This window comes from Ovis canadensis, chromosome 2 (genome assembly GCF_042477335.2).
Source record: "Ovis canadensis isolate MfBH-ARS-UI-01 breed Bighorn chromosome 2, ARS-UI_OviCan_v2, whole genome shotgun sequence".
Classification (NCBI taxonomy): Eukaryota; Metazoa; Chordata; class Mammalia; order Artiodactyla; family Bovidae; genus Ovis; species Ovis canadensis.
The window spans coordinates 59,660,134-60,236,849 of NC_091246.1; the positions used below are offsets into that span (position 1 = coordinate 59,660,134).

Here is a 576,716-nt window from a genome sequence, read left to right on the forward strand (position 1 = left end):
CTGCTCCTTGCACTCAGGAAGACTCCTTAGTACCCCCTCCAGAGGCCAGACACACAGTCTTGAGGCATGAGCCTGCTGTGGCGCCCAGTTGCCACAGCAAAGCAATAAAGCTATTTCTTTCTGCTTCACCCAAACCTCTATTTCTGCGATTTAATCCCTCATTGATGTACAATAAGCTGAATTTCAGTAACAATGTTGCAAATGAAGCAGTAAATTAAAAATTATTCCCATCTCTTCCCTAGATCTTAAAGGAAAACAAGAGATGTGAATAAAAAACACAAAAGTATAAAAATAATTGACTTGTGATATACTAGTTTTATAGTCCTCTCTAGTTATCAGTAGTCAATAGTTTTTGGTTTATGATTGTTTTTATACTACCTTATAAGTGAAAATCTTCAAAGAAATAATTGATGTTAGAGCCGGGAGATTTCTGTGAGTTTATTCTGGTTCATCCCCTTTCATTTTTACAGCTGAGGAAATTAGGGCCTAGATTACTCTATGCAAGCTGCCCCAAATAATTTTATGTCAGAGAATTAAAATCAACCAAAAAGCTATGACTCAGAGCAGGTTAACTCATTGGTGTACGTTCGAGTCCCTTAAAGATGCATATGTGTGTTCCCATAATAAAATTTGTGTTATACTTTTACATCCAACATATTTTGTAGCTTTCCCACTAAATCATTTTTATTCACATATTTGTTACATATTCACATATGTAATGACTAGTGTGGATCACAAGAAAATGTGGAAAATTCATAAAGAGATGAGAATACCAGACCACCTTACCTGCCTCCTGAGAAACCTGTATGCAGGTCAAGGAGCAACAGTTAGAACCGGACATGGAACAATAGACTGGTTCCAAGTTGGGAAAGGAGTACATCAAGGCTGTATACTGTCTGTCACCCTGCTGATTTAACTTATATGCAGAGTGAAATGCCAGGCTGGATGAAGCTCAAGCTGGAATCAAGATTGCTGGGAGAAATATCAATAACCTTAGATATGCAGATGACAAACCCTTATGGCAGGAAGCAAAGAGGAACTCAGGAGCCTCCTGATAAAAGTGAAAGAGGAGAGTGGAAAAGCTGGCTTAAAACTCAACATTCAGAAAACTAAGATCATGGCGTCTGTTCCCATCACTTCATAGCAAATAGACAGGGAAACAATGGAAACAGTGAAACTTTATTTTCTTGAACTTCAAAATCATTGCAGATGGTGGTGACTGCAGCCATGAAATTAAAAGATGCTTGCTCCTTGGAAGAAAAGCTATGACCAACCTAGACAGCATATTAAAAAGCAGAGACATTACTTTGCTGACGAAAGTCCATCTAGTCAGAGCTATGGTTTTTCTAGTAGTCATGTATGGATGTGAAAGTTGGACTATAAAGAAAGCTGAGCACCGAAGAATTGATGCTTTTAACTGTGGTGTTGGAGAAGATTCTTCAGAGTCCCTTGGACTTCAGGGAGATCCAACCAGTCCGTCCTAAAGGAAATCAGTCCTGAATATTCACTCGAAGGACTGATGCTGAAATTCCAATATTTTGGCCACCTGATGCGAAGGACTGACTCCTTGGAAAAGACCCTGATCCTGGGAAAGATTGAAGGCAGGAGGAGAAGGGGACAACAGAGGATGGGATGGTTGGATGGTATCATCAACTCGGTGGGTATAAGTATGAGCAAGCACTGGGAGTTAGTGATGGACAGGGAAGCCTGGCATGCTGCAGTTCATGTGGTCAAAGAGAGTCGGACACGACTGAGTGACTGAACTGAACTGAACTGATATATCTCATTGTATGAATGTACTATAATTTATTGACCTATTCTCACCCTTGTTGGGCATTTAGATTGTTTTTGCGTTATTGTCGTTATTAGAAATAAAACCTTTGGCTTGTCTTATTATTTCTTAAGGGGGGAATTACTAGTTTGGTTAAAGGTGATAGACAAGTTAAGCCTTCTGATAAACACTGCCAAGTTGGTTAGCTCAGGAAAGTTTTGCAGATTTGCCATAAGCAATAAGCTTCATGTCTTAAAATCTTAGCAACTTTAGATCTAACAGATCAGTTATTCCCGTTAACTTGGGAGTTCAAAATTTCCCTAATTTTCATCATTGAAAAAACACTAATAATTATGATGCCATTATTCATTTGAGAAGCTAAGGGGTCTTATCCTTAAATTGTAAATGCATCTGTAAGAGCTAAGAGAGAAATGTATGAATAAATGGATAATGATCAAGTAAGAAATGTCCAGCAGCTTTCCTGTAGGGGGTCACTATTACTGTCAATTCATGCCTGCAAGGTAACTAAAATAGTTATGCATTTAAGAATGTGTGCACATTTGCCCGCAGGTCACAACTACAAAGTCTGTGCAGGAAAGGAAAGATTCCCCACCACACAAAGATCCTGCCTGCAGCAACTAAGACCCAATGTAGCCTAATAAATAAATATTAAAAAAAATAATAATGTAGGCACATCCATTTTAAATGCCTGATTCCTCTACATTCCCTAAACTGTAAATAATAAGACCTTTGCAGCCAGATAGTATCCTAATGTCAAGTTCTTTATATAATGACATATACCACTCTCTCCACCCAATATGTTCCTCAGTTTGAACTGACAGAGTTTCCTTTGGGGCTCAGCTGGTAAAGAATCCGCTTGCAATGCAGGAGACCTGGGTTTGATCCCTGGCTTGGGAAGATCCCCTGAAGAAGGGAAGAGCTACTCACTCCAGTATTCTGCCCTGCAGAATTCTGGGGTCGCGAAGAGTCGGACACAACTGAGCGACTTTCACTTTATGCTACTCCTAGGAAAGGTGCTCAGGCTTGCTCTTAATAGAGGAAGCATTAACTAATTGCCTAACTCCAAAAAGTGTTTACATGGCACATGCTGACTTGAAGAGAAGGGGAAAAAAAAGTCATTGCTATGGACAATAGGCTCCCCTCCTCCCACCTTCCCTTTTCTGCTTTCCCGGTCAACCTCTTTGCCTTCTGCCTCAAAATGTACACAAAAGACAAAAATCAGTTATTGTAATACGCATTCTATCGTTCCACTTGGGTACAAAGAGATGCCTTTTAATGTTTAAGGTTTTGAGAATCCCAGGGACGGGGGAGCCTGGTGGGCTGCCGTCTATGGGGTCGCACAGAGTCGGACACGACCAAAGTGACTTAGCTTAGCTAGTGCAGCTCAAATGTGATCCCGACGTTCCAGGAGTCAGGCGGCCGTCAGGCTTCAGGGCTGGGGCAGGGAACTTGCTGCAAACGGGTTCTTCTCCAAAGAAGGAGTCTTTCCCATCATAAAATGCAAAGCAGCCAGCCGTTTTCCATTCCCCCATCCCCGGCGGCATTAGGAAGGGGCCAGGAGGTTATTTACCCCCGCTTTCGCACTTCTCCTATTGAACAGAACCCGCGGGCAACGGCTTCTCTGAGAGCAGCGCAAGCCGGCTCAGGCTCAGCCAAGGCTCACACAGGGTTCTGGCCGAGCCCGCGCTGGGCTGGGGCGTCCGGGAAGCCTAGAGATCCCGTCTAGGAAACCGCGGGGTGCGTGGTGCTGAGGCTGGTTGTGAAAGTCTCAGTTTCAACTGGGCGGAACTCAACCTCGCCCCTGGCGCGCTCGGCTCCTTTTGCAGCTGGGAGGAGTTGAGGCTGGAAGTTGGCAATCCTCACTCACCTGTCGGAACCTGGATCCGGACAGGTGAGCGGAGCCTGGAGATCAGGGCACGCTGGTTACCGCAGCCTCGGCCTTCCCCGCGCCGGGACACCACGCCCAAAGGGTGTGGGGGCTGCTCCCCGAGACTCGAGACGCCCGGGCTCCGCTCCCCAGCTCCCTACTCCCCCCTCTTGCCCCCGGGCGCCATCGACTTGGCGAGCAGCGAAGGCCCGCTCCAGCCGGCGCCAGAGCTGCGGGTTCGAGAGGCTCCGCCTCCTTCGGCCACTACGAGCCACAAGCGCCTCCGGGAAATTTTCCAGTCTGTCTTCGGCTGCGGTCACTGCTGAGGTTTTCAGAACTTTGCAGGAGAGGGCCAGCTGGGACCTCTGCCTCCAACCCACGCCTTGCCTGCCGCCTGCCTGGGACATCCCCGAGTCCAGGAGATCCCGCTCCCCGACGCCCCAACTTTTCGTGAGCGGTCTGCGCTCCCAGACTGTCGAGCTCCTGTGCCAAGGGGCGTGCTGGTTTTCGGGGGCCGGCAACACTCTCTCCCTCGGCTCGCCTTCCACCTACCCCGGCGTGGGGCTGGGTGAGTCGGGATCTGCGGTGCACTTGAGCGTTCCCAGAGCTCCGGATCCGCTCCTGCCCCAGAGACTCCCTTCCAGGGGGGATTGGACGCAGGCGGTCCCGGCCTCTTACTCCGAAACTCGAGTCGACCCTGGGCTTTTCCCTCCGAACTCCGGTGCCGTCGCGGATCGGCCGGCGGAGCGTCGGGGCGCTCGAGACTTCGTGGCCTGTCGGGGGCTGCGCGTACGATGGCCGGCTGCTGCTGCCTGTCAGCGGAGGAGAAGGAGTCGCAGCGCATCAGCGCCGAGATCGAGCGGCAGCTTCGCCGGGACAAAAAGGACGCGCGCCGCGAGCTCAAGTTGCTGCTGCTGGGTGAGTGAGCGTCTCCCACACCTGAGCTCCGGGCATTTCGCTCCCGGCCGCTTCCCTCGCCCGGATCCCTGGCTGGAGGACCTGGAGCCGCGCGGTATGCTGCTGCGCGGCTTCCTCCTCCTCCCAGGCGCTCGCGGATGACAGCAAGTTGGGCCCTCAGGCGGCAGTCCTTTGCACCTCCAGCTGGGCGACACTGGAAGGCACCCCCTTCCTGACCTCAAACAGAGCTGAGAGGTAACATTTGACCTCTGCTTTCTCCGTTGTTTGCTTCTCTCCCTAAAGCCTCATCCACCTCACCCCTCCGTCCCCAGCGCGCACCGCCTCTGCAGGACGTATCTTGGATGTTGGGTGTTGGTGGAGGGGAGCTGTTTAATCTACATTTTGGGTTCATCCTGGCCCCTGCACTCTCGAGTCTAAGTAGGTTGACTGAGCGCTAACGAAGTGTGGAACTGCGCATTGCCGCCCAGTGATGCGGACAAGTGATATCCTCATTTTAGACAATTAAAAATAGGACGCAAAATTGACGAACTTGCCCTGGCTGAGAAAAGGCAAAGCAGATACCGGGTCTCTCGTGGGGTTGCAGCCCAAGCCTTAACCTCTCTCCCCGCTGTGACGGCCTCTGCCTGCCTCCCTGAGCTCCCTTTGGGCAGGCCTGTTTGCCTAAAGGCCCAAACGTCCCTTGCTCAGCTCAGCTCACTGTGTGTTCGTTCCTAGGGTTGGGACTGCGGTTGCCCAGCTGCTCTGGCTAGTTCTTCTTTGGGCGTCTGCACAGATCTAGGTAGGACGCTCACTTTCAAAAAACGGAAAGAGAATGTTAAAAGTTTGCCCAGTGTATGCCTTAGGGCAGGATTCCTTCTCTTGTGACTTTCTAGAACCCTGTTTGCTGTTAAGGAATATTTACCTTTTCCTTCTTTTCATATCAGAGTAGCAGCTGTCAGATTTTTCTAGATAACTGCAAATATTTCAACTTTTTTCTTTCATCTGTTCTGGACAGGAATCCTTGCTTATATCAGAATTTTTAATCTTTTCAAGGAAAGGAAAGTGCATCTAGTTAGAAAAAAAGAGAGAAAGTTTTTCTTCAGTATTGTCTTCAGACCTGGACAAGGGAACCCCTGTGTAATTATTCTTTGGGTTTCGGGGGTGGGGGTGGGGTGTCTGGTCTTCCTCAGGCTGTGCCCCTCCTCACTGGAGGAGTCTGTCTGCAGGTGGATGGGGGTGCCCACCCAGAGTCCACACTGCCCATCGCACCCCAGACCCTCACTGAATTCCCTGCCCAAAGGCCCAAGCCTGCTCTGTGCACGTTGGGGTGGGGCAGGCCCCACCACTGAAGAGTGCCTAACCAGGCAGCTGTGCTGAAAGTGTGGGCTCAGGTCTGCAGGTGGGCCTACGAGGCCACTCTGGGAGGAGATGGAGCCTAGGTGGGGAAGGGAAAGGATTCTGTTCACTGGCCTGGGCTGCCCTTTCATGCCTGACCCAGAACTCTGAGGGGTCTGAGAATTCTAATCGTACTTGGCCTTCCAGGTTGTTATAAAGCTACGTTGGCCAAGGAAGGAGGATTGTGTGACCGTCTGTTGGTGGATAGCACTGAAAAGTAATTATGTGGGCCCCCAGTGTCCTCCTGTCCGAGGCTCCACGAAGATTAGGGGCGGGCCTGGCTTTAGCGGCATTGTTGTTATTGTTTAGTCCCAGTCTTTCCTACCTCTTGGACTGTAGGCCACCAGACTCTGTCCATGGAATTTCCCAGGTAAGAATACTGGAATGGGTTGCCATTTCCTTCTCCAGGGTATCTTTCCAACCAAGGGATTGAACTTGTGTCTCCTGCATTGCAGGCAGATTCTTTACCACTGAGCCACCTGGGAAGCCCTTTAACTGCATACTTTTTCTTTTTAAGGACAGACTGAGTCCTCTTTCCTTGTGAAACACTTTATGATCTGTGTCAGTGTGTAAAATTCAGTGCCTGAAATATACCAGGAGCTTGACAAATGAAAATTAAGCAGGAAGCTGACCATATTACATGTATTGGTGATAAGACTGTTTAGGGGTAAAATGCTTGCATTCACTTACAATCAAACTAGGGTAGGGATGTTTGTAGGTATATTTTCCCGGGAAGTCATACTTAATCCAGGTGACTAGAATCTGTTTTTGTACCCACCAGGCCCTTGCCCTAACCCTCTTATTGCCCCAACCCTCTTATTGCCCCTTTCAGCACTGTCTGACCTCCCAGCAACCCCTTGTTAATCATCCTCAGCTGTGACTAACACACCATCTCAGTGCTAATTATCCAGAACTTGTTACAAAGTTGCTATACCACATGGAACTATCCAAAACCTTAAGGATGGACTTTGAAACCTCTGGTTTAGTTTGCTCTGTAAGGGAGCAGGGCATACTTGCATTTCTTAAGACAGAAGAGAAGGAGGCCATGATGCCCAAAACACAGAAATCGAAGAATCCTTTTTTGTCTAAAGTCATGCAGTTTGAATGAAAATAAAAATCACCTGAGCTGCTATAATGGGTGTATTAGATGAGCCGCTGCCTGAGTACCTCAGGTGAAAACTGTTTTGCAAATAGAAGTTGAGGATCCCATGTGGAGGGTGGAATGAGCCAAAAGGCCGCCAGCTCTTTGACAAGGAAGCATGCTGTTGCAACAAAGTGATTTAAGGACATTTCCAAAGTACATTCAGTGGGGCCATATCCTGTTTGTGCTTAATAAAAGCATGGTCAGTGTCCACAGGGAAAGATAAAACTTGCTGTCCATTTGGGGCTGCTATTTGCAAGGTGTCAGCGTGGTACTTTCTTGTGGAAGGAGATAGGGGAGAAATAAAGGAGATGGCTAAAGTTAGTAGAAAGAAATTCCTCATCAGTTCCTCAGATAAACGTGGTACAAAAGAGTTCTGATAAGAACCTTGAACATCACTCAGTGTAGGAAGAAAGTGTCTGGACAATAGCAATGAAATGGGGAGAAGTGTTATTTTCATTAATTTTGGGTATCAAATGAGGCTTGGAAAAGTGCTGCTTGTTAATCAGTTTGAATGTCTCTAGCAACTCTGATGTCTTGATTTTGGATGCAGACCTCATGTTGGAATTGGAATGTATACTGGGGAATTGGTATTTAACTTATACTGGTATAGGGATTAAACATGTAGGTTCTTAGCTCTTACTGCCTGAGTTCAAACTCTGGTTCTACCCTTTCTTAACTGCAGACTGACTTGGCTCTGTTAGCTAGTAAGTGTCAACTAGCATCACTCCATTTTGTAACATTTTTAGCCACCCGTGAGGTGTTATTTTCATTTTAGTTGACCAGTTGTAGGTTGCTAGCAGTTTGTCTAAGTTGTCCTGGTTGTACTTTAACAAAAATGTTTTGCTTGGAGTTCCCCTTATTATTTTCTGAGCCTTAAGCTGACTTTTAAATCTCTTACTATTCTTGCACTAATGAGTTGAAAAATCTGAGTCCCCTAAAGTTTTGTTGCATTGGTTATAACAAAATTCCATTTCAGAGCTATTTGTCATGTTCCTGGGCTGCAAGTCTATTTAGGTTTAATGGCTGGAAAATTATTTTCCAGCTCCAGCTTCTCTCCAGTGACCAGTTGGCACCAGACATTCTGCTCTAAGAGCCTTCCTCTGCCCCTTTTTTGGTTTATTTATTATCTGTATAAACTCACATATAGCTAGGATTGTGTGTGTGTGTGTTTGTGTGTGAGAGAGTTATACCAGTGGTTTTTATTTCATTACTGAATCATTTTGGTACTCAAATTGTACCCAATTTGCACACTAGTTCCCTTATCACACCTCCATCAGTTTTTGGAGCATTTCCTTACTTTCTGGCATAACTACATGCTCCAGGTTCATCTTGTACCCCTCTTCTAAGTCCGGAAATCAGTCATTTCACTGCTGGGCCTTGATCATTTTCAGTGGAAAACTATACATTTTTTTTTTCTGAAGATAATTAAACACTTGAAACAAAGATATCAACTCCCCTAATTCAAATCAGTTGCCAGTATGGAAGTATCTGAAAAACCACATTTTTAAAACTCTGAGTTAGAAGATGAAAGTTTTAAGGTTGTAATGCTATGAGTAGATATGAAAGGGAAAAATCTAACAGTAAAGTTAGATGAAAAACAATGTAAAAAAGTCTTAGTCCTCAAAGGGTGTTTTTTTTCATTTTTAAAAATCTTCTAGTCTGTATTGCCTTTTGTTTTCTCTTTTTCTATGATACCTGAATCACAAGAGAAAAGTTTCCTTGTAAGAGCTCCCTTGTGTGGGGTGGCAGGGAGGGAGGTGGCTGGACTGAGACAACAGAGAGGAGTGTACAGCAAGTCAGTGTAGCAAAGCTATTGTGTTACTTAAGACAGATTGAAATTCACACAAAAAGAGGACTTTATTGGAAGGATTCTTACCAGGGCATCTAATAAAATGAAAAGAATCAAATAGAAAAAACCAGAAAAGCAGATGCCACGGCATTCCCAGGGCCCAATCACTAACGTAACTTGGCTCAGTTCCCTTCCAAGCTCTAGAACCCTCTGGGCCTTTCTTGTCCCTGTCGTTGAGCCTGCGGCCCCATGTGAGTGAGGGTGTGAACCTGAATCAATCAGTTTAGTCTGGGAGATCCATAGCACAGACACAGCTTCATCTGAACGCACATGGCCTGAAGCTGGGTGTCCTATAAGGCCAGCAGCTGCCGCTGCTGCAGACAGTTTAAGGAATTAGAAGCGCACCAGCCAAAATCCCAGTGTGCTAGAGGAGGGCTAGTGCTCTGAAGGACTCTGTGTGGAACCCCAACTTTCATTACCATAGTTGGTTCTCTGCTAATGGGTAAATTAATGACATCATGTTGGCTAGGGTTCCTGGTTGCAGAAGAATAATTTCGCTTAAGAATAATTTATTGGAGGGGAAACAGGAAGCTCGTAAAATTGATGGGAATTGAAAAGCAGGCTAAGTGAAAGGGCAGGATCCAAGGGAGTCTTGACACTGGAATCAGACCAGGCTGCCAAAAGCACAGCCGGAAACTTACCACCCAGAGAGCTGAGAGTCACTGACGCTGCCCTGGGTGCCCTGGATGCTGGCTCTTACAGCAGAATGGGCCTCCACGTGAGTGCAGCAAATCATCTGTGATCATCTCTTGCAACTTTCTGTCACTTTGCAAAACCTCAGGCCATCTGATTTTGCCCACGGATTCGATCCCTGGTTCAGGAAGATCCCCTGGAGGAGAGCATGGCAACCATCTCCAGTATTTTTTCCTGAAGAATCCCATGGACAGAGGAGCCAGGTGGGCTACAATCCATGGGGTCACACAGGGAGAAGCGACTTAGCATGCACACATATGCACAGGGAGCTTGGGTAGAGGTAGGATGGGGTAGTGGTGAGAACATGCTCTCTGGAGCCAGCCTTTGTGAGTTTAAAATCTAGGTAATCTAGGGATTAAGACCATGCTTCTAATGCAGGGGTTGCAGGTTCAATCCTTTGTCAGGGAACGAAGCTCCTACATGCTGTGCAGTGAAGTAAAAAAGTACAAAATAATAATAATAAAAATAAACAATGAAATCTAATCAGTAAATAGTCCCCATTGTCCTGCCAACCCACTTTAAGGGCTCAGTTACAACTGTGTAACTGGGCTCGGTTACAAGGTCACTGATAGAAGCAGAGTGTTTTTTCCAGAAGGGCATGCAGATAGGACAGTCTGACATGAAATCCCCACTGGTGTCCCTTCTCAGAGAACATGGGCCTGCCATGTGGTCATAACGTAGCATCGTGAAGTAAGCAGCATGTTAGGGCTCTGGAAACCTGAGGGGTTGTTGTTTTGTTGTTGTTTTGATGGAGGTAGCCTCTGAGTAGTAAACATATGACCATGAGCAAGACATTCCCTTTTGAATCCCAGGATCCTCACCTGTAAAATGAAAGTTTGGGATCAGGTGACCTCTATCATTGTTGTTCAGTTGCTCAGTCGTGTCTGACTCTTGTGACCCCATGGACTGCAACACACCAGGCTTCCATGTCCTTCCCCATCTCTTGGAGTTTGCTCAAACGCATATCCATTGAGTCGGTGATGCCATCCAACCATCTCATCCTCTGTCATCCCCTTCTCCTCCTGCCTTCAATCTTTCCCAGCTCATTAGAAATTTCTAATGAGTTGGCTGTTCGCATCAGGTCGCCAAAGTACTTTAGCTTCAGCATCAGTCCTTCCAATGAATATTCATGGTAGATTTCCTTTAGAATTGACTGGTTTGATCTCCTTGCTGTCCAAGGGACTCTCTGAGGTCTTTCCAATTCTGGCATCAGATGGTTTATACCAGTGGTTTTCAAAGTGTGCTCCCAGGACCAGCAGTATCAGCACCTCTGGGAACTTGTTGGAAATGTAAACTCTCAGTCCTCAGCGTGGCCTTCTGAAACAAATTCTAGAGTAGGGCCAGCAAGCTGTATGTTAATAGGATCTCCTGGTGATCCTGATGCACATAGGTTGGAGAACGTGTCTTATAACCTTGGCCTGGACCTCAGGATGGACCAGCCTCTGATTGCCACTCTGGGCTCTAAAGCAGATACCTTCTCTTTCAGTGGACATCTGGGAGGCCTCTGGGATCAACCTGCCTAGAGGATGCTCTATTTTTTGATGTTAAACTTGATGAAGGGTCTTCAGAATGTGAACTGGGTAACCTGTAGGAATTGTTTAGTCTTTGTCCCCAGGTGTCAGGTTGCTGGGCAAAGAGGAGAAGCAGGCACGCATGTACCTACATCTTACCTCGGCAAGAGTCCTTACAAAAGCAACAGTGTGTGGATTTGCATGAGCCCTTGAACTTTGATGTAGAACTCCTAAAGTTGTGCTCATATAAATTGTAGTGGTTTTATGGCCCATTATCATTAAGTAATTATCTTTCTATTATGGACTAAGTGGTGCAGGGAAAGCCTATTTTAGTACAAGCCACCAAATATCAGTATGCTCTTTGAAAATTCAACCTCTATGGAACATTGGGGGCTTCCCTGGTGGTTCAGATGGTAAAGTGCCTGGAATACAGGAGACCTGGGTTTGATCCCTTGGCTGGGAAGATCCTATGGAGAAGGGAATGGCAACCCACTCCAGTACCCTTGCCTGGAAAATCCCATGGACAGAGGAGCCTGGTAGGCTACAGTCCACAGGGTCACAAAGAGCTGGACACTGATATGGATAGAGGAAAATGGAACATTAGGTGTATCTTCTTGGTTGTCAAGTTGTTTCCCCCCGCCCCAAGTAACTGATATATTCTGGTATTTTGTACTTGGTCGTAAATGAGAGAAAAAGAGAACATTTATCTTCTATTATTTTGTCTGAAAGGTATCTCTTGTATGGTCAGTTAGTTGTCCAAGACCCAAAGAGGAACTATGCCACTGCTTTCTCGAACCTGCCATGAATGACACCTTCATTTTGACATTTTGTGTAACTCATCTCCAGAATGTTTGTCTGTTGCCTAGCTACTATGTAAGTGGAAAATACAAGCTAATTGTATTCCTAAACAAAATCAGATAAATGAAGGTGATAAATCACTTATAGAATCATCATCTAATGTTGCTCGTAGTCTAAATCCTGGTTGTCTAAGTCAGTGCCACTCAAAAAGCAGTCATGGGTCCTGGGCCACTGTGCATGTAAGACAAATACAGAAATCAAGAATAAGCATCTAGAAACTTTTATACCAATTTAACAGTGATGTAGCATCAGGGTTTTTTTTTTATTGTATTTCATTGATGTAATAGTCTGCAACTGAATGGGAAAAATTTAAAAACTGGTCCCTTACCACAGAGTTTGAGAAACAAGAGTGCAGACTTTTAAGGATGGGATAGAAAAAGACCAGAGGAGTGACTAGGCTCAGCAGATTTCACAGGGTTTGGTGATCAATAGCTATTTGACTGGAGAAGGCAATGGCACCCCACTTCAGTACTCTTGCTTGAAAAATTCCATGAACGGAGGAGCCTGGTAGGCTGCAGTCCATGGGGTTGCAAAGAGTCGGACATGACTAAGCGACTTCTTTCACTTTTCACTTTCCTGTATTGGAGAAGAAAATGGCAACCCACTCCAGTGTTCTTGCCTGGAGAATCCCAGGGATGGCGGAGCTTGGTGGGCTGCCATCTCTGGGGTCGCACAGGGTCGGACACGACTGAAGCGACTTAGCAGCAGCTATTTGACAGTAAGCCACAGTGAGGAAGCCAGTCTCTTAGTTGCCAGCCAGTTCTAGTCACTCATGAGTCTTCATGTTGAACTTCATTTCTAAGGTAACATCTGTTCTAAGACGTGCCATTGATTTGAAAGCAGATTTTTATTTACTGCATTGTACACATCAATACAAAGGTCTCTTGACCTTAAAAATGTTAATTTGTGTGGCAGTAAATCTCAGAATCAAGAATATAAGGATGTTTCATTTCTTTTCCCCTCTAACAGTACAAATTTAAAATAAAGCAAAACTGTTCCAATTATTGACAAATAATTCAATTTCATAAAACTAGTTTAAGTGCTGAAATTAGATTGGAAAATATGCTTCTGTTTTATTTCCATCAGCCCACTGAATTCAAGTAATCTTATTCTGTGAAACGCTGAAAAGGGTTGCTTCCTGGGTTGGTGGGACGGTTATGAATATAAAGAGCAAGAAACAAGTAAGAGCAACCACATGTGAGAGCACTAATGTATGCTGCTGTTTGCTCCAGTGTGGATGGAACACATCTAGGTGGTTGGTGGAGTCCAGGAAGAGCTTTACATGAGACCTTGAAATCCATGATGGCTTTGTTCACCACTGAACCCACAAAGCTGAGCACAGAGCCTAGCTAAAACAGAGGTTGAATAAATACGTCTCTCTCTCTGTCTCTCTCTGTCTCTGTCTCTCTCTGTCTCTCTCTCTCTCTCTCTCTGTAGTGGTTTCCATGAAATACCAGATGAGTAGTGTGAATTCCTTACAGGAGCTGGAGGTCTCTGTTGTTCAGGGTGTCACAGAAACATTCATGGAAGGAAGACTGGCCTGGTTTGGGCCTTGAAGGGTGAAAGTAACTCAGTCGTGTCTAACTCTTTGCAACCCCTTGGACTCTACAGTCCCTGTAATTCTCCAGGCTGGAATACTGGAAGGGGTAGCTGTTCCCTTCTCCAGGGGCTCTTCCCAACCCAGGAATCAAACTGGAGTATTTAAAGGATTTATCAAATGAAATGTTATTTAAACATTTAAACAATTTACCAAGTGAGAATGTTAAAAATATTCTAGTATATTCATCTAAAAAGCAACTTAAAAGGTGATATTAGACATATTTCCCAACTCCTTTCTTAACATATCCAAAATAGAACACAATGAACCAAATTGAAGGGTCTTCTCTTTTTCTCTCCCTGATTGATGCATTTCTACCAACAGATGGTACCCCTGACAACCCGGTGCTCAAACCAGAATCCAGGGAGTCTTTGTTGGTCTTTCTTTTTTTTGCCTTTTGTGATTGGAGTATAATTGCTTTACAGTGTTGTTAGTTTCTGCTGTACAATGGAGTGAATTACCTGTATGTATACATACATCCCCTCCCTCTTGAACCTCCCTTCCAACCCCACCCTACCCGTCTAAGTCATCACAGAGCACCAAGCTGAGCTTTCTGTGCTATACAGCAGGTTCTCAGTAACTGTCTGTCTTATACATGGTAGTGTATATATGTCAATTCTACTCTCACAATTTGTCCCTCCTAACCATGTCTATAAGTCAGTTCTGTGTCTCCTGATCTTCTACTACACGTAACACTAGAAATAAAATAATGATAATTACTTTAGGCACTTGAACAGTCTCATTGATTTCTTGCTGTGCTTGTAGGTACAGTTAACTATTGTCCACCCCATTATACAGATGAGGAGACTGAGGCTCCAAAACCAGGTTCACCAGCTAGCTTAGAGCCAGGGTTTGAAGCCAGATAGTCTGACTCCAGAGTTCTGGTTCTTAGTCACAGTCCTGTTTCTGTTTCCTAGAGCCAACATCTCACCAAAATCTACTTCAGGAGGCCACAGCTCTCTGTGTACACTTTTTGCCGTCCTATTTGCCCCAGCTCTTGTCTGGATTACTTCATCCTCTACTGCTTTTTGGCCCTGAGTTCACTCTCCACGTTGCAACCAGAGTGACTTTTTAAACGTGAATTGGAAGAATTGATGCTTTTGAATTGTGGTGTTGGAGAAGACTCTTGAGAGTCCCTTGGACTGCAAGGAGATCCAACCAGTCTATCCTAAAGGAAATCAGTCCTGGGTGTTCATTGGAAGGACTGATGTTGAAGCTGAAACTCCAATACTTTGGCCACCTGATGAGAAGAGCTGACTCATTTGAAAAGACTCTGATGCTGGGAGGGATTGGGGGCAGGAGGAGAAAGGGATGACAGAGGATGAGGTAGATGGATGGCATCACTGACTCAATGGACGTGAGTCTGGGTGAACTCCAGGAGTTGGTGATGGACAGGGAGGCCTGGTGTGCTGCAGTCCATGGGGTTGCAGAGTCGGACACAACTGAGTAACTGGACTGAACTGAACTTTCCTGCTCAAAACCTTTCTGTGTCTTCCCTTTGCCTTCGGATGCAAATATAAAATCTGCGCATGGCCCGTGTGGCCCTCTATCCAGCCCCTGCCACCTCTCTGCCATTATTCCCTTCAGTCACTCGCTTCTGTCCATAGAGCCTCCTTTCAGGACCTTTCATGGGCCACATGCTTCCTTTTTATATGTCTGCACACAGCAATTGTCTGCTTCCAACGTGTGTCCTTACCAGCCTTCTAGCAACTCATTTCAGGATACATCTTAAACATCCCTTCCTCCTGGAAGCCTTCGCTGACTCCCTGATGCAAAATAAGTCCCCCCAGAATATTCTCCCATAGCCCATTGTACATTTTTTTCTTAATTTATTTTTTTAATTGAAGGTAACTGCTCCACAATAGTGTTGGTCTCTGCCATACGTCAACAGGAATCAGCCATAGGTATAGTCTACATTTCTTTTTAAAAATAGTTGTCATTGTGTCTTAAAACTCTATTTCTGATGTTTTATTTACTCTCTGTCTCCCCCTCTAGAGTCTATATTTGTTGAGCATAGATACTATTAGAACTAGTGAATCCTGAAGATCTTGTATAGTGCTTGGATGTTCCAGAAACATTTGCTGAATGAACAAATGTACTGCCATTTAGCATCAATATTATTGCTTAAAAGAAAGAATATTTCACCTTCAAATAGTGGGAAGGGCTTATTCTTAATAGAGGATACTTTAAATTGGATAAATATACATTTATAACAAATTCATATTTGTTCATATTAATCTTTCCCTTTTGGGCTAATGAAAACTTTATTACATACTGACATTGGAATGTGGGCTGATGTTCTGGAATCAGTGATGTATTGCATGTGTCTTATTTGTTTTCTAAGTTTTCACATTTTCTTATGCACAAAAGTGAATATTCTTGAGTGTTTAAAAAAATTGTTTTTAGCTTAGAAAGTGGCATATTTGTAGCAAAGACTGCTATCAGTCTCTTAAATATTTTTCTTTCTTTTGTAATAAGGTAGTCTCTTGACACATGACATGGAGGTAAAGAATATATTTCTCAGTTTACCTGCTGCTAGGTGTGGTCATTTGACTAAGTTTATAGCCCATGGGATGGAAACTGTAGTCATATAGGTGATTTCTGAGTTGTTACCTTATAAAGAAAGGAGGCTTTCTTCCCTTCTAGAGAAGGAGGCTGATTTGGTGGTAGCAGTTAGAGCAACCATCTTTTCCCATGAGATAGAAGTTGGATGTTGAGGATGAAAAGGCAACAAGGTAGAAGAGGCCTGTGTTCCTGATGCTGTGAAGGTGCCATACTAGCTCTGAGCTAGGAATGATGGCACCCATTTTCAGCTAAACTGGTATCCTAGCTAATAAAATATTATACAATATGTCTCAGCTTTTAAATTCCTAATATCTGGGAGTTCTTTCCCAATCACATGCAATTCTGAGGTAAAAAAAATCCAGAATGTAATATGTTTGGGGCAACCGTACTCCTGTGTGTGTGCTGTTGTGTCTGACTCTTTGAGACCCCATGGACTATAGCCTGACAGGCTCTTCTGTCCATGGGATTTTTCTGGCAAGAATACTGGAGCGGGTTACCATTTCTTCCCCAGGGGATCTTTCCAGCCCAGGGATCAAACCTGAGTTTTTGATGTCTTCTGTGTTGCAGGTAGATTCTTTACCACTGTACTACCTGGGAAACCCTATGTTTGTGGAGGAGGTATCTAATATCCAATATGATGGGATCTTGGCTGTCTGGAGGTCAATACCATATCTGGGTCTCTCATTCTCCCAACATTCTAGTGATTATATGACATTCTTTTATCTTGCAGTTGACTTTCCAGGTATTTTAAAGGGTCTTTTTTTTGCAAGCAAATAAACATTTGAAGCTACTTGTTTTACTTGATATTGAATTTGTTGAAATTGAGAAATGTAAAACCATAGTTGTCCTAAACCTTTAACATTCATTTCAATTTTTTAAAAATTTCAATTTTTAAATATGTATGCCGACTTTGACTTAGTTCTTTGATTAGTTTTTAATTTACTACTAAGTTAACTCTACTTATTAATTCAGTGAAATTTCCCTTAGACAATTAAAAACCTGTTTACACATTTAAAAAGGCTGAATATCCTCAAATAGATCAACCCCCTGACAAAGCTGGCAAGAAAAAACTAAGCATTTAAGTGTCTCCAGTGATCTCATAAACGTAAAGTTATATATTACATTAATTTGTTCTTTTAAACAGTTAAAACTGTCTCTAAAGGTAATAAAAAATCCTGTTCCTAAGTGTAATCAAATCAAATAATCATTTATACTATTAACTCCTATAAATTAATCATAGTTCTAATACTCAGATTATTTTACATCAGATTAAATACTTTAAACAATAACAGCATCAAAAAAACCTCAGTGCTGCTCATAATTACTATACCTATTCTTAAATTTAACTTGAGTATTATTACTATATATTTGATTCATTTCTTATTCCTTCACCTTTTGTGGGTTCCAAAGTTCGATGCAATCAAGAGGAGAAGATTTACAATCTCAGTATGAATGTTAGTTTAATTTTTCAAGCCCATAAATTTTGTTGAAAGCCTCACTTATTTCTTCCAATTTTTATCATTAGGAAAAAAAACTCCATTTAATCAGCTCATTTTAATTGCATTTTGTATCCACTCCCACCTGCAGGGACGACTAGTGTCTTCACTACCTAATTTGTGTGAAGAGATTGTACAGTTTATAAACTCTTCTAGCTGTCTTGTGACCATCATTTCTGATTCTTTTACTGTCACTGAACCTTAAAGAAGAAAAACTTAGGTCTCAGATTCAAGAGATGAGCTCTGAGGTTGTTCCTTTTAAATTTTATTTTTAATTGAGGAGTAAGTGCTTTACAATATTGTGTTGTTTTCTGCCATATATCAACATAAATTAGCCATAGGTATACATATGTCTCCTCCCTCTTAAACCTGCCTTCCACCTCCCACCACATCCTGCCCCTTTAGGCTTTTACAAAGCTGTGATTCGAGTTCCCTGAGTCATACCGTAAATTCCTGTTGGGTATCTATTTAACATACTGTAGTGTGTATGTTTCCATGTTACTTTCTCCATTTGCCCCAGTCTCTCCTTCCTACCCAACCCCCATGTCTGTAAGTCTGTTCTTTATGTCTGTGTCCCATTGCTGCCCTGCAAATAGGTTCATCAGTACCATCTATCTAGATTCTGTATTTATGTGTTAGTATACAGTATTATTTTTCTCTCTCTGACTTTATAACAGGCTCTAGATTCATTCATATGAGATTGTTTCTAAAAGCTTGTCTGGTGTGGCAGAAACCAATACAATATTGTAAAGCAATTATCCTCCAATTAAAAATAAAATACATTTTTCAAAAAAGCTTGTCTACATTCTGCTTTTGTTATTCTGTGTTTGAACATATCAGTCTAATATTTATACGTTTCTTCCCTTTCAGTAGAAACATTGTTATTTAAGAATGAAAGAATGAGATGAAATGGAGTGAATTAAATATAAAGACCTTGTCACAAACCATAAGCCTGTCCAAACTCCACCAGCTGTAAGCCTTTAAAGCAAGTGTTTGAGTTTAAATGCTGCTTCTGTATTCTAAAATGTGTAGAAGTTACCTAATCACCCCTTTCATGTCTTCTCTCTGCCTTTGTATTTGTTACTGTGGAACTGCAGACTGTCTACAGGTAGCTTATGCATGAGGAAACTACTGGAACTTTCCCTGACCATTTTCAAATTACTGTTCATTTACTCTTGCCTGGAAAATCTCATGGACGGAGGAGCCTGGTGGGCTGCAGTCCATGGGATCGGGAAGAGTCGGACATGACTGAGCGACTTCACTTTCACTTTTCACTTTCATGCATTGGAGAAGGAAATGGCAACCCACTCCAGTGTTCTTGCCTGGAGAATCCCAGGGACGGGGGGAGTCTGGTGGGCTGCCGTCTATGGGGTTGCACAGAGTCGGACATGACTGAAGCGACTTAGCAGCAGCATCAGGGTAATGAGAAAGTCTTTCTGCCTTGCCTAATAAGTTAATTTGTGTCTCTATTCAAGAATACACAGGTGGAAGAAAAGAGGTGGCGGCTTAGGTTTATTTGACATAAATTCATTAGGATAAGACTGGGCACTAAAGAAAGTGTCTATCAATTAGTCATAGCCTGGATGAACCCAATTTATGTGTACACGTATACACACACTACCACAACTACCACCAGATAATTTGCACTTACAAGGCATTTTGAATTTGCCCTTAGAAGAATTAAATCAGTTCTGTCTGCAATGTAGCTGTATCTTGATACAAACCAGGAAGTGGCCAGAAAACTTATTATCCAACAAAAGTATATTTATTTGTTTAAAGTGTTTATTTTGAGCATCTAAAATTTCTGTTTAAAGTCATCTTCTCTTTAAGGAGAATCATGTTGACCAAAACAAAGTTGTTTTTTTAATTTAGTTTTTATGATTCAAAAAACTCAAAGAATACCTTAATTTATATTATGCCATCTGATAAAGCAGTAATCAGTAATATTATTTCTGATTTGTATGTTTTCCAGAATTCTAAACATTCCCCACTTCATTTGATACACTGCCTGTTTAATAAATTACTTTTCCCTTTAATACTTTTAAACTTTACCTTAAAAAGCTGGATGTTGTCTATATGCTTGTGATGAATTGCCAGAAATCTTTGATGTAGGTCCAAGAATGGTTTCTATTTTGCAGTGTGACCTTGGGCAAGTCAGAAAGGCATAGAAGCTCCTTGGTGGTAAAAGAAAGAGGCTGGGTTCATCAGTCTCTAAAAATTCTTCCAGCTCTGAGTTTCCGTGGTAACTCTTCAGCCGCAGTGGAAGCGTTACCTTGATCACTCGGGGCAGAAACTGACCCTGAGTGTGTGTGTGTATTTAGTGCCTGCTCCCAGCATAACTGAGGAAATAGTACCTGGTTGCTGTTTTTCTGGGTAACAAGTGGCAGAAATAGAATTCTTCATATTCCTTTGTTCTCTAACTGTGTTTGAATTTTCAAGTAACATGAGACTTTACATGTGCGATAATCTCAGGATATCAGAACAGGTTTTTCAGGGACAGAAATGTTTCGAATTGGTAATCTAAGTGGAACTTCTGTTTGTAGAAATAGCTATTGACATAAAAATGATTCCTGGGGGCAGGGAAGGTACAATGGGTGAAAGGAGTCCAAAGGTATAAAGTTCTAGACATAAAATAAATAAGTCATGGGTGTGTAGTGTACAAAAATAAATAAATGGTAAGTAAATAAAATGACTTCTGGGACTTCCCTGGTGGTCCGTAGGTTAAGGTCCGATGCAGGTTCAGTCCCTGGTTGGGGAACTAAGATCTCACATGCCTCATGGCAACTAAGCTCGTGCTGAAACTGGAGAGCCCATGCTGCAACTACTGAGCTACAACAAGGACCCAACATAGCCAAAATTAAAAATAAATAAGTGAAATGACTCCTGAACTATCATGATTTGTCATTAGTCAAAAACTTTCTAGCCTTTAATTTACTATAAAGTATGTGAACATAAAAAGCAGAGACATTACTTTGCCAACAAAGGTCCGTCTAGTCAAAGCTGTGGTTTTTCCAGTAGTCATGTATGGATGTGAGAGTTGGACTATAAAGAAAGCTGAGTGCCAAAGAATTGATGCTTTTGAACTGTGGTGTTGAAGAACACTCTTGAGAGTCCCTTGGACTGCAGGGAGATCCAACCAATCCATCCTAAAGGAAATCAATCCTAAATATTCACTGGAAGTACTGATTTTGAAGCTGAAACTCCAATACTTTGGCCAAGATCCTGATGCTGGGAAAGATTGAGGGCAGGAGGAGAAGGGGATGACAGAGGATGAGATGGTTGGATGGCATCACTGACTCAATGGACATGAGTTTGAGTAAACTCCGGGAGTTGGTGATGGACAGGGAGCCCTGTCATGCTGCGGTCCATGGGGTCACAAAGAGTTGGACACGACTGAGCAACTGAACTGACTGATAAGAGCATTTAGGGCTTCCCAGGTGGCACTAGTGGTAAAGAACCCACCGGCTAATTCAGGAGACATAAGAGGTGTGGGTTTGATCCCTGGGTTGGGAAGATCCCGTGGAGGAGGAAACGGCAACCCACTCCAGTATTCTTGCCTGGAGAATCCCATGTGTAGAGGAGTCTGGTGGGTGAGAATCCAAGGGGCTGAAAAGAGTCAGACATGACTGAAGTGACTTAGCATGCACGCATATGAACATTTAATAATAATAATGGGAGTAAACTCATATAACACTGCTTATATGTCAGAAATGATTCTAAGGGTTTTATATCTGTGAGTTCGTTTGATCCTTACAAGTTATGGAAGTAAGCAATATACTTTTTTTCTATTTTACAGATGAGGAAACTGAGGGTAAAGAAATGATTAAATGAGTTTCCCAAAGTCACTTATTACTAGATGTAAAACTGGGATTTGATTGAGCAGGTAGTTCGATTCCGGGATTCCTTATTTTTCTTACGGGCTCTTCTCTCCTGCCCCTGGTAAAGAATCACTGTAGGGCATTGTGACTAGGCAGTGGAAGGTAGATGGAGTGCAGGCAGAGGTCTGGCACATGCTTCTGGGTCTTCCGTCACAGTGCAGTGGCAACTTTGGGCAGGTCATCTAATATCATCAGTGGTCTTTAATGGAATAGAATGTGAATTGTATATGTGAGCCACACACCTAATTTACAGTTTTTAAGTAGTCACATTAAAAAAAAAAGTAAGAAACAAGTGAAATTAATTTTAATAATATATTTTGTTAAATCCAATATGCCAAAATATAATCATTTAACATGTAATCAATAAAATGCATCAATAAGGTATATTCTTCATATTAAATCTTTGAAACCTGGTGTATATTTTACGCTTACAGCACATCTCAATTCAGAGTATCCATATTTTAAGTGTTCAGTACCCCTGTGTGGCTGGTGGCTGCCATGCTGGACAGCATAGCTCTGAACCCTTGGAAGGTCCTGTAAAGTGAGACCATGGTGATGGATACTCACTAAAACCACTGCTCTGAGATTGTAGGAATCTATGATGAGAAACACCTGTACTGCTTAAGTGACTTACTGTGAGATGACTTTCTTCCCTGCTTAAGTAGCATGGAGAATACCTTCTAAGATAAGGAATTTTTTTCACTGTTGAATTCTGAAGACTCACAAAGGCAATGTAATGTCAAGATAACGTGTACGTACCAAAGAAGGATTTCCAGAAAGTAATTGTGCTTTAGCAGGTAAAATAATAATAATAAAACTCAATTGTTTCCCCACAAAATGTTGGAAGTTTGCTGTTGACCAGCTCTTGTTCCAGGTCTGTGGGATTGAGAAGAGAACCTGACTCAAAGCCCCTGCCCTCTTGGTGCTTACACTTTAGTGTGACAATAGATGTGTACGATGATTTGAGATTAGGCAAGAACCATGAAGAAGCAGACTAGGGGGTTAGAGAATGGAGTCCTGGGGGGATCAGTGAGTCTAGTGTTGATATGAAGACCTCTGTGAGGAGTGACTTTTGAGGGGAGATTGGTTGAGAGATGGGACAATCTGCCCGAAGACCTAGAGAACAGAAACCAAGGAGCGACAGGGTATTCTAGGCTGGGGAGAGCCTACGGTGGAAATGGGCTCAGTTAGTTTGACGAAGAGCTGAAGGTGTTGAACTGAGCAACAGAGAAGATGATAGGAACCATGATTGGGAAGGAAGAGTTTCAGTTTAAATGCTCTGGGAGGCCAAGGGAGAGCAGTGATTAGCAGAGAGACGTGATCTGATTGTTTTTTTATAAATGAAAAATCAGATAATAGGACAGATAATAGACTGTATTTGGTAAGAGTGTAAGCAGGAAGACCAGTCAGGGTGGTATGGAATTGTTGAGGTGATCTGCATGGTGGCTTGACTGACACTGGAATGATGGAGGTTCCTGGGTCTTTTGGCTTGAGCCACCATGCCAGTGGCCATGCCATTTACTGCAATGACTGAGGGTAAGGCGAAGACAGATTGGGCAGCAGGGAGAAGGGGGCAGGGAATCAGTAGTTTTGGTTTTAGACATTTTCAGATTGATGTCTAAATGAATGTAGAAGTTAAGATTAAAATTGAAGCTAGAGAGGTTTATCCGGTTCACCTTAGATGTTTGCAGAGAGCACGTTTCTATGACGCAGAGAGCTGGCAGTGTACTGTTTCATCTGGGAACTGGGTAATTTTGTTCCCCTAGGATATGGATGAAGCCTTTATGATGCATAGCTCTGGATAATGCACATGTGACAAAGCTGAGGATCATGACCTAGCTGGAGGAGTAGTTCCCTTTATTGGCACAGGGTTTTGGCTCTGCTTGGGAAAGAGCTGTAACCAGCGCTAGTAATCAGATGGTAAGTAGGCACACTGGTACAAGGTGTGTGATATTGAAATATTCCTATACCAACTGGTAAATAACCATTAGCCTGAGTGCCCCTCCTCTTGATGTTGTCAGCCTAGCCATCAGGGCCTCACCTCTGGAATACTCCACAATAATCTTCCTCTACTTGGCAACTAGTAAGTAATGCCTCACACAGTGATTAGCTTCCTGGGCCCCATTCCAGCCACTAGAATGGAGCAGCATCTGTTCTGATTCGTCAGCCCCCATGCCACACCATTAGCATTGTGAAATATTTTGAGTGTAACTAGTTCTACCCCTGGGTAGGCCATGAAGTTAGGAAGAGTCTCCTTCATGGATCAATCACTTGCAAAAAATCCAGAATGGTGATGTCCTTGTTCTCTTGCATGAATTATGTTTCCATTCTACATTAGCGTTCTGTGAATATGGCACAGCACGTTTTATGGTAGCTAGTGTCTGGGTTGGCAAGGACTTGACGCACATCCTAGGACAAATACTACAGGTGGCACTCCCCATCTCACAGGGTGAGCAAGCACTGTGAGATTCCAGACAGACCCTTTATTCCTTTACTTCACATTCATACCATAAATCAAACTTAATCTTGGCTCCAAGACTAAGACAGGAAATCTCTGAGTTACCGCAATGAATCCAGTCCCATCAGTCCACGGCTAATAGTTGGGGGAAAAGTGGAAACAGTGACAGATTTTGTTTTCTTGGGTTCCGAAATCACTGCAGACGGTGACTGCAGCCACGAAATTAAAAGACACTTGCTCCTTGGAAGGAAAGCTATGACAAACCTAGACAGCATATTAAAAGGTAGTCACTTTGCTGACAAAGGTCCATTTAGTCAAAGCTGTGGTTTTCCCAGTAGTCATGTTTGGATGTGAGAGTTGGATCATAAAGAAGACTGAGCGCCAAAGAATTAATGCTTTCAAACTGTGGTGCTGAGAAGACTCTTGAGAGTCCCTTGGAGAGCTAGGAGATCAAACCAGTCGATCCTAAAGGAAATCAACCCTGAACATTAATTGGAAGGATTGATGCTAAAGCTGAAACTCCAATACTTTGGCCACCTGATGCAAAGAGACAATTCATTGGAAAAGACCCTGATGCTGGGAAAGATAGAAGGCAGGAGGAGAAAGTGGTGACAGAGGATGAGATAGTTGGATGGAATCATTGACACAGTGGACATGAGTTTGAGCAAACTCCAGGAGATGGTGAAGGATAGGAAAGCCTGGTGTGATGCAGTCCATGGGGTCGCAAAGAGTCGGACACAACTTAGCGACTGAACAACAACAAATAATACAATGAAAAAAGAAAAGATCATGCTATCTCCTTTGACTCCACCTAATCTTTTATACTTTGAGCTCTCTCTGTTAAAAATGAAAACAAGAGCTAAAGAGCTAGTTATTCTGTTGTATTTCTAGGGCTTGCATGCAAAATAAAGCCTTAGACTTGATAAAATTCTTTACTTGTAATTTAACTATATATATGCAGATATAAGGGTATATGTGCATATATAATATGCAGTAATATAACTTCACATCGTTTCTAACCACCATTGTTGAGTTTGGGGATGTTTTGAGTACAGACTGTGTACGATGATAACTGGTTGGTGAAGGGAGTTGGGTACAGGGAGAGTGTGGACACAGCTCCTCCTTGATCATCCTGCTCGACTGGAGGCTCGCGTCTCCTTAGAGAGGGGACACAGATGTGGAGTGATAGAGCTGGATGAAGCACGTCCTGAGGGCTTGGTGATGAAAGAGCTGAAAGTGCTGTTTGCTGAGGCCCGGGCTTGGGAACGTTTGCCTGGAGGTAGGAGAACTGATCAGGACCTTGCCATGCTGGTGGTCCTTAACTAAGGAGACAAAGAGAGAAGGCAATTACCACATTCTAGATCATAAATAGTCCTTAAGATTGGTTTCCCTTTAATGGCTTAAAAACCATTCTCTCTAGACATATCAATTAACTTGGGATAATTTCTGAGTAGTGCTGGGAGAATTTGTTCTCTAAATTTGATGGCTAGTTTGGATCCTCATGGACTCGAGTGGTCATCATGCTTCTTGCTGGGTCAAGGTTTGATGATGATGCTTCTGTCACATTTGTTTCTGCCACAGATCCATTTGCCTTTATTCTACAGGCATTAGGGACTTTTCTCTGTGCTAAAAGCCATGGGTACAGAGAAGAGTAAGATTGACAAATATAAGTGGATTTTCAGTTAAATTAGACTTTTAACCCCCCTGGTCTTCCCCAGTTTATAACCATTTAGGAGGCAAGCTGGCTTCCACTGCTTTAAATGCTTTTGGCATTTACAGTAAATTATAATTATGGGAGTATTTGCAATCTACCACTGCCAGCTCTTTCTTTGAGGACAAGACTCTTTTTCACTAGGTCAGCCAGTAGCTTTCCCTGGCATGTCGAGAGAATGCTGAAGAAGTGAGGCAGGCCAGGTTGATGGATAACATAACCCGAGTGTGGAAGATAATAGAGAGACGCCATGGACTGTATGGCAGGGGACTTTTGAGACAGGGAGGTTTCAGATGAGAATTTCAGAGAATATTTTCTGTGTGGAAGATATTCAGAGGAACAGTGATGAGAGAACATTCTGAGGATACATTTTGAAAAATAACAGTATACCTCCTCTTTGGCATTTTATAAAGATTGAGAAAGAACTGGAAAATAAAATGGGTGTTTGTTGCCTCACGCTGTTTATTTGAATGTGACACAATGTCAAAACCAAGCTGCACAGGGCCCCAGGATTTACTGAGGAAATACAGTGCAAAGACAAATATGTGGACCTCTGACCCAGATGTGCCAAGAACTGAAGGAAGCAGAGTTGTTTGGCTGACCCCTGCTGACAGAGACAATGAGATGGATAGAACATATGTCCAGTTTTGGTCATTGGAATGTGAGTGGATGTGATGTACACCATTTCCATGCATGTGTTCTTTGGAAGGACTGATGCTAAAGCTGAAACTCCAGTACTTTGGCCACCTCATGCAAAGAGTTGACTCACTGGAAAAGACTCTGATGCTGGGAAGGATTGGCGGCAGGAGGAGAAGGGGACGACAGAGGATGAGATTGCTGGATGGCATCACCGACTCCATGGACGTGAGTTTGAGTGAACTCTGGGAGATGGTGACGGACAAGGAGGCCTGGCATGCTGCGATTCATGGGATCCCAAAGAGTCAGAAACAACTGAGCAACTGAACTGAGGAGATAATTTCTTTAAGTCATTAAAGGGAAATCCATCTTAAGGGAGATTTATTTACAGTCTTCTCTCTTTTTCCACTTAGGCGAGTATCACCTATTTGGCACCTTTAAATCTGGCCCATAATAAACCTCCCATTTCACAATCCTCTTTATTTCCTATAGTCATCTCTGAAGCCATTAGTTGGAAAGCATATGGTTATAAGACCTGAGTTACCACTTAGAAGAAAGCTGCCTAACCATAAATGCATGCATTAGACTTTATATATACGAGTAAAAAGTTATTGAGATTATGGGATTTCTTTTTGTTACTACAGCAGAGTCTAGCCTACTCTGACGAATACACTCTTGTTTCCAAGCAAGAAGTCCAGTAGTAACCCTTTTGCTCCTCTTACTGATTAACCACACTGCTAGCTGCTGTTTCTTTCCTCACAGCTGTGAGAGAAACAGCTGCTCATCCTAGTGAATATATTCTCATATTCAATATGTTTTACAACAGGATTATAATAATGATGTTGCTTTGGCAACAAGAAAGGAGATAAAGTATGGGGGACAGTTTACTGGAAAATCATCTGCACCTACCAAATTCTGATAGAATTTTCCTGAAGCCAGTTCTGGTTCTACAGGTTTCGCTAATGAATGAGTGAGTCTTTGTCTTGTTTTTCCCTGTGACTTCATATTTGTTTGCATTTTAGATCTTGATACTTGCTTTTTAGTTTTATTATTACATTTTGCCTGCTGTCAGCCTCAAAAAGCATGAGAGTTCTCAGGAAGGTGTTTGCCAGATACAGAGAGCGTTTGGAGCTACCTACCCTTCCAGGTTAGTAGGAATGATGTTTGAAACAGGATCTTGAGGGAAAACCTTTCCCATGGTTGTCTCACTTTGACTACGTGCCAGCCTTTAGCTTTTTGAATGAGCATGATCTTATTTTTTCTTTCTGGTCAGAGGCAAATTGATAGGCTGTGGAAGCATTTAGTTTTTTATGTCTGTATTTCAAGTGTCACTTACTGTCTAATCAATGCTTTAGTGACTCAAAGAGTAAAGAATCTGCCCCCAATACAGGAAACTCAGGTTTGATCCCTGGATCAGGAATATCCCCTGGAGAAGGAAATGGCACCCCGCTCCAGTATTCTTGCCTGGATCCATAATTAGTAACTTAATATTTTAGGACTCTATTTACTTTCTTATTTGTACTATATATATTTTATATGTACGTATAGCATAGCAGAAAACTAAGATCATGGCATCTGGTCCTATCACTTCATGGCAGGTAGATGGGGAAACAGTGGCTGACTTTATTTTTTGGGGTTCCAAAATCACTGCAGATGGTGATTGCAGCCATGACATTAAAAGATGCTTACTCCTTGGAAGGAAAGTTACAACCAACCTAGACAGCACATTGAAAAGCAGAGACATTACTTTGTCCACAAAGGTCCATCTAGTCAAGGCTATGGTTTTCCCAGTAGTCATGTATGGATGTGAGAGTTGGACTATAAAGAAAGCTGAACGCCGAAGAATGGATGCTTTTGAACTGTGATGTTGGAGAAGACTCTTGAGAGTCCCTTGGACTGCAAGGAGATCCAGCCAGTCCATCCTAAAGGAGATCAGTCCTGGATTTTCATTGGAAGGACTGATGTTGAAGCTGAAACTCCAATACTTTGGCCACCTGATGCGAAGAGCTGACTCATTTGAAAAGACCCTGATGCTGGGAAAGATTGAAGGCAGGAGGAGAAGGACACAGAGGATGAGATGGTAGGATGGCATCACTGACTCAATGGACATCAGTTTGGGTGGACTCCGGGAGTTGCTAATGAACAGGGAGGCCTGGCATGCTATGGTTCATGGGGACGCAAAGAGTCAGACACGACTGAGCGACTGAACTGAGCTGAATAGCATAGCTTCTGCTTTATTAAGTCTATTAAATAAAAACTCTTGTTGATATTATTATCAGCAAGAATATTATATGTTGTTTCCTCTCTAGTTTTCTTTTTCTTTGCTTTTTTTAATAGATATGAGGTGGCACCTCACTGTGGTTGGCTTGTTTATTTACTTGGCTAATTTGGGTCTTAGTTGAGGCACGTGAGGCGTTTGTAGCATCACGTGGCTCTTTCGTTGCAGCTCGTGGGCTCTCTAGTTGTGGTGTATGTGCTCAGCTATTCCTTGGCATATGGAATCTTGGTTCCCAAACCAGGGATCGAACCTGAGTCCCCTGCATTGCAAGGCAGAGTCTTAACCACTCACCACCAGGGACATCCCTCTAGTTTTTCTTATGTTGATGTTTTCTAAGTTGTAGCATTGATCATAGATCTTTGTACTTTGCATTTTGAGGGCAGCTGAAGTTTAGAAACTTCCAGATTATGAGAGTATTCCAAGTAGATCTGTGTCCATAATGGCAGCTCAGTGTAGAAATCTAAAGGATAAATGCTGTTTGGATTACCCAAAATAGTTTTTTCCATTTTTAACTTCAGCAGCAGGCTGTGGTGGGTACAAGTTACTCAGATCCATCAGTACCAGAAAAATTACTTATAATTTTCATTGCCTTGGCTTTGCTTCCTTCTTGGTTTTCTCTGAATATCACATGTGTAAGAAAAGGACTGTTAAAATAGTATAACAGAATTATGTATAAGTAGCGTATTTGATTGTCTGCACTTAAACTTATGCAAGAGGGTAGTACAAAGGATGACCATTGAAATTGAGGGAAATTCATTGTCTGAAATCTGTTTTCCACCTCTGTGGTCACTGTGGGAGGTAATTCCCCAGGGATGTCTCCTGTGTCTGCATGTCTTGAAAGAAAGGCACCACTGTCCTTTCCTTGGACTTTCTTTTCAAGGGTGTTGGTATAACAGTCTTGGAGGACGGTGTCATTCTCCCGAGTTAAGGGCATGCCTGTTGACTGCTTACTCTGAACAACTCAGGTTTCCTAAACTCAGAGTTCCTCTCCTGCAGTAAAACCACAGAGCTTTCTGATATCCATCTGGAGCCATCCTTGAGATTGGGCAGGAGAACTGACACAAATATGCTGGTGCTGAGTTTCCCTGGTGGTTTGGACAGTAAAGAATCTGCCTGTAATGCAAGAGACCTGGGTTTGATGCCTGGGTTGGGAAGATCCCCTGGAAAGGGAATGGCTACCCTCTCCAGTATTCTTGACTGGAGCATCCCATGGGCAGGGGAGCCTGGTGGGCTACAGTCCACATGGTCACAAAGAGTCAGACAACACTGAATGACTAAGCATGTCTTGCTTCTTTCAATGCTCTTTGTGATAAAGGCCTTTGTCTCTGAATCTGGAGTTCTGTGCCTCCTGCCAGCATCTGTGAAAACTGCGGAAGGCTAACTTGTTAGCCTGTAAGTAGGGTAAAATCTCAGACTCTTCTTGTTCTTGACAGTCACCACTGTAGTCCCAGTCTTCTAGGGGCCTTAAATCCACTTTGGAATAAGACAGAGTAAGACAGATGTAACTGGATCTAATCCCTGAGTCATGCCGTTCATTCTGAGTGTGTCTGTAATTCACTTCTTATTCTTCTACTACTCTTTTTTCCTCCTAGTTGTGCATTATAATTTGACACAGGCAAAATCATCCTTAAAGGATGAAGAAGGAGAAAAAGCTTAAGGAGTGAAACCAGAATCCTTTTTCACACAAGTGAGAAGGGGAAGATGGGTAGCATCAGATGTGAATCCCCTCTGTCCCTTTCAAGCAAGAGTCTAATCATAACATCTCACAAATATTTTTAATAGATGATTATTGTTTTTCTTTGCTCTGGTCTATAATATTATAACAGAATTATGTATAAGTAGTTTATTTGATTGCCTGCACTTAAACTTATGCAAGTATTGGCACTAATGAATAAATCACTTTTTAAAATTTAAGTTTGTGAATGTAGAGAAGCATGTTATAGACTTAATGGTTGTGTGTTTCCCCACCCTGTTCATATGTTGAACCCACAATCCCCAATGAGATGGCATTTGGAGATGGGCCTTGGGGAGGTTAAATAGGGATGAGGTCATGAGAATGGGCCCCTAGTCCAATGAGATCTTTTGGTCTTTTTCTCTCCCCCTTGGGAGCACACCATGAGAAGACAGCCATCTACAAAGTAGAAAGAGGGCTCTTGCTAGCAGTATCGACCAGCACCTTGATCTTGGACTTGCTAGCCTTCAGAACCATGAGAAGTAAATTTAACCCAGTTGTTTAAGCCACCAAGCCTGTAGTATTTTGTTATGGCAGCTCTGAGAACTGCTGCCAGTATAGATCAGGAAGCAGGCAGTGAAGAGACATTACACGGTCAGAAAAGCTTATGAGGGTCTATGGAGTTGATCTTCCTGGGAAACCTTATTCTGGTTTTCACAGCCGTTCTTTATACTATGTTCAAGTGTGCAAGGCTCAGATGATGTTAGTCTGCATAAGATATGTCTGAACAAGTTTGGCCTACTGTGCCCACCTCAAGAACCTTCACTAAGACATTTCAATTCCCATGCCTCAGATAGTGGCTCTGTCAAGTCGCTTTCCTGGCTCATTGGTTTATAGTGGTTTCTGTTTTCAGGCTTTATCAGCAATCACTTATTATTCTGATTTCTTACTATGCCTTCGCAGCATATCACTTGATATCTCTGTCTTTATGAGCCAGTGATTAATTTGAAATTCTCTTATTATACTGCTTTGGTAGCCTGTCCTTTCTTTTATTATCATAGACGGTTGCAGCTTGAAAGAATTTCAAATCATCCCATGCAAATCCATTATTTTCTAGATAAGGAAAGTAAATTGTTTAAGCTGGAGCTGCTATAGCAAAACACCATAGGCTGGGTGGCTTAAATAACAGCATTTATTTCTTTACTTCTGGAGGCTGGGAAGTCCAAAATCATTGTTGAATTCTGGTTAGAATCCTGTTCCTGGATGGTAGAAGGCTGCCTTCTTGCTATATCCTCATATAGCAGAGAGAGGATGTTCTGGTATCTCTTCTAAGAAGGGCACTAATTCCATCGTGAAGGCTCCCCTGAAGGCTCAAGTGGTAAAGAATCCCCCCAAGAGATGTGGGTTTGATCCCTGGGTCAGGGATATCCCCCAGAGAAGGAAATGGCAACCCACTCCAATACTCTTGCCTGGCAAAACCCATGGACAGAGGAGCCTGGGGGCCATGGTCCATAAGGTCACAGAGAGTCATGCATGACAGCGCGCACGAGCATGCAGTCTCATCATGGGGGCTTTACACTCATGGTCTCATCTAAACCTAAGTACTTACCAAATATTTCCACCTCCCATAACTGTCACATTGGGGATTAGAGATTCAACATATGACACATAGGGAGACACAGACGTTCAATCTAAAACAGAATGCTTAGGGAAGTCGAAGATTTTGAACCATACAGCATTTTTCCTTTTGTAGCATCTACTCAGAAAATGACTCCCCCATGAACTCTAATTAAGCCCTTTATAGCCCATCTAATGGCGGCATTCATGCAGAAATTCTCTTTTGAGCTTTGCTAAGACACAGTGGGTATGCTAATATGTAGGAGACATGGTATCTGAAGACAGAGATCTCAGCTTTGATATTCATTGTACTTGTCTTAATGATAATGGCCATCCACCTCCTGAAAAGAGGGGAGCTATGCATATTAATGAAGAGGGAATTCAAGAGGTTGAGATTCTGATTTTGTATCATCACAGGATAATATTCATTAGCTAGTTGTTCCAAAAATAACAACCAACATAATGGGTTCATAGGGAGAAATGTTGCTTGACTCCAAAGAAATTTATACACGCTTGGACTAGAAAGATTTAGTAAGAATGAGGATTTTTTTTTTTTTAACCCTGATAACAGGAAATTACTTTCTCATAATAAATATTTTGGTTTGAGATAGCCTTTTTTTTTCCTTTTTAGGAAACATTAGCTTTTAATGGCTGGTAATTTATCCAGATCAATTATAATGCCTTCTCCTGGGTCAAGGCCTTAAAAAAACGGAAAGATTTTCCTCCTTTCTGGAGTATAATGAAGCATCTACAATGTTTCCATTTCATCTCACAGGCTGCCCACCTAAGAATCTAGTTCATCTTGCTCTGGCAAACATTTCCTGAATCATTTCATTGTTAGAATGGCTCCTGCAACCCCGCCCCTCACCCCCTACCCCAACCCCATTAACAGGAAAGGGGGATATCTCTCAACAGAGTGTATTAAACTTATCAAGACGTGCTCTTTGCTAATTGACAGTCTTCTGTCTAGTTTTGTTTTGGAATGGAAAAATAATGCTGCTTATAATAGGATTTTAAGACTTGGAAGGAATTTAGAAGTCTTAATAGTTCAACTTTGATTTCAAGCTGAGGTTACTGGGACCAAGAGGAGAATTTTGCTAATTAGTAAAGAATCAGAACTAGAACCAAGGATCCTTGGCTCCTGTCTCAGTGTGGTTTCTGACCCAAGATGCTGGCCTCCTTTCTCATTGGCTAGGTCTTTGTCAGCTATATTTTATCCTCATCTGTGAGAAGTGACAAACAAAAGAGCAACTCTCCGTGGCAAACTTCATGAAAGGATTCTTTTTTGAGCCTTCTGTGCGACGCAAGAATGTATGAGAATTGTCACCAGAAAACAGGAATCTTGGCCTCTTGAAAAATTTCCCCATATATTGAGCATTTATTTCTTTGTGCCAAACATAGGTCCCAGGGTCAAAATGGCATTCACTTAACTGCCAGTGACTATCATGGGCACTAAGCATTCTTGCTTGGTTCTTCTTAGGAAAAAAAAAATCAGAAGAAAAGAAAATTATGATAGTGACTCTTGTCAGTGGGGAAATGATAGAGACTTTATATGCCTTCAAATGCAGAGATCTGGTGCATGAAAGGAGAGAGAAACATGAGGGAGTCTTAAGGTGCTTTCTCGGTTCATCTTGCCCTCTGAGTTAGCCCAGGTGAGAGTTCTCTGAGGTTTCTTCTCTCTTCTCCCATCACCTTTTCACCTTACCCCTGTATATTTGCTTCATGTCACTCTACTTGCTTGGTAAGAACTGCAGGACTTCCAGGTGGTTAATGATGAGTGAGAACCAGATGGGCTTTGTCTTGTCATATTTTCAGACAGTATCTGGAAATGCAGACTTGTCGGGATGATCAGTTTGTTCCGTTGCCCACGTGACCAGATTCACCTTAGTGGCAGTCTGTAAGGAATAGCATTCACCCTGACTTCTACCTGTCTCTGGCTTTGGACCTCCACTTAGGGCTTTACCAAAGTGAGAGCAGCTCAACCTCTGCCATTTTTATAGGATTTCAGGGACATCTGTTTCCCCCAGATATTTGCTTTCTTTTAAATATAGACCACAGGACTGTCTTTCTTTGAGACCTTGTCATATTGCAGTTTTGGACATAAGGAGAACAGAGCATCTCAAATTTTTCACCCAAGTGTCCTTAGCCACAGAGGAGAGTGAAGGAAGAACTCTGTGCACTTGGGCCTAAGCTCCGGATATCTCAGAAGGAAATACTTCTGAAGTTTTATATTTACAAAAGTGAATAGAGATTTTACATTAAGCTCTCAAGTATTCATTCCCATATTGAAAAATAACATTTCAGAGACTTCCCTGGCAGTCCAGTGGTTAGGACTTGCCACTTTCACTACCATGGCCTGGGTTCCATCCCTGGTCAGGTAACTAAAAAACCAAAAAAAAATTTTTTTTTAGATTAATTGCATTGAGTGTTAATGACTTTCTAGACATTTCATCTGTGATTTTGTGAACCCAGTACACTGCTGACTGCCCTTGGGTTTCTCGTCCCCAATTTAAGAAGCACAGACCCAGGCTGGTACTCAAGTTCTTCTGTTTTGCCAGGACATTGGGAACCTGAGGTTATTCCTGGTAACACAGGTGGGTGTGGTTTAAGGGGGTGCATCAGTGGCTCATCAGACCAAACCATGTCACACCCACACACTCTCCATTTTCTATACTCCCAAGCTGTCACAGCCATTTGTCCAGGAGGAGGGGCATTGTTTCTGTAACAGTAAGAAGTGATGCCTAATTTTAATATAAACGTCACCATTCATGGAAGAATATAAGTGGGCCCACAAAGCAGATCAGTGTGAGCCTGCCAGCTGTGAGAAGAGCTTCATGAGGCAGTCTTTGACAGCTACAGATTTGTCAGGAGCCTAGCGTGACCGGATGTTTGTTTAACGAAGGTAATATAATCCAGGTCAGGTAACTAACAAATATAATATAATCCAGGACAAGCAAATATAATCCAGGACATGTAGGGCGTTTATGAGTTGGGTGGCAGGTGAAGTGATGTTCAAGACTTGTTACATAATTTGAAGGTGCAAAGTGAAAATGTCGAGTCACTTGGGCAAAAACGACGAAGAATGTCAAGATGGCAACAGCAGAGCTTTAAACTAAGCCCAGGGCTCCTCCGAGTGGGAAGCACTGGGCAAATCACACAGCTCACATGTCATGTAGCTGGCCCTGATAAAGTTTCTTCAGTTGGGAAAGTTCTGAATGTGGCTAGAAAGTAAAGGAAGAGATCATAAATATGAAAGTTACAAGAGAAAAAGGGGATGAAAATGACACAGGAGCAGTTTTCTTGCAGGTGGAATGCAAAAAGGTGGTGGTCCTGACTCAGAGGAGAATGATGCAGGCTGAGAATGGAAACGGAGATCCAGCATCAGGGATATAACCAGATCTCTCCCAGGGATCAGTGGTAAGCTGATGGGTAACATCCTAGTGGACAGAGTAGCACCTCCACAAAGCACAGAATTGGCTGGTTAATCAATTATAAGATTCCTTTTCATACCTTTCACTGAAACTCAGTGGCAGTTGTGTTTGCTTTGAGATCAGAGAACCGTGAGTGAGCTTTAACTGTTTGTTCTGTCCACCTTGGGAAAAAACTTGGTCTATAGTATGGAGAGTTTGAGGGAATTGTCCTGGATGGTGATTTCCGTGTCTTAAACAATAGAAACTTAAGCGTCAGTGAACTCTAAAGGCTGTGAGCATAATTCAGGCCCTAGGACAGAGAATAAGTAAGTGCAGTGCTCATTTAATCAGGCAATACCATTAAAGGCCAAACTTCCACATAAATATGAGCAGGCAGGAAAATATATTTGTGAGGACAATGAGGAGCAGTGGTGGCTAAGGCAAACCAGAGTGTGGGGCCCATTGAAAGATGCTCAGGGTCAAATACTTCTAAAACCCAGTGGGGACTGAGCAGAATCCTCCCAGAGGTTAGGTTTAATTGCTTGGCCATCAGTTTACAAGCCCTGATGAATGAGTTGTTGAGAAAAAGAAGACGCTATAGTGGTTCAGAAAAGCACTGAATTAGTATCTTTTAAGCAGGAGGTAGGCATAGGGCTTCTATTGGGTGTATATAGAGCTGCTTTTCAGCATTGACGTTGTTCAGTGTCCCTAAGAAGGCTCTAGGCTACCTTCACGGTCTGCTAAGGTTTAATTACTAGTCAGGAAGTTCTTTTATTGCTCTAGACAAACTCACTTCATTTTCATCCTGTCTTCCTCTTTGTGTAGAGCTACCTTCTTCTAAGGTTGACATATCTTTCTACATAGAAAGACATATTTTTCTACTTTTGTTACAAGAGTATGTGTTGTTTTCCCCATTTGAAAATATTGGAAATCCTAATTTGTAAAATATAGTGTGTGGGGCCAGAGAGTTTCATTTCATCAAAATAAATGATGGTTCTGTCTGTCAACAGAGATGTTAGTGATTGATTAATCTTGAGTAAAAATGATTCTTCCTTTGATTTCTCTCTTTGCCAAAGATCCTTAGATTTTTGCATCATTCATTCTCTGCTCTTCACACTGTGGTTCCTCATCTTGCTCTCTGGACTCCTTTTGCCTCTCAAGAGGAATTGCCTGAATATGGTTTACCAGCTGTCAGTGTTAGGAGAAGGCAATGGCACCCCGCTCCAGTATTCTTGCCTGGAAAATCCCATGGACGGAGGAGCCTGGAAGGCTGCAATCCATGGGGTTGCTAAGAGTCAGACATGACTGAGTGACTTCACTTTCACTTTTCACTTTCATGCATTGGAGAAGGAAATGGCAACCCACTCCAGTGTTCTTGCCTGGAGAATCCCAGGAATGGGGAAGCTTGGTGGGCTGCCATCTCTGGGGTCGCACAGAGTCAGACACAACTGAAGCAACTTAGCAGCAGCAGCAGCAGCAGTGTTAGGTGACAAGCATTACAGTTTTTACATGGCAGACTGGGAAGGAGATACTAGAGGCCATGAGTTTCCAGTTGTGTCCAGGAGAACGCTTATACATTCCTATGTACTCCAGGCATTAGTAAAAGGAGGAATCAATTGCTCTCAAACTTTCCTAAAATTCAGTTCAGTTTTGTTGCTTAGTCGTTTCTGACTCGTTGCAGCCCAATGGACTGCGGCACGCCAGGCTTCCCTGTCCATCAGCAACCCCTGGAGCTTGCTCAAACTCCTCTGCATTGAGTCAGTGATGCCATCCAACCATCTTATCCTCTGTTGTCCCCTTCTCCTCTGGCCTTCAATCTTTCCCAGCATCAGGGTCTTTTCCAATGAGTCAGTTTTTTTCATCAGGTGGCCAAAGTATTGGAGCTTCAGCTTCAGCATCTGTCCTTCCAATGAATATTCAGGACTGATCTCTTTTAGGATGGACTGGTTGGATCTCCTTGCAGTCCAAGGGACTCTCAAGAGTCTTACACAGCTCAAAAGCATCAGTTCTTCAGTGCTCAGCTTTCTTTATAGTACAACTCTCACATCCATACATGACTACTGGAAAAACCATAGCTTTGACTAGACGGACCTTTGCTGGCAAAATAATGTCTCTCCTTTTTAATATGCGGTCTAGGTTGGTCATAACTTTTCTTCTAAGGAGCAAGCATCTTTTAATTTCATGGCTGCAGTCACCATCTGCAGTGATTTTGGAGCCCCCAAAAATAAACTCTGTCACTGTTTGCGCTCTTTCCCCATCTATTTCCCATGAAGTGGTGGGACCAGATGCCATGATCTTAGTTTTCTCAATGTTGAGTTTTAAGCCAGCTTTTTCACTCTCCTCTTTCACTTTCATCAAGAGGCTCTTGAGTTCCTCTTCAGTTTTCACCACAAGGGTGGTGTTATCCGCATATCTCAGGTTATTGATATTTCTCCCAACAATCATGATTCCTACAAATAAAAAGGTTTAAATAGTCAATTTTATTGACAAAAGCTCTTGGTAAGAATGCTTGAGCTCTTGATGTCAGGGCAGAGACTTGACCATTGTTAATTTTTACTGGTTTAAATTGTGAAGATGAAAGGGGACATGCTCTCGCTCTCCTCTCTTCTTTCTTTCCATTAGGGAGACACAGAGTTTCAACCTCATGGTCAAATTTGGGCCTCCAGTACTTTTTTTAAACTAAAGAATTGAAAAACCCTCCATACAAGGACATTCAGACCATTTATAGCTGGATCTTAAGTAAAACAGAGAAGTGTTGTCACCTCTCTTTTAAAGTTGAGATACTTCATGATGTAAATGCATGCTATACTCATCACTCTTTGTTTTGCTAGTTTAAAATTTTTCATTTGCTTTATTTCTGTCAGTAGCCCCCATGTCCCGGGAAAGGGACACCCATAACCTTAAACCCTCATGTTACTCAATATGACAGAAGATGATGGTGAGAAAGGAGTCTCACAGGAAAAATGCCTCAGATTGAAGGAGCCCCAGTAGCCGCCAGCAGCCAGTAGTCCACACACCAACACATCCCTACTTGACTGTTACAGGAAATAGATCACAATAGACCAGGGCAGCTCCCTGGGGGTTGGCGGAGCCTGTGTTCTCAGGGCTGGGCTTATCTCAGTGATAAAACTGTTGGTATTTGTCCCCACTCTCCTCTGTTTTCTGCATAGCGATCTAATTGTGTTAACTGGCAGAGCTGCAGTTGACTCCTTAGTGCCTTTGTGGGCATTAGGAAGGGTTACCTCTCAGAGCAAATCCAAAGTCCAGGTTCAGCCTGCTTATCACCCTTTGTGTGGAGCGTGAGCTGCCCACAGTCCCTTACAAGGATGCTCAGTATCATAGCATCCTTGGGGCATCTAGCCTCTTCCCCACTTAAGATTTCTCTGTTGTGTGACTTTCTCTTCCAGGGCCTTCATTTTCCTGAGTGACCTAATTACACAATGAATAAATTCACATTAAGATGTTAACAGCAGTGGTGGTTCCAGGTGTGCAGTTATATTGCCAAGGCTGTTTTTCGTTGTCCCGAATACTGTTTCCTGGCTTGACATCTGCTAAAATTCCTATTCATTTTGCAAGACTTAACTCTAATATTAATTACTCTGTAAAAATCCTGAGACTCTCAGCTGAGTTAGGTATTTCCTTTTCTGAATGCTTGTAGTACTTGCTGTGCTCATCTGTTTTCATATTTCTTATATTGCTTAAGAAGTATTTTTCCTGTCAGTCTCTCCTAATGGGAGAATTCCGCTGAGATCAGAGGCAGTGTTTCTCATTTTTATATCTCTGGCTCATGGTTTATTATTTAGAGGTAAATAGGTGCTCAACAAATAAATACGAACCAGGGTGTTGAATGAACTGATCAATCAGACTTAGTGCCCACCACGGTGCTTTTGGCTTCTATAGGGGCCTTCTGGAGACTACTTGTTAAAGCAGTCTGCTTGATCAAAGCATGGACAGCCCGAGGCCAGAACCCTCTTGGCTGTTTGCCTGGATCACAGTTGGTGTTTTGCATTCCATTTGCAGTTGGATCAGGAATTAGTAAGAACTCTATAAAGAGGGATTTTATCCCTGTTCCTTGCTTTTTAGATTCCTTGAGAAGCAATGGGAACCTCCAAATATATGTCAGGAGATTTTTTGGTTTTCTGGATTTGAGGCACATTTACCACTTACATTTGCTTAGTGTCTTTTTGAGCAGGAAGCACGTCTGTCAGGTAACATACATTGTTATTGGGGAGCTAAATCGACGAAGTGATGAACAGTTCACTCTTCAGAAATCACTTCAGTCTTTGGTGACCGAAAAAGTCTTCGTGGAAGTAGATTTTTGAACCAGATCTTGAATGATAAGTATGGTTTCTGTTTGTTCATTCAACTGAGAAATACTAATCTGATGTGGTCCATTCTGTCCTCAGGTGTGAAGATACAAAAATGACTCAGTCAGGAGTATACTTGTATTGCTGCTGCTGCTAAGCTGCTTCAGTCGTGTCCGACTCTGTGCGACCCCATAGATGGCTGCCCACCAGCCTTCCCCGTCCCTGGGATTCTCCAGGCAAAAACCCTGGAGTGGGTTGCCATTTCCTTCTCCAAGGCATGAAAGTGAAAAGTGAAAGTGAACTCGCCCAGTCGTGTCTGACTCTTTGCTACCCGATGGACTGCAGCCTACCAGGCTTCTCTGTCCATGGGATTTTCCAGGCAAGAGTACTGGAGTGGGGCGTCATCACCTTCTCCGATACTTGTGTTAGGCCCAAACTTTTGAAGTGGTTCAGCCCCTATAAGTTAAATAGTTCTTTGCCCAACCTTATGAAATATTGCCAAATTAACAAAAGATAGTTGACTAAATGGGCTCAGTAATGTATCAGCCAGGTTTCAGTACAAACAAAAGGAAAGAGCTTCCACATGTTCAAAGTTGTTTTTTTTTTTTAACTTAAAAATAGCATTGAAACATGTATATTACCATATGTGAAATAGATCGCCAGTTCAGGCTCAATGCATGAGACAGGGCACTCAGGGCTGGTGCGCTGGGATGGCCCTGTGGGATGGGATGGGGAGTGGTGGGAGGGGGGCTCAAGTTGGGGGACAAATACACCCATGGCTGATTCATGTCAATGTATGGCAAAAACCACCACAATATTGTAAAGTAATTAGCCTCCAATTAAAATGAATTGACTAATTTAAAAAGAAATTTGTTGGAGGATATTTGTTCATCAAATATCTCATCTTTCTGTATATGTGGAAAAGACTCTACCAAGAAGGGCACTGAGGCAAGAACACCATGCAAGACCAACATTTTAAAAACTTGCTGAAAAAGATGTCACAAAAACGATCTTAAATTGAGTCAGAGGCTGTTCATTCATGACTGGATATGATGTTGTGGGTTTTGTTTTCAAAGTCAGTTTTGCCTTTGAAGTTATACTGTGCCCACTTCAGTGCCACTTAGAGGTGGTTCTGCTAAATGTGTCCATCAGTTCTCCAGAGAAGGTTGGGCTGTTGGTAGAAATGCAACATCTTAGAAGGCACCTAAATGTGGGCAAACTGTTGGCTTTGATGGTGCCGTTCTCGTGGGTCGAATTAGGCTGTCAGGAATGCTGTTTGAAGTGCTGCCAGTAGCTATTAAATCAGCGTTCAGCAAATTCAACCAGGATTGAAATTCAAGACGTGCCTCACTATAATAAAATGGCCGGACTTCCTTTTTCTCCCGTTTGGAGTATTTTGGAATCATCTTAATCTCGTTCCTGTTTCTTCCCCTGATGCTACCACCTGAAATGTGTCCTAAGGAGCCTTGGATCTCCTGTAGTCACAGTGTGTCACGTGGCAGCATCACAACCAGTCATTGTAGGATGCTGGGGGTGTGGCAGGGGGAGGAGGCATAGAAAAGAGCAAGAACGTTGGTTGAAAGGGAGCCTTTTTGATATCTCAGTCAGGGCTTTATTACTAATCCTCAGTAAAATCAGTCAACAAATATCAGTTCTGCAGTACCATGTGATTTGCACCAAGTCCCTTTCTTTATTTCCAGAGAAATAAAGAAATTTATAGTCATCCTTCCAAGGTTGTGATCATCAACTTGCTGAACCATAGCTTAATTTCTTAAGAAAATGATATCTTTGTATTGATCCCACCATTTACATTTATTCTTGGTGCAGTGAATAACATGTTTGGTAACACTGTAGAGGATGAGCTAAGGCATACTGGCTTTCAGAGAGAAGCATGTCATCGCACAGAGGGACATGAAATGGCTTTGAATTTTTCTGTTCAGAAGCATCTGTGTTGCTGGACTTTTTCATGCAGTTCATAGAGTGATGTGCTCATGGCCCCTGGCCCACAGCGGAGATTACAGCTCCCTCCTTGAAGGCTGTCTGAGCCCCCATCTGCTGTTTCCATTCTGTTTGTCCTGGGAAACAAAGCCCTGTGCTTGAGCCATCTTCCAAAGGACTCATATCCTGTCTTTGTTAAAAAAAAAAAAAAATTCACTCAGGCCATGAAGAGGTGCTTGTCTTTTGAAAACACCCCTAAAAGCCTTGAGTGCGTCTTTCCTATCTGTCTCTTGTCAGAATGGTTGCAATTTGAATTTCACCACAGTAAAATTCATTTCCTGTCCATGGTGCTGTCCAGATTGACTTTATCACACTCACATGCTTGTCAAGTGATAGTGTGGGTTAGTTGAGAGCAGCCGGAAATGGAAAGGAAATGAGAGGCATGGTGTTTTCCAATCTCACAATCAGCATTTGCTTTGGGAACAGCAGTTGGGAAGGGAGTCTCATAGGATGGCTCCATAAGAGCAGGGGCCTTGATGACCAATCACACTGCTGCTTCTTCCTAACTGTGAAGTCTCAGGCTCAGAGAAGTGAAATAGCCCCTGGTTTCATCTTCTGCAAGGAGTGTGTATGTATGTGTGTGTTGCACTCAGCACAGTGCACGTAGAATGCCCTTGATAAATGGTAGTTATGTTAACATGAGCTAAGAGCTAAGGAGAGTTGCTGAAGGCATTTGCCACTCTGAGCTCATGAGCAGTGATGACCCGTTTTGGGTAGGGAAGGCACAATCCCATCTGTAATTCATTCATTTCACTCCTTAAATCCTCGGTGAGCTAAGCCAAAGCATAAATCTAGAGGTTAATTTAACAAATGTTCATCAGGCTTCAGCTGTGTACATGCCAAGTGTGGGGAATACAGATATAGAAGATGTGGCAACAGTAGCCACCAGTCTAATGGGGGCATGACCCATGGCAAGCAGCTACATCACAGGGCATTCTGGTGCCAAGTGAGGGAGGTAAAGCATTGTGGTTTGGAAGTAGTCAGAGATTTCTTGCAAAAGGTGACATTTGAGCTGGGCATTGAAGAGTGGGAGACATCCTGGGTGCAGATATTTCAGACAGAGGCTTTGTTTATCCCCCATGCTGCTGCTGCTGCTGCTAAGTCGCTTTAGTCGTGTCCGACTCTGTGCGACCCCATAGACAGCAGCCCAGCAGGCTCCGCCGTCCCTGGGATTCTCCAGGCGAGAACACTGGAGTGGGTTGCCATTTCCTTCTCCAATGCGTGAAAGTGAAAAGTGAAAGTGAAGCCGCTCAGTTGTGCCTGACTCTTAGCGACCCCATGGACTGCAGCCCACCAGGCTCCTTCGTCCATGGGATTTTCCAGGCAAGAGTACTGGAGTGTGTTGCCATTGCCTTCTCCAAGACTTACACATAAATTGCTGGTCACTTATTGCTGTTCTCAAGGGCCAGCAGTACTCTTTCTTTTTTATTTTTTAAAATATAAAACATTAGTATCTTCTTGCTTTAAAAAAGCCAGAGCTTTTTGCAGTGGGCATGGACTTTGCAGGCTGCTGTTCTCCCCCACATGTAGGGAAGATAACTGTAGTTGAATGAACTTGGCCAGGCCAAGGTCAAGCCCAGTGTCCTCCATTCTAAGAAAGGACTGTTAGTTATGAATTCAGTTGTAACTCAGTAGAGGGTTTCTCATGGTAGCTGATAAGTCCTTCAGTTGCTTTCACTTATTGCAGAAACCAGCCAAGGTCTTGTGGTTTTAAAGTGAGTGAAGGACCCTTTTCAAGGTGGAAAGGCTAGGGAAGAAGTTGTTTTACCAAGGTCGACTGTAGCTTTAGAGCTTGATGTCATCTCAGCTCGAGTTCTTCAGAATCCAGGGGTTCTATCGGTAGACACTTGAAACTTTGGGTGTAGAATATGATTTGATTTGTTTTTAGTTGTTAACCTGATTTAGTGCCAGTTGGAGACCGGAGCCATAGGATGGTCTGTCGAAACATACCTTTTCCTTCTGCTACTCTGAGCCAAGGTAGAAAGGGCTGGAAACAGTGGTGATCTTCTTAAACTCGGACCCTGCCTTTTTCTGCAGGGCAGACAGGGTATCCTCCTGGAACTAGAAGGACTGAGTATCTGGAAGGACTTAGCCTAAATTCAAGGAATAGGCCTACCCAGTCTCTAAACTCAGAGTTCTTAAATTCAGACCCATTTGAGGATCCAACATGATGCTACTGAATTATTTCCTTATCCCTATAACTGTTTATAATTTAGTCTGTACAGTGATGAAATCTCACCCCCAACCACTCCCCCCCCCGCCCTTATAAGAAGACTCTAGCAAATGAGGCCTTGCTTATGAATGGACTTTTCAGATTCTGATGTTTTAGGTAAAAAGCAAGCAGTTCTAGGATGTACTTTCTAAATGGCGAACAACTGTAGAATAAAAGCGTAATCAGACCATCTCATTTGCTCACTAGGAGGGAAGGGTTTTTAAAAAAGACTTTTAAGCAAGCTTTAAAAAACTACGTACACATTTGACCTGACTTTGTTTTTTCTTTTGTCTTTTCTCTGCATTGCCAGTGTATAGTTGAAGAGCACAGCTAAAAAGGAGAATCTGTAGAAAAGAGTGATTGTAATTCTTTGCAGGATGTGTTGTGACAATCCTGATGAGAGCTTAGATGGTGAAGACTAACATGTTGCCTTCAGCTCAAACACACACACACACACAAGAATATTAGGGGATGGATTCAAGCACTCACTGCTCTACCCCTGCAGGTCTTCAAATCATTTCAACCTTCAGCAGTTAGGAGCTGCTAAGGGAAGGCATTTGGCTCATGCCAAGTGCAGTTTCAGCTTCTACCTCTATAACTGGAGTCAATAGTCCTGCCTTGACCTCATGGATTTGTGTGATTCTACACAAATAATATCTCTGAGAATACACAGAATAAAATAAAGTGCTAGCCAGATACAGAATTAAAACACATCTACTATTGAAGAGTCTAAGGACTATCTTCCTGCAAATGAATCTAGGACAAAATTTGAAACTGGGCATCAAGCTTATAAGTGTGACTCTCTGTCCTTTCTCAGTGGACCCACCCTCCCCCACCACTTCTTGCCGTCTTCCCTACTCCAGCTCCCTGATAATTGTTCCTAGAAGGAATAATTGATGACTGAAACTTAGCCCATCCCAGGGAGAAAAGTGTGCTTGACTTGTTTGATGTGGACTTTCCCATGATTAAATACTTGATTTAAAAATTTTTATTCTTGATTTACATAGTTGTATTAATTTCTGCAGTATAGTAAAGTGATTCAGTTATACATATATTCTTTTCCATTATAGTTTTTCATAGGATATTGAATATATTCCCTATATTCAATAGGGATATATATTGTATATATATAATTTACTATACTGTATAGGGTATAGGGTATACCCAGTAGGACCTTGTTGTTTGATTTTTGTTAAATTAAAATTATTAATCATATATCTGCTTATAATATCTAATGCTAAGCCAGGCACAGTCCAGGCATGAGTTGTCTCACAGGGCTTGTACTTCAGGAAGGGCAATGAAGTAAACATATAAAGTGTTATACTACAATATTCTCTAGTGTTACTGTTATGGCAGGGACATGCCTTAACAGACACAGCTTATGGGAGTTGAAGAAAATAAAATTATTTATGATACAATAGAATCAAGGAAGAATTTATGAAGGGCTTAGGATAGGTAAAACTTAGATCAGGAATTGCACACTCAAATGCCTTTGGAATTCCAAGCTGATACGCTAATGAGTAAATCAGACTGCTGTAATACCGTAGGGAGTAGGGTTATAACACTATAGGGAGTGGTAGTGACTGGGCTAAATTAGAAAAAGTTTGTGTCTCTCCTGAAATGTTGGCCGCTACTCAAGCCAGCTCAGTGCTTTCCACCTGATAACGTAGGCCCCAAGTAGTCAGATCTTACATTTTATGAGAATGTAGAAATCTACTCAGGTAAAATCTTCTAATTTTTGACAACTGATAAAAACAAGCTAAGATTCCATGCAAGTAAATTTGTGCATGCACGCAGACAGACACATTTAAATTTGGGGAGATGGATTGAAGCACCCAGGCAGAGAGAGTGAAGTGTTGTACATGAACAAGAAACCCAGGTGGTTCACATGAAACTTGAATATTTGAGTGCAAAGAGTACTTTGTGGCAAATCTACTTGATAAGTATGTCAGAGACCTTTCATGTCACATAGGAAATTTGAACCTATTGTCTCAGAATGGGGAGCCAGTGAAGTTTCTTGAGCAAGGGAAAGGAATGACCAGATACTAGAATAATCTGCTCCACTACAGAGATGCATTAGATCACAGAGAGCTAGGCACTGTCCTACTGTATTACATACCACTGGCCACATATTTTCTACAAATTATGCCATCTCACCCTAAGAAGCTAAGGTGGAGGTAGATACTGTTAGTTATATCCACTTAACTCATGAGCAAATGGAGGCTTCTAGGAGTCCCCCAAGGTCATATAGCTAGGGAAGAGGAGGGGATCAGGATTTGAATCCAAGGATGTTTGATTGTTAAGCCTAGATAATGAGCCTCTCTGGTGTACCCAGATTTAGAGAGAAGGAAGGAGAGGTCTAATATTTCCTTTAGTCTGGTAACTTTGTCTTCCTGTCGCTTTACCAGATAATCAAAGATCTGAGCAGAAGGATGGAGCAGCCAGTAATCAGTTCACCCAGAAAGGCTGAAAGTGTTAGGAAGCAATTTCGCATAGGAGGGAGAACCCTGGCTACAGGAAGAGCATAGTCAGTACAGTTCTCCTTAGAAACAGTAGGTGATCATTGTCCTGAAAGAGCATTATATCTCTGCAGCATCTGCCTTCCTGGAGGGCGAGGTCCGTCTTCGAGGGCATGTTGACATTGTCATTCATCGTCCGTCACTATATATGAGATGACTGAGTTTACTGATTCCTGCGAGGCTGTGACCCACATTTCCTGTTTCATGAGAAATGTGGAATCTCTCACCCCAGAGCTGGGTTTGGCATGTGGTCTACGCTCCTAACCTGTGACAGCAGTGATTTCAAAAATCACTCCAAAGAATCTGTCCACATTGCGGAAGACCCAGGTTCCATCCCTGGGTTGGGAAGAACCCCTGGAGAAGGGAATGGCAACCCACTCCAGTATTCTTGCCTGGAGAATCCCATGGACAGAGGAGCCTGGTGGGCTGCAGTTCACAGGAGCTACAAAGAGTCAGACAGGACTGAAGCAACTAACACTTTCACTTTTACCGCGCTCCTGACCTGTCACAATAGTGATTTCAAAAAACCACTACGTTCAAAAATACGCTTAAGGTGTACAATGTATCATTCCTACTTTTTGGATACTTGGCTTTGTAGTTTTCTAATCAGGAAAGTGAGTAAGATAAAGTTTACGATCCACTAAGTTCTGTAATTTCTTAGTTCTTTGAAAATGAACTGATTTGGAGAATGTTTATATTGGTAAGTGAACTTCCTCATAAGTTTATGCATAATTTCAATTTTTAAAATGTGAGTGACCCAGGAGTTCCGTTTGCTTGTCCCCATAAGTTCTTTTAAAAGGTGACGTCTCTCACCCTATGCTATGCTACATCTGCCCCTCATTCTGACAGAAAGCCAATGCATGCATTTGTATAACTCTCCGGAGACCTGTGGGATAGCTGAAAAGAATACATGAAATCAAGCTGTCACAAAACACGTGGGACATCTGGTCAACACGCCATTTCTCCAGCAGGGAAGCAGAGAGGAGGGACAGTTTGAGGCTCACAGAAAACATGAAATTGCTCTCACCATCTGTGTCTTTAGATCACTTGGATCTTTGTTGAAGGTTTTTCCTCAACAGTGTGCACATAGCATTTCCTTCAGTGCAAAGCCTAAACTCAAGACACATTCTTTTACAGGGGGAAATCACTTAGTAATCAGTTGCAAGGGAAAATAATGGGGAGTTTGAGTTTGAACTTGACATCGTACTACTTTTCTTATTCTTAAGCATTGGTTTTCTCATCATTTTGGAGCAGAATGGCATGATAATACTCTTACTCAGTGTTTTATTGACCATAAAAGACATAAGTTGCAAACCATTATCATTTCAGGATATTAAGTTCTTGGTATTGAAGGTAGTAACTCTGATGGTCACAGTAGAAATCCTAAAGATTCTGCCTTTGTGGGCAACTCCAACTATCATTGTTGTTTTGGGTAAGCTGGTTCACCCAGTGTGTACTGCCTAAAGGCTATAACTCAAGCAGAGAGGGAAAAGGCAACAGCCAGCCACCTTCAGCGCTTTCTCCACCCTGGTCAAACGAACACCCCCCTCCCCTTTCAACAAACACATACCGATGAAGGTAGAGCTGACTCATGCTATAGCTTTTGAGAATGATATACAAAGAATGTCTGAACCCCAAGATGATAGATATACTGAACAAAGAGTGTTCTTTTCTCTTCCAGGAACCCTGGCTTGCTAATAAAGACCCAGCTCACTTGGCTTTGCGTGCATAAAATTTCTAGGTCAAAGTTGAATGAATTGACAGTACTAAGAGTTTGTTTAAGGCAGAGGCTGTCAAATAGCTTTGCTTTCAAAAGACTCAGGGAAATAAAGTGGCCTGGCCTGTCAGAAAGTTAGACTGTCCCCACAGTGGATTATTTGCTCACCAAGCCCGCAGGGCGTGCAGGAAATGTACCTGTGAAAACTAACACCAGGTTTCAGCAAACTCACCCTAAAAGTTACTGAACATAGATTCCCAGGGCATCCAAAGGTTCTGTGATTCCAAACTTGATACTTTCAAATATATTGCAGAGTCTGTATGAAAGTAGGGGGGAAAAGATGAAGATGCCTTTGAAGGCTGCCTCCAATAGCTCTTCTTTGGCTCTGCTGCCATTTTACTTTTCTTAGCATGCAAACCCCCGCTGTATTCCTGGGCACTTTGAGGCAGTGGCTGAGGGGAGACTGAAGCCAGTTTGAAGAGCTGACCATGACTGACAGTTCGGAGCAGCACGGTAAGCACTCACTACACACATATGGAATGGAGGAAGCTGTTCATTCTGTCTGGGGACAGCAGGGGACTTCCTGGTGCTGAGGAGATCTCTGATACAGATTCAGGCTTGACAGTAGGAGGGTGTCACCCCACAAGGAAGGGTTGTGGCTAACTTTCACTCTGGAGGTGCGAAACAGTGCTCTAAATTGGATTTTTATATTTTAATACATTTTCCCGACTCTGTGCAGTCTTACTCTTGCTGCTATGGCCTCTGATTCAATGCTTTAGTTAAACTTTCTGTATTGTGTTCTCATCCTTTTATTTATTCAGCCACCAGACATTCATTAAGTATCTGTTTGTCTGACCTCTTTCTCTCCAGGGAAAAAACTGTACCAAATATGCAGTTCTTACATATTTCCTTAGTTATTCTCCCCACATGGCCAAGACATCCAACTCCTGCTGGCTACTGATACTTTTATGTTCCCTATTAATTCAAAATGCAAAGCTGAAAAATAGAGAGCATTTTACTGCTTGAGGTTTGTGGTTACAAGTAACAGACCTCCACTAACTTAAGTAAGAAAAGGAATTCATTGAAGGGGCAGTGGGGTGCGATAGATAGAATAATGGCCTCCCAAAGTTGTTCATATCCTACTTCAGAATAATGGCCTCCCAAAGTTGTTCATATCCTACTTCTTAAAGCCTGTTAGTGTATTACTAGTATGGCAGAAGGGACTTTGCAGGTGGATTAACGATCTTGAAATGAAGAGAGTAGCCTGGATTATCCAGATGGGTCCAGTGTAATCGTGGGGTCCTTACAGAGGGAGGCAGCAAGGTCAGAGTCAGAGAAGATGTGATGACAGAAGCAGGGGTCAGAGGGATGTCATTGCCAGAAACAGGCCGCAGGTCAAGAGTGCAGTAACTCTGCTGCTGCTGCTAAGTCGCTTCAGTCGTGTCCGACTCTGTGCGACCCCATAGCCGGCAGCCCACCAGGCTCCCCCGTCCCTGGGATTCTCCAGGCAAGAATACTGGAGTGGGTTGCAATAACTCCAGAAGCTGGCAAAAGCAGGTATGAGTTGTTCTCTAGAGCCTCCAGAGGAAAGGCAGACTTGGCAGCCTTTTGATTATAGGACTTCTGACCTCTAGAATTGTGAGAGTATGCATTTGTGAGTGCATGTGTGTTTATTGGGGTGAAGTTTACATACATAAAATTAACCACTTAAAAATGATCAGGGACATGTAGTACATTTTCCAAGTTGTACAACCCCTAATTTGTCTAGTTCCAAAAACTTCCCATTACCTCTAAAGGAAACCTCGTACCTATTCAGGAGATGCTTCTCATACTTCTGTTCCCCCTTTTCCCCTGGTAACCACCAATCTGGGTTCTGCTGTATGGATTAATCTGTTCTGGGTATTCCACATAAATGGAATATTATATAATATGTGACCTTTTGTATCTTGTCTCTTTCACTTACCGGAATGGTTTTGAGGTTCATCCATGTTATAGCCCATCTCACCTTCATCTTTTGTGCCTAAATAATATTCCATTGAGTGAACGTACCATGGCTTGTTTATCCATTCGTCTATTGATGACTATTGGGCTGTCTTGACCTTTTGTACATGTCCTGACTAGTGCATGCATGTACACATCTATACTTGAGTATCTGTTTTCAAGTCTTTTGGATGTAAACCTAGGATTGAAATTGCTGGATTGTGGGGTAACTCTATGTTTCACTTTTAACAGCCAAACTGTTTAGCAACTGAATCACTCTACAGTCCCATCAGCAATCTCCAAGGGTTCCAATTTCTCTACATCCTTCTCAATACTTACTGTTTCATTTGTCCTCTTAAAAAATTTAGCTATCTTAATGGGAATGAATGGTATCTTACTGTGGTTTTTGAATTGCATTTCCAGTGACTAATGCTATTGAGCATGTTGACCATTTGTGGTCATGTGCTTGTTGACCATTTGTATATCTTATTCGGAGAAATGTCTTGAACTCCTTTGCCCATTTTTTGTTTGTTTTTACTCTCAACATTTTATTTTTAAACTTTAAACTTTTTATTTTGTATTGGAGTACAGCCAATTAACAATGTTGTGGTGGTTTCAGGTCAACAGAGAAGGAACTCAGCCGTATATATACATGTTTCCATTTTCCCCCAACTCTCCCCTCCCATCCACTTTTGCCCAATTTTCAATTGGATTTTTAGTTTCCGCAAGTTGTGGGAAAGATGCTCTGGGATTCTGGGTCATAGGAATTAATGGACAGTCCATTTGAGACATTTCTTTTACTATGTATGTATTCACATTTCCTTCAGTTCTTATGTCCCTGATTTAAGAGGGAAGAGTGGCTGGTATAGCCTGAGGAATGCTCAGTGCCTAAGTCAGAAGAAAGCAGACTTCCTTGATGTCTAGTACCACTAAGACTGCTTGTAAACAAAACAGAAGTGCTATTACCAGAAGAAAGGCAGATGGGTACTAGAAAGGCAAAAGCAGAAGGGACCCACATGGGCATACAAGTAGGTAATAGTTCAGGAAAAGAAGCAAACAAAACATAATGTGATAGAGACTTAAAAACTCTGATAGCTCAAGAGATAAACCTGTAATTATAAGATAAGGAAGACATAGCAGAAGACAAGCGCCATTAAAAAAAAAAAGGCTTAGTGGATAGGCATCACAGGCTTCATCATTATTGCCATAGCATCGGGAGGAAAAGGTGATGATTCTGTTTCTTCTGCACTGGTCATACCCCACTTCAGATGAGGAACTCCATTTTGTGCTCACCACCTTGAGGGTCATACAGGCAAAATAGAACGTGTTCACAGGTGAGAGGCAGAAGGCTGGATTCATGCCTTTAGAGTAATGGTCAGAGGGACTGGCATGTTTACCTGAATAAGTAAAGATTCTAGACAAGAAGATGTAAATTGGGATAAATGAATTCAAAATGAGGAGGATCAAGACCAAGATCTAAGTAGTTGAAGGAAATAGGAATCTATTTCTCACTTACATCACAATTCTGTTAGGGTTGTGATGGAAGAGCTGAGTTTTGTTTCTTGGATCAGATGTCTCCAAATTCCTTCAGACCTTTGCCTCCACGTGGAGTTAGGGAAGGGGAGAAAAGAACATCTGTACGTGTATCTATGTTTTTGGACCAAGGCTGGCAGTTGTGGGCTAAAACTCATTCACGTGGATACACCCGCTTCAAGGAATGCTGGGAAATGTAGTCTTATTCAGAAAGAAATGGTGACACAGACATTAGTGGGCATGATCACTTTCTCAGGGCTGCACAGAGTGGGCCCACAACTCTGGGAAAGCAAGGTATATTAGTCATTGACCCTCTAGTAGGAAAAAGTAGGAAGCAAGTAAGAATGCCTGCCTTTGCTCTTTTGTTCTCATTAGCCTGCCTCTTCATCATCTTCTCTTGTCATTTCTTTCTCTTTTCCTTCACCTTCACTGGTTTTAATTTTGTGTTGACTCTGACTTTATGACTTATGAAACTTGCTCTTTTTTCCTGCCTCTCTGTGATTTTTATTAATTATGAATAATTTTAATAATGAATTATGACTATGTATAACATACATAGTGGGTAGAGCAAATTAATATTTCATGGTCCAAATGTGCCTTGAAATCTTGGCAAGTTCAGGTGTGTGTGTGTGTCTGTGCCCATGTGTGTGTGCATGCACACCTGTGTAAATGTTGTATAGTATCCAATAAAATTTGAGATATATTTTTTCCTTGAAATATCATAAAATCTGACCACTCCAGGTCTGCATGCCCATAAGAATAGCAAGAATAGGAGGTATGCGTTCTCCATGCTGCAAATCTCTCTTAATGCCTTTTGCTTCTTAATGCTAAGACCTAAGGTCAGTTTCCACTTAACACATTTGTACTGTGTGTGTGTGCTTTTTTAAAAACACTCTTCTCTTATGATCTTGTGATCCCTTCCTGACTGTTGTGGGCACTTGAGTTTGGAATCAGTGCCTTTTCCTATAGCCACTTCATCTGAAACATCAGTTAGAGTGGGTGGGGGGGACTGCAGCACTAGAGACAAGATACGATGACGGTGGGGTTGGCCAAAGGATGCCAGGATGTTTATTCCATGTGCAGGGGAGCCCAGCCGATAGTATATAGAGCAGTGGTCTCCAAACCTTGATTGTGTACCTCATCAGAAAAATAATATTTGCATATGTACCTTCAAAGTAGGAGTTATTACTTAAAAATTATATGTATATACTCCTGTTATTTCCAGATGCAGTATACTCTCAAAGTCATAATTAAAGAAGACTATAAGTCCATATTCCAAATAATTTTCATTATAATTTTCAATTTCTGGGCCAACTTTTTGGTTGGCAGATGTACATTCTTAATGGCATCTCTAATTAGCAGTTTCTTGGCATTATTTAAGCCTCGTACATTTTGTGATGGTTAGTTCAATTGAACTAGATAATGCATTCCATAAATTTTGTGACATACACATCTCAGCATATGGCAGCAAGCTGAATGGGAATGAAAAAGTCAGTTCACCTCTGTCAACCTTTCCTGATTTGCACAATTTTATTTCTACTCTTTTCTTAGGAATTCTTTCATTCATCTTGATGGGAAGCCATCTGAGAGATGTAGGTACTTGTATGTGTTTAGATTTTGAAATTTTAGATAAAATTAACATAAATAGAGTTTTTAGAAACATTAATTAATGGGACAAACAAGGATCTGTGTATGTGGTGGGCGGGGGTATCTTAGAGGGCAGGAGACATGTAGAGCATAATAGGATCTCATTGTAGCCTTATAAACATTAGACACAGTAGTTAGTGTATTCAGCCTCTGCCCATACCCACACTCAGATGTGGGTCAGTTGACTATACTTCCCCAGACAGTCTGTAGATTCAGTGCAATCCCCATCAAATTATCAATGGTATTTTTTTTTACAAAACTAGAGCAAATTATTTTAAAATTGTGTGGAAACACAGATGTCCCCAAATAGCTGAAAAAATTTTGAGAAAGAAGAATGGAGCTGGAGTTATCCTACTCTCTGACTTCAGACAGTACTACAAAGCTGCAGCCATAGTGTGGCACTGGTACAAAACAGAGACAAAGATCAACGGAATGGGATAGAAAGACCAGAAATAAACCCATACACCTATAGTCAATTAACCTATGACAAAGGAGGCAAGTATTTACAATGGAGAAAAGACAGTCTCTTCAATAAGTGATGCTGGGAAAACTGGACAACTGCTTGTGAAAGAAAGAAATTAGAACATTTTTAAATATCATGTACAAAAATAAACTCAAAACTGTAAATGTTAAACTGGGTACTATAAAATATTTAGAAGAAAGCATAAGCAGAACATTTTTTTTTTAAACACTCTGACATAAATCACAGCAATATCTTTTTGAATCCATCTCCTAGTGTAAGGGGAATAAAAACAGAAATAAACAAATGGGACCTAATCAAACTTAAGTTTTTGCATAGCAAAAGAAGCCATAAACAACCTACAGAATAGGAGAAAATTTTTGTTAATGGTGTTACTGAGAAGGGATTAATCTCCCAAAATATAAACAACTAATGCAGCTCAATATTAAAATTTAAAAAAACCCAAATCACAGAATAGGCAAAAGACCTAAATAACCATTTCTGCAAAGAATATGTACAGATAGTCAAAAGGTGCATGGAAAGATGCTTAACATTACTAGAAATGAAATCAAGACTATAGTGAGATATCACCATCCACTGGTTAGAATGACCATTATCAAAAGGTGTACGGACAGTAAATGCTGGAAAGGATGTGGAGAAATGGAAACCATCTTACACTGTTGATAGGAATGTAAATTGGTATAGCCACAATGGAGAACAGTATGGAGGTTCCTTAGAAAACTAAAAATAGAGCTACCATATGATCTGACAGTCTCTCTGCTGGACATGTATCTGGAGAAAACCATACTTCAGAAAGATACGTGTGAGAACAAGATGGAGGAGGAATAGATGGATGTGTAGTACTTCTCTCTCCATGGATACATCAGGAATACACCTTCAGACACAGAAGTGCATGCTGAGATCCGACAGGAGTACCTGACCAGAGGGAAACAATATATAGAAACACGCAGAACTCAGTAGGACGAAGGAACTAGGGGGAAAAACAGGAGTGTTAGTGGGACTGGACCTGTCCCCGGAGGGTGGGGGAACTGAAGCAGGGGTCCGATCCCCATACTGGGGCAACTGTCTGAGTCAGAGGAGAAACGTTTAAGGCTGAGAGTGAAACAGCTGATCTGTGGCAGCCTAAATGGGATGAGGTCCCCTGGAAGGCACAGCGGCTGGATGCTGAAGTTAGGGATTGTGGAGCAGTCCCAGGGCAAGGGCTGCTGTTGACTGCAGAGGGACAGATCTAGAAGATGTGAGGGAGGAGACTGGTGGGAAATGCCTGTAGAGGAAAGCCAGGCAGCCATGGAAGCAAGGCCATACTGCTGAGTCACGCGTAGGGGGTGGAGCCATCACCATAACCTCTGTCTCCCCACACACCAGCATCAGCAGCTGAACAACAGAGAGGCTGGCCCATCAAATGCCCCACGCACTGAACTACAGAGCGAGACCCCACCCAGAGTACTTCTCTAAGTGACTGATGCAGGAAACTACAGAGTAGGACCCCACCCAGAATGCCCCTTTAAATGCCTGATTTGCCACTCTACACAGTAGGACCCCAGGCAAGGGAGCCCTCTAAGTGCCTGAATGGGCCGAGCTACAAAGACTGGCCAAAGAGGCCTTCTGATTGCCAGCGAGAAGAGGCTCGAAAAAAGACTCCGATAGGGCCATCCAGACTCCGAAAAAAGACTCCGATAGGAACAAGTGTCCATGCTCCTGCACACTTGGCGCCACCAGAGTCCCTGCAAGCCAAGCAGCTGCACCACCTTCATGCTCAGCTCTCACTGGGGCAGAGCTGCCACAGGCAAAAAAAAGCCTTGCGTCTATGCACGCAGGGTTGCTTCGGTCGTGTCCAACTCTTTGTGACCCTATAGACTGTGCCTTGCCAGGCTTCTCTGTCAGGGGGTTCTCCAGGCAAGAATACTGGAGCGTAGTGGCCAATACTGGTTGCCATACCCTGCTAGAGCACTAAATTTCCTGCTGCCCTAGCCACAACTCCCCTGAGTACCTGGTGCTGCCGGAATCCCTGTGACCCAAGCAGCTCACCACCTCCACACCTGGCCCTCACAGGGGCAAACCCAAGTCCTCCAGGGCAGCCCCAGGAGCAAACCCCAGTGGATGACGCACATGTAGAGGTGGAAATAAAACCACAGTTGAAACCCAGGGGCAGTGTGGCTAAGGAAGAAGACCCAAAACCTTCCCAGCAGCTGTACAAGCTGCAGATTAAATCCACACGATTAATTAGGCATAGACTCTGTGTCTATGGAATATATAAAAGGTCAGTGAGAGCTCCCACAAAAGGAAATATACTAGTTCTGATAGCTGTGTACATTGGAGGCAAGAACACACAGGAGTAGGACCAGAGTAGAATCTGAGCTGCTCCCACAGCAGGTCCAGAGATCAGCATAGTGTTGGAGGGCATCCTAGGGAGATGAGGTGGACTGTGACTTGTAGCAAGGGAAAGGCCTCTGACAGGAGTGAGTCAAGAAAAATATTTGTTATTCTTATGTTTTGACTTCTTCTATAGATTCTTTTGGATTGTTTTGTTTTCCCCCTCTGTTGTAGTTGTTGATTTTATTGTCACTATGAAATCTAATTAAGCTTTGAGATTTTTTTTTTTCCTCAGTCACATTTTTTATTGTTGTTATAAACCTATGCCTCTATGTTGGGCTTTTGCAGTTCTGTGGAGTTTCCCTTTTTTAAAATTTTCTTTTCTCTCTTTTAACTTTTATTTTTTTAAACCTATTATTACTTTTCTACATTTATTCCTTTGTTTGCTTTTGCTACTGTTCTTTTTCCCTTGCAGTTAATCTTTAATGTATATAAATCTTTTTTATCTACCTCTATTTAACTTTGCATATGTATTTTTTCTTTTTTTTCCTTCCTTTCCTTTCCTCTCAACATTTTATTAGTTTCATTTTCATTGCTTTATTCCCCAATTGGCACCTTGCTTTGGTTTTGTTTTCCAGCTTGTGCCTTAGTTAGTTTTCTTCTGGTAGATATACTTTTGGTTTCCTTTGTTCACCAGGTCAGTCTCTTGTACTTTATTTTTGTTGAACTGGTTTGATTTTGCTTATGTGTGTATATGTATATATTTAGTCACACTTTTTATTGTTGTTGTAAACCTCTGCCTCTACATTGGGCTTTTGGAGGTCTGTGAAGTTTTCCTTTTTTTTTCCCTTTTTTCTTTCTTCTTCCATTTTTTTTCTCATTTTTATAATTTTAATTTTTTAAAACCTATTATATGTTTTCTACATTTATTCCTTTGTTTGCCTTTCCTACTGTTCTTTTCCCCCTTGCAGTTAAATCTTTAATGTTTGTGAATCATCTTCATCTATCTCTCTTTAACTTTGCATTTCTATTTCTTTCTTCACTTTCCTCTCAGCATATTTGTTAGTTTTGTTTTCATTGCTTTATTCCCCATTTGGCACCTTGCTCTAGTTTTGTTTTATCTGGTAAATATAATTTTTGATTTCCTTTGATCGCCAGGTCAATGTACTATATTTTTGTTGCACTGTTTTGACTTTACTCATGGGTGTATATGTAAATGTGTATATTCCATCATTTTAATTATTATTTGCCTGATTTTTTAACTGCCATTTGTCTGGGATTCATCTTTGGCTTCTCATTTTTGGATATGTGTTTTAATCTCAGTTAATGCCATAACAGACCACTTGTGGAATCTTCATTCCTAACCAGAGATCAAGCCCTGAGCCTTTGGTGTGTGAGCGCTGACTCCAAGACCCCAGACTACCAGGGAACTAACCCTAGGGAGTATCAAAGAGTGAGAACTCACAGAAAGGAAATCACTTGACTACAAGACCCAGCATCGCCCAGTAGCACCCTGTTCAGTATGCCTCATCTGAACAACAAACAAAACAAAAATACAAACATAATCATCAGCAGACAGGATTACCACATCACTCAGCCTTGCCCATCAGAGGGAAAACAAATAAAAACTCAGCACAAGTCTCACCCTATATGACCCTTACACAAACCACTGGACAAACCTTAGGAAGGCAGAAACCAAAAGGAAGAAAGAATTCAACTGTGAACCCTGGGAAAAGGAGACCTCAAACACAATAAGTTTAAAAATAAAAAAGAAAAGGCAGAGAAGTACTACACAAAAGAAGGATCAAACTAGAAACACAGAAGTCCAAATAAATGAAGAGGAAATAGGCAAACTACCTGAAAAAGAATTCAGGATAATGATAGTAAAGATGATCAAAAACCTTGAAAACAAAATGGAGAAAATGCAAGAATCAATTAATAAAGACCTAGAAGAATTAAGAATAAACATGTAGAGACAACACAATTACTGAAATTAAAAGTACACTAGAAGGAATTAATAGCAGAATATCTGAAGCAGAAGAACGAATCAGTGAGCTGGAAGATAAAATGGTGGAAATATCTTCTGAAGGGCAGAATAAAGTAAAAAGAATGAAAAGAACTGAGGATAGTCTCAGAGACCTCTGGGACCATGTCAGACACACCAACATTCAAATTATAAGGGTCCCAGAAGAAGAGAAAGAGTATGAGAAAATTTTGAAGAGATTATAGTTGAAAATTCCCCCAACATGGAAAAGGAAATAGTCAATCAAGTCCAAGAGGTGCAAAGAGTCCCATACAGGATAAACCCAAGGAGAAACACTCCCAGACACATACTAATCAAACTAACAAAGACTAAACACAAAGAAATAATATTAAAAGCAGCAAGGGAGAAGCAACAAGTAACATACAAGGGAAACCCCATACACTTAACAGTTGATCTTCCAGCAGAAACTCTCCAGGCCAGAAGGGAATGGCAGGCTATATTTAAAGTACTGAAAGGGAAAAATCTACAACCAGGATTGCTGTAACTGGCAAGGATCTCATTCACAATTGATGGAGAAATAAAAAGCTTTTCAGAAAAACAAAAGTTAAGAGAATTCAATACACCAAACCAGCTTTACAACAAATATTAAAGGGACTTAAATAGTCAAGAAATAGAAGAGAAGAAAAAAGATCTACAAAATTAACCCCAAGCAATTAAGAAGATGGCAATAGGAACATATATATCAATAATTAGTCTAAATGTAAATGGATTAAATGCTCCAATGAAAAGACACAGACTGGCAGAATGGATACAAAAACAAGACCGTATATATTCTGTCGACAAGAAACCCACTTAAAGACACATTTAGACTGCAAGTGAGAGGATGGAGAAATATATTCCATGCAAATGGGAAGCAAAAGAAAGCTGGAGTAGCAATCCTCATATCAGACAAAATAGACCTTAAAGAAGATTACAAGACTTAAGGAAGGACACTACATAATGATCAAGGGATCAATCCAAGAGGAAGACATAACAGTTGTAAATATCTATTCACCCAACATGGAGAAGGCAATGGCACCCCACTCCAGTACTCTTGCCTGGAAAATCCCATGGACAGAGGAGCCTGGTGGGCTGCAGTCCATGGGGTCACTAAGAGTCAGACACGACTGAGTGACTTCACTTTCACTTTTCACTTTCATGCCTTGGAGAAGGAAATGGCAACCCACTCCAGTGTTCTTGCCTGGAGAATCCCAGGGACGGGGGAGCCTGGTGGGCTCTCGTCTATGGGGTCACACAGAGATGGACATGACTGAAGCGACTTGGCAGCAATAGCATTTACCCAACATAGGAGCACCTCAATACATAAGACAAATACAGACATAAAAGGAGAAATTGACAGTAATAGAATAATAGCTGGAGACTTGAACACCCAACTCACACCAATGGACAGATCATCAAAACAGAAAATGAATAAGGAAATACAAGTCTTAAATGATACATTAGATGAGATGGATCTCATTGATATCTTCAGGATATTCCATCCAAATGCAGAAGAATACACCTTCATCTCAAGTGTACATGGAACATTCTCCAGGATAGACCACATCTTGGGTCACAAATCAAACCTCAGTAAATTTAAGAAAATTGAAATCATATCAAGCATCTTTTCTGACCACAATGCTATGAGACTAGATATCAATTATAAGAAAAAACTGTAAGAAACACAAACACGTGGAGATGAAACAAAACGTTTCTAAATAACCAACAGGTTACTGAAGAAATTAAAAGGGAAATTAAAAAATTTCTAGAAACAAATGACAATGAAAACAGGATAACTCAACACCTATGGGATGCAACAAAAGCAGTTCTAAGAGGGAAGTTTATAGCAACACAATCCTACCTCAAGAAACAAGAAAAACATTGAAGAGACAACCTAACTTTACACCTGCAACAACTGGAAAATGAAGAACAAGAAAATTAGTAGAAGGAAAGAAATCACAAAGATCCAAGCAGAACTAAATGAAAAAGAAATGAAAGAAACAATAGTAAAGATTAATAAAACTAAAAGCTGGTTCTTTGAGAAGATAAACAAAATTGACAAACCCTTAGCCAGACTCATCAAGAAAAAAGAGAAGAATCAAATCAACAAAATTAGAAATAAAAAAGGAGAGGTTATAAGAGACAATGCAGAAATACAAAGGATTACAAGAGAGTATTATGAACAACTATATGGCAATAAAATGGATAACCTGGAAGAAATGGACAGATTCTTAGAAAAGTTCAGTCTTCCAAGACTGAACCAGGAAAAAAATAGAAATTATGAACAACCCAATTACAAGCACTGAAATTGAAGCTGTGATCAAAAATCTCCAAAAAAGAAAAGGCCAGGACTAGATGGCTTCACAGGAGAATCCTATCAAACACTGAGTGAAGAGCTAATGCCTATCCTTCTAAAATTCTCAAAAAATTGCAGAGGAAGGAACACTTCCAAACTCATTCTACGATGCCACCATTACCCTGATAACAAAACCAGGCAAAGACAACACAAAAAAGAAAACTACAGGCCAATATCACTGATGAACATAGATGCAAAAATCCTCAACAAAATTTTAGCTAACAGAATTTAGCAACACATCAAAAAGCTCATGCACCATGATCAAGTTGGGTGTATTCCAGGAATGCAAGGATTCTCCCATATACGCAAATCAATCAATATGATACACCATATTAACAAACTGAATGATAAAAGCCGTATGATAATCTCAATAAATGCAGGAAAAACGTTTGACAAAATTCAGCACTCATTTATAATGAAAACTCTTCAAAAATGAGCATAAAAGGAACCTACCTCAACATAGTAAAGGCCATATATGATAAGCCTACAGCAAACATTATTCTCAATGATGAAAAACTGGAAGCATCGCCCCTAAGATCAGGAACAAGACAAGGGTGTCCACTTTCACCACTATTATTCAACATAGTCCTGGAAGTCCTAGCTATAACAATCAGGGAAGAAAAATAAAAGGTATCCAGATCAGAAAGGAAGTAAAGCTCTCACCATTTGCAGATGACATGATACTGTGCATCAGTTCAGTTCAGTTCAGTTGCTCAGTAGTGTCCGACTCTTTGCGACCCCATGAATCGCGGCATGCCAGGCCTCCCTGTCCATCACAAACTCCCGGAGTTTACTCAAACTCATGTCCATCGAGTCAGTGATGCCACTGAGCCATCTCATCCTTTGTCATCCCCTTCTCCTCCTGCCCCCAATCCCTCCCAGTATCAAAGTATTTTCCAATGATTCAACTCTTCGCATGAGGTGGCCAAAGTATTGGAGTTTCAGCTTTAGCATCATTCCTTCCAAAGAACACCCAGGGCTGATCTCCTTCAGAATGGACTGGTTGTATCTCCTTGCAGTCCAAGGGACTCTCAAAAGTCTTCTCCAACACCACAGTTCAAAAGCATCAATTCTTCAGCACTCAGCCTTCTTCACAGTCCAACTCTCACATCCATACATGACCACAGGAAAAACCATAGCCTTGACTAGACGGACCTTTGTTGACAAAGTAATGTCTCTGCTTTTGAATATGCTATCTAGGTTGGTCATAACTTTTCTTCCAAGGAGTAAGCGTCTTTTAATTTTTCATGGCTGCAGTCACCATCAGCAGTGATATTGGAGCCCCCAAAAATAAAGTCTGACACTGTTTCCACTGTTTCCCCATCTATTTCCCATAAAGTGATGGGACCAGATGCTATGATCTTCGTTTTTTGAATGTTGAGCTTTAAGCTAACTTTTTCACTCTCTACCTTCACTTTCATCAAGAGGCTTTTTAGTTCCTCTTCACTGTCTGCCATAAGCAAACCCAAAAAGATAGTATCAAAAATCACTAGAGCTAATCAGTGAATTTAGCAAAATTGCCGAATACAAAATCAATACACAGAAATCACTTGCATTTCTATATACTAATGATGAAAAATCAGAAAGAAATTAAGGAATCAATTCCATTCACCATTGCAACACAAAGAATTAAATATCTAGGAATAAACTTACCTAAGGAAACAAAAGAACTGTACACAGAAATTTGTAAGATGCTAACGAAAGAAATCAAAGATGACATCAACAGATGGAGAGATATTCCATGTTCCTGGGTAGGAAGAATCAATATTGTGAAAATGACTATACTGCTAAATGCAATCCACAGATTCAATGCGATCCCTATCAAATTACCAATAGCATTTTTTTTCACAGAATTAGAACAAAAAAATTTCACAATTCATATGGAAACACAAAAGACCCTGATTAGCCAAAGAAGTCTTGAGAAAGAAGAATGGAGCTGGAGGAATCAACCATTCTGACTTTAGATTATACTACAAAGCTACAGTCATCAAGACAGTATGGTACTGGCACAAAAACAGAAACGTAGACCACTGGAACAAGATAGAAAGCCCAGAAATAAACCCATGCACCTATGGGCACATTATTTTTGACAAAGGAGGCAAGAATATACAATGGGGCAAAGACAGCCTCTTCAATCATTGGTTCTGGGAAAACTGGACAGCTACATGTAAGATAATGAAATTAGAACACTTCCTACACCATATATAAAAATAAACTCAAAATCAATTAAAGACCTAAATGTAAGGCTATAAAACTATATAGCTATAATACTCAAGAGGAAAACATTGGCAGAGCACTAGATGACATAAATCAAAGCAAGATCCTCTATGATCCACCTCCTAGAATATTGGAAATAAAAACAAAAGTAAACAAGTGGGACCTGATTAAACTTAAAAGCTTTTGCACAGCAAAGGAAACTATAAACAAGGTGAAAAGACAACCCTCAGAATGGGAGAAAATAATAGCAAATGAAGTGAAGTGAAGTGAAGTCGCTCAGTCGTGTCCGACCCTTTGCGACCCCATGGACTCTAGCCTACCAGGCTCCTCTGTCCATGAGATTTTCCAGGCAATAGTCCTGGAGTGGATTGCCATTTCCTTCTCCAGGGGATCTTCCCAACCCAGGGATCGAACCCGGGTCTCCCGCATTGTAGACAGACGCTTTACCGTCTGAGCCACCAGGGAAGTCCAAATGAAACAACTGACAAAGGATTAATTTCCAAAATATACAAACAGTTCATACAACTCAATTCCAGAAAAACAAACAACCCAATCAAAAAGTGGGAAAAAGACCTAAAGAGACATTTCTCCAAAGAAGACATACGGATGGCTAATGAACACATGAGAAGATGCTCAACATCACTCATTATTAGAGAAATGCAAATCGAAATCACAATGAGGTATCACCTCACACCGTTCAGACTGGTCATTGTCCAAAAGTCCAGAAACAGTTATTTCTGGAGAGGGTGTGAAGAAAAAGGAATGCTCTTGCACTGTTGGTGGGAATGTAAATGGATGCAGCCACTATGGAAGATGGTATGGAGATTCCTTAAAAAACTAGGAATAAAACTACCATATGACCCAACAATCCCACTCCTAGGCATATACCCTGAGGAAACCAAAATTGAAAAAGACACATGTATCCCATTATTCCTTGCAGCAATATTTGCAATATCTAGAACATGGAAGCAACCTAGATACCCATTGACATATGAATGGATGAAGAATTTGTGGTACATATACACAATGGAATATTACTCAGCCATAAAAAGGACCACATTTGAGTCAGTTCTGATGAGGTGGATGATCCTAGAGCCTATTATACAGAGTGAAGTGAGAAAAAAAAAGATAAATATCATATTCTAACACGTATGTATGGAATCCAGAAAATGGTACTGAAGAATTTATTTACAGAGCAACAGTGGAGATGCAGACATAGAGAATAGACTTATGGACATGGGGAGAGGGGAGGAGAGGGTGAGATGTATGGAAGAGTAACATGGAACATGCATTACCGTATGCAAAATAGATAGCCGACAGGAATTTACTCTATGTCTCAGGAAACTCAAAGAGGGCCTCTGTGTCAATCTAGATTGGTGGGATGGGGCAGTAGATGGGAGGGAGATTCAAATGGGAGGGGATATATGTGTCCCTATGATTGATTCATGTTGAGGTTTGACAGAAAACAACAAAATTCTATAAGGCAATTATCTTTCAATAAAGAAATAATAAGAAAGATACATGCACCCCAATGTTCATTGTAGCACTATTTACAATAGCCAAGACGTGGAAACAACCTAAATGTCCATCGACAGATGAAGGGATAAAGATATGGTATATATAAAAAAGAATGAAGTAATGCCATTTGCAGCAACATGGATGGACCTATAAATTGTTATATTAAGTCATAAAGACAAATCCCATATGCTATCACTTATATGTGGAATCTAAAAAATGATACAAATGAACTTATTTGCAAAAACAGACTCACAGTTATAGAAAAAAAACTTATGTTTACCAAAGGGGAAAGGTAGGGGCAGGAAAGGATAAATTAGCAATCTGAGAGTACCATATACCCATGCCTATGTATAATATAGATAAACAACAAGAACCTACTGTACAGTGCAGGGGCCTATACTCAATATTTTGTAATAACCTATATGGAGAAGGAATCTGGAAAGAATGGATATATGTATGACTGAATCACTGTGCGGTACACTTGAAATTCATAAAACATTGTAAATCAACTATTTTCCAGTTAAATTTTTTTAAACTGAAAAAGTGGGTCAGTTGGAGCCACGTAGAATGAATATGAAAAGATTTTTAAAAATCTTCACCTCCTCAGCCAAAATGAAGATAAAACAAAAATAATTAAAATCCCAAACAGAAGTTTACTGGAATTTCATGAACTTACAAAGAAAGCATTTGTTTTGGAATCTGGAGTCAGAGGAGTCCAAATCCCTCAAATGGGCTGTTGTTTTTGTTGTTGCCAAAGCTTCCACATTTCCCAGCTGCCTGTGATTTATCTGCCTTCTTCACTGAAGGGCTAATGACCTCAGGATTACATTTAATGCTTTCTTGTCTCCCTTGATTGTTTTCTTTCTTCCCATCCCTCCAAACTTGAACTCTTTAAGGCCTTGCCTCCTTTTCCTGAGCAGATTTAAAAAAAACAAAACAAAACAAAGGCTTTGCCGTCTCTTACATTGTTTGGGAATTAGGTCTGTTGGAGATGCAGTAAAGCTCTTGCTTATCCCAGGACACCTAGGCCTCGTGGGGAAGTCTCTGTGCATCTATGTGCAGTGTGACCAGAACACATTTCAGATGCCAGCACTGCAGAAATCAGTGGAGAGCCTTTGACATAATTGAGTGGAGGTGTGAAAACCCAGCCCTACCAGCCAGACCAGGTTTCTATCCATACAATCCGTGGTTTTGAGCACCTTCTGGAAATTCTCAATATCCTGAGAATGCAGTCATAATCAAGACCAGGCCTCTGACGTTATGGAGGTCAACTTCTTATGGCAAATAAGATAGGCAGACGATACTTAAGCCACCACATATACCTTATTTTGTTGTTCTTGTTTAGTTGCTAAGTCATGTCCCAACTCTTGTGACCTCATGGACTGTAGCCTGCCAAGCTTCTCTGTCCATGGGATTTCCCAGGCAAAAATACTGGAGTGGGTTGCCATTTTCTTCTCCAGGGGATCTTCCTGACCCAGGGATTGAACCCAGGTCTCCTGTGTTGGCAGGTCTGAGCCACCAGGGAAGCCCATAGATACCTTATACAACCACTGAAATATATAGGAGGTGTCACATGATAAGAGGGAAGTGAAGGATTAGATTTTATGGCAGCTGAATTGATGAGGCGAAGAGGATTGTGTTTGAGAAGTTGAATATTTGTCAGGTGGACAAGGGAAAAGGAAAAGACATTTGGATAGATATAACAGCTTACGCAGAGTGGATGTGCAAACTAGCAGCAAGTGTTGGCTGACTACAAGGCCAAGGGGCTGGGTAGGATTGCAGGAGAATCAGGTGGACAGCAACTGAGGACCCTGGATTTTATCCTGATGGACAGTGTTTCCTAAACCAGAGTCTATATGCCTGGAATGCAAAGTGGTGGAGGAGAGAGAAATACATGAGCTGAGGGAGAAAGATTAGTACAGTTGTAGAACGCAGTGATGAAGGCGAGAATATTAGTGGGTGAGTGACTGACCACAGTGCAGCACAGAGGGCCTGCTGAGATTATAAACTGTAATTTGAATAGTAGCACACATCTCAGATATACTGTAGCTGCTTTGGGGCTTTCATGTGCAAAGTAGGATTAATTCATGGTTGGGGGACTTCCTTGGCAGCCCAGTGGTCAGGACTCCAGTGCTTCCACTGCAGGGGCACGGTTTAGATCACTATGAAGGACGATCTCACATGCTGCATGACCCTCCGACCCCCCCCAAAAAAACAACAGGTTGGAGGAACACTGAAAGGTGAACGTAAAATTCCTGTGAAAAGGAGTTAAAATGGTAGGACACGTGATCCAGACTGTGTAGGAAAGACAATGAAGCCAGGAGGGAAAATAATTTGAGGAACACTGAGGGTTTCAAGGAACCCATGGTATGGATGAGCTGCAAGGAGCCAAGCTGATCTGAAGCTGTGGTCAGATCAGAGAGCAGGGTGAAGAATTTCTGATTTCACAAGTGTAAGGTTCCAGTTGGGGTCCCAGATTTTTCCTGCACCTCTAAGCTTGGCCTGTCCCCCCTGCTGAATTTATTTAAGAGACCCATCAACAGATGAAATTGGGTGCTGGGAGAATATAACAAGTGTCCACAGGAATGTGGAGTCAAGGTTTCTTTCAGGGGTTCAGGAACCCTGGGGCCTTAGGATTAGGTCAAACTGTGGGAAGAGAGCCTCCTGTTACTTGAGATTCGACTTCAGTGACCTGCCTTATTCATCAGGCATTTGTATCCTAAAAGGGAGAATCTCATTGGGTTGATTTTGTCATCCAAACCAAAGTCTTTTGCACCAGTTCTCCTCTGAAAACGAGTTTTGACCTCGTTTATGTTTTGCCAGTGTGTCATTGACTATGACTAGGATCTAGGTCCAGGTCAATTCCTTGTGGCAGAAAACTCTTTACAGCAGGTCGTATGCTCGGGCCCATCATGCATGTTATTCACAACCACCTCATGAAGTAGGTACTATTATTAACTTTATTATTTTTTCTCTTTGAGATACAGATTTTATTTCCTTTGAAAATATATCCAGAAATGGAATTGCTGTATCATATGATAGTTCTGAACCCCCTCCAGTACTCTTGCCTGAAGAATCCCATGGACAGAGGAGCCTAGTGGGCTACAGTCCATAGCATCACAAAGAGTCGAACATGACTGAAGTGACTTAGCACACGCACATGCATAGTAGGTCTATTTTCAGCTTTTTGAGGAACTTCCAGTCTATTTTCCATAAAACTTGTACCAGTTTACATTCCACCAACAGTGCGCAAGGGCTCTCTAGTACCTTCATTTCACACAGGAGGAAACTGAGGTACAGAGGGTTAAATAGCTTGCCTGTGTGCACTTAGCCTGGACGTGGCAGTGCCGGCTTATCTGGCCATGGAGTCCGTGTGCTCATCTTCTCTACGTGGCTGGGTCTGCAAAGAAATGATTCTAAGCTTGTTTCTTCAAAGGTTCGTGGTTTCCTCCTACAGCCTGTCACAGCCTGGCACGTAACCAAGGTTTCTTGTGATCCCTGTAATATGGGTCCTTCTCCTCCCCCTTCACTCCAGCCAAGCCTATGGAAACTGCAGGTGGATCTGCAGTACTTGCCCGGGGGTGATGCAACTTTCATTCAAACTGGGACAGTCTGTGGACAGACTGTTAATGTGGACACTGTTAATAGCTTTGCTAGCCCCACAGGCACAAATGCGGACTGTTTGGGGCAAAGCACCTCATATGGTCACTCTAGTGATACATTATAAATTACATGAGAATTGGAAGTTGCTGTAAGTGGACCCATGATATTTCTGATCTGCCAGAGGGAGACAGAAACTTCCCAAATTCTAAAAGATCTGGTTCATAATAGGTGCTTAATAGATGGGGTTTCATTATATGCCAAAGAGACGTGTGGAGAAGGACAGAAGTATTGGGTTGGCCAAAAAGTTCAGTCAGGCTGTTACTTTTTGGCCAACCAGTACATAGCCAGATGTAAGGAAGGGGCAGAGCTAGGAAGTGCCAAGTAGCTACTCCTAGCAGTAACTTCTCTCTAAGCTTTTTGCAGTTGAATAAACTAATGCTTGCTGTTAAACTGAAGAAATTACTTCAAAGGAAACTTATTAAACCTTGTTTTTGCCTCTGTCTCTGAGACTATCATTAAAATATCTGTACCTGGGGAAGAACCTGGGGTCCACTCAGCATGTCCTACTGTAGAAAGGCTAAAGGAGGAGTAATAGGTCTTTGAAAAGCCCAAGACTAGGGACTGCAGGCATCATTGAGATTGCCTTTGAATTTGCAGAGCAAACTGCTTTACAAAACTGGGAAATTTGATTATTGGGAAATTGAAAGAACATGGCCCAAGGGGTTCCCAGATGGCGCAGTGGTAAAGAACCCATCTGCCGATGCAGGAGACACAAGAGACACAGGTTTGATCTCTGGATTGAGAGGATCCCCTGGAGGAGGAAATGGCAACTCCAGTATTCTTGGCTGGAAAATTCTATGGACAGAGGAGTCTGTCGGGCTATAGTCCATGGAATCGCATAGAATCAGACACCTTTGAGCATGCATACATACATGCCCCAAGGTCACTGAGCAGACAGAAAACAAGCAGCTTGTCTCTGACTCTAAGCCTTTTTTCTTCTCTTATTGGAGGAGGGCAGGGCTTGGGACACCCCTTTTCCTAGTTGCAGTATGTGAGAGAGGGCAAATTGTTCGTGTAGGCACAAGGTATTCTCACCTGAAGACAGCAGCTTCACCTGCTCTGCTCCTTTGCACTCAGCTATACCCGGCCTTAGAGGAAAGACCCCTCATTTTTGCAGGGTGCCAGAGGGCCAGCCACATAGTTTGGTATTCCAACTTTACAGGAGCAGCAGAGGATGAGACTAATGACAAGGTTTTAGTGATCCTGGTTAGAGGCAGCCTGTCCCGTCTCCCTGCCTCCCAGGGCTGGATGCCCCAGGAACAGGACAGAAGAGTGACCTGGCAGTTATCCTGGGCATCGTGACCAGTGTCACCTTATAGTCTGAGATAAAGGCCACAGTGTTCTCTAGGCCCAAGAGGCTTTTCTTGAGATGAGAATTAATTTGGAAAGATTTATTATTATGAAAGCAATGAATTTCAAGTTTTACTAGAGTCTTTTAGGTGAGTCCATAGTCTCTGCCCCTCTCGACCAACTGCTTCATTGCCTTTTCTGGTAATGAATCCTCTTTGTGTTTAAAACCTATTTCTTTTTTTTTTTAAAAAATCTTGCTATTTTGTATTGGGGTATAGCCAATTAACAGTGTTGTGATAGTTTCAGGTGAACAGTGACGAGACTGAGCCATACGCTCCCATCCAGGCTGCCACATGACATTGAGCAGAGTTCCATGTGTTATATACAGAAGGAAACTTACTTCTTTATAAGGTCAAAATATGTGCAGAAATACGGCACTTAAGTATTTCCACTAAACTACGATGTGGGAAACATTAAATGAGGGCAGGGTTTTAAGTGAGATAAGTGCTGGAAAAACAGTCATTACTGTTCAGACTGAGAATCCAGATGTAATGGCATAAAAATATTTTTTTCACTCTCATTCAACTTAAGAAATTTTGTCTTTTAAGGTAGCTAATCTATAAGATTGTAGCAACTTGTGACCAAACTTGTTCTTTTCATGTTATAGATTACTATTTTTTCACCGTTACACTTATTCCAACAGCTGAGTCATATTGGAAACACAATGTAGGACAAGTTCTAAACAAGTTTTTCAAATGGTATAAAACTGTCATTGGCCCTAGACATAATACAGTTTACTGGAATTATGTGAGAGGCCAGAGTCACTGAGTCACTGATGCAGAACAGTCCCAAAGGTCCTCATATAAGAGGGAGGCAAGACGTCATCTTGTTGCCATCATCATTCCCCGTTTCACTCCATCACCCTTATCCTGTTTGTGAGTTCTGATGATGAGTGTCTTCACATTAAAGTGATGGGAATGCTTAAAATGGTGAGAGAGAAGTATTTATGATTTCTTTGTTTACTTCCATAAAAAGTATGACTCCTTGGAGAAAAGAGTTTTGAGATCATTTTATGGGAAACACAAATTTACTACAGAGCTGTGTAAGCAGCTGAGCCAGACACTGGGGTACTGGGATCTATTGGAACATGAGGAAGTTATGAGTTTACCATTAAAATCAGCCCCCTGGAGCTCTGATTTCTGGTGTGACCAGAAATCTCAAAGAACCTCCTTCAAAATCTTTTTCTGTCTTCCTGCTTCTGGATTCTACAGAGCCCTCTTTGAAAGTGGTCAGTAAATAGGTTCCCAGAGTGTTTAATCTGTAGATAGGAAATATCAGTAGTTTAAAGAGACTATGCTCAAATGACTAATTGTGTTGATGGTAACTAACTCTCTCCTGAGAGCCCTTTTGGCAAAGAGAAGTCTTATCTGACTTATGACAGCCTTGGAGTGGGGAGGGGCACTATTGGAATACAGTTGGACTTGACTCTTTTTTAAAACACCTTGATTTGAATCCACTAAAGCCTTGTGGCTACCAGACCCATTCATTAGATGTCTGAATAGATGAAGGATAAGCTGTGTTCAAGGTCTGAGAACTGTACTCTGTTTTATTGCTATGCTAACCAAATGGGCAAAGCTCTGAACATTCACTTAGGGAGAATGGGATGTATCTGAAATTCTTTCTTTGAAGTGTAGAGTGTTTCAGATGAAGAGTATTTGCTCCATACTTTTTTCCCCTGAAGAGGTAAATTCAGGTGTTCAAGTTATGAGTTCTTGAGTGATTTAAACTTAAGATAAGGGATATTTTCCCCTCATTAACTCTTCAAACAGCCCATGGATCATATTAGCAAGTGCCTTGGTGTCTAGCTTAAAGCTCTTAGTTTCCAATTGTTTAGAGGGCTGGGAATGTAGTTGCTCCAAAGGAAACTCCTGTGTGATTTATTAGGTTTCATGCATGCACATACTACTGCCTTATGGGAAACGTTAGCATTTAGCGAAGAAGAGGAATATGTTTCTGAGCTGTTTGCTGATAAAGAGGCATTCAGATGTTTGGCATTTTCAGGTTAGCATATCAGGCTCATATTTTCATAATGTCATTCACTCTGGAAAACATTGTCTCTGATTGAGAGAACAGTTATAAATTAGGAAAGGTTTAAAGTTTTCATCTAATCCTTTTGTTACTGAGTTGTTATTGGATAGAATCATGGAACATATGGCGTCTCCATAGAAGTTTGAAGGGATAAGTGTAGGTTTTTAGATCATGGAGATTATAAGAAATTGCTGACTGGGCAGTTCAGTTGTGGTCATTATATAAGGAATGTGGATGAAATGTTGGGAAACATTAACCTCTAGGCTATGTCTAATTATTGCAGTTATAACACCACATTAACTCCTTTTAAAAATAAAGCTCACAAATGCATCAGCTAGAAATCTTCAGTGGTAGTATCATTAGATAGTGTTAATCAGTTCAGTTCAGTCACTCAGTCATGTCTGACTCTTTGAGACCCCATGAATCGCAGCACGCCAGGCCTCCCTATCCATCACCAACTCCTGGAGTTCACTCAGACTCACGTCCATTGAGTCAGTGATGTCATCCAGCCATCTCATCCTCTGTCATCCCCTTCTCCTCCTGCCCCCAATCCCTCCCAGCATCAGAGTCTTTTCCAATGAGTCAACTCTTCGCATGAGGTGGCGAAGTACTGGAGCTTCAGCTTTAGCATCATTCCTTCCAAAGAAACCCCAGGGTTGATCTCCTTCAGAATGGACTGGTTGGATCTCCTTGCAGTCCAAGGGACTCCCAAGAGTCTTCTCCAACACCACAGTTCAAAAGCATCAATTCTTCAGTGCTCAGCCTTCTTCACAGTCCAACTCTCACATCCATACATGACCACTGGAAAAACCATAGCCTTGACTAGACGGACCTCGGTTGGCAAAGTAATGTCTCTGCTTTTCAATATGCTGGCTAGGTTGGCCATAACTTTTCTTCCAAGGAATAAGCATCTTTTAATTTCATGGCTACAATCACCATCTGCAGTGATTTTGGAGCCCCCAAAAATAAAAGTCTGACACTGTTTCCACTGTTTCCCCATCTATTTCCCAAGAAGTGATGGGACCAGATGCCATGATCTTAGTTTTCTGAATGTTGAGCTTTAAGCCAACTTTTTCACTCTCCTCTTTCACTTTCATCAAGAGGCTTTTTAGTTCCTCTTCACTTTCTGCCATAAAGGTGGTGTCATCTGCATATCTGAGGTTATTGATATTTCTCCCAGCAATCTTGATTCCAGCTTGTGCTTCTTCCAGCCCAGCATTTCTCATGATGTGTTCTGCATAGTGTTAATAGTATAAGGTAAATGTTATCCTGTGAAAAAAGACTGTTTTCAAATTATTTCACTTTGATCTTTTTAAGCAGAAAAATAAAAATGATAAATATTTATGCATTTGAATTTTAGATGGAAAGTAAAGTAACTTATATTTTTTAAAATTTGGTAATTTGAACATTAAAAATTATTCAGGACACTATTGTAGCTAACAAATAAAATATGTCAGTTTTCCAAGAGCACCAGTCATAATTATTTTGATCTTTATCTGATCGCTGAGAAAATAGCAAAGCATCCTCTTTCTTTCAAGATCTCTCCTTTAACAAGTCATAATATAGAACTGAAAATACACAGCAGTAGTTTTGTGCTTACAAGAACTTTTATGTTTAATTTAAAAATATGAAAGGAGGTTCATGAGGGAGGGGACATATGTATACCTATGGCTGATGTATGGCAGAAACCAATACAATATTGTAAAATGATTATCCTTCAATTAAAAATAAATTAATTTAAAAATATGCAATAATAGATTTTATTTCAACATGTTTAAAATAAATGCTTGTCATTACCAATTAAAAATTCCTTGCAGTGTTGTTTCAGCACCATGGATAGCACCACCTGGTGCTGTCCCCCACCCTCCAATTTTAGTCAGTTCACCTCTGACAAGGATCTTTAGGTATGACTGTGTTGCCATAAGGGCTTCCCCTGTGGCTCAGTGATAAAGAGTCTGTCTGCCAAAGCAGGAGACGCAGGAGACATGGGTTTGATCCCTGGTTCAGGAAGATCCCCAGGAGAAGGAAGTGGCAACCCACTCTAGTATTCTTACCCAGAGAACTCCATGGACAGAGGAGGCTGGCAGGCTATGGTCTCTGGGATTGCAAAACATCAGATACAACTAAGTAACTAAACAACAACAGTGTTGCCAAAAACAGTACTTATACTATTAGTGTTACATTAAAATTACCTGAAGAATATCCCAGTTTCCAGCCCTTACCACTCTGACCAGTTAAACCAGATTATCTAGGGTGGGTTCTGAGCTTTTATTTAACTTCTTAAAACTTTCTAGCATCAAAACCAATAGCAAGTGATAATTTCTATGAGATGGGGTGGCTTTCTTCTAAAATAGAGATTTTTAAACTTAATGGCCTCTTAGAATTGCTCAGGTAACTAAAAAATTATTACCTGGGCTTGTCTCTAAATATTGTAATTCAAGTAGCCTGAGTTGGGGCACAGACATCATTAATTTTTTTTAAAAAAATCATCTAGGTGATCCTAATTAGAAAGGGTTGATCAACAGTACTCTTTTTAAAATTTATTTTTAATTGAAGGATAGTTGCTTTACAGTATTGTATTTGTTTCTACCAAATAATAGCACTCTTAAGTAAGACCTGGATTCAGTTTCTTTCCATATGGAAAGTTTAGGCAAATTTGATATTTCAGTAGGAGCCCTACATTCTAGAAGGAGGCAATGTCTAGTTTTCATGATATTGAACTTCAAGTTGAGAAACTTGGATTTTAACCAGATTTGAAATCAAATGGGACTCCAGCAGCTACGTTCTGTACCTTCCCTGGACCAAAGCGCCAAGCCTAAAGGTTGAGTAACAGCATGAAGTGTGAAATCCTTATGTTCCCATCTATTCAAATTAAAAGAAAAAAAAAACAGTGTATACAATATATGGATTCCAGATTGTGTAAATGTTGTTTCTTTCATTTTTCTTAGCAGGACTGCTCCTGTGTACTTGAACTGTCTGTGTGCATGCTTTGTCCATGGGATTATCCAAGCAAGAATACTGGAGTGGGTTGTCATTTCCACCTCTGGGGATCTTCCTAACAGGGATTGAACCCATGTCTCCTGCATTGCAGATGGCTTCTTTACTGCTTGAGCAGGGCCTCTTCATTTCACTTGAAATTACCAAACAGGTTCTTTAGTTCAGAAATATGGCATGTAAAGTCGTGATTTCTCTCAATCTTGCTTTGCCTTTATCCTTACACTGTAAATACCCATAAAGTCAAGCATATTCTTGTTGCTGAGACTAGTTTTTACACCAAACCCTTGTTTATATTCAGTGCCACCTTGTCCCCTGTTCCCTGCGGGTCCACTCTTTTGCTAGGCAGATTGTGTGTTGCGTTCCCTTCCTCCCTGAGCTGAAACTAGTAGAATGTCAACACCCAAATGTTCCCCCCACCTCTGATCTGGTGACCATAGAGAAGCAGGCAAAGGTTTAAATAAACAAATGGTGGCGCCTGGAGGATGCAAGGAGTCCAGTTCTTTTTGGCCACTGACTGACTTTGAACTTCGATGGTTCTCCACCTGACACCAAGCATATGAGTCTCATAGAGGTTTTGATGAACGATCTTTCTCATTCTACTGCTTATCCCTTTACCTTCTTTCCTCCCCACTTCACTCCCTCACAGAGCCTACAGGTGCCCTGGGAAGTGGAGCCAGCTTACTTACGTTCAACGCCTTGAATGTAAGTCGATTACATCCCAGTGGACGCTGAAACCTAGATCTTCACCATCAGTGTTCCCCTTTCTACATCTCCAACATTCTTTATACAGAAAGGTTTAACCTAGATTATTGTCTCAAAGTTTTCAAGGTTTGAGGAAAGTAATTTTCAAGCAGGGTATTAAAGTAACCTATAAACTAATTTTAGCTGAAATAACTCACGAAGTATTCATTTAACACTAACAGTGTGTTAATAACAGGCTTATTATTCATGGCTTCTACCTGCAGTTCCTAATCACTTAACAGACCTGTGCTTGTCTCCCTGAAATATTATCTCCACAAAACTACCAATGGAACATTCAGTAAATTATTGCTATAGCTCATTAAATTATGACCCCAAAACATTCAGAAGCATTCTGTGTTCACCCTTCTATTTCGATCTGGCTTGACCTCATTTTTAAAATGTGCGGAGTCCCCAGGAGACACACAGGCAGCAGGTTTTTACAAGATTTGTGAGGCATAGAATGCCTTTTAGGCTAATTGACCGCTTTAAAATATTTAATGTCTTTGATAGACTTCATTACCTTGGCTAATTCAAACCAATTTGATTTTTTTTATTTGTAGCTAGTTAATTTCAGTTTTTAATTACAGAGTGTGACTCTAACATAAATATTTTTAAAAACCTTGGGTCCCAGGTCACAGATCAGTTTATTGCATATTGAAGCAAAGCTGCCTCTTGTAAGGTATCTTTTGGAATGTACTTGAAATGACTATCTCATTACATAGTCTGTAGAATTAAGAAGAATATATGTTTGTTTTCATTTTATGAAAGAAAGAAGAGGAAGAAAGAGAAATGTCTGAAAGTTAAGACTGATCCAAGATAGGAGGAAGATGAAAGATTTGTCTGAATTTTTTTAAATATATTTCCCAGTCTAAGTACTTTTACGGACACATTTTATAATCCCTTCTCTCTCCAAGTTAAATCTCTTTCTTCTGCTTTATGTGTGTGTGTGGTGTGTGTGAAACATTTGTTGTCACTATCACTGTTCTTTTTTCAATCACTTGCTGGCCAAAAAATCACTCACTGCCATTGAAAGCCAACTGTAGTTTTCCAAATGGCCTGATTTTGCTGCTTAAGCTGAGGAGTTTTCACAAACTTTCCAGTTCATATTGCTTAGGGTTTTCACCAAGTCCTCTGATCTCAGCCGCCTCTTTGAATTGCTCTTCAGTGTTCTGCTAGATACCAACATTCCACAGTGTAAATACACTCCAAGTGAAGACAGATTCGTCAATAATATGACACCCTAGCATCAAAGTCAAGGATTTCTGACTTTCTTCAGTCCATCTGTGACCTTCTTCCAGCTCCTGAAAAAAAAGGACCAATGACTATTTTCTTGGTTTGTCTATAAACAGAGGCCTCAAACTCATTGAATTCAAATTCTCTGAACACAGGTTTAGTTTCAGGTTGAGTAAACTGCATTCTGCTCTTTTCATATTCTCATCCTCCAGAAACTAGCATGTTGTAGGAATACCAGAATGACTGAATGAATGATGGGATTGAAAAGTGAAAGGGTTGAAGGAACTCAGTTGCTGTATTTTAATATTTCTATGTCTTTTCCCACTTGTGAGTTGACATAATGCTTACCATTTACCCAAATGACTACAGTGTCGGGGTTACATATAAATGGCAAAATGAGTATTTTTTTCTCATTTGACTATTAACTGCTTATAACATATAAACAGCACAGACTGGCCTTTGCCCTGTGCTGTATTTTGGGGCCTGTGTGTGCCTAGTCTCCCAGTCTTTCCCTCTAGTTTTGTTTTGCTTTTCTGCATATCCAGTCTGAATTCTTAGCAAGACTTCACTTCTTCAACATTCTGTGGGTACTTTTTTGCACCTAGTTTGGGAAACCCCGCGTCACCTCGGTGTTTGGGCCACTCCTGAGATGGTGTTTATGGGAGAGTCCAGTGGCAGCCATGCCCTCCCTGCCACTCACCACTATTTCTGGTCTCAATCCAGCAGCATCAAACCTTCTTGCACGCCCTTAGCCACTGTGCTCACCACTCCAGAATAACTCCGTGGCCTAAATGAGCATCGCTTGGAGCCTCAGGTGGACATGAGCACCTTTTGCCTTTTCCAAGACTCCATCTGCGCTCTTCATCCTCCTCTCACCCTGCTCCTTCAGTGATGCTTCTTCTTGCCTTATCTTCAGACTCACTCCCCTGTCTGACTGATTTTCTCTAAATGGTTCTTGTTGCTGAAAAGTTCCTTTGATCTGTTTATGTCGTCAAGTGACCAACAGCCTGTTCTCCAGTTCACTTCTAAGCATTCAGAGAACTTCCTGTTTGCTAAACGCCGCTTTTTTCTGTTCAGCCACCAGGCTGATCCTGCTCTCTTTGAGGCCTGTATGACAAAGACAAGTACATGTGTGCTCAGGAGTGTCTGACTCTCTGCGACCCCATGGACTGTTACCCCCAGGCTCCTCTGTCCATGGCATTTTCCAGGCAAGAATACTGGAGTGGGTTGCCATTTCCTACTCCAGGGAATCTTCCCAACCCAGGGATCGAACCCAAATCTCCTGCGTCTCTTGCATTGGCAGGCCGATTCTTTACCACTGCTCCACCTGGGCCAAATCCCCATGTCCTCTTGCTCTGTTTTCACTCCTGCTCAGCATTTGACATCACTGGCTTCTGTTCTTCTTGACACTCTTGACTTAAGCGATCTCCCAATTTTCCTGTACTCTTTCTTTACAAGATCCTACATTGGCCCCGTATCTTTTTTAAAAAAATTATTTATTTATTTATTTGGCTGCGCTGGGTCTTAGTCATGGCATGCAAATTCCTAGTTGCAGCATGTGGGATCTAGTTCCCTGACTAGGAATTGAACCTGGGCCCCCTGCCTTGGGGGCACATATTACATGATCCTACTCTGAAGTGTTCAGGATAGGCAAATCTCTAAAAATAGGAAGTGGGTTGGTGGTTGCCTGAACTGGCATGATGTGGGCCTGGGGAATCTCTGCTAATGGGTACAAGATTTCCTTTGGGGATAGTGGAAATGTTCTAAGATGATATTATGTGCAATCAAGTAGTGATTGCACAACTTGACACATACACAAAACCACTGAATTGCACACAGTGGATGGATAAACTTTATAGTATGTAGAATATGTCTCAAAAACTGAAAACTGAGGGGGACATTATTGTAGAATTAAGAGCATGCATATCTACTTGTCTACATTAATGGCGTAACTTCTGTTGAGTTATCTATCCCTCACCATTCTCTATGCTCCCTGGGAGCAGGGACCATGTCCATCTTATTCATAGCCATTTCACAGGACCTGACATAGTAGCTGCTCAGGAAACCTGTTGGGTGGGACAATTCTGGCACCTCCAGCCCAGGAGAGGAGCAGCTAAAACCCAGCCACATCTGGCAATGTATACCTCTATTTACCAGTTGTGCCATCTTAGACACCAAAGTACCAGTGACCTCAATGCCACTGTGCCAACCTCTTAGTCCCTCATGTTAGTTACTACCTCACTGCCAGGATCAAGATAAGAGCACCCCTGAGATGTTGTTAATATTATAGCACAAGTACATTCAAGCCACCTTCTATGGGGAAGAAACATTTCTTCTATCCCACTTTAAAAAAAAAAAAACACACACACACAGGCAAAAGAGATATTAGAGCCTGGATATTCAGCCTAAAATGCATCTAGAGGGCTTCCCTGGTGGTCCAGTGGTTAAGACTACAAGCTCACACTGCTGAGGGCAGAAGTGTGAGCCCTGGTAGGGGAATTAAGATTCCATATGCTTGAGGTGTGGCAAAAAAACCCAAAGCAAATAAAAAAAGAATGCATCTGGAGCAGTAGCTCTTTCCGAAATCAGAGCGTGCATATGAGACTTAGGTTTCTCATCAAGACTTGGCTGAATAGGAGGCCCTTGCTGCCTGGGCATTGATGAACTTGTTTGATGTGAAGTTCAACCTGAAACTATCAAGTAGGAGAGGGTTCTGCTGATCTCAGAAGTGATGGGACATTCTGTTTACAAATAGAATCCCGGAGAAGGCAATGGCACCCCACTCCGGTACTCTTGCCTGGAAAATCCCATGGACGGAGGAGCCTGGTAGGCTGCAGTCCATGGGGTCGCAAAGAGTTGGACACGACTGAGCGACTTCACTTTCATGCATTGGAGAAGGAAATGGCAACCCACTCCAGTGTTCTTGCCTGGAGAACCCCAGGGACAGGGAATCCTGGTGGGCTGCTGTCTCGGGTCACACAGAGTCGTACACGACTGAAGCGACTTAGCAGCAGCAGCAGCAGCAGCAGGTTTTCTGAAGAGTCATTCTGATTTCTAAATTGTATCTTTGCTGTCTCCACTGGGCCAGCCAAAGAAGGTCTGCTGGGCACAGCTTCTGTTTGCTCTGAGCAGGCTGCAAAGAGTGAGCAGCAGGAGAACAAGGGAGGGCCCCCTGACTTACCGTGCCTACTCACCTCCTGTACCCTGGTGCTGCCTGAGGCTCTACTTAACTCCTACCAGCCTATCCAGTACTCCCAGTTTGGCCAGGTGCTCATTTGTGTTTCTGAATCAGTATTTTACTCTAATCTGTGTGCTTTTTTAATCCAGATAATTATTTTTCTCCATCTTGAATTTATTTATTTTTTTTTTTGAAATTGACATATAGAGGATTTACTGTATCTGTTTCAGATACACAGCACAGTGATTCAGTTATACATATGTATGTGTTTCTACATATATATTCTTTTTCAGATTCTTTTCTCTGATAGGTTATTACAAAAACTTGAGTATAGTCCCCTGTGCTATACAGTAGATCTTTGTTGGGTATCTATTTTATATGTGATAGTATGTATTCCATCTTGCATTCTTTAATCACATGTTTGAGTTAGGTTAGCTATGCTGAGACCTGGGCTAGAAGCTGTGAAGGGAATGATAAACAATAAAGATGAGTCTCTTTCCTCTAGGAGTTTCCAGTCCAGCCTTTATTCTTTCTCCTCTTCCTCCCCTTCATTTTTTCTTTTATTATCTGTTACCTCTCAGGCCCCAAAGAGGAAAGTCAGTAAATATCAATTTATACCAAGACACGGTAAAGGCCATGAGAACTCTTGCTGGCCCCAGTTTGAATACTTTACCCAGAAACTACCCCCTCCTCCCCAAAACATACCTTTTAAAACCTGTGGAGGGAAATGGTGGCAAGTCAGAACAAACTGTAATTGTTTCTAGTACTCGTCTCATTTTGTATGCTCTCATACTGAGAATGAATTCATGATTCAAATTCACTCCAGGAAGAAAGCTAAAATTAGTTCTTTATGAGGAGTTCATAACAGAGGAAGCTTAGAAGAGTCACAGTTCTCCTAAAAAACTTTATGGCTGTAGAGTACATTTGTCATGGAGAGAACTTGGAACATGAACCGTATTTGCTACAGTGTGCATTTTTGTAAATATGGAAATTGAAAATAGGAGAAGGCTAATAATCCTGCTTTCTGAAAAAGATTAGTAAAATGTAAGTATGGGGACAATGCATTTCCTCTGGATTTGCAGAACAGATTGAGATCTGTAACATATTTCTACATGCTGCTTCGTCAAAATCATCTGTAACTAATAAATATACGGTACATTTGAGAACAAATGCCTGGTCATGGTGCATGACTTGTATTATCAGTTACCACACATGGAGGTCATCTTATGGGTGACATTTGCTGCAGAAAGAAATGGCAACCCTCTGCAGTATTCTTGCCTGGAGAATTCTGTGGTCAGAGGAGCCTGGCGGGCTACAGTCCATGGGGTTGCCAAGAGTCAGACATGACTGAGCAACTAACACTGCTTGGAAAACAGTGCTCTGGGGTTCTGGGTATGGGTGCAAGATAAATACAAATAATTCTTAATACACTGGCAAAGTATTTTAGACTTGCAGTTGACTCTCCCAAGATTCAAATTTTAGCCATAGTTGAAAGCAGAGAGATACACTAGTTAGTTGTTTGATTTAGTTACAAATTAACTGTGCCAGGACCCCACATGAATTGTGTTCTGAGAGCAAAGAACACAGTTTTTAAAAGGATGGGAATAGGATAAACCTCCAAATGTTACTTAAAACTCTGGGACTTAGAATTGTATTGTCATTCCTTTTGATGATAGTAAGAATTCAGAATATTGAATGGACACTTTGAAACCTCATGAGCTTTTCTTGGCTAGGTTTATTTGTCCGTTAATGATTGATTTGAGTATTTTCATGTACTTCTGTTGAGATATGCTGACTGGCATCACCACTCTGGAGGGCAGTTTTGTCCTGTTCATAAATGTTTTAAAAGCACAGGCAATTTTTTGGCTTCAAGTCTACCTTTGAGAAACACTCCTACATGTGGACAATGATTTGTGCATCACTTGGTGTTTCAACCTTAGCGCTATTGATATTTTGGGCCAGATGATTCTTTATTGTGGGGGCTGTGTGCATCGTAGGATGTTTAGTAGCATCCCTCTACCCATTAGATCCCAGTGGTACGCCAGCTGTGACAACCAAAACTGTGTCTAGACATTGCCAAATGTCACCTGGGGGGCAAAATTGCTCCCTGTTGAGAACCATGGATGGGACACTTCCTTTGTAATTTCAAATTCACTGCAAATATCCTAAATACCCATCTTTTAAAACAGAGCCATTCAATAGAGATATGACAGGAACCATATAAGTAGTGTTATGTTTTTTAATCACTGCATTGATAGAAATAAAAGGCAACAGGCTAAATTGATTTTAATGTCATATTTTATTTGATCCAATACATCCAACATGTTATCCTTTCAATATGCAATTAAGATAAAAAATTATTAATGAGATATGTATTTTTTTCTTAGTATTAATAGTAAGTGTTCAAAATCTGGCATGTATTTCATGACACATCTCAGCTCTTGCCAGCTTAACTCAAGTATTTGATAGCCACTTGTAGCTAGTGGCTACCACATTGGATGGCACAGATATAGAAGAATGGCTTCTAAAAGTAACTGTGGAATATTCCTACTGTGTACCAGTTACAAATAATGAGACAGAGAAGTACTCAATGGAAAGAGCTCAAAGGCATGTTGTTAAGTGAAAACAGAGCAATGGAATAATATGTGTGCTATGACATATGTTAAAAACTTTTTTTGAAAAATGAAATGTACATGTATTTTCATATATGTGTATATTCACCAATATATCTGTGAAAATACATATATATGCAAATAAATAGAAAATTTTCTAGAAGTGCACCCATCATTGAGAGAGGACTGGAGGTGAGGGGAGAAGTGGAGGTGGCCAAGGCAGAATTTAAATGTCACATGTTAACTTTTTAAAAAAGGAGAAATGTATTTATGTATGTGTGCGTGGTCGTGTCCGACTCTTTGTGACCCTATGGACAGTAGCCCACCAGGCTCCTCTGTCCATGGGATTGTCTAGGCAAGAATACTGAAGTAGCTTGTCATGCCCTCCTCCAAGGGTCTTCCCTACACAGGAGTCGAACCTGAGTCTCTGGCATCTCCTGTATTGGCAAGCTGGTTCTTTTTCACTAGCGCCACCTGGGAAGCCCGTATTTATGTATAGCTTGTGTAATAGAACGTGCTTTAAAAAGTGAAATCAGTAGATTCTGATAGCCTCTGGATATTGCTAGTCTTCAACCTGGGCTGTACCTTAGACTCACAGGGGCGGGGCTTTCCAAAAATATCCTGCCTGGACCCCATTTTGGACCAATTAAATCAAAATCCCTCAAGGTACTTTCTGTCTTAAACACTTCAGATGATTCTAAAGTGTGGTCAGGATTGAGAACCACTTCAGAAGAAGAAGAGGTGGAAGGTGTGTTCTTTAAATGATTATCTGTGGACATTTCTTAAGAAAAGAATTTGATAAGGATCTGATGGAAGTTACCTTGAGACATATTCTCTGATGAGGGTTTTTTGTTGTTGAATAAGGGCAGATTCATATTTTATTTTTTATTTTTTTAATATTTATTTACTTGACTGTGCCAGGTCTTAGTCATAGCATATGGGATCTAGTTTCCTGACCAGGGATTGAACCCAGGCCCCTCTGCATTGGGAGCTCTGAGTCTTAGCCACTGGACCACCAGGGAAGTCCTTAGATTCATATTTTGAAGATAAACACATCATATTGTTTTGTGAAAATTGAAGTTTTTGACAAGATTCTTCCTAATCCATGGTCATCAACTTCAAGTAAAGTCTGCCTAAGAGTCTGTAAAAGTAATGCTAGTCTTTCTTTAAAGCAAGTCTATATGAGCTCTATCAAACTAACATACATAGAGACATGACTCAAAGTTGCACTCCATCGAAAATTGTCCAGTAGGTAGTTCACAAAAGAAAGGATCATGTAGACTTAAAAAATTATTTACTTAGATTCTTGAGCTCATTGTCACCATTTGAAAACATGAGATTAACCATCCTTGGCATTTAGAAAGCACCACTTCAGTTAGACTGATAGGAAAAATCTCATTAACATTTTGTTCCCTATTGCTTGTGCTGCTTGAATGCGTGACAATTACAATGTCAGTGCCATCCAAGGTGAAGCCAGTGTAATTTCATTTGACAAGATAAGCCCTTCTGAGAATCAGGCATATTTTACACTTGATCCAGGGTCAAATTGGTTTGGGATGCAGTTCTCATATATTTATCCATCTTTAGCTTCCTCTGCACTTCTAGAAATGAAACAAATCAGTGTTTGGTAAGACTTACAGCCGATGTCTGTCTGTTCCAGGGCTTTGAAAATACCCAGAAATCGCTTGATTTACTGAATGCTCCATTCATTTGTCCTGTGGTTTAAAGGAGTACATTCTTGTCACCATGGAAACAGACTCACATCCTAAGGAAACTGATTCAGTACCTCCCTCCTAATGATAGTATTGAATACAGCATGAGCTTTGAGGAGAACAAGGGTCTACATCAAGTTGAGATGATGACACTCCCTTGATCCACAAATCTCTCCCTTCCTTGGGTTTAGCCCCTAGGTTTACATTTGCAGAACAGTGGTACATGGTAAGAATCGACACTTTAATCCATTGCCACTGAGCTATTGCATCTGTGTGAACAATCCAAATGCCCAGTTGGTGGACTGAATTTGCTGAGCATTTGAGAACAGGTACCTGTGTCTGCTCCCAGAAACCTAGAAATCTGGTATAGGGCTCTAACTCTGGGGTTGGAATCCACTAGTTAAAACCTTTAGGAGGCTCTGTGATCTGAAAATGGTTGATTCAGGGAAAAGACTACTTAAAGTGAGCCTAGTTAGAATGAGTCCCAATATTTCATATTAAATACTGGGAGTAAGGTGGCTTAACTGGAATTTCATTTAAAAAAATAAAACAAAAATTATAAAGTTATTTGATATTATAGTTTTAAAAATTAGGTTTTAATATCAAGAATGGTTGTAAATATACTTTGAATCAAGTATGAAACAAGTATGGCATTAAAAAAATTTGTATGTACATCACACTGTGATAAGCATGTGTAGATTTTGATACCACCTCCTAACTCGCCACCTACTCAACAGACACAAGTATGTTATTTTTTGTAAAATTTCCAGCAGAATGTGGTAGCTAGTAGGTGTGTTCTGGCATGTGGTACTTTTGCCACGTGCTAGTGTTTATATATATAAACACTGCAAATATATGTCAACTACCAATTGGCACCTACCAAGAGCATTGTCAAAGACTGAACAACAAAGGCATTTGCCATGTGCCTCTAAGGAGACTGAATCCCATGTGGCTATAGCTGTTGACCTTCAACAACCCCTGAGGGAGTTCAGGGTGGACTGACAAACTCTGTTCCAGGAAATCTGGTGGGACAGGTCTTTAGATATTTGGATGTTTTTAGGAACAGAAAGTGAAAGTGAAGTCGCTCAGTCATGTCCGACTCTTTGTGACCCTGCGGACTGTAGCCCACCAGGCTCTTCCATCCATGGGATTCTCCAGGCAAGAGTACTGGAGTGGGGTGCCATTTCTTTCTCTAGGGGATCTTCCCGACCCAGGGATCAAACCCAGGTCTCCCGCATTGCAGGCAGACGCTTTAACCTCTGAGCCACCAGGGAAGCCCACAGATGACCATTATATCTACTACTGTGGGCAAGAATCCCTTAGAAGAAATGGAGTAGCCACTACAGTAAACAAGAGTCCAAAATGCAGTACTTGAATGATCTCTGTTTGTTTCCAGGGCAAACCATTCAATATCATGGTAATCCAAGTCTATGCCCCAACCAGTAATGCTGAAGAAGCTGAAGTTGAACAGTTCTATGAAGACTTACAAGATCATCTAGAACTAACTCTCAAAAAAGATGTCCTTTTCATTATAGGAGACTGGAATGCTAAAGTAGGAAGTCAAGAGATACCTGGAGTATCAGGCAAATTTGGCCTTGGAGTACAAAACGAAGGAGCGCAAAGGCTTAACAGAGTTTTGCCAAGAGAACGCACTGGTCACAGCAAACACCCTCTTCCAACACAAGAGAAGACTCTACACATGGACATCACCAGACAGTCAACACCAAAATCAGATTGATTATATTCCTTGCAGCTAAAGATGGAGAAGCTCTATACAGTCAGCAAAAACAAGACCAGGAGCTGACTGTGGTGCAGATCATGAACTCCTTATTGCAAAATTCAGACTGAAATTGAATAAAGTAGGGAAAACTACTAGATCATTAAGGTATGACCTAAATCAAATCCCTAAGTCAAATTTGTCACAGTGAAAGTGACAAATAGATTCAAGGGATTAGACCTGATAGACATAGTGCCTGAAGAACTATAGACGGAGGTTTATGACATTGTACAAGAGGCAATGATCACGATCATCCCCAAGAAAAAGAAATGCAAAAAGGCAAAATGGTTATCTGACAAGGCCTTACAAATAGCTGAGAAAAGAAGAGAAGCTAAAGGCAAAGGAGAAAAGGAAAGATATACCCATTTGAATGCAGAGTTCCAAAGAATAGCAAGGAGAGATAAAGCCTTCCTCAGCAATCAATGCAAAGAAACAGGAAAACAACAGAATGGGAAAGACTAGAGATCTCCTCAAGAAAATTAGAGATACCAAGGGAACATTTCATGCAAAGATGGGCACAGTAAAGGACAGAAATGCTATGGACCTAACAGAAGCAGAAGATATTAAGAGGCAACAAGAATATACAGAAGAACTATACAAAAAAGATCTTCATGATCCAGATAACCATGATGGAGTGATCAGTCACCTAGAGCCAGACATCCTGGAATATGAAGTCAAGTGGGCCTTAGAAAGCATCACTACGAACAAAGCTAGTGGAGGTGATGGAATTCCAGTTGAGCTGTTTCAAATCCTAAAAGATGATGCTGTGAAAGTGCTGCACTCAATATGCCAGCAAATTTGGAAAACTCAGCTGTGGCCACAGGACTGGAAAAGATCAGTTTTCATTCCAATCCCAAAGAAATGCAATCCCAAAGAATGTTCAAACTACCACACAATTGCAGTCATCTCACACGCTAGTAAAGTAATGCTCAAAATTCTCCAAGCCAGGCTTCAACAGTACATGAACTGTGAACTTCCAGATGTTCAAGCTGGATTTAGAAAAAGCAGAAGAACCAGAGATCAAATTGCCAACAGCTGTTGGATCATCAAAAAAGCAGGAGAGTTCCAGAAAAACATCTACTTCTGCTTTATTGACTATGCCAAAGCCTTTGACTGTGTGGATCACAGCAAACTGGAAAATTCTGAAAGAGATGGGAATACCAGACCATCTGACCCGCCTCCTGAGAAATCTATCAAGAAGCAACAGTTAGAACTGGACATGGAACAACAGACTGGTTCCAAATAGGGAAAGGGGTACGTCAAGGCTGTATATTGTCACCCTGCTTATTTAACTTATATGCAGAGTACATCATGAGAAATGCCAGACTGGATGAAGCACAAGCTGGAATCAAGTTTGCTGGGAGAAATATCAATAACCTCAGATGTGCAGGTGACACCACCCTTATGGCAGAAAGCGAGGAAGAACTAAAGAGCCTCTTGATGAAAGTGAAAGAGGAGAGTGAAAAAGCTGGCTTAAAGCTCAACATTCAGAAAACTAAGATCATGGCATCTGGTCCCATCACTTCATGGCAATTAGATGGGGAAACAATGGCTGACTTTATTTTTCTAGGCTCCAAAATCACTGCAGATGGTGACTGCAGTCATGAAATTACAAGACGCTTACTCCTTGGAAGGAAAGTTATGACCAACCTAGACAGCATATTAAAAAGCAGAAACATTACTTTGCCAACAAAGTTCCATCTAGTCAAGGCTATGGTTTTTCCAGTGGCCATGTATGGATGTGAGAGTTGTACTATAAAGAAAGCTGAGCACAGAACTGATGTGTTTGAAGTGTGGTGTTGGAGAAGACTCTTGAGAGTCCCTTGGACTGCAAGGAGATACAACCAGTCCATCCTATAGGAAACCAGTCCTGAATATTCATTGGAAGGACTGATGCTGAAGCCGAAGCTCCAATACCTTGGCTACCTTATGTGAACAACTGACTCACTTAAAAAGACCCAGATGCTGGGAACGATTGAAGGTGGGAAGAGAAGAGGACGACAGAGGATGCAATGGTTGAATGGCATCATTGACTCGATGGACATGAGTTTGAGTAAGCTCTGGGAGTTGCTGATGGACAGGGAAGCCTGGCATGCTGCTGTTCATAGGGTCACAAAGAGCAGGACGTGACTGTGCGACTGAACTGAACAGAGGAACAGATTTTATGATCTCAATCCTTGCATCTCCTCATATCTAGAGAAGCACTAAGTCCCTTCATGGTGACATTAGATCCTCATGACTAACATAAAAGCCTTTTTTAACATCAGTGCTTCATGGTAGTGCACTCTACTTTCACCAAAACCTTATATATTGAATTCATAGTGTTGGCCTATAATTTTACTTTTTTTTTTTTTTTTTACAACTGCTTAAGTTTTCTAACAAAGTCTCATAGGCAGCCATTCCAGATACAGACTCATGGGACATTAGAGGGAATCATTTCTAAATATATGTATATAGAGAGAATTCAGGTGGCTGAAAATTTGACTGTGGATTAAAAATTTCCTAGTTCATCAGGCTTCGAAATCCTCCTAAGAAAGTCAGTAATACACTGTGGAGCTTTATTCTAAAGTGAAAGATGAAGCAATGCTGAAGGGGAGAGATTTCCTAAGAAAGAAAAGCTGTTTGTAAGGCCCTAGAAACTAGGCAACAGGAAAATAAGATATAGATTTGATGTTTGTTAGTATAATAATAAGCTAGCTAGCTGAGGGAGAGTGGAATCACATCTTAGCTAAGTGAAGTAGACCAGCCACAGAAAGGGGAAATAGGTAGAAACTAGGCAACAGGAAAATAAGATATAGACTTGATGTTTGTTAGTATAATAATAAGCTAGCTAGCTGAGGGAGAGTGGAATCACATCTTAGCTTCCTGGGTTTTGTGCTAAGCATTGACTTAAGGGATAGAAAATATTATTAAACGCTTTTTAAAAACTGAGGTACAGTTGATTTACAATATTATATTAGTTTCAGGTGTATAGCATAATGATTCACTTTTATAAAGATATGGAATGCTTCATTAATTTCATGTTATCCTGCTAATCTTCTCTGTATGTACCAATTTTAGTATTCATATGTGTGCTGCCAAAGTGAGCACCACAATTTTTTACTGTGATAAAATATATATACATCTTGCATATATCTTAGCCATTTTAAGATGTACAACTCAGTTATTAAGTACATTTACAAAATGGGTGACCATCACCACTATCCATTTACAGAACTTTTCTATCATCCCGAAGAGAAAATCTGTACCCATTAAACAATAACCCTCCATTCCTCTTGCCCCAGCCCCTGGAAACCTTTATTCTATGGATACATTCTGTTTCTGTGAATTTGCTATTCTAGCAAGGTACTCCATGTTAAGTGGGATCACATATTTTCCCTTTTTGTGGCTGGTCTACTTCACTTGGCATAAAGTTTTTAAAGTTCGTCTGTGTTGCAGCATGTATTGGAGTAGCTTCCTTTTTAAAGCTAAATAATATTCCACTGTATGTATATACCATATTTTGCTTATCCTTTTTTCTGTTGATGGATAAACAAATGTTAAGCTGTGAAATATTGGCATAAGTTGCTTGCCTTGTAATAGTGGTTTTTCTAATTCACCCTCACCCTTCTTCATCTTTAAAAGATTTCTTATCCTCTGTTTGACCTCTGCAGAGGGATTTCTACATCCCAGTAAACAAGTTTGCTCAACTGGTCTGGGAAGGCATTATGACCCCACAGATTGGGACGTCTGAGACCAGGTGTGATCAGCTTAACCAAGCCCTATCCTTGTTTTCTGGCCCTGCATGGAGGTGCCTTTGGAGGCCTACAGGGAATGATGCCATATATTTTAAAGAGTGCAAGGTGACACTTGTTGTTTAAATCTCCATGTAAAAAATCTGGAAAAGAACTCTGATCTAGTTTGTGTTTGTGGAAGCTCTGGGAGGGAAGACTAAACATTTGAGAATTATTATTCTGGCTGAGGGAGCTCTCTGGAGTAATATGAATTGAGACGCAGAGGAATTTGTGGAGAAGAGCCAAGAATCCCAAGAGATGATGTTTCCTCTGGTAAATGTGAAAGGGTTAAGAGCAGACGGCTTTAAATCAGGCTCAAAGAGAAGAGAAGGAACAAAGGCAGGCAGCACTGGAGGAGACCCAGGTACTCAGCCCCATCTGCGCAGGGGAGGGTTTCCATTTTCACTAATGGTACTTCCTAGGGGAGATACAGCATGCGCTTAGATGCTGGGAAGTTGCTGCTTTAGAATGCAGAGGAAAACAAAGGTAGTGAGTGTCTGAATTCTGTTTCTTACGGGCTTCTTCTGCCTTGCAATAGAAGGCAGGCCTCAGACTCCAGCCCCACACCAGCCTTTTATGGGAGGAGGGCAAGCAGTGAATCTGGCTATAACATCTCCCCATCTGTGCTGAGTGGACAGCCTCTGCTGGTTTCTACCACTCCCTATACACACTTTCTAGACATGATTTTGATGTCATTAGGTTTAGACATACTGTCTGGGGACCCCCAAAATCCCCTTTCCCGGAAGACCTGCTTAGCTGTGTCACATAAAATGTCTGAGCAGCTGGGCACAGAGTTGAAGTCTGTGACTCAAAATTGGAAATGCTTTAAAATAATGATGTTTGAAAATATACCTACGTTTCCTTATCTTTATTTTGCAACAGTTATAAAATAATAAAGCCGTGGTATAATAAAGACCCCCTCTCTTCCATCTAAATTCAATAATTGTAAACATTTTATGATATCTTTCTACCCATCTATATTCATATCTGTCTTTGCTGTTTTGCTGAGCCATTTGAAAGTTAATTGCAGACATCATAGCATGGCAACTCTAATGCCTTTTAGTTAACATTTTTATATAGAAACAAAACACCATTATCACACCTGAGTATTAATCACACTTCCTATTACGGACTATCCAATTTAGATTGATATTCTTAATTTTCTTAATAAAAAAATTAGCTTTGTAACAGAAACCTCAGACACTGGAATACTGAGACAGATTTCAGAGGTTGGAGAATTATAAAGGGAGGAATGAAATGGTGCCATGTGGAAAATATGAGACTTGGAGAGGGAGTCCTGGGTTGCGGTTCTAAATTGTTATATAGCCCCAGGGAAGTCATTTAGCCTTTTGAGTTCATTGGCAAGTTGAGAGGGGGTTGGTAAAATAATCCCTAAAGTCCCTTCTGATTCTCTCCTCAAAAATGTGATTATAAACTGCTAATGTAAAGATATTATGCAAACGATGTCCTGGTTTTTTTAGAAAGTGTTTTTTTCCTCTCAGTCTTGTCTAGTGTTGAAAATGAAAGGTAACTTACCCTTTTCTCTCATGGAATAATGATCTATTAGCCACTGAACCCCTTGTTCTGCTGGAGGAAGAACAGTTTTAAACTTAGCTGACTTATTTGTACCATTTATCCAGGCCTGTTCTTGTTTTTCTATCATATTTTTGTTACTCGTTGAAAAGACAGTTTTATCCTCTGCCAAAAAGGCTTCCTATTGTGGGCCATTCATATTCCCTGCTAGCTGATATTTTGTTCTTAATGAAACATTGTTTGAATAATTATGGAGTGAGAGTGCTCAGCAAAATGTCTGGACTTGGCCCTGGTACATGAAACACTGGGAAGGCCACGATGGTCTTCTCTAACTTGACTGTGATTTTACTGATACACATCGTGTTCTGGTTATTTTCCAAGTGGGCCAGAATGACTATACTCTCGGGTATAAGCAGTCTGGGAGTTGTGGCTGACTGTGGTAACTCACATAGTCCCACTGAGTCAGTTGCTTCTTTTTCTATGTATCCATCATCCTTTTTTCTCTCGGCGTTCTCCATCCTTTCTTATTCACTTCGTTTGCTCGTGTACTCAGTATTTGCTGTTATCATATGCCTCCTTGGCCTCAGGCACAGGGCAGTTTATTTCTACATTGACTGTAGACCTGAAGTGAAATCGCTCAATTGTGTCTGACTCTGCGACCCCATGGACAGTAGCCTGCACCAGGCTCCTCTGTCCATGGGATTTTCTAGGCAAGAGTACTGGAGTGGGTTGCCATTTCCTTCTCCAGAGAATCTTCCTGACCTAGGGATCGAACCCAGGTCTCCCACATTGATAGACGCTTTACCGTCTGAGCCACCAGGGGACCTGTCCACGATGCGCTACATTGACTGTAACGCATGTCAGAATGAAGGGCTGTGAAAGGGTCATGACCTTGAAAACCCTACTTGAGTCCCATAATGAGAAAGGAAAGGGACCCATGGAATATGTGTGTGTAGTGTACTAGTTACATGACAATTTCTAAGCAAGCTTCTGATTTGAGAAACCTGGGACTGGTTAGGAGAGAAAAGTGGGGGAGCTTAGAGCATACGGTGGTGACCAGCCTCAGCTGTGAGGAGGAGGAAGGCTGGTTCTCTCAGATTGCCTAACGCAAATGGAGATGCGTTGTGATGCTTTGGTCGTGACCTGGAACAGTCCAGTTTTATGATGAGTCTAGTTTTTTCCTTTCTAAAACCTTGGTCCATTAGGTTAATAATAATAAAGATAAAACCTTCCCCAGATGTGGTGCTTGGAATTGGATTGCTTTTTATCAATGTCATCTGTAAGCTCTGTCGTGGCCTCGCCTGTTCCCTCATGATTCTGCCCCCTTCCCCACCGTAGCATCCATCTGGATGGATCCACCATGGTTCTTCGAATCCATTCTCCATATATTCCATAGCTATGCAACTGTGAAGTACATTTTGTGTTTACCTAAAAATGAATGTTGAAATAAATGGTATGTAAGACTTGTCTGGCAACCTGCTTTATTGATGTGTTTATCTTTTACTAGACACTGCTTTATTAAATCCGTCTATGTGGTTGTGCTCTAGATTCCATTAGAGTGGAATGAGAAGCACTCATTTTCATTGCTATGAAACATTTCATCCAACAGAAACACATTTCTTTGGACACGTGGACAGTTTTCAGTTCTTCACGTTAATAAACAATCCTGTCGTGGTGCATGTGGTCTTGTGCATATGAAACTTTGCTACTTTTTCCCCCCAGCCCTTGTTTTGAAAATTTTCAAACCTATAGGAAAGCTGAAAGAGCACTCAGTAATCAATCACCAGCCTTTTTAAAAACTGAAATATCCAAGTATTTAATTTTGTTAACATGTTTTCAGCCTTCTTCCCTTCACCCCTATAGCAGTCCATTTGGGCTGCTAAAACAGCATACCACAGACCGGGTGGCTTATGAACAACAAAAATTTACTTCTCAAAGTTCTGGAGGCTGGGAGGTCCAAGATCAAGGTGCCAGCAGATTCTGTATCTGGTGAAGACCTGCTTCCTGGTTCGTGTGTGTGTGTGTGTGTGTTAGTTGCTTAGTTGTGTCCAACTCTTTGCAACCCCATAGACTAGCCCACCAGGCCTCTCTGTCCATGGGATTCTCCAGGCAAGAACACTGGAGTGGGTTGCCATTCCGTTCTCCAAAAGGAACTATAGAAAGAAAGAAAGAAAGTGAAGTCGCTCAGTTGTGTCCAACTCTTTGTGACCCCATGGTGCAGCCCACCATGCTCCTCATAGGTTACCATTTTTTTCACCATATGCTCACTTGGCCGAAGGGCAAAGTGTTGATCTATGCAGTCTCTTTTATAAGGGCACCAATCCCATGTGATATTGGTGGGAACTCTCATGACCTAAGCACTTCCTAAAAGCCTCACCTCATAATACCATCACCCTGGATTAAGGTTTTAATATCACCTGGATTAAGTTTTAACATAAGAATTCTGGGGGGACACAAACATTCTGTCTATAGCGTTCTTGCTGTCTTTCCCTCTAGATAGATACAAACATATACACACACACACACACACACACAGTTTTTTTTTTAACGGATTCTTTTGGTTTTAGACCTCACTCCTAAATATTCCTGTCACTGATCTCCTAGTAACAAGGTCATTCTCTTATACAACCATAGTACAGTGATCATGCCTAAGAAAATTAAACCATTGCATAGTATCATAGGGTACCAACTGAGAAGATACATGTTTCTATTTTAAAAAATACTGCCAAAATCTCTCCAAAGCATCTGTACCGATTTATTGTTCCCAGCAGCAATGCATGAAAACTTCCCCACAGGTTCACCGACACTTTGTCATCTCACTTTAAGTTTTGCTAGTTAGATGGATAGAAAAGTATCAACTTTTACATTTGCATTTCAGAAAAGAAAAATCAGCCATAAAACATGTAAATCAAGTATAAGATTTTATTTTTAATTGTCAAAATAGAAATTAGATCCCAGTTTGGCTTCTAGCACAGGGTAATAAGCTCCATGTCTGTGAGCAATTTAGATCAGGATTCTTATATTTTTTCTGAAAATTTAGGGAAAAAATATATAATGTAGCTCAGTTCTTCATTTTATAAACATAGACCTTTCAGCCAAAAATCTTGTCAGAGAATATTTTGACACAATTATCTTGGGGATCTGAAGTTTTTTCAGTGATGTATTAATAGTATCACTGAAAAATTCATATAAATCGTTAACTTTAATATTAGAATAGCCTAAAGGATATGAAGCCCTCATATTGAGAATAGTTAGGAAGCAGAACAGATTGTGTTCTTGCTCTCTGTGACAGTAAAACAGATGCTAAAACTTAAAAAAATTTTTTTTTTTTTTTTTTTTAGCAAAAACTTTAAGGTTTGAACTTTGATAACAATAAACATGGACGCTCATGACCAGATGAGGATGAGATGGCTGGATGGCATCACCGACTCGATGGACATGAGTTTGAGTAAACTCTGGGAGTTGGTGATGGACAGGGAGGCCCGGCGTGCTGCGATTCATGGGGTCGCAAAGAGTCGAACACGACTGAGAGACTGAACTGAACTGAGTGCCTAGCACACAGTGTCTCCATAAACAGTGCTAGCCTCCGCTTCTCCCAGCCTCTTGCATAGTCTTAGGGGTTCAAAGGAAGGAGTTTGCCATATCCAAGAGCTAGCTGAGTTGGGGCAGGGGAAATAAGAAGAAGACTGATAATTGGGATTTTACCATTTCGTCAACAATAACTATTTATGATGCTCCTCTGAGTGATGTCTGAGAATTGTTACCTTCCACTAAGCTAGTTTGGGATCTTGGTAGGCATTTTTCTTGGGACATGTTTTTCCAGAAGGTGACATCATCAGTAGGTAAATGGGAGTTGGTCCTTACCTGGATTTTTGTAATGATACAGCAACCTTTAGAAACCCCTGATAGAGTTATTACCTTTGCTCTTCCCCTGTTAGCCTGCATTACAGTGGTTCGTCTTCATTGTTTGGCAGTGTTCTCATTGCCTGATGCTAGATGGAAACTAAATCAGACTCTCATTGTTATAGGCATGATGGTGCTTAACCAGACTAATTTAATTTGGTTACAAGCACCTGAAATGTCTGCGGTATTAAAATCTAAGGTAAAATAATCATGATTTTAAAATTAGCTCTTGTTTCTCTAATGTATCAAGGCTAAATAGAGCTACAGCGGTAGACCATCTGGGGAGAGACGACTCCTGTCCACCTACTGGGTGAACTGGATTTTTGGTAGCATTTGTTTCTTTTATTGGATCAGAGAGTCATCATTCTTTGTGAGGTCATCTTGGAATTCTTAAAGGAGCAGAAAGTAATTATTATAATTAGTGTCGTTGTTGTTTAGTTGCTAAGTTGTATCTGACTCTTTGCGACCCCATGGACTGCAGTATGCCAGGTTCCTCTGTCCTCTGCTGTTTCCCAGAGTTTGCTGAAATTCACGTCCTTTGAGTCAGTGATGCTATCTAACTATCTCATCCTCTGACGGCCCCTTCATCTTTTGCTTGCAATCTTTCCCAGCATCAGGGTCTTTTCCATTGAGTCTGCTTTTCACATCAGATGGCCAAAGTACTGGAGCTTCAGCTTCAGCAAGTCTTTCCAATGAATACTCAGGGTTGATATCCTTTAGGATTGACTGGTTTGATCTCCTTGCAGTCCAAGGGACTCTCAGGAGTCTTCTCCAACACCACAATCTGAAGGCATCAATTCTTTGGCACTCAGCCTTCTTTATGGTCCAATTCTTACATCTGTACATAGTAGGTCATAACAAAAAAGATAACCTAATTTTCCAGTTACTGTAACTTTTATCATACCTCAGAGTACAAGACTGTTAGATTTCAACTCTAGTTAGGAAGATTCATCAACAAATTCTGCTGTATGCCAAAACCCAACATTTGATGATTCTAAAATTGCTCAGAGCATCTTTTCTCACATTATTTTCATTTCTGAATCTTTTTTTCAGATTTGCTCATTTCTCAATCTCTCAAAAGCCTCCACAATTCCTTCACTTTTCACCACTAACCACCCCCCCCCCCATAAAAATAAACCAAAGAAAGCAAACAGATAAATAATCTCCTAGAATTTGGATATTATAGATTCTTTCTATTTTATATAAGAGCTTTTTGGGAATAGTTGACTGCCTGAATATCTTTGTATTAAGGCTATGTTGTAAATATCATCATTCTAAAATCACTGTACATATTTTGTATCAAATATGCCAAGAAAATGAAAATAATTGTCTTTTAACAAAAATAAAGAACATGCCACCAAACCCTTTTTCTTATTATTTTTTTGTTCCCTAAAGATGCTTCTCATATCTGGTATGAGAATAATCCTTTAATGCCTTTTTAAAAAACTATATTTCCTCCTGAGGGGCTGGAATTGACCAGACTTTAGGAGCAGGGGAGGGTCCCATGAAGGAGGGCTGCAGCTGCAGTTTGGGGACAGCACTTCAGAATCTGATAGTCTAGTGATTTGGGGTCACTTGGAAAGGTGAATGGGTAAGCCACGTGTATATGACTACGAGGAGATCCGAATTGATCTGATCTTTTGACTAATCCTAAGCCTGGAAAATCCCATGGCTGGAAGAGCCTGGTAGGCTGCAGTCCATGGGGTTGCTAAGGGTCGGACACGACTGAGTGACTTCACTCTCACTTTCATGCATTGGAGAAGGAAATGGCAACCTACTCTAGTGTTCTTGCCTGGAGAATCCCAGGGACGGGAGAGCCTGGTGGGCTGCCATCTATGGGGTTGTACAGAGTTGGACACGGCTAAAGTGACTTAGCAGCAGCAGCAAGCCTGACACAGATGTACTTCATGAGGGAAGAGGGCAGGCTGGGGTGGGAAAAAGGTGAACTTATGCCAGCTGATGGTTAACTGGATGTCCCAACCAGGATAAAGAAATTTAAAGACCCTACGTATCTGCAGGACAGAAATTGGATTGTAAAAACTTAGTGGATGAATAGAAATTGTATCCTCCAGAAACCCAAGAAGATTCAGAATTTGAAAAAGAATGGGGAAGGAGAGGAAGAAATGAACAGTTAGAAGGATGTACATCAAACTGTGCAAAACCATGAGACAAGGATTCTCTATTTGGTTGGTTGCTGAGTTGCAGGCACAAAATTTCTGCAAAAAGTATAATGAAAATTCTTAGCTAATCTGCCAGAGGTTGAAATTTTTGCTGTTCATTCTCTCATGGCAAAACATTCATCCATATGTGTTCAAAAGGGGGCAGGAGCAAGGGAGACAAAGCAGAATATTTGGAAATATACACTGTTTTCATCAAGAAAATCAGAATCGAATTTTTATTTTCATAGAGGATTCAGAGCAGGAATTAGACCCACAATATTCTAAACAGAGAAAATTTCACATCTGATCTTGAGATCTAATGTAACTAAATTTTCAGCGTATAAGCATGAGTGTGAAAGTGACCCTTTCGATATGCACACTGTAGTTTATAACTCATCTTGTTTCTCCTGTGGACAGCCTGACCCTGGCAAAAGTCCTGCCAAGGCCACCTCATTTCCATATCCCATTAGATTGTTTGGATTTCAAAGTGTAGATAATGGTTACATTATAGGAGAAGATACAAAGTGTGATGTGATGGCTACTTTGAAGATACTTTAAATGCACTTTTAGTTAGTTTTGTCAAATTGACCTCATGCTGCACTGCCTAACTTGAATGCATTTTATAATACCCATGTTTGGATGATGATTATTTCAGGATAGATATTGATTTAAATGTGATCACATGACATCATTCCTAATTGTCCTGGGAAATATGGCTGGTCCAGAAACACTGGTTGACTCAGAAAAATCTTAGCATACTGAGCAAATAACAACCACTCTTATATGCTTTTGAAGTTTTCTTCAGTTTTTAAAAGCTCTAGGTGAAAACAAATACTCTTTTTTTTAGTCTGCCATCCTTTCAGCAAATAACAGGAAGTCAGTTGTTTCTGTGCTGGGTAGATACATCCAGGCTGGGAGAGTATATCCTGGTAAAATGGAGAAATAAGACTATTTTGCCATTGATATTTAATCTTTCAATGCTATGTGTGTGTCGAGCCAGGGAGCCACTTAACGTTTTTAGGGCCCCGTTGTTGTTTAGTTGCTCAGTTGTATCTGACTCTTTGCAACCCCATGGATGGTAGCCTGGCAGGCCCCTCCGTCCATGGGATTCTCCAGGCAAGAATCCTGGAGTGGATTGCCTTTCCCTTTCTCCAGGGGATCTTCCTGACCCAGGGATAGAGCCTGAGTATTGGCAGGCAGATTCTTTACCACTGAGCCACTGGGAGGCCCTTTAGGGCCTGGGCAGGAGTACAAATGGAAGACCCTGGCTGGTGACCCTTGTCACCACCACTTCCCAAGCACAGTGCAAAGGTCTCTGCATGCACTCAGGCCATCACATCCAGGCTTTGTCCACACCCCCTCTCAGACACCTGTCTCTTGGCAGGCCCAGGAATGTGCAAACCTATGTCATATTCACCCTCAAGAGGATGGATTGGAAAGGGCCTATGTTATGAAATTCCAGGATATTAAGTGCCTTGAGCATGACCTTAAAGCTGGGAAGAGGACACTGACTAAAAGTGGATATGTGTCCTTGACCCTGGGGCCTCATGGCGCTGTTGGATGAGGAGAGATGGAAGAGAGCCAGAACATGGCTTTCTTTGTCCCACTCTAAAGGTGGCAGTGTGTCGAGCTCTGGAACATGGGAAGAATTGCAGGAGGCTGTTTTGCTGGCCCTTTCCTTTCTAGCCAGCGTGCATCTGAATGTCTGTTCTGTGCAGATTGTGAGGCTGGGTATTGTGGGAGGATACAAAATACAAAGCTATTTTTAATTGAGTTGTGGGGGAGATAAAAACCAAACTGAGAATAATTACAAAACAGCTGGTTAATGTGGGAGAAGGGTTAGCCCCTAATTGTTGAGGAAGGGAATTTGGGGTGAAATGGAGTAAAGTGATGCGACTGATTTTGTTACCAACCTGCTTTCTTGAACTCTTTAATCAATAGAAATTGATAGGAGGAATTCAGGCAGAATTCAGGCAAGGCTTTATCGGGAGGGGGAGCAAAAACAAACAACAGATTTCCTTGCGGCTGGAGGGTATGTAAGCTGATGCTTTAAATGGGGTGAGGGTGGGGGTGGCTCTGTAGATCAGGTGGAGGGGTGACTTTGGTGGTCTGCTCACCCCTCTGGTGGTGTTGTGGGCAGAGTTCATGTGCAGTACCCTGCTTTTGCTCCCAGCACCTCAGAAATGGCAGTTGGGTTTTGGCTTTTTTGTATCTTATTGTTTATAATTCGCCCCAACTGCCCTTGCATGATTATTATAATTCCTTATAGCTTCTTGGTATTCTGTTACTGAAGGAGACTTTATCTTGGAGACTTTGTCTGGTTCAGGGTTCCAGGTTCCAGGTTCCAGGTTCTGGCCTGTCTGTTTCAGGAACATAGAGTTTAGGGATCATGGAGATCAGAGCTGGCAACTTGTGTTTCCAAAGCTCCCATAGGTGTCATAAATGTGGGACTGGACCAGACACTAGGCAGTGAGGACTAGGAAGAAACCATGGGTGTTTCTGCATTTATCTAGTGAGTGTCTGCCCCAGCAAAAGATGTTGAGATTAAACAACAACAAAAAAAAGCTGAACAATGTGCTGACCAAACAAAATAGGTATGAGATCCCTAAGCTTCTGGGGTTGTTGCTGGTGATGTTAAAGTGATGTTGCCACACTGAGGCAAAAGCTTACTTGCTCACCCACATTTAGGCCAAATAAAGTAACTTGAGTTATGGAAGGTGCTTCACATAGAAAATAAGTGTGAGGGGAAAAGCTGTAAAGTGAAAATTCTTTCGGTTCAGTTCAGTTGCTCAGTCGTGTCTGACTCTGCGACCCCATGAATTGCAGCACTCCAGGCCTCCCTGTCCATCACCAACTCCCGGAGTCTACCCAAACCCATGTCCATTGAGTCGGTGATGCCATCCAGCCATCTCATCCTCTGTCGTCGCCTTCTCCTCCTGCCCTCAATCTTTCCCAGCATCAGATCTTTTCCAATGAGTCAGCTCTTCGCATCAGGTGGCCAAAGTATAGGAGTTTCAGCTCCAACATCAGTCCTTCCAGTGAACACCCAGAACTGATCTCCTTTAGGATGGACTGGTTGGATCTCCTTGCAGTCCAAGGGACTCTTAAGAGTCTTCTCCAACACTACACTTCAAAAGCATCAATTCTTTGGCGCTCAGCTTTCATCACAGTCCAACTCTCACATCCATACATGACCACTGGAAAAACCATAGCCTTGACTAGACGGACCTTTGTTGACAAAGTAAAGTCTCTGCTTTTGAATATGCTATCTAGGTTGGTCATAACTTTCCTTCCAAGGAGTAAGCATCTTTTAATTTCATGGCTGCAATCACCATCTGCAGTGATTTTGGAGCCCCCCAAAATAAAGTCTGACACTGTTTCTGCTGCTTCCCCATCTATTTCCCATGAAGTGATGGGACCAGATGCCATGATCTTTGTTTTCTGAATGCTGAGCTTTAAGCCAACTTTTTTACTCCTCTTTCACTTTCATCAAGAGGCTCTTTAGTTCTTCTTCACTTTCTGCCATAAGGGTGGTGTCATCTGCATATCTGAGGTGACTGATATTTCTCCTGGCAATCTTGATTCCAGCTTGTGCTTCATCCAGCCTAGCATTTCTCATGATGTACTCTGCATAGAAGTTAAATAAGCAGGGTGGCAATATACAGCCTTGACGTACTCCTTTTCCTATTTGGAACCAGTCTGTTGTTCCATGTCCAGTTCTAACTGTTGTTTCCTGACCTGCATACACATTTCTCAAGAGGCAGGTCAGGTGGTCTGGTATTCCCATCTCATTCTTTAGTGTCCTGCAAACAGTTCAAATGATGGTTAAGACAAGTAGAATGAAGAGCCCTTTCCTTTTGCATACTGGAAGTATTAAAATTTTGCTCTGTTTGGAAAACATAGAGGAATCCCCAATTGTCTTTTCATTTCTGTAAAATCCTATGAATAATTATTATATCAAGTTTTTATGAGTGTGAGCCTGTGATCACCTTTCCCAAACAGGCACTGCACAGGGTTAATTGGAGTGGCCCTAATTCGTGATGAATTTGGAACCTATGAATGTGAGCCTATTTGGAAGTAGGGTCTTTGCAGATGTCATGAAGTCAAGATGTGGTCGTCCTGGATTAGGGTGGGCCCCAAATCCATTCTGACTGGTGTGCTTATAAGGAGAGTTAAATTTGGACACATATACACACAGATGATGGCCACGTGAAGACAAAGGCAGACTGGAGTTATGCTGCTCCAGACCAAGTAGCATCCAGGATTGTCAGCCGCCACCAGAAGCTAGGAGAGAAGCTAGGAACAGATTCTCTTTCAGAGCCTCTCGGAGAGAATAAATGTCTCTTGTTTTAAGTTTCTGGCACTTTGTTATAGCAGCCTAGAAAATGAATACAGGCACCACTTCTAACTTCCTTATTGTTATTAGAAATGCTACCGAGTTCCTGGTCTCAATGTTGATAATTCCTCCTTCTAACCTTGTCTTACAAATGCATTCAGTCTTCCAAATTATTACATTTCCTTCTTCCTCTTCTTCCACAGTTATCATACTTATTACTTATCATCACAATTAATATTTGAATTCTGCTTTCTGGAATTAAAGCAGGTTTAATTTTGACCACAAGTGATGCTGGGGATGGTATTGTTACTTAGCACAGGTTCTTGTGCCCAGCGCACACTGAGGCCAAACAAACCAAAACGTCACAGTTCAGAGTAGAGAAGGGTTTATTGCAGGGCCATATAAGGAGACAGGTGGCTCATGCCCCAAAAGCCTTGAACTCCTCAAATTGTTTTTAAAGACAAGGTGCGGGAGGGATGTGGTTTGTTGTTGCAAACTTCTTAGTCTTGGAATCCTTTGTTTTTGCATCTGTCCGGGAGAGTCAGGTCACCATGCTCCTGCAAACCTCCAACAAGACGAATGCTATTTTCCGGTCAGCAGGTTTTATGTATTTGTTTTTGGCTGTGCTTGGTCTCTGCTGTTGCACATGGCTTTCTCTAGTTGCAGTGAGTTGAGGCTACGCTCTCGTTTTGGTGCTCACTGCAGTGGCTTGTTTTCTTGCAGAGCTCTAGGGTTTGTGGGCTTCAGTAGTTATGTCCCACAGGCTTAGTTGCCCAAGGCAGGTGGGATCTTCCCAGACCAGGGATCAAACCTGTGTCCCCTGCAGTGACAGGCAGATTCTTAGCTGCTGGACCATCTTTATCTCTATGTGTGTGCTTATGTGGGTGCTCAGTTATGTCTGACTCTTTGTGATCCCATGGACTGTCACCTCTGTTCTGCCAGGCTCCTCTGTCCATGGAATTTTCCAGGCAAGAATATTGGAGTGGGCTGCCATTTCCTTCTCCAGGGGATCTTTCCAACCCAGGGATCGAAAACATGTCTCTTGTGTCTCCTGCACTGGCATGTGAGTTCTTTACCAGCTGAACCACCATGGAAGCCCCATCTCTGTATGAATGAACTCTTAAAGGTCAGAGCCCTGAGACTAGGCTGTCTTGTATATTTCAGGCTACAGGCAACACTGTTTCACAAAAGGTGCAGAGCCAGCATGATGAAGCACAGGAAAAGCAATAGATCTAATGTGGTGTCAGATTTGTTCTTCCCTATTACAGTATTATTATGCCCACTTAATTGATGAGGAAACTGAGGTTCAGAGAGTTTAAGTAATTCATCCAAAGTCAAACAGCTTTCTAGCATATGAAAAATTTGGGAATTCAGCAAGAATGGGCCCTCTACTCCAAGAAAAAATCCTGAATCCCAAATGGAGTGCTTATCTTTAATTATTTTTCCATGCTGCCTTCTGCATCATTCCAAAGAAAAGACAAAAAAGAAGGGAAAGAAAAGACAGTAAGAATTTATCTGTTCAGTTCAGTTCAGTCGCTCAGTCGTGTCCGACTCTTTGCGACTCCATGAATCGCAGCACGCCAGGCCTCCCTGTCCATCACCATCTCCTGGAGTTCACTCAGACTCATGTCCATCGAGTCTGTGATGCCATCCAGCCATCTCATCCTGGGTCGTCCCCTTCTCCTGCTCCCAATCTCTCCCAGCATCAGCGTCTTTTCTAATGAGTCAACTCTTCGCATGAGGTGTCCAAAGTACTGGAGTTTCAGCTTTAGCATCATTCCTTCCAGAGAAATCCCAGAATTGATCTCCTTCAGAATGGACTGGTTGGATCTCCTTGCCGTCCAAGGGACCCTCAAGAGTCTTCTAAAACACCACAGTTCAAACGCATCAATTCTTCGGCGCTCAGCTTTCTTCACAGTCCAACTCTCACATCCATACATGACCACAGGAAAAACCATAGCCTTGACTAGGCGGACCTTAGTCGGCAAAGTAATGTCTCTGCTTTTGAATATACTATCTAGGTTGATGATAACTTTCCTTCCAAGGAGTAAGCGTCTTTTAATTTCATGGCTGCAATCACCATCTGCAGTGATTTTGGAGCCCCAAAAAATAAAGTCTGACACTGTTTCTGCTGTTTCCCCATCTATTTCCCATGAAGTGATGGGACCAGATGCCATGATCTTCGTTTTCTGAATGTTGAGCTTTAAGCCAACTTTTTCATTCTCCTCTTTCACTTTCATCAAGAGGCTCTTTAGTTCTTCTTTACTTTCTGCCGTAAGGGTGGTGTCATCTGCATGTCTCAGGTTATTGATATTTCTCCCGGCAATCTTGATTCCAGCTTGTGTTTCTTCCAGCCTAGCGTTTCTCATGATGTACTCTGCATAGAAGTTAAATAAGCAGGGTGACAATATACAGCCTTGATGTACTCCTTTTCCTATTTGGAACCAGTCTGTTGTTCCATGTCCAGTTCGAACTGTTGCTTCCTGGCCTGCATACAGATTTCTCAAGAGGCAGGTCAGGTGGTCTGGTATTCCCATCTCTTTCAGAATTTTCCACAGTTGATTGTGATCCACACAGTCAAAGGCTTTGGCATAGTCAATAAAGCAGAAATAGATGTTTTTCTGGAACTCTCTTGCTTTTTCCATGATCCAGCGGATGTTGGCAATTTGATCTCTGGTTCCTCTGCCTTTTCTAAAACCAGCTTGAACATCAGGGAGTTCACGGTTCACGTATTGCTGAAGTCTGGCTTGGAGAATTTTGAGCATTACTTTACTAGCGTGTGAGATGAGTGCAATTGTGCGGTAGTTTGAGCATTCTTTGGCATTGCCTTTCTTTGGGATTGGAATGAAAACTGACCTTTTCCAGTCCTGTGGCCACTGCTGAGTTTTCCAAACTTGCTGGCCTATTGAGTGCAGCACTTTCACAGCATCATCTTTCAGGATTTGAAACAGCTCAACTGGAATTCCATCACCTCCACTAGCTTTGTTCATTGGGTTAAAATGAAAATAATCAAGTCATTCTCCTTTGCTTCCCCATACCTTGGAGGATTAACCCTTAATTATCCCAGCAAAGGCATATCAGTGTTGATGGAAGAAAAAAAAGAGAGCTTATTTGCCTTTTTTTTTTTTCTTGTAACAACAAAATTTCTTTTGTATGTTTAATTACAGCCTTAGATGAGACATCAAATTGGCTTTTGGTGGGAAGGATTTTTCCCCTCATAAGTAGGTCACTAGAGATATAATTAACACAAATAATAGCTATCATATACAGATTTCTTTTAGTTGAAGTGACCTCTTTTGCATATACTTTCCCACTGTCTATAACAAAGCAGCTACTTGGATTATGTTGTTCAGCTGATTTTATAGCAAAGTGAAAAAGTGCATCTTTCCCATAGAAGAAACGTGCTACTAACTCCCACAATTGTCTTACCAAAAAACTGTTCTGCTTTGTTAAGGTGGAAGTTTATGAAAAGAAAAAAAAAACTGATGAATTATTGATTTTCTTCTCTTAGGCTATATGTTTAAGCAGGAAATTAGTGCTTTAGTGCCAGAAGAGGCTATAAAGTCTCTCCCAACCCCAATATGCAAAGTTATACTGAGAGTGACTGTATACTTCATTATCCAAACCAGGGCACTTTTGAGAATGAGAAAGGATATTATTAATAAGTACCTCAGGACAACTGGTATAAACTAGATCTGGTCTTAAACAATCAGAGGATGTGGTCATCCTCAAGCTATTATATATAGAGAATGGATAGACAATAAGGCCCTACTGCAGAGCACAGGGAACTATGTTTGATATTCTGATGGCAAAGAATGTTAAAAAAGAGAGTATACATATATATATATATGTATTTGTATAGCTGAATCACTTTGCTGTACAGAAGAAATTAATACGTTATAAACCAACTATATTTCATGAAAAAAAAAAAACATGGTCATCTTGGTTGTTTTAACCCACACTAGAGAAAGGAGTTCAGCCTGTTTTTGCAAATAGATCTGAAATAGATCTCGATGAGTCAGGCTAGAGATTATTATCATTCAGGAATCATTAGTTTGTCCCTTGGAAATTATATATGCATATATATATGTTACTTTTTTGGATACTAGTAAGACATTGAAAAATTCTTGACCAGATATTTTGGTTTCAGTCATCCTGGAGCTCATGGTTCTGGGTGGACTGAGGCTCAAATGGCTCTTTGGTGGGAGGGAAGGAAATGAAGGGGTTGGTCTTCTCCACTGGATTGAAACTCACACCCTAGAATCGGTGCCCAGCCCAAGCACTCAGTATATGCTGAATAAATAATGACTGGAATGACTCTAAGCACTTTCTGAATTGGACTGTGATCTTACTTGAGTCACAGCTGTACACCAGAAAAGAAACTTCTTCAGAGGGTGAAGCCATAATGAAGACCACGTGATGAAAACTCAAGTTTCTGAGTTGGCACAAACTGGTTTGTTGTTTTGGAAATTGAGAGGAGAATTAAAGCAGGGGTAATAGTTCATTTACATTTGAGGAAGGCCCTTAGGAAAGAGTCTAGGGTTTTGTGGCGATTAGATGAGGAATCTAAGTGGTATTAGGGAGTTCTTCAAATATTCACACATTTAGTGAGCACTACTCTAGAGCTTCCCTGGTGGCTCAGATAGTAGTGTCTGCCTGCAATGTGGGAACCTGGGTTCGATGCCTGGATCAGGAAGATCCCCTGGAGAAGGACATGGCAACCCACTCTAGTATTCTTGCCTGGGAAATCCCACGGACAGAGGAGCCTGGTAGGTTATAGTCCTTGGGGTCGCAAAGAGTCGGATACTACTGAGCGACTCCACGTGGTTCCATGGTTCATGGTTCTTACTCCAGGGCAGGGATTGTCCAAACTGCTGGGTAGAGAAGAGAGTTAGTTCCTAATCTAAAGAAAACTGCAGACTAATAGGAGCACGAATACATGTCATAACAAGACAATAATAATGATATGTAAAGATCTGATAGGAACAGGAAGAAAATGAGGCTTCTACTCAGGAATGCAGGGGGATTCACGGTAAAAGAGATGGTGGTATAGTGTGATGAGCTGGATGAGTTGGCCCAGGAGCCAGCAGGCCTCCTGGGTTAAAGAAAGGAAGGGGAAAAAGAACATGGGCCAAGTTTTATGTGATTGATACAACATTGCAAATATCTTCCCACTGCTTAACCCATGTGTTCTTGAACTGGATCTTTCAAAGGTCAGTTCACGTATTTTGATCACAGTGGTGTTGAAAGACACCATGTACCTGTTTGTGTATCTATAGTAGTCTCTCTCTGAAAATACTGTAAAAATTTAACCCCTTTCCCATCTTAGCTAAAGAATCACACGCTGTGGCCATAACTTTATCCATAGAGGATGTATTTTAAGACCCCCAGTAGAGACCTGAACCCACACAATATTAACAGTACTGAATTCTACAAATACTGTATTTTTTCCTACATATATGTATCTATGATTAAGTTTATAAATTAGGCCAAATAAGAGATTAACAATGTAACTAATAATAAAATAAAACAATATAATGATATACTATAATGCAAGTTATGCAAATATGGTCTCTCTCTGAAAATATTGTATAAATTAATGCCTTTTCTATATTTGCTAAGGTCTTACACATTGTGGCCATAACTTCTGCAGTTTGAAGTATAGCAGCAAAACTAGCATGGATTTCTTTATTTTTCTTCACAACTTCACGGATAGAAGATTAATTCTTCACATAGATCTTAGCCACCTCAGCATACAATTTTTTTTCCTTTCCTGATTAAGTCGAGAATTTTTACCTTTTTCTTTTAAAGAAAGTACATTATGGCTTCTCTTTGGCATATTTAAGTTGCCAGCATTGTTACTGTTGCGTGTTGGGTCTATTATTAAGTAAAATGAGGGTGACTTGATCATGAGCACTGTGATAACTGGACAGTCAATCTGATGAACACATAGCTACTGAGTGACTAATGGATGGGATATGATGGATAAAGTAACGATTCACATCCCACGCAGGACAGAGCAAGACAATGCAAGGTTTCATCACTGCTCAGAAGGGTGTGCATTTTAAAACTGAAGAATTATTTATTTCTGGAATTTTCTATTTAGTATTTTCAGACCATGGCTGACCACAGGTAGCTGAAACTGCACAAATTCACACCATGAATAAGTGGGGGGTGGACTACTGTACTTAAATATGAATAAAACTCATTTCATGTTCTGCCAGGATGGTGAGCAGGACTTCAAGAGAATGATTGTTTAACCATCCAAAGTGGATGATAGTACATTTTACTTTGAAAGACCTGCAGTTTGGGGATTCTCTATGCTTTTATTCTTAACCCGAACCTGCATTTAATTACGCTAGTATCTACTTTTGTTTCAGTATAGTTTAATTTATTTTCATCTAAATTTATCTTTGGGGTGGAGGAGGATGGGTAGATGAGTGGGCCAGGTACTCTAGTTACTGATATTTCAGCAAAATGCTTTGGTGTTTGGAAATGAACACCTTGTCTCCTTGCCTGCTCTTATTGAGGCCTGAGGATTTTTAAGTCTAGCCTTTCTTCTTGTCAGCTCTCTTTTTAGAGCTTCTTTCTTTCCCTTTAAGTAATTTTTGTCTTTGCTATATTCTTTCTCCAGTTATTTTTCAACATGAGCAAACATCAAGCTTTTCTTAATAGATAATCCATAACTTATGTAGAAACAGGTTTCTGACTTTAGATTCATCTCTGTGTTGACTAGTCTGGGTTTATATGACTTCTCATATCCTTTCAGAGATTGAGAATCTGAAGTCTTATCAGTGCCCTGGTGGTGTTATTTCTTGGTAAACATTTCTGTAAGAATAGAGGAAATGGCAATTTTCAGGAAAAGCCATGAACTGGAAGATTCTAAAATCATTTATGAAAATGCTTACAGTTTGTCTTTTTAAAAAGAAACGATTTTGAGTCAGAATCATACACTAGAAAGTGATCTAACTGTCCTTATAAGTGAAATGAGTTGTACTTCTAATAGGATTGCTAATATTTTAGCTATAAGCTGCAAAGATTATTTGAACAGTTTATTCATTTTTAGGGAAAAGTAATTGATGTCCTGGGCATTTTCCAAAATAGAGTTTTGCCGTTAACAAGCATTTGATTCTCAGGATTCTGTATATTTTATTACTTTTCCAAAATCTTATACAGATGAGCTATTGATACAGAATGAGCAAAATTGTATAACTCTGTAGAAGTGTCAGAATGTTTCACTAGTGACGAAGATCTCTGAATCATGTTGATTACACATAGGAGATGCATGTCAATTAATGACAGCTGTTTCCTGACATAAAGCAGTTAATGCTAAACTGATATTTCTATTGATTTTTTTACGAGTACCACATTTATAGCAAATTGTAGAAATTTGGCTGTATAGGTAGATAACTCAAGTTAATTTACAGCAAAAAGTAGCCTTATCTTCTTGCATTTGAACTTTTAAATGCACTTGTGGCAAATATGAGAAGTATATTATTTTTGATACTTCAAATTGGCAAAACAAAAATTCTTTGTGATCGAAAATTGTTAGCATGATCTTTTGGCTTTGCTTCAAATAAGAACTACTCAGAAATCAAGTTTGGACTTGAAAATACCATCTTGATCAAAATGAGGCCCCAAAAGAGAAAGTGGCAGGAAATACTTAGCATTGCTGTTTTTCTTGGTTAGGCAATAAAAATGATTTTGTAGATTAATGAGACAAAAGAACTATAAAATATGAGACAGCATCTTGAATTCTGCTCCACTGTTTTAATTTGTTTTTAAAGGAATCTCAAACTGTGTATTGAGCCTCATCACTTAAGTTCTTTCAGCTTTTCTGATTCAAAAGCCTTGTGCTTACCTTGTATGTTGAGAGAGCAGCCATGAGCTCTGTCTTCAGTTGTTTCCACTTCTGTGTTGCCTAGGACACTTCCACTCCTTCTTTCATGGTGAAAATAGCCCCGTTTCTCTTTACAGGAGCAGAGCTGGGGAAGGTGACATGATTGTTGTGGTAATAAGGGGTTGGGGAGAAAACAGGCAGGACTGATTTAAATAAGTGAATCTTTATGGCACCTTAAAAATGTTTCCTCTCTGGAAACTGAAAAACAGAGCTCCTGCGGAGATATCTTATTCATGTAGAAATGAGATTGGAACTTGATATGGAAACCCATCAGCAAAACTGAATATGATGTAAAATCTCAAGTATCCCAGCCCCAGGCAGATTACATTAATAGAAGTTCCCCTTAGAGACCTGGAGAAGGGCTTCCCAATCACTCCATGAACTGGGAACATCAGAACCCCTGGAGCTCTGTTTAAAATGCATATTGCCAGGCTCCTGAAAGGGCCAGTCAGAGCTGAACTGAGGAGGAGCCCAAGAATTTGCATTTTTATTGCATATCTCTCCTTCTATTGGATTGCACTTGGTTAAATGTCTTAGGTTGTTTGAACTGCTATAAAATACTACAGACTGGGTAGTTATTGTACATAGAATGTATTTCTCACAGTGTGAAGCTAGAAGTTGGAGATGAGGGTGCCATCAAGGCTGGGTTGTAGATGTCTCCTGGTGGCCTCACGTGGTGGAAGGAGCAAAGGAGTTCTCTGGGCTCTTTTATAATATAAGGGCACTAATGTTGCTCATGAGGGCTCCATTCATGACTTAATCACCTTCAAAGGCCCTCCTAATACCATCTCTTTGGGCATAAGGTTTTCAACATACGAATTTTGGGGGGAGGTGGGGCACAAACATTTTGGCCATAGCAGTAGGAGAATCATTTGGAATTTTCCCCAGCATTAGCCAGACTCGCTCATAAATCAGTATCTTTAGAATAGCAAGTGCCAGGACTATAGCACTCACAGGGGCAGAAATGCCCAGCACATGGCATAGCTGCTGCCCAAGGTCAGTGTAATAGGGTCCAAGCAGAGTGCCCGCAATTCCAGGTGTTCTCCTCTGGACCACCCTCCTTGCTGCTGAGAACCACTCCTGCTTAAAGATTCCAAAAGGAATTTTCTTAAACCATTTGCCCCATTACCAGGAAACCCAGTACACAACCTAAGTTGCCCTGTGTGGCTGGCCCCGGGTGCCGAGAGTCCTCATCAGAAAGGGCAAATGGCAGCTCGCCTGCCCCCATGTGAGGATGCTTTGTTACTCAACAGACTTGTCCAATTAGTCCTGAGTTTTCTCTTGGCCACACAAACCCTCTTCCTATTGCTTTCCCAAACCGTGATCATCCTGGTTGTCTTAGTCAATAAATACCCACACACGAGCATTTATTAGGCTCCCACTGTGTGCTCTATTTTAGGATCCAAAACACCAGAGAACAAGAGAAGTAAGTCTCTGTCCCCATAGAGCCAACTGCCAGTCACATCCGAATGGGTTTTGCACGCTCTTTTGCTTGCTGGTCTCATAGATCATTTACACCAATGTCTGGAATTGTGCCCCCATTTCTCTTCTGTTTATGTATCCGTACATCATCTTCTGTAAAACTGAGCTAAAACAGAACGACTTCTCCCAGATGGTTTCAGAAGACATCACAGACTATGGGAGATGGCTGTGTCTATCTGGGAAGCTTTATCAGCACCTCGATTTGACTCTCCAGGAGGTGGTCTTGACTAAAGATTGTAGTTAAACTTGAGAACAATTGGCTGTCTGTTTAGATGTCCTTGGTCTATCACCTGGAAAAGGATTTATTTTGCTTTGGCCGCTGTTCTCTCCTGGCTCCTAAAAAGAAACTTTTTTTTTTTCTCCATGATCCTTTCTGAGTGTTATGCTGAAACTTGAACCTCATATTGCTTTCTCAAATCTCAGAAAGAATTTAAAATTTTAGCACTAAGACATTTTTCTGGCTCCTTTTTAGTTACATGAGTTTCAACCCTCAGTTTTTTTGTATGTGGATGAGGTTCCTGGGTAGAATATCAGAAGCCCCTTGAGAGAAAGAGGGGGAAAGCTCCTTTCAAGATTAAGAGTAAAGGGGTACATTTCACATAAAGAGGACAATAATTCATGGGTATCATTTTCCAAAATGAAGTACCCAGATCACTGGGGATAGACCAGATGTTTGTAGCTAGAATCTCACTAAAGTCTTATTATAGTGTATTTAATTTGATTACTCATGGAAAATGATACTGATTTTCACTCAATCATGTTTCCTTACATAACAAATTTATTTAAATAAAAAAATTTTTAATATTATATAATCATACAGATGGTACATGGATATGATGAAAATAACAAGGTAGGTACATAAACAGTGGAGTTTGGGGAAACACTGGGTAAATGAATGCCAGGAACAAGTATCCTGGAGGAAAGCTCTGAGTCCTGCAGAAGGCAAGCCCCTCAACCAAGGATGCAGGAAGCCTGCGGAGGTGAGCTTTCGCTTAAATAGACTAGTTATCCACATGTGCCAACCATGCTGGAGTATTTGTGTGGATTAACGACTTACTGAGCATCTACTCTGAAAAAGGAAATAACTCACATTTAAGGCTAGGGCATGGCTTCCCTGGTGGCTCAGTGGTAGAGAATCCGTCTGCCAATGCAGGAAACATGGGTTTAGTCCCTGCTTCGGGAGGATCCCACCTGCCGCAGAGCAGCTAAGCCTGTGCACCACAACTATTGAGCCAGTGCTCTGGAGCCTGGGAACCCCAACTACTGAAGACCTTATGCACGGCATGTGGGATCTTCCCAGATGCAAGAAGGGAAGCCACTGCAGTGAGAAGCCTACACACGGCAACTATTGCGTAGTCCCATTCACTGCAGTTAGACAAAAGCCCACACAGCAACAAAGCCTCAGCACAGCCAAAAATAAATATATAAAGTTCTCGTTACAAAAGGGACTGGGGGTGGCGGAGGATCTCGGCAGAGCATTACAGTGAGAGACTCAGAAGAGTATGAGAAACCTTAAGTGAGAAGCAGGCTGGTCTCCTGCCCTGAGGTTACCAGACACAAAAGCAGGGAACCCACACAAGCCCTCTGAGGAATCTCTGTTACCAGCCAGACCACCTTACCCAAAAGTTACCTGCTGATTTGATTGCAGATCACATTTGCAATAAAGGATGACAATAAGTAAGAACCTCAAGCTAGCAGGCTCTCAATGATAATAAAAGTTTTGAAGTACTTATAACCCATAGCTGGTTTTTTCCTCCCAAGTATGAAAACAGTGAAAGAAAAGCTTAAGTGGAAGAGAAGAGACATTTCCCTTATTGGTATTTGGAACAGAATCTAGAGATAGAATTGTAATTTTATTCCTTTCCCTGCTCTGTGTTTTATCAGCATTGGGTCCTGGAATGAAAGTCCTTCTGGACTGCTCTCCTCCCCCTTACCCCCTTGTCACATCTGGTTATATCTCGTGGTCACCTGATACCACTGTTTGCCTTCCAACCAGAGGCTTCAGCTTCCCTGTGAATCAAAATGTTGCTCCCTGCTTGAGGTCTCTGGTTCTCCTGCTATCTGCAGAGGCTGTGGTGAAGTGCCCACCAGCATGTCGATTTCATGGAGGAGTCAGCGAGAACATTCTTACAAAGAAATGAGAAACAAAGCAGAGTGGACCTGTGCTACTGGCCCCAGGCACACATTCCAATACGCAATTAGGTGTGACGTCAAAGCTAAGTCACCTGTTCTGCTGCTAAGTCGCTTCAGTCGTGTCTGACTCCGTGCGACCCCATAGACGGCAGCCCACCAGGCTCCCTTCTCCCTGGGATTCTCCAGGCAAGAACACTGGAGTGGGTTGCCATTTCCTTCTCCAGTGCATGAAAGTGAAAAGTGAAAGTGAAGTCACTCAGTTGTGCCCAACTCTTAGCGACCTCATGGACTGCAGCCCACCAGGCTCCTCCGTCCATGGGATTTTCCAGGCAAGAGTACTGGAGTGGGGCGCCATTGCCTTGTCCACCTATTATTTTAATCACCAATAATTTTCATTCTAAAAATCACATCCTTTAGATTTTTCTTTGGTGCAAAATAAAAGAACAGTGTGCTCAATGCTGAGTTCCTGTTTGGAAGTGATGATATAAAACCAAGACCTGTATATATGCTGCCTGCAAGAGACTCACTTCAGATTAGAGCCACATACAAACTGGGAGTGAGGGGATAGAAAGGCATTCCAAGCAAATGGAAATCAAAAGAAAGTCAGTGTGACCATATTTATATCAGACAAAATAGACTTTAAAATAAAGACTGTTACATAATGATCAAGTTGCAGTTCAGTTCAGTCGCTCAGTCACGTCTGACTCTTTGCGACCCCATGAATCGCAGCACGCCAGGCCTCCATGTCCATCACCAGCCTCCGGAGTTCACCCAAACTCGTGTCCATCGAGTCGGTGATGCCATCCAGCCATCTCATCCTCTCTCGTCCCCTTCTCCTCCTGCTCCCAATCAGAGTCTTTTCCAGTGAGTCAACTCTTCGCATCAGGTGGCCAAAGTATTGGAGTTTCAGCTTTAGCATCAGTCCTTCCAAAGAAATCCCAGGGCTGATCTCCTTCAGAATGGACTGATTGGACCTCCTTGCAGTCCAAGGGACTCTTAAGAGTCTTCTCCAAGGGATCAATACAAAAAGAAGATACAACAGTTGTAAATGTATAATACCCAACATAGGAGCACCTCAATATGTGAGGCAAATATTAACAGACATAAAAGGAGAAATTGACAATAACAGTAGTAGGGGACTTTTAACACTCCACTTACATCAGTGGACAGGTCATCCAGACAGAAACTCAGTTCAGGTCCTTAGCTTGAGTTAACTGGTGCCTGTGGTCCTCGTCATGGCTGTCATTGCAGAGAATGACTTGCCTCTCCCACCTCAGCCCCTAGCTGCTGTTGGGGCCATCTCATTTCGAGCAGAACTCTGAAGGATTAAAGATAAAGTCCCAAGTGTTGGAATATCTGAACCAGGTGAAGACAGTACTCAAGCTGATAGGAGGGTGTAACTTGGCCATTTATTTTGGGAAACACTCAGGGTAAAACTAGCACGTGGTGCTATCATGGGAAGCCCATGCATCAACAGGGACCTAGAAGTAGGCCCAAGACTCAACAATCACTTCCAAGCGGAGTCACCTTGGACAGACTTTTACCTCGGACAGAGATTAAATAAACTAATCTTTTTGATCAGTTTCCCTTCTGGAAAAAGAAGATACTAACTGGGTTATGGAACAACAGACTTCTTTTCCAAATAGGAAAAGGAGTACGTCAAGGCTGTATATTGTCACCCTGCTTATTTAACTTCTATGCAGAGTACATCATGAGAAACCCTGGGCCGGAGGAAGCACAAGCTGGAATCAAAATTGCCGGGAGAAATATCAATAACCTCAGATATGCAGATGACACCACCCTTATGGCAGAAAGTGAAGAACTAAAGGGCCTCTTGATGAAAGTGAAAGAGGAGAGTGAAAAAGTTGGCTTAAAGCTCAACATTCAGAAAACTAAGATCATGGCATCTGGTCCCATCACTTCATGGCAAATAGATGGGGAAACAGTGGCTGACTTTATTTTTCTGGGCTCCAAAATCACTGCAGATGCTGACTGCAGCCATGATTTAAAAGACGCTTACTCCTTGGAAGGAAGGTTATAACCAACATAGACAGCATATTAAAAAGCAGAGACATTACTTTGCCAACAAAGTTCCATCTAGTCAAGGCTATGGTTTTTCCCGTGGTCATGTATGGATGTGAGAGTTGGACTGTGAAGAGAGCTGAGTGCTGAAGAATTGATGCTTTTGAACTGTGGTGTTGGAGAAGACTCTTGAGAGTTCCTTGGACTGCAAGGATATCCAACCAGTCCATCCTAAAGGAGATCAGTCCTGAGTGTTCATTGAAAGGACTGATGTTGAAGCTGAAACGCCAATACTTTGGCCACCTGATGTGAAGAGCTGACTCATTGGAAAAGACCCTGATGCTGGGAGGGATTGAGGGCAGGAGGAGAAGGGGATGACAGAGGATGAGATGGTTGGATGGCATCACCGACTCAATGGACATGGGTCTGGGTGGACTCCAGGAATTGGTGATGGACAGGGAGGCCTGGCGTGCTGTGGTTCATGGTGTCGCAAAGAGTTGGATATGACTGAGCAATTGAACTGAACTGAATTGGGTTGTGTTGAGGCTTAAAAGAGAGTAAGAGGATCCCTTCGTCTATACCCCCAACCCCACAACTCCTCACCCAACCCCCTACCCAGCCCATGGAATCTCTTTGCTCTGTGACCTCAGTCCCAGGTGATATGTCTTTCAATGTCTCCTCTTTGCCTTTAACCTATCCCTTTTTGCCCCTTGTTTACTTTTTAATTGTTCAAATAACCACAATGTAGAATTGAAGACTATTTTAAAATATTGGTATTGATCAAATAAATTTATATCATCTTTTGATTAATCTTTAAAATCATTTTTAACCTCTTCTTTTCAAAATGTTCTGTGTCCAAAAGCAAGATCAATGACTTTTTACAAAATGTTTCTGCTTTGGGGGCTGGTGACAGGTTTGGCTTTAACCTCTCATAAGTGAATGGCCTTAATAACTTAAGTTTCTCTACCTTGGTGTAGAACTTTGGGGTGAGTCGAGTGATTTTTCTGACTTAAGAGTGCCCAAATCACAGCTTGCTATGTGAGAGTTACATAACTTCTCTGTTCATGTCAGCTTTGTGGTGTGTAGAACATGGAAGTATTAATCTTTGCTTGGGTAAAGTAGCGCTGGACCTGAGGTCAACCTTGCCAGGTGGAGTAGAAGCAAGCACGGCAGCGTCATAGATGGGGGAGATGCAGGGACCCCAAGATTCTGCAAAAGTGGAATCCTAATCTGATCTAGGACTTTCGACCAAGCTCTGACAGTGCAGGGTCTTCCCTCAGGTCCTCAGTTATCATATGGAGCCTTGACAACCAAAAGTCATCATGAAACTGGTCTCGTCACAATTGTACTTAGTTCGTATCTCAACTTCCTGCAGTTGTCCATAATATAAGAACTGTGGAGGACTTCTCATGTTTGTTCTATCCATTTAACCATATTTTAAGAGCTGACTATATAGCGGGGACAATGATTGTTGTACCCAAATGAATGACTCCCAAGCCCTGCCCTTCCTGGACTAAGGGTGTAATAAGAGACCTATCTGCAAACAAGCAGTCAGGGGATGTGCCCCGCTGGGGTGTCCACAGGCACTTTGAGAGTTTATATAGGGCAGGACTAACTCTTGAGGGGATGAAGTAGAAGACAGTTCCTTCAGAGGGGAGGGAAGATCCCCTGAAGAAGGGAAGAGCTACTCACTCCAGTATTCTGGCCTGGAGAATTCCACGGACTGTATAGTCCATGGGGTTGCAAAGAGTCAAACCCAACTGAGCGACTTTCACTTTCCCAGGCTGAGGCATTGACAGTCTGGTTTCTAGCTACAGCTCTGAATTTGCATCAGCTTTGCCCTGTTGGGTGACTCGCAGCCAGTTCCTCATCTCTGATGTCAGAAGACAGTACCCACCTTTGCCACCTCTGGAAGTGGAAGTGAAGCAACAAGCATTTTGCTTCACAGTTTGTTAAGACTGCTCTAGAGGACACACACCTGTCAGGAGGCTCTTCCTTGGGCGCCAGCAGCAGCATGTGCCTGAGGACAGTGGCTCTGCCTGGGCTTAAGGTTCAGTGTGTGGCTGTGAACTTTACATTTGTCCTCATTAGACCAGCATGACTAAGTCTATGACCCTGACATTCTTTTCTGACAGTAAGCTTTGTCCTTAGAGTCTGATTGGGTAAATCCCCTCTCTCTCTTGCTGATCCTGTGCACTTGCAGGGGTTACTAAACAGAATGAGCCCCAGGTTTCTCATCTGTATAGTAGAGATGATGATAATAATTCATACATTGCAGGATGGTTGGTTGTGAAGATCAAAGGACAGAGTGTGTGCAAAGAACCGGGCACATCGTGACTCTAATATTCACCGTTGTGGGGACTAGGGGAGTAACCAGAGAGGGTCACAGAGGATCAGGATAAGGCTCCTGCTTGGCCGCTTTCATAGTTGTTCTTGCCATGGTTGATGTCACTGCTACCCACATAGCACCCTGGGTGGTTGAGAAAGGATGAGCCATCTATTTTCCTATTTGTAGATAGTGCAGGTGGCCAAGACCGTGTGAATTCCTTATCACTATCATGTATTCAAAAATACTAGAATATAATTCCAGCTTTCAAAAGGAAGGAAATGCTATCTCAAATATGAACTTTGAGAGTGTTGTGTTATACGTGTGTGCGTGTTCAGTCATGTCCAACTCTTTGCGACCCCATGGACTGTAGACTGCCTGGCTCCTCTGTCCATGGGATTTTCCAGGTGAGAATATTGTAGTGGGTTGCCATTTCCTCCTCCAGGGGAGCTTCCTGACCCAGGGGTCCAACTTGCATCTCCTGCTTTGGAGGCAGATTTTTTACTGCTGAGCCGTCAGGGAAGTCCCGTTGAGGGTATTCTAAGTGAAATAAGCCAGTCACCAAAAGACAAATGCTGTGTGATCCATTCCACTTATATGAGGTACCCAGAGTAGTTAAACTCCTAGACACAGAAAGTAATGAGGTGGCTGCCACGGGCTGGGGGAAGGAGGGAGGGGGGAGGGGACTTGTTTAATGGGTATGAGTTTCAGTTCTGCAGGATGAAATGAGTTCTGGAGATTGGTTGCATAATAGTGTGAATATGCTTAACACTTCCAAACTGCATACCTACAAATAGTGAAGATAGTAAATTTTGTTATGTGTATTTTACAATAATCTTATAAAAGCTTATTGAGCATGTGCCAAGTGTACAGCATTATTCCTGGCCCAAGGGGAAAGTGAAACTTGCTCAGTAGTGTCCTGGCCCAAGGGGAAACAATGTGATAAAAACAAACATGGCCCCTATCTCCCCATATGAAACTTACAGGCTAGCAGGGGAGACATGTCAAAGGAAGAATGACATTAATGGGCAGAAGTGCAGCTGGAACAGGTGCTCCAGGGAGAAGTTCATGGTCCTTTGAGAGCCTAGAGTGCAGGGACTTGACCGCAACAGGGAAGTCAGACCAAGAGCAAAGATGAGCAAGATGAAGGAAGACCATCCTCCGTTCAGTTCAGTCCAGTCCAGTCGCTCAGTCGTGTCCGACTCTTTGCGACCCCATGAATCACAGCACGCCAGGCCTCCCTGTCCATCACCAACTCCCGGAGTTCATTCAAATTCAAGTCCATCGAGTCGGTGATGCCATCCAGCCATCTCATCCTCTGTCGTCCCCTTCTCCTCCTGCCCCCAATCCCTCCCAGCATCAAAGTCTTTTCCAATGAGTCAGCTCTTCACATCAGGTGGCCAAAGTACTGGAGTTTCAGCTTCACCATCAGTCCTTCCAATGAACACCCAGGACTGATCTCCTTTAGAATGGACTGGTTGGATCTCCTTGCAGTCCAAGGGACTCTGAAGAGTCCTCTCCAACACCACAGTTCAAAAGCATCAATTCTTCAGCGTTCAGCTTTCTTCACAGTCCAACTCTCACATCCACACATGACCACTGGAAAAACCATAGCCTTGACTAGACAGAAGGAATCTGCAAAGCATGAACCAAAGCTACCTCAAGGAGGCCAGTGTGGCTGGTGCACAGAGGGTGGAGAAAATGTGTTGGGAACAGAGGCTGGTGAACACGGAGGGGCCAGACCCCACAGCCTCACTGGCCACAGTAAGGAGTTTGGTCTTTCTTCCTGAGCCACAGGAACCCCACTGAGGGTCTTGAGCTGAGGATGGAGAGACAGAAAAGCAGGTTTGTGCTTTGAAAATATCAGTCCGAAAGAAAAAAGATTTTTTTCCCTTACAAGGAAAAAAGATCTTATCAAATACTCAGTTGTCTCAGTCATCCACATGGAAATATTGAACGAATCCCCTAGATATTTCTCCAGGGCCTGATACTTAGAAGACCCTGACAAGAATACAGATGAAGACCCACATCCCAAAAGTCTAAATAGTTATAGGCTGTAATCAAGCTAAGAAATCATTATTAATATATTGAATCCTCTTACTATGACAGACATATTTTTATAACTCAAATGTCAAAAAAAATACAAACAACTATGGTTTTTAATATGACTAACAGTCAACAAAGTATCAAAGATAATTGAATTTAACTAACTACACTGTCTGGATATTCTGTTGGGTCAATGAAATGTGAATGAGTAATAAAATATTTTATAGTCAGTCATTTTCTATTTTATAATTTTTGGCTTTTATAGTAAAATCATTAATTATATTTAATTAAGATTTTCATATAACTCATCATATAACTCATGTTATTTTACTAGAAATGCTGAATTAAATAACTTTTTGTAACAGGCATATTGAATATATTTTGTATATATTACAATTCATCTATTTGAAATATCCAACTTTTCTTGAGTCATTTTAGTTCTCAGATCATTTTTCATTAATTCCAGTTTGAAGAAACTTTGTCCTAGTGAGGTCATATCAACCTGAATTGTTAAAAAATACCTTCTTTAAAGCAATACTTGAATTTGAAAATGAACCATAAATACATTATGTTCCAAAAATGGTGATAAGGTCTCAGAGATAAATTATCACAAAAACTATTAGAAAGTATTTTAGTTCCATCACTCAAGTCTATCACTTACATTGCAACTTTTTCTGTCTGTCCAAGCAATATCTCAGTCTAATATTAATGTAAAGCCCCAGCATCATGTTTCATATAGGTTGTCTGGGCATCTATACATATTTAATGGTGATAGGAATGGTTTGATGTTGTAAAATGCTCCTTGGTTGCCATGTACAAGTGTCATGAGTTTGGAGGGCCTCCTGAACAGCAAATTGGAATATGAGGAGGGGGAGGAATATAGACATTTGGTACAACTGGGGAAGGTGCTTTATTGTACAAGGATCCATTGTACTCATGTGTGTGAAAGAAAGGAATTGGCAAGTCAGCCTTTTCTCCTGTCCAGGTATTTCTGCTCCTCAGACCCTCCCTGCCCTCTGAAGCAGCACTGCAGCCCTGCCATGGCTGGGATTAGCAGTAGGAAAACTCTTAAATGTTTAGGGCTTTCAGGCACAGTGGCCAGTTGTTTCAAGGTCTTAGGGCAAGGGTTGTGGGGGAGCAATTCCCTGGGACCTAAACAGTGTTAGTCACAAGAGCTGATGCTTAAGGTTACTCCAAGTGACATGGACACTCATGTGTCCTTACTAAACTGTGTGTGTGTGATATTTGTGGCCCTCTAAAGCACAGGCCCTGGGGTTTAGGATGGCCCTACCATGCAGCATTAACTGCGTAAGTATTCAGCAGTCCCTTTCCAGGTCCCCATGTCCGTTTACTAATCCTGATATTGACCAACACTGCCACACAGTCCTCTTTTCTTTACTCCATTCCTTGTAAAGACTGCTGACTGCATTTTTTCACTTGATTTGTCTTATTAGGAACTGGTGAAAGTGGCAAAAGCACCTTTATCAAGCAGATGAGAATCATCCATGGGTCTGGCTACAGCGACGAAGACAGAAAGGGGTTCACGAAGCTGGTTTACCAAAACATATTCACTGCCGTGCAAGCCCTGATCAGGGCCATGGACACCCTGAAGATACAGTACATGTGTGAGCAGAATAAGGTAACGAGCTTGAGAGGGTGGAAGCCGTTTGTGAATGCCATGCTCTCCTCCTCTGGTTAGTCCCTGTCTCTGAACTGAAAGATTTACCAAGTGCTTGCATCAGAGGCCAGAAGAAGCTCTTGAGCTCAGACTCTGGGGTAGAGCGCCTCCAGAGGAGTGTGATGAATTTAGGCGCAGTGTTGTGGTCCTATTTCTGCAGAAGCGCTGGCACAGTGGTGGTGTGGCGCTGCCTGGTGTGCAGTCATTTCAGTGCCTTTTTCCTGGGGTGCTGAGAAAAGGAAGACATATATTTACATTTCCTCTTTCAGCTGGTTACTTTCTTTCTTTGAGCAATGGTGGTCTTGGGTTTACAATGGACAACTTTTTAAGAATTCCTAGTCTTAGGAGATATTTTCATAAATGTCCTGCAGACTACTCAGAGAAGTCAGTGGGTTTTGTTTGTTTCTTTTGGAAGCTAGCCCTTCTTAGGAGCTAACTGATAATTTAGGAAGAGTAATGCTTGTGTCTCGACTAGCAAGGGACTCTCCCAAAGTAATGGTATCTAGTTGCCATTTGCTTTCCTCTCTCTGTGGGTTATTTAAAATCCGTATCTGTTTGAGACTATAGGAGAATAATGAGACAGGAAGGTGGGAGAAGGCGACAGTATTTTCTAGGGTGTATAGGAATGTAAATCCATGGGAAAATACTATGAGCTCATTAAGAATCTAGACGACAGAATTTCTTTAAAATAACTCATACCAAGTTATAACGTGACATGATGATAAAGAGAAAAATTCCAAGATGAGTCCCTTGTGAATTGATTAGAAGAATTTAGCTGCTCAAAAGCTGGAATAGTGGCTTAAATATGGACCTCAGGAACTGCTTTATCATGAGCTTGTGGCATTTGTTTTTATGTGTATTATACAGAGTTTCAAAGCAGTATGTCTAATTTTTTAATCACTCAGTGACTGCATTACACAGGAAAACTCAACATGCACCAAATTTTAGACATACCTTTATAGTGTGACTACAGCTTTGTGTCTTTACTCCCATTTCCTTGCAGTCTTGAGGAAAGGAAGGAATGTATAATATCTCACCCACAGCTTCAGCCTTCAACAGCGTTATGTTGAAAAGTGTGTGCGTATGCATATATGACAGGCGGGGGTGGTGGTAATGGTGGAAATTAACCTTTAGAATATCTGGTGCCAAGTAATATGAGAGGTGTGTCATGAACCACTGGGAAATTCTACAAGTAACTACGATTCCTTTACAAGTTGGCTTTGAGTATGTGCATTATATCTTTTTGGGTTTTTTTAGTAAGCATATTTTAATTTTTTGAATTTTCATTATATCTATTTGAATGTGTACAATTAAAAAAAAATCACCCTGTACAAGCTATTTTAAAAATTAGGTCATCTGTGGAAATTTAAGATTATTTCCGAGAAAAGATAGGTCAGGAACATCCTTGTGATGTTAGTTAATCTACTTTCCTCTTTGGTAAAAAGGCATTTTGTTTCCCAGTCATAGTGGGGTGACTGGGAAAAGCTTGGAATTTAGGAATGGGTTTGTAAACAGGCCTGTTGGGAAGAGAAGACTCAAGTGTGAGTCAGTTCTGCTTACATTGGCAACATGTGTTTGTAAAAACCCAATCAGATTTAGGAATCAAGGTCTCTGGATTTTTGTTTTGTTTTCCCTCAAGGTCTTCTAGAGGTACTCTGAGTTTTTGTCTCAAACAGAAAGGTTTTACAGGGCTTGACATTCCACCAGTTTCTTCTGTTCTCTTGATCTGAATTCTTTTCCATAAGGCCATGTCCCCTTGCCCGCTCATCTGCATTAGTTTCCTCCAGCTGCCATCACAAAGCACCTCAAACTGGGTGGCTTGAGACAGATTTCTTCCTTCCGAGTTCTGGAGGCTCGAAGTCTGAAAGCAAGGACCTGGTTCCGGCTGGAGTCTCTGTTCCGTGCGTCTTGCCTGGCTTGTGGGGTTGCTGGCAGTCCGCAGTGTCCTGTGGCTTGTGGATGCCTCCATTCGGTCCCTGACTCTGTCTTCACGTAGAGTTCTCCCCCTGCATCTCTGTGCTCACAGGGCATTCCCCACTGTGTGTTCATTTCTCCCTCTTCCCATAAGGATAGCGGTCATTGGATTAGAGCCCATCCTAATTCAGTGTGACCTCATCATAGCTTGATCTATCTACATAGACTCTATTTCTCAATAAAGTTACTTTCTGAGATTTGGGGTTTGCATGGATTTCAAGGCAACACTATTCAACCCAGTATGGTCCGACCTCTGCCTGCTCCCATGAATGTCATGTCCGTTAGCAAAATACTTTCACTCCATTCTAATATCCCCTAAAGATTTAACCCTAAAAAGAGAATCAACTCTAAGCCTCAAATCTGATCTAATATCAATTCAGAAGGCCTCCAGTCTCATCATTTAAATCCTCTATATCAGGTATGGTGAGACTCTGGAAGTGGTCCATCCTAGAGCAGAATTCTCCTTCAAACACACCTGTGAAACTAGGAAGTGAATTAATCGTACCTTTGTCCCCTCCTCATTTGCTGTCTCTGGCTCCATTCTCAATGCCTTCTTTCTACTTTAAGTACCTGCATTCGTGCTTCATCAACTTCCTCTTATCTCTCAAACATATGCCAGGGGTGAACCACATATTGAAATGGCTTAAAGAGATGCTTCCCTGGTGGCTCAGATGGTAAAGAATCCACCTGCAGTGCAGGAGACCTGTGTTTGATTCCTGGGTGGGGAAGATTCGCTGGAGAAGGGGATGGCTATCCACTCCAAACTTTTGCCTGGGGAATCACATGGACAGAGGAGCCTGGCAGGCTACACAGTCCGTGAGGTCGCAAAGAGTTAGACATGACTAAGCAACCAACAAGGAGAGGCAAATGTTGAGAAGAAGAAAATCACTGGATCGGTCCTACAGATCTGGGCTCTGTTCATAGCTCCCTTGTAGGTCTCAGATGGGAGTCTATAAACTTTTTCTATAAAGGGCCAGAGAGGAAATATTTTCAGCTTTGAAGGCTACACAGTCTCTGCTACAACTGTTCAACTCTGTGGTTGTACAAAATCAGGCATGAGTGATGCATAAAAATGAGTGAGGCTTGCTTATAAACTCTGTTTACAAAATGTGAAAACTATTCTTAACTCATGGGCCAAACAAAAACAGGCCAGGAGTGGATGGAGTCCACGGACTGGAGTTGCTGACTCAGTCCTAGGGGAACCTGTGGAACCTCTTCCACGTGGAAATTTTGATCAATGTCTTCTCTATTATTTTCTGAATGATTTCCTCTGTGGGCTAGTCCTGATCACAAATGTGAAACTATAACCAGTTACCCTTCTTAGGTCATAAAATGATCAAATGATTAATGCTCCAGGGGTTTAAGTAATTACTTGAAAGTGAACGAAAGTGAAAGTGAATTCACTCAGTGTGTCCCACTCTTTGCAACCCCATGGACTGTAGCCCACCAGGCTCCTCCCTCCACGGGATTCTCCAGGCAAGAGTACTGGAGTGGGTTGCCATTTCCTTCTCCAGGGGATCTTCCTGACCCGGGGATCAAACCCAGGTCTCCTGCATTCCAGGCAGACGCTTTAACCTCTGAGCCACCAGGGAAGCCCAATTACTTAAGAAACATGATCTATTTTCTTTACAAAGTATTGCTTCATTTAAAACAATTGACTAGTTGAGATGACGATGAACAGAACTAATTAGCTTTTCTTTTCAGTCCTCTTCTTGTTGCTGAATATTTATTTCTATTTGATTTTTTCACAGCTAGAAACACTTTCTTAAAAATATGTAGAGGAGGATTAAGAGCACTTTTAGAGGGTTTTATTTTAAATGTTAGCAGGATTATGTCTCAGCTAGTTTGTTGAAAATCTTTTGCTTGTTACTTGACAGGCTGCTTTTGAGAGGAAATTTATCAGAAATTCAGTGTCTCATTTGGTTTTTAACCAATATGTTTACTCAATTCAGATTTAGCCTTGAAGATTGTTTTCTTATACATTGCCTGCCTTTTTTTTTCTAAAGAAATGATTCATATGTATTTGCTCACTCTGTTGATAAGCCTTAATTTTTATGAATGTCTCTCAAGAGTGTCATGAGCACATATTAGAATTTATGACTTCTTGAATAAATATTACAGAGGTGTTTACTCAGTGTCAGGACTCCTAACATTGAATTAGCTTATATCTTACGTTACCTGGTGATGATTTCATAGAAAAGCTTCTTTTTTTTTTTAACTCTTTGTAGTGTCTCCAATTTGAGAAATTCTTACTTTAGGCCTGTAATATGGTGAAGGAAATCTTATCTCCTTTCAAGGTTCTGCAGAATCTGCTTGGATGATTTAGATAAGAATTTCCCAAGGGCAAAGGACAGCCCTGCCTGACTTTTCAAAAATGCTTGGTTTTAAGAACAAGGGCTACAGATTCTTTTGGTAGCTGACCCCAGCTTCTTCCCTGCCCTCCCACTTATAGGAGCTCTTCACCACACTAGGGTCACATCATATGCACATGTAACTTGTTGTTATTCAGTCGGTAAGTTATGTCTGACTCTTTGCAACCCCATGGGCAGCACACCAGCCTTCCCTGTCCTTCACCATCTCCTGGAGTTTGCTCAAACTCATGTCCATTGACTCAGTGATATCATTCAACCATCTCATCCTCTGTTGCCCCCTTCTTCTGCCTTCAATCTTTCCCGGCATCAGGATATTTACACACATTTAACTGCAAGGGCTCATCATAAAAACAAAAACAGCATCTTTAAAAAGGAGAGTTAATAACTGAACAGTAAGAGGAGTATTTTGCCTGCCATTTGCCTCAAGTACTTAATTTGGAATTCAGTGTTTCTAGAAGCGTGAACTCTGAAATTCCCTTCAAAAAGCATCTTTGTCTTCTAGCAGAAGTTTGTGCTGGATTCCAAGTCACACTTGAGGCCGGGGACTTGGGCCCTCCAGCCAGTCATAGCTCTTGAAAGGCTGAATTTGGGGGGTTTAATTGACTCACAAGGTCTCTGCTAATTTTCTTTCGAGTTTTTCAGGTTCTACATTTAGGTAAGCAGACCTCTTTGTTGTCAGTTTCCTGCAGGGTCTTGAGTTTCAGGCCTTTGGAACAGGATGCCCCCTCTCCTGACTGCTTGATATATCACGAACAAGCAAAACAATGGCCCTCAGCCCTGGCTGCACATTGGCATCTCCTTGGGAGGCTTTTCTGTTGCTGCCCAAGGTACCACCCACCAGAGAGCTGGAGCTAAGTATTCTTGGCATACAGCCAGACCTTTTGGATTGATATTTAGAAATCTCCCAGGTGATTCTTGTTAGGCAGTCAGGTTTGAGAACCACTGATACTCTATATGTATCTTACCACTGTCCAGAGGCATTCATTTTGGATTCTACTTTATCAGTCTTTCTGGAGAGGAAAGGGAGACTTCTGGTATTCTTTTCCATGGGCTGACCTAATTAATCTCCATCCAAAGGTAAACTGTGTAGCCAGCATTGAGGATGTTTTAGTTCAGCAGTACGAGGGGGCTTCGGTGAGATGAGGTGATGGTAAACTTGACAGCATCTGCAGGTGACGTTTTTGAATTCAGGGCAGACTCTGTATTTGTTTCCTTTGAGTCTTAGATGAGCCTAGCACAGCATCGTGCTGAGAGCTTCCAGGGCTGGGGTGGGAGTCAGGGGAGAAGGAGGAGCTGCATCTTGTTCTCTGGAAGTCACCTTACGGGGCCTTCTCACCCTCCTTTTCCTATTGTTGCTACATGGAAGTTATTTCTTTTTATTCAGAAAAGACTCAGAGATGCAGGTTGTGTTGATAATATATGCAATGTACAGATATATTTTATAATAAAAATGCCTTACAATTCTGTTTTGTAAATAGAGACATTTTATTAGGAAGTTAATATATATTATATATAATATATAGGTTATATATAAGTATATACAATATATATACATGTTATATAATATGTTGTATATTTTCACTCCTTATTAATAGATATTTTTATTTACTGAGATGGCAGTTCACTAGGTATATAAAACTTAAACACCAAATATCCAACTTCACGTTTAAGCAATAAAGTCTGATATTTATGGGGTAGGATTGCAGGAGATGTTTTCTAATACCAAAAGGAGCTCCGATCATGTCTCATATCTGTCTATGTCTAACTCTTCCAGCTTAACTTTTCTCAGAAACCAAGGCTGAATTTCCAGAAAGGTCTATTAAAGACGTGAGGAAATCGAGCACAGTTAGGTAAAAATGGTCAATTTACATGGTTCTTTATAGAAAAGTTTCTCAGAGCTTGATGTATGTTAAGACCCCTTATTTTCTAATTTTTATAATGTCTGTTTAAATATACTTTTCAGTCCCACTTCCTTATCCAGTTTGAAAAGTCAGAGTCTGCCTGAGTCTCTTGGGAATAGGGAGGCCAATATTCAGACTTTGGCTGCAGCCCGGGGTCACTCTTCGCTGGCACGTGTTAAACCCAGGCTCTTTCTTCTCGTGTCTTATTGGATATTAAAAATGGCGTGGTGCATTTTTCTCCTTACTAAAAACTTGGAATTCTAGCCAGTGTCACAACAATCCTGTGCTGGAGTTTTTCCATTTATCCCAATAGTTCTCTGATTAATCAATGTTGACATTAGTGTGAAAATTGCTTAATCAACTTGAAATATAATAAGTTGGCAAATGAGAAAGAAAAGGATAAAAATGAGAAAAAAACTGATTTTCTGCTTAATCGTTATCACAAGAAAATCTGACCACCCACTGCCCATTGGGAGATAAAGAAGATTTGAGGTCAGCAATGAGTAATGAGATAGTTTGGACCATTGAAATGTTAAGTTCTTCCCTAACCTCAAGGCTAGGTATGAGCCTACCGCATGCAAAGAAATGCTTTTAAAAATCTAGTGAAAAGGGAAAATCTCACAAAGTTACAGTCCAGGAACTAGTGTGACCATCAGGCTATTTGAACACCTATCCATCCGTCTAATATATGTGAAACATTTTCTTTGCATCTTTTAAATTGCACCCAACTTTGTTGCTATCTTAATATATAAAGGGGAATATGTGAGACTCACAATTCAAAACTCCTTGACGAAAGTTAGAATCATCATTGGTGATGCTAGTAAAATTCTTTTTTTTTTTTTTAATCTTACTGCAGTATAGTTGATTTACTGTGTTGTGTTTTGCTGCTATAAAGCAAAGTAACTCAGTTACACAAAACGTACTTTTTCATATTCTTTTCTATTATGATTTATCACAGGATATTGAATATAGTTCCCTGTGCTATACAGTAGAACCTCGCTGTTGGTTCACGAAAATTATTATATCCAAGTTCAGTTCAGTTCAGTCACTCAGTCGTGTCTGACTCTTTGCGACCCCATGAATTGCAGCATTCCAGGCCTCCCTGTCCATCACCAACTCCTGGAGTTCACTCAGATTCATGGTCATCGAGTCGGTGATGCCATCCAGCCATCTCATCCTCTGTCGTCCCCTTCTCCTCCTGCCCCCAATCCCCCCCAGCATCAAAGTCTTTTCCAATGAGTCAACTCTTCGCATGAGGTGGCCAAAGTACTGGAATTTCAGCTTTAGCATCAGTCATTCCAATGAACACCCAGGACTGATCTCCTTCAGAATTGACTGGTTGGATCTCCTTGTAGTCCAAGGGACTCTCAAGAGTCTTCTCCAACACCACAGTTCAAAAGCATCAATTCTTCGGTGCTCAGCTTTCTTCACAGTCCAACTCTCACATCCATACATGACCACTGGAAAAACCATAGCCTTGACTGGACGGACCTTTGTAGGCAAAGTAATGTCTCTGCTTTTGAATATGCTATCTAGGTTGGTCAAAACTTTCCTTCCGAGGAGTAAGCATCTTTTAATTTCATGACTGCAGTCACCATCTGCAGTGATTTTGGAGCCCCCCAAAATAAAGTCTGACACTGTTTCCACAGTTCCCCCATCTATTTCCCATGAAGTGATGGGACCAGATGCCATGATCTTCATTTTCTGAATGTTGAGCTTTAAGCCAACTTTTTCACTCTCCTCTTTCACTTTCATCAAGAGGCTTTTTAGTTCCTCTTCACTTTCTGCCATAAGGGTGGTGTCATCTGCATATCTGAAGTTATTTTCTCCTAGCAGGTTTGATTCCAGCTTGTGCTTCTTCCAGCCCAGCGTTTCTCATGATGTACTCTTCATATATGCCTATGCCCCAACTAGTAATGCTGAAGAGCTGAAGTTGAAAGATTCTGTGAAGACCTACAAGACCTTTTAGAACTAACACCCAAAAAAGATGTCTCTTTCATTATAGGGGACTGGAATGTAAAAGTAGGAAGTCAAGAAACACCTGGGGTAACAGCAAATTTGGCTTTGGAATACTGAATGAAGCAGGGCAAAGGCTAATAGAGTTTTGCCAAGAGAATGTGCTGGTCATAGCAAACACCTTCTTCCAACAACACAAGAAAAGACTCTACACATGGACATCACCAGATGGTCAACACCGAAATCAGATTGATTATATTCTTTGCAGCCAAAGATAGAGAAGCTCTATACAGTCAGCAAAAACAAGACCAGGAGCTGACTGTGGCTCAGATCATGAACTCCTTATTGCCAAATTCAGACTTAAATTGAAGAAAGTAGGGAACCATTCAGGTATGACCTAAATCAAATCCCTTATGATTATACAGTGGAAGTGAGAAATAGATTTAAGGGACTATATCTGATAGATAGAGTGCCTGATGAACTATGGACGGAGGTTTGTGACATTGTAGAGGAGTCAGGGATCAAGACCATCCCCATAGAAAAGAAATTATATCCAAAGTCCTTCACAATTTGCTTTCTCTTCACGGCAGAGCCACACTCATTTTCTGATGGTAGAGAGGTAACAGATGTGTCAAACTGGTCTCTTCTCAGCCCTGCCTTTTCTCATCTCCCAGTTTCCTCACTGTGAATGGATGCCATAAACATGTGCCAAGAGGTAAATTAACCCTCAGGTTTGTTTTGGAGTCTTGCCGAGAGAATCATCTGCTCACCTGGTTTTATTGAATTTAGAGGTAGATTTTTATTAACTGGTTAATAAACTCTGCAGTATTATCCTAGGCAAACCATTCTAGAAAGCATCCTTTATAAAAAGCTTTTCCCAATGCAGGGGGCCCAGGTTTGGTCCTTGGTTGGGAAACTGAATCCCACGTTCTTCAAGTAAAGATCCTGCATGCCACAACTAAGACTTCTGTATAACCAAATAAAAATTTTTTTAAAAGCTTTAAAAAAAAATTAAGACAGGGACTCAAATGGGATATAGTAACTAATCAACAGAACAAATTGTTAAAGGTTTGTGTATATGTATTTGTGTGCATGAGTGTGTGTGTAGGCATGAGTGAGTGGGCATATTTACCAATAAACCTACCTTCAGGTTAAAAGCATATTCATTAGAAGCCAAAACAGTTGGCTTTTTTTTTTTCCCCCACTGACATATCCTTTTGGAAACTCAGATGTTTCCAGGGAGCTTTGAGACATTGCATCTTATGTACGTCACCTTGATTTCCTTTTTCTTTAAATTTTTATTTTATATTGGATTATAGTTGATTTACAGTGTTGTGTTCCAGGTGTACAGCAAGGTGATTCAGTTATACATATACATATATCCATTCTTTTTCCGATTCTTTTCCCGTATAGATTATTATAGAGTATTGAGTAGTGTTCCCTGTGCTATATACTAGTTCCTTGTTGACTGTCTATTTTGTATGTAGCAGTGTGTATATGTTAATCCCAAACCCTTAATTTATCCCTCCCTAAAAAGCCTCTTGATGAAAGTGAGAGTGGAGAGTGAAAAAGTTGGCTTAAAGCTCAACATTCAGAAAACGAAGATCATGATATCTGGTCCCATCACTTCATGGCAAATAGATGGGGAAACAGTGGAAATAGTGTTAGACTTTATTTTTGGGGGCTCCAAAATCACTGCAGATGGTGACTGCAGTCATGAAATTAAAAGACGCTTGCTCCTCGGAAGAAAAGTTATGACCAACCTAGATAGTATATTCAAAAGCAGAGATATTACTTTGCCAACTAAGGTCCGTCTAGTCAAGGCTATGGTTTTTCCTGTGGTCATTCATGTATGGCTGTGAGAGTTGGACTGTGAAGAAAGCTGAGCGCCGAATTATTGATGCTTTTGAACTGTGGTGTTGGAGAAGACTCTTGAGAGTCCCTTGGACTTCAAGGAGATCCAACCAGTCCATCTTAAAGGAGATCAGCCCTGGGATTTCTTTGGAAAGAATGATGCTAAAGCTGAAACTCCAATACTTTGGCCACCTCGTGTGAAGAGTTGACTCATTGGAAAAAACTCTGATGCTGGGAGGGATTGGGGACAGGAGGAGAAGGGGACGACAGAGGATGAGATGGCTGGATGGCTTCACTGACTCGATGGACGTGAGTCTGAGTGAACTCCGGGAGTTGGTGATGGACAGGGAGGCCTGGCGTGCTGCGATTCATGGGGTCACAGAGTCGGACACGACTGAGCGACTGAACTGAACTGCACCCCTTGGTAATTGTAAGTTTGTTTTCTTAGTCTGAGTCTGTTTCTATTTTGTAAATACGTTCATTTGTGTTGTTTTTGTTTTAGTTTTAGATTCCACATATAAGTGATACTGTGTGACACTTGTCTTTCTCTGACCATCTTCATTCTGACAGTCTCTAGGTCCAGCCATGTTGCTGCAAATGGCATTATTTTGTTCTTTTTTATAGGTGAGTAATATTCCACTGTATATATATGCACCACCTCTTTATCCACTGCTCCACTGATGAATACTTAGGTTGCTTCCGTGCCCTGGCTGTTGTAAATTGTGCTGCGGCGGCCATTCTGGCACATGTGACTTTGCACAGTATGGTTTTCTCTGGGTATGTGCCTAGGAGTCAGATTGCTGGGTCATATGGCAGTTCTGTTCTTAGTTCTTTAAGGAGCCTCCATACTAATCTCCATAATGGTTGTACCAAATTATATTCCCACCAACAGGGTAGGTGGGTTCCCTTTTCTCCTACCCTCTCTAGCATTTACTATTTGTAGACTTTCTGATGATGGCCATTCTAACTTGTGTGAAATGATACCTCATTATAGTTTTGATTTGCATTTCTCTAAGAATTAGTGATGTTGAGCATTTTTTCATGTGCTTTTTGACCATCTGTATATCTTCTTTGGAGAAATGTCTAGTAAGGTCTTCTGCCCAATTTTTATTTGCGGTTTTTTGTTGGTTTTTTTTTTTTTTTTTTGCTTTTGATTAACATGAACTATTTGTATATTTTGGAGATTAATCCCTTGTTGCAAATATTTTCTCCCATTCTGTGCATAGTCTTTTCATTTTGTCTATGGTTTCCTTTACTGTACAAAGCTTTTAATTTTAACTAAGTCCCATTTGTTTATTTTTGTTTTTATTTTCATTATTCCAGGAGATGGATCCAAAAAGATATTCCTAGTGATTTATGTCAAAGTGTTCTGCTTGAGAGTTTTATAGTATCTAGCCTTACATTTTGGAGAAGGAAATGGCAACCCACTCCAGTGTTCTTGCCTGGAGAATCCCAGGGACAGCGGAGCCTGGTGGGCTGCCGTCTATGGGATTGCACAGAGTCGGATACGACTGAAGCTACTTAGCAGTAGCAGCAGCAACAGCCTTACATTTAGATCTTTAATAAATTTTTAATTTATCTTTGTATATGGTGTTAAAGCATGTTGTAATTTCATTTTTTACATGTAGCTGTTGAATTTTCTCAACACCACTTATTAAAGAGACTATCTTTTCTCCATTGTATGTTCTTGCCTCCTTTGTTGTAGATTAATTGACCATAGGGGTGTGGGTTTATTTCTGGACTTTCTATTGACCTTGATTTCTGACACCTAAAACTTTGTCAGGTTTAATTAAGTATGATCTAAAGTAATGTAAAATAGGTTTCACATCATTACCACTGCTTTGTATCTTCCCTAAAATTTTAAACATTCTGGCATTTTATGTATCTGTAATTAGCTGTAAAGATATAGGCACATTTGTTTCAGTTGGCCATTTATGGATTTGGTTAGAAAATTATTTGCTTTTGTGTGTGCGTGTATAAAGAACAGAAAGCTGGTTAGTTTTTCTAGATTCTCTTTATTAAAAAACACACCTAATCTAGTCTTTTAGTCATTTAAATAGTTACAGTGGAGCTAGTTGCAAAGAGGTTGAAATCAATAGGAGTAACTTGGTATTTTAGGTGCCTCAAAACTCTGCCTTCCACTTATTCTAAGAGCTCAAGTGGTTGAATGATGCCATCTGTGGGAGACCATCATGATTAACCAGTGGTCACCAGTTCTCCCCTAGACCCCAAACTCTGCAGCTCCTGTTGTATCTCTGCTTTGTGCTGACATGGAATATCTTTCCTAGTGAGCTGTGTGGAGGCTTCACTTTGGGGGCTAATCATCATTTATCATTATTATCATGCACGATCACTATAATTTGGATCAGTCCATTTGTAGAGCCCTGCAGTGTTAGGAATTTCCCCAAGCAAGAAAGTCTTTCTTTGCAAGTTCAAGTTAGTTCTTGGTGTGCTAGAATGAGACCATGGCTGACATAAAGTTGAATTTGCCTCTCTCTCATTTACCTCCTCAACAACCTTGGACAGATCACCAATGCTCTCAGTCTTTGTATTTCCTTCCTTAACTGAATGCTATGTTGGCCCTGTGATAATCCAAAATTTAAACGTGTAAGTAACCTACCTTCAGAAGCAAAAAATTGCATTTTGCTGTGTCCTAAAAACTACTTTTCTCACCAAGATTTTTTTTAAATTTTATCTTACTAATTTCCTAATTAATAAGACATTACACCAGGTATTAATATGTTATATATAATGTGTCAGCATAAGTTATTTTATTTCATATAACCTAGGAGTTCTTTTCAGATACAGTGTCTGTATGTCCTGCACCTACTCTCACATTTCACTATGAGAACAAGCATCTGTGGACAAGAATGTCCCTTACAGAAATCTTGGGTCACAGTGATAGAAAGACGAGGCAGGATTCATGCAGTGTCTTTCAAGCTGCTTGATTTCCTTAAAAATTTTTAAATGACAGGTTTAAAGGATTGGAGAAGAATCTTGCTTAGCATATTGTCTACTGAAAAAAATAACCACGACATGAGAGTTATGAGTTAAATTTTATTTGGGGCAAAATGAAGGCTATAGTCCGGGAGACAGCATTTCAGATAGCTCTGAGGAACTGCTCCAAAGAGGCAGGGTGGCAGGTCAGCATATATGTGATTTTGGTAAAGGGGAAGTGCATGCAATCAGGCACATACCTCTTTTCAGAAGGTTGCTGCTAGTCATGAGGAGCAGATGTCACCATGAAGGGTGTTAGTGCTTTTCTAGATATGAGGAGATGCAAGAATTGGGCTTAAAATTTTCTTCTGGAAGACCTGTTCTGACAGTTTTTTCCAGAGCACAGAGTGCCTCATTCCTGATCTCTTCCCTGAACTCGGTTCAGGGGATGTTGAAGATCAGCTGCATGAGCTCATGATTTAATTCTTGTGGAGGGAGACGATAAGTGCCAATTTGTAGTTGGCAAAATGATGTGATTTCTGGTGATTTCTTCACTCCCTCCCTCAAAGAGAAGTGTCCAGGTTGGACCAGAAAGTTGGTGGCTCTGGCTGTTCACATCTGATTCTAACCCAGGTGGTGTACTTTGTTTCAAGGGAAACCAGGAACTTGTCCTTTTGATTACACTCTCCACTGTCTTATCCACTAGGGACAAGTCATCACCACTGTAGTTAGAGCTGTTCATTTTTATTTTTCCCATTTGGCCAGAGATGACCTTTCTCACTATCAGTAAAGGTGATCAACCACCCCTAATCCCATTGCAAAATCCATTCGATTTGGGTATGAAAGTCTGCTTATGCTAATTTTGCATCCCTGCTTCCAGATGGGTAGTATTTCTGCCACTAGAGGTTAACGTGAATGGCTGATGATGCCTAATACTCATTGCCACCTAGGAAACTTAGAGATGAAGACCCAACCCATATCAATAGTAGGCACTTGCTGTGTCTTTGTTTTATAAATCAAGTGAATGTACAAGCTAAAAGTGCTTTCTTGATGAAAAGCTGGGCCTAGGAGGTGATAAAACGGATAGCTAGCCTAGAATCCTAGGGCTTCCGGAGTCTAACATTGACTGGCTTTCCTTGAAGCAGGGAGCCCTGAGTGAAGATCTCCTGCTGCTGCTGCTGCTAAGTCGCTTCAGTCGTGTCCAACTCTGTGCGACCCCACAGACGGCAGCCCACCAGGCTCCTCTGTCCCTGGGATTCTCCAGGCAAGAACACCAGAGTGGGTTGCCATTTCCTTCTCCAGTACATGAAAGTGAAAAGTCAAAGTGAAGTCGCTCAGTCGTGTCCAACTCTTAGCGACCCCCATAGACTGCAGCCCACCAGGCTCCTCCGTCCATGGGATTTTCCAGGCAAGAGTACTGGAGTGGGGTGCCATTGCCTTCTCTGAAGATCCCCTAGCGGCCCCCATCTCCTCAGTGACTGTCCGCAGCGCTTAGTGGCCCCCATCTCCTCAGTGACTGTCCACAGCGCTTGCAGGAACACCTGCCCCACGCCTCCGTCAGTGGTTCTCTTTCCAGTGGTCGAGAGCATTACAGCGCTTTCTCTCCTGGCCTCCGTATCATGTCTGTTTCCTTCCGCTTTCAGACAAAGGTGGTGCCCCCCAAAAATACGCCTTTTAAATTCTAGGTGGACAGTATTAGAAATCTCCAGTTGTTACACCATAGTTTTGGCATTAAAAACAAAACACAATCATCCAAATAGGCTTTTTTTTTTTTTTTTACAAGCATCCTAGCTTTGACATCAGCATCTCGACTGCTACCCTCTCTCTCCTTCAGCTCTGGACACAGTAATCTCCTGTCTCTTGAACCCAGGAGTCCTGATGCCCCTTCAAGCCCAGGACTTTGCACATGCTCTTCCCTCCTCTCTTTGCCTAGCCAAGTCTTTCTTGGTCTCCACTAGACACGAAGGCCAAGAACACGTGTGCATCCACATACCTTGTATCTCCAGCACTGACATACATGCAGGCCAGTTTGCTAAAAAACTATTCACTGAAGAACCAATTTCTGGGCAACCAAACCTGATTTTTAGGATCCCACACATAAGTTTTGTTTTTTGTTGTTGTTGTTGTTGTTTTTTTAACAAGCATCCTGGCTTTGGCATCAGCATCTCAACTGCTACCCTCTCTTTCCTCCAGCTCTGAACAAAGTGACTTCCTATCTTTTGGCCCAGGTGATCTTAGGGCGACATTCTGGCCTCTCCTGAGCTTGTCTCTGACAAGCCTTCCAGCCTCATCTGCTCTCCTTGGTGGATTATGTCTTCCAGCACATCCCATACCTCTCTGTTTGCTCATCTTCTCCATCCATTGGAGCATCCTGACACCCCGTTCCCTCTGCACTCATACATAGCTAACTTCATTTATTTGTCTTGAGTAAGGTATCTGCTATAATAGCAAACTTTCTTTGATACCTTCCTCTCCCATCTTCCCTGGGATGAGGCATTCTTTCCAATACACTCATAGCAGGTTGTATTAACAAAGTACATTGTAATTATTTATGCATCTCTCCCACTTCAGTCTAGGAGATCTTTGAGAGTGGAAATCATATTCTGTTTATCTCTACATCTCTCTGGGCTCAATAATTATTAGCAAAGTGACGGTAAGACCTTGTGTGAAGTCATGATCCCCACGTTTCCTGAGAGCTGTGTCCATGGGGTGAAATCCACAATCTCAGAGGATGACTGAGCTGTTCTTTACATGATGGTTTTTGCGTTCCCTTTGGAATTGTGATAATGGGCAAAAAGGAACAGAATCTATAAAAGCGTATTTTTCTTTTTCTAAGAAATATTGAGCAATTGGAAATATTGCTTCTGAGTTTCATGATAGTTCAAAAAAGGCTTGCAGAGTCATGGGGCTCCAAATCCCTTGCAGTAAGCTTGGGATAGGGCATATTCAGCCCTTGGGATGTGTTTAATGAACTACAAAAGTACTCCGACTGTGAGAGTTGGGTCAGTGGTGATGATTCTTCAAGCTGAATCACCAGGCAATGGTTTTGGAATCCCACGGGGCTAAAAAGAAAAAAATGGTGCCATAGGAAGAATGGCTTTTTGATGAGCTTGAGAGAGACAATAAATAACCCTCTTCAACAACCAAATTCTAAAGTAATCGAGAAGTAAGACAAAGAATTGAGGTGATCAGTTCATTATTGCTAAAGTTAAGGGTAGAGAAGGTGGCTCATAACTAAAGCATCTGACCTTTCTAATACCGAATCCAGAATGTGATAGACTGACCCATAGGGTCATCGTTAGCTCTGGGAGACCCAGGCTTTACCCGCAGGGGCAGGACTCCAACAGCACAGAAGAGAGGAAGGGGCAGAGGGAAGGACCGCCCCTCGCTGACATGCACCCCTAGGGAGAGTGGTTGTCACCTGTGTCATAGCGTGTGTCCGAGGCCCTCTCTTCCCGTACTTAGCCTCCGTCAGGGAGAGAACTGTATATTCTTCTGGGCATTAAAATGAGTGTGAGCCTGTGCTGTGCTTTATTGAAGATGTTCCACGGTGGCTCTGTGGTAAAGAATCTGTCTGCAATGCGGGAGTCATAGGTTCATCCCTGGGTTGGGAAGATCCTGGAGGAGGGCATGGCAACCCACTCCAGTATTCTTGCCTAGAGAATCCCATGGATAGAAGAGCCTGGCAGTTCATGGGGTCACAAAGAGTCGGACATGACTGAGCGACTAAGCACGCATCATTTTATGTTAAGCAATTCTTCAGTGTGGGTGGTAGCAGTTGCCCCCACTTTAGAGATATACACACTGAGGTTTATGGAGGTTGAATGACATCCCCAAGATCACTGAACTTCATCCCCCAGAACTGAAGCTGAACCCAAGCAACTTCCCAGGCAGAGCTGTTAACCCCTGTGCTTTGAACTTCTCTGTGGTCATATAAGGCCATGTGCAGTGGAGGTCCTGGGTCGTCACTTACAGTTAATTATGAAAGCGGTAAACGATGTGAAAGAAGGATTCTCTGTCTTGAAATCTCTGTTCCTGGCTGCTCTCATTAATTCCTTTTCCCCTGGCTGGAATCCAACCAGCTCACACAACTGTCAGTGCTATCTCAATCAGTATTTACACAAAAGGGTCATGCAATTAAAAAAAAAAAAAAAGCCAGAAATACCAGAATGTTAGTACATCTGTTGAATGAAGTTTAAGGATTGGTGAGCTATCTGTTAAGTGGATTTGAGATGGTTGCCTGGAGAATACATTTTTTTCTTTCCCTAGATGAGAGAGGTAAACAAGCCAGAAATGATTTCAAATTTGTTTTGCAAATTGGAATAATCAAAACATAACAGTGACCTTCGAACCAATGCCAGAGAGTTAGGAAAGATCAAATAAAATCTGAAGAATATATTCTGATAGTGGCATAAGTGGGGTTCCTTTTGGCTTTGACATTCTGCCTGGATTGCATCTCAAGTGCAGTTATGTGTTTTAACCCATTTCACCCCGATCTATTCAGACCTTGAGACCTGCTCATGAGTACAGTTTAATTCAACTGGAAAAATCACAGGAGGAGTAAGAAGAGGGCTGTGAACATGATCTCTTTCTGCATGTTAAGCTGCTTCAGTCATGTCTGACTCTGCATTCCTGCGGCCTGTAGCCCACGAGGCTCCTCTGTCCATGGACTTCTCCAGGCAAGAATATTGAAGTGGGTTGCCATGCCCTCCTCCAGGGGTTTTTCTTGACTGAGGGATCAAACCCACATCTCCTGCAGCTTCTGCATTGCAGGCAGATTCTTTACCACTGAGCCACCAGGGAAACCCATGATCTCGCTCATCTCCCCCAAAAGCACACATACTTGATGCACCTCCAAGCTGTCTGTCTCAGTGAAGAGCAGTCCCTGCCTCCCAGTGCCTTAGTGAGCTGGCACAGGGCACCTGCACAGAGAACATGGATCTTCTGCTTTTTGTCCCACTTTAGGGACCCTTTGACATTGTTGGGCTCTACGAGTAAGGGAGCAAAGCAGGAATTGAAATTGTGTCCAGCTAATTAGCTGGATAATTTGGACAAGTTAGTGGTCCACTCTAAGCTTCCTTCCTTGTTTTAAAAGGAGGGACTGGACTGATGGATCTTTACATTTTTGAACTGTAGAGGCATGAAGGATCCATCTTAGAACTAGAGAATAGCACAGTGAGGACATTCTAGGATTTCATAAGGTTGTGGTCAGCTTGGGAAAATTCTTTCAACCTCTATTCTTTTCTGCCTTAAAAAATAAACTTTTTAATTTTCTTTCTGAGACAAGAAAATGTCTGGTGCCCTGCAGTCTTAGAGCTTGAGTTTCAACTCCCATAATATGGAGATAATTTGGTGCCTTCCTGATTTTGGCTGGTTTTGAGACCTTCTTCCTTGGCCCCCAAAGGCTGGGCTGCTTCATCACTTATCACATAATATTTGAATCCAAGGGCTGGACTCCATCATCACTTACCGCATAATCTTTGAATCTTAGAGCATCTCCAGACAAGATGTCTGCTCATTCTCTCCCTTTTCTCTCTGTGGACACTTTTCAACTTTTGTACTTCTGTCTGCTCTGGGAGCTACCTCCTAATTATATCCTAGGAGCCTGATATAGAAAAGGCCAAAGGAAACATTGCTTCTCTGTCTCCCTGGCTGTCCCAGGGGCATCTTGGAGGCTGCTCCTTAGTGAGCTGCCCAGAGGCCACTGACTGGGAATCAAACTCAAATGTGTGACAAGGACCCATCTGAGAGCAGTGTGCTTTGGCATAAGGACTGAAGGATATTCTCACTGTGCTCAGGCTTATCTGTTTAAATGTGATTAAATATTCTTGACTAATATTGAAATAAAGTACTTATTTCATCAGTTCTGGTGAAGCAAAAGCCCTAAAGTGTCAACCCAATGAGAATATATTCAAAGGGAGATTCATCCTGAATCCCACTCAGGAAGTAGGATTTTCAGAGCTTGAAAGAACCCTCAAGTATCCTCTAGGTCAACTCAAGATCTTTTCTATTTGGTTTAGGTATAATTGAAGTCTAAAGAGATTAAACGCTGTGCCTAAGGCAAGTGAGGACTGGGAAGAATCCCATAGGGTTCTGTTTCATGTCAATCTAGTAGGGATCTAAACTAGAGGCTTTGTGTGAGGTTCTGAGGTTTGAAAAACCACCGTGTCAGTTGTGAAGATCATAAATTGAAGAGGCATCTATAAAGTACTGTCTCTTTATTTTTCAATTCATGCTTTATATAGATTGGGGCATTATTTTATTTTTGTGCTTTTCAAGTAACAGTTCCTCTCAATTTTTTTAAAGAAAAATTTCACAGCTGAAAAACAATGTTGAAAGAATAGCACAATGAACACTTATGTACGCACTGTTAGTTGTTGGTATCTTGTGATTCTCTCCCTTCCTTCTTGTCCCTCTCTGTACTTCTTGCTCATGTGTGTACACACACACACACACACACACACACACACACTTTATGTAAGTAAAAGTCAGCTGTAGGCATTGTGATGTCACCCTTAAGTACACCAACCAGTGTCTGCTCAGAGCCAGAGCATTCTCCCACAGAACCACAATTGCTTTAGCATACCCAGGGAAGTTCACTTTGTAGCTTTAATATTATATAGTAAAAAAGTACATATCCAGATGTCTCCATATGCCCCCAGTATGCCCTTTATAGCCTCTATTTTTAATCTAGGAAAGAATCAGGAATTGCATTTAGCAGTCATCCTTATTCTCGTTTAAATTACGCTATCCTCTATCTTCTAATTTATGTCTCAAGTGATATTGCTTGTTTAAAAAGTTTCGGCCAATTACCTTATAGAATGTCCTGCAATCAGGATTTATATTTTTGTTTTCTCATTAGATTTAAATATTTTGGCAAGAAAAAAAATATAGAGGAAACCCCATACACCACAGGATGCAGTCACTTTGAAAGAGAGTCAGGCAGCTCCTCAAAAAGTTAAAAGAGAGTTCCATATGACCCAGCAATTCCTCTCTTAGGTATATACCCAACAGAATTGAAAACATAGCTTCACACAAAAACCTGTAAATATATGTTCATAGCAGCACTATTCATAATAGGGGAGACAACACAAATGGATAATAAAATGTGGCATATCCATACAATGGAATATTGTTTGGTAATAAAAAGGAACGAGGTACTGATGCATGCTACAACAAGCCTGAAAAACATTATGCTATATGAAAGAAGCCAGTCACAAAATGTCATATTTTATAGAATTCAATTCATATGAAATTTCCAGAATAGGCAAATCCAGAGAGAGAGAGATTTGTGGTTATCCAGGGCTGGAGGAATTGGGGGAAATAGAAAGTGACTGCTAAGGGGTATGTGGTTTCTTTTGGAGGTGGTTAAAATATTTTAAAAATTGTAGTGATGGATGCACAATTCTGCAAATGTAACTGAACATTACTATTGAATTGTGCACTTTAAGTTGTATATGATATGTGTATGGTATGTGAATTGTATCTAAACAAAATTGTTACTAGAAAAGAAAGAATACTATGTGGTGATGTGTCCTTGCCATTGGGTACTTTCAGTTCAGTTCAGTCGCTCAGTCGTGTCTGACTCTTTGCAACCCCATGAATCGCAGCATGCCAGGCCTCCCTGTCCATGACCATCTCCTGGAGTTCACTCAGACTCATGTCCATCGAGTCCGTGATGCCATCCAGACATCTCACCCTTGGTCGTCCCCTTCTCCTCCTGCCCCCAATCCCTCCCAGCATCAGAGTCTTTTCCAATGAGTCAACTCTTCACATGAGGTGGCCAAAGTACTGGAATTTCAGCTTTAGAATCAGTCATTCCAAAGAACACCCGGGGCTGATCTCCTTTCGAATGGACTGGTTGGATCTCCTTGCAGTCCAAGGGACTCTCAAGAGTCTTCTCCAACACCACAGTTCAAAAGCATCAATTCTTTGGCGCTCAGCTTTCGTCACAGTCCAACTCTCAAATCCATACATGACCACTGGAAAAACCATAGCCTTGACTAGACGGACCTTAGTTGGCAAAGTAATGTCTCTGCTTTTGAATATGCTATCTAGGTTGGTCATAACTTTCCTTCCGAGGAGTAAGCATCTTTTAATTTCATGGCTGCAGTCACCATCTGCAGTGATTTTGAAGCCCCGAAAAATAAAGTCTGGGCACTTTAAGAGCTACTTAATCCCAATTTGTCCTGCTATTGTTGATGCTAAGCTTTGATCACTTGGATAGCATGGTTCCTGTCAGATCTCACCATTGTGAAGGTGTCTCTCACCTTGAGATTAATAAGTAATTTGAAGAGTGACACTTAACCACTGTGTGGACATCCTGTTCTCCAGTTATTAGTATCCACTGGTGATCTTTGCAAGTAAGATCAATTTCACAAATGAATACAAAATGATGATTTTTAATGGTCATATTTCTTCCATTTATTAACTAATAGCTTTCAGTAGAGAAAGCATGCATCTCCCTCTTTACAGTTTAGTTCAGTCACTCAGTTACATCCAACTCTTTGTGACCCCCATGGACTGCAGCATGCCAGACTTCCCTGTCCATCACCAGCTTCTGGAGCTTGCTTATGTCCACTGAGTCAGTGATGCCATCCATTATTAAACAGAATTATCACATGACCCAGCAATTCCATATCTGAGTGTATCCCCAGAAGAACTGGAAGCAGAGGCAGACACTTGTGTGTTCATGCCAGGATCATTCACTGCAGCCAAGAGGTGGGAACAACACACATGTCCATCTACAGATGAGTGGAGTAAAAACAGGTGACATATATGTTCAATGGATATCATGCCACCTTAAAAAAAATGGAGTTCTGATACATGCTACAGCATAGGTGAATGTGGAACATGTTATGCTGAGTAAAATAAACTGACACAAATACTGTTTGATTCCCCTTATATGAGGTACATGGGGTGATCACATGCATAGACACAGAATAGAATGGTATTTGCCAGGGCTGGGGGGAGGCAAGAATGAGGAGTTATTGTTTAATAGATACAGAGTTTTGGTTTTCAAAGATGAGAAAATTCTGGTGATGGATGATGGCTACACAACAAGGTCAATGTATTTGATTCTGCAGAACTGTACAGTTAAAAAGTTAAGATGGTAAATTTAATGTTTGTGAAAGTGAAGTTGCTCAGTTGTGTCCGATTCTTTGTGACCCCATGGACTGTAGCCTACCAGGCTCCTCTGTCCTTGGGATTTTCCAGGCAATAATACTGAAGTGGATTGCCGTTTCCTTCCCCAAATTTAATGTTTAATGCTTATGTATATTTTATCACAAAACCCCCTCATTAGATTCTTGTTTACTCTTTTTTGTTTCGATATATTATCATTATTACTCTTTCTGATACTGGAAATTGGCCACCAGGAAGCCCTTCAAGCTCCTCCTGTTCCCTCTTGGACATAGCCATCTCTCCCTGATTCCAATTACAGGGGGACTGTAGTCAGAAGCCAAGATTGGGACGCTTAGTGAGCTCATCATTTAGTCATCATTCGCTGCTCACACTTTGAGTAGATAGAGCTAGGAAAGCAAACACACACTCACGTATATGCACACATACCTAGTACTTATACACACACATGCAAATATATTTAGACATATTCTTCATTAGTCTCCAATTTAAATCTGATACCACATTTCCCCCACCTCACCTCACCTCAGTTCATATTTATCCCCCTTCTTCCACAGTAACAACTCTGATTCCCAAGAATACCTACATATTTACTAATTGGCTCTATCCTTCAGTGAGCAAGAATTTCAGATTTATCATACTAACAAACACCACAAATCATTTTAAACACTAAAGTATAAAATTCACATGTTCAGATTACTAGCAGTGCTAAACATATTTTCTGGACCTGTTTTCCTTTCTTCCTTACTGAGCAGGGAGGGTGAGATTAAGGTCATGGTGGTGTTTGTGTTATTCAGTTGCTAAATTGTGTCCAACTCTTTGTGACCCCATGGACTGCTCCTCTGTCCTCCACTATCTCCCAGAGTTCATTCAAATTCGTGTCCATTAAATTGGTGATGCTATGGTGGTGTTGATAGAGATTAAAAAGAGAAAGGAAAGGGAGAGTGGGAGGGATGAGGAGAGAGAAAGAGAATGAGAGAGTGTTTCAACATTTAAAGTTTTCACATGAAAAACCCCACTAAATAGAAGTGAGGTATAGTAGAAGTAAGAATTGGGAGGAGAGGAGCCAATTAATTTTTTTTTTTTAATTTTTTTAAAAGAATCTGGTTTGCTGACTTTTGGAGTAAATGCTTTGTATGTTTACTTAGACAAGAAATAGTACAGAAGGTTAGACTCAGTGAACATAGAGAGAAAGACAGATGTTTTTTATGAATTCCGATAAGATTTTCATCCTGTGTGGGGAGTTCAGTTGCTGCGTTTGGCTTTGATGGTGACATTTTCTCAGACGTGGCATTTGATCCGGCAGACATGCTCTACATGGTTGTTCTTGAAACGAGGAATTGATTTATTTTTCAAAGGTTCTCCTGCCTTTGGAAGAGAACCAAATCTCTCTTTCAAGTTGGGGAAAGAACTTCCTTTGGAGACCTAACCTCTTTCTCACCCCAGCAAACCATTTGGCCTTTTGTGTACAAGCTGGGTAAGCATACTTAAACATGAGATTCTTTTTCTTCCTTACTGAATGCTCAAACAAGCTGATTTTCCTGCTATTGGAGTATTCTGATTTCTAAGAGAGATGGTGGAATGGTAGTGGAGACACTCTGAAACAGGCATCCTGAGACCTGTCTTGGTCACAGGTAATGAGTCTTCTCAGGAGCCTTTTCCTTTGTAAGTATTCCTGGCACTTGGCCTTCGCAAGAGAGCTCTGTGTGGTCCTGACAAGGTTGCCTTGCAGGCTGAAGGCCTACGGGAAGCAGGTTCCCTGTGAAAGCAGGCTTCATGAAACAACACTCCGGTTTGTATAGTCTCAAGTGTGTGATCAAATATTTAAGGCCTTTAAAAAATGACAGTGTTTAGAAGGGCCCTTGCAAAGAATTTTTGATGGAAGACAGTGAAAAGATTTGTTTCCATTACTCATAGCTTCAGTCCGCTGTGATGGGAGTTGTTTAAATTTTCAGTTCTTAGATGGAAACTTAACAAAAGTAGGTGATGAAAGTTGTTGGAATGGGTAATTTGGGGCCAGGATGAGTAGAGGGGTGACAGCGTTCTCCCTGGAGGCAACTTTGTGTGCAAGCCATCCATTGCTTCTTGCCTGGAATCCGTGTGTTCTGGCCTGTGTCAGGATGTCAATGTTTTTGTGTGCTCAGTCAAGTTAGATATTTGTTATATTCCACAAAACATTTTTAGAAATCTGTGCAAGCGCATATTAATAGTTCATGTCCGAAGGAGTGGGGAAATGGGAGGGATATTAACATTATGTATTCCCTGAAGTCAATTTTCACTTAGCAATTTCTTCTGTATTTCTATGGGAAGTTCAGTTGAAGCTTTTGAAATCGTTGCACAGAAATGGTTTACTCAGCATGAAAGCGTCTACTGGGAGCCTCCTATCCAGGTTCCTTACCTTTTACAACTTTATCTCTCCCTAAAACTCCTTGAGGGTCAACCCATGAGGACTGGTATTCATCACACCCCACCGGAAACAGTTGGTTAACTCATGAAGACTGGCATTCAAAATAGGCCATGTTCATACATTAAATGCACTACCATGCGTAAAATAAATGGCTCTTGGGAACCTGCCGTACAGCACAGGAAGCTCAGCTCAGTGGTCTGTGATGACCTAGAGAGATGGGATAGGGGTGGTGAGAGGGATGTGCAAGCGGGAGGGGATATATGTATACATATAGCTGATTCACTTCATTTACAGCAGAAACTAACATAATATTGTAAAGCAATTGTAATCCAATTTTTTTTAAAAAGAAAGGAGTCTTCTGCTTCCAGAAAACTGGAGTAGACATACTTTTCCCTATTCGTCCTGTTAAGTACAAATGAAAGGCTTGAATGTTATATATAAAACAAGCATAAGAAGACTCTGAAAGGTAGAGAGAAGAAGGAAGACTGGCAGAGACCTCAGGACCCCAGGAGGAATACAGTGCAGAGTTCCCTGAGTTTCTCTATTACATCATATAGTCCAGACTTGGGTCTGGAGATGCCAGTAACTTTGCAACACAACAGGCACAGATGAAAAGTCACCCTGCAAGGCTACTCTTTCTAGCTTAGAGACCAGAAAAGGCAGCCTAGCAAGACAGAAAACTTCTAAGCAATAACCACTCTACTCCAGCCAAATACCACAAAAAACTGGTTCATCCCACTCATGCCAACAAAATGTCAGAAGGGAACCAAGACATCTACCATCACCAGGCTCTAACAACATGCCTCAACCCCTCTGCTGGAACAGTGTTAGACAGAGCTAGAACTTACTTCCCCTAGGGAGGTAACGAGGGGCCCCGCCTCTCCCACTGGGTTGATGTCATATCAGGCCAAGTGAAGGTTCAAGACTTTTATCATGGCCCACCAGTGTTTTCAGGGTAGCTAAGATTTATTTTAACCAGATGTGGCAAGACATGAAGATTCAGAAATGACTCATGAAGGGAGAAGTTGATCATGACAGTTCTCTCAAAACAGGAGGCACAGCACACCACTCAGGGCCACATAGGGAATCACTGGGGTGTGTCAGATGCAGAAGGAGCAGGAGGAAATTTGGCAAGACTCTTTATTGTGGTTTCCATGCCAAAGAATGGATGAGGCAGGGTACATAGACCTAAGATTGATGAGTTTGAATAATTGCAGCAAGCTGTGTACTGTTGGGCTTCCCTGGTGGTTCAAACAGTAAAGAATCTGCCTGCAATGTAGGAGACCCAAGTTAGACCCCTGGATCAAGAAAATCCCCTGGAGAAGGGAATGGCAACCCACTCCAGTATTCTTACCTGGAAAATTCCACGGCCAGAGGAGCCTGATGCACTATAGTCCATGAGATTGCAAAGTCAGACACGACTGAGTGATTAACACTTTCACTGGACTTAAGGGGTTGTCCTGAGTTACCTAATACCTGGTTCTGGGGTATTTAGGTCAGAGGAACAGGGTCCCAACATACAAGAGCCCAATATAGGAGGTGGTTGTAGGTTTGGACTCTGAATCGGTTGGTTTTTATTTGAAAGGTGCTCTCACAGGGAAGTCATTTATTTTTTCTAGGGATTGCCTAGCTGTGGAAGGGCCATTCCTCCTGGGTCAGCAAGGCTCCTGATGTCAAAGCTTCATAAAATGAAAGGCATGGTTAATAGAAAGAATAACAAGTTCACCCCTCCCAGTGGTGGTGTTGGTGGTGCAATGAGGCTCTCCTACCTCTCCCAGCAGAGAAGTATCCATAGAGGTCAGGAAGGAGCCAGGATTCCCATCCTTACCATGCATATCAAGCAGCCCTGGCCTCCTCCACTACTGGAGCAGGGTAAAACAGAATTCAGAGTCTCAAAATATAATATCCAAAATGTTCAGATTAGTTGAAAATCATTCATCATGCCAAGTATTTGGAAGATCTCAAATTGAACGAAGAAGATAATATATGTCAACACCAAAGTGGCTGAGATGTTAGTATTATAATGATAAGATTTAAAGCAGCCAAGGTCAAAATACATGAGCAATTACAAACATGCTAGAGAGAAAGATTCAACAACAAAAATAAAGATATAAAGAAGAAGCAAATGGAAATTAAAGCTACAGAATACAATAACCAAAACAAAATACTCAGTGATGAGCTTAATAGCAACATGGATGAGATGGAGGAAGAAGCCATGAACTGGAAAATAGTCTAATGGAAATTACATATAATCTGAATAACAGAGAGAAAGTAGACTTTAACATCATGTTAAAAGAATGAAAACATAACCTAAAAACAGGGAGAAAATATTTTCAAACCCTATATCCAATAAAAGACTGGAACTAGAATATATATAAAAAACCTCTCAAAACTCAACACTAAAAAAAAGGCAATCCAATTATAAAATAGACAAAAGACATATGGAGACATTTCACTGAAGAAGATATATAGATGACAAATAAACCCACGAAGTGATGTTCAACATCATTAGCCATCAGGGAAAAGCAAATTAAAATCACAATGAGCTGTCTCATCAGAATAGTTAAAATAAAAAGTAGTGAAAACACCAAATGCTGGGGGAAAGGTGGAGAAACTAGGTCACTCATACACTGCTGGTGGGAAGGTAAAATGGTACAGCCACCCCAAAGAAGAGTTTGGCAGTTATCTTAAACAAATTAGTATGACCATATGACCTGGTAATTGCACTCCTGGACATTTATCCCAGAGAAATCAAAACTGTGTTCACATAGAAGCCTGTACACGAATGTTCATAGTCACTGTATTTGTAGTAGCTCCAAACTGGAAACAACCCAGATGCCTTTCTCAAAGGTGGATGGTTAAACTGTGGTGCCTCTATACCATGGAATGCTACTCTGCGATAAATAAGAAGGAACTGTTGCTATGCTGGGTGAGTAAAGTCAATCCTAAAAGGTTACATGCTATATGATTCTGCTTGTGTAATATTCTTAAAATAATATACTTACAGAAAAAGAAAAAAGATTAGTAGTCATCAGAATGGAATGGAGCCAGGATGAAAGCTGTGGCTATGAAAGAACAACATATAGGATCTTTATGATAATTGGAGATGTTCTGTATCTTGACTGTATTAGTGTTGAGACCTCTCTGTATTATTTATAACCACATATGAATCTACAATTATATCAACATAAAAAGTTTGAATATATAAATAGTAATATACTCTTCCTCTCAGTGTAGGTTCACTTCCCAAAATTCATCCTATAGGAATAATCAGAGATTGGCACAAAGAGCCTAGATCCTAAATATTTAATAAGAGAAAGACTAAATTATGACACATCCATGGGTTAAATACTATGTAGTTGGCAAGAATCATATTCCAGAATGTTCATTTTATTTTCCTTATTCTTATTTTTTTAATGCAGATAAATGTTATGTAGCTCTTTTTGTACACATGTCTTGCTTTCTGTCTCTGTCACTCAGTTGTATACAATGCTTTTGCAATGCCATGGACTATAGCCCACCAGGCTCCTCTGTCCTTGGGGTTTCCCAGGCAAGAATACTGGTATGGGTTGCCATTTCCTCCTCCAAGTGATGTTTCTGACCCAGGGATCGAACCTGTGTTTCCCGCATCTCCTGTATTTGCAGGCAAATTCTTTATTGCTGAGCCATCAGGGAAGCCTGTTTCTTGCTTTATGGTAAAAACATTCTAAAAATTTCAGTCTACTTAATAAAATAAGATTTACACAGTCTAAATGGAAAAAAACACAATATTCAGTTCTCTGCAACGCAGTCATGAATTTGTTTGAAAAGTTATGTATAAATTATAAAATACTAAAGGAGATTTACCAAGATGTTGACAGTGGACACCTCTTGTGGTAGTGATGTTTTTATATTTCTTTAATTCTTCTTCTGGAATTAATAATTCAAGAATTTACAGTGAACTTTTTATAATTATGATAAATGGAATGAGCTTTTGAAATCAAGGAGCAATACAAATATTATTTAACAGAGCAGTGGTCTGATGACAGTGCTTGAAGGTGTGAAGGCCAAAGACTTGGAGGTAAGCACATGGTTAAGTTACATACCCTTTCCTTAATACCATCTTATATTTCTCTTATGTTTGTGGAATTCCCCACATAGTACCATTTTGCTTATTACTCTTTCCAATCTAGAATATTCATGGCAAATAGATGGGGAAACAGTGGCTGACTTTATTTTTCTGGGCTCCAAAATCACTGCAGTTGGTGATTGAAAACATGAAATTAAAAGATGCTTACTCCTTGGAAGGAAAGTCATGACCAACCTAGACAGCATATTCAAAAGCAGAGACATTACTTTGCCAACAAAGGTCCATCTAGTCAAGGCTATGGTTTTTCCAGTGGCCATGTATGGATGTGAGAGTTGGACTGTAAAGAAAGCTGAGAAAACAGAAAGAGAAATTAAGGAAACAATTCCATTCACCATTGCAATGAAAAAAATAAAATACTTAGGAATATATCTACCTAAAGAAACAAAAGACCTATATATAGAAAACTATAAAACACTGATGAAAGAAATCAAAGAGGACACAAAAATAGATGGAGAAATATACCGTGTGCATGGATTGGAAGAATCAATATAGTGAAAATGAGTATGCTACCCAAAGCAATCTAGAGATTCAATGCAATCCCTATCAAGCTACCAAGGGTATTTTTCACAGAACTAGAACAAATAATTTCACAGTTTGTATGGAAATACAAAAAACCTTGAATAGCCAAAGCAATCTTGAGAAAGAAGAATGGAACTGGAGGAATCAACCTGCCTGACTTCAGGCTCTACTACAAAGCCACAGTCATCAAGACAGTATGGTACTGGCACAAAGACAGAAATATAGATCAATGGAACAAAATAGAAAGCCCAGAGATAAATCCACACACCTGTGGACACCTTATCTTTGACAAAGGAGGCAAGACTATACAATGGATTAAAGACAAGCTCTTTAACAAGTGGTGCTGGGAAAACTTGTCAACCACTTATAAAAGAATGAAACTAGAACACTTTCTAACACCATTCACAAAAATAAACTCAAAATGGATTAAAGATCTAAATGTAACACCAGAAACTATAAAACTCCTAGAGGAGAACATAGGCAAAACACTCTCCGACATAAATCACAGCAGGATCCTCTATGATCCGCCTCCCAGAATACTGGAAATAAAAGCAAAAATAAACAAATGAGATCTAATTAAAATTAAAAGCTTCTGCACAACAAAGGAAACTATAAGCAAGGTGAAAAGACAGCCTTCTGAATGGGAGAAAATAATAGCAAATGAAGCAACTGACAAACAACTAATCTCAAAAATATACAAGCAACTTATGCAGCTCAAGTCCAGAAAAATAAATGACCAAATCAAAAAATGGGCCAAAGAACTAAATAGACATTTCTCCAAAGAAGACATACAGATGGCTAACAAACACATGAAAAGATGCTCAACATCACTCATTATCAGAGAAATGCAAATCAAGACCACAATGAGGTACCATTTCACGCCAATCAGAATGGCTGCAATCTAAAAGTCCACAAGCAATAAATGCTGGAGAGGGTGTGGAGAAAAGGGAACCCTCTTACACTGTCGGTGGGAATGCAAACTAGTACAGCCACTATGGCAAGCATAATGGAATGTGGAGATTCCTTAAAAAATTGCAAATAGAACTGCCTTATGACCCAGCAATCCTACTGCTGGGCATATACACCGAGGAAACCAGAATTGAAAGAGACATGTACCCCAATGTTCATCACAGCACTGTTTATAATAGCCAGGACCTGGAAGCAATCTAGATATCCATCAGCAGATGAATGGATAAGAAAGCTGTGGTACATATACACAATGGATTATTACTCAGCCATTAAAAAGAATACATTTGAATCAGTTCTAATGAGGTGGATGAAACTAGAGCCTTTATACAGAGTGAAGTAAGCCAGAAAGAAAAACATCAATTCAGTATACCAATGCATATATATGGGATTTAGAAAGATGGTAACAATAACCCTGTATGTGAGCAAAAGAGATACAGATGTATAGAACAGTCTTTTCGACTTTGTGGGAGAGGGTGAGGGTGGGATGATTTGGGAGAATGGCATTGAAACATGTATATTATCATATGTGAAACGAATCACCAGTCCAGGTTCGATGCATGATACAGGGTGCTCGGAGCTGGTGCACTGGGATGACCCAGCAGGATGGGATGGGGAAGGAGGTGGGAGGGGTTCAGGATGGGGAACACATGTACACCTGTGGCGGATTCATGTCAATGTATGGCAGAACCAATACAATATTGTAAAGAAATTAACCTCCAATTAAATGAATTTTTTAAAAAATAAAAAAGATGGAAAAAAAAAAAAGCTGAGCACCAAAGAATTGATGCTTTTGAACTGTGCTGTTGGAAAAGACTCTTGAGAGTTCCTTGGACTGCAAGGAGATCCAACCAGTCCATCCTAAAGGAGATCAGTCCTGGATGTTCATTGGAAAAAATGATGTTGAAGCTGAACTCCAATACTTTGGCCACCTGATGCGAAGAGCTGACTCATTTGAAAAGACCCTGAGGCTGGGAAAGATTGAGGGCAGGAGGAGAAGGGGACGACAGAGGATACGATGGTTAGATGGCATCATTGACTCAATGGACATGGGTTTGGGTGGTCTCTGGGGGTTGGTGATGGACAGGGAGGCCTGGTGTGCTGTGGTTCATGGGGTCGCAAAGAGTTGGACATGACTGAGCAACTGAACTGAACTGAATCTAGAATATGCTTGACATTTGCCCTCTCACTTCAGGCCAAGGTGCCAGAAAATCCTGCTCATGAAATTCCTCCCAGGTGTAAACATTTCTCTGCCAGTTTCTGGGTTCTTGTATGTCTTATCCAGTGTTCTGGACACTTTTATTTCGGCAAGTTTGATAGAATGGGGATGAGGGTGGAGGCGAAGGAGTGAAAGGACAGATCCACTCATGGCCTATGGTCTGTCCTTCAACATGTGATCCTAGGAGGTATACCATGCAAAGCCAGGAGGACCAGACAAGCCCGTCAGTGTCTCCGGCACTGGTCACTACGCTGGGGCAAAGCCGAGCTCATGCCACCTCAGTCTGGGGGGATCCCAGGGCTTTGAGACCAAAGTCAAGACTCACTGACTCTATGGCATTCCCTCAGAGCCACGAACTAGTAATCTCAGCTGTTGTATTATAGACGTAGAAAACAAACTTATGTTTATAAAAGGGAAAGGGGAGAGGGATAAATTAGGAGTATAAAATTAACAGATATATACTACTGTATATAAAACAGATAACCAACAAGGATTTATTGTATAGTACCAGGAACTATATTCAATATCTTATAATAATCTATCATGAAAAAGAATCTAAAAAAATATGCATATATATACACACACATATATACACACACATATATACACACACACATATATATATATATCTGAATGGGCTTCCCAGGTGATGCTAGTGGTAAAGAACCCACCTGCCAGTGCAGGAGACATAAGAGATGCAGGTTCGATTCCTGGGTTGGGAAGATCTCCTGGAGAAGGGCATGGCAACCCACTCCAGTATTCTTGCCTGGAGAATCCCATGGTCAGAGGACCCTGGCGGGCTACAGTAGTAGTCCATGGGATCTCAAAGAGTCCGATGTGACTGAAGCAACTTTGCATGCACACATATTCTGAATCATTTTGTTGTATACCTGAAACTAACACAATATTGCTAATCAATTATAGTTCAGTTTTAAAAAATACAGAGACACTATTTCATACCCACAGAAAAATCCCCAAAATGAAAAAGCACAATACATAGTTGTGAAATATACAGCAGGGCTTCTACTGTACAAGGTGCCAAGTGTTAGTCACTCAGTCATGTCCGACTCTTTGTACAAGGTGCCAAGAAAGCACACCAAAGGTACACAGACTCAGCCCCAGGAGGCTTGCAGCTCGGGCACGTGGTATATTTGTTTTAAAGGTAAATAAATGGGCTCAGAGAGGCTAAGTGTCCTGCTCATGGTCACATTGCTAGGAGCTGGAGGAACTCCAGTTTGAAATCAGGATTTCTGACTATTGGTCTAGTGTGGTCTTTGTCTCCTTAGAGGTGTGATTTCTGAGTGTCTACATCAGGCCCCAGTTAGCTTCTGGACGAGCAAGAAGCCAAAGGGCACATCAGACATCAGATCCAGGTCTTTTTTCCCCTCAACCTCTTAGGTTTTAAGCCTCACATGATGTTCTGGAAAGAGTTGGAGTTTGAGACAAAGCCAGAGTGCTTGAGCCTTCAAGCCAGCCTCATTCAGTGGAATCCTGGGTAGAGATCTCTTCTAACATTCATGGGAAAGAATAAAGAGTCCATGAAAGGCATCTGTCTTGGAGGGGAAATAAGAAGCAGAGGATACAAAATTCAAATTAGAGAAATGAGTGTTGTATCTCTGGAGAGAAAGAGAAGAATACAAAGTAGAGGGCTACCTAGGAAACTTCTATGTGATATTAAGACCTAAAGCAAATACCAAACAATGTTATGATTTGACAAAGCAGGAAAGCAGATACAATATCATTTGTTATATTACTCTTTGTACCTTTCTGTTTGCTTGAAATATTCCATTAAAAACACAAAGCATACCATGATTGGAGCATAAAATGGAGATAAATCCCAACCCACAGTAAGCACTCTACTGATTTTCAATAACCTTGACCTTTCCTGAACAGATTGATTGTTTCTCTAAGGTCTGGTTCAAATGTCACTTCCTCCATGAAAACAGCTCTGATTCCACTCCGTGGCTGAAAGAATGTGCCCAGGAACCTGCCATACAAATTAGTGCCTTTTTTGGGGGCAGATCCAGGTCACACCTCTGCTACTGAGCTGTCTGCTCTGTACTCCCGCAGCATTGCTTAGAGGGTTCTCCGTCAGTTTGCTAAATGGGAAAGCAAGTCTCTGATGCCAGAGGTGGATGCCAGTTGTTCGGCAGTTTTATTTCCTTGAATGGATCACTGCAGCTGAATGTTTGTCACTATTAAGAGTGAAATCATGGAAGGAAAATGGACGCAGGCCCACCCTCCCAGCACCAGCAGTGAGATCACAGGAACTCATGTGGTTTTTCGTGGTGTTGATCCCTCTCCCAGGGGAGACCCCTTACCCTTGTCTCAGCCACTCCTCTTCCAGGGCTGCTTGGGAATGTATCAGCAGTTTGTAGATCTTAAATAATGGTGGATCTGAGCTCTAAATAAGCAGGGCATTTTAGGACGAAGCTCTTCTTGAAGGGACATAGTAAAAAGTAGTTAAAGAACCTGTGAGGACTTGACTGTTATACCTATGGCTTTAGATAAATCAATCAAGGGGAAAGTAACCCAGCCATTGTTCATACTTTGACCACGCAGGCAGATGACATAAGTTTCCTAAAAGTCAACTGTTTCAAAAAGAGTATTTTTCCACTATCATGATGTGAAATGTCATTGTTTGCCAAAGGAAGGAAAAACAGCAAATTCCTTCCTTATTTATTCATCTTCAGAGGGTACAATCAAAGATTCCAGCAGCAGTGTAGATATGCCACAACCCCGCCCCCAGCACTCGCCAATGCAGAAGGTGTTACGGACATCACTCCTGATTGCCTTGGGTCCAGTCGTGTAGAGCAAGTCCAAGGTCGCCTTGCTATCATAAACTTTCTCCATCCCTTCCATGAAACATTATTCTCCCTGGGGAGACAGCTAATTAAAAAATATGATTTATTGTTGTTTAGTGGAACAAGCAGCCTTTCTTTTGTATTCAGCTATCTCAGAACAACTTGTTTTTAAAGAAATAAAGCATTAAATATAGTTGAAATACCTTGTGTATACTTTCTCCTTCCCATTTGCTTCTTTTTCCCAAACTGTGACCTGTAGTGGATTTCTCATAGTTTCTAAAGATATGGAGCATCCTGGTTTCTTATTTACTATGAAATATTCTAAGTAGGTAGCAAATTGTAGAGAATAAAGTAGATACCTTTGTGCCCACTTTGTCAAAACCTGTTGGCCATATTTGCTATATCGTCAAGGAAAGTAATATTAGCTGCTATAACAAAAGAGTCTCAAATCTTAGTGACTGGACCCAACAGAAGTTTATGTCTTATTTATACAATATTCATGTACTCTGTCAGGCAACTTTCCAGCAAGAGGTGACTCAGGATCCAGACTACATTCTTATTGTGCTTCTGCCATCTTGAACATGCTATCTCCAATCACTGTGGCACAGAGGCTAACTAATTAAGAAGTTTCCTCCTGATGACTCTGTACTCTGGCAGGTGACAAGAATTTGTTCTTGAGTAATTAGTTGCTCCTGCCATATTTCAGTGTTTTTTATTTTTCTTTTTTTGGCGGGGGGAAGGAGTTTTGTGTGTTTTTTTAACTTCTCTAAGGCAACCTATTCACTGTGTAGCAACCCAAGGACCTTAGAAAGTTCTTTGATCTCAATTGAGTCTCTGTTGAGTCTGAGCCCCATTTCTTTGTGTGTGAACTTCTCTGTTCTGTGGGTGTTCTGTGTGCGTTCTTCTGATTTTGTTCATGTGAAAGGCAAGGATGAACCGGCTCCCATGCTGAGCTCTGTGGCCACCAGAGGTGAAGAGTGTGTTTCCTACTCTCCAAGAGACCCTCTCCTTTTACTAGAGATGGCAATGCTGGTTTTCTGTATACTTGTTTTCTTCTGTGATTTGAAAGTACCGAAACAGATATTTTGGTTGGTATAATTTAGCCATTTCAGTATGTTAGAAAATCTAAAATCGAGATCATTTCACCAGTAAGTTGGATGCTACATGTAGGATCAGATTATTTCATTTCTAAAGCATTTTGACCACATCTCTCCCCTGCTTAAACCCTTCCAAGCTATACTACTGTTTGAATTCCTATTTCCCAAATTATTTCTAGGGTGTGAAGCATCTCTTTTCTTTGTCATGTGCGTTTCTACCAAACCAGTGTAATTCTCAAAGACTCAAGCTGGAGGGCTCCACTTGGGCCTACTCCTGCAAGGATTTAAGAGGCAGAAGGATCATGCCCACCTAGAGCCGGTACCCTGCTTTAGATCATCTCTGGGTACCCAGTTCCCTAGAGTCTCCTGTCCAGCATCCTGAGTGGCTTCCAGGGCCCTGTGCGGCTCTCTTCTCCAGGTGCCTCTAGGGGACAAGGGAAGCCATGTGATCCTAGGCTACGGGAGCTGTGTAGGGACCTGAGAGAGCATGTCACGTCCCCTTTAACTGTGTACCCCAAATTCTCTTACCTCAGCCTGATCCTGCCCTGGGGAGGGTGCTAGGGAAAAAATGAGGAAGAGTGCTGGGAGTCAGAGAAAGAGGTGGACAGAGAGGAAAATAAGTTCCCATATTCAATTCTCAGCCCTGTCATTAGACTCAGACTATTCACTACCCCCAAGGCCAGGATCCTCCACGCTGTCCCCTCTGTTACTGAAGATTCAGAGCTACTGCTAGGATCTGAGATTCAGCCCCAGAATATGTTTGAGATTATGCAAATAAATACTTAAGTATGGCTATTTTCATTTGCTTTAATGTTGCAAGAACTGTCATCAACGTAATAAGCCTTTTCAAATTCTGAGTCTAGTGGCCAAAATTTTCTTAATAAGAGCATTATGTTTCTGCTTATCTTTATAAAAACCAACCTGACTATAAGTACGGGTGATTATCAGGTGACCAAATTCCCTTGTAAAGCTACACTGAAGAGGAGGGTTTATAGCAATACTTCATCATCCAGGTCAAACCCTTTTCTCATTTTGTTTTTTCATGATTATAATATGACTTCCCATCACTACGGTGATGGCAAGCAAAGCAGGTAAATTGTCTCACTCTTGCTTCTGGGCTGTCATCAACACAGACAACTCTCAGGCAAGTGGCACTCCTACCTTTTTGAAGAACTGAAACACTTCTCAAACGTGGGTGTGCTTCAGAATCACCTGGAGCACTTATTATATAGATGGCTGGATCCTACCTTCAGAGGTTTTGATTCCAGAGATTGGGGTGGGGCAGAAGAATTCGGTTTTCTGACAAGTTCTCAGTTGAAGCAGATGCTGCTAGTACAAAGCACACCTTGAGAACTACAGGTGTGCCTCAGAGACACTGCCGGTTTGGTTCTAGACCACTGCAATACAGCGGATATCACAATAAAGTGAGCCATACAAATTTTGAGGTTTCCCAGTGCATATAAAAGTTATTTTTGCACTGTACTCTTAAGTGTGCAATAGTATTATGTCTAAAAGACATACCTTAATATAAAAATACTTTCTTTATGAATGCATAAAGAGGATGTGGTGTCACAATATTGTAATTAGCCTCCAATTAGAATAAATTAATTAATTAAAAAATAATCTCAAAAGAAAGCTAATCTCAAAATCTCAGAAAATGCTAACCATCATCTGATCCTTTAGTCATCTTTTTTGCTGGTGGAGGGTGTTGCCTGATGTTGATAGCTGCTGACTCATCAGGGTGGTGTTTGCTGAAGGTTGGGGTGGCTGTGACAATTTTTTTAAAAATTTATTTGGCTGCGCTGAGTCTTAGTTGCAGTACACAACTTATGTTTTCTTCAAGTCCTTCTTTCATTCACAACTTGGCTAAGTGTTTGGTGCAAGAAGTCTAGCTCTTGGCCTGTCTCAGCTTTTGACCTGCCCTCCTCACTGAGCTTCATCATTTCTAGCCTTTAATTTGAAGTAAGAGACGTGTAACTCTTTCACTTGCACACTTGAAGGCCATTGTAGGGTTATTAATTGGCCTAATTGTAATATTGTTGTGTCTCAGGGAATAGAAGGGCCTAAGGAGAGGAAAAGAGATGTGGAATGGCTGGTCAGTGGAGCAGTGAGAACACACACAGCCCCTGTCAATTAAGTTTACTGTTTAATATGGATGCAGTTTGTGGCACCCCAGAACAGTTACCATAGTAACATCAGGTTGGATCACTGATCACATATCAATGTAACAAATATAGTGATAATGAAAAGTTTGAAATATTGCAAGAATTATAAAAATGTGACAGAGACACAAAGTAAGCAAATAGTCAGAAAATGGCACCAATGGACTTGATTGTTACAGAATTGCCATAAACCATCAATTTATTTAAAAGGCATTATTTGTGAGGCACAATAAGGCAGAACATAATAAAAGGAGGTATGCCTAGAGTGGAGTAGAGGAATTGTTGACCCTTGCTGTAATTAACTACCTGAAAGTAAATTGGTCCATTTTATTTTTTAAACAGTTTCTTTTATTGAGATATAGTTGCTGTATGATATTATAGTAGTAGTCTTGCCTGGAGAATTCCATGGGCAAAGGAGCCTGGCAGGCTATAGTCCATGGGGTTTTGCAAAGAATTGGACATAACTGAGCAACTAACACACACACACACATTATAGAAGTTACGGTGTACAATATAGTGGTTCACAGTTTTTAAAGGTTATATTCCATTTATAGTTATTATAACACACTGGCCATATTCCCTGTGTTATGCAGTTCATCTTTGTAGCTTATTTTATGCCTGGTAGTTTCCACCTCTTAACTCCCTCTCCCTATATGTCCCTTTCCCTCCCCACTGGTAACCACTAGTTTGTTCTCTGTATCTGTAAGTCTGCTTCTTTTTGTTATAGTCACTAGTGTGTTGTCAGATTCCACGTATAAGTGATACCATGCAGTATTTGTCTCTCTTTGTCTGACTTACTTCACTTAGTATGATAATCTCTAGGTCCATCCATGTTCTGCAAATGGCATTATTTCATTCTCTTTTATGGCTGAGTCGTATTCCAGTGGATATATAGGCACTATATCCTCTTTCTTTTGAGATTATTTTTTAATTAATTAATTTATTTTAATTGGAGGCTAATTACAATATTGTGACACCACATCCTCTTTATGCATTCACCTGTTGATGGAAGTCAGGTTGCTTCCATATCTTGGTTTTTATAAATAGTGCTGCTATGAGCATTGGGGTGCCAATGCCTTGAATTTAGATCTGAACACCTAAAGGAGGAGGACCATACATAAGTAACTAAGGTACCTTCACCATTAAGCAGTCTTAGTTATTGCTTCAAATATCTTTCCTATGGTCCTGAATTCCAGATGTCTGTATTTTCTCTCTTCTAGCTCTTCTTTCTAAATTACTGTTTAAAAATTTTACACCTTTATTGAGATATATTGTACATACTAAACAAATCACCATCTAAATTATACATTTTAGTGTATGATTAAATGTTTTTTAGAAATTTTTTGCCTCCCATAAAAGAAACCGTATGCCCATCAAACTTCCCTTGTGGCTCAGCTGGTAAAGAATCCACCTGCAATAAGGGAGACCTGGGTTCGATCCCTGGGTTGGGAAGATCCCCTGGAGAAGGGAAAGGCTCCCACTCCAATATTCTGGCCTGGAGAATTCCCTGGACTGTATTGTCCATGGGGTCGCAAAGAGTCAGACACGACTGAGTGACTTTCACTTCACTCCCCACTCTGCCCCTTGCCATTCCCCTCGATACTGCCCAGTCCTGAACAACAACTAACCCACTTTTTCTCTTCATAGATTTGCCTATTGGGACACTTCACATAGACAGAATCATACAGTATGTGACCTTTGGTGACTAGCTTCGTTCACTTCGCACAGTGCTTTCAAGATTCATTCATGTTTCTGTTGTATGGATATACAACATTTAGTTTATGAAATTTTCAACTGAAGGGTATTTGAGTTGTTTCTGCTTTTTGGCTATTATGGAAAATGCTGTCATGAACATTCATCAGCAGGTTTTTTTGTGGACATATATCTTATATGGTGTGTATACCTGGAGCCCCCTGAACATAGCTTTGGGGTTTTTTACACAATACTGTGTGTACATACATGTCTGTCTCCCTCCAAAGGGTGGGAACTCTCTGCAGAGCAAAGACTTTCTTTTTATCTTTATAACATCAACATCTAGTCATCTGGTTGGTATTCAATAAATGTTTAAATACATGAAAACAAAATACAGGAATGCCTTATAATTCTAAAAAGGAAATTGATGAGTGAAACAACTAATCAAGCCAGGATTGCCTCTGAGCAATATTGCCTCTTGCCCGTAAGCCTCCTGAGAAAGAAAAATTGTCCAAAACAGGTCTGCAATAGAACTTTCTGCATGATGTAATTCTCAGCCTCCTTCTGGGAAGTAATTTGCGTTCCTGAGTAAATGCTTGAACAATTCTCTGATACTCTTAAATGATTAAGAATTGGGAAGTTAGTGTTTATCCACCCAACTGACTGGCTAATAATCTTTGATCATACTATTTTTTTTTCTTCCTGTCAATCTTTTCGGAGTGTTTGAAATAAAACTGTAACACATGCTTGTAAATAATTTGGGAAGTTCTTTCTAAAAACACAGTTTGTCTTGAGACTGTCTTTGAGACCTCTTACTTTCATAACAACTTACATGTGAATGCAGTATCTTACTTATTCTCTCTCTTCACTCCATCTTTCCTTCCCAGGCATCCCAGGCCTAGAAAAAGGGTAAGTCTAGGATGGTGGATGGTGGTAACATGTGAAGGAAGTGGACAGGTGGCTAGTATGAGGGTGGGAGTCTCATGCAATTAGACGCAGCAAGAGAGGAAAGGGGAGCTAATAAGTCCTCAAAGGAGTGCCAATAGATGACCAGGGCACAGACCTTGTGGACTTGCTAAGAAGCTTGGATTCCATACACGTACCAATGGATTAAATTAACACTAACCAGGATCTTCTGAAATTCAGAAAAAAATATACTGCATGTGATTGAAGTTTTAAAAAGAAGAGTATTCCTATCAATCAGGATAGGCTAGGATGTGGTGAGCAGAGAACAGTTCCCAAATCTCAGTGGCTTAGAATATCCACATTTTATTTTTGCTTATATCACATGTCCAAGCAGTGGAGTGAAGGCTCTGCTTCACAGGATCCTCACTCAGGACCCACAATAACAGAGGCTTCCCCATCTTATGATGCCATTGCTCCAAGGTGTGTTACAACAGAAGAGAGAGAAAATAGAGAAACATAGCAGCAATTAAGCAATTAATTCCAAGCAAGTAATTCTTTTTGGAAGTGACAAAAGTCTCACGTGTCTTTGGCCAAAGATTGCAAGGTCATACCCAACTTCAAGGAGGGCAGAAATAGATAATCATTCCATGTTCCTGGAAAGAGAAAAGCACTTGAAATATTTCTGAAGGCTGGGACTGTCTACCCCACATAGCTAACATGGAACAAAGACAGAATAGTCACTTTAGACCATGGAGGATGTGCTAGAGGGTGGTGAAAAAGAGAACTCAATAAACGTCTGTATGTCTGAGTACAAGAGAGGTTTTCAGACCTTCAGGATGGTGGTGTGAGGAGCTTGGTAGACCCTTTCTCCAACAAAACCATTGAATTCGTGAAGATTGTAACAACTGTTTAAAGTCTGTGGAAATTGTCTGGAAAGCATCCAGCAAATACAGAAACATTTTTTTTCAAGAAAATATCTCAGTAACTATTGAGAGTTGGTAGCATTGGAACCATGGCCTGTTCTCACACCTCTTCTCCTTGCTCCATGTGATAAAAGCTCTGTCCCAAGAGAGTGTGGCTGAGAAGATGCAAGACGCAGCTCCTGGTCTCCCCGCTGCCCACCCTGCATCCCCATCTCCTAGCCCAGGTTGGTGGTTTTGCTCTGGGAGGGTCAGCCTGACTGTATCCTCTCCAGTCCTGTGTGTGGAGGTGCTCTCTCTGGCAAGTATGAATGAGAGGTCTGGGCTCCCTTTCCCCACTCAGCTCTCACTCATGTGGCGGGGGCTCTGTCCCAGGAATAAAAGCCTGAAGACCCTGGGGCCTCAACCATCCCCTCCCAGGCCTGCTTGTACGGTGGACTTTCCATGACAGATGGGCTAATAAAAGAAGACCAAAGATTATCAGTTCCCAAGTAGAGCAGAGGTTTTGCTCCAGGAGAAGTGAATCATTGTCCCTCCCCCTAACTCTGGTACAAGGTTCTATCCCAAAGGAGAGGCAGGATGTGAAAATGACATTTCCTCCAAAGAGGATGGTCGTTACTTGGAATAGAGCACAGAGAAATTCATGCTGAAGGTCATTGCCAGAAACAGTGGAAGTCTTGGTGGTGAGCAGTTACAGAGATGCTGATAGCTCAGTGATATTAGAGCGGTAAGCAAAGTGGCAGGTTGAAAAGAGACAGCCAGCTAGGAAAAACCCTCCTGAGATTATACCCCAAGGGGTCTAGAGGGCTTCTGTGATAGCTCAGTTGGTAAAGAATCCACCTGCAATTAGGAGACCATAGCTCAATGCCTAGGTCAGGAAGATCCACTGGAGAAGGGATAGGCTACCCACTCAGTATTCTTGGGCTTCCCTGGTGGCTCAGCTGGTAGAGAATCTGCCTGCAATGTGGGAGACCTGGGTTTGATCCCTGGGTTGGGAAGATTCCCTGGAGCAGGGAAAGGCTACCCACGCCAGTATTCTGGCCTGGAGAAGTCCATGGACTGTATAGTCCTTGGGGTCACAAAGAGTTGGCCACAACTGAGCAACTTTCACTTCACTTTCAAGGGGTCTGGAAGGCTATCGTGCATGCATGGTACTCAAAGGAAAAAAAACTGTCAACCTGAAAGCTGCCATCCAGAAATGATGGTAATCCTCCCCATTGTTGGTGGGAATTTAAAAACTGGAGCAGCTGCTTTGGAAACAGTTTGACAATTCCTCAAAAAGTTAAACTCCTAGGTCTTTACACAAGAGTAATGAAGGCACAGGCCACACAAAACATTGTACATGAATGCTAATAGCAACATGATTCATAACCAGCCAGAAAGGGTGCAAAATCCACATGTCCATCAAATGTTAAGAGGATCTATGTGATATAGTCATACAGTGGAGTAGTGTGAGGCAGTAAACAGAGATGACATCCTGAAGCATGCTACAATGTGAGTCAACCTTGAAAACACTCTGCTAAGTGAAAGAAGTCAGTCACAAAGACCACATACTGTATGATTCCACTTCTATAAAATTTCCAGGACAGACAAATCCATAGAGACAGAGAGTATATTGTTGGTTGCCTAGCTTGGGAAGTTCCAGAGGGAATGGGGAATGAGCGTGTATTAGTTTCCTGTGGCTAGTGTAACAAAAAAATATCGACAAACTGGGTGGTTTAAAGCAAGAGAAATTTATTCTCTCACAGTTCTGGAGGCTAGAAGTCCAAAGTCAAGGTGTTGGTAGGCCATGTTTTCTCCACAGACTCTAGAAGAAGATCCTTCTTTGATTTTCTGCCTCTGGTGGTCCCAGGCACTCTTTCACTGTGGCCGCGAAGCTCCAGTTTCTGTCCCCATCGTCCGTCTGTGTCTGGCTTCCCATGCATTCTCCTCTCTGTGTATATTAGTCTCCAAATTCCCCTCTTCTTATAAGGATACTAATCATATTTATTAGGGCCCACCCTAATGGTCTCAACTTGGTTACATATATAGACATAACCAAATAAGGTCACATTCACATGTTACTAGGGGTTAATATTTCAGTGTATCCTTTGGGGAATGTAGGGTTTCTTTTTAAAGGTGATAAAAATGTTCTAAAATTGGTTATGACAGTGGTTGCACAGCTCCTTGACTATTCAAAAAAATCCTGAATTGCAGACTTTCAGTGGATGAATTGTATGGCATGTGAATTATATCTGGTTAAAATTTTAAAAAAAAAGAGATGGACTTGCCCGGCTGTCCAGTGGTTAAGACTGTATACTTCCAATGCAGGGGGGCACAGGTTCAATCCCTAGTCAGGGAACTAAGATCCCACATGGTGCAATGCAGCGGGGGAAAAAAGAGAGAGAGACATTCCCAGATTTCAAAAGGAAACACAAAACAGAGAATTCATGAATAGCAGGCCTTCCTTAAAAGAAATACTAAAGGAGGTTCTTTCAGCTGGAAGGGTAAGGGCACCAGTAATTCAAATCCACAGGGAAAAGAAGAGTTTCAGTAAAGGTAATTGTGTAGGTAATGAGAAAAGACAATATAATTACACATTTCTTTTTCTTTCTTCTTGTTGCTGATATAAAAAGCAATTGTATAAAAGAGAGGAACCTGTGTGTGCACCTTCACTCGTATGAAGCCAGAACGACTCCAGCGTTTCTCCTGAATTTTAGCTGTTTTCTTAGACTGGTTCTGTCAGGCTTCCAAGATGCTCCCAGCTCCTGAGATGTCCTGGCGTTGCTCAGGGCTCATGGGATCTCGGCCAGTTGAATCGGGTATTATTCTACCAGCACCCCTCCTGAAATGGAAACCAAATAATCGTTTCTGAGACATTTCTAGTTGCTTTTGATATCGATGGGACTTCCCTGATGGCCTGGGGTCGCAAAGAGTCAGACGCAACTGAGCACAGCACACCCACGTCCATCCTTGATATTAGTGAAAAAACTGGAAATTTTCTCTGCTGAAGGGAAAAAATAAAGCTTATCTAACAGCTAATCACACTTTCTAAATAACAGAAATATTTGACTGGAGTTAAAAACGAAAGGTTAAGGATAAAGGTCCGTTTTCGGAGATTTAATCCCTTGGCCATGGTCCTGCCCTCTGTTGCATGGAGAGATTTTCTAAAGCAAAGGTCAGCATCTGTCTGGGAAGTGACCAGTCTGCATATAATGCAGCCTCTTCTTTTCTTTTTTAAATGGCATCAATGGATTCCACACTGTTTTCATTAGCCTGGCTCTTGGGTATCTGGAGAGGAGAGTTATTGGCATTGTCCAAATTGGTGGCAGTTGTTCTGGATATTCTGTTGGGGTGTCTGATTATGATGAAGATCCAGGATATTTTTTCATCCAGAGAACAAATGAGGCTATGCATTTGGCCTGGGAGGTTTTTGATTCCCATGTTCTACTGCCATTTGTTCTAAAATATAAAGAATGCCAATACAGCTCTATCCTGAAGTGGTTTGTATTAGCAGCAGAGGATCAAGGACTTGGCTTTCCAAACCCTGTTCTCTTGCCTGTGCTTCCCTCTCCAAGCTGTTTAATGCACCTGAGTTGTTGCCACCAGAGGGCCATGGGGTGGAGGCGAGGCTGAAGTCACAATGACCTTACCCAATGAGGGAACTCCATTCAGTTCAGTTCAGTCGCTCAGTCGTATCAGACTCATTGCAACCCCATGGACTGCAGCACGCCAGGCTTCCCTGTCCATCACCAACTCCCGGAGCTTACTCAAACTCATTTCCAGTGAGTCGGTGATGCCATCCAACCACCTCATCCTCTGTCATCCCCTCCATTGGTCCTCCCCAATAAGAGGAGCCTGAGAGACCATCAGAGTCTAGTGGGGAGGCCCAAGGACAGCAGGGCTGGAGGAAGAATTTAGTGTCTGGGGATCTGTGGATCCTGGTGGAAGTTTGAAGCTACTCATGGTCTCTGAGCCCTAAAAGGCTAAGAGGGGCTGCAGAAAGGGTGAACTGAGTCTTTCCTGACTGAACTTAGGGACCTCTAGAGAGATTCCATTTCATTATTCCAAGAGAGAGCTGATGACAGGAACCATACTACCGGGGAACGCTGCCATCACCTCAGTTTAGTCACTAGACTTGGGCACAGGGGGCTTGCAGAGAAGAACTATTGAGCTGGCTGAGCCCCGGGCCAGGGAAAGAGCCAGCAGTCAGGAATCAAGGACTTGGCAGGATTGCTCCTTCTGGCCTCTCTGAGGGAGAACCCGTCCCCATGTCTCCTCCCAGCTTCCTGCTGGTCCTTGGCTGGCAGATTATCAGGCAATCCTGCCCCTTTTCCCCTGCATCTTGGTGTGTCCTTCTCTCTTATAAGGTCCTCTAACTGGAGTTAGAGCATCCACTAATCCAGTGTGATCTTATCTTGATTCTTAATTACATCTACAGAGGCACTACTTCCAAATAAAGTCAAATCTGAGGTAGACATAAATTTGGTGGGGATACTATTCAACTCACTAGGGTGGGGAAGAGCTTTCTGATGGGTTTGTAGGGAGGGAAACCAAAGCAGAGAAGAAAATGAGCTTGGCACATCTCTGGCACAGAGATGCGGGTGCTGCAGAGGACTCCCCGTGTGGCTCCAGGAGCCTCCCAGGATCACAGGTGTCCCACGGGCAGGTCACCTCAGCTCTGGCCACTGTGTGGAAGGGGAACGGGGCAGAGCATGGAAAGGCCTGGCAGAGGGCATTGTGAGGTGCCAAGAGGATAAAGAGGCACTTTGTGGGCCCCATGGGTTGTGAGAAAGCTTTGTACCTGTAAGTCGGGAGAGTTTGGGGTTGAATAAGGATACATTTTTGTGCTTGGTGACTGAGAAGCTGATTTGACATTTGGAAAAAAAGCAAATGGAAATTGCTGAGGGATCAGGCACTGCTAGTATTTCATTAAGAGCAGGAAAAATCACCTGCAAGGTGGATTGACAGGGGTGGGGAGTGCTCAGGAAAGGGTTTGCGGATGGAACCTTGGAGATAGAGGCTGAGGGAAGGGAGATTTCCTCAGGCCAGAGATGGTGCACAGGGAGGGAGCACCTGGGGACACATCCAGGGGGCAGAAAAGGCCGGGGTTTGTGCGCGGGTGCAGGAAAGAGCATGTGGAGGCAAATAGGAGGTGGTGAGGCAAGATGTCACTTTGGCTGAATTCTGCAGGCAGAATTCAGGCCATCCTGAAGTAAGAGCTCTTGGTCCCTACTTTTTCTTTTCTGAAATTGCGGTGAAATACACACAGCGTGAAACGTACCACTGTAGCCATCTCCAAGTACACAGCTCAGGGCGTTAAGCCCATTGTTGGGCACGTTCCTTCCTGTCACTTGTGAGGGGTGGAGGCCAAGGTGGGGACACAAGTTCCGACTGTTGGCGGCAGAAGGGTCCTGTGAGGAGCCTGCCCAGGGTCTTGGGGAGGGGGTGAAAAGGTTGATCCTCTCCAGCTTGTTCTACAGATAAGTGGACTTTCCGGAACACGGGAAAGCAGGGCAGAGACACCATTCAGAAGCAAATGGGTACTGAGTTCTACTTTTTCCCCTAGAGGAGGTAGCCTTGCTAATGCCACATTTGCTTCCAAAACCAGAGAGAAGCCCTGAAATTGATAAACAGTTTACATACAGAAGTACCCGAATTTCTTTAATGTCTTTACTACAGTAAATTGAAAGGGTGCTTGAGCACAAGTTCTTCCCAAATACAGGAGCATGCTTAGATGAAAAGAGGATTTGTTGTGTGTCTGAAAATCAAACTTCACTAGCTGTCCCCTGTTTTCATTTGATAATCACATTCTGATGAAACTTTGATATCTGGGCTACTTAAATCCGGACGTAGGACAACCATCTGCGGTTGTGGTGGGTTCTCTTTCTACCAGCCCACGACCCAGCAGGAACACTGTAGACACGTGGTCAGCCCACCTCTAGCCCCCAACTCTGCAGTGTCACGAATGCCACCGAGGCAAAGCACTCACGGCTTCCAAATACCCCTCAGGCCACATGGAGTTCCTGGGAGACCCCTCTTCTCCCTTCAGAGCTGTCCACGTGGATCTGATTCCACCTACAGAAAGTGGGTAGTAGTTGACAGAGGACAGTATGGGCCAGCCTGGTGCCCCCACAGGCAGTCACCCTATCCCCACAGCCCTATCTAGGCAGAGCTCAGGACATACTGTCGGAGAACTGCAGGGCCAGGGTGCTAGAAGAGGCTCCTCAGAGCCGAGGATAAGGGATTCCTCAGGAAATCTGGGGTGCCCTGCTCTTCTTAATGCTGCTCCCAGGCAGAAATGCTTGTGGGTTTTCACTGCAAGAGGGAAACAACAACCTAATATGCATCCAGGATTAAAACCACCATTTCAAAAGCGCATCATTAAAATAAGCTGTGACCCAAATATTTGTTGTGGTGTGTTTAAGAGTTTTTTGAGCTAGTGAAAAGAACGGAAAAAGTCAAACACCGAAAACGGAAAAAAAGGGAAGAAAGAAAGGGAAAAACACCCCAGAGCAAGGAATGTTTTTGGATGACTCGCTGGGAGTTGTGTGGCAGGTTTTTTTTTTTTTTTTTCCTCCAGAAATGTAAGTTCAGTGTGGAGGGAGGACTGTTCAGAACTAGATGCAGGGCATTGGAGCATGGTTTTGACAATTTACAGGGTGGACTGTCTATAGCCCAGATAGATGTGCGTTTGAAATGAAAGGTGCACGAGTGGGAAATATGGTGTTAAATTCAGCGCAGGGAGTAGGACGACCTCACACAGCTCCTCGGATGCCATGGGAACTGGCTGTGGTCTTGGGCGCTTTTTCATGCACTGGTAGGGCCTTGCCTGTCAGCTGCCCGGAGCTGGCTATTAGCATCGAGGAAGTCACATGGACAGCTCGCCTCAGTCCCATTGCCACTCGTTTCCTTACAGCTAATGAAGACAACTTAACCTCTCGTCAATTTTTGTACACTTCAAAGGGCATACCAATAAAATTTGAATTTATAGAGCCCTGTCCTCCAAGTGGTTAATATTCTACTGACCTGGAAAGTAGCAACAAGGATGTGCCTTCTACTAAATTCTTAACTCTCAAACCCTCTCACTCTTATTCACTAAACTTTCCTATCAAAGAGTGAGAATGTCTGGGCCTATTCCATGTATGGAAAAGGCAATGGCACCCCACTCCAGTACTCTTGCCTGGAAAATCCCATGGACGGAGGAGCCTGGTGGGCTGCAGTCTGTGGGGTCACTAAGAGTCGATATGACTGAGCAACTTCACTTTCCCTTTTCACTTTCATGCATTGGAGAAGGAAATGGCAACCCACTCCAGTGTTCTTGCCTGGAGAATCCCAGGGACGCGGAAGCCTCCTGGGCTGCCGTCTCTGGGGTCGCACAGAGTCGGACACGACTGAGGCGACTTAGCGGCAGCATTCCATATATAGTAACTTTGAGATAGACTCCAAGGTAAAAATCTGACCGCGTGATATACCAAAACTTGATGATTATAAAGCAAGCACCGAGTCTACCGTCAGCAGATGCAATCAGAGAAGCCGTCACTAGGTGGCGCCTTGGGTCACAGTGGTGTGAACCATGTTGCCAGATTCCCTAATCATTGCTGTCTGGGTTTTGATAAGCATGGAGACTAATCAGTGAAGCTTATTTTCTTTAAACATCACATTGATACTGACTTTTATATAAACCACTAACGACAATCTGTCTGATTGTATTTCATTTTATTTGTCTTGTATAAATGATATTCTTTAGAGGAAAGGTTATGTGGACTGGCACCAGTGGTGGTCTTCAGAATGCACATTTCTAATTCTGGTTTCCCATATTCTGTGTTAAGAAGAACACATGTATTCTCAGTTGCATGGTAAATACCCGAAAGTCTTCTGTGTGGAAACAGTCACGTCGCGCTGGAGGCTTGGTGTTATATAGTCTTTTACAGTTGTTTGCAGCTCACTGTGGAAGAAGCTTACTTATTTCCAAGATCCTCTTTCATCTCTGAAGGCCCCTTTCTTCCTTTTTTTGAGAAGGGCTTGCCTATTGAATGCTGTATATTCTGAAACACTTCATTTTACCTTGGAGAAGAGCCGTTGGCAGGCAGGGGGTGAGGGAAATAATTCTGGCTCTCCTAGTACCTAGGGTAATCCTGTCTAGTCTGGAGGGTTTCAGGCAACCACTACCCCGACTCCTTCCTCCCTTTAAAATGTAAATGTTGTACATCAGCTGAGCATGGTGGTTGACTGTATAGACTTTGGGGCCAGGCACCCTGCACGCAGGCACTGTGGACTTGAATGGCTAGTCTACCATCTCTTCTCTCTAAGCTTTGGTTCACTTACTTATTAAATCAGGATATTCAAAGTGTCAAATTTCATAAGTTTATTGTAATGATCAAATGAGATAATGCTTATATAAGGGGGTCACAATAAAGGCTCAGTTTATACTAGTATTAATGTTATTTGTATTTATGTATAAGTTCATTTGTATGTATGCCCTATTTCCTATGTAACACAGGGGAAACTGCTGATAAGAATATATGTCTTAAAAAACACTCGATGCCAGAAAAAGTTTGAGATACAAGAGTGAGACTGGGGGAATATTAGAACACAGGTGTTTCAGGACATGAGTCCTTATCAACTTCTACTGAGTTACTTAGTCTTTGCCACATATTTATCTCTGAGGTTCCCATTAGCTGAGGTGAAAAAAGAATCAGGTTCACATATATGATTCCCATGGACCACAAGGCAAAACCTACCATTCCCTCAAGGAATCTTGATTGTTCTTGGCTCTTTTTAAAATTATTATTATTGATACAGTTGATTTACAGTGTTGTTAGTTTCTGATAGAGAGCAAAGTGAGATACATACACATACCTGTTCTTTTTCAAGTTCTTTTCCCTGATTGGTTATTATAAGATATCTAAATATAGTTCCTTATGCTATACAGTAGGACTTGTTGTTTATCTATGTTCTTGGTTTTTAATTCCAAAAATATGTCTTAATTCCTATATAAGATATCATAGGTACTCCTTTATTATAAGCTGAGGGAAAAGTAAACAGCAGTTGTGCTCCCCAGAACTGTGAATAAGCCCATGTGTTAGGCAGAATTCTCAGATGGGCCCCAAGATTCACACCCCTGGTGTACGCACCTTCATAATCCCCTCCCCTTGAGTGTGGGCAGGACCACGATAGATGTCACCCCCATGATTAGAGTACGCCATGTGGCAGGTAGAAGGCATCCTCAATGAACTGACTGTTTAAGGGATTTTGTTTCTTCGTTTGCGGCTGTGCTGGGTCATTGTTGCTGCGAGGGCCTTTCCCCAGTTGCAGCAAGCAGTGGCTCCCCTCTAGTTGTGGTGCTTAGGCTGCTCATTGTGGTGACTCCTTATTGCAGAGCGTAGGCTCTAGGTGTGTGGGCCTCAGCAGTTGCAGCCCACTGGCTCAGTAGTTGCAGCTTACAGGCTCTAGAGCACAGGATCAGTGGTTGCAGCACACAAGCTTTGTTGCTCTCCAGCGTAAGGGATCTTCCCAACTCAGGGATCAAACCCATGTCTCCTGCACTGGCAGGCAGATTTTTTACCACTGTGCCACCAGGGAGACCCCCTGATGAGTTTAAGTTAATCTAAGGGAAGATTGCCCTGGGTGGCCTGCCCAGATCAGCCTATTGGAAGTCCTAGAGGCAGGGATATTGTCCTGCTGGCCTTGAAGTGGCTGCCATGCTGTGAGAGGGCCGTGTGGCTGGGACCTGAGACAGCCCCCAAGGAGCTGAGAGTGACTTTCAGGGTGCAGCCATCAAGAAAATTAGGACCTCACTTCTATCATCACAAGGAACTGAATTCTGCCAACAACTTAAATGAACTTGGATGGGCATCCTGAGCTCCAGATGACCACGCAGCCCAGCAAACATGTTATTTCAGTCTTATGAGACCCTAAGCAGAAAACTCAGTCACCCTATGCCTGGGTTCTGACCCACAGAAACTGCGAGATAATAACAAGAGATTGTTTTTATTTTATTTTTTTAATTTTAATTTTTACTTTATTTTACTTCACAATACTGTATTGGTTTTGCCGTACATTGACATGAATCCACCACAGGTGTACATGCGTTCCCAAACACGAACCCCCTTCCCATCTCCCACCCCATATCATCTCTCTGGATCATCCCCGTGCACCAGCCCCAAGCATCCTGTATCCTGCATTGAGCATAGACAGGCGATTCGTTTCTTACATGATAGTATACATGTTTCAATGCCATTCTCCCAAATCATCCCACCCTCTCCCTCAGAGTCCAAAAGTTCGCTCTACACATCTGTGTCTCTTTTGCTGTCTTGCATATAGGGTCATCACTACCATCCTTCTAAATTCCATATATATGTGTTAGTATACTGTATTGGTGTTTTTCTTTCTGGCTTACTTCACTCTGTATAATTGGCTCCAGTTTCATCCATCTCATTAGAACTGATTCAAATGTATTCTTTTTAACGGCTGAGTAATACTCCATTGTGTATATGTACCACAGCTTTCTTATCCATTCTTCTGCTGATGCACATCGAGGTTGTTTCCATGTCCTGGCTATTATAAACAGTGCTGCGATGAACATTGGGGTACATGTGTCTCTTTCCATTCTGGTTTCCTTGGTGTGTATGCCCAGCAGTGGAATTGCTGGGTCATAAGGCAGTTCTGTTTGCAATTTTTTAAGGAATCTCCACACTGTTCTCCATAGTGGCTGTACTAGTTTGCATTCCCACCAACAATGTAACAGGGTTCCCTTTTCTCCATACCCTCTCCAGCATTTATTGCTTGTAGACTTTTGGATCGCAGCCATTCTGACTGGTGTGAAGTGGTACCTCATTGTGGTCTTGATTTGCATTTCTCTAATAATGAGTGATATTGAGCATCTTTTCATGTGTTTGTTAGCCATCCATATGTCTTCTTTGGAGAAATGTCTATTTAGTTCTTTGGCCCATTTTTTGATTGGGTCGTTAATTTTTCTGGAATTGAGGTGCATAAGTTGCTTGTATATTTTTGAGATTAGTTGTTTGTCAGTTGCTTCATTTGCTGTTATTTTCTCCCATTCAGAAGGCTGTCTTTTCACCTTGCTTATATTTTCCTTTGTTGTGCAGAAGCTTTTAATTTTAATTAGATCCCATTTGTTTATTTTTTCTTTTATTTCCAGAATTCTGGGAGGTGGATCATAGAGGATCCTGCTGTGATTTATATCGGAGAGTGTTTTGCCTATGTTCTCCTCTAGGAGTTTTATAGTTTCTGGTCTTACATTTAGATCTTTAATCCATTTTGAGTTTATTTTTGTGTGTGGTGTTAGAAAGTGTTCTAGTTTCATTCTTTTACAAGTGGTTAACCAGTTTTCCCAGCACCACTTGTTAAAGAGATTGTCTTTACTCCATTGTATATTCTTGCCTCCTTTGTCAAAAATAAGGTGTCCATATGTGTGTGGATTTATCTCTGGGCTTTCTATTTTGTTCCATTGATCTATATGTCTGTCTTTGTGCCAGTACCATACTGTCTTGATGACTGTGGCTTTGTAGTAGAGCCTGAAGTCAGGCAAGTTGATTCCTCCAGTTCCATTCTTCTTTCTCAAGATTGCTTTGGCTATTCGAGGTTTTTTGTATTTCCATAAAAATCTTGAAATTATTTGTTCTAGTTCTGTGAAAAATACCGCTGGTAGCTTGATAGGGATTGCATTGAATCTGTAGATTGCTTTGGATAGTATACTCATTTTCACTATATTGATTCTTCCGATCCATGAACATGGCATGTTTCTCCATCTATTAGTGTCCTCTTTGATTTCTTTCATCAGTGTTTTATAGTTTTCTATTTATAGGTCTTTAGTTTCTTTAGGTAGATATATTCCTAAGTATTTTATTCTTTTCATTGCAATGGTGAATGGAATTGTTTCCTTAATTTCTTTTTCTATTTTCTCATTATTAGTGTATAGGAATGCAAGGGATTTCTGTGTGTTGATTTTATATCCTGCAACTTTAGTATATTCATTGATCAGCTCTAGTAATTTTCTGGTGGAGTCGTTAGGGTTTTCTATGTAGAGGATCATGTCATCTGCAAACAGTGAGAGTTTTACTTCTTCTTTTCCAATTTGGATTCCTTTTATTTCTTTTTCTGCTCTGATTGGTGTGGCCAAAACTTCCAGAACTATTTTGAATAGTAGCGGTGAAAGTGGGCTCCCTTGTCTTGTTCCTGACTTTAGGGGAAATGCTTTCAATTTTTCACCATTGAGGATAATGTTTGCGTGGGTTTGTCATGTATAGCTTTTTATTATGTTGAAGTATGTTCCTTCTGTTCCTGCTTTCTGGAGAGTTTTTATCATAAATCGATGTTGAATTTTGTCAAAGGCCTTCTCTGCATCTGTTGAGATAATCATAAGGCTTTTATTTTTCAATTTGTTAATGTGGTGAATTACATTGTTTGATTTGCGGATATTGAAGAATCCTTGCATCCCTGGGATAAAGCCCACTTGGTCATGGTGTATGATCTTTTTAATGTGTTGTTGGATTCTGATTGCTTTTGTTGAGGATTTTTGCATCTATGTTCATCAGTGATATCGGCCTGTAGTTTTCTTTTTTTGTGGCATCTTTGTCAGGTTTTGGTATTAGGGTGATGGTGGCCTCATAGAATGAGTTTGGAAGTTTACCCTCTTCCGCAGTTTTCTGGAAGAGTTTGAGTAGGATAGGTGTTAGCTCTTCTCTGAATTTTTGGTAGAATTCAGCTGTGAAGCCGTCTGGACCTGGGCTTTTGTTTGCTGGAAGATTTCTGATTACAGTTTCAATGTCTGTGCTTGTGATGGGTCTGTTAAGATTTTCTATTTCTTCCTGGTTCAGTTTTGGAAAGTTGTACTTTTCTAAGAATTTGTCCATTTCTTCCATGTTGTCCATTTTATTGGCATACAACTGCTGATAGTAGTCTCTTATGATCCTTTGTATTTCTGTGTTGTCTGTTGTGATCTCTCCATTTTCATTTCTAATTTTATTGATTTGATTTTTCTCCCTTTGTTTCTTGATGAGCCTGGCTAATGGTTTGTCAATTTTATTTATCCTTTCAAAGAACCAGCTTTTGGCTTTGTTGATTTTTGCTATGGTCTCTTTTGTTTCTTTTGCATTTATTTTTACCCTAATTTTTAAGATTTCTTTCCTTCTACTAGCTCTGGGGTTCTCCATTTCTTCCTTTTCTAGTTGCTTTAGGTGTAGAGTTAGGTTATGTATTTGACTTTTTTCTTGTTTCTTGAGGTATGCCTGTATTGCTATGAACTTTCCTCTTAGCACTGCTTTTATAGTGTCCCACAGGTTTTGGGTTGTTGTGTTTTCATTTTCATTTGCTTCTATGCATATTTTGATTTCTTTTTTGATTTCTTCTGTGATTTGTTGGTTATTCAGAAGCGTGTTGTTCAGCCTCCATATGTTGGAATTTTTAATAGTTTTTCTCCTGTAATTGAGATCTAATCTTAATGCCTTATGGTCAGAAAAGATGCTTGGAATGATTTGTATTTTTTTGAATTTATCAAGGTTAGATTTATGGCCCAGGATGTGATCTATCCTGGAGAAGGTTCCATGAGTACTTGAAAAAAAGGTGAAATTCATTGTTTTGGGGTGAAATGTCCTGTAGATATCAATTAGGTCTAACTGGTCTATTGTATCATTTAAAGTTTGCATTTCTTTGTTAATTTTCTGTTTAGTTGATCTGTCCATAGGTGTGAGTGGGGTATTAAAGTCTCCCACTATTATTGTGTTATTATTAATTTCCCCTTTCTTACTTGTTAGCATTTGTCTTACATATTGCGGTGCTCCTATGTTGGGTGCATATATATTTATAATTGTTATATCTTCTTCTTGGATTGATCCTTTGATCATTATGTAGTGGCCTTCTTTGTCTCTTTTCACAGACTTTGTTTTAAAGTCTATTTTATCGGATATGAGTATTGCCACTCCTGCTTTCCTTTGGTCTCTACTTGCATGATATATCTTTTTCCAACCCTTCACTTTCAGTCTGTATGTGTCCCTTGTTTTGAGGTGGGTCTCTTGTAGGCAGCATATATAGGGGTCTTGTTTTTGTATCCATTCAGCCAGTCTTTGTCTTTTGGTTGGGGCATTCAACCCATTTACATTTAAGGTAATTATTGATAAGTATGATCCCGTTGCCATTTACTTTATTGTTTTGGGTTCGGGTTTATAAACCCTTTTTGTATTTCCTGTCTAGAGAATATCCTTTAGCATTTGTTGGAGAGCTGGTTTGGTGGTACTGAATTCTCTCAGCTTTTGCTTGTCTGTAAAGCTTTTGATTTCTCCTTAATATTTGAATGAGATCCTTGCTGGGTACAGTAATCTGGGCTGTAGGTTATTGTCTTTCATCACTTTAAGTATGTCTTGCCATTCCCTCCTGGCCTGAAGAGTTTCTATTGAAAGATCAGCTGTTATCCTTATGGGAATCCCCTTGTGTGTTATTTGTCGTTTTTCCCTTGCTGCTTTTAATATTTGTTCTTTGTCTTTGATCTTTGTTAATTTGATTAATATGTGTCTTGGGGTGTTTCGCCTTGGGTTTATCCTGTTTGGAACTCTCTGTGTTTCTTGAACTTGGGTGATTATTTCCTTCCCTATTTTAGGGAAGTTTTCAACTATTATCTCCTCAAGGATTTTCTCATGGTCTTTCTTTTTGTCTTCTTCTTCTGGGACTCCTATAATTCAAATGTTGGAGCATTTCATATTGTCCTGGAGGTCTCTGAGATTGTCCTCATTTCTTTTAATTCGTTTTTCTTTTTTCCTCTCTGATTCATTTATTTCTACCATTCTATCTTCTATTTCACTAATCCTATCTTCTGCCTTCGTTATTCTACTATTTATTGCCTCCAGAGTGTTTCTGATCTCATTTATTGCATTATTCATTATATACTGACTCTTTTTTATTTCTTCTAGGTCCTTGTTAAACCTTTCTTGCATCTTCTCAATCCTTGTCTCCAGGCTATTTATCTGTGATTCCATTTTTATTTCAAGATTTTGGATCATTTTCACTATCAATATTCAGAATTCTTTCTCAGGTAGATTCCCTATCTCTTCCTCTTTGGTTTGGTTTGGTGGGCATTTCTCCTGTTCCTTTACCTGCTGTGTATTCCTCTGTCTCTTCATCTTGGTTATATTGCTGCGTTTGGGGTGGCCTTTCTATATTCTGGGAATTTGTGGAGTTCTCTTTATTATGGAGCTTCCTCACTGTGGGTGGGGTTGTATCAGTGGCTTGTCGAGGTTTCTTGGTTAGGGAGGCTTGTGTTGGAGTTCTGGTGGGTGGAGCTGGATTTCTTCTCTCTGGAGTGCAATGGAGTAAGAGATTGTTTTTAGCTGCTAAGTGTGTGGCAGTTTTTCATGCAGCAGTGGGAAACTAATTCAGATAATATGGCTGAAGTCTACATAGCCTTTGGATAGATTCAGAAATAAAGCCTAGAACATCTAGGGTTATTTCCAAGCTGAATTTAATATAATATTAATAGAGGGAGATGTTACAAGATGTGCCATGAAAAAAAGTCTTCTTCTGAAGACTCTAGCTGTTCACATCAGAGAGAAGGCCTTTGTTCTTCTGGTGGGACAGGGTCAGGTTCTTAGGTTGTGAGCAATAGGACCGAGCTGGCCTGTGTGTGCCTACGAGAGTTATGGAAAGCTATAGTGGAGGTCATGGAATCAAGGAGAAGGCTGAAAAAACAGTCACAGAATGGGCAGAAACCCAGAACTCCTGGGCTCTCACTACCAAGAAAATCCTTGATGAGGCTCTTGCTCCCCAAATGAAAGAATGTAATCTGTTCCTTTCCTCTGTGTCCGCTGCTATCATATAACTTCTGCTCCAGGTGACGGTCTGTGCCAAGTGGGAATGGCCTGAGCCACCAGAGAGCAGGACCCCTGAATCAGACCTGCCGGGACCCACAGGATAGCTCTCCCCGACCCAGGACCACTGTTGCCAGAGGGAGACTGGACGGTGGGCCATCCGAAAGCAAAGGGGATCCACAAAGTAGGCTTGAACTTGTAGATGTGGGGTAGAATCTGAGCTCTTCTCCCTTTCAGCTGAATATTAGAGGAAAGGGGAAGTCACTCATAAGAAACAGTAAGGAATTCGGAGCCTGTAAACTGCAGAGCTGCAGAAGAGTGGGCTGAGTAGGTGGAGAAGGAATTGAGGGGTGGAGCCTCTGAGGTGGTAGGGAGCTGCACGGGGCAACCCTGTCTTGTGCAAACCAAGGTGGTGAACAGTTGGATGCTCTGGGTGAGGGATGGAGAAGCTGAGCTTTGTGCCTGAGCAATGGAGTATAGATGTTGAACCATGAGGACATAACCCTTGGAGATTAGTAGAAATTGTGGAAGAGCTTCTGACTTTCACAGGCAATGGAATCTGCCGGGGGCTGAGCCAGTAAGACCCTATGAGAAAATGACTGCTGCTTTAGCTATGTTAGTTTGGCATGTTATCTATCCTAAATCTCTTTGGAAATTCGCAATAGGCAGGCCCATTGAAGAGTCTGTGCTTTGTTTAGGCATCTTTACTTAATATTATTCAGTTTGTTGTGGTTCTGTTTGTTGCTGGAGGCTTTTCACTGCTGACCTTCAGTAAATTGTCACTAAATGCTGCATTTGTGAACGGGAGTCATGCTGTGGTTTCAGGGATTTTCCCCCTAGCATGCATATATCCATTCTCATGTCAAATGTTCTCGTGAAACATTCCAGTGATCAAATGTTTAAGAATTGAGTGTGCACAGTTATATAATTTCAGGCACTGTTGTATCCTATTAACACACATTGTCCCTTGATTTAATATATTCTGTCAATATTGACTAAAGGTAATGATTTTCACACATTCATTTATTCATTCCAGCAATATAGGTGTGCTAGCCATTGCTTTGAGCACTTGCGGTACATCGATGAGAAAAAGAGACCAAGATCCCTGCCCCCTTGGGATTCATGTGATACCTACACGTGTGCACATTGCATGCGTGCGCGCGCGCACACACACACACACACACACACACACACTCTAACTTCTCAGAAGTCCTGCAGTTTTAAAAAAAAAGGTGGGTGACTGTTTCAGACCTTGTCCTAAACTTAATTGGACAAACTTTTTCGTGTGTACTCATAACATTTTGTAGAGTCATGGTCTGTATAATATAGCCCTCTGAGAAATCCTTTACAAAGGTATAGCTAGACGGTGTGTACTTCAGAAAAAAATATCCATAAATATAATTTGTTTCAACACTTAATAAGAGACAGCAGAGAGATTACTGATAAATCCTCCACCAGGTTCTGGAGTGCAGATCTTCTTTGCTGCTGCTTAAAGTCACATCTCTATGCTTTCATGTCCAGTGAGTAGGTGACTTTAGCCAATACTAAAGCCCCATCTGGAAGCTTCCCTGGTGGCTCAGATGGTAAAGAATTTGCCTGTAGTGTGGGAGACCCAGATTTGATCCCTGGGTCAGGAAGATCCCCTGGAGAAGGAATTGACAACCCACTCCAGTAATCTTGCTTGGAGAATCCCAGGCACAGAGAAGCCCAGTGGGTTACAGTCCATATGGGGTCACAAAGAGTCAGACACACTGAGCGACTAGGTGATGAGGTCCTATCTGAGACTGCTGCTTGACTAGATGTCAGTCCCTCACCCACTGGCAGGACAGGGATATTTTCAAGGAATTCTGGATCAAATGGGGTTGTGGTCAGATGTGCTGGTTTTCGTCTCTTCCTGGACTGTGACTCAGGTCAGGGTCTGTAGATTTATATCCACCTTCTGAGGGACCCAGCGTGACATCTAGCATATAGTAAGCACACAATCCACTCAGTTGACCTTAAGGGACCACATCCAGTCCTTTACACAAATATCTACCACCTCGATGTGCTCAGCTGATTTCTCAGTTGGTAGTTTTGGGCAACAAATATGGAACTTGGTTAAGCGTCTGTATTACTGTGTGATGCTTGAGGATAAGGTACTTTGCATTGACCCCAACAGTTTCCCCAGTTAATGCAAAGAATCTCATGTCATTGCTTGGAAGGGTAGCTGAGTGGCTTTGGACAATGTTGGCACAATTAACCTGAGATGGAATAACCTGAGGTCTGGAGCTCCCAGGATTACTGATGAATGTGTCATCAGGGAGGGAAAATAGTCTGGGTTGATACCATCTTTTGGAGGTGCCTGCTTGTGATCTTGTGTTTGGGGGTGGGGGTCTGAATCACTCTGAGGGACACAGAAGGGATTTCTAGAATTATGCCTGGGCCTAAGATGGCTTGGAAAGAGTGACGCCCAGATGCAGCTTTGGCTCCACGTCAGGGGTAGAATTTCATTCCTGAATGTTTGTTCTTCAGCCCAGTCTTGGACGTACCTGCCTGGCTGGTGTTACTGAACTAACTGTTGAATCTAGCATTTCCTTCCCTTTGCCTTTGAATAGAAAACCTGTTTTACATGAGTAGGGGAGAGAATCTTTTTTGGAGCTGCCTTAAAGAGATCTCCCCCTCCTCCGATGGCATCTCTTGAATGTCAGCAGTACCCCAGGAAGAACATGGGGACTTGTACCTACTCCAGGGCCAGCCTACTTGTCTTGGATTTCAGGGTCTCTGGAAACGTCTGGTCTGGGACACAACGTAGACTTAAAAAAAACAACAAAGAATGTAATATGGCACCTTGGGAAACAGGGGCAGAATAAAATCTATTTTATTGTCTGCTTAAGGAAGTAAAGAAGGAGGAACATTCTCTAAATGTTGTGAAAAGGAGTCTGTATCAGAAACAACTCCAGCTTTTTCCACTGGGTGGTGTTTTTGTTTAATTTTATTGTATGTTTTCAGTCTCAGGGCAAGAAGGTTCACAATCCAAATTAGTTCTGGACGTTGCCCTTGGAAAATTTTGAAGTCTTGGAGAAATTTACTTAGGTGGAATTATCTTGCTTTTTACACTAATTTAAATATATATGTGTATATATATATATATATATATATATTTTTTTTTTTAGAGGATCCTTCTATGTCCAATTTGCCTATTACCATCATTTCCATAAAGACGAGAAACTCTAGGATAAAGACAACGTTTTTTTCATAGTTGTAGATTCATCCCAAGCATTGGGTCTGGCAAAGAGTGGGTGATTCATAGTGATGTGCCACTGATTGAATGAAGGAGGGAGTGGAGGCTGAAGCAGAGTCCTCCTTAGATGCACTTAGGAATTATCCATCTCTACCAGGACCAGCAAACATTATCTGTAATGGGTCAGCGAGCATTTGGTTTTGTGGACCATAAAGACTCTGTTGCAACATTGTGACACTGCCTTTGTAGCTGTGCCATCAGCCCAACGGTGTGACAGGGTGTGGCTATGTCCTAATAGAACTTCATTTACAAGAAGAGGCAGAGAGCTGGGCCCGGCCCATATGGTGTTGACCTTGGTTCATACAAAAGCACACACGGGCACCTTGCAGACCTTAACGATCTTTGTGACGAAGAGGGAGTCTGTGAGTGGCAGAGACAATGCGATGTGTTGACCAAATCTCATGTCACCTTCCACCTGAGCACAGGAGGACCACATCCCCTAGGCTCCTTTGCAGTTAGATGGTGTCGTGTGACGAGTTCTAGCCCATGAACTGTATGTCTGCCGTGTTCAGACCTGCCCCATAAAACGTCTTGCCTACTGCTCCAAGTTCTCTTCCTCCACCCGCCTGCTGGGTGCAGAGGATCTAGTGTGGGCCTGGGAGTTGAAGCCACTTGATGGAGGAAGCCTGGGTCCCTGGAGAACTGCATGAAACAGTCCTCCCCACTACCACCCTTGCTGTATACTGGACTGGGAAGGAGTGTAAAATAAACCGGTGTGTGTTGTCAATCCACAGACTGAAACTGAGACCATCAACTTGCTCTCTCTGATATTACAATATTTGGGCTCAGATAAAGGAAAGACACTGAAAAATAACTGCTCAGAACCATTCTCTGCAGGCTTGACAACCTCCTGCCTAGGGAACCTGCAGTGTTTGATGGGAGAGAAGTGGGGTGAGAAGGTTTTGGAAAGTGTGTGTATAGAAAGTAGTCATGCTGTTTGGTTCTGAGAATCTGGGGCCTTGAAGAGCGATCCACTGGGAGGTAGGCTGGGAGGATGGCAGAAATGAAGTCAGAGGTGAGTGATTTTTAAAAAATCGTGCATGATGCACACTAACCCTTGTATCCTGGCTGTGGTCCATGCCTCCAGCTCATTGGTTTGTCTCTGTGCTGGTTCACATGGGTTTCTTGGAGCTAGCTCTGGACTTCTCCATTCTCACATTACTCCTCTCTCTCTATGGATGCATAAACTTTGATAGCCTGTAGAGTAGATCAACATCAAATCTTTAGTGGCCTAGCAAAATCAGTGTTTATTTCTAGGCCACATCCATCTCAATTCCATGGGAGCTGCTGGGAAATGGGCTGTGCTGTGCACAGCCTGTGAGGGATCCAGGTCCCTTGAGCCCGGAGGCTTCCTTCCTCCCTGCCCTCATCGTTCTGTCCTTTCAGCTAAGAAATGGGAAAAGACAGAGTGAAGGATTGCGTGGGAGGCTTGGAAAGTCAGCCCTGTTGGGGGTGCGCATCACGCCAACCCAAATCCCATCACTCAGAACACAAGTTATGTGACTACAAGGGAGACCAAGAAATAGAGCCCAACCTATGTGTTCAGTAGAAAAATAAAACTGGATTCGTGGACCCATAGCAGTCTGCTAGTGGGAAAACACTTTGAACTCCAAATAACCAACTACGATATTTGGATCCAGCATATTCTGAAATTGAGAACTTTCCAGTGCTTTTTGTGTCTGTAAGCCTTTATTATGCCTTATTTTCTGGAAGGACCACAAATATAATACAGTATCAAAGAGAGACTTAAGATTTCTTACTGCTGATTGTGATGCTATAGGAAACCAGCAAGGTGAGCAAGGCATTTGTTGTTTTCTCTTCGAGGTGGGTGGTGGAGGGTTGGGAGCTATCTTTTGTTGTAGGAGCCCCCAACCCACCCCACAGCACTGCTTCAATGGCCTCTCTTCTTTTTCTGCTCCTCTGTCTTTCTCTGTAAGTCCTGGTCTTTCCACCATCTGGGCCCTGGCTGCAGTCATTCAGTTTTATGTGGGGAGGACCTGGGTGTGTCCTGCATAGAAGCTCCAGTCCCCCCAGCAGAGAAACACAAAAGACACATGTTCCTCTTGCTTCTTTGACCTGTTTCTCATAACCCAATTTTGGCATGCTTAAAAAACTAAAAACTCTCAACTACAGGAGGGAGAGAGAGGAAGGTGATGATAAGGATAGAACATCCTATCTTGCTACGTAACATGACTATATTATGTGATCACTGGGCACGTGCAGTTAAACTGGCCTGAAACAAATGATTTTCTGAGAGGCAGTTTCCATTGGTCCAATATATATACTTTGGAGGGGTTACCGGATGCTGTTGGTAAATTACACCTTGAATGTATTCAGCTACCCTGGGACCTGAGGGAGTTTGGGTACTTTCCAGAGCATCTCAGGGGAAGGACTGTAATGGGAAAGGTGATAAAGAACTGGTCTGCTTCCGGCACATTCACGGTGCCGCCTCTAACCAGCAGTCAGGAATCCACATTCACGAATATGGGAAGGGCAGACACAGCCTTTCTCCTTAATAAGCATCTGGCCACTTCTGGTGGGAAATCTTAGCCCATCCTCTCACTCATCCCCAGTTGAAATGTCTTCTTTGATCTCTTAGCATCTGTGTGTGGATCTGATGAATAGTTATTCCAGAAGGCACTGGTGTAACTCTGGGATCCTTGAGGGCAGGGCCATGGTCTTCACGTTCCCAGAAACCAGCCCGGGTCTAGCGTGGAGCAGGCGTGTGCTGCTGGGCACTGAATGATGGTAGTCTGGCTGCCAGCCTCTTACTGAGTTTGAGACGTTTAGGTCACTGCAGCTGAGGCCTGAGTTGTTACCATCACCCAGACCTAAGACTATAGGGAATTTTTGCCCCTAAATAGAATTGAATAGGCCAGAATAGAGGATTCCTGGCTTGGTCAGGAAGTCAGAGGGCAATGAGGAATAATGGATTCGTTGTAGGGATTGCACTGTATGTGGCTGTTAGAGCTGTGATTGTGTTCGAAGGCTGTTGCCTCTGCATAGCTGGTGTCTGGTCAGCAGGGCTGGTCATCAGGGAGAAAAACTGGATGTGGAAGAGGCAGAGCAAAGATGAACGGGAACCAACAAAGGCAGTTTATCCCCATGGGGGGATAAACTGGAACCTGCACCTCTCTCTCACATCTGTGTTGACGGTGCAGGGGATTTGCAGCAGAAACTGGCATCCTTTGCTGTGAACCTGCATGTCCGTCTGCCCCACGATGTGGACAAGCTGAAGGAAAAGGTCCAAGTAGGGTGCTGAGGGCCCAGCTGCTGCCTTTCTCCAAAAGTGAAGTTGACCAGAAGACTAGCCACAATGTGTGTACGTGTGTGTGTGTGCGTGTGTGTAGGGGGTGTGTGCCCCTTAAAGTGGAGCTCTGACCTTCAGAACATGAGCACCGGCTTCTCCCGCCTCTCCTTCTAATTTCTCTTACAGCCCATCCAAACCCAGAATCATACAGGGAAGGCCTGCTGGGAAGTGTCACGACAGCTTCTGCAGGTCGACATGGTATAGGGCCAGAGCTTCGATGTCTTAGCTGCATTATTTAGCACTCATTGTAGCTTTGGATGTTTGTGCCAGAGTAATTTATGGCAGGACTCTGAAAAGAAATCTTTTAAGTTAAACCCACTGAAGTTTAGACTGACTCGAAGAGATAAAGTAACTTGCTTGGCCTTTCATGCCAACAGTTTGTGGCTAGTGAATTCTGTTATTTATTTTTGTTGGAGAGAAGATAAGGAGAAAGAGGGCAAAGGCTGGAGCAGAAATAAAGGTTTCTTTTAATCTTGAATTGGGTTAAAAAAACTTAACTTCCCATTCTGAGTGTGGTGGAAGACTGCCTTTCTACAGGAGAATCTAGGCAGCTTTAGCCCTGTGGTTACCTATTCAGATGCCTGCACCTTGAGTGGGGGTGGACAGCAATGGCTAATGCAGAAGTGCATTCCTGTTGAAGCTGAGTTGCTAAAGAAATTGGAATTGATAAAAAGAATTTAGAAAACCAATTTTTTAAATGTGTAATCTCAAATAAATGGCCATTTTGGTAAATATTCTAGGTGTGCTTGTGAAAAGTCTATCTTCTATAGTTATTTTAAATATAGAGCTCTACATACGTCCATGGAGCTTCCCAGGTGGCTCAATGGTAAAGAACCCATCTGCCAATGCTGGAGATGCAGGAAATGCAGGTTTGATCCCTGGGTGGCGAAGATCCCCTGGAGGAGGGCATAGCAAATCACTCCGGTATTCTTGCCTGGAGAATTACATGGACAGAGGAGCCTGGCAGGCTACAGTCCATGGGGCCGCAGAGAGTCGGACACAACTTAGTGACTAAGCAACATGTGTCCATAAAGTCAAATTGCTGATCATGACATTTGAACTGTATGTATCTTTACTGAATTTTTGTTTATTCTATCAGTTACTGAGAGATGTGTGTTTCAATTTCCTGTAAGATGAAACTTGTCTGTTTCACCATTTAGGTCTAAGAGATTTTGTTCCAGTATATTTTAAGCCTGTATCATTAGTGGCATAGAACTTTAGTACTGTTATATCTTTCTGAATCTTTTCGTCATTTGAAATCTCTCTATCTCCAGTTATACTTTAAAAGTCTCCCCCCACCCTCAGCTTTATTGAGGTATAATTGACAAGTAGACCTTAAAGTCCATTTTTATGACAATAGATTCCGCCTTCCTGTGGGCTGGAGGAAGGTATCTTGGCATCTTTTTCTTGTCACCTCTTTTTCAAGTTGTCTTATCTTCTTATGCTTGATTATTTTTGTGAGTGTGCTGGACACTCATGAAAAAATAATTTGAGGGTGAGGAAGATGTTCTCTTCAAAAAGAAATCTCCTTTTCTTCTGTCAGGTGTCTGGAGACGCTCAAGTTTCTGAGATCATGGTGATTCCAAGCTGAGTTGAAACTCCCTAAGAGCTACCCCTTGGATCCCAACCCAGAGCCAGAGGGCTTCTAAGGGCCTTTTGCTCTCGCTAAACCCTTCGATCCCAGCCACCCTAGTCCTGTGATGTTGAAAAGGGAGCTGCTCAATCCCACAAATGCTCCTTCAAGAGCAAGCTGAGCCTCAGGGAGGAAGGTTTCCTAAATGCTGTTTCAACCCCTTGGATGCCATTCTTCTTCCCTACATTCTGGCCCAGCAGTTACTTATTCATTAGTTCCCTGGTATTTTCAAGCATACTTGAAAATATTTTGTCCACCATTTCTAGCTGTCCTTAGTGGAAGAGTTGATCCATATTTCCCAGTCTTCGTTTATCAGAGCAGAAGTTGTTTTTTATAGAAAAAAAAAAATTCCTTTCTCTAGCATAATTCACCAGCATTTTCTTTAGTATGCAATTTTTGAAATGCTTTCAAAGCTGATCATTATGGAACACTGGAATTTTTATTTCATAATTTTTGTTTAATAGAACATGTAGTATAGTTCTGGATCTTGATGTAAGATGTTAAAACAAGGAGGGGTGATTTTGTCAGTCAGAAATACTATGTTACAGAGAACTTTCATTTTTAATTGTACACTTTATTGCAATCTCATTTGTTTTTAGGAAGCTTTTGAGGTTCATAGGCACTACAAATGGCAGTAGGCTCTTGAAATACCGTGCACTTAGGCTTTTCTCATCTAGGCTTGTGTTAATGAATACAGATTTCAGTGAAAGCACTTAAGTATCTGATGAAAGAACAGGAACTCTGGTGTCCTGACGAAGGAGGGGACAATCTTCCCTAGTGAGTGAGCAGGCTTGGGGGCCTGCAGTGCTGGGTGATTAATGGTGCAGGGGCTGCCCCTGCGAGGACCTAGGAAGAATGGGGCTGCCCGCTGGGCCCTGGATTCCAGCCGGAGTGGCTTGCTGGCCTCGACAGGGACTGTCACCTGGGCAGCCAGCCATCCTCGTGTGAAGTTAGCAAGGCACCACTTCATAAGCAGCTCCTTCCACTGTCACCCTGGGAATTTCTGAGTGAAACGCACATGTAGGACATCTGTTTTCAGTGTTCTTCTTTCTTCAGAGCAGTGAAAATGGTGGTTTTGTTTGAGAAAGGAAAAGAGGAAAAGCCAGATATGAACTCAGTGTTTGAGAAACTGGTCATGTTTCTGTATCTGCTGAATTTGCTCCAATAATATTTACTCTTTTGTGATTTTTCTTTTCAAAGAAATGTATGAATTAGGCAATTTCAAATCAATGTGTTCCCCTAGCCTAGGGCTTTTGCATGAACTACAGACCCACTTTATTTATTGGCTTCCTAGTTTCTTTACTTAGATACCAGCTACCTCAGACTCAGCCTGTCTCCCACCCAAATCCTAACATTTCCCTAAATCTGACCCTCTGAGAACATTTCTTCCCTCTTTCCAGAAAGTCCAACTACACGACACAAAACCTTCCCCATTAAATAAGGGCCCCCTGATCTAGATGGTGTGCACTGCAGAGGTGGTTTGAACAGGAACGTAAAAATGCTCACACTCTGTGTATAACACTATTTAGCCAGGTCAGAGGGAAATCTGCCCAAAACTTCACTTAATTTTTTTAAATTAATTGGAGGCAAATTACTTTACAATATTGTAGTGGTTTTTGCCATACATTGACATGAGTCAGCCATGGGTGTACATGTGTCCCTCATCCTGAACCCGCCTCCCTCCCCATCCCATCCCTCAGGGTCATCCCAGTGCACCAGCTCTGAGCGCCTGTATTGAACCTGGACTGGCGATCTGTTTCACATATGATATTATACTTGTTTCAATGCTATTCTCTCAAATCATCCCAGCCTCACCTTCTCCCAGAGTCCAAAAGTCTCTTCTTTACATCTGTGTCTCTTTTGCTCTCTTGCATATAGAGTCATTGTTACCATCTTTCTAAATTCCATATATATGCATTAATATACTGTATTGGTGTTTTTCTTTCTGACTTACTTCACTCTGTATAATAGGCTCCAGTTTCATCCACCTCGTTAGAAATTATTCAAATGCATTCTTTTTAATGGCTGAGTAATACTTCATTGTATTTATGTACCACAGCTTTCTTATCCATTCGTCTGTGGATGGACATCTAGGTTGCTTCCATGTCCTGGCATTGTAAACAGTGCTGCGATGAACACTGGGGTACACGTCTCTTTCAATTCTGGTTTCCTCGGTGTGTATGCCCAGCAGTGGGATTGCTGGGTTGTGTGGCAGTTCTATTTCCAGTTTTTTTTAAGGAATCTCCACACTGTTCTCCATAGTGGCTGTACTAGTTTGCATTCCCACCAACAGTGTAAGAGGGTTCCTTTTTCTCCGCACCCTCTCCAGCATTTATTGTTTGGAGATTTTTTGATAGCAGCCATTCTGACTGACGTGAGACAGTACCTCATTGTGGTTTTGATTTGCATTTCTCTGATAATGAGTGATGTTGAGCATTTTTTCATGTGTTTGTTAGCCATCTGTATGTCTTCTTTGGAGAAATGTCTGTTTAGTTCTGTGGCCCATTTTTTTATTGGGTTGTTTATTTTTCTGGAATTGAGCTGCAGGAGTTGCTTGTATATTTTTGAGCTTAATTCTTTGTCAGTTGCTTCATTTTCTATTATTTTCTCCCGTTCTGAAGGCTGTCTTTTCACCTTGCTTATAGTTTCCTTTATTGTGCAAAAGCTTTTAAGTTTAATTAGGTTCGATTTGTTTTTCTTTTATTTCCAGTATTCTGGGAGGTGGGTCATAGAGAATCCTGCTATGATTTATGTCAGAGTGTTTTGCCTGTTTTCCTCTAGTTTTATAGTTGCTGGTCTTACATTTAAATTTTAATTCATTTTGAGTTTATTTTTGTGTATGGTGTTAGAAAGTGTTCTAGTTTCATTCTTTTACAAGTGGTTAACCAGTTTTCCCAGCACCACTTGCTAAAGAGATTGTCTTTTCTCCATTGTATATTCTTGCCTCCTTTGTCAAAGATAAGGTGTCCACAGGCATGTGGATTTATCTCTGGGCTTTCTATTTTGTTCCATTGATCTATGTTTCTGTCTTTGTGGCAACAGAACTTCACTTTTTTAAAAACACACATTGTTAATGTGCAAAAGTCATTCATCTGATATCTTAATAGAATATATTTAAAAACCCGGGCACCCTTTTTCTCATTTCTCTCTGCCCTTTACAATATTTGCCCGTGGAACATTCTCTGGGGCTCAGCTGTGCCACTCCACCAGCCATCTTCATGATGACTTGTGACTAAAGAACACATCCTTGTCAGAGCATTCTTTCTTGGCTGCACCATGCAGCTTGCAGGATCTTAGTGCCCCTACCCTGCCCCCCAACCAGGGATTGAACCTGGGCTCTGGCAGTGGAAGTGCAGAATCCTAACCACTAGACCACTAGGGAACTCTCCCCTTGTCAGGTCGTTCTTGATCAGAGTGACACAAAAAGCTCCTTTGACTACAGTCTTTCCAGGTAAATGGAGACTAAAGAGACAGCTGACTAAATGCGATACATGAGTCTAGATCAGGCCAATGAAGGGCATTTATGGGACAACTGCCAAACTTCAGATGAGGTCTGAGGATTAGACTACTATATTGTATCACTGTTAATTTCCTGCTGTTGATCATTATATATGATTATACAATGTGATTATGTATGTTTGGTTTTAGGAAACTGCACTGAGGCTGCAGTTTTCTTTCAGATATTTCCAGGAAAAAGCATATGTGTGAGTTACATGTGCATGTGTGGGTATAAGTGTGAACACATGTGGAAGGAGTGAGGATGGATGATAAGGTTAAGTGGGAGAGCATGGATGTTTAGGCAATCTTGAAAGGCAGAGAAGAGTTTGTTCTACCATGTTTCCCACCTTTTTCCAAGTCTTAAATAGGAAGTTAAAAAAAAAATGATCCAGACAGAGCTAACCAGGAGGAGACAAAGATGGACAGGAAAACCTCTGAACATGGAGTCCTGGGTGGCTAAGTCTAGTTAGTTCTAAAGTCCCAATTGTTGGGTTTCTATGGAGCCTCTATTCTCTTAAGCAAGATGTCCCCCAAATCTCATCCCTTGGCTGAACAAACAATATGCCTTTCTCACCAGGCTGAATTCTCTTGGTTACCTGAAATCCCAGGTCAATGTCTTTTCCCTAAATTCCTCCCGCCCCAGAGCTTATGTAGAAGGCTGCATTCCTCTGTGCTAATTTACTGGGAGCCACTTTTTATCTACTGGAAGACCCAAACACTGGCGCGGGCAAATGGGGTATCCTGGGAAGCTCCACCATCCGCATTCTCCAGTGGAGACCACCTGCTCCTGTGTGGGAGGTGGGCGAGTGGCAAGTGGAGGGAAGAAGTGGGTGAAGCCCTTCTGCTCCATACAGGCACGGTCCATGGTTTCCATTCATTGCTCTCTCTGGTTGAGAATACGGCATGTGACACAAAATGTGCCAGCAGGCAGAACTAGAACTCCTGGATTAGGGGCTGTCACTGTGTTCTGTTTGGGCAGACAAGAAATATTTATTAGGCATGCATTGCAATAATAAGGCTAGTTCTGCTTACATTTGGGTGATACTTTATAAATCAGGTTCCCATGAAAATCACTGGCTCCTCTTACAAATGATGATGCTGAGGCAGGGAACTTATTGGGTTCCTTAAATCCCACTGAACTACTTAGAGGTCAGGGTCTTGATTTTTCAGCCCAGGTTCTTTCTGCTCACCCATCCTGCATAGACCTTGTTTGAGACTCTACAAAGGGGATCCTCTACCTGCCTGAGGATACCACAGTCTGGGAGAAGATTATATTCACTCTTGATGGACAGAGGGCAAAGCCATGTTGATTTAATCATGGTTCTGGGTTTTACAAGTCAAGTGAATCTATAAGTTCTTCGTTTCCTCTAGCCTTCTGTTGGGCTTCCTGATAAAAAAATGCAAGAAAAGAGTGACTTTTCTAGAGGTGCAGTATATACTTAAAGAGACCACAGCTGCCAAAGGATGTTTTGCTGACTCTCAGCTGCCAGTGAATTGCCCTGAAATTCAGTGAAGAGGGCAGGCTCCTGTCTCCCACAGCAGAACTCTTGTTTGCTGCAACTTGCAGCCAAGGATGGGATGCTGAGTCTCTTAGGCCAAAGCAGGGATGTGCTGTGGATGCAAGTCAATCTTACTACTTTAATTTGCTAAGGTTTGGGAAAATTTCTGGCCTCTTGCTTGCCTTCTGTTGATCAGATGAGATGATACATGCAAAGCCCTGGGTACCCAGTGAGTGTAATAAGTGATAACTGCTGTAGTAATTACAGCAATAATGATATCAACACTTACTGTAATAATAAAGTAATAGTATTAGAGCAGTCAGTGGCATGGGGTCAGGGGTACAGTAGGTGTGGTCCACCCAGGAGGAAAGAGTTTTATTAGTGATGCATGATAATAAAAAGCATGAGAACTCTGTACTTGCCTCAGTTTTGCTGTGAACTTAAAACTACTCTAAAAAATAAGGTCAATTAAAACATCTTTAAAAAATAAAGGAAAGAGAAAGCAGACTCATGATTAATGGCTGGGGTGTGATTTTTCAGTTCTCTGAAGATGACGATGCACTCCCTTCTTTCCTGCACTGGAGTGGACCCGCTTACCCTACCCTTGGTATGCCACTAACAATACTGTTGTTTTTTAAATTGTTCTATGGGCTGTGCAAATATTCAAACGAGTTGCATGCTAATGAAGAAGTAATGTTGGTTGGTACAATGATAATCAATCATTCCAGTGTTTCTCCATGCACAGTTGGGTATTAAACGCTGGTGACACTGACCCCCAGGTACTGCTGGGACCAAAGGCCACAGGTCTGGGGCTCTTCGTGGCTCTCTCCACTGAGCTAAGCAGCTGCATCATCTCCACCCAGTGGGGCTGCAACTGAGTGACTTTGCTGTGAGGAGCTCTTCTGGAGGGTACCCACCACACCCCGGCACCTAGGGGAGATCTTCCCTGATCCACAGACAGGTGCAAGTCTTGACCTTACATCGCCGACATGATGGTTTCCTTTCCTTGGCCTAATGAAAGGTTCTTTTCCCTCTGAGCAGGAAAATGCCCAGCTAATCAGAGAAGTGGAAGTAGACAAGGTGACCACGCTCTCCAGGGACCAGGTGGAGGCCATCAAGCAGCTGTGGCAGGATCCTGGAATCCAGGAGTGCTACGATCGCAGGCGGGAGTACCAACTGTCAGACTCTGCCAAATAGTGAGTACAGAGCCCCGGGTTGCGGCCACACTTCACAGGAGCGTCTTACCAGGGAGAAATGAGCTACCTGCTAAAATGCAGGCACTCAGCCGCAGCACGGCCTCCCTCCGCTCCTCTGCATTTTGATGCCTCGCTTCCCATCTCCTAAATTCAGTCCCCCTAAGGAGCCCCCTAGATAGCCCTGCTTGCCCATACCTACCTTTCCTCATCTAGTTTTAAGCCTCTGTCCTTTTCACTGAGAGGCTAAGTCAATTGTGGGCTTTCCTTGGTGGGACTGATCTCATTTGGGGTGCTGAAGTTATATGATTTAAACCAGGACTACAACTGCTTCTGGTTTCTCCTTTCCCCTCTCCATATCCCTCTGCCTCCTGGTTTCCTGACTGGCAACAGCAGGTCCAAGTGCCCTAAAATCAAGAGTTTAGACCCAGCAGTGCAGTACACCCATCCGTGGCTGACCTGGTGCTGCCCTCAAGTGGACAAAATGAGTCATGGACGGCAGCTCAGTTTGGGAGCTCTTTGTTCATTAACTCCTTGTGAACGAGTAATCAGTAATCTGTTAGGGTAAAAAGAAGTAGATAGTTCTGCATGCAGATGATCCCACAGAGATCACAGAATCTGATTTTAAGAATTCCCCAAGACAATGCCTCTGCCCAGATCACTGGGCAAATAGTTGGATCATGGTCCTTTGAAGGGGTGAGGATTCCTGCTTCTACAGCTCAGCTCCTTCCGTCTTGCTCTGGGTCACTTCCACCCTCTGAGGGCCTTGGAATTCTTTCCCCAGACCCATCCCCTTCCCTTTATGTGCTGCCATCACCTTCCAAAGTGGTGTGGGTAATTCACCCATCCTGACAAGCCAGAGGGCAGGAAAGGAAACCAGAATCTTACCTCCTTAATTTCACTGGCCTTCCTCTGGTGTTTGTTCCAGGCTGAGTGCTGAATGACATGAATCCAGGTTAGTACAACACAGCAGCAAAGCAGGAAAAGGAACTAAAAGTAACCCCAGTAAGTCGTTAGATCAGCACATAAGACAGCAGGGCAGAAAGGAGGGCAGCCAGCCTTTGACAGCTGGGAGCCAGGGCACCCCTGAGTCCTCCCTGGTCTAGCCTGTGTCACTGGCTTCCAGGAAGGCCCTGGGGAATGGCTAGGGCTCTTGATATGGGAAAGACCCACTAGGCCTGCTGTAGAATTCAGTCGGGCCTGACAGCTGGGGCAAGTGTATGGAGAAGAGTGTGGAGAGTGACTGGAGTGGTGGACAGGGCTGTACAGAGAAAAGGGAACTCTCAAACCTGGCACAGGTGAGACCCCAGACGCTTCCGTGGTCCAGGTCAGTGGTGATCACCTGCTCTGCTGCCACTGTCTGCTTCTTTGGAGAGGTATTTGATGTGTGTCTGCTCTGTGCCGGGCATGGAGGAGAGGGCTATAGGTACAACTGGTGCTTTCTGCCCTGAAGGAGCACAGGCTCTGGTGGGATGACACGGAGATTCGCTCAGTCATGCCCAACTCTTTGCGACCTCACAGACTGTGGCCCAGCAGGCTCCTCTGTCATGGATTTTCCAGGCAAGAATACTGGAGTAGGTTGCCATTTCCTTCTCTAGGGGATCTTCCCGACCCAGGGATTGAACCTGGGTCTCCCACATTGCAGGCAGATTATTTACTATCTGAGCCACCAAGGAAGCCTGACAGGCATAAATTAGAGCACCAGAAGTCCATGGCGATAAGCCCTGGGGCTGTGGTCACAGAAGGCTGCCCTGGTGGTTCCAGCCCCGGCACACCTAGGTGAGCGCTCCCTGTGTGGTGGGTGCTGGAAAAGGTGGGGCCACCTCCATGTGCAGGGGGCTCCAAGTCATCAGCACTGCCACTGGCCAGGGCCTCAGTTATTTACTCAAAAGTGCCTTTTTCAAAGGCCTTAACATTAAAAAAGAAGTGTCTTATTGTTTTACCATAGAAAAAGAGACTTGTCTTAAGCCTGGGCTGTAATATATGGCCCAAAATAATCTAAGACAAGTTTGGGGTTATTTTAGGAGATGTTCAGTTTCCCAGTGTAACAAGGAACTTTTTGAGAGGACTTCCCACTGGCCTGATTTATGCTTTTATATTTTCCTTAACTCTGATTTATCGAGCAAAGTAAAGTGTCCAAGCACAGCATCTACCTTCTACAATGTTCTTGGAGGAGGGCCTGTGAGAAAACAGATGAAATGTCAGAGAGCCAGGTGCCGTCTCTTGCCCCCGTGGCCTGGCTGGCTCCCTCCCCAGCAGATTGATGCAGCTGAGAACCAGGAAAGACAAGAGCTGCAAACTTGAGTCTCAGCAGGCTCACCAAAGCCTCTGATACAAGCTCTCCACACAGATTTAGGAGGGCTGGAGGGTTGCTTCTCAGGAAAGTCACTGATGAATCCATGAATGAGTGGGGGTGGCTGGGAGTTGGGGTGACTTTCTGGGTGGGGTATTTCCCCCTTGTCAGCATTTTGCTCTCTAACATCAGTTACCTGACGGACATTGACCGGATCGCCATGCCATCATTCGTGCCAACACAGCAGGATGTGCTTCGTGTCCGAGTGCCCACCACTGGCATCATTGAGTATCCGTTTGACCTGGAAAACATCATCTTTCGGTAAGTCTGTCTCCTTGACATGGTCCATTAAGGATCTGTCTCTCCAGGCTTGGAAGTCCCCAAATGGATTCTTCAATGTATTATTGCTAAAAGGGCTTATATCTCTTAGGGCAACAATGGCCTTTGCCACCACAGGGTATAAGAATTGTGGTTAGTCTCAAGTTGTACAATGGATACAAACACACCTTTCTATTCCCTTTAGAGAAGAAGAGATTCCCTACTGATGTCTGGAATGCCTCTCGTGTGTAACACACACACACACATAGATGTTTATTTCTGTAACCCACAGATTGGCAATACTGGGGTCTTTTCCGTGAAGTTGAATATTTCTCTTCCCTTCTATTCTCAGCTCCAAGATTTATCATTGCAAATTTCAGAGCACTTTTATATCCGTTTGTTCCCTTGTCCCTCCTAACACTTGTTACACATGGTTGTCTGGAGACAGCACGAGTATAGTCCTGCCCTGTCCACCCTGAATCTTGTGCTGCTGGAGTGCTGTCAAGCTGGAGGAGCCCTCTGGTCTAGCCCCCTGATACTTGGCATCTCTGTGAGCACATGCCCATTACTTTATCTAAACCTTTTCAGAATCAATTTCTGCTTAACCCTTCCAAAACCTCCCTTTAGACAGGCCCAGCACAGCACCCTTGAAGTGTATCCTTTGCTACCTGAGAGAGGTCCCCGGACTCACTTCTGTAAACTGCCTGAGGCCTGGAACATTCGAGCTTGTGACTGATCCTTGGGCTATGACACCCTGAACTTGTCCCAAAGACACAGGTTAAGGCTTTGGGTCTCCACATCAGACAGAGGGCACCTGCAGGTCTTTCTAGGGAAGGGGTAGCATTCAGCTAATGCACAAAGAATCTCTGGATTAACTGGAGGGGCCAGGAAACAAGAGGTGGCGAGTAGTCCAAAAGCCTGCCTGCCTTTCTGCCTGGTATCCTGGCACTCTGGGATGGTTTGGGCACCACCCACGTGATGCCTGAACTTCTGCCTGGACTACTGCAGCAGCTCCCTAACCAGTATCCTCAAGCAGGCTCCATCTGAGTGACCTCTGCGTGCATCTTCAGTAACTTCACTTACATTCTGTTGCCTCCTTTGCTAGGAAACATCCAGCGGTTCCTCATTGCCTAAAGCAGCAGTGCTCAAGCATTTTAATCTGAGGATCCCTTTTTATTCCTAACGATTATTGAGGACCCTAAAGAGTGCTGATTTCCATGTGTTTCCCCCCCAGAGAGTCCTATGTTTATTCTATTGAACAGGATGGTGGATGTTGGTGGCCAACGATCGGAAAGACGGAAATGGATTCACTGCTTTGAGAGTGTCACCTCCATTATTTTTTTGGTTGCTCTGAGTGAATATGACCAGGTGCTGGCTGAGTGTGACAATGAGGTATGCTGGGTGGGGAGTCTGGTTAGCTGTGGAAAACAGAAACCTAGTTCTGCAGTTTGCAAGAAGCCAGCCCACTCTGGCATTAGGCCCTATCCCTTAGGTTAAGTCGCCTCACTCCTGAAGTGTAGCCTGTGGGCTGGCAGTCCTAGCATCACCTGGGTGCTTGTTAGGAATACACGCCTTCCGAATCACTCCAGGCCAAATAAAGCAGGATCCTCAAGAAGATCCTGGTAATCTGAGAATCACTGACCTAGAATCCTGACTCTCACACTTGGATGGACACTGAAATTCCCAGGGGACCTTAAAGAACAACTATGTGTGGCCTGACCTTGGCCATCTAGTCTTCATGAAGGGTGGAGCCACTCAAAAACAGGGGTCTCGGCCTTGGCTGCATAGTGGAAGGGTTTTTTCTTCTTTAAAAACATCTTTAGGACCCTATTGTTGAGATTCTTATTTCCTGGTTTAGAGTTGGGGGCTATCTTCACTAAGCCCCCCAGGGATGCGCATATACAGCCAAAGTTGAACAACATTATTTCTAATAGACTTACCTGAGGACAGGCTTCCCAGCCTCCATGGTGCTCTCAAATTAGGTCCTGAGCTAAGCTGGCTGGGGGAGTGGTACCAGATGCTTGGTGCTGTCTGGGGGCAGCATCTGACCTTCACTTCCTCGGGACTTGCTCAGGGCAGCTGCCACTGATCCCCCCAGTCAGGCATCCGGTGCCCTCTGCAGAGCTGCCATGGCACTGGCTCGTTAAATTCCATTAACTGGATCTGCCAGGAAAGTGAAGAGAACCATCCTGGCCCCTTCTTTGTGAGGTTAGGGCTATTTTCTGTGTGATTATCACCGTCTTTTCCCCTACCTTTTGCACCAGACCTCTTGACCTTTTAGAAATACCTCTTGCCTGTAGGGAATGAAAGAAAATCAATAAAGAATTCTGTCCAGGATTAGGCAATAATTATGAACAAATTCTATCTTGTATTTCTTGAAAGCAGACTTTTCTCTGAGGAGCACAGTTACATTAGCTAATTAGTGTGGATTAGCCCATTTACTAGTGTCATTGTGCAAAGAAGAATAGAAATCTTGGCTGCCACCCAGCTCTCCCAGTGGAGAGTTTTTATTTATTTATTTATTTTAAAGCAAAGGCATTGAGTTATCAATATGAAAAATTAGCTCCAAACTTGTCTTAGGAATTACTTAGAACGTTTCTCAGGGAAGATTAGTCAGGTGAGCCAGGGATGAGTACTTTAGCCTGATGTGCTTAGAAATTACTTTCTCCTCTCTGAAAAATCCTAGGTATCTGGGGGAAAATGAAGTGGTTGCTACTCCAGACTTTTATGTCCTGGCTGGAGATATGTCTTGAATCCACTCACTATGGTATATAGGATTGTTGTAGTTCCTTGGAGCTCATTATTGATAAGATCATAATTAATGCTAAAGAAGCTTTAACAACAAGTGAAACCTTACCTTCCTGGTGACAGATTCCAGAACTGATCCCCAAAAATGTACTAAGTGGGAGAATGGGCCCAGGCATTGGGAGTCATAGGAACAGAAATTTAGGGAGTGTCCCTCTGTAGCAGGAGGGCTGTGTTTCTTAGTCTAAAGGAAGGAAGGAAGGAAAGGGTTTCTTTCTTCTTAGAAATACTTGGGAGAGGGCAGAATGCTAGATTATTGTCACCAGAGATTTATACATGCCCTATCTACTTTCATTTAACATTTTCTTGCCAGTGTCTAATGTTCAGAAATTACTACTGTCTACATAGCTTCCACTGGATTGTGCTATTGTACAGTCCTGGGAAAGCATTTACATCCTTGTGAACAGTATGCTCCCCATAAAATGGGGACCTGTTCCGTTGGAGAGCGTTGGCTGTGTTACCCGCCTGTCAAACATGTTGCAGGGCAGGTGCTCAGCAGTTAATTCTCTCCACCAGCGTCCCTGAGGGCGGTGGCTCTGCCAGAAGAGCCTTCCTTCCTCATTGTCATTGGACTCCTGATGCCCAGTCTGGAAGCCAACACCCAGTGAAAGGGCATCTCAGGTCTGTAGTTCTGAAGGATCCCCCCACTTGGTAATCCCAGTAGTTATACACAGAAAACTTGTGTCAACTCTGGGTTGCAACCTTCCTTTTCCAAGTTACACAAGAGCCCTTCTTATATCCTTATGCGTTTGTGGGCCAGAGAAGAATTTGCGTGAGAGGAATTCCGGAAGAGGGTGATTAATGGGAGGGTGAGGATGAGGGAAGTAGAAGCAGGGACCACCTGCCACACCCTCCCCAGCCTGAGCAAGGCCAGCGACCTGGAGAGGACAGCTGGGTAAGAGGACAGATGGATGGAAGCAGTGATTCGGCATGCTGTTCCCAAAGCATTGTTTTTCTTCCTAGTTTATCCTAAATCTCTTGTTTTTCATTTAGAACCGCATGGAAGAGAGTAAAGCCTTATTTAAAACTATCATCACCTACCCCTGGTTTCTCAACTCATCAGTGATTCTGTTCTTAAACAAGAAGGATCTTTTGGAAGAGAAAATCATGTACTCTCATCTAATTAGCTATTTTCCAGAATACACTGGTAAGTAAGTGTTTATCCTGTGGCCCTGACCTCCCTGGCACCAGTTCACAGTTCTCAGCATAGCTTATCTGGGCCTCCTTGATCTGCCTCTAATGGACTTTCTTACCATCCTTCACTCCTGAATGGAAGCGCCAGTCAAATCAGCGTGTTTTCCCCTCAGCACCTCTGCACACGCCTCTCCTACTGCCTGGGATGTACTGCCAACTCCCTTGCTAATTCTGCTTTGTTCTCTGAGACCCAAATCAGGCACCTCCTCCTTTGGGAAGGCCTTCTGATCCTCACCCCACCTCCTTCCACAGCAGGTGCACCTCCTCAGGCTCCCCTGGGGGCCTGGGCTTGCCTTGCTCTCTCCACCTTCAGCTGTCTTGTCCCAGCAGACCCTGAGGGCAGAGACTGCCTGACTCATCTCTGCGCTTCTAGTGCCGAAATGTGGCAGCCCCTTCACCAGACAGGGTGGACACGGAAGTTATCTTTATGACTTCTCCAAGGTAGAGAGAGGGTTTGGACCCTGTCACTAATTAACTCTGGTGCAGAAACATTACTAAGTGTGATACTGATATTTAGACAAGTGGTGCTCTCCTTTTTGCTTTTATTAACCACATTGATAATGTAGCATACAGCTCTCAAGCTTCACAATCAGACTTGGGAGCTTAGCTGTGTTAGGCCCCATATTCTCTCTTTTCCCTCCTCTACTTCAGTTAAGAACTGCCTCTTCAGGGACTTCCCTGGTGCTCCATTGGCTAAGACTCTGTGCTCACAGTGGAGAGGGAACTAGATCCCGCATGCTGTAACTAAGATCTGGTGCAGCCAAAGAAATCAGTATATTTATAAAGAGTAATTACCTCTTCAAAAATGGTCCAAATCAGAAAGTTAAATTAGGTCACTATTTTTCAACAGATCTCCTTCAAGTATGATTTTTAGATACCAATAGACACTTAAAATACCCTTCTGCAAGTTCATAATAAAATAATGCCCCAAGTAAAAAAGTCTCTAGAAATAAGATGGCTCAAAGAAGGATTCCCAATAAAAACAAGAGTACACTGAATATGACTTTTGAGAGGGCCTGGTGGTGAGCTGGTATCTTTCTTTTTGATTCTGACTGCCTTCATGACAGGACCAAAGCAAGACGTCAAAGCTGCCAGAGATTTCATCCTGAAGCTTTATCAAGATCAGAATCCTGACAAAGAGAAAGTCATCTATTCCCACTTCACATGTGCTACAGACACAGAGAATATCCGCTTTGTGTTTGCTGCTGTGAAAGACACAATTCTACAACTAAACCTGAGGGAATTCAACCTGGTTTAAAAGCTGCTGTGCACCCCTCACCTGGGCCAGAAAACCAGATTTGTTTTATTTGCAAGTGCTCTAACATCACCCAGCTCAGCCCACTTGGTGGCGCCAAGTCCATCATGCAGCCACAGGGACAACGATGGGTGATGGAGCTTGTAAGATGTTTGAATTCAGCAAAACTTTTTCAAAGTCTTGCTTTTACATTTCTTTTCTTAACTTTAAGCTGTAAGATTTTTGTATAATTTTTGAATTTGGTATTCTACAAAAGTCTAAAAAGCCACTGTGATTTATGGTCTTTTTTTTTTTAATTGAAGTGTGTGTGCTAATAGCCATTAGAAAAATCACATAACAGAGGAGCCTGTCAATTTATGGATCCTGCTTTGAGACTTCTAGTATTAGATGGGTAACCTTTTTTTAAAATTAGATATTGTCATTGTTTTCCTCTCTTCATGCTGAAGTATTCAACATGCAACCAAAGATTTTTTTTTGAAGTTTGTTCTTCTTCATGTTAACTTCCTAAGTCAAATTAATGATTGTATCAGTACCTCTAATTTAGTTTTGCCACAATTTGATTACTATGGGCTCTAGATAGTATTAAGTTGTATTGGTGAAAAATATGTGGTGAAAACTTACACATATATATATATTCCAATGTAGATGACCAGGCCTTATAAACTTATGAAACGGCTAGAAGCCCAAATTGTTTAACGAATGTACTGTAACCTCTGCCAGAGTTCTGATGGCTACCACAGATTTGCTGTTTGAACCACGTATGTTGTGCCTTTCTGAGGAGGCTAAGAATATACCACTATGCCATTAGCACTGGATGATGTTTCTTTGAGCTCATGGTTGGTTGATAGTTCTGCTCCTAAAAAGAAAAATGCTGTGACTTTAATAACTCAGAAACTTCCTAAATGTCCCTATAGGGAAGGAAAAATAATTTTCCTTCCACCTTTCTAGGTTCTTGGCTGAGACCACACCCCTCTAATAATAATATAAGTCTAACACCATGTATCCTCCTGTATACATGGGAGATATCCTGGAAAACTGAGTTTAACTCTCCTAAAATGACTCAAGCCATCACCTTAAATACTTTCTTCAGCTGAAGATGCAAGAAAGATAGAAGAGAAGGGAAGGTCACTTATGGGAGATTAACAGGTAAAGCACAATAAAAAAGGGTAAAGTCGTTTAGCTGAATTAAGAGGGACACCTTCTACATTGATAGTTTGTCATTTAGAATCACCCTGTTAGGAACAGAGAAGGAGACATTTAAAATGGAGAGTTTCTTAAAATAAATGTGTATTTCCCTTACAAAAGGGTAACTTATACTAGATTTTCAGAGCTTTTCCTGTGTCTCGTTTCTTAAAAACAATCACCAAAAGCACATGAAAAGATGCTCAACATCATTAATTAGTAGAGAAATGAAAATCAGAACTACAATGAGGTACTTCTTCACACCTGTCAGAAGGGCCATCATCGAAAAATCTACAAACAATAAATGCTGGAGAGGGTGTGGAGAAAAGGGAACTCTCAAACACTGTTGGTGGGAATGTAAATTAGTGCAGCTACTATGGAGAACAGAACAGAGGTTCCTCAGAAAATTAAAAATAGAACTACCATTAAGATCCAGCAATCGTACTCCTGAGCATATATCCAGGGAAAACCAAAATTTGAAGATAATATGCACCCCAATGTTCACAGCAACACCATTCACAATAGCCAAGACACAGAAACAGCCCAAATGTCCATCAACAGATGAATGGATGAAGAAGATGTGATACCTACACACCATGGAGTATCACTTGGCCACAGAAATGAACAAGCTAGCGCCACCTGCAGCAACACAGATCGACCTAGAGATTATCACACTGAGTGAAGTCAGAGAAGGACAAATATATGTTATCACTTATATGTGGAATCTAAATAAATGGTAAAAATGAACTTATTTACAAACCAGAAATAGAGTCATAGATTTCTAGATGTTGGAGCTGAAGTATCGTCCAAGTTTAAGTGCCTCTGATGTCATCAGATGTTCAGGTAAACTTCCTGAGTGGCCCACAGAGCACCAGGCACAAAGGTGATCTAAACATGAGCCCTTTGGGCTGTTTCTCTCAAGTTTATAGCAATCCACTTAACATTCAGTTTGCAGGACTTTGGGAAATACTTTTGTATTTGTAGAAAACAAACTTATGGTTATCAACGAGCAGGGGATGAATTGAGAGATTGGGATTGACACATATACACTATATATAAAATAGATAGCTAATAACCTACCATATAGCACAGGGAACTCTACTCAATACTCTGTAATGACCTATATGGGAAAAGAACCTAAAATAAATAAATAAATAAATTTTAAAAATCAGCTCTAAGTAATTCTTATACTAAAGTGTATATTTGGGTCACATATTCTGTTCCCCTTCAGTCCTGTCTTTAAAAGTTCAGTGAAGTTTTATAGTCCAGCAGCTAAGTTGATAAGACTATTAAATTTCATTGAACCAACCTCTTAGTCTTGAGAGTAGGTCAGTTCAGTTGAACAGCTGTCTCATTTCAGGAGCTAGTGTTGAGGTGGGATCCCGAAGTTAGCCTTACATGGTGTGAGCAATTAGGTACTTACTAACAAGCATGTCTATGGAAACAAAAACAAAAGTTAGTGGTTGGGGAAAATTATAAACTCAGCCTGAGTCCTGAAGGCTGCCAATCAGATCTCTAGATGTTGGAGCTGAAGCATCTTCCAAGTTTGAATGCCTCTGATGTCATCACATATTCAGATAAACTTCCTGAGTGGCCCACTGAGCACCAGGCACAAAGATGATCTAAACATGAGCCCTTTGGGCTGTTTCTCTGAAGTTTATATCAATCCACTTAACATTCAGTTTGTAGGACTTGGGAAATACTTTTGTAAAAGCAAAACAATAACTTTCATAAATGACAACTTAAAAATAGTCATGATTAAAAAACTGATGAGCCTTTGTCAGTTGTCAAAGAAATATGGTTAATTTCTATGACATTTTAAGAAAACTACAAATGATGGTATTATTAATATATAAGGGCATATCAGATTTCTTACCAGGCTTCCCAGGTGGTGCTAATGATAAAGAATCTGCCTGCCAGTGAAGGAGATATGAGACTTAGGTTTGATCCTTGGGTTGCAAAGATCCTCTGGAGGAGGAAATGGCACCCCACTCTAGTATCTTCCAGGGGGAATCCCATGGACAGAGGAGCCTGGCAGGCTACAGTCCATTGGGTTGCAAAGTCTTGGATACAACTGAGCATCTAAGCACATTAGATTTCTAGGAATGTGATAACAATTTGACTTTGATTCCAAGTCAGAAGAGTGGAAGAAAATTGGAAACAGTTTGAAGAGATGTAGCCAGATTATTTGAGGAAAGCAGAATAATTCAGGATCCCATCTAATTTATAGGTAAAAAAGGAAACAGACAGACAATTAATAGGACTAGAACCTAATACCCATAAGAGTATGTTATTTACTGAAGTATCATTTTTCTGTCTACAATCACTCCCTTTTTGCCAAGGAGATTTCCATTCCAACTAAGAAGGAAATAAAGACTCCTGTGTCCTGGAGCTTTAGGGTTTGGTACAATTTGTCTTTGTAAAGTCTGTATAAAGCATTCAATACAGAGGCCTCTGAATGCACTCCTTGAGTGTACAATCCAACTTTGAACAACTTTTGCTTCTGTCAACCCCTTAAGACTGACCTCCAGCTGATCCATTTCTTGATCATCTGCATGATAGCCTGGGAGAAATTCTGGTCGTCTCCTTGGGGTACAGTTGGGAGGTCCATCTACTAGGGGGCTGTCTGGCTTGTCTGATAACTGCGGTATAATTATAAATGAGAAGAATACCTTTAAATATCCAATCAAGGTCCTATGGGACCTCCTTGGTGGTCTAGCAGTTAAGGCTCTGCTCCCAATGTAGAGTGGGTTTGACCCCTGGTCAGGGAACTAGACCCCACACACCACCACAAAGATCCCACATGCAGCAACTAACACCTGGCACAGCCAAATAAGAAAATAAAAATATTCTTTTTTATTTTTAATTTTTAAAAAGGTCCTTGTGAGTGAGGTTGTGAATGGCCATTGATCCTAACTCTTTCAAAATCTGGTAGGAACTTCTGAAAGTGTAGGCAAAAGGGGCTTTTTAACTTGATCTTGTTAAAGAGTTAAAGGTCAGTGTTCAGGGGTTGATAGAAGCAAAAGTTGTTCAAAGTTGGATTGTACACTCAAGGAGCACATTCAGAGGCCTCTGTATTGAATGCTTTATACAGACTTTACAAAGACAAATTGCACTAAACCCCAGACTGGTGGCTCAGCTGGTATAGAATCTGTCTGCAGTGTGAGAAACCTGGGTTTGATCCTGGGTTGGGAAGATCCCCTGGAGGAGGGCATGGCAGCCCACTCTGGTGTTCTTGCCCGGAGAATCCCTATGGACAGAGGTGACTGGCAGGCTACAGTCCATGGGGTCGCAAAGAATTGGACACATCTAAGCATCTAAGCACAAAGGCTAGACACGATATTCCTTTGTGTTCTCTTTTCAACTTGATCTTCCCATAGGTACCAGTAAGACAATTCTTTAGAATAAGAGCTCTCTAAAATTTTTTTCAAGTACAAAAGTTTTTCTAATTCAAAAGATCCATCATCTGGCCATTGATGAGTAGGATCTTCAGTGGTATTATATCAATCTCAATAGCAAATCAATAAACCTTTTCATGGCTTAACTGTGGGTGCAAGAGATGTGCCCTAAGGGGATGCAAAAGATCATAAGATCTAGAAAGTTCACTCCCAGAGTTAGCCCTAAGAAATTAAAGACCCTCTTTGTCACAGGGCAGAATGATGTACTGAAAACAATCTCTTGGGTTTTTCTGTGAGAACATGAAATACCTCTAGTCACAAATCTGCTCATCTGTAATACCAGGCAGACACTAGTAGAATGGGACTTTTCCACCACTAACAAGACAACAAAGGTTGACATGCAAACAAAGGTTGGCCCCATATGGACTGGGGCCCCTTCAGACAAATTCTCCTGAGAGCTACACAGTGGGAATGCTACCTGTCACTGTGTGTTTCAAATCTCCATCCTACTGTGTGGCTGCCACGTACAAGTCGATACTAGCATCTTCCAGCTGGTGATGACTAGAGATAGTTTTAGACAGTCGAAAAGCCAAGCTCTCAAGACAAAAGAACAAGATGGAAGAAAACCTCATCTTGACTGCAGTTCTCCTTATGAAAAATGACACAAAAGACAGACAATGTAAGTCAGTGACCATCTCTGGAAGGGAAAGGGATCAACAGAAAATGAGAGTACTTATAACAAAATCTCTGCCAGAGTCTTTATACTCAAGGAACTAATGCACACGAATATTTTCTTCTGTAAATCTAAATTTGGAAAGGAAAGAATAAGGTGCAAGTTCCTCTTCCTCTCTCAATTGAGCCTTATAGACAGAGATCTGAGAGAGCTTACTTCCTAAGAATTCTTACTCTGCTGGCTTCTGCCGGTTCTCCAGGTTCCCGTCTTCAGGCTCCAAAGGAAGTACAGTTTCAGCAGGTCCCATCATGGGTCACCAAACTGTTAAGTGAGGAAGAAAGATTACCCCCCTACCATTCTAGGTTCTTAGTTGAGACCCCATCCCTATAATAAAAAAGACAGATTAACAGGAGAAAAATAGAAAACAACATATATACCTCCTATTTACACGTGAGACACCCTGGAAAACTGAGTAACTCCCTCAGTGGCCCAGGCCATCACCTTAAATACCTTTTTCAGCTAAAGACACCAGAAGAATGTTGGGAGAAGGCTAGTTATGAGAAGTTACCAGGAAAAACATAGTAAATGGGGTAAGGTGGTTCTGCAGATTTGAGCTGGGTATCTTTTCCATTGATAATAGTTTCTTGTGATTTAGAGTCATCTTTCTCTTTCTGGTACAGATTAGGAAACACACCCTTACAAATAAAAGTTTATCTCATAAATGTAAATGTCTCCTGCAAATGAGTAATTTCTACTAGATTTTTAGAGCTTTTCTTGAAAATAACCTGCTCAAAATAATCCCTTTGCTAAAGAGGCATATTTGGGGATGGCATATTCTGCTCCCCTTCATCCTCCTTTTTGAGGCATTAAGCTTTAAAAGCTAACCTTCATTCAAGAAATGAAGGCAAACACAACAGTTTTTGTGGAGCCTGACAATGATATAAAAATGTAATCTGGAATAGTAACATTCCAGGAATAGCCAAGGCCATTTTGCATCAGAGAACAAAGAATGGGAGACACAGGAGCAGTGCCAGCGCTGCCCATGCCATCCTGCCAGTGTGCATGCTGCCACCATCACTAAGAAACCCAGGAGCGGGTGCCAGTCACTGCCCTGCTGTCCCAGGGGTGCATGGGCCACTGGGAGACACATAAGCAGGGGCCGACTGCTGCCCCCGCCCTACTGGGAGCGTGCCTAGGCCACTGCACCTGCACACCCCAAATCACCAAACCCCATATCCACTGGGAAGGTGACCCACAAACTGGAAAATATTTATACAGCAGAGCTTCTCCCACAGGAGTGAGAGCTCTGAGCCCCACATCAGCTTCTCCAATCTGAGGGTCTGACAGGAGTAGGAGCCCCCAGAGCACTGAGTTTTGTTTTATAGGTCAGTAGGACCGCTTACGGTGCAGGAACTCCACAGGACTGGGGGCAACAGAAACTCTACTCTCAGAGGGTGCACAGAAGATTTCACCTGCACTGGGACCCAGCACAAAGCAGTGACTCCACAGAAGCCTGGGCTAGATTTACCTGTGGGCACTAGAGGGTCTCCTGGGGTTGTGGGGGTCAACTGTGGCTCACTATGGGGGCAAGGACACTGGGAGTGAAGGCCCAGGGAATAATGATCAACGTGAGCTCTCCCAGAGGTACTCATTTTGGCACCAAGACCTGGCCCCACCCAATAGCCTGTAGGCTCCAGGGCTAGGATGCCTCAAGCCAAACCACCAGCAGTGGCAGAGAACACAGCTCCAATCATCAGCAGACAGGCTGTTAAAGTTGTACTGAGCTCACTACTACTACTACTACTAAGTCGCTTCAGTCGTGTCCGACTGTGCGACCCCATAGATGGCAGCCCACCAGGCTCCGCCATCCCTGGGATTCTCCAGGCAAGAATACTGGAGTGTGTTGCCATTTCCTTCTCCAATGCACGAAAGTGAAAAGTTAAAGTCTCACAGCCACCTCTAAACACACCCCTTGACATGGTTCTGCCCACTAAAGGGACAAGACCTAGCTCTACCCACCAGGGGGCAGGCACCAGTCCTTCCCACCAGGAAGCCTGCACTAGCCCCTGGACCAACCTCACCCACCAGGGGGCAGAGGACATCTGAAGCAAGAGGAACTATGATCCTGCTGCCTGAGGAGAGGAAACCACAAACAGAAAGTCACACACAATGAAATGGCAGAGAAGAATGTTCAAGATGAAGGAACAAGGTAAAGAACCAGAAGAACAAACAAGAGGAGACAGGCAGTCTAAATGAATAACAACTCAGTAATGATAGTGCAGATGACACAAGATCACAGAAAAAGAGCGGAGGCACAGACCAAGACGACATGAGAAATGTTTAACAAAGAGCTAGGAGACTTTCATGCATTGGAGGAGGAAATGGCAACCCACTCCAGTATTCTTGTCTGAAGAATCCCAGGGACAGGGGAGCCTGGTGGGCTGCCATCTATGGGGGTCTCAGAGAGTCAGACACGACTGAAGCGACTTAGCAGCAGCAGCAGCAGGAGACTTAGAGAACAAATAAACAGAGATGAACAATAACTGAAATACGAAAATATACTAGCAGGAATCAACAGCAGAATAACTTAAGCAGAAGAAAGAATAAGTCAGTTGGCACATAAAATGGTGGCAATAGCTGAGGAGCAGAATAAAGAAAACAGGATGAGAAGAAATGAGGACAGGCTCAGAGACCTCTGGGATAAAATTCTTCTTCTCCAGAAGAAGAAGAGAAAGGAAAAGTGTCTATGACATAAATCACAGCAAGATACTTTTTGATCCACTTCCTAGAGTAATGAAAATAAAAACAAAAATAAACAAATGGGACCTAATTAAACTGAAAAGCTTTTTGCATAGCAAAGGAAATCATTAACAAAATGAAAAGACAATCCACAGAATGGCAGAAAATATTTGTAAATGAAGTGACCAACAAGGGATTAATCTCTAAAATATACAAGCAGCTCATGCAGTTAACAACAAAAAAATGAACCACCCAATCAAAAAATGGGCAGAAGACCTAAGTAGATATTTCTCAAAGGAAGACATACAGATGGCCAGAAAGCACCATGAAAAGATGCTCAACATCACTAATTACTAGAGAAATGCAAATCAAAGCTACAATGAGGTACTACCTCATACCAGTCAGCATGGCCATCATCAAAAATGTATATGATAAATGCCGGAGAGGGTGTGGAGAAAAGGGAAGTCTCCTACACTTTTGGCGGGAATGTGAATTGGTACAATCATTATGGAGAATGTTATGGAGTTTCCTTAAAAAACTAAAAATAGGACTACCGTATGACCCAGCAATCATACTCCTAGGCATATACCCATAGAAAACCATACTTTGAAAAGATACATGCATCCCAGTGTTCACTGCAGCACTATTTACAGTAGCCAGGACATAGAAGCAAACTAAATGTCCATCAAAAGATGAGTGAAGAAAGATGCAGTACATATAAACAATGGAACTACCATAGGATCCACCAATGTAATTCCTGGGCATATATCCAGGGAAAGCCATAATTGAAAAGATACATGCACCCCAATGTTCCTAGCAGCATAGTTTACAATAGCCAAGACATCTAAGCAACCTAAATGTCCATCACAAGGGAACGGGTAAAGAAGACATGGTACTTATATACAATGGAATATTACTAAGCCAAAAAAAGAATGAAACAATGCAATTTGCAGGAACATAGATGGACCTAAAGATTATAATACTAAGTTAAGTCAGACAGAGAAAGACAAATATCCTAAGGTATCACTTACATGTGGAATCTTACAAAAAAAAAAAAAAAAAAGATAGACATGAACTTCTTTACAAAACAGAAAGAGACTCCCAGTCTTCAAAAACAAACTTCTGGCTACCAAAGGGTAACTGTGAAAGGTAGTGATAAATTAGGAGTTTAGGAATAACATATACACTATTATATATAAAACAGATAATCAACAAAGACCAACTATATAGCACAGGGAATGCTACTCGATATTCTATAATAACCTATACTGGACAAGAATCAAAAATAGAATGGACATCTATATAACTGAATTCTTTAGCCATATACCTGAAACTAACATAGCACTGTAAATCAACTATACTCCAATATAAAATAAAAATTAAAAAACATTGCATTACTATGTTGCATACATGAAACATACAAATCAAGTATATTTTAATACAAAGTAAAAATTAATCAATAACAAAATACCTAAAGAAAAAACATACCCCAAAGGATGGAGAAGTCACTGTCAAGGATATCTAGAAATGAAACAAACAAAAAGCAAAACAACCTGAGGTGGGGGTTGAGCACCATGCTCTAAAGGTCAGGAACCTCTTCTGATCATCCAATTAACATGTGAAAAGCGCTCAAGAGAATCAGTTACCAGGGCAATTAAACAATGAGGAATTTTGTTTTTAAACACATTCTAGCACTCGGTTATTATTTTTATCTTTGGCTGACAAAGCACATAAGAAAATGGCTTTGAGTCACTTAAGTATCAGTAACAAGTCATAAAAAGGCTGAACACTTCATATTAGAAGCGAATTACTTATTTCTGTCAATATTAATTCTGCAAGTAGGAAATTCTCTCTCTCAGCCCTCCTTTCAAAATATAATCCTTACTTACCTTGGATGGAAATGAGCTGTCTGAAGTTTTCTGAGGCTGGGCGGCACAGTCTTGGTGCTTACGAATCAGGAAGGTATTACCACTCAAGCTCTTGGTCAGCAGTGTTCATGCTAAGGCTGGAAAGCTGTCAGTTTTGACTGCAAAACCAGGACCTTGGGCAATCTGTTAGTTATCCAGATTTATTAGGACGCAAAGAGGGCAGAGTTTAGATAGGTGAGAGAGGACTTAATGGTAATGTTTTTACTTCTATCCAGTAACTAAAACACAGAGGCAGGCTGAAGATCAGAAATTTTTATTTTACTCAATTTATTTGAAAGAGGTACACAGAGTTAAACCGGGTAGTCATGTGACCAAGCAATTCAATTCTACCAATAGCAAGAAATCATTACTTAGAAAAAGTCACTGGTGAGCATGGCAAACCAATTTTCAGGAGGAAAAAGACTAAGTTCAATTTCAAGAACTTCACTGTAATTTTTGTGTTTATAAATTAATTATCTCATCAGAACACACAAAATCAAGGCAAGGACTGTATAACAGGCAACTGGGTCAGACATAAGTACAAGGAAATATTGCACTGAATCAGAAATAGACATTTAAAATACTATCATCATCAAGAAGCATATTTTCACTAAAGAATAAGCATTCCAAAGAAGCAAAGGCTATTTGGTCAATACAAACATTAGTAAGGAAATATTTTTAAAGTGCACATTCCCTGAAAAATTCAATTTTATATGTAAAATACATATTCACATACAGAGAACCATTTTAAAAGTCTTAACAATCTGACCTTGCAACAAGTCCCAGATACAATTTCTAACAGTCTGTGAATGCAGGTATAAAACTGACAATGAGAACATTTCAATGTAGTCTACATTTTTACTTGAATGTTCTTCAGCTTTTGAGTTGGAAACTTTTGGGTAGCCAATGGAATGCTAGTGGTATGACTGCATAGGAAGAAATGTTGGATTTTTCCAACATGATCTCTTTTAAGTACACTTCTGGACTTTTTATTATAACACTCTCACAGGGTTTCCTGTTACAAGGACCTCAAGAGAAGGAACCCATTATTAAAGGTATCAAAGCAACAGTAAATGAATGTGAATGGTGCTCAGTGACAGGGATTTTCAGGTTGACAAACATACAGCAGTTGCTAAACTATAATACAAATGACTTTGTATAAAGTGATAAAAACTTTAAAAATATATGAGTATCAACTTATAAAATCTGAAGTTTCACATCTTACATGGCTCACTGTGTAAACAAAATTATAATTTTTTTGGAAAATGCAATAATGCTTTTAAAAAAGAACCAATCTGTAATTCTAAAGTGAAACATTTTTTTTTAATTACATGGGACAATTTATTTTTACAAAACAGGAAATAAAGTAAAAAACAGTTTCAATTAAAGAAACGTGATGGTTTGCAAAAGAGTAGGATCCAGTGTCTTCTCAGTCCTTGCGCTGGCCTTTGATAGCCCTGGAACAAATACTACTTTACACCAATTGGGGTAGAGAGAAACAAAACAGGAGAAAAGGTCTGCACTGATAGCTGTTTGGGGCAATGATCAAAGATAAAGATTATAAGAATCCTAAAAAGTTTAACCAATGAGTGCTAGCTTGATTAGGTACAGCACTATTAGTAAGGTATAATTTCAAAAGCATATTTCAAAGGATTGGGCAGGAGGGCGGATGGTTCTCATTTAGGGTATGCAAAAGAGCAATCAGTGATACTGGGTAGCACCAAAGAAAACCAGATTCAACAAATTTTGCATTGAATCTTGCAAAAAGAATCAAGTTATCTGTATTTTCTACTTGAATCCTACATAAATTAGGAAATTTGATTATTTTCAGCTAAAAAGTGTTGGCATTTTCTGGCACTCTACAGAGAATAAGTATTTCGGCCCTAAAAGATTGTGACCTATGAATCAGCTCCCCATTTGCCTTTGTCCGTTTGGTGACTCAGATGGCAGGTAGATGGAGCAAAGTCAATATCCTTAAAAGGAGAACGTCTGTGCCCAATCCTAGTAAAATGCTTAGTGGGAGAAAGGAGGAAATACACTAAATTAAAGGATATTCTGTGATCTTTTTTGGGAGCTGTTTGTGGATCTAAATTTTCTATGCTTTTTCTAGACCACTGATACTTGGTGGGACATATTACACAGGTATCTGATATATACCAGAAAAGGAAAGCATTTCCAAAATAAGAGCTATCCTATCTTCTCCCTCAATAGAAAAAGACAGTGCTCACAACCTAAAGACTCCCTGAGTTGTGGGTCTGTTGCGCCTTACCCAAGGTAAAGTAAGGCTTGGCATGATCCGGACTGTTTCAACAATCATTGAATGCTACATGCCTCCTACAGCAGTGGCTTTCAGGTTCCTCCTCCCCCAGACTGCAATTCACAGTAAGAAATTACATTTTGTGACCCAGTACACAGTATATAGATTATTTAATTATTTAACTAAAACAATATTTAACCTTGTTACCTGCAAAGCTCTTTTCTTTTCTATTCCATTAAGAAAATATGCTGGTCTTGAACTGATTGCATGGCTCACTAATGGGTTAAGACCTACAGTTTGAAAAACACCATCCTTGAGGATTTTAGCTGACCTTGAGAGAAGGTAAAAGCAATGGAATCCAAACAGCTTTCTCTGACCTATGGTGGCTGGGGCATGAATACGTCCATTTCCAAACAGCTACTTCTACCTTCAGTGTATTCGGCAAACACTTTCAGTTCCCACAGGCAAACTAACCCAGTACCTTGTGGCTATCTTTTTAATACTGGGGCCTGAAAAGTACCAACAAAAACTGGTCATTGATGAGTGAATAAATAAGGTTCATAAAATTCAGCACTAAGTAGCATCTTTAACTTTTTACCAGACAGTAACAGGATACTACTTCACAGGATATTTCTAAGAGATGAGTTAGGTATGTGTATACTCACTGGGACGGTATTATTACTACTACTGTTGGAAGAAATGATGGAGATAATTATGATAGAATTGACAAATAAGTTTCAGAAAATCTTCTTTGGAGGCCACAGGATAGTTTGGGGACTGATTAGGATTATGGCAGAGAGAGGGACAGGGAAGGACTGCCACAGCTAATCGTGATTATTTAGGGACCAGGAAATGATGCAGTTGCACTGAAGTGAGCCTGGGAAAAATTCCAAGGTCTTGCTAACTCCAGGGAAGGAGCAGCCAGCATACACACTGTAGTTGGGGAGCCACTGCCGAAGCGCACACGCTCTTTGGTTCACAGGGTATTTTGTAAATGTGAAGCAATTACAGGCTTCTTTCTGTATCCGAAATCAAAGTTGCTCTGTAGTGATTATAGTTTTCTGGAGGCGAGTTGGCTAGGAACAGACACTCTGCCTTCAGCTTCATACATAATCACAGATCAGGATACATGAAGGGTATAGGGCAACAGCTAACACATAATAGAAAGAGATGAAGGACAGAATACTCAGGACCCCTTTCCACAGCAACTACCAAACAATGAAGACAAGTTTAAAGTTCTCAAGCTGAGAACCACTAAACATAGTTAAATATAATTTAAGGTAGGTTACTTTTTAAATACCAAGATTATGAACTCTGTAATATTCAAGAAAAAGACTACAGAAATCAAACATGTAACTGTAAATTGTAAAATGTTATGATAAAAAGACTGACTCATTAGTGATTTACTTATGTTCTTTGATTTAGATGAAAAAAAGCTTCTTAGACAACTGATAAAACTAGTGCTTTTGAAACTGTGGGTCTTTCTATTCCAGAGACAGGGACAGATTGGAGATGTTGATGGACAGATGACTGATGGGGGAGGAAGAATAAGAAAAGATATTTCTAGGTTCTCATTGGCATGGGAACAGGAAAAACGGGCACACTGGCTTTGCATGTGTACTAGTGACAAGACCCACTCTGGCTGGCCTCCAGAGGATACCAGAAGGATTTCTCTCCTTACACTATTAAGACTTTTCCCCTTTACCAATGGGATATCCAAAGAGTGACGGGTCTCTATTCTTTCTGAGAATAAAACCATGAAACTGGAGTAGGTAATGAGGCACTTGGCTAATGACACTGACTAGAACTCCAGTAAAGCAACACTTCAGATGAGGACAAAGATTTCTGACTACCTCTATTCTTAGGTTTAATTCTAATGTATGCAAAATTGGCGGAGCTCAGCAAAAGACAAAAAGTATATGTTAATTTGAACAAAGGCCATCAAGGGAACATGCACTATCATGAGATTCGAAACTTGTCATCTTGTGATTAAATTTATGTTCAGCAAAGAAAAAAAATCCTGAAGGAACTATTATTAATAAACAATGTGTTTTTATAATCAGAGGAAAATCCATAGTATTTAGTAGCAAGATTTGGTCAGGAAGAAATACAATTACAGTCTGGCATGCTGTTTATTTTAGCTTTTACAATAAATCAAGGGTTCAAGGAATATGAGAATTACACAACCATTAAGTTCTTATACAGTCTCCAATTCTAAAAACAGTTTATAGTAATTTGGTGGCATGTACAACATGCATCAAATACTCTCTTATTCAATAAATAAGATACTGCATTGTTCTCTTCATGGTTTACAATCATGTATTTATCCTCTTTCACTTGAAAACTCTCATTAATATAAAGGTACAAGGATCTTGGGTAAAAACCAAGGGAAAAAACCCCCATGACATTTTTACTAATTTGCTGCCCATGGTTTTTGTTTGGATGAGCTATACACTTAGAAAGAGTGATGATTCTCATTTGAATAAGACAAAGCAAATCAGAAATTCTCAATTTATTGCCAACAGAATAAGTTATTAGGTTAGATTTTAGGGTATATATATTTATCCTACATTTGTACAGAGAGGGGCTATCTATTCTGAAGCATAACTTGTATTAAGACAGTAAAATTTTATTTCATACTACCAGTGAATAGGAAGCTGGTATTGTTAAGGCCTCAGGAATTTTCCTTTAAGGTCAGCAATCTATTAAAAATATAACCTTGGGAAACCAAGTAGATCTCAAGATGCTGGCTTGAGGAAGTATTTCTAAGGCTTTAAAGTTTTGAGAGGGACTTTCTCTGTTCAGGTATGACACTCATTTCTTCAAGCCTTTCTTAAGATGAGGCTTGAAGGGGTATTTGTCAATTTGTATCATATAAAATAAAAAAGATTATTTTTCATAGTCATGCTATGTACTTCAAATAGTAATTTAAATCTACCCTTTATTTAAAAAAATAAGGAAAATCATACTAAAATATTTATCTGTAAAATGAACTTCATGTTTCTAAAGAAACTACCACCAAAGTTATCTTGATAGTACTAAGGCAATGTCTGATTTCATCATCTACTTATCATTCATTCAGGGAGTTTGATGTAAACATGATAGAACTTTAAAATGTGAACTAGGAATATTCAATTTAGCTCCATTAAATTCAGGCTAAATATGTGCAATTTCTCCATCATTACAGAGAATCACCTGGAGCAAATACTTAAGATTCATAAAAGAAATACTTCTTTTATAAAGTAATCAGAATTTAACCGGATACATGATTCAAATTAGAAAACTAAATGGATCCTCAAAGAGTTGAAATAGTTGACTCATGTAGCTGTTTTACTTGATTCTGAATTTTTTAAAAAAGTACTTGAAATTACTTCTGTACTACACTTCCCAAACAGGTTTCAGAAGGTACAAGGTAGAAACTGTAATGATTTATTGCTGTACATCTTCAGGCAGTGGTCTCTGTCAGAGGTTCGGGGAAGGTTCTCTTGCTTCTTCTAGCTTTCTCAGGATCCACTGTTGTGGGGAAATGAAGCAACATTTACTTAACTTCAGTGAACTTGCAATGACAAAATGTAATGAGTGAAAATCTAGAAGTTATCTTCAGTTTAATCAGGTGTATACTGATACAGCCAAGAACTAAATTCACTATGTAGGAGAGATCATTCATTCACTTAAATAGTCCAGGTGACTCAGGAACAATGGTACTGGGTTTGATTTAACAAATGGTATTAGTAATAATACCATTCTAAGGTCTCTGGACTTAGATGTTCATCTTCAGAATAAGAAAAGTAAAATGAACCCTCCCAAGAGAGAAGGGTAATTTGACAGCTGGACTGAATAACTCTGGCATAGGGTAAAAATCATCCATGCAGAATTCCTGCCAACCTATGCCAATTCTGTATCACAAACCTTCATCATTCTGTATATTGGGTTCTGACAGAGTAGGAATAATACATGTAATTCTACACTAAGTAGTAGCATAGCAACATTCTTGAGTATATTAACAGGTGCTTTCATGACATATTTTCTATTTTCAAAGGATCTGAAATTTCAAAATGCAAATGAAATGAAATGGGAAACTTTCTGCCGATAAAGTTTATTATCATTTGGCCTATATGGCAAATAAAAACCATGGAGTCAGTGATAACTAGGGTTTTCCCATTATGAAAATCTCAAGCAGATATATTTGTGCTTTTTTATTTAAGAAGAACCTAGTGGGAACAGCTCTAAGATAAGTAGAGAAAGAGAACTAGGCTCAGCAGCTTTTTCTGGATGTTTCTGGCTGAGCAGGGAGATTAAAAAGAACTTTCTGAGATAAAATAATATGGTGACAGAGATTAAACAGAAAACTTATTACAGAGAAACTGAAGGTAATGTTGCCTTCAGCAACATGAAGATGGCCTGCAAGTCATATTATCATCATGCTTTACACTGTCTCCCTGTTCCAGGCAACATGCATACTGAGGCTCCAGTCATTTTATCATTCTTTCTAACGTGTCCCCTTTCCAGTTTTCTATGTTAGTATGTCAGTGTTACCTTATATCACAATGTCTGCACAGAAAATGGCACAGCACTTGCTAAATGATACAAGGCACACATGTATGGGTGAAAGAGGTTCCTGCTTTGACCTCCAGGTGTGAGAAGTGAACTGGTAAATAGTCATAACCAGCCAGGACCAACACAGAGGCCTGGGGCCCAGCGATTCAGCAAAGAAGCCATGTGTTCTTATTTGTAAGTTTCACAATACAGTGAGTACAATTCAGTGTCAGGAATAGCATCTAAGTTGTGACCAATGAGGTAGATAATCAATTCGTCTTCCTTTTCTTGACAGTGCACATACTTTTAATTGCCATAATCCCTAAAGCATGTAGAGTGCTTTTCAATTCACCTAATTCACATTTTGGGAAAACTGAGGTTAACTGTCTTCCCCAAGGTCCTAAAGTCAAGAAGGAACAGAACCAGTATTTAAAAATCAGATTTTCTGACTACAGGCATGGCTCTTCTTCCTTGTGCAAGGCTATAGTAATTAAATTTTAAAAAATCATTACAGCTACACAGTAGAGAAATAAACAGTGTGGCACTATACTTTCACTGCTGGACTGGTAGATGAGCATTAGAGTGAATTAATTTCTTTTGTTTGTTGGCTTCTATTTTTTGGCAAATATTACAGTTAGGATTTAAAATAAGAGAGCAATTTGATTTCAAAAACAAGTAGGTTTGTGAAGTCAATCTAATGAAAAAAATAATTTGGGGGAAATATCACATAGTTACATATATTAAAATCATCAAAACACAACATAAAATTAAAAAATAACACAACTTATCTGCCTTAAAGACTAATATCAGTACAACTTACATGGCTTTGAAATGAGAAGCTGCTATGTGTTTAAGTAAAAGATTGACTATATTTACCCTTGCATCCTCTGGGGTTCTGAAGTTAACTATTTTTCCAAACTCTTTGGCATGGAATACAGACTTCACCCGTTCCTATAAACAGAGTAAGTACTTCATTAAAATGGAAATCTAGTTGCAGAAATACAAATAAAGAAATGCCATTTAAAAAAAAAAAGCCAAGAATGAGAAATCAAGAAGAATTAAATACAAACAAAAAAATTCTAACCCATCAATTATCACAAAATCTAAGACAAAAAATTTTAGGTGAGATTTCAATTGCTTTATAAAGCCATAAAAGGTTGGCACAGAGGATAGGAAGGAGATACATCTAGAAGCAGTGCCAGTGTTTTCCCTCTCTCAGATAGTTCTTGATTTCTGGCCATGGACTCCTGATAATCAGCTGAAAAATAATGTACATGTACACGTGTGTGAATACATATACATGTGGTGTATAATTATGTGCATGTGTGTTTGTGTTTCTGTAACTTTTGACATTTTAAACCAATGCAATTCCTTTTATTTAAAGAATGCAATAAAAATGTAGCTTCAGAATCAAAGAAATCACAGTCAGTGTTATGTGACTGTCCTCCAATTTTTTTTTTTTTTTGACTCTTTCAGTATTCTGTTCAGTACTTGTCAGAGAAGAATTGTCGGATGGTGGTGGGTGTTAAGTTTTAGAGGGACAAATAGAAAGAATGGGATTATTAAGAAGAGAGAGGGGTGGTGACTACTTCTATTAACCATGGGTAAGGACATAGAAGCAGTATATTACTAGTCTAACAATTTCTATTAAGTAATTAGACTAAACAGGCATATAGACTTCAGAAGAAATCAGATTCTTCTATTAAAAAAAAAGGATGATTGCTGATATTAGTGGAAGAGGAAGAAATCATGGAGATAAGAAGTTTATTCTTGTAGATAAAACAAAAAAAGCCGAAAAAATGCAATATGGGCTAAAGCAGAGCCTAATAGCCACTCAGGTGAGTCGCTCAATCGTGTCTGACTCTTTGCAACCCCATGGACTTCAGCATGCCAGGCCTCCCTGTCCATCACCAACTCTGGAGTTTACTCAAACTCATGTCCATTGAGTTGGTGATGCCTCCCAACCATCTCATCCTGCCGCATCTCCTCCTCCTTCTGCCTTCAGTCAGTTCTTCGCATCAGGTGGCCAAAGTATTGGAGTTTCAGCTTCAACATCAGTCCTTCCAATGAATATTCAGGACTGATTTCCTTTAGGATGGACTGGATGGATCTCCTTGCAGTCCAAGGGACTCTCAAGAGTCTTCTCCAACACCACAGTTCAAAAGCATCAATTCTTCGGCACTCAGCTTTCTTTATAGTCTAACTCTCATATCCATACATGACTAGTGGAAAAACCATAGCTTTGACCAAATGGATCTTTGTTGACAAAGTAATGTCTCTGCTTTTTAATAAACTGTCTACGTTGGTCACAACTTTTCTTCCAACGAGCAAGCATCTTTTAATTTCATGGCTACGATCACCATCTGCAGTGATTTTGGGGCCCCAAAAGTAAATTCTGTCACTGTTTCCACTGTTTCCCCATCTATTTGCCATGAAGTGATGGGACCAGATGCCATGATCTTAGTTTTCTGAATGTTGAGTTTTAACCAACTTTTTCAATTTTATCAAGTCTCTTTAGCTCTTCTTCGCTTTCTGCCATAAGGGTGGTCATCTGCATACCTAAGGTTATTGATATTTCTCCCAGCAATCTTGATTCCAGCTTGTGCTTCATCCAGTCCAGCATTTCTCATGATATATTCTGCATATAAGTTAAATAAGCAGGGTGACAATATATAGCCTCGATTACTCCTTTCTCGATTTGGAACCAGTCTGTTGTTCCATGTCCAGTCCTACCTGTTGCATCTTGACCTGCATATAGATTTCTCAGGAAGCAGGTCAGGTTGTCTGGTATCCCCATCTCTCAGAATTTTCCACAGTTTGTTGTGATCCACACAGTCAAAGGCTTTGGCATAGTCAATAAAGCAGAAATACATGTTTTTCTGGAACTCTCTTGCTCTTTTGATAATCCAATGGATGTTGGAAATTTGATCTCTGGTTGCTCTGCCTTTTCTAAAACCAGCTAGAACATCTGGAAGTTCATGGTTCACGTACTGTTGAAGCCTGGCTTGGAGAATTTTGAGCATTACTTTACTAGCGTGTGAGATGAGTGCAGTTGTGCAGTAGTTTGAACATTCTTTGGCATTGCCTTTCTTTGGGATTGGAATGAAAACTGACCTTTTCCAATCCTGTGGCCACAGCTGAGTTTTCCAAGTTTGCTGGCATATTGAGTGCAGCACTTTCACAACATCATCATTTAGGATTTGAAATAGCTCAACTGGAATTCCATCACCTCCACTAGCTTTGTTCATAGTGATGCTTTCTAAGGCCCACTTGACTTCACATTCCAGGATGAGTGATCACACCATCATGATTATCTGAGTCATGAAGATCTTTTTTGTACAGTTCTTCTGTGTATTTTTCCACCTCTTCTTAATATCTTCTGCTTCTGTCAGGTCCATATATCATTTCTGTCCTTTATTGAGCCCATCTTTGCATGAAATGTTCCAATGGTATCTCTAATTTTCTTATCTCTAGTCTTTCCCATTCTACTGTTTTCCTCTATTTCTTTGCACTGATCACTGAGGAAGGCTTTCTTATCTCTTCTTGCTATTCTTTGGAACTCTGCATTCAAATGGGTATATCTTTCCTTTTTTCCTTTGTCTTTAGCGTCTCTTCTTTTCGTAGCTGTATGTAAGGCCTCCTCAGACAACCATTTTGCCTTTCTTTTTCTTGGGGATGGTCTTGATCACTGTCTCCTATCACAAACCTCTGTCCATAGTTCTTCAGGCACTCTGTCCATCAGGTCTAATCCCTTTAATCTATCTGTCACTTCCACTGTATAGTCACAAGGGATTTGATTTAGGTCATACCTGAATGGTCTAGTGATTTTCCCAGTTTCGTCAATTTAAGTCTGAATTTGGCAGTAAGGAGTTCATGATCTGAGCTTCAGTCAGCTCCTGGTCTTGTTTTTGCTGACTATATAGGGCTTCTCCATCTTTGGCTGCAAAGAATATAATCAATCTGATTTCAGTATTGACCATCTGGTGATGTCCATGTGTAGAGTGTTCTCCTGTGTTGTTGGAAGAGGGTGTTTGCTATTACCAGTGAGTTCTCTTGGCAGAACTCTATTAGCCTTAGCCCTGCTTCATTCTGTACTCCAAGGCCAAATTTGCCTGTTACTCCAGGTGTTTCTTGACTTCCTACTTTTTCATTCCAGTCCCTTAAAATGAAAAGGGCCTCTTTTTCGAGTGCTAGTTCTAAAAGGTCTTATAGGTCTTCATAAAACCATTCAACTTCAGCTTCTTCAGCATTACTGGCTGGGGCATAGACTTGGATTACGGTGATAATAAATGGTTTGCCTTGGAAAAGAACAGAGATCATTCTGTTGTTTTTGAGATTGCATCCAAGTACTGCATTTCGGACTCTTTTGTTGATCATGATGGCTACTCCATTTCTTCTGAGGGATTCCTTCCCACAGTAGTAGGTATAATGGCCATCTGAGTTAAATTCACCCATTCCAGTCCATTTCAGTTTGCTGATTCCTAAAATGTTGATGTTCACCCTTGCCATCTCATGTTTGACCCTTTCCAATTTGCCTTGATTCATGGACCTAACATTCCAGGTTCCTATGCAATATTGCTCTTTATAGCATCAGACTTTACTTCCATCACCAGTCACATCCATAACTGGGTGTTGTTTTTGCGTTAGCTCCATCTCTTCATTCTTTCTGGAATTAGTTCTCCACTGATCTCCAGTAGCATACTGGGCACCTACTGACATGGGGCTACTCATTATTTCCTAAGTGGCCACAGGGTCTTTCGTTTTCTGAGTGAATCAGACAAATTCTCACTGGGTAAAATGGACTAAGATGCTAAGAAACTAACATCCAGTCTACTTAAGAGCTGCCCCATGTCTTTGAAATGAATGGTAAGACTGAACTAATGGTCTTCACTAGTTAAGCATAGGACCTAGGCACAGTTCTGTTCTGTAGGCTAGCCTAGAAGAAATCTGTTGTTTCTGACTGTGTTCAATGCCCCTTCTTCCAGTAACAATTTCTTGAATCACCTCTGGGTAACTACTTCTCACCATGTCTTACTGCTAGAACTTCATATAGAGCTGACCTTTCCTTCTTGGTAGCACCATACTGATCCCATGACCCTCCCCTGGCCAACTGGCTAATGTGATTGGTTTAGGAATAAGCAGGTGATCAAAGGTGGCCCAGGACCACTGAGAAGCTTTCATTGTGCTGAGCTAGTAGGATATGAGCCTGGAACTTCTTCTGGTCACAGTGTCACCAAAGGATAGACTGCTTGAGAATGAAGCCCACACTGAAGAAAGTAGAACCTAGAGATGGGGGTGGGAATGATGGACGGAATGATGGACAGAATGAAGGAGGAGAGGAAGGGGAGAGGATAAATACTAATGATGTCATTAGAGCATAATTAAGGCACAAGATATAGACTTTGACTTCTCAGTTATATGAACTAATTAAAACCCTCAAAACCAAACCAAACAAAAATAACAATGAACAAAACTAACTTGGCCTGAATCACGTATTTCTGGATTAATATAGCCACTCCCAAAGTGGCCCTCCACATAAAGAAAGAAAGAAAGAAAGAAAAGTCGCTCAGTCGTGTCCAACTCTTTGCAACCCCATGGACTGTACCTACCAGGCTTCTCCGTCCATGGGATTCTCCAGGCAAGAATACTGGAGTGGGTTACCATTTCCTTCTCCACATAGGTATCTAGTAAATACCTTGGGGTCAAATATATCATCTTATATTTCTTTGTATCACCTATAGTACTGAGAGTAGTCAATACAACTTACAATGGATATTGAGACTCTTGATGATTTACCAAATGACTAGCAATTTTCTGTATTTTATATCAACATCCAAGTACCAGGTACTGCACTAGCTGCTACAAATCAGAGAAATGGTCTCTGCATTCAAGAAGACTACAATTGAATTAGGAAGGTAACATCTATAAAAAGACAAAAGAACTATTGACACAGGCTGTTACAGTGAAAACTTCTTAAGTGTCCCTTAGTGAGGATTTCAGGGAAAAACATTCTGTAGGCAACTGCCAGGGATTCTGAGGTATACAAATACCTCACTTTAGTGCCTTAGATAGCAACGAGGAAGGTACAGTTCTGTTACTGAGTATGAAATGAGGGCCCACAAATGTTGTCAATGTGAGAGAACAAAAGTGCATTTCTTCTTGGCCTGTTTCTTTAAGCCTGAGTAAGACAGCAGGTGCAACGAATAACCATACGAAGATAAAGCCACATCTATAAAAGAGGTAGAAACATTACAGAGGTCAAGACTATTTTAATGTGTTGTTTTCAGCACCAAGTGTTAAAAAAAATTCTATTCAACATACCTTTGCTTCGATGCGCAGTCTTCTCTCATGAACAATGAATGGCTCTTTGGTAAACTCATCAAAACTATACTGCCACTCACAAGTAAGCTGTCCAAATGTTCCTTTTGTTACAAACAATACACCACTCAAAAAGAGAAAAAAGAATCCACTTTAAAAACTGAAGGATTTACATCCAATAATATAATAAAGCAGTATACACCTTTTTTGAAAGGGCATGTAGAACATTCACTAAGAGACACCACATTCGAGGTCATAAAAGACTATAATGAATTTAAGGGAACTGAAATAAAACATTTTCTCAGTATGTTTAATGAAATTAAACCAGAAAACAAGCAACAGAAATAAGGATACTTCCAAATGTTTACTTAACAGAATTCTTCTAAAAAAAAAAAAAAGATACATGGGTCAAAGAATCTCAAAGGAAATTAGAAAATAACTGAACTAAATGAGAATGAAAACATGAAATCTATAGCAATGTTTAGTAGGGAATGTACAGCATGACATACTTATATTAGAAAAAATAAAGTACTTATAAAGGGAAATATATTAGAAATTTATTAAGAAATAGGAAAAAGTTAACAGAAACAGTTACCAAGCAATATTTTGTAGAACTTCCATGGAATTAGTGCTTTAGGAAAAAGTGGTTTTGTTACTAATGCTCCATAAAATATATTAACCAAACTTTACCAGAAAGAGATTTTTAAAAGTAATTCTTGTTCTCCCCCAATTATTTTGAGGAAAGAAATCAAGAGATGCAAATAATTCTGTTTATAATAATTTTATTGAATTCTTCCTTCAAAGGCCTTTCTTCCCCAAGTCGTCTTTCTGGCTGAAACATCAATTGTAGGTACAATCAGAGGTTTCTCTAGGTGGCATATACTTTAAGTTAAGGGACTGAATTAAAGAAACAGGTGATACATGGCTAGAATGGAAAAAAAAAAAAGACAGCTAATCAAGATTTCTTTCTTTCATCTCCATCTTCTGTCTCTGATCCCTTTTTCACCAATCAGAATATAGACACTGTTGGAATAGACCCACTGGTCTTCCAGAATATCTACAACCATGTGAAAAACCAAAGCTAAGCTAATTTTATTACAGATACTTAGTATTTCCTCTCCTGATTCAAAGATCCTTTATCTTCAAGTGCAAAACTTGGAAAGAAAGTACACCCTAAATATAAATATCATTTTTCAATAAACTAACTCATTACGCTTACTGTCAAGGTTTATATGACCACATTTAAAGAGGTCCACTATGTTGAGAAGAAAGTTATTTCTAAAATGTTGCAAGATGTGGAAATAATAAACTTAGCAAATGACTCTTGTTTAACTCTGATGAGTCACCCTTCCCTTAGTCAATGGGGAGAAGGGTTAATAAAACATGACTGAATGCTGCTATGAACAAAAATGACTGAAGCACTGGTCTTTAAATACAAAAGTTCAGAAACAACTTAGGTGTACATTATAGTACATATTTCTAAATGAATACTAGGCAGTCATTTACAAATTAAGAAAGATCCCCATATGCTGACATGGAATACTCTTTAAGACATAGGCCTTAAGTAAAGAATTAAGGTACAGAATGGTGGTATAATAGATTCCCATTTATATTAAGATATGTATGTGTATGCCTATACAAAAAACTAAGATAAGGGCATACGGTCCCATCACTTCATGGCAAATAAAAGGGGAAATAGTGGAAGCAGTGGCAGATGTTATTTTGGGGGGCTCCAGAATCACTCAGATGGTGACTGCAGAAATTAAAAGATGCTTGCTCCTTGGAATGAAAAGTATGACTAACCTAGACAGCATATTAAAAAGCAGAGACATCACTGTGCCAACAAAAGTCAATATAGTCAAAGCTATGGTCATGGACAGATTTGAGAGCTGGACCATAAAAAAGGCTGAGTGCCAAAAACTTGATGCTTTCAGACTGTGGTGCTGGAGAAGACTTTTGAGAGTCCCTTGGACAGCAAGGAGATCAAACCAGTCAATCCTAACGGAAATCAACCCTAAACATTCACTAGAAGGATTGATGCTGAAACTAAAGCTCCAAACTTTTGGCTGATGCAAAGAGCTGACTCACTGGAAAAGATTCTGATGCTGGCAAAGATTGAAGGCAGAAGGAAAAGGAGGTGGCAGGGGATGAGATGGTTAGATAGCATCATCAACTCAATGGACATGAATTTGGGCAAACTCCAGGAGATAGTGAAGGACAGAGGAGCCTGGTGTGCTGTAGTCCATGGGGTCACAAAGAATCAAACATTGCTTAGCAACTGAACAACAGCCACAACATGCCTATATAGGCAGACATATGCTTTTAGAGGCAGATTTTTGCTTGCCCAGGCACAGAATATTTCAAGGACACAAACAAAAGCAAGTTGCCTCTAGGAAAAGAGGGACTAGTACCTGAGATGGAAAGAATATTGGCTCTCACATTTATACCTTCTAAATACTGTGAGTTTACTACTTTATGTTATTCTTTAAACAAGAAAATTAAGATAGTGTTATAAATTTGGGGCTCAGAAATTATTAGGATTAGAAACATTAAAAATGATTGCTAAGTCCAATAACCAACTTGAACCAACAAGATGCTTATATAAATTCACCCTTTTGGCAGTGAACAAACCCGTATCAATCAGTAGGCCACTCCTTTCTATTTAGTTGTATTTCTCCTCCTCAGTTACATTTTCACTCCCTACCATCCAGAAATCCATCTTAAAACTGCACTTGCTTATTCTTTCCCCAGGTTTCATAATATCAACAATAACTCCTGTGAACACTTGTTGTTCCAAGGCTATGCCACTGTATATTTTTATTTTTCCCTCTACTGTCTACAGGTCAATGTGAAGATCTGGCTGTAAAACTAATCTGTCTCCAATGGTACACCCATCTATGTGAGTGAGTCTCTCTATATATTCTAATGATCAGATACAACCAGAAGATTACTGACTTCTGGGGTAACCTGAAATTGTACACTTTTTCAGAGAGGTGAAAGGAATGGTATTACCCACCCTTTAGAGCATAGTTTTATGGGAAATTTCTATATCCACTTAATTGGTTGAAACAAATAAAAGTACTTAAAGTCATGCTTGTGCATGGTTATGCATTTATTTGTATGCATGTACAGTTTTAGGCACGAGGCTTGCAGAGCAAGAGAATCACAGTTACTATGAAGTGAGGTGTTAGTTGCATCTCTTTGTGACTCTATGGACTGTAGCTCACCAGGCTCTTCTGTCCATGAGATTCTCCAGGCAAGAGTAATGGAGTGGGTTGCCATTCCCTTCTCCAGGTGATTTTCCTGATCCAGGGATTGAAACCAGGTCTCCTGCATTACAGGCAGATTTTTTAACTGAGCCACCAGGGAAGCCCCATAGTTACTATGAATCAGTGTTAAATATGTGGAATAAGATGTGAATAACAACTGCTTCACTTCATGAGTGATTGTCAGTTAACCTGTTATCAAATTATTCTAGAGAAAGGAGGTTACCTTTTGGTAATCATTAACATGTCTGTCTTATTGATCATGACATGGGTAAAATATTTGTATTTTGCAAATCTTCCGTTTTCGATGACCTAAAAAAGAAAGGTGAGAGAATGAGAAAGTTGATATCCCATTCTAATACAAATAATGCTTTACTGATCCTCTAAAAACGCTTCTCAAGGGGGCAAACTCATTAACACACTTACACAGTAAACATATTGTCAGAAAGTTGAATATTCACAAAATCATTGCTGCTCCTTCTTAAAAAGCACCTTTTGTACTACTTTATTCAAGATTACTCAACTGCAGCTATACTGGCGTTTAATGCTAGTTTTAGAAGATATTGTTATTTTACAAAGTTTAAGTGAAAAGACCCTGATGCTGGGAGGGATTAGGGGCAGGAAGAGAAGGGAACGACAGAGGATGAGACGGTTGGATGGCATCACTGACTCAATGGACATGAGTCTGGGTAAACTCCGGGAGTTGGCGATGGACAGGGAGGCCTGGCATGCTGCGGTTCATGGGGTCGCAAAGAGTTGGACATGACTGAGCGACTGACTGAACTGAAGTGAAACCTACTGAAGTTAGTATTAAACAATCACATTAACTCTGTCTTGGAAAACAGATTAGTATTTGATCATATCTGTACAAAAACACATGTAAACACTAATACATATTTAAACATATGCATCATATAAACTACTATTAGCTCCCACTTTGCCTCTTTCCTATAATTGTCATATCTGCCTTACAAACATGCTTTTCTTTGCCAATCTCACAATTCATTCAAATTTAGGAAGGAAATTATTTCTGGAAAGACAGGAAACCCCAGAACCAGTCCACGGACTAGACTTTATCTTTTAAGACTGCTGAAACATTATCTGTACATGACGTGATCAACAATTCTTTGTCTCACAAAATCTAAAGTTAACTACATAAACAAAATAGACTTAATATTCTCAATATAATGTGCTCTGAAAATGGAATTACTCTGGCTATTTAAAATGTATATCAGGCTAGACTATTATTTATTAAAGGCAAGCAATGTAACTGTGACTAAGATTCCTTGAGAATTTAGATAAAAATGTTAGATCTCTTGAAGAAATTCCAAAAGAGGATATAGATTCTAGAAAACTGTATTCCATGAGGCTATATAAAAAAACTAAAATTATGCAATTTAGAAGAAAGCTAACAAGTGACTTCATAGTAAGGTTGCTTTAGAAAGCAGATACAATAGACATTTTTATTAAAGAAGTTAAAAAAAAAAAGCAGGATAAAACATACAAATTAATTAACTGCATGGAAGCATTTTCTAACTTCAAAGATCATAATATTGAGGAAAAGAGTAACTTTACTATTTACTGTAGTGAGTAGGGCCGTTTAAACTTCAATTCCTTGAGTTGAAATGAAAAAGGGACATAACCACAGATTCAGAAAAATTAATAACAAATTATGCAAATAAATTTGCACAACTAGTGGTAAAGTGGGTCATATTTTAAGAAATTATAAATTATTTTAAAAAGAAGTATCAAATATTAGAGAGGAAGAGTAGAAATTACTTGCAGATAAAAAGTATCTGGAAAATCTGACTACAAAATCCAGTTAATTTTACTTTAAAACACAGTAATCAATTTGAAAAATGGAAGGAAAACAAACCCGTTTACAAAGGTAATAAAAAGATAAAATGTTTATACATTAAATTTAATAAATAATATGCAGAATTTATATGATAAAAGCTGTAACACTCTATTAAGGAGAATAATAGAAAATTTGAAAATGAAAATCCATGTCTTATTCTTGGATATAAAAATTCATTGTAATAAAGATTTTGCTCTTCTATCCTATTTTTATACATGAACTCTTAATGTGATTCCAAGATGGCATTTGTTAATTTGTTTTGAGATGGGGAAAAAGTGATTTGACAAAATTATAATAAGATTTATATGAAAATAAGTGATAATACAAAATATGAAAGGAGAATAAGAACTACCCTAGCTGACATTAATATAATTTATAAAGTTGCAGGCATGAAAGTCTGGTGCTAGTGGAAGTTATATACAGACATAGCAATAGAAAGCATACAGATTCCAGAAACTGACCAAAATGCAACAGGATTTTACAAAACCCTATATATCCAAACATAGGTATTTATTAAATCAAGACATTTCAAATTATTGGGCAAAAACATGCATTTCCAAATAAATGATGCTTCAAGCAACTTGCTGGCTAACGCTAGATCTCTGTTTCTCTCTTTCCACCAAATTAATTCCACATGTATCACTAATTTAACTACACAAAATGAAATTACAAAAGTACTAGAATAAAATAACACTTTTATGATTTTACAGTAAAGGTCTAAATGTAAAACACAAAGTCCATAAGAACGGTTAAGTATGTGGAAATTAAACACCAATGAATAGCAAAACAGTAAGCAAATAGAAATAAAATAAAAATCAAAGGATAAATTAGGAAAATATCTGTTAATACAGTGATAAAAAACTAATATCATAACATACAGAATTCTAGCAATATGAATAAACCAATGGAAGAAAAAGGAGTCAGTCTATAGGAAAATGTGTAAGGATACAAGCAGGTCATTCAACGAAACACAAAATCTGACAATAAACACGAGGAAATGTTTAACCTAACTCAAAATCAAGAAAATTCAAGTCAAATAAATGTTATCCTTTGAGTTAGAAATTCCACTGCTATGATTTATCTTATGCAAAGCCATGCCAAGAAATATATATAGGAATCTTCATGGTAACATTGTGTTAAATGCAAAAAACCTAAATGTTCAAAAACAGGAGACTGTTTAAATAAATTACAGTATAGGCATACAACAGGACACTATACAATCATGAAAAAGAAACAACCTGCTTACAAGGGTAATAAAAGGTAGATGAGTGTGTACTGATACTGAAAATTGGGCAAGATATACTATCTGAAAAGAAATTAAGTTACTGAGAATGTATGAGGGGAGTAGAAACACATACATTTGCATAAAAACAAATAATTTCTGTAAGGGTTGGTGGTAACACACCAAATCTGTTCACAGCATTTTTCTCTGGGCTTAGGAAGGACAATGATGGGGATGGAGGCACAAGGGAAGCTTTTATTTATAATTTTACATCCTTCGTTTCAGTTTTATGGTATTGGAAGAAAAAAAGCTTGCAAGTATTTATTTTCTTTTGTTCTATATGGCTAAGTTTTAAAATACAGAATACAAATGTTTATTTCCTCAAAAATAGCACTACTAATAGAAGCCAAGAGTCTATAAACCCCATTAATAGATTACAATCTTCAAATAAAATCTAATGGTTCAATTCTAAGCAACTTTTATTTCAATATTAGGCTTGGGTATTTCAACTTAATTTCTTTTCATCACCTTTCACTTTTCAGTTCCAATCTGATCTGTACATTTAAATAATTAAACCACTTTCAACAGTCACAATAAAATCTGATAAAAAGAAAGCTAATAAAAAGTAATTCATGCAATGCTTTTTGGAGTTCATCAAAAATCTCAAATGCAAAACTTGAAACATGAGTGGTCAAACAAACTGCTTTGAAACGTGTAGGATTTGAATGTATTTGAATAAACGTCAAAGATAACTCAACATGCAGCAAAATTTTACTGGCCAGTCTCCATTAAAACATGTAACTATGGAAGAACAACACGATTAATAAGCAGAAGTGACAATTTTGGACTAAATCCCATAGATGGATAGGAGAGAATGTGATAGCTAATCATCTTTCATCATGCTGTAAAGAATCTACAAATGTCATGCCTTTGGTCACAACTTCCTGATAAAATTATTTGACTCTATAAACTCACGACATATGAACCTTTATACTTTTCTAAACATCATTTGTATTATTTTGAAAATCTGGAATTTCAGACCTGAAGGAATATTATTGTTCATCCAAACTAATGTCTTCCTTGTATACATGAAGAAACCAAGGGTCATTTAAGTGTCCTTCTTATCTAATCCTCATGACAACCCTGTGTTATTAGGTTAAGATTACAGTTAACTGACTTGCTTGGGGTCACTTGGTCAGTACTTCAGACATGTAAGTTATGAAAGTGAGCTCAGAAAAAGTGGTTTCTTTATTTCTAATTTCAACGCTTTTCACTACACCATGTCACATGTTTCCGTGACCTCAAAAATGTCTTCAATATCTCTAGATGCTGGCTGTTGCCATGTAAGGCTGCTAAAGCAGCTCAGACTGGCTTAATTTTTTTTAGGTTAACAGGGTTCCAACAGTATAATATTAATACTCTATCTTATTCTACTCTAAATAGATGTTAGGTATTAATGCTTTTCCTAAAATAATTTGTGATATCCTTTAAAATAAATGAAGAATTAGCAATACCAGGACTAGGAATCACATGTAGTATTTGCATGAAGACCAAAGTTTGGCAGAAATATCAATGAGTTCGTCTGAGGTTTCAAGTACAACTGCCAGTACTTTAGACATGTTTGTTTCATCTATATGCTATCATGTTAAAAGAAAAGCATTTTTTGCCTTACTCATCAATAGAATATATGAATTATCCATCATCATTTAAATATTTTCTTAACGAAATAAACAGAAACACTAAGGAAACTGCATTTGTTGTATATAATTGTCAGAACCTACAGGTAACTATTAAAATGTATGGTTAGTGGTAAGGGTTCCTTTTACAACAGAAAAGATGTGTATGTAAACCTTAGTTTGCTAGATATAAAAAAAAAAACCAAACCAAATTGATTAAACATTAGAAACACACAAAAAGTAGGAACTGGATAGACAGTTGTATCAGTTACTCTCCACTAATATCCGTATTTCCTGCCAGATAAGTTCCAGTACTTTAGAAAAGGAACATACCTAACAACTACAGTAATAAAGAAAACACAGCTAGTACTTTCAAACCATCCAAATGCTATGAAGTAGCAGAGTTCTGTAACAAAAACATTTCTGAAAGAAAAAACCAAAATATGAAAAGGCAGATGATACGAACAACTCATTAACATGGAAGGCTTTAAATCCCAAATACAAGGTGATAATATTCAGTATAAATATATTTAAGAAAATTAGGTAAAGACAGGAATACAGTTAAGCAAAAAACAAAACCAAAATCTGATTACTATCTGACTTTTTAAGAAGAGGAGTTTCATAGAGGTATATATCAAGATACATATATTACATATATTAAGGTAACTCATATATTATACATATATATATATATAGCACATATATTATATAATATATACATATATTAAGATAGCTCAGTTGGTAAAGAATCCACCTGCAATGCAGGAGACCCCGGTTGGATTCCTGAGTCGAGAAGATCCGCTGGAGAAGGGATAGGTTACCCATTCCAGTATTCTTGAGATTCCCTTGTGGCTCAGCTGGTAAAGAATTCACCTGCAATGTGGGAGACCTGGGTTCTATCCCTGGGTTGGGAAGATCCTCTGGAGGAGGGAAAGGTGACCCACTCCAGTATTCTGGCCTAGAGAATTCCATGGACTTTATAGTCCATGGGGTCGTAAAGAGTCAGACATGACTGAGCGACTTTCACTTCACATGAGTGGTAAACAGAAAATGAAGTTTATCTAGATGAAAAAAAAAATGCTATTGAGCAAGAAAATCTACTGGATAACCAATAAATGGCTTTACAGATTGGCTAATTTGGTTAGGAGATAATGGGAGGGGGAAGTGAAAGGTTTACGAACAGATTGTACTAAAAAAATTAAGTTTACTTTAAAAATGACAAAATTCAGGGAAGTAAACAAAATTAAAATGCTAAATGCTGCCATTTCTCAATTATTTAAGAAGTAAATAAGTAGATGAACAAGTCTTCTACTTGTTCAAGATGACTTGTTCATCTACTTATTCATCATCTACTGAGAAAGTAAGTATAACTTCCTTAGAGTAATATGATAAAACTTAGGGATAAAAAAGAATTTATCAATTCACTTCAAGTGTAAGAGACATGAGGGCTACAGCCAGGAAGAACAAGGTATTCAACTAAGTTTCATGGGCAAATATAGCAGACATTCATTACCTGAAAGCTCAGTGATTTCATATATACATACATGCATACATGTATATATATAGAATAGATACAAACACAATGAAGAGATATTTAGCTTATTGTGTGAAGCAATTTTTTTTAACTAAATCTCATTGACTGTATCATCAAATCTGAAGAGGATTAGGCTTTAATTCACCACCACCCCTCCATATCTTTGTCTCCTCCCATGCAAACAAGGTATTTTGACTGTCAGCCAAAGTATAAACCATGCTAACATCTTACACAGCTGACCATAACACTTGACATAAAATCAAACAGAAGAAAGTATTATCTTAAGAAATGTGAACTGTTACCTACTGGTTCAACTAGAACAGTCTGGAGAAAGGACAGAAATAGCTCATGATTATGTGCACTGACAACAGAAGACTGTTAATCAACAGACCTAATGCAATCTAGAAGTAGAGCAGCAGATAGTTACAGAGGTTTTTCTAATGCATTTCCAGCAGAACCTCTACTGAACAACATCTATTAACTCATGACACTATATAAACATTTACTGACCCATGACACTATATAAACTTGAAAACAGTAACATTTCTTTCAAAGTATTAAAATAATCAGATCAGTCCAAATTACTAAGGTTTTATTGTTTCTATACAATTAATGTGTGGAAATTGTCACAACATTCTAACTATTCTATTAACCTTTAAAGAAAAAAAGGGCAAAATATGATGATAATTTTGGCCAAGAGGAGACAAATGAGGAATAATGATGACCAAGAACTAGCATAAAATTATTATTCATCTGGAATAATGAAAATATAACAATGAGTTCCTGTTAGACACTGTACTAATAATCATATACACAACCTAACTTTTAATCCTAGCAACACCATCAAGGTATTATGTATCCAGGTACTGTTAGTACAATGATCTCCATTTTATAGTCTAGAATATAAGATCAGACCAGAATAAAAGATTATAAAGCTAGTAAAAACAAAAGGCTGTTATTGAACTCAGGTTTACATGGTTCCAGCATCCAGGCACTGAGTCATATTGTATTACTGCACCTCCGAGTGTTTTTACTGTGAAAATGTGTTCACATAGAAGAACTACATGTATTCCAGTAGATGCAGTGGGATCCTATTTTAACAGCTCATTGAAATATGGACTCAGATAGTCCACAAGCTGTGTCATGCCTCTTGCAATGCTTCAGTTTCAAATAATACCCAGGGATAATTATCTATTTGGAAGATAATAAGACTAAGAAACAACTAACTCAGATTCAAAGTGCACAGAATGTCTGAATACATATTTTCTACATTGCTTCCTGTAGGATTTTTTCCAGTGGTAAATTTTCACTGGTTTACAGTTCATCAGAATCATCCTCAGATGTAACTAGGATATAAATTTCATTTGAATTTACAACTAAAGACTCAACTGACAAAAAACCATGTGCGGTACTTCCTTTCATGAATGACTTTAAAATTTGTCTTTAGATGAATGAAATCAGCCTCCAATCTAATTTTCTATGAAGATCAATTATTTCATTTGGCAGGAGAACAACTTTTCTTTCATAGGATATTTGGCTAATAAAAAAGACTTTTCATAATTTATGCTAAAGTCTTTTAACAATGTTACTGTTAAGAGCACACACTAAAAACAAATATGGATGAACTTTTACTAAGCTCAATTTATGATGAGAATTATATGCTGTCGAAAATAACCAGGGGACATTGTAAGGTAGAACTCTTATAATCAGTAGAGAAATCGTGGGCTGAGTCTCAGCTTACAATTTAGCACCTTTAGCTAAATAAAGAGTAACCACCTTTTCAATTCACTCCAGTACTCTTGCCTGGAAAATCCCATGGATGGAGGAGCCTGGTAGGCTGCTGTCCATGGGGTCGCTAAGAGTCAGACATGACTGAGCGACTTCACTTTCACTTTTCACTTTCATGCATTGGAGAAGGAAATGGCAACCCACTCCAGTGTTCTTGCCTGGAGAATCCCAGGGATGGGGTAGCCTGATGGGCTGCAGTCTATGGGGTCACACAGAATCGGACACGACTGAAGCGACTTAGCAGCAGCAGCAGCAACTTTTTCAACTAGGACTTATTGTAGAAATTTAACTTTATTTGCATATCCTTGGTAAGCAAAAATAAGACTCAAGTTGAACCTATTTAAGCATAACACTTCTATTTCTTTTAAAGTTAAATGCACTACATTTCCTATTTTAATAATATTTATCCTTCCTTAATATATTTATAAATTTATAGGATGAGTGATTTAGCACATGTCACTTCAGCAAGCTGAGCTGTTTTCCTAATTTGTGAAGACTGAATGATCATGTATGTTAAATAGCTTTGCAAACTGTCAAGCCCACACAAATACAAATTGCTATTGATGAGTAATTTTTTTTTTTAATTTACGGGATGAAATGATGACAAACTTTTGAAAATGATTTAGTAATCAAATTAGCTTCATTTGAATCATTGGATTCAAAAATAATTTAAAAATTCATTGTACACTGGAATGAGGAAACTGGAACCTCCCCTCAGTGAAACCATCACCTCCAGAAAAAGACGTAATTTCAAAGTCCTATTCACACAATATTTTTATGTAATTCTGGAATGTTCTAAGTGGGGTGAGTTACTCCACTAGCCCAAAATAAGTTAGTGGGGTTCACTACTAAATGTTCAAAAGAATAAGCTTTCAACAATAATGTGTCAAAAGACTCTCCAAGAGAGTTCTGATCAACAAACAAATGAAGTATGAGGACTGTATCCAAATAGACAGGTCGTCGTCTTTTCAGGGGATCTGCCTTAACTGAGACGCTAATTTTAATTTGCCTTGAGAACAGAATTTGGCTCTCTTCTGTTTTCTCATCCCATTCAGAAGTAAGATTCTGAAGAGGAGGAGTTAAAACTGGAGTAAGATCCAATGGTCCTTTATCTCCTAGTTCTTGTCCACTTACTCAAAATTTCAGATGAAGTCAGGAAGAGTGTTCAGCACTACTCTGGTGATCTGACTGCCTACGATAAGCCCTTTTTTCCAGATCAGTTGTAATTCTCCTCCCGAAGTAAAGGGAAAGACCACATCAGCTGAAGGCAGTTATCTTCCAACTGCTATTAAGGCAGTGTTTGTAGCTACTTATAAACATCTGTAATCTCTGAAAGAAAAGAAATACACAACAAACAAAAACAGCCTCTCTTCTACAACAACTTATATAACGGCAACCATGATATCTTTGTAAGAGATAAAATAGATTCAAAGACAACATAGAAAATATTTTTAAATGTCTGAAATGGTTGAAAATTAGTAACTCCATGGGACAACACAGCTGTCAATATTCATACACAATGAAAATCATAGGGATCATACATACATGTAAACACATAACTGAATTTTCAGAGAAGAAGATTTATTTAAGGGATAAACTTTTTTAAAAGGCAGAGTCAAAAGGTAAAAATATTTTCAATAAAAAAAAGCTTCAAAAAAACAACAACAAATATAAAATAATCTATGAGATTATTAATAAACAAAAAAAATCTTCTACATATAAAAATATAGAAAAGTTCTGCTGGCTATAATGTATTGTAGAAACAAAGACCAGGTTTCCTACATTGGGGATGAAATGAATCACTTTTTTCATCTTTAGAAATTAAAAATAATTCTTAAAAAAGTGATTCAATTTGTAAAAATTTACAATAAAACAAAAATATATAACAGAAATTTATATATTTGAATCATAATTAATAAATAAAATTTAAAAGTGAAATAAACTATAATATACAGTGGGGAGATAGGGTAATTTTTTCTTTTCTATTCTTATTTTTCTTTACTGAGCATATATTACTTTAACAATGAAGAAAATAATCTAAATTTTAAAAATTTCATATCTTCTATAAAATACTGAAATTGTAGATTGAGAACCAACGTAAATCAAGTGATTCACAAAAGGGAATTACCTTTTTCGAAGGAGTGTCTCTATAAATTCTTTTAATTCAAAGAAACTCCAAGTTCTACTGAATACATTAGAAAAATCTTTGTAGACATAATATATGTAACAAGTTATTCATAAATGATAACTTACAGTAGAAAACCACAGCATTCCCAATTAAGAATTATATATACTATCCTAATTATCTGCTGATAAAAACACAATGACTATATTATAAATGCTCAAATAAATAAGGATCTCTAAGATTCAGAGAAATAGCATAATGCATATTTAGTAGATATCTGTTACCATTTCACTGTATAGAGTATGTATATGCAATGAAGAGGGCTACATTAAAAACCAGTTTTACAAAATTATTAAACATTTAAAGCTGATACTTGGATGTACTCTATTCCTATATATTGGTTGATATGAAATAAAGTGTTAAATTTATCATACTGATTGAGAGATAAGTATAGACATAAAAATGGTTTATCACATTAAGACAGACCAAGTCATAAATGCCTACATATGACCATTATAAATTATTCTAATTAGCTCCCCCATCATGGTCTCTGTTACTAAAATAATGTATTTCATTCTTCTTTGATTCAGGACTTTCTGTAATGTTTCCTATAGAATGCTTCGTACTCACTGCACTTCATAAATCTGAATATTCATCCACTGAAAGATTAAATTAATGACCTATACATTTTAATTGATCTCCATTTATTTCCAAGGTGTAGGGATAGAATAATAAATAAAACTAACATTCTTTTTACATATCCATCATAATTATTATTTGACCTAAATGAACAATCTGTGTATCTTGTTTAGACCCTACAGGATCTTTAATATTTTGGACTTTTATAATAAACTATTAATATGCAAGGAAACAAAAAGCTGAGGCTTGAAGGTACAGCAGAAAAGTAATCAAAAACAGTTGGGATGGTTGTTTCTGGTCCTCCTCCATCACTACAGGACAGTATAACAAAATTTTACCATAGGATTTAAATCAGACAAACTACTACAGCAGCTATTACAGCAGTCATCACTTGATAGTGTACATGACTTTGGGACACAGAATACAGCAGCTCATATTTCATGTTGAACTTTGATGTCCTAGTCACAGATCTAACATGGCTCCATCTGTAAATTTTCATAATGTGACCTTAAAGTCAACACTCAACACTGCACAATGATATATGTGTTTTGAACAATTTCAGAAGGTAAAATTTATAAAATTCTGATCATTTAAAAAATAGGAGCAAACTGAAAATTTCAACTTCCTTTTTAATAAGGAATATTCCAAGTCAGTAATATTATTCTGGACTTCATTTGTTATATCTATACCAATGTGAACACTAAATAATTTCATTTACAGGTTTTTATAAGCAGATTATTTATCCATGGTAATAGGTATTCACGAATTCAGGATTTTTATAAATTTTTCTTCCTGTCAGTTTTTACTATGCTATTCAAATGTAAAGTAGACACAAAAGAAATAGAGAATAAATTATTATTCCCTTCAGGAAGAAGACAGAAGAACCCTCCATCTCCTTTTATATACATAAGCAATGACTGCACAGAAATTTAGAATATAAATAAAGTTAAAGGATATGGAAAGGTATGGTATTACATAGTCAATCTTTCAAACTCACTTTCTCACTAGACTTTATTAGATGGAAACTCTCAGTTTTAAAGTTCTAATTAATTATAAAGCCACTAATCAATAAAATAATTGTTCATTTTATTTAAAATCCCAAAATTGAACTCATTTTCTATATATTTAATGAGGAATAAGAAGATATTTTTGTCAAAGTCCTATATCTCTATCAAGAAACCATATAGCAATCCTCAGTCTTGAGTTTTTCTCAAATTAAAGTAACAATAAATATATTTTTAGAACTGGAAAAATAATTAATACCGGTCAGCAGAGAAGTTTGAAAAGAGTATTTCACTGGGGCAAGAAAACAGAAAGAACAAGGGCAATTATACTGTTTAAAGAATATATGTCACTTCCAAGGGCTAAATCCTTAAGGATGAATCCCTAAGGCCACATGAACAAAGTGTTCAAGTTAATTTAAAATATTATTTTAAATCTCTTTACTATTCTGGAAATCTTAAGTAAATGTAATTCTACCTCCAGTTTTCATTAATATGGTAAGGCACTGCTGAAATATCCAGAACTGTTTCCAGATAAATTCTTATGGACCTTTATGAAATCTGTACCACAGAATTAAGTGTCACAGACCAATCAAAGGAAACTCAGTTGTAAATGTCTTGAAAATAAGCAGTTTAGCATTTTCCCCTTTAGAAAGGCCTCATGCTTAGCAAAGCTGCGATCTAAGAAGTCAATGAAGAAATTACCAGACCCTTCCTTCCTCAGGCACATACTATACATAACAACAGACTCTGTTTCACTTTCCAGGAAAAGCAGGAGGCTTTGATTTTGACCAAGGGTAAGAAAGCAGTGGATGCTGACAAATACAAATTGTCTCTGATTCCAGTAGTGACTACTTTAATGGTTTCAGTGTTTTAATTTATTTACTTATTCTAAAAGATAAGAATATAATATTTTGAGGAAAACAGTAAGTAAATTCTTTGACAGTCACGTATTTCTCAGTCCTAGCATACATAACCTTGATTTCTTGAATCAATGCTAGGCGGGTAGAATTTCAAAAGCTAAATGTTTAGCTTCTTTTTTTGGTAACCTCAGTATCAAAAATCTGAAACAGTCATTTTCTAAGAAATAGGGAATAATAATTTATAGAGATAAAATCTTGATAAACCAAAGAATCAGAAGAGACTCAATCAATTATTGGCTGAATAAACCAAAAGGTGAACAATTATGGCAATTATCTACTACAATCTGATATAAGTTTATTATAAGCAAAATGCTTAACATAAGGTAAATGTTCCTCTGTTGATCCAAATGCAGAGTAGTCATAAGGGATTTTACATCATACTATTAATAGTCATTAACTGATGTACATTAAGTACTCAGTTATTTAATGAGTATTAAAAACTAGGAAGCATTATAATAATTGCTACTTTCTAGACAGATCTACAATGAGAGTACATTAAAAAGATGTGCCTTTTAAGTACATCTGATATAACAGAAAGATAGAACAAAAATTTTCATCTAGGTTGATATTAAAAAGAAAGCCTTCGGCACACAAAACATAAAATAGCTTTCCTTATAGATCTTTCAGAAACATAGATTATGACATTTTTCCAATATTACCCAAAAGAAATACATGTATCTATGCTTACTATAAAAATTCTTCTAATGTCCTGAATTCATAACATTTTACAATAAGGATATAGCACATGGATATGTAAGTTAAAATGACTGTAAAACCAACTTTTTTCACTGTTTCACAAAAACTATACATAATAAAATGAAATTATAAGGAGAACCAAAAGACATATTTTTCACTCTCAGACTATAAATTATTTCACTGTACAACCTTTAAAACAAATCATGAATGTTTCTTATAATAGTAGTTAAACCTATTAGATTTTGGAATAGAACAACAAATTTGTATCGCTTCAAGTTACAGAAGTTTATTACTATTAAAAGAAATTTGACAAAATACTTCTGAAATGCTGAATAAGTATAAATTATTGACTGGCTACTATTTTTCTTTTTTTCAAAACTCAATGACATTATAATACAGCCCATAAAATCTACAGAGAACATTAAAAACAGCATTTTGCTAACAAATAAGCAGATAATTTAAACTGAAACTAATGAACATTTTTTAAAATTGTCTAATTTTAAATCTTAAAGACAAACTGTTATTGCAAAGCTATAAAATACATACAAGCAAATGCTGTAATATATGGCATGCCCTACTTTGGCTGTAAAATACATTTTTTTGTGCTTAATGCAGTTAATTTTTGTTTTTGAAAACAGAAGAGCATTTTAAAAGGAAAAAGTACTTTTATCTCTCTAAAAATGGACATATAGGCATTATGGTAGTAATCATATAAAACATGTTAAAGAAACACCCCAAATAAAATTACAAAGAACATATAGATTTTAACATTTCAGAATCTAATCATCGTCATCATCATCATCACTACTTCTACTGTGAGTCACAATCCACTCCCTGTAGACCTGAATTTTCTGTAAGCATGGTAAAGAAAAAAAGAAGCACAAAGGTTAGTTAAGTATGGCAAACTGCTTGGAAAACATGTACAATTATGAAATGTTCAAGAAGTCAATAATATCCATAATTACTGCCCCACTTAGAGCTGAAGTCTAAGTGGGGTAGTAATTATGGATATTATATTTCATAATCTAATAGACTTAACTAAACTAAATGTGGTTGGCACATTTAATGTATAAAATAACTTGGTGATATTAGTAAATTATTCCATGACTGTGTTAGAATTATTTTCTTTCTCTAGTAGGCAACTTTAACAGACTACTAGGAAGTACTATAATAATGTGTCACCTTCTAGACAGATAGGTATACAATCAGAGTGTATCTCATATTTAGTTACCAAACATAGGCACATATAATTTAGTAAACACAGAGCACCCTTTTTAGAAAGTTAGAAAATAAAAGGACAAACATCTGAAAGTACTAAATATTTTCTAAGGGCATTATTGTTAAATCACTTAGGTTAAACTGAGGTAGATGAGATTTGAAATACTGACTATGTGTCACCTACTTCTTTACAACAGTACTGGTATTTATGTATACTAGTATTTGCTAATAGTAAAGTTTTAATTCAAAAAATTACTGTTACCACTAAAGCAACAACCCACTTCTTACACCTGTGAGGGAATAATGCCAAACACAAACATTCACACAAGACATCTGGTGAGTTCCTATAGGTATTCAGACTAATACAGTGCTTACTACACTTGCTGAAAAATAAGTAGTGGCTGACAAGGATCGTGAATTTTTAGTCATTTAAACAGCTCTTTCAGCAATTAATACGAAGACTGCCCCTCTGAAAATAATAGGCATGTTTAAAAATACAGTCAATAGTCATGGCCTTAAATCCCAAAGTTTAAAGCTTTCAAAAACAATCAATGGAAAAAAGTGTAGGACAAATTCACTTGTTACTGAAATCAAGAAATCAAACATGAGAAACTTTTGGTATCTCATGGCTTCCTTTTCATCTGTTCTCTAATAATGAGGATGTATGTCTAAACTCTCTTCACCACTCTAAATTCTCTTCACTGAATATTAACTATTCAGTATAATAAAATGAATTAATAATATGTTAATTATGTTCTAATAAGGGAAGGCAGGTACTGAGTAGGTATGTATATTTCAATTGTATAACAATGGGGGATTTCTACAACATTTCCAAGGAATGATATACTATCCTTAAGAGTCTGTCAACATGCTATTTAGAACACGATCTCTCAGTAGATTGGCAGTTTTATCCCAACATGCAATTATTTTGATGCTTTAAAAACATTTTAACACAATGTAAACACAATGTAAAACCACATAACTAAATGTCATATATTAACACAATGCTTAGAGTTTATGAAAGTATGTTTAATGCAAAATTATATACTGGGCATGTAGTGGGTAAAATATTAAAATTTGAAATCTTTACCCTGATCACTTTAAACGTAACAATATTTAAAATATCAAGGCTATAGAGTAAAGACCGTATCTCCTCACAATTTATTATTACTATGAATATTTTCAAGTCTGTACAATAGAATGACTCCTTGTTTTAAAATAAATCATTTAATTTAGCATTTCTAAACCACAGAAACGACTTTAAATTGGTATATCATCTTGTGAATATCTACAGCATAATCCAGATTTTAAAAAGTCCAATTTACAAAGTAAAAGCTATATAAACAGATAAAATACTTCACCTTCAAACTTACTATTGCTCCAAAAGCTAACTTTCTTTACTAAAAGATGCTGGTTTTCATGTGAACTGCTTATTAATTTCACAGGGTTTTAAATAGACCATACAAACACAGAGCAGGAGGAAGAGTCATGGCCATTTAAGCAACTTCAAAAGAAAAGGAGAACCCAAGAATTCACAATAGCAGTAGTCATGATTTTTTTCATTATATTGTCTAACTGGACAGAAGGATTATATCTGGAATATTAGTGGTTTGAAGGAAGTACCCTAAACAGAAACTGTCTAACTGGGTAAATAAGCACCATCAATTAAGAAGGAATGTAAAGCACAATGGCTTTCAACAAATCTAGCAAATCCAGTACAGAACTAAGAATATTCTATAAAAAGATCAGATCTGCTAAAAATTCTATACAAAATGTTACCAATATAAAAGCTTTTCTTTGCATTCAAAATACTGAAACAGTTGTATGTAGTTTGTAAATTTTAAGACTAAAATCTATTGTTGGCTTTCACTTGCAAAGTCATGCATTAACTGTTTTCATATCAAACTTTTTGATGCCTGTAAAAAAGAAAAAAAAGATCTCATAGCACATTTAAAACCTAAGTAAATGTAAGCTTTAAATGAAATTAAGCAGAACTATAAAAGCCCAAATATCCAAATACATATTTAAAGCAATATATAGCTACCTAAAAAAAAAACAACTGATGACTAAATTAATTTTAATTAATAAGTTATTTCTTCACCCACCTGTAACATTTGATTTCCAGTACCATCCCTCAACCTGTAAGGTCTGATAACTCCATCTTCATTAAAGAACCTAGGGGGTCGCAGACTCTCCACTTCATCAGAAGTCTCTGTCGCTCTAGAGGGAAAATGTATAACTTGACTTTAAAAATTACTCAAAAACTCCTAGTATACTTTAAAATGCAACTATTAATACTAAAAAAGATCTTTTGGACTAAATGAGACCATTATCTCACTTCTCCATTTTAAAATCTGTCTTCTGACACAAATAGGGTAAGTTTTCTAGAAAAATGTAGAACTGCAAAGAAGTTTTTGTATAGATTCTCTTGGATTTTCTTTGTAGACGAGAATCAGAGAATCAGCATATGAGTACTGCTTTTTCTCTTCTGATTTAAGACTTTTAATTTCTTTTGCTTTTCCTATTTCTTACTATATTGCATTATTAGCTCCTCCAACACAATGCTAAAGATGGCACTCAGGCACCCCTCTCTTGTTCCTAACCTTTAAAAAGAAAGCTTCAAAGAGTTCTTCATGAAGTATAGATATCAGCAACTTTTTTTTTTAAGGCACTTCTTGTGAAGCCAAGTAAGTTAATTTCTACTTTTAGTTTCCTAACAGTTATTTTTTGGTCATTGTTACTGAAATCTTGAATGAGCAATGCATTTAAATAGGGAATTTCCCCCCGGTCATTGCTGTAATTCTATGGTTTATCTCCTTCAATCTATTCATGTTTTAAGTCACATTACATGATTTTCCAATGTTCAAATACCTTCACATTCCTTTCTGAGGCTTGATATGTACTGTTTGAAATGCATATACACATTGCTGAATTTGGTAATATGTTAACATTTTTGACTGTATGGACATACATGAGATTGACTCACTTATTTGATCATTCACTCATTCAACAAATATTCACCCATTCAATAAATATTAAGAGCATATAATATATCCAGTGGTCATGTATGGATGTGAGAGTTGGACTATGAAGAAAGCTGAGTGCCGAAGAATTGATGCCTTTGAACTGTGGTGTTGGAGAAGACTCTTGAGAGTCCCTTGGACTGCAAGGAGATCCATCCAGTCCATCCTAAAGGAGATCAGTCCTGGGTGTTCATTGGAAGGACTGATGCTGAAGCTGAAACTTCAATACCTAGGCCACCTCATGCGAAGAGTTGACTCATTGGAAGAAACCCTGATGCTGGGAGGGATTGGGGGCAGGAAGAGAAGGGGACGACAGAGGATGAGATGGCTGGATGGCATCACCAACTTGATGGACATGAGTTTGAGTGAACCCTGGGAGTTGGCGATGGACAGGGAGGCCTGGTGTGCTGTGATTCATGGGGTTGCAAAGAGTCGGACACAGCTGAGCGACTGAACTGAATGTATCCATAGTATAAACATATACATATGGATCAATTCTCCAGGTAAAAGCAAAAATTGGCAGAATGGATAAAAAATGTGATCCAATTATATGCTGCCCATAAGAGGCTCATTTTAGAGTCAAAGACACAGATAAATTGAAAGTAAAAGGATGGGAAAACATATACAATGTAAATACCAAAAGAGAGCTGAGATGGCTCTACTAAATCAGAAACAATTAGACTTAAAAAATTCCTGTTAGACACAAAGAAGGACATTTTATTTAGAATTAATTTCTATTAGAATATAGTTCATTTACACAGTTGTGTTAGTTTCAGGTGTACAGCAAAATGAATCAGTTACACATACACATATATCCATTCTTCTTTAGATTCTTTCCCCATATAGGCCATTACAGAGTACTGAGTGGAGTTCCCTGTACTATATAGTAGGTCCTTACTATTATCTATTTTACATATAGAAGTGTGTATATGTCAAAGCCAATCTCCCAATTTATCCCTCCCTTCCCTACCCCTTGGCTTCCTTGGTATCTCAGATGGTAAAGAAACCGCCTGCAAAGCAGGAGACCCCGGTTCAATTTATGGGTTGGGAAGATCCTCTGGAAAAGGGATAGGCTACCCATTCCAGTATTTATGGGCTTCCCTGGTGGCTCAGCTGGTGAAGAATCTGCCTGCAATGCAGGAGACCTGGGTTCAGTCACTGGGTTGGGAAGATCCCCTGGAGAAGGGAACGGCTACCCACTCCAGTATTCTGGCCTGGAGAATTCCATGGACTGTATATAGTGCATGGGGTCGCCAAGAGTTGGACACCACTGAGCGACTTTCATTTTCACATTCCCTAACCCCTGGTAACCAGTTTGTTTTCTACATTTGTAACTATTTATGCTTTGTAGATAAGTTCATTTGTACCATTTTTGTAGATTCCACACGTACGCAATATCATATATTTGTCTTTGACTTACTTCACTCATTCTGACAATCTCTAGCTTCATCCATATCACTGCAAATGGCATTATTTTTTTCTTTTCTATGGCTAATAATATTCCATGTATATCTGTACCACATCTTCTTTACTCATTCATCTGTTGATGGACATTTAGGTTGCTTCCATATCCTGGCTACTATAAACAGTGCTTCAGTGAACACCTGGGGGGCATGTATCTTTTGGAATTATGGTTTTCTCCAGATAGAAATGCCCTTGAGTGGGACAGCTGTATCATATGCTAGCTCTATTTTTAGTTTTTTAAGGAACTCCCATATTGTTCTCCATAGTGGTTGTACTAATTACACTGTCACCAACTTGTAGGAAGGTTCGCTTTTCTCCACACCCTCTCCAGCATTTATTGTCTGTAGATTTTATTGATGATGGCCATTCTGACTGGTTGTAGTTCTGATCTGCATTTCTCTGGCATTAATAATCAGTGACACTGGGCATCTTTCCATGTGCTTTTTTAGCCATCACTATCTCTTCTTTTGAGTAATGTCTGTTTAGGACTTTCACACATTTTTTGATTGGGTTGTTTGTTTCTTTGCTATTGATCTGCATGAGTTGTCTGTATATTTTGGAGAATAATCCACTGTCAGTTTTCATTCCAAAGAAGCTCAGTTCAGTCAGTTCAGTCGTGTGCAACTCTTTGCGACCCCATGAATGGTAGCATGCCAGGCCTCCCTGTCCATCACCAACTCCCGGAGTTTACTCAAACTCATGTTCATCGAGTTGGTGATGCCATCCAGCCATCTCATCCTCTGTCGCCCCCTTCTCCTCCTGCTTCCAACCCCTCCCAGCATCAGGGTCTTTTCCATCCCAAAGAAAGTCAATGCCAAAGAATGTTCAAACTTCTGCACAACTGAATTCATTTCACAAGTTAGCAAAGCAATGCTCAAAATTCTCCAAGCTAGGCTTCAAATAAGCAGGATGACAATATATAGCCTTGACATACTCCTTTCCCAATTTGGAACCAGTCTGTTGTTCCATATCCAGTTCTAAGTGTTGCTTCTTGACCCGCAACAGATTTCTCAGGAGACAGGTCAGGTGGTCTGGAAAAGCTTTTAAGTTTAATTAGGTCCCATTTGTTTACTTTTGTTTTTATTTTTATTTTCATTACTCTAGGAGGTGGATCAAAAAAGATCTTGCTGTGATTTATGTCAGAGTATTCTGCCTGTGTTTTTCTTTAAAAGTTTTATAGTATCTGGTCTCCAGTTTAGTTCAGTTCAGTCGCTCAGTCATGTCTGACTCTGCGACCCCATGGACTGCAGCACGCCAGGCCTTTCTGTCCATCACCAACTCCCGGAGTTTACTCAAACTCGTGTCCATTGAATTGGGGATGTCATCCAACCATCTCATCCTGTTGTGTCTCCTCCTTCCGCCTTCAGATCTTTCCCAGCATCAGGGTCTTTTCAAATGAGTCAGCTCTTTACATCAGGTAACTGAAGTATTGGAGTTTCAGCTTCAACATCAGTCCTTCCAGGACTGATCTCCTTTAGGATGAACTGGATGGATCTCCTTTCAGTCCAAGGGACAATCAAGAGTCTTCTCCGACACCACAGTTCAAAAGCATCAATTCTTCAGTGCTCAGCTTGCTTTAGAGTTCAACTCTCACATCCATACATGACTACTAGAAAAACAATAGCCTTGACTAGATGGACCTTTGTTGGCAAAGTAATATCTCTGCTTTTCAATATGCTGTATAGGTTGGTCATAACTTTCCTTCCAAGGAGTAAGCATCTTTTAATTTCATGGCTGCAGTCACCATCTGCAGTGATTTTGGAGCCCCCCAAAATAAAGTCTGCCACTGTTTCCATATCTATTTCGCATGAAGTGATGGGACCAGATGCCACGGTCTTAGTTTTCTGAATGCTGAGCTTTAAGCCAACTTTTCCACTCTCCTTTTCCACTTTCATCACGAGGCTCTTTAGTTCTTTCTCACTTTCTGCCATAGGGTGGTGTCATCTACATATCTGAGGTTATTGAGATTTCTCACGGCAATCTTAATTCTAGCTTGTGTTTCATTCAGCCCAGTGTTTCTCATGATGTTGAATTAAATAAGTTAAATTTAAAAGTTTATAAACTGCATATAAGTTAAATAAGCAGGGTGACAATATACAGCCTTGACATACTCCTTTTCCTATAGTACAGTATCTGGTCTTACATTTAGGTATTTAACACATTCTGAGTTTATTTTTATGTATGATGTTAGGACAGAGAAGGCAATGGCACCCCACTCCAGTACTCTTGCCTGGAAAATCCCATGGATGGAGGAGCCTGGAAGGCTGCAGTCCATGGGGTCGCTGAGGGTCAGATACAACTGAGCGACTTCACTTTCACTTTTCACTTTCATGTATTGGAGAAAGAAATGGCAACCCACTCCAGTGTTCTTGCCTGGAGAATCCCAGGGACGGGGGAGCCTGGTGGGCTGCCATCTATGGGGTTGCACAGAGTCGGACACGACTGACACGACTTAGCAGGAGCAGCATGATGTTAGGAAGTGTCCTAATTGTATTCATTTACATGCAGCTGTTCAGTTTTTCTGGAACCACTCATGGAGGAGACTTTTTTCCATTGTATATTCTTGCTTAGTTTATCAGAGATAGGGTGACCATAGGTGCATGGGTTTATCTAGGGACTTTTTACCCTGTTCTGTTGATTTGTATCTCTGTTTTTGTTCCAGTACTATTCTGTTATGATTACTGTAGCTTTGTAGTATAGTCTGAAGGCAGGGATCCCAATTCCTCCAGTTGTTTTTCTTGTTCAGGACTGCTTGGGCTATCAGAAGAACTGTACAAAAAAGATCTTCACGATCCAGATAATCACGATGGTGTGATCACTCATCTAGAGCCAGACATCCTGGAATGTGAAGTCAGGTGGGCCTTAGAAAGCATCACTACGAACAAAGCTAGTGGAGGTGATGGAATTCCAGTAGAGCTATTTTAAATCCTGAAAGATGATGCTGCAAAAGTGTTGCACTCAATATGCCAGCAAATTTGGAAAATTCAGCAGTGGCCACAGGACTGGAAAAGGTCAGTTTTAATTCCAATCCCAAAGAAAGGCAATGCCAAAGAATGCTCAAACTACTGCAAAATTGCACTCATCTCACATGCTAGTAAAGTAATGCTCAAAATTCTCCAAGCCAGGCTTCAGTAATATGTGAACCGTGAACTTCCTGATGTTCAAGCTGGTTTTAGAAAAGGTAGAGGAACCAGAGATCAAATTGCCAACATCCACTGGATCATGGAAAAAGCAAGAGAGTTCCAGAAAAACATCTATTTCTGCTTTATTGACTATGCCGAAGCCTTTGACTGTGTGGATCACAAGAAACTGTGGAAAATTCTGAAAGAGATGGGAATACCAGACCACCTGACCTGCCTCTTGAGAAATCTGTATGCAGGTCAGGAAGCAACAGTTCGAACTGGACATGGAACAACAGACTGGTTCCAAATCAGAAAAGGAGTACGTCAAGGCTGTATATTGTCACCCTGCTTATTTAACTTACATGCAGAGTACATCATGAGAAACGCTGGACTGGAAGAAACACAAGCTGGAATCAAGATTGCCGGGAGAAATATCAATAACCTCGGATATGTAGATGACACCACCCTTATGGCAGAAAGTGAAGAGGAACTAAAGAGCCTCTTGATGAAAGTGAAAGAGGAGAGTGAAAAAGTTGGCTTAAAGCTCAACATTCAGAAAATGAAGATCATGGCACCCAGTCCCAACACTTCATGGGAAATAGATGGGGACACAGTGGAAACAGTGTCAGCCTTTTATTTTTTTGGGCTCCAAAATCACTGCAGATGGTGACTGCAGCCATGAAATTAAAAGACGCTTACTCCTTGGAAGAAAAGTTATGAGCAACCTAGATAGTATATTCAAAAGCAGAGACATTACTTTGTCGACTAAGGTCTGTCTAGTCAAGGCTACGGTTTTTCCTGTGGTCATGTATGGATGTGAGAGTTGGACTGTGAAGAAGGCTGAGCGCTGAAGAATTGATGCTTTTGAACTGTGGTGTTGGAGAAGACTCTTGAGAGTCCCTTGGACTACAAGGAGATCCAACCAGTCCACCTTAAAGGAGATCAGCCCTGGGATTTCTTTGGAAGGAATGATGCTAAAGCTGTAACTCCAGTACTTTGGCCACTTCATGCGAAGAGTTGACTCATTGGAGAAGACTTTGATGCTGGGAGGGACTGAGGGCAGGAGAAGAAGGGGACAACAGAGGATGAGATGGCTGGATGGCATCACTGACTCGATGGACGTGAGTCTGAGTGAACTCCGGGAGTTGGTGATGGACAGGGAGGCCTGGCGTGCTGTGACTCATGGGGTTGCAAAGAGTCGGACACAACTGAGCGACTGAACTGAACTGTGCTTCCATACAAATTGTAAATTTTTTCTAGTCTAATTCTGTGAAAAATGCATTAATTTCATAGGGATTTCACTGAATCTGAAGATTGCCTTGAGCAGTATAGTTATTTTGACAATATTTATTTTCCAATCCAAGAACTTGGTATATCTTTCCATCTCTTTATGTGGTCTTTGATTTCTTTCATCAGTGTCTTATAGTTTTCAAAGTACAGGTCTTTTGTTTCCTTAGGTAGATTTATTCCTAGATATTTTATTGTTTTCGATATAATGGTAAATGGGAGTTTTCCTTGATTTCTTTTTCTGATTTTTTGTTGTTAGTGTATATGAATGCAAGAGATGTCTGTGTATTAATTTTATAGCCTGCAATATTACCAAATTCACTGATGAGCTCCAGAAGTTTTCTGATAGCATTTTTAGGATTTTCCATGTATAGTACCATGTCATCTGCAAACAGTGACAGTCTTACTTCTTTTCCAATTTGGATTCCTTTTATTTCTTTTTCTTCTCCGATTGCCATGTATAATTCCTTATTTTTACTGACTTTTGAGTTTATCTGATGACTATGATTCAATAATTATAGTTGTGAAACCAACATTACAGGCAGAAGCAACTGAGGCTGTTTTCTAATCTTAACTTTAAACTAAAACAGTCAACACTGCATCATGGGAATAGTATGAAATAGCGACTTAAAAGGAGCAGCTCATTTAATGACAATGATTATTCCTATAGAACAGGAAGTGAAAGATAATACAAAAGAAAAAGATCAGGGAGATATTCACCCACCAACTTTGTAAGTTTGGTTTCTAAGTTAAATTCATTAGCATGAATTTAATCAGTTGTTTTATATGTTACAAACTTCTAGAATAGAGGCAGCAATAATGTAACTACTAAATTTTAGTCTTATAATAAATATAATTTGGAGGAAAAAAGAACATGTTTTAAAATTATTTGTACAAGTGACGAGAAACTGAAAAGATGTAATAGTTCACAGCAAATGAAATCATAAAGAAAGGTATGAATGCAAGCTGAGTTTGAACGAGGAATATAAAAAGTCATTCTTTACTTCTCAAAAAAGGAATTAGAGTATTACATTTGCTAATTTTATAACTAATGTACAGAATTACATTATTGTAAAGTATTTCAATCAAAGTAAGTAAAAAGCTGAATTTGCCAAACGTTTCCTCCCAAGGCTTCTGGGAATGAATGATGAATAAAGCAGAACTGAAGATGAAATGATGCAATGCCAAAAAGTATCAAAAGCAATTAGGAAGATCATATGTAACTTGCTGTTATTATTGGGTTCATAACTAAGTGCCCTGGGTCAAACAGATTTACTTCATTTCTCTTGGGTGAAGCATTTTACATCAGGAGAATTTACCTTTTTATTCCCTGAAATGTACTGCTAGCCATGTCTATGATGCCTCCAGTTGGCCTTGTCACTGCTCCAACTAAACCTTTCCCAACACCTTTAAAGAAACCAGTTGCTCCTTCTTTCTGAGCTCCTGGAAAGAAAAAATACAGAGTTTTTGACAACTGGATTAAGAATAAAAAAGGAATCAATTCATGAAATATATACATCACCCGAAAGAATTATTATACTCACCTTTGATTGGTTTTGTAACAATTCCTGTTATGCCACTTACAAAACCCTAGAGGAAAAGCACAAATGAAAATTTACAATAATCTGATGTGATACTTTGAAGAACCAAGTCTGGCTTACAAAAGAAATACAGAATGCTGCTTTCTAGATACCACAAGAATTAATGTATTTCCTACATATTTTATTTAAACAGAGTATTTTAAAGGCTATTGACATTTTTTTTTATATATGACAACCCCACTGCTCCTCTAACATCCAAATAATATTTGAGTGAATGCAAGTTTTCTATTTCCTTTCTCATAGAATGTGGCTTTAAAAGATATTCCTCAAATGTTCACAACTATGGGAAATTTCTTACAGAAACTAAGCCTTTTCCTCCACGAGTGATGCCTTCTCTAAGACCAGCTGGTTGCTTGTTCATGGCTTCTCTTCTCTTCTGTTGGTAGTCTTCATCCATAGTCATAGCTGCCACCCCTTTAGCCATAGCACTGGTGATTTTGGAGGCAGCACCAGCTAGTCCACCTGGCAAAATTATAACACCTTTAGTAAAAACCAAACATATCCTTACTTTCTAGCATAATGATCCTTGGTGGGCATTCTTTCTTACCAACAGCTCCACCAACTAGTGCTTTTAGTCCTAGTGCCATTCCTTCCACAAACTCTTCAGGACCCTGGATGGCTCCCTAGGGTCAAAATATAATAACAATAAATAAAGTTACTGTTATTTTTAAAGGTAAAAATTTTTAAAAATATACAGTGAAGGTAGTTGTGACAGAAAGAATAAAAATGTCCTAGAGAAACTGACATCAGAGGAAAGCTTCACATTAACAGAACGCTCAGATATTTCATGACTTTCGAAGTACAAAGGATAAAGTGCTGGAAGTTGATCCAAACTTAGAAAGGAATATGATTATTCACCAAAGTATACAAAAGATGCTTACATGGATTATAAGCTATATATGAGAAGGCAATCACAAACGACTCTTGAAAAATTTTCAGAGAAAGAAATAAAAACACTTTAATTCTTAGTATTTCTAATGTTTTAGATTACAGTGTACAAAATATATATCAAATGTATTTTATTTTTCATTTTCCTCTATGTTTAAAAGTCAAAGTGGGAGAGTTTTTAATGTTTTGACAGGAATTTTTAAGGGACATAGACCAATCATAATTTCTGCCACTGAATATCAAGATTGCTTCACACACTGTCAGCTTACATGGTTATTCTTACTGTCACACACCACTGTGCAAAGCAAGACCGCATGTCCATGGGAATCTTGATTCTACTATAGTGTAAACTTTATCCACTTTTAATATTCCAACAGATCACTTAAAATTTGGTATTTCTTAGTAAAGTCTTAGGTTTTGAAGGAAAAGGTAAACATTTCTTCCAAGATTTTGCAAAACCTCTTACCACTGTTTCAAAATTATGTCCTTTTGTTGTTTTCAACAATCTATTTACACCTACAATTCAAGTTAACAATTGGAATGCACCAAAGTATAGTTCATTTACAATGTGTTGGTTACCAGTATACACTAAAGTGATTCAGTTATATACACTTGTGTGTGTGTGTATATACTTCTTCATACTCTTCCCATTATGGTTTTTTACAGGATATTGAATAAACTTCCCTGTGATATATACAGTAGGACCTTGCTGATCATCTGTTTTATATAGCAACTTGTATCTGCTAAAGGAATGAATTATTTATTCAAAAGGATTAGTGTGATATATTGTACAAGATTAACTATGTTACCTGGTAAGGTTCATAAAAAAATGCTTCTACACCTTCAGAAAATTCTCTTATCAAGCCAAAGGGATTTCCCAAAACGTCAAGTCCAAGAATGAGTACATACATCTGTTTAATGGCCTAAAAATGAAATATAAACATCAGTCAAATCAGATAATCGAGTTAATATTTTTCTCCTTACATTTAGTACACATATCTAGTTTTTTTTTCAGGCTAACATTCTCACCAGCAATTTCAAACTATCCCATATCACCTATTCATCACTAGTCTTAGTTTAAAAAAGCAATTTGGTATTAGAATATCAGAAATAATATGACTCTATTTACACAGAGTTTTAGAATATTCAAAATACTTTCACTTTTCCAACTATGTGTGACAGTTGTTATTACTGCCACCATTTTATAGACTATAGAAGCACACAGGTCAAATGATGCTGAGTCATATAAACATTAAAACTGAGATCCAAACCCAGATTTCTTTCTTTTTTAAAAAAACTTATTTATTTTAATTGGAGGCTAACTACTTTACAGTACTGTAGCAGTTTTTGCCACACACTGACATGAATCAGCCACAGGTGTACATCTGTCCCCCCGTCCCAAACCCTCCTCCCTCTTCATCCCATCCCCCTGGGCTGTCCCAGTGCACTGGCTTTGAATGCCATTTCATGCATCAAACTTGGACTGGTCATCTATTTCACATATGGTAATACACATGTTTCAATGCTATTCTCTCAAATCATCCCACCTTCGCCTTCTCCCACAGAGTCCAAAAGTCTGTTCTTTACATCTGTGTCTCTTTTGCTGTCTTGCATAAGGGTCATGCTTACCATCTTTCTAAATTCTATATATATGCATTAATATACTATATTGGTGTTTTTCTTTCTGACTTACTTCACTCTGTATAATAGGTGCCAGTTTCATCCACCTCATTAGAACTGACTCAAATGTGTTCCTTTTTATAGCTGAGTAATATTCCATTGTGTATATGTACCACAACTTTCTTATCCATTCATCTGCCAATGGACATCTAAGTTGCTTCCATATCCTAGCTATTGTAAACAGTGCTGCAACGAACACTGGGGTTCAGTTCTGGTTCTCTTGGTGTATATGCCTAGCAGTGGGATTGCTGAGACATATGGCAGTTATATTTCCAGTTTTTTAAGGCATCTCCACACTGTTCTCCATAATGTAAACCCAGATTTCTTAAGTCATGCTCAGTGATCTGTCCACCATACAACAGTTATCCTAGTGCTCTGTCAGTTATACCATAAAATATAGAGATGGAGAAAAATCCAATAAATATCTAGCTTGACTAAACAGCTTAATTACATTAAAAATATCCTGTGTTCAGCTACTTACTGATAAAGAGTTCCCCTTGACCTATTTTTTTAAGTCAGTGAAGTGAGTTACTCAGTTAATTATTATTTAAAGATTTATATCTAGTTCACACTGATCCAGGAAGATTTCTGTCAAAGACTAAAAGTAAAGGTAAAATCTGAAATGGTAGTTGGGCTTAATTTCTTGCCACAATCCTGAGGAGAAAAACCAAGTTCTAAAATTTTGAAAATGGCTATTCATTTACTTGCCAAATCTAAATTATATATTACATATGTAGTTTCACTATTTTATATCAGTCTGTCCCTCTGTAAAATAATCTCAGACAAACCTGCTTTGAATAGTGTCTTATTACTTCAGACTGTAGTTCAGCTGTTGTATGGAACTGATAATTGAGTTCAAAAAATGCTAGCCTAAAAAGAAAACACAACAAAAAACACATAAAAATGCATATGGGTCTCACTCATGAACATATACTTCATTTCTCAATTCTGTCCTACTGTGGCCTACACAGAAAAAGCTTGATTCACTGAGATAAACAGAAGTTGCTCAAGAATGGCCAAGATTCAATTGCTGCAGGTTTTCCCTGATTAGCTGACAGCTGAAGAATCACCCTAAGTTTGTGTGTGTGTGCTCCGTCATGTCCGACTCCTTGCAACTCCATGGACTATGGCCCACCAGACTCCTCTGTCCATGGGATTGTTCTGGCAAGAATACTAGCAGGTTGCCATTTCCTCCTCCAGAGGATCTTCCCAACCCAGAGATCAAGCCCACACCTCCTCCCTAGGCAGAGGGATTCTTTATCACTGAGCCACAAGGGAGCCCTCACCATCATTTTATTTATAACCTGTTCACAGCATACACCTGGATCCACTAGTTGGGAAGTTTTATGCTAAGGCTACAGTCCATGGGGTCACAAAGAGTCGGACATAACTGAGTGACTAAACTTCCTTTCCTTCATGCTAAGGATAGGACAGCAGCAAGATTAGAAATCTCATCCAGTTTTTCATGTCTGCAAACCTATGTTTTTTTGACTATTTCCTAACTTTTATCTAGATTTACAGTTACCTCTTTGGACTCACTGATTCTCACTACTATTCTTAACAACAGTTCTAGGTGCTATCTGCAAAGGTCATTCTCATCTATAGACTCCAATCAGACTCTGAGTCTCTGATCAGATACTCCAAGAGCTTACAGTATGACTCATTAAAGTATAAATTCTTGACTGTACCATTTAAACAGATTCCTTCATTTCTGCTATCATAGTATTTGTTTTCTCCTAGTTATATATGCTTTAAAGAGTCTTGATACCATAGGACTTAAAGTAACATCTTTAAAAGCACTACACATCACATCTTTGAGTATATACATCTCCTTAGGGATCCTTGCTTAAGTAAAAAAGGTATTATATAACACACAAACTTGCATGGCCTCTTTCTTTTTTCTTTTTTTGACCCTGCCATGTGGCGTATGGAATCTCTGGACCAGGATTCAAACCCTCTCCCTCTACAGTAGGAGCTTGGAGTTTTAACCACTGGACCACCAGGGAAGTCTCTGTCCCTCTGAATTGAGGAAATTATTTAATAGTTACTCTGCTATTTAATAGTTACAGCAATATATTAAATTATATTTAGCCTATGATCTGCAATGTAATTTACATACTTTTTTACTTACAAATTCTTAAAGTAAATATAAACATGGACTTTTTGTCAATATATAGATTTGAATTATAAACATACTTAAAAACTACATCTTGTACATCTGTGAGAGTGGCACCAATACTCTTCAGCAAAAGATTTAAAGAATGAACTGCCATCAGTCCTTCATGCTGTTCTGAATCTTTCGCTTCTTCACCGCCTGAACTCAGTGAAACACTTAAATGCAACTAAAGAGATAAAGAGATAAATATTTAAAGCACTTTCTTCATAATAACTCTTAAAATGCAATCTCATTCTAAATTTACTATACCATACATAAGATTTCAAATAACCTAGATATTAATTTTATTATAATTAATAAGTGGAATGTTAAAGGATTTTAAAATCTAAACAGCGCCTTTAAAAATTTTAAATCCAACAATGTAATGTATATTATTTAGCTCAATCCAATTCTCTGGTAAACCTAGGAAAATATTAATCTTTATAAATTTTTAATAACAGTAACAATCTAGAAGTTGAAGTTGTTGAAAATAACTCAAATATCTCCAAAATTTCTCCAAGTTGAATGTTTCAACTATTAGAATTAAGTTATCATGGTGAAAGAAAGTGAAGTAGCTCAGTCGTGCCTAACTCTTTGCAACCCAATGGGCTGTAGCCTACCAGGCTCTTCTGTACATGGAAGTTTCCAGGCAAGAGTACTGGAATGGGTTGCAATTTCCTTCTGCAGGGGATCTTCCAAAACCATGGGTCAAACCTGGGTCTCCCACATTGCAGACACTTTACCATCTGAGCCACCAGGGAAGCATGGTGAAGCCAGTTAAAGACATTTTTATATTATATGCATATATACGTGTGTGTGTGTGTATACATATATATAGTATATGCAGCGTAAGTCACTCAGTTGTGTCTGACAATATGATCCCATGGACTGTAGCCCACCAGGCTCCTCTTTCCATGGGATTTCTCCGGGCAAGAATACTGGAGTGGATTACCATTCCCTTCTCCGGAGGATCTTCTGGCCCAGGGATCAAACCTCAGTTTCCTGCATTGCAGGCAGATTCTTTAGTCTTTCAGCTACAGAGAAGATCACCACGGTGTATGCAGTTATACAGCAATCTTCTTCAGATATTATGCAACTCATAGAAATTTTATGTTAAGAACTTACTTTTAGTTCCATTCAATCTTAATTTTTAAATCAAGGTTATTTTATAACATTATTTGAAACTTTAATATCATATATAAAAGTTCAAAAATTATCAGTCAACACTTTGATAGTAAATGAACATAATGTTAGGTCAAATGTAAACATATAAACAAATACTATAGATGGCTTCCACATGATAAAAGAGTATAAAAATAAATAAAAATTAAGTGTCATTCCTTTCTAACATATTTGAATGGTGAAGTTGCAGAATTTATATACTATCAAAGAACAGAATTGAAATGCTATATTCCCCAAAACTGATCAATCAATTTGCTATTAACTAGATTACCAAGAATAGTAAAAATGACTTTTATTTTCCCCTTACCTTGATAGGAGATATATGAAAGTATTCAAAGAGACTGACTTGTGATGAATCTACTAGTGAGACTATTTTATATTCTTCTTGGAAAGATTCTATGTCTTTATGAAAAAGCTCAACCTATAAAGGAATATAAAATATTAAAAACTTAAGGAATATATCTGTATAAGTATTAAGCCAATACATTTACAATAGAAAAAACAAAAATGAGATTATGATAGCAATTTTGTTCACAATACTATAAAAAGAATAAAATATTCAAATTTAGCAAAAAGAAGTATAAAATATATACTCAAATGATAAAAACTCTCTTGAAAGAAAATGAAGATCTACATAAATGGAAAACATCCCATGTTCAAGGGTTGGAAGACTTAATACTGTTAAGATGGTACCTCTTCCAAGTTGATCTGTACATATAGTGTAATCACTATCAGAACCCTACTTGACTTCTCTGAAGAAGGCAAGCTGATTCTAAAATTCATATGGAACTGCAAAGGTATCCAAAATAGCCAAAACAATCTTGAAAAAGAATTAAATACCAATATCCATACTTCTCAATTTCAAAATTTACTGGTTAGACTCTTAATTATACCATATATAAAAATTAACTCAATATGAATGAAGCACCTAATTTTAAGAACTTAAAAGTTTAAAATGCTTAGAACACAGGACTAAATCTTTTAACCCTGGATTTGGTAAAGGAGTCTTAGAAATGACACCAAATACATGAGCAAGAAAAGAAAAAATATTTTGGACTTCAGTAACATCAAAAGCTTCTGTGCTTCAAAAGACAAATAGAAAGTAAAACACAACATAAAGAATTAGAGAAAATATTTGCAAATCATATATCAGACATGGATGGGGCTTGCATTCAAAATACATGAAGAACTTTTACAATTCAATTAAAAAACAAACCCATTAAATAACAGGCAAAAAATCTGAACAGACATTTCTCCATTGCAGATATGCAAGTACTCAATTAGGAAATTACCAAATCAAAAGTATTCAACATCATTACTAATTAGATAAATGCAAATCAAAACCATAGAGATATATACTACTTCACACCTACTAGGATAGCTTGAATTAAAAGGACAGACAATTACAAGTAAGTATTAGTGAGATCTGTTGAAATCAGAATCTTCATATATTCTGCTGAAGAGTATGAAATAATGCAGTAACTATGGACAATTGTCTAGAAGTCTTGAAATTATTAAACAGAGCTACCAACTTCCTAGCAATTTCACTCCTAGGTAAATACCCAAGAGAACTGAAAACATGCTGCTGCTGCTAAGTCGCTTCAGTTGTGTCCAACTCTGTGCGACCCCATAGACGGCAGCCCACCAGGCTCCCCCGTCCCTGGGATTCTCCAGGCAAGAACACTGGAGTGGGTTGCCATTTCCTTCTCCAATGCATGAAAGTGAAAAAGGAAAGTGAAGCCGCTTAGTCATGTCCAACTCTTAGCCATCCCATGGACTGCAGCCTACCAAGCTCCTCCCATGGGATTTTCCACGCAAGCGTACTGGAGTGGGTTGCCATTGCCTTCTCCCACTGAAAACATCTGTCCACATAAAAACTTGTACAAAAATACTCACAGCAGCATTATTCATAATAGCCAAACTGTACAAACAACTCTAATGTCTACTAACTGATGAATGGATAAACAAAACGTGGTATATCTATATAGCAGAATATTACTTGACCATAAAAAGGAATCTGATACATGCTACAACATGGATGAACCTCGAAAGCATTATGCTAAATCAAAGGAAACACATCAAAAAACATTATATAGTATATGATTCCATTTATACTAAATATCTATAATAAGAAAATCCATAGACAGAAAGTACATTAGTGTTTGCATAACGCTAAGGCAGTTTTCTTTTGAGGGTGAAGAAAATGTTCTAGAATCAGTGGTGATGGTTGCATAATTCTGAATATACTAAAAACTACTAAACTATACAATTTAATTGGGTAAAATGTATAGTATGTGAACTATAGCTCGATGAACTGTTATTAAAAGGAAAAAAGGTATAATTTCCTTGTCTTTATCTGTGTACAACTGACCCTTGAACAACAGAGATTTGAAGTACAAGGATCTACTTATACATGTTCCCTTCCCCTCACCCTCTACTAAATACTACAGTACTATACAATCCTCAGTTGTGTGACTCCTTGGATCCAGACCCTTGGATACAGAGGAACTATGTATGCACAGGGCCAAATATACATTATACACAGATTTTCAACTGAGAACAGGGTTGGTGCCCATCACCCCCACATTGTTCAAAGGTAAACTGTAGTTTGTTTTATCTTAAAAATTCTTTCTAAAAGAACAGCTGAAAAATAAAACATCTCTTATCCACCTAACAATTGTAATTTTATCATCTTTCTATCAGTTACAAAGAACATATTATATTTATTTTCCTTATCCCTTTTCTCATCAAATATCCTGGTCATATCCAAACTTCTAAATTATCAATCAACGCAAAAGTAACACAGGAAAATAAAATAGGAAGAAATAAGTGATGTAAACATGACTGATTATCCTCTTCCTCTTTTACTGGCTTAAAACTTTTCCTCTTATTTGCTACCTCATCTTCAAAAGGTTAGCTGACTTGCTTCCAACGTCTATAATTTGAGTATATGATTTCCACCAACGTAGAACCATGGTAGCAGAATAAATTTTTTTTAATTTTTAAAAACACGTTAATATATTTAAGAATGTATAATGTTATCATTGTTTTCTAAAGTCCCCCTCTTTCCCTAATTCTTCCAATCAATACTACTATTTTAAGTCTCACCTCTGTTTTTTCAGTGACTTCAGCTGGTGTCATAAGTTCTGATACAGCATAGACAAATCCAAGATCTAATCTGAGATCCATTTCTTGGATTAACACTTTGAAATACCTATAATAGCAAGGTAAAACAAGGTAAAACATTTAAAAATTATTGATTAACTGAATTAACAAAATTATAAAAGAAAAAATATAAGACATATTAAAACATTGAGACTTAGGACTTTCTAGGTGAATGGATTAAAAACATAATGGCAACACTGTTCATAATAGAAACAAATTCAAAATGTGAAAATGCCTACAAAGAGAAAATATATAAGTAAACTGGCACAAAGTAACAGAAGGAGATATGACATACAAGTGATAATAAATAAACTCTAGCTATATACAACAAAATAAATTAATTTTAGTAAAAATTTGAATTAAAAAAGCAAGTCCAAGGCATATATTTACAGTTTGAAAAAATTTAATTAGCACAACACTTGGCAAAGTAAGAAGCATAATGTTTAGCTACACATAAATAAGAAACCAGTATTTTTAAAAGGGAATAAAAACAGTATTTATCTTGGTGATAGGGTGGAGGAAACAAGAAATATGGGAGTGATACATAGATGGATGTTACCGTCAATGTTCTGTTTTTTGAAATGGGTGGTGACTGAATTTGAATATACTATTTTCTTTCTTGTTTATAAAACAGTATGCAGTAATAATAGACAACAGAGAAAATAAAAAAGTAATAAAAACATATAATTTAGAAATGACTTATTAATATCTATGTATAATTCATTTGAAGCCTTCTGACTTCTCAAGATTATGAAATAATTGATTTTTTCTATGACCTTTCTAATTTAACATTTTACACTTAAATCTTTGACTCATCTAAAATTTATTTAGGAGTACAATTAACTCACATATTTAAACAAAACCCTGTGCTTTAAATGCACACAAAATAAACATATTAAGACACTTACTTAATACGTGATATCTGCGAATGTCCTGCAGATCTCATGACAATACTGACATCAGTAAAGGGTTTTGGTGCTGTAAATGTTAACAAATATGATTAATCTAATGATGGTTTAAACAAAAGATAAGCATTTTCTTGTAACTTAATACACATCACAATGGACACTTAAATTATGTATTAAATCATGAGTATGAATTAAAATTACTAATATTTGTAAGATCTACCACAGTCTTAATTTCAGACTGCAGGATTGTTTTTTTTTTAACTATCTGTATTCACTTTTAGGTTAACTGAACCTTTAAATCAGTGATTTTAAACCAGAGGTATACATTAGAATCATCAGGACAACTTTGTGGAAACAGACTTCACGGTCTTATCCCTTTATTCAAAGGTTCTAGTGGCTTTTGAATCAGGAATTTACAAATCTGTAATCTTTTAAAGAAATTAATATCTCTAAAAATTATATATACATTTCTAATCAATCTTTCCTTTAGTATTCACTCAGTTTTATTGAAGTTAGTTGAGTACTTTCTGGTCTTTTTTCAAGCCATGGAATTTTCCAATGATCCTATAGAAACTGAAGTTGAGAATGGTTTAACTTCATACTTTTATAGTAAAATAAATCAAACAGCTAATACAACCATTTTTATGGCAATTTAAAAATAAAAACAAACCTGAATCCAAGGTGACGGACTTGGGCGGTTTAATGGGATAAAACACAAATGGAAATATAGCACCATGTATTTGGTTTTGGATCTAAGAAATAAACAGGTCAGTATATTAATATGTTAATTACAGAATATGACTAGAACAACAAAATTTAAGAAGGAGAGGGCATCAAACACTCTAGTCCAACAAACTACAGACAAAACAGACCATGGGAATACATTTATTGTATTTTCTTATTTCTTTAGAATATGATTTGAATATGTTTTCAAACTTACCTGTATTCTATAAATTTGAATTCTAAACGACGACTGATGTGCAGATGTGCTATATTCTACTTTTAATGCTGGAAGATAATTTCTTCTTATAGCTATTACATGTGGCTGCAGAATTTTCATGTTAGTAGCACCAGGTGTGAAGCGAACCTGAAAAATATGCCCACCGCCCCCAACAAAAAAAAAACACAGAATTTCTCTTTATTAACTGACTAAAGTTAGAAATCTGTACCAAAAAACTTTGATGATAATATTAATTTAAATAGTAGGCTAAATATTTGATAAGGTTTTGATTGAGATCTTTATATTCCATATACATACAACTCACAAATATTCATATAATATTCACAAAATATTCATATACTCCTGGTAACTTGATTTTATCACCTTTTATATAACTATAATTTTTTTACTTTATTTCTCTAACTTTTACTTCACTAAAATTCATCAAAAAATAAAGCAATATAAGAAAAATAACTTCAAAAATAAAGCAAAATAACTTAGATCATCAGCACTTAACGAAGTCTGAATCTTAAGACAGAGAACTATTCCTTTAAAAGTCTATATAAAGTATGTATAATAAGATTCATTGTTTTGTAAGCAAACTTGTCTTTCCTTAAAAATGAACTCGTGGTTCATCTAATCATAACAGATAGTAATTAAAACTTCATATCAGTACTTAAAAATATTACCAGAATGTTAGTGTCCAACTCAATAACCTTATCTTCTGACGGTGAAGATTCAGCATATTCCTTAAATTCCTTCTCTAACTTCTCAGTGTGCTTTACACTCATTGGCTTCCATCTTGCCTTCTTCTTGGGCTTTGTCTCCCAAACCACATCAGAACTTATATATGAAAGCAAAAATCATGGTACTAATTTATAAACAGTTTCATCTTAACTGGTTTATTACATGAATTACAAAACCGTCAGTGAATTTTTGCAATATCTCTAGTTGTAAGCAAACACATTGTAAGTTTAAAAACATGAATTCATTCAACCAATACTTATTAAACTCTTATTCAGGCACTACTGTAGGTGGCAGCAATATTCTTACGGAAAGTTTCTGCCATTTTGGAACCTTCTTTTACCTGAGGAGAGACAGACTGACACTAAACAGTAAATTAGTATATTTTAATAAATTAGGAGGTAAAAATGGCTTTTGAAAGAAGCAGCAGCAGATAGGTTAAGGAGGATCTGGAGTACTGGGATATGCAAAGTGGAGGGGGTTGCAGTATCAAAATAGAATGGTCAGTGGAGGTGTCATTAAGAAGGTGAGATTTCAACAGTCTTAAAGAACATGGGGTAGCTATCCAGTGGACATTTCCGGTAGAGAGACAAGCTAGAGCAAAGACCCCAAGGCAGAGCATGCCATAGCACAGGAAGAGCAAGGGGGCCTGGCATGCCTGGAATACATTAAGAGTAGAAGACGAAGTAAGATCGATAATGAGAGGCAAAACAATGTAAAGCCTTGAGGATGTGGTAAAGACTGAGTTTTATTCTGAGATGAGAACCCACTGAATGATTGTGAGAAGATAATCAGCAATATGATCTGACTTAAGGTTTAAGAATAAACTGTGTGATGGGATGGGAAGCAAAGAAAAAAAAATAAAGGATGAAGACTAGGACAGGAAAACTTGTTAGAAACGTAATGCAGTAAGCCAGGAGAAAAATGGTGATGGTTCTGCCTAGGGTGGTAAGACTGAACCATTACAAAGTGGTCAGATTCTATGTGTGTTTTGAAGCAAGATCCAAAACAATATTTTCAGATGGATTAGAGGGGGTAAGGTTAAATAAATTAGGGGTAAGATAAAGAAATCAAAGATGATTCCAAAGATTTTGACATGAGCAACTAGAAGAATGTAGTTGTTATTAACTCCAGTGGGAAAGCAGGTTTTGATAGAAAGAGGAGGGAGTTTGGTTTTACATACTATAAAGCTTAAGAAGTCTCTTAGATACCTAAGCAGAGATATTATGTAAGCAACTGGACAGACAAGTCTGTCCAGAACTCAGAACAAAAATCTAGCTGAAGATACACTTCAAGAAGTTTTCTGCACATATACGGTATTTGAAATCATAAAACTGAAACAGAGAAGAGAAGCGGACTCAGGTCGGAGAGCCTCAAGATACCCAATATTAAGCAGTTGAGAAAATGACAAGGCACCAAGAAGTAAGACTAAGAATGCTGGAACAGAAAGAAAAACCAAGGCAGTGAGTTATCCTGAAAGTAAAGTCAAAGAAACTGGGTCAAGGAGGGATTTGTGTAGAATGCTAGAATGTTACAAACTTAAGCAACATGAAGACTGGTAATTGTACAATGCACCTGGCAAAACATAGGTCTCTGGTGAGCTTATCAAGACCGGCTTTATGGTACACTGAAAGCAAAAGCCTGTTCAGAACAGTTAAAGAAAAAATGGGTAAAAAAAAGAACTGGAGAGAGTGAAAATATTGTTTGAAATAGATAACACTTCTAATGAGTTCAGCTATAAAGTAAAGCAAAGAAATGTGCAGTAGGTAGCAGAGAAAGTAGGTTCAAGATAATTTTTTTTAGTTGAAAGATATTAAACTTATTGGGACAATTCAATAGGGAGCCAAAAATTATTGAAGTAGGACAGAGAAAGAAAAGGATTGCTAGGTCAGTGTCTCAAGAGGCAAGAGTGAATGAGATATAGTGCAAAAGAAGAAAAATATGTTTAAATAGGAGCACATACAATATATCTATGATAAGTGGGAAGTGTGTTGCTGAAATATATAGGTAAAAAATACTGGTGCATAGGAAGCTGAGATGTTGGGAGTGGGTCTTTGGAAGTTCCTTTTTGACTGTGTCAGTTTACTTGGTGAAATAAGACTCATGGCACTGAACTGAGAGACAATGGGATTTAAAAAGAGCCAAAATGTGAAATGGACTTCCCTTGTGGCTCAGCTGGTAAAGAATCCCCCTGCAATGCGGGAGACCTGGGTTAGAGCCCTAGGTTGGGAAGATCCCCTGAAGAAGGGAAAGGCTACCAACTCCATTATTCTGGCCTGGAGAATTCCATAAACTGTATAGTCCATGGGATCGCAAACAGTCTGGCTCAGTGATAAACAATCTGCTTGCCAATGCTGGAGACTTTAAGATGTGGGTTCAATCCTTGGGTTGGGAAGATCCTTGGGGAAGAAATGGCAACCTGTTGCAGTATTCTTGCCTGGAAAATTCCATGGATAGAGGAACCTGGCAAGCTACAGTCCATGGGGTCTCAAAGAGTCTGACAGGACACATGCATGCCAAGTGTGAAATAGTAATCTAGGAGAGAGTGAATGGAACAAATCTTATTTACTAAAAAAACCACTGAAAGACTTAAACACAGAATTTAAAAATCTACCCACATTCTAGGGACTTCCCCGGTGGTCCAGTAGTTAAGACTCCATGCTTTCACTGCAGGGGATGTAGGTTTGATCTTTGGTCAGGTAATTAAGATCCTGCATGCCATGCCACATAGCAAAAACAAACACACACAAAGGTGGGAGAAGAGGCTCCTGAACAGCTTCCAGTTTCCACACCTCAAAAACAAAACCTATCCACATTCTAAAATCACTTTACCCATTCTGTTTAAGTATGTAAATTATTTAATTTTACTCATTCTAAAATTTCTTGTTCTCTTTCTTCTAAAATTTATGTTTTCTTAATAAACAGAAAGATAGAAATCATATATCAATTCCCTTTGCATTCACAACATTTAGTATAGGAGATAGCACATTAGGTTTCACAGGCTTAAAATCTGTTGTCTATTTGAACTTTCTATTTCAGCAATAAAATATTTTTTTGAGAACAATAAAAATTTCTAAGAAAACAGTTTTAACATGCTTATTTATTGATTTGGCTGCACTGCTTGGCACACAGGTTCTTAGTTCTCTGACCAGGGATCGAATCTGTGCCCCTCCAATGGAAGCGCTGAATACTAACCACTAGACCGCCCAGGAATTTCCTTTACTATGCCTTTTTAAATGGCATAGTTACCATTCAAGAAGTCAGGGACATTTCTAGACAAATTTACATATAAAAACAAATTCAAATCTGTATCATAAACCTTTATGTATCTGAGCGTTTAATTCAAGGGATTAAAACATGATCCTTATTATACAAACTGGAATCTAGCAGCAGTCTCAAATTAGGCAGTACTGTGAGAGTTGGACTGTGAAGAAAGCTGAGCGCTGAAGAATTGATGCTTTTAAACTGTGGTGTTGGAGAAGACTCTTGAGAGTCCCTTGGACTGCAAGGAGATCCAACCAGTCCATTCTAGAGGAGATCAGTTCTGGGTGTTCTTTGGAAGGAATGATGCTAAAGCTGAAACTCCAGTACTTTGGCCACTTCATGTGAAGAGTTGACTCATTGGAAAAGACTGTGATTCTGGGAGGGATTGGGGGCAGGAGGAGAAGGGGACGACCGAGGATGAGATGGCTGGATGGCATCACCGACTCGATGGATGTGAGTTTGAGTGAACTCTGGGAGATGGTGATGGACAGGGAGGCCTGGTGTGCTGCGATTCACAGGGTCGCAAAGAGTCGGACACGACTGAGCGACTGAACTGAACTGACTGAACTGATAAAAATACTAATTTCAAGTAGTTACATACAGAAACATTAAGTGCATAAAGGAAAGAAAAGAGTTTTACTGGTGATGACTTATGTGGGAAATGGTAAATACAATATTACCTTATTAGATCTTAAAGTGCCAAAATCAAAGTAGAAAGTGATTAGAAAGTAAGATATATAGTGTGGGGGATACAGTTAATAATAACGAATAATTTTTGTATGGTCATAGGTGGTAATTAGACTTACTGTGATCACTGTAATAAACACAAATACTGAGTCTCTATGTTATGTAACAGGAACTAACACAGCATAGCAGATCAAACACACTTTAAAATTAACAAACTCATAGAAAAAGGTGGTAATGAACAATTAAACATTTCCTTGTGACATGTTAAAGAAAGAAAATATACTTTTAATAAGTTGAATAATTCTAATTTTCAGAGAGTTGGGAAAATAACATGATGAGAGATTTATACATCTGATTTTTGGTATATCTTTACCTTGAAAGGCAAAAAAAAGTATCAAAGCACTTTTAAATTAGCATTACCTTAGATTAGTATCACTGAATAGTCAAAACAAAATTTAAACTAATTCATTTTAGACTTTACAATCACCATTCTTAATGATTAAGAACTTACACTTAAATGTATCCAAATTCTAATACAGCTAACCTTGTAATGCCAATATAGGCTACTTCTTGCTTTGTATAATTGTTGACAAGAGAAATCCCAACATCTTGTAAAGCCAGCACAATTTCTTGCTCTGCTAACTCTGCTTTCTCACTTTCATATGTCACTTTAAATACTCTTGGATCTTCAGTGAATAAAATTATGCGTTGTAAGCCTTCAAAAAATGAAACTAAATAAATGGTCTTTTTTCCCAAATTTATAGGTGTCATCATATCCTGAAATAAAATCATCAAAAAAATAAGAAAATTAGGGTTTGGTCCCAACCAGCATGAAATCTACATTCCACGTTTGAAAAATGAGAGTAGTAATGGTACCTCCTTTATAGGAATAAAATAAATTAACAATTGTGTAACATTTGGAAATTTACATAATTCACATTAGTTAATGAAAGTTTCTGCCACAATCATTATGAAGTCAGGAAGACAGGTAAACTTTTAATATCATAGTAAAATCTAATTAGTCTTCCTTTGTAGGCTAATTAGTAACACAGAATTTATCTTCTCTGCCTTATTACAACACTAATCAATGTGTTATGCATTAAAAGTTGTTTAGTCAGAAACTTCTATTCCTTTTCAGAGGTGAACTAAATAAAAGAATATTTGACACCCCAGTTGCATGCTCTACAAAGCACAAATACTACAGGGTTAATACTACAGAAAGACTTTATGTATAAGCATTGTGCTGATATCAGGGTCTTGAATTTAAAATAATTAACTTCTAATAGTTAACTAGGAATTAATGGCTGACAGTTAAGTGAACATTCTGATTAAACAAGGTATTATAATATACAGTACACATTCATGTTATAATCCACTAAAATTAAAAGTAAGTTACTATAGTTGTGTTACTTATAACATTCTCTAAAATACAATACATAATACTAAAACTACATTAAGATGTAAATAAGCTAATTTCTAAGTAATTCTAAAATATTTCTAATATGTTATAATGGATTACAGGTTTATCTTTGCAAACTTCAACTATCATTGTGATATAAGTATGCAAAAGTACTTATTGAAGCTGAGGCTCCAGTAATTTGGCCACCTGATGCAAAGAGCTGACTCATTTGAAAAGACCCTGATCCTGGGGAAGATTGAAGGCAGGAGAAGAGAACAGAGGATGAGATGGCTGGATGGCATCTCCAACTCGATGGACGTGAGTTTGAGTAAACTCCAGGAGTTGGTGATGCACAGGGAGGCCTGGCATGCTGTAATCCATGGGGTCACAAAGAGTCGGACACGACTGATTGACTGAACTGCACTTAACTGATACAAAGGTACTAATCGACAGGTTAAATAGCTTATTATTTTTATTTTTATATTAAAATGAATTCTTTTTTTTAAATAAATCTAATAATCATGAATTTAAAAAATAAAGTTAGGCCAATCATGGGCAACTCTCTCAAATACATTTGAACAACACTGGACTTCAAAAGAGCAACACTGGGAAGACAATGGAAAAGCACAATCGATATTCTAAGAGAAAACAACTTGAAACTCAGAACTCCTTACTCAGCAAAAGTATTCCTCAGGGAAGAAAAGTACAAGAAATAAGATGCTTGAGACAAACGATAACTACTAAATATCACCATCAACAGAAATTCACTTGAGCAAATTCTACGGGAGGAATTAAATACCAGCAAGAGTAAAGTGATCCAAGATGAATGTATGAAGTAAGAAAGGAATGTTATGCAAATAAAATGTGAGAGAAAACATTTTACAAAATTCAGTATTCAGGAATAATAATAAATTTTGGCAAAGACTACATGAGAAGTTCTTTAACCTCTTATCAAACTTCCCAAACACACTCCAAACTTCAGCAAAGATCATACTTAAAGGTAAATGTTGATGTCATATAACTTGAGACCAGAAATAAGGCAAAAATATATGTAAACATCAGTTTTATTAAACAGGACATAGAGATGCAAGCCAGTCCGGTAAGGCAAAAAGAAATTAAAGATGAAAGGACTGAAAAGGAGAAAACAAAACTCTCATTATTTTTAAGTGTCATGATTGCACATGTGGAAAAATAAAAAACAAATAAGATTAATAAGAGAATTCAGTGAATTTTCTGGATTAAAAAAAAATCAATACACAAAATGCCATTACACTCCCATATGCTAACAAGCTTAATTTTAAAAAGATATCATGGGTGTCTGTTCTGACAACTGATGACTAGGTGGTCTGAGACAAATCCTCTTGCTAACAGCAAAAAGTTGGACAACATCTAAAAAGGAAAAATATGTGTCTGAAAAGACAGAAAAGCTTCCAAGATAGCATGAATTAATGGTGCCAAGATCTGAGAGAGACAGAAAGCCAATAAAAGTGAACTTTGTGGGACTTCCCTGGTGGTCCAATGGCTAAGACTCTGTTCGCAATGCAGGGGGCTCAGGTTGGATCCAGGGTCTGGGAACTAGATCCCACATGCCGGAACTAAGAGTTCACAGGCCGTAACTAAAGATCCCTCATGCCACAACTAAAACTCAGTGTCGTCAAATAAATAAAACCAAGAAACAAAACAAAAAAAAGTAACACAACAGACAAAGTGGTCTTTGTATTCAGAGTTCACAACTGTCAGTTCAAAAAGTAGAAGCAAATACTGAGAAGTTAGGGAACACCATACGGAGTCTCAAATTATCTTTAAAATTTTTCATATACTATGTTCAGCACAGAGTCAAAAATAAACATGCAAACAGAATGGATTTTAGTGAAAACCAAGAAAAGAGAAAATTTTAAAATATCCAGAAGAAATCTAGGTATTGGAACTATCAGAGTCTTTAGAGTAGTTATGATCAGAACATTCAAGAAATTATGTAACAAGATAGAGAATTTTGGAAGAAAAACTTTTATAATAGAAACCTTAGAACTGATATTTCAATAACTAAAATTAAGAACTCAACAGATGATTTTAAAAGGAGATTAGACACAGTGTTAGGACCAAACTGAAGCCAGGACAGGCTCTAAGGGGCAGGCTAGGCCTGAGGTTTAGTCTCTAGGAAAGCTGAGGCACTGGGAACTCCCACAGGCAGTGTAGCTTGACCAATCAGAAAAAAATCCCTATAGCCCCCCGCCCACGCCAGACCGGAGCCAATCCGGATAGGGATGCGAGGTTTAAAAGTCCCGCGGGCGTGTGAGAGCGCATACGGTTTAACCAATCAGCTATGCTGTTACAGGAACAAAGAACCGTCTGTATAAAAGTAGATGTGATTCAGAGCTCGGGGCTCTCGTCAAGACTCCACTGTGCTGGATGAGACTTGAGCCCTAGCTTGAGCTAGCAATAAACCCCTTTATGCTTTTGCGTTGTTGTGGATGTCTTATTCTCTCAGTTTTGGGGACTCAGACACTGGACATAACAACAGTAAGAGAAGTACAGTGAAAAACAAGTCAGAAGGAAATATTCATACTGAAGGAAGGAGAGAAAAGGATTAAACAGCACATGAAAGTCATGAGAGACAGCACAGAACATGTCTCTTAGAACAACACATAGAAGTCGTAAGAGACATGATGAGAAGTCTAACATTCATGCAACGGTGAATTCCGAAGAGGAAGAGGAAAGAGGAGCCGAAACTGAAATGTGATATCTGGCAGAAATACTTCACTAAAAACAGAGCAAAATAAAGACATTTTCAGACAAATGAAACTAATCTGCTATAGATTCTGATAAGTGGAATACTGCCTGCCATATCAGTAAACAAAGGAGGTCACAGTCAACAACAATTACAGTCGAAGTCTAGGATGAGCTGGTGAGCCCGGAGGGAACTCAGAATATAAAAACACAGGATACTAGTCCCAGATAGCTGAGGTGAATATCAAAAGAATGAGTTCAGTGAGCCCAGACTCTTGTACCTTCCCATACACAGAAAAGTGCTAAATGCCTTATCTTGACTTATCTGCTTTTCTTAAATTAACAATAATCTTTTGATGTTCAGACTACCTGTCCTTTGTTGCAATACTCTTATATATCTTGGCTCCCTCAACACTGCCTTGCCTCTTCAGAGTAATTCTCTCAGGGCTGAAGTCCTAAAAATTCCTGCCAAATAAAACATAACTCTCAACACTTTTAGGTTTTGAATAATGTTTTGGTCAACAACTCTTGCCTGGAAAATCCCATGGACAGAGGAGCCTGGCAGGATACAGTCCATGGCGTCTCAGAAGAGTCAGACACAACTTAGCGACTAAACAACAACAATAATCCTCTCAGTTAGGCAGTTGCAAATTGTGGCCTATAACAGTTTTATAAGTCTCAATATTTAAGCCTAAAAAAATACTGTGGTGGGCACTGCAACATTATATACTAATAAGAATCAGCTTAAAAAAAGACAATTCTAAATTTATATCTACCTAATCACATAGTTGCAAGGAGATCCAACCAGTCCATCCTAAAGGAAATCAGTCCTAAATGTTCATTGGAAGGACTGATGTTGAAGCTGAAACTCCAGTCCTTTGGCCACCTGATGCAAAGAGCTGACTCATTTGAAAAGACCCTGATGCTTGGAAAGATTGAAGGCAGGAGGAGAAGGGGACGACAGATGATGAGATGGTTGGATGGCATCACCGACTCAATGGAAATGAGTTTGAGTAAACTCTGTAAGTTGGTGATGCACAGGGAGGCCTGGTGTGCTGCAATCCATGGGGTCGCAAAGAGTTGGACACGACTGAGTGACTGAACTGAACTGAATCACAGTTTCAAAATGTAAGAGCCCAAATTAAAAAAACCAAAAAGGTATGCATTAGATCTATGATTTCAGACACCATTCTCACGCAACAGAACAAGCACAAACAAAAAACAAGATAGAAGATCTAAACAGCTCAACAAAACTTGAACAAATTGACATATATGTATGTCAATATGTATGTCATATATGTATGCCAACTGCAGAATATGTATTTTTTTCAAATACACATATTTACAAAAATTGATTACAAGCCCACAAAGTCGATTTCAATAAATTTCAATGAACTGATTCAGAGTATGTTCTCTGGTCACAGTGGAATTAAGTTAGAAATAAATAAACAGAAAATACTTTCGATAAGTTATTACCTAAGTAACCATGAAGCCAAAACATAAAAATAAATCACAATGAAATTCAGAAAATATTTTGAACTAAAAAATAATTAATATACAGCCAAATTTGTGAGACAGAATTACTACTGTTTTTGGAAGAAGTTTGTGACTTTAAGTGACTTCAAATAAAAAGTGAAGAAAATCTAAAAAGCAATGATCTAGGTATCTGCTGTGAACTCATTTGTGCTGCTCCCCTCTCCCCATTCATATGTTACAGTCTCAGCCACCAATATGACTATATGGTGGAGGTAATGACATCATGGTTAAATGACATCATGAGGGAGGAGAAGGGTATAAATGGGGCTCTGATCCACCAGTATTCCTTTCCTTATAAGAAACACCAGAGAGCTCATCCCCTCTCTCTTTACCCTGTGAAGACATAGCAAGAAGGCTGTCATCTGCAAGCCAGGAAGCATCCTCATGAAGTTCACCAGAATTTGACTATGCTGGCATTCTGATCTCAGGCTTCCCGCCTCCAGTATCACTAGAAATGAATCTCCACTGTTTAAGGCATCCAGGCTAAGGTATTTTGTTATAGCATCCTGAGCAGATTAATACAATTATCTATCTCAAGAGTTTAAAAGAAAATTACCAAATTAAAACAGAAGAAAGGTGAAAGAATATAATATAGATTAGGCAAAAATAGGTGAAAATGAAAACAAATGTATAAAAGAGATCACCAAAGGGCAAATTGATGGTTTTCTGACAGACAAAACTAAACTGAAACTAATTAAACTATTAAAATCTCAGCAAAACTTAGGGCAAAAAGGAATGAAGGCACAAATATTCTACACTAGGAATGGAATAAAAAGAAGAATCATCACTATAAATCTTAAAAAGATAAAAATATGGATATGATAAAAACATTTATATCAATATATTAGAAAACTGAGATGAGATAAATGCATTCTTAGAAAAACTCTTATCAAAACCACACAAATAAAAGTAGAAAACTGAACTGCCCTATGAACAAAAAGTAGCATTCATAATTTTAAGACTTTCTTACAAAGACTATTACAGGTAAGATGACTAGGTTTCACTTGTGAACTCTATAGCAAACATTCCAAACATTCTACAAAGCATACCAGTCTAACATGAACTCTTTCAGAAAACAGAAAAATTGTAGATAATTCCCAACATGTATTAGAAGTCAGAATGACCTTAATATTAAAATCTGGTAAGATTATTACAAGACAAGACAGTGACAGGCCAACTTCTTTCATGAATACAAGCAAAAGTCTTGAACAAAACATTAGCAAGTCAATTCCAAAAGTACAAGGCTGGCCTAATATTTGAAATAACAATCAAGTAAGACAAAGCCCCAAAAGCATATAATCATCTCAAAAGATAAAAAACAAAAGACATAAAAATTAATAAATGTTCAGTACTCATTCATTTACTCATTTGATAAGAAAAAATAACTAGTGGCAAGAAAAAAGACACTGGAATAGGGAACAAATATAGATAAATTTTGAAAGACAATAAAAGTTTAATAAAACAATTTCTGAAAGTCATTTAATATGTTACTGGAGAATGTTTATACCTAACTTTATTATAAAAAACAACAGTCTGCCATTCAGAGATAAATCCATATGTTAACAGATTCCTAAATGTCCTTCACAGAAGCAACACTGACTTAGATGACCTTTAATGCAATAATATATTTGTATCTGTTTATAAATTGAATGCTGAAAGTTATCTAAGTTTACCCTTTATAATATAATAGAAGCAAATAAGAAAGTAGAAAAAATAAGACTGCTTCCAGTTTTAAACATTTTTGGTTAAGTTAAAGCTTGAATATTGCTATAAAAATCTTCAGCAGAGTTTAAGAAGTGTAAACACAAAAAGGCCTCAAAACTAGTAAGGCTGAAAAAAAATAATAAAATCCTGCTAAGAACACCATAATAACCCAGTACATACATCCTTTTGTGTTACTTCACCGTGGCTTTTTCCACATTCCCACTTCAGCTTTCTAGAGCCCACGGGATCCGCCCATGTATAAAATACTGCTTTTCCAGGAGGGAGGGAATCTTCTATTTCACTGAGGGAACTGACATAAATAGGAAAAAAATACAGTAAATTAAGTGCAAGTATACAAATATATTAAGAATCTAAAATAATACTTCATTAATTCTGAGTTCATTAATTAAGATTTATGATAGTTCTGAGTAAAGTAGACTGAAATTGTTCCTTATACAATAAAAAAGTGGTTTTCTGAGAAAATAATGAGAATATTTCAAGGGATATGTTTGCCCTAGTTAGGAGGTAAGTCTCTCAGGTTGGGTTTCCCTGGTGGCTCAGAGGTAAGGAATCCACCTGCCAATGCAGGAGACATGGGTCCCTGTCTGGGAAGATCCCAGATGCCACAGAGCAGCTAACTCCATGAGCTATGACTACTGAGCCTGTGCTCTGGAGCTGGGGAACCACAACTACTGAGTCCTCGCACCACAAGAACTGTGAAGCCTAGAGCCTATGCTCCACAAGAAGGGAAGCCACCACAATGAGAAGCCCAAACACTTCAAGGAAGAGTAGCTCAAGCTTGCTGCAACTGGTGAAAGACTGCACAAAGCAACGAAGGCCTTGCACTGTCAACAATTAATTTAAAAAATATCTCCAGGTTTCTGACTACTCTGTCAACTTTAAATACTAATTAATTATGAAAGAAAATTATTTCAATTACTTTACCTTATCTGTACCAAATCTAAGAGAATTTAACTGGTAATACTTTCCTAAGAATTGCTTTTACTGTGTCAAAATTCAGTTCAATTATTTTTAAAAACCATAAGACACAGGATATAAATCTAAGAAACTCAATCAACTCACAAAACAATTCACCAAAAGAAAATGGAGAAGTTACAAACCAAAAAAATAATACAATATAACTTTTCTGAGCTGAAAAAGCTGACTCTGCAGATTAGACTTCATTGGGTATCAGCCTAAATGAATGGAAACAATATCATCCAACACAGAATGTAGGACTTTGGAAAATCTCAAATTTTAAGAAAATAGAGGGAAATCGGCCTATCCCTAAATCTGATCTAGGGAAATCACAGTTACCCTGAGAAATAAAAATAAGACTTTTTCACTCTGTTCTGTAATATTGAATGCCAGAAAACAATGCAGCAATGCCTACACAAATTTGAGGCAAGAGTTATGACTTAAAATTGTATGGCAAATTGTTAATTTCCAAAAGTAAGACATTTTGAAATAAGCAATAGCATAACATATTACCACACACCCTTACTTTTTTCAACCAAGCTAGAGAGGAGTCAAAATAAAATTTTAAGAACTGTGGTACAAAAACATTAAACTAAACCAGTCAAATAAATTAACTCGTTAATATTGTGAAAGTTGCTCAGTCGTATCCAATTCTTTGCGACCCCATGGACTATAGAGTCCATGGAGAATACTGGAGTAGGTAGCCTTTCCCGTCTCCAGGGGATAGTCCCAATCCAGGGATCAAACACAGGTCTTCTGCACTGCAGGCAGAATCTTAACCAGCTGAGCCACCAGGGAAATCCAAGAATACTGGAGTGGGTAGCCTATCCCTTCTCCAGCATAGCTTCCTGACCCAGGAATAGAACTAGGGTCTCCTAATTGCAGATGGATTCTTTACCAGCTGAGCTACCAGGGAAATCCAATTATAAATCAATCCAAATATCTTCAATAACATAGTTTTGAAAAATTAACCATATATTACTCTGGCTCAAAAATCCCAAATTATATTCATAAGAAACTGAATTTGGAAAGAAAAATTGAAGGAAATGAAAAAGTACTCTATATTTTTCATAGAAAATTAGTGGATACTGTTTCACTCTCAAAATTTTACATGCATCAAAATCTTCAAGAACACAAAAAGTAACCATATGCAAGAGAAATAAAATTATATTTTCCAAATCATCATTAGACGAAAATAATCTATATGACAAAAAAGTATGGCAAGGAATCATAATTAGTCTTTAAAAGGGTTACAAACAGGATAAAAATTTTTACTAAAAGAGATTTTTAACATATAAAATAGAAACAAATTCTCAACAATAGAGGAACATTTAATTATAGTGCACCTAAATGATGGAATATCATGCATTCATTTAAAATTGTGTTTCTGAAGCAAATTTACATGCTTGCAATAGCTGTTAAAAACAAGAGATTCAGAAATATAAACAGAGAGCAACAGTAAAAAAAGAACTGAATCAAAATGTCAACATTTTTGGTATCAAAGATTATGCTTTTCACAGTTTTTCTACAGAATATAAAAAAAATAAACGGACATCTAGTGATACTATTTTTATATGTAGGACAGAGTATTAAAAAGCAGATATCATTTTGCTGACAAAGGTTCATATAGTGAAAGATATGGTTTTTCTGGTAGTCAGGTATGGATGTGAGAGCTGGACCATAAAGAAGGCTGAGCCCTGAAGAACTGATGCTTTTGAACTGCAGTGTCAGAGAAGACTCTTGAGAGTCCCTTGGACAGCAACGAGAGCAAACCAGTCAATCCTAAAAGAAATCAACCCTGAATATTCATTGGAAGGACTGATGCTGAAACTGAAGCTCCAATACTTTGGCCACCTGCTGCGAAGAGTTGACTCATAGGAAAAGACCCTAATGCTGGGAAAGACTGAGGGAAGGAGGAAAAGGGAGTGACAGAAGATGGGATGGCTGGATGGCATCATCGACTCAATGGACGTAAGTTTGAGTAAACTCTGGGATATAGTGAAGGACAGGGAAGCCTGGCATGCTACAGTCAGTCCATGGGGTCCCAAAGAGTCGGACATGACTGAGAGATTCAACAACAACAGTAACAAAAATCACACTAACAACAACAAAAAAGCCAAGGGAAGGGAAGGCAGAGGAAACAAAAGTTCTATATTCCTTCCTTTCCTATGAAAGAATAGCAAATGTAACAGTGTTGTTCAGATAAATTAGGTTGAATATATTTACAAATGCTTTAAGTCTATTTCATTCACTGCAGAACATTCTTTATGAAAAAATTAACCTCAAATTGACCTCAGGGAATTCAAAGAAAATAAAAAGCAACCAGAATCCTCAGAATATTAACTATGTACAAGTAGTAACTTCACAAGAAAATGACAATACAATGTGACAAACGCTTTAATATATGTGTGCAAAGATGCAATGGAAAACTGGATATACAGACTAAGGAGGTGATGGAAAGGACTGCGTGGAAATGAAGCTTTTCTAGCAGAAAGGAGCAACTGGAATGGTAATAACACATGGAAGAGCCCAGAGCATTCAGGAAACAAACACTTCAGTTGGACTTAAGGTCAGGGTAAGAGACAACAGAAAGAGAAACGTTTAGAAGAGTAGTATACAAACATTTTAAAAGAATGGAAAGTCACTACAGAACTTTAAACAAGACAGAGACATGATTACATGAGTGTTTTCGTTTATTTTTTAAAATTTCATTCTTTTGGTATTTATTTTGTGTGTGTGCGCGCATGTGCACGCGTTCATTCACGCAGTCATGTCTGACTCTTTGCAACCCTATGGACTGCAGCCCCCCAGTCTGTCCATGGAATTTTCTAAGCAAGAATACTGGAGTGGGTTGGAATTTCCTACTCCAGGGGATATTCTGGACCCAGGGATTGAATCACATCTCTTGCACTGGCAGGCAGATTCTTAACCACTGAGTCACCTGGGATGCCCCTATTTAGTATTTTTAGAAACCTACCTCTGGAGGATTTAGTAGAGATAAGACTAGAGTATCAGACTTAAAATCTACTCAAGAAATAAATGTTGGAGAGAGTAGCTATCGGAAAAGACAAAAGAGAGTAGACAAGAAGAGAAATTTTTTTTTTTTTAAATAAGAGTTTAACTGGATGGCATGGTGAAGCAGGAGAAATCTAGAATCACAAGGGTGAATGACAGTGTCATTTACTGGGATAAGGATATGGAGGACAAAGAGATTTTGCAGTTCAAAAGATGAAGTCAGCTTTGAATCACGTTAGCTTCTTATGTAATACAGTATTTAGGAAAAGGTGGTAGCATGAAACTCAATAGAAGGCTACACTGGAGTAAAGATTTGGGGATCTGGATTCAATCCTCTTTTAAACCAAAATTCTATGCTCTCGATTTAAGAAGTTCTTCAAATAACTGGGCTTCCCTTGTGGCTCAGCTGGTAAAGAATCCACCTGCAATGCAGAAGATCTGGGTTCAATCCCTCAGTTGGGAAGATCCCCTGAAGAAGGGAACAGCTACCCACTCCAGTATTCTGGCCTGAAGAATTCCATGGACTGTATAGTCAATGGGGTTGCAAAGAGTCAGACACAACTGAGCAACTTTAACCTCACTTCACTTCTTTAAATAATTATAAATCTAAATCCCATGTTCATTCTTGCACATTGTTAATTTTATAAACTCCCTTTATGACTAATTTTGCAGTTTCAGAATTTCTACACAGGATCACATTTTAGTTTCTCTTACATCCCTTACTTTTATAATTGCAACAATGCAGGAGGTAAAAATTTTAAACATTTCATATCTGAAATGGACTATAAATAAGAGTGCAAAGTCAAGCCCAAAGAAAGGACTAATAAAGTCTCTTGTTCAACATTAGCCAGGCTCAACCAGATGTCAGAGAATTAAGCTATGATGCCCTATATTATCGGAGAAGGCCAAGGCAACCCACTCCAGTACTCTTGCTTGGAAAATCCCATGGACGGAGGAGCCTCGTAGGCTGCAGTCCATGAGGTCGCTAAGAGTCGGACACGACTGAGTGACTTCACTTTCACTTTTCACTTTCATGCATCGGAGAAGGAAATGGCAACCCACTCCAGTGTTCTTGCCTGGAGAATCCCAGGGATGGGGGAGCCTGGTGGGCTGCCATCTATGGAGTCGCACAGAGTCAGACATGACTGAAGCAACAGCAGCAGCAGCCCTATATTATCCACAGTATATAAAGAATCAACTTGGCTCCTATGTATCTTAGAATGTTACCAGTTATGTAATATGTTTGAGAGAATTGAGAAAATAAGTCATTCAAATCATTTTCTGGAGGTCTTAATTTTGTGAAAATTCGAGAAAGGGTAGCTGAAGTAAATGAACTGAAGGGCAAATAAGTGAAAGCCATTTCTACTTGCTTTTGACAGTTTTGATCAAACAATTTACTATTTTTTTAATATGGATAATCATAGAAAACAAGCTCTCCTCTCTCTCAACATATTCCACAAATGAGAGAACTGATGGGCAAGGAGGAGTTCCAGGTATATGCTAGATCAACCTGGGGTTCTCACTCAATCAACGCCTATTTTATTTTAGTCAGTGATTAGAATTGTACAGTTAGCAGGGGGAAAAAAAGCAGAAATGCACTGATAAACATGGGCCCACTGGTAAGTGACATGAAAACAAACTAAAAAAATAGACAAAATAAATTCAAGACAACCTGGGACCCATAGAGGAAAAGGTTATGTAAACTGTAGTGGTACTAGGAGGATATGATATCACATTATATTGAAACAAATGATGTTATGAGTAACCCTGAAATAAATATATAAACATGGTCTTTAGCAAAGCTTAAAAACGTAGTGGTACTTTCCCATATGCCTCAGCAAGAAAAATGTTATCTACTGTTTGAAAAAAGAATCTGAAAAATCAATATTTACACTATGTTCATTAAAAATAAAAAAATTTCAAAACTAGACAAAATGCTTATGATAGACTCTGACAATTTCCTCACCAAATTCTGCACTGATCAAGCTTTTGCCATAGTTGCTTCAGTTCTTTTTTTTTTTTGAAGTATTTAAAAGTAAATTATATCACTAATCATCAAGGAAATGCAAATCAAAACCACAATGAGATATCATCCCACACTATTAGAATCGTTATCATCAAAAAGATAAGAAAAAAAATAAATGTTGGTGAGGATTTGGGGAAAAAGGTATTGTGTATTGTCAATGGTAATGTAAACTGGTGCAGCCACTACGGAAAACAGTATGGAGGCTTGTCAAAAAACTAAAAGCAGAACATGTGATCTAGCAACCGGATATCTATTCAAAGGAAATGAAAACACTAATTCAAAACAAATATGCGTACTTACTGCAGTATTACATATAATCACCAAGACAAGGAAACAACCTAAGTGTCCACTGATGAATGAATGAAAAAAAAGGGCATGTATATAAATATGTATACACACATACACACATATTTCATTCTATACACATAGAATTAAACAGTATTCAGCCATAGAAAAGAAGGAAATCTTGCCATCTGAAACAACATGGATGGACTTTAATGGCATTATGCTAAGTGAAATAAGCCAGTGAGAGAAAGACAAACACCATATTACCTCAGTTAAATGTGAAATCTAAAAAAGCAAGAAAAAAAGAAAACCACCAAAAGAATCAAACACATAGAGAACAGATTGGTAGAAGCTACAGGCAGGGGCAGGGACAGATGAAATGAGTAAAGGGGGTCAAAAGGTACTAACTTACATTTCTAAAATTAGTCATGGGGATGTGAGGTACAACATGATGACTATAGTTACTACTACTCTATTTTATATGCAAAAGTTGCTAAGAGAGTAAATCCTGAAAGTTCTCATCACAAAAAAAAAAACCTCTCGATATACAGTGACGAATGTTAACTAGACTTATAGTTGTGATGATTTTACAATATATATACAAACATTTAATCATTAGGTTGGACAACTGAAATTCATGTTTTATGTCAATTACATTAAAACTTTTCAAAAAGTAAATTACAGATATCAGGTCAGTTTTAAACCTATATATTTCAGTACACATTTTTTTTTAACGAGAACATTGTTTTACATGGCCATAATGCCATTATTGGCTTTCATACTCTTATGAAATTATCAAAAAGTCTTATCACTTAGACTGCTAAAATTGGAGGATACTGTATCTGTAATAATCCTCTTACCTTTGCTTATACTGAACAATGTCATTCTTGGTGTGATTTATTAACAGAAACGTAGCGGCTCCATCACGATAATCTGAAAATGTAATAACTGTAGAATGCTCAGCCAAATTAACTTCTGCTATAATACCGCCAAGCTAGAAAAAAGGAAAAGAAAATATTCTCTAATGTGATCATTTCCAAAGAACATTAACCAGTAACATTTAATAATAAAACTATTCTTAATAATAAAACTGTTCTTAAAACTATAGCTAATACATTTGTTTTTATGATTTAGAAAAAACCATGACTCTCAGTTATCATAGATAGATGGGTCAAATTCAAGATGTGGTTTACTCCAGGCACTATAACTTCCTACACAACAATTAAATTGTTTATGTCTCTTGTGTCCTTTTAGATCTTTTTTCCTTTGCAAAGAGAAGTGTTTGTTCATTTTTGGTAAAACAAACAAAAATCACTATTAAAAAGAGTAAGTATATATTAGCTTCTCTAATCACATACACACAAAAATCACTTACCTCATTGTCTAGACGCAGTAAAATACAACTTTCTTCCTTATTAAAATGTATCTTTTGGGGAGGGCTTTCACTTTTTTCAACTTGAATAAGAAGTTTATTAGAAGCATCCTCAGGCCAAAAGGGGACACACTAAAACACATATTACACATACTTATTTTTTTTTAAATGATTTCACCATGAAGACCCTTTATCATTTTAATAAACCCATCAGAGTAGACTTAAAATAGTTTTAAATAAACCTCTGTCAACACTACTTTGGTTACTGTATTGCTTAGCTATAAACTGTTGATTTTGAGATGGGGCACCACTTGTGGGCACTTTGAACACAAACAGTAATGGGTAGTAAGTTGAAGAGCTGAAATAATTAGAGTGCTGTGAAGAGATGTTAATGTGGTCCAGAGCTAGAGTCGGACTGAAAAGTAAGTAAACTGAGCCAAAGTGATCAGTTTAAAATAGGGGAATGTCATGTTTGGGAACGCATGTAAGAATTAAAGATTTTAAAATTAAAAAAATTTTAAAAAAAGTCAGAAAAAAAAAATAAATGAACATAAAAATTCAACCATAAAAAAATAAATAAATAAAATAAAATAAAATAGGGGAATGTTCTATTATGAAAAAATCACAATTGGGCTGTGGGTACCAGTAATTTAAGCAATAGTCAAAGTATACACAAATGTTGAGTCAGGACAAATACTAAATCCAGAGTCTTGGAAGTCAAATAAGGATAAAACAAAAACAAAAATCAAGAGAAGTATCTAAAGTCTTAAAGTTCAGAGTAAAAAACGGGCTCAAAATCTTAAGAAATAACCTGGATATCAGTGATCTGGAAGCCAAACTAACAGAATAGGAGGAGTTAATGCACCTACAAAGATGACAACAGGAGCTGGAAACAAAAGAGCTAAAAGAACAGGAAATGGAGAACCAGCCTTGTCTGTAAACTATTATGTAAACCAAGTCTTAGAGTGATAGGCTCTGACCAGGCTGATAACCACATAATTCAATGAGATGTATGAGATCCTCATCATATGACCTGAGGGCAATGTAGCAGAACCTTGATGTTACTGCCAAGTGCCTTAGCTTGTTAAAGTCAGTTTTATTCAGTCATAAAAAGTAATTAATGGAACTAAGGTTGTAAGAGGCTGAGAAAGTTCCCATTCAGGGCTTCTTGCAACACTAACCTGGGAAAGTCATCTGGGAAACTTACTGGGAAACTCAAAACAGTAACAATACTAAGCCAAGCATATTTCCCAGGAGGAACTAACAAGACTAAAAATTATGTGCTCTTTGAACACCCCCAAGCCTTGCTACTTCCTGGTAGACTTGGCTTTAAAATGTATGTTTTATGTTTAGTAATATATGCTATACCTTTTGAAAGAGTTTCCTGCTCGACCTCCTGAGACTAGAGAAAGTACCAAAGTACTTGTCTTTTGCAGTGGGAAAAAAAATTTTATATATATATATATGTTTATCAACATAGCTAATAACCATAAATTGCATGTTAAAGTTGACTACTGTAAGCCAAAATTAAAATGCGAAGAATTTAAACTAGAATAGAAATTTATCTTAAGAAAAGCTGAAATTGACAAAAGAGAAAGTAAAAAATAATAACCTGTTATGTGTTTATAATTGCAATTACCGTAAACAGAAACTATTAGAAGATAGATGCTATAGATTAGGTTTTTAAAAACAGAAGAGCTAATAATCTTATCTGCAACTGACATATAAATCAAGACATAAAACTACTGTAAATGAAAGTATGGAAAAAGATATACCTAAAAAATACATACAGTAAAACAAAGCTGGAATTATAATCTTAGCATCTAGATATACGGAGAGTTCTATGTGGTACTAGTGGTAAAGAACTTGCCTGCCAAGGCAGTAGATGTAAGAGACACAGGTGGGATCCCTGGGTCAGGAAGATCCCCCGGAGGAGGGCATGGCAACCCACTCCAGTATTCTTGCCTGGAGAATCCCATATACAGAGGAGCCTGGCAGGCTACAGTCCATAGGTTTGCAAAGAGTTGGACATGACTGAATCAAACACCTTAGCATGCACACATGCACTATATCCAACAAACTAAGAATCCACAGACTCAAATGAGGACACATGAAACATTTGCCAAAAGTATTTATATATTCATTCAACAAATATTTGCTGAGAGCCTACTGTGTTTAATCACTGTTCAAACCCTCCAACAGCCCTCTCCATTTCACTCAGAGCAAAAGTTAAAATCCTTGTAATGGGTCTCAAAGTTCTACAGAATTACTTTTTATCATTGGTTAAGTCTTGTTCTCTTCTACTTTTCCCTCTCCAATAATACTGGCCTCTTTTGCTATCCCCATGCCAAATATTCTCTTACTTTAGATTATTGACCCTGGGTAATCTTTTGTCTTTACTGCTCTTTCCCCAGATATCCACATTGCTGAGGGGTCCAGCAATTTATTTTCTTTATTTTCTTGGGCTCCAAAATCACTGCAGATGGTGACTGCAGCCATGAAATTAAAAAACACTTGCTCCTTGGAAGAAAAGCTAAGACAAACCTAGACAGCATATTAAAAGGCAGAGACATTACTTTGCCGACAAAGGTCCACATAGTCAAGTCTATGGTTTTTCCAGTAGTCATGTATGGATGTGAGAGTTGGACTATAAAGAAAGCCGAGCACCAAAGAATTGATGCTTTTGAACTGTGGTGCTGGAGAAGACCCTTGACAGTCCCTTGGACTGCCAAGGGGATCAAACTAGTCCATCCTAAAGGAAATCAGTCGTGAATATTCATTGGAAGGACTGATGCTGAAGCTGAAGCTCGAATACTTTGGCCACCTGATGTGAAAAACTGACTCATTAGAAAAGACCCTGATGCTGGAAAAGACTGAAGGCAGGAGGACAGGGGGACAACAGAGGATGAGATGGTTGAATGGCATCACTGACTTGATGGACATGAGTTTGAGCAAGCTCCAGGAGTTGGTGATGGACAGGGAAGCCTGGCGTGCTGTAGTCCATGGGGTCGCAGAACTGGACATGACTAACTGACTGAAATTAACTGAGGGGTCCAGCTCCTGGCTAAAAATCTATGTGCAACTTTTCAGGTCATACCAGTGGCAATTATAAAGGCTTTATCTTTGTTTGACAGGTTTCACAGGGCAAAGCAGCCCTCCCCACACCAGATTAGGTGCATGGCCAGAATGCAGTGCACTTCATTCTCAAGAATTCAACCCCATTTCTAGTGATGCCCTTACAAGTACCTGCATTCCTACTATGGGCACCTGTATTCACAGGCCTCTTTATCAGGGCTTTTGGCAGAGGCCTTCCTCAGGAACTTCTGCAAGATCTCTATTAAGGAAAGAGGGGGATACAATAATATTGTTTTCTCCATTCTGACTTGGTACTCAGTACTATTCAACTCTTAGCCCCATTCCTTTGCTTTCTCACATCCCCTAGATCCATAAAACAGTACCAGCTTTTTGTTCAGGGCTCCCCTGACAATGACACTACCCTCATTGATCCACCTCAACCCTAACCAACTGTTGTTTGTTTCACAGGAAAAAGAGAAAAAAAGGAGTTGGTGTGTTCTGCACTTTAGCCTCTTACTTATACTACTGCAGTAAGTCATTAAAGTCCTGACTGTCACTTTTACTTTGACTTGTTGTCTTAATCAGCTTAAAGCTCAACATTCCGAAAACTAAGATCATGGCATCTGGTCCCATCACACTTTGTGGCAAATAGATGGGGAAACAGTGGAAACGGTGGCTGACTTTATTTTTCTCGGCCCCCAAATCACTGCAGATGGTGATTGCAGCCATGAAATTAAAAGACGCTTACTCTTTGGAAGGAAAGTTATGACCGACCTAGACAGCATATTAAAAAGCAGAGACATTACTTTGTCAACAAAAGTCCATCTAGTTAAGGCTAGTTAAGGCTAGTTAAGGTTTTTCCAGTGGTCATGTATGGATGTGAGCGTTGGACTATAAAGAAAGCAGAGCGCTGATGAATTGATGCTTTTGAACTGTGGTGTTGGAGAAGACTCTTGAGAGTCTCTTGGACTGCAAGGAGATCCAACCAGTCCATCCTAAAGGAGATCAGTCCTGGGTGTTCATTGGAAGGACTGATGCTGAGGCTGAAACTCCAATACTTTGGCTACCTGATGCGAAGACCTGACTCATTTGAAAAGACCCTGATTCTGGGAAAGACTGAGGGTAGGAGGAGAAGGGGATGACAGAGGATGAGATGGCTGGGTAGCATCATTGATTTGATGGACATGGGTTTGGGTAGACTCCGGCAGTTGTTGATGGACAGGGGGGACTGGCGTGCTCCGGTTCATGGGGTCGCAAAGAGTCGGGACACAACTGAGTGACTGAACTGAACTGAACTGAATCAGTTGTTTCTGTACCTGGCAGCTGAGCTTCCAGCTCGCCTGCACTCTTGACAAGTGTCCTCTAACACCTTCTTCAGTATGTGTGTGCTCAGTCATGGCTGACTCTTTGGGATCCCATGGACTACAGCCTGCCAGACTCCTCTGTCCATGGAATTTTCCTCTCAAGAATACTGGAGTGGGTTGCCACTTCCTACTCCAAGGGATCTTTCCAACCCAGGGATCGAATCTGCATCCCTTAAGTCTCCTGCATTGGCAGACAGATTCTTTACCACTGCACCACCTGGGAAGCCCTGCACATTTTTTCCACATTTGTTCAAATGTGACCTCAACAAGTCTCATCCTTGACTACATTATGTAAAATTACAGCCCACTCCTTGCATATTAGAACTCAAAATACCTCTTAGCCTGTCTTATTTCCTTTTTCTCTATTAGACTTGTCAGCTTTAAATATACGATGTATTTTACTAATTGACTATGGCATTATCAATTTAATGGTTCCCCCAAGCTCCCATTGAAATGCAAACTATACAGGACAGGGACTTGTGGTTTTGTTAAAATATGGCACGTAAAGAGTACACAATAAATATTTGTTGAAAAAAATGAATGAACAGGTAAACATGAAAAAAGATACAACTTCTAAAAATGAGAAATATAATTATTCAAATAAAAAGCTCAGTTGAAGGTTCAAATAGCATACATACACACACACTGTATGATATATATACACTAAAAGTGTAAATTATGGAAACTATATAGGCAGAATTTATCCAAAATAAAGAGTTATACAGACACAAAATGTTAAAAAAAAAATAGTAAGATATATGGAAGAGAGAATATAAAGGTCTAGAATAAATTTGATTAAAGATCCAGAAGAAAGAAACAGGAGTATTTAAGAATGGCAGTATTTAAAAATATAATCACTGCAAATTTTACATAAGGTATGAAATAATCTATAGATCTAGGAATAAAGTATCTCAAGCAGGATATATAAAAAGAACCCACATGCAGACAAATAGCTGTAAGACTGCAGAACAAAGACAAAGAGAACTCCACGAAGGCAGGAGAGGAAAAGATAACTTGCAAAGAAATGACAGAATCACAGCAGAATTTTCAACAAAAATGGAACCCAGAATATAGTAAAATGCTATAACATGTTGCAAAAAACAGGAATTATCAAGAAAAATTATCATAAAGGAAAGATGATGGATAAACAAAAACTGATGGTATTTACTGCCAACCAGCTCAAAAGGAAATGCTAAATTAAAGGATGTAACTCAAGAATAATAAATGATTATAGAGGATAGCTTCAAAACAAAAAGGCATAATGAATAAAAATAGCAAATACTTCTCTTATAATCATAACATACTTAGAACAAAATTTCTTCAGAAGTAAAATATTCTATTAACTTCAGGCACACACCTAACAACTACAGATAGAGCAGAATCAAAACTTTATTCCTAAGACACTACTGTCTTTTTAAAGTAATTAGCTTAATCTACTCTATAAAGGCATTTCTAAAATCTTCCTGAAGAGAATAAATTTACCAATTTACCTTCATCAATTTGCTGCAATGATCCCATCTTCTACTGCTATATTTAACCCCATCTAGTTAGTGTCAACCTCTTTTACAAAGCAATGCATTCCTAGATGACAATACTCAAGCTTAAATAATTAAAATAAATCATTTATTTGGTTTATTCTGGTACAAATAAATACTCGAAATGTTCATGGAACTGAAACAAAATTGGGAGGTGGGGGTGGACAGATAAAACACTACACAGTGATTTCAAGTATCCAACTTCAAGAAGAAATAAAAGTCGAAAGAGTTAAAAATGAATTTTTGAAATTCATTTACCCACCTGCTCCATATCAACAGAGAGCCATTTATCATTTCCCTCTTCAGCCACTGATATACGATATTTGCTTTTGTTTTTAATCAAAAAGAAGGGGGTAAATGTGACAATTCTGGTAATGTTAAAACTGCTAAGGTCTATAGTGACACCAACCTATGGGGATAAAAAAGGAACATTTCAAAAACTATTTCATTATCATAACATTCTTATAAAAATCAATTACTTAACAGAGCTTAAATAAAAGTCTCCAGATGAGCATAGAATGAACTCACTTGATATTCCATTTTTGGGCCTTTACATTTAACAGCTCCATGACTACCAACAGTATCAATTGAAAATTGATCTGACAATTCACTATCAGTTACCATAAGCTGAACCTAGAAAAAAATATTTCAAATATGTTAGTATTTAGGTACCTTTAAAAATTCCTACATAAGTTGATATATTTTTTTGCTTTTTAGCCTAAACTAATGTTATATTCTGGAGAAGAGAATGGCAATCCACTCCAGTATTCTTGCCTGGAGAACCCCATGGAGAGAGGACCCTGGTGGGCCACAGTCCATGAGGTCGCAAAGAGTAGGAAACGACTGAGCGACTATCAACACTACTACTACTGTTATATTATTAATGCACTAAAACTTTTCCAATACTAAATTCCAATCTTTCTAACCTCAAATATTTCACAAATATTATTTCTACCTGTTTCATAATATTTTATTTTTCAAAACAAACCAAAAAGGAGTGAAAAGTAGCTAAAGAAGAATGAAAGTTTAAAAAAAAACTTCACATACCTTATTGTTATTGAAAAAGTGCTTTGGCTGAAATGAAAAGAGAACTGGCTTTTTATAATTAGGTGGATGCTTTCGATGAATTCCATCTGCTTTATACTGTAACATTCGACCAGTTTTATTAACCATCCAATAAGGACTATGAAATGCCATAACAGTCTGCCCAGTATTATAAGTCACATGGACAGCAATATCTAAATCAGTCTTTTCTATTTCTGTAACACAAGTAAAACTGATGAAACTAATATCTTGTTGATTAGGTTTTATATGATATTCACTTTTCCAATCATGATTAAGATAGTCAAGTAATTTTAAATGTAGCCTGGCTTTATCCAACTGTACAGTACAAAGCTGTGCTGAACGGCCTTCATGGAGAGTAAAAACTCTATGTTCAATCCCCTATAATAAAAAAAAAATAGTCAATTTTTAATGCTTGGGAATAATATGCTAAAATATTCTACTTAAATGATTTTGAATGCTATACAAAATGCTTTTGAAATACCTCTGTCAGAAAAAGTCAAAAGGCTTATGTTCAAGTTCTAATTCTGTCAACTGTGTAAACTTCTATAAAAGGCCTAAATGATCTACTTCAAAGGACTATTGTGAAAATAAAATTAAATAATATAATGAGAAATTCTGCTGGCAATAATGAAGACTATAAAGCACTGTAATTAGTAAAAATAAATCTTATCTATTAATACTAGTGATTTTAGTTGTGAAAAGTACAAATAATGAAAACTGTATGTAATCCAAAATAAGCAATCCCTACCAACTCCCATTCTTGATTTTTAACAAACTCTCATAACCCATTTCCAGTAAGTTTTTATACTGCATCTGACATAACTCTCAAAACTGTTCATTTCTGTCCATCCACACCTGCATTACCTTAGCTCATGTCACTGTAACTCCTCCTTTTAAAAGTCTCCTAACTGCTCTTAACTCCTCTAAGCCCTTCTCCATACCACAAGTAAACTATCTTTCTAAAAATTGGTCATCTCTTTCGAAAACTAGCAAACAGAATGTTATCCCTAAAGGCATCAAGTTAAAAGTTCTACTAAAATGTAACAGACAGCCCATCTGGGAATTTCACCTGTTTTCCTAGCATCTCTAATCTGGTTCCCTCCTGTTGTTATAACATAGGAACCTCTTCATCTTAAGACTTTAAATTACTTAAGGCAAAAACAATGTTAAGTTTATCAATACCTGACATGTTCCACAAAACAGAATAGTGGTGCTGATGGTGCTAGAGAGGTTAACCAGTAGAAACCATATGCCTGTCAGGCACTGTGCGCAGTCTTTTACTACATTATTTGATTTTCCCCATATCCCAGTCATGAAAGTTTTATTACCATCACTCTTTTATAAGATAGGACTAATGATTTAGAAAGATAATATACCTCACCTAAAGACCCAGGGCTAGTAAGAGATAGAGCTAAGATTCAGTCTCAAATCTATCTGATAGTAAAGAGGTAATTCTTAACTACTATCTTAATTGCCAACTATATGGAAAATAGACATTCTTAAACCACAGATGTGTTAACTCCCTCACTCCGAAAAAAGTTTGACAGAAAAATATAAACACATAGTAAATTCCAATCATTAATAACAGATTCCAACAAAACAAATAATAGATTACAATGAAGAATTACTTTCTTACATATGACAAGCAATGGTAATTGGAATATTTACTTAAAATCCTAAGATGGCGAGATTCCTATGATAGCAACAGGAAGGAATCAGATGTAATCTCTTAAAACAAAGAGTATTTAAAAGAAAAAGGATTTTTATAAGCATAAAATTCTTTTAGAAACCTAAAGGTATGAGAATAATATAATGTAGCAGGTTTTAAGTCTAGTACTATTATTTTCATACTAATTCTCATACTTATTTGAAAAGTTAGTATCCATCTTTCAAAAACATATAAAATATACATGTATGGAAAAGATTGAAAAATATATTTTAGAACTGAAATGATATCTTCATCAGAAGATACCTTCAGATAATGTGATTACAGACAATCTATCTCTATTTTCTAAAATTTTCTACAGGAGTATCTAGTACTTTCACACATGATTTTTAAATGGCATATCATAGTTGTACATATAAATTATATCCAACTTAGTAACCATATTTCCAAGGTAAATCAATGGAAAAAATTTTTAATCTTCTTTTATATAACATCATTGAAACATTTTCATTTGAAGAAAATCTATACTGTCTGTTCACCAGTTCTAAAATTTTTATTAGAATTTTAAAACACTACTTTATTACTCATAATTTTAAATAACTAAAGCTACAAAATCAAAGACAAGAAGGCATTAAAAATACCAGGATACCTCTATGTAATAAGCAATTTTGTAAGGAAGAAGATTTCGGAGTAGAATAGGTGGCCACAAATGTATTATGTATGGTAAGTCCCAATGGTCTTCTGAATACACTGACATATATGTCAAATTATCTTTTTCTGGGACTATATTAATGATAAATGGCTTCCTGGAAGGGTTTATAGGTCTACATTTCTTCTTGAAAGAAGTACCATCTTGTTTTATCATTTCTTCAAAGTCAATTCCTTCACACATCTGATAGTCTGCATCTTCTGGCTTCAGAGAAAGTAGTGATCTACATAAAAGATTAAACAATATGCTTTAAAAGAAAACATAAATTATTTGATTGCAGCTTTAGAACAGTGATGTTATCTTTCTCCATACTACTGTTATAAATTTTTATATTTTCACATTCTTAGAGATAGGTAAGACAGATATACAGATGCATACTTGCATTTTAACTTTCTGTAAAGTAATGAAGTTATTTGGCTTTCAAAAGGAAAGTATTTTTCTTATAAACCTGCTGTCTTAAAAGTATGTTTACAAGCTCATAACTGGTTTCTTGCAGAAAATACATTATCATACAGGTCATATATGTAACACACACACCTACAGATGGGACTTACACACTTAAAGAAGTTGGCTTTCCTGGATATGTGGTCCCAAGTATGTACCATGACTGAGTTCATGAACCAAAAATATATTTCTATCGAAAAATTAATCACCAGCTTTTCAAGGTTAATCAAATGAAGGCTTTCAATAGATACTTAACTTTATTGAGCAGGAGTAAGAAATAGCAACCCACTCCAGTATACTTGCCTGGAGAATCCCATGGACTAAGGAGCCTGGTGGGCTACAGACCATGGGGTTGCAGAGAGTTGGGACACGACTAAGCAACTAACTCTTTAACTTTACTGAAATGTTGGACAGCATTACAGAAGTTATTGCAGTGACTGCAAGAAGACAGTGATAAAAAGTATTGGATGTCACATATGATCAGTGGCTTCCCTGGTGGCTCAGAGAGTAAAGTATCTGCCTGCAATGTGGGAGACCTTGGTTCAATCCCTGGGTCAGAAAGATCCCCTGGAGAAGGAAGTAGCAACCCACTCCAGTACTCTTGCCTGGAAAATACCATGGACGGAGAAGCCTGGTAGGCTACAGTCAATGGGGTCGCAAAGAGTCAGACACGACTGAGCGACTGCACTTCACTTACAATTAAATCTTATACTTAAATATCACATTCTTTGTTTACATTGCAACTGTACTTGGGTTTAATAATTTTTTAAGTCTAAAGTGTGCCCAAGTGTAAACACTTAAATGTTTTTATACTTGTAAAACTATAATTAGTGTGACTGTGACACTATCCCTTACTGTGTGACAACTGTCAATATTATCTCTAGCTATCATTATTTGCTTAAGCTCCATCCCCCAAATTTTACATATCTAATACATACTCTGTAATGATGTCTGATGGTGCCTTAAATTTGCTAGAGTGAACTATGAACCCTCCACATCTACCTCTCTGTGTGTCTTTTTTTTTTTTTTCCAAGAACTTTCAGCTATTGGCACTCTGGACTGTAAAATAACATTAAACTCTTTTACCACCACCCCCTCCTTAGACCCACAGAGTTACCTGTCAAATCAGTTACAGATTTAGCCTTTTTTACTTCTACATTCTCTGTATTTCATTCTTTTTTTTCACTCTTACTTCTAACACTTAAAAATAAAAGCTTAATTGTCTCTACATTAAACTAATGCCAATACACTCAAGTTTATCAAGACATTTATTGGACCCATTATTTACCAATGAGAAGGCAAAACTGAAAATGCGCAAGTTAGTCAGTCTTTCCTCTTAAAGAGATATCAGTCACATGGGAAATGTAATATTGAAAAGGTAACTACTGGTTATAAGATAACTATAGGTACCAAAAAACAAAAACAACTGTACACTGCAGGCTGAGCATATGAAACTCTATTTAACTCTTTCTAGACTGGCCGCAGAGTATTTTGCAGAGGTGACAATTTTCCTCAAAAACTTTCTTTCTGAAGGACAGAGCTGAATTACAGAACATGCAAAGTTAAAGGAAAAGTTTAAGAAATAAAGAGAAAACATGAGAGACAGATAATCAGCAAGAGGTTTTTGAGTGAGAAGAACTGAATACTGAGGGACAACTGAATGTGGGTATTTGACTGCATGAGGGTCATATATAGCGTTCAAGAATGAACTGTCTAGTTCTATTTACATTACAATACTATCAATGAGCAATTAATAGATAGATAGGCAGATAAAAGCTTCCCAGATGGCTCAGTGATAAAAGAATCACCTGCCAATCAGGAGATGTGGGTTTGATCCCCGGATCAGGAAAATCCCCTGGAGAAGGAAATGGCAACCCATTCCAGTATTCTTGTCTAGAAAACTCCATGGACAGGGAAGCCTAGAGGGCTACAGTCTATGGGGCTGCAAAGAGTTGGACATGGTTTAGCAACTGAGCATGAGCATGTAGATAAAAAGACAAAATATTTCACACTGTCTAAAGAAATTTCTAAAAAATTAATTATAAAACACTTGAAAAGCAAAAATCACTTTATAATAGTGTAATAAAATCTAGAAGGCACCAATCAGGTTCAGTTAGAAATTTATTAAAAATCTACATGACTATGACTCTGATAGCTATATTGCAAGCATGTAATTTGTATTTACTAGGAAAAGTAAAGATAATTTACATGTTATGCATATTAAGTTAAATATTATTACTTTAAAAATTTTAAGAGTGCCAAAACTTAAATAAATTAAGAGATATTAATAAGATAAATTTCATCACAGTTTGATAACTTAAAGATAGATATCACTGCCAAATCATAAACTGTCTATAAGAGACCACAGGGCAAACAAAAAGATAAAGAAAACAAAATCACCGGTAAGATGCTAATGGTATGTTAAATTCACTTCCAGGTGAAGCCGTTCCCAATAATGTGTCTCCTCCATAAACAGAAAGTGGTATTGAAAAATGATTTCTAATCTGGGAAAGAAAAAATAACATTTAGTATCAGTAATCTAAGACTCTAAAGACATAAGTATTCCATCTAAATACCCCAAAAAAGGAATTATCAGGCAATATTTATTTTCCTCATATAAATTAGAAAAACAATTCAAACATGCAAATATCCATGCTAATAAAAAGGAAAGTTTCTACAGTTTTAAAAAAAGGAATTTCAAAATCAAAACTTTTAAAAATCCTAGAAAAAAATAAGATAACATCTTCTTGACAGTGATACGGGAATAACTTTTTCCTTTAGACAAACACAGTAGAAAAAATTAATAAGAAAAATATGACATCAAAGTTTTAGATGCCTATATGAGAAAAGTGCAAAAAAGCCACTGTCTGGCAAATGTCTACTTTTTTACATCACTGTTGTACACTACTCATTGAATGAAAAAGTATGTAAAGAGTAACTCATCCAATGAGTTGCATACAATAGTGATGTAAATGATTAACATTATTTTGATTAATACACATTATCAGATAAAATTCTACTTGTATTTGTCTTTGGGACAGATAAAGACACATTGGTTAGTAACACTATTTTCTTATATATTTCTATATCTTACTAAAATCTATTTTAAAAATCATATCAAAATATAAATATGCTGAAGGCAAATTAAGAACTGATAAATACATAAACAATTAACTATATTATATTTTATTTCTAGATAAGCTGTTTACTGATTTGAAAAAAGAAATATATTTTCATTTCTATGAAAGTACATATAAGAAATTAAACATTAATATTTTACTGTTTAATAAAATTAAAAAGTAATCAACAATAATAAGAGCAGCCTAACAGTCATCTTTTAATACAGTTCATTGTAAGTGAAATGCTTCCCTGACGGCTCAGATGGTAAAGAGTCTGTCTGCAACGCAGGAAACACCGATTCAATCCCTGGGACAGGAAGATTACCTGGAGGAGGAAATGGCAACCCACTCCAGTATTCTTGCCTGGGATATCCCATGAACAGAGGAGCCTCGTGGGCTACAGTCCATGAGGTTGCAGAGTCAGACAGGAGTGAGCAACTTAACATCAAACTGGCGATGTTCCCAGAGATATGAAACGTGATGTATGAATAAATTTCATGCCTGACATCTTCAAACTGTACATATATAACAAAATTAAAATGCTTATATAGTGGGGCTTCTCTGGTGGTTCAGACAGTAAAGAATCTGCTTGCAATGCAGGAAACCCAGGTTCGATCCCCAGGTCAGGAAGATCCCCTCAAGGAGGAAATGGCAACTCACTCCAGTATCTTTGCCTGGAGAATCCGATGGACACAGCAGCCCACTGGGTTACAGTCCATGGGGTCACAAAGAGTCAGACATGACTGAGCGACATACTAACATTATGTATTATTGTAAGTCAAATATAAGAGAAAGAATCTCTGTTTTCAACTCTGATGGAACAATACAAGCCAGATATAACCTCCCAATATACTAGTAAACAAACAAAACACAGGAGGTTAAAAAATACACAGGAAGTAATCGTTTTTAAACAGTGGACAAAAGAGCACAGGAAAGAAAGACCCAGGGTTGGGAAAGGGAAAAAGGAAGAAAAAGAAGGAAAGGAAGAGAAAAATCCTAAAATAAGCCCTAAGACTATCTCCCCATTCTGTCACCCCATCTTACTGTCTTTATTAGGTGGTAAGAATTCTAGATTACTGTGCAGAGAAGAAATCAAACAGAGCCCAGTCTGAGTTGAAGAGAGAGATATAAGAATGCGGGAAAGCCAATAAGGCTTAATCTAATAGCACATTATATGAGAGAGGAGACAGCTGCATGGAGAGTTGAGAGCTATAGAGAAGGGACTCCTGAGACTTTAAGAGTTCAGCAGTGTCTGGCATATGCCCATGAGTATGCTAAGCAAGGCTCAGTAAAGATCCATTTGAAAGGGGGAGGCAGAACAATCTCTGCTGTACATGCATAACTCCTTTTCTCACCAACCAAAGTGGTAAAATCTTGTTTAGTACAAAGGGTATTGGTTCTACCCTTCAGAATGGCAAAATTAGCCCTAAACTACAGACTGCTTGAGCCTCACCTAAAACGTTTTTAAACAAGCATTAGGAGGATCACTTTCTAACTCATATAACTGTATTAAAGAATTAAGCTCAAGAATACATAAAGGAATACAAAGACATTTAAAGAACCTGACAAAGTAAAATTCACAATTTTAGGCATCCAGTAAAAAAATTATTAGACACACAAAAATTTAAAAATAACCCATAAAAATAGAAATTAATAAAATGAAACAAATCAGAAATGATATTCATGATAAAATTACTAGACTAGAATATTAAAACACTTATGTAACTATACTTGATATATTCAAAAGTTAGGGGAAAGATGGAAGATATATAAAAAGACATGGAAATTGTAAATAAAAATGCAAATTAAACTTCTAGACATAAAAATATGACAAATTCAGACTTAAATTGAAGAAAGTAGGGAAAACCACTAGATCATTCAGGTATGACCTAAATCAAATCCCTTATGATTATACAGTGGAAGTGAGAAACAGATTTAAGGACCTAGATCTGATAGATAGAGTACCTGATGAACTATGGAATGAGCTTCCTGACGCTGTACAGGAGACAGGGATCAAGACCATCCCCATGGAAAAGAAATGCAAAAAAGCAAAATGGCTGCCTGGGGAGGCCTTACAAATTTCTGTGAAAAGAAGAGAGGCGAAAAGCAAAGGAGAAAAGGAAAGATATAAGCATCTGAATGTAGAGTTCCAAAGAATAGCAAGAAGAAATAAGGAAGCCTTCTTCAGCAATCAATGCAAAGAAATAGAGGAAAACAACAGAATGGGAAAGACTAGAGATCTCTTCAAGAAAATTAGAGATACCAAGGGAACATTTCATGCAAAGATGGGCTCGATACAGGACAGAAATGGTATGGACCTAACAGAAGCAGAAGATATTAAGAGGTGGCAAGAATACACGGAAGAACTGTACAAAAAAGATCTTCACGACCCAGATAATCATGACGATGTGATCACTAATCTAGAGCCAGACATCTTGGAATGTGAAGTCAAGGGCCTTAGAAAGCATCACTATGAAGAAAGCTAGTGGATGTGATGGAATTCCAATTGAGCTGTTTCAAATCCTGGAAGATGATGCTGTGAAAGTGCTGCACTCAATATGCCAGCAAATCTGGAAAACTCAGCAGTGGCCACAGGACTGGGAAAGGTCAGTTTTCATTCCAATTCTGAAGAAAGGCAATCCCAAAGAATGCTCAAACTATCGCACAATTGCACTCATCTCACACACTAGTAAATTAATGCTCAAAATTCTCCAAGCCAGGCTTCAGCAGTATGTAAACCATGAACTCCCTGATGCTCAAGCTGGTTTTAGAAAAGGCAGAGGAACCAGAGATCAAATAGCCAGATCCGCTGGATGGTTGAAAAAGCAAGAGAGTTCCAGACAAACATCTATTTCTGCTTTATTGACTATGCCAAAGCCTTTGACTGTGTGGATCATAATAAACTGTGGAAAATCTCTGATGCTGGGAGGGATTGGAGTTAGGAGGAGAAGGGGACGACCCAGGATGAGATGGCTGGATGGCATCACGGACTTGATGGACATGAGTCTGAGTTAACTCCGGGAGATGGTGATGGACAGGGAGGCCTGGCGTGCTGCGACTCATGCGGTCGCAAAGAGTCGGACACGACTGAGCTACTAAACTGAACTGACTAAAGAAAAATGAGACACTGAAAAGAAATGTAAACTTAAAGACTTAACAATAGAAACTTAACATCGGAACAGAAACATGGGGGTGGGGGAAAGCTGAACGATAAAGTAAACAGAGCATTAGAGAGCATAAGTTTAAACACTCTAATATCAGTATAAACCTACTGTGAACCATGAAGAAGAGAAGAGAAAGACAGAAATAAAGTTTTTGAATACAATGGCAAATTTTTTTTCTAAAGTTGATGAAAACTATAAATGCATAAATTCAAGTACAAAAAAAATGAAACAAACTCGACTAAGATTCATCACAACCAAATTGCTTCAAACCAGTAATGGGGGAAAAAATCTTACAATTATATAAAAATAAAATTACACATTTCATACAAGAACAGAGAGCACACTCTGGTCAGAAACAACGTAATACAGTTGACAGTGGAATGACATTCTATGGAAAAAATGACTGTCAATCTAAATTACTACAACCAGTGAAAATAACGTAAAACATAAAAGTCTTCGAAGTCAAAGCAAAAATACTTCATTGACAAATTTCATGGAACAACACATAATCACTAGAAGAGCTCACTCAAAAAGTGACAGATAATATGAATAGCCCTTAAAGTGAAATTGCGGTTTAAAAACTTAACATAAGAAAAACACTACCAGAAAACTCTAAACCAATACACCTCAAGAATATAAAAATTCTAAACATGAATTTAGCAAATCAATCAAACAGTACTTCATGAAGGTTAATACTTCATGAGCAAATGAGATTTATCCTGGGAATGCAGGGTTGATTTAACATTAATGGTCAATCATTATCTAATATAGTATTTAAAAAATAATCAATGGTATTTAATCATATTAACAATTTTTTTAAAAAAGATCCTTTTAGTAATAACATGGAAATTTACAATACCATATGTAAAATAGATAGCCAGTGGGAATTTGCTGTAAGACTCAGGGAACTCAAACAGGGGCTCTGCGACACTCTAGAAAGGTGGGGTGAGATGGGAGATGGGAAGGAGGTTTGGGAGGGAGGGGACATGGGTGTACCTATGGTTGATTCTTGTTGATGTATGACAGAAAATCACAAAATTCTGTAAAGCAATTATCCTTCAATTAAAAAAAAAACTAATGTACCAAAAATTTTTTTTAAAAACTCCTCTCAGTAAAGATACAAAATCATTTGACAAAATCCAACATTCATTTTTGATAAAAACTCTAAGTAAACTAGGATCATGAACAAAAAAGCTACAGCTCAAAACACATTCAATGGTGAAAGACCAAATACTTTTCCACTAAGACTGGGAATAAGACAAAAATATCCACTTTCATAATTTCTATTCAAATTGTATTGGAGATTGTACCTAGTACAATAAACTAAACAAAATAAAATAAGACAATAAACACCAAGATTGGAAAGGAAGATGGAAAAATGTTTTTATCTGCAGGCATCGCAACTATCTATACATCTAGAAAAAAGCTACTAGAAAAAAATTATCCAGTAAGGCTGCATTATACTAGTTAATACAAAAACCAAATGTACTTATACTAGCAAGAAAAAAAGTCAAAAATTAATATTAAAAATGCTAATTCCATAAAAGTTTCTAAATAAAAACTGAAAACTCAAGTCTAAAATTTAAATGGGAATGGAAAGGACTTAGGCTAGTCAAAACAACTTTGAAAAAGAACAAAGTGGGATAACTTGTACTACCTGATTTCAAGACTGAGGATAAAGTAGTGATCAAGACAGAATGGTACTGACATAAATAGACCAGTGAAGCAGATTAGAGGCCTTACACAGAAAGATAATGGTCAGTTTATTTTTGACAAAAGTATGAAGGTAATTTAATGGAAAAACGATAATCTTGGTCAGAACGAATAGCCAAGTGAAAAAAATCAACCTCAACACTTACATCATATCATATACAAAAATTCATTAAAAACAGCATGTGGTATATATATAGAACAGATTACAACTCAACAACACGTGACTATGTGCAACATGAAAACTGATACGTACAAAACTTTCCTTAGTGACAGAGGTCAGACTCCATTCTGTACTTCATTCATTTATATAAAATTTATAACTAATGTACCACAAGTACATGTTAAGCAGATGCATGGGAATGGGGGAAAACAGGATGAGGAAACATTTGGGGTGACAATTATGTTTATTACTTGGATTGTGATGACAGTTTCATAAGTGTATTTTTTGTCAAAATTCATCAGCTTTAAATATATGCAGTTTATTGTATATCCATTTTACCTCAATAAAGGTATACAAAATTTCTGTAATTAAAACAAAATAATACATACCACAAAGACCTAAAACAAAATATTGATACATTTGTTTTCACAAAATTAAAAAAACTTACAAAATAGTCCTATAAAAATTATGAGATGTATATTCAACAAAATTCTTCAAATATAACAAACATTCATATTAGAGTAGTATAATTACTGATAATGATTATTCTTTTTGCTATTAGCTGTATTTCTATTACAATTTGCATACTTTTGGTGGTAGTTTAATTTAGTTTTTTTTTTTAAATTGCACTTAAATATGCAAAATATGACCTCAGAAAAAAGTGAATCATTCCGTACCTGCACTGGAGAGCGAATTGTTACCTTCTTACTTCCTTCCACTGCATCAATTTGACAAACAATTGATCTTTCAACTCCAGACTCTCTGTGTCTTACAGTGTACAGTCGTCGTCCCACTTTTGTTAAAGGGATTTTATCAGCAGTAGAGTGGTTAGCAGGTGCTAAATTAAGTATACATATTTAAAATTAATCATAAATCATCATATATTAATTTTAGGTAGACATTTTAAGCCAGAAACATCAGATAATTTCTTAAATTTTTAAACATTATCACTGAAAACTATACAAAGGGATGTTTTAAGAATCCACAATACATTTCTACAGCATTCACTGAAACCCTTCAAAGTATTTTAACAAAAAAAGTTTTTAACTGAAAAAAACTCATCCAAAAGTTAAACCTAAGACAACAACATAATCTTTTAAAAATAACTGACTGATGAGAAAAACTGCTAGAAAATACAAGAATACTGATCTTTGGTTTGTTATCACAATAAAACAGGCAGTCACTGGCAATTACCAAGTAGCTGCGGTTTTCAGTTTTTAATTTTTCCAACAGGCTGTGACACTTTGTCATATCTAAGATTTGATTACAATTTTATATAGCCTTACCTAATATATACATATATTGTATTGGGAGTAAATTATCTATTTATAGATTCCTCTCCCCTAGAAAAGAAAGTGGCAACTCACTCCAGTATTCTTGCCTGGAGAATCCCATGGACAGAGGAGACTGGTGGGCTACAGTCAGTCCATGAGATTGCAAAGACTGAGCAACTATCCTGTCTGCCTCCCCTACTATCCCATAAAAATGTTAGTTTAAAAGCAAACAGAGGTACAATTGATGAGAACAATTCACAGACAATGTTGGGAAAACATGTGAAACCTAGCCACTGTTAAGAATCAGTTACTGACTAGGAAAAAGCACTAGCTATCAATTTTAGCACCCCTCCTCCATGCCTAAGTAACTTTTCTAATGTCCCTCTTTCCATAACTACTTGTCAAAATGTCATAAAGTGTTGTGAGTGAGGATTTGGGACTAATTAATATTTAACTTCACAATGAGTTTTGTTGTTCAGTCATTTAGTCATGTCCAACTCTTTGTGACTCCATGTACCGCATCATGCCGGGCTTCTCTGTCCTTTACTATCTCCCGGAGCTTGCTTAAATTCATGTCCATTGAGTCGATAATGCCATACAATCAATCTCATCCTCTCTCGCTCCCTTCTCCTCCCAAGAGAAGAATGAGTACATACTACAATGTACATACATTGAAGAATACAATGATTACATACTACGATAATTTTACAATGTATTTACTTTTACTTTTTACCTCTCTTCTGAGAAACATAAAGAACACAGGAAAAAAAAAACTACTTCAATAGGCAGAAGATAAAAACCATTCACAAACCCCAAAATCATTATCTTGTGCCACTGGCTGAATTCAAACCTTATTCTGAATTCATTCAGTTGCAAAACTGTGGGAATTTTACTGAGTTATACTAAAAGTGGTTAAAAAACCACTGATAGTTATTGTCTATAAATACTGACTGAAGAAGAGATCTAATAATTTTCTTCTCCAAAGTAGTAAATTATTATGCTCTAAATAAAGTAGTGAATAAAGCCAGAATTTGAAATATAGCAATACAGTGACAACAGCAACCAATGCCCTGCAAAGGAAATAATAAAATTTGCAACATATTAGGAAGGAAATAAAAAACCTGTGAGATACCAGCAGTAAGTAAAGTGGGATATAAAATATAATTTAAAAGAAAATAAAGCCCCAGGATGGTAATTTATCACTTACTAAGAAGAATGAAGAAGTGTTTGCTGCTTAGGCTGGTCATTGCATTGAAATGATCATTGTCTTTAGTTCGCATATAATCCATACTTAAACTCTCCTCATTTTTCAATACATATGATTTTGCCATAGGTACGTTGAGTACACTAAAAGATTCACTTGGTGAAACAGAAATACTAAGTCCAAGAGAATTTAAAATCATAAAAGGTGCCAGATCCCTTATGAAGGTAGCTGAAGATCCAGTGGCAGCTTCTGTAAATGCCTAGCAAGGAAGAGTCATCATAAATACAAAAAAATGTAGAAAACTAAATGACAAGCAGAATACTAACAGATATATGACAATTAACAAAAACTTCTTTTTTTAACCAAAGGGTTAACTCAGACTAGTACCCCAAAATTAAAGTTTCAAATAACTTTTCTTACCTCAGCTAAATTATTTAACATTATAAGGCCACATTTAGATAATGTAATGTTTAGCTGGTCTTTTGAATAGAAAGTGATGACAGTTTTATATTCTGGTACTCTGTAATTTTCTTCTTCAGTGCCTGACTCAACAATGGCCTTTTTGGCTTTCTTTTTCATCTAAAATAACAAATAAATTATAGAAATATGAGAAACATTTGTTTCTAGGAGCATGGCATAACTCATTTTACAAAGGAAAAACAAACATCAGACAAATTTCAACCACTACATTAGAGAAAGCAATACATTTTATCAGTTCCACTGCCTTACTGGAATTATTGGGAGTTCACCCAACTAATGCCACCTGGACAGAGGCGATACTGGAAGAAAAGTTCTCCGCCTTAGTTACACTAAAATGGCAGACATAATTTAGAAGGGGAAAATAAAACCCTAATAAGTAAACGCATATAGCATCTGAACAAAAATCAGAAGCACATACATCATAGCATGTGGAAATTCAGGGCAAGAAAAGTTAGCCTACTAGTGTTATAAATGCTATATATAAAGAACAGAGATCTAGGGACTTAAAAAGTCCAACAATAGTTGCAGAACAGTGCCACTAGGACCTAGGCTCCTGTGAATCAAACTACCTACCTCTTTTTAAGATTTGCAAGTCTACTACCTGTAAGTATCCTGACCTAATCACCACCAAGGAAATTCCTTTATCCAAATCCTTTATCTAAAATGAGCAAAATCAAATGTACTGGTCTAATACAAAAAGCTGGAAATACCAAGATAGTCACCCTCATTGTTCCTTAAACTGGCTTTAAGCCACTGAAAATTTGTCCATTATTTGACAGAATCATTATTAGGGAGGAGATATGCTAATAATCCTACAATCTCTTGCTTCAGAAGCACAATTTCATCCATCTAAAGGTTCTGATTTATATAATTACATAAATTCACACTATATTTGAAGTAAATAATAATGTATTTTCTTTTATATACACACTCTTCAGATACCAAGGAAAACTTGGGATAGATAACCTAAAAGAAAATGCTAGAAGTATTTTAAGATGATAGTTTATAAGTGGGGACTTTGCAGCCAGTATTGCATTCCACCTCTTCAAATTTAAAGGTATTACTTTATGGAAGTCCTTTAACTTCAACAGTTTTAGTTCTATCATATATCAAAATGAAGGTTAAAACTGTATCTTCTTCAGAAGTTTGTTTTAAGGTTTAAAGCAAAAGTAGATTATTTAAGACAGTGTCTAGTACATAATATTGTGTCTAGTACACAATATTTATATTAGAAGCCCATGAGGTGACAGTCTTGGGTTTGAAAATTACATTCAGAGGTCAAACAAGGAAGCATGTGGAAAGGTTCATAATGAAATATCTGAACTCTGCTGTGATTAAAATTCAAGTGTGTGTGATGTGGACATCCTCAATATTTGAAAAAAATTCCCAGATATCAAAAATACCTTGATTCCAAGATTCCATGGTCTAAAATCCTCAGTCTGATCAATTTCTAAGGGTTCAAGCAAAGGCTCCCACACACCAAACATTTCATTGTAATAATGTACCTAGAGAGAGAATTTAATTTTTTAAATAAAACATTCTGGTATTTTCTAAAATCATCTTCCGTGTTGTTCCTCACACCATTCCTTTTGGCTGTGCTATTTCTTCTGTATGAAAACCATCGACATGCCATTAGTTTCCTATACATTCTTTCTCAATGATTTCCTCATCTGACTAACTTTATGGTCTACTCGTCACAATTTATTCCAGAAAAAACTCTCTTTTAAGTATCTTTCCTTGATTTTTAGGCTGGGTTTAACAGTGACAACTGTGTTCATCATTCAAACATTACTGGAATTTTAAAAACATGTTCTGTCTACCTCCACTAATTTTTAGAAAGCCTTTGAAGTGAAGGCAAGTAACATGTGATTCAATAAGCATGTACGTATTTGAAGTCTCTGAACTTCCTGGACATCTTAGATCAAATTCTCTACAAAGTATAGATAATTCTAGCTAAAACTTGGAAACTTGAAACGTAAGTCTGTCAGTCCTACCTCTATTAGCATATAACTCTCTCATCACAAATATTGTAGCAGCTTATAAATTTTCATACTTATTGACTGAAGTAGAATATGAGATTAGTTTCTACTAAACATAAACTAAATACTTTAAAGCAAAGTATCCCTGGGAAGATTCTATGTAGAAAAGTTCTGATGCATAATATATGTTGGCTCAAAGTAAGTATCTTCCATATAACTACAGGACTCTCACAGAAATGTGAAAGACCTTGGTGGAGTCTCACCAGAGTATGAAGATCTGCATTATATAAATATATAAAGCATATTCTTCTAATTTTTTTAAGTCACTATTTCCAAAGAGAAAAGAAATACTCTATTATTACTTTAAGGAAAAAAGGATACTTAATTTTTAAAATTAACAATTTTACTTCTACTCAACAATCTATGGTATGGACCTAAAAGAAGCAATAGGTATTAAGAAGAGGTGGCAAGAATACACAGAAGAACTGTACAAAAAAGATCTTCACGACCCATGTAATCACGATGGTGTGATCACTCAGCTACAGCAAGACATCTTGTAATGAAAATCAAGTGGGCCTTAGGAAGCATCACTACAAACAAAGCTAGTGGAGGTGATGGAATTCCAGTTGAGCTGTTTCAAATCTTAAAAGATGACGTTGTGAAAGTGCTGCACTCAATATGCCAGCAGCTTGGGAAAACTCAGCAGGGGCCACAGGACTGGAAAAGGTCAGTTTTCATTCCAATCCCAAAGAAAGGCAATGCAAAAGAATGCTCAAACTACCACACAATTATACTCATCTCACACGCTGGTAAAATAATGCTCAAAATTCTCCAAGCCAGGCTTCAGCAATATGTGAACCGTGAACTTCCAGATGTTCAAGCTGGTTTTAGAAAAGGCAGAGCAACCAGACATCAAATTGCCAACATCCGCTGGATAATCGAAAAAGCAAGAGAGTTCCAGAAAAACATCTACTTCTGCTTTATTGACTATGCCAAAGCCTTTGACTGTGTGGATCACAATAAACTGTGGGAAATTCTGAAAGAGATGGGAATACCAGACCACCTAACCTGCCTCTTGAGAAACCTGTATGCAGGTCAGGAAACAACAGTTAGAACGGGACATGGAACAACAAACTGGTTTCAAATAGGAAAAGGAGTACATCAAGGCTGTATACTGTCACCCTGCTTATTTAGCTTATATGCAGAGTACATCATGAAAATGCCAGGCTGGATGAAACACAAGCTGGAATCAAGATTGCTGGGAGAAATATCAATAACCTCAGATATGCAGATGACACCACCCTTACGGCAGAAAGTGAAGAACAACTAAAGAGCCTCTTGAAGAAAGTGAAAGAGGAGAGTGGAAAAGTTGGCTTAAAGCTCAACATTCAAAAAACTAAGATCATGGCATCCAGTCCCATCACTTCATGGCAAATAGATGGGGAAACAGTGGCTGACTTTATTTTTCTGGGCTCCAAAATCACTGTGGACGGTGATTGCAGCCATGAAATTAAAAGACACTTGCTCCTTGGAAGGAAAGTTATGACCAACCTAGACAGCATATTAAAAAGCAGAGACATTATTTTGGTAACAAAGGTCCATCTAGTCAAGGCTGTGGTTTTTCCAGTAGTCATGTATGGATGTGAGAGTTGGACTGTGAAGAAGGCTGAGCACCAAAGAATTGATGCTTTTGAACTGTGGTGTTGGAGAAGACTCTTGAGAGTCCCTTGGACTGCAAGGAGATCCAACCAGTCCATCCTAAAAGAGATCAGTCTTGAGTGTTCATTGCAAAGACTGATGGTGAAGGTGAAACTACAATACTTTGGTCATTTGATGTGAAGAGACTCATTTGAAAAGACCCTGATGCTGGGAAAGATTGAGGGTAGGAGGAGAAGGGGATGACAGAGGATGAGATCGTTGTACGGCATCAATGACTCAATGGACATGAGTTTGAGTAGACTCTGGGAGTTGGTAATGGACAGAGAGGCCTGGTGTGCTGTGGTCCATGGGGTCATGAAGAGTCAGACATGACTGAGTGACTGAACTGAATAAAAGTCTATTAATTTAATCACCTTAAGATGAATGAAATCAGTTGAAATATAAACATAATATGGATGTCTACTCTAAAAGTAAGGTACACATAAAAACAACTATATCAAGGGCATAAATAGGTACACTTTTTCCCAAAAGTTTGGGAATCAACATTGTATTTGTGATAAACTTAATTTAAATGTTTAAATGAGATTTCCAAAATAGTTCATATGTAGCAGTATTTCTTACATAATCTGGAAAAATACTATATATGCTTACTTCTAGCTCAAGTTGACAGTGGAGATTTATTAAGGAGCTCCAGTTTTTGCCTTCCCCTGAGAAACGTGATTTTGCCAATAGCATCGGTACTGTTCTATGACCAATTCCAGCCTCAAGAACTAGAAAAATAGAATCAATGTTCATTTTTATTATCTCTCCTTTGGGTACCAATTCAGGCATGGGAGCTCTTTTTACAGCTTCATTTGATTCTTCAAGAAACCACATATTTAAATCTTTTGTATCCTTCTTTTCCCATAAATGTGCTGTAGAAGAAGCAGTTTCTTTTGGGATGGTTTCCTTGGCAGTATAAAGTGCTGAAGTTATGGTAATCACAGTATTTATGATAACTGGTGAAACCTAAGGAGAAAATTTCAAAGTAAAAAAAAAAAAAAAAAAACACAAAAATCACTTTCCAAACTACATACTTCAAAGAACATGAAATATATTTGCTGAAGGATCAAGAGGAATTAATACTGAAGTAATATTACTACCAAGAAACAGATACAATTTGCTGCCTACAAAATCTTTTTTTATTATCATAGCTAATTTCAATAGTAAAATATTTACATATTGATATTAAACTGACCAATTTCAACTATACATACTATAAGGAAGCTACCTACAGAAGCAGTCAACTACCAATAATAAAATACATGAAAACATTCATCATAAAACGTAAATTGTCATTTTTAAATTATGTGTCAAAATATTTTTAAACAGCTTCCTTTTGCTTATTTAATGATTAAAATTGTTGCTATAAGTGCTTCTTTCTAAGTTTTATTGTTTTTTTCAAAAGGGCACTAAAGATCTGAATGACTACATTATAACTTACCTTCAGTGTCAGGGATTTTACTGATAATTCAAGTACTTGTGGATCTGTACTTATCTGAGTAGCTTGACAGAACAAGTCACAGGGTTGCAAAACCTAGAAGAGAAAAATCAATACTATTAAATTAACACATTCTTAAAATATTTTTACTTAAAGACTTATCCAACAGGAGATAACTATGCTAAATAAACAAGTTAGTAAAATTAATCTACTTCAATAACAAGTCAATCAATAAAACATTCCTTTCTTATCCTCTCGTTCATTATTTATAATAAACAGAAAGTACTTATATTAGCAACACTACTGATAAAGAAAAAGAATTTCTTAAATATACAAAAAATTCACAAAACTTGTATTCTGTATTTTATTTTATAGCAGTCCCTTGGTATCCCTTCGGGACTGGTTCCAGGACACAAACACCTGTCCCCTACCTGCTTCCTCCCACCCATGGCAGATACTAAAATCCAAGAATGCTCAACTCCTTTGTATATTGATAAAATGGCACAGTATTCAACAACAATGAAACAAACAGTACAATTTTAAAAAATGGCAAGAGAAGTTGAATAGATTTTTTTTTTCCCAAAGAAGACAGAAGGCCAACAAGCACATGAAAAGATGTTCAAGATCACTATTTATCAGGGAAATGCAAATCAAAACCAAAATAAAATATCACCTCATATCTGTTGTAACGGCTATTATGAAAAAGGCAAGAAATAAGAGTTGGAAAGAATGTGAAGGAAAGGGAATCCTCATTCACTAGATGTGGGATTTGTGTAGTTACTGTGGAAAAACAGTATGGAGTGTCCTCAAAAAAATAAGACTAGCTATCATATGATTCACCTATTTCACTTCTGGGTATTTATCCAAATAATACAAAAGCACTAATTCAAAAAGATTAATGTCACCCCCTATGTTCACTGCAGCATTATCTACAATAGTCAAGGTATGAAAAAAACCTAGAGTGCATATCAACAGATGAAAGATAATGAAAATGTGGAGTGTTCCTATATGTTTGTATGAGAAGGGAATACTACTCAGGCATAAAAAGGTGAAACCTTGCTATCTGCAACAATATGGATGGACCTTGAGGGTATGATGGACCTAAGAGAAATGAGTCAGATGGAGAAAGACAAATATTGCATGATTTCATCTACGTAAGTAATATAAAAAAGAAAGAAACAGGAAACGAACAAATCAAACAACAACATAGATACAGATAACAGATTGGAGGTTACACAGGGGAAGGCATGAGGAACAAAATGCAGTCAAGGATGTCAACTGTATGGTTATGGGTAAAAACTAAATTTTTGGTGGTGAACATACTGTTGCATATGCAGAAGTAGAAAAATAATACTGTACCCATGAAACTTATATAATGTTGTAAGTCAACATTATCTCAAGAAAAAAAAAGACCAAGTACAGTCAGCCCTCTGTATCCACAGGTTCTATATTTGAAGATTCAACCACAGATTGAGTTACTAAAATAGAAGTTTTATCGTGGTACTTTTTTCCATTATAAAAGTAAATGAAATACGTTAACCTATATAGGCCGAGACCTACCCCACGTCCGAGGTCAGGGGCAGTAGCCTAGGGTGCCAGGCTGCGACAGCGCAGGAACGGCCAAGAGGAGCTACCTCATGTCAGAGGTCAGGGGCCACGGCCGGGAGGAGATACCCCGCGTCCGATGCCAGGGGCAGCGGCCGAAAGGAGCCACCTCATGTCTGAGGCCAGGGGCGGGGGCCAGAAGGAGCAACCCCACGCCCGAGGCCAGGGCAGCAACCGGGAGGAGCAACCCCACGCCCAAGAAGTGGTGGCTGCCAAGGCTCAAGAGGGCCTAGAGGAGCCATCCCACATTGAAGGTCAGGAAGGGTGGTGGGAGGAGATACCCCTCATCCAAGGTAAGAAGCAGCGGCTGTGCTTTGCTGGAGCAGCCGTGAAGAGATACCCCACGCCCAAGGTAAGAGAAACCCAAGTAAGATGGTAGGTGTTGCAAGAGGGCATCAGAGGGCTGACACACTGAAACCATACTCACAGAAATCTAGTCAATCTAATCACACTAGGACCACAGCCTTGTCTAACTCAATGAAACCAAGCCATGCCTGCAGGGCAACTTAAGATGGGCAGGTCATGGTGGAGAGGTCGGACAGAGCGTGGTCCACTGGAGAAGGGAATGGCAAGCCACTTCAGTATTCTTGCCTTGAGAACCCCATGAACAGTATGAAAAGGCAAAATGATAGGATACTGAAAGAGGTACTCCCCAGGTCAGTAGGTGCCCAATATGCTACTGGAGATCAGAGGAGAAATAACTCCAGAAAGAATGAAGGGATGGAGCCAAAGCAAAAACAATACCCAGCCGTAGATGTGACTGGTGATAGAAGCAAGGTCCGATGCTGTAAAGAGCAATATTGCATAGGAACCTGGAATGTCAGGTCCATGAATCAAGGAAAATTGGAAGCAGTCAAACAGGAGATGGCAAGAGTGAACGTCGACATTCTAGGAATCAGCGAACTAAAATGGACTGGAAGGGGTGAATTTAACTCAGATGACCATTATATCTACTACTACAGGCAGGAATCCCTTAGAAGAAATGGAGTAGCCATCATGGTCAAAAAAGAGTCCAAAACTTAGTACTTGGATGCAATCTCAAAAACGATAGAATGATCTCTGTACATTTCCAAGGCAAACCATTCAATATCACAGTAATCCAAGTCTATGCCCGAACCAGCAACGCTGAAGAAGCTGAACGGTTTTATGAAGACCTACAAGACCTTTTAGAACTAACACCAAAAAAAGATGTCCTTTTCATTATAGGGGAGAGGAATGCAAAAGTAGGAAGTTAAGAAATACCTGGAGTAACAGGCAAATCTGGCCTTGGAATGCAGAATGAAGCAGGGCAAAGACTAATAGTTTTGCCAAGATAATGCACTGGTCATAGCAAACACCCTCTTCCGACAACACAAGAGAAGACTCTACACATGGACATCACCAAATGGTCAACACCAAAATCAGACTGATTATATTCTTTGCAGCCAAAGATGGAGAAGCTCTATACAGTCAACAAAAACAAGACCAGGAGCTGACTAGCTCAGACCATGAACTCCTTATTACCAAATTCAGACTTAAATTGAAGGAAGTGGGGAAAACCACAAGACCATTCAGGTATGACCTAAATCAAATCCCTTATGATTAACAGTGGAAGTGAGAAATAGATTTAAGGGCCTAGATCTGATAGATAGAGTGCCTGATGAACTATGGAATGAGGTTCGTGACACTGTACAGGAGACAGGGATCAAGACCATCCCCATGGAAAAGAAATGCAAAAAAGCAAAATGGCTGTCTGGGGAGGCCTTACAAATAGCTGTGAAAAGAAGAGAGGCGAACAGCAAAGGAGAAAAGGAAAGATATAAGCATCTGAATGCAGAGTTCCAGAGAATAGCAAGAAGAGATAAGAAAGCCTTCTTCAGCGATCAATGCAAAGATATAGAGGAAAACAACAGAATGGGAAAGACTAGAGATCTCTTCAAGAAAATTAGAGATACCAAGGGAACATTTCATGCAAAGATGGGCTCGATACAGGACAGAAATGGTATGGACCTAACAGAAGCAGAAGATAGTAAGAAGAGATTGCAAGAATACACAGAAGAACTGTACAAAAGAGATCTTCATGACCCGGATAATCACAATAGTGTGATCACTCATCTAGAGCCAGACATCCTGGAATGTGAAGTCAAGCAGGCGTTAGAAAGCATCACTACAAACAAAGCTAGTGGAGGTGATGGAATTCCAGTTGAGCTGTTTCAAATCCTGGAAGATGATGCTGTGAAAGTGCTGCACTCAATGTGCCAGCAAATTTGGAAAACTCAGCAGTGGCCACAGGACTGGAAAAGGTCAGTTTTCATTCCAATTCTGAAGAAAGGCAATGCCAAAGAATGCTCAAACTACCACACAATTGCACTCATCTCACACGCTAGTAAATTAATGCTCAAAATTCTCCAAGCCAGGCTTCAACAGTATGTGAACCGTGAACTTCCAGATGTTCAAGCTGGTTTTAGAAAAGGCAGAGGAACCAGAGATCAAATTGCCAACATCCGCTGGATGGTTGAAAAAGCAAGAGAGTTCCAGAAAAACATCTATTTCTCCTTTATTGACTATGCCAAAGCCTTTGACTGTGTGGATCACAAGAAACTGCGGAAAATTCTGAAAGAGATGGGAATACCAGACCATCTGACCTGCCTCTTGAGAAACCTGTATGCAGGTCAGGAAACAAGTTAGAACCAGACATGGAACAACAGACTGGTTTCAAATAGGAAAAGGAGTACATCAAGGCTGTATATTGTCACCCTGCTTATTTAACTTATATGCAGAGTACATTATGAGAAACGTGGGCCTGGAGGAAGGACAAGCTGGAATCAAGATTGCTGGGAGAAATATCAATAACCTCAGATATGCAGATAATACCACCCTTATGGCAGGAAGTGAAGAAAAACCAAAGAGCCTCTTGATGAAAGTGAAAGAGGAGAGTGAAAAAGTTGGCTTAAAGCTCAACATTCAGAAAACTAAGATCGTGGCATCTGTTCCCATCACTTCATGGCAAATAGATGGGGAAACAGTAGAAACAGTGGGTGACTTAATTTTTCTGGGCTCCAAAATCACTGGGGATGGTGATTGCAGCCATGAAATTAGAAGATGCTTGCTCCTTGGAAGGAAAGTTATGACCAACCTAGACAGCATATTAAAAAGCAGAGACATTATTTTGGTAACAAAGGTCCATCTAGTCAAGGCTGTGGTTTTTCCAGTGGTCATGTATGGATGTGAGAGTTGGACTATAAATTAAAGCTGAGGGCCGAAGAAATGATGCTTTTGAACTGCGTGTTAGAGAAGACTCTTGAGAGTCCCTTGGACTGCAAGGAGATCCAACCAGTTCATCCTAAAGCAGATCAGTCCTGGGTGTTCATTGGAGGGACTGATGTTGAAGCTGAAACTCCAATACTTTGGCTACCTGATGTGGAGAGCTGACTCATTGGAAAAGACCCTGATGCTAGGAAAGATTGAGGGCAGGAGGAGAATGGGATGACAGAGGATGAGATGGTTGGATGGCATCATCAGCTCAATGGACATAGGTTTGGGTAGACTCCAGGAGTTGGTGATGGACAGTGAGGACTGGCCTGCTGCGGTTCATGGGGTCTCAGAGAGTTAGACATGACTGAGAGACTGAACTGAACATACAACTCAACATCATTTTTGTTTTTTTACCAAATGCTCCAATTAAAGATGAGCAGCAGAACTGAACAGACATTTTTCCAAAGAGGACATGCAGATGACCAACAGGCATATGAAATGATGTTCAACACTGCTAATCAGTAGAGAGATGCAAATCAAAACCACAATTAGCTATCACCTCACACCTGTCACAATGACTATCATCAAAAAAACAAATGCAGGCAATCATGTAGAGAAAAGGGAATCCACTGTCAAAGTAGTCTTTACTGTCAGGATGAAGATAGGATATACAAATGACTGATTAGTAAATAAAACAAGAGTTTTGCAGCAAAAATAAAAAAAAATACCCTCCATGAATAAATAATAGTTTTGGTTGTTAAAGCTACTTACATATGGAATCACCAAATGGTTAACAAACTAAGGATGGCCAAGGAGACCAATACCTGGTATATAGGAGTTTTTTAGTATTAAAACTGCTAAAATCACCTCCAAGTAGTAAGCTTAACAGAAAGCAAGCTGTGACAACAATGTTTATCCTGAAAAAGACAATAGTCACTTTACATATGTCTATAGTGGATAATGTTTAAAAAGAGAGAGAGACAGAGCCACGTGAGAAAATGTGAACAATGCTCTTTTAAGACAGGAAAAATCAAAGACTCCAACATGGGCTATCCAAGGAACTTACTCCATTGTTGGAGCTTCACGTTTTCACAATTCAATTCAGCAGGACATTTCAATTCTCATGAAGCAATGACTACGAAGTGTTTCCTATTCTTTCTTTTTCTTTTTTTTTTTTTATTCTTTCTTTTTCTGAATGGGTTTTTAAGCTTTGAGTTTGCAGTCCTTGTACCACTGTTAAACTAGTGATTGTGTATAGCGGTGAGGCGTGCATCTGTCAAAAATTGGTAACTTATTTGTCTATTAGTTAATATATTGCCTGGGCTTCCCTGGTGGCTCAGAGGATAAAGCATCTGCCTGTGATGCGAAAGACCCAGGTTTGATCCCTGGGTCAGGAAGATCCCCTGGAGAAGGAAATGGCAACCCACTCCAGTATTCTTGCCTGGAGAATCCCATGGACGGAGGAGCCTGGTGGGCTATAGTCCATGGGGTCGCAAAGAGTCGGACACGACTGTGTGACTACACTTACTTAATATATTGCCAAACCGAAAGAAGTCATATGCAGACACAATAAAGAAAGCTATCATCTAGGAGGAGGAACAAAAGGGTGGAGAGGTAGGTGGACATGGAGTATATCTCTTTCCATGGTCAGGAATACACCTTCAGACACAGTAGTACATGCAGAACACCAGGTAAGAGGGGACAGGAGTACCTGACCAGTGAAAAAGAACATAGGACCACCCAAAACTCAGTAGGACAAAGAAACTAGGGGGAAAAACAGGAGTGTTCATAGGACTGGACCTCCCCTTGGCAGGTGGGCAAACTGAAGCAGGGGTCCAATCCCCACATCGGGGCAATTGTCTGAGTCAGAGGAGAAACATTTAAGGCTGAGAGTGAAACAGCTGATCTGTGGCAGCCTAAATGGAATGAGAATCAGACAGTCCTTGCCACAGCCATACATACTCTGGACAGGGACACAGGTCCCATGGAAGGTGCAGCAGCTGGGAGCTGGAGTCTAGATACTATGGAGCAATCCGTGTGAGGGCTGCTGTTGACTGTGGAGAGACGGATTTAGGAGATGTGAGGGAGGAGACTGTGAAGGAAAATGCCTGTAGAGGAAAGCCAGGAAGCCATGGAAGCAAGGTGATACTACTGAGTCACTCATAGAGGGTGGAACCATCACTATAGCCTCTCTCTCCCCACATGCAAGCATTGGCACCTGAACGATAAAAAGTCTGGCCCATCCAACACCTGATGCACTGCACTACAGGGTAGGACCCCACCCAGGGTGCCCCTTTAAGTGCCTGAAATGCCGGTCTATGGACAGGACCCCAGCCAAGGGGGCCCCTCTATGTGCCTGACGCGCTGAACAACAGAGAAGGATCCCAGGCAAAGGAGCCCTCTAAGTGCCTGAATGGATGGAGCTATGGGAAAAACTGGCCAAAGAGGCCTTCTAATTGCCAGCTACAAGAGGCTTGAAAAAAGACTCTGATAGGGCCATAACTTCTTTGGTGGAGGCAGTCCATGTCCCTGCACACTTGGTGCTGCCCAGGATCCCCACAAGCCAAGAAGCTGCACCACCTTCTCACTCAACTCTCACTGGGGCAGAGTTGCCACAGGCAAAAAAAGTCTTGCATCTACACACAGAGGGTTGCTTCAGTAGTATCCAGCTCATTGTGAACCTGCAGACTGTGGCCTGACAGGCTTCTGTCAGGGGGGTTCTCCAGGCAAGAATACTGGAGCGTATTGGCCAATACTGGTTGCCATACCCTTCTAGAGCACTGTAGTTCCTGCTGCTCTAGCTGCCAACTCCCCTGAGTACCTGGTGCTGCCAGAACTCTTGCAAACTAAACAGCTGCACCACTCCCCACATCTGGCCCTCACAGAGGCAAATCCAAGTCCTCCAGGGCAGCCCCAGGAGCAAACCCCAGTGGACAACCCACATGCAGAGATGGAAATAAAACCACAATTGAAACCCAGGGGCAGTGTGGCTAAGGAAGAAGACTGCAAAACCTTCCCACTAGTTATACAAACTGCAGATTAAATCCACACGATCAACGAGGCAGACTCTCTGTCTATGGAATACATAAAAGGACATTCAGAGCTCCCACAAAAGGAAACACACCGGTTCTGATAGCTGTGGACATTGGAGAGAAGAACACACAGGAGTAGGACCAGATTAGAATCTGAGTTGCCCCCATAGCAGTTCCGGAGATCAGCAGTTTTGGAGGGCATAAAAGGGAGATGAGGTGGACTGCGAACTACAGCAAGGAAAGGACTCTGACAGCAGTGGCTCAAGAAAAACATTATTCTTATGGTTTGACTTGTCCTGTAGATTCCCTTGGATTCTTTTCTCTTTTTTTTTGCCCCTCTGTTGTAGTTGTCAATTTTTTGGCACTATGAAATCTAATTAAGTTTTTGAATTTTTTTTTTTCTCCTCAGACACATTTTTTATTGTTGTTATAAACCTCTGCCTCTACATTGAGCTTTTGCAGTTCTGGGGAGTTTTCCTTTTTATTTTCTTTTTTAATTTTATTTTTTAAAACCTATTATTATTTTTTATACATTTATTCCTTTGTTTGCTTTTCATACTGTTCCTTTCCCCTTCCAGATAATCTTTAATGTATATGTCTTCTCCATCTACCTGTATTTAACTTTGCATATTTATTCTTTCTTTTCTTTCCTGTCAAACATTTGTTAGCTTTACTTTCATAGCTTTATTCCCCAACTTGCGTCTTCCTTTAGTTTCATTTTCCAGTTTCTGCTTTAGTTAGTTTTGTTCTTAACTGGTAGATATAACTCTTGATTTCCTTTGTTCACGGGGTCAATCTATTGTACTTTATTTTTGTTGGACTGTTTTGATTTTGCTTATGGGTGTAATGCGTATGTGTATATTCAGTCACACTTCTTATTGTTGTTATAAACCTCTGACTCTGTGTTGGGATTTTGCAGTTCTGTTTTCCTTTTTTCTTTCTCCTTCCTTTATGTCTTTTTTTTTCTTTGCTCTTTTTTATAATTTTAATTTTTTAAACCTATTATTTTTTTCTCTACATTTATTTATTTGTTTGCCTTTCCTACTGTTCTTTTCCCCTTGCAGTTAATCTTTAATGTATTTAAATCTTCTTCCTCTACCTGTATTTAACTTTGCATATCTATTCTTTCTTTCCTTTCCTCTCAATATATGTGTTAGTTTTCTTTTCTTTGCTTTATTGCATACTTGGCACCTTGCTTAGTTTTGTTTTCTAGTTTATGCTTTAGTTAGTTTTGTTCTTAACAGGTAAAGGTAATTTTTTATTTCCTTTGTTCACCAGGTCAATCACTGTACTGTATTTTTGTTGAACTGTTTTGACTTTGCTTATGGGTGTATATGTATATTGCATCATTTTAATTATTATTTGCCTGATTTTATAACTGCCATTTGTCTGGCGTTCATCTTTGGTTTCTCATTTTGGGGTATTTGTTTTTAATCTTACTTAATGCCATACAAACCACTTGTGGAATCTTCCTTCCTGACCAGGGATCAAGCCCTGAGCCTCTGGAGTGGAAACACTGACTCCAAGACCCTAGACCACCAGAGAACTAACCCTATGGAGTACCAAATAATGAGAACTCACACAAAGGAAACCACTTAAGTACAACACCTGGCATCACCCAACCGTCAGTAACACCCTGTGCAGGATGCCTCATCTAAACAACAAACAAAAAAAATACAAACCCAATCACCAGCAGACAGGATTACCACCTCACTCACCCTTGCCCATCAGAGGAAAAGCAAACAAAGGAAGGAACAAAAACTCATCACAAATCTCAGCCTATAGGAAGCTTACACAAACCACTGCACCAAACATAGGAGGGCAGAAACCAAAAGGAAGAAAGAATTCAACCTTTTACCCAGGGAAAAGACCACAAACACAGTAAGTTAAAAAAAAAAAAATTAAGATTGGCTGAATGGATACAAAAACAAGATACATATATATGCTGTCTATAAGAAACCCACTTCAGACCTAAAGACACATATAGACGGAAAGTGAGAGGATGGAAAAATATACTCCTTGCACATGGAAAGCAGAAGAAAGCTGAAGTAGCAGTCCTCATATCAGACAAAACAGACCTTAAAATAAAGATTACAAGAGATAAGGAAGGACACTACATTGATTGATCAAGGGGTTGATCCAAGAGGAAGACATAACAACTGTAAATATCTATGCACCCAACATAGGAGCACCTCAGTACATAAGAGAAACACTAACAGACATAAAAGGAGAAATTGACAGTAACACAGTAATAATAGGAGACTTTAACACCCCACTCTCACCAATGGACAGATCATCAAAACTGAAAATTAAAAAGAAACACAAGTCTTAAATGATACATTAGATGAGATGGATCTCACTGATATCTTCAGGACATTCCATCCAAATGCAGAAGAATACACCTTCTCAAGTGCACATGGAACATTCTCCAGGACAGACCACATCTTGGGTCACAAATCAAATCTCAGTTAATTTAAGAAAACTGAAACCGTGTCAAGCATCTTCTCTGACAGCAACGCTATGAGACTAGATATCAATTACAAGAAAAAACTGTAAGAAAAACAAACACATGGAGATTAAACAACACATTTCTAAATAACCAATAGGTTACTGAAGAAATCAAAAGGGAAATCAAAAAACTTCTAGAAATAAATGACAATGTAAACATGACAACTCTAAAACCTAATGGGATGCAGCAAAAGCAGTCCTAAGAGGGACGCTTATAGCAATACAATCCTACCTCAAGAAACAAGAAATATATCAAATAGACAACCTAACTTTACACCTAAAACAAATGGAAAAAGAAGAACAAAAAAAAACCCAAAATTAGTAGAAGGAAAGAAATAATAAAGGTCCAAGAAATAAATGAAAAAGAAATGAAAGACATAACAGAAAAGATTAATAAAATGAAAAGCTGGTTCTTTGAGAAGATAAACCATTAGCCAGACTCAATAAGAAAAAAGAGAGAGAAGAATCAAATGAACAAAAGTAGAAAAACAAAGAAAAGGTTACAACAGACAAATGCTCTTGCACTGTTGGTGGGAATGTAAATGGATACAGCCACTATGGAAGACAGTATGGAGATTCCTTAAAAAACTAGGAAAAAAATCACCATATGACCCAGCAATTCCACTCCTACGCACATACCCTGAGGAAACCAAAACTGAAAAAGACACATGCGTTCCACTGTTCATTGCAGCACTATTTACAATAGCTAGAACATGGAAGCAACCTAGATGTCCATTGACAGATAAAAGGATAAAAAAGTTGTGGTACATTTTCATAAGCGTTTTATTTTATAAGAGTACCAGGAGTCAGACAGTTAACTTGAAAAGATATCTTTGAAGAAACAAATTTTAATCAGTTATGAAGAGGAAGAAGGCCAAGAGGATACTAGAAAATAAAATACAAACGGGAAGCATGTCAGAGCACATGACTGACGGTTCAAATAAGCCATAGGGAGAAAAGCAAGTAGCACATCTCAGAAAACTAAGTCTAGATAGGAGAAAAAATGAAAATAAACTGAAACAACACAACAAACAATTGGTACAAAGTCTTAACCGCCTAAAAGCAGTGTGGAATTGACATGGAAAGAAAGTCAGAGTAAAGTCTTCACTGAGAAGTATTTAGATAAAATCAACTTCTCAGTGTGACTGTTCCCATAAATACACACAACAATGAGGAACAGATGGAAAAAATGAAAAGAGAGTTTAAAAGCTGGTGCAATAATAATCTAAATTAGGCTCTCCAAGACGAAAGAAAAGTATTTTATAGAATAAGGTTGGAGAGTATGTAGCTACTTTCCTAAAGTGATACACACTAAATATAAAACAGTTTACAATTACGCTGACAAATAAATAGAAAACTCACAGTAGTGATTTTTCCTTTTCTCTTGACTGGAAGAAATGGGCATGCTCTCACTTGGAGATCTTTAATGGCAGCAGTCATTGTATCATTTTCAAAGTCACCTAGCCAATATATTTCACACTGTGTTGTAATGACTAAGGCAGGAGCATCATTTCTTGTCATATCAGCGACAAACACAATTTCAGGATTTTTAATAGTGATATTCATTTCCCACTTTTCTGATTGCTGTTTAGGTACTAAAATAAAAACACAGACAATGTCTTAAAATAGCTGTAAATCTTTTTTATATTATGAAAAATTATTTATAGGAAAATGATATCTCCATTTGAAGTAAAAAGCAAAATAAAAATACTTAGATCCCAAAAGAATTTACTGCAATTCTCCTACTGTAAGATTTAAAGAACTCATAGCCATTAGAATATTTTAAAATGTGAGGGGGAATCTCTACTATTTAATGGCAGAGCTAAAAATAAACCTAGTTTCTAACTCTTAGCTTGACACTCTTTCTACTACACTACAAGGAATGAAATATATAAAAGATAACAGAAAATTATAAATGTAGCAAGAATAAAAGAACTTTAGGGACTTCTCTGTGGGGTCCAGTAGGTAAGACTCTACACTTTCCCTGCAGGGAGCCTGAGTTCAATCCCTGCTTGAGTGGCCTGGCCAGAAAGCAAAAATAAGCATATAAATAAAAGACAAGTTTAAGTTAAAATACTATCTTTAATTATGAAAAGGAGTCATTGTATCATTATTGTCTCCTTCCAAGAAAATCTTTCAAATTATTGTCTTCAAAGAAGTATAATTACTTATTTTAACATTGGTCTCATAATTGTTGAACCCAGTATCTATCTACTTGTACCTTGAAAAATACAGAAACTATCTTATCAGAAAACACATTTAAATTTTCCTCTTACCTCTGAAAAATAAAGATTTCTAACTTACTGATCCACTTAACCTCATCATCTAGAAGGATAATCAAGCTAAGTGTTATTATAGCACTTCAGTAACAGATATGGAATATTTTAGCCAGTAACTAACCTTCTTCTTTAGCAGACCATGTTTGAACATTGGTTTCTACAGCAGTGCCTGTAGTGTAGGCCTCAAGAAAGACATTTGCAACTGTCAGCAGAAATTCCACACTTGCACAAATATACATTTCTTGAAGGACTATATCAGCCACCCAACCATCTCGGATTGTCCTATACCTTACATCCATCATGTCCTTTTTGTCAAACCCAACTGTCAGTCCTATCATTCTGAAAAACACAATCACAATTCCTGTGAGTGTCCTGCACATAATCAAATATACCAATAAAACTCAAAGGTCTCTCATTGCTTTCACCGACAGCAAGCCAATGTTTTGAAGTCATTTCCCTTAGTAAGATAAGAGAAATAATAAATTTACAGACTTCAGGAGCACAACTGTTTCATAATATAGGAAGTATATCCTTAAGAAATTATCAGAATTTTGAAATCTCAGCATATTTTTTCCACAAATTTTCATATATTACCCATTACGATTGTATGGATTAATGATTCAGGTAATAGAGATTAATTTAAAACCAATTTAATTACACTGATTATTTCTATTTAACTCTTGTTTTCTATTCAACCATTCAGCAAAAATAGCACATAAACAGGGCATTTAAAATGTTGACTGAGAACTATGGAATCAATTGCATTAAAGCTTTGAAGATTTCAGGATACATGCAGAAAATGCAATTTTGAGAGCAAGTTCTGTAAAATATACCAACCATTGCTCAATAAAAATTTAAAACACTATTACCTAGGAGTTGCCTTCTTGATATGGGGCCTTTTATCATCTAAAATACAGTTTTTTAATGAGAAGGAAGAAAATGTTGAGTCATCTGTACACACTTTTAAAGTGCTTATAATATTCTCCAACTTAAATTCAGCAAGTATCAGAGAAGGATCACGAATATCTGTAAAGGAAGTCTGAGAAAAAAGAAATCAATACAAATTTTACACAAAAATTTAAAATATATTTTAAGATATGAAATACCACATTCTCTATTTCCAAGAGCTCATAATGAAAGGCATATATTAACTTTAAAATATCATTTTTCATATCAAAGGCTATATGTAAGAAAACTCATTTTAAAAGGCAAATAGTTAAATATTAACGTGAAAAGTGCAACAATTTTTCTCAAAGGAACAGATACAACAAAACACAGGAAACAGCAAAAATATAGTTTTTCTTCTTCAGCTTACCTGTTTAGGACCTGGACTGTACAGTACCATGGTGAGATAATCAGTTCTGAAACTCATATTTAGTGTTGTCTTAACTTGAGAAGCATGTGCATGTACTTCTACCACAGCAGCTGTCACTACAGTTGTTCCTTGGAAAAATTAGTTAGTGGATAAAAGAAAAAGATCAGGAATGGTAGAACTCATTACAATAGAATTAAAGTAAATTTAACGTAATTATTAAATAAATGGGTATAACATAATATTTTTCAAAAAATTCAAAAAGATTAAAAAATTCAGATGTTGAACTCACTTAACTCCAGGGTTAGCATTCTTTACATAATAATCTGGGAGTATAAAATAAACTCCTGGTTTACTTTTAATAAACTCTTGGTTTAATTTTTGTGAAATGAGAATAAAAGAACTAACCCCTGGGTCTGTTTTGGCAATTCAGGAAAATAGCATGTGTAAAATGCAGACCAGAGTAACTGGCATACGTGTTTTGTATTTAAATTTTACTTCAAAAAAACTAAAACCAAACAAGATGCTTTAGATGACATTTTTTAAATGTTCCACTAACCAAAAGGATCCAAAATTCAATCTTTCCTACATTTCATATTTTGGAGCAAGGTATTATATACACATGGTACATATTAAATGGATTCTGAGACCTAGTAATCCTTCTCTTGGCTGTATTGCTCTGTCAGTGATTACTAGTTGAACAGGAATGTGATCGTGGACATTCTTGCTCTGTTCCTATTTTAGATGGAAAACTTTCCACTTCACCATTAAATATGCCTTTTAGATATTTCTAGTTTTTATCACAAATAGGTGACTTATCAAATGCTTTTCCTGCATCTATTCAGGAGATATAATTTTTTCTCCTTTTTCTCTTAATTTGGTATTACCTTAATTGATTTTTGAGGGTTAAATGAACTCTGCATTTCAGTATAAGTCTAAGTCAAATGACAAATCCTCTATGCTTATTGCTGGATTTAGTATGCTATGCTGTTAAGAATTTTTATTCCTGTGTTCATTAGGGATATTAGGTGCAATATTCTTTCCTCAAAGTTGTTTTTTATTTTTTATTTGGATTTTTGGTATCAGGCTAATGCTTGCTTTATAAAATGACTAAGGAAGTATTCCCTCCTCCTCTATTTTCCAAAAGGTTTAACACTGGTATCTTACTTTAATGTTTAACAAAATTCACCACTGAAGTTCAACTCTTTTAATAGATGCAGAACTACTCATCTTATTTCTATTTCATCCTATGTCAGTTTTGGTGACTTTTTCCAAAAATTTTTACATCTCATGTAAGTTGTAGAGTTTATTATCACAAAATTATTTATATATAATTTCTACACAGTAGAAAGTAAAAATGCCTTTCTCAGCATGACTGACTACATAGAAAACCCTAAGAAGTCTCCAACAAATTACTAGAATTAAGAAATCAATTTAGCATTTTTAACAAGATATAGGGTTACTATGCAAATATCAATTGTATCAGTAATAACTGAGAAATATACTTTTAAAAATATTTGCGGTAGCATAAAAAAACATACTTAGGAAGAAGTTCAACACAATTACGCAAGACTGCTACACTGAAAAATCTCAGTATTGAGGCTGAAAAATCTCAGTATTTTAAACGAAGAGACTAATGTGTGCTCAATCACTCAGTAATATCCAACTCTTTTTGACTCTCTGGATTGTAGCCTGCCGGGCTTTTCTCTGTCCATGGAATTTCCCAGGCAAGAATAACTGGAGTGGGTTGCCATTTCCTTCTCTGGGGGATCTTCCAGACACAGGGATCAAATCCACATCTCCTGCATTGCAGGTGGATTCTTTACCTGCTAGGCATCATTTACTTCCTCTGTTGCTGCAACACAACACATGCATCTCTCAAGGAAAAAAAAAACAAAAACAAAAACAGTATCTTTTCACACATTCTAAAAATGGCTCAAAATCATGCAAAACTTAGTTTACTTCACTTCTGCAACAGAATGTACTATATATATTTCTCCCTTCTTTGGAACAGAAAACATGTCTTCCTCTCCCATATTACTTAATGTGGCAGAGTTAATACCTCATTCTACATGTTACATAGAATTTATGTCATTTTTCTTAAGACATTTGTCCTTTTTTTCTTAAAGCATTCTAAATTGCTTTTTAAATGAAAACCAAGCACTTTCTAGCCCAGTAACAGATAATTTGGGGATTCCTTTTTAATGTTCTCTGTATTTGAATCCCATGTTTTCCCCTTTCCTGGATTCCCCTTATTTGCTTTGCTAGAATATATTTTCAAACTACCAGCATACCTCAGACACTGCAAGTTTGGTGCCAGACTACTACAATAAAATGAATACCACAACAAAGCAAGTCACACAAACTGGTTTTCCAGTGCATATAAAATGTTATGTTTATACTATATTATAGTCTACAATAATGCAATAGCATTATGTTTTTAAAATATATATACCTTAATTAAAAACTAATTTTGTTAGAAAAGTGGCACCCAGATAGACTTTCTTGACTCAGGGTTGCCACAAACCTTTAATTTGTAAAAAATGCAATGTCTGAGAAACACAATAAAAATGAAGTGCAATAAAATGAGCTGTACCTGAATGGGTATAAAGAAAGTAAACTTAGAGTCACTGGAAATCTAAAAATTGTTTTCACATTTGGATGACTGTTTGACCACATATGGAATCCTAACTTCAAAATTATCTTCCTTAAAAATATATTTTCCAATATTACCCCACTGTCTTTTATCCTCCATCAATCCCATCCCATCCAGTTTCATTCATGATGAATCTGATTCCACTCACTTTTTTTTCCTAAGCCCTAACAGGCAGCCTAGTATTCTTCAATATTACTTCTGTTGTTCTGACATTTCACGAAAATGTGTTTGCATGGAGAGTATTCAATCAGCTGGAAGCTGGGTAGATTCTTTATATCCAAGAATTTGTTTCAATATTTACTTAGTTTTATAGAGTTCTCTTTTAAGAACTCTTTCGTATCTTAGGAAGACAGAAGGTAGTGATGGTAGCATGCAGTTCTTATACTCTTAGATTTCTGTTTTTATGAATTAGTTAGTTTTCTGTTCACACTCTCTTTTTCTTTCTTCCAATTATTTTTGTCTCATTAGAGAAACACTACTCTGTTTATCTTGTCTGCTTTTATGCTTGGGTTCTTATGATTTTCTTTATATCTGACCATTAATATTTAACTATAAAGTACTGGGTTGGTTATTCCAGCTAGTAAGAATGATGATTCCTATAATGTTATAAATAAATGTAAGGTTGTTTCTGGGACTTCCCTGGTGGCTCAGATGGTAAAGCGTCTGTCTACAATGTGGGAGACCTGGGTTCGAGCCCTGGTTTGGGAAGATCCCCTGGAGAAGGAAATGGCAATCCACTCCAGTACTGCTGCCTGGAAAATCCCATGGACAGAGGAGCCTGGCAGGCTGCAGTCTATGAGGTCGCAAAGAGTCGGACACGACTGAGCGACTTCACTTCACTTCACTTCAAGGTTGTTTCTTTGCTGGGATTCTGACTGGAAAAGCTGTGCAATATGTCAGGCCTTGGGAAGTGGGGATCTTGTAAACTAGTAGATTTCAGTTTGAGGTAGGGAGACTTGGGGTTCCCCCAAAATACCAGAATGAGGAGAATTTACTCTAGTGAAGTAAAATCATCTAGTAGTTCTAATTAACCCAATTTCTTTATGTGCTGGTATTGAACTTAGACCCTAGTTAGGTTTCTACATAATAAATTAAATCCAACATTGGATGCAGCCTTCTACTGAGTTACGATTCCCTCTGCTCTATTTTATCCATGTATCCTCTAAATATTTGCTGGAGTCCATCACTAATGAACATCCTCTTTTGAGACTGCTAGTATTTTGATACTTCTAATATTAATATGAAATATTCCATTGGAACATATGCTTCACTAGGAACAAGGGAGAAGAGAAAGGATGAGGAGAAAACTTGAAAACTGAAAAATAGGAACTTAAGGGGAGTTAGGATAACAAGAAAAAAATTTGATTCAAAGAAAAAAAATAAACAGAATGACTACTAACAGATAAATCAGAACTACTTGAGTAAGATTAGCTAGATAGAAAAGGTTTATAAATCTTATTTTACCCAAACGTACAATTAGGGAGAATGAAAGGAAGGACAGAAGGAAGGAAGAGGGGGACTAATTTAAGGTTAAGACATACCTGCTGGATGGTGTGAAGCAGTAGTAGCACCACTAGTAATGCTGGACTGATCTTTTGTTACTTCATGTGAAGCACTATCACCTTCATACCATATGTTGCCATATAATGTTTTAAAAATGGTCGTTATATCTTCTTGACTAAGAATGAACTGTTAAAAAATTAAGATTTGACCATTTCAACATTACTACTTCATGTAGCGAAAAATTTTTATACAAGAAAAACTTTCATTTCAAACCCCTGCAAAACCAACTTTTAACACATTAGATAATTCTATTAACTGAATGTTTCATTTTCTAAATGACCACGTATTCTTTAGTACCCTGTGAAATACAGAACTAAATTAAATGCTAGTATCAATATCAGAAGCTATGAATGATAAACTTCGTTATGAATGCAGCAATTAGCCTACTAGTTTTAAGCCTTTAAAAGGAACTTTCATCTTAAAGTATCCATGTAGCTACTCTGTATTTCTTTTGGTTAGTAAGCCCCTCAATTGACAAATATGAAATAATACAAAATAATAAATCCAGAACACTTCGTTTAACACCATACACAAAAATGAATTCAAAATGGATCAAAGACTTAAACATAAGCCCAGAAACTATAAAGCTCTTAGACGAAAACACAGGCAGTACACACTTCAGCATACATAACAGCAAGATTTTCTTTGTCCCACCTCCTACAGTAATGGAAATAAACAAAAATAAACAAATGGGACTTAAATAAACTTAAAGTCTTTTGCACAGCAAAGGAAACAATCATCAAGATTAAAAGATAACCCTCAAAATGGGAGAAAATAATAGCAAACAAAACTGACAAAGGATTAACCTCCAGAATATACAAGCAGCTCACACAGGTCAACATCAGGAAAACAAAAAACCCAGTCAAAAAATGGGTAGATGAACTAAACAGACATTTCTCCATAGAAGACATTCAAATGGCTAATAATCATACAGAAAGATGCTCAACATCACTCATTTATTAGAGATATGCAAGTCAAAACTGCAATGAGATATCACTTAACACTGGTCAGAATAGTCCTCATCAAAAAAATCTACCAACAATAAGTGTTTGACAGGGTGTGGAGAAAAGGGAATCCTCTTGCACTGCTGGTGGGAATGTAAATTGATACAGCCACTATGGAGAACAGTATGGAGATTCCTTAAAAAGCTAGGAACAGAACTATCTCATAACCCAACAATCCCACTACTGGGCATACACCCTGAGAAAACCATAAGTGAAAGCTACCGTCATAAAGATAGTATGTTACTGGCACAAAAACAGAAATATAGACCAATGGAACAAGATAGAAAGCCCAGAAATAAACCCATGCACCTATGGGTATCTTATTTTTGACAAAGGAGGAAAGAATATAAAAGGGGGCAAAGACAGACTCTTCAATAAATGGTGCTGGAAAAACTGGACAGCTACATGTAAAAAAATGAAATTAGAACACTTCCTAACTCCACACACAAAGATAAACTCAAAATGGATTAAAGACTTAAACCTAAGACCAGAAATTATAAAACTCTTAGAGCAAAATATAGACAGAACACTCAATGACATAAATCAAAGCAAGATCCTCTATGATCCACCCACTGCTGCTGCTGCTGCTGCTAAGTCGCTTCAGTCGTGTCCGCTCTGTGCGACCCCATAGACGGCAGCCCACCAGGCTCCCCCATCCCTGGGATTCTCCAGGCAAGAACACTGGAGTGGGCTGCCATTTCCTTCTCCAATGCATTAAAGTGAAAAGTGAAAGTAAAGTGGCTCAGTCGTGCCGACTCTTAGCGACCCCATGGACTGCAGCCTACCAGGCTCCTTCGTCCATGGGATTTTCCAGGCAAGAGTACTGGAGTGGGTTGCCATTGCCTTCTCCAATCCACCCACTAGAGTAATGGAAATAAAAACAAATGTAAACAAGTGGGACCTGATTAAACTTAAAAGCTTATACACAGCAAAGGAAACTATAAGCAAAGTAAAAAATAACCCTCAGAATGGGAGAAAATAAAAGCAAATGAAACTGACAAAGGATTAGCTTTCAAAATATGCAAGCAGCTCATACAACTCAATGCTAGAAAAACAAATAACCCAATCAAAAAGTGGCAGAAAGACCTAAACAGACTTTTCCCCAAGGAAGACATACAGACGGCTAACTAACACATGAAAAGATGCTAACATCACACATTATTAGAGAAATAAAAATAAAAACTACAATGAGGTATCACCTCACACGGGTCAGAGAGCCATCATCAAAAATCTACAAACAATAACTGCTGGAGAGGGTTTGGAGAAAAGGGAACACTCTTGCACTGTAAATGAATACAGTCACTAGGGAAGACAGTATAGAGATTCCTTTAAAAAACTAGGAATAAAATCACCATATGACCGAGAAATCCCACTCCTAGGCACATACCCCGAGGAAACCAAAATTGAAAAAGACACATGTATTCCACAATAGCTAGAACATGGACAACCTAGATATCCATCGACAGATGAACGGATAAAGAAGTTGTGGTACATATACACAATAGAATATTACTCAGCCATAGAAAAGAACACATTTGAGTCAGTTCTAATGAGGTGGATGAACCTAGAACCTATTATACAGAGTGAAGTAAGTCAGAAAGAGAACGATAAATATCATATTCTAACACACTTTTACGGAATGTAGAAAAACGATATTTAACAATTTATTTTCCAAGGCAAACCATTCAATATCATGGTAATCCAGGTCGATGTTAAGACCAAGAACGCTGAAGAAGCAAAGTTGAACAGTTCTATGAAGACCTACAAGACCTTCTAGAATGAACATATAAAAAAGATGTCCTTTTCATTATAGGGGACTGGATGCAAAAGTAGGAAGTCAAGAAACACCTGGAGTAACAGGCAAATTTGGCCTTGGAGTACAGAATGAAACAGGGCAAAGGCTAACAGAGTTTTGCCAAGAGAATGCACTGGTCATAGCAAACACCCTCTTCCAACAACACAAGAGAAGACTCTACACATGGACATCACCAGATGGCCAACACTGAAATCAGATTCATTATATTCTTTGTAGCCAAAGATGAAGAAGCTCTATACAGTCAGCAAAAACAAGACGGGGAACCGAATGTGGCTCAGATCATGAACTCCTTATTGCCAAATTCAGACTTAAATTGAAGGAAGTGGGGAAAACCACAAGACCATTCAGGTATGACCTAAATCAAATCCCTTATGATTATACAGTGGAAGTGAGAAATAGATTTAAGGGCCTAGATCTGATAGATAGAGTGCCTGATGAACTATGGAATGAGGTTCGTGACACTGTACAGGAGACAGGGATCAAGACCATCCCCAAGAAAAAGAAATGCAAAAAAGCAAAATGGCTGTCTGAAGAGGCCTTACAAATAGCTGTGAAAAGAAGAGAAGCAAGAAGCAAAGGAGAAAAGGAAAGATATACCCATCTAAATGCAGAGTTCCAAAGAATAGCAAGGAGAGATAAGAAAGCCTTTCTTAGTGATCAATGAAAAGAAATGGAGGAAAACAGAATGGGAAAGACCAGAGATCTCTTTAAGAAAATTAGAGATACCAGAGGAACATTTCATGCAAAGATGGGCTTGATAAAGGACAGAAACGGTATGGACCTGACAGAAGCAGAAGATATTAAGAAGAGGCGGCAAGAATACACAGAAGAACTGTACAAAAAAGATCTTCACAACCCAGACAATCACGATGGTGTGATCACTCACCTAGAGCCAGACATCCTGGAATGTGAAGTCAAGTGGGCCGGAGGAAGCATCACTACGAACAAAGCTAGTGGAGGTGATGGAATTCCAATTGAGCTATTTCAAATTCTAAAAGATGATGCCGTGAAAGTGCTGCACTCAATATGCCAGCAAATTTGGAAAACTCAGCAGAGGCCACAGGACTTGAAAAGGTCAGTTTTCATTCCAATCCCAAAGAAAGGCAATGCCAAAGAATGCTCAAACTACCACACAATTGTACTCATCTCACACGCTAGTAAAGCAATGCTCAAAATTCTCCAAGCCAGGCTTCAGCAATATGTGAACCGTGGTTCAAGCTGGTTTTAGAAAAGGCAGAGGGACCAGAGAACAAATTACCAACATCCACTGGATCATCAAAAAATCAAGAGAGTTCCAGAAAAACATCTATTTCTCCTTTATTGACTATGCCAAAGCCTTTGACTCTGTGGATCACAGTAAATTGTGGAAAATTCTGAAAGAGACAGGAAGACCAGACCACCTGACCTGTCTCTTGAGAAACCTGTATGCAGGTCAGGAAGCAACGGTTAGAACTGGACATGGAACAACAGACTGGTTCCAGATAGGAAAAGGAGTACATCAAGGCTATATTATCACCCTGCTTATTTAACTTATATGTAGAGTGCATTGTGAGAAATGCTTGGCTGGAGGAAGCACAGGCTGGAATCAAGATTCCCTAGAGAAATATCAATAAGCACAGGTATACAGATGACACCACCCTTATGGCAGAAAGCGGAGAACTAAAGAGCCTCTTGATGAAAGTGAAAGAGGAGAGTGAAAAAGTTGGCTTAAAGCTCAACATTTGGAAAACCAAGATCAGGGCATCTGGTCCCATCACTTCACTGGAAATAGATGGGGAAACTGTGGCTGACTTTGTTTTTCTGGGCTCCAAAATCACTGCGGATGGTGAGTACAGCCATGAAATTAAAAGACGCTTACTCCTTGGAAGGAAAGTTATGACCAACCTAGACAGCATACTCAAAAGCAGAGACATTACTTTGCCAACAAAGGTCCGTCTAGTCAAGGCTATGGTTTTTCCAGTGGTCTAGTCAAGGCTAGAGAAGGCAACGGCCACCCACTCCAGTACGCTTGCCTGGAAAATCCCACGGATGGAGGAGCCTGGTAGGCTGCAGTCCATGGGGTCACCAAGAGTCAGACATGACTGAGCGACTTCACTTTCAATTTTCCCTTTCATGCATTGGAGAAGGAAATGGCAACCCACTCCAGTGTTCTTGCCTGGAGAATCCCAGGGACGGGGGAGCCTGGTGGGCTGCCGTCTATGGGGTCACACAGAGTCGGACACAACTGAAGTGACGTAGCAGCAGTCAAAGCTATGGTTTTTCCAGTGGTCATGTATGGATGTGAGAGGTGTACTATAAAGAAAGCTGAGCACAACAGGATTGATGCTTTTGAACTGTGATGTTGGAGAAGACTCTTGAGAGTCTCTTGGACTGCAAGGAGATCCAACCAGTCCGTCCTAAAGGAGATCAGTCCTGGGTGTTCACTGGAAGGACTGATGTTGAAGCTGAAACTCCAATACTCTGGCCACCTGATGCGAAGAGCTAACTCATTGGAAAACACCCTGATGCTGGGAAAGATTGGGGGCAGGAGGAAACAGGGACCACAGAGGATGAGATGGTTGGATTATAATCACCAACTCAATGGACATGAGTTTGGGTATGCTACAGGAGTTGGTGATAGACAGGGAGGCGTGGTGTGCTGCAGTTCATGGGGTCACAAAGAGTTGGACATGAATGAGCAATTGAACTGAACTGAACTGAATGGAGAAATAGACATAGAAAATAGACTCATGGACATGGGGAGAGGGGAGAAGAAGGTGAGATATATGGGAAGAGTAACATGGATCTTACATTACCATATGTAAAATAGAGAAGCCAATAGGAATCTGTTGTATAGCTCAGGAAACTCAAACAGGGGCTCTGTATCAACCTAGAGGGATGGGATTCGAAGGGAATTTAGGAGGGAAGTTCAAAAGGGAGGGCATATATGTATACCTATGGGTGATTCATGTTGAGTTTTGACAGAAAACAATAAAATTCTGTAACTTAATTATCCATCAGTTAAAAAATAAATAATTTTTTTAATAAAAAAAATCTTTTTACAAAAAAAGAAAAAAGAAAAGATCAACATTCAATGCATTCTAGTTTATACACATGAGCTACTATCTCTTTTCTGACCGAGGTATTTTTACATAACTTGTACATACAAAATGACTTATGTCCCCAAACAATAATTTTTAACCAACAAAAGATACATCAATAAGTATTCAAAAGTTACCTCCATGGGCTTTAGCTGAGCATTTACATTGAAACAAGGAACTTCCTGGAACCACTCCCATGATAAATTTCGCTCAACCATCACCTCAAGATTTAATGGCAATAGTAGATCCAGTACTTCCTGATATGCATCATTAATATATTGAGTCCTATGAGTAAAAATAAAATTGTTTTGAATAAATTTCATACAGTATCAGAAAAAAATTAATCATTTATATATAAATAATAGAAATCAATAATTTTGTGTGTGTGCAGAGGAAAATAGAATCAAATAGTCTTTCCATGCAAGATGAAAGACATTCTACCTCCCTAGAAACCTAGGTGACTTTTCTCTGAGCTGAAGTTCTCTGTGTTGAAGAAAAAATAAAACTTTTAAATAAGATTTTTATAGTATATTAAAAAGTTCCAAAAATACACATGTTGGACATAAAACTCTTAAAATGTGAATTTTCTCTACATAAAACATAAAATACATTATACAAGACCTTAATATGAAAACATTTAAATTCACAGATTTACACATGTCAGATTACTACTACATATCCCCTTACTTGATAAGAACCTAGTGTGCAAATATGAAACTTCTATTTTTGCAGATCAAATATAATTGAATATGTACAATTTTATATTAAGGTGAACCACATTTGCCTTTCCAACTCCATGTAAGGGTAGGACTGATGCTCAGGAATTATGAAAAGACTAGTTGGTTACCAAATGCCTTTCAACTGACATGAGACCAAAGCAGCCTCCCAATATACCTTCAAATGACAACCTCAAAGTGGTCCTCCTAAATAAAACATCCACACTTTAATTGGTAGCAATCACATGGCGCTGGAATGGTGGCTGCATGGCACTGGAGCGGTGGTGAGGAGATACCGCACGTCCAAGGTCAGGAGCTGCGGCTACACTTTGCTCGAGTGGCCATGAGGAGATACCCCACATCCAAGGTCAGAGAAACCCCAGCAAGATGGCAGGCGCTGGAGTGGCAGCTGTGTGGCACTGGAGCGGCTGTGAGGAGATACCCCACGCCCAAGGGCAAAGGAGAAGCCCCCAAAAAACAGGAGGAGAGGTGAACTGATGTTTAGAATCAAACCCCATTCCCACCAGAGACGCTCAGAGGGCTCAAACAAACCTTGTGCACACCAGGACCCAGGGTCCCCACAGAAACTGAGTCAGAACCGTGTTTGAGCGTCTCCTATGGAGGTACGGGTCTGCAGTGGACTGCCACAGACTGGGGCTCTGGGTGCAGCAGACTTGGGTACTAAGCCCTCTTAGAGGAGGTCACCATTGACCCCACCATAAAGCTGCCAGAACTTGCACAGGACTGGGAAATAGACTCTTGGAGGGCAAAAACAGAACCTTGTGTGCACCAGGACTCAGGAGAAATGAGCAGTGACCCCCACAAGACTGACCCAGACTTGCCCGGAGTGCCCAGGAGTCTCCAGCAGAGGCGTGGGTCGGTGGTGGCCTGCTTCAGGGTTGCGGGCAATGAGTATAGCAGTACATGCACAGGATCTTCCGGAGGAGGTGACCATTATCTTCATTACCTCCACCATAGCTTGGGTCCAGATAAATAACAAGGAGGGAACACAGCTCCACCCATCAGCAGAAAATTGGATTAAAGAGTTACTGAGCATGGCCCCGCCCATCAGAACAAGACCCAGGTTCCCCCTCAGTCAGTCTCTCCCATCAGGAAGCTTCCATAAGCCTCTTAATCTTCTCCATCAGAGGGCAGACAGACTGAAAACCACAATCACAGAAAACTAACCAATCTGATTACATGGACCACAGCCCGTCTAACCAAATGAGCCGTGCTGTGTAGGGCCACCCAAGATGGACAGAACATGGTGGAGAGTTCTGACAAAATGTGGTCCACTGGAGAAGGGAATGGCAAACCACTTCAGTACTCTTGCCTTGAGAACCCCATGAACAGTATGAAAAGGCAGGAAGATAGGATACTGAAACGTGATCTCCCCAGGTTGGTAGGTGCCCAATATGCTACTGGAGATCAGTGGAGAACTAACTCTAGAAAGAATGAAGAAAAGGAGCTAAAGCAAAAACAGCACACAGTTGTGGATGTGACTGGTGATAGCAGCAAAGTCCGATGCTATAAAGAGTAATATTGTATAGGAACCTGGAACGTTAGGTCCGTGAAATTTGCAAGGCATACCGGAAGTGGTCAAACTGGAGACAGCAAGCGTGAGGATTGATATTTTAGGAATCAGACAACTTAAACAGACTGGAATGGGTGAATTTAACTCAGATGACCACTGTATCTACTACAGCGGGCAAGAATTCCATAGAAAAAATGGAGTAGTGTCAGAAAACAAGAGTCCAAAATGTAGTGCCTGGATGAAATATCAAAAATGACAGAATAATCTCTGTTCTTTCCAAAGTAAACCATTCGATATCAATGTAATCCAACTCTATGCCCGACCAACAATGCTAAAGAAGCTGAAACTGAATGGTTTTTATAAAGACCTACAATCTTCTAGAACTAACAACCAAAAAAGATATCCTTTTCATTATAGAGGACTAGAATGCAAAAGTAGGAAGTCAATAAACACCTGGAGTAACAGGCAAATTTGTCCTTGGAGTACGGAATGAAGCAGGGCAAAGGCTAATAGAGTTTTGCCAAGAGAACGCACTGGTCATAGCAAACACCCTCTTCAAATAACACAAGAAAACACTCTACACATGGACATCACCAGATGGCCAACACTGAAATCAGACTGATTATATTCTTTGCAGCCAAAGATGGAAAAGCTCTATATAGTCAGCAAAAACAAGACCGGGAGCTGACTGTGGCTCCGATCATGAACTCCTTATTTCCAAATTCAGACTTAAATTTAAAAAAGTGGGGAAAACCACTAAACCAGTCAGCTTTGACCTAAATCAAAACCCTTATCATTATACAGTGGAAGTCACAAACAGATTCAAGGGATTAGACCTGATAAGAGTGCCTGAAGAACTATGGACAGAGGTTTGCGACATTGTACAGGAGGCAGGGATCAAGACCATCCCCAAGAAAAAGAAATAAATTCAGTTCAGTTCAGTCTCTCAGTCATGTCCAATTCTTTGCGACCCCATAAATCGCAGCACGCCAGGCCTCCCTGTCCATCACCAACTCCTGGAGTTCACTCAGACTCACGTCCATCGAGTCAGCGATGCCATCCCACCATCTCATCCTCTGTCGCCCCCTTCGCCTCCTGCATCAGAGACTTTTCCAATGAGTCAATTCTTCACATGAGGTGGCCAAAGTACTGGAGTTTCAGCTTTAGCATCATTGCTTCCAAAGAATCCCAGGGTTGATCTTCAGAATGGACTGGTTGGATCTCCTTGCAGTCCAAGGGACCCTCAAGAGTCTTCTCCAACACCACAGTTCAAAAGCATCAATTCTTCAGCACTCAGCCTTCTTCACAGTCCAACTCTCACAACCATACATGACCACAGGAAAAACCATAGCCTTGACTAGACAGACCTTAGTTGGCAAAGTAATATCTCTGCTTTTGAATATGCTATCTAGGTTAGTCTCCAAGGAGTAAGCATCTTTTAATTTCATGGCTACAGTCACCATCTGCAGTGATTTTGGAGCCCCAAAAAATAAAGTCTGACACTGTTTCCACTGTTTCCCCATCTATTTCCCATGAAGTGATGGGACTGGATGCCATGATCTTCGTTTTCTGAAAAGGCAAAATCGCAAAATGGCTGTCTCAAGAGGCCTTACAAATAGCTGCAAAAAGAAGAGAAACAAAATGCAAAGGAGAAAAGGAAAGATATACCCATTTGAATGCAGAGTTCCAAAGAATAGCTAGGACAGATAAGAAAGCCTTCCTCAGTGATCAGCGTAAAGAAATAGAGGAAAACAATAGAATGGGAAAGACTAGAGATCTCTTCAAGAAAATTAGAGATACCAAGGGAACATTTCACGCAAAGATGGGCTCAATGAAGGACAGAAATGGTATGGACCTAACAGAAGCAGAAGATATTAAGAAGAGGTAGCAAGAATACACAGAAGAACTATACAAAGAAGATCTTCATGACCCAGATAATCATGATGGTGTGATCACTTACCTACAGCCTGACATCCTGAAATGCGAAGCCAAGTGGGCCTTAGGAAGCATCACTACGAACAAAGCTAGTGGAGGTGATGAAATTCCAGTTGAGCTATTTCAAATCTTAAAAGATGATGCTGTGAAAGTGCTGCACTCAAGATGCCAGCAACTTGGGAAAACTCAGCAGGGACCACAGACTGGAAAAGGTCAGTTTTCATTCCAATCCCAAAGAAAGGCAATGCCAAAGAATGCTCAAACTACCGCACAATTGCACTCATCTCACACGCTAGTAAAGTAATGCTCAAAATTCTCCAAGCCAGGTTTCAGCAATATGTGAACCGTAAACTTCCAGATGTTCAAGCCAGTTTTAGAAAAAGCAGAGGAACCAGAGATCAAATTGCCAACATACGTTGGATTATTGAAAAAGCAAGAGAGTTCCAGAAAAATATCTATTTCTACTTTACTGACTATGTCAAAGCCTTTGACTGTGTGGACCACCACAAACTGTCTGGAAAATTATTAAAGAGATGGGAATACTAGACCACCTGCCCTACCTCTTGTGAAATCTGTATTTCTCAAGGTAAGGTCAGAAAGCAACAGTTAGAACTGGACATGGAACAAGTGACTGGTTCCAAACAGGAAAAGGAGTACGTCAAGGCTGTATATTGTCACCCTGCTTATTTAACTTCTATGCAGAGTACATCATGAGAAATGCTGGGCTGGAAGAAGCACAAGCTGGAATCAAGATGCCAGGAGAAATATCAATAACCTCAGATATACAGATGACACCACCCTTATGGCAGAAAGTGAAGAGGAGCTAAAAAGCCTCTTGATTAAAGTGAAAGAGGAGAGTGAAAAAGTTGGCTTAAAGCTCAACATTCAGAAAACCAAGATCATGGCATCTGGTCCCATCACTTCATAGCAAATAGATGGGGAAACAGTGGAAACAGTGTCAGACTTTTTTTGGAGGGGCTCCAAAATCACTGCGGATGGTGATTGCAGCCATGAAATTAAAAGACGCTTACTCCTTGGAAGGAAAAGTTATGGCCAACCTAGACAGCATATTAAAAAGCAGAGACATGACTTTGTCAACAAAGGTCCATCTAGTCAAGGCTACGGTTTTTCCAGTAGCCATATATGGATGTGAGAGTTGGACTATAAGGAAAGCTGAGCACTGAAGAATTGATGCTTTTGAATTGTAGCATTGGAGACAACTCTTGAGATTCCATTGGACTTCAAGGAGATCCAACCAGTCCATCCTAAAGAAAATTAGTTCTGAATACTCAGTGGAAAGGCTGATATTGAAGCTGAAACTCCAATACTTTGGCAACCTGATGTGAAGAGCTGACTGATTTGAAAAGACCCTGAAGCTGGGAAGATGGAAGGCAGGTTGAGAAGGGGACAACCAAGTATTAGATGGTTGGATGGCATCACTGACTCAATGGACATGAGTTTTAGTAAATTACGGGAGTTGGTGACAGACAGGGAGGCCTGACATGCTCCAGTCTATGGGGTTGCAAAGAGTCAGACACGACTGAGTGACTGAACTGGTAGCAAATCCCAAATTCTCTACTGGGGAATGAAATTATAACTGCAGAACTTAGATTATCACTTATACAATTGGAGAGATGTTAGAGTCACCAAGGATCTCCTAGAATTCCTAGTAGCTCCCCTGGTGGGTCAGGTGGTAAAGAGTCTGCCTGCAATGCAGGAGATCCAGGTTCAAAAGATGCCCTGGAGAACAGAATGGCTACCCACTCTAGTATTCTTGCCTGCAGAATTCAATGGACAGAGAGGTCTGGAAGTGTACAGTTCAATGGGTCACAAAGAGTCAGACACAATTGAGCAACTAACAGTTTCATAGGGTAACGTTTTACTTATCATTTATGCATGCTTGCAATCTCCTTTGATGGTACTAAGTAGAGGAATCTAAAAGCTCTAAGGGGATATTAACTTTTTAATACAGTTTTAAGAGGTGATATTAAAATATATAACTATATCATAAGTCATTAAGTCAATCTTATATTGTTAAAAAATATACTGTTTCTAATTCTTCACTATAATAAATAATAATACTTGGATCATTATCTTTGTACATCTCTGAGTAAATTTCTTCTTCTTGACTAATTTCAAGAAATATTAACTGCTGTGTGAAAAGATTGCTTCATCTGGAAAAACTTTTTCTTACCAGTACTACCCAAACTTTGGAAAAGGTCAGTTTTCATTCCAATCCCAAAGAAAGGCAATGCCAAAGAATGCTCAAACTACCGCACAATTGCACTCACATCACACGCTAGTAAGGTAATGCTCAAAATTCTCCAAGCCAGGTTACAGCAATATGTGAACCGTGAACTTCCAGATGTTCAAGCTGGTTTTAGAAAAGGCAGAGCAACCAGACATCAAATTGCCAACATCCGCTGGATAATCGAAAAAGCAAGAGAGTTCCAGAAAAACATCTACTTCTGCTTTATTGACTATGCCAAAGCCTTTGACTCTGTGGATCACAATAAACTGTGGAAAATTCTGAAAGAGATGGGAATACCAGACCACCTAACCTGCCTCTTGAGAAACCTGTATGCAGGTCAGGAGGCAACAGTCAGAAGTGGACATGGAACAACAGACTGGTTCTAAATAGGAAAAGGAGCACGTCAAGGCTGTATATTGTCACCCTGCTTATTTAACTTATATGCAGAGTGTATCGTGAGAAATGCTCAGCTGAAGGAAGCACAAGTTGGAAACAAGATTGCCAGGAGAAATCTCAATAACCTCAGATATGCAGATGACACCACCCTTGTGGCAGAAAGTGAAGAAAAACTAAAGAGCTTCTTGATGAAATTGAAAGAAGAGAGTGAAAAAGTTGGCTTAAAGCTCAACATTCAGAAAACAAAGATCATGGCATCCAGTCCCATCACTTCACGGCAAATAGATGGGGAAACAGTGGAAACAGTGTCAGACTTTGCATTTCTGGGCTCCAAAATCACTGCAGATGGTGATTGAAGCCATGAAATTAAAAGACACTTACTCCTTGGAAGGAAAGTTATGATCAACCTAGACAGCATATTAAAAAGCAGAGACATTACTTTGCCAACAAAGGTCTGTCTAGTCAAGGCTATGGTTTTTCCAGTGGTCATGTACGGATGTGAGAGTTGGACTATAAAGAAAGCTGAGCACAGAAGAATTGATGCTTTTGAACTGTGGTGTTGGAGAAGACTCTTGAGAGTCCCTTGGACTGCAAGGAGATCCAACCAGTCCATTCTAAAGATCAGCCCTGGGATTTCTTTGGAAGGAATGATGCTAAAGCTGAAACTCCAGTACTTTTGACACCTCATGCGAAGACTTGACTCACTGGAAAAGACTCTGATGCTGGGAGGGATTGGGGGCAGGAGGAGAAGGGGATGACAGAGGATGAGATGGCTGGATGGCATCACGGACTCGATGGACGCGAGTCTGAGTGAACTCCTGGAGATGGTGATGCATAGGGAGGCCTGGCGTGCTGCGATTCATGGGGTCGCAAAGAATCGGACATGACTGAGAGACTGAACTGAACTGAAGATCTGTCAAATTTAATAGGGAAACAATACTATTTCACTGTATTAATTTTCATTTCCTTGATTATTAATGAAGTTGAACATTTCTATTAGCTAGGTACCAGCTATTATTGTTCCTGAAAAGAATCATTTAGTCTTGTTCTTTACTAATTTTTCAAATTATCATTTTTCTTACTGTCTTAAAATATGTAATGATTTTCATTTTTTATTAAAGATGTTGCCAATTATCCTATATGGTAGCACTTGGCTTTGGTAATTAATATTTAGAAACTTATATTTTGAACAGTCAAAGCCAACTGATATTCTTCCCTTATCATTTTCCTTCTGTTTTCAGTGCTCAATTTATCAAGTTTTTCTCTACCATATAACTGGTACTTATGTGTTATTTGTCCTTAGTTTTTCAAGATCATTATTGAGATAATTCATATACTATTAACATATGATTCACTCCATTTTAGTTTTTTTATTACTGGCATTATGCTCTGGGGACATTTTAAATAGCAAAATTACCAAGGAAAATACTTTAAATGCAAAAAAAAAAGGGGGGGGGCACAATAAAAGGAACACATGTCTACAGCAGAAGAGCTTACAAAAGACAGCAGGGTATTCTTTAACACCTCAGCTGGGAACACAGGCCTTGGGAGACTCAAGCACCTTGCAGCTAGCTCTGTGCATGCCCAAAATGAATGTGAAAGTGACATGAACACTGATTTGGGGTTATACCTAAGTTTCAGCAAGCAGAAACACTCACAAATGTAGAATGTGTGAATAATGAGCTTGACTGTTATATATGAATAATGGTGATATTACACATGCACCCACACAGTCAGCTGGTGAGTTTTATACTATTTCACTATCTTAATTATTGTAGTGTTATAATATATTTTAGTGGTATTTAATGAAATTTAATATTTTAGTAGTACTTCGAAGGTTGTTATAATTCTTCCATGCCCTATCTCAATTGTTTCTTTCAAAAAATCTTTGCTACATCCTCCCCCCATTTATATTTCCAGAAAAACTTTACAATAATTCTGAAAGACGTTAAAAGAACTGCTGTTGTGATTTTTTATTGAGTGCATTAAATATACAAAATTAATTTATAGGAAACTGACACCTTTATAATACTAGATATAGGAAAATATTCTCTCTATAATTATTTAAGAATTCTTACTGGCCCTTATTTAAATTTTACAACTTTTCTTATAGAAGTATTATATATATCTTTTAAAAATTTTATATTACAATTAACATCTTTGCAATAAAGTTATCTCAGGGAAAATGGTTTACTCTATAAACAAGTAATTCTATTTCAAGGAATTCATCTGAAGGAAACACCCTAAAGAAATGAGCAGAAAATCATGTAAGTATTGATAAAGAAATCAAGCAGCATTATAATGCTATTTAAAACAATAAAAACGAATCAACTTAAGTTTTTAACAGGAAAATAGATTTTTAAAAAATTATAGATTAAAATATTTAGAAAAAATTTAAAAAAATTGCACTCAAAATGGGGCTTCCCATGCGGCTCAGTGGTAAAGAATCTACTTGCCAATGCAGCAGACTCAGGAGATGTGGGTTCAATCCCTGGGTTGGGAAGATCCCCTGGAGGAGGAAATGGTAACCCACGCCAGTTTTCTTGCCTGAAAATTTTCATGGATAGAGGAGCTTGGCGGGCTACAGTCCACAGGGTCGCAAAGAGTCAGATACAACTGAAGTAACTTAGTACGCACACACAATTTATTCACCCCTTGTAAAAACTGCTCACTATGATACTTCATGTTCCTAGCACAGTGCCTGGGATATACTACATGCAAATATTACATGCAAATATTTAACTGATGGAAATTTATCCTTCCATTTAAGATAAAATAACATGAACTAGATTTACCCTCCTGCCTGAAAGAATTCCTCTCTCTCCCCCTGCAACAAAGACACACATACAAAATATATTAACAATTGATTTTCAAGACACAGGACATCAGGCAATGGGCAGTGATTACTGAGAAAGAAGAAAAAAATGAGATGAATCCCATGACTCAATTGTTTTGAGATAATTCAAAGGTCATGAAAAAGCAAGGGGGTAGATAAGCCAAGAAATAACCAATAAAAGTCCATGAGTTAAGAAAAGAGCTGAATCCAGGGAAATCAAGGCAGGTAGAGATCATATGGTAAAATGCCACAGAGGACAGGGCTACAGAGAAGAACCCCAAAATGTCAGCACTAAATGCATATACATGAAAAGAAATGTTCAGATCAGTCATCTGAATCACCACCTGGAGAAAATTAGAACAAGAGAAAAATTAAAATCAAAGGACGCAGAAGGAATAATAAATATCAAAGCAGGTATCAATGAAAGAGAAAACAGAAGAGAGAAATCCAAAATCTGGTGCTTTAAAAGCAATAAAACTGAATGTTCAAGAATGGATAACTAGGGAATGGCCAGAGAATAGAAAGATTGGAAGGTCACCTCCTCTTAGTGGCACACCAAACTCACAACTATTTACAGAGCAGCTCTCAATGAGAATGACCTGAAGATTAGCAGGTCATCTTCAAAACTAAAGATATAAAAAGGATCAAGACAGGTGGAAGGAAGGTAGACACAGTGCAGTAAAGAACCATACCCCCAGGTAGGCCACAAATGGAAAAGGGATCATTGTAATTGCAGAAGTTCTCCCCCAAGGAACTAGGGGTACAACCCTCGTCAGGCTGCCCAATCTAGAGTCCCCAGAATGAGTGGCTTTGAAGACTAGTGGGGCATACTTTTGGGAGTCAGAGAGCAGCTACAAACAGACTCTACTCTTAAAGGGCACAGACTCTCACATGAGCTAAGACCAAGGGAAGAAGCAGTAATTTAAAAGGAGCCTGGGTGAGATCAACTTGCTATTAGAGAGCCTCTCTGAGAAGCAGGAATCTTCTGGGACTCACACTGGGGACAGAGACACTGACAGAGCCATATTTGGGCCCTTATTCAAACACAAGGACAATGCTCTAGGAAGCACCATTTTGGAATCCACTCTCTAGGTCATAACACTGGGACCTGGCCTAACTCACCAGTTAGTAGGTACCAGTCTTGGGACATCCCACATCAAGCAGCTAGCTGAATGTGGGCACAGCTCCACCTACGCACAACAGGCCAACTCCTATAGGATCCCCTGAGCTCCTAGCTGGCCCAGGAACCAGCTCTGCCACCAGTGGCCCAACACCAGCTCTGGAACCCTTGAGTTCTTCAACCATCCAAATAACTGACCTTGACCCTCTCAACTCTGGAACACCCCAAAAATTGCAGCCAGCTTTGTCAGGAACTAGCCTTGCTCAGCAATTCCACTCCTGAGTATTTATCCAAACAAAATGAAAACAGTAATTTGAAAGATATACATACCCCTAAGTTCACTGCATTATTTACAACAGTTAAGAAATGGAAACAATCTAAATGTTCATCAGTAGGTAAATGGATAGAGAAGATGTGTGTGTGTGTGTGTGTGTGTGTATACACACGTACACCACGAAATATTACTCAACCATTATAAAAAGAAGGAAATCTTGTCATTTGTGACAACATGGTGTCCAAGATGACACTAAATCATACAGAGAAAGATAAATACCAAATGATTTCACTTATATATAGAATTTAAAGAACAAACCAAATGAACAAACATAACAAAAAAGAGTCTCTGATATACAGAACAAACAGGTGCTTGCTAGAGAGGAGAGATGGGGGAGGAGAGAAATAAGTGGAAGAGGTACAAACGTTCAGTTACAAAATAAATGAGTCATGAGTACAGTGCGGAGAATATAGTCAATAATTATGTAATATCTTTGTATGGTCACAGATGTTAACTAGAGATGTGACGTGGTTATCTTTTTGAAATGTACAGAAATACTGAATCACTATGTTGTATAACAGAAACTAACATAGTTCTGTAGGTCAGTTATACTTCAAACAAACTCATAAAGAAAGGAGTTAAAATCTGTGGTTATCAGAATCAAGGGATAGGAGAAGGGCAATCTGGATGAAGATAGTCAGAAGGCACAAACTACCAGTTTAAGATACATAAGTACTACAGATACAATGTTCAACATGATAAATTATTCACTGTTGTATGTTACATAGGGAAATTGTTAACAGAGTAAATCCTAAGTGCTCTCATCACAAGAAAAAATATTTTCTATTCCTTTAATTTTGTCTCTACATAAGATGATAGCTATTTACTAAACTTATGTTGTAATCATTTCATGATGTATCTAAGTCAAATCATTATGTTGTATACCTTAAACTTACACAGTGCTATATATCAATAAAACTGGAAGTGAAACAATAATGGATACCATTTATTCCACAGGAAAAAAAAAAGAGCAATAAAACTGATATACTTCTAGCCAGAATGATTAATAAAAAAGTATAAATTATAAATATCAAGAATAAGGGAGGTAATATCAATATAGGCATTAATGAATAAGAGAATATTATTAACTTTATGACATAAAACTATACAATGTAGATGAAAGACATGTTTCTTGAAAATATTAACAATCACTCATAAAATAATTCATATAGCACCAAGCTTACTAAACAAATGGAAATTGTAGTTACAAATCTTCTACAAGCAAATCCCAGCCCCAGTGGCTTCACTGGTGAATTCCACCAAATATTTAAGCAAGAATTATAACTGTACTCAAACTATCACAAGGGTATACACATCAAACTTATCAAACTCTATACTTTTAAAAATACTCAATTTATTATATACTAATTACATCTTAAATAAGGCTGTTTTTAAAATGTTGTTGATGGAAAGTGGCAGGAGGGACACAGACATGCCAGGAGCCAAAGAGAAGGAGCAAAAATAAAAGGAAAACAATAAATAGAATGAGATTAAAGAAAAAGTACAGAAAGAAACGAGCAAGTGAAAGGTTTAAATAGAAATGAATCCCAGCTGTAAAAGGAACATGGTATTAAATCTAGAATGTGTGATTAGAGACAGCACAGTAAAAGTTTTGGAACTATCTGGATATTCACTTAATTTCCCTAATTACTAGTTCTATGCAGAGTGAATAGATAAGATTGTACTCTACTTTGTGTGGATATGTATGTGTGTGTGTGTTTAATTAGCATATCAGAACCACAGCACAAAGCTGACAGAGTACTTTGGGCATGCTGTATTTCCAGAGAATTAATATATTAGAAATTCTCCTATTTCTTCCATAACCTTCTAATTTTTGAAGAACTGCCAATAAGTACAAATATATTTCCTCAGATAACAAATTTTATAGCATGTCTAATTATCTAATATTTTCTAAGTATTTATTTATATAATCACTAAATTTTCATTTTTTTATTGGAATATAATTGATTTACAACATTTACTTTCTGGTGTACAACAATGTGAATCAGCCATAAGTAGACATATGCCCCCATCTCTCTTGAGTCTCCCTCTTCCCCCCATTTTGCCCCTCTAGGTCACTACAGAGCACTGAGCTGAGCTTCCTGTATTTTCCAGGTTTTTAGAAACTAGAAAACAATAATTGATTTTACCAAAAAATACTTGAGGAAGGGAAAAAAAACACCCCACAAAATTAAGTATAGTTATAATAAAATTAAATTCAATTCTAAAAAGAAAACTCAAGATACCAAAGCCTTTAATAGAAAAAAATTAGAAAAAGACTGCATTCTACATAAATACACTTGTGAAAAGCTTACCTGTATAGTCGCATTTCACTTAGCTTTATCGTTATCAAATCAATAATGGGTGGGGGGTTGGTCGGACTCTTTGTTATTACATGGAATGTATTTTTCATTGTAATTAGTCCAAAATCAGCAACAAAAACATTTTCAGAAACTGGAGACTGTGGGATAACCACAACAGGGGCTTTGATGTGAACATCCAATGCCATTCTAGAACTCCTTTGTGCCAGTTCTTTTACACCAGTAGCAGCCATTTCTGCTGCCTGAACAGTTGCCTCAGCTAAGGCTTGTTTACCTGCTTGAAAATTATCTATAAAAGCCTATAAAGAAAACAGAATTATATTCTTAAAGCTACCATTAATGGAAAAAATTATTAAATATATCACTATTTATGATTTTACCTCCGTAAGAAAAACTTTCTCTTGGTACAGCTAAGCAACAGTTTATTCAAAGTCTGTCTACATTAAACCTTAATCTTCTGCAACAGAAATTGGGAAACAAAAAGATACAGATACAGAAACACAGTAAAACAATAAAAACCTAGTCCCTGGAACAAAGCAGTGTGGGGATATTGCAATGTTTCACTGGTATCTATTTCTCTTTTTATCTCACTTTCCTAAGGGCTAAACAATCGTATTTCCCTATAAAACCTCAATGCACAGAGAGCTTATTACATTTGTAAGGTAAAACAGTAATAAAAATGTTTGTCAAGAAAAACTGCATGATAACCTCAGTTAAAAAGATCACAGAGACAACAACATTATTTAGAATCAAGAGCTGACTCATTTGAAAAGACCCTGATGCTGGGAAAGATTGAGGGCAGGAGGAGAAGGGGACGACAGAGGATGAGATGGTTGGATGGCATCACCAACTCGATGGGCATGGGTTTTGGTGGATTCTGGGAGCTGTTGATGGACAGGGAGGCCTGGCGTGCTGCGATTTGTGGGGTCGCAGAGTCAGAAACGACCGAGAGACTGAACTGAACTGATTATCTAGTTTATATCACAATTTAGTTAAAGGAATGAATAGTGAAGTCAGAGATAGGCATGACACTCACAGGGAAAAAATATCGGCTGCCAGCTAAAGAAAAACAAACTATGAAAGGCAGAAATAGAGTTTAGATACCTTAGGGAAATGTCATCGGGATTAAATCTAAATCCCACAAAGCCCCAAATATTCATAGAATATAATAGAAAATGTAATTTTCCTAATGATTATCTGAAACCAAACTGGACTTCAATTGTATATTTAGCACTTTGAGTAAGAGCTGAAAGGTAAAATACTTAAACGAATTACGTATAAAATAAGGAATTAAATATATGTAACATATATAAAATGCACATATATACATATATTTAATGTCTATAAAAATACATACTTCAATTAACTAGAACATTCATGTGAAAAATGACACTATATAAATGACACTATACATTTCAGTCATGATAAATGGTACCTGGAATATTTTTAAAAGCAGGGGGAAATAATCAAGCAAGGAATTCCTTATCTATGCTTGAGAAACAGCAAACACTTTCCAACTAGTAGGCAAAAATAAATAAAAAAATCAATTAACATACTTACCAATACAGAATACAGAAATTTTTTGACAAGCACTACTTCAATGCAACCAACAGTTAAATTAACTTGCATATCAACTACATTCATATCTGTGTATGCAGAACCAGCAGTTGCACCCATATAAGAAACCATTTTGAAGCTGAAAACTTCTTTACCGGTAATATAAACAGCCTTAAAGAGAGAAAATTTCAATCGTCAAAATCCACTTTGGATAGAATGTCTTCAGGGCAAAAATAAAAACAAAACATACACACATATTTGGAAAATCTTCAAAACAGTCAAGCCAAGTATAAATAAGACAACAATTCTAATGTCCTTACTAGAATGTATACAAGATTATTCAAAACAGAAGTGGCAGTTCCCTTTCGGGATGAAATCAATTTGGTAGGTTTGGCACAAGATTTTTTTAGTGGGAAAAACAGAAAAAAAAAATATCACAATACACCTTTTCATTTAGTGAGTATACTTTTGTACTGAGAACTGCCATATAAATGTATTTTTCATTCACTGTCAAAACTTTTAATCTATTTTCTTGATCTGAAGTGTGTGAATAGATTTTCCAGATCCTTCAAAGGAGTCTTCTCCTATCACAAAACTTCTGTTCCTTATTAGTTTGTTGAGTCATCTCAACTGCCAAATAAGAATTATGTACAGCAGTATGACATCTCAAGCTCCGCAATAAATTAAAAATGGTTGGTGATATTAGCAGATGTGGAATGACAGAAATATTTTGAAAAATAAACAGAGTACTCACTAACTTTTAACTACTTTATAGTTTTCTTGACCCTCCTAAATGCTAGAAGAAGGGCAGAGGGCTGAAGAACCGTAAGTAAACAAATTCCAACCATGAAACAAAAAAACCTTAGGAATCAGAGATAGTTGACTAAAGGCTGAGGTGAAGATGAGATTCTACTGAAGTCTATCAGTATTCTGCTTCTGCCTAGGATACAGAATGCTGAAGAGAGGTCATTGCAAACCTTAAGAATGAGAAAAACAAAAACAGACAAAATATAAAATTTTTAACTTTTCTTAAAGGAAGAAAGAGCAGTCACTCAGTTGTGTCCAACTCTTTGCGACCCAAGGGACTGTAGCCCACCAGGCTCCTCCGTCCATGGAATCTCCCAGTCAAGAATACTGGAGTGGGTTGCCATTTCCTTCTCCAGGGGATCTTCCCAACCTATGGACTGAACCTGGGTCTCCCGCATTGTAAGCAGACGCTTTACCCTCTGAGCCACCAGGGAAGCCTCTTAACTTTTCTTAAAAGCATTAGAAATCTGAGGCTACAAGCCAACCAAGCGGCCTGAAATCTAAAGAAAAAATAAGGTACCTTCAAGAAAGACAGACTCGAAAGCACCAGCTCACCTAGGATAAGGGGCAGGAGAAAAGAGATGCCATATACCATATACATTAGGTAAGAAGAACTGAGATAAAATGGTAAAGGTTGACTATGAACTAATAATGGTAGACACAGAATCCCTGGGAGTCACAGACACAGAAGAATTGACACTCAGTTGTAAGCATTTCATTGTGCACTTTATGTTGGGAGTGACTAGAGTCACAGCGGAATACCAGAGAAAGATTTCCCTGCTACAATCCTCAAAGAAAGGAGAAGCCTCCTCCCTGGAAAAGGCCGGAAGTACAATCAGGATTATTGCCTCGAGCAGAAGCCTTAAGAAACGATGGGAAAGGCAGTAACCCTGTTGCCTTCAGCTCTCCATTAACGTGATTTAACTCCCCATGCTAATACGTTAGCAGAGAAAGAAGGCACACTCACTTTGAGACATAAATACTGTTCACTTCCATCTCTATTACCCTATACATGATGTCTGGCAGTCAATCATTAGCTACAAAACACTCCAAAAAGAATGAAAAAAAAAAATGAATGACAAAGCAATCAATAGAATCAGACTTGCCTATAACATAGATGTTGAAACATTCAGCCAATGGATTTTTCATTATTATTAATAAGGCAAGTGCTTTGAGTGGAAACTGTGGAAAATATGAATGAACAGATTAAAGAATGCGAGCTGAGAAATGGAAAGCAGAAAAAAAGGCAAACATTAAAGATTAAAAAACAGGGAAGCAGATGAAGAATACTTTCAGTGGGTTTATCACTATATTCAATGGAGCCAAGGACACAATGAGTGAACTTAAAAACAGGTCAACAGAAATTATACAAATGAAACATAATGAGAAAAGAATGGGAAAAGAACAGAGGATCTAAATAAAGGTCATGGGATGATCTCTAACAAGAATCTAGAAGTAATTTTTGGAACCCAAGAGGAAGAATAGGGACGAGATGGAGGAGGAAAGGGAGGTGAGGGAGGAGGGAGACGGAGGTAGGAAGAATTACCTCAAAAGACACAAAAAATTTTGAGAGAGAGATCCAAAAAGCACAGAAAACTTCAAACAGGACAAATATGAAAATATACTTATATATAGAGAGAGAGACACACACTATACACAAAGTCAGATAAAGACAAGAAATTATGTACACCTAGCAAAAGTATCACTCAGATAATGAAGGTGAAATAAAAGTGCTTTTTTTCCCCTAGTTCTGATCCCTCCTTCCTGTCAGAAGATGAGATAAATCATAACTAGCAGAGGCGAATGATAAGAAATCATTAACTTCTTCAGGTGGAAATAAAAATAACAGAATTTTGAATCTACATGAAAAAATTAATTCCAGAAATGGTTAGAATAAAGGTAAGAATGTATATGTTTTGTAAAAAATTAATTTCTCTAAAAGAAAACTAAACCTAAATCAGTACATATACATTGCAAACTTTCAGCATACACAAAAGTAAAACATATTACAATAACACTGTGAAAGGCAACAAAAGTAGGAACTGACAGCAGAGTGTTGCTAGGATACACTACATAAGCAGTAAAATAGTCAGAAGGTAGACTATAATATCCCTAATACGATTAGATTAATCAGTGAAAAGCAGAACAACTTCCATAAGTCACATGAGTGAGTCCAACAGAAGAGAAGAAATTTTCATAAAACAGTGTTTAGTGCAGAGATTGTGGCCTAGGAGACAACAGGCATAGATAAGGGGTAAATAAAAAGATCACACTAAAAGATGGGTATTTTAAGTAAAAAACTGTATTTTGAAACATAAGTTCCCCTCATTCTTCATCCAACTGGCTCTCTGAACTTACACTGTCAGGCATATACTTATAGGACTTTTCTAAAAGGAAAATGACTGGCATGAGAGAAAAAGAAAACAAACAAACAAAAAACTCTAAAGATACTCAAGTTTTGAGGCTATAAAATCACTTGCATCACTGCCCACAATCTGCCATGATGCTCACTTCTCCAAAGTCTTGCCTACACAAAGCTTCCAATAAGCTCTGAATATTTAGGCAAAATTACCAAGTCCTTCTAAGAGAAAGAAAGTGAAACTGTCATCAGGATCAGTAGCAGCAGTTTGACTGAACATTCACACTAGGCCAGAAAAATATAGAATAACATGCTTAAAATCATCTAGAAAAGAAAATGCAAGCTAAAGAATCAAAATCCAGTCAGAGTACTCTGCAAATATAAATGTAATGCAACATATAAATGTTTGTGGAGTATTATTATTCTTACAACTATGAGCCCTGCCTAAGAAATCTACTGGGGAATAAACTTATGAGTAGCCAAAATTTTGGAGATGTCAGCAGAAAGACTGGTGAAGACTCCCATTTAATAAAGAAGAAATTTTTTTGAATATTCTGAATCAGAGTATTACCATTTTGCAACCCTTAATGAAATGATGGTTTTTAACATTACAAAGACAGCAAGAAACCATATGCGTTCTTTGAAGATACTCAGCACAATCTATGAAGTATTCTTGTCTCCCCAAGCCCTGCAAAACAAACAAAATGAAACGAACTCCCTGAATCTCACTGATGAAATTTAACTTATCAATTTTATTTTCTTGGGCTCCAAAAGCAATGCACATGGTGATTGCAGCCATGAAATGAAAAGACACTTGCTTCTTGGAAGAAAAGCAATGACCAACCTAGACAGAGTATTAAAAAGCAGAGCCATCACTCTGCTGACAAAGGTCCGTACAGTCAAAGCCATGGTTTTTCCAGTGGCCACGTATGGATGTGAGAGTTGGACCATAAACAAGGCTGAGCACCGAAGAATTAATGCTCTCGAACTGTGATGCTGGAAAAGATTATTCAGAGTCCCTTGGACAGCAAGGAGATCAAACCAGTCAATCCTAAAGGAAATCAAGCCTGAATATTTATTGGAAGGACTGATGCTCCAATACTCTGGCCACCTGAAGCAAAGAGCCAATTCACTGGAAAAGACACCGATGCTGGGATTGAAGATGGAGGGTAAGGGGATGACAGAGGATGAGGTGCTTGAATAGTATCATCAACTAAATTGACACGAGTATGAGCAAACTCCAGGCAGGGAAGTCTGGCACGCTGCAGTCCATGGGGTCACACAGAATAGAACATGACTTAGCAACTGAACAATAACTGTACATGGTAAGAAAAGGATATCTATTTAAATAAATGATGCTAGGAAAAAAGAAGCCAATGTTAAAAAAAGTGAAACTGGATTCCAGCCTCAATCATACTAAACAAAATCAGTTTCAAGTAGGATGAAAGATGTAAGTGAAAGGCAAAATCATATAACTTTTAGAAGGTGATGTAGGGGAATACCTTTATGAATTCAGAGAAGAGATTGATTTAGAAAACGTAAAACTCTCAAACCAAAAAAGGATAAAATTCAACTTCATTAAAATTAACAACTTTTGTTTCTCAAAAGACATCATAACCAACCTGGGAGTAACTATTTGAAACAAAAATAAACTAAGCAAGGAATAATATAGAACATATTAAATGATTTCCTACAAATCAATGAGGAAAAAAATTAACATTCCTTCCCCCAAAATTGGTAAATCAAATCAGGGGTCAGCAAACTACCAACAGCAGAATTAGGTAAGAATGATTTTCATATCTTTAAGTAGTCAAAAATAATCTAAATAATAGTAATATTTTGTGACACATGCAAGTTATATGAAATTTTTATTTTATTATCCATAAAATAAAATTTTATTGGAACACAATCAAATCACTCATTTACACATTACCTATGGCTACTTTCACATTACAATAGCAGAGCTGAATAGTTTTAACAAAAACTGCATGGCCCACAAAGCCTAAAAGACTTAAAATCTGGCTATTTACAGAAAAAGTTTGCTGGCACCTGGGTTTAACAGACATTTCATAGAAAAGTAAGTATAAATAGTCTATAAATATATGAAAAATATGCAACTTGATTACTGGTAAGAAAAATACAAACTGAAAACACCATTATTATATACTCCAGATCTTCAAAAAACTTAACACGACAGTTTCGAGCACTGGCATTGAAATAAAATACCAGATCTCTCTTTGACTGCTCCTGGGAGTACACAACTCTCTGGAAATGCTTACATGAGATATGTCCAAGAATATACCAGGAGACATGTACAAGACTAGTTACAGAAGCAATGCTGATAAAACGAACAGAAACCAAATATCAATAGAACAATGAATAAATATTGATATACACTGGAATCAAAGTTAACAAAAAAGGAAAGGAAAATGGGGGTAGGACAAGAAGACACAAGTCAGAAACTTCATTTTGTAGCTTTTTCTAAGTTGGATTTTAACCTTAAATATGCATCAAAAATAAAATTATAGAGGGAAAAAAGTACAGGTCTTTTGGATCATCAAAAAAGCAAGAGAGTTCCAGAAAAACATCTATTTCTGCTTTATTGATTACGCCAAAGCCTTTGACTGTGTGGATCACAAGAAACTGTGGAAAATTCTTTAAGAGATGGGAATACCAGAGCACCTGACCTGCCTCTTGAGAAATCTGTATGCAGGTCAGGAAGCAACAGTTAGAAGTGGACATGGAACAACAGACTGGTTCCAAATCGGAAAAGGAGTACATCAAGGCTGTATATTGTCACCCTGCTTATTTAACTTATATGCAGAGTACATCATGAGAAAAACTGGGCTGGAGGAAGCACAAGCTGGTATCAAGATTGTCGGGAGAAATATCAATAACCTCAGATATGCAGATGACACCACCCTTATGGCAGAAAGTGAAGAGGAACTAAATAGCCTCTTGATGAAAGTGAAAGATGAGAGTGAAAAAGTTGGCTTAAAGCTCAACATTCAGAAAATGAAGATCATGGCAACTGGTCCCATCACTTCATGGGAAATAGATGGGGAAACAGTGGAAAGAGTGACAGAGTTTATTTTCTTGGGCTCCAAAATCACAGCAGATGGTGACTGCAACCATGAAATTAAAAGACGCTTACTCCTTGGAAGGAAAGTTATGACCAACCTAGATAGCATATTAAAAACTAGAGACATTACTTTGCCAACATAGGTCTGTCTAGTCAAGGCTATGGCTTTTCCCGTGGTCATGTATGGATGTGAGAGTTGGACTATAAAGAAAGCTGAGCACAGAAGAATTGATGCTTTTGAACTGTGGTGCTGGAGAAGACTCTTGAGAGTTCCAAAACTCTCAAATCATTTAATATAAAGAACAACTATATATTTAAGATTAGTCATCAGTTCAGTTCAGTCGCTCAGTCGTGTCCGACTCTTTGTGACCCCATGAACCGCAACACGCCAGGCCTCCTTGTCCATCACCAGCTCCTGGAGTCGACATATATATAATGTTAATTAATAGAAACAAGTTCATACCTTTTTGTATATAGCTGTTATGTCAGAGTCCAGGACAATTATATTCCTTAGCTTTGCATTTGTTTCAGTCATTGATGGCCTCATAATGATTTCACAATCAAGCCCTAAGGGGAAAAAAGAATCATTCAATTCCTTTTCTTTCATTTAGTAGTTCTGAATTCACTTTTTATCAAATCTTGTTACCTTCTATCTTAATTTCGGAAATGTTACGTTTCTGATCTTGAATAAAGATCTGTAAACATGATAATTCTGCTAAAATCTGCAAGGTAATGGTATCTTCATTCTTGGATGATCTTAAAGCTGCAAAAAGAAACTCATATTGTAAAACATAACAGAAAAATTTTAGTAGTAGTTATCTTACTACACTTATAAAGTAACTGAAATCATAACAATAATGCGAATACTAAAGGAACATCTGATTTGCAAACTGAAAGCACGCACCTACTAAGATATGAATTCTAAAAAAACAATCAAATCCAATGAAACCAAAGCCAAACAAATATAGACGAAGAGACAAAATAGTTCTAGATGATAATAACATTTGAAACTAAGTCATAGCTGTAAAATCAATCTTTGGCAACTTACTGATAACAAGATGATTTTTGTTATTATCCAACTTATAACTTTTGACTGCTTAAAAATAGCAGTCAATTTTCTTCCAACTAAAAAGTAAATTTAAAAAGAGAAAAAAATTCCCACCAAAAACAGAGTGGAAATTTAGATATTGTCACATGTAGGGGACAATCATTTAATCATCCACAACTCTGTAAGGTCCTTCCCAAATCTTCCTGAATGTTAAAACAAAATTTTGACAGAATAGTCCACCAGGTATCAAATATTCTGTGTCATATTTAGATCTGAAGCATTTTTATATTGATAATATGAAAGTTAATTCATAAATAATACAAACACTAAAAACTGCAACAATAATAGTAAAAAATGGTCTTAAAAGTTATATAATGCTTACTGAACATTATTCTTACTATAAAGTACTATAATTATTAAAATAATGTGGCACTTACAAGCACTTGGTTTAAAAATATATACTCATATTATTGAAATTTTGTTAGTTCTATGTTTCTAATCTAAAATAATATTTTGTTGTTCAGTCATTCAGTCGTTTCTGACTCTTTGAGACCCCATGAACTACAGCATGCCAGGTTTCCCTTTTCTTCACCATCTCCTGGAGTTTGTGCAAACTAATGTCCATTCAGTTGGTGACGCCACCTAATCATCTCATCCTCTGTCAACCCCTTCTCCTCCTTGCTTCAATCTTTCCCAGAATTACTGTTTTAAATTCATGAAATCTAACTATATTGAATTTATAATTTTCAGATGGCACTAGTGATCAAGAACTCGTCTGCCAATGCAGGAGATGGAAGAGATGCAGATTTGATCCCTGGGTCAGGAAGATTCCCTGGAGAAGGGCATGGCAACCCACTGCAGTGTTCTTGCCTGGAGAATCCCATGGACAGAATCAACTAAAATGAATGACTAGATAAATAAAAGCTACTTTCTTCCGCAATAATCACTTTACTAATATTTTTTTTAATTAACTTGGCACATAATCAATCTTTCCAGATATTAATCTAGGCAATAGAATTCTTAAGTCAATATCATAAGTTAATAATAAGCCCAGAACCAAAATTTATTGATCTACTTGGTAAAAATTTGAAGTTGAATTTTAAAGAAACATACGTATTTTTTTGATAACCTCCCCTTTGTCTTCAGTCTCCACAATATGTACTGGGGCTGGTTTCTCCTCCAAATATGGAAGGATATTATTAAAATAATTTATTGTATTCAGAAGTGCTTCAGTATGTAAATGAATATCCAAAGAGGAAAAATTCACCTAAAGAACAAAACTGATTTTAGTAACACAACAAATATTTGTTTGCCTGTTGTATGTTCCTTGTGGTATAAAGGATACAATTTATAATAGTCAATTTTTATCCTCAAGGATCTTACAGTTCCAGTTAAAATTTTTATAATACATTTGCTGAGAAATACAGTATCTAACTAAGAAATAAATTATTATTCACTTATACCTTTATCAGTTGCACAACACTGTTATAAGCATTCTTCAATATTGTTGCGGGTAAATTATTTTCAGCCTACACAAAGTGAGAAATACAAATCTGTTAGATTATTACAGGAACACATTGCACATACAATTATACAATGGTCCTAATACACATTTATATAATTTTTTGAGCTATTTATAAACATATAATTACTTAAACAACTGCTTCACCAGAACAAAAGAAACTTGTTAAGTACAGAGCAAGTATTCAATAAATGCTACATACTATCTTATTACCAAGAGTAGAAATTTAGATAAAGAAGATATGGTACATACATATAATGAAATATTCGTCATAAAAAAGAACGAATCTGAGTCAGTTCTAGTGAGGTGGATGAACCTAGAGCCTGTTATACAGAGTGAAGTCAGAAAGAAAAAAAACAAATATCATATATTAATGCATATATATGGAATCTAGAAAAATGATATTGATGAATCTATCTTCAGGGAAGGAATGGACATGCAGATATAGAGAATGGACTTGCAGACAGTCGGGGAAGCAAAGAGTGGGACAAATGGAGACAGTAGCATAGACATATATACACTGCTACTGCTGCTGCTGCTGCTAAGTCGCTTCAGTCGTGTCCGACTCTGTGCGACCCCATAGATGGCAGCCCACCAGGCTCCTCCGTCCCTGGGATTCTCCAGGCAAGAAGACTGGAGTGGGTCGCCATTTCCTTCTCCAATCACTACCATGTGCGAAACAGACAGCTGGTGTGAAGTTGCTATATAACACAGGGACCCCAGCCAGGCATTCTGTGAGGACTGAGAGGGGTGGGATGGGGGGAGGGGAGGCAGGCTCAAGAGGGAGGTGATAAATGTATAATTATGGCTGGTTTGTGGTATTCTATGACAGAAACCATCACAACATTGTAAAGCAATTTTCTTCCAACTAAAAAGTAAATTTAAAGGAAGAAAAAAATTCCCACCAAAAAAAGGGTGGAAATTTAGATATTGTCATATGTAGAGGAAAATCATTTAATAATCCACAACTCTGTAAGGTCCTTCCCAAATCTTCCTGAATGTTAAAACAAAATTTTGACAGAATGGCCACCAGGTATCAATATTCTGTGTCATATTTAGATCTGAAACATTTTTATATTGATAATATGAAAAGTTGTTTAATTCATAAACAATACAAACACTAAAAACTACAACAATAATAGTAAAAAATGATCTTAAAAGTTATATAATGCTCACTGAACATTATTCTTACTATAACGTACTATAATTATTAAAATAATGTGGCACTTATATAAAAACAGATCAATGAAAACAAAGGCCGAAATCATACGTAGATGACAGTACACATAAATATTTAATAAACGATGACTTGGTTATCACAAGTCAACAGAAAAGGAATGGACCCTCTGACAGCAGGAAAATTAGGTAACTTCAGACTATTGTGGGAAATCAAGTGAAAGCTTCATCTTTTATAGTATACCACAATAAATTTCATCAAGATTAAAAAGTCTATAGATTCCCTGATGGGGGGAAACAGTCAAACTGCAGGTCATTTCTACTTAGAAAGTGGGCTGCTTATTGTCCTGATACATTAAGTGTTTATAAATCACAAGTTATCTAATAGAGGATGACAAAATAAAACATCTTAAAGTTTTAGGAGTTACAGTGATCACATCAGGATGGAGATTAAACTGAGTATTTCTGAACTTATAAAACTTGATTTAAATATCTCAGCAGTATGCTTACATGCGAGGTAAGCTGCTTCAGTCACATCCGACTCTTTGCGACCCCATGGATGGTAGCCCGCCAGACTCCTCTGTCCGCAGGATTCTCCAGGCAAGAACACTGGAGGGGGTTGCCACAGCCTCCTCCAGGCCATCTTCCTGACTCAGGGATCAAACCCACATCTCTTAAGTCTCCTGCACTGGCAGGCAGATTCTTTACCACTAGCACCACTCGCTTACCATAGCAAGTATATAAATCAAACTACTTACCTTCACGTATTCCAGTGTTAAGAGATCTTCCATTGTGTTATCCAATGTTGTAATCAAATAAATTGGTTTCTTGTTTTCATCTAAAAATAATTTCTCAAATTATTCTTTCATAGAAAAACTAACAGGAAATAAATGCAGGAAATATTAACAATTATAGAATTGGAAAAGAAGTATTTCCTGTATCAGTTCTGAATTCTGATCTCTGTATTACTCAAATCAGGTGGTCTTTCTTCCTTTATTTTAAAATGTACAAATGTAATTTCATCTCATGATTCCCTTTCCTTATGCCGCACTGCAAAAGATTCTTATCTTACCTTTCTAAACTTAGATAGGAAGTTAAGTAAAAGTAGCAATCAGATAGAGAAAACAATGTTTATGAGGAACAATGAAAGGACATGAAGCGATTCTGGTCCTGAATCACAGAAGTAGTCAGAATCTCTAAAAACGACTGTTTACAAAAAACATCAGATAGTTGATGAGAAATAAGCTGTTCTGTGTATTAGTTTAGATTAAAATAAACTTGAGTACCGTATTATCAGTCTTTACAAATTATATTGTTGCTTCTGCTTAAAATCTAAGAAAATAATCAGGGAAACTGCTAAAGAAGAGTATTTTGTGTCAAGTCTCTATAACCATCATTAGCAAATTACTTATGCCTTTGAAATCAATAACGAGATACTGGAAGATAGGAGTACAAACCAGTCATACTACTCATGAGGGAAAAAATACAGTGTATTTCCACAGAACCCTCCAGATTTAAGTTTATTAGTACTTAAGCTAGCCTTCTATTGTAGATGCTAATCACATTTCAATCCTTAAAGAAGTCTCCACTTTTTCACACATTTGTTCATTCACTGAAGAACTATTTACTGATTATTTACTTTGTGTAAGAAATATTGTATTTCTTTCTAAGAAAACATAAGCAAATGTATTACACAAATAGGTGAACTGTTAGTTGTATATCCTGTATTATGTATGCAAGGGTTTTCCTACCCTTTGGTCTTAGGGAAACAAACAATTATAAAAAAAAATATTAACAATTTCTGTAATACTTCTAGATTACTGCAAAGCACTATCAAGTTGGCTCACTTTTCTTTCCAACTGTCAGAGCAAACTCTTAATGTAAAAAGCATAATAAGGCAGGATTCTGTTTCTTGCATGCATGATAATTTTTTTAGGAAGAGATAATCATAACACAATTTACCAGATTCAAGTTCTGAAGGGCCACAGAACAAGTGTAGAGTATGGAACTAAAAATGTGTAAATCATTTCCAATAACTAAGTTTTCAGGCCACAATACTTAATCTGCTTCCCAGCATACAGAGATCACATTTAATCCAGGGCTCACAGAAAAGGAGAAATTTCATCATACCAGTTAACAACATCTTTCGTCTGAGAATGAGTTCCCAGAGAAGATGACACTCTCAAATCCTTGATGTGTATATAAGCATATTCCTCGCCTTTCTTATTCCCACAGAGAGTTCAGCTTAAGTTTTTAACTCCCTTATTTTAGTATCTCAGTTCACCACAGGGTGGTGGGGTGGGGGGGACTCCTAAATGAGTTCATAAGATTTCACAGGATAGCTTCCATTTACAACTTAAATAACTTATAAACATTAAAAAAACAACAACAACAATCAAAAGGGAATTTCCTGGCAGTCCAGTGGTTAGGACTCAACACTTTTACTGCCAGGGCCCGGGTTTGATCCCTGGTCAGGGAACTAACATCCTAAAAGCCACAAGGCTATGCCAACCTCCCCCTCAAAAAAAATTTTTTTTAATTTTAAAAATTATAAACGACACCACTTTCCAACATGAATTTAAAAAAAAATAAGACCCAAGTATATACTGTCTGCTAAAAACCCACTTTAAATACAAAAGTACATATAATTTGAAAGTAAACAGATGTTGAAAACTATATTATGCTAACACTAAAAAGAAGAAAGCAAGGATAGCTATGTTAATTTTCAGACAGAACATACTTCAAGGCAAGCAAAAGTTGTAAGGGATAAAGAAAGGCATTAAATAATGATTAAGCAGTCAATTTTCCATGAGAATACAACAATCCTTAAGGTGTACTTATTGAACAATAGAAAGGAAAAAAATGATCATAATGCAAAGAGAAACAGATGAACCCCTACCTTATTAGAACCCTTCATACTCTTCTATCAGAAATGAAAAAAAAAAAAGTATATATATATATATATATCAGTAAGGACACAATTCAGCTCAGTAACACCATCAAATAACTGGAGGTAATGGATGTCTAGAGACTACTTCATCCAACAAGAGCATAATACTCATTATTCTTAAGCTCACATGGAATATTCACTAATATCAACCACATTCTGAGCCACAGAACACACCTTAGCAACTTTTAAAAACAGAAATCATACAATGTCTGCCTTCAGACCACAGAAGAATGAAAACAAAAATCAGTAACAGAAAACTAGTTGGAAAATTCCAAAATATTTGGAAAATAAATAACACATTTCTAAATAACACATGACTCAAAAAAGAAATCTTGAAGCAAGAGTTAAAAACCCTTGGAATTAAATGAAATGTCCATGCTCTAATTCCCCCAAATCTGAGAATATGTTATCTCATATGGTAAATGTAACATTACAGAGGTGATTAAGGTCAAGATTAAGGGGAAATGATCTCTGATTGTCCAGAGGCACCCAATCTTAATTACCTTAGTTTTTAGAGTGGAAGAAAAGGTTAGCGAGACTACTACATGAGAAGGATCTAACACCTCATCATGGTTCTGGGATACAAAAAATTATTTGCAATGATTCAGAGAGGCCTGTAGGAGCTAAGCCCAATCTACACCTTATAAGCAGTAAGAAAATGGACTCAAATCGGATAAAACTGATGTCCTGGCAACACCTGAATGAAGAAGAAAACAGATCTTCCCCTACAGCCTCCAAAACAGAAGTCCTATTAAATAGCTTGACTTTTGCCTGTTGGGACTTCTGTCAGACATCTCAGTTACACAAATTTCATAAATTTGTGGTAAACTGTTGTAATATCAATAGAAAACTATTTCAGTATTTTAGTATCATTAAGTAGATTTAAATTTAACCATTTTTCTTAATGAGAAAAATTATCTTCATATCCCTCTAGCCTACTCCTTAGATCAAAGTATAATATGAAAGTTGAAGACTAACTCATAATATGTCTTTGATAATATCAAATGTACTAACTAAATGTCTAGAGAATTTATATCTAGAAGCTAATCAAATAGTAAAATTAATTTTTTTAATTAACTTCAGATATGCAGATGACACCACCCTTATGGCAGGAAGCGAACAAGAACTAAAGAGCCTCTTAATGAAAATGAAAGAGGAGAATGAAAAAGTTAGCTTAAAGCTGAACATTCAGAAAACTAAGATCACGGTATCTGGTCCCATCACTTCATGGCAAATAGATAGAGAAACAGTGGAAATAGTGACAGACTTTATTTTGGGGGGCTCCAAAATCACTGCAGATGGTGACTGCAGCCATGAAATTAAAGACGCTTACTCCTTGGAAGGAAAGTTATGACCAACCTAGACAGCATATTAAAAAGAAGAGACAACAAAAGTCTGTTACTTTGTCAACAAAGTCTGTCCAGTCAAAGCTATGGTTTTTCCAGGAGTCATGTATGGATGTGAGAGTTGGACTATAAAGAAAGCTGAGTGCTGAAGAATTGATGCTTTTGAACTGTGGTGTTGGAGAAGACTCTTGAAAATCCCTTCGACTGCAATGAGATCCAACCAGTCCATCCTAAAGAAAATCAGTCCTGAATACTCATTGGAAGGACTGATGTTGAAGCTGAAACTCCAATACTTTGGCCACCTGATGCGAAGAACTGACTCATTTGAAAAGACCCTGATGCTGTAAAAGACTAAAGGCGGGAGAAGGGGACGACAAAGGATAAGATGGTTGGATGGCATCACCGACTCAATGGACATGGGTTTGAGTAAATTTCAAGAGTTGGCGATAGACAGGGAGGCCTGGCGTGCTGCAGTCCATGGGGTCGCAAGGAGTCGGACACGACTGAGTGACTGAACTGAACTGAATTATTTTTAAAAACAGAGATACTTACCAAAATAATCTGGACATTTTAAGCAGACCTCTTTCAAAAAGGCATTTGCTTTCAAATCAAATGTTCTAAGCTCAATATCTGTGCCCAATCCTAAGACATTAATTTCTACCACAGGTAGTTCACAGTCTCCAACAAGGTGACAGAACTGAATCAAAACCTAAAAAAGAAAGAAAAAAGAAACAACTATCTAACACACAAAAAAATGTTTATGCAGATGATGGCCATATTTGGATATATGACGTATACATATGATATAAATAATATGTATTTAAATTTAGGGGAGAGCTTATACATATAAAATACATGCACTAGGCAAATTATTTTCAATAAATATATACTGAATAGTAATAATACATGTAAACTCTTAATTCTTTTTTTTTAAGAGGATTCATTTAAACTTTCCACAGGCAGATGTGGTCCCTCTCAGAAGGTGAGGGTGGCCAAATCTTTAATTATTAAGGAAATTAATCTTCAAAGGGGAAGGAGAGTCACAAAGCAACATCTGAATTAAGCTTAAATAGGATTAAACCAACAATGTCTATTAGTTATAAGACTATATAAACAATCTGTAAATAGCAGAAATGACCAAAATTTAAATAAGCCTTATTAATTTTACCATGGTACATATAAGGCATACCTCTGGCACTTCAAATCTTATTTCATATTCAATCATATTTTTAAAACAATCTGGTTTCTGAAGCTTTTTCTGTTGAGGACTTTTAATTCTAGATGGAGACTGAAGAGGCTCTTCCAACGGACTACATGGTGCATCAAAATACTCCTCATCTGAATCTAAATACCACAGAACATTTTTAAGTCAATAATCTACAGGACTGATTTAATAATAAAATTTTAATAATTTATCTGAAATAAATATGAACACTACAACACTACTTCAAAAAACTGAAATGTGAGTTTTCAAAAAACTGCAACATAAAAATAAAAAGCATATAGAGATTATAGCTGCAAAAATAAATTCTTAATGACAAAATGTATGGAAAATTACAAAATGCAATCTTTAGCATAGGCATCTTTAAAATCAATAGTCTAAAAACTCCCAAAGAAAATTTTATAGCAAATGCCAAGGCCAATTACTACCTACATGATGAATACTCAAAGGAACATACTAATATGCTCACTCTATCTGGAGAGCAAAACAGAACTTAATTACAAACTCTGAAACAATAAAAGCAGGCCCTGCAGTTTAAACAGAGAAACTAAGATTAAGCACTATTTCACATATGTACAACTATATAGCCATATATATATGATAATAAATGTTTAAAACATACTTTAAAGGGTCCAAAATTCAGTCAAACTATTAAAAGAAGGTTTAAGAGAAACTAAAACCATCTAATATATCTCTAAAAATATAAAATTGAATTTTAGGATAGATGATCTCACAAACATTTCCTTCCCCTTCCCACCAAGCCTGGTCACTACAGAGAAAGGTAAACATTCTCTAGAAAACTGAGTATCAACAAGGCAATTTCTGTTATTTAACATTTAGCAATTTTTAAACTCTTAAAAAGAGTAAAACACATTTATTTTTCTTTCTAATGTGGCCAAAAAGCCTGTATTTCATAACAAAATATATACAAGACTTCATAGGTGAATGTAGATATTAAGGCTTGATTATTTTCCTTTAATAAGTAAAAAGAAAATGTGAAAAGTTAAAAAAAATTACTATAATGAAGATCTCCAAAAGCTAAGTAACAGATTATAAATTAGACACAAACTTTCATGGGTTCTTTTAGATCACAATAGGATAGAGATGATTAAAACTTACTAGTGGTCCTTGTTACTACGGGATTCAATTGATTTTTGAAGCTTATTGAAGGAAAATTTCTTCACAATATTGTGTTGGCCTCTGCCACACATCAACATGAGTCAGCCATTGGTATACATGTGTCCCCTTCGTCCTTAACCTCCCACCCTTTCCATCCGGCTACACTGTTATACAGCCCCAGTTTGAGTTCCCTGAGTCATACGGCAAATTCCTTTTGGTTCCCTATTTAACACATGGTAGTGCATATGCTTCCATGTTACTCTCTCCAGAAAATCCCTCTGCAAAAGGAATTTTAAGTGAAATTTTCTAGATAACATGCATATCTACTATAGCATGAAATTGTTTATGTGGTCTTCAAATGAAAATTATTTTTATAATCAATTTATAACAAGGAAAATTTTCTAAAGTAGCTTCATTTTACCATCTTCAACACATGGAATTTCCAAAAGAGGAAATTTCTTCTGTGACATCTGTGATGTTCCGAAAGAAGTGGATCTTTGAACCTGGAAGAAAAGTTAATTCACTCTCAACTGATACACAGACTTTTATTGTAAGTTCTAGGACAACTGTGACAACAAATACACACACCCCTAAATCTGAATTAACTGGAAAGATTCCAGTCTGAACTAGAAAATTTGTAAATGTAAATTTAAAGGAGTGCTTTTACAATTTAAGGCTAAATATAAATTTCACACTGTTATAATCATTTACTTGTTGACAGACTTTGTGTAGGAAGAAATCTAGATATACCTTAACATCTTACTAAATAAAGGAAGCCACCTCTATGGCATCCACAGGAAACAACCAAAGTCTCAAAAGCCTCTGTAGTTAGGGAGCTTATACTTTTATTTTTAATTTTTTAAAGATATTTTAGTAAATTACTTTTCTACTGTCCTGAGCCAAGTAGAGCATACACAAAAAATATAATTCATTTGAAAATGATAATAATAAAAGATACCCCTGAATCATCCATCCAGGCCAAAAACCAAAATAGTACCACATACTTACCTAGAAGCATCTTATGTGCTACTTTCTTGATCACATTCCCTAAAATTGATTTATTTACTTGTTTTTAACCTTCTATGACTGATTTTATAAGTAAAATATTATTTAATTTTAATTAATATTATTTAACCTGTTTCCTTCTAAACTCAGAAAGAGGTAATAATATTGCATACATTTTCCTGTGACACTGTTTCAACAAAATATTCTTTAAATTTTATCCATATTGATACTTTACTCATTCTTACTACTATACATGGATGAATATAAACCACTAGTTATTTGTCCATTACAATGTTGGTAAATATTTGTGTGGTTTAGAGATTTTTGCTTTTACTCACATTACCAGTATAACCATCGCTTAACACATGGGCTCAAACGCAAGATTTTCTACTGTGTATGTATCCGAGTGGAATTTTATATATTCACTTTTTTTTAATTTTACTTTATTATACTTTACAATACTGTATTGGTTTTGCCATACATCAACATGAATCTGCCACAGGTGTACACGTGTTCCCAATCCTGAACCCCCCTCCCACCTCCCTCCCCATACCATCTCTCTGGGTCATCCCCGTGCACCAGCCCCAAGCATCCTGTATCCTGCATCGAACCTAGACTGGTGATTCGTTTCTTACATGACAGTATACATGTTTCAATGCCATTCTCCCAAATCATCCCACCCTCTCCCTCTCCAACAGAGTCCAAAAGACTGTTCTATTCATCTGTGTCCCTTTTGTTGTCTCGCATACAGGGTTATCGTTACTATCTTTCTAAATTCCATATATATGTGTTAGTATACTGTATTGGTGTTTTTTTCTGGCTTACTTCACTCTGTAAAATCAGCTCCAGTTTCATCCACCTCATTAGAACTGATTCAAATGTATTCTTTTTAATGGCTGAGTAATACTCCATTGTGTCTATGTACCACAGCTTTCTTATCCATTCATCTGCTGATGGACATCTAGGTTGTTTCCATGTCCTGGCTATTATAAACAGTGTTGCAGTGAACACTGGGGTGCATGTGTCTCTTTCAATTCTGGTTTCCTTGGTGTGTATGCCCAGCAGTGGGATTGCTGGGTCATAATGCAGTTCTATTTCCAGTTTTTTAAGGAATCGCCACACTGTTCTCCATAGTGGCTGTACTAGTTTGCATTCCCACCAACAGTGTAAGAGGGTTCCGTTTTCTCCACACCCTCTCTAGCATTTATTGTTTGTAGACTTTTGGATTGCAGCCATGCTGACTGGCGTGAAATGGTACCTCATTGTGGTCTTGATTTGCATTTCTCTGATAATGAGTGATGTTGAGCATCTTTTCATGTGTTTGTTAGCCATCTGTATGTCTTTGGTGATTTTTTGATTGGGTCGTTTATTTTTCTGGAATTGAGGTGCATAAGTTGCTTGTATATTTTTGAGATTAGTTGTCAGTTGCTTCATTTGCCATTATTTTCTCCCATTCCGAAGGCTGGCTTTTCACCTTGCTTATAGTTTCCTTTGTTGTGCAGAAGCTTTTAATTTTAATTAGATCCCATTTGTTTATTTTTGCTTTTATTTCCAGTATTCTGGGAGGTGGGTCATAGGGCATCCTGCTGTGATTTATGTCAGAGAGTGTTTTGCCTATGTTCTCCTCTAGGAGTTTTATAATTTCTGGTCTTACGTTTAGATCTTTAATCCATTTTGAGTTTATTTTTGTTATATATTCACTTTAATAAGTACTATCAATATGTTTTCACAAGTGTTTATAACAGATTATATGATGTCATCAGTAGATTAGTGTTTGTATGGCTCCACTTCCTCATTAACATTTAGGATTCTCAGACATAATCTTACTGGCATTTTCACCCTAGTTTTAATTAGAATTTCACAAATATAGTTACACATATCATAGGTTCATGGATTGTGTTTCTGCTTCTCAGAATCCTACTCATTTGGCGGAAACATTTTTACTGAAATATAATCTACTGCATATGAGTATGTAATTTAAGTATAAAAACTAAATTTCAAAAAGAAAACACACCCATGCACCCCAAATTCAGATCCAAGAACAGAATATTACCAGCAACTCAGAAGCTGCCCTCAGGGTCCTCAATCATCAGGCATACTGCCACAAAAATTAACAACTATGCTGCCCCCAATTTCAATATTTAATGTTTTGAAGTTTTTTACACTACATTCATTGAAGAAGATTTTGTTTTATGAGGTGAATAATAAAACTGAACATCTTTCTTGTCCGTTTGCTCATTTCTTATTGGATTCCTGGTCTCCTTACATATTTTGGATAGTCTTTCTCTTGTGGCTCAGATGGTAAAGAGTCTGCCTGCAATGCAGGAGACCCAGGTTCATTCCCTGGGTTGGGAAGATCCCCTGCAGAAGGGAATGGCAACCCACTCCAGTATTCTTGCCTGGAGAATCCCATGGACAGAGGAACCTAAGGAGCTACAGTCCATGGTGTTGCAAAGAGTCAGATTCGACTTAGCGACTAACAGCTTTTCTCAGTTGTATGGGTTGCCAATATTTTCCCAGTTGGATGGACAGCCTTTTTTCATTATTAACAGTGTCATTCAAAAGGTGGAAAATGTTAATATCTATGAATTAAAATTTACTTTTTTCTCTCCTGTATTTGTGCCTATTTATCCCAAGACACTTTTATCCACCACAAGAACTCAAAGATTTTCTCTGTTTCTGAAGGTTTTCAAACTTTACACCTTTGGGCATTTACATTTAAGTCTCAGTTCCATTGCAGGTTAAATTCCATGTATGGTATATGTTACAGGCTGATGTTCACTTTTTTCCCTACATGGAAATCTAATTATTTTAAAACAATTGTTGAAAAGACTAGCTTACTTAGTTGCACTGGAAACTTTGTAAGAAATAAAATATATATATTAACCATATTGTTATTTCTGAATTCTATTCTACTTTCGTTATCTTTATGTCTATTCTTATGCTGAAACAATACTTTCCTGAATAAAGGAGCTATAAACTAAGCCTTGAAATCAAATATTAGAAACCCAACATTATTCTTATCCAAATTTTTTGGCCAACATATGTTCATATATTTCCATACATGTATTATAATAAACTTGCTAACTTCCAAAAGAAAAATCTGGTATTTAGATTAGGACTGTGAGAAATCTATAGGGTTCTGAGAGAAATGTCATTTTAAGATGGTCAGTCCTCCAATTTTTAACTGTATCATTTCACTTATTTAGGTCATGATCAGTTTTTTACAGAAACATCCTATAGTTTTAGATTCACAGGTCTTATATTCCTTTGCTAAACTTGTCCTAATTATTTAATTTTTTAATGCTATTATGAAAGGAATATTTTTCTTAATTTAATTTTTAGAAACAATTTACTATTTACACTGATGATATAGACTGCAACTGTGACAAATTCGCTATTGCTAGTTGTATTTTTCTACATTCCTTAGGACTTTTTGCATAAATGATCATATCATCAGGAAACAGTTTTACTTTTCCCTTTCTATTCTGTCATTATTTCTCTTAAGTTACTGCAGAAGCAAGAATCTTCAGTATGAATTTGAATAGAAGTAGTAAGAAAAGCCATCATTCCTGCACTATTCTTGATATTACAGGGGAAGCATTCAGTCTTTTTCAAATTAAACATTATATTAGTTTCCTAAATTGATGGGGTGCCCTTATATTCTCAGTTTGATATCATGCATGGCTGTTGGATCTTATCAATGCTTTTTCCTTGTCTACTGAAATAATCATACATTTTTTATCCTTTATTCAATAAAGTGTACTTAACACTGATTGGTGAACTATTTTGGCTTTCCTGGGTGTTTTAAAGTATCATAGTGTCTAATCTTTTTAAAATATCGTACTATTTGACTGTAATATTTGCTAAGTATTAGTATTTTTAAATCTGTTAATGAATATATAGATCTATAACTTCCTCATAATTCCTCTATCTAGTTACAACAGCAGGAGAACAGACACAAAGAAACAAAGTGTGGCCTATGCACAGAGGAAAAAGCAGACATAGTTCAAGCAGAAGCAAAGGCATCAGATTTGCTGGGGAAAAAAAAAACGTTAAATCAATTGTCTAAAATGTTCTCAGAGAACTAAAAAGAGCCATTGAGAAAGAGAGAAAGGAAACCAGGTGAATGTTACAACAAATGGAAAGTATCAACAAAGAGACAGAAATTATAAAAGAAACCAAACAAGTTCCAGACCTGAAAACTACAGTAACTGAAAGAAAAAATACATTAGAGAATTTCAAAAGCAGAGTTGAGCTAGCAGTAAACATGTATACACATCAGTCAAAATTATTTTTTTAAAAAAAAAAAAGAAACAAAGGATAAAGAAAAATGAACACAACCTAAAGGGCCTGTAAGATACCATAATGTAAGATGATATATGCATTATGAGAACACCAGCAAGAAACAAGATGGAGAGAGGGCAAGAAAGCATATCTGAAAAAATAATTACCAAAAATGTGCCCAAATATGATGAAAAACTGGGACAGAAGAGCCTGGCAGGCTACAGCACATGGAGCCACAAAGAGTTGGACACAATTGGGCAACTGAGCAAAGCACATTCATGAACCTAAAAAATCTATAACTGAAAGTAACATATATTCAAATACATCCACTCCAAAACATATTATCATTGAACAGTTGAAAGACAAAGGAAGAAACTTGCAAGCAATAAGAGAAGTGAGCTGCCTATGCTAAGACTCTCAATAAATTATTAAAAGCTAATTTCTTACCAGAAACCATGAAGGTCTAAAGGTAATGAAAAGTCATATTTGACACCAAGGATTATGTGTCTGGCAAAACTATCCTTCAAAATGAGAGAGAAATTAAGATATTTCCAGACAAACAACAACAACATAAGGAGTGTATCATCACTATACTTGCCCAATAAGATATCCTTGCCAGAGCCCTTTAGGTAAGGAAAAGAATACTAGATAGTAACTCAAAGCTATATAAAGAAGAAGAAATCTTCAGTACATATAATAACATGGGTAAATCAATAGAGAGATGTTGTATTCTTAGTTCAGAGTCACCTTTTTTATTTCCTGTACACTTAAAACCATAGAATAATTATAATGACACTACTGAATATACAATGTATAATACGGAACTTGTGACAACACCACAGGGTATATACAAAGCTGTACAACAGTTTCTGGCTGCTTTGCAGTTAAACTGGTATTAATTCAAAGCACAGTTTTATAAATTCAGAATGTTAAAAGAAAAAATTTCCTAATCAGTAATGACTTTAATGCTTACTATTTTACTTATGTATTTGGTATCTGTACAGGTGTCTCTGTCCTCATCTTTATCTCTGTATTCTTTTTGAGCTGCAAAATTCCTAAAGGATAAGACTTGTATCTGTTTAACTCAATTTGTACACTATAGACAGAGCACAAGCATCAAATGAACATTTGACATAGTTCAATAATGACAAACACAAGAGAAAATCAAACATAAATCAAGAGACATTAGAAAAAAAGCAGATGAAAATACAAAATCTCTTATTTTAGGATCATGCTATATATAACTTGTAAAATCTACTTCTTCAAGTCTATATATGAAATTATATTGGTTTTATTACTTAAAACGAGAATTTCAGTGAGTCACAGGACTAAAATACAAAGTAAAAGTAACAAATATTTCGGACTTTTAGATTAAAAAAATAGTGGTCAGTGAGAACAAACAAGACATGAAAAGGAATGAAATAGATTTACATTTCACTACCCTGATTTTCTCTCCATGTTAAAAAAAAAAAAAAGGCAAAAACATTACCTTTAAGTCTTATTTGGATCAACTGGAAGTGGGTAGTGGACTAAAAAACCATTTTAAAAGCTCGTTAAAACAAAAGGCGCAGAAGAACAATAACCAAACCACACTTGTAGGGTTACTTCTAACATGGAAGCATCAGGGGGTAAAAACAGCACAAACACCACATTCTACTGCATCCTCCTCAGTTCAGGGAGACACGAAATGGCACGGAAAAAACATCTTACCCAATTAATCCAGAAACCTGTAAACCCTTGTGACACTTTGGGGAAGATTAACAGGGACATGAGTTTGAGCAAGCTTGGAAGTTGGTGATGGACAGAGAAGCCTGGCGTTCTGCAGTCCATGGGGTTGCAAAGAGTGATACACGACTGAGTGAGTGAACGCAACTGACCAGATTTAGTCCAGTATTTAGCATAGCCATTTCATGGCTGAAAATACATGGTGGTAGTGGTGGTGGTTCAGTTGCTAAACTATGTCCAACTGTCCACTGAGCTCCTCTGTCCATAGGATTTCCCAAGCAAGAATACTAGAGCAGGTTGCCATTTCTTTCTTCAAGCAACAATGGATGGAACCATTCAATCAAAAGGAACAAACTGACAAAATGGATGAAAGAAAATTGGATCCAACTACATGCTGTCTACTTTGTTGTTACTCAGTCACTCATTGTGTCTGACTGTTTGCGACCCCATGGACACGGACTGCAGTATGCCAGGATTCCATGTCCCTCACCATCTCCTGTCACCATCTCCTGTACATCACCATGCTGTCTACGAGATTCCTTTTAGATCCAAATACACAAATAGAAAAGTGAAAGGACTGAAAAAAAGAGACTCTATGAAAACAGTAATCACAACAGAGGTGGTAATTTCTAACAAAAGACTTTAAAAACTGTAACAAAAGAGGTAAACCTGGATTTAGAAAAGGCAGAGGACCCAGAGATCAAATAGCCAACATCCAGTGGACCACAGAAACAGCAAGAGAATCCCCAAAAAAAGTCTACTTCTGCTGCACTGATTATGCTAAAGCCTTTGACTATGTGGATCACAACAAACTGTGGAAAATTCTTAGAGATGGGAATACCAAGCCACCTTACCTGCTTCCTGAGAAACCTGTATGCAGGACAAGAAGCAACAGTGAGAACCAGAAATGGAACAACAGACTTTCAAAATTGGGAAAGGAGTACATCAAGGCTGTATATTGTCACTCTGCTTATTTAACTTATATGCAAGTACATCATCCAAAATGTGGGGCTGGATGATTGACAAGGTTAAATCAAGATTGCCAGGAGAACTATCAACAACCTCAGATGTGATTGATACCACTTTAATGGCAGAAAGCAAAGAGGAACTAAAGAGCCTTTTGATGAATGCAAGAGGAGAGTGAAAATGTTGGCTTAAAACTCAACATTTAAAAAACAAAGATGATGATATCAGTCCCATCACTTCATGGCAAACAGATGGGGAAAAAGTGGAAACAGTGACAGATTTCATTTCTTTGGCTCCAAAATATCTGTGGAAGGTGGCTGCAGTCACGAAATTAAAAGAAGCTTGCTCTTTGGAAGAAAAGCTATGACAAACCTAGACAGCATATTAAAAAGCAGAGACATCACTTTACTGACAAATGTCCATATAGTCAAAGCTATGATTCTTCCAGCAGTCATGTATAGATATGAAAGTTGGACCATAAAGAAGGTTGAGTGCTAAAGAGTTGATGCTTTTGAACTATGGTACTGGAGAAGACTCTTGAGAGTCTCATGGACTACAAGGAGATCAAACCAGTCAATTTTAAAGGAAATCAACCTTGAACATTCACTGGAAGGACTGATGCTTAAACTGAAGTTTCAATACTTTGGCCACCTGATGCAAAGTGTCAATTCACTGGAAAAGATCCTGATGCTGGGAGAGACAGAGGGCAAGAGAAGATGGGGCAACAGAGGATGAGATAGACGGATAGCATCACTGACTCAATGGACATGAGTTTGAGCTAAGGCACAGGAACCAGAGATCAAGTTGCCAACATATGCTGGATCACAGAAAAGGCAAGGGAATTCCAAAAATTCATCTACTTCTGCTTTACTAACTACACTAAAACTGTCACATTTGTTTATACTCAAGACTAATGAGAACTGAGAAACAACATTTAACACTGGTGGGACTAAACATTCGTAATCAAAAAGCAAATTTGGCAAAATTCATTAAAATATAAAATTCACAGTTTACTCAACAATACCACTTCCAGAAATGTATCCAGTGGATAAAAAAATTACTCAAATATATGTATAAGAAAGTTCAAAGCAGTGATTTTTTTATAACTAAAAATATAACAATATAAAAGCCCATCAAAAGAGAATTACATTAGGCAAAGGATGGTACACTCACAAAATTTAACACTATACCACCATTAAAAAAAAAGGCATATCTGTATATGCTGGACAGGTAAATATCTCTAAGGTAAATAACACACGTTAATAATGGAGAAAAAAGACAGATTTAAAACAGGAAGTATAATGATCCCATTTACGTAAATTTTAAGAACATTATAATATAAACACATACATATGTATACACAGAGAGAGATGCATATTTGTACATGTGTGTATTAGCAAAAGCTATAAACATTTTCAAAAAACTAGAGAAGCAGTAGTTAACCACTAAGGAAAGGGATTAAAGACTGGAAAAGTGAAGAAAGGTAGACATCATTTCAAACTTTGGTTTACTATCTGCATTTTTAACTATTTTATCATTTTCTCTTTCAAAATGTAATTTTAAAAAGTCTATTACAGATTAATTGTTTCACTCTAAATTTCTGTGGTTACACATACTCTTTGTGAAATCTGTTTTTTAATTCTGCTTTCATTAATTTTGAAAACACATTACCTGAGATGATTTGACAGGCACATTTACTTCAGCTGCAGGTGAGGGTTTTGGAATGCTTTCAATCAGTTCCAAAATCCCTTGCAGTTTTTTATCTGAGATTCGTAAAGAAACTAATGGTAGGTTTCCATAAATCTTGAATCTGTTTCAAAAAGACAGAAATCACTATTTTAAAAATGACTATTCATCTTACATTATCTAAGAATAATCAAAGGTGATATTAAGCACTAAAAATTATCTACACGGTCCCTGGGACAAATTATTTCACAATCTAAGAATTCCCATCATTTTTCCTTACTGACCAATCTCATCAGCTGAATTAACAACATTATATTTAAAAGGCTTATTTTCTATTGTTATTATGTTTACTATCCTTCTATTATTTTGTCAATGCCAGTTGACAATTACTACTTATGAAGTGTTTATTACCAACAGGCATAAAGGAAAGCCTTAATGATATGTAATACAATAAATAATTCTCACAATCTATGAGGCAAAAATGTATTTCTGCTCCCTATTTCTTATAAGTTCCCATATGCACATGGTTCCTAGCAGGAAATTAGGTTTGGCAAGTACAAATAACTTGTTCAAGAGATTATATATTTAAAATCAGGATTAAAAGTCAGATCTGAATGAAAAATCACAATCATGTAGAGAAATATGTAACAAAATTCAACACCCATTCATGATAAGAACTCTCAGTAAATTAGAATCAAGAAATATCTTGGAAAAACCTACAACCAACATCATCCTTAACAGTAAGAAACTCAACGTTCTCCCAACAAGATTGGGTACAAAACAAAGATGTCCCTCTCACCACTCCTTTTCAACATCACACTAGAAGTCATGCCAATGCAGTAAGCCAAGAAAAGAAAATTTAAAAGTATACAGATTTGTAAAGAAATAAAACTGTCTTTGTCAACAGACAACATGATCATCCTTGTAAATTATCTATAAAAAAATTCCTGAAACTAATAAGCTAATATAGCATAGTTGTACGATATAAGATTAATATAGAAGAGTGAACTGCTTCCCTATATACCAAAGGACAAGTGCAATGTGAAATTAAAAATATAAGAACATTTATATTAGCATCCAAAGAAAGTAATACTGAGGCATAAATCTAACAAAATAAATACAAAATTCATAGGAGGAAAACTGTAAAATTCTGATAATAAACAACTAAATAAATGAAGAGATATTCCACATGGAAGGGTAGGAAAATTCAATACTGTTGAGATGTCAGTTAATCCCCAACTGAGCTATAGATTCAATGCAATCACAATCAATATCCCATGAAGTTATTTAATGGATATGGACAAATTGATTTTAAAATTTATATGGAGAGGCAAAAGACCCAGAACATATTAGTCAACATAATACTGAAGAAGAGCAACATTGGAGGATTGACATTCCCTGATTCAAGACTTACTCTAAAGCAAGACAGTGTGCTACTGTCAAAACAATATACAAACAGATCAATGGAACAGAATAGAGTGCAAAACAGACCTCCACAAATACAGTCTGAATCTCTGGCAAAAAAGCAAAGACAAATAATGGAGCAAAGACATTCTCTTCAACAAATGGTGCTGAATAAATGAATATTGACATGCAAAAACATTAATTTAGACATAGGCTTTATACCTTTCACAAAAGCCAAATGAAAGTGGACCACAAACCTAAATTTAAAACCCAATACTATAAAGCTCCACAAAGATAAATCAAGGAAAACTTAGATGACCTTTTCAGATACTTTTTAAATATCACTTAATAGATACAATGCAAAGGCACAATTCATGAAAGAACTAATTGATAAACTGGATTTGGTTAAAATTTAAAAACTTTTGGAACTTCCCTGACAATTCCTGGTTCTAGTGAGGGAGCAAGGGTTTGATCCCTGTTCAGGGAACTAAGATCCTATATGCCACAGCCAAAACAGAGAGTAATGAATTAAAAAAAAAATTTTTTTAAGCTTCTGCTCTACAAAAGAAAATTCCAAGAGAATTATAAGACAAGCAACCAAGTGGGAGAAAATATTTGCAAAAGAAAGATCTCATAAAGGAACACTATCCAAAAAGTTCAAGAAGTTTGTAATACTCAATGAGAAGGCAATCTAGTTGAAAAACGGGCCAAAGATCTTGACACCTCATCAAAGACACACAGACAGCAAATAAGCAAAGATGTTTCACATTATATACTACCAGAGAAATACAAATCAAAATAAGAATTACTGAGATACTACTATGCACCTACTATAACAACCAAAATCAGGAATACTGACAACACTAAATAATGGCAAGGATGTGGAGCAGCAGAAACTCACAATCACTACTGACAGCAATGCAAAAGGGTATAGCCACTTAGAAGACAGTCTGAAAGGTTCTCAAAACACTAAAGATACTCTTACCATATGATCTAGCAATTTTGCTCCTTGATATTTACCCCAAAGGAATGTAAAGTTATGTCCCCATAAATCCTATGGGGATTTATCCATAAATTTATCCATTTATCCATGGATGTCTGTAACAGCTTTGCCCATAAATTTATATGAATTAAGTTTATCCACAAAATTTTATATTTCAATTTTACAGCTAAACTTGGAAGCAACCAAGATGTCCTGCAGAAGGTAATGGATAAACAATTTGTGATACATCAGATAATGGAATATTATTTAGCATTAAAAAATTGAGCTATCAAGTCATGAAATGATAGGGAGGAACCTCAAATGCATATTACTAAGTGAAAGATGCCAATCTGAAAAGTCTTTCTCCTCTTTAATTCCATCTATAGAACATTCTGGAAAAGGCAAAACTATGGACACAGTAAAAAGATCAGGGCTTGCTAGGGCTTGTGTGACAGAGGAGGGATAAAACAGAAGATTTTTAAAGCAGTGAAAATACTCTATAAGATAAAAGTCTATATGATACCGTAATGACGGATACATGTCACGCATTTGTCCAAACCCATTCAATGTACAACATCAAGAGTGAAATATAATGTAAACTACAGACTTTGCTAAAAAAAAGGTCCATCTACTCAAGGATATGGTTTTTCCTGTGGTCATGTATGGATGTGAAAGTTGGACTGTGAAGAAAGCTGAGCGCAGAAGAATTGATGCTTTTGAACTGTGGTGTTGGAGAAGACTCTCGAGAGTCCCTTGGACTGCAAGGAGATCCAACCAGTCCATTCTGAAGGAGATCAGCCCTGGGATTTCTTTGGAAGGACTGATGCTAAAGCTGAAACTCCAGTACTTTGGCCATCTCATGCGAAGAGTTGACTCATTGGAAAAGACTCTGATGCTGGGAGGGATTGGGGGCAAGAGGAGAAGGGGACAACAGAGGATGAGATGGTTTGATGGCATTACCAACTTGATGCACGTGGGTTTCAGTGAACTCCAGGAGTTGGTGATGGACAGGGAAGCCTGGCGTGCTGCGATTCATGGGGTCACAAAGAGTTGGCCACGACTGAGCGACTGAACTGAAGTGAAAAGACTTTGGGTAATTATGATGTGTCAATGGAAGTTTGATCTGTTAATGTAAATCTAACAAGTGTGCCACTTGGTGAGGGATATTGTTAATGGCGAAGGCTATGCATGGATGGCTCCATTGGTAAAGAATCTGCCTGCAACACAGGAGACCCTGGTTTGATTCCTGGATTGGGAAGATCCACTGGAGAAGGGATAGGCCTTCCCACTCCAATAGTCCTAGGCTTCCCTGGTAGTTGAGCTGGTGAAGAATCCACCTGCAATGCAGGAGACGCTGGTTCGATTCCTGAGTTAGATGACCCCTGGAGAAGGAACAGCTACCCACTCCAGTATTCTGGCCAAGAGAATTCCATGGACTAGTCTATGGGGTCGCAAAGAATCAGACACGACTGAGCATTTTTCATTTTCATGCATGAGTGGATGCAAGGGGTATAAGGACAATCTCTGGAGCTTCCTATCAACTTTTCTGTGACTCTGAAACTGCTGCAATATGAAGAAAATCTTTTAAAAAGAATATATTAAAAAGAGACTGACATCAAAGACAGAAAAAATTTTCATTCACAATTTTTATCCCTCATTTTTTAAAACTCACTTTTCAGTCAAACATAATGAGTGCTAAAAATATATCTGAATTCCTTGAAAAAATTATAGCTTTCATTTATCTCTAATAGCCTAAGTATTTTTAACTAATCCAATACATCCTAATTTAACAGGTACACATTATGGATCCATCTCATTAATGTACCTAAACTTATTTTCAATTTCTTTTAGTAAGGCAGCTGAACAACGTGAAGATGACAGGTGCCAAAATACTACCCACCAAATAATAAGAGGATTTCCTTTCATTTGCCTTAAACTTTTTAAGTTCAAACTTCAAAAAAAGTTCCCTGATACTTGTAGAGTTCTAGAATTTTATGTAATGTCATATCCACTTTATACTGCCCACATTATAAAACTAAAATTAAATGCTTCTTAGATTTCATCTTTCTAAATCATTATAGTTTCTGCCTGTGATTATTTTAGGCACACATCTCTGGTCCTAACATAGCCATTTTAGTATCATAAGGATACGAGTACAAAGAGCTTTCCTGGAGGATTTTCCCTTTTGTTGGTTACGTAATGCACTGAACCACAGTTTGGCAAAATATGGCCATGGATTAATCCAGCATGCTGCTTATTTTTGTAAATAAATATTCTCGAATACAGCTATACATATTCATTCTGTGCTGTTTATAGCTGCTTTCATGCTAAAACACCAGAGCTGAGTACTTGTGACAGACGATACAACTTCAAGCTTAAAATATTTACTATCTGGCTCTTAAAAGAAACAGTCTGCTTAGTGTCACACTGAACTAATCTTTCACATACTCTTGATTCCATTCTTTCACATACTCTTGATTCCATTATCTATATAAAAACATTTTAATCAGCTACTTTAATTCCTGCTATGCTGTACATATTCCCTACATTGCTGCTGCTGCTGCTAAGTTGCTTCAGTTGTGTCCGACTCTGTGCGACCCCATAGATGGCAGCCCACCAGGCTCCCCCATCCCTGGGATTCTCCAGGCAAGAACACTGGAGTGGGGTGCCATTGCCTTCTCAGATTCCCTACATTACAGGACATAATCATATATTTATAGAGAAATCTAAAGCAAGGGATGTTAGCCATTTCTTCTATCAGTAATATCATCTTTTTTGGTACCCTATAATATCTTAGATTCTAGCACACTTAAGTAAAATGCTGGAAAAAAAGTTTATTCATAATCACGTTTACAACAGGAAATCACATGCATCTTTGACTTTTCTCATGTACTGACAAACTTTAAAAGAAATATCAGACAATAGTAAATAGGCAGGAGAACATCTGGAAAGAACCCAAAGAATGTAAGCCTTGCATCTAAAATTAACCTACACCTAATGCTTGATTATACGAAATAGCAAAATGTATAGAATGGTCTTCTTTCCTTCTTTCTCAAACCAAATCCTGGTATTCCTCTACTTTAAGACTCTCAGAGTCCCAGTTTGATATTTTCAATTAAGGAAGTATAAGCGAATGAGAGTTAGTAAACTGTACAATGTTTCCTAAAGAATAGAATCATTATAATTTGAAAGGCAGAAAAAAAAAAGTACACAGGTTTCTTTTAAGTCTCTTCCTTTCACATGGCCACAACAGTAAAACAGTATGAAAAAGGTCCATAACACAGCATATGCAAAAGAGACCAGGCTATCACTACTTCCTACAATCCCTTCCACCCATACTTCAAGCACAAAACCTTGACCACTACTATACGAGCATTCGCTTGTTTCCTCTCTAGTAACAAATCCCCTTAGACTGTCTACTGTCTGGTAGTTGTTAGATGTGTCTTTCTTTAAATTTTTAAGTAGATCTGTAGCTGAGGTTTGAAAGTTTGCAAGGGAGAAAAATTACTGGTGGAAAGAAAAGGTGAAAGGGCGAGCTAGCTATAGTCTAAAACTATTTAGAACTAAATCAGTTAAATAGCCCAGTCTAACTCAACAGATAAAATCAACTATTACTATGATTTTTCATTCTAACTCTACCTTTTATTTCCTACAGGATTTAAAAGACAAATGCATGAAAATAATTATAAATCTATGATAATGAGTATAAAATATACAATAAGGATATAATTTCTGACATCAATGACAAGATGGAGGGGGTTGAGCAGTAAATAGTAGTTTTTTTATGCAGTTAAATTAAGCTGATGTCAATTTTAAAAAGATTGTCAACTTTACAATGTTACAGGTAATCTCCATGAAAATAACTAATAAAAAATTACCTATAGAAGATGCATATCTGGAAAAGAGAAGGGCATCAAGACATGTCAAAACAAGAAAATCAACTGAACAAAACAAAGGCCAAAAAGGAGGGAAAAAAGGGACCAAAAAGCTGTAAGACACACAGAAAGTAACAAAATTACAAAATTAAAATTATCAGTATTTACTTCAAACATAATGGTTTAAACTTCACAAAGATATAAACTGACAGAATGGATTTTTTAAAAAACAGATCAAACTATATGCTTTCTGCATGGGACTTACTTTAAATCTAAGGACATAAACAGTTTGAAAGTGAAAGATATTCCATCCCAATAATACCCAGAAGAAAGCAGAAATGGCTATAATAATATCACTCAAACCACACTGGTAGGTCAAAACCTGTAATTACACAAAAGACATTGTACAATAAAAGGTAACTTCATCAAGAAGATATAATAACTAGAAACGTATACACACCAAATATCAGAGGTCAAAAATAAATGAAATATTGATAGAACTGAGGAAAAAATTCACTCTACAGTTAACATGAGACTTCAAAACCTACCCCACTTTCAATAATTGACAGAAGAGCCAGAGGAAAGATCAATAAAGAAATAGAGGATGAAAACAATACTATCAACAAACATAAACAGAATACTCCTACATCAACAGCAGAATACACATTGTTCATACATGTACACAGAACATTTTCCAGGACAGACCAAATTTTAGGTCACAACACAGGAGTCAAAATTTTTTAAAGATCGAAATCATAGAAAGTATCTTTTTAAATCACAATGGAATGAAACTAGAAATCAACAGCAGAATGAAAAATGTAAAATTATGAATATGTATAAATTAACACATTTACTGTTAACCAATGAGTCGAAGAAGTCACAAGGAAAACAAATATATTGAGACAACTGAAAATCAAGATACGACATACCAAAATTCATAGCATAAAGTAATAACTATACTGAGGGAAATTTATAGCTGTAAACATTTATACTGAAAAAGAAAGATCTCAAATCAACAACACAACTTTATATCTTAAAGAACTAAAAAAGGAGCAAACTAACCCAAAAGTTAGCTGAAGTAAAGAAATACAGATCAGAGAGAAATAAAATAGAGAATTTAAAAATAATTGAGAAAATCAACAAGAGTTGGTTCTTTAAAAAGATGAACAAAACTGAAGAATCTTTAGTAAGATTAAAGAGAGAATCAACTAAAATCAGAAATGAAAGTGGGGACATCACTACCAATTCTACCAAAATAAGAGGGAATTTATGCCAACAAATTGGATAACCTAATGTGAACAAATTCCTAGAAACACAGACCAATCAACACTGAGTTTTGAAGAAACAGAAAATCTAGATAGATATATAACTAATATAGAGAGTGAATCACTAATCAAAAATCACCTAAGAAATGAAAACCCATGATCAGATGGTTTCACAAGTGAATTCTACCATACATTTAAACATTTAAAGGAGAAACACACATTTTTCTCAACCTCTTCCTGAAAGGAAAGGAATACTTCCTAAAGCATCTTAAGGAGAGTGTTACTGATACCAAAACCAGACAAAAATACCACAAGGAAAAAAAAAAAAACTACAAACCAATATCCCTTATGAACACTGATGCAAAAATCCTCAAAAATAAGAGCACAAAATTCAACACCATATTAAAAGGATTTAACATCATGACCCAGTAGGACTTATCCCCACTGCAATAAGGAATGGAAAAGTGGTTCAAACATATGAAAACAGATCAACGTAATACACCACATTAACAAAATCAAAGGACAAAAATAACATCTGATCATTTCAACTGAAGAAGAAAAAGCATTTGAAAATTTTAACACATTTCCCTAATAAAAAATGCTTAAAAATTATAAACAGAAGGAAACTAACTCAGAATAATAAAGGTCACATATGAACAAACTACAGATAGCATACTCAAGGAAAAGATGAAAAGCTTTTCCTCTATTATCAGAATAAAGGATGAAAACTTAAATTACCTTTATTCAACATAGTACTGGAAATTCTACCCAGAGAAATTAGGCAAGAAAAAGGAAAAAAAAGGTATCCAAAGTAGAAATGATGAAATAAAATTGCCTCTGTTTTAAGATAAAGTGGTCTTATATGTACAAAATCCTAACAATTGCACACACACACACAGAGTTAGAACTTATAAGCAAATTCAAAGTTGCACAAGATAAAATCAACTCAAAAATGTCAACTGAGTTTCCATTTACAAAGAAATTAAGAAAACAATTCCATTTATAATAGCATCAAAAAGAATAAGCTTAATCAGGGAAGCAAAAGACACAGTGAAAAGTACAAAATAATGTGGAAAGAAATTAAAGATACAAGTAAATGGAAAAATAGCTTGTATTCATAGATTGGAAGACAATGTTAACACGTCACAACTAAAAACACCTACAGATTCAAAATCTCAATGACATCTGTTGTAAAAATAGAAATATTCATCTTAAAATTCATGTAGAATCTCAATAGACTCCAAATCACTAAATCAATGTAGAAAAAGATTAACATTGGATGACTCACACTTCCTGATTTCATTATTACAAAGCTACAGTAATCAAAACTGTGTTACTGGCATAAAGACAGACACAGAGACCAAAGGAACAGAATAGAAAGCCCAGAAATAAACCCTCACATATATGGGCAAATGATTTTCAACAGAGGTTATCAAGAATATTCCACAGAGAAAGAATAGTCTTTTCAACAAATGGTGCTGAAAAACTGCATACCCACATGCAAAAGAATAAAACTGATTCATTACCTTATACCATATCCAAAAATTAACTCAAAAAGATTTCCTAAGAGTTAAAGTATAAAATTCTTTGAAAAAAATATAAAGGAAAAACTTCAGGACACTTGATTTGCTAATTTCTCATCTGACACAAAAGCACAAGCAACAAAGATAAATTAAACTTACTCATACTTTAAAGCATTAGTGCATCAAAGGACATATCAAAAGATTATAAGACAATACAGAAACAAAAGAAAAGATTTGCAACTCATTTATCTAACAGGGAGTTAATATCCCAGAAAGTATTAAGGACAAAACAAATTTGCTGCAACTTGACAACAAAAAACACAATGTAATTAAAAGGTGTGAGGTGGTGTGGTAACGCAGGTTTGATCCCTCGGTCGAGAAGATCCCCTGGAGGAGAAAATGGTAACCCTCTCCAGTATTTTCGCCTCGAAAATTCCATGGGCAGGGGAGTCTGGTGGGCTATAATCCATGGGATTGCAAAGAGATGGACATAATTTATGTGACAGACCACACACAGAGGACTTGAATTGAAGGTAATGCTCAAAGTCCTTCAACCTAGGCTTCAACTGTATGTGGACTGAGAACCTCCAGAGGTACAAGCTGGATTTAGAAAAGGCAGAGAAACCAGAGACCAAATTGCCAACAACTGCTGGATCACAGAAAAAGCAAGAGAATCCCAGAAAAACATCTGCTTCATTGACAATGTCAAAGCCTTTGACTGCGTGTATCACAATAAACTGTGGAAAATTCTGAAAGAGATGGGAATACCAGATCACCTTACCTGCCTCCAAAAAAACCTGTATGCAAGGCAAGAAGCAATAGTTACAACTAGACATAGAACAATGAACTGTCTCAAAAATGGGAAAGGAGTATGTCAAGGCTGTATACTGTCATCCTGCTTAATTAATTTATATGCAGAGTATATCATGTGAAATGCCAGGCTAGACGAATCACAAGCTGGAATCAAAATTTCCAGGAGAAATATCAATAACTTCAGATAGGCAGATGACACCACCTTAATGGAAGAAAGCAAAGAGGAACTAAAGAGCTTGTTGATGAAAGGTAAAGAGGAGAGTGAAAAAGCTGGCTTAGCACTCAACATTTAAAAAACTAAGATAATGGCATCTGGTCCCATAGCTTCATGGCAAATAGATAGTGAAAAAATGGAAACAGTGGAGGATTTTACTTTCTTCATCTCCAAAATCACTGCAGACAGTGGATTGCAGCCATGGAACTAAATGATGCTTGCTCCTTGAAGAAAAGCAATGACAATCTAGACAGCATATTAAAAGGTAGCACATTTGCTGACAAAGGTCCATATAGTCAAAGCTATGGTTTTTCCATTAGTCATGTACAGATGTGAAAGTTGGACCATATAGAAGGCTGAGTGCCAAAGAACTGATGCTTTCGAACTGTGGTGTTAGAGAAGACTATTGAGAGTCCCTTGGACAAAAAGGAGATCAGATCAGTCAATCCTAAAGGAAATTAACCCTGACTATTTACTGGATGGATGCATGGCGAAGCTCCAATACTTTGGCCAACTGATAAAAAGAGTTGACTCATTGGAAAAGACCTAATGCTGGGAAATATCAAAGGCAAAAGAAGAAAGAGGTGACAAAGATGAGAAGTTTGGATGGCAACGTCAACTGAACGACATGAGTTTGAGCGAACTACCAGAGACAGTAAAGGACAGGGAAGCCTGGTATGCTACAGTCCATAGGGTCACAAAGAGCTGGGCATGATTTAGCAAATGAACAACAAAAAGACTTGAGTAGACATTAACTAAAGAAACATGTAAACTGCCAGAAGAACGTGAAAATATGTTCAACCTCAATTATCATTAGGAAAATGCAATTCAAAACTATAATTAAATACTACTCACACCTGTTAGAATCATTATTATTTTTTAAAAAAAGAAGAAAATAACAAGTGTTCTTGAAGAGGTAGAAAAGTTGGAAACTTTGCACATTGTTGATGGGATTATAAAATAGTGCAGTAGCTACAGAAAACAGTAGGGGAGCTTTTTTCAAAAAATTAATAATAGAATAATCCAAGATTCTACTTCTAGATTCCTAACCCCAGAAATTTAAAGCAGGTACACCAACAGATATCTGTACACCAACGACCACAGCAACATTATTATCATAATCAAATGTTCATCAACATATAAATGGATAAACAATACATGACATATATATGCAATGAAATTAAGCTTCAAGAACAAATGAAATTCTCATGTAAATGTATGGCTGAGTCCCTTTGCTATTGACCTGAAACTATCAAACACTATTAACTGGGTATACTCCAATACAAAAAAAAAAAAAACGAAATTCTGATGTATACGACAACATGGGTCAACATGGAGACATCATGCTTTGAAAAATAAACCAAGCACAAAAGGAGAAATATTGTATGATTCCACTTACACAAAATACCTAGAGTAGTCAAATTCATAGAGAAATAGCACAAAATGGTGACTGCCATGGACTTCCGGGAGGAGAAAGTGGCGCATTACTGTTTAATGGGTAGAGTTCTAGTTTGTGAATCTGATAAACTTCTAGAGACGGATGGTGGTGTGGTCAGGAAAAAGTGTGTATGGACTTATTAATACCACAGAATTATACACTTAAAATGGTAAATGGTATGTTATATATATTGTACTACCAAAAAAATCAATGAAACATGGTATTTCTTAGCTACATTAAGAAAATTTATGAACACATGAAACAGATAATACATACTTGGGCATACTTATATCCATGAAAACCATGGCCTTAGAGAGCTCCACATTGAAGTGCATAGGTACCAAGATATGCTGTGCAGACACATTGAGTTTTCTCGCTTCTTTCCAATTATCACCTAATTACAGAAAACAGAATATGCTTAAAGAAGGCAAACTAAAAAAACACACTGAACCTAAAATTACCATTACTACTTTATACAATGCATGATATGAGGAAATCTTCCTACATCTAGATAATTTCAATGCCATATTCTCAAGTATACATAATTAGTAGGTAAATTCTTTTCCCTCCTTAGTTTTCTTCTTCTGCTTCAGACTATATTTTAACAGGAAAGTGAAAGTGTTAATCACTCAGCCATATCTGACTCTTTGTGACCCCACGGATTGTAGCCTGCCAGGCTCCTCTGTCCATGGAATTCTCCAGGTAAAAATACTGGAGTGAGTTGCCATTGCCTCCTGCAGGGGATCTTCCTGACCGAGTCTGAACCCGATTTCTTAACTGTCTGAGCCACCAGGGAAGGACCAGATAGCAGTAGTGCCCAAACTCCCTACTTCTCACAACAAAAAATGTCTCCAGACATTGACAATGTCTCTTCAATAGTAAAATCTCTCCTACCTGAGATACCACTCCTGGGAAAAATCTATCACTTCTAATTCAAAAATATAAAACATCTAACATATCTTGTATGACAGTCTTAAGAGAAATTGTCTAAAATCCCAATTAATCACTTCAGCAAAATGAATCAACAAATAATGCCTTCTGTACTTACCAACTCTGCTGAAAAGCAGCTGTATGCTTGTAAGCTGAATATCAAAGGAATCATAAGCTCTATGCATTATCTCTTCACGATTGGCTCCACCTTGTTTTAAATCTGGTAATTCTGAACGAATTTTACTTGTCACCTTTAAGTTAATTTTAACAGTTTAGACTATGCAAATTACTTCAAATGAAAATATAAAATTTTTATCTTTTAGACTATACATAAAAACTTAACAGGAAAAGATAAACTCACAAGCTGACATACACTGTAAGACAATTAAAAACACCTTTATCCATGACATATATAATGAGAAGGCAAGGTATAAAGCACGTTTTTACATGATAAGTTGTATTTCCTAATCATTTATATTAAAAAGGGAAAACAAAGCCAGTTCTCGTAAATAATACATCTAAATTTAATTTAATCTGCTAAGAAGACTTTTGCCTGTTACCCCAGGTGTTTCTTGACTTCCTACTTCAGCATTCCAGTCTCCTATAATAAAAAGGACAACTTTTTCGGCAGTTAGTTCTAAAAAGTCTTGTAGGTCTTCACAGAACCATTCAACTTCAACTTCTTCAGCATTACTGGTTAGGGCATAGATTGGGATTACTGTGACACTGAATGGTTTGCCTTGGAAATGCAGAGAGATCGTTCTGTTGTTTTTGAGATTGCAACCAAGTACTGAATTTTGGACTCTTTTTTTGACCATGATGGCTACTCCATTTCTTCTAAGGGATTCCTGCCCACAGTAGTAGATATAATGGTCATCTGAGTTAAATTTACCCATTCCAGTCCATTTTAGTTCACTGAATCCTAGAATGGATGTTCACTCTTGCCATCTCCTGTTTGATCACTTGAAATTTGCCTTGATTCATGGACCTAACATTCCAGGTTTCTATGCAATATTGCTCTTTACAGCATCAGACCTCACTTCTATCACCAGTCACATCCACAACTGGGTATTGTTTTTGCTTTGGATGATCCCTTCATTCTTTCTGAAGTTATTTCTCCATTGATCTCTAGTAGCATACTGGGCACCTCTGACCTGGGGAGTTCCTCTTTCAGTATCTTATCATTTTGCCTTTTCATACTGTTCATGGGGTTCTCAAGGCAAGAATACTGAAATGGTTTGCCATTCCCTTCTCCAGTGGACCACATTCTGAATGTGGCTCAGATCAGGAACTCCTTATTGCCAAATTCAGACTTAAATTGAAGAAAGTAGGGAAAACCACAAGACCATTCAGGTATGACCAAAATCAAATCCCTTATGATTATACAGTGGAAGTGAGAAATAGATTTAAGGGACTAAATCTGATAGATACAGTGCCTAATGAACTATGGACAGAAGCTGGTGACATTGTACAGGAGACAGGGATAAAGACCATCCCCATGGAAAAGAAATGCAAAAAAGAAATGGCTGTCTGGGGAGGCCTTACAAATAGCTGCGAAAAGAAGAGAAGACATACCTATTCGAATGCGGAGTTCCAAAGAATAGCAAGGAAAGATAAGAGAGCCTTCCTCAGCGATCAATGCAAAGAAATAGAGGAAAACAACAGAATGGGAAAGACTAGAGAACTCTTCAAGAAAATTAGAGATACCAAGGGAACATTTCATGCAAAGATGGGCTCAATAAAGGACAGAAATGGTAGGGACCTAAAAGAAGCAGAAGATATTAAGAGTTGGCAAGAATACACAGAAGAACTGTACAAAAAAGATCTTGACGACCCAGATAATCATGATGCTGTGATCACTCACCTAGAGCCAGACATCCTGCAATGTGAAGTCAAGTGGGCCTTAGAAAGCATCACTATGAAGAAAGCTAGTGGAGGTGATGGAATTCCAGTTGAGCTATTTCAGATCCTGAAAGATGATGCTGTGAAAGTGCTGCACTCAATATGCCAGCAAATTTGGAAAACTCAACAGTGACCACAGCATTGGAAAAAGTCAGTTTTCATTTCAATCCCAAAGAAAGGCAATGCCAATGAATGCTCAAACTACCACACAATTGCACTCATCTCACATGCTAGTTAAGTAATGCTCAAAATTCTCCAAGCCAGGCTTCAGCAATATGTGAACCATGAACTTCCACATGTTCAAGCTGGTTTGAGAAAAGGCAGAGGAACCAGAGATCAAATTGCCAACATCCACTGAATCATCGAAAAAGCAACAGAGTTCCAGAAAAATATCTATTTCTGCTTTATTGACTATACCAAAGCCTTTGACTCTGTGGATCACAATAAACTGTGGAAAATTCTGAAAGAGATGGGAATACCAGACCACCTAACCTGCCTCTTGAGAAACCTGTATGCAGGTCAAGAAGCAACAGTTAGAACTGGACAGGGAACAACAGACTGGTTCCAAATAGGAAAAGGAGTACATCAAGGCTGTTTATTGTCACCCTGCTTATTTAACTTATATGCAGTGTACATCATGAGAAACGCTGGGCTGGATGAAGCACAAGCTGGAATCAAATTGCTGGGAGAAATATCAATAACCTCAGACATGCAGATGACACCACCCTCATGGCAGAAAGTGAAGAGGAGCTAAGTCTCTTGATGAAAGTGCAAGAGTAGAGTGAAAAAGTTGGCTTAAAGCTCACCATTCAGAAAACGAAGATCATGGCATCCGGTCCCAACACTTCATGGGAAATAGATGGGCAACAGTGGAAACAGTGTCAGACATTATTTTGGGGGGCTCCAAAATCATTGCAGATAGTGATTGCAGCCATGAAATTAAAGACGCTTACTCCTTGGAAGGAAAGTTATGACCAACCTGGATAGCATATTCAAATGCAGAGACATAACTTTGTCAACAAAGGTCCATCTAGTCAAGGCTATGGTTTTTCCAGTGGTCATGTATGGATGTGAAAGTTGGACTGTGAAGAAGGCTGAGTGCTGAAGAATTGATGCTTTTGAACTGCGGTGTTGGAGAAGACTCTTGAGAGTCCCTTGGACTGCAAGGAGATCCAATCAGTCCATTCTATAGGAGATCAGCCCTGGGTTTTCATTGGAAGGACTGATGCTGAAGCTGAAATTCCAATACTTTGGCCACCTCATGTGAAGAGTTGACTCATTGGAAAAGACTCTGATGCTGGGAGGGATTGGGGGCAGGAGGAGAAGGGGACGACAGAGGATGAGATGGCTGCATGGCATCACTGACTCGATGGACATGAGTTTGAGTGAACTCCAGGAGTTGGTGATGGACAGGGAGGCCTGGTGTGATGCAATTCATGGGGTCACAGTGATTCGGACACAATGGATGAATGAACTGAACTGAAGAAGACTTTTTATTAAAAACAATATTAAGACACAAATACATCTTACAAAACATTTCCATGGCATGATAAGATATTTAGATAGCTTTATAATGGTAAGTGAGATTCCAGGATTAAATATTAGTATACCTGATACCTGCATCAAAAAAGCAAGAGAGTTCCAGAAAAACATCTACTTCTGCTTTTGACTATGGCAAAGCCTGTGACTGTGTGGATCACAACAAACTGTTGAAATTCTGAAGGATGGGAACACCAGACCAGCGAATCTGTCCCCTGATAAACCTGTATGCAGGTTAGGAAGCAAGTTAGAACTGAACATGGAACAGCAGACTGGTTCCAAATAAGGAAAGAAGTACGTCAAGGCTGTATATTGTCACCCTGCTTATTTAACTTATAGGCAGAGTATATCATTGAGAAACACTGCTGGATGAAGCACAAGCTGGAATCAAGATTGCCAGGAGAAATATCAATAACCTCAGATACCATCATTATGGCAGAAAGTGAAGAACTAAAAAGCCTCTTGGTGAAAGTGAAAGAGGAGAGTGAAAAAGTTGGCTTAAAGCTCAACATTCAGAAAACTAGGATCATGGCATCTAGTCCCGTCACCTCATGGCAGACAGATGTGGAAACAGTTTCAGACTTTATTTTTTAGGGCTCCAAAATCACTGCAGATGATGACTGCAGCCATGAAATTAGAAGATTCTTCCTCCTTGGGAAAAAAAGTTATGGCCAGCCTAGTTCAGTTCAGTTCAATCGCTCAGTCGTGTACGACTCTTTGCGACCCCATGAACCACAGCACGCCAGGCCTCCCTGTTCATCACTAGTTCCCAGCGTCCACCCAAACCCATGTCCATTGAGTTGGTGATGTCATCCAACCATCTCATCCTCTTCTCCTCCTGCCCTCAATCTTTCCCAACATCAGAGTCTTTTCTAATGAGTCAGCTCTTCACATCAGGTGGCCAAAGTATTGGAGTTTCAGCTTAAACATCTGTCCTTCCAAAGAACACCCAGGACTGATCTCCTTTAGGACTGGTTGGATCTCCTTGCTGTCCAAGGGACTCTCAAGAGTCTTCTCCAACACCACAGTTCAAAAGCATCAATTCTTCAGCACTCAGCTTTCTTTACAGTCCAACTCTCACATCTGTACATGAGAGAGAGTCTCTTGGACAAAAAGGAGATCAATCCTAAGGGAAATAAGTCCTAATATTCATTGGAAGAACTAATGCTGAAGCTGAAACTCCAATACTTTGGCCACCTGGTGCAAAGAACTGACTTACTGGAAAAGACCCTGATGTTGGGAAAGATTGAAGGTGGGAGGAGAAGGGGATGAGAGAGGATGAGATGGTTGGATGGCATCATCAACTCAATGGACATGAGTTTGAGTAAACTCTCGGAGTTGGTGATGGACAGGGAGGCCTGTCATGCTGTAGTCCATGGAGTCACAAAGAGCTGGACATGGCTGAGTGACTGAACTGAACTGATAACTGAATTTTAATTCCATCTCTGCCATTTATGCAACCTCAATGAGCTTCCCTAATAGCTCAGTTGGTAAAGAATTCACCTGCAATGCAAGAGACCCTGGTTCGATTCCTGGTTCAGGAAGATCCGCTGGAGAAGGGATAGGGTACACACTCCACTATTCTTGGGCTTCCCTTGTGGCTCAGCTGGTAAAGTATCCACCTGCAATGCTGGAGACCTGGGGTTCGATCCCTGGGTTGGGAAGATCCCCTGGAGAAGGGAAAGGCTACCCACTCCAGCATTCTGGCCTGGAGAATTCCACGGACTGTAAAGTCCATGGGGTCGCAAAGAGTTGGACACAACTGAGCGACCTTCACTTTTCAAGCGAGTTATAGTTATATAACTCTTCCATGCTATACTCTTCATGCTACTTTTTTCACTCAAGTATCCTGGAAATCATTTTACAGTAGTATATAAAGATTTTGTTCACCCATTCATTCATATACATACACACACACACACACACACACACACACACACACACAGACACGCATATATGCTTTGTATTATAAAATTTTCCCCTCTATTTTACAGTTCATTTGAAGTACACAGTCAAAATTGACTATCTGTTTGAAAGTAACAAATTTTATGCAAAATGTTATGCAAATTGCCTAAGGTCATAAAACTAAAGATATACAGTTACTTTTGACCACTATACCTTTCCACTGGCTATTTCCACTATACCACACTGCCCATGAATCAAATCCATAAACAAATTCAAATATGAATTATTAGCTGTATAAAATTATTATAAATGTAAATCCAGCAGTGTCTACATAATTACTAATTGAGGAGTAAAAAAATACATAAAGGAGAATGTCAATATCAAGGAAAGACACGTATTTATTAGGTGGCCAGAAACAGCATTCCATATCTATCCCTCTTGGGTCTTAAACTGTTAGCTGCTGCTGCTGCTGCTGCTGCTAAGTTGCTTTAGTCTTGTCCGACTCTATGCAACCCCATAGACGGCAGCCCACCAGGCTCCCCTGCCCCTGGGATTCTCCAGACAAGAACACTGGAGTGGGTTGCCATTTCCTTCTCCAATGCATGAAAGTGAAAAATGAAAGTGAAGTCGCTCAGTTGTGTCTGACTCTTCGCGACCCCATGGACTGCAGCCTACATTTAATGATATGGAGTACTCCTTTCCAACTGAGCTTCCTATGATGATAAAAATGCTCTCCACCTGTTTTAATACAGTAGCCACAAGCCATTTGTGACTATTAAATGCTGGAATGTAGCTAAAGTATAACTAAGGAACTAAATTTAAAAAAAAACTTTATTCAATTTAAATAAATACAAGTGGGTACCATATTGAACAGCATAGAACCAGAAACACAGAAAAAAGTATTCTCTACTCAAAACTGATGGAAAAACACACATAACTGAACAGGAAGGGAAATGAAAGAAGACCATCTCTCAATTATAGGATTATTTAATAGAAATAATAAAATGTCAATATTTATAGTATATACAAAAAAAATTTCAGAAGGATGAAAATACATTTGATGACTTCTAGAACTTCTTCCTACTCTATACGTTTTAATTGTTCAAGTAATAAATTTAAATTAAAAAGGAAATAAACTCCTCAAGAATTACTCTCAAATTTTACAAATATACTTCTTAGGTTTGCCTCTGACCTTCAGCGTTCAATCAGTCATTTTCGTGTAAGAAATGTAGAAAACTACCTAACTAAATGAAACCACGTTATTCGTTACAAACAGGGGCTTTCTCAAATTTTAGTTTCTGCTACTAAGCTAAAAATTAATTTACCAAATCAAACACCTATAAACCAAGAGACATCTTAAACAAAGTAATACCTTTAGATGTCCAAGATCCAAAAGAAGGAGATTTGACGTAGGGCTAAAGATACCATCTTGTGGGATAATGATATATGAAGCATTCAAGTTAATTTTGAGATCAAGAACTTTCTGTGTTTCAATAATATATACCAGACCTGCAGGAAATTTAAATCTTTACAATGAATAATGTTCACAAATTACTCAAGAAACAGAGAATCACTAAACACATGAATTAGTAACACAATTTTAAAATAATATGAAGTTAGTATGAATTTTTAAATAACCTTCAGCAAGATGTTTTCAATATAAAGTCAATGTGTATGCTCCTTATTAAATATTAACCAAGTATAAAACTGTAATAATCAAAACAGAATTTTTGATCTATAAACTCAATTGGGTAAAACTTAGAAGATACACATCTAAAAAAATTAAGTTCCACGAAATAGTTATTCATATCTGTGATATTAGAATCTCTGTAATCCTCCCCAATTTGTGAAATTAACACAGCTATGTCTGCTATACCAAACAATGAACTCAACCTTTATATTAATTTAGACAATGAAAAATTTTCGATTACTAAATCATCTTCAACAAAACCATATGTAAACCAAAATAAGCAACCAGAGCTTTCTATAAAAAGACAAATCTATCTCAATGAATTTTAACTAAAATAATGTTTGCAACTTATATTAAAACTAGAATTTAAATCCTGGTAACATCAATAAGTAGGTAGCCAAACTTTTTCTTCCACTTAAAGCAATAAAAATTGTGGGACATAGAGCAAAACAAACAGCAATGAAAATGAAACATTAAAAACATTAAGAGGAGGCAAGAGAGTAAGCATCTATCAAGTGGAAAGTCAAACTGAAAAGAGTTAGCCAAAAGATTTCAAAGGGAACCAAAAAAATTTTATCCTGAGACCATGTTCTGGCAGTTGGTAAACTTTGAAACTCCTTTCCATAGTCTCACAGAGTATAGGGAACAGATGACAAAAAAATAGAGTCCAGCAGGAGTTCTCATAAATCTGGGCTCTAAAAGATACATACTAAAATTAAGAATAATACAGAAGTTAAATCTCCCTCTCCCTATAAACCTACCCATAAGAAAATGCAAAGAATGTCTCTGAGAAAAACTTGGTGCTGCAGAAGTCTCCTGAGAGTCCCATGGACTGCAAGGAGATCAAACCAGTCAATCCTAAAGGAAATCAACCCTGAATATTCATTGGAAGGACTGATGCTAAAGCCGAACCTCCAATACTCTGGCCACCTGATAGAAAGAGCCAGCTGATTGGAAAAGACCATGATGGTGGAAAACACTGAGGGCAGAAAGAAAAGGGGGTGAAGAGAGACTGTTTAAGTTTCAAATGGTACAAGGGTGGGAGTTGAGGAAACAATGCTGTAATTTATCCAAAGGCAGGCAAAAAACAGTCAAGAAACAGAAAAGACTGAATAGCACAGCTTGAAAAACACTTCATATATGTTGTTGAAATGACACATCTAGAACTACAGATAGAAGGGAAAAAGAACATAGAAGAATAAAAAAAAAACATGTAGCAGACAAATTACAACCAAAAGAAACCTGAAATATATATACTATAATCAGAACAAAAAGAATATTGAAAGATTAAAGCATTACTAAAAATATTGACAATTTCATATAGATAAAAGAGTTGGTTCACAGGAAAAAATTATCTCTGTATATACCTAATTAGCCACAAATCTATAAAGCAGAAAATTACAGATTCACATGAAATATACAAGTCAACATTGACAGTGAGGTGTTTTTCATGTACTTCTCTAAATAACTGTTAGAATATGGTGAAAAGGGAAAAAAAAATCTACTAAGGATACAGAAGACATGAAGTACATACTTTTCAAATATATATGGAACATTTTTAAAACGACCATATGTTGAGCTAGAAAGCAAGTCTCAACAAATTACAAATCATTAAAAACCACAGAGATCATCTCTATAGTTATCTATATTTTTAAAAAATGAACCTCTAGTTTAAAATTATTCCCAAAGAAATCTCCTAGCCCAAAGACTGAAAAAAGAAATGAGACCCAATCTTATACGAACTCTCCAAGATAATAAAAAAGGGTGGAACTTCTAGGTTCTGAGACCGATAGACTAAAATCTGGAAGTCATTACAAGAAAGGAAAATATAGACCAGTTTCTGTCATAAACAGAATTTCAAAAATCCTAACAAAATTTTGCAATTAACATGAATGTGATTCAAAGGTCAGACCTTTCTAAGTTTAAGACATAGTTATCATTATATTTGAATTTAAATATATAAAAGTACCAGACTATGTTTCAATTAAAACTATATCTAGTCTACAAATATAAACCCAAAGAATACTAAAATCAGTATAACATGACTCAAACTGTATTAAATGATAAACCAACAATAATACTGGCATTTACCTGTTGCTGTCTTATCACGAAATTCTTCAAGTTTTGTCAAAGTTACTGAAGTCAGCTGTGCTAGATTTACCTCTTTTGGAGGTCTGAAGAATTCTACTATACTATTCACTGTTCTCTGTTAAAATAAGTATCAATAACATGAGGACAAACTCAAGGCAAATAGAAATATATTAAAACTTAGGAATTGCAAAAAATGCTTACTGCATCATATAACATTTCCAAAGGTTCAGCTTCTATGATACACCTCTGAGCAACAGTTTCATCTAAAGGATTTATCTCAAACATAATTTTCAAGAGTGATCCAGCATCATCTAATGAAGACAGGAGGCGGGGTTTTGTTGAGTTATCTGGTAAGCCAGTAACATGAAATGAATCTATTTTGGTTTCAAATCTGCATGAAAAAAAGACAAGAAAAAAATTAGCAATCAATATAATCTTAAAGTATTTTTCAAATTAAAAATAGTAAAATAAATTTCACTCTGCATTTCTTGCTACTCTGTTTCATGCACAACAAAGAAAATACACAGCTATTTAATCTAAACTGACATAGATTTATTCACAAAGAATTCTATTCACATTTTAATTTCTAGATTAAGAAGTTTTGAAGGGTTTGGGGTTTCTGGTTCCCTATGAAAGGACTTTTAAGTTACCACTCCATACTAACAAGTAAAAAGTTGAAGAACTGAAAAACCAAAAACTCTTCTTGGATATGTAAGAGGGGAGGACACAGGGTAAACTGCTGCCCCTAAGACTGGAGAGATAGACAGTTAGTCACAACTTACCAGAGCAGAGACCTGCAAAAGGAAGACACCATGGACACCAGAACCAAGGCTGGAAAATCTAAACTGTAACTGATGAATTGCTGGCGATGTTAGTGTAGATGACTGAGAGCTAAAAACTCTAGAGGTAGCCAGCCATTGGGAGGCCCCAAATAATTTGATATATACCTCCAGGAATTTGACCAAGTTCTAACAGTAAAAACTGGAGAAATATCTCCTCCTCAGGCGAGGAGTGGTCAAACAGGAGATGACTGAACATCGACATTTTAGGAACCAGTCAACTAAAATAGACCAAAATGAGAGAATTTAATTCAGATGACCATTATATCAACTACTGTGGGCAAGAATCCCTTAGGATTGCAATAGCCCTCAAAGACAATGAGAGTCTGAAATGTAGTACTTGGGAATGCTCTTTGTTTGTTTCCAAAGCAAACCATTCAATATCACAGTAATCCAAGTCTACGTCCCAACCACTAATACTGAAGAAAGCGAATTTGAATGGTTCCATCAAGATCTACAAGACCTTCTAGAACTAACACTCCAAAAAGATGTCCGTTTCATCACAGACGAATGGAATGCAAAAGGAGAAAGTCAAAAGATACCCGCAAGTAACAAGCAAGTTTGACCATGGAGTACAAAATGAAGCAGGGCAAAGGCTAATAGACTTCTGCAAAGAGAACGCACTGGTCCAAGAAAACATTCTTTACCAACAAAGCAAGAGACAACTTTACACATGAACATTACCAGATGGTCAATTTCAAAATCAGGTTGATTATACTGTTTGCAGTTGAAGATGCAAAAGCTCTTTCGAGTCAGCTAAAACAAGACCAGGAGCTGACTATGGCTCAGATCATGAGTGCCTTATTGAAAATTCAGACTTAAATTGAAGAAAGTAAGGAAAACCACTAGTTCAATCAGGTATGACTTAAATCAAATGCCTTATGATTATACAATGATTATACAGTGATCAAATGCCTTATGATTATACAGCTTCACAGGAAAGAAGATGGAGAGTGCACAGCAGGTGACTGTGACTGGATTTGCATTTGAAATTTGGCCTCCACAGAAGAACTGTTTCCTGGGACAGCAAGAGCAGAAGGCAGACCAAAGCAAGGCTGATGAGTGACCCAGGTGACACATTCACATGGAAAATCTCCTTCCCATCTTTGTCTTCATCTCCAAGGACAGGTACTCTGCATGCTGTGGAGAATATATCAAGCCCTAAGCCTTTGGAGTGGGAGCAATAACTCCAAGACCCTAAACTATCAGAGACTAACCCTAGGGAGGATCAAATAGTGAGACCTCACACAAAGGAAACCACTTGAATACAAGACCTGGCATTACCAGGTAGTACCCTGTGCAGTACACCTCATCTAAACAACAACAAAAAACAAAAATACAAAACCAATCATCAGCAGACAGGATTATCACCTCACTCAGCCTTGCCCATTAGAGGGAAAAGAAACAAACACTCAGCACAAATCTCAGCCTATAGGAAGCTTACACAAACCACTGCACCAATCTTAGGAGGGCAGAAATCAAAAGGAAGAAAGAATTCAACCATGAAGCCTGGGAAAAGGAGACCTCAAACACAAAATTTAAAAAATAATGAAAGGCAAAGAAATACTACACAAATGAAGGAGCAAACTAGAAACAAAGTCCAAATAAATGAAGAGAAAATAGGCAAACACCTGAAAAAGAATTCAGAATAATGATAGTAAAGATTATCATAAACCTTGAAAACAAAATGGAGAAAATGCAAGAATCAACTAACAAAGACCGAGAAGAACTGAAGACTAAACATAGAGACAAAAAACAGAATTACTGAAATTTAAAGTACTCTATAAGGAATCAATAGCAGAATATCTAAAGCAGAAGAACAAATCAGTGAATTAGAAGATAAAATGGTGGAAATAACTTCTAAAGAGCAAAATAAAGGAAAAAGAATGAAAAGCACTGAGGATAGCATCAGAGACATCTGGGACAATATAAAATGCACCAACATTCAAATTATAGGGGTCCCAGAAGAAGAAGAGAAAAAGAAAGGGTATGAGAAAATTTTTGAAGAGATTATAGTTGAAAATTTCCCTAACATCGAAAAGGAATAGTCAATTAAGTCCTAGAGGCACAGAGTCCCACACAGCATAACCCAAGGAGAAACATGTCAGTTCAGTTCAGTTCAGTCGCTCAGTCGTGTCCGGCTCTTTGCGACCACACATACTAATCAAACTAACAAAGACTAAACACAAAGAAAGACTATTAAAAGCAGCAAGGGAGAAGCAACAAGTAACATACAAGGGAAACCCCATACGCATAACAGCTGATCTTTCAGCAGAAACTCTGCAGGCCAAAAGGAAATAGAAGGATATATTTGAAGTACTGAAAGGGAAAAATCTACAATCAAGATTACCCAGCAAGGATCTCATTCAAAATTGATGGAGAAATAAAAAGCTTTTCAGACAAGCAAAAGTTAAGAGAATTCAGTACCACCAAACCAGCTTTACAGTAAATGTTAAAGGGACTTATGGTCAAGAAATACAAGAAAAGAAAAAGATCTACAAAATCAACCCCAAACAATTATGAAAATGGCAACAGGAATATATATATATCAATAATTACTTTAAATGTAAATGGATTAATTGCTCCAACCGAAAGACACAGACTGGCTGAATGGAAACAAAAACAAGACCCTCATATATGCTGTCTACAAGAAACCCACTTCAGACCTAAAGACACATACGATGGAAAGTGAGAGGATGGAAAAATATACTCCATACAAATGGGAAGCAAAAGAAAGCTGGAGTAGCAATTCTCGTATCAGACAAAATAGACCTTAAAGAAGATTATAAGAGATAAGGAAGGACACTAAATAATGATAAAGGGATCAATCCAAGAGGAAGACATAACAATTGTAAATATCTATGCACCCAACATAGGAGTACCTCAGTACATAAGACGAACACTAACAGACATAAAAGGAGAAATTGATAGTAACACAGTATTAGTAGGAGACTTTAACACCCCACTTACACCAATGGACAGATCATCAAAACAGAAAATAAATAAGGAAACACAAGTCTTAAATGATACATTAGATAAAATGGATCTCATTGATATCTTCAGGACATTCCATCCAAATGCAGAAGAATACATCTTCTCAAGATTGACTTCCTTGGTGGCTCAGATGGTAAAGCGTCTGTCTATGATGCGGGAGACTGGGGTTTGATCCCTGGGTTGGGAAGATCCCTTGGAGAAGGAAATGGCAATCCACTCCAGTACTACTGCCTGGAAAATCCCACGGACGGAGGAGCCTGGTGGGCTATAGTTCACGGGGTCACAAAGAGTCGTACACGACTGAGCGACTTCACATTCAGGTTCAAACCTTCTCAATTGCACATGGAACATTCTTCATGATAGACCGTATCCTGGGTCACAAATCAAACTTCAGTAAACTTAAGAAAACTGAAACGTATCAAGCATTTTCTCCGACCACAACACTTTGAGATTAGATATCAATTACAAGGAAAAAACTGTAAGAAACACAAACACATGGAGATTAAACAACACGTTTCTAAATAACCAACAGGTTACTGAAGAAACCAAAAGAGAAATAAAAAAATTTCTAGAAACAAATGACAATGAAAACACAACAACGCAAAATCTATGGTATGCAGCAAAAGGTTTTCTAAGAGGGAAGTTTGTAGCAATACAATCCTACCTCAAGAAACAAAAAAAAGGCAAATAGACAACCTAACTTTACACCTGAATAGCTGGAAAAAGAACAAAACCCAAAAAATTAGTAGAAGGAAAGAAATCATAAAGATCCAAGCAAAAGTAAATAAAAAAGAAATGAAAGAAATAACAGTAAAGGTTAATAAAACTAAAAGCTGGTTCTTTGAGAAGATAAACAAAATTCACAAACCTTTAGCCAGACTCAGCAAAAAAAAAAAGACAGAAGAATCAAATCAACAAAATAAGAAATGAAAACAGAGAGGGTTACAACAGACAATGCAGAATTACAAAGAACTACAAGAGACTATTATGAACAACTATACGGCAATAAAATGGATAACCTGGAAGAAATGCACAGATTCTAAGAAAAGTTCAATCTTCCAAGACTGAACCAGGAAGAAATACAAATTATGAACAACCTAATTACAAGCACTGAAGTTGAAGTTGTGATCAAAAATCTCCCCAAAAACAAAAGCCCAGGACCAGATGGCTTCACAGGAGAATTCCATCAAACATTTAGAGAAGAGCTAATGCCTATCCTTCTAAAACTCTTTCAAAAAACTGCAGAGGAAGAACACTTCCAAACTGATTCTATGAGGCCACCATCACCCTGATACCAAAATCAAAGACAGTACAAAAAAAGAAAACTATAGGCCAATATCACTGATGAACTTCGATGCAAAAATCCTCAACAAAATCTTAGCAAACAGAATTCAGCAACACATCAAAAACCTCATACACCATGATCAAGTTGGGTTTATTCCAGGAATGCAAGGATTCTCCCATGTATGCAAAACCATCAATGTGATACACCATTATTAACAAATTGAAAGATAAAAACCATATGATCATAATAGATGCCGAAAAAGTCTTTGACATAATTCAGCACCAATTTATGATGAAAACTCTTCAAAAAATGGGCATAGAAGGAACCTGCCTCAACACAGTAAAGGCCATATATGATAAGCCTAAGCAAACATCATTCTCAATGGTGAAAACTGAAAGCATTCCCCCTAAGATCAAGAACAAGACCAGGTTGTCCACTTTCATCACTATTATTCAACATAGTTCTGGAAGTCCTAGCTATAGCAATCAAAGAAAAAGAAATAAAATGAATCCAGATTGGAAAAGAAGAAGTAAAGCTCTCACTGTTTGCAAATGACATGATACTGTACATGAGTGAGTGAGCGAGTGAAGTCTCTCAGGCATGTCCGACTCTGTGACCCCGTGGACTATAGCCCACCAGGCTCCTCCGACCATGGGATTCTCCAGGCAAGAATACTGGAGTGGGTTGCCATTTCCTTCTCCAGGGGATCTTCTGAACCCAGGGATCGAACCCATGTCTCCCGCACTGCAGGCAGATGCTTTAACCTCTGCGCCACCAGGGAAGCCCAGTGACACTGTACATAGAAAACCCAAAAGACAGTATCAGAAAATTACTAGAGTTAATCAGTGAAATCAGCAAAGTCGCAGGATACAAAATCACAACACAGAAATCACTTGCATTTCTATATCTAACAATGAAAAATCAGAAAGAAATTAAACAATCAATCCCATTCACCACTGCAACACAAAGAATTAAATATCTAGGAATAAACTTACCTAAGGAGACAAAAGAACTGTAAACAGAAAATTACAAGACACTAATGAAAGAAATCAAAGATGACATAAACAAATGGAGAGATATTCCATGTTCCTGGGTAGGAAGAATCAATATTGTGAAAATGACTACACTACCAAACGCAATCTACAGATTCAATGCAATCCCTATCAAACTACCAATGAAGTTTTTTTCACAGAACTAGAACAAAAATTTCACAATTCATATGGAAACACAAAAGATCCCGAATAGCCAAAGCAGTCCTAAGAAAGAAAAATGGAGCTGGAGGAAATTAACCTTCCCGACTTCAGATTATACTACAAGTACAGTCATCAAGACAGTATGGTACTGGCACAAAAACAGAAATACAGACCAATGGAACAAGATAGAAAGCCCGGAAATAAACCCATGCACCTATGGGTACCTTATTTTTGACATAGGAGGCAAGAATATACAATGGGGCAAAGACAGACTCTTCAATCTATGGTGCTGGGAAAACTGGACAGCTACCTATAAAAGAATGAAGTTAGAACACTTCCTAACACCATTCACAGAGACAAACTCAAAATGGATTAAAGACCTAAACATAAGATCAGAAACATTAAAACTCTTAGAGCAAAAACATAGGCTGAACCCTCAATGACATAAATCAAAGAAAGATCCACTATGAATCACCTCTTAGAATAGTGGAAATAAAAGCAAAAGTAAACAAATGGGACCTGATTAAACTTAAAAGCTTTTGCACACCTAAGGAAACTATAAGCAAGATGAAAAGACAACCATCAGAACGGGAGAAAATGATAGCAAATGAATCAACTGACAAAGGATTAATTTCCAAAAATACAAGCAGCTCATACAACTCAATGCCAGAAAAACAAACAACCCAATCAAAAAGCAGGAGAAAGACCTAAACAGACTTTTCTCCAAGGAAGACATACAGATGGCTAACAAACACATGAAAAGATGCTGAACATTGCTCATTATTCAGTTCAGTTCAGTTCAGTCACTCAGTCGCGTCAAGACTCTTTGCGACCCCATGAATCACAGGACGCCAGGCCTCCCTGTCCATCACCAACTTCTGGAGTTCACCTAGACTCACGTCCATCGAGTCAGTGATGCCATCCAGCCATCTCATCCTCGGTCGTCCCCTTCTCCTCCTGCCCCCAATCCCTCCCAGCATCAGAGTCTTTTCCAATGAGTCAACTCTTCGCATGAGGTGGCCAAAGTACTGGAGCTTCAGCTTTAGCATCATTCCTTCAAAGAAATCCCAGGGCTGATCTCCTTGCAGTCCAAGGGACTCTCAAGAGTCTTCTCCAACACCACAGTTCAAACGCATCAATTCTTTGGTGCTCAGCCTTCTTCACTGTCCAACTCTCACATCCATACATGACCACAGGAAAAACCATAGCCTTGACCACACAGACCTTAGTCCACAAAGTAATGTCTCTGCTTTTGAGAAATGAAAATCTAAACCACTATGAGATATCACTTCACACTGGTCAGAATCAGTTCAGTTCAGTCGCTCAGTCATGTTTGACCCTTTGCAACCCCATGAATCACAGCATGCCAGGCCCCCGTCCATCACCAACTCCCGGTCATCATGGCCATCTAAAAGTCTACAAACAATAAATGCTGGAGAAGGTGTAGACAAAAGGGAATGCTCTTGCACTGTTGGTGGCAATGTAAACGGATACAGCCACTATGGAAGACAGCATGGAGATTCGTTTAAATAATGGGAATAAAACCACCATATGACCAAGCAATCCCACTCCTAGGCATATATCCTGAGGAAACCAAAACTGAAAAAGACACATGTATCCCACTGTTCATTGCAGCACGATTTACAATAGCTAGAACATGGAAGCAACCTATATGTTCATTGACAGATGAATGGATAAAGAAGGTGTGGTACATATATACAATGGAATACCACTCAGCCATAAAAAGGAATACATTTGAGTCAGTTCTAATGAGGTGGATGAACCTAGAACCCATTATACAGAGTGAAGTAAGTGAGAAAGAGAAAGATAAATATCGCATTCTAATGCATATATATGGAATCTAGGAAAATGGTACTGAAGAACTGATTTACAGGGCAGCAATGGAGAAACAGATATAGAGAACAGACTTATGGACATGAGGAGAGGGAGGAGAAGGTGAGATGTATGGAAATAGTAACATGGAAACTTAATTACCATATGTAAAACAGACAGTCAATGGGAATTTGCTATATGGCTCAGGAAACTCAAACAGGGGCTCTGCATCAACCTAGAGGGGTGGGATGGAGAGGGAGATGGGAGGGATGTTCAGAAGGGAGTTGATATATTTATACCTATGGCTGATTCATGTTGAGGTTTGACAGAAAACAACAAAATTCTATAAAAAATTATCCTTCAATAAAAAAATAATTAAAAAAATAAATAAAACTCAACACATAAAAAACGAAGATCATGGCATCCAGGCCCATCACTTCATGGCAAATAGATGGGGAAAAAATTGAAACAGTGGCAGATTTTACTTTCTTCATCCCAAAATCACTGCAGACAGTGATTGCAGCCATGGAATTAAAAGATGCTTGCTCCTTGGAAGGAAAGCTATGACAAACCCAGACAGTGTATTAAAAAGCAGAGACATCACTTTGTCAACAAAGGTCCATGTAGTCAAAGTTACAGTTTTTCCAGTAGTCATGTAGAGATATGGGTGTTCATCCATAATGAAGGCTGGGTGCCAAAGAATAGATGCTTTGGAATTGCGGTGCTGGAGTCTTGAGAGTCTTGTGGACAGCAAGGAGATCAAACCAGTCAATCCTAAAGAAAATCAATGAATACTCTTTGGAAGGACTGATGCTGAAGTTGAAGCTCCAATATTCCGACCACCTGACGTGAGGAGACGACTCACTGTAAAGACCCTGATACTGGAAAGATTGAGGGCAGGAGAGGAGGTGACAGAGGATGAGGTGGTTGGATGGCATCACCGACTAAATGAACATGAGTGTGGCAAACTTCGGAACACAGTAGGGTAGGCGTGCTGCAGTTCATGGGATCACAAAGAGCTGGACACAACTTAAGTGACTGAACAACAAATAGCAATTTAAGAGGAAGAAAAAACAGCAATGTACAGAGGAAGAAAAAATATTTGAAAACAACACATCTGATTAGGACCTATTCAAAACGTACACAATTTAAAAAATGGGCTAAAGAACTTAACAGACACTCACCAAATAAGATTGACAAAAAGTTTATGAAAAGATGCTCTACATCATGTCATTTGCAGAAACATAAATTCAAATAATACTGACATACCACTACATTACAACAGCCAAAACCTGGCATATGACAATACCACGTAATAACAAAGATACAGGTGAAGCAATAGGAACAATCATACGATGCTCTTAGGAATTCAAAATGGTAACAGTAACTGTGGAAAAAGTTTGGTGGTTCCTTACACAATTAAGCATATTGTTATCACGTAGGTGTGTGTGTTAAGTTGCTTTAGTCATGTCCAACTCCTTGCGATGCTAGGGGCTGTAGCCTGTGAGGGTCCTCTATCCATGGGATTCTCTAGGCAAGAATACTGGAGTGGAGTAAATTGCCAGGCCCTCCTCCAGGGACTCTCCCTAACTCAGGGATTGATCCTGGGTCTCCCGCACTGGCAGGCGGGTTCTTTACTAGTACCACCTGGGAAGCCCATTGTTACCAGTGTGAATCAGCAATCAGCTCCTTCTTGTTTACCCAAAGGAGATGAAAACCTGTACACAGCTGTTTATACCACTTTTATTCATACTGTCAAAATGTAGATGCAATCAAGATGTCCTTCAGTAGGTGAATGGATGAACTGTGGTACATCCAGACAAAAAAAACAATGGGTTATCAACTCATGAAGGCATACAGGAAGCGTAAATGCATAGCACTAAGAGAAAGAAGTCAATATGAAGAGACTATATATTGTATTTCAGCTATTGGACATTCTACAAAGGGTAAAACTATGAACATAGTAAAACTGTGGTTGGGAGGGTAGGTAAGCAATAAATACACAAAGTAGGATTTTTAGAACAGTGAAAATACTATGTGTGATACTGTAATACTAGATACTTGTCATTCCATACTTGTTCGTACCACAGAATATAAAACAAGAGTGAATCCTGATGTAAACTATGGACTTTAGGTAACTATGTCAGCATATGCTCAGTTTTAGTAAAAATGTGCCATTCTGTTAAGTAGAGTTGATATGGGGGTATTTATGACCAGGAACAAGATTTATATGAGAAATGTCTACACCTCCCTCTCGATTTTGTTGTAAACCTCAAACTGCTCTAAAATAATAAAGGCTTCAAAAAAAAGTTAATGTACAAGTACTGTCACTGAAAGTGGCACGAAATGGTGCTCAAATAATCAATTTTTCCCACTGAAATAAACATCAACCTAGCAAAAACTCCTAAAATCAACTTTTTTGCAAGTCTGGAATTTAATTAAAAAAAAAAAAAAACTTAGAGCAATCAGGGAAAAGTTAAGTAAAAGACAGCTGAATTTCAGAAAGGTAGCCATTGCATTTCTGCTTAACTGTCCATCATCCCCATTCATTCCCTAGCAAAGCAGAAATTATAGGGACAATGGGCCATATTTCAGGTGCGTCCCACTGGAGCCAGAGGACTAACAAAACGTGCTATGTTATGAATGTCTAGGGCCTCAAAATTGATTTGCTGAAATTCTAATGCCTGATGTGACGCTATTTAGATGTAGGGCCTTTGGGTGGTCATTAGGGCAGAGCCCTCATAATGGGATTCAGTTCAGTTCAGTCCTTTCCGACTCTTTGCAACCCCATGAATTGCAGCACACCAGGCCTCTCTGTCCATCACCAACTCCCGGAGTTGACTCAAACTCACATCCATCGAGTTGGTGAGGCCTGCCAGGCATCTCATCCTCTGTTGTCCCCGTCTCCTCCTGCCCCCAGTCCCTCCCAGCATCAGAGTCTTTTCCAATGAGTCAACCCTTCCCATGAGGTGACCAAAGTATTGGAGCTTCAGCTTTAGCATCAGTCATGTCCAACTCTTTGTGACCCCATGAACTGCAGCACACCAGGCCTCCCTGTCCATCACCAACTCCCAGAGTCCACCCAAACCCATGTCCATAGAGTCAGTGATGCCATCCAACCATCTCATCCTCTGTCATCCCCTTCTCCTCCTGCCCTCAATCTTTCCCAGCTAAAGGCAATGAGCTAAAGGCAATGAAGAGCAAAATGAATAATTAAGAAGAATAAGCGATCTGGCAGACAGAATAACATAAATCACCCAATCAGAACATCAGGTGAAAGCCAAATGAAAAAAAATTAAAATATAAGAGACCTTTGGGATAATATACAATCTACACATAATAGGGTTTTCAGAAGGGGAAAAAAGAGACAAGGGGATTGAACAAGTATTTGAAGAAATTATTGGGCTGAAAACTTTCCAAACATAAAGAAGAAAGCAAAAATCCAGGTATAGGAAGCACAGAGAGTCCCAAACAAGATACACCCAAACAGAACTATACCAAGATGTATTATAATAAAAATGGCAAAAGTTAAAGAGAGGATTCTAAAAGTAGCAAGAGATAAACAAAAAGTTAACTACAAGGGAATCCCCGTAAGACTATCAGCTGATTTTTCTACAGAAATGTTGTTGGCCAGAAGGGAATGGCAAGATACATTCAAAATCCCAAAAGGGAAAAATATGCAACCTAGAATACTGTGACCAGCAAGGTTAGAATAAGAGAGAAAAAGAATTTCTCTCTTAAAAATAAAGAGAATACAAAATAAAGAGCAAAAAATAAAGAGAATACAATACTAAACCTACCTTAAAAGAAACATGGAAAATCTTTTCTAAATAAGAATGTAGGGGGAAGAGAAAATCACAACTGTAAAGTAAATCACTTAAATAAGCTAGCGCATTTTTTATGTAAAAAAAACAAAACAAAACAATTTCATGAAAACAATGATAACCCCAATGGAACAGTAAAAGGATAAACATAAAGATGTTTTTTTTAAAAAAAAAGGAAATCAAAAACATAAAATGTGGGGAAGAAGAGCAAGAAAAGATAGATTCTCTTTTTTTCTTTTTTTAGAATGTGTTTTAACATATACGACTATCAGTCTAAAGCAAGTAGATATAAAAAACAGTTAACATACTTGAAAAACAAGGCAATCTCAAATCAAATGCACCCAACAGATTGACTAAAACCAAAAATAAGAAAACATAAACATAAAAGGAAATCATCAAACCACAAAAGAGAAAAATGGGAGGATTCCCTGGTGGTCCAATTGCTAGAACTGTGCACTCTCCAGTACTGGCAAGGACTGGGGTTTGATCTGTGGTGAGGGACCTAAGATCGCATAGGTCACCTGGTGTGACCAAAAGAAGAAGAAATACAGCATCACCAAGAAACAAGGTTTCAGTTCAGTTCAGTTGCTTAGTGGTGTCCAACTCTTTGTGACCCCATGAACTGCAGCACACCAGGCCTCCCTGTCCATCACCAACTCCCAGAGTCCACCCAAACCCATGTCCACAGAGTCAGTGATGCCATCCCACCATCTCATCCTCTGTAGTCCCCTTCTCCTTCTGCCCTCAATCTTTCCCAGCATCAGGGTCTTTTCCAAGGAGTCAACTCTTTACACGAGGTGGCCAAAGTACTGGAGTTTCAGCTTTAGCATCAGTCCTTGCAATGAACACCCAGGACTAATCTCCTTTAGGATGGACTGGTTGGATCTCCTTGCAGTCCAAGGGACTCTCATGAATCTTCTCCAACACCATAGTTCAAAAGCATCAATTCTTCGGAGCTCAGCTTTCTCTATAGCCCAACTCTCACATTCGTACATGGCCACTGGAAAAACCACAGCCTTGAGTAGAGGGACCTCTGTTGACAAAAGAATGTCTCTGCTTTTTAATATGCTGTCTAGGTTGGTCCTAACTTTCCTTCCAAGGAGTAAGCATCTTTTTTTCATGGCTATAATCACCATCTGCTGTGATTTTGGAGCCCAAAAAATAAAGTCAGCCACTGTTTCCACTGTTTCCCATCTATTTCCCATGAAGTGATGGGATCAGTTGCCATGATCTTCGTTTTTTGAATGTTGAACTTTAAGCCAACTTTTTCATTCTCCTCTTTTACTTTCATCAAGAGGCTTTTTAGTTCCTCTTCGCTTTCTGCCATAAGGGTGGTGTCATCTGCATATCTGAGGTTATTGAGATTTCTCCTAGCAATATTGACTCTAGCTTGTGTTTCTTCCAGCCCAGCGTTTCTCATGATGTACTCTGCATAGAAGTTAAATAAGCAGGGTGACAATATACAGCCTTGACGTACTCCTTTTCCAATTTGGAACCAGTCTGTTGTTCCCTGTCCAGTTCTAACTGTTGCTTCCTGACCTGCATATAGGTTTCTCAAGAGGCAGGTCAGGTGGTCTGGTATTCCCATCTCTTTCAGAATTTTCCACAGTTTATTGTGATCCACACAGTATGACATAAATACATGTCTATCAATAATTACCTTAAACATCAATGGCCTAAATGCTCCAACAAAAGAGTGGCAGATTGAATAAAACAAACAGCCTATAATATGCTACCTCCAAGAGACCCACCTTAGGGCAAAAGACCCACACAGATCAAAAGTGAAAGGATGGAAAAGATATTCCATGCAATGAAAATGACAAGAAAGTGGGGTCACAATACTTCTATTAGACAAAATAAACTTTAAAACAAATGCCATAGAAGGATACTAAAATGATAAAAGCATCAATAGAAGATGATTTTACACTCATCAACATACATGCACCTAACACAGGAGCACTCAAACACATAAATACTAACAGACATAAAGGGAGAAATTGATGGGAATACAGTAATAGTAGGAGATTTTAACACCCCACTCACATTAATGAAAAGATCTTTGAGACAGGAAATCAATAAGGCAATAGAGATCCTAAATGATAGAAGAGTTAGATTTTTAATTGATATTTTCAGGACTGTACATCCAAAGACACATTTTTTTCAAGTGCACGTGGAAGATTCTCTAGGACTGACCACATACTAGGGTACAAAATAAGATTCAACAAATTTAAGAGTAGAGAAATTATCTCAAGTAACTATTCTGATCACAAAGAATAAAAGGAACATCGTTGGAAAGTGGTATTGGGAAAGTTGGACAGTGGCATGTAAATCAATGAAGTTAGAACATACTCCCACACCATGCACAAAAATAAACTCAAAGTGAGTTAAAGACTTAAACATAAGATTTGACACCATTACAGTCCTAGAAGAGATATAGGCAAAACATTCTCTTATATAAAACATACCAATGTTTTCTTAGGTCAATCTCCCAAGGCAATACAAATAAAAGTAAAATACACAAATGGGACCTAATCAAATTTAGAAGCTTTTGTACAGCAAAGGAAAACATAAAAGAGCAAGAAGATAACTAGGACTGGGAGAAAACATTTCCAAAGATGTGAATGACAAGGGCTTCATTTCCAAACTATACAACAGCTAATACAACTCAGTAATACCAAGAACATAAAAATCCAATTAAAAAATGGGCAGAAGATCTAAATAGACATTGATTGGGAACTCATGTACACCTGTGGCAGATTCATGTCAATGTATGGCAAAACCAATACAGTACTGTAAAGTAAAATACAGTAAAAATAAAAATTTTTTTTTTTAAATGGGCAGAAGATCTAAATAGACATTTCTCCAAAAACAGACATACAGATGACCAATAGCACGTGAAGCAATGTGTAACAACACTAATCATTAGAGAAACACAAATCCAAACTACAATAAGGTACCACCTCACACTGGTCAGAGTGGCCATCACTGAAAATCTACAAATAACTAATGCTGAAAAGTATGAGGAGAAAACAGAGTCCACCTACAGTGTTGGTGGGAATGTAGACTGGACAGCCACTATGGAAAACAAGATGGAGATTCCTCGAAAAACTAAAAGTGGAGTTGCCATATGATCCTGCAATCCCACTCCTGGGCATACATCCAGAAAAAGCTGTAATTTGAAAAGATACACATACCTCAATGTTCAATACACTACTTACAACAGCCAAGACATGGAAACAACCTATCAAACAGATGACTGGATAAAGAAGATGTGGTACATATATACGATGGAATATGACAGAATACTACTCAGACATAAAAAAACAGACAATGTCATATGCCAGATGTCAACATGGACGGACCTAAAGATTATCATGCTAAAAGAGGTAACTCAGGAAAAGACAAGTACCATATGATATCACACATGTGGAATCTAAAATATGACACAGACGAACTTGTCTACGAAATAGAAATAGACTCGAACTTGCAGTTGTTGAGGGGGAGAGGTGGATTGGGAGTTTAGGATTAGTAGATGCAAACTATTACATAGAGAATGGATAAAAAAGAGGACCCTACTATATGGCACAGGTAACTATATGTAGTATACTATGACAAACCACAGTAGAAAAGAATATGAGAAAGAATATATATACATATATATATTATGTAGTTGGTAATGGACAGGGAGGCCTGGCGTGCTGCGATTCATGGGGACGCAAAGAGTCAGACATGACTGAGCGACTGAACTGAACTGACAGCTGAGTCACTTTGCTGTACAGCAGAAATGAACACAACATTGTAAATCGACTATACTTCAATGTACGTTTTTTAAAAAATGAAAGAGAAAAAATGGGCAAAAGAATTTAATAGTTCTAAAAATAACTATACAGAAACAGCCAATACACATGAAAAGATGCTCAACATCATTAGCCATCAGGGAAGTGCAAGTCAAAAGTGGTACAGTGAGACACCACTTTACTTTCATTCTGCTAAGTCACTTCAGTCGCGTCCGACTCTGTGCGACCCCATAGTCGGCAGCCCACCAGGCAGCCCCGTCCCTGGGATTCTCCAGGCAAGAACACTGGAGTGGGTTGCTCATTAATATTGCTCGTTAATATTCACAGCAGTATTATTCATAACAGCCAAAAGTGGATACAAACCAAATATCCATCATCTGATGAAAAGGCAAACAAAATGTGATACATTCATATAATGAAATATTAGGCAATAAAAGAGGAAGTACCAATTCATGCTATACCATGGATGAACCTTGAAAATATCATGCTAAGTAAAAGAAGCGTGACAGAAAAGACCATGTATTATATGATTCAATTAATATGAAATACCCTAAACAAACAAATTCTTAGAAACAGAAAGTAAATTAGCTTTTACCAATTTTACACTGGAAAGAAGGAGCAATGGGGAATGACTGCTAATGGGTATTAGCATTTCCTTTTTGGGGTGTTAAAATGTTCTGAAATTAGGTAATGATAATTATTGTACAATGCTGAATAAACCAATGTGAATTTTATATTCATTACAGTGTGACAAAAAGTAAATTATACAATTTAATGGATGAATTGTATAGTACATGAATTATAACTCAATAAAGCAATTTTAAAACAGGAGGTAAAATAAAGACATTCCTAGATAAAAACAAAATTGGTAATGCTATTTCTTCTTGAATAGTGTGATTGCTCACATTTTTGTATTATTCTTTAATGTCCTTCATGTTTCCTCTGCATAAAGTTTTCTATTAAAGATGTGCTATTTTAATAATCACAAAATATATGTATTAATGAAAAACACCAAGTTCCTAAAAATACAAAAGACTAAATTAAACCAAAGTATTCTTTAAAAAATACCATATGACTCTAATCTACATTTCAGCCTTACAATGAATTTTTTTCTTATAGATAAAAGAAAATAAATTAATACTTACTTAACTGCTTGTGCTCCTGGTCTTTGCACAATCAAAGTACTAAATTCTTCCACTACAATATCTAGCAGTTCAGGTTTTTGTTGTTGTTCTCTTAGAATGATAGACATACTTTTCAAGTGAACAAAAAACTTCATTGCTTCAAACTAGAATATAAAGAAGAAGAAAATGAAAAAAAATAATATATCTATAATACTATTTATACAATTTATTCTTTCCAAAAATCAGAAAAATACATTAAGGATCACCACATAATACTAAAACAAAACATAAACTAAAATTAAACATAACATAAAAAATTTTTTACAGCCACATAACACTAAAAATTTTATTCCTACTATGGAAACTCAAATAAATGCAATATTTACAGACTCAAAGTAAGATCACAGAACAAGTCAGTAACATGTATTTCTGAAAGGATTAAAATTAGGCGAATCTATCAGTAAATACTCAGGTATAAGGCAACAAAACATTTTTACTGTTTTTGGTAAGGTTGGATCGACTGCTGTTTCACTATAGCCAATTGCTTCATACAGCAAACTTTTTTCTTTAGGTGTCAATATTTCTTCAAGACCTACAAATCATAAAGAATGTTTTATGTTATTAACTGGTAACAAGATAAAACCAAATCCAAATTTAGCTGCTTTTAATAATGTAAATTTTACTCTTTTCTATAATACCTTTAAGAAATTATATTCATGAATGCCAAGATGGCATTGGCAATTTTAGGTTTATTTTTTAAAAATATAAATGACTAAATATATTAATTTAGCAATATAAATTCCTAAATGTTTGTATTAAGCACACAAAATAGCTACCCGTATTAGGTACTTAATGGCATTATGCTAGTCAACATAAGTAGCATACAAAATACGAAGTATTAATATCATGCCTACCCATTTTAAAGTCGGTAAAATTGAGTTTTAGAGAGCTTAAATTTGCCAGGGTCATATTGCTAATAAATGATATATCCAGGATATAAACCTAAGCCCCTAAGCCTCCAAAGTTATGATGTTAAGCATTTGGTTGGGAAGTAAAAATCTTTCCAAGAAATAATTTCAATGAAAATTTACAGTGGTTTATACTCTTTTGACCTGGAGAAGGCAATGGCACCCCACTCCAGTACTCTTGCCTGGAAAATCCCATGGACGGAGGACCCTGGTGGGCTGCAGTCCATGGGATCACTAAGAGTCCAACACGACTGAGCGACTTCACTTTCACTTTTCCCTTTCATGCATTGGAGAAGGAAATGGCAACCCACTCCAGTGTTCCTGCCTGGAGAATCCCAGGGACAGGAGAGCCTGGTGGGCTGCCATCTATGGGGTCACACAGAGTCGGACACGACTGAAGCGACTTAGCAGCAGCAGGAGCATACTCTTTTGAAACTTTTATTTTAACTGTGCTATACACAGTTACTAAGTCTTCTAGACATAATGCTCTTCTGAAAGCATTAGTAAGATATTAAAAATTTTTTGATTTTTATTTGACATACATTTAAAATTTTATTAGTAATTTTACTTATAGTAAGAATTACTTATCATATGTATATATACTTTCAATGTCTACTTAACGAAAGAGAACACTTGGCTCCTCCCTCCATGGGATTCTCCCTCCATGGGATTCTCCAGGCAAGAGTACTGGAGTGGTTTGCCATTTCCTTCTCCAGGGGATCTTCCAGACCCAGGGATCAAACCTGAGTCTCCCACATTCCACGCAAACCCTTTAACCTCTGAGTCACCAAGGAAGCCCTGATGGTTAGCTACACTACCCACAGTTTGATGATTAACTGCACTACTGTAAAATGAAATGAACGTACTTCCAGGTTTAATATCTAGTTGTTGTTTACTGTGCGATTCTGACCAATTCCACATCCAGCTAAACCATCCTTTATTACTCTCTGACTCTTCTGCTCCTTCTCTGAAAATCCTGTATCCAGCTTTCTTTACCTAAAATAAATTAATTTTCAAATAAATGACAAATTATCCTTTATTTAGCAATTCAAAGAAACAGGATATTTCCAAAACTTATCTGCTTTAGTGGATAAGTATAAACAACAATCATACCAACAATAAAATATAGTAATGGTAACATTGGCCAAATATCAGAATTTAGAATTATCTGGTACTTAGCACATGGTCTTACAAGCAATAATAATGGCAGGTGTTGGGGGCGGGAATTGGCTTTTCACCTTTAAGCCCAATCACTGAGAAAGAATTTTTTCCCCCACTGAAACTGTCTTGAATAGATGTGGCAAATAGATGGTTTAAATAGATGTGGCAAAAGAATACATCAAATTTTCTTGTAATATGGTGTTTTTGTTGAGACACTAAGTCATGTCTGACTCTGTGACCCCATGGACTGCAGCGTGCCAGCCTTCCCTGTCTGTTCTTCACTATTATCCTAGAGTTTGCTCAAATTCTCGTTCACTGAGTCAGTGATGCCATCCAAACATCTCATCCTTTCTCACCCCCTTTCTCCTCCAGCTCTCAGTCTTTCCCAGCATCAATCAGGGTGTTTTCCAATGAGTTGGCTCTCCGCATCAGGTGGCCAAAGTATTGGAGTTTTAGCATCAGTCCTTCCAATGAATATTCAGGGTTGATTTCCTTTAGGATTGACTGGTTTGAGCTCCTTGCTCTCCAAGGGACTCTTTCAAGAGTCTTTTCCAGCACCACATTGCAAAAGCATCAGTTATCTGGTGCTCAGTCTTCTTTACGGTCCAACTCTCACATCCATACATGACTACTGGGAAAACCATAGCTCTGACTATATGAACCTTTGTCAGCAGAACTTAATGTCTCTGGTTTTTAATATGCTGTCTAGGTTTGTCATAGCTTTACTTCCAAAGTGCAAGTGTCTTTTAATTTTGTAGCTGCAGTCAACATCACTGGTGATTTTGGAGCCAAAGAAAATAAAATTTGCCACAGTTTCCACTTTTTCCCTGTCTATTTGCCATGAAGTGATGGGACTGGATGCCATGGTTTTAGTCTTTTGAATGCTGAGTTTCAAGCCAGCTTTTTCACTGTCTTTCACCCTCATCAAGAAGTTCTTTAGTTCCTCTTCACTTTCTGCCATTATTCTTATAATACAAATAAGCAAATTTGAACCCCTTTTAGGAAACAGTATAATACAGCACAATACCAATAAATTCTATATAAATTATAGATTTATTTTACTAATTGAAAGACAATCTGGAATTACCTCAACTTCAGCCTGTTGTCTTACTATAGTTATATTAAATACATCCAAAGTCTTTTCCAACTCCTAAAAATATAAATAAAATGTGTTTACATAACTTTATATAGACAATTTTCATATATGCTCTATCAAACTGCTACACTAAAGAAAATATAGGAAATTGAAAACAAGTCATCCATCAATATGATATTTCTCTTAAATTCTGAGAAGCAATGCTTGTGTATGTCAGCTTGGAAATTTGGCTTTGAAACCAACATGGAGAAGACTGGAATCAATGTAGCAAATACTTTCTAGCATTCTGAAGTTTATAAATGTCATAATAATGTGAGGCTTCAAGTTACTATTTTCATAAAACCAAATCTCTCCAGATTGAGAAGAATCTCAAATTCCAAATGATCACCAGAGTTTTTATCATCCAACTGAAGTTAAGGAATATGAAAAAGTCTAAGTAAAAGAGACAGAGAATGACCAATCAAAATTAGAACAAATAAGTAGGAAGTGTTAATCACTAAAGACTGAGGACTTAAGTATTACAAAATATTCAATAAATTTTTATAATACTAACCTCCAAAGCGTTGAGAAGTTCACCAGATGGCTTCTTACTTATTAGCTTTTTTTTATACAGTTCTTTATATTGCTTCATTTTTTGCCTATGTTCTCTAATATGCTTCCAGGACCACATCCGTAAGTGGGGGCGAATGTTTACTTCAAGAATGCCAAGTATAGCATAAGCCCACCTAGTTAAAAAATAAAAACAAAAACTCTCCCCTTAAAAACACCCTCAAACCAACAGTATGAAATATAACTGACATCACTTCTGTTCTAACAACATACATAATACAGAGAATGTGAAAATATTATCTAGCACTTGCTTCTTACCAACCCTATTAGCAATTAATTAAGAACACAATATTTAGTCTTATCTTTTTCCTAAATGAAAATAAGCAAAATTACAGAATTTTGTTATAACACAGTTCTACCAAAAAACTATTAAAGTATTAATTGGCAACTAGCCCTTTAGCCACCTGAATAGTAATTAAAATAGTCAATTGAAAAAGTAACTGCAACTTTGAAAAACTAGGTTAAGACCTTAATAACTAAAAAAATAAGACTACTTCTGAATTTTAAAAAAGGGTTGCACTTTACAGACTCCCATAACTTTTTCAGATTTATAACAGGTAAAGTGCTCTGATATCAAAGTTTGAAAACTAAAAAAAGACATGGTTGAAAAAGAAACTGGGATATGTTTTTTCAGTAATTCCGAAAATACAGTAAATGAACAGAATGCTAGTATTCCCAGTTGTAAATTCATTATAAAGAATCCTTTATAATAATAAAGGATTAATAATAAGTAAGTCAATTTTACTAGTGTAATAAGCAAAAGCCACTAAAGTGCTTCAGGCCAAGTATCATAATATAGCTTGTATCAGCCTTTAAAGAGAGTATCTTAAAATTCTTAAAAGTTAAGAAATTCACTTTTATGCTGTCATTTTTTAATACAACTGTAGACATATTAATGCCACAGACATTAGTATCTGCAAAATTTCCCTGGGCACTAAATGATTGCTAAAAAAAATTTCACTGAGCAATTGCACTTCTGGGTATTTATGTGAAGAAAATGAAAACACTAACTCAAAAAGATATACGCAACCGCATGTTCACTGCAGCACAAGAGCCAAGATATGGAAACAACCAACTGTCCATAGATGGATGAAAGGATAAAGTATACACATACAAACACACACACACACATACACAAATGTTATTTAGCCATAAAAATGGAAATAAAATCTTGGCATTTGTTACAACATGAATGAACAATGATGGGCATTATGCTAAGCGAAATAAGTGAGAGAAAGACAACTACTGTACATTCACTTATAGAAAGTTGGTTTTTTTTAATGAGCTCATGGATACAGAGAATAGACTGGTGAGAGACAAAAGGAGTGGGTGGGGGATGGGCAAAATGGGTGAAGCGGGTCCAAAAAACTTCCAGTTATAATATAAATAAGTTATGGGCATATAATGTACAGCATGTTGACTACAGCTAATAATACTGTATGGCATATTTGAAAGTTGCTAAGAGAGCAGATATTAAAAGTTCTTATAACAAGAAAAATACTTTGCTAACTATGTGTAGTATTGGACGTTAATGACTTATTGTGGTGATCCTTTCTCAGTATGTACAAATATCCAATCATTATGGTATTATACTTCAATTTTAAAAATTTAAAGCATATTACCATTCTTTGGCATGGTAATGAAGAGGTACATCAGGTTTGAATTTCCTGTATGGTAGACTTTGTGTCATCATATCAACCGATTCAAGAAGTTCCATAAAACTGAAATACTGAAGAATGAAAAAATTAAATCTTTAAGATTTTTTAATTGTCAAAGATAAAAATTAAATTACTAACTTATTTAAGGTAATGTTTATTATATACCATTATGAATCTTAACATTTAAAATCTTAGCTCTGCTTTTATCAAACTATAACCTACAATTTAAAATTTCATTAAAAAAAATCACCTGTGGTTTATTAAGTTCAATTGTTATGTCATGTAACTCAACATCCAGGTCTATTTTGGGGGCAGAAAAGTCAAAATCCGATCTGCGATTCATCTGAAGTTTGGCATTAGCAGATATGGGGCGAAATACTGAAAAATAACACAAATTTTTAAAAATTATATTGAGTTCTTTTTCCAAGTCACAAAGTGCTAGAGGAATCAAGCTGAAAATGCTCATTTTCATTTCTTCTATTCCCTTTCCAGTTTCCAGATTTCCATACTGCTATAACTTGATCAGATGAATTATCACTTAGTCCTAAGGAGTCTTTTACCTTTATCTATAACCCATATTGCTTTTGCAAGTACAATAAGTACAATTGTGTTTGCAAGCTAACTGAACTCCTCCTCAAAAACAAAAATAATAATAATAATAACCCTAAGAAGCAGGAACATACTCTAAAAGGCAAAACAGTCCAACAAGACAGTTCTAATGAAAGTATAGTTTCAAGGAATGAATGCACATCAGAAATGCTAACGGGAAAAATATTTTATTTAACCACTGACTTTCACTGCTGCTGCTGTCGCGTCGCTTCAGTTGTGTCTGACTCTGTGTGACCCCATAGATGGCAGCCCATCAGGCTCCCCCGTCCCTGGGGGGATTCTCCAGGCAAGAACACTGAAGTGGGTTGCCATTTCCTTCTCCAATGCATGAAAGGGAAAAGTGAAAGTGAAGTCGCTCAGTCATGTTGGACTCTTAGTGATCCCATGGACTGCAGCCCACCAGGCTCCTCCGTCCATGGGATTTTCCAGGCGAGAGTACTGGAGTAGGGTGCCATCGCCTTCTCTGACTTTCATTATGTAACTGTAATTCCTGGATTTCAGGCCAGTGTCTCTGTATCCATCTGTTCCCCACTTTTAACTTGAAAAATGAGAAGAGAGATGAGAATTTGTCCAGGATAACATTCTTGGCTCACTCCATAATTTAAGATTTCTTTTAATCCTTTACATTTAGCACCAAAAAGTATAAGAATAATGCAGAGGGACACTAGTAATAGCAGAATCTAGAAAAAGATCAACTACTAAATTGTAAGTTAATGTGTATATAAAAATAATATATTCCTCTTGTTTTAACCATCCCTAAAGCACAGCACTGAATTTAAAAATACTTTTAATTTGAATTGAACAAAAACATATTAATCAATAGGAGACCAGTTAAATTTGCTATGGTACATCTATACAACTGGTGGCTCAGATGATAAAGAATCTGCCTGCAATGAGGAAGACCCGGATTCGATCCCTGGGTTGGGAAGATCCCCTGGAGAACGAAGTGGCAACCCACTCCAGCACTCTTGCCTGGAAAATTCCATGGACCGAGGAGCCTGGTAGGCTACAGTCCATGGGGCCGCAGAGTCAGATCCAACTGAGTGACTTCACTTTCACTTTCACATCTATACAACAGAATACTATACAGTTACAAATGAGAAAAATTTCCACGCACCTAAGTAGAAGAATATTAAAATAGAAAGCTTAAAAAAGTATATGTTAAAGCAATAGTATCAGTATTTGAAAAGTAAACCTATTCTTCTCCCCCAGCTTTAATTTTTGTTACATAGAAAACTATACCACCCACTATACCCTCTCTGGTTGTAATAAACCATCCCTGAGCTACACTCTCTCCCATCTTTCTCAGACTGGCTCCTGACAACTAGAATTTCTGAGTGATTTAAATATACAAGTGATTGTTCCAGTACCATACTCTCTCAGTTCCTTAAATTCTTTTGTGCTCACCTCATCCACTACACTTAATCACTCCAGTATCCTCAACCTCTCAATAAAGTCAGTTTCAAACATCTAATTCTACTAATACCACGTCTAGTAATCCAATACCAAACCATCAAGGCTTAAGGGAACTACCATTGCGTGACTGAGAAAAAAACAAAATCAAACTGATTGGTCTCACATTAATGTCATAAATCTCAGTTCAGTTCAGTTGCTCAGCTGTGTCCAACCCTTTGCGACCCCATGAATCGCTGCATGCCAGGCCTACTTGTCCATCACCACTCCCGGACTTCACTCAGACTCACGTCCATCGAGTCAGTGACGCCACCCAGCCATCTCATCCTCGGTCGTCCCCTTCCCCTCCTGCCCCCAATCCCTCCCAGCATCAGAGTCTTTTCCAATGAGTCAACTCTTTGCATGAGGTGGCCAAAGTACTGGAGTTTCAGCTTTAGCAGCATTCCTTCCAAAGAAATCTCAGGGCTGGACTGGATCTCCTTGCAGTCCAAGGGACTCTCAAGAGTCTTCTCCAACACCACAGTTCAAAAGCATCAATTCTTCGGCGCTCAGACTTCTTCACAGTCCAACTCTCCCATCCACACATGACCACTGGAAAAACCATAGCCTTGACTAGACGGACCTTTGTTGGCAAAGTAATGTTTCTGCTTTTGAATAGGCTACCTAGGTTGGTCATAACTTTCCTTCCAAGGAGTGAGTGTCTTTTAATTCATGGCTGCAGTCACCATCTGCAGTGATTTTGGAGCCCCCAAAAATAAAGTCTGACACTGTTTCCACTTTTTCCCCACCTATTTGCCATGAAGTGAAGGGACCAGATGCCATGATCTTCGTTTTCTGAATGTTGAGCTTTAAGCCAACTTTTTCACTCTCCACTTTCACTTTCATCAAGAGGCTTTTTAGTTTTTCTTCACTTTCTGCCATAAGGGTGGTGTCATCTACATATCTGAGGTTATTGATATTTCTCCCGACAATCTTGATTCCAGCTTGTGTTTCTTCCAGCCCAGCATTTCTCATGATGTACTCTGCATAGAAGTTAAATAAGCAGGGTGACAATATACAGCCTTGACGTACTCCTTTTCCTATTTGGAACCAGTCTGTTGTTCCATGTCCAGTTCGAACTGTTGCTTCCTGACCTGCATACAGAGTTCTCAAGAGGCAGGTCAGGTGGTCTGGTATTCCCTTTTCTTTCTGAATTTTGCACAGTTTATTGTGATCTACACAGTCAAAGGCTTGGGCATAGTCAATAAAGCAGAAATAGAGATTTTTCTGGAACTCTCTTGCTTTTTCCATGATCCAGTGGAAGTTGGCAATTTGATCTCTGGTTCCTCTGCCTTTTCTAAAACCAGCTTGAACATCAGGAAGTTCATGGTTCACATATTGCTGAAGCCTGGCTTGGAGAATTTTGAGCATTACTTTACTAGCATGTGAGATGAGTGCAATTGTGCAGTAGTTTGAGCATTCTTTGGCATTGCCTTTCTTTGGGATTGGAATGAAACTGACCTTTTCCAGTCCTGTGGCCACTGCTGAGTTTTCCAAATTTGCTGGCATCTTGAGTGCAACACTTTCACAGCATCATCTTTCTGGATTTGAAAGAGCTCAACTGGAATTCTATCACCTCCACTAGCTTTGTTCGTAGTGATGCTTTCTAAGGCCCACTTGACTTCACATTATCTCAAGTAGACACTTAATGTGTCTGACTGATCACACAACATTCTTTCAGTCCAAGGATATGCCAAATCCGTACCACAGCCTGTTTTAGCAAGTGAGCTAAAAATAATTTTTACACTTTTAAAGTATTGTTTAAAAGACAGAAAAACATGTGACAAACTATATTTATGACATGTAAAATGTATGTCTACTACATGGCCCTTTGCAAAAAGAAAGTTAGCCAACCCCTACTCTGGCCCAGTGGTTCTCAAACTGTAGCACTCCTCAGAATCACCAGGACAGCTTGTTGAAGACAGATTGCTGAGCCTCACCCTCAGAGGCTCTGATTAAGCATGTCTGGAATGGGCCCAAGAATTTATATTTCTAACATGGTTCCAAGTGATACTAACGCTGCTAATCTGAACCACACTTTGCTAACACTGCTCTTGCCAGCATTCTCTCAGTCACCTACATGGAGATTTCATAGCTCCTCCTCCCTCCAAAAACCTCTAATGACTGAATTTTTAAAAAAAAGAAAGAGTTCAGAAGAAAAAATAAATCCCATTAACTCCAATCATCATATTTATTTGTGCACCCAACACCAGGACTTCTCTCTTATAACTGAAATCTATCGTATAAACAAACTGACCATGCTCCTCTCTGTGGCAAACCACAATTCTACCTTCTTTCACTCGCATCAACACATAAATAATCACACTTTACTCTCTTACTTTCCATGTTCTAAGAATCATCCTAATCTTAGCCTATTAACAAGCTATTAACAAGCTACTATCTTTCCCATTATATAAAAAAAACAAAACAAAACAAAAAAAATCTTTCATTCATCCTTTCCCCTCCAGTGTGTCACTTATCAATTTATTGCTATAACCTCCAGATTACCCTTCCCTACCTGCTCTGAACCCCAGACTTCCAGGCTCATTCTTTAGAGTTTGCTTTACTTTTTGTTAGCCAGTCCTTTAAATATTTTTTTTCTTTACCAGTCAGCATAACATTAATGCTTGTCAGTAGAGAACCCAGATAATCACGATGGTATGATCACTCACCTAGAGCCAGACATCCTGGAATGTGAAGTCAAGTGGACCTTAAAAAGCATCACTACAAACAAAGCTAGTGGAGGTGATTTAATTCCAGTTGAGCTATTTTGAATCCTAAAAGATGATGCTGTGAAAGTGCTGCACTCAAGATGCCAGCAAATTTGGAAAACTCAGCAGTGGTCACAGGACTGGAAAAGGTCAGTTTTCATTTCAATCCCAAAGAAAGGCAATGCCAAAGAATGCTTAAACTACCGCACAATTGCACTCATCTCACATGCTAGTAAAGTAATGCTCAAAATTCTTCAAGCCAGGCTTCAGCAATATGTGAACCATGAACTTCCTGATGTTCAAGCTGGTTTTAGAAAAGGCAGAGGAACCAGCGATCAAATTGCCAACTTCCACTGGATCATGGAAAAAGCAAGAGAGTTCCAGAAAAACATCTATTTCTGCTTTATTGACTATGCCCAAGCCTTTGACTGTGTAGATCACAATAAACTGTGCAAAATTCAGAAAGAAAAGGGAATACCAGACCACCTGACCTGCCTCTTGAGAACTCTGTATGCAGGTCAGGAAGCAACAGTTCGAACTGGACATGGAACAACAGACTGGTTCCAAATAGGAAAAGGAGTACATCAAGGCTGTATATTGTCACCCTGCTTATTTAACTTCTATGCAGAGTACATCATGAGAAATGCTGGGCTGGATGAAGCACAAGCTGGAATCAGATTGCCAGGAGAAATATCAATAACCTCAGATATGTAGATGACACCACTCTTACGGCAGAAAGTGAAGAGGAACTAAAAAGCCTCTTGATGAAAGTGAAAGTGGAGAGTGAAAAAGTTGGCTTAAAGCTCAACATTCAGAAAACGAAGATCATGGCATCTGGTCCCTTCACTTCATGGCAAATAGGTGGGGAAACAGTGGAAACAGTGTCAGACTTTATTTTTGGGGGCTCCAAAATCACTGCAGATGGTGACTGCAGCCATGAAATTAAAAGACACTTACTCCTTGGAAGGAAAGTTATGACCAACCTAGATAGCATATTCAAAAGCAGAGACATTACTTTGCCAACAAAGGTGCGTCTAGTCAAGGCTATGGTTTTTCCAGTGGTCATGTATGGATGCGAGAGTTGGATTGTGAAGAAGGCTGAGCGCTGAAGAAGTGATGCTTTTGAACTGTGGTGTTGGAGAAGACTCTTGAGAGTCCCTTGGACTGCAAGGAGATCCAACCAGTCCATTCTAAAGGAGACCAGTCCTGGGTGTTCTTTGGAAGGATTGATGCTAAAGCTGAAACTCCAATACTTTGGCCACCTCATGTGAAGAGTTGACTCACTGGAAAAGACTCTGATGCTGGGAGGGATTGGGGGCAGGAGGAGTAGGGGACAGAGGATGAGATGTGTGGATGGCATCACCAACTCGATAGACACGAGTTTGGGTGAACTCTGGGAGTTGGTGATGGACAGAGAGGCCTGGCGTGCTGCAGTTCATGGGGTCGCAGAGTCGTACACAACTGTGCGACTCAAATGAACCAAGAGGACATGGGCGAGATACTGCAGGGGGGAAGGAGTTTTGCTTTGTGGTACTACTGTGCTCATTCAGCAGACTCTTGCTGTGCCATGGTTCTCCTATACATAGCTCTTAAAGAAAACGGCTTCTCCAATGTCCAGGTCCTGCAGCAAAACAGATATCTTCAGCACTAGACTCCTGCAGCACACAGCACCACCCAAGAGCCAGCAAATTCTCTCAACACATTGCTCAGGAGGTTTTAGAATGGAGTGCCTTCTGGAGACAACTCTCCACAAGACTTCCTAGTGGGTCAATTTCCCAAAAACTCCTTCAGGGTAATTTACAAGTTTTACCCACAGGGCATCAGGGACTTTCCTGCCAGTCAGTGACCCACAGCGATCCCCTCTCCAACAAGTTCTGGATCTCAGTGTTAAAGGAGACACACTTCTTTGGGCACTCCACCTAAGTCCTAGGGTAAAGGCTGTTTCTTCTAGCTATTGCGATGGTCAAAAAGTTCACTCAGATCTTTCTGTAGGATGCTACAGAAAAATTCAAACCAATGTTTTGGCCAACCCTATACCATTCTTGCATTCCTTAGCGTTCTCTTTACACTTTGTCAGCCAATCCCTTGTTACTCTAATCCCCTCTTATATTCAGTAATTCTTCATAAATACTTTCCCTTCTCAAATTACTATGTGCTTCCTGTCTCTTCATCAGACTCTGAATGAAACAGCCAGAATTGACAGTAGGGTAAAAGAGAAATAACTCAAAATTAAACTGATAGATTTGAGAATCATCAACACACATGATACAGCAAAGTATTTTGCTTTTGTGTATATATTAGAAATACATTTAATTTTATGAGAAAATTAACATGAAATACCACAGTGACATCAACAATATTCATTTCAAATTTATACTGATTACTTTAATTGTACATTTATCTTATGAAATTTACTTACCAAAATCATAACCTTCTGGAACAATATTTTCATCAACAATGCCACTCCTCAGTCTGCTCTATTAAAAGTCAAATTGATATTACTTATATTCATGCTAATACTAGTATATGCAAAAATGTTTAAAAACAATTTTAAAAAGTAACTCAAACTTAGGAGTATAGCTAAGAATATATTAAAGTAACTAAACACTATTTCATCAAACTACTATTATGTAAGAAGGCTCTAGAAATTACTAAGATAGGAATGTATTCATATATATTTGTATACAAGCACATACACAAAATGTCATAAAATTCACCATCTCTTTAAGACAAAACAAAGTGGGTACAAAAGTAGCATATCTCAATATAATGAAGGTCACAGACGATAAGCCCACAACTGTCATCATACTCAAGGGTGAAAAGCTGAAGGCTTATCTTCTAAGATCAGGAACAAGACAAAGACGCTCACTTTCAGCACTTTTATTTGACACAGTATTAGAAGTCCTACCCAGAGAAATTAGGTAAGAAAAAGAAATAAAGCATACAAGTTGGAAAGGAAGAAGTAAAACTTTCACTATTTGCAGATGACATAATAATATATAGAAAACCCTGAAGTCTCACCAAAAACTGCTAAAACTAATAATAAATGAGTTAAAGTTGCAGGATAGAAAAATCAATATACAGAAATCTGTGGTATTTCTGTACACTAATAACAAACTATCAGAAAGGAAAAATAACAATCCCATTTACAATCGCATTACAATGTAAGAATACACTTCACCATGGGGGTAAAAGGCTTGTACCCTAAAAACGATAAGGCACTGAGGAACAAAAATAAAAAGGACACTAACTAATGGAAAGATATTCCATGCTCATGAATTAGAATAAGTAATATTGTTAAAAGATTCATATTACCTAAAGCAATCTGCAGATATGTTGCAATCTCCACCAAAATACCAACAGCATTTCTCACAGAAACAGAAAAAACACAATTAAAATTCATATGGAACCACAAAAGAACCCAAATAGCCAAAGCAATCCTGAGAAAGAACAAAGCTGGAGTTGTCATCTTCCCTAATATCTAACTATATTACAAAGCTAACAGTATTAGTATCTGTCACACAGACACACACACAGATCAACAGACTAGAACAGACAACTCAGAAATAAACCCATGCATATATGGTCCAAAAATCACTGCAGATGGTGACTGCAGCCATGAAATTAAAAGACGCTTGTTCCTTGGAAGAAAAGTCATGACAAACCTAGATAGCATATTAAAAAGCAGAGACCTCACTTTGCCAACAAAGGTCCATATAATCAAAGCTATGGTTTTCCCAGCTGTACACAATGTACAGTTGTGAGAGGTGGACCATAAGGAAGGCTGAGAGCTAAAGAATTGATGGTTTCTAATTGTGGTGCTGGAAAAGACTCCTGAGCGTCCCTTGGACAGCAAGGAGATCAAACCAGTCAATCCTAAAGGAAATCAACCCTGAATATTCATTGGAATGACTGATGCTGAAGTTGAAGCTTCAATACTTTGGTCACCTGATGTGACGAGCTGACTCATTAGAAAAGATCCTGATGCTGGGAAAGATTGAGCACAGGAGGAGGAGTGAGTGAGAGAGGATGAGATGGTTGGAAGGCATCACCAATTCAACAGATGTGAGTTTGAGCAAAGTCTGGGATATACTGAAAGGCAGGAAAGCCTGACATGCTGCAGTACATGGGGTTGCAAAGAGTCAGACACAACTTAGCAAATGAACAACAACATACATGGTCAGTTACAGCTTATGACCAAGGAGTCAAGAACATACAATGGGAAAAGGCCAGCCTCTTCAATAAATAGTTTGAGAAAACTTGACAGCTATTTGAGAAAGAATGAAATCTGACTACCTTACATGGTAAATGAAAATAACTCAAAATGGATTAAAGACTTGAACATAAGGCTTGAAACCATAAAAACTCCATAAGAAAATAGGTGGGTAAGCTCCCTGACATCAACTTTAGCAATGAATTTTTAGTTTGACAGCAAAAGCAACAAAAGCAAAAATAAACAAACCGACTACATCAAATTAACAGCTTTTTCACAGCAAAGAAAACTATCAAATACATGAAAAGGGAACCTATGAATGAAAGAAAATATATGAAAACATTATATCTGATAAGGAGCTAATATCTGAAATATATAATGAACCCATATAACTCAAAAGCAAAAAAACTCAAACAATCCAATTAAAAATTTCAAAATAGAAATACAGATGGCTAACAGATATATGGAAAGATGCTCATCATTCCTAATCATTAGAGAAATGTAAACCAAAACCACAATGAAATATCACCCTACGCTTGTTAGAATAGCTATTATCAAAAACAAAAAAAATCATAAATGTTGGTGAAAATGTGAAGAAAAAAAAACCCTTCTGCTCTGTTGGTGGGACACAAATTGGTGTAGATCCTATGGACAATATGGAAGGACCTCAAAAAATTAAAAACAGAACTATCATATAAACCAACAGCTCCACTTCTGAGAAGAAAATAAACATACTAACTTGAAAGCATATCTGCACTCCATGTTCACTGCAGCATTATTTATAATAGCCAAGATATGGAAACAACATAAATATCGATCAAGAGTGAATGAAGAAAATGTTTTATATCCACACACACACAGACACATTGTGGAATATCACTCAGCCATAAAAAAAAGTGAAATCTTTCCACTGGGACAACACAAATGGATCTTGAGGGCATTACGCTAACTGAAATAGCTCAAAGAGAGAAAAACAAACACTGTACTATCTCGCTTTTATGTGGAATTTACAAGAAAAAAAAAATATAGAGAACAGATCGGTGGTTGCAGGAAGTGGTGGAGGGAGGTACTGACAGGATGGGAAAAACATTGACAAAGGGAGTCTAAAAGTCCAAACTTTCATTTATAAAATAACTATTAACTCATGGAGATGTAATATACAGCATGGTGACTATCATTAATAATACTGTGTCGCATATTTGAAAGTTGTTATGAGTAAATCTTCCAAGTTCTCATCACAAGAAAAACTGTATAATTACATATGGTGATGGATATTAACTAGACTTACTGTGTTGATCATTTTGCAATATATACAAATATCAAAACATGATGTTACACACATAACAAATGTTTCATATCAGTTATACCAAAAAGGTATGTTTATATATGTCTATGTACATATATTCACCTACTGCTGGAAATGTTAATGGATTTTTGCCTAGGAAAAAAAGGACCACTGACTAACATATTATCTACAGTATGTTAGATAAATGACAAAGAATAAAAGTATGCAAAATATGATACCAAAGATATATATGCATGTACCAAAAAAATTTACTTACCAATGATTCATCATAATTACTAAGATAGAACAGCTGAGACTTCACATTCCAATAGGCAAAAAGGTTATCCAATCGGACTAACTGAAAATAAATCAAATTTATTATAAGCCTCATTTTCAATGAAGATTCTTTAGCATACGCTTTTTCAGAAGTCTCAACTAATTGGTCATATCACACTTAAGTCAACACAATTGACAAAAATCCTTATTTGTGTATTATCACTTGTCTTAAAACTATCTTTCGTCAAGCCCATGGACTGACAAAACATAATTTTTGTTTATTTTACCTTACGAAATAGTTTCTCAGTTTCATCATGTAAACATGGAATCCAGTATTGATCAGTTGTCTGAAAAGGAAAAAAAGCAGCAGTAAAAACTGTCACTTGCATGTGAAATGGTAGAGTGAGTGATAAACAGAATCTATCCTGCCCTAGACCAATCTTCCATTAAAATGTACTTGAAAACATAACATTTAGTCAAAGAATATTAACTGAATATTCTGTATTCAACAATCTCATTGCCTGGTGAAAAACAAACTAGAAAGCAAATTACAAACCAGTTAAATGCCATTATGGAAGTTAAATACGCAGTACTCTGGGAGAATAAATTCCGTAACTAGAGACTCCACAGTAGGAGCCTCAATTTCAGGTATGTGATGGCGAAAGTGATACCTAACCTACTAAGTGACACATAAATAGAAATTATTAATTCTAAATTTGTAGGGAATATGATTCATGGTAGGAAGATATCTGAATGTATGGTATATTCAAAGAACTGAAGTAGCCCAATACGGCCCAAGAACATATTCAAAACAGGGAAAAGAGATAAAATCAGGTGTCCCACCTAGGGTCAGATAACACAGGGATTATAAACTATTCTGACAAAATTATAGACTTTAAAAGCAATGAAGTCACTGAGGGAAATAAATTGATATCAAATGCTTATATTTAAAAGATAGTTTTCATTTTTTCTAGAGAACTAAACGGACTGGAGCAGCGGTGGCTCAAATTTTATCACACAATTAGGATGACCTGGAGGGCTTTTTAAACAAAATAGCTAGGTCTCAGCCTGAGTTTGCAATTGAGTATGGCTCAGATGGGGAACAAGTTTCCAAATACCTCCAAAACCAGTGGTGAAAACCACTGCTGACACTGTTACCAAGCACCTTCACAATGCCGAATCCAATGGCTAATTTTCCAACCTTATTTTTCACTGTTACAATAGCATTTGACAGTTTACCTCACCCAACTTTATTGAATAACTTTTCACTTGACTTTTCTCTTTTCCTGTTTGAGGTAGATCCAAATTTTAAAAACCATACACAAAAACTGAATGAACATAAAAAACAAAAGTATATAATGAAATACTATACAGCAGTTGAACTGAATCAATTAAACTACATGTGGCAATAAACACATCACAAACAATGTATAGCAAAAAAGGAAACTGAGAGAAGAATCATGTAACATTTACATGAACTTTCAAAAATCTACCAAATACTACACATTTTTAATGGATATACAGTGTAAAGTTTAAAAATGTAAGATGTTTACCTCTTGGGTGGGAGAGAAGAGTGGAGCAGAATACAAAAGGAATTTAAACTTTATTCATAACAGCTTATTCTTTAAAAGTATTTAAAATTTAAACTAAATGACAGACTTAACTATCATCCATTCTGGATACAAGTGTCTCATAATTCTTATGTTCCCCTACAGTTTTAAAGTTTCTTAATTAAAAAACTAAACAGGAAGAAAGTATGCCACAATTACTAGCAATAGTGATGATGAAATGATTTGATTCTGTATACTTTCCACAACTAATCAAAGATTTTGAAATGAACATTACTTTTATTTTGTTCTTATGCATTTAAAATTCAGAATGGATTTTTTAAAGTAAAATAAGTATGGAATATCATAATTGGCAAATAGTCTCTCACATATGAAACTAAATTTGATTATCAACTATTTTTTAAATATGAAACTACCTACCCCCAGTTTCAATCCAGTCTATGCACTTCCTGTATGAATTCTATATAGATACCTACTCCTGATGCTGGCATACATTAAATAGTTATTAGTAATTTAAATAACTATACTACAAAATTAAATATGGTTAAATTTTTTTTAAACAAAGTACCTGCATGCTGAGATTCTGAAGGGAAATACCAAATGACAGAGGGTTTTCTCGATTTGTGACCTAAAGAGGAAGGAGAGTAAATTTTATTCAGATTTTTAGTAGATGGACAAAATTTATATTGTAGAAAAAGTTCACTTTCTGGTAAGTAAGCTATTTCAAACATTCAAAAACATTTTCCTAGCTTCTGAAATAATTTTTATTTCTACATTTTTCTTAACTACATATAAAGTACCAATGTATTAGTGTGGTACAATAATAATATATCAATATAATGTTGCTACAGTCCATGGGATCACAAAGAGACATGACTCAGCAACTCAACAAAAAAATACTCTTTTTCATTCTACAAAAAAGAAGTTCATTACAAATGAGACTGACCCTCACAACAGAGCCGTGAGAAGCCAATGATGATGTGTTTGAGAGACAATGTATGAACTATTTGAAATCAAACAATTAGTTAAGTCTAACTGATGATTCCTAAACCATTGCTTTTTCCAGGAAGTAAACGCAGTATAAAGTATTTTAAAAACATGTAACTGCTAAATCTACCAAAGGTGATTATAAGAAAGAAATTTTCCTTCATTATCTGATGCTTGAACATTTTAGAAAAGTGTAATCAAGGCACTAAGGACTGCAAATTACAACTAAGTATAAAAAATAAAGATCATGTCATGTTCAGCTCTATATCCTTCCACTTGCCAGCATCTCATATGTTGACCACTACAGAGCAGGTGTCAATAAATAGCAAAATAAATATAAAAAGTTATCACCTATTAAAATACTTACATCATCTTCATAGCGAATATGGATGTTGGAAATTTTCACTTGAAGATTTTTTATGATCTGGGTAATTAATTTTTCTGTGAAAGTATCCTGTTTCTCCACATGCTGTTTTTCTATAATTGCAAATATTCATTTTTAATATGAATGAAAAAACATTCTATAAGTATCTGTATTGAAATAAAAGAAATGCTACCTTCTTAAAGAAAGAAATCTGTAATCATAATACTAAGTCTCCTTTCCAAGTATCTTACATACCAAAGACTTTCCTGGGTGACTAAATGCATACAATTTTCAAAACCTACTTTCTTGTCCAAACTAAAGCTTAACAAACATGTAGAATGTATTGGCATCAAATTTTATAATTTCTGTAGGTATACCTGAGTACATAAGGACATAAAAAAACAGTAAGATTATTAGGTAAGAATTATAACAGGATCATATTAGAAGAATCAGAAACAACAGCAAAGAAAGAATCTCCCTTAAAATTTGTACTATCATCATAAGGTGTCTGTGGATAGAAGTATAAAACAGCTGAATATGCTCCTTCTCTAATAAACACAAAATATGAAGATATAAGATTCTCTCCCTCTCCCCTTTTAAGCAAAAATGAAAGATGTTCATTTGTTTCGTTTTTCAAAATGAGATTAAACAATCTTCTTCAATACTTTCCAGGAAAATATAAAGAATAAAAAATTGAGATTCCTAATTTTTTTCAATATGCTGATGATAACCACTAATTACTACACTTTTGCCCCCACTTAAAAATGCCAATGAAAGCGATCTTTTTCTAGTCCTATTCCACCTGTATACACTGATTATTTATCTTTTCCTCTAATGACCTACTACTTCCTAATTCAGCTGACCTAGAAAGTCTCAGATAAAGAAAAGCTGATGAAGATATTCTCATACTTGCATCAAAGGAGAGCATGAGTGAAAGAACATACTGAACAGGACTTTAGAATTAATAAACAGAAGTAGAATAAAAACTCTTTGAAGATGAGAGTTTTTTATTTTAAATGCTGAAACCCACCACTACCTAATAAAATCCTCTGCTCTATAAATTTAGTCATTCAATTAAATGCTAAATTTTTCTTTCCCTATCAACTCGTTTCTTTCAGGCTTCCTTACCCAGCTCAGATTCCTTAATACATTATTTCACCAACACTTTAAACTCTTGTGCTTTTTTTTCTCCTTTTTCTTCTGTCAATAAAGTTCCAAGCCGACACAAATCCAAACTCTACTTTTTATATAAACATTTGTATGCCTTGCCAGGTGAGTAGTGGAGAAGAAAAAGTACTACAAAACAGACTGCAATTACCTTAAGTTAGTCATTACCAACTTCAACTAACCAACAATCTTACTACATTTCTCCAATCAACTTGTTCACACTCCAGAGTAACCATCTTAAAATTCCTCTTGGTACTCGTCAAAGGTCCAACAATTCTTCCACTGCTCTTTTTACTCTTAGCAAACCACTTTACAACTATGAAGAAACTGAAGCTTCCTCTCTGCAACCATCACTAAATCGAAATAGCAATTTCTAAGGTGACCAAGGACCTCCATGTCATAAATAAAATGATTATTTGTTAATCCTCAATTTACCTGATAAATCAGCAGGATCTGACATATTCGTCAGTTTCCAAGCCACTCTTTTCCCATCGAAATGCAATCTCCAAATTTCCTATTATAATACTTACCTAACCACTCTTTCTTGGTCTTTTTTTTTTTTTTTTTTGCTGTTTTCCTCCTCTACACGATCCTTAAATGTTGGCTTTCTTTAGGGCTTAGTTCTAGAAATGTTTCTCTTCTCATTCTATACTGTTGCTGCAGAGAATCTCATCTATACCCTATAGCCTGAACTATCTTCCTAACACTGACAACTCTCAAAAGTATATTGAATAATGCAGGAAGTAAGATATGATTACAGAGTAGTTGGTACATTCAGTAAACTACAAATAGGCGAGTATGGCTGGAACAAAGAACAGAGAAGATATGAAAGGGATGGGATCAGTAAAAGTCTGATTCAAGTCATAAGAGCAACAAAACTATTTTGTTGAAGAGTTCAAAATTCTATCTGCTAACAGGTATAATGGATGAATCTTAAGCATGGCTATTTATATTTTAGATTTAAGTATAACTAGGAGGCACTTCTGATTAAACGTGAGTTTGCATCTATTTTTCTCTTCCTCAGTAAAACCCCATGAAGGCAAAAGTAAAGGGGAAAAATGGATAAATCTCTAAGACCAAAAGAAAAGAGTGTAGAAGAATAAGAGAAAGCTTAAAAAATTCAGAAGCTAGAAAGCAGATGGCCTTATACAACATGACAGAAGAAGAAATTTGATCTCAAATGCCCATAAATTGAGATGCCAATAAAATACAAAATAAGTTAAAAAAAGAACCCTGGGAAGATTCAAGAACTGGAATCCTCTGAAAATATAAATGGCAAAGAGGTGGAGGAAGAAGGTGATCATATAAGGACTGGCTTAAAGTCTTTATATTGAGTAGTTAGATTTTTAGGTATCCTTCCTCTTCCAATCCACAGGATCAAGCAATTATCCTTTTCCCCACTCTCATAAGAAGCAAATGTTTATTCTGGAGACAATAAAGGCTCCAGACTCTGAGACTATGTATGTGAAGGTACAAGGAAATCCATCATACCAAAATGGACATACTAAGTAAAAGGTCTATGTAATAAATGTTAAGACCCACATCCAACTGCTATTGCCAATCAACACTAGGGATCTGACTTCCCATGATATGCGAATGGTAAATAAGCAGACAAAAAGATGCTAAAATACTAATTTTTACACACAGACACACAATGGAATCTTATTCAGCCTTAAAAAGGAAACTGTGACAAATGCTACAACATGGATAAACCTTGAAGACATAAAGTGAACGTAAAGTCACTCAGTCCTGTCTGACATTATGAAGATATAATACTTCATATTGGGAAATAAACCACTGAAGAAAACACAAATACTATATGATTCCACTTGCATGATTACTCAGTAGAGTCAAAATCAAACAGACAAAAAGCAAAATTGCAGTTTTGCCTGGGTCTGGGGATAAAGGGGGGAAGAATGGGTGGGTTATTGTCTATCGAGTGTAAAGTTTCAATTTTACAAAATGAAAAGAGATATGGGGAGAGATGGTGATAGTGGATGCAATACAATAAATGTATTTAATACCACAGAACTACTTAAAAGTAATTAAGAAGGCAAATTTTATATGAACACTACAATAAAAATTTTTTTTTAAAAAGAGGATGAGGGTATGGATGAAAGACAATACAAATGAAAACATAAAAAGTATTGCCAGGAATTGTGGTAAATCTTTTTTTAATGCCTTTTTTCACCTGTTTGTCAACTGGTAAATCGTTTATTATCGCTTTTTTTTTTACTTAAAAAGTAAGTTAATGGCAAGGACATCTTGAGCAGTACACATACAACTCTTCTAAGATGCTTAGCTGTCAAAGGATGGAGGAGCATAAGCTAACCAGAGGACAAGGATAGGAACATGACTTGACACTTAAAGATAAGAGAGGCTATGGCATATTTACATGTCAAAGAGAAAGCTTCACTGGAAGGAAAACTTAAGAGTCAGAGTATAAGAGTGCAGATGTTGATGGTTATATAAAGAACTCCTACCATTACTCCATTATCATCAACAGCAATAAGTGGAAAGGGGTTAGATTTCTGCAGGACATCTCTAATACTAACAAAACAAGGGGACGAAAGTAATGGACCAATTTGGTCTAAGCTGAACAGGAATGTATGTGACGCCAGAGGGTAAACAGATTTGGAAATATATCAAGAAACTAAGTATCTCCAAAAGGTGAAGAACTAATAAAAGTGGAATAAGGAAGACTAGAAAGGTTAAAAAAAAAAAAAAATTCATGAAATTAACTAGTATACTTAAAAACTAACCTCACCCTTATAAGTCTAGAATATTATTTGCACTAAGGTAAATTTCTATAAGGTAATATTTCTATAAACATGATAAAACATAGAAATCACAATAAATTCTTATAATAAGACTATCATATTTTTAAAGTATTCTCAGTGCTCTCAGAAGAAAATAATATAGTAATGTAATAAATATTTAGCTCTTTCCTGCTTTTCTTATTACCATTCTTATTGTTTTCTTTACCTTGATCAGCTACTTTTCGTTTTGCTTCTTCTATTCTTTTCAATTCCTGTTGCTTTGCTTCAAAGAGTTGTTTTTCTTCCTTTATAGGATCATATTTTATTCCTGCAGAAAGTATAAAAAAGGAAGACTCTTAATTACCTTAAATTTAAATATAGTCATTCCAAAAAATATCCTGGAAAATAATCACTAATTTAAAGTTTGCAAAAATTGAGGGTAAAAACCAATTTATTTTATATAACCAAATAACACATTTAAATATTAAAAAAGCTCAAAAAATTCACCAAAATCATTTGAATAAATATAATTATCAAATATAAAGATTTTTTCACATTAAAAAAAAGGAGTAATTGAAATAACAATGTTTAAAATTTGACTTACTAGAAGAAGGCACTATGAGTAAATAAACGTCTTCTAATACAGCTTCAACTGGTTGGGTATAAAGGTTTTTCCACGGAATTATAAGATTAAGAGTACCTATAAGAAAAAAAAGAAAAAATATTATTCTTTCAATCTAGATTTACTATCAGCCTGTTTTCTATCAAACACTAAAGGTGATAACAAAGTAGTCTTTGACTTATGAGCTCATTAACTTTATAGAAAGCTATTTTACAACAATAAAAAAGTCTTTTAGTGATGATTTGAAATTATTTGTATTAGTATTATTGGAAAACCTACTTAAAAATGTTCTAAATATTTACAAGTTTCTATTGTGGTGATATGTACCACAAACATATCAGTATTATCCTTCCATTAATCAACAATCCTTGATAAAATAAGATTGATTTGTACCAATTCTTACTCAAAATCTCTAAGAAATATTTTTCTTATACTATAAAAAGGTAGATTACAAACTTTATATATTTTATATATAGAGATTTTACACATATGTACATATTTGTATATATACAATATTTACATAAGTATGATTATCGTAAGTGTATGTACTCATAAATTCCTATGGTAATAATCAAGGATCCTGGGCAATTTTAGAAAATCATTTCAACTAATAAAAATATTTTGCTATAACCCAACAGGAAAGTATTTTAAAAGCATTAGATTTCTTAAACTAAAGAATATGATGTAAAGGACTCATGACACTATTAATTCTAGTTTTATGTATTTTATGTATTTAGTATATGTAGAAAACTTCTACAGTAGTTTTTAATATTTAAAATATTTTTTAGAAAGTATGAATCTCTAGATTTAAAACTAGTTGTCATGATCAGGGAAGGAAAAGACTTACTAAATACATTATTGCTCCATTAACTCCTTAGAAAGAAAGCTATGACAAATCTAGACAATGTATTAAAAACCAAAGACATCACTTTACCAACAAAGGTCCATATAATCTAAGCTATGGTTTTTCCAGTAGTCATGTATAGGTGTGAGAGTTGGACCATAAAGAAGTCTGAGCACTCAAGAATTGATGCTTTTGAATTTTGGTGCTGGAGAAGACTTGAGAGTCCCTTGGACTGCCTGGACCAGTCAATCCTAAAGGAATCAGTCCTGAATATTCACTGGAAGGACTGATGCTAAAGCTAAAGTTCCAATACTCTGGCTACCTGATGTGAAGAGTCAACTTATCGGAAAAGACCCTGATGCTGGAAAAGATTGAAGGCAAAGGAGAAGAGATGGACAGATGGTATCAACGACTCAGTAGACATAAATTTGAGCAAACTCCAGGAGATAGTAAAAAACAGGGAAGCCTGTGCTGCAGTGCATGGAGTCTCAAAAAGTCAGACACAACTTAGGAACTGAAAAACAATAATACATACTTAGACATACTGTATTATGTAACTCCAAAAACCCATGTTTTAAAAAATGCCAAATCAAGAAAAAGATTTCTTCATACTAATTTAGAGAAAAATAAACTACCTGACTTCTAAAAGAAGAATAGCTTTCTCAGTTTTAAAATCACAATCAGAATCCAACAACACATTAAAAAGATCATACACCATGACCAAGTGGGCTTTATCCCAGGGATACAAGGATTCTTCAATATCCACAAATCAATCAATGTAACTCACCACATTAACAAATTGAAAAATAAAAGCCATATGATTATCTCAATAGATGCAGAGAAGGCCTTTGACAAAATTCAACATCCATTTATGATAAAAACTCTCCAGAAACCAGGAACAGAAGGAACATACCTCAACATAATAAAAGCTATATATGACAAACCCACAGCAAACATTATCCTCAATGGTGAAAAATTGAAAGCATTTCCCCTAAAGTCAGGAACAAGACAAGGGTGCCCACTTTCACTGCTACTATTCAACATAGTTCTGGAAGTTTTGGCCACACCAATCAGAGCAGAAAAAGAAACAAAAGGAATCCAAATTGGAAAAGTAGTAGTAAAACTCTCACTGTTCGCAGATGACATGATCCTCTACATAGAAAACCCTAAAGACTCCACCAGAAAACTACTAGAGCTAATCAATGAATACAGTAAAGTTGCAGGATATAAAATCAACACACAGAAATCCCTTGCATTCCTATACACTAATAATGAGAAAGTAGAAAAGGAAATTAAGGAAACAATTCCATTCACCATTGCAACGAAAAGAATAAAATACTTAGGAATATATCTACCTAAAGAAACTAAAGACCTATATATAGAAAACTATAAAACACTGATGAAAGAAACCAAAGAGGACACTAGTAGATGGAGAAATATACCATGTTCATGGATCGGAAGAATCAATATAGTGAAAATGAGTATACTACCCAAAGCAATCTACAGATTCAATGCAATCCCTATCAAGCTACCAGCGGTATTTTTCACAGAGCTAGAACAAATAATTTCACAATTTGTATGGAAATAGAAAAAACCGCGACTAGCCAAAGCAATCTTGAGGAAGAAGAATGGAACTGGAGGAATCAACCTGCCTGACTTCAGGCTCTACTACAAAGCCACAGTCATCAAGACGGTATGGTACTGGCACAAAGATAAATCCACACACCTATGGACACCTTATCTTTGACAAAGGAGGCAAGAATATACAATGGATTAAAGACAATCTCTTTAACAAGTGGTGCTGGGAAAACTGGTCAACCACTTGGAAAAGAATGAAACTAGATCACTTTCTAACACCATACACAAAAATAAACTCAAAATGGATTAAAGATCTAAATGTAAGACCAGAAACTATGAAACTCCTAGAGGAGAACATAGGCAAAACACTCTCAGACATAAATCACAGCAGGATCCTCTATGATCCACCTCCCAGAATACTGGAAATAAAAGCAAAAATAAACAAATGGGATCTAATTAAAATTAAAAGCCTCTGCACAACAACGGAAACTATAAGCAAGGTGAAAAGACAGCCTTCTGAATGGGAGAAAATAATAGCAAATGAAGCAACTGACAAACAACTAATCTCAAAAATATACAAGCAACTTATGCAGCTCAATTCCAGAAAAATAAATGACCCAATCAAAAAATGGGCCAAAGAACTAAATAGACATTTCTCCAAAGAAGACATATGGATGGCTAACAAACACATGAAAAGATGCTCAACATCACTCATTATTAGAGAAATGCAAATCAAAACCACAATGAGGTACCACTTCACACCAGTCAGAATGGCAGCGATCCAAAAGTCTACAAGTGATAAATGCTGGAGAGGGTATGGAGAAAAGGGAACCCTCCTACACTGTTGGTGGGAATGCAAACTAGTACAGCCACTATGGAGAACAGTGTGGAGATTCCTTAAAAAATTGCAAACAGAACTGCCTTATGACCCAGCAATCCCACTGCTGGGCATACACACTGAGGAAATCAGAATTCAAAGAGACACCTGTACCCCAATGTTCATCGCAACACTGTTTATAATAGCCAGGACATGGAAAAAACCTCAATGTGCATCAGCAGAAGAATGGATAAGGAAGCAGTGGCACATATACACAATGGAGTGTTACTCAGCCATTAAAAAGAATACATTTGAATCAGTTCTAATGAGATGGATGAAACTGGAGCCTATTATACAGAGTGAAGCCAGAAAGAAAAACACCAATACAGTATACTACTGACACATATATATGGAATTTAGAAAGATGGTAAGGATAACCCTCTATGCGAGACAGCAAAAGAGACACAGATGTTTAGAACGGACTTTTGGACTCTGTGGGAGAGGGACAGGGTGGGATGATTTGGGAGAATGGCATTGAAACAATGTATACTATCATGTAAGAAACGAATCGCCAGTCTATGTTCGATACAGGATATAGGATGCTTGGGGCTGGTGCACGGGAATGATCCAGAGAGATGATATGGGGTGGGAGGGGGGTTGAGGATTGGGAACTCATGTACACCCATGGCTGATTCATGTCAATGTATGGCAAAACCAATACAGTACTGTAAAGCAAAATAAAGTAAAAATAAAAATTAAAAAATAAAATAAAGTCAGAGAAGATAGTGGCCATTTTAAATTTCTATACTAACAATATACCATTTGTACCACTAAGCATTTGCTTTAAACCAAATCATTTTTTTCCTTCCTTATGAAGGGCAGGCTTCTTACAGAAAATTTAGAAAAATCAGAAAAAATACATAAGAAGGTACTTTAAAAATCTTCCACATGAAAACAATTACTTTGAAAGTGTGTATGTAAGTATATTTGATATGTATGTAATTCTGCATCTTAAATGAGGAAAACTCTGAAAGATCAGCAAGATTAACAACCCCCATTAATGGCAAGGGGACAATACGTTCTTATAAAACTGGTTGTACCACTACATCACTCATTTGGAAATGTGTACTTCATTTAGCAAGCAGACTGTATTCCTACTATAAGCCAAGTATTGTGCTAAGTGAAGATATGATAAAATTAAAATTTTAAAATTAAATCCACTTCTCAAAAAACTTACTGTCTAGAAGTAAAAATAATAATGATATTAAAGAATGGCAGTTTCTATGATAGAGATATGCAAATGACACCTTAAATGAGTCTCAAGATTATCTTATGTATTAGGTATCAGTTCAGTGTACTTTCTACCACCTTATATTAACACTGAAAATTTACCCTGTCATCATTTTTAACATGGTCAGAAAAGAAAAAAGAGAACAGAAATAATGAAGGCACTAAATGAAACCAAGTCTACCTACTGTCCTTATATATTTTTCTAGATGTTAAATTTATATACACTGATTTACAATGATCATAGGTTATAAAATTCAATGACTTTCAGAATACTTTCAAAAAGTATATGAAAACATTTACTGTAAATTTTTGGCCCAACAGAAATAAGATTACATTGTTCAAATTTTGTAATATGCAATATTGAGAAAAAAGGGAGGTCAAATCAATATGGATTATGAGGAATCTTTATTAATGATAATTTTAAAACATAAAATCCTACATACACCATGACTACAAGTCAAAATGTTCACATGTAAAAAAACATATAAAAATTTGCAAAAATAAATATATTAGGTGGAAAAGTAATGGGTGACATTTTCCCCATTTTATTTATACTAAGTAGTGTTTAAATTATGGGGGCAAAAGGAAGAAGAGAAACAGAATTACAGTCCTAGCAATGTAAATGGAAAAAGTTTCTTTGGCATATGGTCTAATACCAACTATAAGAGCACAAAATTGTGGAGATTTTCATCAGATAATGAGCTTTCAAAACACCTTGTTCTCCAAGTGACACCAATACACTGCAATAACATTATATAAATTCTTCTACACAAATTACCTGCATAATACTAATTTTGTCACAAATAATACTACTATCATCTTGTACAATATGTAAACCAATAAAGTTAATAAACTGAAATAATTTAAGAAATGAAACATATATGTCTTTATTAAACACATTTGCAATCAATTTCTGCTCAACTAGTATATTGAGCCAGTATATTCTGCTCAACCAATATATGTAAACCATAAAAACTGGAAATGTAATACAAGAAAATTAACATAGTGTTTCCTAGAAAACTAGCAGAACGGAAACCAGGTTTTTGATTGGTTCCTGACCAAACTGCCTGGAGGATCCAGACCCAATTCCTTATACCGTTTATCCATGACCAATCAAAATACAGCAATGATAACTAGTCAGAAACTTAAGAAACTGAGACAGTCATTCTCTCCATTAGTTTTAATGCTCTGGATCTCAACTCATTTCAACACTTAACAAGATGTATAATTTCACAAGTATTGGGGCTTCCCTGGTGGCAGGGGTTAAGAATCCACATTGCAATGCAAGGGACACTGGTTCGATCCCTGGTCCAGGAAGACACTACATGTCACTGGGCAACTGGGCATGTGTGCCAAAACTACTGAGCCCGCACTGCACTCTGGAGCCCACAAGTTCTATTAAGCCCATGTTACAACTACTGAAGCCCCCATGCCCTAGAGCCTGTACTCCGCAACAAAAGAAACTGATGCAATCAGAAGCCCTCACAGCACAACTAGAGAGTAGCTCCCACTCACTACAACTAGAGAAAGCTCACCTGCAACAACAAAGCCCCAGTACAGCTAAAAATAAATATTTTTTAAAAGTATTTCACAGGTATTCAACAAGGGATATATGGATCACAACACATATTAAGTTACACAACAAAGTTTTATATAGGTGAAAACACATGATTCTTTCAATTTATACTCAGAAACATTATACAGGTCACATTATAGAGATATTAGACATATTATTCTGGTTACATGTCTAACAGGAGGACATACAAATAATAAAGACAGCTTACCTATATGGCCAACTTTAATTTTAAATGGTACATCCAGTTGACTCTACAAAAAAATATATATGTAAAATCTTAGTACATACACAGTTTGCAAAACACATAACTAATTTTTTCTTCCCAAAATTACTTAAGGGATTTATACTTATTTAAGTTTCTAAATACATAACTGCAATATCTTCAAATCCATAAAATTTAGAGCCTTATCACCTTAAATAGTGAAAGAGTCTACAGCAGTACTGACCATCAAAGTTACTCATATCAGAATCATTACAGCTTTTACACTGTTTGAAAAAGAAAAGAAAGTGGGAAACTTCACTGTCAGTGTGTATTTGAAGGGAAACTAAACCACTAGTGCAAAAAATATCCTCAAATAAATTTCTCCTCATTCAGTGGGAGAAAAGACAACCTTTTCAATAAATGGTACTAGGATAACTGGATATCCACCTACAAAAAGAATGTGGTTGACCCTTATCTTATACCATATATGAAGATTAACTTGGAATGAACCAAAGGTCTAACATAAGAACAAAAACTATAAAATATTCAGAAGAAAACAAAATCATGTGATTTCTTGGATATCACATGAAAAGCACAGGCAACAACAATTTTAAAAAAGGATGAATCCAATTTCACCAAAATTTAATTTTTTACATAAAAAATGTTTGTATATAACACTGTTAACAGAAGCAAAAGACAACCCACAAAATGTGAGGAAGTACTTGCAAATCATATCTTCTGACAAGGGGAAATATCCAAAATATGTAAAGAACCAAAGTGCACCACCCCCTCCCCAAAAAAAAACCCATGATTTTACAAAATTAGCAATGCTTTTCAATAGACATTTCTCCAAAGAACATATAAAAATGGTCAACAAGCACATGTAAAGATGCTCAACCTCACTAATCATTAGAGAAGTACTAAGGAAAACCAGTAAGATTTACCACTTCATACTCATTAGGATAGTTATTATCAAAAAAAACAGAAAGTAAATGTTGTCAAGGATATGGAAAATTGGAATTCATGTACTGCTGGTGGGAATTCAGGTAAACTTCATTTTATTGTGCTTTACTTTGTTGCACTTCCCAGATACTGGGTTTTTTTGTTTGTTTTGGTTTTGTCGTTTTTTTTTTTTTTTAATCAAATTGAAGGTTTGTGGCAATCCTTCACCAAGGAAATCTATCAGTGCCACTGTCCCAACAGCATTAGTTGTTAACTGATGTACGTACACTGTTGTTTTAGACTAGGCAGCACAGTGGTAAAGAATCTGCCTGCCAATGCAGGAGATGCAAGAGACATGGGTTTGATCTTCGGGTTGGGAAGATCCCCTGGAAAAGGAAATGGCAACCCATTCCAGTGTTCTTGCCTAGAAAATTCCATGGACAAAGAGCATGGTGGGTTACAGTCCGTCAAGTTGCAAAGAGACACACATGACTGAGCAACTGAGCATATACACACATAGTGTAAACATAATTTTTAATACCCTGGGAAACCAAACACTTCTGTGACTTGCCTTACTGTGACAGTATTCACTTCACTGTAGTAGGCTGGAAACAAGCCTACAAAATCTCCAAGGTGCGCCTGCATAATGTGGCTCAACTGCTATGGGAACAGGGTGGCGGCAGTTCAATGGCGCAGCGGGGCCCGACCCCTGCGGCTCCATGGACTGGAGCCCAGCAGGCTCCTCCATCTCTGAGCTTCCCGAACAATAGTACTGGAGTATATTGCCATTTGCTTCTCCAGGGGAATCTTCCCAACCCAGGAATCAAACCCGGGCCTCCTGCACTGCAGGTGAATTCTTTACGGACTTAGCGTGGGAGGTCCTAAAAAGGCTCAACATACAATTACCAAATAATCCATCAATTTCACTCCTATTTACCCACAGGAAATGAAACCCAGGATTTGAACAGACGTGAATACTAATATTCATAGCAGCATTATCCACAAGAGACAGAGGCAAAAACAACCCAAGTGGACATCAACAGATAAGTGACCAAAATGCAGTATATACATAAAATACTATTCAGCCTTCATAAAAAGCAGTGATTTCCTGATAACTGCTACAACATGGATGAACCTTAAAGGAATTATGCTAAGTAAACTAGATAAAAAATGACAAACACAGCATGATTCCATTCACATGAGGTACTTGGAATAAACAAATTAAGAGAAGCAGAAGCTAGCAAGGTGAATGGGGAAAGGGAATGGGGAATTACGTTATTTCTTACTGGAGACAAAGCTTTCCTTAGTGTAATAAAAATGTTTCAGAAATACATACTGATGATGGCTGCACAACACTGTTAATGCTACTGTATTCTATGGCAAAAAAAATATATATGATTAAAATGGTACAAGGGAAAAAAAAACTGAAGATGACTGGAGAGGTAACTTAAAAATCTAAAATGAAAGCATACAGGAAGAGAGAAATTTTAGAAATATTTTTAATGGGGGAAATTACAGTCAGGTTGTATTTCTATGGAGACTGAAAGTCCATTTTGCAAAATTCATGTTTATACAAATTATTTTAAGTTTTCTTAAACTTAAATAATTTAAGATGACAAATCAGGAAGATGTTCATGTAACCTAAATGTAACCTGTTCATGGAACCTAACATGGAACCTAAGAAAGTGTCTACTGTCAAAACATACCAGGGCATTTTCTTTAATTTCAAGATTCTTCAGGGCCACAGCTCCTAAAAGAAAAAAAAAAAAAAAAGAATAAAAAACTAAAAGTGAAATATTCAAATAAACTTTATTTTAACAAGGTGAAATATTCAAATAAACTTTATTTTAACAAGGTAGGTATACTTCACATCATTTATTATAAGTTCTGACCTATACAGCTATAGCTCAAGGATAATGGATACATTTTCATCAAAATTATACCAATAATATGAATCTACCAACATAGCATGATGTAAGAAATTACTGGAAAAAATGACTGCACTCAAGTATATTCGCAATGAGCAACTGAAAAGATTTTTAATTCATCCATGTGAGATTAATAGGGATTTCTTATTAGAGACACTGAGTGTTGTCATATCTTGCTCTGTTTTAATTCTGCTACAGAAAATGAATGCCTTCACTTTTTAGCAGTAATTTGAATATGAGCAACTGGATCACAATAAACTGTGGAAAATTCTGAAAGAGATGGGAATACCAGACCACCTGACCTGCCTCTTGAGAAACCTATATGCAGGTCAGGAAGCAACAGTTAGAACTGGACAGGGAACAACAGACTGGTTCCAAATAGGAAAAAGAGTACATCAAGGCTGTATATTGTCACCCTGCTTATTTAACTTATATGCAGAGTACATCATGAGAAACGCTGGGCTGGATGAAGCACAAGCTGGAATCAAGATTGCTGGGAGAAATATCAATAACCTCAGATACGCAGACGACACCACCCTTACGGCAGAAAGTGAAGAACTAAAAAGCCTCTTGATGAAAGTGAAAGAGGAGAGTGAAAAAGTTGGCTTAAAGCTCAACATTCAGAAAACGAAGATCATGACATCTGGTCCCATCACTTCATAGGAAATAGATGGGGAAACAGTGGAAACAGTGTCAGACTTTATTTTGGGGGGCTCCAAAATCACTGCAGATGGTGACTGCAGCCATGAAATTAAAAGACGCTTACTCCTTGGAAGGAAAGTTATGACCAACCTAGATAACATATTCAAAAGCAGAGACATTACTTTGCCAACCAAGGTCTGTCTAGTCAAGGCTATGGTTTTTCCAGTGGTCATGTATGGATGTAAGAGTTGGACTGTGAAGAAAGCTGAGTGCCGAAGAATTGATGCTTTTGAACTGTGGTGTTGGAGAAGACTCTTGAGAGTCCCTTGGACTGCAAGGAGATCCAACCAGTCCATCCTAAAGGAGATCAGTCCTGGGTGTTCTTTGGAAGGACTGATGCTGCAGCTGAAACTCCTGCTACCTCATGCGAAGAGTTGACTCATTGGAAAAGACCCTGATGCTGGGAGGGATTGAGGGCAGGAGAAGAAGGGGATGACAGAGGATGAGATGGCTAGATGGCATCACTGACTCGATGGACATAAGTTTGGGTAAACTCTGGGAGTTGGTGATGGACAAGGAGGCCTGGTGTGCTGCCATTCATGGGATAGCAGAGTCAGACACAACTGAGCGACTGAACTGAACTGAACTGTTGTCTAGATGTTCACATGATATACAGGAAAAACACCAAGATGTAAACATCAGTGAACATCTAATAGAAGTGACTTGTACAATTAGAAACAAACATTAATATATTGGGGTACTGACCAATATATATTGGGTGAATGACATAGGTATATGGAGTACCACTTACTATTTTTTCTACTCTAATGTTCAATAGTATAGTTTAAATTTTACATTTATGGCTAATTCTTTGAACTGGCAGCTTTGATTTTTTTTTTTTAATCAATATACTGCACAGATATAAGATGAATTAGTACAACTGGAAAAAGCATTATACTGTAAAATGTTATTTTACATTAAAATGTATCTCCTCTAAATAAATAGCTTTAAGTCTATAATGTTATATATCTCTATATACTGGTTAAAATTAAACTTGATAGAAAAAATACTTCTATCAAATATATTTTAACAAATTTTAAAAGGGCTTCCAGTGCAACAAAATGAAAACTACATATCACTGAAGAAAAATTAAGAGGTAACAACATTTGTCCAAAGTTAATATTCACATATAAAACTAAAATTAGATATTAGTAGTACCATTTAAAGTACAAGTGATTTTAGATTTGGGGTTTCTCTGATTACGACAAGTTTCACACAGCAATCTATACAACTGTTTTAAGTTGCTGATCTCAAATGCATTTTTTAAAAACATGTATTTGCACTCTCCTCCCTTCACTATGACTATTTTTGATACTAAATTTCATATCTAATTATTTTTTGTATCCCTTCACAATGACTATTTTTCATACTATGTTTTGTATCTCATTATTTTGTGTATCCCTTAACAGCTTATTTTGGGCTTCCCTGGTGGCTCAGTGGTCAAGGCTGCCTGTCAATGCAGGAGACACAGGTTTGATTCCTGGGGAAGATCCCCTGGAGAAGGAAATGTCACTCCACTCCAGTATTCTTGCCTGGGAAATCCCACAGAGAGAGGAGCTATAGTCCATGGGGCCACAAAAGAGTTGGACAAAACTGATCAACGAAACAACAGCAGCTTATTGTGGGTGTAGATAACTTTTCTACTTTTATCTTTAAACCTCGCTACTAGTTTTGTATGTGTGGATGACTTCCTACCTTTACTGTCTGTTTGCCTTTACCAGTGACCTTTTCGTTTAATAATATTCTTGTTTTCAATTACCGTCTTCTTTTTTCACCTAAAGAAGGTTCCTTTAACAACTGTTGTAAAGCTGATTTGGCAGTGCTGAACTCTTTCAGGTTTTGCTTGACTGTAAACTTTTGATCTCTCCATTAAATCTCAAGGAGAGCCTTGCTGGGTACAGTATTCTTGAAGGTAGATTTTATCATTTAATCACCTTGAATATATTGTGCCATTCTCTTCTAGCCTGCAGAGTTTCTCCTAAAAATCAGGGGATAACCTTAAAGAGATTCCCTTGTATGTTATGTGCGTTTTTTTCCCATGTTGCTTTTAGTATTTTCTGTCTAATTTTTGTCAATTTGACTAACGTATGTCTCTTTGAGTTCCTCCTTGGGTTTATCATGCATGGGACTCTGCACTTCCTGGACTTAAAAGTATTTCCTTTCTCATGTAGGGATGTTTGAGCTTTTATGTTTTGCATAGAGTGCTATACACAAAAACATCACTGTGACCACAAACCAAAATCTATAATAGATATACACACAAAAGAGAAAAGGAATCCCAAATGTAACACAAAAGATACTCATCAAATCACAGGAGAACAAAGGTGGCAGGGGGCAGGTGGGGCGGGGCGGGGAGAAAGGGAGAAAACCTACAACAAATACAAAACTGCTAACAAAATGACAGTAAGAACATACATATCAATAATTAAGTTAAATATAAGTGGACTAAACACTCCAACTGAAAGACACAGAATGGCTGGATGGATACAGAAACAAGACCCACTACACAAGACTCACTTCAGATCTAGAGACACACACACTGAGAAACGATGAAAAAAGGTATTTCATGTAAACAGAAATCAAAAGAAAGCTTAACTAGGTATATTTATATCACATGAAATACTTTAAAGATTGCTACAAACTAGTATACCACTACAGAGAACAGTGTGGAGATTCATTAAAAAACTGGAAATAGGACTGCCATACGACCCAGCAATCCCATTGCTGGGCATACACACCAAGGAAACCAGAATCGAAAGAGACACGTGTACCCCAATGTTCATCACAGCACTGTTTACAATAGCCAGGACATGGAAGCAACCTAGATGTCCGTCAGCAGACAAACGGATAAGCTGTGGTACATATTCACAATGGAATATTACTCAGCCATTAAAAAGAATACATTTGAAGCAGTTCTAATGAGGTGGATGAAATTGGGAGCCTATTATACAGAGTAAAGTAAGTCAGAAAGAAAGACACCAATACAGTATATTAACGCATATATATGGGATTTAGAAAGATGGTAATGATGACCCTGTATGCGAGACAGCAAAAGAGACACAAATGTAAAGAATAGACTTTTGGGCTCTGTGGGAGAGGGTGAGGGTGGGATGATTTGACAGAATAGCATTGAAACATGTATATTATCATATGTGAAACAGATCACCAGTCCAGGTTCAATGCATGAGACAGGGTGCTCAGGGCTGGTGCACTGGGATGACCCTGGGGGATGTGATGGGGAGGGAGGTGGAGGGGGGGTTCAGGATGGGGAACACATGTACACCCATGGTCGATTCATGTGACTCTATGGCAAAAACCACCACAATACTATAAAGTAATTAGCCTCCAATTAAAATAAATTTTACTTAAAGGACAGACTATACCACATCTACTTAACTGATATACAGACAGAATTCAATCAAAAAAGTGGCAGGATACACATTCTTTTTAAATGCACATAGAACATTCTCCAGAATAGATCACATGTTGGACCACAAAGCAGGCCCCAGTAAATTTAAGAAAACTGAAATTGTATCAAGCATCTCTTCCAACCACAAAGCTATAAGGTCAGAAAAACACTAAAAACAACTGCAAAAAACACAAATACATGGGTTAATCAATATGTTACTAAACAATCAATGGATCACTGACGAAGTGAAAGAGGAAATTTTAAATATACCTAGAGACAAATGAAAAAACAACAATCCAAAACCTATGGGAAGCAGCAAAAGCAGTCATATGAGGGAAGTTTATAGCAATACAAGCTTACCTCAGGAAACAGGAAAAATCTCAATGAAAAAAACCTAACTTTATACCTAAAGCAACTAGATAAAGAACAAGCAAAACTCAAAGTTAGCACAAAGAAAGAAATCATAAACATCAAGCAGCAATAAGTGAAATAGAGACCAAGAAAATAGAAAAGAAAAAGGAAACTAAAAGCTGCTACTTTGAAAACATAGGAAGTCTTCAAGACTGAACCAGGAAGTAAAAGCAAGCATGAGCAGACCAACGACAAGAACTATAATTTAACCTGTGATTAAAAACTCCAAATAAACAAAACCTCCAGGACCTGATGGTTTCACAGGCAAATTCTACCAAACATAGAGTTAACACCTATTCTTCTAAAACTACTCCATAAATATCAGAGGAAGAACACTTCCAAACTCATTCCATGAGAAAACCATCGTCTTGATACCAAAACCAAAGATACCACAAAAAAACTAAAATAACAGGCTGGTATCACTAATGACCACATATGCAACAATTCTCAATAAATACTAGTAAACTGACTAAAACAATACATTAAGAGGCTTATACACCATGATCAAGTGGAATTTATCCCAGGGATGCAGGGAATTTTCAATCTCCACAAAACAATCGGTGTGTTGCAGCACATTAGTAAACTGAAGAATAAAAACCTTATGACTCTCTCAACAGATGCAGAAACAGCTTTTGATAAATTCAACACGTATAAGAAAAATGCTCCAGAAAGCAAGCAGAGAGGGAACATATCTCAACAAAACAAAGACCATATATGACAAACCCACAGCTAATATTATACTCAATGCTGAAAAGCTGAAAGCATTTCCTCTAAGATCAAGAACAAGACAAGTATGTCCACTCTTGCCACACTTACTCAATATAGATTTGGAAGTCCTAGCCATAGCAGAGAAGAAAAAGAAATAAAATGAATCCAAACTGGGAAGGAAAAAGTAAAATCATCACTGCAGATGACATGATACTTTACCCAGAAAATCCTTAAGATGCCACCAGAAAACTACTGGAACTCATCAATGAATTCTGTAAATTGTAGAATATAAAATTAACATACAGAAATCCATTGCATTTCCATACACTATTAAAAAAAAAAAAACATATTCCGTTCAGTTCAGTTGCTCAGTCGTGTCAGACTCTTTGCAACCCCATGAATCGCAACACACCAGGCCTCCCTGTCCATCACCAACTCCCAGAGTTCACTCAAACTCACGTCCATCAAGTCAGTGATGCCATCCAGCCATCTCATCCTCTGTCGTCCCCTTCTCCTCCTGCCCCCAATCCCTCCCAGCATCAGGGTCTTTTCCAATGAGTCAACTCTTCGCATAAGGTGGCCAAAGTACTGGAGTTTCAGCTTTAGCATCATTTCTTCCAAAAAAATCCCAGAGCTGATCTCCTTCAGAATGGATTGGTTGGATCTCCTTGCAGTCCAAGGGACTCCCAAGAGTCTTCTCCAACACTACAGTGCAAAAGCATCAATTCTTCGGCGCTCAGCCTTCTTCAGAGTCCAACTCTCACATCCATACATGACCACTGGAAAAACCACAGCCTTGACTAGACAGACCTTAAGTCGACAAAGTAATATTGCTGCTTTTGAATATGCTATCTAGGTTGGTCATAACTTTTCTTCCAAGGAGTAAGCGTCTTTTAATTTCATGGCCGCAGTCACTATCTGCAGTGATTCTGGAGCCCAAAAAGTAAAGTCTGACATTGTTTCTGCATCTATTTCCCATGAAGTGATGGGACCGGATGCCATGATCTTCGTTTTCTGAATGTTGAGCTTTAAGCCAACATTTTCACTCTCCACTTTCACTTTCATCAAGAGGCTTTTTAGCTCCTCTTCACTTTCTGCCATAAGGGTGGTGTCATCTGCGTATCTGAAGTTATTGATATTTCTCCCAGCAATCTTGATTCCAGCTTGTGCTTCATCCAGCCCAGCGTTTCTCACGATGTACACTGCATATAAGTTAAATAAGCAGGGTGACAATATACAACCTTGACGTACTCCTTTTCCGATTTGGAACCAGTCTGTTGTTCCATGTCCAGTTCGAACTGTTGCTTCCTGACCTGCATACAGAGTTCTCAAGAGGCAGGTCAGGTGGTCTGGTGTTCCCATCTCTTTCAGAATTTTCCACAGTTTATTGTGATCCACAGAGTCAAAGGCTTTGGCATAGTCAATAAAGCAGAAATAGAGGTTTTTCTGGAACTCTCTTGCTTTTTCCATGATCCAGCAGAAGTTGGCAATTTGATCTCTGGTTCCTCTGCCTTTTCTAAAACCAGCTTGAACATCAGGAAGTTCATGGTTCACGTATTGCTGAAGCCTGGCTTGGAGAATTTTGAGCATTACTTTACTAGCATGTGAGATCAGTGCAATTGTGCGGTAGTTTAAGCATTCTTTGGCATTGTCTTTCTTTGGGACAGGAATGAAAACTGACCTTTTCCAGCTGCATCAAAAAGAATAAAGTATCTAGGAGTAAATCTAACCAAACAGGTACAAGACCTGTATTCAGGAAAAAAAAAAAAAATCATACTACCCAATGCAAAGTATAGACTCAATGTAACCCCTATCAAAATACCAATGGTATTTTTCACAGAACAAGAACAAATAATTTTGCATAGAAACACAGGAGACCCTGAATAGCCCAAACAATCTTGAAAAAGAACAGAGCTGGAGCAATCACCCTCTCTGACTTCAGACTATACTGCAAAGCTATCATTATCAAACTCCAGGAGATGTTAGCAAACTCTGGGAGACGGTGAAGGACAGGGAAGCCTGGCATGCTGCAGTCCATTGGGCTGCAAAGAGTTGGACATGACCAAACAACTAAACAACAAAAAAATCATCATCCAAACAGTATAGTACTGGCACAAAAACAGACACATTGATCAGTGTAAGAGAAGAGTCCAGAAGTAAATCCCCATATTTACAGTCAATTAGTCTACAAGAATATACAATGGAGAAAACAGTCTCTTCAGTAAGTGGTGCTGAGAAAACTGGACAGCCACATGTAAAAGAATAAAATTAAACCATTTTATAACACCATATACAAAAATAAATTCAACCTGGATTAAAGACCTAATTGCAGCAGTATTTTTTTGGATCCATCTTCTATAGCAAGAAAAAGGCAGAAAAAGTGAATCTAATTAAGCCTAAAGTTTTTGTACAGCAAAGAAAATTATCGACGAAACAGAAAGACAGACCTACTGAGTAGAAGAAAGTATTTCCAAATGATAAGACCAATAAGGAGACAACATCCAACGTATATTAACAGCTCATAGACCTAGCAATCCCAATATCGGGCATACACCACAAGGAAACCAGAACTGAAAGAGACGCATGTACAGCAAGGTTCACTGCAGCACTATTTACAATAGCTAGGACACGGAGAAGGCAATGGTGACCCACTCCAGTATTCTTGCCTGGAAAATCCCATGGATGGAGGAGACTGGTGGGCTGCCGTCTATGGGGTTGCACAGAGTCGGACACTACTGAAGCGACTTAGCAGCGGCAGCAGGACATGGAAGCAACCCAGATGTCTATCAACAGATGAATGTATGAGGAAGTTGTGGTACATAAAAAGAATGGAATATTAGCTAGTAGAAGGAACTCATTTGAGTCAGTTCTAATAAGATGGATGAACCTAGAACCTATTATACAGAGGGGAAGTAAGTCAGAAAAAGACAAACACTGTATATTAACGCATATATACACAACTTAGATGGTACTGACAATACTACATGCAGGCAAGCAAAAGAGACACAGACATAAAGAACATGCTTTTGGACTCAGTGGGAGAAGGAGAGGGTTAGATGATTTGAGAGAATAGCACTGAAACATGTACATAACCATATGTAAAACAGATGACCCATGTGAGTTCAGAGACCAATGCATGAAGCAGCACCCAAAGTTGGTGCTCTGGGACAACATAAAGGGATGGGGTGGGGAAGGAGCTGGGAGGGGGTTTAGAATGGGGAGACACTTGTATACCCATGGCTGATTCATGTTGATGTATGGCAAAAACCATTACACTATTGTAATTATCCTCCAACTAAAATAAATTGATTTTTTTTAAAAAACAGCTCATACAACTCAATATCAACCCCCCCCAAGAAATTAAATTCCCTGGGGGTCCAGTGGTTGAGACTCCATGTTTCCACTGTATGGAGGGGACTCAGGCTTGACCCCTGGTCAGGGGACTAAGACTTGACATACCACACAGAGTGGCTAAAAAAAAAAGACTGAAAAATGAGCAAAGGAACTGAATAGACATTTTCCCAAAGAAGACATGAAGATGGGCAACAGGCATATGAAAACACACCCAACATCATTAATCGTCAGGGAAATGCAAATCAAAACCACAGTAAGATATCACCTCACACCTGTCAGAATGGTTGTCATCAAAAAGAACACAAGTAACTAATGTTGCTAAGAATATGGAGAAGAGAGAACCCTGGTACAGTTGGTGAGAATGTAAATTGATGCAGCCACTGTGGAAGACAGTGTGGAAGTTTCTTAAAATCTAAAAATATAACTACCAGATGACTCAGCAATTCCACTCCCGGGTATATATTCAGGGAAAAAAAAAAACACTAATTAGAAAATATACATGCACTCCAATGCTCATAGCCACATTATATACAAGTGCCAAGAAATGGAAGCATCTTAAGTGTCTATCAACAGATGAATGGATAAAGAAAATGTAATACACACATAAAATGGAATAAGAGCCATAAGAAAGAATAAAATATTGCCATTTGCAGCAAAACAGACAGACCTGGAAAGCATTATGCTAAGTGAAATAAATCAGAAAAGTATATTTAAAAAATCCAACTAGTGAAGAAAACAAGTAAGAAGCAAACTCACAGATATACAGAACAAACTAGTGGTTACCAGTGGGGAGAGGGAAGTAGGGAGCAACAATATAGAGATGAAGGGGAAAAAGGTTATTATGTGATTGTATGAACTATATGTGAAACTTTCGAAAATTGTAAAGCACTAACAGATTTAAAGACTCTTTCCTTCAATGAAAAAATAAATTAGAAATAAAAATAAAATGTGACTATGTGATAATTTCTATTTTGTCCTGTCCATAAATTTACAATACTGAGTAAGTTTGAAAATGTGCATTTTAAATAAAGTTTAAGTCATTTCACACACTTTTTAAAAAATCAGCAAGCTGAAAGATATGTAAATATTAATAACATAAGCTTCCAAATAGATAAACTTCCATAATAAAATAATAAAAACTTCTGAACTGAAATGTAAAGAGAAAGGCAAAATTAAAATGATAAAACAATGTCCAAGAACTGTAGGACAATTCTAAGAGCTGTAACCTAGGCATAATAGGAATACCAGAAGGCAAAAAAGGAGAGAGGAGCAAATGTATACATTTGGAGCAATAATGGCTAAGAAATTTCTGAAATTAATGATAAAGTCACCAAACCACACAGCCAGGAAGTTCCAAAAATACCAAGCAGGGAAATAATAAAAAGTTTACCCCTAGGCATACCATAATCTAACTGCAGAAAATGGTGACTAAAAAATCTTGAATATGATTCAGAGAATTGACGCTTTTCAACTGTGGTGTTGGAGAAGACTCTTGAGAGTCCCTTGGACTGCAAGGACATCCAACCAGTCCATTCTAAAGGAGATCAGTCCTGGGTGTTCTTTGGAAGGAATGAAGCTAAAGCTGAAACTCCAGTACTCTGGCCATCTCATGCGAAGAGCTGACTCATTGGAAAAGACTCTGATGCGGGGAGGGATTGGGGACAGGAGGAGAAGGGGACGACAGAGGATGAGATGGCATCACCAACTCGATAGACATGAGTTTTAGTGAACTCTGGGAGTTGGTGATGGACTGGGAGGCCTGGCGTACTGTGATTCGTGGGGTCGCAAAGAGTCGGACACAACTGAGCGACTGAACTGAACTGAATCCATTTCATATATATCCAAAGGCAAAGAAAATGGGGTACCAGAGAGATTTCTGCATTCCCGTGTTTACTGCACATTATTCACAATAGCCAAAATATGGAAACCAGTTAGTGTCATTAAGATGAATAGATAAAGATGTGGTTTATATGTAAAGGGAATATGAAGCCATGAAAAAGAAATCCTGTCATTTCGAACAACATGGACGGACCCCCTTTAAGGGGTTTATAGTGAGATAAAACAGACAGGGAAAGACAAACACTGTATCATATAATTTATTTCAAGAATCTAAAAAAGTCAAACTTAAAGAAACAGCAATGGCACCCCACTCCAGTACTCTTGCCTGGAAAATCCCATGGACGGAGGAGCCTGGTAGGCTGCAGTCCGTGGGGTCGCTAAGAGTCAGGCACGGCCGAGCGACTTCACTTTTTCACTTTCATGCACTGGAGAAGGAAATGGCAACACACTCCAGTATTCTTGCCTGGAGAATCCCAGGGATGGGGAGTCTGGTGGGCTGCCATCTATGGGGTCGCACAGAGTCGAACACAACTGAAGCGACTTAGCAAGCAAGCAAAGAAACAGTAGAACAGTGGTGAGCAGGGATTAGAATGTGGGAGAATTGGGGAAATGTTAAAAAGCACAAACTTGCAACTAGGAGGTAATTAAGTTCTGGAGATCTAATGAGAGCAGAGTGACTACAGCCAAAATACTGTATTATATACTTCAACACTGTTGAGAGACTAAATCTTAAGCATTCCGACCACACACACACACACAACAATGATGCATATGTGACATGACAGAGGTGTTAGCTAAAGCTATGCTGGTAATCATGCTGCAATACACAAATGTATCAAGCCAACATGTTGCACACCTGAAACTTATACGAAGTTGTACATAAGTTCCACCAACTATAAGTCTTGAAAGAAAGCAGAAAACACACACACACACCCAATAGAGGTGTAAGGTATAACTGGATTGAAAACTCACTAGAGAAAATCCAAACCAGTCTTCAACAAGCAAAAAAATAAAAAATTAGAAAACCTGAAGACAGGTCATTTGAAAATACTAGGAACAAAAAAGAAAAAAATGAAAAGTGAACAGAGGCTAAGGAACTTATGGTACATCATTAAGCAGGTCAACACATACACAATGGGAGTCCAGGAGAAGAGATACAGTATATTAATCATGGAGTCCACAAGGAAGAAAGATAAATACAGAGCTTATTTTAACAAATAATAGCTAGAAATTTGGGGAAACACACGAATATACAAATTTCAAGAATCTCAAGCAAGAAACAGAATAATGAAAGTGAGACTATTAAAGGCAACAAGAGAAAAGCAACTTCACGTGTACAAAGGATCTTCAATAAGATTATCATGGATTTCTCAGCAGAAACAGTGCAAGCAAAGTAACAAGGGAATGATATATTTAAAGTACTAAATTAAAATTGGAAAACTGTCAACCAAACATTATACCCAGCAAAAAGGAGGGTAAAATTAAGATACTAATGTCAGATTAAAACTGAGGGAGTTCATTACCAAGACAGCTGTCTTACAAGAAATTTTTAAGTTCTACAAGTACAAAAGAAAGAATACAAAGTGCTAACTTGAACTTATAGAGAAATATACAGTTCTCCAGTAAAGGCAGATAAATAGGCAAATATAAAAACCAGTACTACAGTGGTCCTCTTCTCCTTTGCCTTTCACTCTCTTCTTTTCACAGCAGTTTGTAAGGCCTCCTCAGACAACCATTTTGCATTTTTACAAAGGAGAAAAGGAAAGATATACCCATTTGAATGCAGAGTTCCAAAAAATAGCAAGCAAAGATAAGAAAGCCTTCCTCAGTGATCAATGCAACAAAATAGAGGAAAATAATAGAATGGGAAAGGCTAGAGATCTCTTAACGAAAATTAAAGACCTAGGGAACATTTAAAGATGGGCTCGATAAAGGACAGAAATGGTATGGACCTAACAGAAGCAGAAGATATTAAGAAGAGGTGGCAAGAATACACAGAAGAGAGAGGCGCTCCTAAGATGGCAGAAGAATAGGACGGGGAAACCACTTTCTCCCCCACAAATTCATCAAAAGAACATTTAAACGCTGAGAAAATTCCACAAAACAACTTCTGAATGCCAGCAGAGGACATCAGGCACCCAGAAAAGCAGCCCATTGTCTTCGAAAGGAGGTAGGAAAAAATATAAAAGACCAAAAAAAGAGACAAAAGAGGTAGGGAAGGAGCTCAGTCCTGGAAAGGGAGTCTTAAAAAAAGAGAAGTTTCCAAACACCAGGAAACACTCTCACTGGAGTCTGTGGCGAGCCTTGGAAGCACAGAGGGCAACATAACAGGGAGGAAAAATAAATAATTAAAACCCACAGATTACGAGCCCAACAGTAACTCCCCCAGTGGAGAAGCAGTGCAGATGCCTGCACCCACCATTAGCAAGCAGGGGCTGGGCAGGGAGGCACAGGCTGCATTGCTTAGAGTAAGGACTGCGCCTGAACGCCCTGAGGACAATCCGAGGGAACTAACTTGAGCTAGCAAACTAGACTGTGGGATAGCTACCACACGAAAAAGCCCTAACCTAAAGATCTTCCCTGGTGGGTCAGAGGTTAAAGCGTCTGCCTCCAATGCGGGAGACCTGGGTTCGATCCCTGGGTTGAGAAGACTCCCCTGGAGAAGGAAATGGCAACCCACTCCAGTATTCTTGCCTGGAGAATCCCATGGACGGAGAAGCCTGGTAGGCTACAGTCCACGGGTCGCAAAGAGTCGGACACGACTGAGCGACTTCACTTCACCTCAAGACACCACCAAGACTGCACACAGAACAAAGGAAGCAACAGAATTAGCTGGCTGCAGACCATCCCCCTCCAGTGACAGGCAACCAGAGCCAGAAGGGGGCAATCACAGCCCCAGAGAGACATTATCTACCAAATTGCAAGCAGGCTTCTTTGCTAAGACTTCTTAGGGTTCTGGACGGTCAACATCCGCCTGAGAAGGTGCGCCGGTTGTATGCCCAGAAAACCAAGCGGCAGGGCCAGGTGGCAATAAGTCGCAGCAACCACACTCACCAAACACCTGATCACCTGAGCTGCTCAGACCTGGGAAGGACACAAAACGCAGGCCCAACCGAGTCTGCGCCTCTGAGGGCTACCCGAGTGCCTAAACCTGAGCAGCTTAGACCTGAGAGGTGCATGCAGCCCAGGGCCGGCCTTGGACGGTTCCCGGTGGAGCAACCTAGAGCCTGAGCAGCGTGGGCAGGGAAAGCACACGTGCTGTAGCAGGGGCAGGCCCAGTGTGGCTGAGACACTGCGAGCACACGCCAGTGTTATTTGCAGCGTTCCTCCCTCCCCACAGTGCGACTGAACAAGTGAGCCTAAGAAAGTGTCCTCCACCACCCCATTGTGTCAGGGCAGAAATTGAACACTGAAGAGACCAGCAAACAGAAGAAGCTAAAACAGAGGGAACCGCCTTGGAAGTGACAGGTGCAATAGATTAAAACCATGTAGTTAGTAATGACTGCATAAGAAGGGGCCTATAGATCTTGAGAAATATAAGCCAGACCAAGGAACTATCCGAAAATGAACTGACCTCACACTGCCCACAACACCACAAGAGAAAAGTCCTAGATACACCTTTACTATTTTTACAATCATTCTTTTTTTTTAATTTTTTTTTTAATTTTTAGATCCTCTACTACTCCTTTAATTTTCACTTTTATAACCTATTATTTTGCAAAAAAAAAGGACCCTGTTTTTTTAAAGCAAACTTCATATATATTTTTTTTTAAACAATTTTTGTGACCTTTTTTTTTCTTTTCTTTAATATTGTATTTTTGAAATTCCAACCTCTACTCTAGATTTTTAATCTTTGCTTTTTGGTATTTGTTATCAATTTTGTACCTTTAAGAACCCAATCTTCAGTACCCATTTTTACTTGGGAGTGAGATTACTGGCTTGACTGCTCTCTCCCCCTTTGGACTCTCCTTTTTCTCCACCAGGTCGCCTCTGTCTCCGCCCTCCCCCTTCTCTTCTCTACCCAACTCTGTGAATCTCTGTGTGTTCCAGACGGTGGAGAACACTTAGGGAACTGATTACTGGCTGGAACTGTCTCTCTCCTTTTGATTCCTCCCTTTTATCCTCCTAGCCACCTCTGTCTCCTTCCTCCCTCTTCTCTTCTCTGTATAACTTCCGTGAACATCTCTGAGTGGTCCAGTTGTGGAGTGCACATAAGGAAGTGATTACTGGCTAGCTTGCTCTCTCGTCTTTCGATTCTACCTCATCTCATTCAGGTCACCTCTAACTCCCCCCTCCCTCTTCTCTTCTCCATGTAACTCTGTGAACCTCTCTGGGTGTCCCTCACGGTGGAGAAACTTTTCATCTTTAACCTAGATGTTTTATCAATGGTGCTGTATACAAGGAGAAGTCTTGAGACTCCTATAAAAATAAGACTGAAAACCAGAAGCAGGAGGCTTAAGTCCAAATCCTGAGAACACCAGAGAACTCCTGACTCCAGGGAACATTAATTGAGGAGAGCTCATCAAACGCCTCCAATATTTACACTGAAACCAAGCACCACCCAAGGGCTAACAAGTTCCAGAGCAAGACATGCCATGCAAATTCTCCAGCAACACAGGAACACAGCCCTGAGCTTCAATACACAGGCTGCCCAAAGTTACTCCAAAACCACTGACATCTCATAACTTATTACTGGACACTTCATTGCACTCGAGAGAGAAGAAATCCAGCTCCACCCACCAGAACACCAACCTAAGCTTCCCTAACCAGGAAACCTTGATAAGCCACCAGTACAACCCCACCCACAGCGAGGAATCTCCACAATAAAGAGAACTCCACAAACTGCCAGAATACAGAAAGGACACCCCAAACACAGCAATATAAACAAGATAAAGAGACAGAGGAATACTCAGCAGGTAAAGGAACAGGAAGAATGCCCACTAAACCAAACAAAAGAGGAAGAGATAGGGAATCTACCTGATAAAGAATTCTGAATAATTATAGCGAAAATGATCCAAAATCTTGAAATAAAAATGGAATCACAGATAAAGCCTGGAGACAAGGACTGAGAAGATGCAAGAAAAGTTTAACAAGGACGAAATAAGAAATAAAAAATAAAAAAGAGTCAATATATAATGAATAATGCAATAAATGAGACCAGAAACACTCTGGAGGCAACAAATAGTAGAATATCGGAGGCAGAAGATAGGATTAGTGAAGTAGAAAATAGAATGGTAGAAATAAATGAATCAGAGAGGAAAAAAGAAAAACGAATTAAAAGAAATGAGGACAATCTCAGAAACCTCCAGGACAGTGTTAAATGCCCCAACATTCGAATCATAGGAGTCCCAGAAGAAGAGAAAAAGACCATGAGAAAATCCTTGAGGAGATAATAGTTGAAAACGTCCCTAAAACGGGGAAGGAAATAATCACCCAAGTCCAATAAACCTAGAGAGTCCCAAACAGGATAAACCCAAGGCAAAACACCCCAAGACACATATTAATCAAATTAACAAAGATCAAACACAAAGAACAAATATTAAAAGCAGCAAGGGAAAAACAACAAATAACACACAAGGGGATTCCCATAAGGATAACAGCTGTTCTTTCAATAGAAACTCTTCAGGCCAGGAGGGAATGGCAAGACATACTTCAAGTGATGAAAGAAAACCTACAGCCCAGGTTACTGTACCCAGCAAGGATCTCATTCAAATATGAAGGAGAAATCAAAAGCTTTACAGACAAGCAAAGGCTGAAAGAACGCAGCACCGCAAACCAGCTCTCCAACAAATGCTAAAGGATATTCTCTAGACAGGAAACACAAAAAGGGTGTATAAACTCAAACAAAAAACAATAAAGTAAATGGCAATTGGATCATACTTATCAATAATTACCTTAAGTGTAAATGGGTTGAATGCCCGAACCAAAAGACAAAGACTGGCTGAATAGATACAAAAACAAGACCCCTAAATATGTTGTCTACAAGAGACCCATCTCAAAACAGGGGACACATACAGACTGAAAGTGAAGGGCTGGAAAAAGATATTCCATGCAAATAGAGACCAAAAGAAAGCAGGAGTAGCAATACTTACATCAGACAAAATAAACTTTAAAACAAAGGCTGTGAAAAGAGACAAAGAAGGACACTACATAATGATCAAAGGATCAATCCAAGAAAAAGATATAACAATTATACATATATATGAACCCAACATAGGAGCACGGCAATATGTAAGACAAATGCTGACAAGTATGAAAGGGGAAATTAACAATAATACAATAATGCTGCTAAGTCACTTCAGTCGTGTCCAACTCTGTGCGACCCCATAGATGGCAGCCCACCAGGCTCCCTCGTCCCTGGGATTCTCCAGGCAAGAACACTGGAGTGGGTTGCCATTTCCTTCTCCAATGCATGAAAGGGAAAAGTAAAAGTGAAGTCGATCAGTCGTGTCTGACTCTTAGCAAGCCCATGGACTGCAGCCTACCAGGCTCCTCCGTCCATGGGATTTTCCAGGCAAGAGTACCAGAGTGGGGTGCCATTGCCTTCTCCGATAGTGGGAGACTTTAATACCCCACTCACACCTATGGACAGATCAACTAAACAGAAAATTAACAAGGAAACACAAACTTTAAATGATACAATAGACCAGTTAGACCTAACTGATATCTATAGGACATTTCAGCCCAAAACAATGAATTTCACCTTTTTCTCAAGCACACACAGAACCTTCTCCAGGATAGATCACATCCTGGGCCATAAATCTAGCATTGGTAAATTCAAAATAGTTGAAATTATTCCAAGCATCCTTTCTGATCACAATGCAGTAAGATTAGATCTCAATTACAGGAGAAAACTATTAAATAGAAAACTATTTAACAGAAAACTATTAAAACTTCCAACATATGGAGGCTGAACAACATGCTGCTGAATAACCAACAAATCACAGAAGAAATCAAAAAAGAAATCAAAATATGCATAGAAACAAATGAAAATGAAAACACAACAACCCAAAACCTGTGGGACACTATAAAAGCAGTGCTAAGGGGAAAGTTCATAGCAATACAGGCATACCTCAAGAAATAAGAAAAAAGTCAAATAAATAACCTAACTCTATACCTAGTTCAGTTCAGTTGCTCAGTCAGGTCTGACTCTTTGCGACCCCATGAATCGCAGCACGCCAGGCCTCCCTGTCCATCACCAACTCTCGGAGTTCACTCAGACTCACGTCCATCGAGTCAGTGATGCCATCCAGCCATCTCATCCTCTGTCGTCCCCTTCTCCTCCTGCCGCCAATCCCTCCCAACATCAGAGTCTTTTCCAATGAGTCAATTCTTCGCATGAGGTGGCAAAGTACTGGAGTTTCAGCTTTAGTATCATTGCTTCCAAAGAAATCTGAGGGCTGATCTCCTTCAGAATGGACTGGTTGGATCTCCTTGCAGTCCGAAGGACTCTCAAGAGTCTTCTCCAACACCACCGTTCAAAAACATCAATTCTTCGGCGCTCAGCCTTCCTCATGCTTACTCCTTGGAAGAAAAGTTATGACCAACCTAGATAGCATATCCAAAAGCAGAGACATTACTTTGCCGACTAAGGTCCATCTAGTCAAGGCTATGGTTTTTCCTGTGCTCATGTATGGATGTGAGAGTTTTGTTGGACTGTGAAGAAAGCTGAGGGCCGAAGAATTGATGCTTTTGAACTGTGGTGTTGGAGAAGACTCTTGAGAGTCCCTTGGACTGCAAGGAGATCCAACCAGTCCATTCTGAAGGAGATCAACCCTGGGATTTCCTTGGAAGGAATGATGCTGAAGCAGAAGCTCCAGTACTTTGGCCACCCATGCGAAGAGTTGACTCATTGGAAAAGACTGATGCTGGGAAGGATTGGGGGCAGGAGAAGGGGACGACCAAGGATGAGATGGCTGGATGGCATCACAGACTCGATGGACATGAGTCTGAGTGAACTCCGGGAGACGGTGATGGACAGGGAGGCCTGGCATGCTGCGATTCATGGGGTCGCAAAGAGTCGGACATGACTGAGTGACTGTGCTGAACAGCCTTCTTCACAGTCAAACTCTCACATCCATACATGACCACAGGAAAAACCATAGCCTTGACTAGACGGACCTTAGTCAGCAAAGTAATGTCTCTGCTTTTGAATATACTATAGTAACTAGAAAAGGAAGAAATGAAGAACCCCAGGGTTAGTAGAAGGAAAGAAATCTTAAAAATTAGGGCAGAAATAAATGCAAAAGAAACAAAAGAGACCATAGCAAAAATCAACAGAGCCAAAAGCTGGTTCTCTGAAAGGATAAATAAAATTGACAAACCATTAGCCAGACTCATCAAGAAACAAAGGGAGAAAAATCAAATCAATAAAATTAGAAATGAAAATGGAGAGATCACAACAGACAACACAGAAATACAAAGGATCATAAGAGACTACTATCAGCAACTATATGCCAATAAAATGGACAACATGGAAAAAACAGACAAATTCTTAGAAAAGTACAACTTTCCCAAACTGAACCAGGAAGAAATAGAAAATCTTAACAGACCCATCACAAGCACAGACATTGAAACTGTAATCAGAAATCTTCCAGCAAACAAAAGCCCAGGTCCAGATGGCTTCACAGCTGAATTCTACCAAAAATTTAGAGAAGAGCTAACACCTATCCTCCTCAAACTCTTCCAGAAAATTGCAGAGGAAGGTAAACTTCCAAACTCATTCTATGAGGCCACCATCATGCTAATACCAAAATCTGACAAAGATACCACAAAAAACAGAAAACTACAGGCCAATATCACGGATGAACATAGATGCAAAAATCTTTAACAAAATTCTAGCAATCAGAATCCAACAACACATTAAAAAGATCATACACCATGACCAAGTGGGCTTTATCCCAGGGATACAAGGATTCTTCAATATCCACAAATCAATAAATGTAATACACCACATTAACAAATTGAAAAATAAAAGCCATATGATTATCTCAATAGATGCAGAGAAGGCCTTTGACAAAATTCAACATCCATTTATGATAAAAACTCTCCAGAAAGCAGGAATAGAAGGAACATACCTCAACATAATAAAAGCTATATATGACAAACCCACAGCAAACATTATCCTTAATGGCGAAAAATTGAAAGCATTTCCCCTAAAGTCAGGAACAAGACAAGGGTGCCCACTTTCACCGCTACTATTCAACATAGTTCTGGAAGTTTTGGCCACACCAATCAGAGCAGAAAAAGAAATAAAAGGAATCCAAATTGGAAAAGTAGTAGTAAAACTCTCACTGTTTGCAGATGACATGATCCTCCACATAGAAAACCCTAAAGACTCCACCAGAAAATTACTAGAGCTAATCAATGAATACAGTAAAGTTGCAGAATATAAAATCAACACACAGAAATCCCTTGCATTCCTATACACTAATAATGAGAAAATAGAAAAGGAAATTAAGGAAACAATTCCATTCACCATTGCAAGGAAAAGAATAAAATACTTAAGAATATATCTACCTAAAGAAACAAAAGACATTTATATAGAAAACTATAAAACACTGGTGAAAGAAATCAAAGAGGACACTAATAGATGGAGAAATACACCATGTTCATGGATCAGAAGAATCAATATAGTGAAAATGAGTATACTACCCAAAGTGATCTATAGATTCAATGCAATCACTATCAAGCTAACAACGGTATTTTTCACAGAGCTAGAATAAATAATTTCACAATTTGTATGGAAACACAAAAAACCTCGAATAGCCAAAGCAATCTTGAGAAAGAAGAATGGAACTGGAGAATCAAACTGCCTGACTTCAGGCTCTACTACAAAGCCACAGCCATTAAGACAGTATGGTACCGGCACCTAGATAGAAATATAGATCAATGGAGCAAAATAGAAAGCCCAGAGATAAATCCACACATCTATGGACACCTTATCTTCAACAAAGGAGGCAAGAATATACAATGGATTAAAGATAATCTCTTTAACAAGTGGTGCTGGGAAAACTGGTCAACCACTTCTAAAAGAATGAAACTAGAACACTTTCTAGGTCGACGGAGGGAAAGATGGCGGAGGAATAGGACGGGAAGACCACTTTCTCCCTCACAAATTCCTCAAAAGAACATTTCAACGCTGAGCAAACTTCAGAAAACAACTTCTGTAGGCTGGCAGAGGACATCAGGCAACAAGAAAAGCAGACCATTGTCATCAAAAACAGATTTTTAATCTTTGCTCTTAGGTGTTTGTTGCCAATTTTGTACATTTAAAAACCCAAACTTCACTACCCCAGTTTACCTGAGAGCGAGATTACTGGCTTGACCACTCTCTCCTCCTCTGGACTCTCCTTTTTCTCCACCAGGTGGCCTCTGTCTCTTTTCTCCCCCATCTCTCCTCTATCCAACTCTGTGAATCTCTGTGTGTTCCAGACGGTGGGGAACACCTAAGGAACTGGTTACTGGCAGGATTTGTCTCTCTCCTACTCATTCCCTCTGATCCTCCTGGTCACCTCTGTCTACTTCCTCCCTCTCCTCTTCCGCGTATAACTCTGTAAATACCTCTGAGCGGTCCAGACTATAGAGCGCACATAAGGAAGTGACTACTGGCTAGCTTGCTCTCTTCTCTTTTGATCTCACCGCATCTCATTCCAGTTACCTCTAACTACCTCCTCCATCTTCTCTTCTCCTTATAACCCAGTGAACCTCTCTGAGTGTCCCTCAATGTGGAGAAACTTTTCATCTTTAACCTAGATGTTTTATCATCGGTGCTGTATAGATGGAGAAGTCTAGAGGCTACTGTAAAAATAAAACTGAAAACCAGAAGCAGGAGGCTTAAATCCAAAGCCTGAAAACATCAGAGAACTCTTGAATTCAGGGAACATTAAGCAATAGGAGCCCATCTAATGCCTTCATACCTACACCGAAACCAAGCTCCACCCAAGGGCCAACAAGTTCCAAAACAAGACATACCACGCAAATTCTCCAGCAACACAGGAACACTCCCCTGAGCTTCAATATACAGGCAGCTCAAAATTATCCCAAAACCTTTGATGTCTCGTAACCCATTACGGGTTACTCCACTGCACTGCAGAGAGAACAAACCCAGCTCCACCCACCAAAACTCCAACACAAGCCTCCCTAACCAGGAAACCTTGACAAGCCACTGATAGAACCCCACCCAAAGTGAGGAAGCTCCATAATAAAGAGAACTCCACAAATTACCAGAATATAAAAAGGCCACCCCAAATGCAGCAATATAACCAAGATGAAGAGACAGAGGAATACACAGCAGGTAAAGGAACAGGAGAGTTGCCCACCAAACCAAACAAAAGAGGAAGAAGTAGGGAATCTACCTGAGAAGGAATTCCGAATATTGATAGTGAAAATGATCCAAAATCTTGAAATCAAAATGGAATCACAGATAAATAGCCTAGAGACAAAGATTGAGAAGATGCAAGAAAGGTTTAACAAGGACCTAGAAGAAATAAAAAAGAGTCAAAATATAATGAATAACGCAATAAATGACATCAGAAACACTCTGGAGGCAACAATTAGTAGAATAACGGAGGCAGAAGATAGGATTAGTGAAATAGAAGATAGAATGGTAGAAATCAATGAATCAGAGAGGAAACAAGAAAAACAAATTAAAAGAAATGAGGACAATCTCAGAGACCTCCAGGACAATATGAAACGCTCCAACATTCGAATTATAGGAGTCCCAGAAGAAGAAGACAGAAAGAAAGATCATGAGAAAATCCTTGAGGCGATAATAGTTGAAAACTTCCCTAAAATGGGGAAGGAAATAATCACCCAAGTCCAAGAAACACAGAGAGTTCCAAACAGGATAAACCCAAGGCGAAACACCCCAAGACACATATTAATCAAATTAACAAAGATCAAACACAAAGAACAAATATTAAAAGCAGCAAGGGAAAAACAACAAATAACACACAAGGGGATTCCCATAAGGATAACAGCTGATCTTTCAAGAAACTCTTCAGGCCAGGAGGGAATGGCAAGACATACTTACAGTGATGAAAGACAATAACCTACAGCCCAGATTACTGTACCCAGCAAGGATCTCATTCAAATACGAAGGAGAAATCAAAAGCTTTACAGACAAGCAAAAGCTGAGAGAATTCAGTACCACCAAACCAGCTCTCCAACAAATTCTAAAGGATATTCTCTAGACAGGAAACACGAAAAGGATGTATAAACCCGAACCCAAAACAATAAAGTAAATGGTAACGGGATCATACTTATCAATAATTACCTTAAACGTAAATGGGTTGAACGCCCCAACCAAAAGACAAAGACTGGCCGAATGGATACAAAAACAAGACCCCTCTATATGCTGCTTACAAGAGACCCACCTCAAAACAAGGGACACATACAGACTGAAAGTGAAGGGCTGGAAAAAGATATACCATGCAAATAGAGACCAAAAGAAACCAGGAGTGGCAATACTCATATCTGATAAAACAGACTTTAAAACAAAGGCTGTGAAAAGAGACAAAGAAGGCCACTACATAATGATCAAAGGAAGAATCCAAGAAGAAGATATAACAATTATAAATATATATGCACCCAATATAGGAGCACCGCAATATGTAAGACAAATGCTAACAAGTATGAAAGGGGAAACCAACAATAACACAATAATAGTAGGAGACTTTAATACCCCACTCACACCTATGGACAAATCAACTAAACAGAAATTAACAAAGAAATGCAAACTTTAAACGATACATTAGATCAGTTAGACCTAATTGATATCTATAGGACATTTCACCCCAAAACAATGAATTTCACCTTTTTTTCAAGTACTCATGGAACCTTCTCCAGGATAGATCACATCCTGGGCCATAAATCTAAACTTGATAAATTCAAAAAAATCGAAATCATTCCAAGCATCTTTTCTGACCATAATGCATTAAGATTAGATCTCAATTACAGGAGAAAAACTATTAAAAATTCCAACATATGGAGGTTGAACAACACACTTCTGAATAACCAACAAATCACAGAAGAAATCAAAAAAGAAATCAAAATATGCCTAGAAACTAATGAAAATGAAAACACAACAACCCAAAACCTGTGGGACACTATAAAAGCAGTGCTAAGAGGAAAGTTCATAGCAATACAGGCATACCTCAAGAAACAAGAAAAAAGTCAAATAAACAACCTAACTCTGCAACTAAAGCAACTAGAAAAGGAAGAGTTGGAGAACCCCAGAGTTAGTAGAAGGAAAGAAATCTTAAAAATTAGGGCAGAAATAAATGCAAAAGAAACAAAAGAGACCATAGCAAAAATCAACAAAGCCAAAAGCTGGTTCTTTGAAAGGATAAACAAAATTGACAAACCATTACCCAGACTCATCAAGAAGCAAAGAGAGAAAAATCAAATCAATAAAATTAGAAATGAAAATGGAGAGATCACAACAGACAACACAGAAATACAAAGGATCATAAGAGACTACTATCAGCAACTATATGCCAATAAAATGGACAACGTGGAAGAAATGGACAAATTCTTAGAAAAGTACAATTTTCCAAAACTGAACCAGGAAGAAATAGAAAATCTTAACAGACCCATCACAAGCACGGAAATTGAAACGGTAATCAGAAATCTTCCAGCAAACAAAAGCCCAGGTCCAGACGGCTTCACAGCTGAATTCTACCAAAAATTTAGAGAAGAGCTAACACCTATCCTCCTCAAACTCTTCCAGAAAATTGCAGAGTAAGGTAAACTTCCAAACTCATTCTATGAGGCCACCATCATGCTAATACCAAAATCTGACAAAGATACCACAAAAAAAGAAAACTACAGGCCAATATCACTGATGAACATAGATGCAAAAATCCTCAACAAAATTCTAGCAATCAGAATCCAACAACACATTAAAAAGATCATACACCATGACCAAGTGGGCTTTATCCCAGGGATGCAAGGATTCTTCAATATCCGCAAATCAATCAATGTAATTCACCACATTAACAAACTGAAAAATAAAAACCATATGATTATCTCAATAGATGCAGAGAAGGCCTTTGACAAAATTCAACATCCATTTATGATAAAAACTCTCCAGAAAGCAGGAATAGAAGGAACATACCTCAACATAATAAAAGCTATATATGACAAACCCACAGCAAACATTATCCTCAATGGTGAAAAATTGAAAGCATTTCCCCTAAAGTCAGGAACAAGACAAGGGTGCCCACTTTCACTGCTACTATTCAACATAGTTCTGGAAGTTTTGGCCACACCAATCAGAGCAGAAAAAGAAATAAAAGGAATCCAAATTGGAAAAGAAGAAGTAAAACTCTCACTGTTTGCAGATGACATGATCCTCTACATGGAAAACCCTAAAGACTCCACCAGAAAATTACTAGAGCTAATCAATGAATACAGTAAAGTTGCAGGATATAAAATCAACACACAGAAATCCCTTGCATTCCTATACATGAATAATGAGAAAGTAGAAAAGAAATTAAGGAAACAATTCCATTCACCACTGCAACGAAAAGAATAAAATACTTAGGAATATATCTACCTAAAGAAACTAAAGACCTATATATAGAAAACTATAAAACACTGATGAAAGAAATCAAAGAGGACACTAATAGATGGAGAAATATACCATGTTCATGGATCGGAAGAATTAATATAGTGAAAATGAGTATACTACCCAAAGCAATTTACAAATTCAATGCAATCCCTGTCAAGCTACCAGCCACATTTTTCACAGAACTAGAACAAATAATTTCAAGATTTGTATGGAAATACAAAAAACCTCGAATAGCCAAAGCAATCTTGAGAAAGAAGAATGGAACTGGAGGAATCAACTTGCCGGACTTCAGGCTCTACTACAAAGCCACAGTCATCAAGACAGTATGGTACTGGCACAAAGACAGACACATAGATCAATGGAACAAAACAGAAAGCCCAGAGATAAATCCACACACATATGGACACCTTATCTTTGACAAAGGAGGCAAGAATATACAATGGAGTAAAGACAATCTCTTTAACAAGTGGTGCTGGGAAAACTGGTCAACCACTTGTAAAAGAATGAAACTAGATCACTTTCTAACACCACACACAAAAATAAACTCAAAATGGATTAAAGATCTAAATGTAAGATCAGAAACTATAAAACTCCTAGAGGAGAACATAGGCAAAACACTCTCAGACATAAATCACAGCAGGATCCTCTATGATCCACCTCCCAGAATATTGGAAATAAAAGCAAAAATAAACAAATGGGATCTAATTAAAATTAAAAGCTTCTGCACAACAAAGGAAAATATAAGCAAGGTAAAAAGACAGCCTTCTGAATGGGAGAAAATAATAGCAAATGAAGCAACTGACAAACAACTAATCTCAAAAATATACAAGCAACTTATGCAGCTCAATCCCAGAAAAATAAATGACCCAATCAAAAAATGGGCCAAAGAACTAAATAGACATTTCTCCAAAGAAGACATACGGATGGCTAACAAACACATGAAAAGATGCTCAACATCACTCATTATTAGAGAAATGCAAATCAAAACCACAATGAGGTACCACTTCACACCAGTCAGAATGGCTGTGATCCAAAAATCTGCAAGCAATAAATGCTGGAGAGGGTGTGGAGAAAAGGGAACCCTCTTACAGTGTTGGTGGGAATGCAAACTAGTCCAACCACTATGGAGAACAGTGTAGAGATTCCTTAAAAAACTGGAAATAGAACTGCCTTATGACCCAGCAATCCCACTGCTGGGCATACACACTGAGGAAACTAGAATTGAAAGAGACACGTACCCCCCAGTGTTCATCGCAACACTGTTTATAATAGCCAGGACATGGAAGCAATCTAAATGTCCATCAGCAGATGAATGGATAAGAAAGCTGTGGTACATATACACAATGGAGTATTACTCAGCCATTAAAAAGAATACATCTGAATCAGTTCTAATGAGGTGGATGAAACTGGAGCCTATTATACAGAGTGAAGTAAGCCAGAAAGAAAAACACCAATACAGTATATCAACGCATACATATGGAATTTAGAAAGATGGTAATGATAACCCTGTATGCGAGACAGCAAAAGAGACACAGATGTATAGAACAGTCTTTTGGACTCTGTGGGAGAGGGAGAGGGTGGGATGATTTGGGAGAATGGCATTGAAACATGTATAATATCATATAATAAATGAATCGCCAGTCTAGGTTTGATGCATGATACTGGATGCTTGGGGCTGGTGCACTGGGACGACCCAGAGGGATGGTAGGGGAGGGAGGAGGGAGGGGGATTCAGGATGGGGAACACATGTACACCCGTGGCGGATTCATGTTGATGTATAGCAAAACCAATACAATACTGTAAAATAAAATATATATATATATACAGAACTATACAGAAAAGATCTTCACAACCCAGATAATCATGATGGTGTGATCACTCACCTAGAACCAGACATCCTGGAATGCGAAGTCAAGTGGGCCTTAGGAAGCATCACTATGAACAAAGCTAGTGGAGGTGATGGAATTTCAGTTGACCTATTTTAAATTCTAAATGATGATGCTGTGAAAGTGCTGCACTCAATATGCCAGCACCTTGGGAAAACTCAGCTGTGGCCATAGGACTGGGAAAGGTCAGTTTTCATTCCAATCCCAAAGAAAGGCAATGCCAAAGAATGCTCAAACTACCACACAATTGCACTCATCTCACACGCTAGCAAAGTAATGCTCAAAATTCTCCAAGCCAGGCTTCAACAGTACGTGTGAACCCTGAACTTCCAGATGTTCAAGCTGGATTTAGAAAAGGCAGAGGAACCAGAGATCAAACTGTCAACTCATGCTGGATTATCGAAAAAGGAAGAGAGTCCCAGAAAAACATCTATTTCTGCTTTAGTGACTATGCCAAAGTCTGTATGGATCATAACAAACTGTGGAAAATTCTAAAACAGGTGGGTAAACCAGACCACCTGACCTGCCTCCTGAGAAATGTGTGTGCAGGTCAGGAAGCAACAGTTAGAACTGGACATGGAAAACAGACTGGTTCCAAACTGGGAAAGGAGCACGTCAAGGTTGTATATTGTCACCCTGCTTATTTAACTTATATGCAGAATACATCATGAGAAATGCTGGACTGGATGAAGCACAAGCTGGAATCAAGATTGCTGGGAGAAATATCAATAACCTCAGATATGCAGATGACACCACACTTATGGCAGAAAGCGAAAAAGAACTAAAGAGCCTCTTGAGGAAAGTGAAAGAAGAAAGTGAAAAAGTTGGCTTAAAACTCAACATTCAGAAAGCTAAGATCACGGCATCTGGTCCCATCACTTCATGGGAAATAGATGAGGAAACACTAGAAACAGTGACAGGCTTTATTTCTGGGGGCTCCAAAATCACTGAAGATGGTGATTGCAGCCATGAAATTAAAAGACGTTTACTGCTTGGAAGAAAAGTTATGACCAACCTAGACAGCTTCTTAAAAAGCAGAGACATTACTTTGCCAACAAAGCTATGGTTTTTCCAATAGTCATGTGTCGATATGAGAGCTGGACTATGAAGAAAGGTAAGCACCTAAGAACTGAATCCTTTGAACTGTGATATTGGAGAAGACTCTTAAGAGTCCCTTGGACACAAGGATATCCAAAGGAAATCAGTCCTGAATATTCATTCATTGGAAGAACTGATACTGAAGCTGAAACTCCAATACTTTGGCCAACTGATGTGAAGAACTGACTCATTTGACTCTGATGCTGAGCAAGATTGAGGGCAGGAGGAGAAATGGGCTGGAATGGGTGAATTTAACTCAGATGACCATTATATCTACTACTGTGGGCAAGAGTCCCTTAGAAGAAATGGGGTAGCCATCATAGTCAACAAAAGAGTCCAAACTGCAGTACTTGAAAGCAATCTCAAAAATGACAAAATGATCTCTGTTCATTTCCAAGGCACATCACTCAATATCACAGTAATCCAAGTCTATGCCCGGACCAGTAATGCTGAAGAAGCTGAAGTTGAACAGCTCAATAAAGACCTACAAAACCTTCTAGAACTAACACCCAAAAAAGATGTCCTTTTTCATTATAGGGGACTGGAATGCAAAAGTAGGATGTCAAGAGATACCTGAAGTAACAGCCAAATTTGACCTTGTGCTAAGAGTTTTGCCAAAAGAATGCACTGGTCATAGCAAATACCCTCTTCCAACAACACAAGAGAAGACTCTACACATGGACATCACCAGATGGTCAACACCAAAATCAGATTGATTATATTCTTTGCAGCCAAAGATGGAGAAACTCTATACAGTCAGCAAAAACGAGATCAGGAGCTGACTGTGGCTCAGATCATGAACTCCTTATTGACAAATTCAGACTTAAATTGAATAAAATAGGAGAAACCACTAGACCATTCAGGTATGACCTAAACCACATCCTTTACGATTATACAGTGCAAGTGAGAAATAGATTCAAGGGATTAGATCTCAAAGAGTGCCTGAAGAACTATGGACGGACATTGTACAGGGAGGCAGGGATCAAGGCAGGGATCAAGACCATCCTCAAGAAAAAGAAATGCAAAAAAGGCAAAATGGTTGTCTGAGAAGGCCTTACAAAAGAGCATTGAAAGAAGAGATGCGAAAGGCAAACGAGAAAAGGAAAGATATATGAGGAGTGGAATACAACTGACTCTTGAACAACAGAGCTTTGCATTTTGTGGGTACACTTGTATATGAATTTTTTCCAATAAATACATACTTCAGAATTATATCATAGTTGAATCTGAGGATGTGAACCACAGATATGGAAGGCCAACTGTAAAGTTAAATGCAGGTTTTCAACTGTGTAGGGGTTTGAAGCCCTAACCCCTTGTTGCTCAAGGGTCAATTGTAACTAAAATGAAAAATGAAGGAGGGTATAACATTACCAATTTCACAGAAATAAAAAGGACTATAAGAATACTATGAACAGCCATGTGTCTACAAATTTGATAGCCTAGCTAAAATGGGTAAATTCCTAGAAACATGCACAATACCACTAATGAATCATGAAGAAATGCATAATCTGCACAAATTTGTAATGAGATTTCATCAGTAATCAAAAAACATCCCAACAACAATGACAACAATAAAAGCTCAGAACAGAAGAGTTTCACTGGCGAATTCTACCAAACATTTAAAACAAAACACCAATCCTCCTCAAATTCTTCCAAAAAATGAGAAAGAAACACTTCCAAACTGCATACAGGTCTCCATTAATCTGATAACAAAGCCAAGGATACCAAAAGAAAACTACAGATCAGTATCCCTCGTGAATAATGAGGCAAAAATCCTCAACAAAATACTAGCAACCAAAATTGAATGGTACACTAAAAGAATTATCACTATTATTCAATGTAATATTCTAGGAATGGAAAGATGGTTCAACATACAAATTCAATCAGGGTAATACACCTCATTAACAGAATGAATTAACACAGGATCCCTTCAACTGATGAAGAAAATGCATTCAAAAAACTTCAACATTCTTTCATGTTAAAAACATTTAAAAAATTAGGAATAAAAGCAAACTATCTCAAGATATTAAAGCCATATATGAAAAGCACACAATGAACTTCATATGTAATGGTACAAGATATGTCTTTTTCTCTAACATCAGAACAAGATAAAGATGTCCACTTCTGCCACTTTTACTCAACACAATGTCATAGAGCAATTAGGCAAGAAGAATAAATAAAAGGCATCCACACTGGAAAGGAAGAAGGAAAATTCTCTTTGTTCATAGACAGCATGATCTTACATGAAGAAAAATATTCCACAAAAAACTGCTAGAATAAATAAATTCAACATGTTGCTGGATACACAATCAAAATACAAAAATCAGTTGTTTCTATACACTTAACAATCCAAGATAGAAACTATGAAAACAATTACATTTACAATTGTGTTAGTTAGTTGCTAAGTCGTGCCCAACTCTTTTGCAACCCCATGGACTGCAGCCCACTGGGTTCTCTGTCCATGGGATTTCCCAGGCAAGAATACTGGAATGGGTTGCCATTTCCTTCCCCAGGGGAACCTCCACCACACCCAGGGATCGAACCCACATCTTATTGCAGGCAGACTCTTTACCACTGAGCCACCAAGGAAGCCATTTACAACAGTATCAAAAATAACAAAATACATAGGAAAAAACAATGGGGAGAGAGAAGAGGAGAATGATATATATCCCAAAACCTATAAGACACTGTTAAAATAAAGAAAACACATATATAAATAGAAAAACATTCCATTTTCACAATATTGTTAAGATATCAATACTACCCAAAGCAACCTACAGATCCAATGTAATCTACATTAAATCCTAATTCTTTCCAGAAATAGAGAGATTCATTTTTAAATTCATACGGCATCTCAAAGGATCCACAATCAAAACAACCTTCAAAGGAATGTTGGCAATCTCACATTTCCTAATTTTGAAAGTGATGCAAATGATGCGACTGACAAGGGGCTAATGTCCAAAATATGCCAACAGTTCATATCAAAAAACAATCTAAATCAAAAAATGGGTGGAAGACCTGAATAAACATTTTTCCAAAGACAACATACAGAAGGCTAAATAGGCACGTGAAAAGATCCTCAGTGTTGATAATTAGAGAAATGGAAATCAAAGCCACAATGAAGTATCACTTCACACCTGTCGGAATACCTATCATCACAAACTCTACAAATAACTGATGTTAGAGAGCATACAGAGAAATGGCAACCCTTGTACACTGTTGGTGGGAATGTAAATTGGTACAGCCACAGTGGAAAGCAGTAAGGAGGTCCCTTTAGAAAGTAAAAATAAAACTAGACTATGATTCAGCAATTCCACTCCTGGGTACACATCCAGAAAAAAAGAAAACTAATTGAAAAAGACAGAGGCACCCCAGTGTTTACAGCAGCACTACTTACAATAGCCAAAACATGGAAACAACTCAAATGTCCAGCAACAGATTACTGAGTTGAAAAGATGTCTCACATACATACACACACACACAAAATAAAATAGTACTCAGTCATAAAAATGAAGTATAGCCATATACAGCAACGAAGATGAACCTAGAGAATATCATGCTTAGTGAAAAAAGTCAGAGAAGGCAAATATTATATGATGTCAACTATATATAGAATCTAAATAAGTGTATATACAAAGGAGAAACAGACTCAGAAATAGAAAATAAACTTGTTCCAAAAGGAGAGAGGGAAAGAAGGAAGAACAAATTAGGGGTATGTGATGAAGACATACAAACTGCTGCCGGACTGGATGAAGCACAAGATGGAATCAAGATTGCTGGGAGAAATGTCAATAACGTCAGATATGCAGATAACACACCTTTATGACAGAAAGCAAAGATGAACTAAAGAGCCTTCTGACGAAGGTGAAAGAAGAGAGTGAAAAAGCTGGCTTAAAACTCAACATTCAAAAAATGAAGATCATGGCATCTGGCCCCATCACTTCATGGCAAATAAATGGGGAAACAATGGAAACAGTGACAGACTTTATTGTCTTAGGCTCCAAAATCACTGCAGATGGTGACTGCAGTCATGAAATTAAAAGACGCTTGCTCTGTGGAAGAAAAGCTATGACCACCCTAGACAGCATATTAAAAAGCAGAGACATTATTTTGCCAACAGAGGTCCGTCTAGTCAAAGCTATAATTTTTCCAAGTAGTCATGTATGGATGTGAGAGTTGCACTATAAAGAAAGCTGGGTGCTGAAGAACTGATGCTTTTGAACTGTGGTGTTGGAGGAGACTCTTGAAAGTCCCTTAGACAGCAAGGAGATCCAACCAGTCCATCCTAAAGAAAATCACTTCTGAATAGTCATTGGAAGGACTGCTGCTAGAGCTCCAATACTTTGGCCACCTGACACGAAGAACTGACTCACTTGAAAAGACCCTGATGCTGGGAAAGGCTGAAGGCAGGAGGAGAAGGGGATGACAGAGGATGCGAAGGTTGGGTGGCATCACTAACTCAATAGGCATGAGTTTGGGTAAACTCCAGAAGTTGGTGATGGACCGGGAGGCCTGGTGTGCTGCAGTCTGTGGGGTTGCAAAGAGTCCGACACAACTGAGCAGCTGAACTGAACATAAGACTATACATAAAGAGAAACATTTTAACAGATTAACATTTCAAAAACAGAATATGCAATTTGTTTTTGTTTTTGTTTTTTAAAGAAGTCTGAGCTTCTAATGTTACACAAAGATGTCAGGCGTAGCAAATTGTTTAAATTTGCCCAAGTATTGTAATTTTGGAGCAAACAAAGAAAATGAGTGAGAAGAAGAAAACTATAATATTAAAAGGTACACTCTATGTTACAAATGATAATTCTATTACACAAGGCATCCTTACTACTACTTCTGCCCCTGAATTTCTAATATTTTTGCCCTGAAAGTGCCCTTAAAATGCACCTATTTGGACATCACAATCCCCTGTGTCATTTGGTTAAAAAACATTGGTGGGGGGTGTCCCACTTTCAATAAATGAATTATAGTATCTGGGAAGTAGTTCCCCCAAAAATCTGTATTTCTAACATTCACATATGACTGATCCTGATGCAGCCTAGCTCGTGAATGAAATATTAAACACTAGATGGTTTAGCAAAGTTGGGAGGCGAATCGCAGATGTGTCTGCGAAGTACTACCAACTCCCTAAATGCATGATACACAGGGAGGGTGGAAATAACTGTTTAAAATACATACTTTATCAACATCAGAATCTGCCAACAGTTTGAGAAGAAACTCAATTTCTCTTTCTTCTTCCACAAAATAGATGCTTCCAGGACTCAGCCTCCTTAGTGCATAGCACAGTATCGTGGCACTGCTCTACTGTATTATAATTAGCTCTGTAAACTTCATATATAACAATGTTTCTAAGGAAGAGAATTCTAATTTTCAAAGGAACATCTCTGAAACAAATTTTCCATTATTAGATATGAAACCATCAATTTAACTTCTGTATACTAATTATACTATTCATATGCCAATAGTGATATTAACTGGATTACTGTACGGAAGCCTAGCAAAAGCACCCATTTACTAATAGGTCCTTCTGACACTAGACCCTAAAATATTAAGTCCATAATCTTAACATTTTTCCTATGTAGCACCTAGTTTCTATTACTGAGATTTTCAACGAATGTTTTAGTCCTCTAAGTTTATCAAGAATTATTATTGCTTTTTAAATTCTCCAAGAATATTTTAAATTCTACCTATTACTCAAAAAAAGTAAAATATAAAACTATAAAGCTCCTGGAATAAAACACAGTAGAAAATCTTTGTGACTTTGGGTTAGGGAAAGATTTCACAGATATAACACCAAAAGCATGACTCACAAATTCTGATAAACTGGACTTGATTAAAATTTTAAACTTTTGCTCTGCAAAAGACAGCCTTGGAAACAACTCCGAGAAAGTATTTTTCAAATCACTTATCTTACAAAGGACTTGCATCCATAATACTTAAAGAATTTTCAAGGGTTTGGAAATTCCTTAAAATGTCTAAACAAAGTTACAATATGACTCAGAAATTCCACCTCTATACACAAGAGAACTTAAAGTGTATGTCCATGAAAAACCTGTACATGAATGTTCACAGCAGCATTAGTCATAAACGGAAAAAGTAATAATAATTTAAATCTCCATCAACTGATGAAAAGGTAAACAAAATGAGTTATACCCATACAATGGAATGTTACTAACAGCCACAAAAAAGAATGAAATACTGATATATGCTACAATATAAATGAACCTTGAAAATATAGTACTAAGTGAAAGAAGCCAGAAACAAGAGGCCATGTATATTATGATTCAATTTACATGAAACGTCCAGAATTGGCAACCAATAGAAGACAAAAAGTGTATTAGTGATTGCCAGAGAACATGGGGATAAATTTGTAGTGATTGTTAACAGGTATGAGATCTATTTTTGGAGTGTTGAAAATGTTCTGGAATTAGATGTAGTGACAGTTGCACAATTTTGATGCATGCCACACACGAATGCCTCTCAAATTTATTTCATTTAGTAAGTGAAAGGAATGAACTAAGAAATCAGGTCCACAAAGATACATACCACATAATTCCATTTATATGGCACTCTAGAAAAGGCAAAACTGTAGGGATGGAAAACAACCAATGGTTGCCAGGAGGAAGGGTAGGAGTTGGGTGGGAGACTACAAAGGGGCAGCAGAGGGAATTCTGAGATGTGGAAAACAGTGGCTGACTTTATTTTTCTGGGCTCCAAAATCACTGCAGATGGTGACTGCAGCCATGAAATTAAAAGATGCTTACTCCTTGGAAGGAAAGTTATGACCAACCTAGATAGCATATTCAAAAGCAGAGACATTACTTTGCCAACAAAGGTCTGTCTAGTCAAGGTTATGGTTTTTCCAGTCGTCATGTATGGATGTGAGAGCTGGACTGTGAATAAAACTGAGTGCCAAAGAACTGATGCTTTTAAACTGTGGTGTTGGAGAAGACTCTTGAGAGTTCCCTGGACTGCAAGGAGATCCAACCAGTCCATCCTAAAGGAGATCAGTCCTGGGTGTTCATTGGAAGGACTGATGCTGAAGCTGAAACTCCAATACTTTGGCCACCTGATGTGAAGAGCTGACTCATTGGAAAAGACCCTGATGTTGGGAAAGATTGAGGGCAGCAGAAGGGGACGACAGAGGATGAGATGGTTGGATGGCATCACCAACTCAATGGACATGAGTTTGGGTAAACCCCGAGAGTTGGTGAGGGACAGGGAGGCCTGGTGAGCTGTGGTCCACGGGGTTACAAAGAGTCTGACGCAACTGAGCGACTGAACTGATGTTTCTTCTGTATCAAGGTTGTGATGCTGGATACATGCTTCCTTGTATTTGTCAAACTAATAGAACTGTGCATCACAAGAGTGAATTTAGTGTATGAGTATTTCAAATTAACATATCCACTGATAAATCAAACTCTACACCAACCTCCACCTTGAAGTAGAAGCAATTTTCAACTATAGGTTAAAAGCAAAGCATATCACAAAATGTTCTCAAGGCTTCCTACTGAGGTGGGTGGAGACAAGTTTTATCATTACTATTTTACAAATGAAAAGCAGCACAGATTAAACTATCTGTAAATTTCTGGTACTAGTCCGAGATGCTGAGCTAGCATTTATATTCTTCATTCCTGCAGTCCCACTCTCTACCAAGGTAAAAGTGAAAGTGAAAGTGAAGTCGTGTCCAACTCTTTGCAACCCCATGAACAGTAGCCTGCACCAGGCTCCTCCATCCATGGGATTTTCTAGGCAAGAGTACTGGAGTGGCTTGCCATTTCCTTCTCCAGGTAATCTTTCTGACCCAGGGATCGAACCCAGGTCTCCCGTATTGTAGACAAATGCTTTACCATCTGAGCCACCAGGGAAGGTACTAGATATCAACAGTAGTTAACAAGAGGTTTTCTTTATCAAACTAAATTACTTATTTACACTATTAAGTAAAGGAGAAATATCACGATAAATAAGTACTTTAGAAGAAAGCTGTCAAGTGTGTGCATATTCAAAAAGACTAAAATTTTAAAATATATCTATATATTACTCACACAAGGAGATTAACCCTAGCTTTGGCCTGGGAAAGACATTTCACAAGAAAAAGAATCTAATTTCTAATGGGTGTTTAAAATAGATAAGCGTGTAATACAAAAACAGGCGGAAGCACAGCACTAAAATTGAAACGCCAAATAAAGAAATACACCAGAACGGATACAAAGTAAAGCATCAGTCCTTCACCATCCAACTTCACATCTCACTTAGCGTAAGGACAGCGCACCTAGCTTCTTTAAAATTTCAGTAATTCAATGTGACCCACAAAGCCCCAAACCCTTAACAGGCTTGATACACTGCTGGGTTCAGGTTGTAAATTGACAACACACCATCAATCTTTCGAGCGATCCTGCACAGGAGTTTTCGCTCTGTTATCAGCCGAACCCAGGCGAGCCTCCCGGACTCGAGGCGGTGAGGCCGGAAGGGGGAGCGGAGCAGCCAGCAGGGTTTGGCCGTACCCCGAGGCTGGGCGCGGAAGGAGGACGGCATCTCCGGTCACAGCTCCTTGCTTTCACGTGCGGGGCGGCGTGCGGCCCTCCGTGGGCTGCCCGGGCCTCCATCACAATCCAAGGGGCGAAAATGACAGGGACCAGACCAAGCCCAGGTGTGTCTCGAGGCCGCCCCTCGCCCAACACAGCTGAAACCGGACCGCGAAGGGCAGAAAAGGGCGGCTCGGTGGAATTTGAACTCCAGACCCTTGGAGTCCACTGTGGGTCCCTTCGGCCGAAAGGCGGCGGGGGGCGGGGGGGGTGGCCTTTTCATCCGGCATCAGAGACCCCAATCCCCTCCGGCCAAAACACTAACTCGCCGGTGGAGGCCCGGCAACTGCCTCCCGGCTCTACGTAACAGGACCCCAAACGAGTCGGCGGCAGGTGGCAGAGTGGGGCCCGAGGCCCCAGGAAGGCAGGGCCGGCTCTGTCAACGGAAGCACGGGAGGCGAGATGGCGGTCTCGTTACCTGCCCAGATGCCCAGACTGAGCTGGGACGTGTCCAGGTTCACCACATAGTCCCCCAAGAACCGGTTCAACACGTCCACGACCACCGACTCGAACACCATCTTCCTCAGCCGCGGTGGACGCGGCGCTTCTTCTTCCTGCGCCTGCCCTCTCGAGCCCCTCTCACGAGACTGCTCGGTTCACCGGCTCCTGGGCGGCTCCGACCGTGGTGCCACCAGCGCCGCACGCGTAGCCCCGCCACGAGCCCTATGAGGGGCGGAGGCGGTAGCTCGCGCTACGCATGTGCGGCTCGGGATCCAGAGTTGGGCGGAGCGCGAGGCCCGAGAGAGAGCTAAGGCGGCTGCGCGGCCGCCTCTCCAGCGTTTGCCCTAGTCGGGCGGAGCGCGGCTCCTTTTTCTCCTCGGCCCCGCCTCTTCCCCCATCGCCAGGCAACCGAACAGGTACCTGGAGTTACTGGACATTTCTGACCCCGCCCCCACCGGCAGCCTGGCCTCCCCACTGGTGCCGGGGGCGGAGGCGGGGCGGGGGCGGGGCGGGGGCGGGGCGGGGGCGGGGGCGGGGGACGGGACGCCAGGGGGCGCGGCGGTTACTCCGTGCCTGGAACGCCCCGCCCCTAACTGAGGAGACACGCCCCCACGTGGGCAGGGAGGTCCTAAATCTGGGTAAAGCGGCTGCAGATTAAAAGTGCCTTCCGCATTTGTTAGGCTGGAGGCTCTCAAGTGGAGTCCCGGGGAGCTACGCACTTATTATTACAAGTGGGGAGGTACAGGCGGAACCCGGGCAGTGCTGGCTTCCCAGGTCAGTCCAGCCTGAGTGTCTGGATGCCTGTAACTGCCCCGTTCAGTCCTACGAACGCTTGGAGAGGTTACACAGTCGATGACTTAACTTCCGTGGCTGCAAATCGAGAGAGGAAAGAAAAGTAAATTCTGGGTTGTAATTCCATGGTCCTTTCCCTTCATCTGAGATCGCACTCTCTTGGTCTGGTTATTTAGACGGAGCTGACTTTCGTCCCTTAGAGTCAACCAGTTTTGACTGACACTGCTGAGCGCCCTCCTACGAAGACCTGAAGACCTAAGACTCACAGCCCCTGAGCCTTCACAGAATGACCTTGAATAAATACATAAAAATTAGAGCTCTTTCAGAACCACTCCCACAGCCGTGTTTGGTTTTATACAGAAAGAGGGCCAAAGACCTGAGGTTGTGAAGGCCAAACACGCTGGATGTGAAGTCTGGAGAACTATAATTAATAACCCTCTAAGGATTTAAGAGATCATAAAGGTGGTCATCGGAGAAGGCAATGGCAACCCACTCCAGTACTCTTGTCTGGCAAATCCCATGGACGGAGGAGCCTGGTAGGCTGCAGTCCATGGGGTCGCTAAGGACTGAGTGACTTCACTTTCGCTTTTTACTTTCATGCATTGGAGAAGGAAAATGGCAGCCCATTCCAGTATTCTTGCCTGGAGAATCCCAGGGACGGTTGAGCCTGGTGGGCTGCTATCTATGGGGTCGCACAGAGTCGGATACGACTGAAGCAACTTAGCAGCAGCAGCAAAGGTGGTCATGTATGGATGTGAGACTTGGACAGTGAAGAAGGCTGAGCGCCGAAGAATTGATGCTTTTGAACTGTGGTGTTGGAGAAGACTCTTGAGAGTCCCTTGGACTACAAGGAGATCCAACCAATCCATTCTAAAGGAGATCAGCCCTGGGTGTTCTTTGGAAGGAATGATGCTAAAGCTGAAACTCCAGTACTTTGGCCACCTCATGCGAATTGACTCATTGGAAAAGACTCTGATGCTGGGAGGGATTGGGGGCAGGAGGAGAAGGGGACGACAGAGGATGAGATGGCTGGATGGCATCACTGACTCGATGGACAATGAGTCTGAGTGAACTCTGGGAGTTGGTGATGGACAAGGAGGCCTGGCATGCTATGATTCATGGGGTCGCAAAGAGTGGGACACGACTGAGCGACTGAACTGAACTGAAGGATTTAAGATGTAGGAGTGTAGTTTAAATTTCTTTCTGCATAGCAAATGATGACTTTCTTGTTAATTCTTGCATCATTTTGTACGTAGTCACCCCAATTTTTTAAGGTTTGAAGGTTTACCTTTCCAAGTAGAATGTCTGGAAAATACAGTGTAAAATCTTATTTTACATGAGTTGATGTATTGCTTTCCTATAATTTCATATTTAAAGGGACCTTAATTAAGTCACAGTTCAAGCTCTTGGGCTTTAAGATAATAAAGCTGCAATGTTAGGGATTTGTCCAAGATGACACAACTCATATTCTGCAGAAACAGATGAAACTTGTTACTTCTGGATGACTCCACTCCATCATCTACTTCTGGATGACTCCACCCATCATCTCACCTGCTCCTCTTGCATTTGGCTAATGACACTGGGAATCTACCTCAGAATACCTGAACAGAGAAATTAATGGAAGCTAAAATGCCTGCTGCTGCTAAGTCACTTCAGTCGTGTCAGACTCTGTGCGACCCCATAGACGGCAGCCCACAAGGCTCCCCCGTCCCTGGGATTCTCCAGGCAAGAACACTGGAGTGGGTTGCCATTGCCTTCTCCAAAATGCCTAGCAAAGGGGAAAACTTTCTGTCATCAGGGATTTTGCTACTGTACTATGATAAACCACATATACAGTAGGTACAAAATTCCACTGTTAAATCTAGCACAAGTTTAAAGTACAAGAAATTCCAAAACTCAGTCCAAAAATATGCTTTAGTAGCTTGCAAACACCTCACACTAGTTTTATACAGTCCATGAAAATCCTATAGAATTGGGTGAGGGGAGTGTCCTGCTAAAATTTTAGAAGTATTAGCTTTTATTTGCTAAAGTGACCAATGAAAAAAATTCTGAGAAACTGTTGGAAATAAAAAACAAGATGAATGTTGTAACAATTCTTGTCTACTGTTAGGTGCTATGTCATGAACATGTTTCCTAAGTATTAAAAGGTACAATTTTCATGTTGCTTAATCCATCTTAGGAATTTTGTAAGCAAAAATAACGTCATCATATAAAAGATAGGTGTTTATTTATTAAACCATTAAGTCAAATCTCTGTTAAACCTTGAAAAATAAGCCCAGGAATTACCAAAAAGATGCTGAAGTTTCAAATTTGAAAATGTACCAGTATAAGGTGATTTTCCCTCCATATCCTAATTCATTGTTTGATCAAATAAAAAAGAAAAGCTTTTTTAGTGACCCCAAACTGCAATACCATCCAACTGTGCAACAGATTAATAACTTTGTAAGTTAGATTTGCTATGATCTTGTGTTTAGTTTACATACTACAGCTTTCTATCTCTGAAGTTTGGGTATGCCGGTAGTAATGCTGGACAGTTTTTCCTCCTAATTGTAATTCCTCTGTCCACAAGTGCATGTCATTGCTGTGCTACTTGTGTTTATCATCCCCCTCTTGAGGTCAATATTGAGAAACTAAGCTAGATGTCCAGATAACAAAGCCAATGAAGCACACCACCTTCCTGAAAACTGTCTTGGAGGAGCAAGTCCAAAAGACGGCGATTTTATAGGACTTTTACTGACGTGGCCTCATAAAGCTCTACACTCCTATCTCAGTTAACAGTTTAAAAATTATAAACAATCAGAAGCTATTTGGATGTGTGTGTTCCAATCCTAAAAAAAAAAAAAGAGAGAGAGAGAGAGAGAAATTTGTTGGAAGGGAGACCTATGGAAAAGGTTGAGAAACTTACAAAAACCTTATTCAGGCAGTGCATGTGAAAATTTAAATCAACAGTGTTTCTAAAGGGTAGTTTAAAACATGTACAAACTGACATATACATGTCTATATACAAGCATGTACATACGATTTAGCTCAGCAATCCCACTTCTAGAGATTTACTCTAAGAAAATAATTATAAAAATTCAAAAAGCTATCCCACAAACACATTCATTAAAGCATTATTTATAATAGCAAAAAATTAGAAACAATCTAAACGTCCAATAGTAGGGAACATGGTTAAGTAAACACACACATATTACTATTACAAGCTTTAAAAATGATGAAGATCTATACTAATATGGAAAGAAGTCAATACTTGTGAGAAAGTCAATACGCTTATGAGAAACAAGGTGCAGAATAGTATATGAAGTATAAATTTTGGATGTTCAGAGAATACATATAATATATATGTAAAAAATATATATTTATACATATATATATATAGAGAGAAATCTAGATGTATGCTCACCAAATGTTAAGAGTGGTTATCTAGATAATGAGACTTTGGGTAATATGTAGTTTCTCTGTTCTTTTGAGCTTAAAAAAACATGTTTCACAGTGAGTATGTATCTTTTCCCCAAGACAAGAAATGTGTCTAAATAAAGTAAAAAGATAACTACAAATCAAGTATAATAACATTTCTTTTACTCATACTAATTGAAATTCTTTTAGCCTAAAGCAAATCATCTTTGGAGATTTTGAACCAAAGAAACTGAGTTTTATTACATTCAGCTATATGCTGTACACTTGGAACATTTAAAAAAAGATGCAAAATTAATTTATTCTTCTAAACTGGTGAAGAGGGATGTATCAGAAATGTTATTTTAGTGTATATTCTTTGGTAATGCTTCAGGAAACTGCATGTGCGTATGGATAAACTAGTCTTCCTAAAATCAGAGCCAACTGAAGTTTGTTAGCAAGGTCCCAATCCTGGTGGAGAATTGATATAGAAACATATGTGAATTCTCAAATATTAGCCAAAAGACATAGCAGACATTTCCTGAAAAGGATATACAGGTGGCAAATAATCACATGAAAATATTCTCAACATCATTAACCACTGGGGAAATGGCTAAAACCACAAATGAGCAATCACTACATACCATCAGAATGGCTGTAAAAAGAAAAAATGACAACTCAAAATGCTAGTGAAGGACTTCCCTGGTGGTACAGTGATAAGAATCAACCTTCCAATGCAGGAGACATGGGTTTGATCCCTGGTCCGGGAAGACTCCACATGTTGCAAGGCAACTAGGCCGGGAAGCCACAACTACTGAACCTGCATGCCTAGAGCCTGTGGTCCACAACAGAAGAAGCCTCTGTATGGCAACAAAGAGTAGTACCCCATCTTTGGAACTAGAGAAAGCCTGCACACAGCAACAAAGACCCAGCAAAGCCAGAAAATACTTATTTTTAAAAATGCCAGTAAGGTTGTGGAGAAATTGAATCATTTATGCATCAGTGAGTGGCTTCCCTGGTCCATGGGATCACAAAGAGTTGGACACAACTGAACAACTTTCACACACACACACACACACACACACGCGCAAGCATCAGTGGAGTGCTTCCCAGGTGGCACTAGTGGTAAAGAATCCTTCTGCCAAGGCTGGAGATGCAAGAGAAGTGGATCCTACCCTGGGTTAGGAGGAACCCTTGAAGAAGGAAATGGCAACCCACTCCAGTACTCATCCCTGGATAATCCCCGAGACGAAGGAGCCTGGAGGGCCACAATCCACAGGGTCGCAAAAGATTTGGACACGACTGAGTGACTAAGCATGCAAGCACACATGCATCAGTGGTGAGCAAGTGAGATGGTATAACCATTCTGAAAAACAGCTTGCTGCTGCTACATCGCTTCAGTTTAGCAGTTTCTAAAAAATAATAATAAAATAAATATACACCATCTGAACCAGCAGTTATAGTCCTGAACATTTATCCCAGAGAAAGGAAAATATGTGTTCACATGCAAACTCATATGTGAATGTTTGTAACAGCTTTATTCATAATAGGCAAAAACTGGAAATCACCCAAATGTTTTCCAACAGATGAATGGTTAAATAAACTATGTTATATACCCATACCATGGGATACTACACAGCAATGAACATAACAAACTCTTGATATATGCAACAATTTGGATGGATTTCTGGGGAATTAAGCTGAATGAAAAATATGATACATATTATAAAAATAGAGAACAGATTAGAAGTTGTCAAAGGTTAGATATGGGATGGAGAGACAAGCGTGGCTACAAATGAATAGCAGCAAGGGACCTTGTATTTTTGGAATAATTCTGCATCTTGATCGTGGTAGTGATTACATATAACTGCATAAAATCATATATACACAAATGAGTGCATATAAAACTGATGAAATCTGAATAAGCATTGGTACTATAAGTGATACCAATATATTTATTTCCTGGTTTTGATATTTCACTATAACTATGCAAGATGTCACCATTGAGGGGCATGATGAAAGGTACGTGGGACCTCCCTATAAATTTCTTTTGCAACTTTCTATGAATGTATAATTAACTTGAAACAATATTCTAAAACTTTTTGTTAATTTGGGGTCCACTAAGGGATACATTTAAGTGATCAAATGAGCCTGAATTAAGAGCTTCTATACAGTGTTTTAATATTGTTATGCAAGATACTCGGTAAAATATTTGTCAACTGAAAAAAAATGCACAACCCAAATAAAAGTTGAGAATTTGGTGAATATTCTGACACAGCATCTCAGGTAATACTGAGAAACTGTTCTGAAGAGGCAAGGTGGGGAGCCAGGGTATATAGGAATTTTTGCAGCAGAAGTCCAGGTATTCAGAATGTCAAAATGTTACTGTTAATAAAAGAAAATCAGATATCTGTAACTGAAAATCAGTTAAGGAATTTAGTATTTCTGTATGTATGGGAAGATGCTGGGCTCACTTAAATCATTCTTTCAAAATGCACCTTAGCTATCTGGGGTCAGTATCCTATGTTTCCTCATTCTGAGCTTCCTCAGGGTACACTATCAGGGGTTGGCTGTAATGGCTGACTGCTAGATGGCCTTGGCCAAGAGCAGCCCATTTGTCTCCATTCTGAGTTCCTTCAGGGGTCACCATCTAAGTGGTTGTAATGTGATGGCCTGATGGCCGTAACATCCTTTGTTTACTGAAATGGCAAGCAATATTTTAGTTCACATATTTAAAAAGGAAAAGTATCTGAATGTGACGCCTTATCAGGAAGCATTAAAATATAAATTACTCTGCAGTCCCAGTGAAATACTAGAGAGAGATACAATAAAAGATTTTTCAAGCATCTTCCTCTGGTTCTAAATATCTAAAATGACTGACTCCTTCCCAGATTGAAAGGAGTCCCAAATGCTGATGTCCATCAGTGCTTGCTGACCCCAGATTTTCACATGGCTGATTGTTTATCATTCAGGTCTCTGCCCAAATGTTGTTGTTCAGTTGCTAAGTTGTGTCTGACTCTTTGGGACCCCATGGACTGCAGTACTCCAGGATTTCCTATCCCTCACCATATTCCAGAGTTTGCCAAAGTTCATGTCCATTGAACTGTTGATGACATCCAACCATCTCATCTTCTGCTCAAATATTTAAGGCCTAATCAGGGGACTTCCATGCCCTTTCATTCTCAGGTAGCCATCTTTCATACTCTGTCATAGCCACCTTTTTATCTTCATGTTATTTATCACTCTCTGAAATTACCTTCTTTACAGGTTTTAAAAATTTCTGTCTCCCCCATCACTGCTACTTCTAGACAGAGTGCTAATGTGTCTAGTCTACTGTTTTTTTCCTCAGTACATCGGTGTTTGGCACACAGTAGGTTTTCAATACATTTTTGTTGAAAGAATGAACAAATGTTGGATAAGAAGTCACCCCCAGCTCTCACAAGACTGAACACACCACCAAAGGAGTAGGTTAATAAGCCAAGGCCAACTTAAGGAGGGAGTATTCATAGGATACAAAACACAGAGACTGTTTGTGGAGTGAAGTTGCAGCCCAGGAGAAGAGGCACCTGAACCTTGGCTGGGTGCCTGCTGCAGTGCTATAAGAGGAATGTGTATGTGTGCTTAGTAGGGTCTCTTTGTGACCCTGTGGACTGTAGCCCGCCAGGCTCCTCTGTCCACGGAATTTTCCAGGCAAGAATATTGGAGTGAGCTGCTGTTTCCATCTCCAGGGGATCTTCCTGACCTAGGGATGGAACTCAAGTCTCTTGTGTCTCCTGCATTGGCAGGCAGATTCTTTATCCCTGCGCCACCTGGGAAGCTCATGACAGGCAGGTACAGAGAGTTACAGTGAGACCAAAAGGATGTATGTGGCAGACCAGACTCTAGACCCAGAATTAGGTTCCTGATGGTTGAGCCAAGGTGAGTCTAGAGAGGACAATCTAATCTCAAAAGAGCATCCAGAAGGATCCTTCAGAAGAAAGTGAGCTTATGTCACGTTTGTCCTCCAAAGCTGCTAACATGCTGCCCATATCACCATGGTAATGGCCACAGCCCTTCTGATGGCAGATAAGGCCTTCCCTTCCACCCTGCCTTTATCTAGAAGCTCTTTCCTCAGACACTTGCGTGACTCACTCCCTCCATCTTTGTTTGATCTGTGTCATTTTCTCAGCCCTTCCTCGAACAGCCCAGTTAAGCTTGATCCCTGCTCCTCCTACTCCTCAGCTCTCCTATCCCCTTACCTGCTTTACCTTCCCTCCGAGCACTTACCACCTAACATGTTATTTTTTACTAATTTTTTTTCTGTCCACCTGTCTGCATTATCATGTAATAATATACTGTAAGCTACTCAAGGAAGAAATATTATTACTATTGTTTTGCTCATTGTTCTATCCTCTGTGCCTAGAGCAAAGTAGACATTCACCTATTTGTGGAAGGAAGGAAAGGCATACCTGCCCAGTATTGAATCATTGCCAATCAGCTCCAAACTTATCCTTGGATTTGTAGCTCTAGGATGCTGAAGCACTCTGCAAACGACATTAGCAGCTGACTCCTATTTAGGTTTTGTTCAGAATAGGCACTAGAAGGGCCAGAGAAGGAAGAAGAGACTTGCTCCTTTACGTTTGTTCCCCATAAGGCTTCCTGTCTGCTTCCTTTGGTTTTGATTGATTCACCAGCAACTCTTCTTCACCTGACAGCAGCCCCTGAATCTGCCTTGCATTTTACCCAACTTGCAGAATCAGTATCATCTCACCATTTCAGAGACCTCAGAACCAACCTCGTTGTTCCTGCTCCTAAGGATGCTTCTCCTAACTTGGAGACACAGCCTCCTCAGAGGTCTGTGGTTCATCTTGAGGGCTCCTCTCCTTAGTTTCCATGTCTGTCCATTTGCTTACTCAGTGTGTGTGTGTGCGTGTGTGTGTGTGTGTGTGTGTGTGAAGTCGCTTCAGTCTTATCTGACTTTTTGCAACCCCATGGCCTGTAGCCCGCCAGGCTCCTCTATCTATGGGATTCTCCAGGCAAGAATACTGGAGTGGTTGCTGTGCCCTCCTCCAGGGTATCTTCCTGACCCAGGGACCAAACCCACATCTCTTATGTCTTCTACATTGGCAGGCATGTTCTTTACCATTAGCTCCACCTGGAAGGCCCTTGCTTACTCAGTCCTTGGGGTTATATCCACTTCCTGCAATAACTACCTCTGAAATCCTTTAGAACTCTCTTTTCACTCTTTCATTACTTAACAATCTTATGTCTAATTAACAGTTCTGTATATATCTCTTTTGTGGAGAGCTGAGTCAGTACCTGCAGTTGAGTCTGTGCCCAGGGAGATGCTTGGCTGAGACAGAGAAGCATTGTCATCAAAGGGAGTACAGACAAATCGTGGGTGAGGAAAGAAGCCAGACCCAGGGCCAGAGACCGGATTAAGTATCAGGACTGGCAGCAACTGCCCGTCTATAAATAAGTAATGAGTCCAAGGATCAAGAACAGGTCAGGCAGTAAAGTGTGAGATGAGCCAAGATGGAGACTGCAGAAGAGAGCCTTCCCAGATGAAGTGCCGGGGTCTGCTCTAAATGGTCTTGTGAACAGGCGCCGCTTGAGAGCACACAACACCACTCCCCTCCTTCTCCATTCAGGGCAGCCTCTCCATTCCAGAATCTTAGGAATCGAAAGACCCCTCAGATCTGAAATCTCTGCCTCTCTGGACTTTCGAATATTGAAAACCACTATCTCAATTCCCTGCTTTCATTCTTTATCCTCCCCCTGGGAACCACTGACTGCACTGGAGGATCTGTGACCCTGTATGTGCTTCTGTGAAACCCTTTCCAAGAGCCTAAAGCACCTCAGTGGGAAGTTCTAAAGCCAGTCCCTAGCCTCCTCTACCCAATCTATCTGTTAGTGCAAGTCATCTGAAACATATAGACAGGAAGCACTGACCAGGATGCAGCGGGGAGGAACCGTCCAAAGTTAGAGTGCACCCAGGTGGCCGTGTTGACAGTGAGTCAGGTGGCAACCATGGATCTCAACTAGGTCACTGCAGTTTACACAAACAGAAAAGCATAGAGGAAATGCAGAATTTATGAGCCTTGGAAACATTAATGATAGGGGGTAATTAAAATAATAACAAGATTTTGTCATTCATAATAACTGAAATATAAAAACAAGGCCTTGGTTTTACAGGAGATGATAAGGACTTCAGTATTTTCTTCATTCCATGAGATTTGAAATCCAGGGGAAAATATTTAGGACATGGTGCAGTTTGTTTGAGAACAGTTAGAAATTAAGAAATAAATTCCCATTGTGAGACCACCTGACCTGCCTCTTGAGAAACCTGTATGTAGGTCAGGAAGCAACAGTTAGAACAGGACATGGAACAAGAGACTGGTTCCAAATAGGAAAGAGAGTACATCAAGGCTGTATATTGTCACTCTGCTTATTTAACTTATATGCAGAGTACATCATTAGAAACTCTGGGCTGGAAGAAACACAGGCTGGACTCAAGATTGCTGGGAGAAAGATCAATAACCTCAGATATGCAGATGACACCACCCTTATGGCAGACAGTGAAGAAGAACTAAAGAGCCTCTTGCTGAAAGTGAAAGAGGAGAGTGAATAAGTTGGCTTAAAGCTCAACATTCAGAAAACTCAGATCATAGCATCTTGTCCCATCACTTAATGGCAAATAGATGGGGAAACAGTGGAAACAGTGTCAGACTTTATTTTCCTGGGCTCCAAAATCACTGCAGATGGTGATTGCAGCCATGAAATTAAAAGATGTTTACTCATTGGAAGGAAAGTTATGACCAACCTAGACAGCATATTGAAAAGCAGAGACATTACTTTGCCAACAAAGGTCTGTCTAGTCAAGGCTATGGTTTTTCCAGTGGTCATGTATGGATGGGAGAGTTGGACTGTGAAGAAAGCTGAGCGCTGAAGAATTGATGCTTTTGAAGTGTGGTGTTGGAGAAGACTCTTGAGAGTCCCTTGGACTGCAAGGAGATCCAACCAGTCCATTGTAAAGGAGATCAGCCTTGGGTGTTCTTTGGAAAGAATGATGAAACTCCCAGTACTTTGGCCACCTCATGCGAAGAGTTGACTCATTGGAAAAGACTCTGATGCTGGGAGGGATTGGGGGCAGGAGGAGAAGGGGACGACAGAGGATGAGACGGCTGGATGGCATCACCAACTCGATCGACCTGAGTTTGAGTGAACTCTGGGAGATGATGATGGACAGGGAGGCCTGGCGTGCTGCGGTTCTTGGGGTCGCAAAGAGTCGGACACAACTGAGCGACTGAACTGAACTGAGAGTCCAAGACGAGATGAGTTCCCTACACCAAAGCAATTATGTACACTCAATGTAAATGACACTTAAGAGTAAAGGAATATAAAGAAAGAAAAGCAGACCACGAATAGAACAGTGAAGAAGCATTCTCATTTAGGGACAAGCCAAATGGATGTGAGAGAGGACACCCAGGATAGGCACCAGAGAGTCTGGAGTAGGATGACACAGAAATTCAAGAAGGATTTATACCAAGAGGAAGTGGTCAACAATACAAAAATTGTAGAGCTGTCAAGAAGAAAACTGAGAAAGCTCAACAATATTTAGCTATTGGTGAGTACTTGCAAGGTCTTTTGATTTACCTACTGATAGAGTAGATTTTAAAAACAAGAGTTACTACCAAATCCAGACCTTATATTTGCCAGTATTATGCTTTTATTTAGAAAATTAAGTTCATGTCAACACCTAACAACTACTTTAAATACGCAGCTTCCATATCTAAAGATTCTTTACTAATGAGGGTTCATTAACTCAATGCTGCTGCTGCTGCTAAGTTGCTTCAGTTGTGTCCAACTCTGTGCAACCCCAGAGACAGCAGCCCATCAGGCTCCCCCGTCCCTGGGATTCTGCAGGCAAGAACACTGGAGTGGGTTGCCATTTCCTTCTCCAATGCATGAAAGTGAAAAGTGAAAGTGAAGTCACTCAGTTGTGTCCGACTCTTAGCGACCTCATAGACTGCAGCCTACCAGGCTTCTCCACCCATGGGATTTTCCAGGCAAGAGTACTGGAGTGAGGTGACTTCTTCACATTAACTCAATCAGTATCCACATTATTTTTGTATTTTTTCAGTATTTTAACACTTCCCTTTCCGGTATATGCTTTTATAACCCCAGTATAACATAATTCCTGGTAAGAATCTTAACTGATCCATAAATAAACTGAACAGTCATCTCCACATATCTTATTTTTTTGGCTGTTTTAATCACAGTTTGTCTCTGCATACTTTATTTAAAACTTCTTGCCTGGAAATATGCTGACCTATAAATAGACATTTAAGAAGCTATATATAAACCTGCTTTCTAAGTTTTTGTACTTGTGTAAATCTTGATAAGACATATTATTACTAAAAGCAAATGTATGTATGTGGGGTTATGGGAAAATTAACCCCTTGCCTCCTAGTCTGCATATATATGCACACACACATATGTGATATAGAAGTTGTAATATGCTTCAGTATTTTCATAAGTAATATTGTCTGTGTCATGTAGAGATAGCTTATGTACTTCATATGTATACAATTCAATTTTGTATTATATTATATATATAATTCACTCATAGCATCACAGATAGAGGATAGATTTTTTTAATAACAAGAAAAGGCTACTAGCAAATTTGAGCCTCATGTTTATCAGTAGTATGTTTTTATTAAATTTTATAAATTCAGCAATTGCTTATTAAGTAAAACCTGATATTGCCTAAAATTTCCATGTTCACATTTTATGAAATCTTATGAATCCCTTCCTTGAAAATAATAATGGTATTTTTCTACTGCTAATAAAAGTAGTCTTCATAAATTAGTTATCACAATTATACTGTTTATAGATTATATACTGTGCTTTTTATATCCAAGAAAATTCTGAGTCAGATGCACTAATTTGGTTTTGTTAACATTAAATTAGCTGAGTCAGACATCAGCTACTAATTCAAACTTCATCAATTTTCCTTTTAAGGAAGTTAAAAGATCACCATCTAGCAGAATTTTTGACATAAGAATTTTCTAAATTTGGCCTCAAATTGAAGTAATTAATATTTTAATCAAAAATTTTAAAATGATAGTGATTATAAATTAATTTTTATATATTTTCTAAAATAAATCCTAAAAGTAAACTTCAGATTAGAAAATAAAAATCAGTATTCATTTATGATATTCTAAAAAATAATGTTATTTATTTCTGGTTGCACTGGGTCTTTGTTGCTGTGCAAGGGCTTTCTCTAATTGTGGTGGGTGGGGGCTACTCTCTAGTTGTGGTGCTCAGGCTTCTCATTGTTGTGGCTTCTCTTGTTGCAGAGCTCAGCCTCTGAAGCGTGGGCTCAGTAGTTGTGGCACCCAGTCTTAGCTGCTCCGAGGCATGTGGAATCTTCCCGGACCAGGAATCGAACCTGAGTCCCCTGCATTGGCAGGCAGGTTTTTTTCCACTGTGCTACCAGGGAAGTCCCTAATTTATGATATTTTTAACCACATAGTTTAACAACTGAATTGGTTTTTCTTTCATTTGAATGTTAACTATGACTTTCTAAAAATTTTCTTACTTTTTATGTAGATTCATATTTTTAAAGAAGAAACATAATTGCTTGCAATTTTATGTTATTGAATACAAATTTGTCTTTTTTTTTTTCCCATTATTTTTTGTTAATGGAACAAGTCCTAAACCAGGAAGATTTAATTCTACTCACTGACTAGTATTTTAATTTTAAACATTTGAACTGGTCTTAAGGATGTTCAAAAAATTTAGGTATAGAATTCTAATTTATTTTTTAGTGGCTATGCCCACTACAAACTATTTGACTTTTTCCCTAGTTGCATAAAAACCATTTATATGTTTGGTATGAAAAGACAAACATGGTAGATGGCCAACAGATACATGAAAGCTGCTCAGCATCATTAATGCATCACATTTGCATCAGGAAAATGCAAATCAAACCCCAATGAGCTATCCCCTCACACTGTGAGAATGGTTATTAGCAAAAAGACAACAAATAAGTGTCAATAAGGACTGGAGAAAAGGGAACCCTTGAGCACTGTTTGTAGGAATGTAAATTGGTACCAATACTATGGAAAAGAATGTGGAGACTTCTCAAAAAATTAAAAACAGAACTACCATGTGATCCAGCAATTCCAGTTCAGAATATTTTTCCAAAGAAAACGAAAACACTAATTTGAAAAAATGCATGTATATATACATTGCAGAATTATTCATGATAGCCAAGATATGAAAGCAGCCCAAGGGCTCATTGATAGATGAATGGATAAAAAAGGTATATATATATATATATATATATATATATATATACACACATATATATATTCCAAGGTGTGTGTATATATATATATGGTATATATATGTATGTATCCATATATATGGTATATATATATGTATGTGTGTGTGTGTGTGTGTGTGTGTGTGTGTGTATATATATATATATATTCAGTAAGCCCTAAAAGAGAAAGAAATCTTGTCATTTGTACAACAAAGATGGACATACAGGGTATTATGCTAACTGAAATAAATCATAAAGAGAAGGACAAGTCCTGTATAACCTCACTAACGTGTGGAATCCCAAAAATAAAGCAAATGAACAAACACAATAAAACAGAAACAAAGTCATAGATACAGAGAACATGTAGTTGCCAGAGGGGATAGTGGGTGGCTGGGGAGAATAAGTGAAATAAGTGAGGGAAATTAAGAGGTAGAAAATTTCAGCTTTGAAATAAATCTTAACTCTTAAAAGCCTTAATTGCTAGTAACAACCAAGAAGCAAGTAATTATGAATTATTTGTCATATCAGCATTTCCTGATCAGCAAACAGGAATAGTCTACAGTGAAAGTGAAGTCGCCAGTCATGTCCAACTCTTTGCTACCCCATAGACTGTAGCCTACCAGGCTCCTCTGTCCATGGGATTTTCCAGGCAATAGTACTGGAGTGGATTGCCATTTCCTTCTCCAGGGTAGCTTCCCAACCCAGGGCTCGAACCCGGGTCTCCTGCACTGCAGACAGATGCTTTACCGTCTGAGCCACCAATTTCTTTCTTCAATATGGTATAAGACATGTGTCTAATAAGATGGCTCAGACGGTAAAGCATCTGTCAGTAATGCAGGAGACCTGCATTGATCCCTGGGTTAGGAAGATTCCCTGGAAAAGGGAACAGCTACCCACTCTAGCACTCTTGCCTGGAAAATTCCATGGATAGAGAAACCTGGTGGGCTACAGCCCTCGGGGTTGCAAAGAGTTGGACACAACTGAGCAACTAAGTGCACAAGTTAGCTTTAAGCTACCAGAAAAAAAAAAAAAGTATCTTAGATTGACATACCCAAAACATAACTATTTCTAAAGAGTTAAAGAGTTCATCTGAAAACCCCTACCTCATTTACCTCTATTTTATAAATTATGAAAATATCATCATACCAGTTACTTTTTCTTTTTGACAGATTTGCAACTATATATATAACATGAATTTATTGACCTTCAGTAAACCTAGGAACAATAAAAGACATGTCTGTAATGATTAAACCAACAAGCTTAAGCTACCATTGATAACAAATGATTAAACCAACAAGCTTAAGCTACCATTGATAACAAATATTAATTTAATACTGAATATTTCCTAGACCACATGAATCTGAAATTCATTCTGGCCAGTTTCCTTTATATTTAGAAATGTTTAGTTTGTAAGTACTTAAAGTCAATTAAATAGAACTCTTATAATTTAATTTTGATAATACATTTCTAAGGTACAGACATAACATATGCCTAATATACACACAGACATAAAAGCAGACATAATTAGAGATCTCATAGCTTCATTTTAAAACTTGATATGAATCAGGTATTACAATATTATCTTTGTTGTTGTTCAGTTGCTCAGTCGTGTCCAGCTCTTCACAAACCCATGGACTGCAGCACACCAGGCTTTCCTGTCCTTTACTATTTCCAGAGTTGTTCAAACTCATGTCCATTGAATCAGTGATGCCATCCAGCCATCTCATCCTCTCTCTTCCTGATTTCAGTATTTCCCAACATCAGGGTCATTTTCTCATGTGTTGCCTCTTCACATCGAGTGGCTAAAGTATTGGAGCTTTAGCTTCAGCATCAGTCTTTCCAATGAATATTCAGGGTTGATTTCCTTTAGGACTGCCTGGTTTGATCTCCTTGCTGTTCAAGGGACTCTCAAGAGTCTTCTCCAGCATCACAATTCAAAGATATCAGTTCTTCAGCACTCAGCTTTTTCACTGTCCAACTCTCACATCCATACATGACTACTGGAAAAACCATAGCTTTGACTATATGGGCCTTTGTCAGCAAAGTGATGTCTCTGCTTTTTAATACTTTGTCTAGGTTTGTCATAGCTTTCCTTCCAAGAGGGCTTCCCTAGCGGCTCAGCTGGTAAAGAATCCACCTGCAATGCGGGAGACGTGGGTTTGATCCCTGGGATGGGAAGAGCTCCTGGAGAAGGGAATGGTTACCCACTGCAGTATTCTGGCCAGGAGAATTCCATGGACTGTATAGTGCATGGGTTCGCAAAGTGTCAGACATGACTGAAAGACTTCCACTTTACTTTCTTCTAAGCAGCAAGCATTTTTTAATTTCATGGCTGTAGTCATTGTCTGCAGTGATTTTGGAGCCTCAAAAAATAAAATCTGTCAGTGCTTTCACTTTTCCCCCTTCTATTTGTGATGGCACCAGATGCCATGATTTTAGTGTTTTAATTAAAAGAAACAGGTTAAAGAAACCTCTTAAAGCTCAACATTAAAAAAGAAACGTATCTTTCCTCAAGGTTAGTACCCTCGTGTTGCCTGCTGCAGTTGCCATCAGACCTTCCTAATCATTGACACGTCCCTAACCTCCCATCAATGGTGACTGGCCTGGCACCCTTCTGGCTTTCCTTTCTTTTCAGAAACAGGTTTCTGTTTCTTTCTTTTTTAATGTTGAGCTTTAAGCTACTTTTTCACTCTCCTCCTTCACCTTCATCAAGAGTCTCTTTAGTTCCTCTTCACTTTCTGCCATGAGTGTGGTATCATCTGCATGTCTGAGGTTGTTGATATTTCTCCCATCAGTCTTGATTCCAGCTTGTGATTCGTTCAGCCCAGCATTTCGTGTGACGTATTCTGTTAAGTAAGCAGGGTGATAATATATAACTTTGATCTACTCCTTTCCCAATTTGGAACTAGTCAGTTGTTCCATGTCCAGTTCTAACTGTTGCTTCCTGACCTGCATACAGGTTTCTCAGGAGACAAGTAAAGTGGTCTTCCCATTTCTTTAAGAATTTTCCACAGTTCACTGTGATCCACAGAGTCAAAGCCTCTAGCACAGTTAATGAAGCAGAAGTAGATGCCATACTGTTCATGAGATTCTCACAGCACGAATACCAGAGTAGGTTGCCATTCTCTCCTCCAGTGGACCATGTTTTGTCAGACCTCTTCACTATGACCCGTCCATCTTGGGTGGTTCTGCATAGCATGGTTCATAGCTTCACTGAGTTCACAAGCCCCTTCACCATGACAATGCTGTGATCATTAAGAGGTTTAACTATATATATATATATATATATATATGTATATATATATGCACACACACATAAATAAAGCAGACTTGTTTGGGGCTTTTTATTGTTGGGGACCAACAGGGAATCCCTTTGGCTCATCCAACCTTAGCTAATGTGTCAAACTTTAATTTTAATCATATTTATATCTACATTACTTATCCCATTTCTTAATAACCAGCTAAAGAGTTCTTATCCTTTTGGGGTGAGTCTCTTTAAAATTTCCACCTTTTGGGAAAGAAGCTTCCAGACTTTCTCCTCAGTTTTTTCTTATTTCCCTGTTAATAGACCTAATAAACATTAATTAAGCTAATGTTTTTATTAGACCCCTTTAAGTGGAGCTGAGACAAATCAGCCTTCCTAAACTGGTTTATTTTGTTTGTTTTAGTTCTTAGATCAGTCATATATATATATAAAATATATCCACCTTCTAATTTGCCTTTTCATATGTACCCATAAAATAGCTGTTGATAATAAGAACTCTCTAAAAGTTTACCAATTTAGAGTTCCTCCAATTTAAAGAATCCATCATCTGGCCATCAATGAGTATTATCTTAACAAGGATTCAAATCAATAAACCCAAGAGGTACTCCAGAAGAGACTGCAGAAGAGGTAGCCTTCATAAGATATAGAAAGTTTACTCTCAAAAATGTCTAAGAAAGTAAAGGTCTTCTTTGTACAGGTGGGCACAATGGAAGTTAAGATGACAAAGTCCCTTGAGAATTGGCCCAGCCAGACAAAAAGGCTGCTCAGAATTCCAGTCTATTTGACTTACTGCCAAGTATACACTGTATGCACACATTCTGGATGGCAGAGACCAAGCCCTCAAAACACAGGAAAAACAGGCTAAGACCAGGTAGAATATTTATATCTCAAAGACACAGGGAGAGAAATGCAGGTTCCCCCTAGAAGGGCTCTTGTTCCTTTAAGGTCAGAATTCTGAAGAGATATTTTCCAAGCTGGTTTTTTCAAGCTGTGCCTGCAAAAATGATAATAATAATTTTGAAATGTTAAAAACTCTAATTTGGCCATTCTTAGAACAACATTTTCTTTAGTTTCCAATTAAGTACTTTTGAGAATATATTCTCTACACATATAGTAAATCCTCCCAGTGTCTTTCAACTAAGGATAACTTAGGTGCTGCTTCTTGAAACTAAGTTTCAAGGAAAATGTACTCCTGTAGCAAGGAGCTTAACACCACCAAATAAAACTCAGTATCATCAGTCAATAATGGCAGCTCCGAGACCCAGAAGAGACTGACCCAAATTCGTCTGAACTCTCCAAGGAGGCCTCTCTGCTGGTACCAAGGCTCCAAATACTAATAGAGTTCAAGTGAAGGAGAGAAGCTTGTTCTGGGTTCCTTCATTGGTTACCAAAACTGTCAACTAAAGAAAACAAAAATCCACAACTCTTAGCTTTTAGCTAAGAGTTATGTTTTATTTGGGGACCTTGTTGAGAACTGTAGACCAAGAGACAGCCTCTCAGATTGCTGTGACCCAAAAAGGTAAAAGAGGAGCCAGGTGTTTTGCTGTAAAAAATATATATATACATATATATATGTATATATATATATAAAGTGGTTACTGCTCATCACAGCAAACAGACATCTCAAGTTTATGATTTTAGTGCTTTTCAATGTATATGAAAATGCAAGAGTCTGGGTTAACTGAAATTATTCCTTTGATATGTATCAACTCTCTAGGGTTGTTATCCTGTTTTTCTTCATCCTGAATTCCCCTCAGGATGCACTGCCCTGGCTGATGCAGTGACTGACAGCTTGATAGCAGGCAACAATCTCTGTCCACATTATATTTAACTTTCATACATTTCTATTGTTTTTATTTTGTTTTGTTGCTAAATCTGTCCCACTCTTTTTCAACCCCAAGGACTATTGCCCACCAGGCTCCTCTGTCCATGGAGTTTTCCAGGCGAGAATACTGGAGTGGGTTGCCATTTCCTACTCCAGGGGATCTTCCCGACCCAGGGACGGAACCCCCATCTCTTCTGTCTCCTGCACTGGTGAGCGGGTTCTTTACCACTGTGCCACCTAGAAGGCTGATACATTTCTGTAAGTGTACCTAAAAAGAACCAATAAAGATAAAATATGCTGTCAGAATTGATTATTTTAATACATCTTAAGCAATCTGAATATTTTCTTCCTCAAAAATTTCATTCAACACCATGGAATCTGAGAAAGTAGCGCCTGGTTGGTATAAAGCAACTCTATTTAACTAAGTTTATTTTCCAGTCTTACTATAGCCCAAACATTGTAAAGGGTTAAATATATGTATACCATCTGTATATACGTAGTTTAATATGTGAAATTTTTATAATTTCTCTCTTCAGTACTATTAAACAAACTGGGTACTTAATCACTATGAACTCAACTATAGTTTCCTCCTCAATCTTTAAATTTCTATTTTCCCAGATGACCTACTTTAAAGGTTTCTCTTTAGTATTACAGAAACCGCCAAACAAATCTATGCAAGCAATTAAAGGGCATTGTGTGAGATCTGAGGAACACATTGATATATTTACTTGCCTTCATTTTAAATCAATGAACTAATATGGATCTGTATATAATACCTATTTGGTGGGCAAGCTCACCTTGCTTAGAAAACAAGCTACTTCTGTTAGCTCTTATCTCAGAACTAGTGAGAGTTAATGATGATTTTTATCCCGAAACCAGATTCATTAGAGCAGCAGGATGGCAGAGCAGCTGAAAGCATTCCAAGGAAAGCCAGAGGAGTACCATGCCAGGCACCATTGCTGGCAGGTTAGGGACGTGCCAATGATTAGGAAGGTCTGATGGCAAGTGCAGGAGGCAACACAAGGGCACTCGCCTTGAGAAAAGACCTGTTTCTTAGTCCCTGCTTGCTTCACGTCACTGGTATCTGTGTGCCCTGAATACCTGCCCCTCCCGATACAGTACAAAGAATGATCTTTGTACTATAGCCATTATTCTCTTAGCCTCAAAGAACAGAACACATTGAGTTTAATTACCCTGGTTGGCTGTACACAAACTCTAATCCTAGTCATGGTGGAAACCTGCCCAATCTTTTATCCAAGAGCACACAACGAAGGGCCAGTAATATTTTTAGTTCTTACTCATTGAGAAATGAAAATAAATATAATAGGAATAATATGTAAACTTAAAACACGTGAATCACACCTTGAAAGGAATATAGCTTGGAAAAGGAAATGGCAACCCCCACTGCATTATTCTTGCTGGGAAAATCCCATGGACAGAGAAGCCAGGAGGGCTACAGTCAGTGGGGCCGCAAAGAGTGGGACACGACTGAGCACAGCGCAGCAGCAGCTTGCACATAACTAGGAGAAGTTGTAGGACAAATGTCCCCAACCTCTGGGCTATGGACCCGTACCTCCTGTCACATCAGCGGCAGCTTTAGATTAGAAATAAAGTGCATGATAAACTCAATGTGCTTGAATCATGCTGAAACCATCCTCCCTAACCCTGGTCCATGGAATAATTACCTTTCACAAAATCGGTTCCGGAGTCAAACAATTGGGGGCCGCTGTATAAGGGCACCGTCCCGCTTCCTTTCAGAACCAAGATTCACTCCCTCAACTTCTGAGAGCTGCAGATGACTCACAGCTAAGTCCCTCTCTGAGCACGGCCCTGGGCAGGAGAGAACTCCCTCCTGAAAGTTCCTGCTTCCTCTTCAGGAGCTGCCAGCATCCAGTGATTGGTTGATAAAGGGGAGCAATGACTCACCCCCTGGTCTTGATACAGGACAACCTCTGGAAGGCCAGCTCAGCTTCAGAAACTGTCATAAAATCAGCTGAGCTCTCTCCTACAGCTGCTTTGCATCTCAGCTTCTCTCTCTGCCCAACCCTAGTTCCTTTGCTTCCTTGTAGGGGATCGTTCTCAAGAGCCTTCCTGTAAAAATTCTGAGTGCAAATCTCCACCTCAAACATTGTTTTCCAAGAACTGACCTAAAACAGTACATTTTCCAAAGCGAAGAAAGGCATTCACTGAAGAAAATTTTATTGAGCCAATTCTCATACTCCCAGTTTTATTAAAAGTATTGTATGTTTAGTAGAAATGGCTTGAACAAGGTAAAGTTAGATTTTTCTCTCATAAAAGAAGTCTACAGGAGACAGTCTAGAGCTGAGATAATAGTGCCATGAAATCTCTCATCAAAAATTTAAGTTTCTTCTGTCTTTTTTCTTCACCATGTTGAGCCTTTGACCTCCATCCTCATTTCAGCTCAGAATCCAAAACAGCTGCTGAAGCTCCTGCCATCATGTCTGCATGCAGGTAAAGGAAAGATAGAGGACAAAAAAGTTATTTCTTTGTAGTTGTCAAACTCTTTAAAGAATATTCCCCAAATCCAGTCCATAAACTTCCACAAATATCCCTCTGGTGACTGCTGTTTGCCAGTGAGTAGGGAAAATAATTTTTAGTTGGGTCCATGCCATCCATTGGAGAAGGAAATGGCAACCCACTCCAGTATTCTTGCCTGGAGAATCCCAGGGACGGGGGAGCCTGGTGGGCTGCCCTCTATGGGGTTGCACAGAGTCGGACACGACTGAAGCGACTTAGCAGCAGCAGCAGCATGCCATCCATGATAATATTTATATCAGTTACCAACAAAAAGGGGAGAATTATGAATGAAAAAGGAGAAGAATGCAAGAGTAGAGAATGCAACTACCAGGCTCTGCCTTACATAGGTTAAGAGAAAAGTCTCTACTTAAAAAAATAGAAAGCAAGAATGATAAGTAGTGTCTGACCACAGGCTCCATGTGGGGAGGTACCAAGAAGTGATGAGAACTACGTTGGGCCAGAGAACACATCTAGTCTAATGGGCACAGCAGAGCCTGCCTGGTCCTGTGAGAATGAAGTCCAGTTTGGTTTGACATTCCAATTTTCCAAGAGAAACTAGCAATCCAGATTTTTATGTGAATTTTCCTTACTTTAAAATCAACACCCACATTTTAATAAAATTCTATGTCTAAATTTTGTAATCTGGATCTCACCTTCAGTTTGCAATCTCTGAAAGAAAAGTCAGTTTTCCTTGGGGCAACTTTTTAGTATATGTGCTGTACGATAAGAAATGGACTGTGTATCAAATCATGTTGTATACCTGAAACTAATGTAATGATATATGTCAATTATACCTCAATTAGGAAAAAAAGAAATGAACTCCATTCCTTTGCAAAGGTGTGGGAGGAACAATGTGAAATGAAGGGGCAGGAAACCAGATCCTTCAGTCAGGACAAACTCTTATACATCATCTGTGAGCAGTGAACCCACCAGTCACCTGGCCCTCATATCCCCTCTGCCATTCAGAAGGGGCTTGCTCTGAAGTCGGCGTGGGGTGGGGTGGGGTGAGGTGGGGGATGGGGATGGGGGTGGCTAAGCAGTATTTTTACATGCACAGTTCTGGATAATTAACCCCTGCCTGCCCTCAAAGTGCTGATGCACAAACCTGTTCAAATTTCAACTGCATGTCCATTCCTTGTAGTTTTCTTTCATAACCAGCAGATGGCAGCAAATATTGATCGGATTTGGGCACTATTTTACACTTACTGGAGAAGGAAATAGCAAACCACTCCAGTATTCCTGTCTGGAGAATCCCATGGACTGAGCAGTCTGGTGGGCCACAGTCCATAGGGTCACAAAGAATCGGACATGACTGAAGTGACTGAGCATGCATGGATAGCATTCATTACACGTTTATAGTTCCTGTTGATTCATATTCTTTGATTTGTGTCAGTAAAAACAACGAGTCATTCACATTTGCCTCACTCATTGCTTTTCACACTAACAAGCATTTTACACCTGATTTATACTTTTGAAATGATCATTGTGAAAGTCAATTATATGAAATAATGGAGCAAACATCTTAATTTATTCCTTGATAACACAAGGATTATCGAGGCTTCAACATAGTGAACTGGGAACTTCCAGATGTTCAAGCTGGATTTAGAAAAGGCAGAGGAACCAAAGATCAAATTGCCAACATCCCCTGGATCATCGAAAAAGCAAGAGAATTCCAGAAAAAAACGTCTATTTCTGCTTTATAGACTATGCCAAAGCCTTTGATTGCGTGTATCACAACAAACTGGGGAAAATTCTTAAAGAGATGGGAATACCAGACCACCTTACCTGCCTCCTGAGAAATCTGTATGCAGATCAAGAAGCAACAGTTAGAGCCGGATATGAAACAATGGACTGGTTCCAAATTGGGAGAGGAGTTCGTCAAGGCTGTATATTGACCTGCTTATTTAACTTATATGCAGAGTACATCATGCGAAATGCCAGGCTGGATGAAGCACAAACTGGAATCAAGATTGCTGGGATAAATATTAATAACTTCAGATATGCAGATGACACCACCCTTATGGCAGAAAGCAAAGAGGAACTGAAGAGCCTCTTGACTGAAAGAAGAAAGTTGGCTTAAACCTCAACATTCAGAAAACTAAGATCATGGCATCTGGTCCCATCACTTCATGGCAAATAGATGGGGAAACAGTGGAAACAGTGACAGACTTTATTTTCTTGGGCTCCAAAATCACTGCAGATGGTGACTGCAGTCATGAAATTAAAAGACACTTGCTCCTTGGAAGAAAAACTATGACCACCCTAGACAGCATAATAAAAAGCAGAGACATTACTTTGTCGACAAAGGTCCATCTAGTCAAAGGTATGGTTTTTCCAGTTGTCATGTATAGATGTGAGCGTTGGACTATAAAGAAAGCTGAGTGCCAAAGAATTGATGTTTTTGAATTGTGGTGTTGGAGAAGAGAGTCCCTTGGACTGCAAGGAGATCCAATCAGTCCATCCTAAAGGAAATCATCATCTCTGAATATTCATTGGAAGTACTGATGCTGAAACTGAAGCTCCAATAGTTTAGCCACCTGATGTGAAGAACGGACTCATTGGAAAAGAGGCTGATGCTGAGAAAGATTGAAGGTGGGAGGAGAAGGGGACGACAGAGGATGAGATGGTTGGTTGGCATCACTGACTCGATGGACGTGAATTTGAGCAAGCTCTGGGAGTTGGTGATGGACAGGGAGGCCTGGTGTGCTGCAGTCCATAGGGTCACAAAGAGTTGTACATGACTAAGTGATTCAACTTAACTGACACAAGGATATAAAGTTTAATATATACCACCAAATAAGGATTACCTATTTAATCTTGACTCTGGGAGTTGCTCTTAATAAAAGACTATATTTTTTGCTGTTTCTAAATAGAATACAACCACTTCAGTACATGAACATTTATTACTATTATTTTATGAATAATACCCACATTTGCCCAAATCCATCCCTTTTAAAATGCACAGCATCTTTTTACTCACCTGGAGATGCAAATAATAAGATATATATTGGGAATAATTATTAAGAAAAGCTCCTATGTGGCATTAAGTTAAACTTGTTTTGTATTATCTTTTGAAGAATAGCAGTTTTTTGAGTTTTTGTTATGTCAGCAGTGATTATGGCATAAATAGATCTCTTTGAAGAGAAACAAAAGCCAAACTCAATAAAGTAATGCAAATCTTAGCAGAGATTACGTCTGCAGAACAATTACTTCCTTATTTCATGGTTCAAAATTTTATACAACACAAACTAAAATCTCAATAACCTATAAATAAAGAAATATGGAAAATGAACAATCAGGCTACACAGGAAAGAAGGAGCTCCATCATGAGAAATAAGAATTACCAGTGCTTACAGATGCCAAACTCAAACTCTAAGTTGTTTGAGTTTAAGAGATGCAATGAAACCTAAAAATGATTGTTTTTGGGTATTAAAAAGTAACAGACTGAGGAAGATCTCGTGACAGTTCTAATCAAAATTTTTGTGAAGTTTAAAAAAAAAAACAAAGGAGCACATGTTATGGATTGCATCTCTGAATTACAGAATCACAAAAGTTGAATAAGTGTGTAAATTTTCCTCATTGTAGCTTTGAGCCTGCCAGAATCCTATGAATTTTTTTTTCTTTGGGCATGTTTATCTGGCCTTTGCTTGATTGCTTCCACTGATCCAGAGCTCTGGATGTTTTACTATAAGATTTTATTTTCAAACAGCTCTCTTTGTTATAAATTCCCTCTTTACAGAGATCTGAAACTGGTCTTCCTGTAATATCTGCTCATTGGTCTCTTCTGGAGGAATAGTTTTAAACATTTTTGTTTTGGGTCACAGACTACTTTGTGAGATTTATGTAAGTTATGTACCCTCATCTTAGACAAAAGGCATTCCTACTACTGAAAGGATAAAATCTTTTCTACATGATAATTCTTCAAAAGGTTACAACAACATCACATTCTTCTTGAAAACAACCTTACTAATTTCTTCAATTCCTTCTTTCCTTCCTTTCTTCCTCTTTCTGCCCCTTCATTCATTTTTTGGAACAAGCATCATCCTAAAACCCATTCTGTGCCAGTTACTATGTTAGACACTGGGGACATCAAGAAGACTAAGATACTGTTCTGTCCTTGAGGAGTTCACAGCTTAACTGGGAAGACAGATCTGTAAACAGATGAGTGGTACTTACTTAGTTGCTCAGTCGCGTCTGACTCTTCGCAACCCCATGGACTGTAGCCTGCTAGGCTCCTCTGTCCATGGAGACTCTCCAGGCAAGAATACTGGAGTGGGTTGCCAAGCCCTCTGCTAAGGGATCTTACCAACACAGGAATCGAACCAGGGTCTCCTGCATTGCAGGCAGATTCTTTACCAACTATCAGGGAAGCCCATACATTTCCTTTAGGCACTGGAAACATGGGTCTGAAATTTGGGACAGAAGCCTCCACTGGAAATAAAAGATTTGGAATTTTTGTCCTTGGTGGCCAGTCCTGAGAATGTATGAGTTCACATGGAGGAGGCATATAGTGGGTGAAAAACATGGAAGGCCACCAAGGAGAGAACTCAGGGGAATACTGGCATTTAAAGGGCACTGGAAGAGGAGGAGGAAGCGTTAATGAAGGCGATTGACAGTAGACAGTTGGAAAACTAAAACTCAAGGGTATTAACAGCAACAGAAAAAGCTATCGCTCTTTAAAAAAAATTGGAATGCCCAGTAAGCCCCAGGCATTATGCTAATTGCTAATCTTATTTCTGCACACACACCCCTCCCCCACCCCCACTATGAATAGCCCATTGCCCAGTGCTATCATTTTCTGTTGATCTGTGGCCACGCCTACAAGTCAAGGCCCCTCCCATGCCTGAATGTTTCTTGCTCTTAGTTTCCACTGGGCTGGGTGTTTATGTTTGCACTAGTGCCACTCATTTATATTGCTCAATTATAAATCCTTTCAAACATTCTCTCCCTTGATTCCACGATAAATATGTTACTGTCATATTTCAAATGCACGAAGTTGTTGGCACATTTTCAGTCCTATAGGTATGTGCTGCATAGATGTATTAATTTAGAAATTCTTTCTCTGTGATGCCACCTCTAAAATGAAATTAGAGAAAGGGTTAACATACTATATGATGCACTTTGTCTCATTCCTCTTTGGATCTACATAAATCATATTCTCTTAGACAGTGATTCCCAAACCTGGCTGGGTATCAGAATCACCTGGGGAGCTTTTTAAAAAATGTAAATTCCAGAGTCCCATCCCAGATGTACTGAACTAGGTAGCATGGGATATTTGGGGCCAAGAAATAGGTATGTGCAATATTAATAAAATATTTCTTAGGTGATTTTGATATGTTCACTTCACGGGCTGCCATTTGGGAATCCTTGACTAGGGTTAGAAACTTCTGAGAACATTGATTAAAAATTGTCAGTGATTTTAGAGTGCTATTTTCTCTCTCAGATTCTCTCTCAGAAAGCAAGCAATTTTTAAAAAATCTTGCTGTTTTTCTTCTTGCTATAAATAATAATGTTATAAAAATTATAAACATTGTACAAATAAAAAGGAAGGTAATGTAGCTTCCTAATTTCCTCTTGATATGAACAATTCGGTGAACACTTAGTATTTTTTTCCCAATGCCTTTGCTAGGTTATTTTTTCTGAAAAAAATTAGGTCATATTCTACTTTGGGAGGTGTTTCACTGATGGTTCAGACAGTTGAGCATCTGCCGGCAGTGTAGGAGACTGGGGTTCAATCCCTGGGTCGGGAAGATCCCCTGGAAAAGGGAATGGCAACCCACTCCAGTATACCTGCCTGGAGAATCCCATGGACAGAGGAGCCTGGCAGGCTACAGTCTATGGGGTCACAAAGAGTCGGACATGACTGAGTGACTAACACTAACTATATTTTGGGAATCCAGACTAAGAGCCTGCATTTGGAAGCCAAGTTTATCTGGGTTCAGATCTCACGTCCAGTCCTTATTGGCATCCTTGGGTAAATTATTAAACCCTCTGAGTCTCAAATGGAAATAAAAATACTACCTACATCATAAAGTAGAGGGCTTACTATAACATGCAAAATCAATTCTCAATAAATATTAACTTTTTATTATGGTTATTATAATGGCTTCCCAGGTGGCGCTAGTGGTAAAGAACCCACATGCCAATGCAGGAGACATAAGAGATGTGGGTTGGATCCCTGGGTCGGGAAGATCCCCTGGAGAAGGGCATGGCAACCCTCTCCAGTATTCTTGCCTGGAAAACCTCATGGACAGAGGAGCTTGGCAGGCTGCAGTATGGGGGGTCGCAAAGAGTTGGACATGACTGAAGCCACTTGGCACATTTGGTTATTATTATAATTGCAATTGCTACCACTAAACTTGCTAATACTATAGGCATTTTTATGTAATATATATTGAACATCCTATTACTATAAGCTTTTCTTAATTATTTTATATTAATGTACAATAATTTATTTAACAAATGCCTTACTCACACTTACTTAGTTTTTTTCCGCCCATTTTTCATGATTGTAAACAATCCTGCAGGGAATATCCTTGTACATATGTCTTTTCATATTTGTATAAGTGTCTCTCCAATACAGGGGAATTTTGAGGCAATGAGTATGAATATTTTAATAAGCTTCTTCCCATTAGCTCCACAGTTTATTTATAAATAAAATGATAAATCACCTAACAGTGTAGGAGACTGTTTCTTCACATACTTGTCCGAACTGGATATTAACATTCTTCCCAAGTTTTGCTAATAAGCTAGGTAAAATTATATATCATTGCTGTATTGTTTTGCATTTATTTCATTTTTAGAGAAAGGAAGCATTTGTGTGTGTGTGTGTGTGTGTGTTTCTCTTTTTTTTTTAGTGTTTTATTTTTTTAATTTTAAAATCTTTAATTCTTACATGCGTTCCCAAACATGAACCCTCCTCCCACTTCCCTCCCCATAACATCTCTCTGGGTCATCCCCATGCACCAGCCCCAAGCATGCTGTATCCTGCGTCAGACATAGACTGGCGATCCAATTCTTACATAATAGTATACATGTTAGAATGCCATTCTCCCAAATCATCCCACCCTCTCCCTCTCCCTCTGAGTCCAAAAGTCCGTTATACACAGCTGTGTCTTTTTTCCTGTCTTGCATACAGGGTCGTCATTGCCATCTTTCTAAATTCCATATATATGTGTTAGTATACTGTATTGGTGTTTTTTTTTCTGGCTTACTTCACTCTGTATAATCGGCTCCAGTTTCATCCATCTCATCAGAACTGATTCAAATGAATTCTTTTTAACGGCTGAGTAATACTCCATTGTGTATATGTACCACAGCTTTCTTATCCATTCATCTGCTGATGGACATCGAGGTTTTTTCCATGTCCTGGCTATTATAAACAGTGCTGCAATGAACACTGGGGTACATGTGTCTCTTTCAATTCTGGTTTCCTCAGTGTGTATGCCCAGCAGTGGGATTGCTGGGTCATAAGGTAGTTCTATTTGCAATTTTTTAAGGAATCTCCACACTGTTCTCCACAGTGGCTGTACTAGTTTGCATTCCCACCAACAGTATAGGAGGGTTCCCTTTTCTCCACACCCTCTCCAGCATTTATTGCTTGCAGATTTTTGGATCACAGCCATTCTGACTGGTGTGAAGTGGTACCTCATTGTGGTTTTGATTTGCATTTCTCTAATAATGAGTGATGTTGAGCATCTTTTCATGTGTTTGTTAGCCATCCGTATGTCTTCTTTGGAGAAATGTCTATTTAGTTCTTTGGCCCATTTTTTGATTGGGTCGTTTATTTTTCTGGGATTGAGCTGTATAAGTTGCTTGTATATTTTTGAGATTAGTTGTTTGTCAGTTGCTTCATTTGCTATTATTTTCTCCCATTCAGAAGGCTGTTTTTTCACCTTGCTTATATTTTCCTTTGTTGTGCAGAAGCTTTTAATTTTAATTAGATCCCACTTGTTTATTTTTGCTTTTATTTCCAATATTCTGGGAGGTGGATCAGAGGATCCTGCTGTGATTTATGTCTGAGAGTGTTTTGCCTATGTTCCCCTCTAGGAGTTTTATAGTTTCTGGTCTTACATTTAGATCTTTAATCCATTTTGAGTTTATTTTTGTGTGCGGTGTTAGAAAGTGATCTAGTTTCATTCTTTTACAAGTGGTTGACCGGTTTTCCCAGCACCACTTGTTAAAGAGATTGTCTTTACTCCATTGTATATTCTTGCCTCCTTTGTCAAAGATAAGGTGTCCATATGTGTGTGGATTTCTCTCTGGGCTTTCTATTTTGTTCCATTGATCTATATGTCTGTCTTTGTGCCAGTACCATACTGTTTTGATGACTGTGGCTTTGTAGTAGACCCTGAAGTCCGGCAAGTTGATTCCTCCAGTTCCATTCTTATTTCTCAAGATTGCTTTGGCTATTCGAGGTTTTTTGTATTTCCATACAAATCTTGAAATTATTTGTTCTAGTTCTGTGAAAACTATGGCTGGTAGCTTGATAGGGATTGCATTGAATTTGTAAATTGCTTTGGGTAGTATACTCATTTTCACTATATTGATTCTTCCAATCCATGAACATGGTATATTTCTCCATCTATTAGTGTCCTCTTTGATTTCTTTCATCAGTGTTTTATAGTTTTCTATATATAGGTCTTTAGTTTCTTTAGGTAGATATATTCCTAAGTATTTTATTCTTTTCGTTGCAGTGGTGAATGGAATTGTTTCCTTAATTTCTTTTTCTACTTTCTCATTATTAGTGTATAGGAATGCAAGGGATTTCTGTGTGTTGATTTTATATCCTGCAACTTTACTATATTCATTGATGAGCTCTAGTAATTTTCTGGTGGAGTCTTTAGGGTTTTCTATGTAGAGGATCATGTCATTTGCAAACAGTGAGAGTTTTACTTCTTCTTTTCCAATTTGGATTCCTTTTATTTCTTTTTCTGCTCTGATTGGTGTGGCCAAAACTTCCAGAACTATGTTGAATAGTAGCAGTGAAAGTGGACACCCTTGTCTTGTTCCTGACTTTAGGGGAAATGCTTTCAATTTTTCACCATTGAGGATAATGTTTGCTGTGGGTTTGTCATATATAGCTTTTATTATGTTAAGGTATGTTCCTTCTATTCCTGCTTTCTGGAGAGTTTTTATCATAAATGGATGTTGAATTTTATCAAAGGCCTTCTCTGCATCTATTGAGATAATCATATGGTTTTTATTTTTCAGTTTGTTAATGTGGTGAATTACATTGATTGATTTGCGAATATTGAAGAATCCTTGCAAAAATATGGAACGCTTCACGAATTTGTGTGTCATCCTTGCTCAGGGGCCATGCTAATCTTCTCTGTATCGTTCCAATTTTAGTATATGTGCTGCCGAAGCGAGCACGAAAGGAAGCATTTAAAACAATCTATTTGTATCTTTTTTTTAGATTTAGCTTTGTATTTTCCTGTGTGCCCCCTGGTTTATCTTCTTTTTAAAGAATATTTTTCCTTTTTTACCTTACTCTTTTCATTTTTTTTCTTCCACTCACCTTCTAATTTTCTTTCTCCTTGATTTAGTATTTGAATGATATTTTATGTCAAGGTCATTTTCTATATTCCCTTAATATTAGGTGTTCTCTCAGCCCCTTCAAATTATCTCCTCTTTATTTGCCTTTTTTAAGCAGAAAACTCCAAATGATCTCATTCCATGATTTATTCAAGCCAGTGTTTTCTTCTTCCCTGAGGTTTGCATTTTGTAGAAGAGGGGAGGTGACCAGCATTATAGCTTTCTCAATACCTATTTGAAATGGAAAAGAGCTGGTTTGTTATATATTTCCTTCCTTCCCAAATCAAGGTATTTTCTGCAGCATGTCATTGTTTCCTTGACTTTCCAGCTATTACTCATCTGCTGATAGAAAATGTTACAGCTTGTGTGAGTGCCAGCAGCAGCCAATTATATCCTAAATGATGTGCGTTGGCATGAGCAGGGTTGGCAGAACACGTTCTGCTTGGTGAGATGAAAATTTGCTTCAATATGTGTGCCTGTATGGGATTGACCATGAACCAAATCACATCACTGTAGGAACTGAAGCAGTTGTTGCCACACGGTATTAAACAACCCTGACATCATTAAAAACCAAATGCTATTTTAGATGTTTCTGTTATAGCATATTACAATAACAATGTCACCAAGAGGGCTCCATTCTTAATATTCCAAATTCACTGTAACATATTTAAATTTTATGTTAAATAAATTAAAATCATTCAGTGTTTATTGTGAAGGTAATTTGTACCTTCAAGGTACATTTTCACATTTTTCAAGTTGAATGAAGTTAGTTCATCCTTAGGACTCCAATGTTTTCAAGAGCCTAAATCATTAAAATAATAACTAACTGAAAAAATGTTTTTAGTGGCTTATATTGTATAAGTTCAAATGTATGAGGTACATAAAAACATTATTACCATTACATCTAATCTTAAAGAGATAATGTCATAGTTAAATCAAAACTTTTTGCATTAAAATGGTACACGGCCATTGAAATATGATTAGAAAAACTACATGGAGATAAGGAAATATTTGTCACCATGTAAAGTGAATAAGTGGAGAAAGAAATGGCAACCCATTCCAATATTCTTGCCTGGAGAATGCCATGGACAGAAGAATCTTGTGGGCTACAGTCCATGGGGTTGCAAAGAGTCGGACATGACTGAAGTGACTAAACATACACACACAAAGTGAATAAGGTATAATATTAATATGATCAGTGGCTTAACTATAAAGTCCAATGAAAATAGTTACCTTCTATTTGGGGGATTAAGTTCTTTTCATTGTGCTATTATATTGTCTTCTCAATAAAAAAATTTATGTGTAATAAATCTAAACAATGGCTCAACGCTTATTCAGTAATTCAACAGTTCTATCTTTCACTAAATAAAAATCAGTAACAGTCACCTGACTCATGTTGCAGTCACCCTACTCATTTTGCAATTAATCTCCAGAATGTATTTATTCCCTGTCTTCTTAATAATCTTAGAAACTTGGCCCTGAATAGGTTTAGCTAGAAACAAGGGTCATATTTAAAATATTAAAAAATCAATGAGTCAGAAGAAACAATAAACAAGGAGAACAGACACATCCATAACCAAGTGCAGAGGCTGAATATCCATATTGGATGGAAGTGAAAATGTGCATCTAGAAACAGTTTGCAGGGAGCCCTGATTTTTTGGACATCAACACAGTTTGATTAATAAAACAACACTTGATTTGCAAAGAGAAGGCAAAGGTTCTGGTTCCAACTTTGCTACATAAGTCCATTGAGTTTTATTTTCTAGATCGATAAAAATAAACTATTGAAAGAATGAGGTAATACATTTGGGAAAATACTGGACATTTTAGAGTACAACAGAATCCATAAGATCTTGGTCATTAATGAAATGTTAACATGTTTATTTACTTGTATGCAGTAGACACAATAAATATTTCTTATTTTTCTCACATGTCACTTAATCAGTCTAGTAACTGAATGCTGACTTTTTAAATAATGCAGATTTCAGATGCTATACACTGAATTAGTCAGAAATCTGTCCTTGTGAATTATGAATGAATAAAACCAGTCCATCCTAAAGGAGATCAGTCCTGAGTGTTCATTGGAAGGACTGGTGTTGAAGCTGAAACTCTAATACTTCGGCCACCTGATGGGAAGAACTGACTCATTTGAAAAGACCCTGGTGCTGGGAAAGATTGAGGGCAGGAGGAGAAGGGGACGACAGAGAATGAGATGGTTGGATGGCATCACCGACTCAATGGACATGAGTTTGAATAAACTCCAGGAGTTGGTGATGGACAGGGAGGCCTGGCATGCTGCAGTCCATGGGGTCGCAAAGACATGACTGAGCAACTGAACTGAAAACTGCCAAATGTATAGGAAGTTATCTTCTTTACTTATAAAGCCATATTTGTGTTAAGTGAAATAAGAAGCATATACCACATATGGTCACGAGGCTCAGAGTTTAGACACATATTTCCTGTGTTAAACTCTTCCAGGATTGATTAAAATTTGCTAAACATTTATAAATAGTGTTGATATTTTATTAATTCTATGGAGTTTTGCTATTTTTCTCATTTCTCATTCATTTTTCTTTCTTTAGCGTGCTCTAAGCCACAATGCCAACGTGGAGTTTTGGTTTGTCTCCTGGTCCATTTGATCTCAGCTATGACATTTCACTGGGATGTCGACTGTGGATTCTCTGGGGTTTTAGACATGTATTTAATATAAAGCAGTTTTATATACTTCTAAGACTTCTAAAGCCTTCAACTTTTGACTTACCTTGAAAATGCTTAGAAAGCACCACAAAGTTAAGTAAGTGGTAGGAAGCAAAGGAAAAGTCTTCATGAAAATATTTGGCACTCAAACTTGGCATGCTATAAAAATTTTGAACTTAATTTTAGAAAACTTACTTAAGCAAATGCTCAGAAACTCAAACAATTCTTACCTCACTATATGGACCATCTATCAGTGTCAACTTTTTAAAAGTACTTGACAATCATCTCTGGATAACAGTATGTCTATATATTATATGTATAATTATATATATTGTATATCTATATATTTGGATATATTTCTAGGAATAGTACTAGGGACAGAATTAGTAATTGTAGTAGGAAAGAAAATTTTGAATACCTTATAGAGAGTGTAACCCAAAACAGTGTTTATTTGTCCCAAATGGTTAAAACAAATCTTGCCTTATGCATTTTATCACCCAAAAGCAATATTGTCCTAAAATCCCCACAACTTAAGTATTTATGTCGATTACAAGTCTCTTTTATTATTTAAAGAAAACACATATATTATATCCTGAAGAGTCTCTTCTCATAAGAATTACTTAATTTTTCTAACATTGAAACAATATGGTATTACAGATAGACTCCTGTCATGTAATCTGTCTTAATACAAATACGCATACAGCTTATGTTTTCATGTGTCCTTTACAAAGTACCAACTCATTTTATACACAAGCATACAAACAATAATAATAAAACTGTTACAAGCACACAGTATAATCTTAATTATTCTTCTTTCCAAGGAAATTATTGAAATGCTTATGTGAACTAAGGTGGATGCTCTACCCTCCCCACACTTCCTCATCAGGGGTTTGCTTCTGACGGAGAATATGTCACATTGCCACATCAAAAATAACTGACTATATACACATAAACATACAAGCACAACAAACATTAAATCTGCATCTTTCTCTCTGGTCTTTTTGATAGTTTCATCTTCTAGTTTTGAAGGAATTAATATTTTTGTATAACATCATATTTTGGCTCTCTGTTATCATTCATGGTTCCCAAATCAGGAATCGTGAAATTACGTCCTACTATTTCCTATACACATTGGTAGTTTAGTCCAGCTAATTTTCATTATCTTCAAACAATGGTTCCATCTTCCCTTTTTAACTGTCAACTTCTCATCTACAAGTTATAATATGTTGGGCAAGCCAGCCTCTCTGGGCATCAGCTTCCCCTTATAAACAGCTGCTTAAAGACCTGATTGTGAAATGCTGTGTTTTACCCCATAGAGTCCGTTTTTCTTAGAAACCTGTTCCTGAGGATGATACAAAATTAGAGTTACTATACCCTGAGATTCTCACTGCTTCCTTTTGAACTATTTATCTTAAGCTGACTTGCATGCTGTTTCCCAAACTCTTATGTTAATTTCTTTGCCTTGGGACTATTGAGTTTGTTTTATTTATGGCTTTGCCTCACCTCTTAATCAGAAAGGTTTGTATACTCCTCTAGCACCGACTCTGATTTCCTTCCCTAGTGCTCCCTCACCTCTTACTTCCTTGCTGCGGCCTCTGTAAGTAAAAACTTTGTCTTGACCATGTATCTGGTCTTGGACCTTGCACCTTTGGCAGGAGCACTTGGGGCCCATGCCTTTGCCAGGTTTATTCTCCCAGGAATGGGAAGTTGCCATTATGATTCTCTGTTTCTTTTACCTATAAATTTCTCTATTTCTTACACAAATGCTGCCCATCCTTCAAAGCTCAGCTCAAGTTCTAAAAATTCTATGAAAATTTCCTACCTTTACTATATCAGTTATCATTGATCTTTTCCATTTTGGACTCTTAACTGCATCACATCTGGCATCAGACTACAGGATAAATTTTTCTTTTTAGTAAACTTAGAGGTCATTTTGTCAAATTTCACCATGTGATACTCTTTCTTATTCTTCACCAAATCTCAGTTGGGAAAATAGTCATCCTATTTGAATGAAACAAGTATCTCAAATATCATTTTCTTCTCTAGACATATTGGCTCTGGGATATTTCCAATGAATGTGTATCAACTCATTTTTAGAAAATGTAAAATGAATTCCCAGGAGAGAGGAAATTTCTACTGTTCAGAGCATACCTACTTTCAGCTTGAGGTAAAGGTCAGGCATAGAGGATTCAGACTAAGGGAGGAGGTTTAGTGGACGGATGATGGGAATCTTTTTCTGAGGTCTCCTGGTAGAGACAAAGAGAGGTGAAATTCCTAACAGTTTACTCTTTAGAGGATGAAACTTTTACATGGACAGGTCACTTTTTTCCTATTAACTACTTCATGATGATGATATGTAAGTAGGTTAAAGAGGACTCCAGTACTTGGTCCCTATACTGTCTACTTCTTTCCAGCAAGCTAGGACTGTTAGTTCAAAGCCCACTGATGCCAAACTCAAATTTTCACATATCTAAGTGCTTTGAATATAGCCTCAATAGACAGTTTCAGCCATTAAGACCTAAGTGTTCTGCATACCCCACGAAACTGCACCTAACGTCTGCTAGCCATAAATAAGGCAATCCATATGGCTATAAAAGACCCCAAACCACTGCTGCCTTTTGGAGTTCTCTGACCCAAAGACTCCCCTGTTGGCTGCTGGGCTGTTGCTCAGACATGTGAATCCTCTCTCAGATTCCCCTCTCCTCCAAGAACTCTGTCTCTCTTTCTTTTCTGGGTGGTGAGCCACTGTCTCTGGAAGGTCTTCTCTCTGTGAGACTTCCTCTCTTAAGCAAGCTTGTCCCAGTGCTGCCCAACAAAACTTGTGCAATACAACCATCTCCTGGTCCTGGCTTTTTCCAGCTCACATCTGAAATCCTCAAACTCACCACAGATGAACATGGTAAAAGTTAAAGCAGTACCAAATTCAGTCTCCTTTCCTCCTCACAACTTTAGTCACCCTAACTGCATGATTTAATGAACTTAGTACATAATTTGGAGAAGGCAATGGCACCCCACTCCAGTACTCTTGCCTGGAAAATCCCATGGATGGAGGAGCCTGGTAGGCTGCAATCCATGGGGTCGCTAAGAGTCGGGCACGACTGAGAGACTTCACTTTCACTTTTCACTCTCATGCATTGGAGAAGGAAATGGCAACCCACTCCAGTGTTCTTGCCTGGAGAATCCCAGGGACAGAGGAGCCTGGTGGGCTGCTGTCTATGGGGTCGCACAGAGTCGGACATGACTGAAGTGACTTAGCTGTAGCAATAGCAGTGCATAATTACAAATTAAATCATTTGGCTCATAACACATTTTTCCCTAAAAATTGAAGTCTCAGTTTCAGTCAGTAAATCTGCCTGGGAAGTGGAAGAATCATTCATGTTGATAGGATCAAAATTCACGGAATGTGTCTCTAAACCTTAAAGGATCTGTTTGAAAGGACCACATTCCTTTCTACCATTAGCCATTTGTCAGGGAACATTTTCCTTTCTGCATCTTCTCATCCTTCACATTCTAGTTAAATGCCCTCTCTGGGACTTCCCTGGCAGTCTTGTGGTAAAGACTCCATGCTCCCAATGCAGGGGGCATGGGTTCCATTCTTGGTCAGAGAACTAAGATCCTGAGTACTGCACAGCATGGCCAAAAAAAAAAAAAAAAAAAGCCATTTCCTAGCACTTATCCATCTCCTGGGCTGACATAGGCCATTCCCACTAGACTCTCAAAAGTACTCTATTCTACTCTTTTTAGCATTGATCAAAATTGGTAGTCATACATGTATTTATTTAGCATGATGTCTGCTACATATTAGACACACCACAGAGTTGATTACACAAAATATAATTCCTTTGGGTTCTAACATTATACAATGTTATGAAATGTTAAGTTCTAAAGAAGCCACAGACGTGTTTTCATCTTTATAATTCATGAGGTTACTGTAAATACTTTGCCACAAAAACATACATGTCTGGACAAAACTTGACTTCCCCTATTCATTTTCATCCATATTCTTGGGAAACAAGTATCTGATAGATCCCTGACTCTTGCCATGTTGACTCCATAGCAGCCCTTCTCTGTTTTGAACTCTCCACAAATCTTACCTTATAATTTAGAAGTGAAAAAAGTGTGAGAGAAGGCAATTAATACAGCCAGATCTCTGCTCCAGTGTAGGTACAGGTTAAATGTCTTTTTATTTTTACTACAACAGACTTTATGACTGCAATAAAGATGTGAGTGGTTTCCTCAAAGATAAACATCTGAAACAGAGAGGTGGGTTACATTCTAATAGCCTGTAGCTGCTGTCAGAAATAATTTAGTGCTTAGTGTTTTGTTGGCTGACCCAAGTCTTTTGAAGAAGTGAAGCATGCTACTTACACCATCATGGCTGCCCAGAATCCACTCATTTATGTGAGGTGTTCTGTAGTGCTGCTCAATGAAGGCAAGAAGCCTGAACTTGGTAATTGAGAATGAATGTCAAGTAGTGTCAAGGCGCCTCAATTCATAAGGCTGATAACTCCTTCTATGATTGCATTTCCATTTTTACAGCTGCTTCAGTGGCCAAGTTTGTAGCTTTGTTTGGGAAAGTGTATACATTACAGGACTCTTGGCACTGCCTGGGAAGAAGCTAGTCGTTTTATTCATTTTTAAAGGTTGTGGAATTTTCCAGCTATTGTGAAGATCAGTTTTATAACATATATAAAGAGATAGAAAGAAGAGAGAAACTTTTTAAAGGACAAGAAATAAAAGAAAAGCATTCATCTTTGTCCTGCTCTTCCAGCAATCACACATTTAAGAAACTTTTGACATTGGCAATAGATTTCTTTGAGAGAAAGAAACTTCCTTAAATGAAAATATACAAATGATTAAATGATAGTGAAGAAAAATTCAATTTCTAAAATGTTTTGCAACTGCAGTTGTTTAAATTGAATGATATACGTGTTATCTCTAGCAGAGGGTCTAGCTTCTCTTTCTGTATAGGGCTAGAAAGTAAATATTTTAGGCTATGGAAGCCAAATAGTGCCTGTAGCAGCAATTCTGCTCTGGCTTTGCACAAAAGCAGCCATAGAAAATATGTGAACGAGTGAGCATGGCTGTGTCCCAGTGAAACTTATTTGTGGACACTGATATTAGAATTTTTAGAATCTTCTTGATTGTCATTAATGGGCTTCCCAGGTGGCACAGTGGTAAAGAATCTGCCTACCAATGTAGGACACATAGGAGATGCAGGAGACACGGGTTTGATTCCTAAGTCGGGAAGATCCTCTGGAGGAGGAAATGGCAATCCACTCCAGTATTCTTGCCTGGAGAATCCATGGACAGAGGAGCTTGGCCAGCTACAGTCCATAGCGTTGCAAAGAGTAGGACACGATTGAGCAACTGAGCACGTATGTCATGAATATTATTTTTCTTTTAATTCTTTTAACTATTTAAAAATGTGAAAACCATTCTTAGCTCATGTGCTGTACAGTAATAGGTGGTATGCTGGATTTGGCTCACAGGCCTGGTTTGCTGATTCCAGGTTTAAAGATGGTAGATGCTCCATATATGTGCCTGAGCCCCTTCTTAAAAAGTTATGTCTCATAGACCAGCCACCTTGATGGGCGGGAACTGAATCGTACTTAGCAAGGTCTTTGGTCGATACTTTATGCAAGAGTCTCTGAGCTTTGAGCTACACATAGTGGGTTCTGTTTTTTTATCAACTATTTGCTCCACAGACAGCAAACTATCTGGGTAAAGTTAATAGATAGAGGGAGGCATGAACTGTCTCAAAGACTCATCCCTCACCTTCCTGCCCTGATCTTTCAAAAAACGTTTTTCTTTTTGTTTCTTGGACTGATCTGGAAGTCAGATATGATATAAAAAATATTGTGACTGAATATTACTCTGAAGTCAAGGTACCTTCTTAAAGAGAGGTAATGGAGAAGATTGGAAAGCAATTTGTAAACCTCCAAAACTGAAAATTTAGTTTACTGTCATATGGTTGGTTTTTACTTACATACTGAGTCTACCTACTGCCTTCTTTTCTCCCGAATTACGTAAAATCAATTAGCAGAACTACTCTTTCATTAAAAGTTTTTAAAAAGAGATTTTGGTTTTAAAGGATCTTTTAGGAAGAGTATTTTTTTCTTATTGTTTTATAAATTGTCTTGGTTGGCAGACAACATGGAAATCAGCCGAAAAGATATATTGATTAATTATTTTTATCTTTTCCCTGAGAGTAGAAACCTGAGACTTAACTCTAATAGTTGTGAAATTAAAAACAAAACAAACAAAAAAGCCCAAAACATTGAAGTTGTTTTCACAAACTCAATCTGGGTGCCCCCTTAATGAGACTGGGGCTGCTGTAGAGATGGCCAATTTTAAACCATTTTGTGCTGCCTGTATACCAAAGGTGGTAAATGATGAGAATCAAGTCCACTGAATTGCAAGAGTGACTGTCTAGTTTGTCTAAGAAAAGGAATTAATATATAAGGCACATACTCAAAATCCAGTTTGAGATTTACGTGACAAATTCTAGTAGTTTAAGGAAGCAGCTTCAACTGTGGGATATTTGATAATTTTGAACATAACTTGAGAGTCAGTATAAAAGCTTTCATAGCTGTGTTGTGCCACGATTATTCTGCTTAGAAAGCAAATGACAAAAGTCATGTTTGCTTTCTCGCATTTCATGCGCTTTGGGAGGCCCAAATAAAACTACAGCAAGGATCTGGATAAAAGTTTCAGGCATTTATTTACATGTTTCCCAATTACAAAGTCAGCTTACTATCTAGATGTTTCCCAGTAACAAGTATGCTGATAATTGAGGAGGTCTTTGCTTTGGCCTCGGATGTCAGCCATTGTCCGGGTGTCTGAGGCTATTTAGCATTTCTATGCCACTTTAGAGATGCTTTCAGACTTTGGGTGGCTAACAAGCTGTTTTGTATGACACTAAGAATCTTAATCTGATCAAATGGTGGTGCTGAAAGGCTCCCTTGGTTTTTAATATGATGATCTAATGCTAGGAAATTGCAGTCCCTTGTTTCTATACATAGATCAAGACATTTTATTCTGGACATAGACTGTCACCTCTGCTCTTGAAGATTAGAGGATCTCAAGGCCACAGGAGAAGTGTAAATGTCTCTACAAGCATCCTTCCTCCTACTCCCGTCCTGAACACATTCGACTCCAGACCACAGCCTTAATAGAAAAATGGATGGTTCATGCAGTTTTAGCTATAATTCGCATATTGTTGGATATTTAAATAATTCCTTATTAATGACACAAGCTAGATTTATTTTTAAATGTTGTTTTGTTTATAAGGTTTCCATTTGCCAGCTGTTTATATGCTCTACTCTCAGCTTTTAGATGCTGTTAAAGTGACAGTGTTAGGCACTCAGCTGTGTCTGACTCTTTGCATCATGGACTGTAGCCCACCAGGCTCCTCTGTCCATGGAATTCTCCAAGCAAGAATACTGGAGAGGGTACCCATTTCTTCTCCAGGGGATCTTCGTGACCCAGGGATCGAACCCATGTTTCCTGCATTGCAGGTGGATTCTTTACCATCTGAGCCATTCTTTACTATCTGAGCTGTAGTGAGTCTTCATAGTCTTGATTAGAAAATAGTCATGCATCTTAATCTCACACAACTTAGGTGAAATAGCCAGTTTTTGATAAGTCCCTGAAGTGCTTCCAGTGACTTCTTGGAGAGTTTAATGCTTGCTCTGCCCATTCCCTATGACCATTTTGATCAGTTCTTATCATCGCGTGTTGGTTCTGGCCATTGAAAAACTATTTTGCTTTATCCACCACCCAGTTAATAAATACAACACTACATTCTATTTTACCATAATAGTTTTAGTTTAGTCAGATTCAAGAGAGTCCTATTAAGGTAGATCATGGTCATAAGTAATGTCCACCTTCCTGAAAATCAACTCACCTGAGAGCAGCTAAGTATGTCCTAAATGAAACAAATCAAATGCAAAGGTTTTTCACTTGGGTAAGCTATAAACTTGCTCCTTTTCTTCAAAGCTTATTCTCTTTTTTAGTCAGGTACTAGATTTTTCGGTGATTTTTTAAAAACTTTCTTCATTTGTCATTTTCAAAAGGGAATTTTTCTTAAAATGGAACTTAAACTCAGAATTTAAAAGAAATTAAATGCTTTTTTTTTCCTTTTCATTATATTATTTAGATAGTTTGCAAATTTTTTTAAAACCTCAGAGTCTTAGTATTTAAATGCAAGATTTCTTATTTGGCCTCCCAAATATTGCATTATAATACTGATACAGTTAATGTGAAATGAATAAACAAGCTTAGTTTTGACATGGGTTCTATTACACAGGTGGGTCTTGGGCATCAGAGATAGGTTTTCTTTCCTTTTCTGTTTTTTTTTTTTTTTTTTTTTTTTGCTATTACAAAGAGAGAGGGAACTTAAGTAAAAATTGGAGGTTGCTGCAGCTGCTAAAAGCTCTCTGAAGCCCATTGAGCAGGAACAGAGCTGTTGAATAATGCAGACAAGATAATGAACAGCAGACAAATGATCCCAGGAGGCTCCCCACTGGGTAAAGGGAGTGTATACTTAGAGGCTAGATTTATTATCCTAACATCTTTTCTGGTGACCTCCAATTTATTGGAAATACCTGAGACATTTATAAACTCTGCGTTCTTCCTCTTCAACCAAAGCCAAGTGTGTTCATCATTTCTACCTCAGCTTCTTGAAGTCACATAGCAAAGTTGCAAAACCCAAAATTTCCCCTCTTTGAAAGAAAAAGCTGAGATTTAGGCAAAGAGAAAAGAAGCAAGAATGCAACTTTGTGGTGGATTTGTTAACCGAAGTACAGACATGTTTCCCGAGACTGACGGACAGCACTACAGATAGAAGGCTTTCTTGCTTACTAAAAATTGCCAGTAAAAAAGAGTTTAAACCCTAAGTAACTGGATTTAATAATGCAGCACTTTACAGGTACACTTTATGTCCAGCCCAATTTGGGCTATTTTCTAACAAAGGCAGATTTGCGAGATATATTGTATTATGGGATGACAAATCACCTTTGTTTTAAAATGAGCATCCTTAAAGGCAGGTTTTGATGTGAAATTACTCTTTGCATGCAATTCATCAAATTTGATTTACACAATCTCACAGTCAAATTTAGTGAGAACTTCAATTTGGAACTGAAGAAATTATTCCATAAGAGAAGAGATTAGTTTACAAAGCCATGTGTACAATTGTTTTGAGATTCTTTGAAATATCTTAATGAACTCCTAAAGATACTGGGTCCATTTTTTCCCCTTAACTCCACACTGCTGATTTTCTTAGAAAAAACAAACAAAATCCTACCTAATTTTAAACCTTAATTGTCCTATCAGGCAAATGTTCCTTAAGATTTTAGAGCTTAACAAGTGCTAATTATGTCAGTACATTAATTTAAGACAGTAAAATTCTGACCACCATTGTTGGTTGAAAGGTACTATTGTAAGTGTTTATTGATATTCGTATCCATCATTTTAGGCATATTAAGAAAAAAAGTTGAGAATTTTAAAGTTAATTCTAAGTGACAATATTTAAATAATAAAAAAAGTTTTTTGGTATTTGTGTATGTGAATAAATGCAATGGAAAGGTTTTAGTTTGCAGAAGGGGTTAAACTGAATGAGATTAAATGTGAACTTGGAATAATCACAAGTTTTTCCCGTTCTCCTGAGAAATGCTGGAAAGAAGAAAATTAGGGTGAAGATTTGCAGGTGGCTGTTGGAGGGGATGGGATTCTTAACTACAATTAGATGAATTAAATTTAGTATAGCTGAAATAAAATAATATAGTAGGTGCTGAAAGCACCTAAATGGCTTAAGCAGGTATATGACTTTAAGTGTCCAACAATATCACAAAATAATTAAGGCCATGTCTATATAAGGAGTCCATTTGTCCTTTCTTCTTTTCCTTTTTTTGACTTCTATAATGATTGACTTCTGAGTTCTCGATCGGTTGATGTTTATTTGAATCACATTAATGAACTGATTGCATCGACTACTTCCTAGTGTCACTGAGGGCACCACTGTAATTTCTGAATAATCAAACAAATGTACATAAAGCCAATCACAGACATTGAGCAGCAAACTGCATAAATATAATTAAGCCTGTAGAAGTATATTATGTAAACTGTGTATGTCCCTGTGAATTAAATACAATGGTAAAGTATAACAAAACAAATGAAACAGATGTGCTCAAGCTTATGAAATTAAAATTCATTCACTCATTCATCCTTCAACTATATTTTTAGCATCCACCATGAACAGGCATGTTTATGATTTGTGTCCAACTGTAGTGAACAGGATCTACAAGATTCTTGCTCTACTGCAACTTATATTTTACAAGTAGAAGAGAACAATAAATATGTGTATATTAAACAGACATATCACATATTAAAATGACAATAGTTTTTGATGTGTTGGGTTTAAAAATACATTAATAGCATTAATTCATTTTATTTTAAAGCTTTAAAAAATGTAGCCAAAACACTAAAAAATTATATATGATGCTCACGCTTGTAGTGTAAGTTACTGTCTATGGGACAGGACTGATTTAGACACCCTTCTTTCTACTTACCACATTTTTTGCCCTGTCCCAAGTAGGCAGACGACTACCCCTCCAACATACTGACAAAAGACAGTGTGGTCTATAAAAAGCTTGAATTGGAAAAGGTCTGGACTTTAAAGCATTTTAAAGCCTCAGTCTAGACAGTAAGAGGTCATCAGACATTTGAGGAAAGCCTCAAATGTGAAATCCAGAGGTCAAAATAAAAAGAAAATAAATTTTAAAAGATTTATAGGGCATAGAAAGAAATGTCCACAAGAAAAAGAAATCCATAATTATTTTCCTTAGAGAAATAAGAAAGTATATATCTTCTATAAAACAAGAATGCAGGTGATAAGAGTAAAGCATTCTGTTAACAAGAATATTGAAATTTTTAATATTGAATTAAAATTCAAAGAAAGTTTTGAAACTAAAACCAAGGAAAATTCATAGAAGGTTTTTTAAAATTCAAAGAAGTCTTAAAAAAAAAAAAAAGAAGTCTTGGAAAATAAAGCCAAGGAACTAGTCTAGATGATAGAATATGGAGACTAGGAAAAAAAATAGATCATTTTCCCATGTGGTCCAATATTTAAATAATGTTCAAGGACTTCTTGAAAAAAAAAAAAACAGGGAAAGAGATGGGATAAAAATAATCAGAGACATTTTTTTTTCAATTTCTAGAACTGAAAAATCCAAGTCCAGATTGAAAAGTCTAATGAAGCTCCAGTACAGCAAATGAAAAAAAGTGTTACCTATTATGCCTCAGAACACATGATTGTGAGATTTCAGTACACTGGAGGAGAAGATCCTGAAAAGTTTTGAATATAAATGAACAAAAACACCTTCCAAAGGATCAATATTAGAATGGTATTATATTTTACAATTGCAAAGTTGAAAACCAGAAGACAATGGAGGAATTCTGAGGAATTCAGAGAAAAAATTATTTCCAATTTAAAATTCTATACCCAGAAAACATATCCATCATTTGAGAATGTTGCAGATGTTTAACATCCCCCTGAATTTAGTCTCATTCATCCTTTCTCAGAAAACTCTTAGAGGCTGTATTCTACTGAAACAAAAAATCAAACCAAGAAAGAAAAAGTATGAGATTCAAAAAACAGGGAATATGAAACATAGAAAGGTCAAAGAAATTCCCAGACAGATGGTGAGAGAAGATTCCAAGGATGACAGCTATGAAGCAGGCCTAGAAAGCAGCAATCCAGAGTGGAGCAAAGGAAAGTGATCTCCAGGAGGAACATATCCCAGAAGAAAAAAGAGATGAACTCTGTACATATCTGATATATTTGAATATATCAAAAGATATACTGAAAGATTTTTTTTCTCAGGTACAGAGTTGGGAATGAAATGGTAATTGATTCGTAGAAATAAAACAGAGATAAAAAGTGAGGGGGAGTCTAGGGGAAAAAAAGCATGCAAGGTAGGAAAGGAAACATAGTATTTGATGTACATCACTGTGAAAATAGTTATCTAGTTATGATCAAATTGCCAACTTCCACTGGATCATTGAAAAAGCAAGAGAGTTCCAGAAAAACATCTGCTTTATTGACTATGCCAAAGCCTTTGACTGTGTGGATCACAACAAACTGTGGAAAATTCTCAAAGAGATGGGAAACCAGACCACCTTACCTGCCTCCTGAGAAATTTGTATGCAGGTCAAGAAGCAACAGTTAGAACTGGACATGGAAAACAGACTGGTTCCAAATTGGGAAAGGAGTACATCAAGGCTGTATATTGTCACTCTGCTTATTTAACTTATATACAGAGTACATCATGAGAAACGCTGGACTGGAAGAAACACAAGCTGGAATCAAGATTGTCAGGAGAAATATCAATAACCTCAGATATGCAGATGACACCACACTTATGGCAGAAAGCGAAGAAGAACTAAAGAGTCTCTTGATGAAAGTGAAAGAGGAGAGTGAAAAAGTTGGCATAAAACTCAGCTTTCAGAGAACTAAGATCATGACATCTAGTTCCCATCACTTCATGGGAAATAGATGGGGAAACAATGGAAACAGTGACAGACTTTATTTTCTTGGGCTCCAAAATCACTGCAGATGGTGACTGCAGCCATGAAATTAAAAGACACTTACTCCTTGGAAGAAAAGCTATGCCCACCCTAGCTACTATGTCACTTCAGTCGTGTCCAACTCTGTGCGACCCCAGAGACGGCAGCCCACCAGGCTCCTCTGTCCCTAGGATTCTCCAGGCAAGAATACTGGAGCGGGTTGCCATTTCCTTCTCCAATGCATGAAAGTGAAAACTGAAAGTAAAGTCGCTCAGTCATGCCTGACTCTTAGCGACCCCATGGACTGCAGCCTACCAGGCTCCTCCGTCCAGGGGATTTTCCAGGCAAGAGTACTGGAGTGGGTTGCCATTGCCTTCTCCGTGTCCACCCTAGACAGCATATTAAAAAGCAGAGACATTACTTTGCCAACAAAAGTCTGTCTAGTCAAGGCTATGGTTTTTCTAGTAGTCATGTATGGATGTGAGAGTTGGACTATAAAGAAAGCTGAGGGCCGAAGAACTGATGCTTTTGAACTATGGTGTTGGAGAAGACTCTTGAGAGTCCCTTGGACTACAGGGAGATCCAACCAGTCATCCTAAAGGATATCAGTCCTGAATATTCATTGGAAGTACTGAGGCTGAAGCTCCAATACTTTGGCCACCTGATGCAAAGAACTGACTCATTGGAAAAGAGGCTGACGCTGGGAAAGATTGAAGGTGGGAGGAGAAGGGGACGACAGAGGATGAAATGATTGGATGGCATCACTGACTCAATGAACATGAGTTTAAGTAATCTCTGGGAGTTGGTGATGGACAGGGAAGCCTGGCATGCTGCATTCCATGGGATTGCAAAGAATCAGATTGAGTGACTGAACTGAATTGAGCTGGGTTGTGATCATGTAAACACTGAATATTTACTAAAAACAGATTTATGTAGAACATATTTGGATAGAGTGATAGTAATGTATGTGTGTGTGGCAGTGATATGTAAGAGAATAAAAATCTGTAGGATGTCAATAGATAAAACCAAAAGACTAAAATGGGCTTCCCAGGTGGCACTAGTGGTAAAGAACCTACCTGCCAGAGTCATAAGAGACACAGGTTCTATCCCTGGGTTGGGTAGGTCCCCTGGACCTGAGGGCATAGCAACCTGCTCCAGTATCCTTGCTTAGAGAATCCCACAGACAGAGAAACCTGGAAGGCTACAGTCCATAGGGTCTCAACGAGTCTGACATGACAGAAGCAATTTAGCATGCACACAAGCAAAGACTGAGATAATAGAAAAAAAGAATTAAAGCAATTGAAGTTGCTATCACTGGGAAAGGCCACCCATTACTGTGGTCTATCCAAGTCAATTCTTGTGATCCAGAGTAGTGAAATGGAGAGGGCTGAAGCCAGCATCTGAAGGAGCAAAGAGAAGATATATAACACAGGAAATTCCAGAGGAAAAAATGGGAAAGATCAAAGAGAAGTAGATCATAAAGAAAAGGAAAATGAGATGTTAATCAGGATTCTTAATCTTAGAGAAGAAAATGATCAATAATTTATAGAATATGAAGTTTCTAGACTGGAAAATAGCTATTTTATGTGGCCTTTAAAAATTCTGGAATATAATGAAATGATTTTTAATTCTGTAGATTAGATAGTATAACAATCTACATGTCAGCAAGACACATTAAACGCTTAAATGATTCCTTGGAAAGGCATTGGGCCTTTTCTCATGATACTTACAAATTTCTCTGAAGGCTATTTAAACCTTCCCCTTTTAAGAGAAAGAAGAATTTATCAGCTCTTTTGCAGTTCTAGCTTCCCCCCCCCCAATATGCAGCCAATTTAAAACCCATATTATTTTTTGAGGCATTTGTAATGTCATTAGAAGTTGTATTGGTTTTCTATTATTTTGTAACAAACTACCACAAACTTAGTGACTTAATACATATTTATTATGTCACAGTTTCCGCAGGTCAGGAGTCTGGGCATAGCTTACTTTAGTCCACTGTCGAAGGTCTCACAAGACTGCAATCAAAGCCTCAGATAGGCTGTGCTCTCATTTGGAGGCTCAAGGGGAAAAACTGCTTCAAAGCTTATTCTGGTGTTGCCAGAATTTATTTCCTTGGCTGTCTGATCGAGGGCTCCAGCATTTTGCTAGCTGTTAGCTGGAGGTTGCTCTCAGGTCCAAGAGGCTGATTGACGTCCCTTGCTGTCTCGGCTGCCTCAGTATGACTGCTGACTTCATCCACCCAGGAAGAAGAGTCTCTCATCTCAGTTGGCTAAAATGGAGTCTTATGTAATATAACCTGATCGTAGGAGCCATAGTCCACCACCATTGCCATATTCTATTTGTTAGAAGCCTGACACTGGTCCTGCTCATACCCAGAGGAGGGAATTACACAAAGACATGGACAGTAGAGAGTGGGAAATCAATGGAGGCCACCTTACATCTGTCTGCTTCAGAAGCATAAAAAAATATAGAGAAAGTTAACATTTGCAAAATTTTAATGTGCAATGTAGTGTTTAATATGATAATTTCTCTACGCTTACATATATTTCAAATATTTTAAAGTTTAAGAGCAACTTATTGACAAAACAACTCATAACTCTGCTCTATTTTCATTATCTCTTTGACTGGCAGTGCAGTGGAACCCAGCTCAGTGATCCTGCATGGTATCTGTCTTACTTCCCATGCTTGGCACAGTGCCTGACTCATAGTAGCTGATCAATGAATGACTGATAATCAAATGAATCCCCTAAAATGTGTCAAAAAATCAGTTGTATTAATATATCCACAAATTCTACTCCAGCTTTATATTGTCAGGACCTACCATGTAGTTAATGATTGAGTGCTCCCTCTGTCCTAGGCACTGGTCAAAGAGTATATATGTTTAACTCTGATAACAATTCTAAGGAGGCAACATATATTTTTTAAATGGTTCATTCCTCTAAAAATCCCATGTTTGTAAGTTTCATAGTTTGTAAAGCTGAGATTTAAGCATTTCACTCTTTCTTCTCCCTTTTAAGGTAATGGTTGCCTAAGCAAACAGTAACCATGACATTAAAACATCTTTTTTTCCTTTGACCTCAGGTGTTCAACAGGTCTTTGCCCTTTGCATGAAAAGTAGCCTTTCATATGTAAACCAGGAATGATTGTTTTATGCATATCCTAAAATGTACTTATAAATAATCATGCATTCAAACATATTAAGTCATTTAAGACTCTAATTAGTCATTGTCAAGTCCTGGCAAACAGCAGGATTCTAATTGGAGAGCAGTGTTTGCCCTACTTGTGCCTCAATGAAACTTTCAGAGAAGGGCAGCGTGTGCTTCTTAATCTGTTTTTCTAACAGCTAGTAAATCAACGAAGATGAGGCTGGTGGGTATGATAAATTAATATGCACACTGACAACTTATAACCGTACAATCGCTTAGGGAATTACTATGCGACTATATCCAAGTAATTATATGTTTTAAATGATTTACCTCATTTTGTTAACAATAGCCCCCTAAAATGAAAATAAAAAGAGAGAAAATGCTAATAGCATGTTATACCAACTTTATGTTGAACTTATTAAGAGGTTGCCCTTTTAATGAAGAATTTAATGAATTAAGAGATTTGTTATGAATAAGCATTCTTACTACTTGTTAAGTATTTGTCACCACAGACCTGTCATAGTCATTCTAATTATGATTAATACCTTATCTTGAATTCCATCTTCATTCACATTTCAGTAATAAATGTAACTTCTATTATATGATCAAGGTTCATGAAAACAGGACGATTTGCCTATGACCTTATATTTTATTCATTTTTACATTCATATTTAACAGATTTCTCTGAAAGTTAACCTTATGCATCTCCTAATTTTTAAAGCGCATGCTATTCTTGACATGCTTTTCAACCCTTTATGCTGTTTCAAATCATGGTTATGTACTCAAGATAAATGAAATATCCTAACATTTTGATTAATCTTATATATACCTAGGAGCTGCTACTTTCAGGCATTATTTCAGAATATGTTTTGTACCCTATGGAAAAGTTACTTTAATTATCTCAAGCATCGCTAACATTCTCAGTGTGTTTTATGAAGTTCAAAGAACCATGCATTAACATTTTCAGATTTTTCACTGTAGTCTATGTATAAACTGTGGCAAATACAGAGCTTTTTTGTAGGTGGGTTTTTTTTAGTGGTACAATACAATCCACATCCACATGATATTATGTCATGTGTCACAGATATCTTCCTTTTCAGCTCTTTCTTTTTTTCCTTTAAATCTTTTCTACTTACTTTTCTCTTTTTTTTCCTCTTTGTCCTATTTCTGTCCCTGTTTCGCTCCCTCTTCTTTGAATTTTTCCTCCGTCTTAATTGTTCTTCCCTTCTCTGCAGTTCCCCTTTGTTCCTGTTTCTACAGATGTGTTCTCACCGTTTGCATCCTCTTCTTTGTCCTGTTTCCCTCTCATCCTTTCCTTTTGAGCCCATTCATCTGCCTCAAGGGAGTTTGTACTCTCCACCTTTGTAAAAGGCGATAAGCCATCTTTGCATTTGATTTTTGTGGTTTTAAGAGTCCTCAGTTATTCACACTACCAGGTGTTAAAAGCTCTGAAAGAAAGTAAAAGTAATAATATGACTTCTTTTTGTACCCTTTTCATTAGATTAAGAGAATCTCTACGAGAGTATAAAGGGTTACGTTAACTAATAAGCTCACTGGTATCATCAGGAAAATTAAGCCAATTAATTAGGGGCAATAATAATAACAATAATAGTAACAATGGGCCGAAAGAAAACCAGATCATTTATCAGACATGAAGTATGCTCTCCTAAGGGCTTGGTATCACAGAGGGGCAGCTTCTTTAGCAGGAAGAAGCTCTCTGGTCCCCAGAGCCACTGGATCCTTCCCAGTCTCTGGTGTTGACGAGGAACACTTCACACACACATCATCAAGGCATTTGTAGTAAGCCAGGTAGTATGAGCGAAGTGTATGCAAATCGGAGAAATGAATCCTCTCCAGAGGTCTTCCAAATCACTCAATTCTTGAAGCAATTAGCAGATAGTCTATTTCCCCTTAAACTAGATGCATTTACATTTTCTTCATCATTTGAAGCATGTCTTCACACATTTCAGGTTCTCCATTATAAGCAGAGATAAGTACTATGCACTTATTGTTGAATTCAGTGGAATAAAGTCAAACACTCGTGGTATGCAATATTCTAATGTTGTAAAGATCTGATGAGTTTTCCCTTAAAAAAAATAATGCAAAACAGACTCCATTTTAATTACATTTTCTCAGAGGTATCTGGGGGAAGGAGGGTCCTGCGTTTAAGTGTTTAATATACTTAAAAATTGTATCTTCTAGCAGTCTCCAGTACTGATTTAACAGGTCTGATCTTTTGAAATGAATCCTGTATCATATTTATGATGATGGCTTATTTGAGAATGAGGCTAAATCTAATGGGAGGCAATTCCTTTGATGAGAGTGACAATTACATCACTTGAACCAACGCATCAATAGCTATCTCTTCTTATCGACAATAAACTCATTGCTTTGGGAATAAATTTAATGTTGTTATCTCAGGTGTTGGTCATCATTCATGAACAAGCCCGCTCTAACTTAGGTGTGTCCCTAATCATGCGAAAACAAAGTAGTAAATTGAATACCGGAGATAAACCAGAATTTCTCATTCACCATCATTCTCAGTTTCCATAAATCCCAAATCTTTGCTCTAAGTTCAAGTAGAAAGAGCTAGTAAATATGGAGTCTCTACACATGGCAGACTGTGCTATAACTGATTTTATTTTAATTAAATTCTTTTATTTCTTCTACAAATTCTTTGTAGTAAGAACTATTAAGTACTGAAATGGCAAAAGTGCCAAAGGCAAGGAAGCATGGCAAATTTCTATGTGCTTCATGATCTTTTGGTAAATTTTACAAAAATCTAATTTAATATTGTGTAGTCTCAATCTTTGAATGCTTAATAATTGAAATTTTTAAAAAGGTAACTTTTGTTGAGAGAAAGAGTCATGAGAAGTACAATTCACAGATCTAACTTCACTAAGTTGATAGAGTACAAAGCCAGCACACAGTAAAATATGTATTAGTCAATAAATAATGTTGAGACAACTGTTCAAGTAACTGTAAACAAAACCCCCCAAATCCTTGACTGAGTTCTAATATCATTACAAATTTTAAATGGACATGTGGAATCACAATAACAAAAATAAACTTTTCTTAACTTACAGGTATTTTGATTTGAAAAATGGAGCTTCAAATTGTTTTTTTTTATTTCTATGAAGAATATTAATAAAACTGCAAGGTATATAAAATAAAAGATTGATTATATCATGTCTAAATATATATTTTATTTGTAGATTTTGTTCATTCATCTGTGTATTTGGCAGTCAGTACAAATGTATAATTTGGCAAATTACATTCAGTCTATAAACTTCTCATCAAAGAAAATGAGATTTTATCAGCTAGATGTCCTGACACCTTGACACAACATTGCTAAAAAGAGGTGTGATTTACTTACCTGTAATATTAAGACCTTCATAGTGCAAGCTTGGGATCACTTTTCATTTTCTGCACAACCTGCAGAGACAATGAGATTTTTGACTTTACAGAAATGAAAGGAGTTAGCTTCCTTAAAAAAGTGCCTACAAGATGGCAATCACTGACGCTGAGAAAAGATGTTAAAATGTTGACCTGGTGTAAAAATCAGATTTCTGAGGTGTGAGATGAGCAGAAACTCCTTATCTTGTTTGGAAATATATTGAGAATGAACATTGAGTAAGGAATTACAGTAAAATATAAATTTGGTTGCCATTTAGTGACTTCAGGTAATATTACATTGAGCAGCAAAGCTCTTACCAAAACTGGTTTAATTTTCTCTGAAGAGGTCATAAAGAGCCTTGTAAAATGGATTGATTGTTTGTCACCTGATTTTTCATATTATGTGTCAGTTACAAGGAAAAAAATGACTCTTTTTTTGGAACCAAACTGCCTCAGAACTAGAAAAATCTGCCACCAGAAAAAGGCAGTCAGGAATGAGGACTTCCTTGGTGGTCCATTGGTTAAGACTTCATGCTCCCAGTGAAGGGGGTGTGGGTTCAAACCCTGGTCGGGGAATTAAACTCCTACATGCTGTCAGGCACAGCTAGAAAAACCCAGTAAGAATAATGAAATAATTTTTTTTTAAAAAAGAAAAAGGCCACCAAGTTAAACAGGACCTTTTCAACTTCTTTACTGAAAGTGTGACTTATTTGAGCACTTCCTTTGATTTCATATGTTCAAGTTAGCTCTGTAGTTTAAAACCATTTGTCCTGAGAAAAAGAGGCTTAATTAATGATGATATTTAATGTGCTTCAGAGTGTTTAAAAATTGAATTTAGAAGAATGGGGCCCAGAATATTTTAAAATTTGGTACATTTTTGCCGACAGAGGGTCCTCATTAAAATGGCAACCTGATTCTTGCAGTTGCTTGGGGCAAAAATCTTGGTGCTCTTGATTCTTCTCATTCTCTTTGTCTCATTATCTCTTTAGCTATGGATCCACGTATCTTATTCTCGCTTCATTCAGGTCTCCTCTGTCCCCTCCTGGTCCTGCATATAAAATAATCCCCCTCCTCAGCCCCACCCCACACATAAGCTTTCCCTTTCTTCCTTACTTTGCTTTATTTTTTTTTCTCCATACCATTTATCCCTACTTGGAGTATTCTGCTTGTGTTTATACAAACTGTAAGTTGTATCAGTGTCCTGTTCAGTTGAGTTCAGTTACTCAGTCGGGTCTGACGGTTTGTGACCCCATGGGCTGCAGCATGCCAGGCTTCCCTGTCCATCACCAACTCCTGGAGCTTGCTCAAACTCATTGTCCATCGAGTCTGTGATGCCATCTAACCATCTCATCCTCTGTCACCCCTTTCTCCTCCCACCTTCAATCTTTCCCAGCACCAGGGTCTTTTTCAATGAGTCAGCTGTTCACATCAGATGGCCAGACTATTGGAATTTCAGCTTCAGCATCAGTCCTTCCAATGAATATTCAGGACTGATATCCTTTAGGATGGATTGGTTGGATCTCCTTGCTGTTCAAGGGACTCTCAAGAGTCTTCTCCAACTCCATAGTTCAAAAGCATCAGTTCTTCAGTGCTCAGCTTTCATTATAGTCCAACTCTTACATCCATACATGACTACTGGAAAAAAAATAGCTTTGACTATACAGACCTCTGTTGGCAAAGAAATGTCTCTGCTTTTTAATATGCTGTCTAGGTTGGTCATAGCTTTTCTTCCAAGGAGTAAGTGTCTTTTAATTTCATGGCTGCAGTCACCATCTGCAGTGATTTTGAAGCCCAAGAAAATAAAGTCTGTCACTGTTTTCATTGTTTCCTCATCTATTTGCAGTGAAGTGATGGGACCAGATGCCATGATCTTAGTTATCTGAATGCTGAGTTTTAAGCCAACATTTCACTCTCCTCTTTCACTTTCATCAAGAGGCTCTTTTAGTTCTTCTTCGCTTTCTGCCGTAAGTGTGGTGTCATCTGCGTGTCTGAGGTTATTGATATTTCTCCTGGCAATCTTGATTCCAGCTTGTGCTTCACTCTGTCCAGCATTTTTCATGATGTACTCTGCATATAAGTTAAATAAGCAGAGTGACAATATACAGCCTTGACGTACTCCTTTCCCAATTTGGAACCAGTCTGTTTTCCATGTCTAGTTCTAACTGTTGCTTCCTGACCTGTATACAGATTTCTCAGAAAGCAGGTAAGGTGGTCTGGTTTCCCATCTCTTGAAGAATTTTCCACAGTTTATTGTGATCCACACAGTCAAAGGCTTTGGCATAGTCAACAAAGCAGAAATAGATGTTTTTCTGGAACTCTCTTGCTTTTCCATGATCCAGCAGATGTTGGCAATTTGATCTCTCTTTCCTCTGCCTTTTCTAAATCCAGCTTGAAAATCTGGGATTTCACGGTTCACATACTGTTGAAGCCTGGCTTGGAGAATTTGGGGCATTACTTTGCTGGTGTATGAGATGAGTGCAGTTGTGTGGTGATTTGAGCATTCTTTGGCATTGCCTTTCTTTGGGATTGGAATGAAAACTGACCTTTTCAGTCCTGTGGCCACTGTTGAGTTTTTCAAATTTGCTGGCATATTGAGTGCAGCACTTTCACAGCATCATCTTTTAGGATTTGAAATAGCTCAACTGGAATTCCATCACCTCCACTAGCTTTCTTCGTAGTGCTGCTTCCTAAGGCCCACCTGACTTCACATTCCAGGATGTCTGGCTCTAGGTGAGTGATCACACCATCATGATTATCTGGGTCGTGAAGATCTTTGTGTAGTTCTGTGTATTCTTGCCACCTCTTCTTAATATCTTTTGCTTCTGTTAGGTCCATACCATTTCTGTCCTTTATTGAGACCATCTTTGCATGAAATGTTCCCTTGGTATCTCTAATTTTCTTGAAGAGATATCTAGTCTTTCGCATTCTATTATTTTCCTCTATTTCTTTGCATTGATCACTGAGGAAGGCTTTCTTATCTCTCCTTGCTATTCTTTGGAACTCTGCATTCAAATGGGTTTATCTTTCCTCTTTTCTCAGCTATTTGTAAGGCCTCCTCAGACAACCATTTTGCCATTTTGCATTTCTTTTTTCTTGGGGATGGTCTTGATCACTGCCTCTTGTACAATGTCACAAACCTCCAACCATAGTTCTTCAGGCACTCTATCTGATCTAATCCCTTGAATCTATTTCTTACTTCCACTGTATAATCATAAGGGATCTGATTTAGGTGATACCTGAATGGTGTAGTGGTTTTCCCTACTTTCTTCAATTTAAGTCTGAATATGGCAATAAGGAGTTCGTGATCTGAGCCACAGTCAGCTCCTGGTGGTGTTTTTGCTGACTGTATAGAGTTTCTCCATCTTTGGCTGCAAAGAATATAATCAATCTGATTCTGGTATTGACCATCTGATGATGTCCATGTGTAGAGTCTTCTCTTGTGTTGTTGGAAGAGGGTGTTTGCTATGACCAGTGCGTTCTCTTGACAAAACTCTGTTAACACAAGGCCAAATTTGCTGTTACTTCAGGCATCTCTTGACTTTCTACTTTTGCATTTCAGTTCCCTATAATGAAAGGAACATCTTTTTTGGGTGATAGTTCTAGGAGGTCTTGTAGGTCTTTATTTAGCCATTCAACTTCAGCTTCTTCAGCATTACTGGTTGGTATCAGGGTGGGGAGTTTACTTTGCTGCTTTATCTTAGAGTTCAGAGCAATATGTAGTATGTTTTAGAGTCTCAGTAAATATTTGTTGGATGAATGGATTAGTGAGAGAATGGAGATTCTAATGCATAAATGACTTTACTGAAGATAAGCTTGTCTTTGTATATTTCATTCTGATATGTTATCTGTGTTTCTTATATTGCTCCATTTTAATGTTATGAAGCCAAGCTTACACTTTAAGACAAAAAATTAAATTCCCTAATAAGACAGATAGACACGTTTATCACAAACCACCAAAATAAAGGTTTGTCTCCATCTTGATATGGTATGTATTATGGGCTGTAATTATGGTACGTAGTATGGACAGTATGCTAATAATGGTCTTGGCAAAGAATAACGGGGAGTTTAATTGCAAGTCATCACTGCACTTGAGTCCAACCTTTCTGTGTAGAGCCATTCATCATGAGTGACAGCCCAGAACAGGAGGGGAAGCAGTAGATTCTTCCGCAGACCACTCTGCCCCTTATTTGCCTCACCCTGTCTTCAGTTTACAGTCCTCTTTGTTGGCTGCAGTCACTCCCAGAGGACGTACTTATCACCATGGAAAAAAACCCGAATGACATCAGCAGCAGCACTTAAAACTCTGTGCTCTGATCCAATAAATAATGTGTGCTCAGTGTGTGAAAGTGTTGGAGTAGCCCCTAATGTTATCAAAGCCAAGTAGGGTGAGCACACACTGACCAGCCTTACTTGGGAGCTGGTGAGAAGAGCCATCTCAGGCCCTGCCCCAGACCTGCCTTTGTGAAATCTCTGTTAATCTGTCTGGACACAGGAGCCTGAGAAATGCTGATCTATAGAAGATCCGAATAGTGCCTAAAGCACCAGTTCTTTAGGACTTAAGAAGCATCATGTCATAAATAGAATTCAACTAAGGTGAGAAAACTAAGCTTCTCATGTCTCAGCTGGGGGAGTGTAACAGAAATAGAAGTTGAATTAACACTGGATTGACCTATGTGGGTTTGTGATTCCCAAAGCTTTTGTATGTAAATCTCAGTTCATTTCCAGTAAAATGGGTATTATCATTCCTGTTTTCAGTGGAGTAAACCATTTTTTCAGAAAAGTGAGCTGACTCTCCTAGTGACACTGCTAGTAGAGGCTTTAACAATCAGCAGGACCAATTTTGGGACACCTCCCTCATTCCAATTCAGTTTTCTCTTACCTCATTATAAAATTTCACCTCTTTTTAAAGATTTGCCTCCTTCCTCCCTCCTCCCTTCTCTCCCTCCTCTCTTCCTTCCTCGTTTTTCTTTCTTTTTCTTTCATCCTCTTGATAAAGAATGATACATAGCTAGTCAAAGCACAGTTTATTTTTCTCCTCATAACTGAATCCCACAATCATTTAATGTCGCACAGCTCTGAGCAGATCGATTTTGGATGCTTCTTTACAAATCACTTAATTGAATCCATCTGAAAGGCCTCTGCCTCTGGTGAATGTTCATCATTTGGTTAATGTTATATAGATACAGACTAAGTGTACATTTGGGATCAGCTAAATGGGTACTCAGCACTATAGCAACTGGTAAAGAGATCCCTAAATAAATGAGACCACTTGTGAAAGTTGCTCAGTCATATTTGACTTTTTGTGACCCCATGGACGGTAGCCTGCCAGGCTCCTCCATCCATGGAATTCTCCAGGCAAGAATACTGGCGTGGGCAGCCATTCCCTTCTCTAGGGGATCTTCCCAACCCAGGGATTGAACCCAAGTCTCCCACATTGCAGGTGGATTCTTTACCATCTGAGCCACAAGGGAAGCCCTAAATGAGACCATGTAGTTTTGGCTTATTTCTTAAATATGTACATTCACATCATAAATGTTTTTGCTGCTACAAAGGAAAAATGTAACATAATTTTGGGAGGAATAATAAATTGTGAGAATTTGGGAAGAGTGAGGGACATGTGTAGTAGTTTCCTAAGAAGATTTTCAAAGCATATATGAAAAAGTAGAAAGTATCTCTATTTAACTTCATGTGTGTTGGCAGGAGGGTAGGAGGGGAGATAGCAGAAGGCTATGCTCATGTACACCTATGGGGTAGGTTTAATACCTACTTAAACATCTTTCCTGGCAGCATTTTAGGTCATCCTGTATACTTTCAGTTCAGTTCAGTCACTCAGTCGTGTCTGACTCTTTGCGACCCCATGAATCGCAGCACGCCAGGCCTCCCTGTCCATCACCAACTCCCGGAGTTCACTCAAACTCACGTCCATCGAGTCAGTGATGCCATCCAGCCATCTCATCCTCTGTCATCCCCTTCTCCTCCTGCCCCTAATCCCTCCCAGCATCAGAGTCTTCTTTAGCTGGTATTGTTGCGAAATTGGGGATGGCTGACAATAACAGCACTGACAGGATTATACTTCAGTTGACAAAATATTCAGTGATTAAGGTAGAGTGTACTTAGATGAGCTGCAGTGAATTCTGATGACTAGCATGTTAACTAGAGAAGGCAATGGCACCCCACTCCAGTACTCTTGCCTGGAAAATCCCATGGACGGAGGAGCCTTGTAGGCTGTAGTCCATGGGGTCTCGAACAGTCAGGCACGACTGAGCGACTTCACTTTCACGTTTCACTTTCACTCATTGGAGAAGGAAACGGCAACCCACTCCAGTATTCTTGCCTGGAGAATCCCAGGGACAGAGGAGCCTTGTGGGCTGCCATCTATGGAGTTGCACAAAGTCGGACATGACTGAAGCGACTTAGCAGCAGCAGCAGCAGGTTAACATTCTACCAGCTCTCTTCTGTAGATTTTTTGCTGAAAATAATGGGAAAACTGAAGGTTTTTAAAAGGTTTTTATTCCTTCACAAACCTCACAATTAATGGCTGTTGGTGGAAGGGAGTACACAAAATATTAAATGTAACAGATTTATCGGGTTTGTAGAAGTCTCAAAACTGGTACTGTTTGGGAATCTAAAATCCAGTTTTGAGGAAATACCACTTGGGTAGCCTCTGTGCTCCCATCAAGATACCAGAAAGCTTTAAGTTACAAAAATATGGCACAGGGAATAAGAGTGGACATTCCGTACCTGCACTAGTAGGTCTCGAGGGCCCAAGCAATGTGTATGGTCTGAACACTGGGTACATCATGTGAATTCTTTATGCACTGTGTTCTTCCATCAGCCATATTTCATCAGCAATCATTTAATTAAAAACTGGAGCACTATAGGAGGTTCATACCTTATTGCCATTATTTAATATTTGTTTTATGACCAACTAGGAAGGGGTTGTGGAAAGCAGCAATTTTTCTCCTGGGGAATAGTTACAATCAGAACCATCAACCCCAAATGTACATTAAACAGGATCTAAGTCACATTTATCTCCCACCAGAGAACCAGAAACTCAGTGACTATGTCTCCAGAATTAAAAATTAATAGCCATAAAAGGGACTATAAAAGAGGTGAAAAGGATGTAGGTTTTGTAACAATACACAAGGAGCACCTAGAGGACCATTTATTTGCATTTTGGAGCTGGTGAGTTACAAGATGGTCAATTCAGGTTAACAGTTTTTTAAATGAAAAAGCATTTTTAAAAAGCCTGTTTGGAAAAACCAACTTGAACTCAGTGAAACCATGTTTTGAAATGAAAGATTTTTATCCTGAATTTCTAGTTCAACTGACAATGAAACGCAACCCAATAATTATAAAATCTCTTTATTTTGTAATGCTTGAATACAATTTTATTGTAATAACATTAATTTTTGTTTCAATTTTATGAGTATTTGTAAAATCAAATATTGACTCTCTCTAAGTGGGAAAAATCACTTTGATCTTTTTTAAAAATTAATTTGTTTATTTTAGTTGGAGGCTAATTACTTTGCATTATTGTGGTGGGTTTTGCCATACAATGACATGAATCAGCCACAGGTGTACTTGAGTCATAATGCAATAATAGTATTTTCTAATTCATTTCATAGAGTAGGTCCTACTGAGTTATCCATTCTATATATTAATGTGTATATGTTAATCTCAATCTCCTAATTTATCACTTCCCCCATGTTTCCCCTTTGGTAACATGGTAATCAAACCATAAATTTGATTTTCAAATCTGAGTCTGTTTCTGTTTTATAAATAAGTTCATTTGTATAATTTTAAATTAGATTTCACATATAATTTATATCATATATTTGTCTTTGTCTGACTTACTTCACTTAGTATGATACTCTATCCATCCATGTTGCTACACATGGCATTATTTCATTCATTTTATGGCTGAGTAATACTTCATTGTATATATGTACCACATCTTCTTTATTTATTCTCTGTTGATGGACATTTAGGTCACTTCCATGTCTTGGCTATTGTAAATAGTGCTTTAGTGAACATTGCAGTGCATGTATCTTTTCAAATTTTGATTTTATCTAGGTATATGCCCAGGAGTGGAAATTCTGGATTATAAGGCTTGGAATTTTGAACATTATATTCAACAGAACAATTGGTACTTTGTGCTGGTCAGAGTAAAATGGTGGTATTTCACTGAATAAAATTGTTTCTATAGCTTCATATGAGAAGGATTATACTTTATATTTATATGTATTTCAGTTCAGTTCAGTTGCTCAGTCATGTCCAACTTTTTGCCACCCCTTGAATTGCAGCACGCCAGGCCTCCCTGTCCATCACCAACTCCCGGAGTTCACTCAAACTTATGTCCATCGAGTCGGTGATGCCATCCAGCCATCTCATCCTCTGTCATCCCCTTCTCCTCCTGCCACCAATCCCTCCCAGCATCAGAGTCTTTTCCAATGAGTCAACCCTTTGCATGAGGTGGCCAAAGTATTGGAGTTTCAGCTTTAGCATCATTACTTCCAAAGAACACCCAGGGCTGATCGCCTTCAGAATGGACTGGTTGGATCTCCTTGCAGTCCAAGGGACTCTCAAGAGTCTTCTCCAACACCACACTTCAAAAGCATCGTCTTCGGCACTCAGCTTTCTTCACAGTCCAACTCTCATATCCATACATGACCACAGGAAAAACCAAAGCCTTGACTAGATGGACCTTTGTTGGCAAAGTACTGTCTCTGCTTTTCAATATGCTATCTAGGTTGGGCATAACTTTCCTTCCAAGGAGTAAGCATCTTTTAATTTCATGGCTGCAGTGACCATCTGCAATGATTTTGGAGCCCCCCAAAATAAAGTCTGACACTGTTTCCACTGTTTTCCCATCTCTTTCCCATGAAGTGATGGGACCAGATGCCATGATCTTCATTTTCTGAATGTTGAGCTTTAAGCCAACTTTTTCACTCTCTTCTTTCACTTTCATCAAGAGGCTTTTTAGTTCCTCTTCACTTTCTGCCATAAGGGTGGTGTCATCTGCATATCTGAGGTTATTGATATTTCTCCCAGCAATCTTGATTCCAGCTTGTGCTTCTTCCAGCCCAGTGTTTCTCATGATGTACTCTGCATATAAGTTAAATAAGCAGGGTAACAATATACAGCACTGCCGTAGTCCTTTTCCTATTTGGAACCAGTCTGTTGTTTCTTGTCCAGTTCTAACTGTTGCTTCCTGACCTGTATATAGGTTTCTCAAGAGGCAGGTCAGGTGGTCTGGTATTCTCATCTCTTTCAGAATTTTCCACAGTTTATTGTGATCCACACAGTCAAAGGCTTTGGCATAGTCAATAAAGCAGAAGTAGATGTTTTTCTGGAACTCTCTTGCTTTTTCCATGATCCAGCAGAAGTTGGCAATTTGATCTCTGGTTCCTCTGCCTTTTCTAAAACCAGCTTGAACATCTGGAAGTTCACGGTTCACGTATTGCTGCAGCCTGGCTTGGAGAATTTTGAGCATTACATTTATATAAAAAATGTTTGATATAAATTACATTTATACAGAGTTCCCTGGTGGCTCAGATGGTAAAAAGTCTGCCTACAATGCAGGAGACCCAGGTTCAATCCCTGGGTGGGGAAGATCTGGAGAAGTAAATGACAACCCACTCCAGTATTCTTGCCTGGAAAACCCCACGGATGGAGGAACCTGGTAGGCTACAGTCGATGGGGTTGCAAAGAGTTAGACATGACTGAGCGAATTCACTCACTCACTCACATTTATTTATATCAGGCTTCCCTCATGGCTAAACGGTAAAGAGTCCACCTGTCAATGTAAGTGCATGGAGTTCGATCCCTGGATTGGGAAGATACCCTGGAGAAGTTTGACATCCCTACTGCCTCAGTAACAAAAGTACAGGAAAAGCGGCATGGTTCACAGTGCTGGCAGCTTTCTGTGGCCACGGAGCAACCAGAGCTTGAAGGTCAATAGGGAGGATATCGCAACTTCTGAGGACAGTGGGAAGGCAATCGCGGCATCAGGGGACAGTGGGAAAGCAGTAGAAGCTTCAGAGGACAGCAATCAGGAAGTGGCAACAAAAGTACCAGATTCCAAAACAAAGGCCAGAAGCGGAGTTTTAATAAAGCATTTGGACAGTAATTTGAAGTAGAGGATTTATTTGGTAAAAACAGAATTATGTTCAGCAACATGGAACTGAACATTATTTTTCATACAAAGTTAAAAGCACGTTGTATTTCCTTCTGACCACTTGCCCAGTCCCCATCTCTTTGAGAGAGAAAAGCTTCATCTAAATTATTTCATCTGATTGATGATTGTCATTTATAACTTTATTGCTACTTCTATCTCGGGTATTCCTTTGGAAAAGGGGTATGGATTCATTACATGTTCTAATGTATTGCTGATAGATCATAAGACGAAGTGAAGCATGTATCTGGTGATACTTTTTAAGTTCACCTGTCTTTATACTTAGAAATGTTTCTCAACAGTAGGGTTCCCTAGTGGCTCAGATGGTGAAGACTCTACTGCAATGCAGGATCCCTGGGTCGGGAAGATGCCCTGGAGAAGGAAATGGCAATCCATTCCAGTAATCTAGCCTGGAGAATTCCATGTATAGAGGAGCCTGGCAGGCTACAGTCCCTAGGGTTGCAAAGAGTCAGACATGACTGAGCAACTATGACTCACCAGTATGCTTACCTGGGAAATCCCATGGACAGATGAGCCTGGTGGGCTATATAGTTCATGGGGTCAACTTAGTGACTAAACAGCAGCAACAACATTTATATCACCCATTCCTAAGATTTCCTATACTTTGGGATCTTAACAAGGTTTGTTGAATGACTAATCATCTTCCATTATTCTCCTTGCCAAATGAGGGCAATAGGAGAAATGGCACACTACTCATCCCCATTGGCAGATGATGAGCATGAGAAAAGAGAGGCTAGAGGTTTGCCAACACCTTAAATTTAAACAGTTCAACATATCTTTTGGCTGCCAGAAGAAACATAAAGTGGAGAGATATAGGGGATAATCTGGACCTTGGTTGCAGCTCATCTTTGACTGGAAGTTGAGGAAACCTCTTCATACCTCAGTCATCACAGATCTCGTTGCTTCCAGAAAGTGGCTGTCAAGTTTCTTACAAATTGCCTTTAGTTTTGTACTATTTGGTCTTCCCTAATGGCTCAGATGGTAAGGTGTCTGTCTGCAATGCAGGAGACTGGGGTTCAATCCCTGGGTTTGGAAGATCCCCTGGAGAAGGAAATGGCAGCCCACTCCAGTATTCTTGCCTGGAAAATCCCATGCACTCAGAGCCTGGTAGGCTACCGTCCATGGGGTCGCAGAGTCGGACACGACTGAGCGACTTCACTTTGTACTATTAATTCACAGACCAAAGTAGATTTCTCTAAAGTAAACAAACACACCCGCATGATTGAATTTTTCTTGACCTGGACAAGATTACTAATCCTTAATGAATTTTATAAAAGCAATTTTACAAAGGCCAAGAAGGTACCAAGGTCAAGAAGACTTGGGGTTGAAATCTATGTGTTTTAACAGCCGTGAATCCTTGGGGAAATTGCAAAACCTCCGTGTGTGTTAGTGGCTCAGTCATGTCCAACTCTTGGCAACCCCATGGACTATAGCCTGCCGCGCTCCTCTGTTCATGGAATTTTCCAGGCAAGAATCCTGGAGTGGATTGCCATTTTCTTCTCCAGGGGATCTTCCCAACCCAAGGATCAAACCTTGGTATCCTCCATATGCCTCAGTTTCCTCATCAGCAAAATGGTAGTAAAAGAGTTGATAGACCATAGTTCATCATGGAAATTGAATGAGCTAATGTGGTCCACTGGAGAAGGGAATGGCAAACCACTTCAGTATTCTTGCTTTGAGTACCCCATGAACAGTATGAAAAGGCAAAATGATAGGATACTGAAAAAGGAACTCCCCAGGTCATTAGGTGCCCAATTATGCTACTGGAGATCAGTGGAGAAATAACTTTAGAAAGAATGAAGGGATGGAGCCAAAGCAAAAACAATACCCAGCTGTGGATGTGACTGGTGATAAAAGCAAGGTCTGATGCTGTAAAGAGCAATATTGCATAGGAATCTGGAATGTCAGGTCCATGAATCAAGGCAAATTGGAAGTGGTCAAACAGGAGATGGCAAGAGTGAACACTGACATTCTAGGAATCAGCGAACTAAAATGGACTGGAACCGGTGAATTTAACTCAGATGACCATTATATCTACTACTGTGGGCAGGAATCCCTCAGAAGAAATGGAGTAGCCATTATGGTCAACAAAAGAGTCTGAAATGCAGTACTTGGATGCACTCTCAAAAATGACAGAATGATCTCTGTTCATTTCCAAGGCAAACCATTCAATATCACAGTTATCCAAGTCTATGCCCTAACCAGTAATGCTGAAGAAGCTGAAGTTGAATGGTTCTATGAAGACCTACAAGACATTTTAGAACTAACACCCAAAAAAGATGTCCTTTTCAGTATAGGAGACTGGAATGCAAAAGTAGGAAGTCAAGAAACACCTGGAGTAACAGGCAAATTTGGCCTTGGAATGCAGAATGAAGCAGGGCAAAGACTAATAGAGTTTTGCCAAGAAAATGCACTGGTCATAGCAAACACCCTCTTCCAACAACACAAGAGAAGACTCTACACATGAACATCACCAGATGGTCAACACCAAAATCAGACTGATTATATTCTTTGCAGCCAAAGATGGAGAAGCTCTATACAGTCAACAAAAACAAGACCAGGAGCTGACTGTGGCCCAGATCATGAACTCCTTATTACCAAATTCAGACTTAAATTGAAGAAAGTAGGGAAAACCACTAGACCATTCAGGTATGACCTAAATCAAATCCCTTATGATTATACAGTGGAAGTGAGAAATAGATCTAAGGGCCTAGATCTGATAGATAGAGTGCCTGATGAACTATGGAATGAGGTTCGTGACATTGTACAGGAGACAGGGATCAAGACCATCCCCATGGAAAAGAAATGCAAAAAAGCAAAATGGCTGTCTTGGGAGGCCTTACAAATAGCTGTGAAAAGAAGAGAGGCGAAAGCAAAGGAGAAAAGGAAAGATATAAGCATCTGAATGCAGAGTTCCGAGAATAGCAAGAAGAGATAAGAAAGCCTTCTTCAGCGATCAATGCAAAGATATAGAGGAAAAGAACAGAATGGGAAAGACTAGAGGTCTCTTCAAGAAAATTAGAGATACCAAGGGAACATATCATGCAAAGATGGGCTCGATAAAGGACAGATATGGTCTGGACCTAACAGAAGCAGAAGATATTAAGAAGAGGTGGCAAAAATACACAGAAGAACTATACAAAAAAGATCTTGACTACCCAGATAATCATGATGGTGTGATCACTCACCTAGAGCCAGATATCTTGGAACGTGAAGTCAAGTGGGCCTTAGATAGCATCACTATGAACAAAGCTAGTGGAGGTGATGGAATTCCAGTTGAGCTCTTTCAAATCCTGAAAGATGATGCTGTGAAAGTGCCACACTCAATATGCCAGCAAATTTGGAAAACTCAGCAGTGGCCACAGGACTGGAAAATGTCAGTTTTCATTCCAATTCCAAAGAAAGGCAATGCCAAAGAATGCTCAAACTACCACACAATTGCACTCATCTCACATGCTAGTAAAGTAATGCTCAAAATTCTCTAAGCCAGGCTTCAGCAATACATGAACCGTGACTTCCAGATGTTCAAGCTGATTTTAGAAAAGGCAGAGGAAAGAGAGATCAAATTGCCAACATCCACTGGATCATGGAAAAAGCAAGAGAGTTCCAGAAAAACATCTATTTCTGCTTTATCGACTATGCCAAGGCCTTTGTGCGGATCACAAAAAAACTGTGGAAAATTCTTCAACAGATGGGAATACCAGACCACCTGACCTGCCTCTTGAGAAATCTGTATGCAGGTCAGGAAGCAACAGTTCGAACTGGACATGGAACAACAGACTGGTTCCAAATAGGAAAAGGAGTACGTCAAGGCTGTATATTGTCACCCTGCTTATTTAACTTCTATGCAGAGCACATCATGAGAATCGCTGGACTGGAAGAAATGCAAGCTGGAATCAAGAGTGCTGGGAGAAATATCAATAACCTCAGATATGCAGATGACACCACCGTTATGGCAGAAAGTGAAGAGGAACTAAAAAACCTCTTGATGAAAGTGAAAGAGGAGAGTGAAAAAGTTGGCTTAAAGCTCAACATTTAGAAAACGAAGATCATGGATCCGGTCCCATCACTTCATGGCAAATAGATGGGGAAACAGTGTCAGACTTTATTTTTTGGGGCGCCAAAATTACTGCAGATGGTGACTGTAGCCATGAAATTAAAAGACGTTTACTCCTGGGAAGGAAAGTTATGACCAACCTAGATAGTATATTCAAAAGCAGAGACAGTACTTTGCCAACTAAGGTCTGTCTAGTCAACGCTTTGGTTTTTCCTGTGGTCATGTATGGTTGTGAGAGTTGGATTGTGAAGGCGGCTGAGTGCCGAAGAATTGATGCTTTTGAACTGTGGTGTTGGAGAAGACTCTTGAGAGTCCCTTGGACTGCAAGGAGATCCAACCAGTCCATTCTGAAGAAGATCAGCCCTGAGATTTCTTTGGAAGCAATGATGCTAAAGCTGAAACTCCAGTACTTTGGCCACCTCATGTGAAGAGTTGACTCATTGGAAAAGACTCTGATGCTGGGAGGGATTGGGGGCAGGAGGAGAAGGGGATGACAGAGGATGAGATGGCTGGATGGCATCACTGACTTGATGGATGTGAGTCTGAGTGAACTCCAGGAGTTGGTGATGGACAGGGAGGCCTGGTGTATTGCAATTAATGGGGTCGCAAAGAGTCAGACAGGACTGAGCGACTGAACTGAACTGAATTCTTATAAAGAATATAGAATAGTGCCTTTCATATATAACATGTAATGAATGGTAAGTATTATTAAAATATCTCCTGATTTTGTTGTTTTCACAATCATGAAATATAATAAGACTAGTTGAAATGCTTTGTTATGTTTTATTTTAAAGGCAGCAATAATAGAAAAATTTTTCAAAATTCCCTCTAATGCTAGTTCAGTTCAGTTCAGTTGAGTCCCTTGGACTACAAGGAGATCCAACCAGTCCATTCTGAAGAAGATCAGCCCTGGGATTTCTTTGGAAGCAATGATGCTAAAGCTGAAACTCCAGTACTTTGGCCACTTCATGCGAAGAGTTGACTCATTGGAAAAGACTCTGATGCTGGGAGGGATTGGGGGCAGGGGGAGAAGGGGACGACAGCGGATGAGATGGCTAATGCTAGTACTGTAACACAATTATTTTTGTTCATATATATTCCTTCCTGTTTTTGTCGTATGTGTGCATGTTTCTGCATAGTTGGTAAACACACAGTCCAATAACAAATTCAATGTTTGTATTTTGCTGTTTTCGACTTAGCATAATCTATGCACATTTTTATAGTTCTATAGGAAGTGACTTAGCAGCAGCAGCAGCAGCATAGGCTTAATTATAATTTTGTTTAATGGATACATAATATTTCATTCTTTCCACTTTTACAGATAATAGTATAATAGATAGTTTTGTTGAAATATTTTGTAATATAAATCCTCAAAATGAAATAACTAATAGTGATATAATAGTAACAACCACTACAACCATCACCTATCCAGATATTTCTGATTTTTGAAATCTCTGACACGGACTGAAATTCTTGTCTTTTTTCCCTCTTTTTACCCACCACCACACATCCCTCTCAGAACCAAAGATCTTCATAGTATGCTTGACAGGGCAGGATGGCATATTCAGGGTTGAGAGCTGTGCTGATAAACTGGTCTGGTGCAAAACACAACTCTAAGTTGTAGCATTTGCCAATATCTGCGGTGAAAATATTCCCACTATGTCTAGTTTCCACCTACCAGTGGTGTTACTAGGTGGCTCACGGAATTCCTAAGGGCTTAACTGGTTTTGGGGAGCTGGCTCCAACATAGCAATCAAAGTGGAGCTGAAGCCTTTTGGTTGTGTTGTGAGATGAAGATATTCAATAGGCCAGTCACCCACCAGGTCACTGAGTTAATTCTATTATCTGTGCTTTTGCTACTCAGTGCAGTGGGTTACAGCACCAGCAGCTTTGGTACCATCAGGGAGCTGGTTAGAAAAGCAGAACTGTGGGCCTCACCCAACGTGTGACTTGTGTTTATTTATATTTGGCTCTCCTGGGTCTTCCTCGCTGCATACAGGCTCTAGCTGTAGTGCTCGGGCTTCTCATTGTGGTGGCTTCTCTTGTTGAGAGTACAGGCTTTAGGGTTCATGGGCTTCAGTACTGGGGCACACAGGTTTAGTTGCCCTGCAGCATGTGGGATCTTCCTGGATCAAGGATTGAACCCATGTCCCCCGTACTGGAAGGCAGATTCTTAACCACTGGACCACCAGGCAAGTTCCCCCACGTGTAATTTGTTCAAAGTCACAAAGTAAGTATTTTCGGCAAGATTCAAACCCAGGCCTTCTAACGTGGTCCAGCTTATAGCCATTATTTGTTCTGCTCTGCTAAGTTTTTCCAATACTAATTTTTTATTTTTTATTTTTTCCCTGAAGTAGAAAAATTGAGGATCTTAAAAGCTTTTGTCTCATAGAACCAAACCCAGATGGAATTGAGAATGGAAACTCTTTTGTCTCAGAGTAAATGGTTCTGTATGCTGGAACTAGAAGAATTCCAGAATACCCACTTTGTGACCTGTATTCATATTTGGGGGGGTTAAGTATTGGTTGATTAAAAAGCCTCATGTCTAGGGGCTTCCTCCAGGCAGCTGTATCCACATCAGTGGATTTTCTTAATTTTAAACTCTCAGTTAGATTTCCTTCACCCAATTCCCTAGCATTTTAATTTTTCTTTAAGTTATTAAAGAAATACAATCTTATAAAAAAACATTTTAAATACACTAAGTGAAATAGAGAAAGACAAATATAGTATGATTTTACTTATATGTGAAATCTAAAAAACAGAATAAATGAGAAAACATAACAAAACAGAAAAAGAGTCAGATACAGAGAAGAGACACGTAGTTGCCGGAGGAAAAGGTGGTGAGGGGAATGCTGCTGCTAAGTCACTTCAGTCGTGTCCGACTCTGTGCGACCCCATGGATGGCAGCCCACCAGGCTCTCCCGTCCCTGAGATTCTCCAGGCAAGAACACTGGAGTGGGTTGCCATTTCCTTCTCCAATGCATGAAAGTGAAAAGTGAAAGTGAAGTCACTCAGTCTTATGCAACCCCATAGATGGTAGCCTACCAGGCTCCTCCATCCATGGGATTTTCAAGGCAAGAGTACTGGAGTGGGGTGCCATCGCCTTCTCCAGGTGAGGGGAATAGGTGAGGGAAATTAAGAGGTACAGACTTCCAGTTGCAAAATAAATGAGTCACTGGAATGAAATGTACAGAGTAGGGAATATAGTTAAAAAACTTGTAATATCATAGTATGGTGACATGTTGTAACTAGACTTATCACAGTGATCATTTTGAAATGTATAGGAATGTATACATGAAATGTATGGGAATATCAAATCACTATCGAACTAACACAGTGTTGACAGTTAATTATACTTCAAAAAGAAACTCATAAAAAGAAATCAGATTTGTAGTAATGGGAGGAAGGAGGTGAGGGGAGGGGGAATTAAATGAAGGCAATCAAAAGGTTGTTGTTTAGTGACAAAGTGAAAGTGAGTCACTCAGTTGTGTCTGACTCTTTGAGACTCCACGGACTATACAGTCCATGGAATTCTTCAGGCCAGAATACTGGAGTGGGTAGTCTTTACCTTCTCCAGGGGCTCTTCCCAACCCAGGGATCAAACCCAGATCTCCCACATTGCAGGCAGATTCTTTACCAGCTGAGCCATAAGGGAAGCCCAAGAATAGCCTATCCCTTCTCCCGTGGATCTTCCCGACCCAGGAATTGAACCAGGGTCTCCTGCATTGCAGGTGGGTTCTTCACTAACTAAACTATCAGGGAAGCCCAAAGTCATGTCCAACTCTTTGGCGACCCCATGTACTGCAGCCCGTCAGGCTCCTCTGTCTATGAGATTTCCCAGGCAAGGATATTGGAGTGGGCTGCCATTTCCTTCTCCAGGGGATCTTCCCAACCCAGGGATCAAACCCGAATTGAACCCACGTCTCCTGCTTGGCAGGTGGATTCTTTACCACTGACGTACCAAAAAAGCTCAATCAAAAGGTATAAACTCCCAGTTACAAGTACTATGGATATAATGTATAATGTGATAAATACAATGAAAACTGCTGTATGTTATGAAAAGCTGAAAAGTTAAGAGAGTTATCTTGAGTTTTCATTGTTGTTGCTCAGTCGCTAAATCGTGTCTGACTCTTTGCAACCCCATGGACTGCAGCATGCCAGGCTTCCCTGTCCATTACTGTCTCCTGGAGTTTCACTCAGATTCATGTCTGTTGAGTCTGTGGTGCCATCCAACCATCTCATCCTCTGTTGCCCCCTTCTTCTCCTGCTCTTAATCTTTCCCAGCTTCAGGGTCTTCTCCAATGAGTCGGCCCTTTGCATCAGGTGGCCAAAGTATTGGAGCTTCAGCTTCAGCATCAGTCCTTCCAATGACTATTCAAGGTTGATTTCCTTTAGGATTGACTGGTTTGATCTCCTTGCTATACAAAGAAAGATTTTTTTCCAATTTTTTTAAATTTGTATTTTTACGAGATGATAGTTGTTCACTAAACTTATTTTTTATAATGATAATTTCATGATGTATGTAAGTCAGACCCTTATGCTGTACATCATGTGTGCTCAGTTGCTAAGTCGTGTCCGACTCAGTGACTCCATAGACTCTAGCCTGTTAGGCTCTTATGTCGATGGGATTTCCCAGCCAAGAATACTGGAGTGGGTTGCCATTTCCTTCTCCAGAGGATCTTCCCAATCCAGGGATAGAACCCGTGTCTCCTGCATTCGCCAGCAGATTCTTTACCACTGATCCACCTGGGAAGCCCTGTTGTACTCCTTAAACTTACACGATGCTGTTTAACAAATTATATCTTGCTAAAACTGTAAGAAAAAACACATTTTAAAATAATATTAAAGGCTATACAGTGAAAAATGGAAATATCCCTTCCTTCTCCCCACCCTGTCCCATTCTCTGAGTTAACCTCTGATGTTGCTTCTATTACCTCTATAAATGCTTCTGCTGCTGCTGCTGCTAAGTCACTTCAGTCGTGTCCGACTCTGTGTGACCCCATAGACAGCAGCCCACCAGGCTCCCCCATCCCTGGGATTCTCCAGGCAAGAGTACTGGAGTTTATAAATAACATTTTTGATAAATATTATCACACTACACATGATATCCTACTTCTGTTTTTTCATAAGTTGACAATATATCTCATATATTATTTCTACAAATATTTATAAATATATCAAATATTGCATTGCTTGAGAACACCTACTGGGGCACTAGCAAAGCAAGGGAGGAAAGAAAGAAAACGGTAGGAAGGGAGGGGGGAAGCAAGGAAGAGAAAGAAAGAGAAACAAGAAGGAAGAGGCCTATTTTGATTGATTTATACATAGCGTATTGCAAAATATTTTCAGAATTTAAAAAAATAAAAAAGAAGCTACTTTGATTTCAGCTTGCAGGGAGTTCTGAGTTTTGTAACTTAAATTTATTTTAAACTAGAAATAGATGCAATTTAACGAGTCTCTATTTACACTATTTCCAACTTATGATTGCAAACAATGCTACAATGAATATCTATCTCTGCATCTGTTTTTGCATACTATTTGCATGTATACATGTTTGCATGCTAAGCTTCTTCAGTCATGTCCAACTCTTTGTGACCCTATGGACTGTAGCCCCCAGGCTCCTCTGTCCATTGATACAGGAGTGGGTTGCCATGCGCTCCTCCAGGGGGTCTTCCCAACCCAGGGATCAAACCTGCCTCTGTTACAGCTACTGCATTGCAGGCAGATTCTTTACTGCTGAGCCACCCTGGAAGCCCCACCTATTTGCATACACAATTGAGTGACTGAACTGAACTATAAATATCCATAAGTTACTACAAATCCTGAGATTTCCTCAACAACTGAAGAATTTTTATGAGAAAGAGGAAACAGAATCTTACATGAGAAGATCACATATTAAGGTTCTGGAGAGAGGGGACAGTCTCTTCATTCATTGCTCTGATGTTTAACTTTAGGAAATATTTTTGGGAGAACACCACAAATCTCCTTCTACTTGGTAGAAAAAATTGGAGAGCTTTTTGCACAGATATAGTTGATGGAGTTTGGAATCCCCCAGGAAATTTGACTCATCATTTTCAGCAGTTGTTGTTATTATTCAGTCACTCAGTCATGTCCAACTCTTTGCGACCCCACAGACTGCAGTACGCCAGGCTTCCCTGTCCTTCATCTCCTGGAGCTTGCTCAAACTCAGATACTTAATACTCTTTCCAGTTCGCATCTTTTTCCTTTTCACACCACACAATAGCCCATAGATACTAGGAAATAAGGAGGAAGGACAAGATTCTTGATCAACTTTTTAATTACAATGTTCTGTTGAGATCCACTGACTTTTTCACCAGGATGTGAGAGGGGCTACTAATCCGGAGCCCTGCGTAGAGGACAGCCTCAGAAATGAGTCCCTTACTTTATAATAGGTTCCTTTAAAAGTTTCCTCAACAGGTCCCATTCTAAAACTGCTGCTTGTGCTGCCTTATGCTGAATCCTACTTTAGAACAAATACATGTGATCACGCAAGGTCCTGTTATGTTTTACAGGCCAGTATCAATCTTTTCCATGGAGAACATGCTGCTATATACTACGCAATTTGGACATACACAGCAGAGGGCAGAATTTAGCTGGGAGTAATTAATTTGTAAGTAGTCAGCTAAGGGTTTGTGAGTTTGAAGGCACATGTTCTAGTATATCAATACTAGTCATTGAATATTTACCCTGAGCTTCCTTTGTAAATGATGCTAGCCTAGCTGTGTGGAAAAGAAAAACTCTTAGCATTGTAGAACTCTCAATATTTCCATAAGTCACCATTTTTCTCTTACCCTCAAAAGATTGGGTTTTGAGGAATTAAATCCATTTTATACTCACCTCTGTTTTTGAAACTGGATGGCCATATTGGGACCCCTTGTTTCCTGGAGAATTTGCTGTTTTCACAGAGAAAAGGAGCCTCAGATTCCTGGCTGCTTTGTAAAAAGTGACTTCCCAAAATGATTCAGTCTTTAGCACACGTAGCTTACCTGATTACTTTGCCATTAAAGCTAATGTAAGACAAATACTCAGCCTGTGAGGAGAGTGCCTGTAACTTTAATAATGCCCAAGGGAATATGTATGACCTCACACCTCCAACCCAGACATTGTTTAACCGTACTCCACAACTTGTGAATTTCAATTATTTGTTCTGAGGGGCCATTCATAATTGCCTGGTGTAAGCCTGCCTTTAGGATGCAAAGCAGAAGACAATGAAAATGCTACCCGAGCGAATTAAGGCAGCAGCACTTAAACATATAAATTAACTAGGCCTCTTTTCACATCTCCCTCTTTCTATTCTGAGAGGTTTCAGTCTGGTGACATCAAAGACAGGATTATGGGAGAAGATAAAAACTTGATCTAATGTCCATGTTTGAAGTCATGAAAGTCCTCCTCCCTCCATGGCAAAATAGCCCTCTTCATAACACACACAAAAACCAGGGTCCAGGTGCAAAGGAGTTGGGGGAGGGGTGAGGATGAGGGAAGCCAGCAAGAAGGCCCTGGCTTCCTGAGGTTGTCGGAATAACTGGGTGTTAAAGCTCTGCATTGCCAAATGTGCTAATAGATTGTTTGTAGGCTTGGGCTGGCTTTGTTCTGCAAATTAATATGTTAAATCTTTCTTTTAAGCCCCTATGCTGTTGAGATGGTTCTTTAATGAGATTTTAACTAGGTTTTTCCTACTGTCAGCAAAACCTAGAACAGAAATGTTTCTTAGGTGAGAGAATGATCTTTAACATCAACACCATTAAAATATTTCCTTAAATGTCATTTTTCAATCAAATGTCTTGCCCCGTAACCAACTATGATATTTGTGTTCACTGCCCCAATGGGATATGAGGTATATGTATTCATGTTAAAATGGGCTTTAAAAAATGTACAATAAATAGGTTTTTTTTTTTGAGGGGTGAGAGTTTGAAGAAGGTAAATAAACTATAATTTGAAGATATTGCAGTCTCACTTTCTTTGGAATTCACAGAAATAATCTGAGATGAATACAAACCTTGGCTGTTTAAAACTAAATGCAGCTGCACTGCCTGGCATTACAGCCTAGAAGATTTATTTTCAAAACTCTGCAAGCTACAGCCCCATGACTTTTAAAGTCTTTAGTCCTTTAAGCACTAAATCAGCATTCAAGTGGCTGGTTAATCTCCCAAGGGCCAAAATGAAGTGCTCCATCCTAGTTTATAACATAGACTGACTGTTAGAAAACTCTTTCTTAGCATCAAACCTAGGAAGTATGGAGTTTAAACACAGCTTTTAGACAAAATTGCTGTATTGGCTTCCTTCCTTATTTCTCCTTTTTTCAAACAGATTCATATACACTTGAACCAAAAAATAAGAAAAAATAGAATCTTTTATTGTGGAAGGGAAGTAGCGGGTATTACAATTTGATCTGACAAAATTGGGTGAAAAGTGAAAGTCACTCAGTAGTGTCTAACTCTTTGTGACCCCATGGACTATGTAGTCCATGGAATTCTCCAGGCCAGAATACTGGCCTTCCCCAAGGCATCTTTCCAACCCAGGGATTGAACCCAGGTTTCCTGCATCGCAGGTGGATTTTTTTTACCAGCTGAGCCACAAAGGAAGCCCAAGAATACTGAGTGGGTAGCCTATCACTTCTCCAGGGTATCTTCCTGACCCAGTAATCAGACAGGGGTCTCCTGCATTGCAGGCAGATTCTTTACCAACTGAACTAGGAGGGAAGCCCATATACCATGAAAGCTGTTCATGTTTGCCTGTGTTACCAGCCTTCTCGTTGGAGAGCTCATAAACTTCATTACTGCTCTCTCTGTACTGTGATTGGCACCTCTCCAAAGGGAAAAGGCAGCACATGGAGGGCGGTCCAATCCAGCCAGTGATACATTCCATCCTGAACCCTGGCTCTTTGCCTCATAGTGGAGGAGGTCCTTAATCTCCTTTCACTTATCCAAGCTTAATAGAAAAATCAAACCTACTAGTTTACCAAAAGGGTGGGTCTTTGCTATGTGGTAGAAGGTGAATCTCACCATTTTCTAGAAGAGTCAAGTTCTTAGAAGGAAATCTAAGATGCCCCATGGCTTAGAAGTCTGAGCATCCCCCAGTGACTTTTCCCAGCTTAGTTTCACATCTTTACATACTCACTTGGTTTTATGTTTATATATTTACTTAAAACTTGTTTGATTAAATGTTATAAGGGTCAGTCATTTATGCTGCTTTTAAAAAAATTGTGTTAGTCTTCTGATTTCTGCTTCCAAAGACATTTAAGACAATTAGCACATCCGAGGCTTGAAAACTGATGTGAACAAGTTACAAATATGGTCTCCAATGAGTTTTCAGAATATAAGCCATGTAACAGAAACCAGTGAATCACACTAAAATCAGAGAAATAGTCAAGTAACTTTTCCATTTACATCTTCAAGGTCCTCTCTGTTTTGGACTGATCCTGGAGAAGGAAAATGGCAACCCACTCCAGTATTCTTGCCTGGAGAATCCCATGGAGGGAGGAGCCTGGTAGGCTGCAGTCCATGGGGTCAACTTCACTTTCACTTTCCAGGGTATAGCCATACCTGTGTAACTTCTTTCCCTTTTCCTCAAAAACCCTTCATGGCTGATATATCATATGAATTACTCTGCCTCGAGCATTGACTATCTCATGGCCTCAGGTAAAGGCTCAGCCTTAGTAACAATTAGTAAACAATTTTGTTGAGAACACATGGCTGTGACATTTATCTGTGTGCTCCATGCTGAATAGCTACCACGGGTCAGGCATTCTTTGCTGTATGACTCACACATTTGCATACACACTCTTATGGGTATGAGGGTTTCTTCTGGGCCTAGTATTTGACCTTTGCTGATCAGTGGGAACAAGAGAATATGTATCATGACTTTTCTATATTTCCTAAAAATTTGGAATAGCTCTGCAATGTAAGAACTTGAGCCAGAGTGATTTAGAAGAGAGCTTTCACACTTCATGATCATCACAGTCAGATCTTACATTACGGCACGTCCAGTTTCAGGGATCGTTGCTACTGTGTAAATTCCTGTAAGAGTAAAGGCGAAGATTTTCATTTCTTGATGGAGTTCTAGAAATCTTGGTTTTCCTTGATTTCTTGGATTTCCAGGACTTTGAGGGAGGGAGCAATTCTGGTTTTTCAAGAGGCCCTTGAAGGTCCTTGTGGCACAGTAGCCCTGGTGGCCCTCCCCTGGTGGTGATGGGGTTGCCTGAAATGTTCTTAAATCAGTGCAGTTCCTGGAAATTCTAGAAGTTTCTGTGAGAGTGACTGTTCAATTATTTAACATGATCTCGACACCCTCAATCTCCTGGACTGCTAGTTATTCAGCTTTTATAGTCTCATTTTTCCAGGTTCTGAACCTATCAGAAGCTGAAAGATCACCTTAAGCATACATCTTACTTTTTATTCTCCCCTTCCCCCAGCCCCTGGCAACCACCATTTTGCTTTCTCTCCCTATGAATTTTCTGCTTTAGATACTTCATGTAGGTGGAATAATATAATATTTGCCTTTTTCTGACTGGCTTATTTCACTTCTCATAATGTCTTAAAATTCCATTTATGTTGTAGCATTTATCAGAATTCCCTTCCTTTTTAAGGCTGGGTAATATTCTATTGTTTATATGTTCCAAACGCTTGTTTCTGCATTCATTCATCAGTAGATACTTGGGTTGCTTCTGCCTTTCAACTGTTGTGAATAACGCTGCTACAAACATGGACATACAACTGTCTATTCAAGTCTGCTTTCAATTCTTCGGAATATACACCTTTTCACATACTTTAAACTTTGAATTCTGTGTTTTTTTTAATATAAAAAAGTAAAATAATTTGAAAGAAAAACTCTAAAATTGAAATCAACCCCCCCCCCACCAAATTGAAAACATATGAAGCTATCAAATTGGTATCATAGCCACACAGGAAAAAATAGTTATTTCAAGCTTTTCACGGAAGAGTGAAAACCAGTCAATGAAGATGAAATGGTAAATGGAGGGATCATTAATTGATTATAAAGCCTTTAAATGAAAAGATGTAGTGGAAAAGTGTTTTAATGGTGCCAAAGTATAACCTTGCAGATTTTTTGCTAAAATCTGTGAAATAGCTTTGTAAAAGAGAGATCTCATTGTCACCATCTGTCATCACCATTGTAACCAGTGTCAAACCTAGGTAAGAAAGAATGACAAAAAGAAAAAAAGAAAAAGAAAGAATGACATACATGATACTGTGCCTTCCAAGCATGAAAGCATCATCCATGAAGTATTCTTGCCAGAAATGTCTAACCAAAACTTACTTGAGCCCTTAACTTTCCATTTACAGGAAATATAAAAGCTAAAGAACAACTTAAATGGCTCCAGGAGTAAACAATCCGACACGCACAAAACGTGCAACTGCACAAGAACTTGTTGGTATCTGCAAAATGTTGGTGTCCAACAGGAATGAGACAAAATTACTCTAGAATAAAAAATTCTAAAGTGATATAATAACCAAATGCAGTGCATACACATGATCTTAATCCTGGTTTTAAAAATTAGCCATAAAAATCAGTTTGGGGACAAATGGAAAAATTTAAATTTGGAGTGAGTACAATGTGATGTTAGAGAAACACTGTTAATTTTCTTAGATGTGTTAATGGTAAGTGATTATGTAAGGGAATGTTCTTATTCTTAGATTATGCATATCACAGCATATAGTAGTGAAGGGTGATGATAAACAGACATAGTCAAAGAAGCCAAAATATAACATCTGTGTAGTAGGTATATCAGTGTTGAATTTGGATGATGGGTCTATGGCTGTTCGTTGTACTATTTTAACACTTTGATTTTCTCTGCATGGTTAATGTTTTTCATAATATATAATTGAAAAGTAAAAAACCAAATTTTGAGAGTCAGCACAAAAGACATGTACATATGACTTTCAGAGGCTTCACCCTCAAATTCCATATCAGGGAACTGTCTCAGTTGAACTGTGGAAAAAAGACTTGAGACCAAGAAAACTAGCATTTATGTAGTGATGGATATTCTTCCCCTCAAAAGGAGACAGGATTCAGGGACTAAGTTTTAATTCTAGGCCCGCAAGCAAAAGTTTCAGAAAGGTACCTTTTAGCCTTTGCTAATTGTGAATTAATCAGCTCTCCAGTGGTAAGAAGACCCCTTCTTTCTTCACCCCTTCTTACTCCCCAGTGTTTATGCCTAGGGCAAGAACAAGACATTTCATAGAATGCAAGGAAGCTCTTAGAGAATAAGATATGGTTACTTAGTTGTTAGTGATGAATAGAGCGCCGGCATAAATATGATGGGTAAAGTTTTTAAGGATGATGAATACCTTTTCCTTTACTGAACGAAGTGGATGGTGAAAGAGTGGTTAAAAGGGTGGACTGTGGAGTTAGACGACCCAGATTCAACACTGGACTCTGCCATTTAATCACTGTGTGAAACAGGAGCTATCCAAACTGTTTTCTGTACATTTAAGTGGAGATAATGAAAGCATCCACCTCTGAATCCTGTGAGAATGAAGAATGACAAATAATGCACTAGTATCACAGAACCTAGCAAAGAGTTAAGTCCCAAATGTTAATGACGGTTGTTATAATATTACTCACAGAAGGGAAGTGAACATATATGAACGAGTTGAAAGGTAGACTCCTACTGAGTCTTTAGAATATCCATTCTAAATTTCTGGCCACTTAATAACTTAAATTTATTGTGAGTTTAACTATTTCTCTGAGCTTCCTGAGAATTCTTTCAATGCGGGCCTGGCACCACCTGTCCATCTCCAGCATCCTGAGTAAAGCTGAAGTCAGGATATCATGGAGAAAGCGGCGATGACATTCGTTGTCACTATAAGACAGTGATGCTGTTTCGCTAGCTTGGTGTCTACAAAGCAAGTTGTTAACCCCTCTCAGTGACAGTTGCTATCTTAGGGCTTTTTCTCAGCAGGTGCCAAAATGTAAACCATTGTTAAATTAGCTGATAGTTGTTAGTAAATAAAAACTTGTCTTAAACACTTTTTTTTTTTTCATTTCTTGCCTAAGACCCTATTTCAAATACTCTGGGGCTGCTGGTAGTTGAGATGGCATTTTGTGCCACGATTTTACTGATTATGCACCAGGCACTCAAAGATACCACCTTATCTTCTCATTTTATTTAACATATTTTTAAAAGTTGTAAGTGCCCAGTGACATTCATGTATTTCTGAGACTAGTGAAGTCTTTTGGAGTGGAAATCAATTAGTAAACCACTTAATTTTAAGGATTATCTTGAAAAATAAGACTTTTTACTTAACCATGAATCTTCAAACCTCTAAAAATGTCTTTGATTGATAATAAAATCTGTAAAAATCACAAATGATGAAAGAATACTTCTCCAAATTAATATCATAAGAATTTAGCACTGCTTTAAAAATAACTTTCTAAGGAAAGTTTAGTATTAACAAGAATGGCAATTCCATGATCCTCAAACTGAAAAGGCTGTAATATAGATGCAAATTGAGTAGGACACCCCACCCTCATTATAACTGCCTCTCTTAAGAAAGAAGGGTCATGTATGATAGAAATAACAAAAAAGCTGCTTTAAAAAAAAATGATGCAGAACACAATATCAGTGAAATGAAACTGACATGAAATGGGCTGCTGGGTTTGTAAAAATATCTTCTATTTTCAAGTTATCGGTTTAGAGTAAGGCTTATCTCAAGTGCCCTGCATAAAACAAATGCTTTTATAAGATCATTGATATTAATGGTATCAGTTATAGGTTGTATGTATATTGTACTTATATACAACTTTCTTTTTTATTTTTAATTGGAGGATAATTTCTTTACAATATTTTGTAGGCTTCTGCCATACAAAAACATAAATCAGCCACAAAGACACATGTGTCCCCTCTCTCCTGAGCCTTCCCCATCCCACCCCTCTGGGTTGTTACAGAGCACCAAGTTGAGCTCCCTGTGCCCACACAGCGGCTTCTCACTGACTGTTTTACACATGGTAGCATATACATGCCAATGCTACTCTCTCAGTTCATCCCATGCTCTCCTTCCCCTGCTGTGTCCAAAGTCTGTTCTCTGTGTCTGTATCTCTATTCCTGCCCTGCACATATGTTTATCAGTAACATTTTTCTAGATTCCTTATATATGCGTTAATATACAAAATTTGTTTTTCTCTGTCTTACTTCACTGTGTATAACAGATTCTAGGTTTATCCATTTCACTAGAACTGACTCAAACGCATTCCTTTTTATGGCTGAATAGTATTCCACTGGTGGGAATGTAAATTGATACAGTCATTATGGAGAACAGTATGGAGATCACTTAAAAAAAAAAACAAGAATAAAAATTACCATATATCCCAGCAATTGCACTGCTGGGCATATACCCTGAGAAAACCATAATTGAAAAAGACACATGTACTGCAATGTTCATAGCAGCATTATTTACAACAGCCAGGACATGGAAGCAACCTAGATGTTCATCAACAGATGAATGGACAACTTTCTTTTGACTGACTTTCAGACCACAATTAAAAGACTACTGGTAATTTTACTGCAAGGAGAGAAATCAGAATTATAAGCGAGCCTGCTATTTAAAAGTTCTGGCCAGAGGTTCAGCAACACCTATTTCAAAGTAATTACATACAATGTCTGGGCTTCCCTGGTGGCTCAGATGGTGAAGAATTACCATCCCCTGCAACACAGGAGACCCGATTCAATTTCTGGATTGGGAAGATGCTCTGGAGAAGGGAATGGTTATCTACTCCAATATTCTTGCCATTCCCCCATGGACAGAGGAGCCTGACAGGTTATAGTCCATGGGGTTATAAAGAGTTGGACACAACTGAGTGACTAATACACACACAGACAATATCTATGAGTATATTTTAAACATAATTTTGAAAATGTTCATAAGAAACTTTGACCATATTAGATTTGAAAACCTTGTACTTTAAACCAGGATGGTGTACGCCAATTTCCCTTTATCAAAGCCAACTGAGTGGATAAGCCTTAAGATTGACAAAAGCTTTTGCTTTTTGTTTTTTAATTCTTATTAAAGAAAAACAGGCAGTATAATAGAACACCTAGACATCAAATTTTGCTCTCTAGGATGGATGTGGCCAGGAAGGGGAGTAGGAAGACCTTAAGCTCACCTCCTCCCATAGGAACCCGAAAATTACAACCATTTACAGGGTAACATTCTATGAGAACAAGCTGAAGAGTAGCAGAGAAGAGTTTCCACAGCAATAGCTATAAGAAGGAACCACAGTGAGATGGTGGGAAGGGTGTATACACGGTACACTCAAGACCCACAACCCTAGGGAGATGACCCACAAGTGGGAGGAATCTCCCAAGGAGGGAGGGATCTGAGTCCCACATCAGGCTCCCCAACCCAGGGGTCCTGCATGGAAAAGATGAGCCCCCAGAATGGCTGGCTTTGAAGACCAGCACGCTTCCATACTGGTAAGCTGGAGGGCTGTAGGAAATGAAAACGCTGCTCTTAAAGGGCACACATAAAATCTCACAGGCACCACCAAGTCCCAGTGCAAAGGCAGTAATATAGAAGGAGCCTGGGTCAGACCCACCTTCTGATCTTGAAGAGCATCCCAGAAAGGCAGGAGATACCTGGGACTCACCCTCAAGATATAGGTGCCAACCGCCATTACCATGAGGACACTGGCGGTGGCAAGTACCATTCTGGAATACTCCCTCTAGTCTTTTACCCACCCACCAACAGGCCAGCACCAACCTCCACTCCTCTAGGTCCCCAGAGCATGCTGCCCTGGGACCCAGTCCTACCCACCATTCAGGCTGGTATCAGCCCCAAGAAAACCCCAGGCCATGCAGCCATCTGTCCTGGCAACCAGCCTCGCTCATAAGTGGGCTGCAACCACTGCACAAAGCTGGCCTTGCAGTCACCTGGGCAGGAGCCACCCCCACTACCTATGCATACCCATAGTAGTCAACCCTGCCACAGGCAGAATGGTGGGGAACCAACGAAAAATGTCTATTAATTTGAAAAGTCATGTTCAGATCTTTACCAACAAATAGCTGTACAACATTAACAACTTCTCTCAGCCTCCATTTCTTCATCAGTAATACAGGCAGAAGCATCCATCTCAAGGGATGGATGTTAAAGAAAAATAATTCATGGTAATTCCCTGGCTGTCTGGTGGTTAGGACTCTGCAGGTTCACTGCCCAGGTTCAATTCCTGGTCAGAACTAAGATCCCACAAGGTTCAAGGCATGGCCCCCTCAAAAAATATATAATCCAGATAAAGTGCTTAACATAGAGCTCATCACACAGTAACCATTTAAGACACATTGACAACTATTATTATTATTTCTTTTATCTTACAGACATGGAGATCTCATTGTCTTTCAGAATACTGAGTTTGTGCTGACCAAGGAAGTATGTAATATTTACAATTTATACCCTTCCTGATACCCTTCCCCCAGACAGAACTCAGACTACCTATTGCTGGGAGTGAATGTGAGCTATCTCACTAGTTTCAAGAACTGATATGTACCATGAAAAATTCCTCCCACATGAAATATTTATGTGTTTTTTCTTCAGAAAGCTACTCTGCCTCAAGGCTTCAGGTGTTTCTTCCCTTTAAGTCAACAGGTATTTTCAAAACTTTAATGGTTTTAGATAAATTTTTTGAAAGCATACTGCTGCTTTTTAAAGCAGTTGGTGAATTTGGATTATTTATATTGCATTAAAACTAATGGCTTTGCTCTCTGTGTTGTAAACTATACTCCATGGGAAAAACAACACAAACTTGTATCACTTAAAAACTTCACAGTGACCAAGGCCACTTTGCATCTCAAATGATCCTCATTGCCTTTTAACATTTAGTTAATTCCCTTCAGGTGCAAAAAATTCAATTTAGAAAAAAGAACAAGAACAGGACATGAATACAAAATCATGAGAAGTGGCAGGAACCCAGCTGAAGGCGTTAGTTGCCCAGGTGCTTTTATTTGTCTGGTGCAATTTGTTCTGTGTGTCAGACAAAAATGTAGCTTTCATTTCCAGATGACAAGTATAATGGAGTGCTTTGTGAAAAATAGCAGCATTATCGATGGTACTTTATGATAGCGTCTCACTGACAACTCACGGTTATCAAATTTAAGATACTTTATACTAGGTGGAAAATTAGCAAAGCCTTCAAAAACATACATTTGAGGGGAGGAGGCACTTAAAGTCTGAACTGATGGAGTTTCAAACAGTATCCCCATTTTAACCCATTTCCAGGAGTCAAGTTGATTAGAACTTGGGAGGATTCATGTGGGGAATATTCAAATATACTCTTGTTCTAGGAGATACTGCCAAGCTTCAGGTAGTCTAGAAATCCTCTATGGAGGGCGAGTGGAGCCTTAGGCAAAAGTTCTTCGGAAATATTTTGGGAGATTTTCTCATGCACAGTTCTTGGCATATCGTAGGGGCTCAACAAATGTTAGCTGAATTGTGGTTGTTGTTCTGTCCCTAAGTCGTGTCTGACTCTTTGTGACCCCATGGACTGCAGACCACAGGCTTCCCTGTCCTTCACTATCTCTTGGAGTTTGCTCAAACTCATGTCCATTGAGTCCGTGATGCCATCCAACCATCTCATCCTCTCCCACCCGCTTCTCCTCCTGCCTTCAATCTTCCCCAGCATCAGGGTCTTTTTCAATGAGTTGGCTCTTTGCATCAGATGGTCAGAGTATTGGAGCTTCAGCTTCAGCATCAGTCCTTCCAATGAATACTCAGGCCTGACTTCCTTTAGAATCAACCGGTTTGATCTCTTTGCTGTCCAAGGGACTCTAAAGAGTCTTCTCCAACATCACAGTTTGAAAGCATCAATTCTTTGGCTGAATAGATGTCTAAATTTGTAATGATCATCTTCCTAGTAGAAATCTAGCACCTAAACCCATTTTATGGCTTAACCTGTAGTGGTCACAAGTACAGTATGAATATATTTCTACTGATTTTCTACTGCCTCTCACTAAACAGAGTTCTGTGCTGTTTCATTCCTCCTCTTCTTTTTATATTCCCTCCTTCCTTTTGAGTGGCCAGTGACACACACGGGAATTCCATTCTTTGTAGATGAATCTCATCATTAGACAAACTACTGACCCTCTGGCTGGTCATCAGATAATGTAGTTGAGGGATGACGCCCATTTAGGGTGATTTTACAAATCAGGGAAGCCTCAAACTGTAATCTCATCCACTGATTATGTGGAATGCCACATACAATTAAAAGCTAATTTTATGATTTAGGTACTACTAAAAAATGAGCTTCTTTCACTAAGGACAGACTCAGAGCCACAGACACACATTCACAGAAACAAATGTGATCAGGTTAGCTCTCTCTATTGCTGTTTAAATCTTGATTGTGCATTGGAAGCAGTAGTGTTATAGGGTCAACTGAACAGTTTCCGGTTTCCGGTTGCTTGTATTTGAGGCATTTGTCACAGTATGATCTAAGGACTGAATAAAGCCTATTTGTGGGGGAAAAATAAGATGAGCGTCATAATTTCTTAATCAGCAATCGATATTATTGAATGTTTGCTATAAACGAGATCATGTACTAAGTCCTCTGAAGGTTATAAAAATTAATAAGGCAATGAGACAATGTCCTGATCAGATGTGCAATGTAATAAAGAGCAACTTAGCTGGACTGTAGAAAAAGAATTATGGCTGGGAGAGAAGGGACTAGTGGAACTAGTCTACACAACTGAAGAGACTTAGGATGGAGGATGAATAGTTGCTAAGTTATGTCTGACTCTTGCGACCCCGTGGACTGCAGCCCGCCAGGCTCTGCCTGGGACTTCTCAGGCAAGAATACTGAAGTGGGTTGCCATTTCCTTCTCCAAAGGATCTTCTCCACCCAGAGATCAAACCTGCATCTCCTGCATTGGCAGGCAGATTCTTCATCACTGAGCCACCAGGGATAGAAGACAAACAACAGTGGCTTCCACAAGAAAGATTTACTTCTCTCTTACATAAAACTTTGAGGTGGCAAACAGTCCAGGAGAAAAGGGTCCCATTTATCTTGTGGCTTTTTCATCCCCTATTGTGCTATTTTTTTCCCTGAAATGTGTAACTTACCACCACCTTATTACAATCTAGTCTGCGGAGAGAGAAAACGGAGAGAACAAGCAACTTTATGTGAAGGACGTGGTTCAGAAGGTGCACACATCACTTTCATTCTCACACTAGTGACCGGAACTTACTTCATAGATGGCTTTGTAGCTTGGCCATATGGAGCCCCCAGAGAGGCTGGGAGACATGGTGCTCAATTTACTACTGAAAGGAAGAGGGAGTATGGATATTAGATATAATTAGTAATCTGTTCTATAAGGGACAAGACTGGAGGCAAAGACATAAATTTACTGTTTTATGTCTTAGACTATGTTTATGTTTATGTCGAGGACTACTATTTCACAGACATAGAAAACAAATTTATGGTTACCAAAGAGGAAATGGGGGGAGGAACAAATTAAGAATTTGGGATTAACAGATACACACAACTGTATATAAAATAGATAAACAACAAGGACCTAGTGTATAGCATATGAAGTTTCAAGGTGATTTTTTGATGGGTGCCAGGAGACTGCAGATTATTGTTTCTTTTTCCTTCAAAGTTCTCAGTATTTTAATGAATAAGTACTATATAAGTACTATATCCTGCCATTTGGTAAAGGATCTGTTTGAGAGGTGGGTTTGAGATGAAAGTTGCATTGTATACTTCACTGAAAATTTTAAACCATGTTCTTAGGGGAAACTATACCATTTAAACTTTTAGGTCTTAGACTAAAGCTTGAAGGAAGACATTTCTTAAAAATTACTTACAAAATTGATGTTTTGTAGATAAAAGAAGTTGAAACCAAACCATATGATAAGTATTACGGGATCTTGGGGGTTTGGACAGATAGTTTGCAGCTACCTGTTGGATCTCAGGATTTATTTCTGGGTAAATCTCCCCTTCCTGGACCCACAACAGCTCTTTCTGGTGAATACCAGCTTGAGGCAGGTCTGCCAGGTCTCTTTCACTCGCTCCTCACCACCACTCTCCATTCTTTTCCACCCTGCCGCCTTCTCTGGGAGGCTAATCTCTGATTTCCATGCCTAATGGTTTCCTGTTGAGTTTGGCCATGGGGAGCCTTCCAGGGAGATCAGAGGGAGAAAAGTGAAGCCAGGTATCTCTTTGTAGGGTGGCCTCAGGTTGGTTGTGTCCCCCCACCCAAAGTTGCTTCTTAACAGAACTCTCTCCTATGTGGTTCTAGCAACCACTTTCTTCCCTCAGGTCAAGGGGTGGTACCATTTCAGTTGCTACAAACCCCAGGTAGATGTGTTATTCCTTGTGGTTCCTTTACAATCCCTTCACAAATAAATCCTCCTAATTAGTCTAATTTAAATGTGTATTCTGTTTCCTACTGGATTTTCATTCGGTACTTGGACATTTCTAATGCATCCAAAGCGTAACACTTGATTTTCTGCTTTTGCTTATTCTCAAATGATGAACAAGGCCTTCTCTCCTATCCTCTCTGAGCCACATGCAGAGATCCAGGGTAAGGGTCAGAAAGGGTGTAAACTAAGAAATGACATAAAGGATGGGGGTACCAAGAGACAGAATTTGTTTTAGGAAGGGGATGAGCTCAGAGTGGAAATCAAAGCTATGGTCAATGTGTTCCTTGATAATTAAAAACAAAATGTTTACATTAAGGTGAGATCTAGTTTAATGTAGTTCATAAAATTTCTCTTACTCTTTTCCATAGAATTTTAGAGAAGCAGTAGAGAATTGTGGTTTAAAAATGAAGTTTGGAGTTAGTCTTTCCAATTAAATCCTGATTCTGCCACTTATAATTTGTATGACTTTGGACAAGTTACTGTAGGTCTCTATCTCAGTTTCCTTGTTTGTTAAATGTGGGTAATACATTTACTTATGGATCTGGGAAGGTTAAAGTAGTTGGTATATGGAAGGGCTTAGAATAAGGGCCTGATACATAGTAAGTACTCTTTAAATGTTGACATTAATATTTAGAACCAGAATAAATCTTAAAGTTTATTTAGACTAACTCATCAAAGAAGTAAAGGAGTAGAGACCAAATCACTTGGCCAAGGTCCTATTGCAAAGGCTAATTTTGGGTTTATTCAATGATTCATTTGTGCAACAAATATTTATCTCACCAGGATACCTGAGATAACAAAAGCTCCATTAATTTGGCCAAGTCTATGTAAACGGGTAAGGCCAGAGTGAGAACTAAACAAACAACAGCAATAGCAACAGACGTAACCACAAAACAAAGCCCTGGATCTCACCTGTTCAGCTGTCTTTCCCCTCATCGTGCTACCCATCGTGTCACTTAGCTGTCAGAGTGCCATCTTGGATTTTAATCAGTTCCTGTCTAGCATCCTTTGGAAAATCCACCATCCTATACAGGAGGCTTATGATATTACAGTTAGTGCTGAGATCTTGGTTTTTGGCTGATATGCAAAAATGAAAAAGAGCAAGAAATTCCCTCAGAGACTCCACAGCTGTGCATATGAAAGAACACAAATTTTTTCAACTAAGATTTAGCAACAGTGAAACCTCCAAGTAATTTATGCTCTAAGATTTCCCCCTGGATCTACATTTTCTAAGTCTCAGATGGTATGTTCTGTGTGTATGTGTGTGCTGATTTCATCCTCCTTGGTCAAACCGTCTACTTTTGGGAGTACTGAAGTCCTGCCGATTGTGGGGCTCTCTCTGCCACTGGGGAGGGCAACATTTCAGTAAATCCTCATTTAACTGTGAAGACAGCTGTAAGCCCTTTAAATCCATAAATGAAATTAAATAACAGAACTCTGTAGGATGGGTTTGATGCTACCCAAAAATTCCCAAGTGCAAAGCTAATCCTTGAGTTAAAAAGTAGCAAATTTAAATGCTCCATCCAAGATGGATGATTCCCCTGACTGCCAGTAAGAAGAGTTACCTGAGACGTAATCAAATAATAAAGCAAAACAAAAGCCATTGATTAAAAAAAAAAACAAAAAAAAAAACCTGTTGGCTGGGTCAACATAGTATAGGGTAAAGTGTACAGTGGAAGTAATTTTCCAGGGAATTTGTCTTTGAAACACCTTCGAGGATAAAAAAAGCTTTATATTTTTATGTTTTAAACCTACAGTCGATAATTTTAATGAAAAGTGCTCAGCATTAGGGAAAAAATTGATATATTTTTCACAATCCTGACTGAAAGTCAAAAGTCTGGTGTCTGAATTGTGTGCAGGTGTTTTGGGGTCAATCACTTTTTCTTCTTGTGCCTCAGTTTTTCTCTTATTGGGAATAATGTATAATGTGAGTATGCTCTGCTATTAATACACACATACATAGTGGGAAGTTCAGGATTACTAGCATTCAATCTGATTTATAAAACAGATTTTGTATTTTAGGAGCACAACTGTTAAAACAAATGATGTACACTATCACATGTTATTATTGGAAAGGATATTTACAGGTTTTTTTAGGAGAAAAAAACACTATTTAGGATTCAAAACACTTCCCCCATCACTCAGCAATGACAAAAGCAGAGAATGGAGCATTATGTTAATTTTTAAATGAGCAGATCTATCTTACTTGAGAAAATGTTATAAATCTTCTTGAAAATAAAATCACCTCCTGCACAATTTTATGAAATAAAACTTGTCTTATTTCTGAGAGACATTTGGTCTATGTCATATGATTTGAAAGGAGTCACCAGGTATTGTCACCTGAACTCTAGAAACTCTTGAATTACATTTAGTATTAAAACACACACACACACACACACACACACACACACCCTTTAAAAGCGGATATGTGAAGATCCTTACATATTATAAGTAGTAAAAACTTCTGTCTTTTCACTGAAGTACAGAGCAGCTGTCCTTAGCAGCTTTTTCCCTTCCTTATTGTTTCTTTGCATCTCAATACATAAAGGTGGATTTAAGGTTCTCAAACCCATAGTGATTGTTAAGGTCAGATATACACCCCTTTAAGGGATGAGATCCTAAATGCTGGAAAGATAAAACACTCGCTACCTCATAATCCTCACTTCAAAGTTCAAAAGAAGATTTCTCTTATAATAGCTTTGCATTTTCCTAACGATGTTAAATATCTCTATTGTTTACTCTAAATCAGGTTAAGGATTCTGTCAGGTACACTTCATGGTTGCTCTACAGACTGGCATGGCAACCAACTCTAGTATTCTAGCCTGGAGAATCCCCATGGACAGAGGAGCCTGGTGGGCTACAGTCCATGAGATCACAAAGAGTGAGACCCGACTGAGCAACTAAGCACAGCACACAGCACAGACTAGTCAGATTGTATATATTTGATCTAAGTATTTGAGAGCCCATCTCAGGCTCCAGGAATTAGCCATTCTTGGAAAATTGATCTTCTTTTTAGATGGCTCTTTGAAATCAGATGTTTGATTTGCTTATTCATGTTATTATAAAAAACTAGGAGAAAATTGTTCCAAGAAGAACCACGGAAACAAAGAACTAACACATCTCCACTGAGAATCTTTTGTTCACTCCTGAATATTTTCAGCGTAGGTTGGCTTCCATTGGCTTTGAATGTGTCTTTAAGGAGGTGGAGATTGAGGGCAAGTGAAAGATCTCATTGGATTTAAAATCATCTTGTCCTCAGTTAATGTGAGTTACGTGTAATGGGATTTTTTTTAGGTATTACTTTCTCTTTTATTTTAGTCTTGCCTCCCTCATGATCTTGAATGCCAGCTGTTCTAGCTGGAGTTCTCCTTAGAACTCACTCTGAAGAATAAGTCAAGACATGAAATTAAAAGATGTTCTATCATTTTATGCAGTGGAAAACCTGAGTGAGGTCTATATAAGCCCTCAGTTAATGAATGATTCACTTGTGTGGTAGACAGGATAATGGCTCCCCAAAACATCCACATTCTAATTTTCAGAACCTGTGAATGCTTATTTATATGACAACAGGGATTTTGCAAATGTGAATAAATTAAGGATTTTGAGATGGGGAGATTAACCTGGATTATTTTAGGGGTCCTAAATGTTATCATTAAGTGTCCTTCTAAGAGAGAGACAGAAGGAGATTTGACTACAAAAGAGGATAAGCTGATGTGATGATGGAAGCTGGCTTTGAGGATGGAGGAAGGGGCCACAGGCCAAATACAGGTGGCTACTAGCAGCTGAAAAAAGCAAAGAAACAGATTCTCCTCCCAGAGCCTCCAGAAGGAGTCAAACCTGCCTGTATCTTGACTTTAGCCCTGAAACTGATTCCAAACTTCAGACCTCCGAAATTCTAAGGGCAAATCTGAATTGTTTTAAACCACAAAGTTTGTGGCAGTTTATCATAGCAGGAGTAAGAAACGACATCTGGCATTCAGCATTTGGATTTGGATCTATGCAAATAATTTTGAACTTTTATTTTGGATTCTTATCCACACCAATTGTATCTACAACATCACATCATTACAAAAAATAACATGGATATTTGGCTGTAGGGTTCTGAATCTTGGCTTTAGTATGAGTCATGATGTCATTTAGCAATGTAGGATCTCAATTATTTTTATTTCAAGAATGATAGTACTAGAGTATAATCACTTTGGGATTCTTTTTTAGAAACTTTATCAATATCACATGTAAAAAATATGAAAGAGAAAAATTTTCTAATTCCTGGATTTTTATTTAACTCAAGGAGCAAGCTAGTTGTGGACGTCAAGTGTTTCATGTTTATCTTTTATAGCATAGAGTGCTCAGTGTACTAGAAATAATACTTGGTATATGGAAGAGCAAGTAATAAGTTCTGGGACTGTTTTCTCCAGTGAGATGTTCTAAAAAATATTCATCCTAAAAATTTCATTGAGCAGCTTAGAAAATTACAGTTCAGTAGGCCCTTAGATTTCCGAGTTTCTGTCTAGCTCTGTCTGGAATCTTGTCTGTAAAACGTGTTAAAAAGCTACTTAGCTACTTAGTGTTTTATGTAATAGAGAGCTCAGCAATCTGATCTCTGACAACTTGAACTCAGTGTTTACATATGTGCTATAGGCTCCATGGAGTCTACATGAGATCAAGGCCCAAACTTCTCCCATTTCCTATCCTATTTCCACGCCCATAAAGGTTTTGTTTGTGTCTCTGAAATCCTCAGTGAGACTGGAAGAGCAGCACCAACCCTCACCTAAGCTCAGGGTGGTAACTATTCACAGCATCCTTATGGCCATTCCCATCCCCAGGGTCATCACCGCCATCCCCAAGGCTAGTTGTATCATACTTAGTTCATAGAGAGCTTTCATGTGCATGGCAAGAGTGTGCATTTCAAGCTCATTGGCATTCAGAGCTGGGTGGAGCATTTCATCTTGCAAAGACTTTGTGGAGGAATCAGGGCAGCAGTATTGTTCTCCTTGCACACCTCCACACTATGAGGGTCTGTGGAACTAACGTTTGTAAATAAGGGATCTACATTTCAGAGAAGTTCCATAGTTTTTCTTCTGACAGGCAGAAAGGGAACTGCAGACACTAGAACTCAGTGTCTTCATCTATTACATCAGAGACCAAAAAAAAAAAAAAGAACAAGTCGTATATAAACCCATGGAAATGTCTCCATGATACCTTAGTTGAATCAAAGTTAAAGAAAAGATCAAAGGCAATGATTCATCAAAAAAGTACATGTTCCTACTTTATCTCACTGTATGTGCAGAACAAAGAAGAAAATTAATGAGGCACCAGCTTAAAAAAAAATCAACATCATAATATTGATGGAAGAAAAGGAAGGGATTTACCAATGTCACTATAGGTCATTTGTTCTTTTTTTGTCCATGGTTTTTCTCAGTGGGAAGCAGGAGTAAGATTTCCTCCCCTTTATGAAACTAAAGACAATTTTCATTCTAGACTTTGGTTTTCCTCACCAGTGGCTAATACAGAGCTAACCCAACTTGGGTTGATACATATGTAAATTCATACAATTGTTTCTGTTTATAAAAGGAAATGTGTTGTGTAAATGTGTTTGTAAAAGGACTGTGCTCAGTCCTGTCTGACTCTTTGTAATTCCATGAACTATAGCCTGCCAGGCTCCTCAGTCCTTTGTCCATGGGATGCGCCAGGCAAGAATACTGGAGTGGGTAGCCATTTTTTACTCCAGGAGATCTTCCCAACCCAGGGATGGAACCTGGGTATCCTGCATTGCATGCAAATTCTTTACTATCTGAGTGACCATGGAAAAGGTATTGTCAGTAAAATGTGGCAAGCGCTTTTTTAAAACATCCTTAATCACTCAGCAAATATGTTTAAATTGCTAAGGACCATTTCTGAATCTTGTGCTCTGTTGGAGACCCAGTTGTGCAACCACAAAACACCCAGATCACTGGGATACCAAAAAACTATTGGAAAACGGGATGAAATTTAGGGTGTTATGCAGAATGTTCCTTTGTTTCCACCAAAGATCTTAATTCAGATTTCTTTAGCTTGATGAAGTTCCACAGTTACAGGTGAAAGAAAGTTCAGGTTCATTGGAATGCTGTAACAACCCAATGCTTTAGAAATTATTTGTTTGATTTTTAAGATGAGAAAACTGAGAATCAGAGAGGCTAAGGAACTTAATGAGACAGCATAGCATTGAAGTTGAAAGTTGGGACTTGGGTTTGAGTTCTAATCCTGACTCAGTTATTGAATTAGCTGTGTGATCTTGGGAAGAAAGTTAACTCTGATCTTCTGTTTTTTTACAGATAAAATGAGGATAGGATTTAGGACTAGGACTTAATATATTCAAATGTTTTGAGGATCCAAGTTAGACTATAACAATCAATTATTATCATTAGAGTGTTGAAGTAGTAAAGAGATAAGGTTCAAAGCTCAAGCCTGTTTCATTATACCATGTCACCCTTTGGGTAATATTCACAAAATCCAGAATTTCTCATAGTGAGACAAGGTGAGGACATAGTCTACGATGAGAACTTTAAAATGATCTTTATGGTCAATTAATTAGTTAAATTTTGCATACATGCATTTAGAAACAAATTTTGGAGTATAGTTGCTTTACAATGCAGTGTTAGTTTCTGCTAAACAGCAAAGTGAATCAGCTCTATGTATATACATATATCCCTTCTTTTTTGGATTTTCTTCCCATTTAGGTCACCACAGAGCATTGAGTTGAGTTCCTTGTGCTATATAGTAGGTTCTCAATAGTTATCTATTTCATACATAGTAGTATATATACACGTCAACCCCATTCTCCCAATTTATCTCATCACACCCCTACTCCCCTTGGTGTCCATACATTTGTCCTCTATGGCTGCGTCTCTATTTCTGTTTTGCAAATAGGTTTGTCTGTGCCATTTTTCTAGATTCCACATATATGCATTAATATATGGTATTTGTTTCTCTGTTTCTGACTTACTTCACTCTATGTGACAGTCTATAGATCCATCCATGTCTTTCCAAATGGCATAATTTTGTTTCTTTTTAAGGCTGAGTGATATTCCATTGTATATATGTAAAGACATCGTCTTTATCC

At 38.7% G+C, this 576,716-nt stretch overlaps 2 protein-coding genes and 2 non-coding genes across 7 annotated transcripts; 1 reads left to right on the plus strand and 3 right to left on the minus strand.

Moving 5' to 3' along the window:
• The first annotated feature begins 3,023 nt into the window (after positions 1-3,023).
• On the plus strand, positions 3,024-201,082 carry GNA14 (G protein subunit alpha 14). 2 transcript variants are annotated; one of them, XM_069576305.1, is made up of 7 exons: positions 3,024-4,577; positions 120,504-120,688; positions 191,745-191,899; positions 194,382-194,510; positions 195,770-195,899; positions 198,306-198,459; positions 199,574-201,082. In XM_069576305.1, exons 1-7 carry the CDS (start codon positions 4,454-4,456, stop codon positions 199,762-199,764), a joined length of 1,068 nt encoding a protein of 355 aa, XP_069432406.1. In that variant the 5' UTR covers positions 3,024-4,453; the 3' UTR covers positions 199,765-201,082. The 2 variants fall into 2 exon arrangements, with proteins under 2 accessions (XP_069432406.1, XP_069432407.1); XM_069576306.1 differs by having other exon boundaries at positions 3,933-4,811.
• Positions 124,221-124,293, minus strand: TRNAS-GGA (transfer RNA serine (anticodon GGA)). Its single transcript has one exon. It is a non-coding gene; the product is annotated as a tRNA-Ser (tRNA).
• An 8,836-nt stretch (positions 201,083-209,918) lies between the features above and the next one.
• On the minus strand, positions 209,919-481,954 carry VPS13A (vacuolar protein sorting 13 homolog A). 3 transcript variants are annotated; one of them, XM_069576302.1, is made up of 72 exons: positions 481,485-481,954; positions 444,269-444,312; positions 441,627-441,669; positions 435,296-435,391; positions 434,918-435,019; positions 430,769-430,878; positions 429,983-430,042; positions 428,134-428,193; positions 427,848-427,928; positions 424,492-424,549; positions 417,551-417,678; positions 417,265-417,371; positions 415,587-415,758; positions 415,025-415,087; positions 413,643-413,772; positions 412,306-412,400; positions 411,830-411,972; positions 395,121-395,310; positions 394,920-395,034; positions 392,511-392,647; positions 385,911-386,043; positions 385,139-385,256; positions 373,334-373,472; positions 364,101-364,182; positions 362,528-362,682; positions 361,891-362,047; positions 357,801-357,880; positions 355,808-355,873; positions 355,458-355,611; positions 353,943-354,059; positions 353,760-353,863; positions 347,052-347,219; positions 345,486-345,790; positions 332,186-332,333; positions 326,127-326,274; positions 321,933-322,060; positions 321,487-321,656; positions 320,739-320,956; positions 319,701-319,933; positions 307,963-308,055; positions 307,131-307,487; positions 304,245-304,346; positions 302,782-302,940; positions 302,365-302,620; positions 300,561-300,721; positions 294,128-294,231; positions 291,224-291,506; positions 288,891-289,286; positions 288,372-288,476; positions 288,106-288,252; positions 281,873-282,001; positions 281,358-281,491; positions 274,374-274,503; positions 267,372-267,604; positions 262,822-262,975; positions 262,133-262,279; positions 261,863-261,944; positions 261,193-261,262; positions 260,228-260,333; positions 257,427-257,540; positions 255,979-256,124; positions 254,571-254,652; positions 252,912-253,025; positions 251,762-251,837; positions 251,513-251,676; positions 251,158-251,203; positions 250,933-251,056; positions 242,823-242,937; positions 226,264-226,349; positions 222,775-222,898; positions 217,330-217,404; positions 209,919-215,430 (listed from the first exon to the last, which is right to left on the minus strand). In XM_069576302.1, the coding sequence occupies exons 1-72, from the start codon at positions 481,582-481,584 to the stop codon at positions 215,380-215,382; spliced, it is 9,522 nt and encodes a 3,173-aa protein (XP_069432403.1). In that variant the 5' UTR covers positions 481,585-481,954; the 3' UTR covers positions 209,919-215,379. The 3 variants fall into 3 exon arrangements, with proteins under 3 accessions (XP_069432403.1, XP_069432404.1, XP_069432405.1); XM_069576303.1 differs by lacking the exons at positions 209,919-215,430; positions 217,330-217,404; positions 222,775-222,898; positions 226,264-226,349 and adding an exon at positions 238,963-240,350; XM_069576304.1 differs by lacking the exons at positions 209,919-215,430; positions 217,330-217,404; positions 222,775-222,898; positions 226,264-226,349 and adding an exon at positions 241,860-242,633.
• Positions 481,955-512,900: 30,946 nt separating this feature from the next.
• Positions 512,901-513,007, minus strand: LOC138434969 (U6 spliceosomal RNA). The gene has a single exon (XR_011255015.1). It is a non-coding gene; the product is annotated as a U6 spliceosomal RNA (small nuclear RNA).
• Between the last annotated feature and the right edge of the window lie 63,709 nt (positions 513,008-576,716).

Bases quoted from the DNA above. Each gene is read 5' to 3' on its own strand.
- GNA14 (XM_069576305.1), top strand. From the start codon at position 4,454: ATGGCCGGCTGCTGCTGCCTGTCAGCGGAGGAGAAGGAGTCGCAGCGC. The intron at 4,578-120,503 runs GTGAGTGAGCGT...TTGTCTTATTAG, and splicing joins GCTCAAGTTGCTGCTGCTGG to GAACTGGTGAAAGTGGCAAA. The intron at 198,460-199,573 runs GTAAGTAAGTGT...CCTTCATGACAG, and splicing joins CTATTTTCCAGAATACACTG to GACCAAAGCAAGACGTCAAA.
- VPS13A (XM_069576302.1), bottom strand. From the start codon at position 481,584: ATGGTGTTCGAGTCGGTGGTCGTGGACGTGTTGAACCGGTTCTTGGGG. The intron at 412,401-413,642 runs GTACGTTCATTT...TATGATTTGTAG, and splicing joins ACTAGATATTAAACCTGGAA to GTCTTGAAGAAATATTGACA. The intron at 262,976-267,371 runs GTTAGCTGTATT...TTCATATATAAG, and splicing joins GCCTATATTGGCATTACAAG to TTCTGATGTGGTTTGGGAGA.